At 46.0% G+C, this 576,716-nt stretch overlaps 1 long non-coding RNA gene and 3 pseudogenes across 1 annotated transcript; all 4 read right to left on the reverse strand.

The window, feature by feature from the left end:
• LOC144801299 (28S ribosomal RNA) overlaps positions 1-1,361 on the reverse strand; it is a 6,553-nt pseudogene extending 5,192 nt beyond the window's left edge.
• Positions 1,362-1,799: 438 nt separating this feature from the next.
• Positions 1,800-1,950, reverse strand: LOC144800388 (5.8S ribosomal RNA; annotated as a pseudogene).
• Positions 1,951-2,951: 1,001 nt separating this feature from the next.
• LOC144801207 (18S ribosomal RNA) lies at positions 2,952-4,878 on the reverse strand (annotated as a pseudogene).
• Positions 4,879-45,217: 40,339 nt separating this feature from the next.
• LOC144797633 (uncharacterized) lies at positions 45,218-478,036 on the reverse strand. Its single transcript, XR_013603431.1, has 3 exons — positions 477,930-478,036; positions 194,193-194,277; positions 45,218-45,307 (listed from the first exon to the last, which is right to left on the reverse strand). It is a non-coding gene; the product is annotated as an uncharacterized LOC144797633 (long non-coding RNA).
• Positions 478,037-576,716: the final 98,680 nt, after the last annotated feature.

Genomic DNA, 576,716 nt, shown 5'->3' on the forward strand with positions numbered 1-576,716 from the left:
TGCTGTCTATATCAACCAACACCTTTTCTGGGGTCTGATGAGCGTTGGCATCATCCTCCTTAACCCAGCGTTCGGTACATCCCACAGCGCCAGTTCTGCTTACCAAAAGTGGCCCACTAGGCAATCGCATTCCACGCCAGCGAGCCGGGCTTCTTACCCATTTAAAGTTTGAGAATAGGTTGAGATCATTTTGGCCCCAAGATCTCTAATCTTTACCAGATAAAACTGGGGGTTCCGAGTGGCAGCTATCCTGAGGAGAACTTCGGAGGGAACCAGCTACTAGATGGTTTGATTAGTCTTTCGAAGACCGATTTGCACGTCAGGAACGCTACGGACCGCCACCAGTTTCCTCTGGCTTCGCCCTGCCCAGGCATAGTTCTTTTGGGTCCTATCACGCACGCTCATGCTGCACCTCCCTCATGGAGCAGGTGAGACGGGCCGGTGGTGCGCCCGCCGCTGGAAGTGCAGCAGGATCCCACCTCAGCCGGCGTGTGCAGGCCCTCACCTTCATTGCGCCACAGGGTTTAGCCTTGGCCCTCTGACTCGCGCATGTGTTAGACTCCTTGGTCTGTGTTTCAAGACGGGTTGGGTGGGTAACCGACATTGCCGCAGATACCCTGGCATCGACGTAGGACTCCCCGCCCAGTGGTGCAACGCAGATGGGCGCACTGAGAACAGTCCGCCCCAGTCGACAGTCGCGCCAGGAGCAGGGGCCCCCTTCCCCCTTCCCACCTTCAACCACCCCGGCATGCACCGAGGGGCAGCTGGAAACGGGTGCCAGGGGGAGGGCGCGGAGGCGGGTGAATCTCCCTCGGCTGTCACCTGCCACACCGAAGCCTTCCCAGCCGACCCAGAGACAGTTGCTGTGCACCACAGCGGAGGAAATACACCCTTCGGGGGGCGGGTAGGACCCGGGCACTAGTCCCGTGGAGGGGATACGGAACTCATGGGTCACCAACCTTCGCGCCGTGTTGAATCCTCCGGGCGGACAGCATGGACCCTACCCATTTACCTCTCAACCGTTTCACGCCCTCTTGAACTCTCCCTTCAGAGTTCTTTTCAACTTTCCCTTACGGTACTTGTTGGCTATCGGTCTTGCACCCGTGTTTAGCCTTAGATGGAGTTTAGCACCCGCTTTGGGCTGCATTCCCAAGCAACCTGACTCTGAGAAGACCCAATCCTGGTGCGCCGGGGACCGCTACCGGCCTAACAACGTCCGTGGGGTGAGCCTCAATCAGAAGGACTTGGGCCCCTCAGTGATGCCGGGGGGGATTCGGCGCTGGGCTCTTCACTCGCCGTTACTGGGGGAATCCTGGTTAGTTTTTTTTCTCCGCTTAGTAATATGCTTAAATTCAACGGGTTGCATCGTCTGATCTGTGGTCGTACTCGGAAGAATAACGCTGGAGTGTCAAGGGGGTTGCCGTGGAAGGCCAGGCCCCTGCCGGAGCAGGGACCCGGGGTCCCGGTAGCGCATGCCCTCTTTCCCCGGATCGGATCTGGAGGGGTTTCGCCCTCCACGGGAAGCCGGCCGTGGTGGTGGGTGCCTGTGGTGCGTGCAGCCGGTGGGACACCACAGACAGCCACGCGCGACACACAGCCAGGCACCCAGGGACGGGCCCGGGGCAGAACGGTCACCAAACCCCTTCTCCGGCGGCATACCTCCATGCCAGGACCCGGCAAGGGACCCTGCCACAGGCGATTGGGGGTCTGACCTTGTGGGGGGACGAACGGAAGCGAAGTTAACCCTGCGACGGCCCCAGCTGCATCCCGGGGAAACCCCTGGGCGATTGACGATCGAGCAAACCTCAAACAGGCGTGGCCCCGGGAAGAACCCGTGGCCCCAAGGTGCGTTTGAAGTGTCGATGATCAATGTGTCCTGCAATTCACACTAATGCTCGCAGTTAGCTGCCTTCTTCAATGCACGAGCGGAGTGATCCACCGCCAAGGGTCACAGGCAACTTTTTGAAAACGTTCACCCACCTGCGGGCGCAGGAGAGGCGGGAGGAAGGTGACGCCGTCCTTCCGTCACCTGCCTGGCAAGATTGTCAAGACGCCCCGTTCAAGGTTTCCCCTCTGGGAGTCAGACTGTACCGTTGGGAGAAAATAAATGTTACCAGGGGCTAGGCCCGGGAGACACCCCACCCAACCGCAGGTGTGGGAGGGGGCTCCCGGAGCAACAGGAGCAGGCAACCCCACAGCCACTAGTCCCTCCCGGAGTAACTGGGAGGGACCACACGAGTCTTTAAACCCCTCAGCCTGGCTGCACGGGACAAGGTCGAACCGGGTACCTGGCAATGAGGGAGGGTCACTCCACCTGCATATCAGCTGTCCGTCACTGGGCGGCCCAAGCCATGAGGGCGGGCTGGCTTTGTTCAGCTCACCCAACCCTATCCCTGGTCAGAGGTGCCGGAAGGGAAGAGCCAGGCAGCTCCCCTTTCTGCATGCCTTCCATCGAGAGGAGCCGAGTCCCCTCACAGGCCCTCGGCCCCTTCTCTTCGAGATCCAACCTGCCTCACAAGAAGGGCCACTCTTTGGTTGCCAGGATACCAGTGGAGCCGGGACATGGCCCCCAAGATGCCCACCCGGCTGCAGGGCCTTCCAAGGGGGGGTTTTACCAGCCCGATGATGCACTGCCATTCGGTTTCCCCCACCATAGGGGTCATGCCGGGTGAGCTTGGGTTCCATCTCGGGAGGGTCTACCGCTATGACCCTCCCAGAGTGGGACAGGGGGCGCCCCCTTTCCCGGTCCCTTCCATGTCGGTTGGGTCCTCCCAGTGGACGAAGCCCTCCAAATGCCCTGGCCTCACTCGGGCACCCAATGCAGCCGCGGATAACTCCGCCGGCCGGGGCATGCAAGGGCAGGGCTGGGCCCTGTGCCAATGGTGCATGCTTGCAGGAGGCAGCCGAGGGCTTCGGGCTGGCGCCGTCAGTCACTCGGGCCGCTCTGCCGTTAATGATCCTTCCGCAGGTTCACCTATGGAAACCTTGTTATGACTTTTACTTCCTCTAGATAGTCAAGTTTGATCGTCTTCTCGGCGCTCCGCCAGGGCCGTTGTCGACCCCGGCGGAGCTGATCTGAGGACCTCACTAAACCATCCAATCGTTAGTAGCAACGGGAGGTGTGTACAAAGGACAGGGACTTTATCAACGTGAGCTTATGACCCACACTTACTGGGAATTACTCGTTCATGGGAAATAATTGCAATCCCCAATCCCTATCACGAACGGGGTTCAGCGGGTTACCCGCACCTGTTGGCAAAGGGCAGACACACGCTGATCCATTCAGTGGAGCGCCCGTGCGGCGCCGGACATCCAAGGGCATCACAGACCTGTTATTGCTTGATCTTGTGTGGCTGATTGCCACTTGTCCCTCTAAGAAGTTGGACGCCGACCGCTGGGTGTTGCGTAACTAGTTAGCATGGAGGAGTCTCGTTCGTTATCGGAATTAACCAGAAAATCGCTCCACCAACTAAGAATGGCCATGCACCACCAACCACAGAATCGAGAAAGAGCTATCAATCTGTCAATCCTTTCCGTGTCCGTGCAGGGTGAGGTTTCCCGTGTTGAGTCAAATTAAGCCACAGACTCCATCCACTCCTGGTGGTGCCCTTCCGTCAATTCCTTTAACCCCTTCGACGCTGATGACGAGCTGGGCTCGTCATGGCGTAGCCTCCTCGCACGCTCATGACGAGCCCAGCTCGTCACGTAAAGTGCGCTTTTGAAAATCTCAGCGTACGAGTGGAATTCCGCCCGCACGCATGCGGTTAAGTTTCAGCTTTGCAACCATACTCCCCCGGAACCCAAAGACTTTGGTTTCCCAGAGGCTGCTCGGCGTGTCATGGGAATAACGCCGCCGGATCGCTAGTCGACATCGTTTATGGTCAGAACTACGACGGTATCTGATCATCTTTGAAGCACCGACTTTCATTCTTGATAATGAAAACATTCTTGGCAAATTCTTTTGCTTTGGTTCCTCTTGCGCCAGTCCAAGAATTTCACCTCTAGCGGCACAATACGAATGCTCCGGGCCATCCCTCTTAATCATGGCCCCAGTTCCGAAAACCAACAAAATATTCCATTATTCCTAGCTGAAGTATTCAGGCGACTGGCCTGCTTTGAACACTCAAATTTTTTCCAAAGTAAACGCTTCCGACCCCCAGGACAATCAGTCAAGAGCATCAAGGGGGCACCGAGAGGCAGGGGCTGGGACAGGCGGTAGCTCGCCTCACGGCGGACTGTCAGTTCGATCCCAAGATCCAACTATGAGCATTTTAACTGCAGCAACTTTATTATACGCTATTGGAGCTGGAATTATAGCCACTGCTGGATCCTCGTTAAAGGATTTAAAGTGTACACATTCCAATTACAGGGCCTTGAAAGAGTCCTGTATTGTTATTTTTCAGCACTACCTCCCCCGAGTCAGGAGAGGGTAATTTGCGCGCCTGCTGCTTTCATTGGATGTGGTAGCCGTTTCTCAGGCTCCCTCTCCGGAATCAAACCCTGATTCCACATTACCCATGGTCACCATGGTAGGCACAGAAAGTACCATCTAAATTTGATAGGGCAGACATCCGAATGTATCTTCGCTGTCACTGGGACATGCGATCGGCCCAAGGTTATCTAAAGTCACCAAAGCAGTTGGGCGAGCCTGGATTGGTCTTGGTCTGATAAATGCACAAATCCCGGGAGGTCAGCGCTCGTCGACACGTATTAGCTCTAGAATTACCACAGTTATCCAAGTAACACATGGGGCGATCAAAGGAACCATAACTGATTTATTGAGCTATTTGCAGTTTCACTGTACCGGCAGTGGGTACCTACACATGCATGGCTTAATCTTAGAGACAAGCATATGCTACTGGCTGGATCAACCAGGTAGCCGCACCTGCTGAGGGGGGGGGCTGCATGCCCATCTCCCTGACTGGCAACCTTCACCCACCCCTCCCTCTTGGGAGCCTTCCAGGGGAAAGAGCCCACCCGCCTGGGCAGGAGGGCTCACTGGAGGGGTGTGGAGAGGTGTGGTCGCATGGGCAACGGCAGGTCCAGCTGTCTCCCCCGGGAGGGAGAGGCGGGCAAAGGCACAGCCTGAGCGAGACGCAGGGGTGCCGGAACCTGGCAGCATCGGCAGCATCGGCACCCATCGGAACTGTTGTTCAGCGCTGCTGTGGAAATGTGCTAGGCAGAGAGGGGTGACGGCGTGGCGCGCGGGGCCTTAGGACCTGCTGGGCAGCAGCATCCAGGTGCCTGGCACCACCTGACCCCTTCCGCTCTGGTCAGACCACTGGGGGGCACGAGCTGCCGGGGCCGCTCAGCCTTCGCTCTGCTGGGTATGGTGAAGGGCCTCCAGCCAGGTGGCAGGCCCTCAAGTCGGACGGTCCATGCGGGGTGGAAGCGCTGTGCTTGATACAACAGCCGAGGTAGGCCAAGCAGGCCATCCCTAAACGGACCAAGAGTGCCCAATCGATCAGAGTACGCTGGGGCATCCCCTTGAAAGGCCACCCCGCGCAGAGGGTATGCTGGCCTAGCATCCCTGCCTGCTCCCAGGGCAAGCAGACTCAGAGAAAAAGGACCATCGGGAAGGGGCTGAGAGGCAGGTGCGTACCCGGGCCCCTGGGGGCCCCGGCAGGTGGGCCCGGGTGCTGCCTTCCCCCTTCTAAGCATCGCCGGACCTCACAGAGGTCTGACTAAGCAAACTCGGAGAAAAAGGACCATCAGGAAGGGGCTGAGAGGCAGGTGCGTACCGCGGGCGGGCCCAGGTTCTGCCTTCCCCTGTTTCAGATTCGCCGGACCTCACGGATGTCTGATTGACCCTTTCCCTAGTAATCCGGAGGAAAATTACGCCCCTTCTAGTAGTCCTTGCACACAAGGTGACAGAGGGGACCCACGGCGCGAAAGTACCCGACCTCCTGGAGCCCTGCTGGGATCGGGGAGGCAAATAAGCCTTCATTGGGACTTCCAGGAAAGTCCGGCTATCTGGTCACGCCATAGGAAAGCATTGCGTGCAACCAGATGGCCAAGGGGAAAGGTGCATTTACATTTACATTTACATGGCCAAGCACTAAAGGGAAGCCATCTCGTTGCTCTGTGCCCCAACAAAAGAGTGGTACGCTATAGAGAGGCCCCAGTAACTAAGGACAAACTAAGGTTTATGAATTCACAAAATATATAATTAAAAAGATGAATCTACAACAGTTATATCATGGGGGAATGTTATTAACTCACATTACCACAACAAGACCATTTATCATGTTTTAATCCTCATATTATAAACATACAGTGCCCTAAAGGACAGAGAAAAAGGGGAGGGAGGTGAATTTGGAGTGAGGATCGTGGTCATGTGAAAGCATGGAAAAAAGAATGGAAATCATACATCATTTTGCAAATACCATCGAACTAAATAATTAACAGCCAAAGCTCCATGAATTCCTGTATACATTTATAAATCACTATGACCTATTGTTGGAACACAGTAGAAATCTTTGTTGATGCAAGGGCTAGTTGTAAGCAAAAGAAATGTCGACGTTTCGACCCCGTAGAGACAACGTAGGTTGGTAGACACCTTACACTGGGGTCTTCATCGGGACAAAGGTGTGTATAGGAGGGCACCAATAAAAGGTTCTACAATTAGGACACAGTGTAGAAAACGGGTCAGGTGGCTCCTAGGAGGTGGAGAGCGACATCAACCCTAGAGTCCATGGGACAAGCAGCGTGTCCCCGCTAAGTTTGAATCACCAGATATGTTCAATTATGAATTTAAACCATATTACTGCATAAACTTCGGAATCAATCGCATAAATCTGTCCAAAATTGTAAGGTTAGATTTCAGTGAGTAGATACGCGATCTTTGGTGTAAAGCAACCAAATACTCAAGCGGTGCAATGCGCTACACGCCGAGATGCTACTTCTCAGAATGAATCAGGAGGGGCAACGAAAGAGTGAGCAGGTGCCGGGGCATGGGGGACCAGAGGCCCAGGGATCCAGCTGGGCCCCAGCCATGGAGGCTGCGAGGGGGACCCGACAGGCCCTCCGACCCGGGGCCCACGGACACCTTGACAAGAAGGGAGGCCTGCGCAGGACTGATGGACCCCTGTCCTGCTCCCTTGGTGGAGCAGCAGGTCGGGGGATGGGGCCCAGGCCTGGAGCACCTGACAAGGGCCCGAAGGGGCCCCTGGACCTAGCAGGGGCTCCCAGGCCCACAGGCGAAGGTGATGCCTCTTAGTACCCCATCCTGGGCATTCTGCCACGCGGCAGGACCAAGGATGGAACCCGGGGTGGGGAGGCCGCCCTCCCTGGGGCCCTCAAGGGCCCCGGCCCGAGCATCATGTACCCAGCCAAGCAAGGGGAGGCTTCCCGGGCACAACGGAACCCACGTCCTGGGCTTTGGCAGTGCAGCAGGCTGGGGGACAGGGTCCAGGGCTGGAGCACCCGACCCGGGGCCCTGCGGGCCCCTGGATGCAGCGAGGGCTCCCAGGCCCAAAGGTGCAGGGGAAGCCTCCACAGGCCTGCCGAACCCCATCCCGGGCACTCTGCCACTGCCATGAGGCAGGACCAAGGACGGAGCTTGTGGTGGGGAGGCCACCATCCCCTGGGTCCTCTGGGGTCCCGACCGGAGCTCCTAAACCCAGCCACGCAAATGAAGGCTCCCCAAGTACAACAGAACCCTGTCCCAGGCCTTTGGCAGAGCGGCAGGCCAGAGGACGTGGCCCAGGGCCGGAGCACCCGACCTGGGGCCTGGCAGACCCCTGGACCCAGCCAGGGCTCATAGCCCCAGAGGCGCAGGGGAAGCCTCCCCAAGCCCACTGGACCCCGTCCCGGGCACCCTGCAACGCGGCAGGACCAAGGACGGAGCTTGGGGTGGGGAGGCCACCCTCCCCGGGGCCCCTGGGAGCTGCTGAACCCAGCCAAGCAGGGGGAGGCTCCCCGGGCATGACAGAACCCCGTCCCAGGCCTTTGGTGTGCCAGCAAGCTGGGGGGATGGGGCCCAAGGCCGAAGCACCCGGCCCGGGCCCCTGTACCAAGCCGGGGCTCTCAGGCCCGGAGGCGCAGAGGAAACCTCCACCAGGCCTGCCAGACATCATCCCGGGCACCTTGCCACACAATGGGACTGAAGAGGACAGAGCCCAGGGTGGAGAGGCCACCCTCCCCGGGCCACAGGGAGCCCCTGAACCCAGCCGAGCAAAGGGAGGCTCCCTGGGCACCATGGAAGTCCGTCCCGGACCTTTGGCAAGGCAGCAGGCCGGGGATGGGGCCTAGGTCCGGAGCGCCGGAGCACCCGAGCTGGGGCCCCTGGACCCAGCCGGGGCTCTTAGAGCCGAAGGGGAAGCCTCCTCGGGCCTGCGGAACCTCGTTTGGGCACCCTGCCATGCAGAATGACCATGGACCGAGTCTGGGGTGGGGAGGCCACCCTCCCCGGGCCCTGGACCTAGCCCACCAGGGGAAGGCTCCCCGGGCCCGCCGGACACCATCCAGAGCAGCCTGCCACGCGGCAGGCCCAGGCACGGGGCTGGAGAGGCATCCAGGCCCGTCCAGCTGCCGGCTGAGGACCGCTAGGCAGAGAGGGGTTTCAGAGTACCTTGTACCTAGTAATCCGGAGGAACGCTACCCCCCTTTCTGGTAAACTGTGCGCACCGCAAGACCGAGGGGACCCTAGGCGCGGATGCGCCCTACCTCCTGGAGCCCTTGCTGGGATCGGGGAGGCAAATGAGCCCTCATCAGGACTTCCAGGGCTGCCCGGTCATCTGGTCGCCCCATTAGAAAGCATTGCGTGCGACCAGATGGCCGAGGGGAAAGGTGCAACCAGATAGCTGGGACCAAAAGGCCACTCCAAGCTGAGCCTTCCTGGTAGGGCTGCAGCCTGCCCTAGCAGGGCTCAGGGGCTCGGAGACCCCGGCTGGGCCACTGGCACGGGGAGGCCCACAGGAGCTCTCGGGGCCCGCACACCGGGGGGAGGACTGCCCGGGACCCATGGAGCCCATCACAGGCACTTTGCCACGCCGCGGGCCGCCGGAGGAGGGAGCCCTGGACGCCTGGGAGGTGTTGCCCGGGCATAGCCCATCTTGTCCCAGCCAAAGAACCGCCAGCCCGGGTGGGGTGTCCAGACATACCCTGCCCCTACTAATCCGGAGGAAATCTACCCCTCTTTCTGGGAACCTGTGTGCACCGCAAGACTCAGGGGACCCTGGACGTCAATGTGCCCAACCTCCTGGAGCCCTGGCTGGGATCAGGGAGATAAATGAGCTCTCATCGAACTTCCATGGCAGCCCGGCCATCTGGTCGCCCCATTGGAAAGCACTGTGTGCGACCAGATGACTGGGACTGAAAGGACTCCCATCTGCTCTCCTGGAGCCTTCGCGATAGAGTTCCTGCCTGCCCATGCAGGGCTCGGGGGCTCCACGTTCCAGGGGCTCAGGGACTCCGGCTGAGCCTCAGGCATGGGGAGAACCACCGGAGCTCTCGGGCCCTGATGCCCGGGGGTGGACTGCCTGGGACCCATGGAGCCCATCCTGGGCACTTCGCCATGCCGCCGGCCAGAGGAGGGGGACCCCGGACGGAGTGGAGGTGTTTTCCGGGCATAGACCATCTGGTCCCCGGCAAAGAACCGCCGACCCAGGGGGTAGTGTTCTGGCATACTCTGCCCCTACTAATCCGCCGGAGGAAAGCCACCCCTCTTCTGGGAACCTGTGCGCACCAAGAGACTCAGGGGACCCTAGGCCCGGATGCACCCGACCTCCTGGAGCCCTGGCTGGGATCAGGGAGGCACCTGAGCCCTCGTATGGACTTTCAGGGCAGCCTGGCCACCTGGTCGCCCCACTGGAAAGCAGTACGTGCGACCAGATGGCCGAGGGGAAAGGTGCAACCAGATGGCCGGGACCGAAAGGACTCCCATCTGTCTGCCCCAAGCCTTCGTGGTAGGGCTCCCGCCTGCCCATGCAGGGCTCGGGGGCTCTGCATCCAGGAGGGTTTGGGGTCCCCGGCTGGGCCTCAGGCACAGGGAGGACCACCGGAGCTCTCGGGCCCGGGCACCCTGGGGAGGACTGCCCGGGACCCATGGAGCCCATCCTGGGCTCTTTGCCATGTCGTGGGCCGGAGTAGGGAGCCCCCCGGATGAAGAGGATGTGTTGTCCGGGCATAAGATACTGAAAGGACTCACATCTGCCCACCATGAACCTTCACAGTAGGGCTCCTATCTGCCCATGCAGGGCTCGGGGGCTCTGCATCCAGGGTGGTTCAGGGACACCCGGCTGGGCCTCAGGCATGAGGAGGACCACCGGAGCTCTCGGGTCCAGACACCCGGGGAGGACTGCCCGGGACCCATGGAGCCCGTCCCGGGCACTTTGCCATGCCATGGACCGGAAGAGGGAGCCCCAGGACAGAGGGGAGGTGTTGTCCAGGCATAGACTATCTGGTCGCAGGCAAAGAACTGCCAGCCCATTGGTTGGTGTTCTGGCATACCCTGCCCCTACTAATCCAGAGGAAAGCCACCCCTCTTTCTGGGAACCGTTGCGCACGAGAGACTCAAGGGACCCTAGGCCCGGACTCACCCGACCTCCTGGAGCCCTAGCTGGGATCGGGGAGGCAAATGAGCCCTCATCGGGACTTCCAGGGCAGCCCAGCCATTTCGTAGCCCCATTGGAAAGCATTGCGTGCGACCAGATGGCCGAGGGGAAAGGTGCGACCTGACGGCCGGGACCGAAAGGAGTCCCATCTGCCCGCCCTGAGTCAAGCCATAGCGGTAGGGCTAACGCCAACCTTTGCAGGGCTCTGGGGCTCTGCACCAGAGACCCTTGTCCCGGGCAGACGGACACTTGTCAGGCCGCAGGACAGGCGCTCCCACACCACAGGCCCTGACCAAAACCCAGGCCCCGGGGCCGGTCGCTGCTTCTCAACCCAGCCATGGCAGGGAGATCGGGGAGCCTGTCCGTGCCTGAGGGACACATGTCCCGGGCACCGGACCCTCAGGACGTGCGCTCGTTTTCCACACATTTTTTCCATAATTCCGCCAAAGCGGTGTAACGAAATTTCCGCCCAGCCCTACTTAGGATGGCGAGCCACGGGTACCTGCTTCAGCTTTGGAACTACTTGGAATCTTTATCCAAAAACGAGCTGACCCCTAATGAGTCTTCTACCACAACCCTTCTCTTCATTTATCGGCTGAAAATTGCACGCCAGTAAACCAGTAATAAATCCCGCTTCATTGCTTGACCAAAATGTGTGATCGTAGGCAATTACTTTATTACACTTGCCTTCAAATTTGAGTTCACCTTAAACACATAGTTTTATGATGTGTGCTATGCAATTCCTCTCAAGTATAGATTTTTTTTTTACTTTAATGTTACTCCTCTCTGTGTAAGGTAGCCAATAACTGACTTGCATATTGGTTCACACATGGCAATTAGTGTGGGGGGAGGTGCAAATAATTTTTCAAACTCAGGTATTATAAAGGTCATTCAATGTAGCTATTTAATCCAACTTACTGAACAAAATGAAATGCGTCTATATGTTGATGGCCCTTTGAATTTGTGTAGCTTCAATGTGAAGATTTACATGCCATACATGCTGATGGATGGAACTGCTCGTGTTTAGGGCTCAGCGCAGAGACCAGGCTGTCAGCTCCACTTTCTGTGTTAATCTGCTGACTTGCCCACCTCGATGTACAGCAGACCTGATACGAGATACATTTGTTATGCTGCAGCAGCAGCTGGCATCTACTGGGGGGACTGGCACGTGCTTAGAATAATATATAAAAAAAAAAAACTCTGTGGTATCTTCACTTCGGACCCCTTCTTTCCACACAGGAACAGGAAGCAGTAACTCCCTCTGCCAATCCTAGGGCTGCTCTCACCAGAAAGAGAGCATCCATAAGATTGGTGGAATTACCTCACTCAACGCCCCATAGCGTTCTGGAGGCTTTGGCTTTCACTAAATGTTTAAAGTGTGCATGTGTGACTGGCTGTCACAAGAAGGCCGGCCAAAAAGTCATGCTCACTTTATAAGTACCATACCAGCCCACGCTCCTCCCTGCTGAGTGACATGCTGCTTCTTTTTGCATTTTTCAACCCGAGGGGAACATGTATGTTCACACGTGGGCCCGTGCTCTCTATGCCACTGGAGTTAAGCTAGCCTGGCTGATATGGGGTGATGCCCTGAAACCAGTCCCAGGCTGCTTGTTTCCAGTCCAGGGAGGACCTGGCCTGACAGTTCACGCTGGGCTGTTCCCATCGGGAACAGGGTCCAGACTGAATTGCATATGGCTGGGTCTGAACTGGAATGGCATGGGGAGCAGAAAAACAATGGATTTAGGCCCAGATCTCTGTACTAGGTTGAATGTTTGACATTGTGCAGCATTCTGTCCATCAATTTTTCTTTTTGCATTTGTCACCCAGAGTGAGACGGGTATGCCCAAACGTGGGTCCCGTGCTCTCCATGCCACTGGAGTCAACCTAACCTGGCTGATAATGGGTGATGCCCCGAAACCGGCCCCAGAATGCTTGTTTCCAGTACAGCGAGGACCTGGACTGGGAGTTCGGGCTGGACTGTTCCAATAGGAAACAGGGTCAAGACTAATTTGCATATGGCTGGGTCTGAACTGGAATGGCATGGGGAGCAAAACAACTATGGATTTAGGCCCATATCTCTGTACTGGGTTGAATGTTTCCCATTGTCTAGCATTCTGTCCATCAATTGTTCTATTTACAGCTGTCACTCAGCAGCGTGCGCTGTCCCCGCCCTGATGCTTGGCTCGGGGCAGGGATGAAACATAAAATGGTAATTAATTACCATTTTGTTTTCATCTTTGGGGTATTTTTAAGTGGGAAAATGCTCCTCGGCTCAAACGGAGGAGTCGCCCCTGCTTGAAACGCCAGACGAATCAGGGTCACATGGTACTACTATGTTACGCTAATTTCTGTTCCTCACTATGTTTTCATTTTCATATTGCTTTTTAGCCCAAATGACATGCAATATGCAGATGTGGGCACCTACCCAGGGCTCATTGTGCCATGAACCACACGGTATCACCACTACAGGTGGGGTGGGTAGGAAAACGCCTAGGACTAGGTTAATGTTATTTCTTGATGTAATTGTAATCTGCAGTTGTAAACTGTAAAGCCAATTCAGAGCCATCTGTCATTTGCTATGCCTCCAGTATGGGTCGGGATATTTAGCAAGCAACACTTTCCAATGGAGGCCACATACTATTCTTTTTATCATTGTTCGTACTAGTTTAAAGATATCTGTTTTCCAATAGCTGTTGGATGAAAAGTCAGGTATGGCTTTACGAGTCATTGGTGACATGGGTCCATTTGACAGCTGCCACCAATTTCAAGTGGTTTCAGTCTAATGCAATAGATTGTAAGCATGACCAAATAAAATGAATATCTGAAGTGTTATTCCATGATACAAATTGAGACCTGGTTTTACAATTACTGGAATCATACATTATTAGCTTTGCAGCAGTGTTTTATCGTACCTTTTGACAGTGATAAATTATTCTCACTAACATTTTAACAGACTGTGCTGGTTTTGACTGAAAACATGGAAGTATTTGATGAAGCACATAACAGAACTGCAGCACACCATCAAATCCAATAACAACACAATGGCACAATACAAACACACCAGAACACAGAAAAACAGAATTTTGCAACAATAAAACACCACAATGGTAACAGACTCACAGTCATGTAACAGCACTGCAAAAGACCAACGTAGTAATCCAACATAAAAACAATACAACAATGCAAAAGCATCATAATATAAACACAACACATTACAACTCAAAAGGACAACTACATTTAGGTCTTTGTGCTGTTGTTTTGCTGCTGTGTTATGTTGCTATGTTGATTTGAATGGCACATTATTGTTATTCTGTTGAGTCATTGTCTTCTGAGGCCTGATTCACAAAGGTAAGTTTGCACTGTTGTGTAAGTTTACGTTTGATTTGGTATTCACAAACTATGAGTTAATAGTACGTTTACTGCGGCACTGGTGGCCACCGTCTATCTAGGGTGTTAAGGTGGGAGGGAGGAGGGTTGGGTAGTAATGTAAAATAAAAGAAGACATACCTGCCGCTCTGCTGATGCTACCGTTGGTTTTGTTGCTTCTCTCATCCGGCCCAGATGTGGATAGGTCCCAGGGGACAGGCTCCACACCCAAATCCAGACGCTGCTCTCATAATATGAGAGAACCACCAAGATTGGTCTGAGTGGCCATGTTTACCGCTCAGACAGTGCCTTGGAACCTGTGGGTTTTCACCACACCCGCTGAGCAACACAGCTAGGGTAGAGAGAAAAAAAAAGCATATCTGTTTGGCCGGACTAGGACGGCTGGCCAAACAGACATGCGCAATTATAAGTGCACACTACTCCTCCTCCCTACCATGCCTGGCCGGACCTATAACTATTGCACGGCTCAGACAGCAATAAATAAAATGTCCCGGCGTAATTGCAAAGCAGCAGAGAGGCTTTGGCGCCAGCAGTATGATCCGGAGGCCAAGGCTGCCTATAGGGCTATTATTAAGTTCTATCATGCGGATATTTTGGCCGAAAAAAAGAACTATTTTTCCGCAAGAATTGAGACGGCTTCAAATTATTGCAGGGAAATCTTTACTATTGTTAAGGAGTTTGTAACCCCTAAGGCCAGTGCATTGCATCATGAGTTTTCTGAGCCATGGGTGATTTCGTTAGCGAACTTTTTCACAACTAAAATTAAGCTGATTCAAGACTCCTTCTCCTCCTTGGACCCTTGTGTTGTTACCATCCCTAGGGACCAGCTGGTCTTGACAGCAGACTCTGGTCCTTCTTTATCTGAGTTTCCAGCTTTCTCTGACTCTATCTCCCAGGACCTCCTTTCTAAACTTAAGTCAGGCTCTCCCTCGGACCCCTGCCCTGCTACTTTTCTGGCTAGGTCTGCGGAGGTGTTGAACCCACTGATTAATCCGATTCTTAATCTGTCACTGACTAGTGGTGTTGTCCCTGTGGTCTGGAAACAAGCGATGGTTGTTCCACTCCTTAAAAAGCCAGGTCTTGACCCCGAGAGTCATGCCAACTATAGGCCAATTTCCCTTCTGCCTGCTCTTGCAAAGATAGTGGAAAAGCATGTTCATTCTGTGCTCTCCAATTTTCTCGAAACTCATAGTTTGCTGCACTCCACCCAGTCCGGCTTTCGATCCAATCTAAGCACCGAGACGGCACTCCTGGAGGTTAATGAAGCCATTAAGGAAGTGCTGGATTCAGGTGGAAGAGCCATGCTGGTAATGTTAGATCTGTCAGCGGCTTTCGACACCGTCCCTCATGAGGGTCTCCTCAGCATACTTCATGAGATCGGTCTGAGAGGGACGGTGTTGAGCTGGTTTAGATCTTATTTAGCTGGTCGCCGGCAGCTGGTCTGGGCCCCCCCTTACTTTGCCGAAGTGCCGCCTTTGGAGGTCGGAGTCCCACAGGGGTCGGTGCTTAGCCCGACTCTGTTTAATATCTTCATGACCCCTTTGGCGGTGCTGGCAGAGTCCTTTGGGGCTCAGATCATGTCTTACGCCGATGACACCCAGCTCCTTTTCACTTGTGGAAAGGGGGCGGAGTTCAACGGAGAGAGCATCCGCAGGTGCCTTGGGGCTGTTTTCGACTGGTTTCAGCGAAACAGCCTCAAGTGCAACCCTGATAAATCAGAGGTGCTTTTCTTCGGTTGTCAGGTTGACCCGAGCTGGCAAGATTGGTGGCCTGTGAACATGTTTCCTCCCTCGTCCTCTTCTCTGGTGGCTAAGAACCTTGGGGTCAAAATTTACAACAGCCTATCTCTTAAGTCCCAGATTCTGGGCATGACTGGCACTTGCTATGGTCTCCTTAAAATGGTGCGCAAGTTTCTTCCCTTGCTCCCTCTGATGCATAGGAAGACGACGGTCCAGGCCCTTATCTGCTCCAGGCTCGACTACTCTAATGTTTTATACTTGGGTCTTCCGGACTATCTACTACAAAAACTCCAGGTGGTCCAAAACTCGGCGGCACGGTCGATTTTTGGCCTACCTCGCCGTACGAGAGCCTCGGACCTGTTACTTTCTCTACACTGGCTCCCTGTTAGGAAGCGGATTGTTTTTAAAGCACTTACGCTGGCGCATAAGGCACTCCGTGCGGTGGGAGCTGAATATATCCAGAAACGCCTTGCTTTCTACAAACCTTCAAGATCCCTTAGATCGGAATCTCTTGGTTTGGCTATTGTCCCTGCTGTTAGGAAAGCAAGGGTAGGGGGACGCTCTTTCAAACGTCTGGCTCCTCAGTTATGGAACACCCTCCCCCTGTCACTCCGCTGTACCTCGAACCTGCTGGCCTTTAGAAAAGGTCTGAAAACTTGGCTCTATGGACAGTGATCGGTCTGCTTTCTTTTACCTTTTTTTCTGCCTTCTTCTGTAGTTTTGCTGTGGGTCAGAAAGCGCCGGGACACTCCTCGGAGTAGCCGAACGCTATATAAGACACCCATAACATTAACATTAACATAATATCATTCCGTTATTATCATTTTATTTATGATCATCTGGCTCTGTGCGATGGGTCAACACTCTTCCGCCATTACGGAGGAGACACCCTTGAACTGCATAGACTCTGCAGTCCAAAGTGACAGGCCGGTCCTATCTTTTTATCTACGGAGGTTCCACCCGTCGTGGAGTCTAGAACATGGTAAACTTACTCGTAACACCTAGATTGTGAATACCCAAAATAATATAAATCTACACAAATGTGTAAGGTTACCTTTATGAATCAGACCCTTAATGTTTTGTGACTTTTTTGTTGGTGCATTTCCAATGTGTTCTTCTGTTAGATTGTTTTTTTATTTCTTTATTGAGATGTTACGATGAATTGAGGTAGAAAACGAGAATCAGCACATATATAATACAGTTACACAATCAGAATGAATGCATTAACAACAATAAATAACGAATATAAAAAGACAGATAGCTTTTAAGAATTCGTACCAGGACAGATCAACAAATATATACATGTATGTAAGGGAGAGGTGTGGCGCCGCGGCCAGGGCGACTGACGCTGGAATCTGGGGGCCACGGTTCGATCCTCGGCTCCGGCGGCAGGTTAGCCCAGCACCATGTGACTCTGGGCAATAGCTCGCTTAATCTTCCCGACGGCCCCCAGCGCCTAGAGACCCTTACGGGTGATTGTGCGCTTTACAAATGTGGACTTTACTTTATCTCTATACACACTTCCCCTTACATTTTCAACGTCTAGATTCCCTCCATTTCCCGAGGGGGGCCCAGATGTTTCTTCCCATTTCCGTGTTTTCTTTCCCTTAAAATCATACAGGCACTCCTCAATATTGTGCATTCCTAAAAGCCTAGTGAGCCACAACTGGAAGGTGGGTGCTGTAGTGTCCTTCCAACCAGCAGAGATTAGTATGCGCAATACAGCTACTGAAATAAAAACAAGGGCTTCCGCGCCCCCTTCTGCCTTCAGCTTGCCGTCAGTACCTAATAAAACCGCAGTAGGGGATAGAACGATGTTTTGTTCTAGCAGCCCCTCCAAAAACAGCTGTATCTCCCTAAGGACTGGGGCCAAATTCGGGCAGTGGTAAAACATATGAAGATGATTCTCTGGACTCATATTACACCTAGGGCAGCTGTCATTATCTCTTACACCCCAAATAAACAGTTTGGAGGGGTAAAGTACAAATTAAAAAGGGTCTTGTAGTGCTGAGCCCTCAGGTTTGAGGACCGAAAGAGTTTTTTGTTCAGAACTAAGGCAAAATCTAGGTCCACATCTGGATCGCCATTTTTTTGAGCCAAGGTAGTTTCCATTTTTTCCATATCGTCCTCAAGCTATTGTTGTAGGTAGTTATACCCTATTCTGATTTTCCTACCCCCCTTTCTCAGGTAGTCAACTATTGGATTAGTCAAAGAAGGAGAGATCCTAGACCTAATTGAGCAAAGTGTTTGAGCAATTTGCCCATATAATAGCCACTGACTTGCTGGAATACCAAATTTCTGTTGCAGTATATCAAAACCCAGAATATCATTGCCTTCCATAACATCCCCCAGGCACTTTACACCCAGTTCCTTCCAAAGTAGACTGTTTCTATTTTGACCTAAATGGTAAAAGAGGTTAGAGTTCCAAAGGTCGAGATTACAATTAATTTTTGGGATGTTCAAATATTTCATTACAGACTTCTAGGTCCCCCATGCCCCATCAGGGTCTTATATCTAGCTCTATTGAAGTACCTGCGGTCGACTTCACACATTAGGAAACCCACAGCCTTCCTTCCCAATAAGAGCTCAAAGATGGAGGGAAGTACATGGTTAACAGGCTGGGATTCTGATACTACAGGATCGTATTGAAACAGTATATTCATTTTTACCAATAAGCATGTCCAGTGATACAGCCTGAGATTAGGCATCGCCAAACCACCCCTCGCCAGTGGTAATGACATGCGAGCAATCAATCGTCTAGTTTTCCCATACTGCCAAATGAATCGAATGAATACTGCTTCTATTTTCCTAATCATCCCCTCTTCCAATAACAAAGGAATAGCGCGAAACAAATAGAGGAGCTTAGGAAACATAGTCATTTTAAGCACATTTACCCTGTCAATCAGTGATACATGTAGCACATCAATCCTTTTCAGCTCCTTTTCAATTAAATCTATCAAGGGTAAATAATTATCTGCGATAATCTTATTTACATTGGCGTTCACCCTTACACCCAAATACACAGCTGACTCCACATATCTTTGATCTACCTTAATGATGTTATTCGTACAGATTATCTGTGTTTTTTCTTCATTCAAGCGATAGCCTGACCGTCCACCTAAATCCTTAGCCAGTTGACATAGCTTAACCACAGCTTGTTGAGGATCCGTAGTTATAATTGCCAGGTTGTCAGCATACGCCAACAATTTAGTAGTATAACCATTAAGTATTACTGGGGTAATCTGTTCGGAAGCTAAGATTTTCTGAATGAGAGGATCAATATACAATGAAAACAAGATCGGAGAGCAAGGGCAGCCTTGTCGAGTACCCCTTCTGATTGTTATTTCCTCCGATCGTTGGCCCATGACCGTAACCCTCGCCACCGGGTCCCTGTACATCGCCTTGATAGCTCTCATACTCTTGTTCCCAAAACCTCTTCCGGCTAGAATGCCCCACAAAAATCCCCAGACCGCGCGGTCGAATGCTTTCTCCGCGTCGAGGAGGATCATGGCCATCTCTCCACCCGTGGCAGCAAGGGCATCAAATAAAACAATAGCACGTCTTGTATGGTCCGTTGTGCCTCTACCTGGCACAAACCCATGCTGCCAAGGGGAGACAAGTCGGCCAATGATCCCCCCCAATCTCTTCGCCCATACCTTGGAATATAATTTCGTGTCCGCATTAATGAGCGAAATCGGACGATATGAGCCTAGGTTAGTTTTGGATTTACCCTTTTTGTGGAATATGACAATATTTGTCTCTTTCCAGGAATCTGGAATTAGACCTGTACATATTATGCCATTAAATAGATCCAAGAGAATTGGGGCAATCTCTTCCTGTAAGCATTTATATACTTCTAGGGGAATTCCGTCGGGGCCCGCAGCCTTACCAGCTGCTAACTCCCCGGCGCCATTCTTATCTCGGTCAGGGTCAGGTCACGCTCCAACAATTCCCCACTACTTTCATCTAGTGCAGGACCATCATCATCAAATTCTGGGCTTTGAGCAAGCATCCCACCCTCCTCATCATACAGTTTTTGATAGAAAGTTTGAAAAACTCTTAGTATATCCTTTGGCTCGGTATATTCGATGCCGTCTTCCTGTATGCTAGAGATCGAGTTTTTGGACCTCTCCTGCCTGATCCGGAGTGCCAATGCCCTTCCTGCCTTCTCACCCGTCTCGTAGCGTTTTGCTCTAGAGGACTGATATTCTCTGGTCTCCTTCTGTGTCACTACTCCCTGAAGGACTGCTTTGAAAGTGGCCATTCTATTTAAACTTGCCAGACCATCAACCCCCTGCCCAATTTCCTTGATATGCTATTCTTCTGCCACTGCCAACTCCCTGATCAGAGTCTCAACCTTCCTCTTGTCCTCCTTCCTCAATCTAGCTGAGCAGCTTATTGTTTCACCCCTTAGAGAGGCCTTGAAGGCTTCCCAAACTCCGTTACGGCACGTGCTGTAGCGATTTGCCTCGTAAAACTCCTTTGCCCATTGTCTAAGATATCCAACAAACCTGTCATCTGATAGAAGCTTTCTTTCAAATGACCAGCTTGTTTGTCTCCTCTCAACCTTATCTACTTCACAAGTTAAGATCAACGGGTTATGGTCTGAAACCGATTTAGGTAGCTTTGTGATATTTACTTTGCTAAGCTTCTCCGAAGATAGCAGGAAATAGTCCAGCTTAGAATATTTCTGACATGGGTAAGAAAAGTATGTAAAACCTGGGTCAATAGGTTCCTCAGCATTCCAAACATCCTTCAACCCATGTGATCCCATGAGTGAGACCAAAGCCCGAAGCACTCTCGGTTTACCCCCTGAATAGCTACCTACGCTATTCCAGTCAACTGAAATATTCAGGTCATCACACATGATAATCGGTGTTGGCCGATCTGCAAGCTCTCCCTCTAATAAATCAAACACATCCGTATCATCGTGGTTTGAACCGTACACTATACACATCGTATACCCAAGAGTCAGCTCGGCTATTACCCATCTCCCTGAGCTATCAACCTTAGATCTCTTGGCCCCACCTAGAGTTTGTTTAGCCAGAATGGCAACCCCCCTAACTGATGAGGTTTGCGAGGAACAGGCCAGTAGCTCATAGCACCCTATGTTCAGTAGATTTCTTTTTGCCCAGGGATGGTGGGTCTCTTGCAAACAGAAAATATCGATATTGTTATATTTAACAAAATGGCCCAATCTTTGGCGCTTCCTCCAATCATTTAACCCTCCAACGTTGATGGTACACATTTTAATGTGTGGCATAATCTTGGATTAAATTTCTCCGACAAAAGAAAACAAACACCCAGGACTTATCTATTGTTGTCAATGAAACCCACTGATTGAGACCGTGGACCTCGTTACACCATAACATCTCATTTTTTACTTTTTACTCCTTCCCCCCCGCCCCCCCCCCCACCTCCCACCCCTCATCCCCCCACCCTCCCCAGCCTACCCTTCCCACCCGACTGCCCCTCCCCCACCCACACACCCACTCATGTGAGGCGCTAAGACGTGGTCTGTGCACGTGATGGTACGCGATTGAAGCAGTGGAGATGAAACAAACAAAACCATACCTATACCCTGCACCCTGAATATGAATAAACGACAATTGAATACCTAAACGCCACAAGTACACCACGCCCCCTACACCCACAGTTTATGATACTAGCGATAGTCTAGTTATCAAGCCGATCATCTTCCATTAAACATCTCGTGGGACAGAGAATTCATTTGAGCAAGATCAGACCCCCTGAGAATCTAAATATTCAATATTCTTTGGCTTTGATTTCTGAGGCGAAAGACAGAGTTCTTCCACCATTGATTATTTTCAGTTGAGCCGGGTTGATCAAATATGCCTTCATCCTTTTATCTTGAAATGGTTTTATCAACTGCCTCAACCTCCAACGTCTCTCCACTGTTATATGACAGAAGTCGGGGCGGACAAAAAACGATATCCCTTCGACAGCCTTTCTTAAATCTGGTCTTGCTCTTTCCGATATCGCCTGTCTCAACACAAAGTTACCCAGGAATATTAGTATAGCTCTTGGCTTGTCCCCTTCCTTTGAATTCCTGCCCAATCTGAACGGGGTGCGGTGAACCCGCTGAATTTCGTCTGCCCAATTCCAGCCTGGCAGATCTGCGAATGCTTGCTCAAAGAGTTTGATGACAAACGCTCTCACGTCGGACCCTTCAGCCCCCTCCGGCACTCCCAAAATCCGGAGGTTATTGCGCCTCTGCCTGTTCTCCAGATCCTCCAGCTTCCATTGGATATCTGTTATTTGAGCGCTTTGGGCATCTACCTTGCTAGTGGCAGCCGCTGCCTCCGTCTCTGTTGAAACTACTCTTTCCTCGAGATTAGATACTCGATCCCCCAAGTTAACACACACTTTGGTCAGTTTCCTCACAGCGCCCTGCATCTTTCTAACAGCGGCCTGTGCCTTGCGACTGTCCTGTCGAGTTTCTTCTCTGTGTGCGATGATCTCCTGGTGAATCACCTCTAGGAGTGACATCTGCGCAGCTTCCCCGTGTGGGCTCCCAATTAGTGGCATAGCTGAGGAGTGATCCCAGCTGAGCTCCTGCGTTTTGATTCCAACCGGCGGTTTTGCCGCAGTTATTAGTGACTCATGCTCATACTCTGGTTCGCTTTCTGAGTCCAAGTTACTCCCTTCCTGTACAGAGCTGTCGTCCTCTTCCGACCACTCGCCGCCTTCTGATACAGAAAAGAAACACTCACTTGGGGCCTTTTCTTTATCTCTGTCTATCTGAGTCAGGGTTTGCTGCATTATTCGCCAACACGGGCTCCTATACTCCTGCTGGTTCCAGCTCTGCCTTGGATAGTTCTTCTGGACCTGCTGTTACTGTATCCACGAGATTTACTGGCTCTGCTCTTTTCACTGTCGCTGTCCCTCCTTGTATCACTACCACTCCTTGCAACGTTTTTTTCGTGCCATTGGATTGCCCATTAGTCTCTCCAGTGCTCTGGAGGGGGTCGTCAGCTGATCCCGGCAAGGGAGAGGGTGCTCCTACAGGCCCCCCCTTCGATCTCTCCGACCGCTGCGGCCACTTCAGCTGCTTCCTCCTGGCCCCCATCCTCTGGCACAGCGTTAGTTTTTGGGTCCTTTTCTTTGCCCATTTAACAAAAATATCGGCAATTGGAGTGCCGACCTGCTTAACTTTAGCCGCCAGCAGATGCTGTTTCCTTACTGGGAGTGTCTGTTTCCTCTGCCGGCTGTCCTCCTCGGCTTCAGCTGCAGCCTCGGCCGCAGCTTTCCTCTTTGATGCGGCTTTAGAGCTTGTATTCACTTTGGGAGCCATGGTCCCCCTCCTCCTTTCTCTGTCGCTGTGCCACCAATTCCGTGAGCCTCGAACACCTCGCACAGCTCTTCCTGATTCAGCCGAGAGCTCCGGCTTACTCCTCGAACTCCGCGGACTCCGCAGCTCCGGTCTCCTCCCCTCTGTACGAGCTCTGCCTCCGGAAGCGAGCACTCTCACGGCCAGCGTTAGCTCACGCAATAGCCATCCAATGGGTCCGCGACAGGTAAGGGGCAGAAACATGAATCACTCCTCGCCGTTCCTCCGCTCTGCCGTTTTAAATTCGATATACCGATATACCCATTAAACTATCTTTTCAGGTGGCTGTGTGGCGTCTTTTGTGGCGCATTCGATTGTGATCAGGGCTCTACCCGCATCCCCACTGCTTCACTGCTCACGGCCATCCTAAGCAGCAGCCATCTTGCCTCACTGTTAGATTGTTCTTGTAGTCTGTCGGTGTGTTGTATTGTGTCAGCTAGCGTATTTGCTGTTGTCTTAGGGCATGCTGCATTGCTCTGTTGGTGGGTTGACTGCTGTATTGAGTTGCTTTTATGGTTTCATTACATCATAATGTGGTGTAGTGTTTTTAGGGTAGTGTCGTACTGTTGTATGTCAAAGGAAGTCTTCCTATTTAAATATACATATATAGTCTAGTCACATGTGTGTATGTCAAATAATCAATTTTCATGGATATGTATATATCCATTTTCTCTGATATATCATACATTCAAGCCTCCATGCCCACTCACAAATAACATTTCTATTGCACTCATTGTATATATATATAAGTAGGAACTGTATTGCAAAGAAACATGTTCATAGAAGGTCAAAGTTTCTAAAAAAGCGTTACATTTTATGTATGCCATTGAGACCATGATGCATGCTTAATGAAGACTAGATAGAACGTCAAACCTGTCGGAGGGGACTAGAAAGGCAGGACAGAATGAATGAAGGAAATAAAGGAATAATAAATACACAGCATTTATGTTAGTCTATTTTCACACACAAACTTTTAAAGGTCTAATTTTAGTCATAAAGCTTTGCATCTCATTTTAAAATTGTGTTTTTTTTTACCGAGCAACTACCGCTCAGACTATTCCATGCATTTGGCTAAACATCCCCAATGACCTACCTGCATAGTATTTTGTATTATGACCTGTGTGGTTTTGACTGCACCTGTTGATATACTGAGCCAAAATACCTAGCTTGTATTAGCAACAGACTAATTTTGCACCTAACTGTAGGAAGTCAGATCAATTCAAAATTCATTTGCAGTACTGTAGTATCCTGTTTATGTATTTCCCATGGTCCTTTATCCCTAGCTGCTCAGTCAGTGAATGTGTTGCATGGAATGTTGGTGTGATAAAACGAATGGAATATTTAGGTGCCTGTGAGATGAGGGGTGATAGTTGGAGTGTGGGTTGATCAGCAGGCAGGCTACTGCTGGTGGGGCTGCTTCCCTTGAACTTTACAACTGGTAACTAAAGCTTCATAAATCACCTAAAGTATCTCTCGCATACTGAACTTCATTATTAGACATTTTGGTGACAATTTGGAGTTCAAGAAACTAAGGGCCCCATTAGGATGGCGGGCGGATCACCCCGGCCGGGCCGGGGGTAGCCATCGGCGGGGGCCATCCGCCCGCCATTCTTCCAGCAAAGACCCCCCCGCCATATTACTATGGCTGGGGGGTCTGCGGCAGATGGAAAGACCGTCCGCCGCTTTTCCGCCCGGTCGACAAGTCGACCCGGCGGAAAAGGGTTCAATATGGTGGCGGTGTGTGTTAGACACCGCCAGCCATATTTGAATGTGTGCTGGAACATGCCTTTCCGTGGCATTGCCGCCACTGAAAGGCATGCTGAGTCTGCTTGCGGGGGCCCGTTGCGGGCCCCCAGGGACTCTGGGGGTTGCACATGGGGGGTACCTGCCATGTTGTGCATGGAAGTGCAAAACATGCTTTCCTGGCACTGTGGTGGGCGGTGCTGAGTGCACCACCCGCCGCAATGTCAGGAATGCAAGATGCACCCGCCTGTGTGGCGGGCGCATCCTAATGTATCCAACGGGACCCCCGCAATGATGGAGGGTGGTCCCATTGCACGTTAGGATGGCCTAATGACCCCCGTAGTGTGCAAGGAAATCATTCAAATTACTACTCAGAAGAAACTAACTGAAACTTCATGAATAAAGAAACTAGCTGTTGGACTGAAGCACTTCGCATGGGAGCCCCACCAGTGTCCTGCTTACATCAGACAGCCCTGCCAGTGAGTGCTTCATTGTTGTTACGTGTTTGAATATTCTAAAATAAAAAATTGACTGCTAGAGTTTTTTCGGCAGACATTGTCTTTACATGGTGTTTTTACTTCTTTCATGTGCTGTGGATAATACTGGCAGGTGTCAACTATTCTTTAAAAAAAAAAAAATATTGAGTATTTTTCCCCTTTTTTGGACATGTACAGGGCACAACAAAATACAAAAGTTATTAAACAAAAACTCCAGGTTCGCACAGTGTGATTACATTCATCACCTTATAAAATACTCTTATATTAGATATAAGAAACAGGAAAGATCGACAAAAACATTACAAAAGTAGCACCTGATCCCCAATCTAGACAGTTTATTCCTCTTTCCATTGCTTAATAGGGTCCCAAATTCGTTTGCCTAACTTTCTTCCCTTTTTTCCCTTTCTTGCATAAATTGCAGTCTCTAAGTTATAAATTGACAATAATTTGGCTAGCCATTGGTGATATGTCAGAGGTGTAACATCTAGCCAAGCTGAGGCTATACATATCCTTAAGACTGCCGTTGCAACAAAGATAAAGTATCCCCCTTTCATCTGTCTATCATTATTATTAACCCCAAGTAATATTATCGAAGGAGTCAAAATAATCTCATTTCCTAATACTCTGTGCAGAAATATCTCAATGTCTTTTTGTGTTGGTAGCAGATGAGTACATGTCGCAAAGATATGTGCTAAATCGGCCTCTGCACTTCCACATCTAGGGCAATTAGTTCCCAATGTCCCTCCCCATTGTGCGATTCTTGCAGGTGTATAATATAGATGATACAAAGTTTTGTAATGTTGTGCCTGAAGAGATGCTGAGCACAAAATACTCCGGCCCATATCCAATGATAAGTAGAGCACTCTTCTCCTATATCTAACTTGCTTGCCCATTTCTCCGCACTCCTTTCCATATCATCCTGTTTCGCTCTCATCAGCTCAGAGTAAAACCTCCTGATTGTACAGTCTACGCCTGCTTGAATGATGTCCATGATTGGGATTTTTTCAAACCCTGCAGGGCCACCCCTCTTTGTGTCAATGTAGCTTCTTACTTGTAGAAATTTAAAAGATTGTCTTGACTCTAAGCCATACCTTGCCAGTAGCTCCGAAAATTGCATCATTCCTTGTGGGCCCCTAACATCACTAATCATCCTTATCCCCTTCCTCCCCCATTCTCCAAATACAGAACCCGTAAAGACATCTAGGGGGAAAGTAGGGTTAGCGTTCATTCTAGTGTAGGCATTGTACTTCCCAAGTCCGAATCTCTTCGAAAACGCTTTCCAAATACTATGTGCTGCCAATATCGTCTTGAACCTTGTCTTTTAAAAATAACTCGTAGCAGTATGCTTCAAAAATAAATTCTCCGCTTCTGCCCCATAACTAAACCATATATTACTAATGTACCAAATTCATCCTGCCCCTCTGCCTCTGCTCCCCCAGAAGACCCGCCATGTACTGTAATGCAGCTGCCCAGTAATACAGCTTTAGATCTGGCAACGACCACCCACCCCTACTACGAGGCAGTGCCATGAATCTAAGAGTTCTCCTTGTCTTTCCCTTGGCCCAGATAAATCTATTAATCATATGCTGGCAACCCTTAAACCATTTGGCTTCGAATAGCAGTGGGATTGCCCTAAAGATATATGAAAACCTGGGTAGAATCATCATCTTAAAAATGTTAGTACGTCCCAAAATTGAGAGATGCTTGTTCTCAAGTCTATCCAAATCCTTCCTTACTTTATCCATTATTGGGGTTATATTTTTCTCCACTAAGATACCTAGGTCAGATGTAATGGTTACGCCCAGATATACTCCTGCGTGTACTGCCCGATGATCAGAACAGTCCACCTGCTGTTTTTTTATTATCTGCGTCTTAGAGGTGTTCAGTGCGTACCCTGAGACCTGACCAAATCTCAGGGCCTCAATCTCAACCTGTACGATAGCCTCTGTGGGGTTCGATGTTATTACTGCCACGTCATCGGCATAAGCAAGTACCTTGCATTGCCCCATGCGTGTGTGCAGTGGGGTAATCCTTTCAGACATCTCTATTCTTCGAATCAATGGGTCCATATACATTGCAAATTAAAGCGGGGAGCATGGGCAACCCTGCCTAGTACCTCTCTTTATTTGAAGTGGCCGGGTTGATCCTGCATTAATTCGTATAGAAGCTGCTGGGACTGTGTATAACGCTTGAACTGCTTTAACATATCCTTCTTTAAAACCCGCTCTTCTTAAAACATGCCACAGATAATCCCAGGAGACCCGATCAAAGGCTTTTTCTGCATCTAAAAGCATGACCGCCATCGGGTCTCCTGCGACTTCTGCGGCATCAAATAGCGTTATAACTTTGTGTGTATGGTGGGTAGTACCCCTCCCTGGGATGAAGCTGTGTTGGTTACTACTCACAAGGTTGCCTATTATTTGAGCAAATCTTGTAGCCAATGCCTTAGAGTATATTTTTGTGTCAGCATTCATAAGTGTAATCGGCCGGTATGATCCCGGCTCTGTAGGTGGTTTCCCCTTCTTTAAGATTATAGCAATATAAGCACCACCCCAGGACCCTGGTATAGAGTCCCCTGCCTGTGCCTTCTGCACTGTCGTGGCCAAGTCCTCACAGAGTGTATCCCAAAATACTTTATAAAATTCCATTGGGATTTGGTCTGGGCCTGACGCTTTTACGGAAGGGTGGTTTGATATAGCTAATCTCTTCTATTTCTAAGGGTTCCTTCAGATTCTTCCTCTGTCAGCCGTGCCATGGGAATGCCCTCCAAATATGCCCTTATTTCCTCCGGGTCTCTACCCTGCTGGTCGTCATACAGTGTGGCATAACATTTCCTGAACACCTCACGTATCTCATCAGGATCTGTACATAATCTGCCTGTTATGTCCCTGGTTTCCCTTACCTCTCCTGAAACAGCCTTTTGCCTTGTGCGGATTGCTAATGTATGCCCAACCGTCTCACTAAATTTGTGGCATCTCTCCCTTTTTGTCATAAAAATCTTAGCAGCCTTATTTGCAATATCCTCTGCTGCCTCCATTTTTGCCTTTGCCACTTTAATAAGAACATGATCAAGCGGAGCACCTGTTAACACACATTGATACAGCTCCTCCTCCGCATCTAATGCTGTCTTAGCTAAATCCCTATTCCTGGGTTGCTCCTGCTTACATTTGAAGGTATTGAAGCTTAGGGTCTCCCCGCGTACTCCTGCCTTAAAGGCATCCCACACCATGCCCGCTGCCGCACTACCCCTATTGATTTAAAAAAAAATCTTAAATCCATCGTGACATGTGCTGTACATTGTTTTCATCCTGCAGAAGCCCTCTTTCAAAAGTCCATACCCTCTCCTTTCTACTCATTGTTGGTACAGCTAGGTTTAGGATCAGTGGATTATAATCGCTGAGTATCCGGGGAAGCCTTTCTATTTTTACACAAGAGAGCAATGAATTAGACGTATAAAAGTAATCCAGCCTTACACAAATCCGATGCGGGGCTGAGTAATACGTGAGCCCCTTGTCGACAGGTCTTATTTTCCCCCACACATCCGAAAGCACATTGTTTCTTAACATGTTCAGTAATGCCCGATGTACCCTTTTTTTTCCTTCCTTGATATCTCCCAAACGACCCTGACCCTAACCCATCCGCTCCAATGATGTTAAAGTCCCCAGCCAAAATGACACGGGGTGCCCAGGCAGCTAATTCGACATCTAGAAACTCGAAGATCTCCGGGTCGTCCTCCGTTGACCCGTAAATTGCCCCTAGGGTGGTCCACTCCCCCTCCAAAAAGCACCCGACTAATGCCCACCTACCCCACTGATCTTCAAGTTTTCTTCTAATTGTTACATTCTTGCTTTTAGCTAATATAGCGACACCTCTATTCCTTGCACCTTGTTTAGAATATGCTAAGACGTGGAACCCTAGCTGATCCAAAAGGTACCCCTGCGATGCCATAATGTGCGTTTCCTGCAGAAATATAAAATCTACATTCATCTGCTTTAATGATGTAGAGACCTTTTGCCTTTTCCGGCGATCATTCGAACCACAAACATTCCAAGTTACTAGTCTAATGCTCATTAATAATGTCTAACAGTTTTGCCAGCCCAGTAACCATAAAACATTTTTCAACATTGTTTAAGTTTGATTCCCCCTTAATTGCTATTTTCGTAAATACCACTGTACTAAGTGTATCCAACCATTCCCACACCCTTCCTGTTCCAACCTTGTGCTTCCTTAACATGCCGTGCCCTGTGCCCCTTCTCCCATCCCTCCCCCTCCCCAGACAACCCACCCTAGAGAACTCCCCCTTACTGGCAAATAGGTCAGTCCTGACCTATATATGACAGCCGAGGCCCCCAGGTTGTCCCCACTCCCCCCTCTCCCTTTCTCCACCATGAAAGTTACCTATTTTCGTTTGCTGACCCTGCTGCAACAATATACCCAGACTTTACGCCAGTGACTGCCTAATAAATGTCCATGCTATCTATTGTTGTGCCTTACGGTTTGTCTGTCTTACAGCTACCGTCTGACTTTTCTGCCCCCTATTCTCTTTCAAGAAAGCGAGGTACTCTTGAGCCATTACTTCAGAGCGAAACACCCTAAACTGCCCATTAACTCCTACTTTAAGGCGGGACGGAAACATCAAGTAAACTTCGCACCCTGCGTTTTGAAATGGGGTTATTAGTTGCCTCATACGCCACCTTCTTTCAACGGTGGCGTGACAGAAGTCAGGCCGGGCGAAAAAACGTACATCCTTGTACATTTGTTTAGCCTCAGGCTTTGCCTTACTCATTATTTCTTCTCTTAACAGGAAGTTCCCTACGTACATCAGGATCGCCCTTGGTTTACCAGGTATGTTCCCCCTTCTCTGCAACAAAGGGAACCGGTGGGCACGTTGAACCTCACTTTCCCAGTCCCACTTAGTTAGTTCAGGAAACGCTCCTCTGAACAGCTCAACCACAAATGCCTGAACATCTTGCCCTTCCTTCCCTTCTTCCACCCCAAGTAGTCTTATGTTGTTTCGCCTTTGTCTATTTTCAAAATCTTCGAGCTTCCAAAGAACGTAGGACGATGTTTTTTCCTGCTCCTGTCTATCTTCCTGGAGCTTCGTGACTTCATCTTCCAGCTTCCCTGTCCTTTCCTCCACCTCGTTAACTCTGCCACCCATGTCTGCGTATAGCTTATTTACTTTTCGCAATGACCCCTGCATTTTTTTGTTAGCTTGCCTAGCTCTGCGACCTTCCGCTCTTGCTTCACTCTGCATCTGCTTCAATGTTGTGAGCAAAAGGTCAAAGTTAGGATTTTGACTCTGAGCCTGCGGCAGTAACTGATTGGATTGATGAGAACTGCCATCAGCCCCCTCTTGATACATCTGTGATGTGGCAGAATAGTTCCAGTCTAACTTGTTTGCCACTTCCAATTGCACAGGACTTAATGAGCTTTTTGCTCTGATACGTGGTCTCCTTTTAGCACTATTTGGCTTCCGGCGTACATAAGCTCTAGGTACTATATCCCGTTCTACTTCTGAGGTTTCCAGCTCCGACTCCCCTGTATGTTCTTCTGATGGTAATAAGGCCAAATCTGGATCTGAGTCCAAGCTTTCACTTGAGCCTTAACCTAAGCCTGACCCCTCTTCCTCCTCCTCCTCTTCATCGTCGTTGACCGATAAAAAACAGTCATCACTGGGTGAACCCGGGGCAAAGGACAGCGTACTTGGCCCTTGTGCACTACTTTCATTGCTTTTTTGCATTTCTCCAGCATTTAACCTGTTTTCCTTTGGGTCAGGCTGTCTCATTAGGCCGGGTTCCCCCCTAACATTTGCAATTCCACCCTATTATCATTAACTTCTTTTAGTAAGGCAGATAAGTTAGTGTCTAAATCCTGTGCTGGGTCTGCTCGAGATATTTTCACCAGGGAGGGCAGCATATTCACCATGTATGTCCCGCTCTACATTATCTCCCTGTTTAGCGGTCTCACTGATCACCATCGCATGCGGCTGTGCTTCCGTGCCGACCCCCCGTACCTTTATATCCATGAGAGTCTGTCCTACACGAAGGTCCCGGTACTCTGCCTGCTGTGGCTGCTGAGATTGCTGGGGAGCAGAGATTGCAGGGCTCTCCTTTCGTGCATCCACGTTGCTCTCATTCCTATCTAAGCCGCTCACCTTCTGAGTCTCTGCAGACGAGCCCATGACCTGCGTCCCTGCCTCCGCCCCCGCCGACTGCTTGTCGCTCCCCTTGCACGCCTCACCCTGAATGCGTGTGTTACTGCTAGCTTATGTATCGTGAGGCAGGGGAGGTGGCAGGGGAGGCGACTGTTTCTGAGTGACCCTCGGAGATGGCACTGGCACGGAGGAGAAAGACTCAAACAAGGTAGGCTGCCGGAAGACTAATTCTCTTTTATTATTATTATATTTATTTTTGTAGAGCGCACAGCTACCCTAAGGTTTCCCGGCGCTAAGGACGAAAATGAGCGAGATAACAAAGAGGGGGAATAGTGAGCTATTGAGAACAAAGTTATTGGTTGAACAACCATGTTTTCAAGTTTTTACGAAATTGAAAGTAACAATCGGTTGTGCGAAGCTGAGTTGGGAGGGAGTTCCATAGGGAGGGGGCTAGGTAGGAAAAAGAGCGACCACCCTGTCTAACTCGAATGATCCTGGGTATCTGGAATTTGTGTTGGGTCGAGGAACGTAGGATTCTTGGAGGGACATATTGATGAACAAGAGAGCTCAGATAGGTAGGGGCCTTGCCAACCTTGATTCTATGCATGAAGCATAGAGCTTTAAATTTTGCTCGATGTTCAATACGGAGCCAATGGAGACTCCGAAGACCCGATGAAGTTGGAGATTTTTTTGGTAGCATTCTCTTCCTACTTCTACTCCTGCTTCCACATCTGTCAATCGATCTTTGGCATTTTTCTTACTCAGGATCGCTTTTGTCTTCTTGTCCTTTTCTTTTTTTTGAACGCTCTCCATCCTTTTATTTCCTTTGTCTCCTTTGTCCTCACCAGCCGCTCTCCCCACATCCTTCCGAGCCTGAGCTTTCCCCCTGTATTTTGATCTCAGGTAATCCGCTGGGACTCCGGGGTCACTGGATATCGCGTTCTCACTCTCATTTTCACATAAATTGATTAAAAATTCCTTTAAAAGGGCAAGATTCTATAACCGCGACAGCTTATTAGACCAAAACAAAACTGAGAATACAAATAAATTGGACAGGATAGTCTTTGTTACTCAATTTTCACACTTGAGCAATCAAATCAAAAACATAGTGTATAGAAACTGGTGTATAATAAATTATGACAATGACAACAAATTAGATAAACATCTGTTCTGCTACCGGAGAAATAAAACCCTTCGTAACAGCTTAGTGCATACCTACAAACCCCTAGCGGAAACACAATCTACCTTAATTGGAACGACAGCAATGGGCAGCCACAAATGTGGAACGTGCTCCATTTGCCCTCACTGTATTCCAGGCTCTAGCATTGAATATAAAGGAAAAATGCTTCATTCTAAAACCTTTAACAACTGCAGAAGTCAAAACATCATTTACCTGCTGATCTGCCCATGTAACCTGGGATATGTGGGGGAAACTAGCAGAGAGCTCAGATTAAGAGTATTGGAGCACAAGTCTGCTATTAGGACAAGTAAGATCAATGCACCTCTGACAGATCACTTTAAAGAAAAGAACCACACTTGTGACGATATACGGTGGTACATTATTGAAAAAATTAGGACCACTAGACGCGGCGGTGACATCAACAAACTTAGGAAAACTAGAGAACAGTGGTATATCTGTTTCCTAGACACTATACGAAATGGCCTGAACACCAGAGAAGATTGGACCCAATGCATATAGAATTAACAAAAAGACTTTCCCATAGACAACCTTTACTGTAAATATAGAAATGCGGAATATCAGAAAAAATGCATAGAGCACCAACATAATATAATTGTTCATGCGAGCACCAGCCTTATATAATAAAACAGAACAATAATATTCATCCCTAGATAAATATTATTTCAGTTTTTGAAAAAAAAATTCATGATCTTTCCACTTTAGCTTCCAAAGAAATTCTTTTTAGTCATAAACCCTGTCGAAAATACATAGGTATAATTTTGGGTTTCAAAGGTAGTAAAAACATCTTTTCTACTTTAATTAAAAAATTTCTTGGCTTCCATGAGAATAAGTTTGCTATCTCCTGTAGACTAGCCCAATAATCACCATATTGACCATCAAATAGATTGTGGATAAAACACCTCCTTTTCTTTAAACAGTCTAAACAAACATCCACAAAACAGCGGTAGTCGATAAAGGGATAGACCAATCGCGGGTCTTAAACAATATCCAATGAGATCAAGGCACCTCAAGCCGGATAGACCAATCACGGGTCTTGGATAATATCCAATGAGATCAAGGCACTTCAAGCCGGCATATGCAAATTCCAGGGCCCAAAATACGAGTTACCGATTGGCCGAATATTGAACCAATCAAAACATAGAAAACACTATTTAAACCGACCCCTAAACAGTCACTAGTAGATAGAACAGGACCAGAGAAGCAGGCAGTTCTCCACGGTAAAAGAGGTAAGCGCGATTCCTGCCATGGGTACTCTAAGTAAAACTCGTTCCTCTAAAAAATTTGCAACCACTAAAAAACCCCTATTTATTTTACTCTGGCCCTTAGTGAAATGATTGTTTCTACCGGGAGGACATGACGAAAGCGCCCCTGGTCCCACAAAAAGCTTTTAAGACAAAACCCGTCATCAGACAAGGAAATAGAGTTTGAAGATACAGTACGCCTATCGTTTCAGGTATGAGAAAAAATTGCTTTATAACCTAGTAAAAAACAACCACAGGTCGAGTCCTACCGCTAATTACCTTTAATAATTACATTTGCTAGGACACCCAACAAACTAAGGACTGTTCAAATTCAGGAGAGAAAATGAAAAATGAAGCAAATCACTACGCTGTAATAGACCCCCACATGATTATATCCAACGGATAGTTTTAAGGTAAATTGATTAAAACTAGCTTTCCTTTAGAAAATTTACTCTGTTTTTTCTTCATATTTGCTAAGTTAACGAATTAACATGCAATTCGAAGTTGGAACCTTTTTTGTACCGCCAATTCGGGCTTTATGATGTATTATAGGTAGTGTGATGGAGTTTTATATCCGGCAATCATAGAGAAAATCTTCAAATAAGGAAAGTGGGTTGTTCATAACTTTGAATTCCCAAAAAAACTATACCAAGTTCTGATGACTAAGATAGGAAGATTGCCAGTCCCACCAGTCTGTTAGGGAAACCAGGAAATTAGTTCAAAATAAAACATGGCTCAAGCTAAATATGCAATGCTAATGCACAATGGTTTTATTGAATGTACCATCTCCTCCAAAGGTTTAAGAGAGTGAGTAGGAGCCATAGAGGATCTCCCAATTAAATGTTATCCGTACTATTACTAAATGATCGAACATAGAGTAAATGTAAATGTAAAATGTAAATGTAAATGTACAGGAATTTATATAGCGTAAATCACCAAGCGGTTTCTAAGCGCTTGCTTAGGGAACCCGTCCTGGTATTCCCCTGTGAGATAACCCCGGCAGGGTATCCGGAAGGTGAAAGCCAGGCATCCCGCCGCGAGGGGCCGTTGTGGAGATTAAGCAAGCTATTGCCCAGAGTCGCAGAGTGTGAACCCGTGAATCGAGTTGGCACCGGAGCGAGAATTGTCGAGTCCATGGACATTTTAGGACTCAAGACCCCGCCGAGCCGGGAATTGAACCCTGGTCCCGGGCTGACCTCTGCTTCCAGGTCTGCCTCCTCTAACCAGTGAGCCACACTTCTCCACAGAGTAGTAGAAAAAATGTTTATATACCCCTTAGTAACATAACTGTCCTCTAATATATTGATACCATTAGTTTTGTCATCCAATCAAGAGAATGATCAGGAATTACATATATGATCAACTGCAAATGTCATTACACTGCAACCGTCATAAAATGTGAAATATCCTGAATAACTGCATTAACTTGAACACTTTACCTGTATATATTCTAATTGATTGTATATTCATCCCATAGGGTGATCTAACTGACCCCAGAAACTCGACAGACAGAACGTAGTGTCTTGATAAAGGTGGCCTAAAATCATATGTACCACCGAAACGCGTCGACGCATTTCAAAGTATAATTCTTCAACTCGGACACCTGTGTTGACACATTAATAGACTGTGCATAACATATGGGGGTCAGATTGAGTTTGAATATACACTCAGTATTGCACAATTGAATGTCTCACTGTTGTCTGTCTCTGTAATTTGTTTCAATTTCGCAGGTCAATCTTGAACCCTATGTATTTTTATCATTTGTCTTACTTTTTTAACTGGTTTTATTTGTGTAAGTGGTGCTATTGTCCACTTGGTATTTTAAATAAATTGTGTAATCTAATAAATTGTAATACAAACATTTTTTGTATAATTGTTGTTGATTTTATGTATTGAACTACTTGCTTGGAGTTTCAAATTGTTTTATTGTATATTTTTCAAGGGAATATCCTTTGTATATTGGGACATATTGATGAACAAGAGAGCTCAGATAGGTAGGGGCCTTGCCAACCTTGATTCTATGCATGAAGCATAGAGCTTTAAATTTTGCTCGATGTTCAATACGGAGCCAATGGAGACTCCGAAGACCCGATGAAGTTGGAGATTTTTTTGGTAGCATTCTCTTCCTACTTCTACTCCTGCTTCCACATCTGTTAATCGATCTTTGGCATTTTTCTTACTCAGGATCGCTTTTGTCTTCTTGTCCTTTTCTTTCTTTTGAACGCTCTCCATCCTTTTATTTCCTTTGTCTCCTTTGTCCTCACCAGCCGCTCTCCCCACATCCTTCCGAGCCTGAGCTTTCACCCTGTATTTTGATCTCAGGTAATCCTCTGGGACTCCGGGGTCACTGGATATCGCGTTCTCACTCTCATTTTCTTTTTCCGTTAACTCTCTCTGGTCCTTCAAAGCCCTCTGATTTTTTGGGGCCATGAATCGAGTCAATTCGCGACAGTCGAGACAGCAATGTCTTACGGTCACTTCTATAAAGAAACTTGCACTCCGGGTAGTTTTAGGCTCCGTTAGTTTCAGCCTGTTCGACCGCAACCGCCGCCTCAAAAACCAGTCTTGCCAGCTAAGATATGTAGCCACCATTGCTAGTGCCCTGCATTTCAATAAACTTGTTGCAGTATCTCCGTTTCCCAATGTTCCAATATTCCAGTATCACAGCTATACCAGGCAGATTAGCCGTATCAGAAAAAACATGGAAAAGCAGAAAAAAGGGTCAACAAACATAAATCCCCAGGAGAGGAGGAAAAGTACGACCACCCCCTACGGCCTGACAGCGGCCATCTTGCCTCCAGCAACCAGGGGACAACTATTCGACAGTATTTAGAGACAGTGTCACTAGCATCTCTGTAGCACTTTTGGGATGTCTTTCATAGAAGAAACAGCACCGCTGATTTTATGTTCCATTGGACTGAAATTTTGGCTAGGCAGCATAGTGCCATTGGACATCTGGTTACTGTCTGGGAGCCATCGAACAACCCATAAAGTAAGTTTATTCAGGCACCCCAAAAAACAATTGTGTATCAAAACGTTTGGAAATGTTGAATGTTCCGACACGTAAACAGAAAGACATCAGCATGTCTTTTCTTTATCTTTTCGCCTAGGCATTTTTTTAAACGATGGAGCGAAAGACGCCTTACAAACGAGAATCATCGAGAACACTCGTTCTGAAAATAAAGGTAACCTTTTCAGGATACTGTCCAAATGCCTTTAAGTAATTGAGAGAGTAGGAGAAGTTAAAATTCCTTTTTTGTTTTCTACACTGTAGGTACCCAGCTCAGCCCTGAGGAAGAACCCGATCAATTAAAAAAAAGAGGGTTTGGAAACGGCTTTTCCAAGGATATTTATACCTTGGCTGTCTGCCTGTTCCAAGGATACTTATACCTTGGCTCAAGGATCTTGATACCTTAACTCACTAAAGGGCTACAAACGTGGACCTGTAGAATTTACAAACTAAACAAGCCCAGTGAGACTAGTCCTACAAAATTAGACAACTAAAAAGTCAGGACTATAAAAGTGAATATATTCTGGTGTACCAATCTTTTTGTCTAAGAATAAAATGTCTTAAAAATGTTTGGAACATATTGAATGCTGTGGGTTATGTATTCGCATGTAATTAGTTCATGATTGTATTTGTTTATTAGTTGCTTTATGTTTAGGTGTGTCAAAACCTCAGACTTTAAATATCATTAGGTAATTGAATGAAATATGTGAAACTAATGTATGAACAAAGTACAGGAGCTTCCGAAATTAAAAAAACGAAGCCCCTAGTCTGCTTTTAAATAAAGAGCAGTCTTTTCCAAATTCGAGTCCAGGCACTTACTTCTTGTATATTTTTTCATAGAAGAAACAGCACCGCTGATTTTATGTTCCATTGGACTGAAATTTTGGATAGGCATTGTAGTGCCATTGGACATCTGGTTACGAAAGTCAGGTGACTTCATTTGGAGCTTGATCACGGTGCCTATCTGGTTGACAGAGATCCCGAGATTATACGGGACGCGAAGAGTACTAGCCACTGTCCGTATTTTGGACAAACCAGTCGGCTTATATGGCCGTCCGTTACATATTGTCGGAACTCAGATTTGAATATGCCATACATGGCTTCAATCAGTGTTTTAAAAACACGGACCAGACATATTCAGGATCTGAGAATTGGATCTGAGAATTGGAACCACTAGGAATTTATAGAAATAACGACTGTCACATGTCACATGTCCAACCGGTTTGGAATTATCACCGGTTTAGAGGTTCAAGCGCCTACCACAAACCGCAGAAGCCCTAATGAAGACAAAGGTGTGTTCACCCACTGATGAAACATGTGTTGGCTGGCTTTGCACAGGAACAATGCATTAAAAAAGAAACACATCAGCTAAGGACTACGTTTTCTTCATTTTTGCACCTCAAGAACATTGTTTACTACTATTAATATTCTATTGTGTGTGCATACGATTTGTTGACATATTTGTTTTCTTTGATGTTCCATTTGTTACACAGGTATATTCTGTATCATGCCAGTATTGCAAGTCTAGTACTACTACTTTGGTGGCTTACAGTATGCTATCATCTTGTTTTGTTTGGATTTGCCTATTCTGGCATGGTTGCTAGTATATGTGTTCTGTGTAGCGTTCCTGCTGGTTTGGTAAAGGTTCAAGATAGGCATTTATTTTAGCACATTTTATGCTTCTCTCCAGCATATTAGTTTACCATCCCTGTCACATGGGATTACACAATGGGTGGGTTTTGCCCATTTTTCAAAGTTGGTTTGTCTACACTTACATTAGGGATGTAAATGGGGATAGTACTATTTCTACATTAACGCCTTTGGCCCTAACAGTGTGGGTGTTCTATGGATACTAGTCCCATTTATCCAGATCATTGTACATACCATTACTTAAGAGATTATTGTATAGTGCGTAAGCCAACCTGTGCTACATGTTTTGTTACAGTGTGTAAGTCACCCTGTGCTACACGTTTGTTAAACAGTGTGTAAGTCACCTTGTGCTGCACGTTTGTTTTATAGTGCATAATTCACCCTTTGCTACATGTTTCCATTTATTTGTTAAACTGTGTGTAAGTCCCCATGTGCTGCATGTTGTTTACACTGTGTAAGTCACCCTGTGCTGCACGTTTTGTTTGACGGGGTATAAGTCACTCTGTGCTGCTCATTTTGTTTGCTGCCATTAGGTTAGGAGCTGCTGTATGTGTTGTCGTCACCAATTTTCAGTTTTTCCAAATATTCCTTACACAAACGATATTGGTTGGGTGTGAGTGCACCTGATGGGTCAGGTTACTCTACTAACTCTTGCTTTTGGGGATGTTGGTTCGGGTGTCCTACACCCATTTCTTCTATGTTATTTCATCTGTGTGAGTCGTGCCTATGGCTAGTTCATTTAATGCTGTGTCTTGCTTCCTTTCATGCCTGTCTGACCAGTCGGTGTGGTTTGTGGTAATCATAGGTGGGATTATGTTGTTTCTTCTGCCAAATTATATGCTACATTTTTAGAAGGGGAGGATGTGTGATATATTTTATGGCATATTTGTCTACGCATCTTTCAGTGCTTGTATATTTCGGTTTCTATGCTTTATCGTCTCCTTTTCTTGTTCTTCTGTCCATTGCATCTACTTTATTTTCGCTTGTATATTTTTCCTGTGTTTCTTATCTATATTTTCTTTAATGCTTACTGTGGTTTTCGTTGTATTGTTATCTGCATCTGTATACTTCAGCAGATTTCTCTTTTTATGGTGCCTAATGTTAAAACCTATTCAGGTTTGCAGTTTTGTTTTTTGTGTTATATAGGAGGGGAGGATATGTAGTATTCTGTTTATGTATTTACCCTGGTACTTTATCCCTAGCTGCTCAGCCAGTGTGAATGTGCTGTGTGGAATGTTGGTGTGTTGACATGATTGGAATGTTTGGGTGCCTGTGAAGTGAGGCGTGACAGTTGGAATGTGGGCTGAGCAGCAGGCAGCCTGCTACTGGTGTGGCTGCTTCCCATGAATTTTACAACTTGTAAAGCTTAACAAAATCAACCTAACATACTTCTCGGCTACTGGACCTCATTACTACAACTACCCCATCCACTTGTACTAACCAAACCATGCATGATAAGTTTTTGCATCAAAGGTACATTTAAATTTGCACCAACTTGTTCATACAAATTCATAACAACAGTTCCCAGGATTCATTGGAAAGCTGCTCAGTCATTAGTTCAGAGCAGATAATGTGGTCCCAGGTTGATTAAAAATGTATGAGGATAACCCTCTTTGCTATGTATAGTCTGTGCATCGTGTATAAAAATGTAAGTGAGTGTGCCTTCGTATAAGATTTGGCCTTAGTGCAAAAGAGAGCATATTCCACCTAACTGGTTTATAAGTGGCCCCAAGACAGTGAGTTTTCTATAAAACCAGTTTGGATTGAATATGTGGATTGTTAAGTGAGATTTGTAACTAACTTTAAGTTTCAAAGCAGTGCAGCTTGAATGCGTATGTATTCATTGTGAATAAACCCTCTCTGTTAGAGTGAGAAGACATTATGGAATGATTTTTAGTTCCATTCGACTCTCCTCAGGAAAGGTATTTAGCAATATCCCTTGCTATTGGCATGCGAAGACTAGGTCTTGATGAAATTTCAATTACTTTGCTGGAATTCGTGTAATTTTGGTAATTTTGCGTAACAAAATGTAGGCAATATTACCGAGATTATGCCATATTGTCTCATTTCATGGAGACGTTTTAACGCATGATGTAACATTCAGGTCATTTTTTAGCACAAAACTACACATCCAAAAGCGAGAGGCAGTGCTTAAATTGTGAGCGACTGGATATCAACTCAAAATCAATTTTCAAGTTGAATTTTTACCCAAAACTGTTAGCTCCTGTAAATATTTGAGTGTGAGATTCATTTTAAGTAATTACGCATACTTTCACATAATTTCACTATAGTTTCATGTAATTATGCTACAGCAAATTATATGAGTTTTGTACACCCCTCTAGTGAAGACTTCTTAACTGAGGATTACATGTTTAACAGTAAACTGCAATATAAATTGAGAAAACTAACAGCTTTGTACCTTTAGAGTGTGTGGATGACTTCTACACATCAATTTTACAATCAGATTACTTTACCTAAAACGAAGAAAAATTGGCCCCACTCCTAAATAATTTAAAAGATACTTGGATGGGCCATCGAAGCAGGTTGGATCACAGGTGGAAGCTAAGGTTTTGAATTGACTGGTGCAGCTGGTACTCAGCGTGCTTAGAGGGAGGCACAAAACAAATAATGCCAGAGAAGGATGACATAATTCCTTCAACAAATCAATTGGAAAATCTCACCCAAACCAGTATCATTTCATGGAAATTTTGAAGAAGAAACAAAGTTTCCAAGAAATGAGAACTGCGCAATCATTCTCTGGTAGTATGAATCCTTGTGTATCTTTATAAAGCAAGGACATGTAAAACAGACTATTGGCTAAAATGCATCAATTTCCATTGATAGGGGCTTCAGACTACCTAGAAAATATTGCTTAAATACTATATTACAAACATTAAATTGTATCCCATAAAATTACTTGCCTGTTTTGCAACCCTTTTTCAAATTCAGTTGCCATTTTCCAATTTAAAAAAAATCTAAATTAAATAGCACTTCCAAATCCGATCTGTTGTTGTCTTCTTTCTTTGAGTCTTGGTGATTTTTCATAGAACCGCCCACCAAGACTCTTCAGCAATCCATTGATTCAACCAAAACAATCTAAATTGGCAAAAATCCAACATACATTTTCTTTGCATAGAACAACTCCACCATACCATTGAGCAACAATAATCCTCCAAAATCCAAAAAAAAGGTGAAAACGATCCACAGCTAAAAATAAAATGTGATGGTGGTGTAAAAAAAATTCAATATTACAAAAGAATCTTCAACCCAGAAAATCTGCTCCTAACCACCCAGGAACTTGAGTCTTCTCCTCATAGCCCATCTTATTTGACTTTTTCAGATGGATACCCTTGATAAAAACGCGACGCAAAAAATAAAAATGTTGCTTTTTTTTCAAAACACGTTTTAAAAAGTTCTTTTTGTTAACCATTTTATTGGGATTTTCCTTTCTTTTTTTCTTTTACAATACATTTTCATCACATGCTATCATTCAACAGAAATTACATTCTTAATTCCAAGAAATGTTTACATGCTAGCGTGGATGTAAGCTGCTAGTCGGATCTGGCTGTTGGTATAGCTATATCTGTGAAAGTTTTCTCTCCCCTTGATATTGTCCTTCCTATATTATGTCCAGTTTGTGCAACTACCGGTGGAATCAACTGGTAACTAACTTTGGGATGAACTGGGTAGAAGTGGTTGGGAAGGAGGGGGTGCGTGTGGGCGGAGGGACAAGTGGCTGTCCCTGGTGACTTTGGCATGGGGCTTATGGGGCCAGTTTAGGTACATGGTGGCTATGCCCTTGTGGGGGCTGTCAGGTGAGCTTGCATGCTCGTTGTGCGTGGGGGGCTCTCAGTGTTGGGGACTCCATGGGGTCCTCAGTGGGAGGGGCCATGTTGGGCTTTCCCATAAGCATTGGTGGTTCTGGTTATGGTGGTGGGTCAGACATGTTTTGTCTGAAGCATTGGAGGAGTTCAGCCCATTCTGTGGAAATGTGACGCTGGCGCACTCCCCATATCTCTTTCTGCCTGATTGCATCCTCCTTTGCTGCGACTTATTTGTTGACCGCTCCTATCGAGGCTGCTATTGGGGGCCTTGTTGGGGCCCACCAGTGCATGGCAATCCCTCGTTTTGCTAGTAGGATAGCCAGCGATGCAAATCGTGTTTGGGTTTTGAGTTGTTTCCTGCATCGGAACACCACCAGTGTGCAGACCTCCCGTGTGTTTATGGTCATGAGCTCCGTGACATCCCGAACCGTGTCATGGACTGTGTTCCTGTATGGTGTCAGAGGGAGGTAATTCCAGAACATGTGTTGAAATGTTGTGTTGGGAGTACTGCAGTGCAAGTGTAAAAACTGTGTTTCAGGATAAAATCTCTGAAGACGTGCTGGTGGTAGGTATGCACAGTGTAGGATGAAAAATGTATGTTTTTGAACCGCGAGTTATGAGAGACATTCTTCGGGTACTCCAGGGCGTGTTCCTATTCTTTATCGTGTAGTGGCCGCTCTAACTCCTCCTCCCACTTGTGTTTCAGTGGATTAAGTGATGTGGCTGTAAATTCACAAATGACATTGTATAGCCAGGTTATTAAGTGACGCCCGGGCCCCATGTGTAGTGTTATGTGAAATACAAGGTGTGTCATTGGTTCTCTCTCAGATAAGTCCAAAAGTCTGTGAAGGAGAAACTGTCCTCTTGGGAGGCCACTCTCCTTTGCCAAATGACCAAACATGAGAAGTTGGCCATCCGCAAACAGGGACTCTATCTCGAGGAGCGAGTAGTCTGTCCAGGTCTGCATGGTTTGAGCTGAGTAGTATTATCTTTGCTATGGCTATTCTACCAACTGGGGCCAAAGGTAGGGTCTTCCAGAACCCTACCGATGCCCATCAATGTCTTACGGTGGTTGCCTTCATATAGGTCAGCTGGTTTGAGATAGAGTTGGATGCTAGGTAGCGAGAGGCCTGGGCGCCCCAGGCAAGTTTGATGTCTCCTATCCGTACCTCTTGTGGGGGAAGATTTGGGTTCAAGGGGTAAATGGTGGATTTCATCCAGTTTACGGCCGCAAAGTCTGTAACTGTCTCTGATAGGGGGTCCAGGTTCATCGTTATTTCCTGTACATATAGCAGCAGGCTATATACATATAGGGACACACTGTCGGTGGTGCCCGTCAATGGATTCCTCATGCCCCCCGGTGTAGGCAAATTGCCATGGGCTCCATTGCCAAGGTGAAGAGAAGGGGGGAGAGTGGGCACACCAGTGCTGTGTTTCACTTGGAAAGATGCTGAGATGTAACAGCCCAGGTGTATTCAGGATGTGAGGTTTGTGTACAGTAGCTTTGTGAATGCTAATAGTCTGGGGCCCACTCTCATCCATTGGAGGAGTGAGAAAAGATATGGCCATGTCAGGGTATGAAAGGCCTTCTCCAGGACCAGGACCAGGAACACAGCGTGAGGGAAGTGGCCCTGTATGTGATCCTCAACATGGGAACAGTCTGCATATTTTGGGAGGTGTTCCTGCCCGACACAAATCCACATTGGTCTGGGTGTATTAGTGTTGGGAGGACCTGGGCGAATCAATCCACAAGAATCTTACCCAGGATCTTACAGTCTGCCGACAGCAGTGTAATTGGCTGATATGAGGTCGGTAGTGTCGGGTCTCTTTCGGACTTTAGGAATGATATCAAGAGGGGTTCTCATAAGAAGCAGGGGAGTACTCCCCTTTTCAGTGCCGCCCTATACATTTTCTCCAACCAAGGCATTAGTAGTCTGGAGAATGTGCTATAATATTCTAAGGGCAGGCCTGGGGCCTTGTTATGTTTCATAGCTTGGATCGCGTGCTTCACATCTGCAGATGTGATCACCGTGTCTAGGGAAGACTGTTCCGCTGCCTGTATTTTAGGGATGGCCGGGGGGGGGAGGGGGCGAGGAAATTGTCTACCCGCTCCTGGCAATCCTGTCCGTGACGCTCATACACCTTATTATAATAGTCTCATACACCTTAGCATAATAGCATAATAGTCGTAGAAGGGTTGCAGGACTTGCGAGTCAGCCATCACCCCTGTTGGGCTACGTAATGCTGTAATGGGGCGGATGTCCATGTCCTGGCGAACTAACCAGGCCAATAGTGCTCCTGCCCGGTCCACCTCTCGACGTTCTTTTGCTGCATACACCTTAATATTATATCTACGTAGATCTACTAACGCTTATGAATATGACTTCTGTGCCGCTGCAACTTGAGCTGGTGACGCCTTCCCAGCATCCATGTCTTTGGTTAGGGCCACTAGCCTGCCTTCTGTAGTTGGCGATCTAATGTGTGGCTGACCCCTGCTTTCTGCCTAATACATGCCGCCCTAATGATCACCTTGAAGGCATCCCATTCAAGCGTCCTGGAGGACGCAGTGTGGGCTTTGTTGAAAAATAAACTTGACTACTGTCGGCTTTGTTGTAAAATAGACTTGATTACTGTCCTCTTAAAAAAGTTATATTACATTTTTTTCCTGCCTTTTTAAACCTACATTGAAAAATAAGTAACTGTACCCAAGTGCACATATGAAAACAACCTGTATGTGGCTGTGATAGTGATTAAAACAGTAACAAATATTTTGTTTCTATGTACACTGTTTATTTACTTCCCCCCATATTTCCCTACAGTATATTTAGCCACCATGTTTAAAAAAGTAAATTAAACTTTTCTTACCTGACCGCAGCTCATCCCTGCTTCTGATCTTGACCGTTGCCCTTCCAACGACTATAGAAACAGACACAAAACTGTGTACGTCAAGCCTGAAAGCAAAAATAAAAAAAGGATAATTTTACCCATTGAAGTCAATAAGAAAGTGTGGAAAAATGCATTACAATATAATGTTAAAAAAAATATTTTATGCAAATAATATTTTATATTTCTATAAAACAAGTTATGTCTTGAACTATATATTGTGTTTTGTTCAGATTCTTAATTCTTTTAGTAAATATATTTTTTAAACGGGTGTGGTTATTTATCTTTAAAAATAAAATTATTTAAAATGTTTTCTTATTTGTAAAATGTAGGTTTAATGTTCTTTTATTTTTATAAAATATGTAACATAGTTTATAAGTTAAATCTACCCACACTAAACTAATAATGTTATTAAATGTGCAGTCTAATAATATTTAAGCATGAATACTCGGGTATTCAAATGAATACCTGAGTATTAATGCATTTCCCCACCCAATGCCCCTATATCCCTTGCATTCCATTCCTCAAGATATGTGTTGAAGCCTTACATTTTTTAAATAAAAACACTGTTATTAAATGGACTAAAATTTTTCCGACTCTTCGAATGTGAGATTCTTTATTCTAGAGCAGATTGAGCGGAATCCCAGGAGGGGTAACAGAGTTCTAAAATTGAGGCAAAAGGAATCTAAATACATAGTGGACTTCCAGACCAAGGACCCAGAAGGCTGAATCAAGATGAGGAGTTAGCGATACATCTTAGGGAGTAATTCAACCACGTTGGTTTGTTCATCTTTTCCTTTTTTTTTCGGTTTACATGTGTACCTCCCCTTTGCTAGTAGTCTCCTGTCCCCTCCTTCCCATCGTCATTCCCTCCTCCTCCTAATCTGTAACCAGTGCAAAAATAAGAATCAGTTCTTGTGTTTTTAATGTTTTTATTTTCACTACACTAAGAGGCCTAACCTTAACCCAGATCCATCAGATGCTGACGGAGAGTATAAAACTTTATCTAACTAAGCCAGTGGCCGGGAACACCAAATCTTATAGTAAGATTGGGCAGTCTAGCCCATGGTTTGACAAGGAATGTGTTCTTGCCAAGAAAAATTCGGTTAAGGCCCTGGAAACTAAGAACATCACTCTGATCAGGCAAATAAGGAATGTGTATAATAAAGTCCAGAAAGTTGCCCGTAGAAGGTGGGAAGATGAAAGCTGGGAAGAACCGATAATAGCCTCTAAGCTGGGTGATCAATTCTTGTTCTGGAAGATTGTTGCAAATGGTACCAAGGCAAATATCCCGGCACAAGATTACAACCTGGACCCTAGGTCTTGGTATGACCATTTCGCCCATCTATATGCCCCTCCGGCTCCAACGACTGGAGTTTCTCCAGATATAATTGAAACCCTTTTGTCTTCAAATGAAAATATACCACTTAAATTTAGTATATAAGACATTATAAAGGCAATAACTGCCATTAAACCCTCTAAAGCACCAGGCCCTGATAAGATCCCTGGTGATCTGTTCAAACATGAGCCAGAGGTGTGGGATCCATACATCCTCCTCCTATGCAATTCAATAGCTAGAGGCCAGCCCATCCCAGATTCATGGAAAGGAGCGGAAATCGTCCCGATCCAGAAGAAACGTTCTAGGGATGACCCCTCTAATTATAGACCTATTAGTTTGTTAGATATACTACAAAAGGTCAATGCAAAACAAATCCTAGATAGGCTAAATGAGTGGATCTTAGATAACAACGTACTATCATCATGTCAAGCAGGGTATTAGGCGGAGTGAACACAGGGCAATTGGGATGTCTCTTTCACACCGGATTAGAATATGGACCACGGAGGAATTGCAAATATATAGACAAGCGTTGAGCGAACTGATCGCTCTCAACACTTTTGTTACCTTCCCATGGTTGGTTCATATTCGTAGGTGGTTTTTGGATCTGGGTTTGCGCAGGTTTTGGGAACATCCAAACATGTTAATTCCTAAATCTAAACAGGAATGTAAAACTATTTACTGGAATTTCATTGAGCATAGTGTTATCCTAAATTGTAGATCTGGTACACTCACTACCCAGTTACCCAGTTTTTGATGCTTAAAATAACCCCCTCCTTTGAACTATTTTTAGACGAGATTGAACCTTTTCTTGCTAAAATACTGTATCTAAAATGTAGATACGGTACACTGCTAATCTAGTCATTTACATCTAGGTGGGGGAAAAAGGATGGTGAGGAAATTGATTCTAAATGTACCCCATGCTACTCAGGAAGACAAGAGAATATTGCACAGGTGCAATTTTTTTGCCCGCTGTATGAAATCCCAAGAAAGAAATGGGTAGAAAATATATTGAAATGTTGCGTATTTTAAAGTCCGATACTTATTTTTATTTTTTTATTTTGGAGTTTTCCATAGCGCTGGCCAGACCCGAAGGTATCGGAGCGCTTTACAGCATTTGACGAAAAACAGTTAGGTAACATTAACACACATTATTCAACGGCTCGTAGCTTTACTTTGCTACCGTGACATTGGCTCTTCATCTGTTTGCCTGCTCTCCGCCGAACTAAGGGAGCCAGACTGCATTTGACCCGCGTGTGAGGCTGATTCCAACAGGGGCTGGGACTGCGAGACCCAGGCTGCAGCACAGGATCACCGAGCGCACCTGGAGTCTCTTCCCGCCCCTGCTCCGCACTGATTGGCTGCCTGCCTGTGATTGGCTGCCTGCCTCCCTAACTGCTCGCGGCCCCCGCTCCGCGGGTGCCGCTCGTAGCTTTACTTTGCTACCGTGACATTGGCTCTTCATCTGTTTGCCTGCTCTCCGCCGAACTAAGGGAGCCAGACTGCATTTGACCCGCGTGTGAGGCTGATTCCAACAGGGGCTGGGACTGCGAGACCCAGGCTGCAGCGCAGGATCACCGAGCGCACCTGGAGTCTCTTCCCGCCCCTAGCTCCTCCTATAATAATACTCCCCTGACGCTTAGCGGGACGCGTGCGGGACGCCGGGCTAAGCCCGGGCAAAGGGCGGGCCCTCTGTGGCCCTCAGTGGCTGAGGTAGGCTGGGCCCGGTTATTTTCTTTTTTCATTTATTTTAACACTTGTATCCTGTCGGAGAGTGAAGTGCCTGCTACGCGGGTTCAGTCTACTTACTTTCGTCCATGGACTTTGTCTGCGGGCTGATTGTTTCCCATCACTCCAGTATTCCTTTGGTGTTTACCATTTTAAGTTTACTTACATAATTTTAAACACCGTTATATTAGTGGACATACTTTTTTGTGCGGTGTTATCCCATCTGGAAAATCGTGAGGATGACTAAGAAACTCCGCTCTGGGAGGTTAGTGGGGGGAAGGACCTGTGCAAAAACAAAATCTAACCGCCTAAGAAATAAATCTGTGATTAATTACTCACTTAAAGGACAGTGCCAGCTCTTTGACCTTTGGGAAAAAGCCGTGGATAAGAAAGCAGCTGTGAATTCAATTGACGGTTGTTTACCCATTTCTCAGGCTGGTCCATCTCAGACGGCTGATAACATGGTCTCTTCTCCTACACTGATAGTCCCATTGCAAATTGAAACTACTGTAGGGAGTAGCCCTGCTCTTGTTACTGATCATGTTATGGAGGGAAAACAGTCTACCAATTTTCCGGCGCCACAGGCTGGTAATGCTTGTGCTGGCTCTGGGGGAGATGGCTCTCTATCATTTATCGACCTCGAACTTTGTGGCCGTTATATGAGCACAGGAAGCCCAAAACTCTCTGAAACCTCCAAACCATTTGTGGGCGAGACTCCATCTGGCCTATTGCTATACAGTAGTACTCCTTCAATAAATGCGCAGGATATGTCCGCACTGTTAAATATTTCTGTGTCTCCTGAATTCCATCTGTCAGGAATCTGTCCTCCAGTTGCTAATAGCAAAAAACCAATATCGGAGTCTTTGATTGCCCTTGAAAATTTGCTTTCATCTATATTATGTCTCTTGGGTAAATTTGTGGGCAGCTCGGACTGTATCTTAGAGTCAGTCACAAAAATTTTGAACGCAATGTTGCACAAGGCCCCCGAAACCAGGAGTGCTCCCTGGAATGGGACTGATACTAACCAAACAATGGGGAACCTAAATGTACCTTTGGAGAAGCCTGATATAAAGCCGATAGCTATGGTTCTAGAAAACTCTTTTACGGCTACGTCTGTTTCAGCGGCAATGAATTGTGTAAAAAACTCTGATATTGAAATAGAGGAAGAAATTCAGTCTGATGTACCAAGTGCTGCAGTACAGGAACTATTCCCGATTTTTAAAACTGGGAAATTGGAACTACAAGAAGTGGACGACCAAGAAATAATCAAAAAAAGCCGAAAACATAGAAATGACAAAGGAAAAAAAAGGAAACCTCTGCGTAAATACAGGAAGAAAAGACAAAGGCGGATAATCTTTCAAGACTCTATCGTATCTATTAACAATGAGGGGAATGCCACTAACTCTAACTCGGGGTCCATTAAAAGGGCAAGTGAATCTTGTCATGAACATTTAGGTATGGAGACTAACGATAATTTTCTTCCTTTGCCTCCAGATGACTTGTCCCAGAAGGGTGGTCATGGCCTGATTACCCCGCAGGTGGTTGAGACAGGAAGCAATACCCCGGCTGTACTGGGGGTCCTTAACCCTTTTGCTCCCTCCTTTGCCCCCTCGGTCGGTGCTGATATAGGCCCGTACCACGGTCCTCAGGTAAAAAAATCATTGAATTTTGTGGACACTTTTGTTTTGGACTTTGTTCCTTTATTTGATGTAAATTTGCCTCTAAATAGATCTTGGTTGCTTAAATGCCTTAGTGATCAGGAATCCCTTCACCTTATTCAATCAAGGGATATTGAGTTAGTGTCTGTGATAGGTGAAGATAGCGTATCCAGTATTAGAGTCAAATTTTATTCTAAACTCATTGTAAATTTGATACTACAGCAAATGGAGAGTTTTCAATGTAGAGGTATCGATGTTCTGCCTATTTTTGGTCTGGATGTATCGATTTCTCCTCATGGGATGATCAGACAGGGCGACAAGGTGGATAGGCAATCCTCTCCGTTTGAGGAGCTAAAAATTTGGGTCTCAAAGGGGAAACGGTCAGTCTCTAAAGTACTGCCTCTTCCGCCAATCCAGAACTCCGCCCCAGTAGACGAGAATCATCGGTGGAATTGGCTGCATGGTGTTCTTGCAACCAAGAGCGCCGATAATTCCAAATTATTCCATCACCTTTAACAATCAACTCAAATTAATTTCTTGGAACGCAGCCGGGACACACAGTAGCCCAGAGAAACTTGACTTCTTATTCTCGTTAGGAGCTAGTGTGATCTGTATCCAAGAAACATGGTGCACTGGTAGTATTTATGGAGGGAAGGAATATTTCGTGTTGGAAGCTCCTGCCGCCCCTTCTAGGAAAGGTCACGCTAAAGGGGGAATAGCTTGTATGTTAACTAATAAACTGAGCTGGAGATTTTCGCACTACATTGATCCCAGTAATCTTTTTCAAGCTATAAGTATATCGAATCTCCCTAATTTTCCTAATAAATCCGGCATTGTAATTATTAATGTGTATGTCCCACCTGAAGAGTGTTTTAACATTTTATTGAAGCATGTATTTCAATATATTGGACAGATTAAGAATGTTCCCTCTCCTCCTGATGTCATTCTAGTTGGAGATCTGAACTGTAAAATCTCGAACGTCAGTTTAAATTTATTTAGAAATATACCCAAAGAAGAGGCTTATTTTATTCCACAATCGATTTTTCCCGATAAAATAATAACTAATAAAAGAGGAAAGATTCTCTTGGAGGAACTGTCGATGGTTGAGGGACTTATTTTAAATGGGAGATTTCCTTCTGATACTCCAGCAAATTTTACGCATAAGTCTCCTTTCAGCTCCTCTATCCTGGACTAGGTGATTTCTGACTTTGACATTTTTCCTCATGTACAGGACCTAATGATAGTCCCCACTTCTCTGAGTGATCATTGCATAATTACCATGATACTCTCTCTTAAACCTCCTCCCACCGAGTCTTGGTCGCTTGGTGGTAATGAGGTCACCTTCCAGGGAACTTCGGGTAGGTGTCGTTGGAATAGTACTTTAATAAGAGGTGTACATGATATTTTATGCACAACTATACCAGTATTAAATAGCTGGTGTGGTGTTGAAATCACTAAGTTTGAAAAATTGGTGAGAAAGATCACTTTTGTTGTAAAAAAGGTTAGTGGTGTTGGAAAAAAACCTTATGTCCCTAGTGCATTGCGCACCCTGAACAAGGAAATAAATAAACTTGTGCGAATGCAATATATAGGAAGATCTGGGGAACTTGCTAAAGAAATCTCGAGGTTAAAAAGAAGGAGAATCAGATTAAGACGGAGTTTAAAAAAGGAGAAGGAAGACTCACTGTGGATACATTTACGGGAGGCTGTTGTCCATGGAAAAACTAGAGAATTCTGGTCCATAGTCGGGAGGGGCTGCGGTACTAGAAGTAGTCCTCTTCCTATACCCATTTCGGAAGAGGTATGGTCCGCTTATATTAGAAAGCTGTATGAAGGGAATGATGACACGGGTTTAGACAGTGTTCCTGAACTCTTTTCTGAGGATCAGATTATTTACCCATCTGTGAAAACAATTGAAATGGCTATAAAGAACATGCGTTTGTCGGGGGCAATGGGACCTGACGAACTCCCCATGACAGTCCTAAAGCAGGATTCTTTACTCTGGAGTAGGATTCTTCACCCAGTGTTTAAGTCCTGCTTTGTCACTAAAACTGTTCCAGCCTCATGGAAGGGAAGTATATTGATCCCTATCTTCAAGAAAGGATCTAGGGAGTGTCCCATGAATTACCGTCTGATTGCTCTCCTCGATTCAGTCGGAAAGGTTTTCGCTAAATGTATTCTGGGCTTGCTTGAGGACTGGGTAGTGGAGAATAATATTCTCCCATGTGAACAGACTGGTTTCCGTAAGGAACACGGTACATTGGACAATCTCACTACTCTGCATGTGATTACAGATAAATATGTACGTGTAAGAGGAGGAGTGGTGTTCGCGGCGTTTATTGATTTCTCCACAGCGTTCGATAAAGTCGATCGTCGAACGCTGTGGAGAAAATTAGCTGCTCTTGGCTTACCAGTGTATCTCTTGGAGCTATTACGTGCACTCCACTCAGAGACGTGGTGCAGTGTGCTTCAGGGGGGTGAGAGGGGACTTTCTCCTAAGATCCCCTCCCAGAATGGCCTTAAACAAGGCTGTCTTTTGGCACCTCTATTGTTCTCACTCTACACTGCTGACCTTCCTGCCTACTTAGCAGCATGTGTGGGTATAGCTCCGGTGGTAGGTGGGACCCCTATTTCTTGTCTCATGTATGCTGACGATATTCTCGTATTAGATCTAACCCCTAAAGGTCTTGCTAATCGGCTGAAAGCTTTGCACGTTTTTGCTGATACCCACTGCATGAAAATTAATATATCTAAAAGCAAAGTTATGTGTATCGCTGGAAAAAAGAAATGCCGTTCTGTAAATTTTGGATGGTTTATAGGGAGCCAAAAACTAGAGGTTGTTAAAACCTACACCTTTTTGGGAAAAATTATTGCGGCTAACTTGAGTGAGAGGCCCCATATAGAGCACTGTTCACGTAAAGCTTTTGCCCACGGCAGAGCCTTAAATTCCCTTTATTCTGCTACTGGAAAGAGACACTTTGCTTGTCTTCTTGAAGTGTTTAGGGCTAAGATTCCTCCTACGATACTGTATGGTATAGAACTGTTAGAGTTGAAGAACTGGGAGTTCTGTAATAAAATTGAGGGGAAACTCCTAAGATCTCTATCCAGCTTTAATACTTCCTGCTCTTTGGCAGCCTGTAGGTTGGATTTCGGCCTCAGAAGCAGCTGGGTTCAGGGACTATGCGCCTTGGTAAGATGGGTGGCCTGCTTGGCTAGAGCTGAATCAGGGTCGATGAGGGCCCATCTTAAAAAGGAACTGTTGGGCAATTTCAATGAGTTTTCACAGATGGTTAGGAATTTCAGAAGAGCTGTGTCACTCTTAAAGCTAGATGAAAGTATGTTATTTCTGTATTCATCATCACAGCTAAAACTGGTCCTAAAACAGGCATCGTGGGAACTAAGTCACCAAATGGATAGGAATTTAATTCAAGAGAAAGGGGGTAGTAATCTTCTCCTCAATTCCTACATCATGAAATTGCCCCAACAATATGTAAGTTGGAATTTACCGCATGGTATCCGTAGACTATGGTTTCTGCTACGCTATGATGTACTGCCCTTAAATTCGCTACTCTCCAAATGGTACGGAACCTCCCCTATTTGTAATCTTTGTAGTTTGAGTTCTCAGAACTGTATTCATGTTATGTTAATCTGCCCTGCACTCCGACCATTGCGCTTTAAATGGTTAAAATCGATATGTCTCCAACTGGGTATATTTGATGTTAATGTTTTTTTGCAAGCTTTATACTGTCCCCCAAATGAAATGTTTTGCTTCTATATTTTTAATTTTTTTAAAGGTTTTTTAGCTCTTTATTAAGGTAACCTGGAGAGATTTGATTCTGTGCCCTAGTGCCATCGATTCTATGGATGAAATTTACTTTGTATATGTGATGTAGTTTCTTTTCTTTGTTTGTATTTGTTATGAATTTTATGTGGCCCTTAACCAGAGCCAAACATAATAAAATAAATTGAAGGTTGAAGGTTCAACGGTGGGGATCAGTGAAGGACCTGTTGCATTCGATTGCAGAGTCATCGAGGAGGAGGTAATGTTGCGGGCAGGGGTAAGATGCTGTAGGAAGCAAGACTAATCGTGGTGCCTAGATCCTCAGTAGATGGCGGATCCGCCCTTGTGTGACCATTGTCATTTTGTGAGAGATCAATTGATGAGGAACACTTTGAGCTGGCTTTTGAATTCTTTGAAGGAAGGGTTCGTCCTGACATGAATAGGGATGGCGTTCCAAATTCTGGGAGCATTACCAGAGAAAGACGGAGATAAGGTCCTTTGTTTATGGGTTTTCGGGGGGATGAGTAGCATAGTGCTGGTCCTCCTAAGGTTTCTAGTCTTCCTGCTTTGTTGAATTTGGCGGCTAGATAGGTGGGTTTGCCAGTGTGCAGAGCTTTGTGGGTGAGACAGGCAGTTCTGACGTTAGCACGCAATTCAATTGGGAGCCAATTGAGCTCTTTGTAAGCGGGGGAGATTTATTCGTATTTCTTCACTCCCGTCACCATTCTGGCTGCTGCATTTAGGGTAGCTCTAAGAGGAGCAAGATGTACCTTGGCCGTGCCTGTGAGGGTGGCGTTCCCATAGTCTAATCTGGATAGAACAAGGGATTGCGTGACTTGCTTGAGGTCTTTTGGAGGGATGAAGGGTTTGATTTTATTTAGTAGTTTTAAGTTGAGGAAGGCACATCTTGCCGTGTTCTTGATGTGTTTGACCATGTCAAGGTTGGGGTCTAAGGTTATTCCCAGTGACTTCACGGAGTCTGCCGGGATGAGAGTGCAGTTGAGAGCATCAATAGACTTTAGCCGGTCCGTGATTCGAGGGGTCTGTTCTTTGTTGGCTATGAGGAGGATTTCCGTTTTATCTTGGTTAAGTTTCAGATGGTTATGGGACAGCCATTTTTGGACTTCTATTAGGATGACATGGGGTCTTTGTATGTCCTCTATGGAGGAGGTTTCGAGGTAGATCTGGGTGTCATCGGCGTAAATATGGAAGGGAATGTTGGCTTTTTTGAGGATGATAGTGAGTGGTTCCATTTACATGTTGAACATTGCGGGTGAGAGAACTGAGCCTTGAGGAACGCCTCTGGTTATGGGGTGTAGGTCAGACGTGAAGTTTCGGATTTTTATTCTTTGAGATCAGTTTTTCAGGAAGGTGGTGAACCATTGTAAGACCATGCCATCTGCTCCCGCCCTTTCTCATAGTACTTTTATGAGAAGATCGCGGTTGACCGTATCAAAGGCCCCAGACAGGTCTAGGGGCATAAGTAGACAACATCGGTCCGAGTCCAGTGATTTGTGGATGTTGTCAATGACATTCACAATGACAGTCTCGGTGCTGCATCCTTTTCTAAAGCCCGATTGGTGAGGGTCCAGGAGATCATTGTTGTCCATGTGATTCGAAAGTTGGCAGAGAACACATTTCTCTAGAAGTTTTGCTAGGAATGGGAGATTGGAGACCGGTCTGAAATTGTTGAGGTCGTTCGGGTCAGCGCCTGCTTTTTTCAGTAATGATGTTACCTGACCGATTTTGAGGCAGTCAGGTATGGATTCTGTTTCCAGGGAGCTAAATATGATCTCTGACTAGTGTGCCGCTAGAGAGAGTTTGAGATTTTTAGCCAGTTGCGCGGGGAGAGGGTCCTCCATGTGTGATAAAGGCTTCGACCCGGTGGTCAGTTCCATAATTTCAGTTTCAGTGACTGGTTTGAATGTTCTCCAGTTTTTTTTGGAGTGCCTGAGTGGGTTCATGACATCTATGTCGAGTAGCAGGTCTTCATTGGGAGGACTATGGTGGTCCTTGAGTGAGAGCTCAATCTTTGATATTTTTTCATTGAAGAAATTGGCAAATTTGTTGCATAGTCTTTGGAAGCCGGAATTGTGGAAGTTGATGGTTTGGTTGTTTGTTGCCTGATGATGTTGTTGAATAGTTCTTTCGGTCGATTTTTAGCATTGTTGAGTGCACCGCAGAAGAAGGTGGATTTTTCATTTATGATGTGCTTTTTCTAGCTACTACGTTCCTTTTTGAGTTGTTCCAGGTGTGTAGTTGAAGGATTACTACGCCAAAGTCTTTCTGTGGCTCTTAGTATTTTCAGGTTTAGGTCAGTCTTGAACCATGATCTAGATGGGATAGTCTTGGATCTTTTCCGTTACAGGGGAGCTATTTGGTCTAGCATGTCGTTCAGAGCCGCATTGTATTGTGAGGTGAGTTCTGTTGTGGACCAGTCGCCTGCGGTGGAGGAGGGTAGTGTACTTCACCTTTCTTCTAGTACCTCGAGGGGGATCTGTCTCAGGTTTCTCGTCCAGTGGAAGTGTTCGTTTGTGTTGCCCGATCGATGTGACTTTTGATTAATATGAAAAAGAATGAGATGGTGGTCTGACCAGTCCACTGGGAGGGTACAGTCTATGGTGATTGCGTCCTCGTGAGCTATGATGGCATCGAGAATTGAGCCTTTGTTGTGTGTTTGTTTGATGCAGTGTTGGGTCAAATTGTTATTGTGGAGAAGCTCATTTAAGGATTGTATCAGAGGGTTGTTTACCTCATTCCAGTGGAGGTTTAGGTCCCCTAGAATTATGTAGCTCGCATTTGATAGTGAGCAGTGTGAGATCAGGTCTGCAAGGTGGTCACCAAATGCCGGAGTGTTGCCAGGTGGGTGATAGAGGAGGTGGCAGTGAAGCAATTTGGTGTCTGCGGTCTTGATGGTGGCAGTTAGGTATTCCATTGTATTGTATTTGAAGGAGTCCGTTTCTGTTATAGAGATGTTATTTTTATGAATGATAGCAGTCCCCCCTTCGCTGTTTTTTTCTGTTCTTGTTTATGATTGAGAACCCTGGCGGTACTAGCATATCGAAGATGGGGGGGTGAAGATTCGTTTAACCAAGTCTCTGTGATGAACGTAATGTCTATGTCGTGTGTTAGGATGGTTTCTGCCAGTTCGATTGCATGTTTGTTCGCAGATCTGCAGTTAATGAGCATGCAGTTAGTCGCTCTCTCGTTCTTGTGTTGTTCCCTTGGGAGGTCAATAGGAATATTAGCGAGGTATGCTGGCGGTTTTAAAAGGAGTATCAGTATTACAAAAACCCTGTCCCTTAGATGATAAATGTCGGTATTCGTTTTTAGCAGTAGAGAGGCCAACCATCAATTTCTACTACTGCACCACCAAACTTAGTGATTTATTCTTGGGGTGTATTACCGCACCTCGTACAAATTTCTTTATCTAAAAAATGGGGAAATTCCTTGTAAACTTCAAAAAGACAGTCAACCAGAGGACAGAAGGATGTCTGGACCAATAGTTTGCACAGTACATAAGAATCAAAATCAAGTGTGAAAAAATGTGTGAAGAACAAAATGACCCCTCGCGGGCACACCACCCTCGGGGCAACTGGCAGGTACTCACCAGCTTAGGCCCCTTTTCTCATCATAGGTAGTCATTTTGTTAAAAAATAAAAAGTGTCCAAAATAAAAACAAAAAAGTGCAAAAGTGCAATGGAGCAAATAAGTATTCACTCCATTCGTGACAAACAGTGATTAAAATTGACAGGCACACCTTTCGCACAACTTTATTCTGGATTATTAGGCGTGAACTGTTGAATTAAAAAGGCTGGTAGCTAACTCCGCAGACCATTACCTATTGCCATACCTAATGGTATGCAGAATTAGCTACCAGCCTTTTTAATTCAACAGTTCACGCCTAATAATCCAGAATAAAGTTGTGCGAAAGGTGTGCCTGTCTATTTTAATCACTGTTTGTCACGAATTAGTGAATACTTATTTACTCCATTGCACTTTTACACTTTTTTGTTTTTGTTTTGGACACTTTTACAAGTCTCATCAAGTGAAAAGTCCCAAACGAAGGTCAAAAAATTATATATACAAAAAAACTACTATAAACTAAACAAATTATGTGTGGCAAAGCCATTCGTGGTAGAGGTATATGCGTGGTAATGGTTAAGGCAGCGACGTGGGACAAAGTTAATAAAAAAGCCTCGGAACCTGATTTTCGGGGTCGGATCATGTTTTACCAGGAATCAATCCGTGTATTTGTGTAAATGTGGTACCATCACAGGCAAACAGGAAACTACAGAGTGAGAGACAGTGAGCCAGAAAGAGTATAACCCGGGTTAAGAAGAGTATAACTCGAGAGAGTGGGGTTACAACAATATCAGCAGTAGATCGGCAATAACAAGGAGATAAAAGAAGTGAGAGTTTTAGATAAAGTAAGGGAGAAAGGTGGAGATGTGTGAGAGACAACTGCCTGCCTTGTAGAATAAAATCACGAAAATATGAGTAAAAGTATAAATCATACTGAGTAGCAAATGTATTTCAAAAAGTTGTGTTGTGTGTTTGTTTCTCAACAAGATGTTTTATTTATAGGATGTCGTTTTGAAGTCATACTCCTGCCTAAGCTGCATTTTTCTTCTAACAAGAGAGGCCAGCATACCAAACATTGTATTCGCGGTACTTTCTGGACATTGATATGAATAAATACTAGACACGTACTGGCGATGACCTGGTGGTTTGTTAAAGAATGCAGTAAACAGGAAATATTCGTCTCCTTTCTTTTCTCGTATTACTTTCAGGAACACAGATCCAATCTAAGGCAAGAGTTAAACAGTCACATATGTTTTACAGAGCTGCTTTGGAGAAACGCCAGAAAAAAAAGCATATATTTATAAATATATATGTGAGCGCACGTGCATAAATTTCGCATGAATTGATGACTATAAGTATTCCATATTATGTTTATGAACAACAGTGTTGCTATGCTATCGAACTAAATTAGGCCTTTCTACGCCGGGCTTGTTATGCATTTGCGTATTAGTCATATATTATTCATGCATTTAACTCCAGATCCTCGAGGGAGAACCATCATGAAAAGCGCGGGATTTGTCTGCATTAAATAATCAAGATGAAAGCAATCCCAGGAGGAGATAAAAACAGTGGCTGTGTTTGTACAGCAAGTCTTTATGCTACAATAGCTTTAAAAAGGAAGAAACTGTAGGCTTTATTTAGATTCTGGTGGACAGGATGTTTCGTCATAAGCGTGGCGTCCGCCATATTACAACTGGCTTTATAGACAGGATAAGGGTCACGGTTTGATGGAATAACCTATATGGCAAGTTCCAAATAAGGCCCTGAGGCAATTGTGGGTATGGGGCATTTTATCATATTGCTTTTGCATAAACCCTGAATATCTAAGTAACCTGTACACCTTCTGTCCAATACCTTTTTTTTCTATTTGTTATCTTATTTAAACTTATTTCCTAGGATCCCAATAGCACTTTCTGTTTCTGCATTATATCTGAAGCTGTTAAAGAAGACTCTTTCCAGGTATGTTCTTTAGCTGTAATAACTCATACTGTATCCTCTATCACGAGGTTGCCCCAACTGCATTTTGAAAAATATTTCCAAAACTAACACCCTGAAAGAGTCATAGCCCCCTCTGGAGGCACCCTGCACGCCAGGAGCCAACACACTAGCACATATAACCCTGTGAACAGGAACATTTAGTTTTTTGGGCGGTGGTATAGTCAGATTATCTCGCATATATCACACTGCCATGACAGGTACTTTATATCGTCATTACACAACTTTGTTGTTCAATCAATCAAACAAGAAGGGTGAATCTTATGACGTTAGTAGATACATTACTAGTCCACCGCATCTGGGGAACCACACAAACCCCCCATCCAGCACCCTGGTCGCCCCCACCACACACTGGACCCGTTGTTCGCTGGGCATTCTCCTCATTTTCATCGTCTGCCTTACTGTGCAAGTATGCCTTAAATGGCCCCCATATGTCGCGCGGTCTGCTGCGGACAGGCATCAAGGCATTGAATGTGTCGGCTTCAGCATTGCAATAAATCATCTCTATGCCATTCCAAATATCGTCAGCACCGGACTCCTCATCCAAAGCATTGTGACCCTCCTTTTTTGCCAATAATCGGCCTAATGCCACCAATCGTCTATGTGTTTTTAGGTATTTCGCAGTCAAAGCCTAGTAAGGCTAACATTGGCAAGTCTGGGAGTGGCTGCCCTACCATTTCCTGAAGTTCGTTCGCCACTTTTGCCCAGAATCCGTGGATGTCAGGACAGGACCAAGCTAAATGACCAAACCCAGCTCCCTCAGTACCCCGCCTCGCGCATTTATCATCATTGCGCAGTCGTATTTAAATTAACGTGCTGCAGTGTAATATACTCTGTTAAGGTATTTAAAGTGCACCAAACGTTGTCTACCATTTTGTGATATCGTTTAAGTCAGTGGTTCCCAAACTTTTTTGACCTGTGGCTCCCTTGACCTTATCGGCAGTTGGCCGTGGCTCCCCACCATTTTTTGACCGGTGGGGGGTTGCAGCCGCGGGCCGTGGAGGGAGTTACGGTGGGACAGGGAGGCGGGGAGGGGGAGGGGCAGGGTGGAGGGTGCTAAAAAGCGGCATATGGATAATTGCAGGTAAGTAAACAATTTAATTAATAAAACGAATTTGGTATTGCGCCTCTAACAGAATGCCCTTCTGTACACTGAGGCAGGAGGAGCCCACCACATGCTTGAACACCCCTGACTGCCCCATTATCATTCAGTAAGTGGCAATCCGCCCCATACAGAATTTCAATGGGCGGGAGGGGCTGCTCCTGTGCTCCTGGTGGAGTGTGAGGCGGCTCCAGCAGCGGGGGTGAGGCCTCTCACAGGGGAGCAGCGCTGCTCCCTGTGATGGCACTGGAATTTATGGACGGTTGGTCACCCTAGCTGTGCGCAGCGCCCCTGGCACCTCATTACGGCGCACTGGGGAGCCGCGGCGCACAGTTTGGGAACCACAGGTTTAAGTGATTGAGCAGCAATGTCCACGGTTTGTCCGTTATTGCTATGCCCAAGTCGTCCTGCCATTCCTGCCGTGCCTTTGTGTTTGGTGGGATGGTCGGGTGCCGCATAAGTTTATATAGCATTGACATTTATATCACATTATCATTAACACCATCAATGAGACAGCTGTGAATACAACGTTTTTAATTGGGTTGAGTAGGTATTATTTAATGACGTTCTTTCATGTGTTTTTAGTTATTGGTTTAAATATTGAGAAGTGACAAGCATTGTACCTGGTATGCAAGTTATGGTTTACATTAGTTTTTTTGTGTGGGCAAATTATGGATTGTGAAGCTAACCATACATGACAACTATCTATGGTTTTGAAAGTGCTCAGCAAGGATTGGTCACAATGCCTCGCCTTTGGCCAGTCCTTGCACCCAAAACATAGCTGCTGGCCTTGCAGGACCTAGGAGTTAATAAAGACTAGCTTGCCTATTACGTTTTATTGTCAGTTTTCCAAAGTCATTTTCTAAATAGCTTTTGTGTTTTTTTCAGTTAGGTGTTTTCACTGAACAGTGCTGGAACTTTAGTGGCAAATGGGCACTTTATTTGACTCCCCCCCCCCCCAAAATGAATCCACCATTCACTGTGGTCTGTAAGGTGGACACAAGAGAAAATGTTCTCTTATGGCCAACCCATCAGAGCCTTTGTCCCTGTCAACTGACAGAGTTTGCAGTCTCAGAATGGATGAATGGAAATAAAATTGCTCTCCCAATCTAATTTGAATATATTTCGAAATGTTGGGATGTAAAATTTAATTGAAACTGGATTTGAGGATAGTATGTAGATTAACGACCAAGATAACTCTAAATTCTTAACCCATTCAAGTCAACCCAACCAATTGTTCTAACACTAATTTCTCTGGAAACTACTGAACGGATTTACACCTACTGTTGCTGTCTGTCTACAAATTGGATTAATATTCATTTTGGGCTGGGATATAATAGTCATAGCAGCAATAATGTACTAGTGGCAGATGCATCCTGCTATACCACATCCGCTTATAGTACCTACAAGGGTGCTGCTGTATTTTGTGCAAATTTATTGTTGCACTCACCCATAATTTGAAGGTGATAATCCTAACCAGAAACTGTCAGTGCTTCAGAAGATACTTCACTTACCAAAGTGACCGTCAGGCATAGCAGAAGACGGATGCTGCTATGAAGTGCACCTTTTGCAGTTAAATAATCTATATCAGGCTCCACAAAGCCTAAGTATAGATTGAACGTCATCAGAGATAGAGATCAAAATGGTTTAACTTAAGGTTTATTTGCCTTTGACTCTTATTTGCATCTTATGACAATTATAAGTCTTGTTATAGAGACTAAGGGGCCGATTAGGATGGCGGACGGACTTGCGTCCGTCCGCCACCCCTGAGTAGGAGGGACCGTCCGCATGGGCAGCGGCGGTCCCTCCATGGCAATTAGGATGTGACCGCCAGGGTGGCGGTCACATCCTCTATTTTTAACATTGCGGCGGGTGCAGCTTCAAGCTGCACCCGCCGCAATGTTAAAAATGCATGTGTTGCATTTACATGCACAAAGCGACAGGCACCGCACGGTGCCTGCTGCTTTGTGTACGCAAATGCAGGGGGGGTACCATAGGTACCCCCCATGTGCACCCCCCACCCCCCATTCACCCAGGGGGCCCGCAACAGGCCCCCAAGGTGAATGTCCGTATGCTTTTCCATGGCGGAAAAGCCGCCGTGGAAAAGCACATTTACACCAACATCATAATATGGCGGACGGTGTCTCATAGACACTGCCTGCCATGTTATAGCTTTTCCGCCGCGGTCGGAAGCCGACCGCGGCGGAAAAGCGGCGGACGGAATTCCAGACCCACCAGCCATCCTAATTTGGCGGTGGGTCTTTGGAGTCTCCGCCGCGGTTTTTCCGCATCCTCCAGGCCGGCGGACACTTCCGCCGGCCCGGAGGATGCGGAAAAACCGCCATCCTAATCGGCCCCATAATGTGATTCATGGTTGGGCTACTTTGTAGTATTCCAGCGTGAAGTGATTACTAGATACTTCAAGGCAGAAGAGGACAGAGCCTTTTCTATTTTTGCCTGAGCAGTTCATTCACAACATTCTAAGCAGCACCGGTATTTACTGAAACATATTACACAAGGCAGACGCAGTTAGCATAGACAAGAGTGCACCCAGAACATAGACAACAGCAACTATCACACACAGCTGTCGAAAAACCTGAGACGTTCTATTCAGTAGAGCTAGAAGCCCTAAAGGAGTAGATCCAGTGACAAGAGGAGAGGGTGAACAGGGTTTCCTCTGGCGTTAGAACTATATATGTTCATGTCCGCTCCATGTTCAGACACAGGAACGGGCTCTTTTGTTCAAGACATAGAAGGCACTTTAAGGAGCCCTCATCATAGGATCGTTCATTTTTATAAATGGAAGACGGGGAAATAAGATCATACAGGCCAACTCCCACCCTACATTCTGTAGGAAAAAACTCCAATAGTGGTTTGGTGGATAAGAGGCAGAGTAGAGAACTCAGACGAAACATACTGCACGACCTCAGTTTTCCACCCCCCTGGCTATCCAACTGTCTGACTAGAAGGTTTCTCCCTGACGTCCATCTCCAGTGGCCTGACAACAACAGTCTCCACAGAATATGATTTGAGGCGTCTCCACACAGTGAAACAATGAAGGAAGAAATGCAATTTGTTGCTGTATAGTACCACACTTGTGGTTGGAAGGGGTTAATTAAAACGAAATAATTAACGAGTATGATGAGGAAAAAGAACAACATTCTTTTTCAGGTGCAGAGATAATTCTATGTATGCAATGTACAATATTTCTGCTAATTATTTTTTATTATAATATAAATACTTACTAATATTATTGCTATCATTATCATTGATTGAGAGCGCATAGGAATTTTAAGTTCACATTACATCTGTTCAAACCTCTTCTATTTATTACTCAATTTCTCTGCACAGCACCAAGTTGGCAATTGGAAAGATGCAGATATATGTTGTTTTAGCAGTAATGAAGAGAAATGTGTACTTCAGTCCCCGTGTACCTTATACACCAAGCATTATGTTACAATGTAAGGAAATAACAGTTCTTATGGCTGCGTCGGGACGGTGAACTTCGCTTCGTTGGCCTGAGTTTGCGGATTTTACAGCACTCCTCCGAGCATGCAGAATTCTGAAGGAGTTAAGTTGGCGACTGCGAGCGAGGAAAATCCAACGTTAGACCACCTCCCAGGGAGATTTCACAACGCATGCGGGTGAGGATGAGATAGAGAAACTATCCGTTCGCATTGAGGAAGCTTCTTCTAGAGTACAAAACCTACTTGAGGGGCAAAAAGAAGCAGCGCCCTCTTGCGCTGTGCATAATGCTTTTCGCTCTGATTTTCCAGCGCGGGACAAACACTCGGCGCTAAAAACTAAGCTTGAACGATATGACCTATGGCACTACACAGCTTGCAGAACTCCATGTAGCGCAGCTGAGTTTTATGGGAACTCCGCAAACTCTGCCCAGGTCTGCTTAAGGCACAAACAAGCAATGCCAGAGCTTATTATAAATTAGAAGGCTATTACAAAACGAACAGTCACTCTAGAGCTGTAAAGGAAACGAAGAAAAGTAAACAGGGCACACTGATCAGCAATGCTGGCCAATCACTGAGGAACTGAGAAACTGAAACAGGCCAAACGTAAATTTTTTTGCATATATATATTTTTATTGATTTTCAACCCCATTTAAAAAAAAATGTATTGGTTCCGGTCAACATCGAACACAGCATACATTACAGTACATCACAGTAATATATAATATAAAATTACATCTCAATTTATACATTAAGAATCATTTGTTTCTGTATTTGGGGAGATCACATACATGTCATCACAACTCGGGGTTCCCTATCTGACTCTAGGTTCCTCAAGTGCACTACCATACAATTAATAGTGAATACAATTCTTGGTCATTCTCTTCCAACATTACCCCTGGTCTCCTCCCACCAGGAAGCTGATAGAGGTGTCTCATATTCTATTGTCTCGCTAGTGCCCTGCCCTTACCCGTCCATCTGTGCAAGTTGGGGATATTGCATCAGAGGATCCCAGTAATCTCTAGGTCTGGATTAGGGGTGGGCGGAATTTGCGTAATCCAGTTACGCAAATCTCCGCGAAACGGTAAAAAATCTCCGCGAACCTGCAGAAATTCCGAGAACACGTGGAATGGCTTGTTCGCGATGCTTTTTTACTGTTCGCAATCGCTGTTTGCGTGCTCGGGGGGAAGTATCTCGCGAACACGCATTTGAGAACGCGAACAAGCAAAAAATTAATGAAATCGCGGAATGCAGAATTTTGGGCAACTTCGTGTTCTCCGCGGGACGCGAAATTACCCAAATTCTGAGAGCGGAACGGAATTTAATGCCCAGGCCTAGTCTGGATGCCTGCGGTAGTTCTTCCGCGTAGACCTCCAAGGTGTCTCTACAGTATGACATGTCCTTAAGCCAGTCTTTGAACCTGGGGGGACATTTACTACCCCATCTGATAGCAACACAGCGCTTATCTAGCAAAAGCGCTACAGCCAAAAATGTCCTTCTTTTTACAGGTGTAAGTTTATATATACCTAATAGGCATACAAGTGGGGCATTTGGTTTCATTTCAGATAACATAGTTGTGAGTGCTCCCGTAACTTCTTCCCAATATTTGTGTATCCGTGGGCAGGCCCACGCCGTATGTAAGAAGTCTGCATGTAAAGCCTCGCATCTATAACACATATAATTTGGCCAAAGGCGGTATATGTGTAACTGAGTCGGGGTATAATAAAATTGGTGTAAGAATTTAAAGTGTATTATGCGCAAATTGCAGTTTGGCTTCAGCAGTTGAAGCTGTGTGCAACTATATTCCCAATCTTGTTTACTTATAGTGTCACCCAGCAGCATTTCCCATCTATTAAACAATCTGTTCACAGTTTCGCCTTGCTCTGATTGTGCCGCGTTGTATAAGCGTGTGACTAATTTCTGGCGACTAGGTGAAACCATCAGCATTTGCAGTGCTTGCAATTGTGGTGGTTCCTCCGGGAATGAGGCACATAGTTCCCTCATCACCGTCTGCAACCGCAGATGAACAGCTTCATGGGAGTATTGTGTATACTTAATGATGGGACTTCCCTCTCGATGAATTAACCGTGTGGGAATACATCTGCCATAATATTTAGTTTAATTTCGCCTAACAGCTGTAGCATACTTTTTTCCTGCGTAACTGACAATCTCGGGTGGTACGCGATAGGAAGTGATGGTGCATAAATGGGAAGTTTTTTCGCTCGACACGCTGGCATATACCAGGCTCTCGAGGTACAGTGCACTGTTTGAATCCTATCATTGTGGGTAAAGGGCACTGGGTTCGACACATAGGCTGTCAATGGGGTCAGGTATACACCGTCCCTTTCCACTGACACGTGTAGTATGTACGTGTGTGGTTGTAGCAAGTAGTGAGCATGTTGTGCCAGTGCACAATAATAATATAGCTGGAGGTCTGCTGCCCCGAATTCCCCTTTGTGGTATGGTTTCGTCAGTATGTCCCAGCGTATTCTGGCCTGTTTTCCCGCCCACGTTAGCTTCTGCATTGCAGTCCTCAGTTTTGAAAACATTGCCTGTGTTAGCCAAATAGGAATATAACTAAATAAGTATAAACATTTTGGTAGGGCAATCATCTTTTGCAGAGCTATCCGATCTGCTAGTGAAAGGGGCATCCGTATCCATCTGTCTATCTGTTCGTCCAGTTTAGTTATTGCCCTGCCATAGTTTTCTCTTACCACCAGTTCCGGATCCCTATGTATCCATATGCCCAAATACTTTACCGGGTCCGTGTGCACCTTCAGGTGGTAGACTAGATTTGGCTGTGTTGTGGCCAATGTAAGCGGTATGAACACCGACTTGTCACAGTTTATTCGGAAGCCTGAGTATTGCTCAAATAGTACATATTCCCTTATAAGTGCGTTTAAATGTGTATTGGGGTGTCGAGTGAAGAGCACCATATCGTCAGCATAGAGGGATATGCTGAGGGGGCAGAGATGGAATTGCAATGCTGCCTCTGAGTGTTTCTGTCCAATCTTACAGGCTAAGGGTTTTAATATTAACGTGAACAAGATAGGGGAGAACGAGCAGCCTTGTCTCGTCCCTCGACTTATATTGATGGGAGCCAATGTGTGTCCGTTTATTCTAACTCTGGTGATGGGATTGTTATATAACATTTCTATCCATTTAAGAAATGGCTCTGGAAATCCCATTCTGCGTAGCACTGTAAACATGTATACCCATCCGACTGAATCAAAGGCTTTTGCCACATCCAATAGGGCCGCTGCGAATTCTGAGTCTAAATGGTGATACAGTGCAAAGATGGTACGGAGATTGTGAGTAGTGGATTGATTTGGTACAAACCCTGCTTGATCAGCAAATACCAGTTTCTCCTGTAGGAGCTGTATCCTGTTGCGATAATTTTTGCTGGAATTTTTACACCGATATTGATTAAAGATAACGGCCTTTAAGAGTCGCATTTAGTGGAGTCCTTGTCTGGTTTGGGAAGTGCCACCAAGAGGGCTTCTCTTAGTGAATCGGGTAGTGTGCCGTCTTCATATGCTTCCTCATACATTTCGGCTAAATATGGTATCAACAGATTACGGTATTCTTTGTAAAATTCTCCGGGGCGCCTGTCTGGCCAGGTGCTTTATTATTTGGGAGAGTTTATTGCGTCTAGGATTTCATCTTTAGTGATATGATGACTCAAGAATTTCCGGTGAGTATGTGACAGCCATGCTATGGCAATATCTTGTAGATACTGATCAATTTCTAGTGAGGTGACGTTTGTTCTTGTGTCATAAAGTTGACAAAACTAGCTCTTGAAGCAATCTAAAATAGATGAGGTGTTGTATAGAGTGTGATTGTCTTCATCTACTATCTGTGTTTTGTAGGACGCTGTTGGTGCCAGCTTGATTTTGCTTGACAAGGCTCGTCCCGGTCTACCACCCTCTCCATAAGTACGCACTGTGAATCTACGTGATTTGTATTTTATTTCGTCTGCTGAATGTTTTTGATAATCGTCCATCGTTTCCCTTATTTTTGCTAGTAGCGCAGGGTTTTGTGTTAGTATATGTTCTCCCTCTAATTGTGCAATGTCTCTTTCAATCATGTTCAGTTGCTGAATGTCCTTCAGAATGCCATCATGTTTGTTAATGCAATGTCCCCTGATCATGACTTTAAATGCTTCCCATAGCGAACCTGCACTATCCACTGACCTTAATTTTAAATTAAAATAGTCATTACGGCTTGGTGCAGTTCGCTATGAAACACAGGGTCCAGTAGGGCGCTTCCCTGTAGCTTCCATGTGAATTGCCTAGGTACATAGGTAGGGACGTCCAATGAGAGGCGGACAGGTGAGTGGTCAGATAATGTTTTGGGTAGGTGTTCAATTGTCTTTGTCCATGTTCATGCATCCTGTGTGATCAGCCAGTAGTCTATTCTAGACCATGTGTTATGCGTTGTTGACGTGCAGGTGCCCTCTTTACGTCTACCGTGTCTCAGGCTCCATTGTTCAGTCATTTCCCATGTGTCCATGCCCTCCTGCAGTGCTCTAGCAGCTTGTTTGCCATACCGTTCGTTACCAGTCAACCTATTGAGGGCTGGGTCTAGACATGTATTAAAATCCCTTCCCCATAATACAGTTGTGCTTGGCAGTTCTTTAAGTTTGGACCATATGGTCTCATAAAAATTGGGGTTGTCATTATTTGGACCGTAAGACGTTACTATTGTCAGTATTGTACCCTCAAAATGTCCATGTACTATTACGTACCGACCTTGGTCATCTTTATTAGTATTTATAGGTTGGAAGGGAGTACCACGCCTAATTAACAGCATCACACCTCTAGCATATGTTGAGAATGCGGACGCCATACAATATGTTGCCCATCTCGTGCCCCCCCTAGCTTCCGTTAGAGATGTGAGATGCATTTCTTATATACAGACAACGTCAATGCCATGTCGATCAAAGTATGTCAACACTCTACGTATCTTCAGCGGAGTTTGAAATCCACGAACATTCCATGTCATGAATGTCAGTTTTCGGGTCTTTGAGTTAGTATCAGCTATTTCTATGGTCATACCACTCTGAGACCTCCCCCGCTGTGAAGTCCATGTGTTGGTGAAATAAAATAAATGTACGCTTACTCAACGTCGACCGGACTTTTTTACATTCCTATCCCACACCCTCCACCCACTCCGCCCTTTCCAGTGTAGTGGAGCCAACCCAAGAACAATTCAACCTTTCGCCCATCTTCCCCTCCCACCCCCCAACAACTAAAACAAAAAAAAACACAATTATTAAACTGGTGTGGTTCACACTGAAGGTGCAAGAGCTGGCTTCCCATTTCTTGTGGAGAAAAAAACAGTGGGATAGTGAGCAAGAGCAAAACAGGACTTCAACAAACCAGAAACCCAATTTTGATCATTAAATCGTGCATAGGAATAGTGCTCCAAGTGAGGTACAAACAGGCGTAATCATTTGACTTATCTGGTCGTACATATCGTCCTTTCACTGCAATCAAGTTCTATTAGTGGTCGCGCCTTTATCACATCTGAAAGAAGTATGCGTATCAGCTCGTAGGCACTCGCCCCAATTTTGCCAAAATGTCAAAGGCTTGATATTCCAGTGTCACGTAGCAGCTGCTACCTCATTTTACTTCTCCACTATTTCGATCCGGTCAAGCAGCGGTAAATACGTACTATACCCAATAATTCAAGGTCCGATGTAGTGGATTGTTCTTCTTGTTCTCCCCTTGGCGATTTCCTATGCGTGCTCTGTTGACCTTTCTGTTGGAGAAACTTCAGCACTTCTTGAGGTTCATTGTAGGTCCGTGATTTCCTTTCATCCATGACTCTAAGCCTGGCAGGGTACAACATAGCATATTGTATGTTTAAGTCTCTCAGTTTCTGTTTCGCTATGCCAAACTTCTTTCTCGCTTCTTGAACAGATACTGTGAAGTCAGGATAGAGGGAGATATCTATTCCTTCATGGTTCAATTTACCCAATTCTCTGGCCTTCCGAAGTGCCGCATCACTGTCTCTGTAATTTAAAATTCTTGCTATGATCGGTCTTGGTCTAGAGCCAGCCGGCGGTTTCGGCGCCAATGATCTGTGCGCTCTCTCGACTAAGAATATTTCAGAGAACGCTTCGCGCCCCAGCAGGGATACGAGCAGTTGTTCAATGAATCTTTCCACTGGTCCCGTGTTCATCGTTTCCGACACTCTCAGTAGGCGAATGTTGTATCTTCAGGACCTCGCTTCCATGTCGTCCGCTTTCGCAGTTATGGCCGCTAATTGTTTCTCCATCTTGGCCTGTTTCGTGTCCATCTGCACCTGATTGTCTTTAGCTTCAGATATTTTGCGCTCTGCCATCTCTATTCTTTCCGTGTGCTTGTCTATGCGTTCAGACATCCTGTCAACTCTGTACGTCAGCGAGTCTATCTTACCATCAATGTTTGTCAATGAGGCTTGGATCATGGTGAACATAGCTTGTACATCATCATTTGTTACTCCTCCTGCTGCCCCAGTCGTTGATTGCATCGATGATTGGTCGTCTGCTCCTTGATCCAGTTGTTTTTTCACCTGTTCAAAGGTTATTTTGTGTTGATTTCGGTCTGTCTTGCCCATGGTGTTGATATCTCTGTTCTTCAACGTAGGCTCTATAGGGACTAGTTGCGCTCAAATGGAAGCAGATCGGGGTGATCTAACACAGAAGTCACAGTACAGAAATTTACATTTGGAATTTTCACCCTTCTCCTTATTTGTTTCCAGACTAGATAGGCGGCTTTAAGCACCTTGAACTTGGTCTTTTTATAACAGCTGGGCACTAAAATCCTTACCAAGCAACTATTAACATCCTCCTGAGCCCAAGTTCATAATTAGTTGGTCTCCTAGCAAACGGTATCTCGGCCTTAGCTCCTACTATAAGGGGCCCTAGCTGTTCCATCATAGAGGCCCAATAGTACACTAAAAAGTATAGAATACCCCAACCGCCCCTATGTCCCTGAAGTATCATCTGTTTGAACGCCCTTCTCGGCCTCCGATAGCCCCAGAGAAATCTAGAGAAGATCCGATCTGTAAAGCAAGAGACAGAAAACTCAAGGGGGGTTGTTCTAAATAGATACAGTATTTTAGGCAGAATCAGCATTTTTAAAACATTACAGCGCCCATGGAGAAAAACATGCAGATGATCAAGCTGTTCCAGGTTACTATTCACCTTATCAAACACTGGTATAATATTCAGATCTGGAATTTGTTCTACCGCCGTGGTAATTTTATTACCCAGATAGGTTGCTCTGTAACAATTGGCAAATCTACCGGTGGGTTCCTATGAGAGTGAAGCGCTTGAGTTTTCTCTATGTTCAATTTATAGCCTGAAAAGCTACCAAACAATTCTGCCAGATTCTTGATTGCTGGAAAAGTCTGAACGACATCGCTTTAAGCACCACAATATCGTCGGCATAAGCCAAAGTTTTATACTCCATAATATTGATTCAGACAGGTCTTATATCAGTGCTCAAATTAAGTCTACTAAGGAATACATCTATATATAATGCAAATAGCAGGGGGGAGCAGGGGCCCCCCTGCCTTGTGCCTCTGCTAATGGTAAATGAGCTAGACTCCTGTCCTGAAATGCGTATAACCGCCTCTGGATGAACATAGAGAGCCTTCACGCTTGGACAAATTCCGAGCAGAACCCCTTCCATTGCAAAGTATGCCATAGAAATTGACAGGAGACCCTGTTGAACGTCTTCTCGGCATCCAACAGGATCACCCCTAGTGAGGATTCGGTTGCCTGCGCCCAATCAAGAAGAGCAATTACCCATCTCACATGATTAGCTGTATCTCTTCTTGGAATAAATCCATTCTGCTGAGCTGAAACAAGCGGAGTTATGACTTTACCCGGTTGACAAGCCAAGATTTTCCAAAAAATCTTACTGTCCAAATTGATAAGTGAGATTGGCCTGTATGAAGAAGGATATAGCTCAGGTTTATCTTTCTTCTTAAAAATGATTATAGTGGTTCTACGCCATTTTGGCAAAGCTCAACTTGGGGGTACGCATGCGGGTCAAAGAGGATACTTTATGGCGCTGGGCCATTGTGGAAATTATGATTAATATCTCCACTTTGTCAATTTGTTTTATTTATGGCGCGAATTTGGATGACCCAGAAGTGCTGCATTATTTAAGTGTTGAATTAGCACGGTGGCCACGTCCTCTAATTCTGTATGGAGATTTTAATTTGCATTTAGATAGTGATGTTGATATAAGCAGCAATACCTTATATAGAGGAAAGAAAATTAAAGTCTTTAAAGCCACTCAAGGGTTAGCTAGAGAATTCGGGCTGGTGGATGTGTGGCATAGCCATAAAAGGGATGATCCAGGACCAACTTTCTATTCAGTTCCTCATAAAAAACAAGTATGTTTGGATTACTTCTTCGTCTCCACACAAATTGTCGAGACTGCTAAGATTGAGATTATACCCAGGGTTATTTCAGACCATAATCTGGTAATATTAGAGCTACCAATCAGTAGAAAGTGTAATCATAAGACCTGGACCTTCTAAATAAAGTTGTTGCTGGATCAAACATATTGTACTCACATGAGCAGCTGGATGAAAGAGTTTTTTAAAATTAATAGAAATACAGCTGCAGATGCAATGATCTGGGATGCTCTTAAGGCTAGGGTATGGGGGGAGACTATTAGTTATTCTATAGCCAATCAGAGGAGGAAACTCTGGGAGACTAAGAGCAGGATCGAACAGTTGAGATTATTAGAAATAGAAGTTATGGTAAATATAACTAGGAGTCTCAGTATTGAAGAGTCTCTAAAGTCCATTGCTATTATAAAAATGAAAAATTATCAGTATTTTTGGAAGGAGATAGTCACTAAATATCCTCAGTGCAAGACTGAAATATATGAAATTGGAGAAAATACAGGTAGGGTATTAGCCAAGCGATTACATCAGAGGGAAGCTGCCAATCAGATCCATAGGATTAAGGATCACCTTGGCCAGGTACAGGATTCTTTGGGTGCAATCCTGAAAGTGTTTTAATAGTTATTATCACCAGCTATATGCTGAGGGAGAGGCCATTGGTGGCAACGCTCCAAAGCAGGAATTTTGCTTCGAATTGGATACAACTAAGGTTACTAGTGATCAGAATCAGATGTTAGCAGCACCAATTACATGGGAAGAATTGGGGGGGGTTAATGTCCCGGTGGGCCCGGATGGTAACCCTCTGGATTTTTTTATGACATTCCGACAGGAAACAGGCCAAACTTCAAGCAATGCTTTAAAGAAATAGAACAAGATTGCACCATGCTTTGATCTCAACTGTTAATATGCTTTGAGACTTGATTGTGCGATGTGTGATAAAAGGAGAGCGTTTTAGAGGGAGATATGTCCAAACACTATATAATGCTGCTTGGGTGATAGCTCAAGGGATAGGGTGTCCCAAAAAGGAGGCACTGCTCTCCTTCATTAGACCTGAGATCCTGTTAAGAACGCCTACAGTGAAATATAAGATGCTATTTTAAGGACATTTGGTAAAACTCCATAGCAGTATTCAAAGGGTTTTGTTGAAACTTGAAAGGAAATGCCTCTTTTTGTATGTTCACTTCCACATTTTTTAACTGATGCTGCTGGTTTTTCTACTCTGAGAGTGAACTGAGGGCTGCTAACCAGACCTCATTGCCAGTGCTCTAACCCCTTACAATGTGCATGTCGAATTGGCTATCCTCAATTGGCAAGCACCTACTTATTTATAAGACCCTAGAATATGGTAACCAGGGTACCAAAGGCAGGTTAAGCAGAATGTCCACCCAGGGCTGTGGCACTGATTGTGCAACCCTGGGGCTAACAAAGTACAAAATGGATCCCAGGCTGCCACTGCCAACTGGAAGGGCAGTGCTACAATGCCAGTTTGATTTTGGCAATCAAACTAATGTTTGAACCAAGGTGGTGAACACAAGAAAGGAGGACAGGGGAAAGATGGTGCCAAGTTTAAAAAGTCAGTGTGAGAAGTTAGCCTGGCATCTGATGTCCACTAGTTCTAGTGGGCACCTTGCACCAGTCTAATCGACCCTTATTGATGGTGGTTGTAAAGTCAACCTTATCGAAAGCTATCCTAGGGGTAGCAGTGACGAGCAGTCTTCAGGCTAAGACTTCAGAGAGAGAATTAAGCTAGTTGTTTTACCAATTATAATCCCTTGAGTACCAAATGAAAGCATAAGCAAAGTCCGATGCACACAACAAAGTATGTGTGATATGATTGATCACAAACACGTAGCAAGGATGGAATCGTACAAATGTGTTCTTATTGTGTCGTTTTATTGGAATACAATAGTTGGAACATGACACCAGCCGACACGTGTTTCGTCAAGAAGGGTAATAACCCTTGACTCTTCAGGGCTGTTGACGGGTCGTGAAGGGAGGGGTCGGGGGACCGGTGATAATTCCAACCTGGTCCTGGTCGGGATTAGTTTCAGCATAGTACCGTATCTGTAAGCAGCGGTGTTTTTAGCACTTAGTACGTGGGAGATCGGGGTATCATCGGAAATGGTTATCGCCGGGTACGGAGAAGCTTCTTACAGATACGGTAATACCCACCGCCTGCGCAGCTTTGGATCACTTAAGACACATTGGTCTACAAACTCAACACGCACCTCGGAGTGCGTTGTCTTTGCTAAAACTAAACCCGACCAGGACCGGGTTGGAATTATCACCGGTCCCCCGACCCCTCCCTTCATGACCTGTCAACAGCTCTGAAGAGTCAAGGGTTATTATCCTTCTTGACGAAACACGTGTCGGCTGGTCTCATGTTCCAACTATTGTATTCCAATAAAACGACACAATAAGAACACATTTGTACGATTCCATCCTTGCTACGTGTTTGTGATCAATCATATCACACATACTTTGTTGTGTGCATCGGACTTTGCTTATAATTTACTACAAGGCAGGAATTTCTCCATCCTTGTTTTCAGAGTTTAGGGTTTTCTCTGATCCAGTTGCACCAACCACAATTAACATTTCTTTTGACTCAACCATTACCTGTTGTGCGCCATTTCATTTCTGAATACTCACAAACCCCCCGCAGAACTTGAAAACCAAATGAAAGCACACCACACAAGGTATATATCAAATACATATATGTATTTATTGTAAACACAACCCCTCTGCACTCTTTACGAGATCAGAGGTCAAAGTACATTACAAGTTTCTCAATTAGCATACGATAAGTTGCACAGCATACGTTTTGCCCTAGGGGCCTCACAAACCATATACTAAAATAGGGGTATAAGAACCACGTCTGGGATAGAAAGCAGGTCTAGGGGGACCCACACTGTTCTTTGAAGTTCTGTATTATTTATCTCATCACCTTAAGTCTGATACTGCATAATCAACTGGCAAGGGTATTCCCAAGTTGTTATATACGGCTTGGGCACTGCCCTCGAAATGCTGAATGTTCTATGAAAATGTCAATAAAAGATTTAAACCATAAACAACCAAAGGTTAGGAAGTAGGAGGCCCACGAGCGATGTGTGCAGTGTCTAAACACAGCCGCGGGTTACCATTGACTTTCTATGAGAAACAAACAAGTTACAATTTTACAATTTAAGGATACTTCCGAATAGACTACGATGGAACCCTTTTAGACTTAGACACTAGGAGGGCCAACACCCTCCAGACTACCAGAGTACTCGTGTTACCTCACCCACGGAAGCCGGGTGCATATGTGTCTTTTGGTGTCGGGTTTCGTCATCGATTTCAATGGAGATCTGCAAAGAAGTGCTGCAGGCGACCAGAGGAAAAGTGTCCAAGTGGATCCAAGGGTGGATTGAAGATCTGAAGAACGTGAAAGCAGAAGGAACAGAGTCTGGGTCACTTGCCAGTAAACAGGATGGTGATGGAAAGCTGCTAGCCAATGTTGGGTGATTTCAGGTGAAAGGGTGAAGTTTGTCTCTTCTGCCACGAGGTCCAGGAGATGTCGAAGACAACCAGGAGCTAGATTCGAGCTGTCCCACAAAGGATATAGTTGACTGCGGTGTCGGTATCCGGATTAGACCCAACAAGCCTTGGCAAACGCAATTCACTCAAGATGTCAAGATCGGCTACGGTGCAGACAAGCAAGGTCTGTGGAACTTCTCTTTTGGGGAGAAGTTGGAACAAGCCTGGATCAACCAGGAAAGCAAGTTAGATTCAAAAGAAAGTCTTCTGGGGGCTCACTAGTCAACAGACTAGGAACCACAAAGATGCGTCAAGCTGCCATGCAAAAGTGGGGCCCAGGGGACACTCGTGGAGTGGGGGCCTCTGAGCTTCGGTGCAAATGGTGCTCGGGGCTGGGGCTTCAAGCACATCAAGGCACAATTTCGGGATACCTCGGGAAGTTGATGCAAGTAGCAAAATGCAGGATGTCCAGGAGTTCCAGTCCCACGTCTATCGTATCTGCCATGGGTCTCAGCTTTGCTGTGAGCGAAGGTCGAGGTCAGAGATGTCTGGAAGTCTGTGTCTTGTGTCACAGATTCTTCGGGATCCGGTGGGAGCCTTGAAAATATAGATGGGCAAAGTTGCTGTTATTGCCTGTTTGAACAGGGTGGTCACTTCTTGACCACAAGGGAGATGTCTTCCATCTTCCAGTCGAAATGGAATGAAAGGTCCAGGATTTATGTTTCAGAGTTTCGTCCAGGGTAATCTAAAGTCCTAGGGACTGGGTTCCTATACTTATAGTAAGTTTAGGGGCTGGACTACCTTTAAGGTCCCTCCTAAGGGTGGAACTGGGAAGGAGGTGGTTACACCCCTTTCCCTTTGTTCAGTTTTGTGCCTGAGCTGGGGCAGAGTGCCCCAGCAACCGGTTTGAACTGGGAAATGCATGGAGCACCTAGTGTACCCCAGGTAGTATCTGGAAAGCATTCACTGAATGAAGCCCTCCCTGCCCAAATACACAAAAGCCTGTCTGTGGAGGTGCCAGCACCTCCCTGGACAGGAAAGCTATTGTCCAGGCCTCCCCTGACGGAGTTTCGTCCAGCAGCAGGACGGCAGACTCTATCTGTGGCAGCAACATCCATTTTATGATGCTGAGGCTTCTGTTTAACTTTAACCAGGTTTATCAGTAACCACATGTCTTCTCCCTCTAGAAGGGTGGAATGCTACCCCCGCCGCCAAGACTGGCAGTGGGCTAGTATTCCAAAGTGTTTGACACCTTACACAACATGTTTTGATAAAGCCAAACCAAAGTTAGCATTAACCGCTAGGATTATAATGCATTTAAGAGTATATGGTATGGCTATATCATGAAACAGCTATAAGGAGATGGTTCCGAAAGCTGAAGAGGGGCTCAAATCATGCTAGGGCACCCTCTCACATAAAACCAAGCACTCTACCTCCAGGATTGTCGAGGTCTGCCTTAGGAGTGGCTTATAGGTGTATATGTGTCTATATAGGTATATAGATATAGGTATACTATATCTAAGTAAGGGGTGCTTACACTACCTTACCCAGGCTGTTTGCACAGACCTGTGGTGTCAGTTTGGAAGGCAAATAAGGGGTGGCATGATACATGCTGCAGCCCCTGGTAGGCCTAGGGTGCACCTATGCCCTGGGTACCTAGGGTACTCTATACAAGGGCTCCCAAGGGTGACCCAGTAACCAATCTGGTATGTACCTAAAGTACATGGTATCAATTTAGGGAGAGAACAGCTAGGCTGTGGGCCAAATTAGCAGGGCCACAGCCAGAATAAAGTCGAAACACCAGAGAATCACAGCAAAAAGTGGGGGTAATCATAGGAAGCAGAACCTACTCTCCTACACAACCCCCCCACCCCCTCCAAACGCAGGGACATTAAACTAACCTTGACCAGTTGAGTCTTCATGTCCTAAGTGGAAATATCTGGAGAGTCCATCTGCATTGGCATGGTTTCTCCCAGGTCTATGTTCCACTTTAAAGTCCATCCCCTATAGGGAAATGGACCGCCTGAGCAGTTTAGGATTTTCACCCTTCATCTGTTTTAGCCACAAGAGGGGCTTATGGTCTGTCTGAACTTTGAAGTGAGTACCAAACAAGTATGGTCTCAGCTTCTTCAGTGCCCAATCCAGAGCAAAGGCCTCCCTCTCAATAGCTGACCAACGTTTTTCTCTAGGGGTCAGCCTTCTGCTAATAAAAGCTACTGGCTGGTCTTGACCATCTTTATTCAATTGAGATAGCACAGCCCCTACCCCCAACTCAGAAGCATCTGTTTGAAAAATGAATTCTTTGGAGTAGTCTGGGCTTTGCAGAATTGGTGCAGTGCACATAGCCTGCTTCAGGTCATCAAATGCCTTTTGACAACTGACTGTCCACTGAACTTTCTTAGCATTTTCTTGGAAGTTAAGTCATTAAGGGGTGTCACAATGGAACCATACCCCTTGACAAATTTCCTGTAATACCCAGTCAGACCCAAGAAAGCTCTGACCTGAGTCTGGGTGGTTGGAGTATCCCAGTCCATTATGGTCTGGATTTTGCTTTGCAAAGGTTGAACCAGGCCTCCACCCACAAGGTGGCCCAGGTATACAACCTGACTCTGCCCTATCAGGCACTTGGTAGCCTTGATAGTTAGGCCTGCCTTTTGCAGGGCCTCCAAAACATTTTTCAGGTGGATCAGGTGATCTTCCCAGGTGGAGCTAAAGACAGCAATATCATCTAGATAAGCTGCACAGTAGTCGTCCAGGCCTGAGAGGACTTGGTTCACCAACCTTTGAAATGTGGCAGGTGCATTTTTCAGACCAAAGGGCATTACCACAATTTGATAATGTCCACCAGGGGTTGAAAATGCTGTCTTTGGCTTTGCATCATCAGCTAGTCTGATCTACCAGTAGCCAGCTGTCAGGTCAAATGTGCTCAGAAATTTGGCAGATGCCAAGCTGTCTATGAGCTCATCTGCCTTGGGTATTGGATGAGCATCTGTCCTAGTGACAGCATTGAGACATCTGTAGTCCACACACAACCTCATCTCTCTCTTACCATCTTGGGTGTGAGGTTTGGGCACAAGGACTACTGGACTGGCCCAAGGGCTCTCTGAGGGTTCAATGACTCCCAATTCCAACATTTTCTGGATTTCTGTCCTATTACAGTCCCTGACATGATCAGGTTGCCTGTAAATCTTACTTTTAACAGGCAGACTGTCCCCAGTGTCCACTTCATGAGTGCACCAGGTAGTCTAACTTGGAGTCAGTGAAAACATATGTCTGTAGGCCCGCAGAACCTGTCTGCGGTCATTCTGCTGTTGGTCAGTGAGGCTGCCTGCCAAGGCTACACCATCAACTGACCCATCAACAGGGTTCTGAGAGAGCAGGTCTGGAAGAGGGTCACTCTCTTCCTCCTGTCGTTCATCAGTAGCCATGAGCAAGCCCATATCTTCCCCGTCAACATATGGTATCAGTCTGTTGACATGAAGCACAGCGTGTGAGGGCCCCTGGAAGTTCCAAGATCAACCAAATAGGTGACTTCTCCCTTCTGTTCAACAGTAGTGTGGGGTCCACTCCACTTGTCCTGGAGAGCTGCTGGGGCCACAGGCTCCAACACCCACACTTTCTGTCCTGGCTGGTAAACAGTCAGTACAGCCTTTTGGTCATGCCAGGCCTTTTGCAATTCCTGACTAGCCTCAAGGTTTTTGGATGCCTTTTTCATGTACTCTGCCATCTGGGAGCGTAGACCAAGTACATAGTCCACAATGTCTTGTTTGGGAAGTTTGAGAGGTAACTCCCATGCTTCCTTCACCAGACAAAGGGGTCCTCTTACAGGATGCCCCAAAAAAAGTTCACAAGGGCTGTAGCCAATCCCCTTTTGTTGGACCTCTCTGTAGGCAAATAAAAGGCAGGGCAGCAGGATGTGCCATCTCCACCTGAGCTTTTCAGGGAGACCCTTAATCATGCCCTTTAAGGTCTTGTTGAATCTTTCAACTAGACCATTGCATTGTGGGTGATAGGGTGTGGTGAACTTATAGTTCACTCCACACTCTTTCCACATTGCAGTCCGGTAAATAGACATGAACTTTGCACCTCTGTCTGATACAACCTCATTAGGGAAGCCCACTCTTGAGAAAACTCCCAAAAGGGCTCTTGCCACAACAGGTGCTGTAATGGTCCTAAGGGGAATAGCTTCTGGGTATCTGGTGGCATGATCCACTACGACCAGAATAAACCTGTGCCCAGAGGCTGTTTGGGGATCCATTGGTCCAACAATGTTAATCCCTACACGTTCAAAGGGAACCCCCACCACAGGTAGTGGTATAAGGGGGGCCTTTGTCGTGCCACCTGATTTGCCTCTGGCTTGGCAGGTGACCCAGGAGCGACAAAACTCCTTGGTGTCTTCTGACATGTGAGGCCAGTGAACGTGAGGGACAAGCCTGTCCCAAGTCTTGTTCTGGCCAAGATGTCCTGCAAGGGGAATATCATGGGCTTGTGTCAAAAGGAAGCCCCTGAATGCCAAAGGTATGACCAACATCCTGGAAGCACCAGGCTTGGGGTCTCTAGCCTCTGAATACAGGAGCCCTTCATCCCAGTAAACCTTATGGGTTCCACTAGCATTCCCTGCAGCCTCAGCAGCAGCTTGCTGTCTGAGGGGTTCAAGAGAAGGGCAGTCCAACTGCGCCTGCCTCAGATCTGCCCTGGAAGGTCCCCCTTTCCCAAGAAACTCAACCTGATCAGGCTCAAGCTCTTCTATGACAGTACCTTCTTCGGGCTCACAATCAGCTTTCTCAGAAGGCTGATCCTCATCCTGAGGCAAGGGGGAAGGCACTGCCTTAACCCTACTGCTTCTCCTCCTGGTAGGCAACTGGTCCATTATTCCAGAATCAAGTGCCTGTTCAGTGTTGCAATTTTTGACCTGTGACCTAGACACAGCAAGCACATGTGCTGAGATGCCTAACATTTCTGCCTGTGTCTTATATTCCACTTCAGACCAGGCTGAAGTCTCTAGGTCATTGCCAAGCAAACATTCTACAGGGAGATCTGAGCTAACAACAACCTTCTTAAGGCCAGTTACCCCTCCCCAGGAGAAATTAACAACTGCCATACTTACTGTGTGTGGTAGTGACATTGCTAGCATTGGTCACTAGGTAATTCTCACCTAGTATGATCTGTCCAGTTTCCACAAAGCTGGGCGTCACCATTGTGACACTAGCACATGTGTCCCTGTAGGTCTGAGCCACTTTATCATTAATTAAAGGAGTTTGTCTGTACTTGCCCAAGTTATTGGGACTCACAGTAGAGGACATAGCTATGTTCCCATCACAGATCAAAACAGCTTGAGTTGTTATTCTGTCTAGGCCAGAATCAATCTCAGTTCCCAGGGTTAACCCTATCACACCCTTCTGTTGAGAACCACCACTTTGAGCTGAACTAGGCGAACAGTTGCCTTAGGGGCAATGGTGGCTGGAGCGGTCTCCTTTTTGGTGCAATCACTGATCCAGTGAGTATTACTTTTACAAACTTTGCACCAGGGTTTCTTTGGACCTTCTTTTTGGAGTGTTGGGAACCCCCACCGTTAGAAGCTTTTTGGGGACCTTGAGAAGACTTCTGGTCTTTTGCTTTCTCCCCACCCTTTTGGTCTTGCTTCTTCTGGTCACTACCTTGGTTCTGTACCTTCTGATTCACCCTGTTTGTGACCTATTTGTCTGCCCTCTTACCCAATTCTTGTGGAGAGGTCAAATCAGAGTCAACTAGGTGTTGATGCACTAACTGGTTCTGACAATTATTAAGAATCTGTTCTCTCATTATAAGGATCCTGTATAGTCACTTACTTTACTGCCCAGTAACCAGCCTCCCAGAGCCTTAGTAGCACAATCTACAAAATCAAATCTGTCCAGTCCTGAGTCTGTGTCTTCTGGGTGTCTCTGAACAGCAACCTGTACTGCTCAGTGGTTAAGCCAAACCCATCTATCAGAGCACTCTTCAGGACACTGTAGTTGTCAGCATCCTTTTCTCTAACAGCGAGGAGCTAGTCCCTGCCTTTGTCTGCAAAGGAGAGCCACAAAATTGCTGCCCACTGACTTTGGGGTACCTGCTGTACTTTGCAGGCCCGCTCCAAAGCACTTATCCACTTGTGGATGTCATCCCCGATCTGATAGGGAGGGACAATTTTGTTCAGGTTTCTATGGTCATGAGACCTTTCCCTACCACTAGGGTTGTTGCTGCCACCAGTGGACTCTAGCCCACACAATTTTCTCTCTCTTTCAAGAGCCAGGGTCTCTTTGGCAAGGGCAATTTCTTGCCTCTTGATCCTAAGCTGGACTTCTTTCATTCTAGCTTTGTGCTCTCTTCTCTAAGGGGAAGTCAGGCAGAGGACCCTACTGATGAGTCAGAATGTTCAGATTCATCTGAAAGAGATCTGTTTCATCTGGGCACATCATTAGGCCTACGTGGAGGGATAGAGGGAGGCCTTCTTAGGCCCTCTCCACCCTCAGGTAGTCCTGTATTTCCCAGGTCAGGTTCATTAACCTCATCCTGGTCTGCCTCCTCATAATTATCATCCTCCTGGTGGGGAACCCCACTAGGATCCTCTTCTGATGAAGGATGGCCCCCCTCTCTACTACCCTGATTATCTGGATCTGATGTCTTTGCTACATCATCTATCACTAAGATATCTACCAGGTGTTGAAAGGTTGGACTCTGTCCTTGCTTTAACTTTCTTATGACACACAAGCTTCTCAGTACTTGAAAAGTGAAGGAGTCATATTTAGAAGGCAACCTTTGGTTGTCTTCTTGCAGAGGCACACTAGGCCCTGCTTTTAAAGCCATGACTAGTGAGGTGTGGTGTGTACACCTACCCACACTACTTGTTACCTACTAGAACCTCTCTAGAAGTTGTAGTCAGGGTGTGCTATGCCCTTATCACCTACAACTGCTAAGTTTAGTAGAACTTATGTATTATACGACTTGATTTATATGTCCCTACAGGTACCTTGATGTGATTTTTCAAATGATATTCTCAAGATTATTTGGTAAAACAATGCAAACTCTTATCCTATCCGCTGCACACCAATGTGAGAAGTTAGCCTGGCATATGAAGTCCACTAGTTCTAGTGGGCACCTTGCACCAGTCTAATCGACCCTTATTGATGGTGGTTGTAAAGTCAACCTTATAGAAAGCTATCCTAGGGGTAGCAGTGACGAGCAGTCTTCAGGCTAAGACTTCAGAGAGCGAATTAAGCTAGTTGTTTTACCAATTATAATCCCTTGAGTACCAAATGAAAGCACACCACACAAGGTATATATCAAATACATATATGTATTTATTCTAAACCAACCCCTCTGCACTCTTTATGAGGTCAGAGGTCAAAGTACATTACAAGGATCTCAATTAGCATACGATAAGTTGCACAGTATACGTTTTGCCCTAGGGGCCTCACAAACCATATACTAAAATAGTGGTATAAGAACACCATCTGGGAAAAAAGCAGGCCTAGGGCCTAGGGAATCGCTGGGGGTATTCTAAACAACCAAAGGTTAGGAAGTAGGAGGCCCACGGGAAACGCGTGCAGTGTCTAAACCCAGCTGCGGGTTACCATTGCCTTTCTATGGTAAACAAGTTACAATTTTACAATTTAAGGATACTTCCGAATGGACTACGATGGAACCCTTTTAGACTTAGACACTAGGAGGGCCCTGGTAGGCCAATACCCTAATGACTACCAGAGTACTCGTGTTACCTCACCCATGGAAGCCGGGTGCATAGGTGTCTTTTGGTGTTGGGTTTCGTCGTCGATTTCAATGGAGATCTTTAAAGAAGTGCGGCAGGCGACCAGAGGAAAAGTGTCCGGGTGGATCCAAGGGTGAATCGAAGATCTGAAGAACTTGAAAGCAGAAGGGACAGAGTCTGGGTCACTTGCCAGTGACCAGGATGGCGATGGAAAGCTGCCAGCCAATGTCGAGTGATTTCAGGTGAAAAGGTGAAGTCTGTCTCTTCAGCCATGAGGCTCAGGAGGCGTCGATGACAACCAGGAGCTGGATTCGAGCTTTTCCACAAAGGATCTAGTTGACTGCGGTGTCGGTATCCAGATTGGACCCAACAAGCCTTGGCAAACGCAATCCACGCAAGATGTCAAGATCGGCTTCGGTGCAGACAAGCAAGTTCTGTGGAACGTCTCTTTTGGGGAGACATTGGAGCAAGCCTGTAGCAACCAGGAAAGCAAGTTAGATTTAAAAGAAAGTCATCGGGGGGCTCAATAGCCAACAGACTAGTAACCGCAAAGACGCGTCAAGCTGAAATGCAAAAGCAGGGCCCACGGGACACTCGGTCTCTGAGCTTCGGTGCAAGTGGTGTTCCAGGCTGGGGCTTCAAGCACCCCAATGCACAACTTTGGGATATCTCGGTTGATGCAGGTAGCAAAATGCAGGATGTTCAGGAGTTCCAGTCCCACGTCTCTCGTGTCTGCCACAGGTCTCAGCTTTGCTGTGAGTGAAGGTCAGGGTCAGAGATGTCTAGAAGTCCATGTCCTGTGTCGCAGATTCTTCGGGATCTGGCGGGAGCCTAAAAAATGCAGAGCGCCAAAGTTGCGGTTGGTGCCTGTTTGAACAGGGTGGTCACTTCTTGACCACAAGGGAGATGTCTTCCGTCTTCCATTCGAAATGAAATGTCAAAGGTCCAGGATTTATGTTTCAGAGTTTCGTCCAGGGTAATCTAAAGTCCTAGGGACTGGATTCCTATACTTATACTAAGTTTAAAGGCTGGACTACCTTTAAGGTCCCTCCTATGGGTGGACGTGGGAAGGGGGTGGTTACACCCCTTTCCCTTTGTCCAGTTTCACGCCATAGCTGGGGCAGAGTGCCCCAGCAACTGATTTGAACTGGGAAATGAATGCACCTAGTGTGCCCCAGGCAGTGTCTGGAAATCATTCAATGCATGCTGCCCTCCCTGCCCCAATACACTAAAGCCTGTCTGGGGAGGTGCCAGCGCCTCCCTGAACTGGAAACCTATTGTTCAGGCCTCCCCTGCCGGAGTTTCGTCCAGCATCAGGAGGGCAGACTTGTGTCTGTGGCAGCAGCATCCATTTTGTGATGCTGAGGTTCTGTTTAACTTTAACCGGGTTTACCAGTAACTACATGTCTTCTCCCTCTAGAAGGGTGGAATGCTACACAACATGTTTTGATAAAGCCAAACCAAAGTTAGCATTAACAGCGAGGATTGTAATGCACTCAAGAGTATATGGTATGGCTATATCATAGAACAGCTATAAGCAGATGGCTCCGAAAGCTACAGAGGGGCTCAGCTCACGCTAGGGCACCCTTTCACATAAAACCAAGCACTCTACCTCCAGGATTGTCGAGGTCTGCCTTAGGAGTGACTTATAGGTGTATATGTGTCTACATAGGTATATAGATATAGGTATACTATATCTAAGTTATGTTATGTTATGTTACGTTATTTATTGTCTTTTATAGCGCACGGCTACTCAAAAAGAGTGTCCCGGCGCTTTTATTAAACCTGTAGCAGAGTAACACAACACAGTGATAAAAAGCAGATCAGCGGAAACAGAGAAACAAGAAAAGCAACCTAGAGGGCAAAGAGCCAAGTTTTAAGGCCCTTCCTAAAGGTAAGCAGATTAATGGCACCACGTAACGCCAGAGGCAAAGTATTCCACAACTGTGGCGCTAGCAGCCCAAAGGAGCGGCCTCCAATACGAGCCCTTTTTACTCGCGGGACCACCGCAAGAAACAGAGATTCAGATCTTAGGGATTGAGCCGGATGGTAAAAGGCGAGTCTCCTTTGGAGATACTTTGCTCCCACAGCATGAAGAGCCTTGTAGGCCAAGGTCAAGGCCTTGAAAGCTATCCGCTTCCGGATAGGCAGCCAATGGAGTGACTGCAGAAGGCCAGCAGCACTGGCTCGCCTATTCAGGCCGTAAATGGCCCTCGCGGACGAGTTCTGGATGACCTGCAGCCGCTGCAAGAGATATTCCGGCAGGCCCAGATAGAGGACATTGGAATAATCCAGTCTTGAGCCAATCAGGGCCTGCACTGTCATCTTCCTGTGCACCTCGGAGAGTAGAGGCAGAAACTTCCAGAGCGTCTTGAGGAGGCCGAAACATGTTCCCGTTAGACCAAGGATCTGAGATCTTAACGTCAGACCATTATCCATCTTAACCCCCAAGTTCTTAGCCAACTGGGACGAACAAGACGGGGGGAACATATTAACAGGCCACCGTGCCGGCCAATCTGGATCAGATGGACAGCCGAAGAAGAGTACCTCAGATTTATCGGAGTTGCACTTGAGGCTGTTCAGCTGGAACCATTTAAAAACAGCCCCAAGGCAATCACGGATACTCTCTCCATTAAAATCTCCTCCTTTCTTGCACGAAAAGAGCAGCTGGGTATCATCGGCGTAAGACACGATCTGGGCCCCAAAAGACTCCGCCAATGCCGCCAAAGGGGTCATAAAGATGTTAAAGAGAGTCGGGCTCAACACAGAACCCTGCGGAACTCCGACTCCCAAAGGCGGCTTCACGGCCGAGCTAGGTGAGGCCCAGACCGCTTGTCGGCGGCCAACAAAAATGATCTAAACCAACTGAGCACCGTCACCCTCAGACCGATCTCATGGAGTCTAGCGAGAAGGCCCCCATGGGGGACGGTGTCAAAGGCCGCCGACAGGTCCAACATGACAAGCATGGCTTTACCCCCCGAGTCCAGGACCTCTTTAATGGCTTCAGACACCTCCAAAAGCGACGTCTCGGTGCTTAGGTTGGGGCGGAAGCCAGATTGAGTAGAGTGCAGTACATTATTAGATTCCAAAAAGTTGGAAAGTACTATATGCACATGCTTCTCCAGGATCTTCGTAAGCGCGGGGAGGAGAGAAATAGGCCTGTAGTTGGCCAGGACTTCCGGATCAAGACCAGGCTTCTTAAGCAAAGGAATGACCATAGCCTGCTTCCAGGCCTGCGGCACCACTCCCTGACTCAAAGAGAGGTTCAGGAGTGGATTCGCCAGCGGATTTATAACTTCCGCCATTTTTGCCAAAAGTTTGTCCGGGCATGGCTCGAGAGGCGACCCAGATTTAAGATTGCCCATAAGTGCCAGTGAAGCAGGAGCAGAAATAGATGGAAAAACTGCCATAACTGGACCCGAAGGGGCCAGTAAAACTGATCCGTCTTCGGGGCTGGCTGATACTGCAGTCGCCAACACAGGAAATGAAACTTGGATCAGTTTTATTTTGTTGGTAAAGAAATTTGCAAGATCGGAAGCCCAGGACTCAGAAGGAACAGCCAGAGTCGCGTTAGATCGGGGGGCCGTGAATTCCCTAACAATTGTAAAGATCTCTCTACAGGAATTAGACGCGGCCTCTATCCTCTTTGCAAAATAGCCTTTTTTCTCCAGGAGGATATCCCGATGATAAGCTTTGACCACTGTCCTATAGGCAAGCCTTGCCACAGGGTCATACTGTGAGCACCAGGCTCTTTCAGCTACCTTACACTGCCGTCGAGAAGACGACAGCGCTTCAGTAAACCAAGGGGCTGAGACCCGCTTAGGTCTTAATCGGGGGGCCATCACAGGGGCTAGATCGGTTAGCCTATCCTCTAGCCACGCTTGCATGGAATCTAAGTCCCTCTCCAGATCTCCCGTGAGGGGGCAGGGATGGTCCAGAGCAGCCTGAGCCAGCATGTCTGGAGTCACCTGATGATACGCCCTAGGAGCACGTCCCTGCTGCTTAAGAGCAGTGCTAGATGGTTTCACTGTGCCCCGTATATGAAATTTGGCCAGTCTACGGTCTGACCAAAGCACTGGTAAAAGAGCTGTCACCTCCAAGGGGGACGTGGAAAAGACCTGATCTAGGGTATGGCCCTTATCGTGCGTTGGTCCAAGGAGATAAGGGACAAGGCCAAGAGGGGCCGTGATATCAAACAGTTTAATTGTATCAGGGTTCAAATGCTCATCCATATGGAAATTAAAATCTCCGGCCAAAACACAATGTTCAGCTTTCAAAGCCAACACGAGATTACCGACTGGAGCTCATCAAAGAAGGTTCCAGGCGGTCCAGGTGACCTATAAACTAAAAGGCCTTTAAAGGATTGATGAGGCGCCAATGTAATAGAGAAGGCAAGGGATTCAGATCCTATAATGCCATCCATGGGTAAAATAGAGCATGTGGCGCATTTATTCACCACCACTGCCACTCCACCACCCCTCCCCTTCGATCTATCCTGCCTGAAAATGTTGTAATCAGGGGGAATAGCTATAGCTATATCAGGATTAGAAAATTCCCCCAACCAAGTCTCCATCAGCATCAGACAGAGCGACTTTTCCATAACCAAAAGGTCATAGATGTCCTGCGCATGTCTGCATGCTGATCTAGTATTTACAAGCAGGCAAAGATACTTCACACAGTCGATCTCTAACTGGGAGACCATCCACAACCAGGACATCGCATCTTGCCCCTGTAGCGACCGGGAAAAACTTTGTAACAGCCACAGGACATCTTTTGCATAGATCGTAGCTCAGGCGATGTATAACGTAACATATTAGGCGCAGGAGTAAGCAAACACGATGATAGAGCCCCACCCACCGCTCCGATCGCCTCCGGGACGCTGACGGGCGCAGACGGGCTGGACTCTGGCGTGACTCCGGCGGTGATCCGGCGTTCCTGCTGCGCGTGTCCGCTGCGCGTAGGCATGACTTCCTTTAAAAGGAGGTCGATCGCCTTATACGCTAGAGCGTGCACCCCACAGCCTGAGTCCTACCCTCACCCAATATGGCCGCTACAAAGCGAAGCTGCCGATAAACAAAGACAAGGGAACCAGGACCCGCCAAGCGCGGTGAGAGTAACTGTTAAAGTTCAAGTAAGGGGAATACCCCGTAAAAACAGGGGAGAAGAAATAAAAAAATAAATGAAATACAAAACGAGGAAGTAATTAAAAACGCCGCTGTAATTCGGTTAAATAGCGAAACAACTACGCGCAAAGCAGTGAAGCGCTCAGCACAGGTCTCATGTCCGCTGGTCAGCAGGACATCGTATGGCAAGTAAGGGGTGTTTACACCACCTTACCCGTGTGCACAGACCTGTGGTGTCAGTTTGGAAGGCAAACCAGGGGTGGCACAATACATGCTGCAGCCCCTGGTAGGCCTAGGGTGCACCTATGCCCTGGGTACCTAGGGTACACTATAAAGGGGCTCACAAGGGTGACCCAGTAACCAATCTAGTATGTACCTAAAGTACATGGTATCAATTTAGGGAGGGAACAGCTAGGCTGTGGGCCTGATTAGCAGGGCCACAGCCAGAGTAAAGTCGAAAAACCAGAGAATCACAGCAAAAAGTGGGGTTAACCATAGGAAACAGATCCTACTCTCCTACAGTCAGAAAAGCCCAATGAGACCACAAAAGATGCCCAAGGTGGGGAGCCCAGATCCACATCCCAGTCAAAGAGCAGGGGGTAAATGGGAAACAATTTTGACCCAACAAGTTGGGGTGTGCTGTGACTGTAAACAGCCAGGGCACAAGAGGGGTGATTCTGCATGCACCAAGACGTTGTCCACTGGTGACAATCCCTGGGGTATTGCCCGTGTAGGGATTGGGGTGGAATTTGTCCATGGGGATTGCCAAGGTTATACTGAAGCCATATTAGTCTCCATGGGTAGGGAGGAAGTTGAACCCTTGGCTCACAGGCCTGCGAGTATGTTAAAGTACAGACAGCGGCAAAAAAACAATGGGAACGAAGTTTAGGCCTTGAGGGATACAGGTGCAAGCATTACCAAGGTTATGGTTGAGATGTTTTACCCAGGTCAGATAGTCAACTGTGACAATGTAACAAAGTCACATCCATAGCTGTGGTAGGCTTTGAGTGGGGAGGGGTTACTTGCCCTGAGAAAGTAGCTATGTCCCCTATTATCCAAGTGGCGTGTCTGCTTGGCAACAACCTTAAAAAACATCTGCCTGGGCAGAGGTGGAGATAAGGACTCATGCAGCAATGCTTGGTCTCCCAAAGTGGGCGTGTGTTTCCACTAGAGCACAAACAGCCTTAAGGGAATGTCAATCGACGTTGGAGTCTGGAACAATGGCCTAAAACCCTAGTACAAAGAGTATTGGCAGGAAGTCTGGCAAGGTCACTTACAAACGTCCACAGGGCTAAAAGGAGCCTAACCCTAAGGGTTAGGGTTTGATCTCTGAACAGGATGGTGCTTCCTTGAGAGATTTGCCTGACCTGGCAAAACTCCAGGGTGTATGTGGTCCTCTCAGAGAGGACTTGAGCCTGGGGCAAAGGATTGGTTCAACTTATGAGTGCTTGAAACAGTTGGCTGTCAAGCAGGACGAAGGTAATGGCAGTGGTACCCATAAGGTGTACTGGGAGGAGGGACTCCTGTACAGTGAGGCAGGAGTCCCTAAACCAGGAGCAATAAGGAGAGTGGTGGTCCCACAATAGCACAGATAGTTTCTCCTTAACCTAGCCCATGACATTCCATTAGCTGGACATCTGGGGCAAACCAAGACCTGGGACAGGATGGTCAATCATTGTTACTGGCCTGAGATGTCAGAAACAGCAAAGGAGTTTTGTCGCTCCTGTGTTACCTGTCAGGCCAGTGGCTAGGCAGGTAGCAAGCCAAATGCTTCTCTTATACCACTGCCTGTGGTGGGGACTTCCTTTGAGAGGGTGGGGATTGTTATTGTTGGTCCCATATACCCCTTCCCTACTGCCTCTTCCAATAGGTTTATCTTGGTGGCAGTGGACCATGCCATCAGATACCCAGAAGCAATTCCCCTTACAACATTCACTGCCCCTAAAGTGTCTAGAGCCCAACTTGGTATCTTTACCATGGCGGGGCTCCCTAAGGAGGCCATATCAGATAGAGGCACTGAGTGCATGTGTATCTATCTGAAAGCAATGTGGGATGAGTGTGAAGTGGCTTATACGTTTACTACCCTCTACCACCCCCAAGGAAATAGTCTTGCAGCATGATTTAACAAGACCATGAAAGGCATAATCATGGGTTTACCTGAGAAACTCAGAAGAAGATGGGATATGTTCCTGCAATGTCTACTGTTTGCATTCAGGGAGGTCCCTCAGAAAGATGTAGATTTCAGCCCATTTAAGCTGGTCTCTGGACAAAGGTCCTTTGAATTTGGTGAGTGAAGGTTGGGTGAGACCTCTCAAAGAGGCCAAACAAGACATACTAGACTATATACTAGGCCTTCACTCAAGGATCGCACATGAAACATGCAAACAGAAACATGGAGGCCAGTTAGAAGTTTACTGGGCACTGGTATGACCAGAAGTCTTCCATGGCTGCGTACTAGGCTGCACAAACAGTGTGGGTGTTAGATCATGTAGCACCCAGAGCTCCCCAAGACAAATGGACTGATCCTTACCCCATCTATGAAATGAAGGGTGACGTGACATACCTGGAGAAATTAGGAATCCCTAGGAACCCTCACAGGGTGATACATATGTACAGACTCAAGCTTCATCCTGACAAAGCAGAGAGCACAATGATCCTGGTGACAGATGGTGGAGAAGAGGAGAGTGAACCTCTCCCAGACCTACTGTCTACCAATGTCAAAGATGAATCAGTGGATTGAGTTGTCGATTAATCCATTTTGTCCCAGCAACAGCAAAAAGATTGCAACAACCTGCTCAGCCAGTTTGATTATCTCTTTGCCTTGACCCCAGGTTTGACAAAATGGTGCATCCATGATGTGGACACCAGTGACAGTTTACCTGTCAAAAGCAAAATATACAGATTGTCAGACCAGATCAAGCTAGCATCGAAGCTGAAGTTGCACAGATGCTACAGCTAGGGGTGATTAAGCCCTCTAGTAGCCCATAGACTAGCCTAGTAGTAATGGTGCCAAAGCCAAATCCCAAGGGTGGAAAACCAGAGATGAGATTTTGAGTAGGCTACAGAGGCTTAAAGGCATTCACCAAGATTCCTGCCCACCCAATAACAAGAGTAGATGAGCTCATAGACAAGTTGGGGACTGCAAATTATCTGAGCACCTTTGACCTGACTTCAGGTTTTTGGCAGTAAAGGAGCCAAGAAGAAGTCTGTTTTCCAAGTCCTGAAGGCTGTTTTCTGTTTAAGGTGCTGCTATTCGAATTAGGAAATGCACCTGCCACCTTCCAGATGTTTGTGAATAGAGCACTTTCAGGTTTGGCAAGCTCTAGCTCAGTATAGCTGTATGGTAAGGTAATCTTTATTGCTTAATTAATTACAATTTTAGCAATCTGTACAAAGAAACACATGTTTAGAGCAATTTCATATTCCATTTAAAAACTGAAGGTCTGTATTCTTAAACTTAAAATTTCCTATTTGAAATATATAAACAATGCAAAAGGGGGGGGGGAATATAAAATTTAGGAAAGTAATATATATTTGGGTAAGGTGTGCTACTTGGAAGATTCAACCCCTTAAAGGTCAGTTACAACCGTGGTTGTCTTGTCCATTAAAGCTGTTCGAGCGTGATAGATGTATTTGGCGAAATTAGCCATATGCTTCACAGTGTCCAACAGGTATAATTGGCGAACAGCCTCTTCTGCCTCTTCTTATAGCTGTATGTAATTGCTGTCTTTAACTCCACCTGGGAAGATCACCTGGTCCATCCCATAAAAGTGCTGCTGGCCCTTCCACAAGCATGGCTGACTATCAAGACAAGTAAATGCCAGAAAAGGCATGGGTCTGTAGTGCACTTGGGCCACCAAGTAGGTAGAGGCCAAGTACACCCTTCCCAACCCAAAAGCCAGGCAATGCTGGCCTTGGAAGCTCCTAAGGCACAGACCCAAGTCAAAGACTTTCTTGGGTTGACTGGGTATTATCGGACATTTGTGAAAGGGCATGGTATGGTACCATTGTGGCACCCCTAACAGAGTTAACCTTCACGAAACAGCCAAGGAAGTTCATATGGGCTGACCAGTGTCAAAAAGCCTTTGACACCGCAAAGGAAGCTTTGTGCTCAGGACCTGTCCTAACCTTTAGGAGGGATTTTATTATACATACTGATGCTCCAGAATAGGGGATTGGGGCAGTGTTGTCACAGCTAATTGACTAGGGTCAAATTCAAATGGTTGCCTTTATCAGCAGGTGACCCCACCCCACAGTGTTGGAGGGCCATTGAGAGGGAAGCCTTTGCTGTGGTTTAGTTAATGAAGAAGCTAAGACTCAACCTGTTTGGAAAGCACTTCAGAGTTCAAACTGATCACAGACCTCTCTGACAGTTGATGCAGTTGAGAGTGGATAAACCCAAACTGTTGAGATGATCCATCTCTCTACAGGGTTTGGACTTTACGATGCAACAGACCAGTGGAATTGGGACTGACCATGCCAATGCAAAAGGCCTTTCCAGGTTCTTCCACTTAGATGATGAGAACCACAAGCATAAGGGTTAACTTCTCATCATCTTTCATCTGAAGGGGGCAATGTAAGAAAATGCTTCTTTTGCATGTTCACTACTTCACTCCCACATTTCTGGACTGATGCTGCTGGTTTTTCAAATTGGAAAGGGCTCTGAGGTCTGCTAACCTGGCCTCAGTTCCAGTGTTCTAACCCCTTACAAAGTGTGAGTCGAATTGGCTGTCCCCATTTTGCAAGTACTGACTTACTTATAAGTCCCTAGTATATGGTACATATGGTACCAAGGGCAGGTAATGCAGAGTGTCCTCCCAGGGCGACAGCACTGATTATGCCACCCAGTGGGTAACATAGTACAAAATGGCTCCCAGTCTGCCATTGCGGACCAGAAGGTCAGGGTTACACTTCCAGTTTGACTTTGCCATTCAATCCAACGGCAAAGCCAACACTTTCCGTAACAATATATGTAAGTCTCCCCTAAGGAAGACCAAGAGAGCCTTCTGGCAGGGATCTATATATAATTAAGTAGGACAGATATGGTTGCATCTGTCTTAGCAGCAGCACCTTCAAATTGTTGTTCTGCTGTGGAAAAGTTAGTAGCCCATTGGCTAGTACAAGGTTACCCACTGGCACCCCAGCCTCGCCAACTTCTGGATGGGGCTACTGTGGTAATCTGCCTATGCCATCTTCTTCTCTTGCTATGCTTGATGTAGAATTCTAGTATGTCGTGTCAGAATCTGTAATGAGTTATAGAGTGAAGTCATGACATTCCATAGTAGCTTTGTAAGTAAACCTGGACAGTTACTTCCAGACCTGATCTGCTGGTTGCTGGATGGGATTCTTTGTACAATAAATCTCATGAAGAAACTACATCTGCCTTCAGCCCATTATTGGACTTACTTCACTGACGTAGTCGGCAGCGCTAAGAATCTCAACAAGGAAGATTAGTGAGGAGCATATATATATATATATTTTTGTTTAATTCAGTTTTAACTGACAATTGCTACTTGGACTCTTTTTACTTAAAAGGAAAAAGGGGGGGAGAGAAGAAGAGCTAATCTCCCTTGGAACTATTAAACAAGTTTGGGATGCAGAGAAATCTCTTTTAAAATATTAAGGGATTGGAAGTTATTCGCCGCATTTACTCAAGCTACATGATACATTTATGCTTGGTCACTCGATGCAGGCTTATCCTATTATTTATTATGACAAGTAGATTAACCGGTGATGGTCAGTTTACTACCTTATCTTCCATACCAGCAGTGATTTCCTTCGAGCAACTCCATTAAAAGGAGTGTGAGGTGACTTTGTTTAAACAGGGAGAAATCTTTTTCGGCGATCTAAGGACAGTTATAAGTACTTTCTTTGTTATGTCTTTGCATTGACTACCAGCAGACCCGGCGATCGAGCGGCTATGCTTCTCCTTCCTACCGCCCATCCTGCCGTGTATTCATCGCCATTGTGCTTGAGGTATCCAGCTCCCGTAACCTACTCGGGCAACCCTACAATGAATAGAACCTCTTAAGGCTCCCTTGCCCCACGACTCTCACCAAATGCTCTGTGTATCGCTCCTGATCGTGCTTAAGCCCTGACTATCTCTTGGCAAAACAGGCTAATATATTATTAGGCATGTACCCCATGTCCTGCTGATGATCCACATACCCTCAAAGCTGGATCGAAACGCCGTCGACACCTTAAAGCACCCTAAACGTGTCAAAACATTGGTTCATTGAAACTGTAAAGGTGTATTCTGCAATTTGTTCTTTCGTTTTGTCACTGTGCATTCTCTATGCGTAACAAACCGTGAAGTTGTGCCTGAACCCCCTGTCGGTTCCCTTCCTCCTGTTTCTGTAATGCTTACTAGGACACGGGCTTGTGTCCCACTTTATGTATTGTTTTGTTAAGAAACTGTTTTGTATTACTGACTAAGTAAAAAATTAGACCTCTGTCCGCTGGACATGTCCCTCAAATATAGTTACTATTGAGTCTATATTTATTGAAGAATAATTCCCCGTTTTAGGGACCACTGTTAAAAGAACTTTTAAAGTCAAGCACAACTGTACCTTTGTTGAAATCGGGTACCGATGGGCACTTTGCATAATTTGAATCTGCCCGAAATTCTTAATGGGTGCCTGTCGTCTTGGAACCTTGTTGCCTCCGGAATTCAGCGTTCCACTGTCTTCTTGCCTTCATGATGTTGTGACAGAGTGACGTGGTAACGTGGTCAACCTTCAACCTTGTGCAACGTCATCACGACCGGCGTGCGGCCATTTTGAAGACGTGGTAAAGTGGTCAACCTTCAACCTTGTGCAACGTCATCACGACCGACATGCGGCCATTTTGAAGAGTAATTGACCGTACGCGGTAAACTGATACGCGAATTAGATCTGTTAAGCGTATCTATTGGATTATACACGCAACATTAAGGATCAGTCAAGAATTCATTAAAGGACGTACAAACGCTGAAGGTACAATTAACTCTGTACAATTTACTCAATTTATTCTTTTGTCGTTCATACACCAACGCGGAGGTCCAACAGTTATTGCACACAATTTGTGAGTGTTTGATTACTTTGCTGAAGTGCTCAGCAAAATCGCATTGTGGAGGCCTATCTAGGATTGTGCACAGCTTGTTTTATGTTTGTTTTAATCGCTGATGTGCATAGCAAAATTATTATTCTCTGAGCTGCGCACTGTTTGATCTACTCGTCAAGGTGCATCTTTTACCCACGCTGATTCACACAGCTCTTGGTGGGATATAAACTATTTATTCTGTAGCGCTGATGCGCACAGCATAGTTATGTACCCAATTTCATTTTAAGGTGACTTGTTTCAAATTATTTGTTACGTTTCAGGATTGCATTTTATTTCTACATTTACATTTCATTACTTACACTCATTCCTCTAGTGCTTAGCTTTTGGAACCATTTTAAGCCAATCATTTGGAATTCTATGATTTTATCACGTTGGGTATAAAAAGTTTAATGTACTGTTTTGCTTTGAAATCTTTGTTTCTAACATGCAAAACGTCACTGCTGCGCCCTTCTGCCTGAGTGCTCCTGGTGACCCTTTAATTCCATGGAAGAAGTGGAAGGTAGTATTTGAAAGTTACACAAGAGTTTGTGGACCCTCGCTCAGTGCTGAAAGGAAAACTTCTTTGTTGTTACACTGCTTGGGGTCAGAAGGCCAAGATGTCTTTGACCTCTTACCAGATTTGTCTGGAGAGGAAGCTAATGGTCTCAATGATTATGAAGTGTGCATAAAAAGATTGGACAAGCATTATTTACCAAAGGTGAGCACGATTTGAGAACGCTATAAGTTTGCAAAAAGAATGCAAGGTAGCGATGAAACGGTGGAAGGGTACGTTACGTACTTAAGAAAGCTTGCATCTTCTTGTAAATTTGATAATCTCACTGACAAAAGTATTCATGACCAATTCATGTTTGGATGTAGCATGGAAAGGGTCAGGGAGGAGTTGTGGTTACGAGATGAGCCCACCTTAGATGAGGTACTGGGTATTGCCAAGAGGATAGAACATTCATTGAAGTGTGTTGCGGTATTAAAGAAAGATTCAGACAAAGTTTATAAAGTTCAAGAAAACAAAATCAAGGGTAGAGTAGATCTTCCCTTTAAGAAAAAACAAAAAGGTGCAGCAGCGCATAACGAAAGAGTTAATTAAAAGTGGGCAAATGCAAAGTGCTTTAGGTGTGGGAAAGCAGAACACTTGGCAAATGATAAGAAATGTTCAGCCTTGAATCAGTTTTTTTCAAAGTGCAAGAAAAAAGGTCATTTGACTTCTCTGTGTAAAAGTAAACCTGTACGTCAAGTGAAAGAAGTTGAAGTGTATGATAATGAGTATGAGGAGTCAGAAACCGATGACTATGAATGTGGTCGAATCGTTGTGCAAGTAGTGACTGAGGATAAAAAAAAATAATCCTTGTAACAATATTTTAGTTGAAGGAGCTAGCACGAGAGTTTTATTTGATTTGGGTGCTAAAATAACTATTGTTTCTGGTGAGTTTTATTTGAAAAACTTAAAAGGGAGAGTGAATCTTTTAAAACCGGATATTAAGCCTTTGGCTTATGGTGAAGAACCCATCAAGTTACATGGATATTTCATAGGTCTCATTGAGTTCAAAGGTAGACTTGTTTCGGGTAACATTTATGTTTCAAAGAAAGGGTACAGTAAAATAAGTTGGATGCATCAAGGTGATCTAGGTGTTTATCTGAACCGCAATGCAGATCCTCCTATTCAATTGGGAGAACGGGTCAATTCTGTAGTTGTTGAAAAGTCTGACAGTAGCTTTGTTGCTGAGCTCAAAAGAAATTATCCCAAGGTCTTCGGAAATGAATTGGGTTGCCTTAAGGGGTATTGACATAGGATCGTTCCTAAGAAAGACTCCATACCTGTTAGTTGTAAAGTGAGGAGTGTTCCTCATGCAGTAAGAGATGACATGAGAAAAGAAATAAGTAAACTGAAGGATTGGGGCATAATAGAGGATGTTGAGGGGACCGAATGGTTGTCTCCAGTTGTAGCAGCCAGGAAATCTAATGGAGATTTGAGATTATGCATCGATTTGAGACAATCAAATTGTGGTCGATAAATATCCCTTACCCAACATAAATGAGTTATTGGCGCTGTTAGGTAGTGCCAAGGTCTTTAGCACGATAGACCTCACTTCGACCTATCATCAAGTTGAATTTGAAGACACATGTAGGGATTTCACGTCTTTCATAACTCCTTTTGGTACTTATAGATTCCAACAAATGCCCTTGGGTTTGGTGACGGCCTCTTCTGTTTTTCAGAGAGTTATGGAAAAAATTCTGCATGGTATTTACGTATATCAGGATGATATTTTGGTATATGGTGATGATGAGATACAACATGATGCTAGGCTTAGGGACGCCTTGGAAAAATTGTGGGAGCATAACTTGACTATTAAGGCTGAAAAATGCAGATTTAGGACAAATTCAATAAATTACTTGGATCATAACATCACCAGTGGAGGAGTAAAACCTAAGTTTGATTTGGTTAATACCATTGAAGAGATGAGTTCGCCCACATGCAAAAGTGAGCTCATTAAATTCGTGGGTGTCGTAGAGTACTAGGCTAAGTTTGTGAAGAACTTTGCTGAGTGTGCTGTCAATATGAGACATTTGTTAAAGAAGGGAGTTGAATTTGAATGGTCCGAGGTTTGTGAAGATGAATTCTTGGAAATCAAAGAAAAACTTAAATCTGCTCCTTCACTCAGTAGTTTTAACCCGGGACTTAAACCTGTACTCATCACAGATGTGAGTGAAAAAGGATTGGGTGCAGTTTTGCAACAAATGGGCCCCAGTGGAATGCAAACCATTATGTTTCTATCTCGTTCCCTTAAAGACACTGAGACTAGATATTCAGTGGTAGAGAGGATATCTGTGGCAGTGTTTGGGCAATAAAAAAATTGAAAAGGTTTCTTTGGGGTGTCGAGTTTGAGGTACGATCTGATCATAAACCTTTAATTAAGATATTTAGCTAGAAGGGATTGGACTCAATCTCTAGTAGGATAACCAAATGGGTAATTGGCCTACAGGAATATAATTTTGTGTTACGTTATATTCCAGGTTTAGAGAACAAGGTTGCTGATGTTTTGTCTCGCTTGACTCCTAAATCTGAAGTTGTGGATGAAGATGCAGAAGATGGTGAAGAGTGGGTTTGTGCTATTGAACATGATGTAATTTCTGAAAAAGAGTGGTGTGATGAAATGCATCATCATAACATTTTGAATGAAGTTATGAAATTGATTAGTAAAGGTTGGATGAGTAATAAAGAAGGATCTGAAGGTTGTAAGAAATTCTGGCCATTGCGAAACAAACTTTCCATTGACAAAGAATTACTATTTCGTGGTACGAGAATTATTCCCCCCAATTCTCTTAGGAAGAAGCTCATTGACATGGTTCATTCTTCTCATGCTGGCTTATCCAAATGTAAAGAAAGACTACATATGGCATATTGGTGGCCGGGAATGGATAGAGAGATTGAGTGTGTGATACGTGACTGTGTTAAGTGTTCCTTAAGTGATAAATCTAAAAGCCCTCGTGTTCAACCCATGGTGTTGAGGAGAAGACCGTCTGGGCCTTGGCATGATGTTGCTTTTGATATTCTGGGTCCTATCTTTAGTAATGGTACACAAACCTTTGTATTGGCTGTCATAGACATGTTTTCACGATGGCCGGAGATTTTTTTCTTTATCAACCATTAACTCTAAACATATTATCAAATGCTTGAAAGATTTGTTCTTGAGAGAAGGGATTCCTGTAACATTATTGACAGACAATGGAGTTCAGCTTGTCTCTGAGGAGATGAGGAACTTTCTTTCTTCTAAACGGGTTATTCAAAAAACGTGTTCTCTTTACCATCCCGAGGCCAATGGTATGATTAAGAGATTTAATCGAGTGATCAAAGACACCATATCTATTGCAAAATCTTCTGGAGAAAATGGAAGAGTATAGGCTGTCTCCTCATTCCACAACAGGGAAAACTCCTTTTTTATTATTCAGTGGAAGAGTTCCTAATACCAATGTAGAACCAGGATAGGTAAACAAGTATGAACTAAGTAGAGGAAAATAAATTAAATGTGATGGTGTTGAAATTTAGAAAAAGATGAAGAGAAAACTAAGGTGAGGAAGAGTTATTTTGATACTAAAAAGGGTGTGAAAACAACTAAGGTAGTGGTTGGTGCTAAGGTCATGATAAAACGTCCTGGACTAATGGGAAATGCCAATTCTAAATTCATGGAGCCAATTAAAGTTATAAAAGTGTTACGAAATGCGGTCAAAACTCAAGATCATCGCATTTGGAACTTGAGTAGAGCAGTTGTAGTTAAAGGGACGTTGGTTCACAGCTCGTTTGGTGATGTGGATACATCTCATCCACAATCTGATGTGAAAGATGAAATCCACAGTTCATCTAGAGTTGGTAAACGACCATTATATCTTTCTGACTATCTATAAATGGTTTTAGTACATTCACATTTGTTTTAAGATTATTTGTTTGTGTAAAGAGGGAAGGTGTGTGTAATCTGCCAATGCCTTCTTCTTCTCTTGCTATGTTTGATGTAGAATTCTAGTATGTCATGTTAGAATCTGTAATGAGTCATAGATTGAAGTCATGACATTCCATAGTAGCTTTGTAAGTAAACCTGGATAGTTACTTCCAGACCCGATCTGCTGGTTGCTGGACGGGATTCTTTGTACAATAAATCTTATGAAGAAACTACATCTGCCTTCAGCCCATTATTGGACTTATTTCAGCTACCTTACCCGGTACTGTAAAGTCTCAAATAATCATGGCATTAAACTGGACCTAATTACCAGGTTGAATTTAATATCAGTTTTAGATTAACCAACAGAAAGTTTCCACTCAGTAGCCCAGCTGGTCCAGTAGCCACACATGGGCACTAGCCAACAGACATCTTTCTGGGCACATTGGGAGTGGTTTGAACAACTCCCAGGCACAGGATTTATAGCAGCCTGCTGCAGGGTGATAAGTACCTCCCCATCGCAGGAAGCCACTCAGGGTGTTCCCCCAAAAGGCGAGCTTCAAAGGGGAAGCAGCCTTTGGTGGGCAAATGGCGTTCACTATTCTGAGGGGCTTCCCTTTGTTCAGGTTGATGGGCTGGCAACAAGAACAGAGAGGAGGGAACCAGTGACCAATCCGGCTTTCCTGTGGTCATGTAGCCCACAGGTAGCAACACCTCCCGAGTGGGCTACTAAACTACTAACAGCAGAGGAAGGGTGCCAACATCTTGGGAGGTGGCAGAGTAGTCCACTCTGGGACTGTTCTGTGCCACACATTGCTGGTACATCACCAGAAGGGAGGGGACATGGTAGCCCATTGACTAGGAACTGAGTATCTCCTTCTGGGTACTTTCCTGGGATAAATATGGCATACCTGGCACCCTGAATCTCAGAGTACATTGGAACTGGAACAAGGACCGAATAAGGACTGCCCTGCTGATCTGACCCCCCGGACTACACAAAAAGAGCTTCCACCATCTGCTGGACTGCACCTTTGGCTAGTGAAGTTGTGTCTATGGCTCCTGGCATGGAGAAAAGTCATGTCCCAGACCAAACCATTGACTCCAAAGATCAGTTGGCTGATCGCCTGGAACCAGTCCTAGGGGCAAAAGAGCTAAGAAAGTCAAAACTGGCACGTTGGTAGCTACTACCACAAACTCACCGCTGACTGCTGTTGTGCACCCCAAAAGACAAATCCTCAATGGCCAAATGTTGCCCCTGAGTCAGCCGAACTCAGGAGTGCTATCAAAATCTGGGTCAGTCGCCCAAGAAGGACACTAGCCTCCACTAGCGGATTTTACTCCAACCCCTATGCTTAAAGTCTGGTAGCCCAGCAGCAGCTGCCCTTCTAAGGTCTGAAAGAGGATTTTGTGAGACTCTGACCTCTGTGGCCAAAGTCACCCCACTTTATCTGTGAACTGAAGAACCACCATCAAGTCACCCCCGTTGACTGCTTAGCAACCGGATTACTTTTGAGCATCTTTCCATCCGGTATCCCCAGCATCAGGACCATTCAATTAATGTCTGTGGCGGTTGTGCTGTAAAGTTTGGCCAGGTAACTATCCATACCTACCCCATTGGCCCTCAGACTTTCATCCTGACCGATTTGGTCACACAAGCCAGGCTGCAGAAGCTGAAATAACTTTTACAAAAATCTGGTGGATTTTGCTCATCTTGGATTCTAAAAACTCATAAAAATATAATGTATTTTTAGAAATTGGTTTCTCTTGTGTTGTCTGGCTTTCTCATTTCATTATTTGGTACTGTTAAATTCTTTACACTAAATTTCTTTGTTTAAGCCTTGCTGCTCAAAAGCCATAGCTACCCAGGGTTGAGCTTACGGTTGTTCAAACAAACTTGACTGAACCCAAGGCAGTTTGTGTGGATGTATTCCACGGAAAGGCTACACAGCCCTACCATATAGTACACCCAAATCCTCACGACACTGCACAGAAAATAGAGCTCAACTGGGGGCGGTACATGGCTATAATTCAGTTTATGCAAAATCAAAAGGGGAGAACTAGGGATGAAGAAAGGGGGTACGTCCCCTCCCCAAATTAGTACAGGACTTAAACAATGTGGACAAACCCACTATGTGTATGCAATTAAATCACTGTGGATAGTGAGAACATGGACTCATTAGGTGTCCTTAAATGACCCCTCACACACCAACCTGGTTGGTGTCATGCTTCATCATTGGGGTCTCACCCGGGGGGCAGAGTGCCTCTCGGTTGTGCTACGACGCCGGACTACAGCGGAGCAGGTGTGGTGCATAGATGTGATGTGAGGTGAAAAATTTACAGTTAAAAATAACTCTGAGAATCTTTGCCAAATAACTTTAATAGCGGTGGCTCAGGCTATAGTTAAAAAGGAGATTCTATGTGTAGTGCAACTTACTTGGAATTATTTACCATGAGTTGCTGAATGTGTAGTGGTCTACATTATTCAGCCCGTAAAAACAATGGCAAGGGCTTTCTTCAGGACCAGAAAGTGAAAAAAGTGAGTGGCAAAAGAGGTAGGTGCCACGTGAAACGTTATATGATACCTACGCTTGCGCTAATGTGTGTGGATCGTAAGTGTCGGTATATTCACTGACACTTCAGAAAAATACAATATTAGGCCAACACTGCTGGGAAATCAGGGCTCGGGGGGAGGAACGCTCATCCAAGTGACCGATTTGGTTAGGGGGGGTCCCTCCTCTGTAAACCTGACTAGGTCCCTCATAGTCCGGGCTGGTGAATTAGGGTTAATTCAGTTTACCTTAAATGAATTCTAAAATCATTGCCTCTTCTCTTAACTGTTTTGATTCTGGATGATCATTTTTTTCTTAATTTGTGACAACATTTCTTAGACTCCAATTTGAAGGACCCAAGGGTGCTGCTAACTGGTTTGCTGAAGCAAATATCATTACAAACCTAGGCAGTACCATTTCAGAGCTGGACCAAGAGCCTAAGCTCTAGCTCCCATTACAGCCTTCGACTAAAATATAGGGGAATTTGAGGCTATTTAGCAGAATGTGGGTTCCCCAGACTACTCACATCTGATTTGGCACAGACTACTAAGACAAGGTACCCATATGTATGTTCAGATTGTTGCTTTTTTACAATAAAAGAATCAATCTACTTGGTGCAGATGCATAACAATTGCACAGAATTTTCTGGCACGATGTTCTGATCTACATTATTTTGTCGAGTACATGATATTGAAGTTAATTCCAAAGACTGATGCTTATCCAATGCACATGAGCGTAGAGGTGCTCTTTAAAGCAATAGGTGAAGAAAAGATCTGTGCATGTGATGCACCTCCCTTATGTCTACTGCTCGATTGCCCTGCGAAAAGAAATTGAGAGGACTTCATTAATTGCCCCTGGCACAAAAAACGTTTACAGCTAGCTGTTTGTAATAAGTAATGCAGTGCCTAATTTGAGCCGGAGGTTTCCGTGCTCTACACCAGTACTCAATTGTCAACACCAGTCCTTGTGGCGCTGTCTGACTAATTTAAAGATGACCACAACAGAAATTAATTATTAATGAAATATACATTCAAATGTACTATTACCTGCGACCCAAGCCATCCTTACAAATTTGGGGGGCGTGAAATACACCCTTGTAGGAGTGTGATGGTTAGTAGTTGTGTTGTTACTATAATTGGCAGCATGGCAGTGACATTGTGAGTTGCAATCTGCAGTGGCCCCCTGACCAGAGCCCTGGCACTTATTGTTCTACAAATTAGGCACTGCAGTAATGTCATAGGTTTCTTTCAGAGATTGATAAACTGCATTCTATGCCAGCGAGGATGGCCACACGGATCATTTAGAAATATTTCTTTAGGGACTCAAGAGAAATAACAGGGTCACCAGCGCTTGTGAATACCATCTTGGCAAATGTTCTATGGCTCACTTCACACATTTACAATGTAGGATTCAGCAGTAGCTCCTCCGCTAAGGCGGAGGAGTATTGCCCCACTGCTTCCCAGCAGTGCAAAAAAAAAGAAAAGAAAATGATAATAATGCAATGTTATTATCATTTTATTTTTCCATAGTGGCTGAGTTGGCAGTCAAGTGCAGTGGGAGGAGTGGTGGGCACTCTCTAAGTGCACATGACGGTTTGGCTGGCCGTCTTGGGCGAACCAAGCATGTTCTTCACCTGGCTGCACAGCCGGGGTGGAGAACATGCACAGGCTCCCAGTCCCTGTACGGCACTCAGACCAATCTCTGAGCTGCTGACAGCAGTGTTGTGATTGGCTTAGGAGAGTCTGTGTGCTTCCTGCTTCTGGGACTCGTCAGTGAGAGAAGCGACAACAAACGAGAGATGGCGGCCATGAAGAGTTCAGTGTAGCATTCTTTTGCCTCCCCTTCCTCCTCCTCGCCACCCCTGATCTGTGTAAGCCGCCAGAGGTAGGATTATGCTTCTCCAGGAAGTGATGCAGGCAACTGCTGAGTGGATGGTGCTTGACACACAAAGGAAGGTATTTTTATTCCTCTGTAATGTGATTAAGTCCTGGAAAGCCTGCTTTCAAACATTTCCATCAGGAATATGCCAAATGTTAAAAGTAGTCTGAGAATGCCAACATTGTGTCTAGTGTTTCACTGAGCTCTGTATGCTCTACAAACAATAGATTTTGGAACAGATGCACTGACACTCAAAAGGATACAGCCATCAACAAGTGCAGTTACTTCCAGCCCTATAAGCAAAGTTTGGCGGAGAGATTTGACTTTTAATCATCCGGTTGTTATACGTTATAAAAACAGAGACCTTGGGCAACGATTGAATTTTCTATAACTCCTGCTTGGTAAAAGTTAAGACTATGTATTATTGTTACTTATTTCATTATCCAGTCAAATCAGCATCTTCTAAAGGGGCAGCTAGCCATGTGTTGGTGCAAAAGTCTGTGGTCATCTGTAAAACTCATCCCTCATTGTCATTTTGTTTTCTTTGCCCGAAGGGTCCTCTTCATTTTCCCCAGACTGGAAATCTAGTACTCCTTTTCTGCCCGAGATTTACATCAATGCGCACAAAATATAGTTTGAATAAAATAAATTTGACCTTTTCATTGCACTTGAGTGTGCAAGACAGAATCGTTATAAGAGCTGACAAAGAATTCATATGAATAATTGAATGCATGAATTGCGCCTTGTAATTCGATGGCTTTAGAGACACTATAACAATCTTATCTCCGTAGCTTCTGAAAAGAACTAGGGGCGGGATGGGGGTAGAAAATCAATAAAATGGGTGTGGTCAGAAAATTAAAAATTACTTACCTGGCTGCCGACAGCTGCCTCGCTTCCATCCTCTTCTGTTTCTGCTGGAAGCAGGAAGCACACACAGGCTCCCCCATGCCAATCACGATGGTGCGGTCACCATGACATTTGGATCGTGATTGGTGTGAGGGCCGTGGTTTGGCGCTCAGATGGGGACTATAAGCCTGTGCATGTTCTCCACCAGGCTGTACAATACAGCTGGTAGAGAACATGCAAAGTGCCCATGACTGTTTGGCCGGCCCAAGACGGCCGGCCAAACCGTCATGCACATTCAAGTGCTCCAAACACTCCTCCCCTGCTGACTGGTACAACAGCCCAGCCCTGCCCCGTAAACCTCCCTCAGTGGAAAAATAAAATGATAATAATGTTGCGTTATTATCATTTTATTTTCTCCTTTTTGTCCTTTTTCCACAGTGGGGCGGCGTTCCTCCGCCTTGGCGGAGGAGCCGCCTCTGCTTTATCTGTCGGCAAAACTATAATTCTTTAACGGATCACGCGTCGATTTCGGTTTGAAACTTGAGGAGCTGAGATGTTCTACAAAGGAGGATTTCCCATAAGGGTGAATGCCAATATAGTTGCAGCTCATTTCAATATTAATATTCTGGCCAGCGATCTGAGGTCATTGTGTTTAATAGTGGACGTATTTTAATAAAGTGATTTGGGTGTGTTTTCTGTACAAAACGTAAATGCAAGATAATATTTCTTGCAATGGCTACAAATGTGCAGCATGAATTGCTCGATAAGAACAAAACTTCATGACACACTGTCTAGGCATATTTCATGAAGCAAGCTGGTATTTGTACTTGACAATGCAGATATTCTATAATGAAGAAGCTTTCACAGGTCATCTGAAAATATGAATTCCTTGTTCTGTTAAAAGATTAATTTGACCGAAATCTTCAAAGCTTCTCCTCGCTTTAAAGTGAGCGCTTTCTAGTAACCCCAAGAATTCTCAGTTTCCCTTGGATTTTTGGCTTTGAAATTATAGAGCATGAAAGCATAGGCCTTTCTGGGTTATTACCATTTTTGAGTCATCCACATCCCTTTTGAGAAAAGATTGCTTTTAGGTGGAATGCAGAGGATTTACCCATTTCCCTCCCACCTCTTTCTTCCACAGTCAAGTCTGCCTTTCCATTTGTAAGATGAACTATTGAGTAGTGGCTTTATTTTTACCCACAATGCCATAGGATAGGAGAGTGGTTAGCGTTAGCGGAAATGCTACACCGTCCAAGCTCTCCTCCCCCGGCTGCCAAACATCCGATCAGTTGGAAATTATTTTTCGAGTACGTGCTCTAGCTTGCATTACATTTTTTCATTAAGACCTACTCAGCTGTACATGGAGATTGGTTCACAAAGATGTGTAATTTTTCTAAAAATTAATTTCGAGGAAAAGCGCATTTGATGGCTCCCTCCCATAGTTATATTGGTGTTCTTGAAAAGAAATGAACCTATGCACATAAAATCTTGCACATAATATTTCATAAAACAGTCATACATCGCATAGCCATAAAAACCCATAATGGGTATGCATTGTAGGGGCATACTTGCTGCCAGGACCGGTTTTAGGGCGGTGCAATCCGTGCACCCGAACTGGCCACTGACCTCAGGGGGGCGCTGTATTTAGCAATAACTTATTATTTTAAAGCACCTGCTGCAGAGTTCCTTGTGCATCCAGCTTTCAGGCAGCAATAAAAATGTAAAGATAACTCTTTTTATTAATTTTCGTGCTAGAGAGAGTTTTGTTTAGTAACAGTTTATGACTGCCAAAAAGTAGCACAGAGGGTTAATATGCCTGCTGTCCAGAACAGATCTGCATTTTAGATTTATGTTGATAGCTGAGTGGATTAGTAAAACCACTAAGCCAGCCTTCAACAGCGCTTTAAAACAAATGATATGTATGTGAGAGAGGGCAATGGAGAGATGAGGGGCACTTTGGTAGGGTGCTAGTGAGGGAATACGAATAGCAGGTTATTTAGGAGGCTTGGGGGAACCGAAAATGATTGCCGCACCAGGCGCCACCAGCGTTAAAGCCGGCTCTGCTTGCTGCTATACGGATCAAAGCCTATTCAGTGCCAAGCCTATGTGCAATTCACCCAGAGTGATAAAATAACAAAATTAATGTAATCGAAAGTACAAGTTATCATGTGCTCTCATCATACGCCATATGTTCATAATGTATCTGCGAATCTAGATGAGCAAACCTAACTTCGAAAGGCATTTTGCTTTCACATAATTCACTACGTTTGCATGTCCATCTGTGTATGTGATGAGTGACATGATGAAGGTAGACAGGGAGGACTGAAAAAAGAATAGAGAGTCAGAGGAGCTGGTCAATTTTAGCAATGCTTTCATTTTTCATAGCTGCTGACATTTTTTTTTTGCAGAGTTTTATATAGCGCAAACTAGACCCAAAGGTATCAGAGCGCTTTACATGAGCACCAGTTACGTTACAGACGGACTGGACACATTCAAATAATTAGCCCATTTGTAAAAGAGTCTGATAGAGATGAGGAGGTGCCTTTTTGGTCCGATCCAATGTCTCTTTTGAACCTTCCCCCAAACACTGGTGGAATAAAAAAGGAATGGATAATATACAAGAAATGGCAGATTCTCTGACGTTGCCCCTGGCAGTCAAACTGCGCTATTTGATGCCTCCTTGATGGAGATGTCTCACTGGTGGAGACTACTCTGGGCTCCATTTGGTCGGCCATGCTCCACGTTAACTGTGCCTAAATATTGAATGAATGAACATCTATCCAATCTAAAGTGGCTGATCTGACACCTGGTATTCTAGGGTTTAATTTGTGAAAGGTTGCTCTGGAAATGGTAGCTTAATTTATTTTGATAAATATGGCACATGAGAAACAGGCCCTAGCTAGTTGAGAAGACCAGCAGTGGTGACACTGGTAAGTTGGAGGTAGATTCCAGTACCGACATTAGAAGCAGGGACGGCTCCTCCACTAGGGCGGAGTAGCGTCGCCCAACTGCTCTCTCGGAAGCAAGAAGCAGAAACTGTAAAAACACTATTTTATGTTTCTGCTTCTCGCACTGTGAGAAAGCAGAAGTGTTTGGTTGAGGGGTTCTGCTCTAGGGCAGGGAAGTAGTGGCTTGCCCCCTGCAGAGGGCGCTGACTGTTTGGTTGGCCCCAGGGCTGACCAAACCAGTCATGCACACTCTGCCATTCTCCATGTAGGCTGCAATGCAGCATACATGGAAAAAATGGCCTCCCCAAAGGCATCTACCTGGTTAGTATTCCGACCAATCACAACGCTGCCATTGCAGTATTGTGATTGGCCTGGGGGAGGGAGCCTGCCTGCCTGCTTCCTGTTCCTGCCGGATGCAAGAGAGCAGGTCAGGAGAGACGACACGGGACCCCGAAAGGTACGTTTCTTTTATTTTTCAAATTAAACCCCCCACGAGCATCCCCGTGGGAACCCCCGCGCGACCCGGGGAGTCATGCCAGCCATGACTGATTGGATGCCAATCACAATAATAATAATAAAATAATAGTAAGAAATCACTGATAAAGTGCCTGGTTACACCAACTGGTGTATCCCTGCGCTAGGACTAACTCTTCGGAGGAGGAGAGATGGACATGGACTCTTAGAGATGGAAGAGCCAGGTCTTCATTTTTTTCCAGAAATTAATCTCCATTGGTTCAGCTCGGAGAAAGAGAGGAAGTGCATTCCAGTTTTTGGCTGCCAAATAGCTGAACGAGCGCGCACCCATTCTTGCTTTTTGAACTTTGGGAACTTTGACCAGATGAGTCCTGGTTGATCTAAGATGTCGTGTAGGATTATAGGGGGTGAGTAGATCATAAAGATAGCTCGGATCATTGCCCCTCAAGCTCCAATGACTAATGCATAAGGCTTTAAAAAGGATTCTTTTATTAATCGGAGGAAAATGCAAGTCATCCAGAGCTTTCTCAGTGGAAGATCGCCTGGGGAGATTCAGTACTAAGCGGGCCACCGCATTCTGAATACATTGTAGCCTGTGATGGCATTTGTTTGTTGTCCTAGGTAGAGGACATTTCCGTAGTCCAATAGAGATGTTACAAGGGCATGTACCAGGGTTTTCCAGGCTGAGGTGGGGAGAATATCCAGAGTTTTCCTTAACATTTTGAAGATTCCAAAGTACTTCCCTGCAACCTTTCTAGTCTGTGATTCGAAAGAAAGAGTAGAATCCAACCAGCCTCCCAGGTTTTTAACCTGCTTTTTAGGGGTGGGAGTAAGGCCCAGAGTCTGTGACGAGCATGCCGATGACCATATGGAGGGGGATTTACCCACCACTAAAATCTCAGTTTTACTACCATTTAGTTAAAGGCAGGTATATGTCATCCAGGAAGCTAAGTCCTGCAGGTAGGAAGAGAACTTGATGGCTGCTTCTTCAAAGTCATGGGACAGGGAGACAACAAGCTGAGTGTCATCCACATATGACACAATGATAACACCCTGCTTTTCCACAATCTCCACCAAGGATGCAATGTAGAGATTAAAAAAGGTTGGGCTAAAAAGTGAGCCATGTGGAGCCCCTTTGGAGATATAAGTGTGTTGTGCAACATGGAAGCTCTAATCCAGCAGAAAGGAAGCCATACATTTTAGCACAGCCCACCTGATCTGACATGTTGTAAGAGCAGTTTGTGGAATACCGTGTCAAATGCTGCACTGAGGTCCAGTAGGACCAAGGCAACAGTCTGACATCAACACGTCTGCGTATTGTCTCCGTAGCAAGGAGTAATGCTGACTCTGTGGAGTACATAGCTCTAAAACCTGATTGGCCCAGTGCAGAGGACACGTTAAACCAAGTTTGAGATTACCATGTCTGTGCGGTATTTCTACACCTATACTGTGCCATTATGGGGTTCTACGTCTGGAATGAAGGTTACTGTTGGACTTGGCCCTTCTGGCAGGTTCACCCCTAATCTTTTTGCTTTTAGTATGTGATCTGTGTTAGTGATTTTTGGTCTCTGCGCACTTTTTCCCTGTGTCCCAGAGTAGTGATGTATGCGGCATGTATGTGTCTAGTGGGGAAGTGCACTTCTAGACATAGCTGTGCGTGTGCTGTAAAGGTACTGGCGTGTGATTGGCTGGAGCTGGCTGGTGAGCCGGGCTCCAGGAGTCTGAATGGGTCTGCCCGGTGGTGAGTGGAGAGATTAGCATGAGTAATGTGAGGGAGGGGTGCACCTGGGTCCTGAATAGGGCTGGGCTTTCCCCACACAATGCTGGCTCCGCCCCCTGTGGTGCGTCTAATGACCCTAGCCTGCCTGGTGAATGGAAAGGGTGGCTGGGGAAAACAAAGTACTCCAAAACCAGCTGCGACTGGTTTCTCCCCCACCCTGCACCTCCAAACAAAGAATTTACCTGTATAAAAAGGGGCTGTGTCCCCATGAATGTTGTTCTCTTCCAGGATCCTATCTGAGGGGGGCTGCTGCTGCTGTTGGGCGCCAGGAGGACCGCCACTTGGATTGCCTCCCTGCCTGGAGGCCTAGTGAGCTGGCTCTGGGCCCAGCCTTGCCCCCCTGCCTGCCTCCAGACCTTGCTGGAGCTTTATTTTGCTTGTAGCGCCTGGGAGCGCTTTATTTTCCTCTAAGCGCCTGGGAGCGCTTTTGATTGCTGCTAGCGCTTGGGAGCGCTGTATTTACCCCTCAAAGCGCCTGGAAGCGCTTTATTGAATCTAGCGCAGGGAGCGCTGCATCTGCTAAAAGCCGGTGCCCCCCCGCATTGCCCCGTGTCTGCGAGCGAAATCGCCCCCGCCGCCCGGCCGGAAGTCAGGCAGGCCGAGGGTGGGGCAAAGGGACATCCGGAAGCCCAGGCGGGACCCCACCCCGCACTGGGAAGTGCTGCGAGAGGATTCCGGGACCTAGCGAGGCTCCCCGGAGGAGAGAGCCCCGCCACCGCCACCCGGGAAAGCCCAGCGGAGAGGAGCCGACGCCGCGAGGAGCTGCAGCCTCAGACAGCCGGTGAGTGCGGGCGTCCCCAGGGTCGCTCCTCCGCTCTGGGCAGGGTGACTAATTTCAAAAAGGGGGTGGTGATGGACAGAGTATCTGAGTTAATCAGAACACTCCTACCCAGTCAACAGATCAGGGCTTGATCCATCGCCGTTTTTTAGCTCACTGCACCATCCCAGTTCAGAACCTGGCTACATGCAAATTAGTCTGTCCCTGGCCCAGTGCATCATTGGAACAGGGCAGACCAAACTACCAAGCCAATTCTTTACTGGAAAGGAAACAAGCTTCCGGGGACCGGTTTCTGGCATTACAGCCGTCTTCGGCCCGGCTTGCTTGAATCCTGATGGTGCAGTGAGCAAGGGACTCACATCTGAGCATACTCTTCCACACTTATGGTGGCCAAAATAATTTCAAAAAGGGGGTGGTGATGGACAGAGTATCTGAGTTAATCAGAACACTCCTACCCAGTCAACAGATCAGGGCTTGATCCATCACCGTTTTTTAGCTCACTGCACCATCCCAGTTCAGAACCTGGCTACATGCAAATTAGTCTGTCCCTGGCCCAGTGCATCATGGGAACAGGGCAGACCAAACTACGAAGCCAATTCTTTATTGATAAGGAAACAAGCTTCCGGGGACAGGTTTCTGGCATTACAGCCGTCTTCGGCCCGGCTTGCGTGAATCCTGATGGTGCAGTGAGCAAGGGTCTCACATCTGAGCATACCCTTCCACACTTATGGTGGCCAAAATAATTTCTGGCCACCATAAGTGTGGAAGGGTATGCTCAGACATGAGTCCCTTGCTCACTGCACCATCAGGATTCAAGGATTCTGGGCAGGGTGACAGCAGTAGAGCCCCGAGAGGCTCCAGGCCTTCCGTTCGTTCGAGCCCAGAGAGGCTCGTAGGGGCATATTTATTTAAGAGCCACAAAGCTCAGGGGGCATATCTTTGTGTTCGAGCCCCCGAGCGGGGCTCCTACGTTGCACGGGGCATTCTTTCTTAGAGCCCAAGAGGCTCCAACGCAAAGGGGGCATTCTTTGTTTATTTAGAGCCCACAAGGCTCCAGGGCCCCGCAGTTGTTCTTCGAACCCAGGAAGGCTCACAGCACCATTTGTTCTTGGGTGCCATTTGCTCTCCGAGACCACGAGAGGCTCACAGCCCACAGTCGTTTTAGAGCCCCGAGGCTCTTGAGTGCCAGTCATTTGTTTAAAGCCCAGAGAGGCTCTTGGGGGACACAGTCAGTTGGTCAGAGCCCCGAGGCTCCCACGCGGTGTTTCGCCCCATTGTTGTTCCTGAGACCACGAGGCTCCAACGTTGACCCCATCATTGCCTTTCAGCGGCCCAGCACTTAGTGGGCAGTTGCCACGTTTAGGTTTGTTCTTGGCTGCCTGCGCAGACTGCCCTGACATTTTGGACTAAGGGCATTTCTGCCCTTGCGAGGCCAGTTGGCCTGAGGGACAGTTCTAGTGTTGTGCCTATGTGCACCTTGCGCAATTTGTGATTTACTTGCTAATGTGATTTCTGCGCAATTGTGATTACCTGCACCTCTGAATGTTTTATGCATCATGTGTTTTGCTTCTTTCCCTTTGCTGTGTTTGATGCTTAGGTGATTGTTTTTCCTTCTATAGGTCCTGCTATTAAGGTCCTTGTTCCCTGCGTGATTTTCCTAAGGTGGTTAGGGTTGCGTAGGAGGTATTTACCATTTACCAGTAATTACTGGTTGTGTGCTACATGTACTATTTTGGTGCTACAGTCATTATATGTTCTATGTGCTAAGTGTTATACCTACAAGAATTATTATTCCTACAAAGTGCTAATTCTAAAAGTGCATACCCCTGACAGTGGTCCAGGTGGCCCTGTCCTGTACATAATCCCCTGTAAATTCTGCCCGTGCCTGTTGGCACATTGTAAAGTGTGTGTTTTTATCTAATGTGTTTCACTATAATACAAAGGCTATTTTTTATATAACCTTGTGTGGAGTTTCCTTTGTGGTGGGCCTTGGGTGTTGTTGCTGGGTGTGCGCGCAAACGCTTTACACATCGCCTCCGAGATTAGCCTTGCTGCTCGCGTCACGTTACCAAGAGGGTGAGCAGGGGTTATCGTGGTGTGTAACTCCCTTGCCCTGACTTGGGAATGGTGATCTCTGACTGACTTTGGCGCAAGCCTTGGCCAGCCAGGGATCCCGTTTCTAACATTGGTGGCAAGTGGTGAGGATTTGGACTTGCATTTGCGCTGTACCGCAGTGGCAACAGGCCGCACTACAAAACTCTGCATTTTTAGATAACAACATTTTGGGGATTATTGTGTTTTTGGTGAAGTCCAGTATTTCTTCTCCTGAAAGGTGTCATTTTGTAATTGTGTCCAGTACATTTGTTCCCCGCCCTGCTTCCAGATTGGTACCTGTGTCGCTTATGGTCAGGTTGAGAAATCAGGGTTGGTAGAAACTGCCTTACCGAGGGGGGGTGTTTGTGAATGAGTGGTGTGTTACACTGGACAGAGGAGTGCGAGTTCTCGGAGATAGGGAGCTTGCTGATTTTTAAAAAAAATTGTATACTGTTGTTAAGCTCAGACCCCTATGTTCCCTGTGTCAAACTCTTCTTGAGAACGTCCGCCAAAATGGAGCCTGCTTTTGATCTCTGTGGTCTTTTTAGATACAGTAGGTTAGAGCTGGTCAGATTCTGTGAAGAGGGAGGCATGGAGGTGAGTGAGTCGGATACTCAGTCCCAGCTTAGGGACAGCCTGATCCAATGGCAAATGGGTCAATGGGATCTTGAGCGCAGTGAGGAAGATAGGGCCCGGGCCGCACGCCATGAGGGTGGTGAGTCTGAGGGGAGCCCTGAAGAATATGAAGTTGATGAAGATGACAGTGAATGGGCACCAGCAGTTAGTGAGGACCCCATAGATAGGGAGTCCCTTGCTGGGTCCAGTGTCAGTACCAGCGCCTCATCCCTTGTCCTGTCCCTAGAGGAGTGGGAAGATAGGAGGCAAGAAAGGGAGCATCAGCTAGCTATGGAAAAACTCCAGTTGGAGCATGCCCAGGCTATGGTGCAGCTGGGTGTTAAGAAGCAATAGCTTGAGACCGAGAGGGTCTTAGCGCAGGAGAGGATAGAGGAGGAGAAAAGGGCCCTCGCCAGAGAGAGATTAGCTCTAGAGGGTAGGTTATCCCCTGCGCACAGTTTTAATTTTCTTGATTCCCCAGGGAGGGTTGAGTCCAGTGGTGGCAGCTATTTAAATTGCAGTGTAGAAAGTCCCACTCCCAGTTCCCCAAGTATGGTACCTGTTTCCCCAGAAGAGGAGTTCAGGTTAAAGTTCAGGAACCTTAGGAAACCACCTCACCAGTCTTGGGAAGATTTTGAGGATTACTGTTGTGGGGCACTGTGTGATTGGGTACGGGTTCCCACGAAAAATAATTTTGACGCCTTGTTCGGCATGATTGTCAAAGAGCACCTGCTCAGTTGTTGTTCGCTAGGATTGCGCCAACACCTGTTGGGGTGTGGATTGTCTACAGCATGTGAGCTTGCAGATGAAGCAGACCGCTGGGAAAGTGCGAGAGGTTCTTTAGAGTCATTAGTGAGTGATTCCAACAATAGTGGGTCAGGTGTCCTCCAGCCCAGCGTGGTAGAGGAGGGTCAGTGTAGCCCAGCTAGGTCCCAGTATAGTGAGGAGGGTGTAGGGGGCTTACTACATGTCTCAGTGGAGCGGAGGTGAGTGTGTGACCGAGAGTCCCCAGACGCCCGAAGTCATACCTCAGAGCCTGGATTGTTTCTTTAGGGAACAACAGGTTGGGGACCTAAGCTTTCCTGTTAGTCCACTTTAGGGAGATCTCCTAGTGTATAGAGGACCTGGAGCATCTGTAAGCGGAGCTTCTATGGTTCTAGAGTCTGGCAGTACCGCTCCGGTAGGGAGGGTACAGGAGTCCAGCAAAAGGAGGGATTGGGGAATAGTATGTGAGTCCCCAGAAGTCCTGGAGTGCCAGGCAATTATTCCACCGAAGGTTTTAGACCAGAGGTTGGGAGGCCAGATTCAGGGTCAGCCTGACCTGAAGGGTAGGACTACTGTAATCAGTGTCCTGACTGGTTCTTCTTCCAGAGATACCGCCCCGATTGGGAGGGAGCAGGACTCTGGAAGGGGGTGCAGAGGGTGGGAGAGCCCACCTCTGACCCGGTGCAACCTGAGGGGTTAAACCCTAGGTTGGAAGAATGGTGTTCTGGGGGTACCCCTCGCAGGAGGAGGAGGAGGAACCCTAGAAGAAGAGGTAGGGGGAGGAGAGCCTTCCCTGAGACTCCTGGTCCACCTGAGGTTGAAGACCCTAGGCTGGAGAACCAGTGGCATTCTAGCCTTGTCTTGCAGACAGGAAGAGTGGAGAATGGCTACTATGTGCCAGGGGTTACTACCCCCCACTCTGTGAGTAGGCAGGAACCAGTGGCACCTGGGTGGCCTAGGGCCTGGTCCTGGCCGAGGACAGCTGGGCAGTACCAGTGGGGTAGCCCAGTTAGTCCCTACAGTAGTTTTAGAAGGAACCCCAGGGGTTCACCGTGGCGTAGAACAGGAGGGTGTCCCTGCAGTTGCGGGCCCGCCTCCGTGTTTTATCGCCCCCAGCAGGGAAGCCCATCACGGTGGTGATTGGTCTACCCTGCGTTTTGGCTAGAAGGGGGTTGTGTTGGACTTGGCCCTTCTGGCAGGTTCCCCCCTAATCTTTTTGCTTTTAGTATGTGATCTGTGTTAGTTATTTTTGGTCTCTGCGCACTTTTTACCTGTGTCCCAGAGTAAAAGTGCTTGCGTGTAGTGAGGCTGGCCTGCCCTCCCATAGGAATGCATGGGGAATGTGTGTGTCCATGTTAATTCATGATGTGTGGGGAGTGCAGCCTCGAGTTTGGTATGTGCGAACTCGTGAGATTGAATGCTGCGCAGTGATGTATGCGGCATGTATGTGTCTAGTGGGGAAGTGCCACTTCTAGACATGGCTGTGCGTGTGCTGTAAAGGTACTGGCATGTGATTGGCTGGAGCTGGCTGGTGAGCCTGGCTCCAGGATTCTGGATGGGTCTGCCCGGTGGTGAGTGGAGATATTAGCATGAGCAATGTGAGGGAGTGGTGCACCTGGGTCCTGAATAGGGCTGGGCTTTCCCCACACAATGCTGGCTCCGCCCCCTGTGGTGCGTCTAATGACCCTAGCCTGCCTGGTGAATGGAAAGGGTGGCTGGGGAAAACAAAGTACTCCAAAACCAGCTGCGACTGGTTTCTCCCCCACCCTGCACCTCCAAACAAAGGATTTACCTGTATAAAAAGGGGCTGTGTCCCCGTTCTCTTCCAGGATCCTATCTGAGGGGGGCTGCTGCTGCTGTTGGGCGCCAGGAGGACCGCCACTTGGATTGCCTCCCTGCCTGGAGGCCCAGTGAGCTGGCTCTGGGCCCAGCCTTGCCCCCCCTGCCTACCTCCAGACCTTGCTGGAGCTTTATTTTGCTTGTAGCGCCTGGGAGCGCTTTATTTTTCTCTAAGCGCCTGGGAGCGCTTTTGATTGCTGCTAGCACTTGGGAGCGCTGTATTTACCCCTCAAAGCGCCTGGAAGCGCTTTAATTGAATCTAGCGCAGGGAGCCTTGCATCTGCTAAAAGCCGGTGCCCACCCGGCATTGCCCCGTGTCTGCGAGCGAAATCGCCCCCGCCGCCCGGCCGGGAGTCAGGCAGGCCAAGGGCGGGGCAAAGAGACATTCGGAAGCCCAGGCGGGAGCCCACCCCGCACTGGGAAGTGCTGCGAGGGGAGTCCGGGACCTAGCGAGGCTCCCCGGAGGAGAGAGCCCCGCCACCGCCACCCGGGAAAGCCCAGCGGAGAGGAGCCGACGCCGCGAGGAGCCGCCGCCTCAGACAACCGGTGAGTGCGGGCGTCCTCAGGGTCGCTCCTCCGCTCTGGGCAGGGTGACAGCAGTAGAGCCCCGAGAGGCTCCAGGCCTTCCGTTCATTCGAGCCCAGAGAGGCTCGTAGGGGCATATTTGTTTAAGAGCCACAAGGCTCAGGAGGTATATCTTTGTGTTCGAGCCCCCGAGCGGGGCTCCTACATTGCACGGGGCATTCTTTCTTAGAACCCAAGAGGCTCAAACGCAAAGGGGGCATTCTTTGTCTATTTAGAGACCACGAGGCTCCAGGGCTCCGCAGTTGTTCTTCGAGCCCAGGAAGGCTCACAGCACCATTTGTTCTTCGAGTCCCGAGAGGCTCTTGGGTGCCATTTGCTCTCCGAGCCCACGAGAGGCTCACAGCCCACAGTTGTTTTAGAGCCCGAGGCTCTTGAGTGCCAGTCATTTGTTTAGAGCCCAGCGAGGCTCTTGGGGGACATAGTCAGTTGGTTAGAGCCCCGAGGCTCCGACACGGTGTTTCGCCCCATTGTTGTTCCTGAGCCCACGAGGCTCCAACGTTGACCCCATCATTGCCTTTCAGCGGCCCAGCACTTAGTGGGCAGTTGCCACATTTAGGTTTGTTCTTGTCTGCCTGCGCAGCCTGCCCTGACATTTTGGACTAAGGGCATTTCAGCCCTTGCAAGGCCAGTTGGCCCGAGGGACAGTTCTAATGTTGTGCCTATGTGCACCTTGCGCAATTTGTGATTTACTTGCTAATGTGATTTCTGCGCAATTGTGATTACCTGCACCTCTGAAAGTTTTATGCATCATGTGTTTTGCTTCTTTCCCTTTGCTATGTGTTTGATGCTTAGGTGATTGTTTTTCCTTCTATAGGTCCTGCTATTAAGGTCCTAGTTCCCTGCGTGATTTTCCTAAGGTGGTTAGGGTTGCGTAGGAGGTATTTACCCTTTACCAGTAATTACTGGTTGTGTGCTACATGTACTATTTTGGTGCTACAGTCATATGTTCTATGTGAATTTGAATTTGAATTTACAGAAATTTGTATAGCGCACGTATACCAAGCGGTTTCATGGCGCTGAAGGATGCTTAACCCAGGGGCTGTGACGGAGGAATTACTGGGGTGGGAAGGCGTGTGAAAAAAGGAAAGTCTTGAGAGCCCTGCGGAATTCAAGGTAGGAGGGGAGCGATCTGATGTGCAGGGGGAGGGAATTCCAGAAAGTAGGGGCTAGGACAGCAAATTTCAAACCCCCTGATCTGCTTTTTTTTGAATCGGGGAACAGAAAGAAGGAGTTTGGTGGAGGAACGGAGTTCTCTGTTGGGGCAGTAGACATTAATGGCAGATGAAATGAACGCTGGGGCAGTCCCCGCCATAGCTTGAAAGCTGGTGCAGCCCAGCTTAAAGAGGGCCCGTTCTTTGATTGGGAGCCAATGTAAAGATTTAAGTAGAGGAGTGGTACAGTGAAATCTAGGCAGCCCATAAATCAGGCGGGCAGCCTGGTTTTGGACTAGCTGAAGGCGGCGGAGGGCATATACAGGGGCGCCATTATACACTAAGTTCCCGTAGTCCAGCCGGGAAAGGACCATTGCCATTAAAATCAGTTGTAGGGCGGGGGAAGAAAAAAACCGGGAGACTTTCCTTATAGTGCGAAGGGCAAAAAAACAGGAGGAAACAACTGAGCTAATCTGAGAATGGGGAGTGAGGTGTTGATCAAGTGAAATCCCAAGTGTTTTGACTGAAGATGAAGGTGTGGGGGGAGTGCCCAGGGAGGGAGGCCAGAAGTTGGGGGACCAAGGGCTGGGCGTGCTACCAGTGACGACAAGTTCAGTCTTGTCCGGATTTAATTTAAGGTGATTGCAGTTCATCCAATCACTGATAAACAGCATAACAGATTGGAAGTTGTGAATACTAGCAGGGGAGTGAGAAAGATAAAAAATGAGTTGGAGGTCATCGGCATAATTATACACGGTGACCTCCATTTGCTGTAGAGCAAGAATAAGAGGAAAGATATGAAGGTTTAAAAATAAAGGAGAAAGAGAAGAACCCTGAGGGACACCACACTGGACTGGATGAGGAGGGGCAGAAAATTCAGCGAGGTGAACAGCCTAGGTACGATCTCCTAAGAAGGAGCTGATCCAGGTCAGGGCTGGGCCCCCGATACCCGCCGCCTTGACACGGGTGAGAAGGATGGAATGATCAACCGTGTCAAAAGCGGCGAAAAGTACTAAGAGAACGAGGGCCTGGGCGGTGTTGGAATCAAGCCCCTCTCGAAGCTCGTCCATCACGGAGATGACAACCTTCTCGGTGGAGTGCCGGGGTCGGAAGCCAGCCTGACGGGAGGCCAGGCCTCCACTCTCCTCCACAAAGGTACCAAGAGCCTGGGTGACGTGGGCCTCAAGGACTTTGGCCAGAAAGGGGAGAAGGGAGATAGGGCGATAGATAGAGGGGGAGGCAGGGTCAGTCCCGGGTTTTTTTAAAATGGGGACGATGATAGCTGCTTTGTGGGCGGGCGGCACGGAGCCCTGTTTATGAGAGTCATTCAGAAGGGTAAGGGGAAGGAGATGACAGTTAGTAAAGATCTTGCGGAGGACATACGCCGGGGCGATGTCTACAGGGGACCCAGATTTGACGCGGGTCAATAAGGGAAGAAAAGTTTTTTTAGTCAAAAGGGGTAAATGGGTCAAGTTGGACAAGGTGGGAGGAGGCTGGAGATCACAAAAGGTGGGGAGGGCCACTTTCTCGATAAAAAAGTCATTGAGAGAGTTGCACAGGGGTTGGGAGGGGGGAATCTTGGGGGAGGCCCTATCAGAAGAGGCCAACTCTCGAACTGTAGCAAACATTTCTTTAGACTGGTTCTCTGCAGCGAGAATTCTCCCTGAGAAGTAGGATGACTTGGCGAGGAGAATGTCCCTTTTATATTCGTTGAGGGTGGAAGTGTAGCGTAGTCTGGAGAGAGGGCAATAGGCGCGCCTCCAAGCTCGCTCTGCTTGACGCACCGCTAGTTTTTTTGCTTTTAGGGCAGGAGAGAACCATTTATTTGCGTCATGGGCGCGTTTGACCGTAACGCGGTTCAGAGGGGCTACTTGATCACAGACCCTCAGGAGCCAGCTGTTCAAGGCATCCAGTTGCCTAGATGGCACAAGGCTAACCAGGTCAGGGTCAGAAGCTGATAGAGAGGAGCAGAGGGCAGGAATGTCCACTCTGTTCCAATTTCTCGACCAGGCAAGTTTGGGAATGGGAGGGGTAGTGTCGATACTGAGATCCAAGCAAAAAGAAATAAAAAAGTGATCAGACCATGCGCAAGGCAGAACGATGGGGGCAGAAACAGAGGTATTAAGGGTCCAAATTTGGTCTAGGGTGTGACCACGGATATGAGTGGGAGAGTGGACCTGGGAGACGAAATGTGCTAAGTGTTATACCTACAAGAATTATTATTCCTACAAAGTGCTAATTCTAAAAGTGCATACCCCTGAGAGTGGTCCAGGTGGCCCTGTCCTGTACATAATCCCCTGTAAATTCTGCCCGTGCCTGTTGGCACATTGTAAAGTGTGTGTTTTTATCTAATGTGTTTTACTATATTACAAAGGCTATTTTTTATATAACCTTGTGTGGAGTTTCCTTTGTGGTGGGCCTTGGGTGTTGTTGCTGGGTGCGCGCGCAAACGCTTTACACATCGCCTCCGAGATTAGCCTTGCTGCTCGCGTCACGTTACCTAGAGGATGAGCAGGGGTTATCTTGGTGTGTAACTCCCTTGCCCTGACTTGGGAATGGCGTTCTCTGACTGACTTTGGCGCAAGCCTTGGCCAGCCAGGGATCCCGTTTCTAACAGTTACCATTTAAGTATCCGTGGTTCTTTTTGGAATCTTGTTTACTATTCCATGTTATCTGCCATATGTTTACCCATATATATCTACTTTCAGGAGGTGAAATGCCTGCATATAACACTCCTGACCCATAATGTTCCTGTGGAATTTCAAAATCCCATGAAAGCCTGTAACACCCCATAATAGATAAATCAGGATTAACATCCAACTGATGACAGTAATCGAGTGGTGTAAAATCCAACTACTGCCACACATAATGGAAGAACAGCCAGAATTTTCCCTCTTAGTGTGGCTCTTTCTATGGCAGGCTCAGACACTTTGATGGAGACACTCTGTGTCTGTGGTGGTGAATGTTTAAAAGGAACTGATTTTCTGTTGCCAGTGTAACAGTGTACCTACATCAGAAATAATGGCATATGGATAATCCACCAGCTAACATTTGAATGAGGCTTTAATATGTCTGAGATTCAAGTATGATAAATATCTGGTTTAAACTGAAAAGACCGTTCCAGGTTGCCACCGATGATAACCTTTACCACAAGATCGTATAAAAGCACACATTTTGGCTGTGATCAGAATAGAGTGGATCACCGGGCCAAGCATTTCTTGGTAGGAAATAAACAGACACAGTAAGGAAATATTGAAGGAAGACACAGAAAAGAAATGTGGAATGCTTAAAAACTATTTTGATGACAATGATGGAAAATATTGTTACGACAAAGCAAACAAAGAGGATGCAGGTGAAGGAAATGCCAGACGCAAAAAGTGCTGCCTACAAGATTGCCAGGAACAGTTTGGCTCTTGTAAATGGGTGCTTTCACTTTCAATCATGCAAATCCTGGCTCAGAGAAGAGACTTTTGTCAATGGAAAAGGCCAACATGGCACTTAAGGCCATTTGATAATGGCCCTCTGTAGAAGGCATTGGCGTATATAAGGACCAGGAATCTGAGTAGCTTTCTCAATTGTGGTGGTTTATTAAGTCAAACTGATCTCTATTGCTATGTACATGATGCCTCTTTAGGTTTGACAGGTTTTTCTCCTCTCCCCCAGAAGAATACCTAAGTATTTCACTTTCCTAGCTGCCAGGTGACTTTTAGAGGGATTCACTTTTAGTCCACTGGCTCCGAAGGCATAGAGGACAGATTATAGCTGTCTTAGGTGCGAGTCCAATGAAGGGCTGCAGATGACAATGTCATCGATATAGGTAGTGGGGTGTTTTCCACAGAGTTTCGGGATGGCAGTCATCATTGTCTGAAATGTTGCGTAGGCCCCATGGGGCCCGAAATGTAACATCATGAAGTGGTATAATCCCACTGGACTGGAAAAGACAGTTTTCTCGTCGTCTTGTAATAGCAAAGGGACCTGCCAATAACCCTTGCATAGGTCTAAGATGCTTATAAATTAGGCCTCCTCCAATCTTTCTATCTTCTCATCCACTCTGGGGAGGGGGTAGGTGTCAAATTTGGATACTTTGTTGACCTCCCTAAAATCAATAGAGAAGAGGATGAACGCATCCTGTTTTGGCACTCTAACTATTGGTGAATTCCATTTGGTAAGTTATGGTTTGATGGCCCCCATTTGCAACATCTGTTTTACCTCATTCTTTATAACCTTTCTTTAAGTCTCCGGCATCCTGTATGGTCTGAGGCAGATTTTTTCCCCAAGAGGTGCATTTATGGGACGGTCTATGACAGTGGTTCTGCCAGGACTAAGGGAGAACACCCCTTGAAAGGGATGTAGGTGTGTTATCAATTCTCAATTAAATTTATCAGGGAGATCAATACATTGTGCTTACAAGGCACTATTCTCACTCAGGGTTCCATACAGGACAGGAAGGGGTGCCTCCCACATTTTTGTGTATTTATGTGATAAATAGGAGATACATTTTTCCGGGTTCAATTCAATACATTAAGTGACAGGGGTCATATGTTCTAGTACTTTATAGGGGCCCTGCCATTGACCTAGAGGTGTGTGTTCAGATAAGTACATCATTAAAAGGACCAGGTCCACTACAGACAAGGTCCTCGCTGTTGCCTTTTTTATCATACAGCACTTTCTGAGCTTGCTGGGCGTTCTGCAGGTTGGTTCTCACTGAATCTCTTATTTGACTTAAGAATGTTTTAAGACTAGCTACATAATCCAAGAGGGGTTTGGTGTCATCCTGTTCTTGTTCCCATTCCTCTTTGGCCATATCTAGCAAGGAACGGGGTTGACGACCATAGAACAACTCGAAAGGGAGAACCTGGTGCTCTTTTGGACTTATATCTTATTGCAAAAAAGAGCCAGGGGTAGGATATCTTCCCATCTTCCGGCTTCTAAGTCCAATACTTTTTTTCATAGTGCTCTTAAGAGTGGCATTATACCTCTCTATGAGACCATCTGTCTTTGGGTGGTGTGCAGCAGTACAGATTTGCTTGATGCCCAATTGCTGACATACCTGTTTCATCAATCGAGAAATAAATGGGGTACCCTGGTCGGTTAAAACCTCTTAAGGGAATCCTACTCCGCAAAATATGTCTATCATTACTTTTGCTATCCATGTGGTGTTTGGCTGATGAAGAGTCACTGCCTCGGAATATTGAGTGGCATAGTCAACCATCAAAAGGACATAGAGGCATCCACTACATGAAGGAAGAAGGGGGCCAATAAGGTCCATTCCTACTCGGGCACAGGGTTCCTCAATCAATGGAAGAGGCAGTAAGGGAACCCTCGGGCTGATAGAAGCTATTTTTTGAAACCTAGAACACTCCCTGCAATATGTTTTAACCTGACTGTATATGCGAGACCAATAGGACCTATCCAGGAAGGATTCTTTGTTTTTCCCCCTGCTAAAATAACATCCCAGTAAATGTCTGTGGGCCAGGAATAATACATAATCCCTGAAAGGAGCGGTATTATAACTGTTGGGGTAGGGGTTTCTCACCCTTCCTGCATAAGAAGTTGAGAACCCTCCTTTCAGGAAGAATTGCGAAGCTACCTTCAAAGGATCTTCTCACTCCAATGCCACATTCCATGCTTCTCTGAACAGCGAGTCCTCTTGTTGGGCAGCCTGGAAATTACGATCGTCATCATAAATGTTTAATTCGACTTTAAAAAAGTCATAAAAGCTATGCGATTGTGGCTACACTGTTAATAATGATGATATATTCTGAATTTATAACTTGGATATGATGATTCTGTGACCTATACTGAGCTTGTTTAATAAAAAAGAATTTGAAAAAAAGTCATAAAATACAGCACAATACAAACTTCCTTATGCAATGCAAGTATTACATCAATAAAACCAAAACCCCCTTGCCCAACTGTCAGAGGGCAACAGTTATCCATGACGCTACCTAATGAAAAGTGCCCCTCCTATAAAAACGTTATAAAAATGACTTTGATCGATTTAAAAAGTCATGAGAGCACACAGCACAATGCAAAATGTTATATATAGTACAAATAATACATCAATAAAAACTAAGCCCCCTTGTCCAGCTATCAGGGAGCAACAGTTATCCATAGCGCTTCCTACTTGAAAGAGCCCCTCTTATATAGTTCACAACAGCTTTGCAGGTTTCAAGGGATTCAAGGGATAATAAAAACCTAAAACCATCTTGGTGTGAGCTGAAACTATGGTGCCTCAAGACAGGAAGTACTGGAAATACAAGTAAGTGAATAGTGCTCAAATGGAGCCTAGCTAGATAACATCTGTATTGGGAACTTAATATAAAAGATGGGTTAAGTCTGCATCACTTGGCTAGATGGTTAGACTGTGACCTTTAAAGATACACTGCCTTTATTTGGACTCCGGCTGAGGGACAAATATGGACTGGGTCTTTAAAAAGCCCCTTGAGTCTCAGGTCGCTAAGAGTGCACTTTACGTATCACAGCCAAGGAATATTATGGATGTTACCCATCGTCAGACAGTCCTCAAGGATGTGTTTTGAAAAATACAGCTCCGGTGTCAGCCACATTTGAGCCCACAATAACAGTGAGTTCAAGCCTAAACAGTCTTCTATATAATTCAATCCCACCTCAGTGTGACAAAGGAGGTTGGAGATCCCTGAGGGATCGTCAAATGCCTCCTGAGGAAACTTTTCTCTGCAACATGGAGTTTAGAACAATTGCAATACACCCACACTCTGGTCCTATAGGTTGCACTCAGCTTTGTCGGGGGCTATCATTTCCCTTACAGGTCTATGGCCTAGTTTGGCAGTGAAGCAAAAAAAGTGTTTCGATCACTTTATTTGTTTGTTGAACCCTTAGGACCAACTAACGATCCCAGTTTAGCTGTGTGTTGAAAATATTATAATATGCAAATTAAAGTTGTGCTGTTCCTGAATGATCTAGAATTGAGCAATATACAAGGGACAGTAGGCTCCAGAGTCATAGAGATGGGAATCTATTTCTTTGGAATGTAATGCCCTCACACACCCAGTTGGGTGTCATGCTTCATCATTGGGCTGCTCCTCGTCTGGCCGGCGCGGCAATGCCCGACGGGCTCCCGATGAGGGGCACTTTGGCGGAGATCTTTTTCCAAATAGCCATTTGGTGCAGTGGGGGTGAGATATTTAGTGAGTGTAGATGAATAAGGGTGTGTGATGTTTATTTGAGTTAAAACAGGGTTGGGAGTACCAGCAAAGATAACTTTAATTGTGGGGTCTCCTAACCTGATTAAAATAAAGAGGAAAGGCGCAATGCTAAGTTAATGTCTTAGGTGTGGTGCTCTTCCGTGTGATTGGCCAACTTGTTTCTTCGCAAGTCTAGAGGCGATTCATCAAGACCTAAAGTTAAAAAACTATCTACACTAAGGTGGACCGGAAAACAATAATAAATTAATGTTTGGGATTTAAGCCACCATGACTTACTCAGTCTAATGGCTGGTGTTACTAGTTCTACCCTAATTGAGATATACTACCGCTTCATCAATCCCCGTCAGGTCAAGATACGAGGAACTTCCCCATATGGTTTGCGTAGTACGCCATGTGTCCAAGGATCTACCCACTGCTGCCAGGACCATGTTGAAAATAATTCCCAGATACCAGAAACTCTGTACTTTATCAACAGGGTTTCCCTGATTATAAAAGGTTTTGGACTTAGTTTTTCTCGTTCCACAGACCATTATATGGGATTTCCGATGCTTGACTTTCAAGTCCAAAGAGGACATAAAGTCAGCAAAAGTGTCAAGGGCTTTCTGCAATATGATTGCCGTCCTTGCTATAATGACGGCATTGTCTTAATAGAGGAGTGTGGGGTTGAAAAAGTTGCCGGGCTTCATATAGTCCAGTTTCTTTTGCAAGAGATGGGCTTCCAAGATGTTTATATAAATGAGGAACAGAAAAGGGGGCAAAATGTGTCCCTGGCAGATGCCTTCAGTTGAGGCTAGTGAATGTGGATATTCACCACCAGGACCATAATGTATTTTTACTGTGGTGTTTCAGTGTAATCTCCAAAGGAAAGTGACCAGGGTTTCATCCACCCCATGTATGCCTTTACTATGTCCCACAGTTTGCAATGGTTGACAGTGTTGAAAGAGCTCGACAAGTCCATGAAGGTCCATTCCCATTCCCTGCCTAAAGTAATAATGGGCCCACAATAGTATGTTATGTGCACTAACCCACCCTTCAATTCGAGTCAAAGGTACTCTATCCTGCCCAGGGCCTTGGCCATATAATCACTTAGGGAGATTGGCCTGTAGCACACCAGATCATTTCTGTTACCTTTTTTAAATAGAGGGACACGGTGGCCTCTTTCCAGGACGAGGGGAGTGGGCCAACAATTGCAGCTCTCAAAATGTTAGTGGGCATTGGAGCCCAGAGGATAGGATTGTTTTTAAAAAACCTGCACTGGAACTCCATCTGGTACTGGTGCTTTTTTACACGTACCTTGCTTAATCGTTGACTCCACCTCCTTCACTGAAATAGATTGCCTGAACAAAGGGGCTGATTCCCTATCTTTCACCATATGAGTGTCCATCTCTTGACTGTAGGTCGCCTTCTTAGAGGGATAAAAAATACAGGAGAAGTGTGTGACCCATGTGGTTTTTGAAATAAGACAGACAATTTTAGATATAGTTTGCTCCGAAAACAACTGGTGATTAATAACATCCCAGGACTTCTTCATATCTCTCAGGTTGCCGGCCGCCAATACGTCAGACCAAGATTCATGTCTGGGCTCATCCTTTCTGGCTTTAATTGGGACTTTATAGTTTTTCTGTGAAGAAATAATCACTTCCTTATTTTTTGGAACCGCAATAAGTGCTGTTTTTAGTTGTTTATGGGCTTTTGTGCAAGCACTGTCAAAGCACCTGGAAATGGAGATGTGGTAGTGATGCGATGATTACCTGTTAGCTCATTCGATATGGCCGAACATAGATTCTCAAAATCCTATACTAGGGCTGTGGGAGTACCCTCTGGTATATTTGAAAAGTAACGGCCTAGGCAATTGAGCACAATAGTTTTCACAGGATCAAAAGATATATAGCAATGGACTAAAGCTGCTTAAAAAACATGTTTTTATTAGTTAATCAACATAAGTTAAAAACGAGAACTTATAATATCACAATAAAATAACAATACAGATGTAAAAATTCCATAGGGTACAATTGACAGACATAAATTAACAATTTCTAGACATTAAAAAACTTAATTAAAGCAGGTGGCATGAAAATTCGATCTCTACGCGCGTTTCGGCGGCCAGCGCCTTCTTCCTGGAGCAGCCACACAATATCTAAAGGTGAAGATATATATAGTTATATCGATTCTTGCTTATAGAACTTGTAATTGCATTTTGTTCAACAAAACATAAAGATTAAAAGAAAACAATTTAAGCAGCAGCTATAGGTTGATAGAAATTACATTTTGAGTTGCATTTGTGTTATCGTATAGTATTGTCATTTCCTTACGGGAGTTCGATTCAATTATTTCAAATGAGAGGTAGGGAATTTATCAAACAAGTTTTCTAGTGCCGACTATTTGGCTGCACTCTGATGTACAGTAAATAATCTAATTGTCAAAAGAATAGGTCAGGGAAACTTAATTGCGAGGATAACTTTGATACAGTCTAAGTAAGGAGTCTTCTTAAATGAAAATATGATATTTTAATCTGGCACAACAAAAATCATTCATTTTTTTAGCATAGGTCTGATACTTACTAAGTAGTAATCTTAGCAGATGGTTAGTAGAAGACAGTTTTTTATAGAAATGATATTCAGATTCTGTCTTTTTTTGAAAGCCTTTCAAGTTCGATTAGGATATGGCTAGGGGTAAAAAATAATGAGCACAATAAACAATGTTTATTAGTGTACAAGAATAGATGTGTATTTCTATAGGCAAAAATATCAGTTGTCATTATTGTTACCTGATAAAATAGACTTATTTGAATTTAACGCCTGCCAACCGGAACCCTTTAGGATAGATAGATGCTTGGTAAGGTTTGTCCTTGGTGGTCTAGATTTGGGACCTTTATTCTGGCGGGGAGGAGAGATGTAAAGGGAAGTTTAATGTCTATTTATTAATACTTCTCCTAATTCAGCGCTTTAAAAATATTTATTGTACATATAACGCTCTGGGGTCTGTGTTATTAGTGGCAGCTGTGCTCCTCTTACCTATATTAGGTTTGACTTGGTTTCTCGGTCTGTTGTTTCTTTTATGGCGCCGGTATGAACCCTTTAGAGGAAACATATCAGAAATATATTCAAGCTACCGCTGTATCTTAGTTATTTTATACAAGTATGGTTTTTTATTTGTAAACCTGCTGATCTTACTTGCAAAGCTGGTGCTTCTCTTTACTGTTTTTTTTAAAGAAAAGGATTTCTTGATTCCCAATGGCGCTGAGTTCAGGTGATTAAAAGATCTCCCTGCCTGTGATAGGAGAAACGGTATAGGTAAGCAGCGGATAGTAAAGTTTGCTTGTCCTGCTTCTTAATGCTAAGTTTTACAAGGTTTTCAGGGGTAGAATCTTACCAAAGAATGATTAGCAGGGCTCCCTATGTCCGGTGGCGGGCGGTACGTCTCGTCAGATGCTGAGCGCGGCGAATAATGGTGAACGACTGCTCGTTAGTGGGGTTTATATTGGAGTTCACAACGTCATCTAGCTGTTCGGGATTCCTTACACCTGTACTTTAACTATTTTTTTCTCTTTCTATTCGGCTCTTTGGCGCGAAGTTAGCGGAGTGTTCAGATTAAGCCAGGCAAAGTTTTGTAAGTTAACCCCTGATTGGATGCGTGTTTAACATGGCCATCCTATTGGCTCATTAGATGTCTACTCGAGTCGGTATTGGTGGTATGCTTATACAATGCGACCCAGCTATTGGTTCTATTGGTGTATACAAACGGCGGTATTGGTAGAAATCACGTAACATTAGGATGTATTTTCTTCTTTGCCCGAAGTACATAAGGTGATATATAGGTAGTTGTATTTATAAGTTGGTCACTATTTATTTGACATATTTGCTATTTAAATCTAATGTTGGTTGAATACTTTTTCCTTTATCCTTCACGCCCAAATTAATAAAGTCCAAATTGGTAGACACGAATTTCTGTTTATATTGGCTTTCGCTATATGTATTATTTCAGATGGAGCAGCGCTCTAAATTGGTTATCATGTTAAGTTATAAACGGGACAATCGGTAGATTATATTAGCCTCGTATAATCTAATGCGAAATATCAGATAGACAGACGCATGTATGTATAAATTGGGTAGCGATGAATCATTTATTGGCTGTTATTATATATGGTATTTCAGATGGAGCATAGCTCTATGTTGGTTATAATATCATATTTTAGGGGGGCAATGAGAAGATTGTAATAGCCTCGTGTAATCTATTACAGACTAAAAAACGTATATAGAGAAGACATCTCTATGGTTTACTCATTAACATTTTGTTTATTGGGGGAAAAAAACGAAATGTTAAACGTTCTCTATGCATATCGTCTTATTATTAAAACGTGAGGTAAATCTATACTGACTTCCTAGTTATATTTCGGGGCTTTAGTTGTATGGTAACCCTATGTCTATTTAGTTCCTTAGAGCCACTAAATGTACAAATGTACAATATAGTGACTTTAACTTATGGGGACATGATCATGTATGGCAAATGACTTCTGAGGGTATTGGATATTAAACTATTGCATGTTCCCACGGGATTTCGCTATTAAGGCCCTGTCTGAATGAGTTAAAAACAAAAATCCAAAAGACTTCTCTTTTCTTTCGAATGGACATGCCTCCTTTTGAATCTGGAACGTGGATTTTCTCTAAAATCCTCCATTTGAAGTCCTGCTAATCATTCTTTGGTAAGATTCTACCCCTGAAAACCTTGTAAAACTTAGCATTAAGAAGCAGGACAAGCAAACTTTACTATCCGCTGCTTACCTATACCGTTTCTCCTATCACAGGCAGGGAGATCTTTTAATCACCTGAACTCAGCGCCATTGGGAATCAAGAAATCCTTTTCTTTAAAAAAAACAGTAAAGAGAAGCACCAGCTTTGCAAGTAAGATCAGCAGGTTTACAAATAAAAAACCATACTTGTATAAAATAACTAAGATACAGCGGTAGCTTGAATATATTTCTGATATGTTTCCTCTAAAGGGTTCATACCGGCGCCATAAAAGAAACAACAGACCGAGAAACCAAGTCAAACCTAATATAGGTAAGAGGAGCACAGCTGCCACTAATAACACAGACCCCAGAGCGTTATATGTACAATAAATATTTTTAAAGCGTTGAATTAGGAGAAGTATTAATAAATAGACATTAAACTTCCCTTTACATCTCTCCTCCCCGCCAGAATAAAGGTCCCAAATCTAGACCACCAAGGACAAACCTTACCAAGCATCTATCTATCCTAAAGGGTTCCGGTTGGCGGGCGTTAAATTCAAATAAGTCTATTTTATCAGGTAACAATAATGACAACTGATATTTTTGCCTATAGAAATACACATCTATTCTTGTACACTAATAAACATTGTTTATTGTGCTCATTATTTTTTACCCCTAGCCATATCCTAATCGAACTTGAAAGGCTTTCAAAAAAAGACAGAATCTGAATATCATTTCTATAAAAAACTGTCTTCTACTAACCATCTGCTAAGATTACTACTTAGTAAGTATCAGACCTATGCTAAAAAAATGAATGATTTTTGTTGTGCCAGATTAAAATATCATATTTTCATTTAAGAAGACTCCTTACTTAGACTGTATCAAAGTTATCCTCGCAATTAAGTTTCCCTGACCTATTCTTTTGACAATTAGATTATTTACTGTACATCAGAGTGCAGCCAAATAGTCGGCACTAGAAAACTTGTTTGATAAATTCCCTACCTCTCATTTGAAATAATTGAATCGAACTCCCGTAAGGAAATGACAATACTATACGATAACACAAATGCAACTCAAAATGTAATTTCTATCAACCTATAGCTGCTGCTTAAATTGTTTTCTTTTAATCTTTATGTTTTGTTGAACAAAATGCAATTACAAGTTCTATAAGCAAGAATCGATATAACTATATATATCTTCACCTTTAGATATTGTGTGGCTGCTCCAGGAAGAAGGCGCTGGCCGCCGAAACGCGCGTAGAGATCGAATTTTCATGCCACCTGCTTTAATTAAGTTTTTTAATGTCTAGAAATTGTTAATTTATGTCTGTCAATTGTACCCTATGGAATTTTTACATCTGTATTGTTATTTTATTGTGATATTATAAGTTCTCGTTTTTAACTTATGTTGATTAACTAATAAAAACATGTTTTTTAAGCAGCTTTAGTCCATTGCTATATATCTTTTGATCCTGTGAAAACTATTGTGCTCAATTGCCTAGGCCGTTACTTTTCAAATATCCCTTTTTCCCTGACCTAGGAATTACGAATTCGTCTTTTCAGGGGGTCCTTGTTACATATACAATGGAGTACCCTCTGGTGACAGGCACCTATTAATTAGGTACAAATTTTCCCTCACAAGTTTAGCCTCAAAAACTTTAGTGTTGAACCGTTTCCATTTATTCTGGGGGCTTTATTTGAGCTATACATGATGGGGGCAGCAGGTGGCTTGAATTCCTGTATCCCGGATCCAAAGAATAAGTGGGCTACTAAGGGGTTGTGGTCACTGGCACAATTTTGGATTACCTTGAATTCAGTAATCAAAATTAAAATCAGAATATCAGAGTGGAATAGTCGGTAAAGACAATTAGTGGTTCTGGCAGTTTTGGGATAAGACCCATATGTAGGGGTACAACTGGACCCTCTTGGTGTCAGAGGTGGATTTCCATCATGGGATATCGCTTTTTATTCCCCTGAATACATTGGATGTTTACCATTCCTGTCTGGTTATTCACCCCTCCAGGGAGTAGTTGGGGGTCACATAACACTCTGATGGCATCCAGTGTATACCAGGGCTGATATGGCTTTACCATTCATCTTCATCTGACAGTGATGGGGGGGTCAAGCACCAGTGGTGGAACAATAGAGAGACTTATCTATGCTGGCATACATAAGCTCCTCCTTTTGGGGACAGTGTCATGTGATATGTCGCTCATGTGATATGTCGCAAGCCCCCAAATTGAAAATGCAGAGTCTCAGGAAGGGGGGGTCTACGAGGAGGACCCAATAGCATTGTTATTAATTCAGGCTTCTGGGGCAACCCAGGCCGGTGCATTTTCACATTACCATGGTCAATAACCCTCCAACCACCTTCCTCCGATTCTTTTTGCAACACGTGTGCTTGGGAAAAGGCACGTGCAATTTCGGCAGCCCTTTCCAAAGTCAGCTGCATGTTGATGTACCCATTTCTGGAGAGGGGCGTGTAAGGCTAAGGAGGAAAGGTATTGTTCTAAATAAACCTTCCCGAGGATCTCCTCTTTGGTGGCGTTGATTGGCTTGGGCCACTTGTCAGTCATATCCTTGCCGCCATAGTACAGGGCCCCGGGAGTCTCCTGTGGCCCCTCCTTACCTTGTCGCTACCTCACCCTGTATGTCTCCTCATATACCCACAGACCTTCAAAGATACTCCTCTTAAAATCACCAGGGGGACTGGTTCCTCAGGAATTGGAATAGTAGGCTGTTTGCAAGTCTCCAGAGAGTAAAGGACCCAAGTTTGGACCCCATTTGTCCATGGGCCTGGCAGTGGCGTTGGCCATACGTCCAAAATATTGAAAAAAAGTCTTAGTCTTCGCCACCTACATATTTCTTCAGGACCACCGACGGCAAGGTGGTGTGTCCCCTTTGATGATGCAGTAGGTCGGCCAGTTTCCCTATGGCTGTTTACTGGGACTGGGATTGGGTAGGCAGGGCCTTGTGTAGGTTCTCTCTATCCTCCGCAGCTGTGGTTAAAAACTGTTCCGTAGCTTTTTCCAGCTTCTGTTGACATTCAGCCACACGGGTTACCACAGCCTCCATATCACCAGATCCCACTTCTGACAGTATGTGTAGGAGGGAAGGACATAAGCATGCAGAAGCTGAGTAGATTTCTCAATTGTGGTTGTTTATTTAGTAAAACTGATCTCTATTGCTTTGTATATGTTGTTTCTTCAGGTTTGACAGGCTCTTCTCTTCTTATGATGCTACTGATGATAGCTTTATTTCCTTCTCTTTCTGTTGCAGGTCTTCCCCAAGAGGGTGGCACCGTCAGTAACCTTAGTAAAGGAAAGGCGGTAAGTAAGGGTTCTCTATGTCTGTAGAGCTCAACCGACCATTATCCCCTGTGAGGGTCTCTTAGTATAGGGATAACTTGTCAGGATACACATGTGCCTGGGCTAGCCATCTATTCCCACTTGTCCTTTGTGATCTCTCTGGTGCTCTTAACAAAATAACACTCCTCGGTTTTCTCTATCACCCAGAGCAGGCACTGTTTCTCTGGGTGGTAGGATTCTCCTAACAGCTTTCATGTTGCCCGTGTCCGGCCTAACATACCCGTGTAAATAAGAAACAGTATAGAAACCAATTGTGCACTTCACACCAATAACATCAGGTTCCTTGTTGGCCAAGAAATATGGCCATGCTCAGGAAAGTAGAAGGTAGGAAAGGGCAATAAATGCCTTGGCTGCCTTTGAAATCTACGCGTGGGTGCACAGTGAGGGGTGTCACAGCTTACCTGCCCTACTGGACCATCTTGGGCAGCCTAACACAGCTGGGTCCCTGACGCTGTGGTTTCCCCCGCCGCCGAGCTGGTGGCAACGCTCGGCAGCGGAGCGGGGTTGAGACTACAGCTCCCAGCCTGCTTCGGGAGGACACCGCCCACTTCCTGCAGAGCGCGACTGGAGGCGCTCAAATTCAGACAGCTCCCACGGAGGAGCGGGGGCCATTGAAAACTACGCGTGGGCGCACAGTGAGGGGTGTCACAGCTTACCTGCCCTACTGGACCATCTTGGGCAGCCTAACACCGCTGGGTCCCTGACGCTGTGGTTTCCCCCGCCGCCGAGCTGGTGGCAACGCTCGGCAGCGGAGCGGGGTTGAGACTACAGCTCCCAGCCTGCTTCGGGAGGACACCGCCCACTTCCTGCAGAGCGCGACTGGATGCGCTCAAATTCAGACAGCTCCCTCCGCGTGGCCGTCAGGGGACGACAAGGGACGGGACGGGCCACCCCCCTAACGCCTCCACGGCAGCATCTACAATGAGCAAAAGGAAAAAGGTATGTGCTAAGGATGACGAGGGCACAAAAGCCAAATACGCCAGAAAGTCAGACACAATCATCTCATATCTAACATCTGCAGTGGGGGTATTGACTAAAGAGATCGCCATTGCAGAGAAAGAGCTGGGCCTCAATGTGACAGATATAATACAGGCCCCCCCGGAAGACAATAATCGAGTGATCCCCCTGGAGCCAAATGTCGTGATTACCAACCGTGGAGGGCCCTCAACCCATATACCCCCACCCATCTTACAGGCAGATGCTTCCCAACCACAGTCCCAACCACAGTCTACCCCACCTGTTGCCCCTTCACACAGGTCGCACCAGAAGCAGAAGCGAAAGCTCATAAATATGGCGGTTAAAAGGAAAACACCCACTGCTAAGACACAGCGAATAGATCCTTGTTTCAAGGCACATATTGGGAAAATGGTGGAGGACTTATTTATTTCACGCCTGGAACCAGCTTTAGAGTCCATCGCCAAAGACATTGTTGACACTTTGAACACCTGTGTCGCTGGGCTCATGGCTAAATGTAATAAGATTGATGCATTTCTGAACCAACATATGGGGAAAACGAGGGGCCCCACCCAGTCAGAAGCCTTAAATATTAATCCCCCGACATCAGATACTCTGTCTGTCAACACTAGTCCAGTTAGACCCAATAGCCTGACAGGGAATGCAGCTAAGAAAGGATACCCACTTGTAGTGACGAGGGCCGAGGGTAGCCTGCCTGAAATAAACACATGTAGCCAGCCAGCGGACAAGACCAGACGCATACAGCAGACGGCCCGTACTCTGGAGCTGCCTCCGGAGGCAGCACCTTTGGTAGCTGTTTTCACCGGGGTACCCCCAATCAGGGGAGACACCATTGAAACTACTGCTGATTTGATGTCCCAAGCTAGATAATGGTGCTACCAGCTCAGTACGGGCGGTGACGATGTTGCCGCGGCTCTTACTACGGCAAGAAGGGTTCACTGGGTGGGACATTGCCCTAAGAAAATTCCTGGGGACTGCGTGGTGGTAAATTTCAACAATAGGTATAGTGCTGAAAGACTATACTGGGATGGCTCGAACATCACAAATAGGGGTATTAGACCTCTGCCTTTGGTTTTTTTCTATCCACCGGTGAGTGCACACAACCACCCTCAACAGCAACCTAATCAGCACTATATACGCAATAATTGCCACCCCAACAAAACATGTACAACATCGTACCAGACCAAGATGAGGGCACAGTGGAGACCTATAAAGGGAATAGCTCTTGGGGGGGAAGCTTTTGCTCCAACAATTCCCTTACTAACTCCCAGACAGCTAGACTCCACAGTACATCGAGTTAATAGGGAGGTGTTAGAGCTTCGTAATCGATACTCACCTCTCTCACAGATGGAATCTAATGATTGACTGGAACATCAAGTCATGGTCCCGGAAGTTGGCTCAGGGGATATCATTCATACTGCACTTAATCGGGTGAACACATGTAAATTGTTAAGCTGGAATGTGGCAGGATTCAGATCAAAAAGCTCTGACACCATCTGGTTACAACACATAAGACAGTTTGATATCCTGGCTTTCCAGGAAACTTGGGACGCTGAATCCATTTTTAACTTAGATGGTTATCAAAGTTTCACTATTCCAGCGGTACGGGGCATCGCAGGGAGACCAAAGGGGGGCTTACTTTTTCTTATTTCCCTAAACCTCGCAGACACTTTCAGAAAAGTTAATGGGGAGTCAGACAATTTCCTTATAATAGAATGGTTTATTGCGGACCAATACTATCTATTAATTAATCTATATAATGCAATGGAAAACTCCCTTCAAAAGGAAGATTTTAGTGTGTTAGATCATTGTTTGTCAGTCTACAAGCTTAGCAACTCCTGTGATTACGAAATAATTTTAATGGGAGATTTTAACTTACATCCTTGCCCATGGGATTGTTATGGGGAAGATGTGGTGGGACCTGCGAATGGGAGAGCACCACATTTTGAACACAATAAACAGGGGGATGGTCTTGAGGAACTATTAGCCAGCTTAAATTTATTTGAACCAGCCAAGGAAGGAGGTAGAGAGGCTCCCCCCACTTTCACAGGACGAGGTGCTGAATCTGTCATTGATTACATCTTTGTCTCACCACGAACTATGATCAAAATTCTTGCGTACAGAGTCATGACATCAACCTTTAGCGACCATAATCCGCTTGTACTAGAAGTGCAATTGCGGTGCAGGTTTGCTGTCACTGACTCTGGTAGGGTGGCACCACAGCACTTAGTGGCAAAGGACCAAGGAAGACGGATAAAGTGGGAAGCCGTAGTCCCGGAGGCCTTTTTTGAAGATCTGGCCATCAAGGCAGAATCCAACCTAGGAGTCTGTCTTGATGAGCATGCTGCGGCCATAGAAATAATAACATCCTTCAAAGCAATCTGTGACCAAATCGCAGAAAATTTACAAAAAGAGATCAGACCGCGACCCAAGAAGGCATTCAAATGGTTTGACTCCTCTAGCTCTAAGGCTCACGGGGCTCTCCTAAAAGCACTTAAGAGTAAACCAAGGGACAAGGCCCTAGTCTCTTCTCTTCGTAAGGGGTACAAAGAGGCAATTTTTATGCGGAAACGCAAAATTAAAGAGGAGGCATGGGACAATCTGCAGTCAATCGACGTGCTAAAAGACAGTCCTTTTTTTCAGATACCGACAACTCAGACACAGAATGCGTTATTCCAGATGAGGTGTGGCTCAAACATTTTATGAGCATCTATAGTGATAAGGACCATGAAAAGCTAAACCCAGGAAGCCCCACTTTGAATCGCCCTACCGAAATTGTCAAATTTGAAATATCAGAAGTAGAAAAGGCCATTCGAGACACTTTAAAACATAAGGCCCCTGGGCCTGATGGGGTCCCTGCTGACCTCTATATCCTGTATCCTAACTTCTGGGCCAAGATTTTAACTAACGTGTTCAATGCATCATCTATAGCGGGTTTCCCCCCTTCTTGGGCCTCTTCAATAATTGTACCCATTTTCAAAAAAGGGAGCAGAGGGGACCCCGCCTGTTACAGGCCAATCTCCCTTTTGGACTCTGCCGTTAAGATCATGGGCAGGGTCCTTTTGCAGAGACTGGGAGATTGGCTGGTTGATGGGGGGGGGGGGGTGCTCTCGAACCTCCAGTACGGTTTCAGGCAACATAGAAGCACGACGGACCAATGTCTAAATCTACATCTTTTGAATAATAAATATACTGTAGCTAAAGATGGATTTTTATACCTTGGGTTCATGGACCTATCGTCAGCGTTTGACCTGGTCAACCACTCAAAACTATGGCATATTCTGCTGGAAATGGGTGTAGACGCCTCTTTGGTCCATCTCCTTAGCGACCTCCATCAGAACCTAGCGGCGGCTGTTAGGGTCACGCAGGGCGGCAGGTGCACGGCACAATTTAAATCCAGGCGGGGGGTCAGACAAGGTTGTATTCTGGCCCCCCTTCTTTTTACAATTTACATTAATGGCCTGGAAAAATCACTAACTGGGGCTAGTGCAGACATTCCGCGTGCAGGGGGAAAGGGTATCCCAGTCCTCCTGTACGCGGAGGATGCTGTACTCATTGCTCGCACAGGCCTAGGCCTACAGAGGCTGCTGGATAACTTTGGCGCCTTTATGGAGTCATTAGATCTAAAAGTTAACAGCACCAAATCTCATGTCATGATTGCTGGGGGACGTAGGAAGATCAGCAAGGCAAACACGCTCAGATGTCTGGGCAGTCAACTCTCCAGGGTACCGGCTTTCACCTACCTTGGAGTGTTGTTTGACGAGAAGGGCAATTGGGGCGCCCAGCAGAAACAAAAGAGCAATGCCGTTATAAGATCCACATCCGCCCTTCTCAACTTTGCTAAACGACTGGGAGCAAGGCCTATGGAGGCCATTCTTAAAATATATAAGGCCAAATGTTGTGCAATTGCATCTTATGGGGCCTCAATATGGGGATATGCCACGGTGGGTAAAATACAACTCGCGGAGAACAGATTTCTTAGATCCTTGTTGGTGGTACCTCAGTCAGCCCCGACTTTGTCCATCCACTCCGAATTGGGTTTAGGCTACATTACGGACCATCTAAAGGTAGCCCCCCTAATTTGTTGGGCAAAGACATGGCTTAATGAGGATATCAACCTCAACCACCTTATCCTTAAAGATTGCTTAGCCCTCGACAAGGCAAATGGCATACCATGGCTGGCATACGTTAGAGCGGCGTGTGCCAGACTGGGTCACCCTGAACTATATACAGCCCCAGAGGATATTAGGAAAGAGGATGTGGACTGGATCAAACATAACTTCATGAAGATGTTGGAGGCAGACAGGGAAGAGGAGGAGCTTAGAAAATCGGGTGTTAGAAGTATTTATCTTTTACAAACTTCCTCTTCAATTGAGCCCTACCTGAAGCTCGTCACAAAGCCTTTTCATCGCTTTTTGTTGAGGAGATTCAGGTTCAATTTAATACATCTTAACCTAGGATTCTTTCCGAAATGGGGTAAACCGGAAGAATCATCACCATGCTCCTGTGACAATTTCTCAGTACAAGATACCCTCCACCTAGTTATGTTCTGTGAAAAGTTCTCCAAGCCACGTAAAAAAAAATTATACCCCATTTTACGAGAGGCAGCCTTTGTGCAAGTAAGACCTGCACTCCTACATCTGCAACTATTGAGTAGTGTACGCACCATTTTTAGCGTAGCAAGTTTCCTGGTGGCAGCTGCTAGAATTAACAAAAAAACTGTAATACCTGTATGCTCCAAGTATAGTAGGAGGAGGAGGGAATACCTTGCTTTAAATCATGTTAATACATTTGATGCATTTTTTATTTCTGATTTCAATCAAAGCTCTAGAGTGGCTTTTTAAATTTGGAGTGAACATCGTTATCACTACCTATTTTTTTACATGAATTGTAGATAATGTATATCTATGAATGTTTGCAAATTCTGGCATAATTATTTATTCTGTACATAATTTCTTCTTATCTCCCGTATTTTGTATGTATGTATTGTTGCTGCTTTTTATGATTTTTATTAATCGAAATAAAGAATTTTGACTGACTGACTGACTGCCTTGGCTGCCTTTCCCGTGTCGGGCCCCATTCTCTTCTCCGAGTCACTCATCAGCAACGCCAAACAGCATCTACCGGTGGAGTCTCAGGGGACTCGTCAAGGTCTGTTGCCAGGAGCTCCTAGCATCTGCTTTCTCCGTCCCGCGTATCTGTCGGTCCTTCTTCCCGTCAGTAGAACTCGAGAATACTCTCTCGGCTCCATTGATGTTTTTGTCCCCTCTTTCTCCATTCATGGATTGGGTCATAGCCGTTGGGACCCTGCCTCCTTGTGCTGAGACAGAGTAGTCTATCATCACTGTTTCTTGACCTTGGCAGATCCCGCCCACTCTCACCTTCTGTTTTTCCTTTCCTCCGCAGTTGCTCCAGTGACGAGACACTACAGAAAAACGGACACTGGGATCTCGGACAGGTAAGTGGTGGTGACCAGGGGATTCTTCCCCACACCTTCCTTATTCAATTTGGTGTTAGATGGCTCCCAAAGAACGCTCTGGATAGTTGGACACAGGCATGCTGAGGTGGGCCGACATCTTCCTTTCTAAACCACCTCTTTCATAGAAGTGTATTTCCCTTAATGGACATTAAAGAATCCATCCAATTAAATAGCCTCAATTCCATTCATTTTCCTTAATGGAGACTTTGAATGCAAACCTGTGCACGAATAGTCAAGCAAAACATAATCCTCCACATATTTAATTGCCTTGTGCAGGCAGAAATATGTCAATTGCATCATGCCCTATAGGAGCAATGCACACGACTAGAACACTTGCAGAGGAATAAAGGCTGAGGTCAAATCAAAGCCAGGGAAACTCCTCGGTATGCCTAGCCCGGTGTCTACCAGACTCTACTGCATGCCCCAAAGCAGAGTTTACAGGGGGCTTCACACACACATTAATTTGTGCACATGCATCACATTTTAAGCATGTGCCAATTCATTTTGTAAATTAACACACATGTAAACTGCTTTTTTTTACTATGGCAAAATCTTCCCGGTCCTTGAGAGTAGAACTTGCTGCTGAAGCACTGAAATATTTATTTATTTATTTATTTATTTTTACAATTTATACAGCGCGAACAAATGCCACAGAGGCTAAGTCGGTAGCTATTCTTGACAGCCAGGTCTTTATTTTTCTGCAAAATTGCATCAGGGACTGGCTTTCTCTGATGCCTACTGGCAGTGAATTCCATAGTCTGGGAGCAGCCACCAAGAAACGCCTATCGCCCCAAGTGACTGTTTTGGTTCGCGATACCAGCAGAAGATTGAGGTCGTTAGATCTGAGCGATCTTGTGGATAAGTGGAGCCTAAGATGGGCTTTCAGGAAATGCGGACCATGATTATGCAGAGCTTTGTATACTATGCAAAGGGTTTTGAACTTAACCCTGTTCCGGATCTTAAGCCAATGAAGATTTTTTATGGTCTCCGAAATTGGCATAAACTTCGGGGTTCTAGACAGGAGACGGGCTGCAGCGTTCTGGATTGTCTGCAGTTTATTGGTCACTCTGGCCTGGGCATTGATAAATAAGCCATTGCAGTAATCGAGGGAAGACAACACCAGGGAGCTTACCAGTGTCTTTCCTGCTGCAACTGGCAAGAACGGTAAGATTTTCTTAATCAGCCTGAGTTTATGGTGGGCAGTGGCTGCTGTTTTGTTTGCATGGGCCATGAAATTCAGGTTCTCGTCAAAAGTCACTCCAAGATTTCTGACCGTGAGGACCGGTTATGGGGGGGTCCCATACGTAGTTGGCCACCAAGTAGTAGACCAACTGGGTGAGAGATGTCCGAAAATGACCACCTCCGTTTTTTCGGAGTTTAGTTTTAGGTAATTGGAGGCCATCCACTCTCCAATCGCCAGCATGCCCCTTTGAAGATTTTCTGCTACCCTCTCTCCATCACCATTGATGGCCAGCACGAGTTGCGTGTCGTCTGCGTAGGAGGTGAGGCTCATCCCATGGGCCTTGATGACAGAAGCCAGGTCCGACACATAGATATTAAATAGTGTCGGACTTAGGGATGAGCCTTGGGGAACCCCACACGGCAGTGACAGCTTGTCTGATTGAAAATGCCCCAATGTGACCACCTGCGTTCTCCCAGCCAAAAAGGAAGAAAGCAGGTTCTTTGCCAGGTGGCGAATGCCCATCTTTCCGACACGGTCCACCAGAATCTTGTGGTCGACCGTGTCGAAGGCTGCGGATAAATCGAGCAATACCAGTATCACTGTTCCTCCCTGGTCCCGGATCACTCGTATATCCTCAGTCGCTTTGATTAGGGCAGTCTCGGTACCATGGTACTTGCGAAAGCCGAATTGGGTGTTGTCCACTAGTTGGTGCTTCTCTACAAACTCTGAGAGTTGTGTATTCATAGCTTTCTCAACTACCTTAGCTAAAAAAGGAAGGCTAGCTATGGGGCGGTAGTTTTTTAATTGCTCCTTGTCCAGGTTGGCTTTCTTCAGAAGAGGCTTAACCAGTGTATTCTTCAGTGAGTCCGGGTATATCCCAGTTCTGAACATTGTATTACAGATTGAGGCGATGTCAGGAGCCAAACAATCCATAACTGGTCGAATGACCTTGAGAGGACAGGGATCTAATGCTGATCCAGATTTAATGGTGGCGATAATGTCCTTAATTTGTGTCTCTGCAAGGTCTGTGAACTGGGACAGTTCGATGTCCTGAGTCATGCTATCTGGCGTGGGTGAGTGGGTTACCGTTTTAACGGAGAATGCTTGATATATATCATTTACCTTGGTAAAAAAGAAGTTGGCCAATGCATCACAGAAACCTTGGGATAGTGGCGGAGCTAGGTCCGGAATGTTTCCCGCTAAGATCTTGGTGATCTCATATAGTTTTTTACTGGAGTTTTTGGCATTATCTATCTGTTCTGTAAAACACTTTTTCTTAGTTTCGACAATGAGGGTTTTATACAGCCCTAGAGCTTCCTTGTAGCTAGCCTTACTTTCTTAACTGTAGGATCTACGCCAGTGCCTTTCCCTATTTCTGCAGAGTTGTTTCTGTTTGCGCAGTTCCTCTGTGAACCACGGGGCCGATGGCGTTGTTCTATTTCTCGAGGGCTGTTTAGTCGGGGCTAAGGTGTCTGTAGCAGTGCCCAGCCACTCCTGAAATTGACGTGTGGCAGTGTTGGGGTCAGTGGACAGACAGGGCTGAGTCCTGTCCAGAAGAGCAGTTAGCTCTGTCTGATCAATATCTTTCCAGACCGTAAAGGCTTCTGGTCTCCATACGGGTTCTCTTCTAGTCCTATTCGCCTTGACTGATATTCTCATTAAGATGGCATAGTGGTCAGTCCAAGGCATGGGCAAGGTGTCTATTATTTTTAGGCCTTCCATAATTGAAAAGATGCCATCCAGGGTAGGGCCGGCCTTGTGGGTGGGGGTGGTGACCAGTTGCCGAAGGCTCAAGGTATCCATGTCTGATATCAGGGTACGGGTGTCATTATCAGAGGACTTCTCCAGATGGAAATTCATATCACCCATAACTGTGAATGAGCCTTCCATCGCCACTGCTTCGAGTATCGAGCCTAGGTTGGCGAGGAAGCCAGTACGGGCACCTGGGGGTCGATATAAGAGGATTCCTTTGAAGTGGGATGACGAAGTAAGCTTAAGATCAAATTGGAGGGCTTCACAAGAGGTGGAGGGGATAGGAGACATTCTCACACTTACATGATCTCGAGCTATAATGGCTAGCCCCCCTCCACGCTTCACCACTCTATCTAAACGATAGGCGTTATAACCTGGGGGGTCGCGATTACCATATCTGGGTCGGACGCTTCATCCGTCCATGTCTCTGTTATAAAGAGACAGTCTAGGTTGTTGTCCAAGATAAGGTCGGATACTTCCTGCCGGTGCTTTACCAAAGAGCGTGCATTGATGAGTGCTACAGAAAAATCTATGGTATTAGCAGCTGTAATCGTGTTCGTCTTAACCTTTTCATTAACTATATGTAGCCTGATGTTACAATGGGGGCATATTAGTTCTGTGGATTCCAGGATTCTGTACGGGCTATGTTGGACACATTGGGTGTTGACTGTTGTACACAGTTCCAACAAGGCATTTTTAGAGTAAGTTAATAAACCCTGTCGAGTAATATGGCCAGGGTTTCTGGCCCTGGGCCCGGTCCCGGCACGGACGGGCACTGACGGGCTCGCGTTTGGCGCGCCGCCGGCGCGCCCACTGCGCGGACGGGAAGGTCTGGTGTCTATATACATGTGTGGGAGGCGGTTTAGAGGAGGGTGGGAGGGTCGAACAACTATACCGCTAGCCTTACCCTCAGCAAGATGTCGGTTGAAGTGAAGGCACCTGATGACAGCTACGCTGTGGCAGGGCAGATCGATCGGCAGCCTCGGGCGACGCTAATCTCGCGCCGAGGTAGGGGAGAGTTAAAAAAAGGACTGGCTAAAATTTTTACAATTTTTAAAAGTTGCGTTATTATTATTCAATAACGAGCTATTTATCTACAATTAGGTGGAGGTGCACAGAAAAGAATAGAGATCCCCCGGCTTCCGCCTCAGGGGAGAAATACGCAAATGTCAGCGTGCAATGCAGGCCACTCCCTTAAGTATCCTGGGAGGGCGGGAGGGTCGAACAACTATACCGCTAGCCTTACCCTCAGCAAGATGGCGGCTGAAGTGGGTCGGGTGAAGTGAAGGCACCTGATGACAGCTACGCTGTGGCAGGCAGATCGATCGGCAGCCTCGGGCGACGCTAATCTCGCACCGAGGTAGGGGAGAGTTAAAAAAAGTACTGGCTAAAATTTTTACAATTTTTAAAAGTTGCGTTATTATTATTCAATAACGAGCGATTTATCTACAATTAGGTGGAGGTGCACAGAAAAGAATAGAGATCCCCCGGCTTCCGCCTCAGGGGAGAAATACGCAAATGTCAGCGTGCAATGCAGGCCACTCCCTTAAGTATCCTGGGAGGGCGGGAGGGTCGATCAACTATACCGCTAGCCTTACCCTCAGCAAGATGGCGGCTGAAGTGGGTCGGGTGAAGTGAAGGCACCTGATGACAGCTACGCTGTGGCAGGGCAGATCGATCGGCAGCTTCGGGCGACGCTAATCTCGCGCCGAGGTAGGGGAGAGTTAAAAAAAGTACTGACTAAAATTTTTACAATTTTTAAAAGTTGCGTTATTATTATTCAATAACGAGTGATTTATCTACAATTAGGTGGAGGTGCACAGAAAAGAATAGAGATCCCCCGGCTTCCGCCTCAGGGGAGAAATACGCAAATGTCAGCGTGCAATGCAGGCCACTCCCTTAAGTATCCTGGGAGGGCGGGAGGGTCGAACAACTATACCGCTAGCCTTACCCTCAGCAAGATGGCGGCTGAAGTGGGTCGGGTGAAGTGAAGGCACCTGATGACAGCTACGCTGTGGCAGGGCAGATCGATCGGCAGCCTCGGGCGACGCTAATCTCGCACCGAGGTAGGGGAGAGTTAAAAAAAGTACTGGCTAAAATTTTTACAATTTTTAAAAGTTGCGTTATTATTATTCAATAACGAGCGATTTATCTACAATTAGGTGGAGGTGCACAGAAAAGAATAGAGATCCCCCGGCTTCCGCCTCAGGGGAGAAATACGCAAATGTCAGCGTGCAATGCAGGCCACTCCCTTAAGTATCCTGGGAGGGCGGGAGGGTCGAACAACTATACCGCTAGCCTTACCCTCAGCAAGATGGCGGCTGAAGTGGGTCGGGTCAAGTGAAGGTACCTGATGACAGCTACGCTGTGGCAGGGCAGATCGATCGGCAGCCTCGGGCGACGCTAATCTCGCGCCGAGGTAGGGGAGAGTTAAAAAAAGTACTGGCTAAAATTTTTACAATTTTTAAAAGTTGCGTTATTATTATTCAATAACGAGCGATTTATCTACAATTAGGTGGAGGTGCACAGAAAAGAATAGAGATCCCCCGGCTTCCGCCTCAGGGGAGAAATACGCAAATGTCAGTGTGCAATGCAGGCCACTCCCTTAAGTATCCTGGGAGGGCGGGAGGGTCGATCAACTATACCGCTAGCCTTACCCTCAGCAAGATGGCGGCTGAAGTGGGTCGGGTGAAGTGAAGGCACCTGATGACAGCTACGCTGTGGCAGGGCAGATCGATCGGCAGCTTCGGGCGACGCTAATCTCGCGCCGAGGTAGGGGAGAGTTAAAAAAAGTACTGACTAAAATTTTTACAATTTTTAAAAGTTGCGTTATTATTATTCAATAACGAGTGATTTATCTACAATTAGGTGGAGGTGCACAGAAAAGAATAGAGATCCCCCGGCTTCCGCCTCAGGGGAGAAATACGCAAATGTCAGCGTGCAATGCAGGCCACTCCCTTAAGTATCCTGGGAGGGCGGGAGGGTCGAACAACTATACCGCTAGCCTTACCCTCAGCAAGATGGCGGCTGAAGTGGGTCGGGTGAAGTGAAGGCACCTGATGACAGCTACGCTGTGGCAGGGCAGATCGATCGGCAGCCTCGGGCGACGCTAATCTCGCGCCGAGGTAGGGGAGAGTTAAAAAAAGTACTGGCTAAAATTTTTACAATTTTTAAAAGTTGCGTTATTATTATTCAATAACGAGCGATTTATCTACAATTAGGTGGAGGTGCACAGAAAAGAATAGAGATCCCCCGGCTTCCGCCTCAGGGGAGAAATACGCAAATGTCAGCGTGCAATGCAGGCCACTCCCTTAAGTATCCTGGGAGGGCGGGAGGGTCGAACAACTATACCGCTAGCCTTACCCTCAGCAAGATGGCGGCTGAAGTGGGTCGGGTCAAGTGAAGGTACCTGATGACAGCTACGCTGTGGCAGGGCAGATCGATCGGCAGCCTCGGGCGACGCTAATCTCGCGCCGAGGTAGGGGAGAGTTAAAAAAAGTACTGGCTAAAATTTTTACAGTTTTTAAAAGTTGCGTTATTATTATTCAATAACGAGCGATTTATCTACAATTAGGTGGAGGTGCACAGAAAAGAATAGAGATCCCCCGGCTTCCGCCTCAGGGGAGAAATACGCAAATGTCAGCATGCAATGCAGGCCACTCCCTTAAGTATCCTGGGAGGGCGGGAGGGTCGAACAACTATACCACAGTAGCGGTGCGTCCATTGGGGCGTAGGGGCGTAGCCCCACTAAGCAAGCCCTGGACGCACCGTGGTTTCCGACTAAAGCAAATACATTAAATATAACAGCGCACGCAGCGCGACTGAGTGTCTGTCAATGCGGTCGGACTCGGAGTGCGCAGGGGGTGTGGGGGGTGGGGCTGCTGGCCTGCTGCAGCTGCTTGAGTGACAGTCTGCAGCAGGCCAGCACTGTGCGCATGATATCACCGTGCGGCGACTTGCCCGCCCATGCGCTGATGCCCTTAGGCATAGAGAAGAGGCCGGGGGTGAGGCTTCAGCCGGGCGGGTTCTAAAGGCTTCCCAGGGCGAGCAGTCCATGTGCCTTGCTAGCCAATCCTGGTGCTGCATGCAGCGCCAGGATTGGCTGGTCCAGTGCAGGCCAATCACTAATTGGCCTGCACTGGACCAGCCAATCCTGGCGCTGCATGCAGCGCCAGGATTGGCTAGCAAATCAGTGGAGGCACTCTGCAGAGAGAGGGGAGAGGAGCAGCATGGCCACCGAGTTTGCCCCCAAGATCAGCCCCACGCTGATGACCCCAGAGGCCCAGACCCGCACTACATCGGAGGGTAAGTGTGCTCAGATATACTGCGTCTGCCGGCGCTCCTGAGCGACCGACATAATATTGTTGACGAGGGTGTGTTGGCACGGAAAGTTTCATTTAAAAACCCACAGCTACACCGGATCTGTGAAAGTGCTGATCTCTGGGACACTGCAGCGCATACCTAATGCATATACCCTTAGGCTGGCCATTGCATATAATAATACGTCCGCATGTTTTAAAAGCCGCTAATTAGTACGTTGGTGTTATTTTGACATGTGTCGCAAGTCACTTCGGTTTGGTGCAAAGGTTAGAAGGTTAGACGCATGATTTCCCAAAAAGAAATACCTCAATAAAAAAAACTACCTTTAAAGAGTAGACTTATTTTCAATGCAAAACAGGAAAAGTCACACATGTAAAACGAAGTTCAAGGAGGGTTGGGTCCATGTCAGATTCCCAGATATTGCTTTAAAATAGCTTACATTCAGTGAATCTAAACCAAACTCATTTACATCGTCTGCGGTTATCCTGAAAATCTGGCACGGATCTGGTGTTCCTGGGACTATGTTGGACATATCCCCTTTAAAATCATGGCAGTGTAAAACTGAATGTTTCCCCACACTTTTATGAGGTCGACAGAAAGTGCACACTTTGAAGCTTGTCAGCGTTACAAAGCATTGCATCAAGCATTCTTTGCAGAACAATTTTCCCACAAAAGCTTTTTTGCAAGCAACTTTTTCCACTAAATGTGAGACTTTGTGGGAGTTGTTTCCCATGAACCTACTTTCTGTAAAACATATCTTTACAGTCTTCTTCAACGTCAGACAACTAGCAAAGCTTTAATAAAACGTAATGACAGTTGTGGAGAAATACCTTGCAGCTTTGTTTATCTGTGATGTGGAAACTTTCATATGTTTTTCTCTTTTTTAAGCTCTTGTTAAACAGTCTATAGTTTGGGACCAGTCCAACATCACCTTTTTCTTTTCTTTTAATAAATCGGATGTAAAATTGATCATCGCCATAATACAGGGACTGTTTGAGTTTCAAATGCACTGCTATAGAGTGTGAGAGGGTAGGAACCCATTAATCAACATTAGACTTGAAGAGGGCGGTGGGGAGGCCATTGGGGCCTGGTGCTCTGTCTGGTCTTGAAGTTTTTAGAATATAATGTGAACCATGGCTGCAAGATAATTCAGCATCTGTGGGGAAGCCCAATCTCCTGGTGATGCGGGCAATCCAGTTTATACCAGAGATTGAGTTACCTGGTTCCTTTTAATGCTGGCAATTAAGGTTATTTATAAATTGCCAGAATGCCTTTGAGCACCCCTGACGGCACATTTGAATTTGACGTACTTGCATTCAATAGTGACTTCTTCGTGTGGCCCAAGAACCTGTTTAGCTCTATTTTCTGCTGTTCCAATTTTTGCATGTACCATATTTTACTGGTAAGAGGTCTACGCATAGGTACATTTCAGGCTATGTTGGGGCCTAGTGTTAACATGAACTTTGTAAGATCAGGACAAACAGTGTCACAAGTTGTTTGCGGAAGCCACTCTTCTAGAAGATGTGTAATTGCAAATGAATCAACAATGTCAAAGAACCCTGCTGGGAGAAAAGTATGGTCAAACACCGCATTTCGATAATGTGCCAAGAAATGTGTCTGTTTCAGCGGCCTGTTGCCAGGGAACCTTCCATTCAGAGAAGGAAAATTTAATGAAGGTAATGTCTTTAGAAGTCTAAGACCCCTGGGTTCATGCCTTTGAGGTGCAACTATTGTCCTGGGAATACCCCGGAAATTGTCAGTGCATGTAAGACATGGATGATCCATCAAATTGTATTTCAAGTTAAGGTTAAAATCCCCTGTTAGGACTGGTCAGTCATCTCTCTCCCTGTTGAGTAGTGAGCGAAGTGTTGTTTCAAGGCGCGCTGTAGTATGTGCTTTAATAGTACTGTCAGACTGGAGATAAATACTTATCGGTAGGAGTCTGGAGAGAATAGACTGCTTTCCCTGTGATATGCCCAAATAGGCCTGTGATATTGCATGGCCTTTGTTAGATAGATATTCAGATCCCCACTGGCTCTACCCTTACTTAAAGGTTTAATAGCATTAACACAGAAACTCGGGAAGCACAAGGCAGAAGTGGGGTCACAGCGCCATGGTTCCATTGACGTTAGCAATGCCAGATGTATGATGCCACTGGGCTGTGAGAGCAGTGGGCTGTGAGAGCTGTGTGGGCTGAGAGAGCTGTGTGGGCTGAGAGAGCTGTGTGGGCTGTGAGGGCTGTGGGGGCTGTGTGGGCTGTGAGAGCAGTGTGGGCTGTGAGAGCTGTGTGGGCTGTGAGAGCTGTGTGGGCTGTGAGAGCAGTGTGGGCTGTGAGAGCAGTGTGGGCTGTGAGAGCAGTGTGGGCTGTGAGAGCAGTGTGGGCTGTGAGAGCTGTGTGGGCTGAGAGAGCTGTGTGGGCTGAGAGAGCTGTGTGGGCTGAGAGAGCTGTGTGGGCTGAGAGAGCTGTGTGGGCTGTGAGAGCAGTGTGGGCTGTGAGAGCAGTGTGGGCTGTGAGGGCTGTGTGGGCTGGGACATTTTCTTGGCATTGACATGCATGATGTTGGAGGCTACCCAGAGGGAGTTGAACGGAGTACGGAGCCTGGTCTCAAAAGCTTGCGTACTGGACGGATTCTTCAGGAAGGCATGGTGCTAACAATTGAACCAGGAATTTACTTTATTGATCACTTGCTCGACCATGCACTGGCAGACCCCGCACAATCCCATTGCCAGTGTAAAGTTCTAAACTTGCTAGATTGATTCAGACATTGGCTCTGAGCAGCCGTCTGTGTCTGGCGTTTCTTGCAGAGCTACAGTGTTGTGATGAAAACTTCTCCTATGCACAGCCTTTCAGCAACCTCTGAAATGCAAGAGCGCATGAACTGGTGAAATGCAAATGCTGATTTTTACAATGTGAACATTACTGAATATCCTTTTTTATAAGATGATCATCCCTCTAAGGTGATTCAGATATAAACTATGCATTCTGTGTAACTGCTTTCTTTGATTAACTGTCGATAATCACGTTCATCTGGATAGGCTGCTTCTGCTGATAGCACTCATAACGTTTTTGGAGGAGTTATTGCTGTGTGGGTTATGTGACGCGTTTGCAAAAAGGCATGAATTGTTATTTGTTATTATTATCATGTATGTGTTGACTTTGAGAGAAGGCGTCCAGTGTAGTTCACATGAAAGCTGAGTTTGATAGCTGCGCCGATGGTAACAGAGGGATCAATTTTGCATTTTTTACAGGTTTCTCAAAATGTAGATCACTTGAATATTAGGATCATGGCGGTTCTGCAACTTTTCAACTAACTTATTTCTAGTCCACCTCTGTAGCCAGATCTTCCAGTTTTAAAGAACGTTGCTTGATTTCTGCCACTGCCAAGCCTATGCGTCACTGTCAGAGGCTTAATGCGCTGGACGTCTCTGGCAAAGTTCAAGTGACACTGCAAGCTCTGAAGATTAGAGGTCACTTGCAACATTCAGACAAGGTCTCTGCATCACTAGTTTGTTTCACACCTATAGGCAAGACCACCAGAATTATGCGATTCTGTTGCCGCAGCGTTTTCTGCATAATCGGGGATTAGTAAGGTTAAATATTTGCCTTAACGCCGTTACCATGTGTAAAACTGTCAAAGTTATGAAGTAATACTATCAGAGTGTGGCACATTACACTGCACAATTTGACTTTTCTTGATGCATAATCTAGCCAACCCTGCCACATACTTTGGTCCTTCCCTGCCGCGTAATTCCAGTGGCCTTGTCTCTAGGTGTTGCAGTATTACTTAGATTTAAGACATGCAAAACTATCCAGTAGTAGTCTGTGGCCATGCCCTCTCTGTCCCTCCCACCAACACATCTCCAAAACAGCAATGGTCTGTGGTCTAAAGCATTTATGTCATACCTCTCTGTTGGACTCCATAATTACATGTTCCAATCCTAGCTTGCCCACTTAGCCTTTCATTTTTCTAAGGTCGATAAAATAAATACCGTTGAGTTGGATAACAATAGCATCCGCTTTTCCGCGTTAAGATAGCCATCGGTGAAAGTATGTTTTACCTAAGCATGCGTTATATACCTTGTTTTATTGACGGGTACATCACAACTTTAGGTATACATGTATGCATGTCATTCAGGAACACTAAGCTTCCCGGCTTATAGGAAGAGTAACGCTGCCTTTGTCGCAGGACCTCACAGCTCCATCAAGTTTCTTGCCCATGTTTATGAAGCAACGTGTTTCAGAGTGTTGAAGTTATGCAAAGGGTGATGGGGCAGGAAATATGTTTTAGAACTCCCTCAGGGGGAGCTCTCCCTCTAAGCCTGTCTGGGGCATATTTTCTTTTTCTGGCTACTCCCTTGTTTACATCAAATATTTTTACTCTGTAATAATATCCCTGTACGTGCTTAATGTACTTAAAAAGGCAGCCTATTGCATGACTTGTAACATTTTAGAATGCATCATGTGTGATGTTTCAGAGGATTTTCTATGCCTTTAGAACATAAACGGATTAGGATCAAAAACGTCAAATAAAGATCTACTGTTATATTTCCAGCAGTATGATCTAATTTTGTTACAGGAAACCTGGTTAGCAGAACCATTTCATCTTCAAGGCTACAAAACATTTCACCTCCCAGCAAGGAGAATTTCAAAGTTTGGCCACGAGAAAGGTGGCTTAATGATATTCACCTCGATACAAACAATAAATAATGCAAAAGAACTTCTCAATAAAAACACTTCGGTGATAGAAAACGGGATCATTGCAGTCCAGCTGGAAATAAAAACATCAGGAACCATTAGGCAGGAACTAACCCTGGTTAACATCTACCTGCACCCAAAAGGCAAAAAAAGTGGGGCGAAACACCTGGTGACAGAATTGACTAAATTAATAACAGAAGCGGAAAACTCGAACCTTATTGTCTCAGGAGACTTTAATATGTTCCTTTCGAAGTCAACTGGTAAGAATCCGCCAATGGAAGAACATCTGCTGTCCAGGGGGATTCCCACACTGGAAGTGTGTCCATGGGGCAGTTTGACAAATCTATCAAAAAGATTAATGGAAGATTTATCAAACCTGGGCCTGATTTCGATAAATGGCCGATCGCCGGGGGACAGACCACAAGCGGCAACTTTTCACAACACGTCCGCCAGCTCGGCGATCGACTACACCTTCCTATCTTTTGCAATGTTTACATTAGTTCAAGCCTTCAAAATAGGCACACTCGACTGCAGCGACCATCTCCCGCAAGAATTGATACTAAGGGCTCAAGGGACAGCTCTAACATTTCCCACCAATGGCCCAATGTTACTGACCACAACAAAATGTAAAAGAATTAAGTGCAATATCAATGACCCGGAGCGACTAGCAAAAGAAGCAAAGCTGTGCTGGGAAAGTGTTGCAGACTCGAATGTTGGTCATATTACTGCCTGGGAGACCTTCTTGAAAACCTTCGGCTGTTTGAATGTTAAGTCCAATCTCTCTCGAGAAAACGACATACGGACAGGCCAACAAACAATTACCCGTACCAGTAGTGACTCAAAAACACAATCTCAGACTCTTCTATTCCTTAATTTAAGGGCAATAAAAACGGCCATAAATAGAACACTCCGTGAGCTGCGGAACCCTAGGAGTGATACCAACCCATTGACCAACCTGAGATCATTAAAGTGTCAAAAGAACAAAATCCTGTGGCGAATCAAGCAGGAGTCCACTGAACAAACTTGGGCCAAACTGCTGTATGATTCAAAAAACAACAGCGCAAGATTTTGGAAAACTATCAATATAATAGAGAATCCGAACGCCCGCGGCGTGAACTCCTACATTACTGAGGACACATGGGCAGATTTTCTCTTTAAACACTTCAATGACGAAGGGCAATGCAAAAACCAACAAAGCCCAAAATTCTGTCAAGCAAACCTGATGGCCCCAAAGCCTCTAGTCGAAGAGTCTAACTTCCCAGGCTCAATCGCCCAGTTAAAGGGTCGAATTGCGAAAGGTCGGAAGGAGGGAGCACCAGGTCCAAATGGAATTCCTCCCATCCTCTATAAGCAAGATCCAACTTACTGGGCTGAACAACTGCTCCCCCTTTTTGTGGAAACCTGGAGGACCGAACAACTCCCATCCTCCTGGAGGGGTTCAATAATTGCCCCAATCTACAAAAAGGGTAACAAGAACGAGGCAAAGAATTATAGGCTCATAGCCCTTATAGATATAGACGCTAAATACTTCTCGGGGCTTCTCTTGGAAGAATTAACAGCATGGGCGTCACGCAAAAAACTGATCCCCATCAATCAGACTGGCTTTCAAAAAAATCTGGGCACCACGACAAATATCTTAGCCCTTTCCTTGTTGACAGATGCTACTATCAAACAAAAAAAGCCACTATATGTGTGCTATACCGACTTTTCAGCTGCATTTGACAGCGTTGACAGAGGAAAACTATGGGCAAAACTCTCAAGGTGGGGAGTGGACCACAGATTGCTGAAACTACTGATGCTGCTACACACAGATACATGGATCCAAGTAAAACTTGGGGCCGGCAACTGTCTGTCCAAAGAAATTCCAACTACTAAAGGTCTGAAACAGGGGTGCGTTCTCGCACCGACCCTGTTCAACCTTTTTATGTCCGACCTCTCCAAAGATCTGAATAACTGCAACCACCATGCCCCAAAGCTAGGGAGTTTTACGCTGTCCAACCTGCTATATGCAGATGACCTGATACTAATCAGTCAAACTCCAGTAGGCTTGCAACATCTCATCAACACCACAAGCAAATTTGCCGGAAAGAACGGGCTATGTGTAAACACGGAAAAATCGAAGGTGATGGTACTAAACCAAAAATCAAAAAAGCAAGTATTTCAATGGTCTCTTCAGGACAACAAAATGGAAATAGTTCAAGAATACAAGTATTTGGGCATAATTTTTGATTCAAATGGCTCCTTCAAGCGACAAGAAACAGCAATAAGGAACAGATGGATTTCACTGGCCATTGCATTAAAAAGCATCAAAAACAAAATAACGGGCCCAAACTTAACCCCCTTGCTAGACTTATTTCGTGCGAAATTGCTGCCGTCAATAACTTATGGTAGTGAATGTATGAGAGGGAAGGACGAGATTATCTTAGACAACGTGGTCAGCAAAACGTTGCGAATACTATTCACGCTCCCGCCATACACCTCCCGAGCACAGCTAAGGCTTGAGTTTGGCCTACAGAAGCAGCAAATTGCACATAAAGGCGCTTACGTAAAATGCTGGTACAAAGTAAAGAACTCTGAAATAGACTCCCTGAATGCTCATCTCTGGAAAGAGATGGAAACAAACAAGGACTCCCCCGCAATGGTGTACCTCCAAGCAGCTATTAACTCCCTTGTGCTAAAAGATCTTTGGGTCTCGAGTTGCACACACAATTGCTTCAAGCGCCTTGTCAACAAATCTGTTAAAACAATCTCGTTGGAAGAGGACAAAGCAGCACTAACCAAGAGGTCCCATGGGTGGTTTGTAATTCAAGGCTACATCAGCGCCTCACCACAGCCATATCTCAGCACCGGCTTTTCAAGGAAAGCGAAGGAAGACTTTTTACGGTTGAGGATGGGGGTAATACCATCCAAAGTACATCTTCCCCCTTGGAAGCGATTGGACTGTAACCCCAAGTGTAGGCTCTGTGATAATGCAAAGGAGGACGTTCTGCACCTGCTGTGTAGCTGTAAAGCTCTAGATAGTGCCCGAAAAAACCTACTAACACAGCTTTGGAATCAAAGACGTGTGCGCACTTGCAGACAAGCTCTGCTGATGAGCTTCAAGGGAGAAGATATTCAATTAGCCAGCAGGCTAGTGCGCTTTATGAAAATAGCCAACATGGCCCTAAATCCAGAGGCCACTAACTAAAACTGAACTATTGTGACTTGTTTTCGCATTCTAAGACCATTTTCTTCAGATAACTAAAGTCACTACTGACTGCAAAGGACATTTTCTACTAATGGACAGCATTGTATTAGCTGCATGGTTTCCTTTTTTTTTCTTTTTCTTTTCCTTTTCTCTTTTCTTATTTTTTTAATTTTTTCCAAAAGTGTTTTTAATTGCTTGCAAAATCATTATATTTATACTACTCCTTTCTTCTTGTTTTACTGAGAAATTGCAAAGATTTTAATTAATCATGCAATAAAGATTATTATTATTATTACTATGCCTTTAGAGAGGCAAGCTGCCGCGCATAACTATTAAAAGATATCCATGAGCTGAATAATGGTGTTTAAATTACCAACAATGTCCATGAAGTCTTCCTACACACTCCTTTCACATTTCCATTTTATATTTAAAATGCATTACCTTAATCAGTCCAGTTTGCGCCTTAGGCAAAACATCATGGCTCACATTAGAGGCTTTTACAAGTGTGAATGTATGAAGCTCTGTGGTTATACTGAATAAGCAGCTACCTATGTTATGCCATCTATTAATGTAATAACTGCACTTTCACAATTGCTTTATTAACCTTCCTGCTTTCTCAAATTTGCTTGAAAATGCACGATTTTTCTTCTTTTTTTTCAAAATGTTCTTGGGGGGTTTATCCCCCAAAAACCACCTTTTGGGGTTCGGGCTCGCTCGCTACGCTAGCTCGCTACGGTGCTGTATGCAAATCACTTTGCGCCTCACCACTTTCAAATGTCACCCACCGCCCCTGCTATACCGCTAGCCTTACCCTCAGCAAGATGGCGGCTGAAGTGGGTCGGGTCAAGTGAAGGCACCTGATGACAGCTACGCTGTGGCAGGGCAGATCGATCGGCAGCCTCGGGCGACGCTAATCTCGCGCCGAGGTAGGGGAGAGTTAAAAAAAAGTACTGGCTAAAATTTTTACAATTTTTAAAAGTTGCGTTATTATTATTCAATAACGAGCGATTTATCTACAATTAGGTGGAGGTGCACAGAAAAGAATAGAGATCCCCCGGCTTCCGCCTCAGGGGAGAAATACGCAAATGTCAGCGTGCAATGCAGGCCACTCCCTTAAGTATCCTGGGAGGGCGGGAGGGTCGAACAACTATACCGCTAGCCTTACCCTCAGCAAGATGGCGGCTGAAGTGGGTCGGGTGAAGTGAAGGCACCTGATGACAGCTACGCTGTGGCAGGGCAGATCGATCGGCAGCCTCGGGCGACGCTAATCTCGCGCCGAGGTAGGGGAGAGTTAAAAAAAGTACTGGCTAAAATGTTTACAATTTTTAAAAGTTGCGTTATTATTATTCAATAACGAGCGATTTATCTAAAAATAGGTGGAGGTGCACAGAAAAGAATAGAGATCCCCCGGCTTCCCCCTCAGGGGAGAAATACGCAAATGTTTTGACCTGAAAATCTTCGTGAATGATTTCGGGGGTTGCAAAATGTTATATCTACAGTGAACCATTTTATTTAACCACTTGCAGGGCAGTTTATGACTGTGTAGGTCACTTTAGAATTATTTAAGCCTGAATGAGAACGTAAGATTAGGTACCAATGTCAAAAAAAAAAAAAAAAATTTAATTTGTGAATGCCCCCTTGGGGTCCGCCACTCTTGAGCGCTCTGTCATAATCAAAGGTAGGTCTTCTGCAATATTTCCAAAGGAGAATAATGGCAGCTGCAAGTAAGCAGAGCTGGCTCATTAAAAACCTTAAATTAAAGGCTAAGACTATATGCTTTGGACTCACAGGGCCATCAAAGGGCCAAAAAAGTGATTCAATACAATGCCTGGATCATCTTGTCCCCCCACAAGGCTTTTAGATTTAAAAAACAATCCATATCACTTTACGAATTAGAAAACAAACCATACTGTCCAAAATAATGCATAATATGTACATTATGTGTATATTTGAATAAAATATAGTATTCAATGCACAATCTTACTGACAAATTCAAATACTATAAAATAATCTGGTAATAGCATTCCCAACACCAAATATTGATGTGACATAGCTAATTTAGAAATAATCTTCCTCTCAAACATATCCTTTGCATTTCACATTAAAACACTGTTCTGCCATTGCATTCTATTTGATTCAGTCATCAGCCTTTTTGCCCTCTCCCATCGTACTTATCAGTAACTCACCCACCAGTACCTATATTTTTATGATTATTCAGATGTAAGTTTCATAGAGCACCAGAGTTGCCTTGCAGCCTCGTCAGAGGGAACGTTTCTGAAGTGATAGACAATGTTTGTGAGTTGTTGGACTCCAAGGGCCTAATTCACAAAGGGCCTCTGCACTTCTGGCAGAGGCCCTGCAGTAGCAGTAGGGGGAGTCTCTGAAGTCAAGTAAGAATTTTTACAATCAGAATTCTCATTGTGGAGATTACACCTTGAGTGCAGAGACTCCCCCACAACTGCGGGACCTCAACCACGAGTGAGGAGGCCCTTTGTGAATCAAGTGGAGCAGTAAACGACCTCTTTAAGACCCAGCTCACTCAGACGGGTGAAGGCATTACACATCCGGGGCCTGGAGCATGAGGCGCTTGGGGAACAGGTTCTGATAGAAGCTCTTTGCCCTGCGCCTCACTTTCACATCCGGGGCCTGGAGCATGTGGCGCTTGGGGAACGGGTTCTGCTAGAAGCGCTTTGCCCTGTGTCTCACTATCACATCCGGGGCGTGGAGCATGAGGCGCTTGGGGAACGGGTTCTGATAGAAGCGCTTTGCCCTGCGCCTCACTTTCACATCAAGGCGGGCTGTTATTTACAGTGCTTAGAAACAGACGCGCGGGAAGAAGCACTATATGTTTGCATTACTATTGGCAGCATAGAGCGCGCAGAACACCCTGGTGTGCACTCGCGGGTTCCTAGGCCCAGTTTAAAGTGCCATCTGCCGGCACGTAGGTGCATCCGAAGGTTGTGGTGATGACAACTTTCCACTTCCAATGATGACAGACCGGCTTTGTATGAGGGCAAGGGTTGCCTTCAGGGAAGTAGGGCTGTTATTTGCAGTGCTAACAAATAGAAGCGCGGGATGAAGCGCTAAATGTTTGCATTAATATTGAGGCATAGAGCGCGCAGAACTACCAGGTGTGCACTTGCGGGTTCCTAGACCCGGTTTAAAGTGCCACCTGCCGGCATGTAGGCGCATCCGAAGGCTGTGGTGATGACAACTTTCCACTGCCAAGGATAAAGGAAAGAGGCGGGCTCCCCCCTCCCCTGAATCATCGGTGATGGGTCGCTTGATGACGTGACCAGGGGCGCCCCATCACCAATTGGTGCTGGCCCCCGGCGTTGACCCGGAAGCGGCGAAGTGCTTCCGGGTGAAGGGGGGGGCCCAGGAGGTTTAAAAGGCCTGGGGAGCGCGGGAGGCGCCCTCTTGCACCCGCGCTCCACAGGCTTGCTCCTCGCCCCTCTGCCGGGGGCCAAATAATTTTCTTTATTGTGTCTTTTAGGTGGAATTTGCTATGAGGGATCACCATCGGACGGAAAGCGGCATTGTTTCCTCAACAGCAATTTTCCTCGGGAGCGGCATCGCAAGCTGGCGGGGATAATTTCGGCCTCTCTCGCAGCGGTGAAGGAGCGGGCAAAAGCGCAAGGCTAGTGGGAAAAGCGCAACTAACGGACACCGGAGGTATTTTGGGCACGCTAGTCTTAATAGCGCGTCGGAGCGCGGGCAAAAGGCATATGGGCTGCAATTAAAGACGGAGCTTGTAGCTCGGTGCAGCGAGCATTGGGCTTTAGCGCTCGTCTCGTGGGGGTTCGATCCTCCTCTTTAAAATCGGGAAGCGGGAAAATCTAACATGGCTTGTGAACTGTGATAAATGAAGAGTATAATTGGTATCATTGGTATTTAATTATATAATTTACCTGCTCCGTGGCAATTTTGAGCAATAAGATGCTGAGCAGTACTCAGACATTTAACCACCACTCCACCCCTGTATGTGAGTAAACACTGGCCTTTACATCAACGTGAGCTGTGTTACTGATGTGGTGAGGCCACATTTTAAGGCTATAAGAAGGAGTTTTTTCAAGGAAACAACTGTTTAGGGATTCAATCGGAAGAGTGGTGAACTTGAGTGGCATTGTTGTGCGAAGCAGGGTCGGCCCTGGTTAGTACTTGGATGGGAGACCATAACTGAACGCCTCTCAGTTGCAGGCTGACCCTTATTAGTCAAGGGGTTTGTTAATGAGTTTTGTTAAGTTCAATAGGTAGTTACAGGAGGTTTACAACTGCAATGGTCACTGTCTCCTCGAGCCAGGATTGCTTTTTAACTTTTCTCTCATCGTAGGGATACATTCAGAGGGCGCTGCGGACGGAGCTGCCGGAGAGTGTACAGTGGACGTTTGGATCCGAGGACACGTGCAGGCCTGCATTTCACTGCTTCAGTCGGGCCGCCGGGCTAGAGTGCGCTCGCCCAAGCACCCAGGCTAGCTGGTGTGTTGCGGTCACAGTTGCGTGGTGCATACGGCCAGCCTGTGAGCCTCCAACTTTCGTGCAGGTACAAGGCACATAGTGCCCATAAGTGACGTTTTGTGCAGTGTAGGTTTGTGATTCACTATGAAGGAATGTCTAGTAGGCGGGGTGCAAGGAGTTCCCGCATGGAGCTCATGTTTCAGACCATGATGCGCATAATGTCAGCGATGGACAGGAGATTAGGGAAAGTGGATTAGTTGGGGAAGACCGTGGCCGAAATTGGCGAGAGGCTTGAGGCTCAGGCAGGACCATCAGGGAGACCCAAATGGGTAGTGGTGCCCCCTAAGCCCAGGGGGGAACTAGTCGCTTTACCTGAGCATGCGAGAGCCAAGAGGAGTTATAGTCGGCCTCCCAAGTCACGGGTGGTAGGGGGGTCCCCTGGGGCGGTCCCTGACGTTGTACCGGCATCACCGGAGGTTCCCACCCCAACTCTGCCAACCCCGATAAGTGTACCCAAAACCCTAGCACCACCAGTGGTGCCACATGTAATTCCAGGAGTGCACCCGGTGCCCTCCACGGCGTCACCCCTCGGTCAGTGAACCCCCTGGGGTTGGTCAGGTACCCCCTGAAATAGCGGCGGTACTACCCTTGTTGGGGATTGGGGGGGGTGTTACCCTCCTCAGCTGATCCCTCGGTGGAGGCGCAAAGAATGGTGGCCAAGATCATGTTGGCTAGGGGTGATGGTGGAGTGCCAAGCGCACCAATTTCTCCCCAAACAGGTTCTGCCAGCGGTGCGGGGAGAGACAAGACCTTAGAACCAACGCGAGTCGCTGAGAGTGGTAAGGAGGTTGCTTTGCCGGTATTGGGCGAAGGTGAGATACCCTCCAGGGGTGAGAACCTGGCTCAATATGTTTCGCAAGGAGTGAAAGAACTGATTTGGGCAGACAAATATGTGAATATATTCTCATTGTTGATTGATAACAGGGGGTTAGAATATGCCAAGTCACAAAAAGATTTGATGTTGCCTAGTGAATGGCACTCTCAGTTGTCTAAATTCAGGGTGGAGGAGACACTGATTAATTGGATTAGAGCCTTTTCTGTGTTTATGGCAGTCTCTGAACGTTCACCCAACTTGCAGGCTAAGATGGCTTGTTGACAAAAAACAAGAGTATGGAAGGGTCTAAGGGGAGACAATTTTAAAGACCTTCAAAGTATCCTATCCCCCAATCTAACTTTAACAAACACACAAGGGATACTAGAGGTCTGCCGAAAGCTCAATATTGTGTGTCAAATTCAAATAGAAATGCATGTATGAACACGTGTCTGAACACAGAAGGAGAGAAAAGTGTGAGAACAGGACAGGAAATACTCCCATCAGCCCACCATTTGGCGGAATATCGTCATCTGGGATTTTTTGTACAAAGACTGGTATCTGTTAGGTCTCTCACTTGATGATATTGTGAGGAGACCTAAAAACAGATCCTCCAGTGGCGAAAAGAAAGTATGTATAACATGGCTGAGTGGGAGGTTGCAGTGAAACAAAGTGAAAAAAGAAAGTGTGTTAAAATTACCTAGTGTGATGCCAAGGCACAATACTTTATTAGAGGGGTCATCACAGAGATGGCTTGTTACCAAAGTAGAATTGCAATGTTCAGTGAGAAGCATGGGGGGGACGGATGGAAAGAATATGACATTTCCTTCAGGAAAGCTAGGGAATTTGACCGATCGTTGGCTTGGGACAAGGAGACTCCATTTCCTGGCATGGCCAGTTCTCGGGTGGTCAGTCCACAGGGGTCGGCCCAAGCTGGAACAAAGGATACTCGCCCAAACCACAGCAGCCCTTTCGGCCAGCGCAAGGGGGGGAAGGGCCCAGTAAGGCCAGAGGCAATGGAGGTGGAAAGGGCGTGTGTTGGGACTTTAACAGGCGCACATGCACCAGGCACTTGCAAATTCAGACATGCATGCTACATATGCGGCCACTTATCCCATCCAGAAACAGCATGCCGTTCAAAGGGTAGTACATCAGGCAACAGGGGGAAGAGGAAACAGGAATAGTGGGGGATACTTACAAGTCGCTCACTCACCCATCGATGTCCTGGCTATGATTCCTTGACTGAACAGGTACCCAGACGCTGCCTCCGCAAGGATGCTGCAAGAAGGTTTCACACATGGTTTTCGTATTCCAGCGGGGGGTACACCGGGACGCCAGAGTGTAGGAATCAGTTGTCAGTTAGACACAACCCTGGGGTGGTGGCATCCAAAATTGTGAAAGAGCTACGCCTAGGTAGGGTAGCGGGTCCCTTCAATGTCATCCCAGTACCTAACTTTGTTTGCTCACCCCTTGGGGTGGTTCCGAAGAAAGAAAAGGGCGAATTCAGACTCATACACAACCTCTCAGCACCTAGGGGCGCATCTTTGAATGATGCAATCGATGAGGGCATTTGCAGCGTGAAGTATGCGTCTTTTGACCAGGCAGTAGAGATGTTGAGAGTTCTGGGTCCCGGGGCATTGATGACAAAATCAGATATTGAATCAGCTTTCCGACTACTGCCAGTACATCCTTTGGACCAACACCTGCTGGGTTTTTCCTTTGAAGGCAAATACTATATGGGTTGCTCCGTGTCATGTGCTTACTTTGAGACATTCACTTCATTCTTAGAATGGGTTATGAGACAGACAACAGGGCACCAACATGTGATGCATTACCTGGACGACTTCCTTTTGCTGGGGTTAGAGGGCTCTCAGGAGTGTGCGTGGGCATTGCAGGAATTTTGCGTGCTCATGCGGGCTTTTGGGGTCCGCGTGGCACCAGGGAAAACGGTAGGGCCGTCAACATGTTTGGAATTCCTAGGCATTGAACTGGACTCTGTGAAGGGTTGTTTCAGGTTACCAAAAGAAAAGATTGTGAAATTCAGAGCAGCCTTACAGCAATGTTTAGTGAAGCAGAAGGTCACATTGCAGCAGCTGCAACAGACTGTGGGCCAGCTGAATTTTGCTTTAAGGGTGAAACCTATGGCACGCCCATTTTCCCCCTCAATCGCGCAGGCCATGAAGGGCCTGCGGGACAAACATCATCACACGAGACTGTCAGTTGAAGTGCGCCAGGACATGCGAATATGGATGGCATTCCTGGAGGATTTCAATGGCAGAGTGGTGTGATCCGGCCCTCCCACCACGTCGGAAGACTTAGGTCTATGGACCGATGTTGCTGGCAGTGTGGGGTTTGGCGCCATACTTGGCAACAAGTGGGTGGCACATAGGTGGCTGGAGTGGTGGGAAGAAAGCGGTTTGACAGCAAACATTGGTTTTCTGGAGCTCTTCCCAATATGGGTCGCATTAACGGTCTGGCCTTAGCAGTTGTCCAATCAATCAGTAATCTTCTGGTCAGACAACATGACTGTAGTGGAATGCATCAATCAACAGGCAGCGCGGTGTATGTTTATACTACGCCTCATAAAGGAAATTGTGTTAGGATGCTTAAAGTTGAATGTGCAATTTAAGGCCAGACATGTCTAAGGGGTCTTGAATAACGCGGCTGACGCCCTCTCTCGCTTTAAGATGCAGCTATTCAGGGAACACTTACCTGCGGCAGAAGCTTCATCAGCACACTTCCCAACAACACTTTGGCAAATTGGTGCCCCCAACAACAGAACCTCGTAGCAGCCAGTTTAGCACCCAGGACCAGGACAGCATATGAAGGGGCGTTCATGTCTTATTGCAATTTTTTGGGACAGGGATGGGAAGTCAAGTGGGGTCAGGAGGTGAATTTTACCTCGTACATGAACGCACTGCACGGAGAGGGGCGCTCAGCGGCGACAGCTAGTAAACACAATGCGGCGGTCTCTTTCTTTGCGCAGTTAAAAGGTGTCAGGGACCCCACAAACAGTTTTTTAGTGCGGAAGGCATTGAAGGGGTGGCGACGCCTACAGGCAAGCACCGCTGATTACAGACGGCCAATAGGTTTGGAACGGTTGTCCCGGGTACTGGATGCCTTATCTGACACATGTAGCTCCCCGGGTGAAGTGCTCCTAATTAAAGCTGCGTTTGCTTTGGCCTTTTATGGGGCATTGTGGGTAAGCGAACTGGTGGCTACCACAACAAACTGGACAGTTTGGGTGGGCTGCAGCTGGACGACATCGCGATAAGGAGTGATTCAATCTGGTTAACTATACGGAAATCAGAAACTGATCAGGAGGCCAGGGGGGATAGCCTGGTACTACACCGGGCACCAACCAACCGTGCTGCCCGATGTCACATGTGGAGGCATACCTCAGGCAATGGGTGGCCGGGGCAATGGGGTCATTGTTAATGCATGCGGAAGGTACCCCATTGACCAGGTTCCAGTTCCAAAGAGTGTTAGCAATGGCAATCGCCATGGCGGGTTTGGACCCCAAGGAATTTGGGACACATTCTTTCCGAATAGTTGCGGCCACTGAAGCAACAGCGAGAGGTTTGCATGTCACCAGTGTAAAGAGGATTGGGAGATGGTCTTCCAACGCTTATAAGCGCTATGTGCGGCTGCACATGTTGTAAAGTACTGGCAAACCAGCCTGACACCTGCCTTGTTGTCTGTTTTCTTGCAGTTTCTCGAACTTGTGACGCAGGGCGGAAACCGGTACCTCAGCAAATACGATCACCAGCGACACGGCAAAAACAAGACGACAGGAGGGGGCCGCATGTATTATGGGTCATTGGTCATTCTTATGTGAAACGAGCTAAGCCAATTTTCTTTTCAGGTGATTGTGGACCAAGGGCGGAGAGCAGGGGTTGTCAGGTTTCGTTTCATGGTAGGGGGGGCTCTGCCTTAATCAACTGAGTAGCTTCTTTTCTGACTTACTCGACAGACACACCCCGCCGCCCTCAATTGTTATCTTACATCTTGGGGGGAATGATTTAGTGACATTGGGCAGAAGGGTCCTGTTAGAAGAGATTATTGCGGCAGCGGGTTGGCTGGCGAAGGTGCTCCCGGGTTGCACCATAGTGTGGTCTCAGTTAATACCTAGACTACAGTGGAGGGGGGCAGAGTCAGTTAGGGCGTTGAACCACTCGGTAAAGAGGGTCAACAACAAGATAGAGAAGCTGTTACGGACACCTCAATTACAGAGTAATCCACATGGGTGCATCTGGGGGGATCATTTTTACTTGCAGGATGGGGTCCACCTGACCGAGACAGGTAATAACTTATTCACAAGGAACATATTAGCATGGTTAGAAGGTTTCGCGAGGTAGGTATGACCTTTCAGTTTAGGAGGTTTGGGGGGGCCAGATAGTCGGTCAACTATGCTGGCCTGTGGCGGTAAGGTCATGATCGGTGAGCAGCAATTTAACCACTTCAGCGCTAATGACAAGGGTAACTCGTCATGGACTTTCCATTGATTTCAATGGAAAGTCAATGGAGCTCGTCGAGGACCCTTAGCAGCCAAGTGGTTAAGGTCCTTAGGGGGTGGCACCATGCTCGAATGGGGTCACCCAGGGGGAGGGGCCAATGGTCTCTCCTAGAACTTCAGGGGCAGGATATCCGCTTGGTCGGAAGGGTGCGGGGAAGGGAGTAACGCTTTCCTTGGGCTGATAGCCACCCCGCACATCCACTATGACGTCATAAAGTGGCGCGAGTGAAAGGGCCCTCCTTTTTGGTTTAATGGAGTTCACGGAGCGTACGGGGTAACCAGGAGAGGGACGTACTCTCCCGGTAACCGGGCCCTGTTGCGCATGCGCACTCATACGTGAGGGCGTAGCTGGTAATAAGGATCTGACACCGGTCAACGACCTTGGCGTAGGCCCACAAAATTGTTAGGAAGCAAAATTCATACGTAGGATGTTAGATTCGGTTAGGAACATGCTGTATTAGACATTTGTTAAGGTTAGCCCTTCATACCTGTCTACGTTGCTGTAAATCTAATGTCAGAATTTTGCATATTAATGATTGTGTAAATAATGTTTATTTTAACAATTTTAATTTGTTTTCATATTTTAATAAATACAGCCGGGGGGTCATGACACCCCCTGCCTTCCAAAGAAACTCTTCGCCTGACTTAGTTTCTTGTGGGATTGCTGTGGTGGTGGCTTGACGGGGAGGGGGTGGTCGGGAGTCCCAGACCATAAGGAAAGGGGGGGGCGCTCAGCCCCCACGAACGTATGGCGGGGCCCGGCTCCCCCCATTCCCATAATCATCGGTGATGGGGCGTGCCCCCACCCTTTGGTGGGTCGCGGCTTGATGACGTGACCAGGGGCGCCCCATCACCGATTGGTGCAGGCCCCCAGCGTTGACCCAGAAGCGGCGAATGCTTCCGAGTCAAGGGGGGGCCCAGGAGGTTTAAAAGGCCTGGGGAGCGCGGGAGGCGCCCTCTTGCACCCGCTCCCCCCAGGCTTGCTCCTCGCCCCTCTGCCGGGGGCCAAATAATTTTCCCACCCACCATCCCTTAAAACAGCATTTAAGTTGGACGTTAGTTGTTATTATCCTGGAGTATATTTGCACTGTAAATATGTTGTGAATGTTTTCCGTAGGCCTTTTTTCCCCTTCTGGTACAGGCAATATTGGTGGAATGTGAACAGCTTGGTATTTTGTAATGTTATATTTGGTTTTCTCCTTAGGCCTTTTTCCCTTTCACAGGCGTCTTATTGTCGTATTTATTGTAATCCTTGGTCAGGTGGTAAGGTCATGATCGGTGAGCAGCAATTTAAGGTCCTTAGGGGCGGCACCATTCTCGAATGGGGTCGCCCAGGGGGAGGGGCCAATGGTCTCTCCTAGAACTTCAGGGGCAGGATATCCGCTTGGTCGGAAGGGTGTAGGGGAGGGAGTAACGCTTTCCTTGGGCTGATAGCCACCCCGTACATACACTATGACGTCATAAAGTGGCGCGAGTGAAAGGGCCCTCCTTTTTGGTTTAATGGAGCTCACGGAGCATACGGGGTAACCAGGAGACGGACATACTCTCCCGGTAACCGGGCCCTGTTGCGCATGCGCACTCATACGTGAGGGCGTAGCTGGTAATAAGGATCTGACACCGGTCAACGACCTTGCCGTAGGCCCACAAAATTGTTAGGATGCAAAATTCATACGTAGGATGTTAGATTTGGTTAGGAACACGCTGTATTAGACATTTGTTAAGGTTAGCCCTTCATACCTGTCTACGTTGCTGTAAATCTAATGTCAGAATTTTGCATATTAATGATTGTGTAAATAATGTTTATTTTAGCAATTTTAATTTGTTTTCATATTTTAATAAATACGTCCGGGGGGTCATGAGACCCCCTGCCTTCCAAAGAAACTCTTCGCCTGACTAAGTTACTTGTGGGATTGCTGTGGTGGTGGCTTGACGGGGAGGGGGTGGTCGGGAGTCCCAGACCATACAGACCGTGCTTTGTATGAGGGCAAGTGTTGCACCGAGTGAAGTAGGGCTGTTTTTTACAGTGCTCAGAAACAGAAGCACGGGACGAAACGCTGTATGTTTGCATTACTATTGGCGGCATAGAGCGCACAGAACAGCCTAGTGTGCACTCGCGGGTTCCTAGGCCCAGTTCAAAGTGCCATCTGTCGGCACGTAGGTGCATCCGAAGGATGTGGTGATGACAACTTTCAACTTCCAATGACAACAGACCGGGCTTTGAATGAGGGCGAGTGTTGCACTCAGGGAAGTAGTGCAGTTATTTACAGTGCTTAGAAACATAAGCCCGGGATGAAGCGCTATATGTTTGCATTACTATTCGCAGCATAAAGTGCGCAGAACACCCCGGTGTGCAGTCGCGGGTTCCTAGGCCCGGTGTAAAGTGCCATCTGTCGGCACGTAGGTGCATCCGAAGGATGTGGTGATGACAACTTTCTACTTCCAATGACAACAGACTGGGCTTTGTATGAGGGCAAGTGTTGCACTCAGGGGAGTAGAGCTGTTATTTACAGTGCTTAGAAACAGAAGCGCTGGATGAAGCGCTGTATGTTTGCATTACTGTTCGCAGCATAGAGCGCGCAGAACACCCCGGTGTGCACTCAGGGGTTCCAAGGCCCAGTTTAAAGTGCCATCTGCCAGCACGTAGGCGCATCCGAAGGCTGTGGTGATGACTACTTTCCACTTCCAATGCCGACAGACCGGGCTTTGTATGAGGGCAAGGGTTGCACTCAGGGAAGTAGAGCTGTTATTTACAGTGCTTACAAACAGAAGCGTGGGATGAAGCGCTATATGTTTGCATTACGATCAAGTTTACTCCAGGCTGGAACGGAGCTCAGAGGCGCAGGGGGTCACGGGGAGGACAAGGGGATCCCGGCACACTCTGGGTGCTTTTCCGCAGAGGCATCAGCATGTTCATTTGTGCATTGCGCGATGCCAAAAATATACATGCTGCTGTGTGCCTAATGGCGACAGCTTGCTCGTCCTTACAGCAACAAAAACACGCAGCACAAACATTTCCAGTTCTGAAGAACCAACTCAGCCTCCACTTAAACCCTACAAACCAAATCTCAGCATCAGGCCTCATTCCTGCCCAGTGTTTTCCAACTTTCACCCAGCTCGGCCCGCTTCTTCGCTGAAAGGGTGCGAACAACAGCCCAGCTAGTGGGACAAAGCGATAACAAAGGGTATGATGGACGGAGCGTTGGAGCAAATCAAACACTCACCCCCAGTAAACTGATCTGGGTTTAATCCATCATCATTCTTTAGCTCACTCCACCACCCCAGTTCAGACATGGCGATATGCAAATCAGACTGACCCTGTGTTTCATGGGAACAGTCCAGCCCAAACTGCCAAGCCATGTCTTCCCTGGACCGTATACAAGCATCATGGGACCGGTTTCTAGCTAATCAGCTGTCATCAGTCAGGCTAGCTTGAACCCAGTGGCAAAGTGAGCAAGGGACCCACGTCTGGGCATACCCTGCCAACTTAGGGCGAACAAAGCGGTACCAAAGGGGATGATGGACGGAGCGTTGGAGCAAATCAAACACTCACCCCAGTCAACTGATCTGGGTTTAATCCATCATCATTCTTTAACTCACTCCACCACCCCAGTTCAGACATGGCCATATGCAAATCAGTCTGACCCTGTGCCTCATGGGAACAGTCCAGCCCGAACTGCCAAGCCATGTCTTCCTTGTGGGTCAGGCAAAACCGACTTGCTTAGTCCGCTCTTGGCTTAGTCCACTCTTTTTCTTTCGGTTTTTCATTAAGGTAGTTACAATGCCATTACCTGATCAGTGCTTCAAAAAGGGAAAAAAAAGACAAAAACATTTACAATGCTAATAGCTCAAAACAATGTAACTGCGAACCTTATTGCATTGTAAATGCTTGTTTTTTTTAGCTCTCCTTGCTCTCTCTCTCTCTCTCTCTCTCCCCCACCTCAGTCCCTGGTGAAATTGAAAATGTATATTTTTTCATCACTAATGCCATTTGGTACCTGTTCTGTATGGATAAGGAATGTTTGCACACTTGGGGCCATATTACAGAAAGTGGCCCGGGGGCCCAGCGGGAGTTTGTGCCCACTTTGAGCACCCCTGGGGCACTTTGGTATTACAGAAGGGCCTGCAGACGCTTGTGCATTCTTCTGTATTACTGATAGTGCTGGCACAAATAAAGCGTCAGGGCTCTCTTCAGTGGGTGTTCCCTCATTTACATGGGGGCGTGCCCCATGCAAATGAGGAAATCCCTTTGTCTCTGCTCATGCACCATATTACAGACGCGGGCGCATAGGCAAAGTAGCTCTCAGGGGGCGCACTCACAGTGCGCCACAACTCTGAATGAGCCCCATGAAAACAGCCCTCTGAAGGGGGAAATGGGTCCCATGGACCCCCAGACATTCCCTTGCAAGCGGGTGCAGTCATGGATTGCTAATCCCCTTTAAAAGTGCAGGCGGGTTGCCGTCTGCACTGTGAAACTAAGAAGCAGCTTTAAAGCAGCCGCTCCATTTTTCACCCCAATGTGCTGCCCTGGGGCCAGCTATACTTTGCGGCTGCCCTGGGGGCAGCGTATTCATCATAATATGGTGCATTTTCATTGTTTGTACTAGGTGCACCTTTTAATAGGTGCGCCCGGTGTAAACAAAAAAATTGCACCCTTTTTGTAATGTGGCCCTTGATGCCAATGTAGTGGCTGTTTTCTGTAGCTTGCAATGAAGATGCCCATTGTTTATTCCAGTGCTCTGACCAACTGGTTGTATAGAGCATGAGAACTCTAATAAACTAAACCATAACATAACATTATATTGTGGCAGAAATGCAAATTATTTGCTAACATTTGCTGTTCTTTCATAATGGCAGAAAGGCATGACCACATTTGCTGGTCAGCCAAAGTGATGCACGAGTGGGACTGCCCTTGTCAGTATTAGGATCTCAGTGTTAAATCATTTTAAGCAGAGAACTGTCTCTTTCATCTAATGGTACACTTTTCCTAAGGTAATCTTTAGTCAGATGCAGTATGATTGTCATTGCTTTAAGGCGCAATTGCATATAGTGCAGCTCTAATACCTATACCAGTGGGGAAATATAGCTTCTGAACATAATGGATGGTTAGGATGACCATTGATGGATTCATACAGCACCCTTCAGCTGAATAAATTATTTTTCCCAAGCTGGATAAATCCACTGTCTCAATTGGTATTTCATCATCATCATCATGAAGAAGAGCTTTAATCAGTAATCCTACAAATCTCATAAAAGCACACATAAACTACAAGTATAAAAAAGCCACCAAGATAAGAACTATCTGAAAATACATCTAAAAACATATTTTATACTACAATTAGTCCCTCATTAAGTTTCTAAATCTAGCTGCAACTGCCAACAAGAAATACAAAATATGAAATCACATTTCATACAGCAGTTTGTCCCCCATTGAGTTTACAAATCTCACTGCAGCTGCTAAAAAGCTGGAAACATGATATAAAATACAGTCAGATAACATTTGTAAAAACAAGAGAGCTGGGTCCACTTGCTTAAACTTACCGGCTTTGGGTAGGGGAGCAAATAAGCCTGCCTAGGGATTTAATAAAACTTGCAGAACAAGGTCAAATGCAAGTGTCCTGCAGAGATACTGGGTCGCAGCCGCAGGTTGCAAAGGTTGAAAACTCATGCCAACCCCGAGGGAAGGCGATTAGTTGGGGCAACATAATGAACCTAAATCAGCTAGGATATCTTGACTCCAGTGCCATGGAGAGCACGGGACCCATGTCTGGGAATACCCCTCCCTCTCAGGGTGACAAATGCAAAAAGAACAATTGATGGACAGATGCTGAACATTATCATACATTCACCCTTGTACAGAGATCTGGACCTACACCCATTGTTTTTTTGCTCCATATGACATTCCGGTTTGAACCCAGCCATATGCAAATCAGCCTTGACCCTGCACCCAATGGAAACTATCCAGCCCAAACTGCCATGCCAAGTCTTCCCTGGACTGGAAACAAGCATCCAAGAACCGGTTTTGGGGTTTCGCCCCTCATCAGCCAGGATAGCTTGACTCCAGTGGCATGGAGAGCACAGGACCCACGTCTGGGCATACATGTCCCACTCAGGATGACAAATGCAAAAAGAACAATTGATGGACAGAATGCAGAACATCATCATGCATTCTGCCCTTTACAGAGATCTGGGCCTAAGTCCATAACTTTTTGCTCCCCATGCCATTCCAGTTTGAACCCAGTCATATGCATATCAGTCTTGACCCTGCGCCCAATGGGAACAGTCCAGCCCGAACTGCAAGGCCAGGTCTTCCCTGGACTGAAAACAAGCATCCTAGGACCGGTTTTGGGGCTTCACCCCATATCAGCCAGCATAGCTTGACTCCAGTGGCATGAGGAACACGGGACCCACGTCTGGGCAAACCCGTCCCACTCGGGGTGACAAATGCAAAAAGAACAATTGATGGACAGAATGCTGAACAATGTCATACATTCACCCCAGTACAGAGATCTAGTGAGCAGAAAACGGACATGAACAGAAGTGACAATGGTAATGTAGGGTTTGATAACGGCAAATTTTCAGTAACAAATACCTCCTGCCCAATACCTTGTGAAGAGCCACATAGTCTCTCTCTAATTGTCTAAGTTTTAAGAAGTTATCTGTGACCCAACCTTGATCTGACTTCATAATTTTATTGGGGCAAGCAAAAATAGGTGTCCCCTTCCTAGATTAACTAAGGAAGTCTTAACATACATAAGCAATTGAATATGCAGGGGAAAGTCAAGGGATAAACAAATCGTGTAAATTTGCTCTATTTAGCTGGGCTTCCTTGGTCCATATATCAACTAGCTCAAGAAGGAGCCAAGAAAAATGGTATCAGAAAGTTAACTGACCCTCAATTCTTCATGTTCTAGGTATATGGGGGTACTCTGGGGGACACAGAGGAGAGGTCTCAAGAATTGTGCTCTGCCACCTGTAGGAGATTGTGATCAACTTGGCCCCAGATTGCACTCCAGTAGACGGCCTTGGAAATTATTTTGGTGCAATAAACTTGCAGAAGGGTGTCTAAGCAGTTTTGTACCTAGGTTGGTGGCATTCATTCCATACAGCAGCATTGGTCCTATCAAAATCAGACAACTTTCATTTGGCTAGGAGGCTCCAGCAAAAGTTGATATCAAACAGGACCCCCAAATATGGGAACCTAATGAAACAGGTAAGGGGCAATGGGCCGGTCTTGAAAGATTGCATCTTTGTGTTTTTGGGCCAATGACCATAACATGAGATTCAGTAATATTGGTGCTGAGGTCTAACCATTCCGTAAAGCCCACAAACGCATTTAAGGGCTTGTGGGCCCCTTGCGATTTTCGCCATAAGAATGGCATCGTCCTCATTTAAGAGGACAGGTGGGAGTCTGCATTTAACTTGCAGACAATCTACACACACGCCTGCCAATATCTGTTCAAGTTTGTTAACGTACAGGGTAAAAGGAAGGTGTCCAGGATGCCCACGCCTGACCCCTCGCCTTGTTCTAAAGTTGTCTGTGTAGTATGAGTCAGAGGTATATCTGAATGATGCCACAGTATGGAGATAGAGGTCACTCAAAAAATAAACTATATCCTGGTTAAAACCCATGTCCAAAATGATTCCCCAAATCTTGTCTTGGTTAACCCGGTCAAAGGGCAAAGTTAAGTCCGTATAGGCCAACTGGATGAATCCCCTTTGAGCCACAGTGTATTTATTTAAGACTGGATATCAATTCAGGCATTGGTCACTCATGGACCTACCCGGTCTGAAATCATATTGGAAAAGCTAAAGTATATTGTGGTCTCAGTACCAAGCCATCAGTCTATCTAGCAGGTCCCCACCGAAGACTTTAACAATGGAGTCAAGTAAGGACATAGACCTATAACACAGTGGGATATCTCTGTTCCCATTTTTGAACACTGGAATGATGAAAGCAGAAGTCCAGAAGGGTGGCGAACCTTGCTTTACTGCAGAGTTCAAAACGTTGATTAAAACGGGAGCCCGAGTGCCAATATTGTTCCCAGTATACATCTGGCGGGATGCCATCCAGGCCTGGGGCCTTATTCTTGGAAAGGCCTAAAATTCCCTTCTTCACTTCAGCCAGGGTGAATACAAGATAGTACGTCCCTTCAAGTGGGCATTCAGCCTCACTGTTGATTGAGCTATATTCCCAGTTATATATTCCTTCAAAGTGGGCAATCCAATTTTCTGCCACTCGGGCGGGGGCATCAGCCAGCGCAGAAAAGGGCTGGCTAATGGTGCCCCAAAAGTTGGCTCTGTTCTTTAAACAACAGGGGTCAAGTAAAGTTTCCCTGGGTGCATGCCTGGCCTCATTTTTTCACCTTCTCACTTCCTCTTTGTAATTACGTCTGAGTAGTATCACCAGAGAGACGTCGCTGGGGGATAACTTTAACGGCTATTTTAAGGTCTCTCAGAGCGTGTGAGCCATCTTTGTCGAACCATTGGGATGGAAAGAGGGTCTCGTGCACATAGGATAATTGAGAGATGCAGAGACTACTCCCGCAATCTGGGAGAAGGAATCAAGGATCAAATGCGCACTGGAATGACCACTAGCACAGATTGCAAGTTCATTCGTACACTTGGTAGTAAGAGTATTTCTAAAACTCTCAGGGGAAATCTGCGACCAATGTATCTTTCTTTGGCTAATGGGATATAATAGCCCACCAGGTCCCCTAACAATCTGCTAGCTAGCCACACCCCAGATAAAGGAAATACAATTAGGGTTGTGATCACAGTTTGGGCTACATTCAATGTTGACCTCAGTAATATTAGAAAAAAGAAGGAGAGGGACAAAGATGAAAGCACATCCTCTGCTGGTCAAGGTTATGTTCAGGGCACCACCCATGGAGTAAACTAGTAAAGACAAGATCATGCCTTTCAAGAATAGAGTTTTACAGGTTCCATTGTGTGGAATGATTCCTGTGCAGAGCCTTGGGCGAAAAACATCTAATATGATTAAACAGAAGGCTAATAGGATCCTCAAGCAGATGACAATTAAAGTCTCCTGCTAGGATTATATTTGTGGCCTTCTATGCTGACTCCTCCAGGTGATCAAGAAAAGAGACATGCATATTAACATCATCCTGCAGTGGGAGTTTGATATTGTAAACATTTGCCAACAAAGGTTTGGGAGTTCCAGCAAGGGAAAATAGACACACTTACAGATTAGGGGACCCTGTGTCTAATCAATCAACAACCCCTTGAAATGCCAGTGAGATAAAAACAATCAGACTACTGTTGCACCGGCCTTTGTGAGAATCATATGCAGGAGAAATGCAGGAGAAAAATAAGACTTAAACCCCTCTAGATGAAAACAAGTTTTAGCCCAGGTCTCCTGTAGACAATTAACATTAAACTGTTTATTATAGTTATTCAAAACAGGATTGTTAAATTTGTTGCCAAGGCCTGCTATATTCTAGCTAATGAGCCTAAGTACTTCGAGGGCCAGAGTGGAATATACGGGTACTGGGGGGGGAGTGCACCCCTGATACCAGCCTCTCAACGTGGTCTGAATAGGTTAGTCAATCACAAGCATCCAAGAGTATTAGTGGAAGGAAACTATTTGAAGTCTCTAAGCTGTGTGATTCTGCAAACCCCAACTGAGATGTGTGAGAGGCTGAGGAGGGCATGTCTGGGTCAATGGGGTTCTTGGGGCAGCCTATAGAACAATTAAGGGGTAGGGCTGTGGTGGCTGATCTGATATCCAAATTAATTGATGCAAGTGCTCACCCTGCAACACCCTCCTTAACACTCTTCAACAGAGAATGGGCGTGGAAGGCACAGTACTCAAATGGTTTGCCTCATTCCTCTCGGACAGATCCCAAATGATCAAGATTGCGAACAGTCTCTCGTCTCCACTGGTGGTTGGTCAAGGCGTCCCTCAAGGTTCTATCCTTGCTCCCACTCTGTTTAATATCTATCTGGAACCATTAGGGAATCTCCTAAGCAAATCTGGAATCCTCTACCATCTCTATGCGGATGACACCCAAATCTACCTCAAGGTGTCTTCCTCTCATGATCTCTCACTACTCAACTCTACTCTCAACTCTATTCACAACTGGATGTTAGTTCACCAACTCATTCTCAATCCCTCCAAAACGGAATTCCTCCTCTTATCTAGCTCTCTCTCCCCGCCTCCTGTTCAATCCTGGAAGGATCAGTTGAATTTACTCAACAGTAAACCCGTTTGCTAACGTTTGCTAATAAATGTAGTGGCACATAATTTAAAAAGGCAGTCTAACTCATTTACCACAGAGAATGATAGTGATGAAGCTTGAGGTGATTATTTTAGGGAGAATAACTTCAGGGAAAAGTGTTAATGAGCATATATTCAAGATGCTTACTTTTTAAAGAAATAACAAATTCTACATTAAGTTTAGAGAATTGGTTTCAAAGAAATATCTTTCACGTATATCAGTTCAATGATGCAATTTATTGCAGGACAGTTAATCAAACATATCTTTTGTTGCCTTTAGATAATGCACTGCACCCTGCAGACTCCAATGCCCAAGTAGAAGTAATGAGTCAGATAGATGGCCAGTCGCTCTATTTTGTCTTTTATCCCATTCCCCTTTCCCCGCTTTTTGCACTGGCCCTCATGTTTTCCGGTATGTGGTTAGTGTTCTCTGACAGTTGGTTTCTGGATTTTGTTACTTAGTGCTCAATGTTCTACCAAGAGTTAGTTTGTATTCTTAAAGGAAATTGGTGTTTGCTGCTAAGTATTAGAGTGTGTGAACTGTATGGAATCTCAGCACCAGATTTAATCACGATTTGGGCTTCATCCCAATAGTTTAACAATTCCCTTTCTTGAAATGTCACTATGTCAATACTTAAGTGGATGTTTTTCTTTATTTTAACTTGTATTTGTCTAAATTACCATTTGAAGACTTTTCCTAATTCCATTCCTTCCTTTTCTGCACTGCATTTTATTCCACACCAATTTCTTCAGTGTCATGTAATTCAACCTAACTATAGTGTTCTGTAGACCAGAACAATGTTTCCTTCTTTTTTTGTGTTTGTTTACGGAAGGCATTTGAATTCCTTAGCTCCCTGTGGCACTGTCTATGAATTATAGACATATATTACTTCAACAGCATCTCTTTATAAAACTTGTGGTTTAAAGTATGTATATGTTTATCATTTTAGAAATGTACCTCGTATCACCCGAAAACAGTGTTCAGTCCTTGATAGGAGCAAATGAGGTCTCACAGAAATGTATACAGATGTCACACAAATAGTTTCCTTTCAGTAGCAACCAGAGCATATTCTCGCTGTGATAATTGCACAGAGAAACATACAAACCCATAAGCAACTTCACACATCAGCAGTGGGCGCACATTCAAAATTCTTGAAGTCAATTGAATACAAAGTTCACAAAATGGGATAAAACCAGTTAATTTACTCAAAAAAAAAATCCACAATAGGACATTTATATACACAAACATCTTAGATTCCATTTTGAAAACCCTACGAAATCCCACATAAAAATATTGTAATAACATAACAACTTGATTCAGAAATGAATGAATGCATTCACTTTTGCCTGTCATTACTCATGGACATGTAAAAATCCGTACACTGTTTTATTGTCCATGATACTTCATTTGTATCATCTGCAAATAAAAACAACTTTTAGTGCCCCCCCCTATGATATTCAAACACTCTGTCATATCAATAAGTAAATATAGGTACACACCACAACCCATTTCTTGATTGATTCAACTCACACATTTTCTTTGATCTATAACCCATCCCTTATTAAACATTCATGGAGGAACAACTTGTCTGGTTAAAACTGTACACATGATATTATTGTGTATATACTAAAATTGGAAACATTCATTGCCTTGGCATGATTTCTTTTCTCTGTTATTCAAACAGACAGTCAACAACATCAGAAAAATAGGGATGAGGAATCCATTTTAATCAGTGGTGATATACTTGTAGGTCTGCTTGAGCAGGGGTGTCAACAAACAGATTAAAGTGTGTTTTTACGCTCTGTCTTACTTTGTCTGTGACCCTCGGGTTGCAAGACAGAATCAGACACTAATAAATAACAGAAAGAAGATACTGTGACACATTTGTGGCTTGGCGGTCAAATGATGGCAAAAGAACCAAACATGAATGCAGAGAAAAAGAAGAAGGACGCCAACAAAAGCAAATATGTAAGAGACAAACAGGTTGAGAGCTCGAAAGAAGGGAAGAAAGAGAAATACAAAGGATGCAAGAAAGATGGAAGAGTAAAAAAAGATGGATGTCAGGAAAGAACGAAAGAGAAATGGAAGGGAAGAAGGAAGGTAGGAAACCTTATGTTAGCGATAGAGTTCCTCTATACCGTCCTTGAAAGGGTCAGAAGAATCCTATAATGCACTCACCCAGTTGGCGACAGCCTTAGTTCAAAATGAGGGTATTCTATTTATCTATCTACTCCCTAGCATATGCCCTTAAAATTCACATTTCGAAACTCCTATTTTTCAATGTGCAGAGGATACAGATTTAGAATCAAAAGAGTAAACAACATTTTAGAGAGCACTAAATAAACGACAAAGTACATCATACCAAGCAAAACGCAGAAAAGAACAGTATAGTAAATAACTTTGAACAGAATTCGGAGTTAGTTTTCGGGAAATATACTACAATAATCATGCACAAACTGAATTTTGCTACAGTGGTGAGGTTTTAAAAAGGTACCATAGTACACTAAGATACAGTTGAATCGACAACTTCTCAGTCTGACATAACTTTGTCAGCTCAAATATCATTTAATTGGGTTGAAAGAAGTTCCATATAACTCATACTTTCTCCTGAACGAAACAATGTGTTCTTTCTTTTCAAAAATGTTTCATATTTAAATTTGAATGGCAAAAAGATATTGGTGCATAAAATGCATAATATGTAATGAGAAATGTAAATGCCTTTCCCCTGATGTCACCCTTTCCACCAGTTGCCTTTGTCTGGTTTTATACATATATTTCTATCAAGTGCTAAATTCATTTGTTCCCATCTTCTTCTGTGAATTTTTTCATTTTTGTATTAGATTTCTGTAGGAAAGTGAAGTATGATGTAGTGAGGCTAGTTAGACTTCACTATGCAAAACTGTCAAAATGCCCAAACTCGGGCTTTTGGATTCACACCAAAAAATCCCTAGGCAGCCTGGATGTATATCAAAGGTGATCTAAGCTTTGAATCACACCGCCTTGATGTGCCACTTCACTAGCCACCCTGTCAGGGAGGGAAGTGTCACCTCCTTCATCATCCAGGCTTTTGTATCTGACTCTCCTGGCAGAGGGTCAGATCCTGTCTTGGCGGCAGGAGCTGTGGGCTATCAGCCAGGGCACTGAAAGGGCCGTGGCAACCAGGTGGGCAACCTCTAAGATGGCTAGCTGGGTTCATGTCACACAAAATCCTACTTTAGAATAAGGTCGTGTTTAATGAGACAAGTTGATTGATACCAAACATGACATATTTCATTGGGACCATAATGGAACTGGCAACCTCAGGTTGCCCGGGTGCTAGCCAATGTATGACTATGGCTCCTTGAACACTTATAGTAGTCCTTAATGGAAATAGGCTACTATAGGAACCAATAAGCTTCCACTTATATGTCCACACCTTTAATATAATGGACCCTGCCCCCTTGGCTCAGGAGGGGACTGACATATATTAAAAATAGTGCTGTGACCTTGCCACTCATCGTGAGGGCAAAGTCAATTTCGAGCAGTGTGCACTGCTCCTGCAGCCTGCAATATCAGGTCTGCTGCCATCTGTTTACTTGGATCACTCAGGGTGGCACAATCAGTGCTTCAGGGATGTATGACGTTTCAACGCATGCTTTTACAACGCATGCCACTACGACGCAGGTTTTACAACGCAAGTCGTTACAACGACTTGCGTTGGGGGGCGCTGGATAGTGAATAGTTTAATTTACTATTCCAACTCCAGTCCCCATGGATAGTAGGGAAGGTGTTGGATAGTAATTAAACTATTCCCTATCCTAGAGCGCCCCCCAGCGCAATGCGTTGTAATAACTTGCATTGTAAAAGTCGCGTCGTAATGGTAGTGCGTTGTAAAAGTTGCGTTGTAAAGGATGTTCCCCGGCACAATCAGTGCTTCAGGCCCTTGTGACCCCTTTAACACCTATACCCTGGTTACCACTTACAGGGGACCTATAAGGGGGTTAAAGTCCTTGCCAATTGGGGTTATTAATTCATATACATTAGTTTTAAGGAGAGGGCACTGGTACTGGGGCCTGGAAAGCTTGCTCCAGTGCACTTTTAGAGTCATAACTATCAGCTGTGAAAGAAAGATGTGTGGAGGTGACCGTACCAAAAAGGGCACTTTCCTACAATTTCAAAATAGATGCCTCAATGAGACCCACTTCTCTCCTCCTACTACTTTTCGTACAATTACAGACCTACAGCCTTGTGATATCACACACCATACATTACAAGGATTATCTAATTATTAAATGCAAAATGTTAGTGTACTTCAACAGACTTATTCCAAATATTCCAACAGCTTCATTGGAACTTATGCAGGATGACACGAAGACTTGCAAACCAAAACTGTACAGGCCTCGCCCCACAGACATAAGGTACAAGTCTCAGTGGGCCTTAGTTAGTCCCGTGCCTGGCCTGCACATCATCGCTGTTGTCCTGAACTTGTGACTTTGTCCCGGTCCAGCGTGACCAGATACTCTCATTTGGCACGTTGTGTCTTTTGGTGCCACTTCTATCTGAACCTTCAAAATTCAAAATTTATTTTTCTACTCTTGGCTTTTACCATAAATACTTTACACATTACCTCTAAGTTTGACTGGTTTTGTGTGAAGCTACCAGAGAGGTAAGCACAGGTTAATATAGTGACTTTTGTGGTTCAACTTGACAAGAATTGTGGTAGTTGCTTGAGAATAGTTTCAACGCCCTCAACCAATAACCCAATTTCTCACATTAAGCTTTTAGGAAATTCTCAAAATTATGTATTTACACCAGACTCATGACAAAGCTTTTGTGCAGAGCATGGCAACTATGTAAATGACCAGAATGTAATTGGCTGTTATTCACCGCAATAGTGTTTTATGCTATTTTTAGCACAAAATGTATCTTCGCCGCTAAAACGGAAACAAGTATGCATTTCACGCTCAAACATAGCAATAAATTCCAGTTTTGCTTTTCACATTTTTGGGTATAGTTTCGCATAATTTGTTCTGTTGCCGGAGCAGTACTCTGGGAGTTAAGTAGCAACATTATTTATCATTTTCATGATGCTGTGCTCCTCATTTGTTCCTTTATGGTGTAAAATGTCACTGCCACTGGATAAAAGAATTGACTATCATCTACCATTAATCTCTGAAAACATTTCTTAGGGGTCAAATGGTATACACCTGTTACAACGCATTTTTTACTCCGCACTACCACTACAACGCGACCATTACTCCGCATACTATTACAACGCATTGCGCTGGGGGGCGCTCTAGGATAGGGAATAAGTTTAATTTTCTATCCAACACCTTCCCTAGTGTCCACGGGGACTGGAGTTGGAATAGAAAATTATACTTACCACTATCCAGCACCTCTAAGCGCTATGCGTTGTAACGGTATTCGTTGTAAATACCGCGTTGTAATGGTATGCGGAGTAAAAGTATGCGTTGTAACATCATACATCCGGGTCAAATGTATTGTCAAGAACCTCATCTTAATATGCTTTTTCCATTTTTATCTAGAATGGAGAGTAGAATGGTACATAGTCACATGAAGGACCTCATTACGATGTGACTCGGAAAGCTTTGTGACTCTGAAAGCCTCCGAGGCAGGGGGAGCCTGTGCTGTAGGCAGGATATGTTTTTGTGCAGGAAGGGGCAACTTCCTGCACAAATACGATTCATAAAAGCATTTTCCTCTATATGTGCTGCAGAATGCAGCACACACAAAAAGAGGAAAAAAAGACCAGAAATAAAGATATTTCTCCTCATTATGCCTCACCTGGGGAGGTGTATCTTTTTAGGACGCCTTGCCAGGTTTTCAAGGTTTGGTAAATCTGGGAATGCATCACAAATCATGGGATTTGCATGCGAACACTCACTGCAACACCCTTGGAACAATTCCCTTGTACAGAGTAAGGCAATGCAACGATTTGTGCTGCGTTGCCTTACTCTGGATTTGTGAAGCCATTCAAAGCCACGCAATGTGACTTGTGTGGCTTTATTAATATGACATAGAGGGTATTGAGTCACACATGTACTACTTTGCATGATGCAAACGTGAAGCCAACATGTCATAAATATATGCCCCTTAGTGTCTAAATCCTACTCACAATGTCAGCTTCCAGTGCCATATGCCCATGAACACATTTTCTATGTTAGTCTATCACTGTCAAAGCCCCACACTCTGTTTCCCTGTGTCAGTCTCCCATATCAGTGTTCTAGTATAATTCTTCCCATGTCAGTGTTCAATTTTGAGTATACCCAAGTCAGTGTCTAAAGATCATTTCATCAGTGTTTGTGTCCTACTTTCAGTGTCTCTATGTTCGTACTTCTGTCATTATCACTATCACTCTGTATTTACTTGTTCTCTTGCCCCAGTGTCAGTGTGGCTCTGTCAGTGTGCTTTTGACAATCTCCCTTTGTCAGTGTTCTTCTGTAATTGATTATTGGTGGCTTAGGATCACAGTTAGTGCCCATGTGATCCTGTCTCATTGTCTTAATGGCATGTGAGTATTCCAGTTTCTCCATGTCAATGTCCATCTGTCAGTGCCAATACCTCAGTATCCCTTGTCCTATGGCATTGCCTGTGAATGTATTTGAATGCTCCATGTCATAGAGTCATTGCCCCAGTATCCTTGCCTCACTGCCAAAATGCTAGTATTCTAATGTCGATGCCACATCTCAGTCTCCCCGTGCAAATTCAGGTTTCAGAGTTAAAATTGTATTTGGTTATATACAGTGCTTAGCCTTTGGCAATGCCAAACAACTGTTAGTACATAGAAGGGAAGTCAGTCAAAGTATATACATACAATTAATTGGTTCATAATTCATTCATTCATAATCTTTATTCGACAGTTAAGTCATAAAAGTATTTCATAAAACATCCAGTATTTACAAGATAAAATACATAAATAACATTCCAAAACATATCAAAGTACATTTGTAAAAATATTTTAAAATGTAATTAAACTACCACATAACTATCGTTGAATATACTATTTGCATAAAACCATAAGATCACGAATTGATATTTTAAAAAAAATCAACAATCTCTACTTAATGGTCCATAATTCAGTATAAAGATATCCTCATATTCAGTTTTGTTAGTCAGAGGGGATCAGGATAGAGCACCATTAATTTTACGGTAATTACTGCTTCAGGCGGATAACCCACACCCATTTCAAGAACTTTGCTACAGCTATAGCTATGGGCGTTCTTGGGTCTGTAGATAAAATTCTCAATGCCTCTTCATGTCGGCAGGTTCCAAATAGTTGGCAAATAGGTTTCACCCACTTTTGTCGAGGTGCTGCATATAGTGGGCAGAAGAACAAGATATGACTTTCAGATTCTTGCTCTTCCCTGCACCTCGGGCATTTATCATCATTAGTTATTCCTACCCATCTTGCTGTAAATAGCCTTGTCGGGAGGGTACCAACCCTGAATTGAAAACAAAGCTTGCGATCAACAGGGTTCTCTATGGCATCCCAATATAATTCCAACATTGGTCGAGTTTTAAATTCCAGAAATCGACCTGTGAGGTGAGAAGAGAGACCCTTTGTGCACGTCAATCATCTCCCAATATCTGGCCTTCAATATTTTTTGGGAGGGAAATACTGCATTTGATGGATCATCCCACAATTCTCTCATTCCCAGTCTCACTAGCAGGGATCTAATTTCCTTCAGCCAGGTTATTTTTTGTCAATAATATCTTTTAGGCCCTGAGCATAATGCAAGAGTTCCTCGGTGGTCCATATTCTACGCCAATACAATAATGGACGTAGGGTAGCTAGGTCTTTAACCGCTTTCCTCCCAAGGTCCCACAGCAATGGTATTAGTGGAGTGCTTTGCGGGGCACCTATAGCTTTTCGCATAAACTCATTTTCTGCCAGTGTCAAGCTTTTCAGATTTTCAAATCCCCATAGTTCGGACCCATAGAGGGCCAAACTTAATACCTTCATCCCATATATCTCCATGAGAGGGCTTATAGGTTTAGTTGTTGAAGTTTTAAACCTTTTCAGAAGAAGTCCTGACTGCTGCTGGTGCTTTAATACAGCCAAATCAAGTTGGCTGTTCCAGCGCATATCCCTCTGCAGGGTCACCCCCAAATAAGTAAAGGCGTCTACCTGCTCTAGTGGGCTGTGTTCATATATATGCTACCTCTAAATGGTTTAAGGAGCTTGGAAGGTTTGCGTTCGTTAAGGGACATAAACTTTGTTTTTGCAGTATTTACTTCTAATTAGTGCAGCAAACAAAAGTCTTCAAACAGCTGGAGAGCCCGCTGGAGGCCACTCGGTGTTTTGGAGACTATCAGCGTGTCATCCGCGAACATGAGGATTGGAACACGGTTACCTGCCATCATAGGGGCATCAGTGGGGACCAAGGAGAGGTAGTCCGCCACCCCATTCACGAAGAGTGAGAACAGGGTAGGCGCCATAACGCACCCCTGACGCACTCCCCGCTCAACTGGGAAGGTTTCCGTAACCCCTTCCTGTATCCCCCACCGGACCCGGGCAAAGTTATCCTCATGTAGGCGCACAACCAAGGTCAACAGCTCCAGGGCCATCCCCAACCCCTCCAGAACTCGCCATAGTTTGCGACGTGGCACTAGATCAAAGGCTGCCCTCAGATCCACAAACACTGCATACAGTGTCCCTTTTCCCAGGACCACCGTCCTCCAATAGAGGATAATAAACCGGAAGACTTGATCAATGGTACTTGTTTTGGGACGAAAACCTGCCTGGAGTGGGCTCAAGATGTTATTTTCCTCCATCCAGGTCTGTATTTTTCCCAAAACAAGACGACCCATAATTTTCTGGATGGAGTCTATAAGGCTAATGGGCCTATTGTTGCCTGCTAAAGACTTATCTCCTTTTTTATACACAGGTACAATTTCTGCTCCCTTCCAGGAATCGGGGACCGCCATCCCTTGTGCTATTGCATTTGCTAAATAAACAATATATTGTGCAGAATTAGGAGAACAAATACAAAAAGAATCAGATAATGGATGGAATGTTGAACAAATCAAACATTCACCCCCAGTCACAGATCTGGGTTAAAACCATATTTTGTTAGCTTGCCCTACCATTCCAGTTTGGACCCAGTCTATGCGAATCAGTCTTGACCCTGATGCCCATGGGAACAGTCCAGCCCGAAGTGCCAGTCTATCTCTGTTCTTTTTGCATTTTTCGCCCGAAGTGAGAAGGGTATGCCAGCTCTGTGACTTGGTGTGAATGTTTGATTTGTTCAACATTCCATCCATTATCTGATTCTTTTTGTATTTGTTCCCCTAAGTGGGAAGGGTATGCCCAGATGTGGATCCCATGCTCGCTATGCCACCGGATTCAGGCTAGCCTGGCGTATAAGAGGTGATACCCAAAGCCAGTCCCAGGATGCTTGTTACCGGTCCAGGGAGGACCTGGCCTGACAGTTCGGGCTGGACTGTTCCCACTGGGAGCAGTGTCAAGACTGATTTGCAGATGGCTGGGTCCAAACAGGAATGGCATAGCGAGCAACAAAAATTTGATTTAACCCAAATCTGTGACTGGGGTAAATGTTTCATTTGTTCAGCATTCCGTCCATCATCTGTACTTTTTGCATCTGCAAAACACGGATAGCATTCAAAGGGATTTATAAAAGAGATTAAACAGCTATAGCTCAGAAACCTTTATTAACATACCATTGGTTAATTTACATGTTTGCAGCAGTCCATAACACAGAAACATTCAATTATAAATAAAAGCAACGTCCACAATCTGCTTAAAAGTGGACAATTTACATCCACATTTGATTTAAGAGGTGGGTAATGTCTTAATAAGGAGGTAAGAAGAAGCCAGTGCCCAAGGAGAAGAAAACTGTCCATTGGAAGAGTGGCACACATCTCACAGGGTGGTAGATAATACCAAAGCTTGTGGTGGTACTTTCATACTAAAAACCTGGATCATTTATTTTCCCATGGATTTATCATTAGAGATAAATATCAATTGACTTAGGTTTCTACGCACATTAGCAAGAATCAAGGGCACTGGTGAAATGATGAGTGGTAGTTAGAAGGAATTACAGAAGGGCACATTTAGGAGATTGGGAACAATGTGGTGTTAGAAGGCAAAATTAAAAAAGGTGTTGTCAGGGGTTAAAGATTGCGGGCTTAAAACACGGGGTAACTTGCTGACCAGTAAGATAAATGCTATGGGAGAGGAGCACAATGTTGTAAAGCCTGATCCTCCTGCTCTTAAAATTCCAAACAGTATAACTCTAATCAATCATTCACAGGTTACATATTTTTTTATCAAATGCTGGCCCTAATGACCAGATTGGGACTGACAATAGGTCAAAATGGGTCAAGAGAGTTAAAGTCACAGAAGCGATCCCTCCTGGACTACCCACCATGCAGATATTAGGGTTCCTTTCAGAAGCAGAGAAGCCCTCTTGGGCTCTCTCAGTGTCCATGTATCGCTTTCATGATACAGGGAGACTTTGAGGCTTCTTTAGGTCAGAGACCCAGAATCCCTCTGGCATAGCACAAGAACAGTATGCTCTTGGAAGCCCAGACTTTGCCTCTTAAAGGAATCCATGAATAAGTGGATCCTGGTTGTGTTTTCCTTGAATGACACCTCTTGTACTAATGACAGATTATTTGGCCAGTGGCGGCTCCTTCGCTAACGTGGAGCATCCCCCCACTGATTTTTAATTGTGTAAAAAAGGAAAAATAAAATGATAATAACACAAGGTTATTATCATTTTATTTTTTCCTGCTGAAGCAGTTTTGCGGGGTGAGGCTGGGCTGCTCTGCTCACAGAGCAGGTGGAGGTGTGGTGAGCACTTTGCAAATGTGCATGACTTTTTTGCCGGAAGTCTTTGGCCGGCCAAACAGTCATGCGCACTTTGCATGTTCTTCACCTAGGCTGTATTTCAGCCTGGGTGGGGAACCTGCCAAGGCTCCCACTGCCTGTCAAAGCCCCAAACCACTGTGCTCAGACCAATCACAGTGCTACATTGCAGCATTGTGATTGGCTCAGGGGAGCCTGGGTGCTTCCTGCTCGGTTCTGGCCAGAAAAGACGCTGAGAGACGACCTAGGAGGGAAGCAGGTAAAAGGTAAGTGCATTTTTTCTATCTATTCCGCCGGGACCCCCGATTACTGCATTCCGTAACAGTAATTGGCATATGATGACTGTTTTTTACTAGGCTCAGATGATGAAGTAAATAAGGACGTACAGAGGGTATATCCATGAGGTCACCATCTCAAAATGGGGGTAAGGATAGCTGATACAACATTCACTCAGCAAAATTAGTTTATAGATTACTTGACAAAAGAAATTTAAAGAACTGTCCTTGCTCTTTGAACTGCAGACATGTTTTCTGCCTACACGTATAAATCCAAAAACTCTTCCTTGTCATTTGAAGTGAAGTCACAAACATAAGGTTCAAGTCCAGACAGCTAGAAATAAAAAAAATGGTCACATAGAAGACAAGAAGGGTAACACTGGACTTTACTAACTATACATTCTTGGTAGCACTGAAGATCCTCTTATAAATATCATCCTAATTTTCACACATAAAACAATCTCAGTAAGTTATTGCATGGTATTGTTTCAAAAGTACTGAACAAATTACTTAACTAGGACAAAAGCATGGAAATCCAAATGTAGTTCATCTCTGCAAGCTACTGAGTGCATTTAAACATGCAGCAGAATGAAAATGATGCTCCAAAATGCCGGCGAACGGATGTATGACGTTACAACTCATACCATTACAAAGCATGCTTTTACAAAGCGGGCCTTACAACACAAACTACACTACAACACATGATTAAACAACAAATACCATTACAATGCATTCCTGTAGACCAAAATTATAACTACCATTACAACATCTGCCATAACAACACGTGCCATTAGAACGCATACCATTTTAACGTGACTTCTGAAACCATGACGAAATATTGCTTTTTAAGCCCCCCAATTCATTGTAGCACTACTTTTTTGTGATAGCCATAGGAATAAGACTTCAATAATTAATATTTTTTTGTATATATCAGCGATAAAAAATGTGTCAATGTAATGCAAATAGCGAAAAACAGCACGTGCATTACAAAAACATTTCAAGCTTCCTTTCTCTCTTTTTACTAAATCTCTGCATTCAGTGACCTACCAAAATGGCTGACATGAAAGAAAAAAATAGTATTTCTAAACATGTTGTATTAAATATATTTTCTTTCAGAATTGAAATCTTAGTTAAAAATACAATCCAAAACATCTCTTGTTTTAAATTACGATTTACCACACAAAAACATATAAATTGAGCAGTCCGCCGTTTTGTTCTCAGTGGAACACTGACTTCCATGGTGTCCACATGCATCGGAGCAAGGAGGAAATGAAAGAGACAATATGCTTTGGAAGACTGCCACCTACAGATCAAGTAACTAGAACAGTTACAACAAACACACATAAAGGATGATGTAGTAAAACCCCTAAACATTTGGTAAGAACAATTTATTTAAAAAATCTACATATTTTCGCTGGATTATCTACAGTCCTAAAAGTAGCACAATTCACAGAACTCTCACAAAAGTAAGTCTATATTATATAAATAGATTATTATAAAAAACCTTGGGCCAGATGTACGACGAGGTTTTGCATGCGCAAACGGGTTTGCGACCCGTTTGCACATCCAAAATCCCTGTGGGCCATGTACTAACACTAATTTGTGAGTCGCAAAAAATTGCGACTCGCAAAATAGTGTTTAGCGACTCGCAATTAGGAAGGGGCATCCAAGGGCGTCTCTTCCTAATTGCGACTTGCAGCCCTATGTATGAATGCTTTGCAAAACACTTGCAATTTACCACCCTTTTCAAGAGGGTGGTAATGCAGGTGCAAATGGGAAGGGGTCCCCTGGATGCAGGGGAAAATATTTTTTAAGGGCAGGTAGCGGTCCATGGGACGACTGACTGCCCTTAAAAAATGAAACGAGGGCTGACCCTTAGTTTGAGTTGCTTTTTGGGTCCCAGTGCCTAAAGTTAGGTTACCCCCACGTGTACGTGATGTTGCACAAGCATTTTATTGTAGATGTATTGCCCCCCTTACTGCTAGGGTAGGACCCTAGGTCAAACCTATGACATCCTTCGCTAGATGCTTTATTACCTTTTATTAGTTTCCATATTTCACACTTGCTCTTATTCATTGAATCTCTTTTTTTTAAATGCATGAAAGATTTTAGGATGTACAATTTTTAACCAGCCACTGCCGAACACATAAGGTATACACTTGCTGGTTACTACAGGGGTGTGGTTTCAATTAAAATGTTGCGAGTAGTTGATGTTAATGGTGATCATACAGGTTTAATATGTCTTAGTCATGTAGGTAATTTGCCACCAAACAACGATCTTGAGATACAAGTTTTCACATGCCTATAGTGTGTTGCCTTTTCTGAACTTTTTCTTTTATTATACATGTCTTGTGTTGCTTTTATGACTTGATCAGTCAAAATAAAGCTTAATAATGATGATGAATCGAAAACGTTTCTTTTTTTTTTAATGCAACCCATTTTCCTTTAAGGTAAACAGGCTGCATTAAAAAACTGCTTTATTTAAAAGCAGTCCCAGAGATGGAGGTCTTCTGAGCCCAACAGGCCACCATACCTGGTAGGACCTGCCATTCTCAATGGGGTAGCAAATTGCGAGTGCCTCATTAATATTCATGAGGCATGCGATTTGCGATCCCATTGAGAATCGCAAACAGTGTCTCAGACACTGTTGTACATTGGAAATTGCAATTGAGCACAAATTGCGAGTCGCAATTTCCAATGGTCGCACATCTGGCCCCTTTTCATTTATTTTTTAGAAAAAAGTTACATAAACTAAATTACTGAGATGGTATTTAAAATTACTAATAGTAGTATGCCAGGGACTGTTATGTGCAACGTTAGTGCTCAGGATTAACCTCAGGGCAGATGCTGAAAAGTGAAGTGGGGCAAAATTACTAATCTAAATCCAAGGGTTTGCCTCAAGGATGGTGCGGGATAGTGGAAGGGGTCAATATTACAATTCCCACTCCATCAGTTGTTTGCCTCAGATAAAGTGCTCGATAGTGGAGGTGGGAGCGAAATTACTAGTAAAGCTCCGACAAGTGTTTAGCAAGGGGAAGGTGCTGGATGGAGGTGGGGGCTTAAAAACCTATTCTTACTCCTACAGGTGTTTGATTCAGGGAAGATGCTGGATGGTGGTGGGGGGCAAAATTAATATCCCTACTCTGACAGGTGTTTGCCTCAGGGAAGGTGTTGGATGGCAGTGGGGGGCAAAATTACTATTCCTACTCTGACAGGTGTTTGCCTCAGGGAAGGTGCTGGATGGCGATGGGGGAAAAATAACTATTCCTACTTCGACAGCTGTTTGCATCAAGGGAAGGTACTTGATGTTGGTGGGGGGCAAAATTACTATCCCTACTCTGACAAGTGTTTAATACAGTATTGTACAAGTGGGCCTATGGGTGCTGTCCTGAAAGAAAGTCTACAACTGTACTTAAATATAAAAAAGAAAGCATGAACAGTAAATAATACTCACATTATCCTTTCTTTACCAGAACTGCAAATTCTTACATTTGAAATAAAAGTTCTAATACCACAGCACAACAGAAAAAAAACAATCCAAAGAGTTTATGAACACTGAAATAGCTCAACAGGTAAAATGTTTATGCAAGAAACTGATTAATTTCATAAAGTATTATGCAGCAATATAAGAAGGGAAATGTAAAATCACTCCTAACCGAATTTCACTAAATAAAATAAAAACATATCTGTGTAAATGAAGAATGTAAAAACTAACCACAGAAAAATATGTTGTCTCTTTTACAGGTGTAGTGCAAACCATCCATCCGTCAAAAAGCAAAAATAATATACAGCCATGACTTCTTTACATTTCTATACACATCAAACCATATCACACCACCAGTCTGGAGAAACACCTCCTCAAAAAAAATATCATCACCATCAGAAGTTGATGATCACATAACAGGCCAACCTATTGAAGGTAAAGTTGAACGAAAACACAGCTATCGCCAATAACTTTCTTTTCACAGGTTTCAAGTAAAAATAAATGTGAATGCAAACAAAGCAATGCTTAACGAATATAAATGTTATAATCAATAAAAAATGTCAAATGTCAAATTAATAATTTCTCAAGATTTTCCCTTCCTTGCAGGATAATATCAAAAGCACATTTAGAAACCAAATTGTGAACACATTTTGTGTCTTTTCCTTTCTGTACAGATCAAGCCATAGCACACCACCTATGTGGAAGAACACAATCTCAACAAATCAGAAAATCCACACCATCGTCCTCAAAAGTTACTATTCAAACAACAGAAACACCCATTTAAGGTAAAAAACGCCAAAAACACAATTATCACCAAAAATAACTTTCTTTTCACGGGTATCAACAAAAAAAACCAATTGAAACCAAAAATAGCAAAGCCTAAGAAATATACCCATTGTTTTAAAAAATAAATGTAGCCTGTGAAATAAGTGATCTAAAAACATTTTTCCCTAGCAGGTTAAATTTACAAAAATACATTCAATTACCAATTCACTAAAACCTTTTCGTATCTTTTGTTCTTTCTTCCTGCAGATAAAGAATGGCAGCAAGAAATCAAGCAAACTATATCAAATCAACAGATTACTGAGTTACAATGGCTACCTCTATTGTGATGCGAGATTAGCTGAGCCCAGGAGTAATTGGAGGTGTGTGCAGTATTATGCATCCCATTGAACAGGTAGAGCGGTTACTCTTGGTGACATTTTGGAAAAAAAACTAGCATAACCAGCCAGCCTCTGCAATGGAGATTGAAATTCGACAAAATATTGAACAAATGAAAACCTTGTATCCACTGCCGATGAACCTTGTGGCTCAGTTTTGAGGGCGGTTTCCCAAAACATAGCTTTGCATGTAGCTAGTTCTAGGTCTACAATTCCTAATCTACGTTGTAATATACAGAGCCAAAAACAGGCAAGTAACCCTCAAAGTATAACACCTCAAACCCACTCAGATATCAACATCCCTGATGAATTAAAATAACCTTTACTAATGAATCTTTCTTTTTGCATGACAACAAATACCCTTTAAAACAAATTCAAATTTTTAGAAACACCCATAACCTAGTGAAACTAGAGAATAGTGATATTTGGATGATAGATGTTACCTATAAGCCCACCACCATCTCTTCAGCCAAATATACACTATTCATGCCAAAATTAACAACACCAGTGTTACTTTAGTGTACAGTTTACTGGCTGATAAGCAAGCTTCAAGCTAAACTGAATTTTTGTCAGTGATAAAAGCTAAAATTCTAAATAAAAGTCCCAGAAAAGTGATTATTGATTTTGAATTGTCTATGATTAATTCCATTACTAAATAATACCCAGTAATCCAAATTCGGGATGTTTTTTTACATTTCACAGGCATATTGGCGAAATATACAAAAAAATCCTTAGTTGAAGATTACCTATCAGTCAGTGAACTACAATATCAATTGAAGAAACAACCAGCCTTATGCTTCATGCTACCTAACAGTGTAGATGAATACTACACCTCAATTACTGAATCTGACAACTTTACTCGAAACAATGAGAAATTGGGCCCCATACTAAATCATTTTGAAGACACCTGGATTGGCGATCTAAGCAGGTTGGGTCGCAAGAGGAAGCTACATTTCCCAATTGAATGATGGAACTGCTACACAACCTGCTTAGTGGGTGGCGCAAATACTAATAATGCCATTGAGGGATGGCACAACTCCTTCAACAAATCCATTGGAAAAACACACCCAAACCTTTATCATTTTTTGAAGGAGGAAAGTTACCAAGAAATGAGAATAGTGTCATCTTTAACAGGTAGTCTGAATCCACATACATCCAAAAAAAGTAAAGAAATGTCAGAGCGACTATTGGCACAAATGCAACAGTTTATATTGTCAGTGGCTTCAGACTACCTGGAAAATATTTCAAGCATACTACATTTCTAATACAAACTAACTCCTTCTTCTATCTTACTTGGCTGATTTTTTTCAATTAAATTGCCATTTTTTTAATAATTTGTATTAATTTAATAGGAATGTCAGAAATCCTATTTCGAATTCAACTTTTGGTTATATTTCAAATCATTTCCGTCATAAAAGATTCCCTTTGGGTACCTTATTTCAGAGACACCAATTCTTTCAAACACATAGACAGATATTAATATAAATGTTGTATATTTCAAATCATCCAGCAAAAGATATACCAATGATGGATGGAATGCAGAGCAAATCAAACATTCACCCCCAGTCAATAGAGCTGGGTTAAATCCATCGTTCTTTTGCTCACCATGCCACCCCAGTTTAGACCCAGCCATATGCAAATCAATGTTGACCCTGTACCTCATGGGAACAGTCCAGACCGAACTGCCAAGCCAGGTCCTCCCACGACCAGAAACATGTATCCTGTCCCCCAAAGTCTTCTGTACTCCATTAATCCACAGGGTTTAACCATAAATACATGAATTTCCAAATTTCCCGATTAGAAAATTGAAACACAGAGGCCCTAATTAGTATGTCAGTCGGTAAGCCTCAGACCACTCATCGGAGGTTACTGACCGACATCCCAGATTTTAATTCTGACCTCCTAATTACAATGTAGGTGGTTGGAAATCAAACCAGTTGATCATTCCGGCTAGATTCCATCGGGCTAAAGGAGCACGTTGGTCAGTCAGAACCTTCACGTAATAACTTAAAGACGGCATTTCTGCCGTCGGGATTACGATGTCAGTTTCCGACAGGCTTCTCATGAGGGGTTTTACGACATGAAAAACCTTTTGGAAAGAAACTTAGGGGGCCTAGGGTGCCCCCTTGTTGATCCCTGCACTGTGTGGCAGGCATCGTGAGGTGCCTGCCACATGGTGCAGGAATTAACAAAAACTCCCATTTCTCAATGGGAGCTAGTGCTATGACCAGTTTCCAACCACAGCACAAGCTCTCATAGAGAATAGGGAGCTTGCGACTGCACCATGTGTAGTCGCATCGTAATTGTGGAGGCGGGACCGCTGACCTATGGTTGTCGGTTCTGCATCAGCTGCAATGTCGATCGGAGGAAACTTCGACTGACCTCATAATCAGGCCCTGAGTGGTGTAAACACCAGGAGCAACAATGTATTGGTTGGTCAGAAAATCTGTGTTCAAAGTAAAAATGCAAACCTAAAAAATGTTTTAAAAAACATGAAAAGCATACCTTTTTCCAAAAAAAGGCAAAGCTAATAAACTATTCCAATCCAAGTTCCAAATTGGAAAACATTTGTCTGAATGCTCCTTGTGTCCCAGTTCCACACGCTGTAATCCATTAAAAAATCTTTTCCCCCCAAAAAACTCTTCATCACCCTTTTGAAAGGCCTGCATTCAATCCTAGTAATCCTTTTCCTTCTTTTAACTGAAAAAACACGTCACAAACAAATCAGTTAAAAAATATTACTACTATATTATTTACAAATAAGTTAAAAAAGCATTCTACTGTTCATTAGAAATACATTTTAAACGTATCTTGCATTACCTGCAATCTTACCGACTTAGGCCTACAACAACTACTTGATAAGCATGAAAAATGGGTTAAACATACTTAACATAGAGTTTTACACTTACTAACTTATGACTACCTCCCTGCTCAATCCTTACAAAAAAACTGACCACCTACACCTCTAAACTTAAATATTAAAAGTTCTTACCTGACCACAGCTTTCTTTTGTATCCGATTTCAACTGTGATGCTCCACCGACTGTAGAAACAAACGCTCATCCATGCACGTCAAGGCTGAAAGTAAAAAGAAAAAAAGGACAATTATTATCATTTAATTTAATGGGAAAGTTTATTTTTTATGTCTTAAAAAATATTTACGCAGTACAAAATTACGCAAACATTTTGAAAATATTTTACATACATATCTTTATGTTTTTTGAATGATTACTGATTTCTTTTTTTAAAGTGTATTTCATATGTATTACTATTTATTAAATCTTATTTGTTTTTAATTGCTAATAATGTATGTTTACTACTTTAAAAAACTATTAGGTTTTGTTTTCTGATTAATTTTTTATTTTTAAATTTTCTCCAAATTATTCTATAAAATATAAATATGTTGTAAAATATTTTCAAATTTTTTCAAATATTTCAAATTAAACAAGTATTCTTTATGAATGAATACTCAGTTTTTAAAATGAATACTGGAGTATTAATGTACTTCCCCACCCATAACCCCTAAATACCTCACATCCCGTGCCTAACGGGTCATGTTACAAACCCTTTATTATAAATTATTTTATTAAAAATCATTCAATTATACACATTAATTCTATACATAAATTAACACTCAGTTATTAAAATTAATACCCGAGTATTAATACAATTCCCCAGCCATAATTACTAAATCCCTCACATATCATGCCTAAAGGATTATAATATAAAACATTTCTTATTATAAAATATATATTTTTAAAATATTAAATTATACTTATTAATTCTCTGGCCTGGTGGCCTGCGTTCTATCTGGAGCAGCTGAAGCTGTTAGCCTGTGGACATTCGCAAGAGGGGCCATGTGTCATTGAGGTATGTGGCCGACAGCCTCACCAGCTCCTTGCAGCATCACTGGGGACTCCGTAGCTCTTGGCGCCTACCTCGGCGGGCTCACGTACTGATGGAGCATGCCCTGGCTGCATCTAGAGGAATCTGCTTGGCTAGTAAAGGGTTTACTGTTGGGCAGCCAAAGATGCTCGTGGCCCGATCGCTGAGAGTTTATTGTGCAAGGGTCCAGATTCAGTTCAGAGTGGATCCGGTGGCAGCTGTTTAACAGTGCAGACCCGTCTTCTTTCAGACTGCAGAGATCCCTTGGTGCCATCTGCCATTACTGCATGCAGATTGTGGGCTCTGCCTATGAGGCATGTAATGCTGCCCGCAGCCTGCATCCTTCCCACGGGTGCTGGATTTGTGGACACCTGGGCATTTACCAGCGGTGAGGTGCAGCATTGATGGGTGTGGCTGGAAGCCCTGCAGCTCCTCTTGCTTCACCAGGTCCCTTTGATGCCCGTCAACTGGTCTGGCAGACTCCTGTAGTTATAGAGCACGCATGGAGTGGGCAATTTACGGGGCTCTGCCCGGCTGGGTGGGACCTATTTTCATGCGGCAGGGCAGAATGGTGGGCCTAGGTCTACCTGCGTATTGTGTCAAGGCCCAAGCTTAGAGCAGACCCTGTGTGGGTTGCTGTACTGTGTAATAATTCAGAAAAGGGGGTGGTGATGAACAGAGTGTCTGAATTAAGCAGACCACTCTTACCCAGTCCAAAGATCAGGGCTTGCTCCATCACCGTTTTTTAGCTCACTGCACCATCCCAGCTCAGAACCCGGCTACATGCAAATTAGTATGTTCCTGTCCCAGTGCATGATGGGAACAGGGCAAACCAAACTACCAAGCCAATTCTTATACTGGGAAGGAAACAAGCTTCCGGGGATGGATCAAGCCCTGATCTTTGGACTGGGTAAGAGTGGTCTGCTTAATTCAGACACTCTGTTCATCACCACCCCCTTTTCTGAATCATTTTGTCCACCATAAGCGTGGAAGGGTATGCTCACTGCTCCATCAGGATTCAAGCAAGCCGGGCCGACGAGGCTGAAATGCCAGAAACCGGTCCGCGCTAGCTTGTCTCCTTTGTCTCCTTTCTGGTGAAGAATTGGCTTGGTAGTTTGGTCTGCCCTGTTCCCATGATGCGCTGGGCCAGGGACAGACTAATTTGCATATAGCCAGGTTCTGAGCTGGGATGGGGCAGTGAGCTAAATAACGGTGATGGATCAAGCCCTGATCTTTGGACTGGGTAAGAGTGGTCTGCTTAATTCAGACACTCTGTTCATCACCACACCCTTTTCTGAATCGTACTGTGTAATGGGCATTGCTCTCCTGGATCGCTGATCTAGTTGGTGGCCACTTGCAATACTTGACTGCTACTAGCTTGAGCCCACCCATTTCTGGACTGGTTGTCCGTGGGGCAGATTGTGGACTTGGTAGCCACTCCCCCTCCTTTGTGAGGAGCAGATGTGCAGCGAGGTGCTGGCTGGCAATCCATACTGTATTGTTCAACATCTATATGAGCCCACTGATTGCAATTATTAGGTCATACAAGGTCAACGTGGTAAGTTATGCGGACCACATACAACTTACCTTGTCATTGGAAGGAAATCAATCACTATCACTGGAAAGTTACCACAAGCGCATGCAAAAGACTGCAGGTGGCTTAAAGACAACTCCCTGCAGTTTAACACTGATAACACAGAGTTCCTGTTTTGTTTGGCGAAGAAAGTTCCTCTCTCTCTCCCGAACAATTTCTGGCCTACCCATACAGATAAACCACTGCTACTATCAGAGACAGTGCGCAATCTGGGGATAGTCTTTGATAATAAACTGAGTCTAGAAACCCAGGTGAATAAAATGGTTGGCATTTGTTTTTCCCTTATCAGAGCGCTGTGATAAATACTTCCAATGTTGCCTGTCTCAGCCAGAGCACTAATAGTGAGAAGTGTCATCCTGAGCCGATTGGATTATTGTAATATTCTGTTACTGGGTGCCCCACAATTTTTGAATGAAAGACTTCAGAGAGTCCAGACAATAGCTGCAAAACTAGCCTTAAAGAGATAACGTAGATCATCTGCTTCCTTGTCTTTAAAAGAGCTTCACCGGTTCACAATGACTCAGAGGATACAGTTTAAATCGCTCTGTATTGTGTTTAAGGCATTGCATGAACTTGGGCCCACACTGTTGCAAAGCAAATTCAAATGGTATGTCCCAACCATAAGCCTTTCTTCGTCATCAGCCAACTTGGTAAGTAAGCCCAGGTTTAGAACAACAAGACTTGGAGGAAGAGCATTTAGCATTGAAGCAGCTCGACTTTGGAATGAGCTCCCGTCTACTCTAAGACAGATAGAAGATCCATTGTAGTTTAGGAAGAGGCTTAAAACATGGCTTTTTCCAAAGGAGTGAATTAGATCACCGGATAACATCCAGCAATTGACATCTCTCAGGAAATATGTGCTAATAGTAGAACTAACGTAATTGAGCGCCAGGATACCCTTGAGTGACAGTGCCTCCATACTGAGTCACATTATGGTAATCTGATACCAAAAAACCCACCCACCTAATCCTGACTAGAGTAGGGATCCTATTTATTATTCGCTGGTCCTGAAGAAATGCCATGGATCCCTCCTGGACCCCTGAGGTGTTAAACATGTCGACCTACATACATTAATAGATTGCCTTTCTTCATAATTATAAGTGAATAATCTACACATATGTTTTATCCTTACCAAGGGGACCTCAGATTAAATATATCTTTTGGTACCCCTTAGGCATTTTTAATTCACCACTTCACTCTTCCCACAGACTCGCACTCATCCTCGCACTCATTTTATTGAAAGATCTCTTTCAAAGAGCCCTCTCGCTGGGCCTGTGGGGTATTGCAGCGCTGACTCCATAAGGAGCAAAGCCCCATGATGAAGCATGACACCCTCACAGGTGTGTGAGGGCATTGCTTCCTAATAAGGAAGACCCACTTTGACTTGCTAAATATACATGCAGTTTGTTGTTTACCACTTGACTGACCTTGATTGCATATAGGGAAGGATAGGCCTCAGCGCCAGACCCAGGGCAAAACCATTACGCAATATACCAGCTCCTGTCAACCGCCCCACAGGCTCTTGCGGTATGGGTAAGTGTCCTTAACTGTGCAGTCTCTGTAAAGAGGCGCAGATCCTTCCAGAGCTGTGCTGCTAGAGCCACACAGAGCGCTAGAGAGGCTCTGGAGGGACAAATTACAGGTGTACCTACACAAAGTGGCAGACAAGGTAGAGTGCACGTAGTCCAACATTATTACCCTGCAAACGGAGGTTTGAAACTAAAAGAACAGGTACCACATATGTCTTTGGTCAGAAGCTCACTGGAAAACTGTGTGGCGGATGCAGTTGAACGCTCCTGTCAATAACATAAGGCTCCTGGGAATGCCGAAAAAAGCAGAGACCTTCCTAGAAGCCTGGGTACAAAATACTTTGCACCCTAGAGGCCTTTTGGATTTCTTTGCAGCGGACAGGGTGCACCAGATGCTGGCTCCTCTCCCCCAGCCAGGGGCCCCACACAGGATTCTAATTGCCAGTGTCATAGGCTACTATGACAGGGATGCCATCCTGAGGGCTAAATGGAGCATATGCGAAACAAAGGGTGTGTTGTAAAAACTGATATTTATTCCAAAAGGAGGAAGGAAAGTTAAAGAGGAGACAGGCTTATGAAAACGGTATACCAGCATTATGGTTAAATAATTGATTCACCCTAGTGAAACCTTTTCTTCTCCAGGCTTTCTAGTAAAATGGTTTACTATTGATCAGTATGAATTATGTCAAATAGTAGAATTAAGAAAGGTTTCAGAATCTGTAGGTATATGGGGCAAAACAGATTCTAGTAACTTACTTAAGCATTTAAGAATGGGAGTAGAGAGAGGTTGCGGTTAACAAGTAAAAAACAGATATTCGTGAAAAGAAAAAGGAGAAAGATAGGATTGTTCAAGCTCGACCCATAATGGGCAGTCTACTGAGAATCCGAAATCCATTGAGAGGACTGGCGTAACAAAAACGCCTTATGATAATTAAAGAAATCAGGAAAACTTACTCCACCCTACCATTTCAGACGTGTGAGTTTTCATATGGACATACAGGACTTTTTAAGACTCCAGAGGAATGAGGATAATGTAGAATATATATATATATCTATATATATATATATATCTATATATATCTACATATATATCTATATATATATATATATATATATATATATATATATATATATATTTTAAATGTAAAAGGTATAGTTAATGGTATATTAGAGATAGTATAAAGTATGATGGTGTCTAGGGTACCCCACCAGGAGAGATATAATGGGTGCCATTTATTAGTTAATATAGATGGTTTTTGTGAACATTTCTCTATATTTAATGAAATTGAGGTATTAATGGATTGAGTAATGTATATAACTAAATATTTTATATGATGAGGGCTCCACACAAAATTAGATACAATAAAACATTTTTTGAAAGTAAATTTGGTTAAAGGTAATATCTCACACTTATCATTATTTAATCTATAACCAGATACTAATGCATAGGAAGTCACTGCTTGCAGAAAAGTAGGAAGGGAAGATTGGGGTTGTGAAGGAAATAATAAAACATCAGCATATACTGTTAATTTAACCTGCAAATTATTGGACTCAAACCCAGGAATAACCTGATTTTGTCATATTGTAGATAAAAAAGGGCTCTAATGCTAAATTAAAAAGTAAAGGGGAGAGAGGGCAACCTTGACAAACCTCTCTACATAAAGTACAATTTTAAAAGGTAGGACCTTTGGCACCAATTGCGGCTCTTGGGCTTGAGTAAAAAAGAGAGATTAAGGTGATAATCTTTGACCAAATCCAAATCATTTGAGTGTTTGGAAGATGAAAGGCCAATATACTTTATGAAATGTTTTTGCTGCGTCTAGGGCAATTGTAGCAAGAGATTCAGATTAATGAGAAGTTTTTGATAAAATATCAAAAAATAAATGAGTATTATCTGAGATAATGTGCCCCTTTACAAAACCCGACTGTTACTTAAAAAGTAATTTAGGGAGATATGACTCCAATCTCAAAGCTAAAGGAAAACATCTTATAATTAATATTAACTAAAGAGATAGGCCTAAAGTTTTTACAATAATGAAAGTACTTTCCTTCTTTGGGGATAAAACTAATTGAAGCATCTAAAAATGAACCAGAAGATTCATGTGACTGTAAAAAAGAAGTTACAAGAGCATGCAATTTTGGAAGAAGTAACTGTGAAAAGTGTATGAAAAATGTAACTGTAAAACTATCTGGACCAGGCGCTTTACCCTTCTTTAGTATATGTAACCTGGCGCTGCACTGCCAAACTCATAATTGGGCCCTTAGTGGTGCAGAATACTTTTCATGTTTTAATGTTTTATAACCAGTGGCGTCACTAGGGGGGTGCGGGGGGTGCGGACTGCACGTCCACTCGGATCTGCGGTTTACGCGTCAGCACGTAAAGGACCTATCAGAGTTCCCCTTGTGTGACTCAAGGACCCCTACTTGTAGGCGTGGGCTAGCCACGATTTTAGAGTTGCCTTTCCATGCCCGATCGCCGCACGCTGTAAATATAGGATCTAACATAGTCCTATCTACAGAAATACCTGCCAAACAAGCACGCTGCCGCTTTGGGAGAAAGTGATCGATTACATATATTCCACGCAGAGAGAGCATAGGACCTATTTAAATCCTATTGTTGGAGGGACCAAACAGCAACACTCTGTCTCATATTGCAGGTCTAGGAACTTAGTTGTTCTGTGAATCTTTACGACGCGCAATAGATGTCTAATAATAACAAGAATTAGGAAACTATGTGTCTTTTAAAAAATAAGGTCTAGGAACTTATGCATCTGCGAATCACAGATGTCTATCAATAACAAGAAGAACAAGCCTTGAGAAAGTTACGTTCAGTAACGAAACACGTGTCAGCTGCCTGCATCAGTTCTTCGGGATCAAAGTGAAGAAGAACGTACAACAAGGTTAACAAGAATTGTATTGAGAGGAACTTTTTTCAATGGGATATTAAATCACTGAACGAATGCAATTTTTTGATGTTCTCTTTCTACATATAGACCTAGGTAGTGTTTTGTTCTATAGTTCTGTAATCAGGACACTCTAAACAGGTCATGATTGGGAATTCACTCCCCAGATAGCAAATGCAAGTATAATACTAAATTTTGGAGTGCTGAGGTATAAGTAGTCTTAAAAAATTCCTGACAACGATTTCCATTGGGATTTTCGTTGAGCCGACATCCTTGGTAGTGGGGTGTTATTGTTACCTTGAGGAGCACCAATACTAGACAAATAAGAACCTGTCCAGAAACAACCAGCACGAATTAAGACATCTTGTAGGATTGGAGGTGCATCTGTCGAAAACCACCACTACCTTTGTTGTATTGTTGTGAATCCACCATTCTATGTGCTGCTGCCATGTGAATAAAGAAAAAATTCAGTTGACTATGCGTAGCTGTGCCTGGGGTATAGCAGGATTAAGTGTGCGTGACAGGTTGCGTTCACATCAAATATCCACCTGCGCAAGGCTACTCTGCACTTGCATGAAAGGGGCAGTGGCATGGGGCTTGGCATACAAGCAGGGGGGTATATCAAGATCGCTATCCAAGGCACAATTAAAATCACCCCTGCTAGTATAATATCCACCTCAGGGGATACCTGTGCAGCTCATAACACCGTACCCATAAACTCACCATCATCAGTGTTTGGGGCATAGAAATTAACAAAACACATATCATACACATCCAGGGCACCCACTAAGATAACATAACAGCCTTCAGGATCTAAACATGCCCTCATTGACTTAAATGGAACCTCCGGGGCCGCTCATATCAGTGCTCCTCTGGCATAACCAGAATAGGATGTGGCAAATATCTCGCCACGCCATCTCCTCCTAGGAAACGTAATGCAGTCCCCCCACAGTTGAGTCTCTTGAAGAAATGCCACAGACACTTCATAGCTATGCAGGCATGCATACACCCTATTGTACTTAGCAGGATTGTTCAGGCCCCTAAAGTTCCATGTAACAAACTTGTGTTTGGTTACCCCAGTCTCCATAACAATATCGTAGGGGGCAGCCTGTCAACAGCAGCATGGGTCAACACAGGTAAAAGCACAGTATATGCATGAGTACTCTGGAAGTTTCTCCACCCTTCATAGTCAAATAAAACATTGTATAGACATAGAAAACTGGTGAAAAAGAATGAGAAATTCCAACTGATAACCACCCCTTCCCACCCACTGGCAGAAGCCACTAATCCCTCCTAACGTAACTAGCTGTCAAGAGGGCAGTAAACTCTGCCCCAGAAATCCCTCTGGCACTACCTACCCTACCTTGTAGCCTAACAATTTACAAATTGTAGCTCTTATCCTGACTACGAATTCCTCCGCTAGTCGCAAACCTCCAAGGAGGGCTTAGAAATCTGCTTCGGGCTATTGACTGGGCTGTCCAGGTTTGTGATTAGAAGGACACTACCAATGCTGTACCCAATGAGTCATCCTCTGGATCTACAAGACAGTCAAAAGAAAAGAGGAAAAAAAAGAAAGGAGATGTGGGGGGAAGCTGTGAAAAAGATAGACAGGATGTTGCTTCCATCTTCCTCCATGGTCTTACCCAAAACCCATTGTCCCAGTTCAAACAGAGATTACCAGGAGATTGATCAGCTCATAGAAGTGCCATCACTCTGGGTCTCCTGGACAAGGCACAGTGGTGTGAAGGGGTTCTGCATCTAAATGTGCTCCGTTGCTGCCTGCAACGTGTCATGCGGAAAGACCAGGATAAGATCCTCCTTCTGTGGGACAGGAGGATCCTTATGGGCCTGCGATCCTTCAGGATTCCATGCTGAGTACCACGGTCTACAACACCTCTTCTCCCGCTACTCGGGATACTGAACCATGTGTCGTAGGCCCAGGGAGCCCATCTAGTTCATTGTCTCCTGTGGGGTATCATAGAAGTGCATCCTGCCGTCATAATGAAACCGGAGTCTAGCCTGGAACATTAGACTATATTTAATGTTTTGTTCCAGCATCCAACTTTTCACCTCCTAAAAGCTTTTGTGGAGATTCTGGACCTTTCTTGTGTAATCAAGATACATTTGGTTAATTCAGTCCTCATAACGAGGAGGGCTGTGACTGCGTACATATTGAAGGATAGCTTCTTAGTCTCTATAATTAAACAGGTGGGCTATGAGAACCCTAGGAGGTACTCCAGGATGGGGAGCAGGCCCCATCGCCCGATAAGCATGTTCGATCATAAAGAATTTGGAGGAACTTTTAGGCTTTATCACATAAGTAATCCAATCCTCAAAGAATAACTTTGCCGCCCCCCCCCCGATCGCACTCGAAATCCGAGAAAATGTAAATGATTCCTACAGGATCGCTTTTCAGAGTCCTCCACCTTGCCCTCCATCCGTGATGTGCTGGACTGTAAGTTTGCCACAGTAATTCCTGACAATTTTTGCGGCGAGAGACACCTTCCTCCTGTGTGCTTGTGACCATCTCCGTTGCTTCCGAAGGTCTAGTTTTAGATGATTGATGTCCATGGCCATCATGTCCATTTTAGCTTTGAGTGCCATTCAGAAGCACTCTTTGGCCTCTAGGATTTCAGCCATGTACTGATGTCGGTCATCCCCCTCTGGGTTCACCACAGCACCCAAACCTTGCTCGCCAGCTTCAGGGGATGGAACAGTGTATTGTACTATTTTTATTGGACTGCATCGTATGTTGTGATTTGTCCTTAACCACGGTGCAGTTCGTACAGGAGTTCAACAGCACAGCGGCAATGAGTAGATCCTGTGCACAGGTGCATAGTCCAATAATGCAGCCGAGCTCCCACCTCTCACACAGCCAGCTCAGTATTCAGCTACAAGTGATGCAGCAAAGATCTCACAGACATACAACTCCGCATGTCCCCGCAGATCTCATTCAGGAGACACCCAACCCCCAATATGTTGAGTGCTCTGCCCACTTTTTCACACATCTCAGCCGCCGAGGGAGCCCTCCAAGTCTGCCACATCTGTGCGTGCAATTTCCAACCCTGTTCAGGCAGAGAATTATGTACTTTATGAGCACACTGAAAAGCCTTTAAAGTTCAAGTACAGGCAGAACTCAGCAAAGCAGGCTTGAGGTGCTCCACTGGTTCAACTAAGCATTCAGCCAGACAGCCTTAGCTTTACTCAGCAATAAAGCCAGGATATCAGTTGTCCTCTACAGCCCAGCACCAGCAGGCTGTCAAAGTATTCCTTCTCACATGATGGCTCACATTGCCACAAAGCCAGCACAATTCCGTATTTATGCACCTTGAGATACAACAACTCAGCCTTCTGCAATTACAGCATTCTGGTCCCAGAGGCAAAGATACCCTTGATGGCTCCACTTGGGGGCAGCAGCATTCACAGGGGGCACAGCGAACTGGTCCTATCAGCTCAGACCCTCAACAGCAAAAGGGACAACTCCCACAGCACCAACAGCTTCACCGCCTATTCTGCCTGGTAAAAGCAAGCTTCCCAGGGCCCTCAGGGTGGGAACCAACAGTCAAGCCAGCAGTCTGTACACCGAAGGGAGGGTAGGCAGCACATGTTCACGCCTTAGGCAGCAGCCCTCAGGGGCACACAGATACTAAGGGACTCAGAGGTCATTAGCACGAACCCCCACGAGGCAGTCCTCCAAATAGATGTCCCAAAATGCGACGGCAGAGCATTGAAAGGGCTCCAGCCTCAGGCCCATAGCACTATTTCCGTCCTGCGGTGGTATCAGCAGGGACCTCTTGACCACCCCTGAGGCTCTCACTCACCGCAATCAACCCCGGTAGGGCCCACAGTCTTGAGACTCAGAAGCAATATTGTCACAGAGCTGCCATTTTGATTGTGTCTCAAATGGCTGGCTCAGTTTTTTAGGGAATGTTGGAAAATCTACAGCACAGCCATTCCACAACAGGAGCCACACCTTCCATTTAGCTGCGTAATCCGTTCCACTCCGAAATAGCCAAGGCTCCACTCACAATTTCCCTGGAGAGCAGCTCCGTACAGGCCCAGCAACACAGTAGGTCACGCCGTCCTGGCCTCCGCCTGAGGCGCCCGCTTCATCTGCAGGCTGTAATTGCTTTTAAAGGCCAGAAACAAACCCCAGAGACCCCAGTCGTCTCATTCCTTTATGTGTGGGTGATAATACTCATTGAATGCGACAGGATGTGGTAGGATGAGGCTCACCAGGTCTGGAGCTCCACTGCAGCATGTCTTGTCATCCATCTTGCATGACCATGCCCCTATAATGTATGACTATGAATGCATTGTAAGTAGGACTCTTTCTAGATCTGGTGAGGGTCCTTGACCCAACTGGGCAACTAGAGTGGCCAAAAGCTGTAGACAAAATATTTAGTGGATGTACGATATATTGTTTTCAATAGACATTCGCAAAAGACATTCGATAACTGTTTTTAATCATACCTGGGCTACCAACCAAATAAAATAGATATCTTTTGAGTTGACTCTGAGGTACTTTTACTATATCAGCAACCCTTCAATTATCCAGCCAATATTTATATTGAACTCCCACTAAAAGTAGATTCAGTCCAAGTAGTATTTACCTACTAGGATGGGAAGAGGACACCAAGCTTCAAGTTTAATTTAATTTAAGTTTAATTTATTGCATCAGATTAATTAAAACCATTGCAATTGTTTAGGTATTTAATACTCAATAAAGAAAGTCAATATAAAAATGGTGCACCATGGTTAAAATGAATACAGTCATGAGTTTAAAAAAATTGAGATAATAGCATGGTGAGCATAAAGTTAGGTCCTAACGACCGCTACAACCATTGTCAATAAGTGATTGAAACCTGGAATTTTTTTTTATGAATGCACAGTTTAGCATGGTATCCTATGGATTTAGACAGATAATGATTGCTTGCCTGCAGGTACGTATACCTCTGTCATTGAAGAGTGTTTTCAGTAGTCCTCATCTTCCTTGTTTTAGTCTTGGGCAGATGCAACTGGGTGGAATAAGTTCTCTTTTGGTGCCTCGCACCATCTGCAAGCAATTCCTGTGTTTGCCATCCAAAGTGGATGCTCCACTAGTCACAGGAACGACCCTAGCCTTTGCACCAGGAATTTCAGTTTTGTAACTGCTGAATCAGTGGATCCAAAGTGGGAAGCGGGATTCAGAGATTTATAAGTGTTAATCAGCATCCAGGCATTTGATCAATTTGCCAAAGCCAGCTTGTCCTTAAGAGAGATTTTTTACCTCATTGATTTATTTAATATTTTTTTAAAGGCCACATATAGTAATGACAGATCCCACAAACTTTGAGTGTTTGCATGGTGCCAATGAATATTCCCAGAGAGGTTTTAAAGGGGTCATCGCAGAATTTGCAATTACTTACTACAGTGTTTTATTGATAGTGCCTTCTTCGGAGATCCGAAGCCAATAGCAACACCTGATAAAGGCGTACTGTCTGCAATGACTTGCCTAAGAAGGCCACATTCCAAACGAATCTGCGCCGGTGAGGCCATCGTTGGGATCCTAAAGACTTGCCTGTATATTTTGATTATTATTCCTTCAAGCAAGGCTGTGTTTCAAGCTCGCAGAGCCTCACCTCTGTAGGTGAATGTTGGGACAAGCTTTGTGGCCATAACTGCCAGCATTGCTGTTAGTGTAGGGCAGTTTAGGTTATTGTATAGCGTGTGAAACGGGCCTAACAGGGCATTTCCATTTCTCGTTATTTTGTGCTTTTGCAGTTGAAAGGCTCATTTGATACTGACCAAGACTCCCAGGTATTTGTAGATATCAACACGCTCAACAGGCTGCCTGTGTAGAAACCAGCATTTAATTTACCTGTTCGTAGCCAAGAATGTCATGACTTTGGCCTTATTCCTGTTGATTTCCAAAGTGTTCTCCTGGGCTTATTTAGAGAGCGCTGCAGCCCAACCTTTGTTAAACTACAGAGGAGCACATTGCCTGCATACAATAGGTGGCTAGTTGGACATGATTGACAGTTTGTCTGGTCAAGTGACTTTGTTAGGCCTGATAAGAACAGGTTAAAGTGAAACACAACCCTGTTAACGGGCGTGATATGTCCATATTTTCTTTGAGACCCAGGTGCCATGTTATTTTTATTTGCATCCAGGTGTTGGAGTACAATTGTATTCATACCAGGAGTGTTTTTTGTGGCGCACTTTCAGTGCGCCTCCTAAAGGCATATTTGCCTCTGTGCCTACGTAGCTAATACGTTGCAACTGCAGAGGCAAAGTGATTCCCTCATTTGCATGGGGCCATGCCCCCTTCCAAATGAGTTGACCCCTCTCATGATAGCGCAGTTGCTACATACGCCCCAGCGCTATCAGTATTATTCAAGGGGTCGCTCAAGCATGTGCGGTCCCTTCTGTAATACCATTGCGACACAGGTGCACAAAAAGAGAGTAAACATGCCTGTTGCGCCCCAGGGCACAATGTACACTATGGCCCCATGCCAGTCTTCCACCTATCTCTCCTGGGTCGCACAGCGGAGACTGACGAGGCTCTTGATTCCTGGATGGTGGGGCAGTACATCTTTACTACATGGGAACATCAACAAAAAGATACTTACCGAACACCTGCAGGAAAACGCAGAGGAAATGTTACTTTTATTATTAAATAACAAATGTTCTCCTCAATTTTCTTGTTTTTTGCGTGCACTGTACCTTCTTTCTGGCTTGTCTCTATGCTGTTGATCTCTTTGCTTTAGTCACGTGACTGGGATGGTACAAGACAGCAGATTCCTTTCATTTGCGGACTGCTATCAATAACCAATCCACCTTTCCTCCTCCTCGGGCACATCCGGTTTCTTATTCTCATATTCCTGGTTATTTCATGTCAAAGGAGCCTGGAGCTGCCACTCAATTCATTGCAAAATCTCCAGTATTGAGGTACTGGGTTTTTAAGAACCGGCACAGAACCGGTAACCCAGCGGTGCCAGGGGATCAACACCCAGAGACCTCGGGTTCTCCTGAGTCAGACCTACAGAAACTCAGAGTCTTCTAGGTGAAGTCAAAGATTAGTTTATTGGCTGCAACCAAGGTAACAGGGTCCTAGAAGTACAACACGGGTATATTCTCAGGAGACTGCACACTTTCACGAAGTCAGGCTTCTCTTCTTATACATAATTTTCAGCCTTGGGCAAAACATTCCTTGGATTCGTGGTATTTCATTTATAGTTACTGATTACAAAAGAAAAGCAGAGTCATGATGACATGTACATATTTCACGTCGTGCTGCCCATAACAAATCATCCGGCAAGGCCCAACATTTCATCAGATATCGCTGGACCCCTAATAAAAACGGTCACCTCCCCATTATAAAGCAAGTGAAGAAAAGGAGTGGAGAAAGATGTGAGCGAGAAATGGCAGGTGTGCGCGCTGAAATGGTTTTATGGCTGGTTGAGCCTAGATGCTATCTTGCTCGGCCACTGGGAGGGAACTGACCTAACGAGTTCGGCCCGGGGCAATGGTTCTAACTTGTACTGGGGTCAGGGAGAAGTCGATTAAGGAGTATGTGTCCTTGTGGAATCAAATTCAACTGGATTAAGGCCTATGTAAAGGGCAACATGTAGCTAAGGGTTTAGAATGTAAATGACGATTTCGAGGTGAAATCGTCACTCGAATACGCCGAAAATACATGTACTTGATGTACTCGTCATTCTCGGTCTTTTGATACCAAATTCGTCCCATTTCGACGAAGTTTTTATTCTCGAGTCCAGTACTATTATATGAATCCAGATTTTTCAGAACCACAGACCCTCCTTTTGCCCTTACATAGGCAATTAATCTATCCTCATGTTAATCTGAGTCCAGATCTATATTCCTAAAGTCATTGAGATGTTGCTGCAACATCATTCTAGTGCTGAGCTCATGTCTTGACACAGGCTTCCTTACACATGATGTAGCACAGAGGCCACATATTGCAGGAGCACACTGTATGCATAGACAGAACAGGAAAAGAATGGCTAAGACCATCCCAATGACCATCAGAATTTTCCATCCCCAGGCAGATATCAGTTCCCAGAACCATCCCATTAACGACCAATCTCCTTTATCCACATGAATAGATTCGGAAATCTTATGTAGTTTGGAGATGGCCCCGTACACTGTCGGAGTATTATCTGGAACAAAAATGCAACAACTGGACTGGATCAATTTGCATACTCCACCTCGGTCCGCAAGTATCACATCCAAAGCGACCCGGTTCTGAAGGGTCATAAGTCGATCCGACTGGAGCTCAGCAGTCAGGTTACTAAGGGCACCAGCAGTTTCAATCACGGTGGATTCAACTACCCTTGTCAATTGCCTTATGTTTCTGCTGTTAGCCATGGCTCCCCAGAACGGCAGAAAACCCATTGCAAAGTCACCAAATTCTTGACCTGCAGTGTCTTCTTTACTCAAAACACCTCTAACTACCCTTGTCCGATGGTAATCCGCCGCTGCTGTGTAGGTGGGAGGTAACAGGAATGAAACAAAACATGAGCCCGAGAAGTCAGGGGGCAACCATGTATAGGCTCTATCATGGCAGATGAAATAAGTACCCTTAGCGGCTAAAAAGGCAGGGGAAGTCTGAGATCCAAAAACATACGTTTCTGTACAGACACTCTTCCCTAGCTGAGCTCTGGGATTCCTGCCAATACCTTGCAGACACAGGTGACCTTGATGGGGTACGATCCAGATAGGGGACGATCTTTTGGCTTGCTGTTTCTCACTTAATGTAGTGCCATATCCGGTCACATTCCAACCTACATATGCAAGTATCTCATCATCCGGGGTATCTTCGTAAGAAGTTACTTCCTTGATCATATCAACTATACCTTTGACTAGGGCGCTAGTCTTGAGGTTGTCTTTTACAGAACGTAGGGGTTGGATTTCCCGTGCATATATGAACATTGTCCTATATGCCCATACTGACCCATTGTGACTAAATGGCAGGACCAAATAGGGGATACCTCTATCCGTGGTGTGGGGCATGAGACCACACACCCAACAGTTGGTTGTGTTCATTACAAGTTGGTGTTGGTGTAATAACTGAACGAAGGAGCTATTGATGAATTCTAATCTCCTATTTGATTCGTGGTCAGGCAAAGGGTGGAAAGAATGAGAGGAAACAGTAGGAGGAGGTATGGGTGATGTAGTGGGCGCAAATGTCACATGAAGAGAGAATAAAACATAGCTTATCAAAAAGACCATTACGCTGAATAGCATAAAAATACACACTATTATAAAACTTTTCTTCGTCATCGTGTAAAAAAGTCTCTGCTTAAAGTTCATTTGTTTTGCAGGCCTCTCCACATCAGGAAACTCCATCCACTCTAAGGTGCTGCCCGCGGTGGTAGGTTGTTTCTGCTAAAGGATGCTTCCGTCAGTCTAGGGCAGCTCCCTTGGACCAACCGGAACCAGCGACCTAACGTCGTCAGCTGCACCCAAAAGTCTTTAATCAACCGCGACCCTAGCAGCGGAACCCGGATGGCGGTTCGAAAAAAACAAAAATAAGCAAGTTACCTAGATGGGAGAATCTGCACTTTCAAAAATAGGATTTGGGGAAAAACACACATTTTTTTTATTAGTCCACAGGTTTTTCTCTCGGATCATAAAATAAATCACTTTTACTTTAGTCTGTTTTTCTTGGTCGCAAATTATAGCGTCTTTTCCCGGGTACTGTCTGGTCCAGAAATAGTAGCTCAGGTTCCACAGAGTTCAATTGTTCTGGTGGTGGCGCAGTTTCTTGAAAAATGTTCCCATTTTCACAATCAGGATTGGCTTCTTTTACACGTTCATCAGTTGTGCGCTCTGAGTCAGTGCCTCCTTTCCGGACCCATTGGTCATGTGGCAGAGGGAAGGGTATCTTCTTACAATGGATCCCATGAACCCAATTGGCCTTCCCCTCCACCCTAACAGCCGCCCTTGTACACAGGAGGACGCGGTGAGGCCCGGTCCATCTGGGCTGGTCGTTTCTTGTTCTTTGGAAGTTTCGGACAAGCACCCAGGAACCGGGGTCAATGGAGTGACCCGGTGTCTCAGAGACCGGAGGCAAGGTGTTGTGGACCTGTTGATATAAAACACGCAATTTAGCCGTCAATTCATACAAATAGTCAAGCAAAATAGGGTGTTGCAGCTCGCTAAACTTCGTGGGCCTAGGCACTCCCCATATGGAAGAGGTGTGGCGCCGCGGCCAGGGCGACTGACTCCGGAATCTGGGGATCACGGTTCGATCCCCGGCACCGGCGGCAGATTAGCCCAGCACCATGTGACTCTGGGCAATAGCTTGCTTAATCTTCCCGACGGCCCCCAGCGCCTAGAGACCCTTACGGGTGATTGTGCGCTTTACAAATGTGGATTTACATATGTTGGCTGGCCGACCAAAGATTATTTCATAGGGGCTGAGTTTCACTCGCGAATGCACAGTCATTCTGGTGGATAGGAGTGCTAAGGGGAGAGCGTCAGGCCATTTAAGACCTGTGCTCGCTTGGATTTTGGCCAATTTAAGTTTAAGCGTGCCATTGTAACATTCCACTAATCCAGCTGATTGGAGGTGATTTGCAGCGTGGAACTTCTGCCTAATGCCTAGCCCTTCACACACTCTTTTCATCACACAACCCACAAATTCACTTCCGTTGTCCGACCAGACCATTCTAGGCATTCCGAACCTGGGGAAGAACTCTTTCACAAGGGCTTTCGCTGTGGACAAGGCAGTATTGTCCCTTAGGGGATAGGCTTCTACCCATCTTGAGAAGGCACAAACAACCACGAGCACGTATTTTAAGTTGTTGCACCTCTCCATGTGTATGAAATCTAGCTGCAAAACCTCGAACGGATACGTAGGAGGTGCAAAATGACCAGCTGGAGTTGGGGTTCCCCTACCAGGATTGTGCTTCAGACATACCATGCAATTCTTGACAACATTCTCTGCACACTTGGGAATCCCTGAATTCTTCCACACTGGGGCCAACAACTCGCAAATCCCTTTCGCGCTGATATGGGCCATCCCATGAGCCATTGTAACCACTGCAGGCACATATGCATCGGGTAAGAACCATCTCTGTTGCTCTGTCGATTCAATCCAACAACCATTTGCATCCATTCTCCCTGTACTTTCTCTCCACGTGCTTAACTCTTTCTCCGTGGCCTCAGCTTGGATGGACTTCACACTTTCTATCGTGTCTTCACATATTCCAACATCACCAGTCCATCTTTCTGGGCTCGCAACATACATTCGGCTCATCATATTCTTTGCAGTTTCCTTAGCAGTTTCATCAGCAAATGCATTTCCACGACCAACATCATCAATCACTTTCTTGTGAGCACTACATTTCACGATCGCTACTTTCAGGGGCAACGTCAGTGATTCAAGAAGCTCATTCACCAACTGACCATGCTGAATCTTAGCTCCATGCGAAGTCAGGAACCCACGTTCCCTCCACAATCGTCCAAAACTGTGAGCCACTCCAAACGCATACTGGCTGTCGGTATAGACAGTCACTTTCATTCCTCTAGATAACACACATGCTCTCGTCAGTGCCACGAGTTCAGCGGCTTGAGCTGAACCATGTGGTATTCGCGCAGTTTCAATGACTGTGTGCAAAGTTGTGACAGCGTATGCTGTAGTCACGTTACCATTTGGGAGTTTAAAGCATGAACCATCCACCCATAATGTACCATCACATTCAGCAAGAGGAGTGTCAAACAAATCAACTCTCCCTTTCGTCTCTTCCTCTGTTCTGAGGAAACAATCGTGCTGTTCTGAAGCATCCGATTCCTCTGCAATTGGTAACAATGTGGCTATGTTCAAGGTACTGCACCTTTTTATGTGCACATGGCTCGCTAGTAGCGTTAATTCATAACTGGACAGTCGAGCACTAGTTAAGTGCTGTGTCTTGGTCCTATTTAACAATGTCTCTACTGCATGCGGGACCATCACGATTAGTGTATTATTCATTACTAGACCTGCAGACTGTCGAATAGAAACAGCTGCTGCTGCTGTGGCCCTTAAACAACTTGGCAATGCTCGTGCTACCGGATCCAAAGTTGACGAAAAATAGGCGCATGGCCGCTGTCTATCTCCGTATAACTGAGTCAGCACAGACAATGCACAGCCCTCCTTCTCGTGGACATATAATGTGAAAGGCTTACTGTAGTTGGGGTTACCTAACACAGGGGCCGAACATAATGCTGTGCGTAATTCGAGAAAACTTTTCTGACACTCATCAGACCAAGGAATGGGATTGGGTGTATTTTTACACGTTAGTGCCAATAAGGGTTTGGCTAATAACGAAAAATTTGGAATCCACGGTCTACAGTACGATGTAATGCCCAAGAAAGCGCGTACTTCTCTCTGCGTTCTTGGCACATTCAATTTTGCTATTGCCTGAATTCTTTCTGGGGTCAGTTTCCTTCCCTCCTTCGATAAGAGATGACCTAAGTAGGTCACTTCTTGTCGGCAATATTGAAGCTTGGAAAGTGACACCTTGTGATGCAGATCACATAGATGACGCAGTAATGTCAACGTGGCCATTTTACAGATTTTCTCAGTATCCGCAGCGATGAGCAAATCGTCCACGTACTGTACGAGAGTGGCACCATTGGGCAAAACCATTGTGTCAAGCTGACTTTTCAGAGCTTGACTGTATATTGAGGGGCTTTCACAGTAGCCTTGAGGAGCGCGTTTAAAGCGGAAGCTGCGACCTCCTAAACTAAAGGAAAAAATATCCCTGCTTTCCTCAGCAATCGGGATACTGAAGAAAGCATTCTTCAGGTCAATCACCGAAAACCAGGAGGCAGAGGCTGGAATCATAGTCAATAATGTTGTAATGTCGGGGACAACTGGGAATTGTGGCACCACTATCTTATTTACTTTTCTAAGATCAATCACGAATCTATACACAGGTGGCTGAGAAGGGTCAGTTCGTTTTAAAACAGGCAGAACAGGACTATTGCAAACATTGCCTCGTATTTCTTCAATTACGTCTTTTTCAATCAACTCGTAAACAATCGCTAGCAAAGCTTTTTCGCCCTCATTGGATATTCTGTATTGGGGAATTCGTGGCATTTTGACATTCGACTTCAATGTTACAACATATGGTGGAATTTCTAAAAGACCTACATCATTCGGACCAGTAGCCCAAAGAATATCTGGGAGAAGTGCCAATTCTGCTGGAAGTGCATTTCTCGACAAATACATGGGAGAAACCACTTTCTTACCTAAAGTAAGTTGTACTCCTGAGGGAGAACAGTACAAAGTCGCATACAATCTTTTTAGCAAATCTAATCCTAGCAAATTTTCACCACAACCTGTTGTCAAAATAAGGGGTGCTTCGAATTCACAAGGACCAACAGAAAGAGATAAAGGGTCAGAAATCGGATTTCTAACCGGGGCGCCAGAAAAACCTACGGAAACGTTCATTTCGCCAGACAAAGGTGCGCCAGGGAGTTTGGAGTGCATAATAGAACTCTTTGTAGCACCAGTATCCAACAGAAAAGGTTCTGACACACCTGATGTAATCACCTCAACGTAAGGTCCACTCTGATCTACTGGAACTGAAACAACTCCCTCTCCTTGTCTAAGGCTGTCCTAGCAATCATTATTCTCCCACTGCTCATGTTCTGTGTAATACTCATCAACGTAGTATTGAGCTGTCCTGTCAGATACGTTATTTTGCTGGTCAAACCTGTTCATAGAGTTTTGTGGTGGAAGGGGACGTGCGTCCTGAGGGGCGTTTCCACGCCCTCTACCTCTAGGCGCTTGCTGACTGCCACGACCTCTTACGCCAGAAATTCCATTTGCACGTTGTGGTAGGGCAGGACAGTTATATTTGTAATGACCCTCTTGTTTGCAATATAAACACTGGTTGGGACCTACGCGGTTTTGAGTGTAATCGAATCTTTGCAAGTTTCTCTGATATTGTTGAGGCTGCTGAAAAGTGTTCTGGTAGTGATTCTGACCATTATTACTTTGATTACCACCACCACGTGGCGGATAGGCTTGCTGTAGCAAAACTTTCGTTTTGAGTTCTCTAGTTTTCTTTTCTACTTTATCTTTCTCATCTTTGTCTCTATTCTCGTAGTACTGTGCGGTAGCTAATATCTGGGCTGAAGATGAGACTGCCCAAGAACTTTCCGAATCTTTTAATTTCCTACACAAATCTGGAAGCAGATTGTGCACAAATTTATCGACAAACAATCTCTGACCACCTTCTGTGGTCATATCTTGACCGCTGTGGTCAATGAATGTTTCTTCAAATCTGGTGAAGAAATCTGAAACAGTTTCTTCTTTCTTTTGCTTGCATGCAGATAACTTATCCCAATTTACGCGTATTGCAGGCATTATCGTTTTCATGTAATCTACTATTCTGCCAGGTAGTTCCGCTATCAGAGGCTCAGGCTTGGCACCACCAACTTGTCGTGCATCTGCAGCAGTAATATTAGCCCACGTGTCACCTAATTCCTGGTCATGATCTACATGACGAATTTTTCCCCATAAAGGCTGTGGAACAACGTTCCCGAATAACATATCGATATCGGCCAAATTCATTATACATGACCCAGCAGTTTGCGACAATTCTTTATAGTACCCTGCAGGATTTTTACGCGGATCTGGTAGTGTTTGTTTGAGTGCTAAAACTTCAGCTCGCTTCCATGGGACATGTACCCATACGCGGTGAAAGTGGGGCAGGACAGGTGGGACAGCTGTCGCGTCACCCTCTCTCCACTGTGGGGGAACATCTCTCATAGGGTATTGTCGTGCCTTTTTCCTACTAGATGCACTAGATTCCGATGGTGACCCAGAACTGCTTCCCTTACTTCGATATGATAATAGCATTTCAACTGCCTTTTCCACATCGGGACCTACAATCATACCCTCTCCAAACTTAAATCGTACACGACACATCTCTCGCGGGATGCATTCTTGATCGTTGTCTTCTAAATCCTCGCCAAGAAAAACACACATCTGTTCGAACACATATCTCTGTGTCGCTGCTTCCCATTGATGGAAGACTTCCATGACAGACTGTACATCATATTTTGCAGTGTCCATGACCCATTTCCGAGCTAAACTATTCAGGGAATCTCTCTCTTGATAATCAGGCAGTTGACTTCGCAACTGTCTTCTTCCTATGTTAGGGGTCGTAGCAGGCGACCCGAAAAGAGGTAGAAGAAGATTAGTAACAGTGCTGGCCATTTTCTGCCGAATGGAAGGTGAAACTGAAGGACAAACAGATGAAAAAACGGGGTGAGATAAGGCGGGGGTAGAGATGGCAGAAGAGGTATCAGGAATAATAGATGTGGTACTAGGTAAAATCATAGAGGGGGCATTAGGAGATGTAGAAAGTACAGTAGGCAAAATCGTAGAAAACACAGGTGAAACAGAAGTCGTCGGTGGGCCTGGAGGAGGCTGCACCGAAGAAGTAGGAGCCAGCTGAAGAACAGCTGGCGGGTGCTGTGGAAGAGCCAGAGGCGCAGCTTGTGCAACTAAAGGTTGCGGGGGTGCTGTAGCATTCTGCGCATAGGGGGGTGGTGAAGTTAATAATTGCGATATTAGTGGGTCTTTTTCACGCTCTTTTGCTGTCCCTTGCTGAAGAGACGGCAAAACTGGATAACACTTATCTATTGCCATTTTACGTTGCCTGTGCAACTGCTCATTTATCTGCTCTTCCTCATTATCTTTAAACTGCACGGCAGCTTGCATTACTGAAAGTCCCCCTTCTCTCTTATTTTTCTTAGCTAATTTAATTTCTTTTTGTTTGGCTTCTTTGCGCCATAAGCGGAAAGAGTCAAACATCGCCGGCCGGGCTTTCTTGTTGAAGAGTTTAACTTCAAGGTTGTCTAAGATTTCAGAATCAAAGCTACCATATTGGGGCCATTTTAAAACACCATCTTTCTTAGTGTATTTAATCCATACCTCGTTGTAAACGATGGGGCCTACCCCATGTTTAACGTATAGCTCGTAAGTCGGAGTTCCAACTGGAGGAACCGGACATGAGTCCTCCAATCGGGAGTCCCTATTATCACTACCAAGACAAAACCAATTCCCAAGTCTAAGACTAGGCATCCTCGCTCTCTAGTCTAGTTCCAAACTTCAAAGGATTTATCGATTACGATATTTCTCGTGAATACACGAGTCCTTCGGTTATGGTGCTTGCAAGAACCAATAAAAACCTTTTGTATCTCCAAGATACCACAAAGTAAGTCCAACTAAGGACTGGGAGACGCTCCACTTATACTTAACTGAAAATATCGATGGCGTCACCAGAAGACTCGTCTCAGCGTTTCGCTCTACCGAAAACTTCAAGGGTCCAACATCAGGGCGATAGCTAGGGCAGCAGTCCTTGTAGCCGTCGGGAAGCGGGGAACCTCGCAGTAAAGACCTTCGGACCACGTCGACATGCAGGGGTCGATGAGGTGGTGGGCCCTCCTCCGGAATTTCCACACGAAGCTCCTCACGATCTTCAGGCTGACTGGTACCACTGGAATCGCCCCAAACGCTGGGCGCCAATTGAGGTACTGGGTTTTTAAGAACCGGCACAGAACCGGTAACCCAGCGGTGCCATGGGATCAACACCCAGAGACCTCGGGTTCTCCTGAGTCAGACCTACAGAAACTCAGAGTCTTCTAGGTGAAGTCAAAGATTAGTTTATTGGCTGCAACCAAGGTAACAGGGTCCTAGAAGTACAACACGGGTATATTCTCAGGAGACTGCACACTTTCACGAAGTCAGGCTTCTCTTCTTATACATAATTTTCAGCCTTGGGCAAAACATTCCTTGGATTCGTGGTATTTCATTTATAGTTACTGATTACAAAAGAAAAGCAGAGTCATGATGACATGTACATATTTCACGTCGTGCTGCCCGTAACAAATCATCCGGCAAGGCCCAACATTTCATCAGATATCGCTGGACCCCTAATAAAAACGGTCACCTCCCCATCATAAAGCAAGTGAAGAAAAGGAGTGGAGAAAGATGTGAGCGAGATATGGCAGGTGTGCGCGCTGAAATGGTTTTATGGCTGGTTGAGCCTAGATGCTATCTTGCTCGGCCACTGGGAGGGAACTGACCTAACGAGTTCGGCCCGGGGCAATGGTTCTAACTTGTACTGGGGTCAGGGAGAAGTCGATTAAGGAGTATGTGTCCTTGTGGAATCAAATTCAACTGGATTAAGGCCTATGTAAAGGGCAACATGTAGCTAAGGGTTTAGAATGTAAATGACGATTTCGAGGTGAAATCGTCACTCAAATACGCCGAAAATACATGTACTTGATGTACTCGTCATTCTCGGTCTTTTGATACCAAATTCGTCCCATTTCGACGAAGTTTTTATTCTCGAGTCCAGTACTATTATATGAATCCAGATTTTTTAGAACCACAGTATCTTTAGTCAATATTCCTCTCCTGAAGGTCATGTTTTTCTCTTCACTCCGGACTCATCTTCCAGTGATCCTACCTTTCGACTAACTTCCCGTCCATATCACTTTAGATGTCTTCCCAATAGAGACCATTCTTGAAAGCACCAGTCGGCCTTGCAAGAAACCATCTGTAAGGTGAATCAGTATTATAGGAAAGAATTGCTCTTAGTTCTGACAAACGTGAAGATGACAGAAGAGCTGCATCTGGATATTGGCGCTGGCATCGATTGTTTTGTTCAAAGATAATTGTTTTTGTCATTCGTTCTACTTAAAAATACATGAGAAACAATACTTACAAAAATGCTTGTTTTTTTCTTTTGATTCACGAGAATACATCATTTTTTTTAAAAGAAAATACTTAATGTGGCTGTCAATGTACTAGGTTACAATTTAGGGGAACACACACATATATTTTAAAACATTAATTTTAATATAACTTTTCAAAACAGGAAGCATCTTCTCTTAATAGGTAACTGTAGATATCTGGATTAAGTAAAGACCTTTTGATCAAGTTCATCACTAAATGTTGCCTATACCCTCTAATTTTTTAGTTCGAGCATTCGAGACCTCTTGTATACACTTTCTTATATACTTATATATAGCTATATGTGTATGTACATTGTGGCCTCTGGAGATCAGCCCTAGGACTTGTCTGCTTCCGCTAAGGGACTTTTTTTTTCAGTTCAACTGCCTCTATTTAACTGTTTTGATAGAAAACGACCAGCAGAGATTAGTAAAATACCAGAATTGCTATCTGCTGAGGGACTTTATTTTTTTATTTTTCTGGCAACTGCCTCTATTTAACTTTCTAGATAGAAAAAACAGCAGAGGTCAATAAAATACCAGAATCACTTTAGCATTCTCTAGATTCCAGTCCATAGAAATGGTCTTCCTCGAGCACCCGTAGACAATAATATTTATTTCCAAATCTTGTATTTTCAGTGATATGACTACCAAAAGCCCTGATTTTATGTTAAAAACAGAGCTTTGGACTATACCGTTTCCCACTGAAAGGCAATATTTCTCTCCATGTGTTCCCATACCAGGCATGTCACGCAGTTTGGTGCTTACTTTCCCCCATATTAAAGAACAGTAGATGTTTCAGAACTCAGGCTAATGTGCTGCATAGCTAAATACATATAAGGTCCCAAAGGCGAGTACAATTGTATTGCAAATGCTTGCTATTTTTGTGTCCTCCTGACTAGAGTGTTCATTTTGCCTTGTTTGAATTGGACTTCTGAATGATTCGGAAGTGGAATATTTACCTATTGTTAGATCTGGGGGTCTCTAGTTGGCAGAGGTAGGTTCCAATGTCCAAATTGGTTCGTCCCTTGCTTCTAGTCAGGGTTAAGAGAACACACTCTTTGGATAACCCCTGCTCACCCCCTTGGTAGCTTGGCACGAGCAGATAGGCTTATCAATGGCAATGTGTAAAGTATTTCTACCAACACCCACAGTAACACAGTGAAAACACCACAAATGGACTCCACACCAGTTTAGAAAAGTATTTTTATCGGGACTACACAAGACAAATACAACAAAAATCCAACATTCACTGTTCCAAAATAAGACTTTAAAAGAGTTCAAGGGATTGCACCAAAATAATCCACAGTTGCGTCACTTTTAGCCCAAAGTACCTGTAGATGCAACAACAGTTGGAAGCGGCAGCTGCAGCGTCAAAAAACAAGTGATGCGTCACTCAAGAGACCTGGGGGAGGTGATGCGACAAGCCCCTGCACGCAGCGGGCAGGTTGCGTCGAATCTGGTCTGTATGGGGGGGGCGATGTAATACCTTTTATGGATTCCGGTTTGCAGGTTCTCCGGTAGGAAGCGTCTCACACAGGTATGATGCGAAGATTTTCGAAGCGACGGGAATTTTCTTGCACTGTCGACAATGTGCTCCGCAAGCGAGCGATGCGACGGGTCTCACAGCGACGACAGGCTCTGCAACGATATTCACAGCGACAGGAACCTTCCCGCTCCGGGGCAATGCGCTCCGCAAGCGAGCGAGGCGTCATGTCTTGCAGCGGCAACAGGCACTGCGACGATCTTCGTGGCGAAGTGAATTTTCTCACACTGTCGACGATGCGCTCCGCAAGTGAGCAATGCGTGCACAATGGTAGATGATCTTCTCTTCTTCTTTCCAGCTCCCCAAACAGCAGGAAACAACTTCCAGAGTCCCCACAAATGGAATGGATCAAGCACTCTAGGCAGGTCAGAACTCACACAGCAGAGTTCATGGGGGAAGCTTAGGGTGAAGTCCTTTTGTTCCTGGGACTTCTTAACAGGAGGCCAGCTCTCCTCAGGCCCTTGGAGATCTCTTCAAGCAGGGGACATAGCAATAGCAAAGTCCTTCCCCTCTCCTTGGCATAATAGTACCTGCATGTCAGCCTACAAACACACAGCAAAGCAGTCCTTCCTCTTCAGTCTTCCAGCTTTTCTCCTTGGCAGAGGTTCCGTCTTGATTCCAGGATGATCTAAAGTTCAGGGGTTTAGGGGCCTGTAGTTATACCCCAAAAATTCTGTGACCCCTTCTTGCAGGAGGGCTCTGAGCCCAGTCCAAACCAATTCTGGGTGCCTCCTGCCAGTGGACACCTTCTTCCTTTGAGAGAGAGGGGCAGGGTTGTCAGCCGCCCAGCAGGAGGTGGAGCTTTGTGGAAGGCAGGCCCAGCCCTATTCAGGCCCAAGTCCTATCCCCTCCCACCACTAAAAATGGATATGGAGCTTGTCAGCCTAGTGCTGACTTTCCCAGCCTCATGGATCCACCCCAGCCCCTGTCACTCACAAACCAGACAGTCAATTCACAAACAGGCAGAGGCACACAGAAAGGTCAGACAAGAAAACAGCCACTTTCTAAAAGTGCTGTTTTCAAACGCAGGATTTAAAAACCATCCTTCCTAAAAGATGGGTTATTAAATTCTGAGTTCATGGATACCAGACTTCAATTTTCTATCTTGCTCCTATGGGAAGATATGCAGGTAAACATTATACACAGTATTCCCCAGTCTAGCCTATGGGCAAGATAGTCTTTGAATAGTGAAAACCAAAAATGGCAGTATTTCACTATCAGGACATGTCACCCACACTAGTACATGTCCTACCTTTCACATACACTGCACCCTGACCAGGGGGGTACCTTGGGCCCACCCTAGGGGTGTCTAATGTGCAAGAAAAGGGAAGGGTCAGACCCGGCAAGTGTGTACACTGGCCAGGACAACATTGCAGTTAGCAACTGCACACAGGCACTGCGGCGGCAGGCCTGAGACACCATTTTAGGGCTACGCATGTGGGTGGCACAATCAGTGCTGCGGGCCCATTAGTAGCATTTGAATCACCAGCCCTGGCACACTCAGTGCACTTTACTAGGGACCTAGTGTTGAAACAAATCTGCCAATCATGGATAACCAATCATAATTACAATGTATATAGAGAGCATATGCACTTTAGAACTGATTAGCAGTGGGAAAGTGCCCAGAGTCCTATTGTCAACAACCACATTTCAGGAAAAACAAGGGAGGAAAAAGCAAAAAGTTTCGGGATAACCCTGCAAAAAGGGCCATTTCCAACACCTATATTTCACTACAGTGCAAACTACAGTTCACCACGTTTAAGTGACGTATCTTCTCAGATGTGTACAAGGGTTCACCCTCAGTAATTCCCAAGCAATGGAGTCAATTGTGCTTTGCATTCTTATCTGTGATGTATTTATTGCTTGTAAAACTGGTATGATGAACCCTGGCTTCAAAGGATTTGAACCGTAACTTTTTTTTTAACTTGGTTAGTGCGAACAAGAAAACAACACGCGCTATGCCTCCTCCCGGTGAGATTTCTCAATGCTGTTGGTCAGAACAGGTCACTACCATGTGCATAGCGAAAGCTGTCACTCAAGTCAGAAATTAACTGAAGTGGCAGAATGAAGCAGCTCCCCCTTGTGTGCAGCGTGGTGCCATACGTGCTGTTTTTACAAGGTAAGACAAGCTCCTGGCACTAAAAGCCAGCGTGAGCAGCGCAACGGACTGGAATGCGATCACTGGCGAAACTCCACTCAGTCTTTAGATAGCTCAACAAGTTCCACCCACCTCTAGTAAAAATTTAGTAGTCACAGGATACCAGCAATAATCCTGGAATTCTCTGAAAATCATGAAAGCCCGGAATGTGCTTAAAATGTAGACATTCAAATACTTCAATACATTTCTGAGGTTTTTTTTAATTAATTAAGGGCTGTATTGCACTAGTACTGACAGTGGTAATTTTACCAATGTCACAACAGGACCAGTTAGCTAAGAGAACCCCGTACTTAGGCCAGGTGTCTACAATGATTCCAACTGCCATAAGCATTGACCAAACGTGAGAGAGAGTAAGGGCTTGTTTTTTACTCTGGCAGATAGAATTTACTCCATCACGGTGACTGATTAACCGCATGCGTGCGGGCGGAATTCCGCTCGTACGCTGAGATATGCGAAAGCGCATGTTACGTGACAAGCTGGGCTCGTCATCAGCGTAGCAGGAGGCTACCTCATGACGAGCCCAGCTCGTCATCAGCGTCGAAGGGGTTAAAGTGGACTCCTCTTACATTGGTCACAGTGGAATAGATAGCTTCATCAACAAACTTTAAAGCTTTTTGCTTTTTTTGGGGGATGATTTTGCAGTTTTAACTGCCCCTTACCACAAGGTTTTACCTGGCGATGACAGACAGTGAAAGTGTGGCATTTGTTTACCCACAGTAAATAGTGTATGTCGGCAGCGGAGACGGAGTATGCCCCACCGTCGACATACTGAAGGTCCCCCCAACTCTAAATGAAGCAGGCAGATCTTCACTTTAATGGAAAAGCCTTCTCTGCCAAACCCCAAATCGGGCCCTAGGTCCTGTATCTCTACATTTCTGTTGAGCTTGTAGAATGCTCTAAAAGAATATATAGTGGATTATGGAACTATCCGTGCAATCTTGCATCAGAAAATGTTAAAGCTAAAAACCTGCGCATGGTTGAGTCACTTTTGCTGGAGCTGCTTTGGGCCATATTTTGTGTGGAATAGGTTATCACAGTGAACCATTGAGAAGACAGCAACAATTTCTCCGCCCACCATTTTCCTTCTTCGTAATCAATATCTGATAATTTATCCACGGACACTGGAATTATGTAAAACTGCAGCCATGCCATTTTCTTTAAAATGTTAGATTTTCACGTTTGTCATATAACCCTTCATCTACTGCACAATTTCCAGATTTTAACAAAACAAAAATAGTTGCTAGCTCAAACTGATCAAAAAGCAAGGCCCCGCCGCAAGTATTGCAGGCGCACCGGCTCCCACCCGCTCTCTGTGGTGGGGCGCGCCCCGTCGTGTCACAAAGACACGGCGGGCGCACCTAAGCACGGATTGGACCCCGGGTCTCTTAATGACCCGGAAGTGATTGAATCACTTCCGGGGGTCACTGGGTAGCAAAGGCCAGGCCGGTTAGAACCGGCCTGGCTAGTGAGGGGTTAAAAGGCCGGGGAGCGCAGGAGTCTGCCTCTTTGACTCCACTGCCTGCCCCCCCAGCCTAAAGGAGGCTGTAATTCTTTTTTTCTTTTATTTCCTTGCTGCAAGTCTTTGTGGACGGAGGAGTCGAAGGCAGGATCGCGTTGTGGTGTGGCTTGATTTTTTCCTCTCTTTTGCCCTCTGCAGGTTCGGCTGGTTCCAGATTGGTATGCTACTCGCCGATAAAGTGCTGGTGATGCCTCTTCGCGGGTAATAAGCCAGGCACGAGTCAGGAAAAAAGTGCGGCGGTGGACAACGGAGGAGCGGCAGCCGGCGATTGCATGTTGTTTCGAGGAGACGGCGAGATCGGGAGGATTCCTTCTTGGACGCTTGGAGCAGTAAGGCACACACACGCACTTTAAAGGTACCGTTTGGGGGGTTTATCCGGCCAGGGTTGGGAATCCGGCCAAAGCAGGGAAAAGTCTACCCGGGTTTTGAGAAGCCTAACCGGCCTGGCTAGTGAGGGGTTAAAAGGCCGGGGAGCGCAGGAGTCTGCCTCTTTGACTCCACTGCCTGCCCCCCCAGCCTAAAGGAGGCTGTAATTCTTTTTTTCTTTTATTTCCTTGCTGCAAGTCTTTGTGGACGGAGGAGTCGAAGGCAGGATCGCGTTGTGGTGTGGCTTGATTTTTTCCTCTCTTTTGCCCTCTGCAGGTTCGGCTGGTTCCAGATTGGTATGCTACTCGCCGATAAAGTGCTGGTGATGCCTCTTCGCGGGTAATAAGCCAGGCACGAGTCAGGAAAAAAGTGCGGCGGTGGACAACGGAGGAGCGGCAGCCGGCGATTGCATGTTGTTTCGAGGAGACGGCGAGATCGGGAGGATTCCTTCTTGGACGCTTGGAGCAGTAAGGCACACACACGCACTTTAAAGGTACCGTTTGGGGGGTTTATCCGGCCAGGGTTGGGAATCCGGCCAAAGCAGGGAAAAGTCTACCCGGGTTTTGAGAAGCGGTAACTAAAAATGCAGTGACAACTGTTGCTGAGCAGTGTATGGTTCGTAATGCCGTTTTTGTGTGGTAAACTGGCAGCAATGAAGTAAACATTTGCCCCCACAGTGTTAACGTGTAAAAATAACATTTTGGTATCACAAAATGTGCCATTTACTCTGTATGAAGGGCCTATTAGTGTGGGGTTGACAGAGATATGTTGTGCCTGAGGGAGAGGCAGGGCTTAAGGCTGCCTTGGACGGCTACCCAGGATCGCAGGCTGGAGATGGCAAAGGGATCTTGACAGCTGCCACAAATTATTTTTTTCCTGGCATGGTGCTTAATTTGAACTGATGACATGTGTTAAATATGTTAAAATGTTCCGCTAAAACATACTATTAGGGTGATGATTATCATCTCCACACTTCTTGTTCATTCATAAACACATAATGCTTAATCATCTGTGTTAGCTCACCTAAGAACAATTAAGCTCTCACTGGAGGCTTTCTATTTTAATGTTGCAAACTCATATGACAACTCTTAACAGGTGGATGACAGACACATTTACTTCCCAGTAATCAGAGAAATACAATTAGTTGGTTCCCATCCCCTGGTTATACAGGCCTTTCATAATCAACGAGCTATTACCTGCAGTTGTTTCCCCTTATTTAACTGTATTTTACCTGTTCTCTAATTTTATTTGTTCATGGTAGGTTTAGCTCCTTTCAGCTGCGCCTCTTTCCCCTTTCTCTCCTGCTTACCCTCCAGCCTCACTCCCTTCTTGGAACTATTCATGAAGCCTGGTATGGAGAGAGAAAGACAAGGACAGAAGTCCTGAGTCCTACCTGCCCTGTGTGGTCAGGACAATAGGGAGTTTTGAATCTAAGCACATTATATTTGTGTGCAGGGCTGTTATCTCTTTTCAAATGTACTAAATTTTCCACTGAATCTGTAAATGTGCAGGAAATACTTGGGTTCTGAAATAAAAACAATTCTGTTGGAAAAACATTGAAAAAGTAGACTTTTTGGGCTGTGCAACTATCTGTTTGGGGACAACATGTGGTGCTATGAGGGTGGTGCATGTTGGACGTTTTCGTAAGGCTGCACTGTGATATGTCTTTTTTACCTTCACAGAGATTTCATCCTTAAGAGCTATTGTTTCTATCCTATTTGCAGTTCCAGGACATCCATTGTTCCCAGTGACTGGGCCTTCCCTGCCCCTTCTCTCCCACTTACTCTCTAACAGTCCAAGGCAGCAATCTGTAAGGCTCTACCACCCCTTCCTGTACAAGATGACCACGCTTTTGTGAAGAAATCCACTGATCAGCACTGTTGTGGGTTTTCAGTTTGAGTGTGTTTAAAACATCGAAGCGTGTTTCTCAAATACTGAAAGGGTTGCCGTTTTACTTATGCTTTTTATGTTAGATCTTGCAACATACACTTGTCTTCTGCTGTTCGTACTTAACTGTACTTTTATTATATACTAGCTGTACCCGGCCACGCATTGCTGTGGCTCAGTCTGGTTAAATGGAAGAGAAAGAAAAGAGTACGTGCACGTTTATAATATGTTTAATTTCACAATGCTTGTGGGTACATAATAGGTTTTTGTGACTATTTTCTTTATGCGTCCCTTGTAGTTGTTGCGCAGCAAGCAAATCGATGGGGTCTGTTCGGCCTTTCGATTAAAAACACACACGTATTGTACACGTGCGTATTCGAATCCAACGTTGTGTATATATAAACACGCGCTAATGTTGCAAAGTGAACCAACTCCTCCCCGCTCCCTCCACCCACTTCCCGGTCTGCCATCCTGACACCAAATGTCCATCCTAATATGTGTAGACTATTGTCTCTATGCGTCCTTTCTTAATGTTACACAGTGAACCAACTCCTCCCCCTCCCTCCACCCACTTCCAGGTCTGCCATCCTGACACCAACTGTCCATCCTAATATATGTAGACTATTGTCTCTTTGCTTCCCTTGTAGTTGTTGCGCAGCAACCAAATCGCTAGATTCTGTTCGGCCTTTCGATTAAAAACACGCGCGTATTGGACACAAGCGTATACGAATCCAACGTTGTGTATATATAAACACACGCTAATGTTGCAAAGTGAACCAACTCCTCCCCCCTCCCTCCACCCACGTCCCGGTCTGCCATCCTGACACCAACTGTCCATCCTAATATATGTAGACTATTATCTCTATGCGTCCTATCTTACTGTTGCAAAGTTACCCAACTCCTCCCCCCCATCCACCCACTTCCCGGTCTGCCATCCTGACACCAACTGTCCATCCTAATATATGTAGACTATTGTCTCACTCTCTATGCGTCCCTTGTAGGTGTTGCGCAGCAACCAAATCGATAGGGTCTGTTCGGTCTTTCGATTCAAAACATGTGCGTATTGGACACGCGCATATTCGAATCCAACGTTGTGTATTTATAAACACGCGCTTAATCGAATCCAAAGTTGTGTCAAAATTTCAAAGCAATCGGTGAAGAACTTTCGGAGATTTAAGACTTTGAACAAACGAACATTGACATTTTTATGTGTCTGTTCGGGCTTTCGATTAAAAACACGCGCGTATTCAACACGAGCATATTGGAATCCAACGGTGTGTATATAAAAACATGCGCATATTTGAATCCAACGTTGTGTCAAAATTTCAAAGCAATCGGTGAAGAACTTTAGGAGATTTGCGATTTTGAACAAACTAACATTTACATTTTTATATATATAGATTTAAGCCTTGTGGTTTTAATAACATGAACGATCATATAGGTAGAAATATTGCCTTACGGCAAGATCTGCTAACTTTGGAAGTAGGGAACCAGGTACCCATCCCACCCTCATCCCAACATCCAGTGGTTCTAGACAGATCACTGTATCTTCCCATGCCTAAAACAAGTATAACGTAAAAAACTCGAATTTCCTTTGGCCAAGGTATGCACTATCTAAAAGTGCAAATAAAAAAAACATAATTCAATGTCAGACGCTTTATAAATTAGAGGTACACATTATATATGTTGAAATACAATGCTATGACACACTATTGCGTGTTTTTCTTTCCTGGAGTTTGGAATTTCTACAGTAAAGACATTTTTGTATCTACAATGTTTGTCACCTCCTAGTACTTTAACTTTCCGTGCAATGTATGGCAGGGAATTTTGGCTCAGGGCAGTTCAGTGGGTGTTAATTCCTAGCAGTTATTACCAGCAAACTATGATCTGTCTTTTTAGTATTGGAAGCTAGTCTTGACAAAGAGGTTAGGACTGTCTTTTACAGCATCAGGCTTGTTTTTGGGAGTGAGGTGGTTCCATAGTTCATTCTTGAAAGATCTAGGGATTAAAGGAAATGTTTGGAGATATTGATCAGATATATGGTACTTCTTTGTGTAAATGGTAGATTGTTCATTTCATTTCACTTTATTCTGTATATTTTCGACACTAAAAGTACATGACACAAAGACGGATATACATATAATAAATACATTTACAAATCCAGGAAAAAAGACATAAAAACTTTAACCACCATCCCATCATACACTACAAGTTCAGCACCATAGAACAGATATATGAAAATACATACTAAAATAGCTAATCTCAAGGTTGAGCTATAAAAAGATTCATACCTACAGACATGCCTGAGTCCATATATACAGTATCACAAAGAGCAGACCAATCCAGAGTCAGGAAGGAGAAAGGATCCTCTAGGTAAAAATAAAGCACTTTTTTTGCTGTCGTCAAAAGGCTCCATTAGAGGTCAGGGCTCTGGCCTGAGCAGATTTCAAAGAAGACGACTCAGGCCATCGCTTTGGCACTAACACACCAGCTCCAATAAAGGTATTTAGACACAGTAGAGACAATGGACTGCTTGGATTCCATGTGCAGCAGCCGTAGAGCATCCTGATGCTGATTGCGCCCCCGTTGTTTACATAGGAGGGATGGTCCAAGATTTTTGAGGACGCGTGTAAGACGGACAAAAGAAAATAAAATGGGCCAGGGATTCATCGGCCTGCTAACAGGTTGGGCATGTGAGACTCAAGTAGGGGCCAGGATTCAATTTCTACAACAGAGGTAGTAAGGGTGAAGTGCCATACTGGAATTTAAGATATAAACTCCTAGCATGCGATGGAAAAATGTAATCTAAAAAGGGCTCAAAACATATCAATCTTGAAATCTAAAAAATTATCAAAAAGAGAACCCTTGGTGACATTCTTGATTTGATCAGTGCCCATATATCTCCCAAAAAGCTTTCTGAAAAGAGGCCCTAGATAGATGTTTCAGATTGTTGCCAATATAGATTTCTTTCCTTGCCCTTGTTTTGAGAGTTTTTCATCTAGTGTGAATCAAAAGCATGGTGTTTGTGCAATCATGTATTTGCACCTTGGATATTTGAGTCCATGGTTCAGTTATGAGCAAGAGTGAAGTTAGTGCAATGGGTAATGAGTAAAATGTTGGTCTTGTGTATGGCTGTTAGTCAGCGATAATGGTGACTGTGCACTCATAGATGTACTTTCACTTTTCAGGTTTAAGTAGTGGTGTTTTTGTCATTACTATAACCACAAAGTACTACTTTCAGGAGGCTTACGACTTGTCACAATTCTTGCTTCGTCTGAACCCAGAAATTGTTTAGCTGCTGCAAAGACCTGTTGGTCTCAGAGCAGGTTACATGATGTAAATTCTTGCTGTGCTTCATGGTTACACGAAGAAGATTCAACAAGTCATTTCATGCATTTTCACCATTGTTTTTAACCATTTTGATTTTAACTTTTCCTTGAGGGGTGTGGCGAATTTGATGGCACCCTCACAGCCAAGAATCCTGCAGTGAATCCTGCCCTAGTTTGAGCCCCTATGATATTGCTGGAGTCATCCTGGTCCTGATGGCAGGCTAATAGAGACCAGCAAAGGCTACAGCATGCCGCGCAACTTCTTGGGTCGGCATCTCAGCCTGGTGCAGGGAGTCAGGCTGTAGCCTCGTGGAGCCATCTTCACAGGAGAGGATGTTGGAGACATGCTCAGTAAGTAGTCCCCTCATCCACAGCATGCTGGGACGCTCCGTGCTCCAGCGCGGTTCTCTCTCCTTTGCCTCAGGCCCCTCAGCCAGCATAGCAATTGCTGTACCACAAGACGCTGCAGTACTGCATGCGATGCCTGCAATGAGATGGGGTGCTTAAGGCCACTGACTGAAGACACTGCGGGCCCCAGGGGTAGAGGTGATGTGCGCAAAATTCCCCCTCAGCCTTCTCCGCTCATGGCTACTGGCACTTGGGCACCACCGATAGGCTATCCCAACGCAGCAGATCACTGGAACCCGACTTGCCGTATGTGTGGCTTGTGCAAAGGTATTGTGAGCCCTGGGAGAGTGGGCCAGTGCATGCAACATTCCTCTTCCACCCACCCATACTCAAAGGCTTCGATACTTGGGCACCTACCCCTTTGTCTTGACGGGGTGCTGTGATCCGCACTGACCTATGGAGGTGAATGGCTCCAAAGTGGTCTGGCAGAAGTCAACAACTGCACAAGGGACCTAACAGTGCTTCACACTGACTCAGATTTCCCCCTGACCTATGTCTACCTGTTACACTGCTCCTCGAGGAGCTGCAATTGCCTGGCCTTGTATGTGAGGCCCGCAAGAGCACAGCGGCCCAAGAGCATGTTTGTGGACCTATCAGGGTAAGGAGTATGAATGGGGTGAAGGAACAATCAGGCACTATCTTTGCCTGGGTCAGGAGCTCCTACCTACTGAATATAGAGAGTGGCTCCTGGGAGGTGGGCAAGATCCCCCCCACTTGGTCACAGGAGATAATCTCGACAGTGGCTGTGCCACTTTCTCTGAAGTGACTGTACCCTCCAGTCGGTCCCAAGTTGCTATGACCATGGCCTGCTCAGCATGCAGGGGGAGACCCCTGGGGAAATGCAACATGAGCCTTTGGTGCGCACATTCTTGCATGGCCCCTAATGGTGCACCCCAAAAATGGCAGGACTATGGCTGCAGCATCTGGGCTGGGGGAGTGGTGGGGGCCCATCGCTGCTTCATCCCCCTGAACTGGACCAGAGATGTACAGAGCATGCCCAGAAATTTGAAGACATACGGAAAGCTACATTGGACGCCAAATCAACCCTAGAGTCCAAATTGGGCACACTGACGACTGAGGTGAAAAGCTATGGGACCAATATCTATGATGGGTGCCTTGGGTGACACATAGGATCATTCTTGTCGTAATAACATGTGAGTGGTGGGCCTTCGAGAGCATGTAGAGGGCACAAGTATGGAACTCAATCTGGAGGAATGGCTGGCTCAAACTGTGCTAGAGGACAAACATTTCAAATTTTCTCATGGGAAAGAGGCCGTAGGGTAACAAAACGATCTCCCCTCTTCTTGTTTCTCCTAGGCTGGTGTTAGCCTGCCCATTCAATTAATGTGATAGAGAGCATATTCTGAAGGTTGCCTGAGTCAAAGGACATTGGCTCATTGACAACAGCAATGCTCATTTTTACCCCAACTATACGTACTCTGAAGTACAAAAACATCAAACTTCATTCATGGAATCCAAGGGACATTTAAGACGGCTCAAGATCAAATATGCCCTACAATTCCTGGCTACAATTAAGAACATGCTTAGTGGTACCACCACCTTTTGTGCTACTCTGGAAGAAGGCCTGGGTGGGATAACAAGAGTGCTGGGACTTCCACCATGCACCGAGATGGCACGGATTGTTGGTCGTACGCAGATAGGGGAAGCCACACCACCAATAAGAGGAAGTCTGACCAAACGAAGGAACAGTTGGCAAAACGAAAGAGCTCAAGTAGTGTCCAAGGTCCAACAACACAATGCATCATACAGTTCCTGCTCATTCGCCCCATCCGAGAAAGAAGAATGTGGACTCTTAGATACTGTTCTTGCACTGGCCTATGCCTTGTTCCATGGGGGTCTGGAGCTCATGCCTATGACAGCGGATAGAGTGCAGTGATGCAACATGTGGGGGGATACCTAGGAACTACCTATACAGTCTCCAACTGGGCTTCTGTTTGGTCTAAGACCTCTGTCATCTACATCTGTGGGCTTTGCTATTTTGTGAGGTTTCCGGCTGTGCGGTGAGTCACTCACCACTTCCATCATTGGCTTTTCATCACCCTGGAGTCACTGGGTCTGCCTCCCTTTATTCCCCTGCTCTTCTGGGAACCCATAGTTAGGAAAATGCAAACTTGGTGGCCAGTTGGCTGTTGGTGCCTGGCCCTGGGTTGGGGAGTTGGAAAGTTGATTTAGTACCGTATTTGTTTTCCCTCTGTTTTTTCCCACACTTCCTGTACTGATGGCGATTACTAATAGCTTACACTCCTTCGGAATGTTTTTCTGGGTGTGGTTGATTGGGGGCATCGCACATGCACAACCCTTTGGAACTGCAATCTTCATGCCATGTGACAGCAGTTGGGCCACAGATATGGCCTATTAGTTTGGAATGTTCCGAGTACGGTACAGAGTCTACCAATGTTTAAGATGCTTCTGGGCACCACATAGTCTGGATATACTAGGGGAGTTCAAATATTGGTGGCCCTGGTGTGCCTCTTTCGAGTCAGCATTCACAGTTGGACCCTGAAGGCAGATATGTGGTGCTTGAAGGGGCCATGGATGGTACACAAACCAGGTGGTTTTCTTTGACATCCTAACTTCATCCTTATTTACTAGGACACTTGTGTCATGTATCTGGGGTGTGGGACTACAATTGTATGACTGACTCAGCTACAGCCGGTTTCGGGGGCTCAATCCCTTACCCTTGCTTAACACTTACAGCAAAGACCATCCCACACACAGGTAGAGGGTGTATAGAGGTTACTCCACCCACTAAAAAGAGAATATTCATACTATTCAGGGTTACATGATTTGCCCCCAAAAATCTACTTATTATATTGCAACACTGGGGCAGCAATGCTAGTGTGGGAGGCTGAATATTTGGGTTGCACTTTATGGAACCATAATCCCCTGCTACGTACCCTAAGTTGGGGGAAGGGCACCCACCTAAACCTTTACAGTGCCTCCTAGTGAAGACCCTAAGTGACACAGCATTTCATGCCACCCTGCCATAGAACCTGGAGCATTATGATTGAGACCATGCAGGCACTGCTACTGATATACTCATAGAATGGGACACCTTTAAAGTAGTCCTGAGTGTACATGCCATTAAGTCAGTGTATGGTTCCACCATCATGCTCTGTAGGGGTTTACAGAAACTGGAGCAGGAAATATACACCTTAGAACTGCGCAGTCTATTGAACCAAACAGTTGCAGCTCGTTTGGTGCAATTGCAACATACATATAGATCTACTCATACAAAGTTGGGCTCCTTGGATTACAAAGAATACATGGCCAGCCATCACGCAGAGGGGGACAAGGCAGGTAAACTGTTAGCCTGGCTACTCCAGTCGGAGTCTCACAGAAGTCCAATTTCCGCATTGAGAATGCTCTGTGAGTATATTGTTAATAATAATAATAAGGGAGATTTATATAGCGCCTGGTTACGCAGAAGCGTGTCCCCGCGCTGGAACTGAAAGCTCAGAGACAGACGTAGGGGAAAGACCCGGTTATCCTTGAAATAGATGTGTTTTAAGTTTCTTTCGAAAGCTTGGTTCTGAGGGATCCAAGCGAAGGTTAAGAGGTAAGGCATTCCAACTGTTCGCCGCTAGGTAGCGGAAGGACCTCCCTCCCATGCGGGTCCTGCTTACCCTTGGGACCTTTAGTAGGCCTCCGTATGAGGAGCGCAGAGCGCGAGATGGAACATGCCTAGTGACAAGGTTCTGGAGTGGTGCTGGCGCCTTCCTAGCAAGGATGCGATGGCATGTGCAGAGGGCTTTGAATTCGATTCTGCTTCTTACTGGCAGCCAGTGGAGGGTCTGGAGGGCAGCTATGGAGTTCGATCTTTTAGGGAGGTTTAGAATAAGGCGTGCTGCCGCATTCTGTAAAACCTGAAGGCGGTTTGTTGCCTTACAGGTTGCCCAGGAGGTGATCAACCAGGCATTTTGTACATACTACACCATGCTGTATGCCACAGCGAGAGATAAAGATTTGCATGCCATACATGGATTCTTGTGTAATCTAAGCCTTCCGAAACTGCAGGAGGCCCAGCATGCAGATCTTGAGGCTCCACTGTCACTTGAGGCGGTTGTGCAAGTCATCTGACTAATGGCGCAGGGCAATACCCCTGGCGAAAATGGATTGCTGGTGGAGTTCTATGCCACATATGCTCAAAATCTTACCCCCAGACTCTAACAGGCATATAAAGCTGCCAGCATTAAAGGCTCATTTCACAATCAATGAGGGAAGCGGTGTTGGTGGTCATTCCTAAACCTGCCAAGGACCCGCTCTTAGTGGGTTCTAACCACTCACTGTCACTACTGAAGACAGACTACAAGATCCTGGGAAAGGCTTTGTCTAACCTTCTGATCCCAATAGCACAAACATTGATTAATCCTGATCTAAATGCTTTTGTCCCAGGAGGAGCAGTTTCTTGAATTGACCTAATGTGTTCATGTAAATGGTCTGGGCACGCACCTCCGGATTCCATCCCCCCCCCCGAATAGCCTCATTAGACTTAGATGTGGCTTTCAATACTGGAGGGTGGTCCTATCTTATGGAGGGGCTCCGTACAATGGGATCAGGACCCAAGCTTTTCTCATGGATAACCCTATTATACACTGATCAAACATCAAAGGTGAAATCAGGTGGAACACTCTCTGACCCTATTTTTAAAGGGTGAGGCACAAAATAGGGCTGCCCCTTATCAATAATAATAGTTGCCCTTGTTGAGTAACTCCTGTCTTCCATGCACAGGGCTAGAGTTCTGGATTAGGGGATCCGAATGCATGGCCTATGGTACATAATCTCATTGTTTGCGGATGACACCATAATTTACCTCAGGGAGAAGGAACAGATGTTACAAAACCTCATCCTCCTATTGGAGAAGTTCAGGGATGCCCCCAGTTGCAAGGTTGATTGGGACAACACATGTGTATACCCCTTTATTGAGTTGACAGAGGTTCAAAGATTGTCTCTCCTCACCACTCCCCTCCCTTGGTGCTTTGACACTATTAAATACCTAGGGGTCAGGGTGTATCACAAGAAGGATTTAATGGATGGCAACTAACCCTGGGCGGAGTTCGGGGTGTTGCGCTACGCGAAGTGCAAAAGAAACTCAGTTGCACTACACGGAGCTCCGCAAGCGCCGAAGTACGGTAGAAGAATGCCATTCGCGGTGATTGCACAGTGCCGGATGCTTGTCCACACTGTGCAATCATTGCAAACAGCACCATGCACAGCGCAAGCTTACCTTTTCTGCCGCTGGAGTAGATTTTTACTCGAGCGGCAGCTTTCTCAATGCAAGCGGTCGCGAGCCTACGCGACCACTCGCAATGAGAAACCGGACCCCCCCAGCATTGAAAAATATTACCGGGAGGTTTATTGTCCACACTCGCGTTCACCAACTTGATGTTGGCGATCGCAAACGAGGAAAAAGCTCGCCGGGAGGTGGATTGTTCTCACTTGCGCTCGCCAACTTGACATTAGTGAACGCGAGCGAGGAAAAAAACTGCTCCGCTGCGCAAAGTGGCGTTTTTCGGAATTCGGCAAGCTCAGCTCAACGCAGGGAGCGGGAAACTCCGCAAACTCCGCGAGCGGAGTGGAGTTCACCGCCCAGGGTTAATGCTAACCTGGGTAGGGCACTGTTGGCAACTCCGGCATCCTGTCCATATGGATAAGTTTACCACTCTCACCTTTGGGGTGAAAAGCAATCTCCAAGATGCTAGTGCTCCCCCACCTACTGCATTGTTTCTCAGCACTTCCAGTCTTGTTGGGCAGAGGCTTCTTCAGGGAGCTGTGCTCTTTATTGATATCACTAATATGGGACTCTGGTAGGCACAGAACAGCAATTTTCAAACTGTATGCTCCCCTTTCCAAGGGGGTCTTTGGTGCTCCGAATTGCAATTATTAATATGTCGCAGCCAGCCTACATAGGCTGATGGGCTGGCTGGGCGAACCTTACCTTGGAATTAGGGAGGTGGTTGGAGGACTTCTGTTCTACCAACATACTGAAATTGTTGTTCTAATGTGGTGGCCCCTAAGGAAGGAGGGAATATACTTATGAGGACAGCAAAGACCTGTTGGGAGAACTACATGACCCTGGGTGCCGTCCCACTCCCACATGCATCAGAACGACTGTGGAGGCGCTACTGATTTGTACTAGGTTATGTTCATCCCATGACGTGTGCAGCAGCTGGTCTCTACATGGGGGATTTAGTAACGAAGGGCATGTTTTGACCTTTTAAAGGTCTGTTGGAAACCAATAACTTGCCCCTGGGAAACGTCCTATATTTGGCTCTCACTAGTCTGTTGTATCAGAGTTCACAAAGGACTCATGATGCTACTACGACGTCCCCTCTGCTGCAGGTCCTTCTTATGCATAGTGATGCCAGGTGTGCGGTGACCAGGCTATACACCGTCATATGGCATGCTGAACTCCAACCATTCACATAATTGAGGACTTCCTGGGAAGCAATGCTATCCCAGGACTTAACGGATACACAACGGAAGCAGCGCTCAGGCTGGTCAAGTACATTTCCATAAACTCCAGGCTAAAAGGCACACAATTTATCTAAGTCCACCAAACTTCTTTGACCCCTGAACAGTTAGAACACATGTTTCCAGGGGCCACCAACACCTGTCCATGCTGTTTCACAGCAGTAGATGATTTTATCATATGCTGTGGACTTGCCTGACTATTAGAGCTTATAAGGACAAGATACTAGCACATATAACAGATATAATCGGTAGGCAATCACCCAACCTGACTGCAATATTTAATGGGGATGACAAGCAAAGCAAGGGTTCTAATAAGTTAATTGACTTAGTCCTCGCATTAGCTAAGCGTAGCATAGAACTGTTGTGGAAATAATTAACTGACCACCACCCCCCAATATTATTCCGGCTCAAAGGCTTGAAGGTGAGCATCTTGGCTGAGTTAGATTACCTACATAAACCTAGCCCAACCATCAGGAGTTCTGCACCACTCATTGACCGGGAGGGCTACTTGGCCACAGTTGAACCCAAATCTGATGAGCCCCTGAACTGGACACTCACAGGCCCCACTTGACAACTAGTACCATCCCCGTAAACACACTCCCACCCTTCACTCAGATGCTTCCTCCCAAACGGCATGTGCAAGTCGACTACTCCATTATTCCTTCATAGCTGTCCTCCAACCACACCAGACATTCCCCGCAGTTCACATAGCACCACAGTAATACCAAAGCCATCATAAGTTGTTAATTTACTAATCAGTTCACTTGCAAGGTTGACAACCGTTATATATAGGTTCCTTTGCTGGGTTTCTGGCCCCCTTGGGCACAATACTAAATAATACTGCAACTGTTTGACTTAAATGAGGTACTGCTTGGTTTATTGATTAACATGTTGATGCCTTACTTTCCCTGTAATCAGTTGGCGTGATAAAAATGAATAAAGAGGCATAAAAAAAAGATGAGAACTTTCCTTTTACAGGTCTGCCACATACTTAGTATATTGTAGGAGTCACTGTTGTTTCTCTTTCTCTTCAGCCTGATGCATCATCACTTTTACTTTGTTTTACATTTCCACTTTCTGAGCTAGTCTGTGGTCAGGAACTACTGGAGATGATAAGCAATGTTGGATTTGGCTTGAATGTTATCCTACATGGCCATGGGTCTGACTCCTACTCCTTATTGTGTTCTGATACACTGGAAATTCTACTGGCATCAACTACAGCGCTGGAATGACTGACCTCCTAACCTGGTTTAAGGTGTCAAATATATGAACACCTGCCAACTACCTATCTTTGTCAACTGATGTGATAAGATGTACTTGCCCATCTTAGCCCATTGGTGCACATGGGTCAGCTGTCATACTTTGTGAAGTGGATTTACAATATTATGACCTAAGTACTATCCTGAGCTCCCATCTGAAATGGAGAACGCTCGCCTGAAATGTATAAAAATGCAACTTTTGATTGGGTGGCGTTGCATGTGCAACTTCGCTGCCAGTTTTTTTCTGACAATCACTATCTCATGCCTTCAAATGTGATGTGGGTGTTATTAGTGGAATTATTTGTTGTTGAAACTAGCAATACTGAACTCCCAATCAGTACCTTCAAATTCTATGTTGCACAAAGTTAGTTGACATTTTGACATGTTCAATTGGCTTTCATTTTTGTTAGGGACATAGGTGTCTGGTTTACCTCGTCATATGTATTGTGCATGGATATAAGTGCAGAAATTGGCCTAGTGTGTGACACCTGTGCATGCGATAATGTTATATTGGCTATACTTTAGCAGAAATTTATTTGGATTTACGAAGATAGCTAGGAATGGTGGCTATATATCAGTTTCTAACCTTGCCACAATCTACACGCTTGGCTAGCCCCTGCATGTTGAAGAATACACTGCACTTAAATGATCTGTGTTACTGCAAAAAGTAGTCATTGAATAGACACAAATTCAACTTGGATGTCTAATTATTGCTTACCCGTGTCCACTCAGTTTTCTACCAAAATGTCATTGCAGGCCAATGCCTGGATACTCTATTCACATGAGATCTAACATATTGCTTTCCATGGAGGTTACACATGTGTGGCTCATTAAATCCATATTTGGTTTGAAAGCTGTATCTATCCACTTATACTTAATGCTTGATAAGTAAGCTTTGTAACTGTGCCTTCACCCACTGATCACTTTGTCATCCACCGTGAGACATTGCCTTGAGACAGTCTCAGTCACATCTATCATGCTCTGGGTAGCAGCAGAGGAATCCAAGGTTATTTCCCCAACTTCCTATAAGATCTGTCCGATAATGTTGGAAATTGATGGAGGCATTTTGCTTGTTAGTTTGGTGAATACCAGTAAAAAGATGGCGATTTCCACCAAAGGTAGGTAAGCTGAGAGGTATGCTATTTGTGCAGCATGCTGCCAAAGATTATTTTCAATATCACTTCATTGGTGATAGAAAATTGGGCACAGGTGTGTGTAGCTTGCTAAATTACTTACAGTCCACAAAGCCTTTAACCCAGTGGCACAATCAGTGGATGATGCCATCAGTAATATCATCAATGACGTTATTTCAGATGTCATGACTGATATCATCAACGATACCATTTAATATGTCACGAGCATGGTCAGTAGAACTATGCGGCCGGGTTGACTAAATTATGTGTTAACAAAAGGCAAATTATTTAGAGTAATGCTGCATATTTATCGCCAGTATTACAACATTATTTTTGAAATGTTCACACAATCTGGGCAACGGTTTGACTTGACCTTATTAGTACTACTTTAAACCTCAAATACAGATATAAGCAAGAGAAAGATGACCAGTCAACGTTCGCCAAGTACTTCCACTGTGCGGCAACGTGTGTCTTCACACATTTAATAATGTTTGATCGATCTGAGCTAGAAACATTTTTTTTGTGGTAAAATCTGCTGTTGTGCAGCAGATTATGGGTTCTGTGGCAGATACATAATTATGAGGGAAACATTGCAGCCACAAAAATCACATGATTTCAGTAGCCTTGGTCATGAGTCATGTAATGTGGGAGGTCAGTAGCAATGCACAATGTTGATTAACCCTTAACTAGCAAATTTATGTGATTTATAGGGGTTTTAAACATCAGCACTTTTCTCTTTTCATTACCTACCTGTAACAGGACTCTAATCTCTGTTTTTTTCAAGTGCTTTTTTTACCCAAGTTATGTTATTCTAGTGTGATTTCTAAAGTGCATGAATACCTGAAGGTGTCTTGGTGCTGGACCTTAATGTAACCTTGAGAGAAAGAGAAATAAAAAAAAAATTAGCTAAATTAAATTAGTTAAACAACCAGGTTTTCAGATTTTTTCTGAAGGAGTTGAGGGAACTGGCCGCTCATGTACTTGCTGGGAGAGTATTCCAAAGTTTAGCTGTACAGTAGCTTATGCTTCGACCTCCCCAGTTCGCAGTTCGAATTCTTGGTCCCATCAGAACTGGAGTGGACATAGACATGAACAAATAAAGTAGTGTGTCTTTGAGTTCCCTGGTTGGGACTAGGCCCCTAAAAACAAACCAAATACTGCAGAGCAACACAACACTACAGGTTCAACAAGGCAAGAGTGAGCTCCCCACACTGTCATTGGAAAAAAAGAAAAAAAGCAGTAGGAAGCCTGTAGGTGCCCCAGGTGGGACACCCAAAAACAAAACAAATTATGTCATTGACCACTGCAAAAACAACAATTGATGGACAATCAAGCATCCTAGGACCGGTTTCTGGCTATCAGCCGTCATCAGCCAGGATAGCTTGACTCCAGTGGTGTGGAGAGCACGGGACTCACGTTCGAGCATACCCGTCCCACTCGGGGTGACAAATGCAAAAACAACAATTGATGGACAGACTGCAGAACAATGTCATACATTCACCCCAGTACAGAGATCTGGGCCTCAATCCATCGTTTTTTTGCTCACCACACCAACCCATTTCAGACATGGCCATATGCAAATCAGCCTTGACCCTGTGCCTCATGGGAACAGTCCAGCCCAAACTACCAAGCCATGTCTTCCCTGGACCGGAATCAATCATCCTAGGACTGGTTTCTGGATATCAGCCGTCATCAGCCAGGATAGCTTGACTCCAGTGGTGTGGAGAGAACCGGACTTACGACTGAGCATACACGTCCCACTCGGGGTGACAAATGCAAAAACAACAATTGATGGACAGAATGCAGAACAATGTCATGCATTCACCCCATTACAGAGATCAGGGCCACTACCACGTAATGGTAATGTAATATGTGAGGTTGTAAGCCGTACATGGTGGTGACATGAGTTATAGTAAGCTCACTAAGTGGTGACATAAATTATAGTAAGCTCATCAAACCATGGCTGGTGAATCTCAGTCTTTTTCAGGTTTAAAACCTAACACTAGGACTGACATTTTCGACTAACTATATTTTCCCTATAACCTTTGCATTTTTCAATATATATATATATTCACTGAAAAAACCATAGGTTATAGACCATATATAGTTAGGAATTAGCATTTAAAAAACCTTATTTTACTCACACAAAACCATTGAAATTCCATATATAGTTAGTTGCACTAACTATATATTGCGCACCCGCAATCCACTGCTGATCATGTCACATATTACATCATTCATGACATGGTCAGTGACATCACTGATGACATCACTGATGACATCTCAAATGACATCACTGATGACATCACTGATGACAACATCCAGTGACTGTATGTTTCTGTAAAGTTAAAATATGTCTTACATATTGAAGAATGAGTGGATGTATAAGTGTCTGGATGAAGGATTTAGTAGGTGCGTGACTGACTGTATGAGTGAGTGATTAAATGTGTCTCACTGAATGCATGGGTTAGTGACTAAACTGTCTTAATGTGTGCATCATTATGTCTGTTGTTCTGTAAACTGCTGCATGTGTTGATCATTAGCTATACGAGAGGCTATATGTGTTATTAATTGGTTGCCCAAGTATTTCTATGGGAGATTGAGTTTGTGTGGGGGTGGCTGGAAGGTGTGTGACTCTATGCATAGATGTGTGAGCAGTTTATTCACTAGGTGTATGAGTTCAAGAGTGCATGTGGAAACAGCTACATGGGCAGTTGACTGTGTGCATGAGTGTATTGATGAGTGAATGGATATCTCAATGCTACATGTCATAGTAAGTACATATGTAAAACACAGTACATGTGAGAGTTGGCATATATAAATAACTGTGCATGAGAGACACTGAATGAGTGAGTGGTTGTATCGATCATTGTGAACTTGTATCAGGGATTGTATAAGAGAGTAAATATGTGTTAGTATATGTTTCAATAAGTAAGGTGTGTTTAACTGTATAGTTGAAGAAATGGAGGTGAGATTGTTTCTTTGCATGACTGACTGGGTGTGTGAGTAACTCCATGGATGAGTGGCAGTGTGTGAGTGTCTGTATACACTGAGTGTATCTAAGGTTATATTAGAGTCTGAAGAGGTTTAGCGTATTAGCACAAGAATGATGTCAAATGAGATGTCATCAGTGATGTCATTTGAGATGTCATCAGTGATGTCATCAGTGATGTCACTGACCATGTCATGAATGATGTAATATGTGACATGATCAGCAGTGGATTGCGGGTGCGCAATATATAGTTAGTGCAACTAACTATATATGGAATTTCAATGGTTTTGTGTGAGTAAAATAAGGTTTTTTAAATGCTAATTCCTAACTATATATGGTCTATAACCTATGGTTTTTTCAGTGAATTTTCAAGGTTTTGTAAATGCTAATTCCTAACTATATATGGTCTATAACCTATGGTTTTTTCAGTGAATTTCAATGGTTTTTTAATAGCAAATATCATAAGCTGTCGAATATCAAGTACGTGGTAAGTGAAAACATTTTCGTGTTTATGCACACTGATCTGCTTTGAATGGTGCCCCCCCCCTCATTTCTATTAGGAGTACTCTCTCTTTGCAGATAGTGAAAGGTAGTTAACGCAGGCCTTTGCCCCCGTTGTAAGCCGTCGTGCCTGCTTCTCTCTCCATTTGATTGATTGTTATCCAAGTATTTACTGTTTTAGAATTAGTTCTCTTTGGTTCATTCTCTATTTACAAACAAACACAGAGTCGCAATACTCTGTTTAGTCTTTGCAGATAACGAAAAATCGTGTAAAAAAAAAGAAAAGGAATCGAGCAAAATCAGTAGGCCACTAATGGGATCTCTTTTTGACCTCGCTAAAATAGAAACATTAGGAACAACCCCTCATGACAAATACAAAACTAGTGAGATGAACTGAACTCCACACAATGATGGCTGCAAAACAGCTCGGCTCCGCCACCCACCCCGCCCAAAATAACGATAAAGAACGGCTGCCATGATTGGTTGCGGAATGACCACGACGGAGCTACGAAATGGTGCTGCTCTCATGCTAACCCCAGCTTCAGTCTGAAACATCCAGAAACACTGTAGACTACCAATTCGATCAGTTCCGGTAGCGCCCCAATGTAACCCGGTAGAGAAGAACTAGCCCTCCCCTCTTTGACTGATGGTTCTTGTTGCCTGTCCCTTCTGTTGTCATTTAACAGAACTATTTAGCCTGCTGAAAGGGGTTGTGTTCCGACCGCTGGTTGGTGGAGACATTTTGACTATATTCTGGACCTGCGTTGTCGCGTAATGCGTCATATGACGCGCCGCGTTAGCGCATCCGGAAGTCATCCGGGGCGCGCAGCGCGTAACGTAAGCATAACAAGTCATGTGACTTGTTAATAAAACTTTTCATTGGTTCATTTTACTTTTCTTATTGTAATGATGAAAGGCTTGGTCATATGACCTAAAAATTACGCTTTTCATTACTTCCGAACATTATTTTTTCTTAAATATATGTTATAATGTTCCAGGCTAATGTACTTTCCCGGAAATTTTACAACTGTCCTGCAAGTAAAATATATTCTTTTTTCGAGAAAAAGAGCGTTTCTTCGTCCCATGACGGAGCCGTTGAGCAAAAGAGGGTCGACCTGCTGTCTTAGTCGCCGATACGCCTGAATATGAGATTCTTATCGATCACTTTATGTTGCAGGAATAGAAAACACAACAGCCCTTGACCATTTATCTTTACTGCGTTCCTTCGTATTATACCTTTTACCCTTCATGTAATTGGTCTGCTTTATTTCACTTGCCTTTTAATGATTCTAAAACAGTCACTATTATTAAAAACTTTACCAATGTATATACTACTACCATGTTTTCTTTTAAAAACCTTTATTGTGAAAATTTCATTATACAAATACGAGCCTATAACCACGTGGGCCTGCCACAGAGCAAACTGTAATCGTATATGATGAATAGACATTTACACTGTAGAGGAACGTAACGGGCGGGCCATTAGGTTGCAAGAACTAAGGTGTCTAACAGTTACGGAATCGGTGGACGTACATTTTATAATTAAAATACGACAGGGCCAGTTACAATAAAATTATCTAGATATACATTTGCGGGCAAGTACCATGGGTGACGTTAATTCGAACTTTCAACAGTACAGTAATCAATAACACATCAGAACTTAATATCAATAGGGATGTCGAAATAGTCAATCAATTCTCGTCCCCGCCCGCCATGTGCTTCAAAACTGCATACGTATCTCGTGATTTCAAGGTTCTGCAACCAGTACACAACAAGGAGTTACGAGTCCCATTTATTCCGGCGCCATTTTGGGCGAGGACGGGCAGGTCCAGGATATAGTCAAAATGTCTCTACCAACCATCGACTATGATGATGTTCATATGCTGTATTTATTAGAGTAACACTCATCTGTCCACATGAAATTAATTTGCCACAATCTAAACATGTCATTTTAATCTTTCCAAAGTTCTTCTAAATATTTGGGACCGTTTCCCTTGCCTCTGAAGCTCTCAGTGCCACTTCTTTGATGAATGCACTAGCAGGTCAGGGGTTCTCCTCCAAATCTCTCTTTTATGCAGCACTATAATTAATTGGTGCCACCTCTCCATATGACGATGCATGGTATAGTTACCACAACTATATTTTTTTTCGGTTCCTCTGGAGAGTTCATCGTGGCAGATGAAGCGTGTAACGTACCGGGCATTTACCTTTTTTTGCATGTACATGAAAGGAAAAAAAAATCGAGCGTCCGAGTTCTAAGGTGTCCCAGGGCCATTTTAGTGGACCAGGCCCAAATCCAAAGAACAGGCCGCCATTTTGAGAGTCCTCTTGCAGCCGCCTGTCGCTGTAGCATCAAGAGCAGCCGAAACTCAGCTGAATGGCAACTGAAACGGTAAAGGGGCCCCCTACTACAGCAGACGAGCCTCCACCTAGGAAGGCCCATTCACGCCGGCTCCCCCCCCCTTCGGGCACCCCACGCCGTTATTCGGAGCAGTATTGTAGGATGGCCACACCAGTGCGGCAACTTGCTAGACATCACCTCGGTGGTAACCGAATCTCAACGCCTTGTGGTGTCTTCTATTCAAAAAACATTGTTATGCTGCCTTCGACCTATTCGCCGCAAGTGCGCACACAACTCAACTGCATAGCTTGCTAGACACCACCTCGGTGCCATCCGGATCTTGGAATCTCAGCACCTTTTGGTGTCTTCTCTTCAGAAAATATTGTTGCGCTGCCTTTGGCCCCATTCGCACATCAGTCCGCTACTGACGCCATCTCACAGGCTAATGGGGCGCCCCACGCCGACTTTCAGCATTGTAGAATGACCACACCAGTACAGCAACTTGCTAGACATCACCTCGGTGCCATCCGGATCTCGGCGCCCCACTGCAGATGAAGTGCCTCTCAACGATGAAACCACCACGGTGACATCCGGATCTTGGCGCGTTGTGCTGCCTTCGGCCTATTCGCACATCGGTCCGCTACTGACGCCATCTCACAGGCTAATGGGGCGACCCACGCCGAGTTTCAGCATTGTAGGATGACCACACCAGTACAGCAACTTGCTAGACATCACCTCGGTGCCATCCGAATCTTGGCATCTCAACGCCTAGTGGTATCTTCCATACAAAAAATATTGTTACGCTGCCTTTGGCCCCATTCGCACATCAGTCCGCAACTTAGACATCACCTCGGTGCCATCCGGATCTTGGCATCTCAGCGCCTTGTGGTGTCAGTCAGAAAATATTGTTGCGCTGCCTTTGGCCCCATTCGCACATCGGTCCGCTACTGACGCCATCTCACAGGCCAACGGGGCGCCCCACGCCGACTTTCAACATTGTAGGATGGCCACAGAAGTGCGACAACTTACTAGACACCACCTCGGTGCCATCCGGATCTTGGCGCGTTGTGCTGCCTTCGGCCTATTCGCACATCGGTCCGCTACTGACGCCATCTCACAGGCCAACGGGGCGCCCCACGCCGACTTTCAGCATTGTTGGATGGCCACACCAGTGCGGCAACTTACTAGACACCACCTCGGTGCCATCCGGATCTTGGCGCGTTGTGCTGCCTTCGGCCTATTCGCACATCGGTCCGCTACTGACGCAAACTCACAGGCCAACGGGGCGCCCCACGCCGACTTTCAGCATTGTAGGATGGCCACACCAGTGCTGCAACTTGCTGGACACCACCTCGGTGCCATCCGGATCTTGGCGCGTTGTATTGCCTTCGGCCTATTCGCACATCGGTCCGCTACTGACGCCGCCTCACGTGCCAACGTATTTTCTCCGCATTTTATACCCTATGCCGCATAACAGGTCATGTGACTTGTTTATAAAACTTTTCATTGGTTCATTTTACTTTTGGTTTCCTAATGATGGAAGGCTTGATCATATGACCTAAAAACAACACTTTTCATTGGATGAAAACTTTTTTTTTCCCAAACGATGAAAGCCCCACCTTGTTTCTGGATGTTTCAGACTAAACTGGCGTCAGCATGAGAGCACCACCATCTCGTAGCTCCGTCGTGGTCATTCCGCGAGCAATCATGGCAGCCGCTCCCCACCAGAAGCCTGCAGGAGTCGGGGCCCCCAAAACTTTTGATGAATTCTCAAGGCGGAGGGGACGCTTTCGAGAATGGGGTCCAAGACCTAGCAGACAAGCGTCCGATTTCCAAGGTGTCCCAGGGCCATTTCAGTGGACCAGGCCCAAAAAGGAAAGAGCCTGCCGCCATTTTGAGAGTCCTGTGACAGCCGCCTATCGCTGCACCGCAAGAGTGGGCGCAACTCAGCTGAATTGCGGCTTTTGACACAGTGGACCAAAAACGGACGGAATGGCAACTGAAACGGTAAAGGGGCGCCCCACTACAACAGATGACACTCCACCTGGAGAGGCCCGTTCACGCCGCCTCCCCCGGGGCGCCCCACGCCGTTATTCGGAGCAGCATTGTAGGATACCAAAACCAGTGCGGCAACTTACTGGACATCACCTTGGTGCCATCGTTCTGCTGCCTTGGAACTATTCGCACAACAGTTTGCTACTGATGACCCACCCCCCGCGACGCCCCACGCCGTTATTTGCTGGGTGGCAACTTACTAGACATCACTTTCGTGTCATCTAGATTTCGGCGCGTTCTGCTGCCTTGGAACTATTCGCACAACAGTTTGCTACTGATGACCCACCCCCCGCGACGCCCCACGCCGGAAATCTGGACGTTGTGCTGCATTGGGACTATTCGCACAGCCGACCGCTACTTCGTTGTTTTTCCCTAAAAATGTTTATATGTTATTACTATTTTTGTTTTCTTGTATATATTTATAAATTATTAAAGTTTTATAATCTTACTACTTTGTCGGAGTGCTATATATTTTTAATGTGACACATAATTGTAAAAACTTTGATGTACAAAGAGTCATCCCTGGAATCTTCCGCTTCACGCTCGGTCCCCTCCCCAATCACAATACAGGATGGTTTTCAGATAATAGCAACGCTTCTGCTGTGACGGATCTCATCGAGTGTGGGCCTTGATCTACTATAACTCCTTTGAAGAGGGGTGATTCTTTACAGCTGTGGCCATAAACTACATCTGCAGGGCTAGCTGATAGCCTAGGACCGGCCTGGACAATCGGACACAGAGGAAAAGGAGTGTCAGAGGGTGCGGTAGTGAATAGGGCGAAAGGGAGGTGTCGGGCGGGCACAGGGTGTGATTCTCAGGGAAGAGCAGCGCAGATGGGGGGAGGTTTATTACCCATGCATAAGACAGAGAGCAGGGGTGACCACTGCCTGGGTGAGATGCTTGCGAGGGTGGGGAGCCATGCTAAGGATCGACAGCGTGCACAGAGTGGGTCTGGTCAAGGCATCTAAAATGGCTGCCGTGCACGACAAAAGTGTGGCATTTGAAAAAAGACAAGATGGCGCAGACAATATTTTTCAACACTTCCTGATTTCCTTCGAATCGAACGTTAACAGACGTTGGGGCATATTACCAAAGTTAAGCGATATTTATCCCTAACGATGCATTTCAAAGATTTTTTTACCGTCAGAAATTATCGCAGATAAACCTTGCTATTATCAAGGTTTATCGCAAATACGATAAAAAACGACCGCAATGCATTAATATCGCTGAAAACTCAGCGATATTCATGCATTACCGAGCTAATGCTCTTAGCCATGTTATCCACCTCCCATTGCATAACATGGCTAAGAACTGCTCAGGGCAGCTGTTACTTTTTGGAGATATTCGCGCTTATCTCGAATATTTCCAAAAGTTGATAATAGGAGATAGCGATGTTAGCGACTGTTTCCAGTCGCTAACATCTTGGCATGCCCACTTTGCATGTCATTAGTGATAAATATCACTCACATGCAAAGTGGGGCCCAAGATGGTCGCTATCTCCTACTAGCCGTCGCTAACTGGTGTTAGCAACAGCTAGGTAATACAGATATAATTTTATCTCCGCGAAGCGGAGCGCTGTTACAGATATATATCTTGTTTTTGAACGTTAATTTCTCAAAATGCACTGAAGCACATATATTGAGACCTAGCAAAGGCACATCGGGCTACCAGTCCCTAATATTTTACCAAGTTTCGTGCAAATCCATTCAGCCGTTCGATTATTATTATTATTATTTTTTTTTGCCCCGCGGGGCCCTTTTTAAACCTCCACATCAAACCTAGGGGGTCAGCGAGGATCTACTATGCCCCCTTATGGTCATTTGACCCTTCGCTTTGGCCTCCTCTTGTCTCTCGATCCTACCGAGAGACAAGATGGCGGCCGCTACGTACTGTTTGGAATGTTTACAGACACCGGAGAGCCAATCAGCTTCGCAAAGCTCCGTAACGCGAAAAGTACGCGAAGCGGTGCGCTGTTACAGATATATATCTTTTTTTGAACGTTAATTTCTCAAAATCCACTGAAGCACATATATTGAGACCTAGCAAAGGCACATCGGGCTACCAGTCCCTACAATTTTGCCAAGTTTCGTGCAAATCCATTCAGCCGTTCGATTATTATTATTATTTTTTTTTTTTGCCCCGCGGGGCCCTTTTAAAACCTCCACATCAAACCTAGGGGGTCAGCGAGGATCTACTATTCCCCCTTATGGTCATTTGCCCCTTCGCTTTGGCCTCCTCTTGTCTCTCGATCCTACCGAGAGACAAGATGGCGGCCGCTACGGACTGTTTGGAATGTTGACAGACGCCGGAGAACCAATCAGCTTCGCTTCACAAAGCTCCGTTGCGCGAAAAGTACGCGTCCTGGAGCGCTGCCCGGTCCGCTGTTACAGATATATATCTTTTTTTAAACGTTAATTTCTCAAAATCCACTGTAGCACATATATTGAGACCTACAAAAGGCACATCGGGCTACCAGTCCCTACAATTTTGCCAAGTTTCGTGCAAATCCATTCAGCCGTTCGGGCTAAAAGTGAGGCCAACCGCCCTATGGAAAACTCAATGTTAAAAACACGTTTTGGGACCCCCCTTTTTTCTCGACCCCCCCTGGACGAACCCCCCCCCAATTTTCAGGGGCTGCTCAGAAACAAAATGTGCCATTTTCCTGAAAATTTCAGCCAATTCCGTCCACAAACGCCAAAGTTATTAGACATAGAATTTTCAAAAAACCCATAGAGAAAAAATCCTAACTATATATACCTACTGGCGACCGCCAGTAGGTAATTACCTGAGTAGTTACAGTTAAGTCAGCTGTTCCATAAGGAAAGCGTTTTTTGTGTTAGTAATAATTATGGCATGTTTGACGAACCTTCACAAAACTTTCCAAAAAGGTGCTACTTTTTTACTAGTTTGTGTATGGAAAGTTTTGGGGTAATTCGTCCACTGTGAGCCAAGAAAAAAGAGGGGTTCCAAACACAAAAATCCCATGCATTTCTCATGGACCTCTTTAAAAAGGGCTACAGCAAGAACTGCTGAATGGAATCACACCAAATTTGGTAGGAAGCAAGATCTTGGTATGCAGATTGTGATTTCTGGGATTTAGCGTATATCAGTTCAGTAGCTTTTGAGATATTAGGGTTAAAAAATAGAGATGTCTGGACGGTTGGGTTTAATGGACTCTCGCAAGAGTCCCTCGAACTCAATTTAAAAAAAAACAGAGCATTTCGATTGGCCCAGGGAGCTTTTTTCGCCTTGGGCCAATTCGCTCCCCAGAGAGTCAGACTCTGGTGGAAGCGACCTCTTTGATTGGCTGCCAAGAACTTTAGAAAAATGTTGCTGTTAACCATTACAGGACTCAGGGACTTAGTCCCATCATGAACAAGAAAAAAAGAATATGTAAGGGGGCAGGGTAGGAATCTCCTGATCCCCTAGGTCCCATGGGGAGGACCTAGAGTAGCTAAAAACAAAAAAATATTATATGTAAAATTGCTGCGAACCCCTTCGCGACTCCCATGGGACTGTAAAATAAAAATACCGCAGCAGGGGATGCTTTGTTCTGGTAACAGGAGGCTTTACAGGCCCTGAGGAGCCAACCTCTGGGGCCGAAATTCTTGTTTATTGGGCCCCCCCCTTCCCTGAGCCATCAGAGGTGCAGAGGAGCCAAACCCGGGGCTGAAACTTCTAAAATGTGAGGGGAACCACACAGCCCCCAAGCCTCTAAGGGCCCCGGGGAGCCCACCCCCGGAGTCAGAATGATGCAAAATGGGGAGGGGGCCATGCATACCCTCTCCCCGAGTCTCTAAAAACCTTGGGGAACCCATCCTCTAAGGCTTTTAAAGTAATTAAAAAGTGGGGGGTCGGGCTTCCCAGGGTCTTTAATGGATCGGGGAGAGGGCAGCATGTCGCCCTTCTTTAATGATTTCGGACCCAGGGTTGGGATCTCTGGGGCCTTCAATAACTCAGGCAAGGGGCGTGCATCCCCCTCCCCATACACAATATGTTTGCCCTCCCTTTGATGGCTTGGGGAGGATGGTCGAGCATCCCCCTCCCCATGCATAACTTCAGCCCAGAAGTGGGCTCCATGGGGGCTCTGATGGCTCTGGGAGGGGGACTACATGCCCCCCTCCCCATATATATTGTTTTCGTCCCCAAGGGTGGGCTCCCTGGGGCTCCACACAACCCTGCTCCCCTTTCTGAAGACAGCCCAGGGGCTTATAGTAAATAAATGTGGTCCGACCACCATTTTCTTTTTCAATACCGCAAGAGTCTTGTGGGATCGCCGTTTTTTTTTTCTTAAGTAGTCCCTCTTGAAACCCCAGATGGGGCCTAGGGACTCAGGGTAGCCCTACTCTGCCCCCATATACCTTTATTTATTTTTATAACTTCAGGGCAAGGGACTAAGTCCCAAAGGCACGTAATGGCTGCCAGCAACATTTGTCTAATGTTGCTGGCACTTTTTCTCTGCTCCCACTAGGGGGACAAACCTGTGTACCCTACTAACACGAGTGCAAGCAGAGAGTTGAAGATACAGGACTTGGTGGAAAAGGTACCCATTCAAATGCATTGTAGTGAATGTCCGGTTTTCAAAGTCACAAAAAGGAGCACTTATAGAGCGTGAGAATAGATTTTAGTCACAATATCAGGTGGTGTTATACTCATTTTATTTATCCTGGTGAGTTCACAGGTAATTTTACTGTGTGAAAAGTGATGACAATCCGCTGAGATTTGATAAACAAGGTTTAAGAGGAAACAGTTTTCAATCAAACATGGTTGCAATCACAATATTTTGGCCACTGTATTATTACTGTCAAATGCGATTTGGAGTGAATATTGAAGAAACCATAACTCAACTGTATTATGACAGTTAGCTGATCGATTAGCGTCTCCTTTATGTGAGATGTGTTCAGAAAATGCAGAATAGTAATGGCAGGTCCCCATAGATGTGACCAGGGCTGGATTGGGAACAGCAACCAGCCCTGGCAGATTGTTGCTCGGACAAGCCCTGTGAACTGGGGGGAGAGTGGGTGCTACTGAGAAGAACCGCTCCTGCTTTTATACAGGGGCCAATATTGCCCCCCAGTAACAAAACCGGCACCCGCAGGTTCAAACCGCCCCCTCCCTCCCTCTGGCCAACCGGGGAAATGCGCGGGCCCACTACGCCCTGTCTGGTCCTGGATGTGACAGTGCTATTCCCGTTGGAGTTTTCATTACCGCTTGAACTGACAGCTCAATACAATCGTCGTACCATTTTGACTTCACCCCTCATTGTTTTCCTGAATGGTCTGGTACGATTTTGAGGACCACAAAACACCCAATTTTTAACTTTGCCTACATCTTTTTTATGAACTGCTATTTCTTCATTGAAAAGGGACACATTTGCTTTGAGTCAGTCTAGGACGTTTACAAAAATCTATGTGTTCACCTTGCTGCCTCCTGATGTAATGCTGTCTGGACAGTCAGACCCCTTTAGGCTCCACAGGATTTCTGCAGCATAGCATACTAGGACTGTCTAATCCTAAAACTCCATCCTTTCTCTTACTTTTCATCTAAACACATGTGCCAGCCTTCTACATGTTTCGTGTCTCTTACTGCTTTCCTATTCTACTTTTCTCTGAAGAGACCCTCGTAAACGTTACCATCTACGCCTTCTGTCAGTTCGCTCCTACTTGTCCTCCTTTATGATTGAAGTGAACAAAGGTGAACAAAATAATACAACTGGAAAGTTGCGAAGTAAAGCAGCAATAAGGCAGATCTAATTACTTTAACGGTTTCACTGGTTTATCACCCCCTTCACTCTGGACTGACTAGTGAACAAACAATCAGATGGCACTCTAACTTCACTCTGCCATATTTCCCAGCAGCACTCTACATCTACATACACATAGAGAATGACATAAGCATATAAGGTACAGCAGATGCGAGCCTGTCCAATGAAAATACTCATCTACTGAATTTTTCTACAAACACAATTGTCGAGTCCAAAGGCATCAATGACATTAATATCTCGAATATAATCCATATATTTTTTAAAAAGGTGATAAATCGCTTCCCAAAATTTATAAGCCCATATCTTTGATTCAACAATGAAGGAGATGGGCCGAGTTGTATTGCACAGATTGGGCTATGGTAAATGATATTTTAGCAGATACACAGTATGGTTTAAAAAAGGATTGGGCACAGTGGGCCAAGGATTAAACCTATCGTTACTCATAGGGAAATATACTGCTGTGAAAAAAAGGTACAATGTTTCTTTCATTTATGGATTTGTCTGCAGCCTTCAACTGCGTGTCACACTCTAAACACGGGACAATCATGGCAGATCCGGGAATAGAGGAGACAATTACTACCTGTATCAGACAAATGTACAGAGATGCAAATGCTTGCATACGACATGGACAGAATAACGAATGTGCTGATCACTTTATTATGAGAGGAGTAAGACAAGGGCGCGTACTTCCCCCTTTCCTTTTCTCCCTGTACATAAATAGGGTGGGAAAAGTATTAAGCTCAAGGTCACAGGATACACCCTATATTGGCTCATGCCCTCTACTAATACCTGCCTACGCGGATGATGCAGTGTTAATCTCACGCAGAGGTAAAGGGCTTCGGGGGCTGATAGATTATATTATATTATATTGCTTTTATGCAAGAACTTGACCTACAAGTCAATGTGTCCAAAACCTTTACAATGACATGTGGAGTAAGACCTTGGAAAAGACCAGTGCATACTATTTAAAATAGTAGAGTGATGGAGATTGGGATGTTCCCGTATCTTTGAATTGTATTTGATGATAAATATACTTGCAAACTCATGATCACAAATAGGGTGGCCATGTTCGAACAGTCCATACAGGGAGTACAAAGATTCGTGAAAAAGTTGGTCTCCAAACCAATTAATGAAATGTTAAAAATATAAGCATGTAAATCTGTGCGGTTCGCCTCTTATGGGGCTGGTACTTGTTTTTTTTCATTTATTTCATTTTATTTAATGCGATTTTCTATAGCACGAACATTACCCGAAGGTGTCAGAGTACTTTACAAAAGAACCAGTTGCGATACATAAGGATTTAGGATTATATGAGTTACCTAAAAGATACAAACAGGAAAAAATGTGCAAATGTACAAGTTGTAAAGTCACACAGGGAAGAGATACAAATTGAAAAAATTGTAAATGTACAAGTTTGTAAAGTCACTCAAGGAAGAGTTACAAATGGATAAACTCTAAGAATCACATAGGAATGGTAGTGAGTACAAAGGTCTACTACATATACTAGTGGTTAGAGATATTTCTGTATATATATACAAATAGTAGATTTTCTAAGGATTCCATTTTCCAGGGTTAAGGGTGTACAAGGCGCAGTCCAGGGTCACGCATTGTCCAGTAAGTCCATTGCGCCACAAAGACCATCAAGATGGAGGATCTAGGTTAAAGGCCACTACGACAACACTACAAAATGGTGGTGTTGCTGTTTGGTGAGAAACCAATCGGAAAAGCTGTATGAGTCCACAGGAGGATGTGAGGGGAAGGCAGAAGTGTGGCCTCCTTCTCTCTCTCCAGGGCCCCCTTACTGATTCCAGGGGTCCCTCTCACCGCAGCCTGTCGTCTCCCGGTGTCCGTGCTGTCTGCAGGCCTCTGTGACCCCGCAACTGATGGAGCAAGGTTGCGCACGTAAAGCGACTTGCTTGTACTCAACCCTCTCTAATAACTCATAATATACTAACTAACATGTTTGTCTTATTAATATTGCTTTTCACGACATGTTAGGTATCTAGAAGAAGCTTGCATATGTGTTTCTACTAACAATAATTCGCTTGCACTAACACGGCGCCGTTACTCGGGATTTTCTTCTGCGCATGCGTATGTCACACTCACGTGACATGACATACTCTATGCTTTGGTGGGAAACTTTCGCTTCTGTGCACTAGAATTAAGATGGCTTCTCTGTGTCAATAACATGCAAGAAGCTTGCATCGCTGCTTTTGCTAAGCTGTTCGTTCAGCCTAATTCTAATGCAATAGTTCAAATAAAGTAATGGGAATAGTGTAGAGATAAGTGGTATACAGTACATTAATTTTTTCTGTGTTCTAAAACTGTTTCTTTTCTATTTTTTTATGTAACGATAATCTTGGCCCTGTGAGGTGTTATTACTCCATCTTGAAAACCCACACTGCGCATGTCAAACTCCAGAGGGAGCTGAAGTCATTTGACATTGAAGCAATGCCAAGCTTACAGCACACTAGAAGATGCGCCTGGGAATCTAACCTGCTGACCCCAAACGGAAGAAAATATTGTTAACATTGTATTTCTATAAAGAACACCCATTCTTGGGTGGAATAAAGATGCACGGGAAAATTAAATTTGATGGGCGGGAATGTTAACAGAATATTCAGAAGTAAAAGCTTAATTTTAGTATGGTGTGATGATCTCTCCCTGTCTTTTGTCCAATCAAAATTGGGGATCCTTACACTTGCAACAATGGGGGGTGGTACACTGCCCTGGAAAATAGTATAACTCGAGTAGGCTTAGTTAGCAAATTTGTCCGACTTGTCTGAATAGCTGACCGGTCACTGACCCAACGCACTCAATAGAACACCGAGAGCAGAGGTGCTGGCAGAGCACTCTGTCAGAAGATTTGATAATCCAATCCAGGTTCGGGAGCAAGAGTGCTGGCGGAGCACTCTGACGGAAGATTCGATAACCCAATCGGGGTTAGGCTGTTAGATGCAGAGAGGGTTGTAGCGCTGGCGCAGCAACTTTAACTGTGGGAACCGGTCTTAGCCTGTGGTGGTCCTGTCCTGATCCAATTTGGCTGCACCTGTCCTGATTTCTGGTCGGCACCTGTTGTCTTGCTGGCACTTGCACTTTTGGCATTGTTTCTTCTAACTGACCCGTGGCCAGGGTTAGTTCTTCATACCATTCTAGGTAAATATTCTTTGTGGGCATGTCATTGTACTATTTCCTTCTCTCTTCCCACCCTAATGTCAAATGCGTAAAGACTGCCTTGTAAAATCTTTGCATATTTTCATTCTAATCATTATTTTCCTGATTGAAAGATTTCTGGTGTCAAATGTTTGGATTATGACATTTAAAGAATGTTAGATAAAGAGTTTAAACTGTTCCCGAGTTTGTGGTTATTATGTGAGTGCAAATGTTATTTTTCTACCTACTTTCTTGCTAACTTCCTGATCCTTTAGGACTTTTAGGTACCAGTGACAAGGACTGGTAAGTCAATGGTATAGGTCCTAAAAATGTAGTTATAGAAATCACTGATTAGGGGAAAGTGCACAGGTTACCTGATTAAAACTCATCATATGTTGTTTTATGGGCCCAGGTGAGTATGGTAAAATCGAGTCAGGTGACCTGTGCGCCCTCTCAGTATTTCTTTTGGTAGCAGCATGATGGTTAGGGTTTAGTTACGATAGGTAGTTAGTTGTAGTGAGCTGGTTTATTGACTTTAATTTGCGTATTTGAAATTATATTGATTATTGATTTATTGATTATATGTATTAACCAGAACTGTTCGTACCTGTTTTATGTCTTGTCTGGAATCCCCAGGGACAGAATAACGGGTGGTAAATGGAAGCCACACTGCAGTGATGTCACTTGCCTTTAGGAAGTAAGTGCATGGTTAGGTAGAACCGGAAGCACTATTTTAGGGAATTTTCTGTATAAATGTGTGAATAATTGATAGCAAAGAGTTCGCTAGCAAAACTTTTTGTGTGATATCACCTAGAAAGGGTCACACTAAAGGAGTAGCAGGTTCTTCTGAGCTTGATTGATAGCAAAGGGGTTCGCTGGTGGAACGTTGGCCATAAAATATCCTAGAGAGGATAAGTCCAAAGAAGTAGCAGGTTCCCTAATGCTTAAGTGAAGGGTAGACAGAAGGGATCTACTCGCAATATATGAAGAGTAAGCGGAAGGGATTTACTCGCAGTGTGTGAAAATTATATTTCCTTTGAATTAGTCACTCAGGCACTGTGGCGAATGTTTTTACGTTGTTGAATAATAAAATCTGCATTAAAAGTTTAAGAAATTAGGTTTTCGTAATTACCTTGCAAAGGAGGGAGTCAGTCGCGGAGCTGCGCTGATGTCACTCAGAGCCGCTCTGGTATTGGTTAAGACAGCGGGTGTGTAGCTGAGATAGTAATTGTAAAGGAGGGCTGAGTACAGGAGCGTGAGAACTAGGCTCACGAGAAAAGCAGCGCAACTATTGGTTGGATTTATTTTGAATTCAAAATTTTGATTGGTCACTGAAAAAATAAAAGCCGCGCTGGTATTGGAAGTAATTTTGTAAACAAATTGAGAGTCATCGTAAAGATTTTTTGGTTTAAATTATATGTGGCATACAGGTCCGATTGTAGGAGGTAGACCCGATAGAAAATATCTAGGGTTTGCACAAGAACAGTATATAAGAGGAAGACCTTATATCATGTACGGAGAGAAAAGAAAAATGTCATTCAATTAAAAGAATTAAGAATTTTTTCAAGAAAGATAAAGCAATTAAAACAAGAGAAGGTATTAATATTTCACCACCAAATACGCCCGCATCCTACATGATGGTTGAAAGGGGCTATCACACTTGTGTGTGGTTAGAAAATTGGATGGAGTACACAAAAGATGATGGTGTTTTAGCATTTCCAGAAAATGGTACGTTTAAAGGCAGAGTTCTGTACAATTTGAGAACTCGTATGAATGAATTAGATCCCAGACCTAGATTAACACAATATGAGGCATTAGAGGAATGGAAAACTGAGGCTTTTGAGCGAGACAGACCCAGAAGTAACAGGAATTGGAGTAAGTTTTATCCCCGATTTCCAAAAGAGACAAGAGACAAACAAATGAAACAAAGGAGACAGTCCATGTTAGTGGAAGGATTATGTCTGAATTTACTTTAGAAGATCCTACAGGAAGTAAAAGAACTGAGAAAACAAAACATTTAATGACTAGTGGTGAATCGGATGATGATTATTTGGAGGATTTATTAATAAAAAATCCACCACTTTATAATGGGGGGCCAAGCACAGTTAATCCAAGTGCTCCCTTCCTGAAACCACCTTTGATTCCGCAAGTGGTACATGAGACTTCAATAGAAAAGGTACTTCAGGAAAGAGAACGAGATGCATTAAATAAACAAAGAAGTGAGTTAATTCAGAACATTTCTCAATTGAATACGAGTCCTGAAGCCCTAACAATTCCGGTAACTATTGGCCCAGTTGTTCCTCTGTATGGAGATTAACAACCTAGTCCTAAAAATACCGTACTAACTACACCTGTAGTACAGCCTAGAAAAGAACCCTTAATAATTGATGATCAAGCAAGTAAATGTGAGTCAGTGATTTCCCTGATGGAATTACCAATAAGTGAACCAGTGAGTGACTTGGTCAGGAAAACCACTCCTATACGTTCTAGAGAAGTACAGATGGAGACATCCTCAGGTACAAGAAGTGCCACAGTAGTAATCCCAGAAGAAATAGAGAGATGGTCACGAGAAATAGAGAAACCAAGGTCACAGCCAAAGGTATTGGACATATTCAAATTAAGAGTTGAATTAGAAGAAATTATGGCTGCAAATGTGGGATTGGACAGATTAAATACACTCAGTGAGGACGAGTTATTGTTCATATGCAAGAGCATACCTAGAAATACAAGAGTGTTTCAGGAAAAATTTATGGATATGGCCTCTAATATGGCAATAGACATTGGCAAATCTAAAGTATTACAGAAACCATATTGAGCTGAATTTTCAGACAAGGATTTGGAAAATATGAATGTGTCAGGTAGCAAGGTACAAATTAGGGAGTTTATGACATTATTGCAAAAATGGGGTAACATAGAAAAATGGAAAACTAGATGGGCAAAGAAAAAAGAAGAGGCTCGAACAAAACAAACTGCATCCGAATATGTATTAAAAGAAATGGAAAAGGTGGAAAGGCTGTGTCCCATGAGAGAAGTGCCAGGTGGAGGTTATGTACATGTCCCATGGTCCCGAGAGGATATTTTGTAATTCACAAATGATTTCCCAAAACTTTGAGAGAAGCCTGTAGAATGGTGCAGACAAGTCGAGAGATTTGTGAAGGATTCAAAATGTCTTTTAAAAGATTTAGATGGGTTATTTGACATTGTCGTTCCTGTATATTTGTGGACAGAATGTAAAGTTGCTGTTGATTGGCCAAGTGATGAGTACCCTAGAGACCCAAAGACAGGAGCCCCCTCAGAGGATGTAATGAAGAAATATAATGAAGTAATACTGTATCTCAAAGGGAAAATACCTGCAAAAGAAACTGATTGGACCAGAATAGATAGAACTACTCAGAATAAAGATGAATCTGTGCATGCATATTATGAACGTCTGTTACAAGTATTTAAACAGTACAGTGGTTTAGATAATATTGATATGAAAGACATGATGTATTTCATCTATCGGTTTGTGTCAGGATTAAGACCAGAAATTTCACAATGGATTAAAGATCATAAAATTTGTTGGCAGGCCAAGCCGATTGATGAAATTCTTAAATATGCAAAATATTGTGAAGATGAACTTGACAATAAACGAAAAGAACTAAAAGAAAAAGTAATGTGGGCACAAGTAAAATTAACAGAGCAACAGGAACTCCCTTTAAGTCAAATGAACAATACCCAGACTCAAAGTGATGGTAATGGGGGTAAGCCAAGGGGAAAATTCAATAGAGAGGAAGCCAAAAAGAAGTTCCCTTGTCACGGATGTGGCAAGTTGGGGCACTGGAAGAACGAGTGTAAGGCTGTGCAAAATAACACTGTTCAAACTAATGATTTGAACCACAGACGCAGAATGAAGTGCCATGGAAGCAACAGCAGCAGGTAATACAAAACCAGTTACCCACTGCATCTATGCCAAATTTTAGGAGCAAAGCACACCAAAGTTTGGATACCACAAATTGGGAGGGAAGTGGTATTAGAGATGCAGTGACATCACAGTTTCTGTTGAGCGACACATTTTTTGAGGACGAGACATACTGACTGTGCCTGAGAGGGGAGGACGAGGAGTGCGTACTTGGTGCCTCCTTGCCGGTAGATCAGTCAGGTCCATACATTGAAGGAAAGGTTGAAGGAAATTATGTCACCTTTCTATTGGACACTGGTGCTACCCTTTCTACTGTGAGACCAGCAGACGTTCCAAACCTACCCCTCTCGGGAGAAGCGATCCAAGTAGTTGGCGTTTCTAATAAACAAATTAGTACCCCAGTCACAGAACCAATGGAAGTTAGAATAGGTAATTTTAAAGAAATGCACAAATTTGTCTTTTTCGATTCTATCCCAGTAAACCTGTTAGGCAGAGACTTGTCGTGCAAAATGAATTGCACCATCTTTTGTACCCCAAGTGGTGTTGACATTCAAACCCCAGATGAAGACGGAATCTATAAATTAATGTTAGCCAAACAAGAAACAGAGAACAAAAAGTTAACTCTAGAAGACCTACCAGAAGAATTACAGCATATTGTAAATCCTAAAGTGTGGGATTTTACTGGAAAAGATGTAGGATTAATGGCAAATGTCGATCCGATAAAAGTAACAGTAAAAGAAGGTGCAGTTTACCCAAATATTCGACAGTACAAAATGAGCCCAGAAATAAAAGCAGGTGTTGCAGCAGAAATAAAGCGTTTGGTCGAAACAGGTACTTTGCAAGAAATGATGAGCAGTCCATGTAATTCGCCCATAATTGACATAAAGAAACCAAGCGGAAAGTTCAGGGCCATACAGGACCTCCGAAACATCAATAAGATTGTTGTCCCATGCTGTCCAGTTGTGCCAAATCCTGCAGTGATTCTGTATCAGATACCGTGGGAAGTTGGATGGTTCACCGTAATAGATTTATGTCATGCATTTTTAATCAGATATTGAAAAAGTGCCTTGAATCTCTGGTACTGGCCGGACAGTCAGTCCTGGTTCACTATATAGAGGATCTATTGATGGCGTCTAAAACTCGAAATGACTGTGTTGTTCATACCATTGCTTTACAGAATCATTTAGGTGAAGGAGGACATAAAGTGTCACCTGAAAAGTTGCAATTTTGCACCACATCAGTGAAATATCTGGGGCACCAGATAGAAAGAGGTGTTAGAAGGGTTACCTCAGAAAGAATCAGAATAATCAAAAACATGAATCTACCTCAAACTCAGAAATAGGTCAGAATGTTTCTTGGAGTTGTAGGTTACTGCAGGCAATGGATTGTGGGATTTGCCATTGATACAAATGACAAAGAAAAGAGCAAAAGACCTGATAGAATGGGATGACGAAAGCATGACTGCTTTCTTGAAATTACGAGAATGTCTGTGTACAGCTCCAGCATTAGGGATGCCTGACTATTCAAAAGATTTCGCACTATTCTGTGATACATGAGATAATTGTGCACTTTCAGTTCTGACCAAAACTCACGGTCTAATGAGACGTCCTTTGGCATATTTTACTTCTACATTGGATCTAGTGGCATCTGCATTGCCAGGATGCCTGAAAGCAGTAGCTGTAACCTGCATGAGCCTTGAGCAAAGTGAGTCCATTATTATGGGACATCCAGTGACAGTGTATGTTCCACACGCAGATGGGATTTTGTTAACAAGGACCAAGACTCAGTACTTAACTCTTAGTCGGCTGACTAAGTATGAGCGAATCATTGTAGGTGCAGGAAATGTAACCATTGCCAGGTGTAATATTCTGAACCCAGCAACACTGCTACCTGATTCACACTTTGCAGAAGTGAAGGGAGAAGTTGAACATGATTGTATCAACCTGATTGAATACAGTACAAAACCACGTCCAGACATAAGAGAAGAGCCATTAATAAATTCTGAATATGAGCTATTTGTAGATGGCTCATGTATGAGACATGAGGAAGGAGGTTTGAGTGCTGCCTATGCAGTATGCACACTGGGGGATCCAGTTGAAGCATCCTATTTACCTGGAGTCAAGTCTGCACAAGTAGCCAAATTGGTTGCATTAACAAAAGCCTGCAAATTTGGGAAAAATTGGAAAGTAACCATTTACACTGATAGTCAGTATGGTTACGGGGTTGTGCACGACTTTGGCCAACTCTGGATGCAAAGGGAGTTTCTGACTTCTTCAGATACTCCTATTAAAAATGGTCATTATGTAAAGGATTTGCTGGAAGCAATTCAATTGCCAAAAGAAGTGGCTGTGGTCAAGTGTGGTGCTCACCAATCCGAAAATGACAAAGTGACAGCTGCTAACAGATATGCTGACCAATTGGCCCAACATTGTGCCAAATATAAAATGGCTGTAAATAAGAAAAATTATGCATGTGGAAACAGCTGCCAACTTATGTTGCTTGAAGATGTGAGAACGTGGTAGGAAGTGAGAGATTTGCAAAATGAAGCAGAATCGAAAGAAAGGGAAGAGGTGAGAAAAATAGGTTGTCAGAAAAGGGTTGAAGATGGTGTCATTGTTTACCTTGATGGTAGGCCTGTGTTACCAGACTGTATGCTTGCTCCCATGGCTAGGATGTTCCACAGAGATTCCCACCTAGGGCGGGATGCCATGATCAGGTTGTTCATACAGAGTTGGTTCAATGCGAGGTTCAGGAATGTAGCAGAGAGTCTTTGCCAGAGGTGTCTAGTTTGCCAGCAAATGAATCCTGAAAAGAAAATTGTAGTGTTGCCGGGAAAGATTGGAAAGGCAGAAGGCCCATTTATAAGACTACGGATTGATGTCATCCAGTTACCCCCTTGCCGAGGACTAAAATATATTCTTGTCATTGTCTGTTTGTTCTTAAAATGGGTGGAAGCTTACCCCACACGTAGGAATGATAGCATCAGTGTAGCCAAACTCCTACTCAGAGAACTCATATGTAGGTTCGGGTTTCCAGTGACAATTGAATCAGACCGAGGCTGTCATTTTAATAATGAAATAATTGGCCTAATCTGTGAAGCATTCAAAGTTAAGCAAAAGCTGTACTGTGCATACCGCCCAGAGGCTTCTGGAGTGGTAGAACAACTAAATGCCACAATCAAGTCAAGATTGGGAAAGATGTATGAATCTACCCGCTTAGAGTGGCCAGATGCTTTATCTTTTGTTCTGATGGGACTCAGAAGTATTCCAGACTGGAACACAGGCTTGAATCCTCATGAAATACTAATGGGAAGAGCAATGAGGCAAGCATGGGTGCGAGGACACAAGCTGATAAATATATCTGATGATTTAGTACTAGAGTACTGCAAAAAACTGGCTGACCAAGTGCGTTCTATCTCTCACCAGATTGGGGAAGACGCTGTCGCCAGACAAGCAACTCCAGCACATGACCTGAACCCAGGTGATTGGGTAGTGTTAAAGAAACACACTCGAAATCTTGCCTTGCACCAAGGTGGGGAAAACTACGTCAAGTAATTTTGGTTACCACCACAGCTGTAAAGTGCGGAGGAGTTCCACACTGGATCCGTGCCAGTCACACAAAAAGAGTGACTGAACCTGATGAAACTGCAGCTTGTGCAGCTGAGGGGTCTCAAGATATCGATCCTGAAGTAGCTGAAGAGGAACAACCAAGCACCAGTCAAGATGATTGGATTCCAGTAGTTGAGATACCTGCAGAATACGTGAGGACCAGAAGTCAGATTTATCTAGACAGTCAGAGTGATAGTGAGGATGAGATAGGTCTAGAAAAACGTACTCAGATTACAGAAATCCAAGCTAACAGTAATTCTGAGGAGTACCAGAGAGGGAAATATAAAGATACCCAGACAATCAACACCCCACCAAGAACTCCAAAGTCTAAAGAGGGACAGATAGGTATTAGGGCGGAAGCTCAGGCAGAAGAAAATCAAGGGATCGAAGAGCTTGAGCAGGGCCAGATAGGAGTAGAAAAAGGTGAATCAAACCAAAGTCAAATTCAGAAAATACCTGAACAAGGACAGATTAGTGACCAGGCAGAAGAAACTGAACTAAGACCTGGAACAAGTCAGACAGAGAGGGATACAGAGGATAACATTGAAATAGATGTGCCACAACTGAATGAAAATAAGAGAGCACTGGAAGAAGGCCAGAGCACAGTGCCAGCTAAAAGGCTCAGAAAAGGAGACAAGTGGCCTAGGTTTGTCAAAAGACTGAGATTTTGTCTAAAGACAATAAAAGAAGAACAAGAACAAGAAAATGAAATAACAAGTCAAACTGAACAATCTACAGTACAACCAAGAAGGAGAAGTTCACGACTGAAAAGACTGAACAACAAATTCAGAGGCCCTGAATGGACTTATGTCATCCTTGAAGATTTCGAGAACTGAGAAATAAGTGACGAAAGTGATGACAAATTAATTGCTGATCAGACTGACGGAGAAGTGAGACCCACTTGGAAAATTTCACAGGTTAAAAGACTGTGTAAAAGCTACAAAGAGGGGTTAAGTCTCATTGGTCAGAAATGGCTGATCATACTGTTAATGGTAAACTGGAAGGAAACTGTTTAAAAACATGTTGTAGAATATGCATATGTGGTATAGTGATAGTACTCATAGTATGGTTAGGACTAACAATAGCTATTCCTTACATAATGAGTAGAGACATGAAGAATAACACTAATGAGCTTCAAACGATAGATACACCTAGAAGAATAGATACACAAGAGAGAGCACCTAGCATTAAACAACAGAAGGTAGATTTAGAAGCATCAGATGAGGAAGGATTACATTATGGTGGAATTAAAAACAGAACTCACTTAAATGTATTTGGAAATCTATTAGTACACTATGTAGAAGCTATGGAAATAGAAGACTGCTATGTGTGTATGAAATTACCTACATCAGTTGCAGAGGGAGTTACGTATCATCATTTACCCCTAACATATGGTATTTCATGTAGTATTTTAGCTTGTTTATTCTATAAGAAAAGACCCTTGCAGTATTACTATTCTAATTCAGATGTGATGTTTTCTGAACTTCCTATACGTAGTAACCTGCATCCTGTACATACTAAGAGTGATGTAACACGTTATATGGGTGAATACTTTCTAACTATAGGTACAATAGATATAACTGAAGCATACAAGAATAATTTAACATGCTTATTACGTGAAAAAGACAAAATATTTTTGAATATGGTTGAGAAAAGGAGAGAGGATTTCCAAAGAATGGCAAATGATAAGAACCATAAAATTCCTAAATGGACGGAAAATATAGGGTTCACCCCAAATGGCAGGACTCATGCTGCTATGTTGCTGGATTTCGAAAAGAAAGGGAAACTCTGTCTCCACAGGGAAAGAACTAGTTATTATAACAATATATTCATTGGTTCCAGTGAATGTGAACACAATTATAAGGTAATTGGGGGTTGGGGTTTCAAATATGGAACTGAACCTGTGTTTCCTGGAATTTATTTTATATGTGGAAACAAGGCTTATTACAAACTGCCAGATCATTGGTATGGGAGCTGTTATTTTGGAATAGTATTCACAAAGATATATCATGTAAACAAAATCACTGGAAACAATCAAGAAACTAATGGATTAATACGTAGCAAAAGAGCTAGATTTGGAGAAATAGTAGGCGATATATTTAGTGCATTGATACCTACAGTGGGAGTGGCTCTGAATACGCAAAGAATTTGCAAATTGTCAACAGTAGTAGATTGTTTATCGACTGATACTGCTGGTGGGTTCTTAATGGTCAATACCGAATTGGTTGTGATCAGATCAATGGTTTTACAAAATCGACTTGCTCTTGATACATTATTAGCAAAAGAGGGCGGAGTCTGTAGAATGTTGAAAGCGCAACATTGTTGCACTTACATACCTGACAAAAGTGTTGAAATTAAGAGGTATGTAAGAAATATTACTAATTTGGAAAAAGAGCTTAAACCGCTGGAGGTTGATAGTGCATGGAAGAGACTAACCGATGGTTTCTCCGTTATAGGTAGTTGGCTTTCTAATGTAGAAAAAAGTTTTGTAGGTAGAATACTGATGCCAATGGCGGGAATAGGCCTACTGATTTTAGGGATAATAATTTGTTGCAAATGTCGTAAGCACAAAAAGGCATATACAGTAAATAGGAGAGGGAAAAGGAGAAATATTGATGAATTTGAGTTAGAAGAACTGAATGGAAACATATACAAGAAAGTGAAAAACTTTCACATGAATAATGAAAAGAAACAAAACAGAAAGTTTGAAGAAATTGGGTTGGGAGAAATGTGAAAGTTGGCATCTGTTTCAATAATTAGTGATGATATAAAATATCATTATAGAGGGAATTGATGGAGCAAGGTGGCGTACGTAAAGCAACTTGCTTGTACTCAACCCTCTCTAATAACTCATAATGTACTAACTAACATGTTTGTCTTAATAATATTGCTTTTCACGACATGTTAGGTATCTAGAAGAAGCTTGCTTATGTGTTTCTACTAACAATAATTCGCTTGCACTAAAATGGCCGCTGCTACGCTGGATTTTTTTCTGCGCATGCGTATGTCACACTCACGTGACCTGACATACTCTATGCTTTGGTGGGAAACTTTCGCTTCTACGCACTAGAATAAAGATGGCTGCTCTGTGTCAATAACGTGCAAGAGCTTGCATTGCTGCTTTTGATAAGCTGTTCATTCTGCCTATTTTCTATTGCAATAGTTAAAATAAAGTAATGGGAATAGAGTAGAGATATGTGGTATACAGTACATTCATTTATTCTGTGTTCTAAAACTGTTTCTTTTCTATTTTTTCATGTAACGATAATCTTGGGCCTGGGAGGTGTTATTACTCCATCTTGAAAACCCACACTGCGCATGTCAAACTCCAGAAGGAGCTGAAGTCATTTGAGATTGAAGCAATGCCAAGCTTACAGCACACTAGAAGATGCGCCTGGGAATCTAACCTGCTGACCCCAAGCGGAAGAAAATATTGTTAACACTGTATTTCTATAAAGAACATCCATTGTTGGGTGGAATAAAGATGCATGGGAAAATTAAATTTGATGGGCAGGAACGTTAATAGAATATTCAGAAGTAAAGGTTTCATTTTAGTATGGTGTGATGATCTCTCCCCGTCTTTTGTCCAATCAAAATTGGGGATCCTTACACTTGCAACAATGGGGCGTGGTACACTACCCTGGAAAATAGTATAACTAGAGTAGGCTTAGTTAGCAAATTTGTCCGAATAGATGACCTGTCACTGACCCATTGCACTCAATAGATGACCGAGAGCAGAGGTGCTGGCGGAGCACTCTGATGAAAGATTCGATAACCCAATCGGGGTTAGGCTGTTAGCTGTAGAGAGGGTTGTAGCGCTGGCGTAGCAACTTTAACTGTGGGTGCCGGTCTTAGCCTGTGGTGGTCCTGTCCTGATCCAATTTGGCTGCACCTGTCCAGATTTCTGGTCGGCACCTGTTGTCTCGCTGGCACTTGCAATTTTAGGGTTCTTTCTTCTAACTGACCCGTGGCCAGGGTTAGTTCTTCATACCATTCTAGGTAAATATTCTACCATTCTAGGTAAATATTCTAGGTGGGTATGTCATTGTACTGTTTCCTTCTCTCTTCCCACCCTAATGTCAAATGCGTAAAGACTGCCTTACAAAATCTTTGCATATTTTCATTCTAATCGTTATTTTCCTGATTGAAAGATTTCTGGTGTCAAATGTTTGGATTATGACATTTAAAGAATTTTAGATAAAGAGTTTAAACTGTTCCCGAGTTTGTGGTTATTACATGAGTGCAAATGTTATTTTTCTACCTATTTTCTTGCTAACTCCCTGATCCTTTAGGACTTTTAGGTACCAGTGACAAGGATTGGTAAGTCAATGGTATAGGTCCTAAAAACGTATTCATATAAATCACAGATTAGGGGAAAGTGCACAGGTTACCTGATTAAAACTCATCATATGTTGTTTTATGGGCCCAGGTGAGTATGGTAAAACCGAGTCGGGTGACCTGCGCGCCCTATCACAACGTCCTCAGAAGAGGCTCCAGCGTTTACTCGGGAGGAGGGTCAAGCCACTGCTCCCAGACCCCGACCATGGCACTCTGATCTCCGTGCCTGCTGCCAGGCACCAACGCAGCCAGGCTCTCACCAGTGGCCACCACTCCCAGCGCCGGAGGCGTCCGCTGCCCCTCAGCCAGCGGAGCCCCACTTCTCGGCACCCCGAGTCGCTCGCAGGCCTCAGCACCCAAGCGCGCCTTCCTCAGGTTCTTCTCCACTTCCATGGTTTCAACTGTGGCACTCTGCTTAGGAGGGGGGGGGGGCAAGCCACAGTCTGTGGTGCACGCTGAGCCCTGTTTCAGCTCCTCTGGCCACTGGGGTCGCCTTCGGGCAGCGCTGCAGTATGTTCCGACGCCCCGTCCGTAGCCAGTAGGCCCACCGCCGGGCGCTCTGGCTCGCTTCTCGGCCAGCGATGCTCCGTCGTCTTGCACTGCGGCCCGGTCCCTCCGCCACCGTCAGTCGGCTGTCCAGGATCACCCTGCCTGCTACAACTCCGCTAATGTCAGGAGAAGGGCCTCCGCAACCACACTCAGCACGTCCCTGTGGCCGAACAGCCCCGACTGACGTCTTGCCGCCAGTCACTCCCTTAGAGCGCCTCCATTTGGGTCGGCCCGGGCCAAAGCTTGAACAAGGACGACCCGAAGTGTCCACAGCTCCAAATTAGGGCACCCGATGGCAAGGATAATTTAGGATATTTGGGTGGCCACCTCGGAGCTCTCTTAGAGAGCAGCAAGTCACACAGTAGGAAACACGTTTATGAAAAACTTTTTGCCCGTACCACTAAGCTGGTCCAATACCATAATTCACAATAAAACTAATATGGCACCCCTGCTGCTCTGGCACTCTTTATCAAGAAGGGAGGAATCTGTTTTAACTAAGCTGATCTTAAAGGATTGTCTCCAATTTCACGCAGCTCAGTAAACTCCATGGCTCACCTACATAAAATCCCTAAGTGCCGAGCTTGGATGCCCTGATCTGTATAGTGATCCGAGTCCTTGATCGAAAGTTACTAAGCTTTCGATAAAGTATATGTATTTGAATAAAGGACAGTCAACTCGGTCTGAGAAGGAAAAGGTGAAACCTTCAGTAGCTGCATATAACCTTTTCGATTCGCAAGAGGGTCCCCCATCATATGTATTGCTAATTCAGAATATACAACACTGTTACGTACTTACAAGATTCCGTTTTAACCTTCTATGACTGGCTATCAAAAATAAATGAGGGTGGTAAAACTCTGCACGCAATTTATGAATACCTAAAAGTAGTAAACTTACACAAGCATGTACGTTTACCTTTTTGAATGAGGCCCATAGTATTTAGTTATGATTTACTACATTTACAAAAGCAAGACATATTTACTCACTTAAAAAAATATTCTGTGGGGTTTAACAATTGTATGGTGGGAGCAGACAGAAGACCTGCCCCGCCAAGTGCACATATGTGTATGCAAATCCAAAATGACATGCATGAAAGCATGAGTAGTATGAACTGCACTAAACAAATCTATGGGGGTATTTCAGTGTCTTGATTTCGAACATTATGACACAATCTACCTTTATGGGAGTTGCTCGACGCAGACAATAGATCAAACTATAACTAAAACGTACACATCCTTCTGCAGAGAAGAGGAAAACAAGCATTAGAGAAAAGGATGAGAAGTAGTTCAACAACAACAATTATAATATCAAAGAAAACAGACAATATGCCATTCTGGCCTGCGGTGCTTCGGGTAGGAGTCAGACTGAGCTGTCTTTCAAAGGCTTGGCCTCAATAACCCAGCAGGACAGTGTCAGTTTATAGAACAGAGGTACTGCTGAAATCCATTAAACTCCAAGAACAAAGTATAGGTGAGGCATCGATCACTTAGGAAGGAAAGTAAATGCACTGTTGTGTCCATTTCCTACAGCTGCAGGGGTACTAAGATAAAGTAGTCATCTGCAGCCCAGCTAATATAACGCCTCACTGCTTCACTTACAGACGAATCATTGTTCGCCGAACTACCTCTGAAAACTCAAGATCACAGAAATATGAGACAGCCTGGCCTGTACTCCACTTTCCAAACGAGCTTCAGGCGTCTGCGCTGCAATATTATGACAGCATGTTGAATGTTTGTTTATTGTCTCCCCTTCCTGTCTTTAGAGCACACCTTTGCCGCAGTGTCTGCTTTTCAATCCTCAGTGTATTAATGGTAGCTTTCCATTTCAGACACATGTTTACTCTGGCAGGATGACAAATTTACAGTGGCAGGCCCAATGCTTTTTGATGGAATAAATAAAATACTTGCTATTCTCCGGACACTTCTTCCTGTTGATGGGAGACACATCACTCATGCCCTTTTCACGTGGCTTTTTCTTTTCTTTATATTGGCTCAGTTTCCTTACTTGCTCCCATCACAAACATTTGCGGACAGAGACAAATTTAAGGATGATTTTGTTCTGATCCTACTGCTTTCACTGGGTTATCAGACAAGAGACTAGGAAATGTTATTAAAACAGGCACATCGCATCAAGGCTGCTACTCACTCATCTGTATAGTGTTCTAGGCAGACTATTGATCAGGCAGTGCAGGAATTGACAGAATTCAGAGCTGGTGTGGCTCGTGGAAAAGTGTCAGTTCTTCCTCATATGGCTCGACACGAAGAATGTCATATATTATTAATTCAGGAGTCATATCATCTAATTAGCACCATTGCCCGGCAATTGTCACAGGCTTTTGGCTGGTATGTCCTATGTTTTCTAGAGCCCTCTGCCCAGCAGAGAAGCACCTTACAGAAACTTTCATGGCCACAGAAAGGGGAGGGTGGGGAGTGCAGGACGAATGCAGGGAAACATGTTACATATAAAGCTACACAGGAACACCTCCTTTATCAGCAATCTTTTTCTGGGTGATCCTGCTTCACAAGGAAGCCCTAGGACTAGTCAATATGTTGTTTGAAACACAGACATATTGTAGTATGTGATAGCGACTCTCTGGTTGTTTTTAAGTCTCACTTTCTATTGAAAAGGCCTTTCTTCGTTTGTTAGACAAATAGTACATCTGGCGAGGATTCGGCATGTGAAGATTCATGCACTCTCCATTTCAACTCCAATGAGAAGGTATGAGATCTGTCACAGCAAAACGCAGAATGGAATTTTACTAATCATATCAGTGTCTTTTTGTTTGGTATGTACCCATTCAGAGGTTTTGAATATATTTCCATTATGAAAAGAGGTTGGGAAGACTTCGAGGGGTTAATCAAACAGGAACCTTTGCATATCTTCTTAACTTACAGACTATTGGGATCTGCTGATGGTTAACAATGTTCCCTTCATCCAATGTGGGGGCAGCAGATTCCTAGAAGATTTGAGGGTTTAGGCAGTCTGGCTTGCTGACAGCTACTTTACAGGATGCCAGGCACCAAATTCTTTGCCCTGAAAATAATGTCCATGGAGGTTTAAGAGGGTTTGGGGCATCCCTTGACCGAAGGGAGAATGCAGCGGTTCTCAGAGAGAGAAATACTAAAAAGAAATTAAAGACATGTTTTTATCGTAGGATTTTGGAAATCATAAGAGCCAGCTGTGTGTGCATGGTCAGAAGCTGAGCACAGATATTTCAGTGACACAGGGCCCATTACAGGAAATGTCCAAAGAGTGGACTCTATGTCCAGAGCCCATTATGCACAGCCACATGCCATGCAGGGCTAGATCTGTTTCACATTACTGAAGGAGCTTGTCTAGGGCATAGCCTTTAGCCAGACCCTGCACTCAAAACATGACGTGCAACCTGAAAAAACTCATTTAAAAAGCTCAGCACCTACACAGGTATTGAGAACGCATGATGGTCATTGGTAGGTGGGGTTGGCTGCTTGCTGGTATGATGGCTAAAGAGGTTGGTTTGAAGGCTTGGCTGCTGTACATTTTCTTAAGCTAGTCCTGCCCCACAAGCCTATGTGAGCATAGGTCGCAGTGCAGGTTGTGTGCAGGGCCTGGTAGCAGATCAGGCCCTTTTGCCATCTTCAGATACCCTCAGCAAAAGATGTTCGGGGTGACCATATTTTAGGCATGGCACCGAGTCCCTGTGTCCAGACTGGGTGCAGGATCTACTGTCAGGCAGGACCTACAGGTAACCCATAAAGCAGGGCCTGGCTGCAAAAGGGGTTGGGTGCAGGGCCTGTGGTCACCACTGCTGGGCACAGTCAAAGGTCTTGTGCAGTGGTGCTTAGTGACAGTAGAGGTTGTGGCAGGCAAGTGGACCAATCTGAGCTATGCACAGCCATATGCCATGCTCAGGAGTGATTGACTTCATGGTAGGTTGAGCATAGGACTTGGCAGAAGGCCAGATTCTGCGGCCAATGCTCCTTTGCACACAATCTAAGGCTATGTACATCATAAAAAAGTTACCACTGAAAACTGTGCTCTGGGTAAGTTATGATCTCTTTATTTCATAAAATTTTAAAGAAAGTTAGAAAAATCTCAAACGTTATCTTACAACACCATAGTTAAACTAAAGTTATGAATAGAAAATATAAGAAAGTAAATAATTAATTGGGGTGAATACTAGTGCACCACAGGTAATTAAGTCACTAACCTGTTAAGCCCAGGCAAGGGTTTCAATAGTTTAAACCTGAGCTCAACCCTTCGTAGACATGGTATCGAGCAGACACATTTAACTTAGAGATAATCTTTAAAGATTTTAAAAGTACCCAAAAAGGTAAAATGTCAAAAACACAACACAATAAAATCCCACTCAAATTTATAAACATAGCGACATTTCATAAACAAAAAGACCCGAAAAAACAACAACAATGTAATAACGGGAAATTAAGATAAACATTTGTAAAGATATAAGTGAAAAAAGCATCAAGACATGATAAAGTGTCAATCAGTAATTGCTACTCATGGGTAACCGTGGCCTAGGTGCATTTTCAGGCCGATGGCAACGGAGCACGTGTAAGATATACCACACAAGCTTGGAGTGATCTAAGATGCTACCTTGCAACGTAGAATAGAGTTGCTGAAAAGAAGTAAAAATCCTTCAATGGGGCAAGGTGGCAGAGATTATTTGAAAAAGTACTCTCGAAGCCAGATAGCCATTGGACGAGGTTCCTTTGAAGTTTTTGGCTTTAGTGCAAACATCTCAGAGTGGAACTAGTTCAAAATTCACACACAAGGAAGTCCTCTTGTAAGTTGGATATGTTGTGCACCTTCATCTTGTCAAGATTTCTTTGTTTAGGCTTAGCCTCTTTTTCAGAGTATAGAATCCTCCAGCTGGACAAGGATGCAGGTTGTATCTGACAAGGAGTTCCATAAGGTCGGATATCCTCTTGCTAAACGCCAGCAGAAATAGCTTTTCTTCTGTAGAGAATCCCCAATCACGAGACACCTGTTTCCTTAGCACGGTAAAGCAGTACCTTGGCCACATCTACTATGGTGGTTGGTTCCGGTCCTTCTGCAGTGGGAAGTCAGAATTGTTCTAATTCTCACAGCTTTTCAAACATTTCAGGAGATGTCCAATTAGACCAAGCCAAGGGTCAAGGACGACAGGGACAGCACTTAAGCAGCAGGACTTACTCCAGCAGAGGCCACCACAGGGTCCATTCCAGGGGGCAGAGTCACCTGGTCGGTCAAGTGGGAACTTATAAGGGTCTCACTTTACATTTGCAAGTGAAAAGGCAGACCCCTATACAAGTTAATGAAGTTCCTGGGTCCACCATTATGTGTCTATTTGCATGGGGAATAAGAGCACCTTCCCATACCCAGTCCATTGTCTCTGCTTATGGAGAAGTTTTCACACCTCATTAGGGTAAAGCAGTGGCTGGGCAGCGGCATGAGAACTAATGCAAGTTAGCCTCTAGGAGCTTCAGAGAGGTAAATAGGTGAATTTCTAAAAGTTACATTTCCTAAATATTAACAAAAAATCTATTTAACCATTGGATTGGATTTTTAATAAATATTAAAAGTAGTGGTTGAATAATTCTTCTAGCTGGTTTTAAACTAAAGATAGCAGAAATAATATTTTAATCTGTACTAGTTTTACTCAAATGATAGCCAGAGCTTTTCACAGTGAACATAGTGTTTAGTGGCTTGTCACTGCAGAGACAGGGTCACACTAGATTTTAACATGCCCCACTTTTAAATACCATCTGCCTCTTCTGGAGACCGCACGACCTACGTGGGGTAGTGTATTAATATTTGAAGGGAAGGTTTTACTCTGTCCTACTGGTTGATTTTGAGGGATGTGGGTTTAAATAGCAGCATTTATACTACAAAGGTAAGCTTGAAGCCATGTTTACGGTTACACTTTAGTGGGCAGCACAATATGGTGCGCAGTCCATGAATGACATTTAACTTTGCTTGCCATGGGTAAAGTTTCTACACCATCCACCGGCCTTATGCGAGAGTTAAACATGCAAATCAGGGATTAGTCAATTTCTAAATGTTTTTGGGCCAGAGCACACACATACACTAGGCCCCAGACAGCTGTGCCCCAGTGCAGAGAGTCTAAAAACCAACAATAAAATTCAACAAAAAGTGATTGTGACCACGCACCAAGGGATGTTTTCTCACAGGAAACAGAACCTAAAAACCTGTGAAATTCAACTGTTATGGCTGGCTACACAAACTGTAATTAGCACCTCATCCATGCACTGCTCATGTACTCACAGGTGAAATTATTTGTAACATCTCAAATGACATTGTCAGTGATATCACTGAAGACATCTCACATGCCATACTCATGGCAACATTCATGGGATCCCCACTAACATCATCAGTAACATTACTATATGAACATGTGTAATGCAAATGACAGGAACATCAGGCCAGAACAAGAAATCATTGAAGACAAATCTTTATAGGTTCATGAAAGGCATAATAGCCAAACATTCTCTTCAAATACTACCAGGACGAGAGGTTTACAACTTAGAATATCCTTGTTCTTCCTCAAGCTTGGGCAGTGTTCACTTTGGATGTGATAATGCTCACTATCCAGTTCAACCTCTTTAGTGCATTGTGTGTCGGAGCAATGCTGATCAACATTGATAGTCATAGAATGCCAGCTTTTTGGATCATTGTGGCAGCAAAATGTTACAGGTTTTAGTAAAGTTATAGAGGAATTGAGATGCAGTGGGTGGAGTAATGTGTGTAGGGATCTCCTTCCTAGCATTTGTGAATTGTCAGTAGGATGACTGCCTGATTCTGAGAAGTCTATTTCACCTACAAGATATGTTCTACTTTCAGAATTTCTTTTCCAATCCATTCTGAAGAGAATTTACAAAATATCTTAGTAACATAAATAATAAATTCCTTATTTTAGGGTGCATTAGATAAGTCAAAGAACAGTTTCGAATCAAAGCCTAAAAGGATACTATTTAAAATGTAATGCTCTGTGATAATTTGAAACCTATTAAAATGTGACATACATTTATTGGGGTAATCTTTTAACCAAAATGTATTATAAAATTAGTAGTCCCTTTTGAGGGGGGAGTGGCTAGCTAGCCAAGATGGTGAATGCATCTTACAGAAGCTTCGATCGAGTGGCCCCTTCATCCGCCATAAATCCTGTACCAACTAAGGCATATGCCATCCTGAGGTGCCCTAATAGACTTGTGTTCTCTTTACCAGACGATATGTTACTCTCCTAGGCTGGTAATCTTTATAGAAGTGGGATTTGTGTTAAAAACTGATGTTGGCCGGCTGCCGTGAGCGAGGGCTGAGCAGCCGTACTGTGACCTGTGGGCAGCCCCTACGGAACTGAATGAGCCGCTGCTGGTGAAGCTCGGGGACGATGACACAGGGAGGCTGATGATACCGGGGGTTTCTGCTGACATACCCGGCCCATCTATCAATGCGCCCCCTATTGGGGCGGTGCAGAACTGTGCTGGGTCCTGGACCTCATCTGCTATCAGTGAGGAGGTCAGGTGGACAGGATGCAGAGATGCTGCTGCACCTCGGCCGGTGCGCCTTCTCACCCTGGTAGTATTCACCACCAGAAGCCCGGAGGCCATGATGGGCCTTGGCTGGGCTCCGCGGGAAGAGGCTGAGACCGAGTGAAGAGATTGAGACACTGAGAGGCCCGGGGGGGCTTAACCACTAGTAGGTGACGAGCCTGACTTCATACAGTTGAGGAGTACCTATGTTGTGGGGCTCTGCCTGCATGACCACGGTTACGGCCCCAGTCAAAGGCATGGAGGTCGTGTCAGACCCTGGCCTGACTGTGGGAGGGGAGGCGGAGCCCAACGGGCTGCTGCGGTGAGTCAAGCTGAACTCAGTTGAACACTGCTGCTGGACTGGAAGACACCAAAGGTGGGTTCTGGACACTTGGAGGACTGCAGAGACACGGGGCGCTCAAGTGGTCGGGCATCTGACCCTGGAAACTTGCCTTTATATGAAACACTCGAAGGGCCAAGGACACAGATCACATACTGGTTGGGGCCTAGTTACTCAACACAGGCAACTAAAAAGTCATGGCACTGGACCTCACCACAACGCTGGTGCCTCTGGGCCAAGCGAACCCCGCAGCGTGGGACACAGCGAAGGCGGCTGCTGCTGGTGAGCCTGTATCACCTTCCTCACAGGATATGCTCTGATTTGGGTGACTGGACGGGTGGGAGTTTGACCTGGCAGCAGGCCTGGCCCTTGATCGGATGCCTCATGGGCCCCACTCCCTTGGATCCACTGGCTCGGACTTCGGCTGATGTGCTTGGGGTTAGGACTGGACCTGGCCCCTGATCCCTCCTTCCAGAGAGAGAGATGACCCAGCTTCACTGCACGTCCGGCTGCCCAGCAATCACTGGCTAGCCATGGGTTGCTTGCGCCCGGGAAACAGCCAGTGCAGATATGTATGGCCCCCACCCCAGAGCGAGGAAATGGACATCAGGCAAGCATTTAACTCTGACACATCCCTTGGGGCAAAACTCGACATAGTCCTGCGAGCAGTGGAGAAAATCGGTGCTCCCCTTGAGCACACACACACATCACTCAAGCAAAGGATAAAGTAACTGTGGACTTCACCCTGCTGCATGCAGACCACCATAAATTAGTGTATAAAGTGAAGATGGTGTGTTAGAAATGGGGGGGTCTCTATTTGGCAGGGGTTTGCACCTTTGTCCAAGTAGGGACTCTTCTTCCAAGTCAGGGTAGGAGGCATACACTTCTAAAATAAACCATGCTCACCCCCTGGCTAGCTAGGCACGAGCAGACAGGCTTATCCCAGAGGCAGTGTGTAAAGCATTTGTGAACACATACAGTAACACAGTTAAAACACTACAAATGGAGACCACATTAGTTAAAAAAACAACAAGCAAAACTTTGTCTAAACCAACAAGACCAAATACGACAAAAATACCAACATACAATACTGTAAAAGTTGCTACTTTGCAAGATAACCTTTCAAATGCTAAAATAGCTGCAAAACTGAATTCTTCTGAGTTGGTAGCTCCGTCCGGGGCTACTGAGATGCTGAAAACTACAGTCTAACAGTTCCAACCGACCGCATCCGTAAGGGCTAGATATAGCGTCGACAGACTCGCAGACAGTACCTTTCTTGTTGCGGCCGACACGTTGGTACGGGCAGGTCCAGGCAACCATCGCCGTTATGTTGCAAAGATGGCAGCGGTGTAGGGTGCGGTGCCCTCATGATGCGGTGCAAGCAGCGACTCGGTGATGATTGGCCAGATGGCGTCGGTGAGACCAAGGCTTACGGTTCGGGGTGAGACAGTTCTCGGTGCGGTGCTGCCAGGCTGCGGTGTAAGCAACAGAGCCGGTCGATGTTCGGGTCGGGCAGCGATGGTGTTGGAGACGTCAAGGCAGAGTGAAGCAAGGCGGTGCCGAGTGGGGTGCCCACAGGATGTGGTGCAAGCAATGGCTCGGTGACGGTCGCCCAGCAGCATCGTGAGACCAAGGATGCGGTGCGAATGTGGCAGTGCCTTCCGCGGAGCCTTTAGGGCACGCAATCCTCTGAAGGACTCGGTGACAGAGTCGGCTGTCCTTTTCTTCTGCAGCGACTGAAACCAGCGGTTCCAGAGGCGGTGCCCAGAAGGATGGTGAGGTCTTTGCTGTTCCTGATACATCTTGAACAGGGGGCAAGCTCCACTTCCTATCCCTTGGAGATACTTTCTCAAGCAGGATACACACACAGCAGAAACAGCTACTGCAGGCCAACCCCAGACAACACACAGAAAGGGGCAGTGTTCCTCCTCCAGTTTCTTCCAGTTTTTCTCCATGGCAGAGGTTCCTCTTAAAGTCCAAAAGTGATCTGAAAACCTGGGTCTGGGCTCCTCTTTTTATAATACAAAATCCTTTGCTCTCTGTGGCAGAGAAGCTCTTTGCCCAGGCAAAAAACAGTTCTGTCCTCTCTGGTACAACTTCCCAGCAGGAGGAGGAGACAGAATTGTGTAAGGCAGACCAGGTCTAATCATGGTGCAAGGAAATCTCCTTCCCCTACTCTAAATGCAGCCCAGGTGTATTCAGCCCAAGCCTGACTCATTCAGGAAAGGCGGGACACACATTAACAACCCCCCCCCCCGTGCCAGTCAGTGAGAATCCAAATCCCGGACCCTGTCACTCCTACGCCAATCAATCCCAAAACCGACACAGGCACACAGGATGACTTAGCAAGGAAATACCCACCTCCTAAAAGGGATATTTTCAAACACAATATAAAAATCATCTTTCTTAAAAGATGCATTTTTATATTCTGAGTTCAGGGATACTAAGCTTTATCTTCCTATCTTGTACCAATGGAAAGTTATATTTATAAGATGAGCTCCCATTCTATCCTAATGGACAATTCAATAGTGAAAAACGAAATACACTGAATTTCACTATCAGGACATGTCACACATTTCAGTACATGTCCTACCTTTCACATTAATTCACCCTGCCAATGGGGCTACCTTGGGCCTGCCTTAGGGGTGTCTTACATGTAAGAAAAGAGAAGGTTAGGGCCTGGCAAGTGGATTCACTTGCCAGTTCAACGTGGCAGTACCAAACTGTGCACAGACACCGCAGAGGCAGGTCTGTTGTTACATTTGCAAGGCTGCTTGTGTCGGTGCCACAATCTGTGCTGCAAGCCCACTAGCAGCATTTGACACTGGGCTTACAGGGCACACTGTACTAGGGCCTTACTAGTAAGTCAAATGAGCCAATCATGGAATCACCAATCCATAAACACAATATACAGAGAGACCATTTGCACTTTAGCACTGATCAGCAGTGGTAAAGTGCCCATAGTCATAAACCAACAAAATTAGGGTCCAAAACAGGAGGCCAAAAAGCAAAAAGTCTAAGGCTAAACCCGCTGCAAAAGCCAGGTCTAACAAGGTGGAACACTCACTAACCGAACTTCAACCAACAACCCACAAGCCCACAAACCTGCTTAAAAAAAAGAGTACATAAGTTGGAGTGCTGGGCCAAGGATGCAGAAGGCTGGTCTCCAAGAAATAATATCCATGTTGTGGGACTGCCCGGAAGGCATGAAAGGTCAAGACGCTGTAGGAGATACCGAGACCTGGCTCTGCGAACAACTACATTGAACGTGCCCACCATGTGCCAATGCGCCAACCGCTGCCTGGTGCTAACCCCAGACCATTACAGTTTTCACCTATTAAATTATAAGGACCAAGACTCCATTCTCCATCAAGCACGCAGATTGCATGATATAAAAGTAGACAATGCATCTGTCATGTTCTTTCCTGATTACACAAAGGCAGTGCAGAAACAACGGAGCTCATTCTAAGTGGTCATGCAATGTCTTAGAGACCACAACATCCGTTACTGCTTGCTCTTTCCTACCCATCTCCGCACTGTGGCGAATGGCAAGGCACACTTCTTCCACTCTCCAGAGGTGGCGAGGGACAGGATGGAGACTGCTGGACTAGTGGAATAACGCCTTGCATCCCCAGGAACAGGCAGAGCAAGAGATGCGGAGGGGCGATGTGGCAGGAGGCATAGCAGGAGGTCCACCACCCCCCCCCCCCATGGACGTACATGGTGCCATGCTTAGAGCAAGTGATCCTAGAGTGGCGGCAAACCATATAAATGGCCTCCACGATGCAGGAGTATGAAATGATCCCGGACACGGACGCTGCCTCCACCCAATCCTTAAGTGATGATGGTTCCCTTATCACATCCAAAATTGTGCCATCCACTCGGAAGGTGAAAGCATCCCTTGATGCACTGCTATGAAATCCTACTGGGGGCTACCCAGAGTTCCTTTGTGGTTTAATTCACCAAAAAAGTTTACACTGTTCATGTCAATTATTTTATTTTTCATAGAGTTCATTCAATCATTGCTTGTGTTCATCATTTAAACATCTTTTCACTGCATTTGAATTCCTTAAGCCAGTCCAATGCATTTCGGTCATCATGACCTTCATCTGGGACCATGAGCTAAAACAAGGCATAACACAACTTTATATCAGTAATACTGTGATAAATTAATACCTGAACAACATTCATGCATGTTCATAATAATAGTTAGGCTAAACATAAAACTGTGCATTTGTGCTGACACTCGAGTGTGTGCATGCTCTGGTGCTCTGATGTGATAAGAAAAACAAAACGCCTAATGAGGCACTCACTTTCAGCTGTTTTTTCTGCTCGCGTTAATCACAATGCTGTGTAAGATAAGGATAAGAGGAGCGAACAAAAACCGTAACAAGCAAACATTTTAGTGAAACATTCTACTCTGTTTCGTCCTGTTTGTCTGTCCATGTTACTCACTTGTACGACGTGAGGACAGCGTCTTCTCGGATCCTATTATCTCTCTCGCAAAAGGTATCGGCATTAGCGCGGTGCCGGTCCAATGCCTAAGGCTTTAACTAGACGTAGTACTCGCTCTTACCGATGCTTGGCTCTGATTGGATGTGTCTCCGGTCATGTGATCGGAGTAACAGCCAATCGGAGCGGGTCAGGTATTTTGCTAGCGCTGTGTGAAAGTTCGTGCAGACAATGCTAATAAAGCTATCGTTGAAGTGATACTTAGGAGGTTACCGACCCTATGTCTAAACAAACTACCACTGTGCAAAAAATAATAAATGATCCTAAAATGGTGGGTTTCAAACAACTGTAAAAACGTAAACATTATAATGAAATAAATATACAATCTCAATTGAGCGTTACTGCAGCAGATGACTTACAACCATTACAGTAGTTAAGGCAAAGCACGCGCGTGCTTATGGACCCTTGTAAAGGGTATCTATAAATAACAGGTGAATTCCACACGATCATTTAACCCAAAGGGCTTATGTGAGTTCAACAGATACATCCAGCTGTTTTCTCTCTGGAGGAGAAACCTGTTATTGTCCCGTCCTTCAATCTTTTCTATTACTTCTAAAATTGTGAATTGTAGCTGAGACACATTATGTTTTTCTTCCTTGAAGTGCGCTGCTACGGATGACTTTACATTGCCTGTCCTAATGTTCGATTTATGTTCATTCAGTCGGATCTTCAACTTACGGGTGGTTTTCCCTACATAAACCTTCCCGCAGGGACATTTCAGCATGTAGATGGCGTTAGCCGTATCACAAGTCGCATTTACGCGAAGTTTGATCCTGTGTCCTTACATAGGATGTGTTATGGCGCTTCCCCTGATGATGTTGTTGCAGTGCCCGCATTGTAGACAGGGTCTGGTACCACGAAATGTTTCATCTTTCAACTTCTTTTGCTTTAACAATTCACCCAGGTTTTTACCTCTGGTGAAAGCAAAGATGGGATACTGTTCAAAACTTCTTTCAAAGTCACTTTCAGCTCTTAAGATGTTCCAATGGGCTCTGATGATCTTCTAAAATTTTTGGCTCATCGTTGAGTATTTAGATACTACGGTCATACTTTCTTGTGTTGCTCTTGCTCGTGTCTTCATTAGTTCAGATCTTGGGATGCGTTGCACCTTCTCTATTGACTCTTCAATCAATCTAGCTGGATAACCTCTTTTTCGAAATCTTTCTCCCATGGTCTCTACTGTGCTCTGAACTTTATCAATTTTAGAAGTGATTCTTTTAGCTCTCATCATCTGTGATGTGGGTAAGTGTGTTTTTAATGATTCTTGATGAAAGCTTTGAAAATGGACAGTATTGTTTCTGTCAGTCGGCTTCCTGAACATTTCCGTTTCAATCTTCCCTTGGTGTAAATTCACTCGAACATCCAAAAACGTAATGGAGGACTTGGAGATTTCCCAGGTTAGCTCTATCCTGTCATCCTTAGAGTTCAATTCAGTTAGTGCCTCTCGAAGTGATTCTTCATTGTTCTTCCATATGATGAATATGTCATCAATGTAACGGACTAACATTTTCAAATTACAAGTCCATGTGGGATTATTCAGGATGTATTGTTCCTCATATGCTTTCATGTACAAATTAGCATATACCGGGGCGGCGCAATTGCCCATTGATGTTCCAACCAATTGTTGGTACCACTTGCTGTTCACCTTAAAGTAACTGTGGTATAGCGTGAAGACTATAAGTTCCATTAAGAAAATTTGCATTGATTCATTGTGATCTGTTGACAAAATTGCCTCCTCCATCGCTTCTATTCCATGTACCAACAGAAGGTAGAAGAACATCTAGCTGATTCCAACACCTATGCAGAGCTAAACTCAAATCCTACTAATGACTACGCCAGGAAACTAACAGATTTGGTCGGTCGAGCCAGGGAGAATGAAACCATCAATGACAAAACAAAAATCTCTGGGATCCTCCATTGCGTCCCATAGTATCCACAAGAAACAGCATTCACGAAGCCACTGGCCAATTTATCGACAAGTATATGCAACCAACAGTATAAAACATGACGACGTACATCAAGGATTCCACAGATTTTTTAACTAGACTAAACCTTCTAGAAATAGGAGGCAACGAGGAATTACTACTATGTACAGCTGACGTTAAGTCCTTATACACCTCAATACCCCATGGAGCTGGAATAGAAGCGATGGAGGAGGCAATTTTGTCAACAGATCACAATGAATCAATGCAAATTTTCTTAATGGAACTTATAGTCTTCACGCTATACCACAGTTACTTTAAGGTAAACAACAAGTGGTACCAACAATTGGTTGGAACATCAATGGGCAATTGCGCCGCCCCGGTATATGCTAATTTGTACATGAAAGCATATGAGGAACAATACATCCTGAATAATCCCACATGGACTTGTAATTTGAAAATGTTAGTCCGTTACATTGATGACATATTCATCATATGGAAGAACAATGAAGAATCACTTCGAGAGGCACTAACTGAATTGAACTCTAAGGATGACAGGATAGAGCTAACCTGGGAAATCTCCAAGTCCTCCATTACGTTTTTGGATGTTCAAGTGAATTTACACCAAGGGAAGATTGAAACGGAAATGTTCAGGAAGCCGACTGACAGAAACAATACTGTCCATTTTCAAAGCTTTCATCAAGAATCATTAAAAACACACTTACCCACATCACAGATGATGAGAGCTAAAAGAATCACTTCTAAAATTGATAAAGTTCAGAGCACACTAGAGACCATGGGAGAAAGATTTCGAAAAAGAGGTTATCCAGCTAGATTGATTGAAGAGTCAATAGAGAAGGTGCAACGCATCCCAAGATCTGAACTAATGAAGACACGAGCAAGAGCAACACAAGAAAGTATGACCGTAGTATCTAAATACTCAACGATGAGCCAAAAATTTAAAAAGATCATCAGAGCCCATTGGAACATCTTAAGAGCTGAAAGTGACTTTGAAAGAAGTTTTGAACAGTATCCCATCTTTGCTTTCACCAGAGGTAAAAACCTGGGTGAATTGTTAAAGCAAAAGAAGTTGAAAGATGAAACATTTCATGGTACCAGACCCTGCCTACAACGCGGGCACTGCAACAACATCATCAGGGGAAGCGCCATAACACATCCTATGAAAGGACACAGGATCAAACTTCGCGTAAATGCGACTTGTGATACGGCTAACGCCATCTACATGCTGAAATGTCCCTGCGGGAAGGTTTATGTAGGGAAAACCACCCGTAAGTTGAAGATCCGACTGAATGAACATAAATCGAACATTAGGACAGGCAATGTAAAGTCATCCGTAGCAGCGCACTTCAAGGAAGAAAAACATAATGTGTCTCAGCTACAATTCACAATTTTAGAAGTAATAGAAAAGATTGAAGGACGGGACAATAACAGGTTTCTCCTCCAGAGAGAAAACCGCTGGATGTATCTGTTGAACTCACATAAGCCCTTTGGGTTAAATGATCGTGTGGAATTCACCTGTTATTTATAGATACCCTTTACAAGGGTCCATAAGCACGCGCGTGCTTTGCCTTACCTACTGTAATGGTTGTAAGAGTCATCTGCTGCAGTAACGCTCAATTGAGATTGTATATTTATTTCATTATAATGTTTACGTTTTTACAGTTGTTTGAAACCCACCATTTTAGGATCATTTATTATTTTTTGCACAGCGGTAGTTTGTTTAGACATAGGGTCGGTAACCTCCTAAGTATCACTTCAACGATAGCTTTATTAGCATTGTCTGCACGAACGTTCACACAGCGCTAGCAAAATACCTGACCCGCTCCGATTGGCTGTTACTCCGATCACATGACCGGAGACACATCCAATCAGAGCCAAGCATCGGTAAGAGCGAGTACTACGTCTAGTTAAAGCCTTAGGCATTGGACCGGCACCGCGCTAATGCCGATACCTTTTGCGAGAGAGATAATAGGATCCGAGAAGACGCTGTCCTCACGTCGTACAAGTGAGTAACATGGACAGACAAACAGGACGAAACAGAGTAGAATGTTTCACTAAAATGTTTGCTTATTACGGTTTTTGTTCGCTCCTCTTATCCTTATCTTACACAGCATTGTGATTAACGCGAGCAGAAAAAACAGCTGAAAGTGAGTGCCTCATTAGGCGTTTTGTTTTTCTTATCACATCAGAGCACCAGAGCATGCACACACTCGGGTGTCAGCACAAATGCACAGTTTTATGTTTAGCCTAACTAATATTATGAACATGCATGAATGTTGTTCAGGTATTAATTTATCACAGTATTACTGATATAAAGTTGTGTTATGCCTTGTTTTAGCTCATGGTCCCAGATGAAGGTCATGATGACCGAAATGCATTGGACTGGCTTAAGGAATTCAAATGCAGTGAAAAGATGTTTAAATGATGAACACAAGCAATGATTGAATGAACTCTATGAAAAATAAAATAATTGACATGAACAGTGTAAACTTTTTTGGTGAATTAAACCACAAAGGAACTCTGGGTAGCCCCCAGTAGGATTTCATAGCAGTGCATCAAGGGATGCTTTCACCTTCCGAGTGGATGGCACAATTTTGGATGATTAAAGGTCGCCCAAGGCAAGAGGCGCCACCTTGTTTGCACGCTTAAAGAAACAAGAGGAGCTTTTGAATTAAAAAAAACTTTGGTCAAAGAGTAGAAAATAGCAGTGCGCTCAAAGTGTCTCAACTTCACAGTTTCCCTTATCACATCGACATCCGGTACGGACTCTCAGGCTCCACCAGAAGTCACCCCGCAAATGGCAGAAGACATAATATGAGCAAACCACAAGAAATGGTCCAGCAGTGGTGCCATGGTTGCCAATGCCTGCCTCATTCTTAAACCGCCTCACAATAGTGTATACAATGATTCATCTCAACAGAGCAGCTGGGGACTGAGCATGGACACAGTGGCACTGAGTCATAATAAAGGCAAAACACAGGACCATACTGAGTTTTCCCAGTTTAGCAGTTACAGGCCTATAGTTGAGTACACGCACACTGCACACACATGAGGACCCACATAGTTGGCTCTCGCGACCCCACGTTCCCCTAAGCCAGCTGACAGACTGGTGGTTGCCACAGGCAGTTCGAAGGTTAAGGTGGATACCTGTTGTGCTTCGGCTCAAGACATGTTGTGTATGTTAAGGTTCTATTCCCTTTCATAAGGTTTTATTAGTTGCCCTTGATTGCCTCACCCCCAGACCACACCCACCAGATCACACCGACATCCGCAGAGGGAAGCCTCTGCTCCCAGGACGCCCCCACATGTGAGGGAGTAGCATGTCTCACACATGATGCACACTAACATTATCACATGGAATGTGAGGGGCATGCACCCACCCTCGTGCCGCTATGCGGGGTACTCTTACCTAAAGCGCAGATCTACCAATATAGCTTTGGTGCAAGAGACACACCTAATGGTAACCGAAGCTAACAGACTAAGACGCCTTTAGAGGGTACAGGTATTCACCACAAATTATTCCTCAAACGTGCAAGGCATCTTGATGTGGGTAAGATCAGGAATCCCCTTTGTGTCAGATGACGTGACAACAGACATGGAGGGACGTTACGTGATTTACGTCCTGATCCAAGGTCACCTTAATTATCGCCAGATATGGCTAAAGTCGATATATTCTCCCAACACAGACCAAGCAACATATCTACACAACTTATCTAGCGTAATGTCTGGATGGTGTGGAATTCCATGGCTATTGGGGGGAGACTTTAACTCACTACGTTAGACTGCTCATTTCCCCCACTTCTCCGCATGGCAGTCACATCCAGTGCACAGGAATTGAGCGACTGGTTCCGACACTGGGGTTAGTAGATATGTGGCATGTCTGCAATCCTGAAACACGTGTCTATCCCTTCAACTCATCACCGCATAATATGCATGTCCAAATAGATTGAATGGTAGGGACAAACATCCTTCTCCCCATAGTCCAGCTGAAAGGCTAACTTGGTCGCACACATTCAGACCACAACAGTCAATTCATATGTCTCGCATGCGAGGCAGATGTGCCAACATAACCACGTGGCACCTACAGCCAGCAGTGTTAAAAGACCCACCATTTAGGAAGTCACTAGCAGCAGTAAAATATTTCAACTTCAATGCTTTATGCGCGGTGTGTTTTCTGGCCCTCCACTCTGCCACTGAGGTTTCTGGGACAGCAAGTCCCCGTGGCAAGCCTCCCGGACCACAACAGTCACAGAGGTATCCTGCGCTGCAGGAGGACTCACAGCGCTTTATGCGTGTTGTGTTTGCTGGCCCCTTCTCTCTGGCACTGAGGTTTCTGGGAGAGCGAAGCTCAGCTGCAAACTTTCTGTAGCCTCCTGGCCTGCCAAAGTCACAGAGGCATTGCCCGATTAATTTCCCGCACCTAACATGACAAATGAGTTCCCCCCTAGTGTTTAGGATTAGTTTAGATTTTGACATCTTCCATAGTTACTACTCACTTTGAGGGGTCTGTAACCAACCAATGTTTTGCAATTGCAACTGCATTCACAAGCCATACATACCTCTCTGAATCGCAGATAGGGGGTAACCCAATGTTCACACCCCTGCTCCTATTGGGGATTTAGGCAGGGTCAAAAGACAAGCAGGAAATACATTTTGAACTTTTAACGAGACTAGTATAAAAGGACTTTTGCCATCACAAAATCTGTCATTTTGTGAATCTCAGGCTGTGCAACTGCAAAACAACTCTGCACATCTGGCCATTAATTCCCCATCACATAAGCTTAACATAGTCAAGAGTGCCCAATTTTAGCTGAGTCTACTTTGAGCATTAAACCATTTGAACCAAACCAAGACCCGAAACCAACAGTATAGTACTTAGTTTGACTGATTGTTGCCTTTGCTAATTCCATTAGGCATTCCAGAAATAACCTTTCCCCCACTTAAGGCCATATTTAATGCGGTGGCACTTATAAGCTCTGGAATGAAACACTTTATCACATTACTCCCTTTCGATTGTCACTTTAATAGACTTCAAATTTAGGCAAGCTCCACAAACAAAATTACATGCATTGGATACCATCATAGAAAAGGCATTACAAAATAGATTAGATGGCAGGCAAGCTGGGAATTTCAGAAGGTCAGCGCTCAAACGTGAATCCCTCCTGCTGGAATCTCTAGTGTCCACGAAATACTGTACATGGACACAATCCTCCTTGACCTGTCCTTAGAAAAGTTGAACACTTGTCTCCCTCTCACCCCATTAACTCATTCAACACATTCAGGAAACTGAATGAATGAATAGCTGAGGATACGTATAAAGCACATTGTTGCCCAAAAGCCTTTTGCTGCTGGGATTGACTAAAAACAAGACAGATGAAAAGAGAAAAAAAAGAATACTAGGCACTAACAAAGCAAATATAACTTTAGTCCCTTGCAGAAGAAGGAGCTGTTCTCTACATTCCACTTCAACGGGGGTAACTTTCTTGAGTTAGGGGATGAAAAAGAGATGTTTTTGTCTCCAGAGTGGCCCTTTAAAAAATGAAGCACTATTGCACTCCCAAGAAAATATATCTCGAAGGAGTGACCGTTGTAATATGGCTCTCATGAATTGGGGTCCAGAATACTAAAAGTCCCAATGTACAGTTAAAAGTACATTAAATTATATGCAAGGAGCAACAGCAGGAAATATACATTGTAGCAATACTTTGTCAAATTTACCAAGACTCACAACATGTTTTACTACCAAATAACAGATTAGGAGAGATTTTTCTAATCTAGCAAATTTGTAAATTCAGATAGGATAGGTTGGCATAATCTAGTATGAATAAAAAATAACCAGAAACAAACGGAACTCTGGGTTCCTCTGGAAGGAAGTGGAGGAGTTTTTCAAAAGCTTCATCTAGTAAAAGCAGAAGGAAGTTGCGTTTATCTGGATGTCCATATGAAGATTCTTGTCAAATTGCTACATCATAGACTAAGTATCTTAGCTGCCGCCCCTGCAGCACCTTCTCTTTCTACTGTTCTGACCAGATGGAGGGCTTACACAGTTGATCACTTCCAATGATACACACGTTCATCATAATGGCATTGAATTTCTGGTGGATGGCACTCATAGAGGCCTAGATTGATAAAAAGCAGGACGGGAAAGTGGATTGAAGCCTATATGCCAAATGATCAAGGCAGCATAAAAGCTTAGCGTATAAGAACTAGCCTGCCCTGAGTCTGGACATCCTTGCAACTGATCAGGAACATGGGGTAGGGCAGTCTCAGTGCCCATTTCAGGACAAAACAATTTCGGGGCGAGAGCTAAAGAAATCGTATTCCTCCAAATACCTGAAAAGTCAACTTGTGAGGTGAAATCGCCAACATTTTGTCAATGGCTGGCAAGAGAGTGACGGGTCCATGGATCCCACCACCATTAGCAAACAATTTAGGATTTCTCAGTATTAAATTTGTTCCTCTGTTCTTTCAGTGCCATGGCACAGCCTCAGACCCAAATGACATGTCCAGCAACAATATCGCAATTAAAGATAAGTGGCAACATTTTTAATCACATATGCAGGGCAAATATCGTCTGGAAAGCCTAGTTTCAATGAAGCTAACAAGGTCTGTGTAGCAGTGTATTCATCATATGGGTAAAAATCAATAGCTAGACATGACCGTTATTCGCAGTACTTCCATTATCCACAAAACTTTGAAAGTACTTTTTATGCATGACTGTACTAATCTTTTTACAAAATGTATAAACCTGATAGTGTAGAAAAGTCAGCCCATATCGCACCCGATGCCCAGGCTGCTGGTGCAGGGCGACTCTTCGTTTCCATCTTGAATAATTACCAAATAAAGAGACGGGCACTGGAAGTAGGAAAACAAGAACAGAGTTTATTACTCATGAGGAGAGCATTTCATTTGGGACACTCGCATAGTGTCTTCGGGAGGTGCTCTAACAAGTTTCTCTGAGGCTTCGCCTATTATACACAGGTTTGTGGCACACAGGCATCCTTTATTACAATCAATACATTGTGAAGTACGAAGATATTCCAACACATGGCTACAGTAGGGGCCCTTATCCTTCATGCAATGGGAGGGGGCTGTCACGCAGCTGAGAGTTCTGCTGATTCCATTGGAATGTGTGTGCCTGATCGAATCTCAGGGGGTGGGGTGGCCATGATCAATAGTGGCTTCTTTCAAGAGAGACGAGTGCATACAGTAGTGGGCAATAAACTGTATCCTCGGGCTAAGGGATGACCAGCGGTCCGTGCAAACAATTAGGTTCAGAGGAAGAGGTCATCACAGGAGGGGTATTCATGGAGGGACAGGAGGTGTTGGTCAGGCGCGGGGTACGAATCTCAGAGACAGAGTCATGCAGGAGGGGAGGGCTCATGACTTGTGCATGTGAGAGCGGGGGCGGTCAGGGTGCATGGGGGAAGCTTGCAGGGTCAGGGAAATGTGCCGATGCTCGATCGTGAACTAGGAGACCATGATACCTAAAATGGCTGTCGTGTACGTGTGTGCATGGGTCTATGCTAGCGGGATAACACAGTCAGTGTTTCAGCGATATCCGTTCTGCTTACAACAAGGGGTACTGTGAACACAAATGAACGCCGCTTATGTACATACACATTGCTAATTTCAACAGTCGCCGCTTTTTTACATAAGCGAGTTCAATTTCTACATAGTCAATGCGATAGGCAGAATGCACTACATGTTAATTTACATTTGTTGGATTCTTCATACAATCCTAGAGATCGGCATAATATTTTAGTCGGAGTCAAGAAAAGAGGTTCCGAAACATTACAGCATCAAGTTCAGACTTTTTCTCCGATGACATTAATTAAGAGTAATCTGATACCTTCGGGTCTTATCAGTACTTTGGAAAGCTAGATACATGGGTGACCGGTGAAACATTTTTGTAAGCAATAAAATTGAGGGAGGAATGCAATTCGATGTAAGCAACTAGTCAAGGGGTGGGTAGAAAGTTCAGGAAGGGGGGGTCTTAGTGAAAATTTCTTTTTCAACGACGAGCCACCACTGGTAGACTCTGGTAGTCCGTTTTCTTTTCGTTGGCGCTTTTGAGCACCGGCGGTGGAGCTATAAGTCCAGCTCGGAATCATCCTTACGCGTTGCAGGGTGCGATCAGTCCTCTGCTGTTAGATCACAGTCCTGTTTCCTAACTCATTTTCTTAGGGGTGCCTCATGCTGGGCACCTGCGTGTCTTTCTTTTTCCATGGCAAAATCCCATTCCATAGTCAAAAGTTTATATGAAAGAGTTTGTTGAATAATCGAGGGAAGAGAGGGCGGAGTGGGGCCAGATCTTTGAACACACCAAGAGACCAAGGGAGCAAAGGACAATGAGCAGGCAGGCCCATCAGTCGGACTCAAAAAGGGGACGGGGACTTCAGGCACGAGTGGGTCAGCAAGTCGAGGGCTTCAAGGTAGCCCTTCATTCTTTCATCTGCCGAGTTTGAGAGTTGTGCCTCGTCCCGCGTCTCGTTGCTCTGCGGCTCCACCTTTTGTTTGCGGTCACATGTGCTTCATGATCTGTGGCCAGGCTGTGCGTCACGTCCAGCTCCTCTCCTCCGGTTATTATATCTTTAAATGAGTAGAAAACAAGTTTTTAGAAAAACTGGCAGGAGAAGACATTTATACATCTCAATTCCGTCCCCAATCCTATATAGGTGGGGGATAAGTTCATCGGTCACAGTCAGAAGTCGTCATTTATGGAGTCTGTAGGAGTGCATTGCTATGGAATTCATAACTCTGTTCGGTGCTCATTCGTGACGTACGTGGAGAGAAATTGGACCTTTATACACAGTGTATTATATCAAACTCAAAGTCGAGTCCTTATGTAGAGACTCGCCCTTCCCTTTAACCCAAGCATCGACAATCTTACATCTCCCTTCGGGGTCGGCTAACTCTTGTAAGTGGGGCGTTATCGTCATGAAGAAGGGGGAGGGGGTGGACGTAAAACATGCTCTTCTTGGGGAGTGAACGTTAATCAAGGTCATCAATTTCGCTTTTGAGGGTAGATGACATGAAGCTGGGGTTAATCGGGGGAAACGGGGACGCTTTGGACAGGGAGCTGGGGTCGATCGGGAGAAGTGGGGTATTCTGGACATCCACATTTAAGTGCAGGGGAGCGAAGTAATTTGTGCATTGGAATTGCATTTTTAGCGAACTGAGAAACAGAAGACCACTGACGTTATAGTTCCCTTATAAAAGGCCAGATTAGGGGACGTCCGTCGTCTTACCTGTCCTTTCCTTCATTACCAACTCGGGTTCTATCGTTTTGCAGAAAGGAGAGGTAGTAATATGGCAAGTCACAATCGTTTTGGTTTTGGTCAATTTTGCTGAACACCTTTGCGTTCGAGGAAACCCAATTATGTTTCGTGCCGGAGGGACACAACGTCATCATACAAGGAAAGAGGAAACAGGGGCTTTTGGAGAGAGAAAGAGAGAGAAAGAGAGAAAGAGAGAGAAAGAGAGAGAAAGAGAGAGAAAGAGAGAGAAAGAGAGAGAAAGAGAGAGAAAGAGAGAGAAAGAGAGAGAGAGAAAGAGAGAGAGAGAGAGAGAGAGAGAGAGAGAGAGAGAGAGAGAGAGAGAGAGAGGCCGCACTCTAAGTGGTCCATTCAGTACACGTGTGACATGGAGAGAGAAAGAGAGGGGGAGAGAGAGAGAGAGTGAGACGTGTACAATAATAGACCATTCAGTGCGCGCACAACATAAAACAACAGGTGTTAAGTAATACGGAAGCATAAACGGAGGGATGACGTAAATCCATACATTACGTACACACGAACTCAGACGGGGAAGACAGTACATGTATTATACACAAAAATCCAAGACAAAACATAAAACAGTTATTGGCCAAAATTATCCCTTTCTGTATGCTGTGCATTCTTAGCATCCTACGCTCTTTTTACCTTTTTCTTCTCTTTTAACCGTCGGCTGCCCTTACTGGTGGCTTTGATTGTACACACTTACGCCTTTGGCAATTGGTCATGAACTAACCTGGTCGGGCTAATGCTTACGGTGGTTTATTCGAGTCAATTTTTAGCAAATGTGTTTCCAGGCTGAGACAACAGTTGGTGTCTGTGAGAAGTTGACCTGATGTGCAGTGTTCACTATTCTAGTGATCACTATATATCAGTCCAAACAACCCTTATTGATGTTTGGTTGTAAGTCAACCTTATAGACCAGCTATCCTAGTAGCGTGGATACGAGCAGTCTAAGGCTAAGACTCTAGAGGGCGTGTTAAGCCAGCTGTTTTACCATCACATTACCCCTTGAACACCCAGTGAAAGGACACCACACAAGTTGTTATGAAAATAAACAGTGTATTTATTTATAACAAGACTACCCTGGCTCTTTATGAGACAGGGAGCTAAGCACACAACAAAACTATTGTAAAAATACTTAAGTTAGCACAGTATATACAAATGCCCGAGGGGCACGGGAAACCATATACTCAAAAAGTGGAATGCGAATTTACTAGCAGGTAAGTACAGTACTAATAGGCTTTGGAATCGCTAGGACTTGACTATAGAATCGTTAGATTACTTCTAGGAGGCCCAGGGGACTCGGGTGCAGAGTGTGCACTCTCACGCGGGATGCGGGACAAAGTCTATGATAGCTAGTAAAGTTAAAGTTAGTGTTCACGGGTGAACCCGACCTGGTAGGAAGAAAACGACAGTGGATCCTGACCCTTGGATAGTGAGGCTATGCTGGGGCACCGAAATGCCGAAGTTACCTAGCCCAGGGGCTGCAGCTGCATATGTCTCAAAAGACGTCGGGAATCCTCGTAGACGAACCAGGAGCCTGGAAGAAAGATGCTGGCAGGCGACCAGTGAAGAGAGTTCGAAGTGATCCAAGCCTGGATCTTGAAGATGGATGACACCTGAAAGCAGAGGGGACCAAGTTCGTGACTACTAGCCAGTAGTCAGGGGCACCAGGAGGGCACCGGAGAGTAGTCACCTCGACTAGGTGAGTGGGCGACGCTGTGCTCTGCAGATCTCACGGACCAGGAGGCGTTGTCGGCGACCAGGATGGAGGGGCGAGCTGTCCCACGATGGATGAAGCTGTCGGCGTCGAAGGACCCAGGATTAGGCAACAAAGCCTTGGCTAATTCAAGCCCACGCGGTGGACTCAAAATGGCGTCTTGTGTGGACCAGGAGGGTCCGGGGTGCTCCTCTTCTGGAAGGGAGCAAGAACCAGTCTGGAGCAACCAGACCAGCAGCAGTGATGTCGTCGGGCGTCTTTCAGAAGGCCACAAGCCAGTGGGCTAGTAGCCAAACAACGCGGTGAGCAGCAAAAAGCAGAAGGGCCCCACGCCGATCGTGGAGATGCTGGGGGGCTGATCTTCGGTGCTGGAGCTGCTCAGGGTCGGGGCTTCTCGGACCCCAAAGCACTCGCCAGTAGATTACCCGGCGGGCTTGCTGTGAAGAAGTCGTGCAGTCTTGGCAATAGTCGGTCCCTTGAGGTCTCGTCGCACTCACGGTTCTCAGCTTGGCTGTAGAGGTGAGTAGAGGTCGGAGGTGCCAGGGAAGCCGGGTCTTGTCGAGCTGGGCAGTCGGATTCCGGAGGAAGGACTTGCAGCAGACCGCAGTGTTCTTAAGGTGGTGCCTGCGGATGCAGGGTGACTACTCCTTAGTCACAAGGGAGAATCTTGAAGAAGAAATCTTGATGTCCTTTCGTAGAAAGTCGTGTCTTGATTCCAAAGATGATCTAATTTGGAAGGGGGCCAGTTCCTACCTTTATCTGGGAAAAGGGGGCTGGCACGCGACTAAGTCCTGCCCTATGGGTGGGACCAGGAGGGGGGTGGTTACACCCCTCTCCTTTGGCGGGCTTTCCCCAGGCCAGGGGCTGGAGTGCCCCTGTACCTGGTTTCAGCCGGCCTATGCACAGTGAGCACCGGGGTGCCACTTGCAGTCACCTTCCTCTGAAGCCCTGCCTACCTAGGATACACAAAATCCTGTCTGGGACGGTGCTAGCACCGCCCCTGGCAGGAAACCCTTTGTCCTTATCTCCTGCTCTGGGAGGACTCCCAGCAGCAGGAGGGCAGACTTGTGTCTCGGTGGCAGCATCCATTTTGTGGAGCTAAGGCTCTGTTGGACTTTAACCGGGGTTACAGGTTACATACATGTCGTGTCCCTCTAGAAGGGTGGAATGCTAACCCCGTCGCCAGAATTGCCGAGGGGTTAGTATTCCAATTCGTATGACACCTTACTCGACATGTTTTGATAAAGCGATACCAGAGTTGGCATATAACCGCGAGGATTATAATGCACTTAAGAGTATATGGTATGCGATATCATGGAAACGGCTAAGGGATAGATCCCGAAAGCCGCAGACAGGCTCAGCTCATGCCAGAGCACCATCTCACACGATTCCAAGCACTCTGCCTTCAGGATTGTTTAAGGCCTGCCATAGGAGTGACTGATAGGAGATCTGTGTGTCCATTTTGGGGTTAGATATAGGTATACTATATCTAAAGCAAAGGGTGAGTACACCACCTTGCCCCAGCTGTCGTGCAGCCAGTTGTGTCAGTTTAGTTAGTCAGTCCAGGGGTGGCACAATACATGCTTCAGCCCCTGGGAGACTCCTGGGTGCACCTCAGCCCTGGGTACAGGGACTTGGAGAGGGCCCAGTGCCAATTCAGTACCTGAGTACAATTTGGATAGAGAGAACAGCTAGGCTGTGGGTCTGATTAGCAGGCCCACAGCCAGGGAAAGTCGTAAACCAGTGCAGCAAAAAAAGCAAAAATCTGGGTGATCATAGGATTGCAGACCCTACTCTCCTACATGACCCCCCCCCAAACTTTGGGACAATAAACTAACCTTGACCAGGTGAGTCTTCTTGCTCTAAGTGGAAATACCTGGAGAGCCCATCAGCATTGCTGTGATCAGTACCAGGTCTATGCTCCACTGTAAAATCCATCCCCTGTAGGGAAATGGACCACCTAAGCAGTTTGGGGTTTTCACCCTTCATCTGATTTAGCCACAAGAGGGGCTTATGGTCGGTCTGAATGGTGAAGTGAGTTCCAAACAAGTAGGCCCTCAGCTTCTTCAGGGCCCAAACCACAGCAAAGGCCTCCCTCTCAATAGCTGACCAATTTTTCTCTCTGGGGGTCAGCCTCCTACTAATGAAAGCAATAGGCTGATCATTACCATCAAAATTCAGCTGAGACAGAACAGCTCCCACACCCAACTCAGAAGCATCTGTTTGGACAATGAATGGCTTGGAGTAATCTGGACTCTTTAGGATAGGTGCTGTGCACATGGCCTGCTTTAGGTCATTGAATGCTTTCTGACAGCTTGCTGTCCACTGAACTTTCTTTGGCATGTTTTTGCTTGTCAGGTCATTAAGAGGGGTCACTATGGACCCATAATTTCTGACAAACTTCCTATAGTACCCAGTCAGGCCCAAGAAAGCTCGAACCTGAGTCTGGGTGATTGGAGGAGCCCAGTCCTGGATGGCCTGTATTTTACTCTCCAATGGCTGAACCTGGCCTCCACCTACAAGGTGGCCCAGGTATACAACCTGTGTCGGCCCTATCTGGCACTTAGTGGCCTTGATAGTGAGGCCTGCCTTTTGCAGAGCCTCTAACACTTTCCTCAGGTGGACCAGGTGATCCTCCCAGGTGGAGCTAAAGACAGCAATATCGTCAAGATATGCTGCACAGAAGTCATCCAGCCCAGTGAGGACTTGATTCACCAACCTTTGGAAGGTGGCAGGTGTATTTTTCAAACCAAAGGGCATTACCACAAACTGATAATGCCCACCAGGGGTAGAAAATGCTGTCTTGGGTTTGGCCTCCTCAGATAACCTGATTTGCCAATACCCAGCTGTCAAATCAAATGTACTTAAGAATTTGGCAGAAGCCAATTTATCTATAAGTTCATCTGCTCTTGGAATTGGGTGGGCATCAGTCTTAGTGACTGCATTGAGGCCTCTGTAGTCTACGCAAAACCTCATCTCTCTCTTACCACCCTGGGTGTGAGGCTTTGGCACTAGAACTACTGGGCTAGCCCAAGGGCTATCTGAGGGCTCAATGACTCCCAGCTCCAACATTTTCTGCACTTCTGTTTTGATGCAGTCTCTAACATGATCAGGCTGTCTGTAGATTTTACTCTTGACAGGCAGACTGTCTCCAGTGTCAACATCATGGGTACACCAATCAGTTTGGCTGGGTGTCAGAGAGAACATATGTCTGAAGGATTGCAGAACTTGCCTGCAATCCTGTTGCTGATGTTCAGTGAGGCTGCCACAAAAGACAACACCATCTACTGATCCATCATCAGGATTCTGAGTGAGCAGGTCTGGGAGAGGGTCACTCTCTTCCTCCTGTCCCTCATCTGTGGCCATGAGCAAGCTCATGTCCTTCCTGTCAACATATGCCTTGAGCCTGTTCACATGGAGCACTCTGAGAGGGCTCCTGGGAGTTCCAAGGTCCACCAAGTAGGTAACCTCTCCCTTTTGCTCAATGATGGTGTGGGGCCCAGACCATTTGTCTTTCAGAGCAGCTGGGGCCACTGGCTCCAGCACCCACACCTTCTGTCCTGGCTGGTACACAGTCAGCACAGCCTTTTGGTCATGCCAAGCTTTTTGAAGTTCTTGGCTGGCCTCCAGGTTTTTAGATGCCTTTTCCATATACTCAGCCATCCTGGAGCGGAGACCAAGTACATAGTCCACTATGTTGGTTGCAGGCTTTTTGAGAGGTCTCTCCCATCCTTCCTTCACCAAACACAGGGGTCCTCTTACAGGATGCCCATACAGAAGCTCAAAAGGGCTGTAGCCAAGCCCTTTCTGTGGGACCTCTCTGTAAGCAAACAAGAGGCAGGGGATCAGGACATCCCATCTTCGCCTAAGAGTTTCAGGTAGCCCATGAATCATCCCTTTGAGGGTCCTGTTGAATCTCTCAACAAGCCCATTGCATTGTGGGTGATAGGGTGTGGTGAACTTGTAGTTCACACCACACTCCTTCCACATTGCAGTCAGATATCCTGACATGAAGTTTGTACCTCTGTCAGAAACAACCTCCTTAGGGAAGCCCACTCTGGAGAACACTCCAACTAGGGCCCTTGCCACTACAGGTGCTGTAGTGGTCCTAAGTGGAATAGCTTCAGGATACCTGGTGGCATGATCCACCACCACCAGTATAAACTTGTGCCCTGATGCTGTCTGGGGTTCCATTGGACCAACAATGTCAATCCCCACTCTTTCAAAGGGGACCCCCACCACAGGTAGTGGTATGAGGGGGGCCTTTGTGGTGCCACCTGACTTACCACTGGCTTGGCAAGTGACACAGGAGCGACAAAACTCCTTGGTATTCTCATTCATGTGGGGCCAGGGAAAGTGTGAGACAAGCCTGTCCCACGTCTTTGTCTGACCTAAATGACCTGCAAGGGGAATCTCATGGGCCAATGTGAGAAGGAAACCTCTCAGAGACAAGGGGATGACCAGCCTCCTGGTTGCACCAGGCTTGGGGTCTGTTGACTCAGAGTACAGGAGTCCATCTTCCCAGTATACCCTGTGGGCACCTGTGGCATTCCCTGCAGCCTCAGCAGCAGCCTGCTGTCTGAGGGGTTCAAGAGAAGGGCAGTCTAACTGTCCCTTCCCCAGGTCTGCTCTGGAGGGTCCCCCTGAGCCCAGAAACTCAACTTGATCAAGTTCAAGCTCTTTAGGCTCAGTTTCCCTCAGTTCTCTCAGATCAGCCTCCTCAGAGACTTGATCCTCAACCTGGGGCAAGGGGGAAGGCAAAGCCTTAACCCTACTGCTCTTCTTCTTGGAAGGTGTCTGGTCCATACTTTCAGGATCCAGCACCTGTTCAGTGGGGCATCTTCTGGCCTGTGACCTAGTCACAGCAAGCACATGTGCTGGCAAGCCTAACATCTCCATGTGAGTCCTCTGCTCCACTTCTGACCATAGTGATGACTCCAAATCATTGCCCAACAAACAATCAACTGGGAGGTCTGAACTGACTACAACTTTCTTTTGACCCTTCAATCCACCCCAGGAGAAAGCCACAATCGCCATACTATGACTGGTAGTGACGTTGCTGGCATTGGTCACCAGGAAGTCTGTACCTGGCATGATCTGTCCAGGGTCCACAAAGTTAGGTGTCACCATGGTGACACTGGCACAAGTGTCCCTATAGGCCTGAGCCATCTTGCCATTAATCAAAGGTGTCTGCCTGTATTTGCCCAAAGTATTGGGACTTATATCAGGGGACATATCCATATCCCCTGTACAGACAAGGACAGCCTGAGTGAGTGTGCCAACTAAGTTGTCAGACCCCTCAGTTCCCAAGGTTAACCCAACTAATGCCTTGGGAGGTACACTACCACTACTGACTGTACTAGGGGGTGCAGTTGCCTTAGGGGCTGTAGTGGCAGGAGTTTGTCCTCCTCTTTTGGTGCACTCACTAAACCAGTGAGACTTACTTTTACAGTACTGGCACCACCTCTTTGACTGGCCTTCTTGAGTCTTCTTCTTCTGGGAAGCCTGACCCCCACCCTCTTTGGTTTGTTGGGGACCTGGTGAAGACTTCTGGTCATTTTGTTCACTCTTAACATTACCCTTCTGGTCTGCTTTCTTCTGACCACCCTGGTTCTGGTTCTGGTTCTGCTTAATCCTTGTCCTGACCCATTTGTCTGCCTTCTTTCCCAATTCTTGGGGAGAGGTCAGATCTGAATCAACAAGGTGCTGGTGCAACAACTGGTTCTGACAATTATTTAAAATCTGTTCTCTCATCATGAGATTGTACAATCCTGTGTAATCAGTAACCTTGCTACCCAGCAACCAGCCCTCCAAAGCCTTAGTGGCACAATCCACAAAGTCAGACCAGTCCTGAGACTGAGTTTTCTGGGTGTCTCTGAACAGCAACCTGTACTGCTCAGTGGTTAAACCAAACCCATCAACCAGTGCATTTTTCAGGACCTGGTAATCATTAGCATCCTCCACTCTTGTAGTGAGGAGCTTATCTCTACCTTTACCATCAAAGGAGAGCCACAGTATAGCTGCCCACTGACTTCGGGGAATGCACTGCACAGTGCAGGCCCTCTCCAAAGCAGCCATCCATTTCTGGATGTCATCCCCTTGCTTAAAGGAGGGCACTATCTTAGTCAGGTGTTTAGTATCTAAACCCTTCTCTCTATCTCTTGGGAGATTGCTGCCACCAGTGGGAGCTAACCCACTCATCTGCTGCCCTCTAGCAAAGGCAAGCTTTTCTTTGGCCAGGGCAAGTTCTTCCCTTTCAATCCTCAGAGTAGCCTGTCTCATCCTAGCTTCATGCTCCAGTCTCTGAGGGGAAGTCAATCTCCTCTGGGGAGAGTTCCTTCTCCTCTGAGAAGAGGCATTAGAGTGCAGAGATCTATTGGAGTCCCTAGAAAGAGATCTATCTCTCCTAACTCCAAGGTTAGGCCTACTTAGGGTCAGTACTGGGGGTCCCCCAGATCCTAGCCCAAGCAAGTCTAAGTTGGCCCTAGTTAGCCTTCTGACTACCTCAAGACCTTTGTCTACCTCATCCCCAGAGAGCTCCTCTTGATCCTCCTCCTCCTCAACTGCATTGGCAGTGTTGGGGAGGTCTGGATCACCAAGGTGCCCTTCTAAGGCTGGCATACTCCCTTCTCCCTGAGATGCTTTCCTAGCATCATAAGTCTCTAAGAGACCCAAGAGAAAGGGAGTGGTGGGGTTAGACCCCTGTTTCATCTTCCTGGAGGTACACAAGTGTCTCAGCTCCTGGAAATTGAGAGCTGCATATCTTGAGTTGACCTGTGGAGGGTCAATAACCACAAGGGGAGTCTCTGAAGACTCTCCATGGTTAGACATGCTTTTCTAGTGAGTTGTAAGTGGTGCACTTACCTACACTATATGTTTACCTACTGATCCCTTGCTAGAGTTGTAGTTTAGGGTGTGCTAGGCCCTAGGAGCTACAACAGCTGGTTCAGTAGAACTCAGAGTATTCTAAGCTAAGTTATATGTACCTTTAGTACTTATGTGATCTTTCACAAGATATTCTTAGGATATGTGTGGTAAAACAACAGCAAGCTCAAATCCCAACCGCTGCTCACCAATGTGAGAAGTTGACCTGATGTGCAGTGTTCACTATTCTAGTGATCACTATATATCAGTCCAAACAACCCTTATTGATGTTTGGTTGTAAGTCAACCTTATAGACCAGCTATCCTAGTAGCGTGGATACGAGCAGTCTAAGGCTAAGACTCTAGAGGGCGTGTTAAGCCAGCTGTTTTACCATCACATTACCCCTTGAACACCCAGTGAAAGGACACCACACAAGTTGTTATGAAAATAAACAGTGTATTTATTTATAACAAGACTACCCTGGCTCTTTATGAGACAGGGAGCTAAGCACACAACAAAACTATTGTAAAAATACTTAAGTTAGCACAGTATATACAAATGCCCGAGGGGCACGGGAAACCATATACTCAAAAAGTGGAATGCGAACTTACTAGCAGGTAAGTACAGTACTAATAGGCTTTGGAATTGCTAGGACTTGACTATAGAATCGTTAGATTACTTCTAGGAGGCCCAGGGGACTCGGGTGCAGAGTGTGCACTCTCACGCGGGATGCGGGACAAAGTCTATGATAGCTAGTAAAGTTAAAGTTAGTGTTCACGGGCGAACCCGACCTGGTAGGAAGAAAACGACAGTGGATCCTGACCCTTGGATAGTGAGGCTATGCTGGGGCACCGAAATGCCGAAGTTACCTAGCCCAGGGGCTGCAGCTGCATATGTCTCAAAAGACGTCGGGAATCCTCGTAGACGAACCAGGAGCCTGGAAGAAAGATGCTGGCAGGCGACCAGTGAAGAGAGTTCGAAGTGATCCAAGCCTGGATCTTGAAGATGGATGACACCTGAAAGCAGAGGGGACCAAGTTCGTGACTACTAGCCAGTAGTCAGGGGCACCAGGAGGGCACCGGAGGGTAGTCACCTCGACTAGGTGAGTGGGCGACGCTGTGCTCTGCAGATCTCACGGACCAGGAGGCGTTGTCGGCGACCAGGATGGAGGGGCGAGCTGTCCCACGATGGATGAAGCTGTCGGCGTCGAAGGACCCAGGATTGGGCAACAAAGCCTTGGCTAATTCAAGCCCACGCGGTGGACTCAAAATGGCGTCGTGTGGACCAGGAGGGTCCGGGGTGCTCCTCTTCTGGAAGGGAGCAAGAACCAGTCTGGAGCAACCAGACCAGCAGCAGTGATGTCGTCGGGCGTCGTTCAGAAGGCCACAAGCCAGCGGGCTAGTAGCCAAACGCGGTGAGCAGCAAAAAGCAGAAGGGCCCCACGCCGATCGTGGAGATGCTGGGGGGCTGATCTTCGGTGCTGGAGCTGCTCAGGGTCGGGGCTTCTCGGACCCCAAAGCACTCGCCAGTAGATTACCCGGCGGGCTTGCTGTGAAGAAGTCGTGCAGTCTTGGCAATAGTCGGTCCCTTGAGGTCTCGTCGCACTCACGGTTCTCAGCTTGGCTGTAGAGGCGAGTAGAGGTCGGAGGTGCCAGGGAAGCTGGGTCTTGTCGAGCTGGGCAGTCGGATTCCGGAGGAAGGACTTGCAGCAGACCGCAGTGTTCTTAAGGTGGTGCCTGCGGATGCAGGGTGACTACTCCTTAGTCACAAGGGAGAATCTTGAAGAAGAAATCTTGATGTCCTTTCGTAGAAAGTCGTGTCTTGATTCCAAAGATGATCTAATTTGGAAGGGGGCCAGTTCCTACCTTTATCTGGGAAAAGGGGGCTGGCACGCGACTAAGTCCTGCCCTATGGGTGGGACCAGGAGGGGGGTGGTTACACCCCTCTCCTTTGGCGGGCTTTCCCCAGGCCAGGGGCTGGAGTGCCCCTGGAACTGGTTTCAGCCGGCCTATGCACAGTGAGCACCGGGGTGCCACTTGCAGTCACCTTCCTCTGAAGCCCTGCCTACCTAGGATACACAAAATCCTGTCTGGGACGGTGCTAGCACCGCCCCTGGCAGGAAACCCTTTGTCCTTATCTCCTGCTCTGGGAGGACTCCCAGCAGCAGGAGGGCAGACTTGTGTCTCGGTGGCAGCATCCATTTTGTGGAGCTAAGGCTCTGTTGGACTTTAACCGGGGTTACAGGTTACATACATGTCGTGTCCCTCTAGAAGGGTGGAATGCTAACCCCGTCGCCAGAATTGGCGAGGGGTTAGTATTCCAATTCGTATGACACCTTACTCGACATGTTTTGATAAAGCGATACCAGAGTTGGCATATAACCGCGAGGATTATAATGCACTTAAGAGTATATGGTATGCGATATCATGGAAACGGCTAAGGGATAGATCCCGAAAGCCGCAGACAGGCTCAGCTCATGCCAGAGCACCATCTCACACGATTCCAAGCACTCTGCCTTCAGGATTGTTTAAGGCCTGCCATAGGAGTGACGGATAGGAGATCTGTGTGTCCATTTTGGGGTTAGATATAGGTATACTATATCTAAAGCAAAGGGTGAGTACACCACCTTGCCCCAGCTGTCGTGCAGCCAGTTGTGTCAGTTTAGTTAGTCAGTCCAGGGGTGGCACAATACATGCTTCAGCCCCTGGGAGACTCCTGGGTGCACCTCAGCCCTGGGTACAGGGACTTGGAGAGGGCCCAGTGCCAATTCAGTACCTGAGTACAATTTGGATAGAGAGAACAGCTAGGCTGTGGGTCTGATTAGCAGGCCCACAGCCAGGGAAAGTCGTAAACCAGTGCAGTAAAAAAAGCAAAAATCTGGGTGATCATAGGATTGCAGACCCTACTCTCCTACGGTGTCAATTGGAGAACAATGGGGCAGCTTTTAGTTACTTGTCTATGAGGATGCGAAAAGGAGGTAGTAGGTCTTTAAGTGTCGGCAATATCCCTAGTCCTCCCGTCGGAGGGTACTTGTGTAATCCTTACCTCGGAATTTTCCTTAAACTTTCCCTATTTAATTCATTGTAGGATGCTCATTCATTAGCGCACGTCATTTTTTGTTGTACTATTCGGGGTGCCAAGCGAAGTTATATTTTGTGGTTTTCCCTTCAGGCTGCCCTCCCAGGCGCTAAGTTCAGGGAGAGAAAATAGTCATGGTTTGCTAGTTGCGGTTAGGTACCATAATCAAACCCTTTTTCCCCGTCTTTTCGTCCGCTAGATCACCGTTTTCATACACTGATCGATATTTCGATGTGACCTGCAGAGAGAGGGAAAAAAGAAGGGGGGGTGGCAGGGGCTATATTGATAGACACATTAGCGTGCATAAACCCAGAAAGGCTTTTACTTACTGCATACTCGGCCTATCTCCACGGGATGCAGTCCCTGTCAACTGGGCGTTCAAGCCCGGGTGGACCGTTAGTGTGACTCTTCTTATACAGGTAGCACATAAAGTATGGGCTTAAACACCAGGATCTTTAGCGGTGGCTTTTTTTTTTTGCTGTCAAAAAGGAAAAACGCACACAACGAAAACTTGGACCCTTCATTTTTGCAATATTTCTACGTACTATACTTTTTAATCGTTTAAACAGTGGTCATTTATTCGAAAATTACCAATTCACACGTGACAACTACGTTTGCTTTTTCCAGAAATCTTTAATACGAATGTCGGTGCATAAATATGGGCCTACAACCCCGTGGGCCGGCCACGGAGCAGGCTGGAACTGTAGATGCGGGGATACTTTATTAGTAAAAACTTTTTAGTGGAGTCAGTGGTCGTTTATTTCATAATAAAAGTGCGAAAAGCGTAATAAAATCATGTCGAGACTTCAGTGTGAGCGAGTGTCATAAGTGTTGGGCTTCCAACTTTCAATAATCATGATGTGCAAAACTTAAACAACAATTCATTGTCCGAATGTTCAATCAATACCTATCTGATGTCAATTTACCGTCTGAACACATAATCAGTACCCATCCAATATCAATTCATTGTCCGAACCTATAACCAGTACCCATCCCATATCAATTCATTTCCCGAACTGACAGTACACATCCTGAATCCATTAATTATCCGAACATGTAATCAGTACACATCCTATATCAATTCATGTGGTTAAGAAAAACCCTTCATACATATCTCATGACACCAAGGCTGAACAATCGGGGTACAACAAGGAGTTGGAAGTTTCATTTGCATCGGCGCCATTTTGGGTGCAGTCAGGCAGAACCAGGCATAGTCTAAATGTCTACTAACTCGTGGTTGGCCCAGAGCTTCTTTTGGCAGTCCAAAAGTTCCGTCAAAGGGTAAAAGAAAGGATCGGTGGTCTGAACCATCAATCAAAAGGGGAGGGAGGCAACAATGTTCCTACCGGGTCATACTGTGCTTTCACCGGAACTGACCCGAACTGTAGTCTGCAGGATTCTAGTCATTCAAACTGAGGCTGGCGACAGCATGGGAGCGCCGACGTCCTGCGGCTACATTTCCGTCGTTCCGAGGGCAATCATGGCAGTCATTCCCCATCGGGGATATCTGCGGGAGTCGGGGACTCCCGCGGCTCCTCTAGAATCTTCAAGGTTGTGGAGAACTATGATGGTGGAGTCACCAAGTGACCGGGCCATTCCTTCATGCTGGGCCCGCTCTTGCCAGGTCGATCGCCATTTTGAGAGTTCGGCAGCTACCGGCGATCGCGGGGTCAAATGAGCGGACGGGCTCCACCCTGCCGGGCGAGGCGTTGCAGCATCGCCACAGTGGAAGAACCCTTTTCCGGGCGCCTGGAGCGCTGAGGGTGCAGCTGGGAAGCCTCCACCTGGGGAGGCGGGAGAGGCTTGTTCGCACCGTCTCTCCCCCCCAGTGCACCCCACGGCGCCTCGCTTGACATTTGTTATGGCCGGACCAGGCGATGAAGACGAGGGGGGGGGGTCGGAGGCATGTGCAAGACATCCCCCCCCCAGTGTTGCCGCTGCCATTATGGAAGAAAAAAGAAACGTCCCGTCCGTCTTTGGGCCAGGCCTCTGGTTGATGGTGGCCGGACGCTCCTTGCCACGGCCCCAGGAACGGGTCCCTTAGTCCATCCTTGGGACAGACCTTGGTGCGTGGCGCGTGGCGCTTCTCCTGGGCCTTTCGTGCAGTGGTCTCTCCACTCCCAGGCCCTCCATGGACGGTGGTCCAGACTGGGAGAGAGAGGGGAGGGTCGAGGACATAGACATTCCCCCCCCTGCAACTCTCCAGGGTTGTCGTAGCAATCCCCTTGGCCGGGTCCCTTTGGCCTCGGCCTCTCCTCCGGCTACACCCTACGTGATGATCTCCGGTCGACGGTTGGCAGCAGGACCCGCCCTATATGTGTTGCTTCCGGCTGGGCGTAGCCGCAACCCTGTTGCACTTTGGAAGTTTCCAGAATGGGGGCGGATGTCTGTTGCTTTGTATCTTTCTCAGGTTGCCGTTATTGGGCGTGGCAGGCGGTGGGACAGACATGTTTGGGGCAGTGAGGGGCGACGAAGCCTCGTTGCCTTGTGACCGTTGCAATGTCACGCTTGGTTTCTCTTACTGTTTTCAGGTTTCTTATTACGGACTTTTTTTTCTTCTAACGTTTCTTGTTTCTAGGACACTCATAGGTTTTATCATTAAGTATTGTTATCGTTTCCTTGTTCGTTATTTAATAAAAAGTTCATCAGTGGCCTACTGATTTTCGTTTTCCTATTCCTTTCTTTCCAGGTTGTTTCATGCTAAAGTTTCTGTTAACAGGATATAGTGATCACTTTGTTATTATTGTATATGTCCTTTTCACTAGGGGTGCTCTCTGGTCGGGCCAGATGACCTTCCTCTAGTAAATGGTCCGGGTGAGACTGGCGTATCAATCAGTGGGGAGTAGATAGGCATGACAGATTACAACGGGGGACAAAGGTCCACATTACCTACCCTTCACTATTTGCAAAGACTAGACAGAGCATGGCGACTCTGTGCTTGTTTGCAAATAGAGAATACCTCCAAAAAGAACCAATTCCAAACAGTCAATGTCCGGAAAATCAATCAATCAATGAGGAATGAAATAGGTACGACGTGTTAAAGGCTTGCGTTACCTACCCTTCACTACCGGCAAAGGGAGGGAGAATATTCCTATTCTTCCCCGTTTGCAGGCAGAGAAGATCCTTAAGAGAACCAACTTCGAACAATTCAATGCTCGATTCATGTAACCCACAACAGAGGCCACCTGCTAGATCATATTTACAGCAACATTAATGATCTCATAGTTAAACCCCCGGTTCCGCTACCTTGGACGGACCATTTTTTGGTTCCTTTCTCTTGGTGCACTAATCTTTCTCCCTCCACTAGCGGCCTCATTAAAAACCGAGGTAGGAAATGGCCCTTGCTTCCCCTCCCTGCCTGGGAAACTGCCTTGGCCAAAGATATACCCAGGAAGGTGATGAATCCCAACACAGCAGCCAACAATTTTGATGACTGGATCTCATCTACACTCAATATGGTCCTCCCCGTACAGGCTAGTAGCTCTACGAAACGACCCAGAGCCGCTCCTTGGTATACCCCTGCCCTTAAGGCCATGAAACTAACCTGTCGGAAACACGAAAGAGCCTGGAGACAGGACTATTCCGAAACTAAGAAGGAGGATTACAGAGCCGCCATTAGACTCTATAAACAGGAGATAAAATTGGCACAAGCTTCCTTTTATTGCAGCAAAATCGACGAAGCTGCCAATGCTCCAAGGGAAATTTTTAAAATTGTTAAAACACTCATTTCACCCCCCATTGAACTCCCTTCTGCAGATAGTGCCCAAGACCGCTGCAATGAACTAGCTGTTTTCTTTTCTGAAAAAATTCAGACTATATACTCTTCTTTTGGGGATGCTGACAGTGATTTAGGCCTTCCCATGTCTGCCACCTCCGAAGCCCCCGTCCAGTGTATGCTTGATGCAATCCCCCCACTAGACACTCTGGCACTGGACAGACTCATCTCTAAAGTCACCACAGGCTCCCCTAATGACCCAGCTCCCCCTCAGACCCTTGTTAAGGCAATAGACATAATTCGCCCGGTCATATTGGACGTTCTCAACACCTCCATCTCTTCAAGAACCGTACCTCCCTCCTGGAAGTGCGCAATGGTGAGGGCCCTGTTGAAGAAGCCCAACCTTGACCAATCCATCTTGGCGAATTATCGTCCTATTTCCTTACTTCCCTGGCTGAGTAAACTACTCGAGAGGCACGTGAACAACATCTTGATGAACTTTTTGGAGTCAAATGGTCTCCTACGTGCCTCCCAGACTGGGTTTCGGCCCCTACATGGGACCGAAACAGCCCTTCTGGCCGTAACTGAGGAAGCTAGAGCAGTGCTGGACCGGGGCGGCAAAGTGGCAATCATCCTGTTAGACCTCAGCGCCGCGTTCGACACGGTGAACCATGTCATGCTATTACAACGTCTGGCAGACATGGGCGTGTCGGGCCCGGCGCTGGACTGGCTGACATCCTTTCTGGCTGACCGTTTCTTTCAGGTCTTTGAGGGCGAGGCGGTGTCACCCAAACAGCCTCTTAGGTGTGGGGTTCCTCAGGGCTCCTCCCTGAGCCCCACCCTGTTTAATGCCTACATGGAACCTCTAGACAGGATTGTCCAGCCCTTCGGTGTGCGTATTGTCACCTACGCGGACGATACCCAACTGGTGGTCTCTTTGGACCACTCAGAGGTATCGTCCAACACCCTAGGTCCCTGTCTAGAGGCTGTTGCCAGATGGATGCAATCCTCCCGTTTAAAACTTAACGGGGAGAAGACAGATGTCATCTTATTGGGCAACCCCTCGCCCTCTGTCTTTTCATCCATCTGGCCTCCATGTCTGGGCCCGCCTCCTGCTCCCAAACCCCAAATAAAAAGCCTGGGGGTTTGGTTGGACACCGCATTGAATTTCTCAGCCCAAGCCACAAAGACCGCAGCCACCTGTTTTGGCTTGATGAGGATGCTACGGAAGGTGCTCCCTCTGCTCCCATTCCAGGCCAGGAGGATTCTAGTCCAGGCCCTTATACTATCCCGCCTGGACTATGGTAATGTCCTCTATATGGGAGCCCCTTCCTATGTCATTCAGAAACTTCAAGTCACCCAGAACAGTGCGGCCCGTCTGCTCTACAATCTCCCTCGCTGGGAGTCAGCAAGGACCGCCATCGTGGAACTTCACTGGCTCCCCATAGCCGCCAGAGTACAATTTAAAGCTATGTGTACTCTACATAAAGCCTTCCACCACCTTGGTCCTGCAATTCTGCAACCCCTGATCACCCCCTATGTTCCCTCACGTTCCCTCCGTTCCAGTACCCTTCAGCTGGCCTCCTCTATCAGAGTGAGGAAAGCCCGTTGGGGAGGCCGTTCCTTTTCATACACTGCTGCCAAGTTTTGGAACACCCTCCCCCTTTCCCTTCGAGGAACCACCGATCATCTTTCCTTCAGAAAAGCCCTGAAAACCCACTTGTTTGCCACATCCCGCTAATCTGCCCGAGCCTGTGCTAAGCTAGCTTTAGTCATAAGCGCTACGAGGCCTCCGGGTAGATGGCGCTATACAAGTGCAATTTCAATTCAATTCAATTCAATCAATCAATCAATGGGGAGAAAAATAGGTATGACGGATTACAATGGGGACAAAAGTCTGCATTACCTATCCTTCACTATCTGCAAAGACTAAACAGAGTATGGCGACTTTGTGCTTGTTTGCAAATAGAGAATCTCTCAGAAACAATCAATAAGTAATACTAGTATTTTCAAACAATCAATCAATCAATTTCGCAATTTGTCGTGTGTCACGACCTTACCCGGACCGAACCATGTGGACAGTTCTTCGCCTTCCTTTTTCCAGCGCCCGATCGTTCTCTTTTCTCCATGTTTTTACCGCAGCAGTCCTGTGGGATTCCAGTCAGGACAATAGGTCACTTGAGAGAGGTCCGTTCGGAATCGGTGAAGTTCATTCAATCGGCAGCCGGACGAGGGCCCTCTCAAGGCAGGTATACTCCAATCATTTAGATGTTCACCCCATCGTCTGGACCTCTCTTACCGGACCTTATGTCGCTGATGGGCCCCGCGTTGGGACGCCAATTGTAGAAAAGTCAGCCCATATCGCACCCGATGCCCAGGCTGCTGGTGCAGGGCGACTCTTCGTTTCCATCTTGAATAATTACCAAATAAAGAGACGGGCACTGGAAGTAGGAAAACAAGAACAGAGTTTATTACTCATGAGGAGAGCATGTCATTTGGGACACTCGCATAGTGTCTTCGGGAGGTGCTCTAACAAGTTTCTCTGAGGCTTCGCCTTTTATACACAGGTTTGTGGCGCACAGGCATCCTTTATTACAATCAATACATTGTGAAGTACGAAGATATTCCAACACGTGGCTACAGTAAGGGCCCTTATCCTTCATGCAATGGGAGGGGGCTGTCACGCAGCTGAGAGTTCTGCTGATTCCATTGGAATGTGTGTGCCTGATCGAATCTCAGGGGGTGGGGTGGCCATGATCAATAGTGGCTTCTTTCAAGAGAGACGAGTGCATACAGTAGTGGGCAATAAACTGTATCCTCGGGCTAAGGGATGACCAGCGGTCCGTGCAAACAATTAGGTTCAGAGGAAGAGGTCATCACAGGAGGGGTATTCATGGAGGGACAGGAGGTGTTGGTCAGGCGGGGGGTACGATTCTCAGAGACAGAGTCATGCAGGAGGGGAGGGCTCATGACTTGTGCATGTGAGAGCGGGGCGGTCAGGGTGCATGGGGGAAGCTTGCAGGGTCAGGGAAATGTGCCGATGCTCGATCGTGAACTAGGAGACCATGATACCTAAAATGGCTGTCGTGTACGTGTGTGCATGGGTCTATGCTAGCGGGATAACACAGTCAGTGTTTCAGCGATATCCGTTCTGCTTACAACAAGGGGTACTGTGAACACAAATGAACGCCGCTTATGTACATACACATTGCTATTTTCAACAATAGCATAGGAAAAATTCGGTTTGTTTGCAAGGTATAAGTCATGATAGGTGCTCCACTCCGGAAGCCAATCAGGGGCCTCAGGCGGTTACCAAGAAACCAGAGTGCAAGAAACATAAGCAGCCCCTGCAGGTGTATCAACAAAGAATAGAGGAGAGTGAACTGACCTTTTGGTCTCACAATGTAGACACCTATAACCTTTTTTATTGTGTTTCAGATCCTATTCAGGAGGCTACAGAGTGTTAAACTTGGGGGTTGAGGTCATTTGTCTCCGATGACTTGCAAGCCCAACCCATGACGCTCCGGTGTTGAGGAAACGCCGTTTGCAGGACCTCCGCGAGTAAGCATACAAACGCGGAACCTGGTGATGAATAGACGGTGAGAGTAGGCATGCTGATGTTAATTTCCGCCCGTATGGCGTTTTCCCCGTGTCATTTGTCCAGGCACCTCAGGAAGGGAGGCGGGACCCTACTTACCGATCGGAAGGGGGTCTGAGATTTTTGCACAGAGCCAGAGCGGTAACGGTATGAAAGCAAATGTCTTATCTAGGTAAAAAGCATTTTTAGTCCATAACAGGGTGCAAAGTGGATATTAAATATGCAGTATTGCTACAGGCAGATGCCCACATATATATATATGTGTGTCTTATGTTTTTGATTTCCAGCATTTAGAAGCACAGTACCGCTGGCAGTGACATCGTAAATATACGTTGGCCCTGAAGAAATTGCCTGATATTATACCTAAGGCAATGAAACATGTCGGCTGCGGGTTGAGTATGAGGCGATAGGTAGTATTCATATCTCACCCTTTTATATTACATGTTGAACTGCAATGCAACAAAAAGATATCAATAAAGTACGAGTAATATCTTGCTGCGCAGTTTAGTGTGTGTTATATGTTGAACGCTGTTAGTCTTGTGTCACATATATGTTGTTTGTACACTGCACCATTCACTGTTATTTTTCTTACTTTGGGTCTTGGACACGTGTTCGTTAAGCTATTTGACACCGATGATGAGAACAGGGCTAACCTGGTGAGTACCAACCAGGGGCCCCATTGGTGGTGCGCCCGTGAGGTGTCATCTAGCTATTCACACCTTTTCCTAAATGTTGTCCCTTTGAGTGAATGTCTGTATTGTGTTGGATGGTTTTCTGTTTATCAGAGATGGGCTCAATTTTTAACGTTGGCAAAAGCCTGAAACGGTGGTATAATCTCTATGAATAGAGATATAACTAGAGTGCTCTCTGGACGATCTAGAACTGTTTACAGCTTGACTTATTTCTGCGTTGCCTTGAGGACTGGGTCATTTTTTGATTAGTGTCCGATGACTTGGGGTCAATCCTACTATTGCTATGCAAACTGGTCCAATCACAAATCTTTCTGCACGTGACTCTTAGTATAGCGACGGCGAGCAGTCTCAAGCTTCTCAGGGAGGTAGTGTTGGGTTGTGTTTAAGCTCAGCACTCAGCAATGAAACAACAGATACAATAAGCATAACGTCTAGCCTAGTGCTTGTCTGTTTGTGAAATAAACTACTTTAGTCACAGAGTTGGACAAAATACTACGCATTTCAATGATCACACAAGTTAACGTTCCTGAGTGCAATCCTCGTAAAGGCAGAACACCCTCCCCACTACTTGTACTACTAATTCCTGGGCAGATTCCTCCGACTCTGGGTTCCCTCCTCGTTCTGAGATCAGGGATCAGCATGAAGCAGGCTCAGATGCCGATTATATGTGCCCATAGTCAAATGCTCTCAATTTATGTTGAGCTTACCCCTCCTCGGAACAGTGATTCTTTACGAGGCCTTGTTCACTGCCGCGCTGTGAGGGTTTTACAGAAAACCAACCGGTCATGGGGACCAGGGGTACATGATGCTTCAAAGGAACAACAGTCCCTACAGGAAACAGTAGGTAGATGTCAAGGAATTTAATTATGATTTACAGCCTGATTCATCAAGCTAAATTGCACTTGCAAAGGGCAAGATTCTCAGAATCTTGCCTTTTGCGAGTGCAATTTTTGCATTTGGGATTCATCATCCCAAATGCAAAATTCGCTATTAAAGAATTCGCACATTTGCGAAGATTTGCATTTAAGCAATCTCTATTTGAGATTCCTTAAATGCAATTCATGAATCATTTTAAAATTGCGAAATTGCAATTTTGGGCCGCTATTTACCGAGAGGTCAGACCTCGTGGTAAATAGCAAAAACTTAGAAAAATGCATTTAAATGCATTTTTCTAAGTTGCATGTTACACACACACATGTCCTTTGGACATGTGTGTGCGCAACACCAATGTAGATTACATTTCAGGGGTGCTACGGGGTGTCCTTTGGACACCCCTGCACCCTTGAAATTGCATCCTTATTTGCGATTAGCTAATTGCTAATCGCAAATAAGGAATAACTCCCCATGCATTCCTATGGGTCTACAGGCCCATAGGAATGAATGGGGAGTTATTCCTTATTTGCGATTAGCAATTTGCTAATCGCAAACAAGGAACATGTAGGAATCGCAATATTTTTTGCTATTCCTACATGAATCCCGTTTTGCAAGTCCTTAATAGCGATTCCTTATGAATCGCTATTAGGGGCTCGCAAAACGGGAGATTGATGAATCAGGCTGTTAGTGCCTTAATATAACATTTAAAACCACATTTATTAATAAGCAAAAGTAGTGGGTAGAGACAAAACAAGACAAAGTAATTAACTTTACTCAGGCAATTACAGGTGGCGTGTAGAAATTATTCCATTTATGTCACAGTACACATAGCCACAAACCAGTCCTGTCAAATACATATACAATACAGAGTCAGTGTCCAAAGCTGCCGACATTTCGATACGATTTAAATGTAAGGATCATCATCATGACATTTGGAATTCAATGCCTGAGATTCAAACATGTGATAAGAAGTAGAAGGCCCCAGATGTGAATTGAATAATGTAATGATTTCAAGAGTGGAATTACGTGACCTCCAGAGGTCACTAAGTAGTTAAGGGCAATGTACTTGGATCACAGTATGCGGGGCAGAATTTAACAAGCGCAGGAGTTTTGCCTGTTTCTTTAATGCCGGTGATTACAGAATCCTGGAGTAATGGAAGGAGATTCCTTCATACAGGGTGAGAATTAATCGCAAATAGACCTCAGTACCTGCCGGTGAAAGCAGAGACAAAAGAAGACGCCTTTAATAGGATTGTGTTGGCAACTGTAGTTACACTCAGGATGGCCCTCTCACATACACACAGCAGATCATGGTAAGCCAGAAAGTCTGCTGGAATCAGGCACAATCTGTATCTAACAGTATGCCCAACATGCCTTGATCAGAAAAGTTGTGCCCTGTGGCCTGTACAGAAGCAAGTGCAGATTAAACCATGGCTGTCCTCGTCTAGTGCAGTGATGCCACAAAACTTGTATTAAAGTTGCACCACCTCAATATGTAATTGCAAAAATGTGCATAGGTATAAAAAGTTCATCCAAATAATGCAATTCCTTCTTTCAGGGTGTGTGTTCTTCTCTTTATTTAAACAGTCACAGCCAACGCGTTTCGTTCTGAAACCAGAACTTCTTCAGGGCGTCTGATAACGTGTTATACTGGTTTAATCATGAAATCCAATTCGTTCCTTCTCCTAAATACACAGTAAAACCCGTATCAAGGTCAATTCCGATATCTTATGGTGAGTCCTGACATAAACCTGTAGTTTGTTCCGAAATTCAAAATTGAAATCGAGGTAAGAGTCCTCCTCCTTGATTTCCAAAGCAATCTGTCTCACCAATCACTCCCGTGCCCCACAGAAGCATGGCTTTTTCAATGTTTCCTCTTGTCTACCATGGGCGCTTGTCCTATTGGGATTGACCGCCAAACTCGCAGTCCACTGCAAATTTGGCAGTCAATCCGATCATAAATGTGCTCATGGCATCATATTCATCCAAAACAGGGAAAAGGGCAGGTAACAGTTGTATCAGCACTGTAAACAGTTCAATTAGGACAACCCTATTTGTACTTGGTGCTCAAGTGGTGCTAGTGACTGTACATGGTGGCGACGCAAGTAACAAAAGTGATCAGCAGAGGACGGCGCAAGGTGACTGGTGCATAAATATGTACAGTGAATAGAATAGACAATATGGTTCAGCTGAATTGTGGTCTTGATTGGTTCTATTTTGGGCTGTAGTTTTTCGATGAACCACATTGTAAGTTGCGCCTCGGATTATGCTGAGTGGTCGACGGCGTTTCGATCCTCTTGAATTGGGATCTTCCTCAGGACTGGGTTGAGTGATTGGTAGTGCTGTGCAAGGGGTAGAAGAACAGGGGGGGGAAATTAGTGTATGTAAGTGACAGGGGGCCACCGAAGGAGAAGCGCGGAATGAGCGCACGATGAGGCAAGCATGGGCATGATGCAGCTAGTGTGAAAGTTGACCTAGGTACCGTGTGGTAGGAAGGGGGCGCGTGGATGATGTGCGCGAACACGGGGAAGCGGGCCAGAAAATTGACAGGGAGGGCACGAAAACGGGAAGCAATGCCTGATAATTGGCAGACCTGGGGCATGAAGGGCAGACGGTTAGTGTCGGCGTGAGGTGCTAGAAATGGAGGGAGGCAGAAGGAGTGGTGTGGAGTACGGGGGAACTGGGCCCAACAAGTAGTGTCACGGGCAAGGCATGGGCTCGATGTCAGAAATGGAGGCTAAGGTTGGTGGCGTATGTTAGGTGGGAGCGGTGTTGGGAAAGTGGCCAAATCCGTTGGGAGCGGTCCGTGTGGGAGGTGGAGGGCGCAATAAAGCGCTTGAAATGAGGGCTGCGTAATTAGGCAAGTTCAGTCAGGAAGTTGGATTCAACAATCCAGCCGTAGTCAGTGGTGGCAGATGGAATGGGGAACGAATGCGATCCGGGGGGGTGGGTCTGGGTAGGAAGGAAAGGGATCTGGTGAGACGGCGCAGTGGCGTGGCATAGAAATAGTGTAGGCTCACCTGATGGCACAGTGAGTGTGATTTGTAAAGGGAGACAAGTTCACTTGGGACGGGAACCATGCCTAGAATCGCTGTGCTACTCAGGAAACTAGAGGCAATGTTGGCAAACGGGAGCACAACATCGATCCGGTGACGCTCGATGAAAGCAAAACAAATCTGGAAGAGAATGTACAGAATCAGAGTGGGCTGCTGATGGAGGAGGAGTCAGTGAGGACGGAGCAGGGGTGCAAATAGAAGGGAGTGGAAGCTCACCTGTCGGTCGGGAGCGTGGGGGAAAGCAATCAGGAGAAACGTGGAGTAGTTGTAAATCCACTCGTCCGCCCAGGTAATTCGGGGTTAATCAGTTCGGGCGGGAACAGGGCATCAGTCCAAGAGTGATCGAAGGAGGGAGATTAAATCTGTAAAATACACGATCAAAGGTTAGTTGATGATCGCCATGTTTCGGAAAGATCATACGGGTGTGTGGCGGCTCAAGGACGGTGGAGCACGTACCTCTCAGGGCGAAGCTGGCTTGTCTGAATGGGAATCAATCCAAGTTGCCAGGGCAATGCCAAGGAAGCCGGAAGGCTAAAGGCGGATCTGGGGGGAGTGGTCGGGTCATGTGAGGGGGCAGGGGGCGGGCTGTTGAATGGAATGGGAGGGCCCGACTGACGTATGCGACTACGTCACCAGGAGTGATCGGCAATTCTCCTTTTGCAGTGAAATAACATCCTAATAAGTGCAATATCCGTACTTGACATAGTGAGCAGTACGGGAGTATCACAGGAGTTAGGCCAATTATGCAACCTTTAAACAATCATGGTAACAATTATGGTGTGGTCATAATAGACGAGAATGACATGCATAGTCAATAGGTCTATCAGCGAGTAGTGACTGTCATAATAACACAAATATCAACATTGGCATAACTAGGTGCATAAATGAAACATAGAGAAAATTGTCATAATGAAAGTCCGCATAGTGCAAGGCCACTTAATGATGAAGCGGTAAGGAGATTGACTAGAGCAATTGACCTGGAAGAAAAGGTCCGGTAAGTGGGGCAAAAAGGTCATTAAATTATAAGTAACATGGTGACATACTAAGTTGGGTACCCGCAAGATGTGGTTTACATAGTGATGTGAAAACAATTAATAAGTGGTCTGCAAATGAATCAAAGTAATACAAATATAAATATAAAGCAGGCATCGTAATACACAATTAATGGGTGAAGAGTAGAGATAGATTCAGGCGGGGGAGGGAAAGTGATAGGAGTATATTCTGTCGTCACAGTACCATTGGACTAAGAGGGTACCTAGAAGCGCCAGGTGATGGAGCGACCAGAGGCCAGTGACATATGGACCTCAGAGTAATAAAGAGGACTGGGGAGAGGACAGATAGGTTCAGATGGCAATAGTACTATTCCATTCATCTATAGTGTTCAGTCCATTGTTGACGGAATCACAAAGTGTCATCTATTTGCATTCGCATCTGTTGAGCAGGGTTTTGATATCTCCACCTCTGGGGGGGTAGCGTGACCTGTTCTATCACCTGCCACGTGATGTCAGTCTCGAGATGCTGTTTTTCCAAGTAGTGGGAGACAAGGGGTGCCGTCATATCCTTGCAATTGATGCAGTTCTTGTGTTGGATGATTCTGTTCTTTATGGTCTGGGTAGTCTGTAAGCATGGGCGGATCTAGCGGATCTCGCGTACGCGAACTTGCGGATTTACGGATTCGCAATCCGCGAAGATCCGCGAACTCTAGCGGATTTTTCCGTTTTTTGTGTTGGCGCGTGTTCGCGCCGATTTTGGGACAAGTTCGCAATTGCGAACTTACTTTTCGGCTCGCAACGGCCGCGACTATGTTGTTTCTACGTCTGGTTTATCATCACAGGTTCACAGCACCCTCTGTTTCACCACTGCCACCCTCTGGGACACCCATGCCACCCTCTGGTACATCCTCACTGGCACCTATTAGGTTTATTTATCACTGTAGATTATGGTGGTTGAAAAAAGCAAGCACACCTGCCCTTCTTCAACTGCCATCAATTAATTTGTGTTTCATTAATGTGTCAGTAATTTTGAAAGTTCCAGTCTGGCTGGCACCTGCTTCCTTCCTTATCTGTAATTTGCTTTTTGTTGCAGTGAAATTTTTTTTTCACAGGACCTTTATGGTGCTATTCTATGAGCCTGCTGTTTGGGTCATAGCAGGGTCATAGAATAGTTGCAAACTCTGGAGGGGCCCATCAGGAAGCACTACCTTGAATGTTACTAATGTTAAGTTTGAACTTTTGCACCTGCTCATTGCTTTCAGTTTAGCTAAAATCTTTTTTTCTGCAATTTCGCGCGTTTTTTGGGGCGCGAATCCGTGCGAGATCGATTTCGGAAGCCGCGAATACGTGCGAATACAAAATTGTTTTTGTTGCGACGTGTATGTTCGCGTGATCTTGCGCGTGTTCGCGAGGCGCTTCTAGCTATACGTTTGCCAAGTTACCCTATCGGTCGTACACGGGCGCGGCCATCTTGTTGGCGTGACGTAATTCCGTTTCCGCCCGCTATGTGTAATCTCGCAAAGTGTGCTGCTCGCTAGTACAATTTCGCGCGTACTCGCAAGGAAAATCTCGCGCGAACTTACCCACGCGGTCGTGAACGGGCGCGGCCATCTTGTTTCTCATTCATTGCTATGGTTCTGGGCATGCTTTCTCTATCCTCTCTCAATCTCTGCCATCCTTTGCTTGTTTGAAGTTTTTTTGATCTAATTTTACTTATTATCTATCCCTCTATTTTTCTACCTCTATATTTTTGTGTTTTCTGCAGCTTTTAGTTACTTTTAAACTACTTTTTTAAACTCTTTTCTTTTCTTCTTCACTATTCTATTTCTTCTTTATCATTTAAGTTTATTTCTGCCCAGACCATGGTAAAGGGAGCCGGGAAGCACCCTGAGAAGGGGAAGGGTCCCGCACCCCGTGCCCGGCTCCCGTGCGGGCGTTTAAGGGGGGAGCAAGTGGTCCCGAGGGAGATCTTCAGCGCGGAGGAAGTGGCGGCACTGATCTTCCACGTCCAGCGCCGCCTCCCCAAGACGATCCTGGGAGGCGGCAAGATCGCGACCGGCTATGGCATCCGGGAGCGTCGCAAGCGGTGGGAGAAGGTGTGCCGGGCCATGTACAAGATCTCTGGGGTCCGGCGCACATATAACCAGGCCACCCACCGCTGGACCGATGTCATGGACCGGGAGCGGGACTTGCTGGACGCGCTCGGCGTAGAGGTCCCCGGGCTTGGTGAGTAGTAGTAGTAGTACATTTACTACTCTGTTTTATCCTGCTCTGTTATTTGCAAATCTTTGTTCTTTACCAAGAGCAATAATGCTGCCGATTACATTGAGGTAAATTATATTTCAAAATCTTCTATGCATTTCAGGTGCACTGCTCTCCTTCTCAGTAGCCTTGCTTGCTACTATGCTTCTTTGTTTTGTATGTTGTGTTCAGAAGCATTTCATTGGCCTGAGAAATTATGTATGAGTGTACTGTAAAGAAAAGAACTGCGTAATGCTAGACAGTAAGGGTCATATTTTCAATTACCGGCGCATCCCTGCAAAGTAGCAGGGATGCGGCAGTAATTGTGTGCCATGCCACCACCACCCATTGGCCCAAAACGTCACAGAAGCCTTACGCATCTGTGCCGTAAAGGCAGCGCATTGCTGGAGTTGCGTGGCAACGATGGCGCAGCTCCAGCAATGCTCTGGGGTACCCTATCTCCCCAATGCTGCATCAAGCCGTACGTCGGCTTCAAGCGCGCAGGGTTTGAGTCATGCATCATTGTCCTGAAAGTGACTGATTGACATCTTGTAGATTTCCCTCAGCCACTTTTAGGATTCGTTCCTGCGCAGGTACGCCCTCCCTTGCGCCGGAACGCCCCCTGATGGCGCAGGGCTTTACAACGTGATGCATCGCCCATATGCCCATATGTGTTTTTTTTTTAATATATACGCCGCACCAACACCATGGCGAGTCTTTTGTTCTGCCGCTGCGTCAGAAAAGGCACGCAACAATGGAGGAAAATCAGCCGCAACTTCCGCAAGGGACTTCTAAATCAGCCCCAACAGACTGAAGTCCAGTCCTTCCTTTAGACAGTCACATGGCTATAAGAAGAAATAGTGGCGGTGGTGGCGGGTGGATTGATAGTTTGAGTATTCACTGATCTGCAAGCAGGATGGACTTTGTCTGTCACGTGTTGCGCACTGCTGCCTGCAGTGCCAGGCCTAGGCAAACCTCTTTAGTAGTCTGTTTATTGAGTTACATAGGAACTTTCTAAGTCAACGTTCCGCAAATCAGGCAATACGAATAACGTAGTATACCACATGAGATAGATCCCGTGGAATAGTTGTCTATCTATTTGCTATTTTTCCAAAATATGTTGTTATTGTTCTTTTGAAATGTTTGATTTGGTTGAAAAATCTCATCCATGTTTTCTGGTTTTTCTTTCTTTCATGTTGTACATCAGCTCCCCCCAAGGGCAAGAGGACACAGGAGGAGGGTGCTGAGGATGCAGGCCAGGATCGGGCAGGCGAGGGCTCCTTTGCTGGCCCCAGTAAGTTTACATTTTAATAAACAGTACCTATTTTTTCCTAGCGTTCCTCATTCGATTTTTTCTAAATCGTCTTTGATCTTCTTGTAGACTGGATATAAATTCTTATCCTGCCTCGAATATGACTCCCTGTGGTATTACTAGACTATTCTTATTAGTCTGTCTGTGTAGCTAACTAAGATTGGACATTTGGCAATTCCATTGGACTCCCATTATATTCAGCAATACCTCTATGCACTGTCTCCTTACTGACTAGATAGTGTGGCAGAGTCATTCAGCTCCCGAAGTCACCGATTATAGATCCCCAATGATCTCTAGATTATCGTACGCAGGACAAGAGAGTAGTACGGAGTCACAGCACAGTCAAGAAGTGTCAGAGGCACTCATGCTTGCAAAAATTCCAAAACCTTTAGCTCATCCACTCTAGTCTAGAGGAACAAAAACCACAGAGTCTATTTAAGTTTAAAAGCTTTATTAAAAGTAAACACATTTATTAAAATCTACTTTGTCATAAAACTATTTAACTGTAAACGGAAAAGTGGTTAGTGCTGACGATTAATTGGACACATTTCTTGTGGTCGAGCCGAACTCTCACCTGGTTTGAACTTGATCCTGGTCGTGTTCTTAGGACTCAGGAGTCAAGCTTCTGTCTGTTAGGAGAAAAAGTGGTGCGTGTTAAAAATCAAAAGCAAGCATTCATCAGTTGTGCAGAAAAGTGCAGCAAGACAACAGCCTTCCCTGGAAAATGGGACATTTTTACTATGGAGTAGACAGTCACAAATTATTACATTGTATTCTGTTTTTTTAACATTTCTCCTAGACCAAATATTATATAGTAGTGAGTGGTGTATTCTAACATTCTTAAATGTACTTTGTAGGTGTAACATCTGGTGACGGGGCCAGCGCGGAGGTGGCTGTGTTGGACCAGGACTCGGAGGCCTCTGGGGAGGAGGCGGCGGTAGAAGAGCTGGCGGACGTTCCTGTGGGGGATCAAACGGTGGTGGCGGAAACAGGTAAGCTATATATTCCTTACTTATTGAGATTGAAGACTGCATAGTGTGCTTTCTGCACGGGTGTATTACAATTACAAATCAACCAGGTAGTAGCCTCCTCGAAATGTACTTCGACTTAGCTGTGAAGTTTTTGGTGAGAAGAATCCCAATAAGTTCTTAGACGAACGTGATGGATGGGATGAACGAAAAGCGAAAGAAGGGTGTAAGTAAGTGGGACGCGAACTTGTATGATGGCTGGCAAAGAAGAACGATATGTGTTTGCTTGGCCCCCGAGGTGGCTGGGAAGGAAAGAATATGGTATGGTGCATGGCTGGGTCAATGATGAAGCAAGGATGGGTGGAAGGACAGCAGCCTGGGTGGGTGAAACAGAAACTGTATGTGTGCGTATACTTTGACTGAATGGATGCCTGGAGCATGGTATTCTCTGACTCTTAGATAGCACATGTGTATCTAGAGAGAGTAGATGGTCGCTAGGTGAAGTAAGTGTTACCTTGAAGAGCATGTACCACCGCACCCGCACGTCCGTTCCAGTGCAGGGAAGGCAAGGAAAAGAAATTGTAAATGTGTCCAATACTACCATGAATAGTAGCAGTACTTTGTATTGCGTTTGCATTCACAGCATATATCTGGTTATTACGGTGGACACTCCGTACCTCTCTTAATAACTTTAGTTTACTTGTAGTACGTCATTCATGTGTGGGTGTATCACTGTTCACTCAATATTAAGCAAAGCACCTAAAGTCATCTCATCTGTCATTAAATACGTCCCATGTGAAGTGATAGATAATCAAATTAGTTAGCTTCTTCAGTTTCCTTTTCTAGTACTCATTTGCACTGTAGGGTGAAAGGTAAATTAATTAAGCAGTAGCCCTTGTAACAGAGTATTCTCAGTGCCACCCGTAATAGAAAAGTAATAGCTTCACCACCTGCATGTACTGGACCGGTACAGTAACGCAAGTCTGTCTCACTCATCATGGTGTGCAACTTTTTTTCTCGGGTGCAAGTTCACTGTGCTGTGTCCATGTCATTCTGCCGGCTTGCATAAGATAACGTACCCATTTCCCTAAACAAGAGAGAAGAAGAAGAATAAGACTGGTGTACTGTCATAGTCGACTGTAATGGAAGTCCATAGTGGTCGTAGAATTAGTTCATTAAACTACCACTACTGTTAGAGCAAGGATGCAGAAGTGGGAGGTTACATAGATACTGTCCTCAATAGTTATGTACTGTGCTTTCAATTTGCTACTTGTACTCTGTGACCCAACTTTCGGCTCAATCACTTTGTGTTATTAATAAGGAGCATTGGTTACAGGCTATGTCTTTCTTTCTTCATATAGTTGCTCCTTCCAAATCAACAACAAGGAGGGAGCAGGCTAGATTGGCCCGGCAACGGAGGCTGGAGGCCACAGTCGCCGAATATCGGCGGCTGGTGGCCCTGGAGGAGGAGGAGGACACGCAGTCGAGCGGGGCAACATCCTCGACTGTGACCACTGCATCCTCCTCCGTGACTAAGCCAGCGGGACCGAGCCGGGCTAAGAAAGACGACCGCCACCGCCAAGCAACCGAAATACCAGCTGCCCCCCACAGGAGCTGCAAGGAACGCCAACGCCGCCTACGAGTCCGCATGTCCAACCTGGAGCAGGAGGTCCTGAGGTATAAGAACTTGGTTAAGGGCCTCCGCTCCGAGCTTGCCACCCTCCGCAAGAAGTATGATGCCCATGCCGCATCATGCACCAGCACCAGCACCCTCCAGTAGTGGAGTGTCCCTTGCCCTTTTTTTATAGACTTTTGGGGGGTGGGATTTGGGAGTTGGGATCGTTTTGGGACGTTTCAGAGACAATCGTTGGGGTTAGGGTGGGTGAGGGAGATTATTTTGTTAGGGCTAAATAAATATATTTTTCAACTTTATCTGACCATACCTGTTTTTTACTGCTTTTCAGTCTGGTGGGTGGGGGGCGGGGGTGTAACAGTAACTTTGTTTTCCTGAACAGTCGTAGGACTTTAGTAGTACAACCGTCAATCTCTTGTCTACTCCGAAATAATACTCCATTATACTACCTCCCACCAAACGCTTATCTTACCTGTAATTTGTGTTAGAAATTAGGGCTAGGCCCAGGGCTGGCTCCAGGTGAAATGGGGATTAACGTTGTCAATCCTGGGCGGGTGACATTTCCTCATTGCGGTGGTACTAGTGGTGTGACACAGTGGCAGTTGCATGCCTATGGAAAAAAAGAAAACGAAACCTTGTTTGTCCTCCTTACTGTAGCATTACAACGGTTACGGTACGATCGAGAAAATAGCAGGTGACAGTACACTAGAACAGTGCCATAATGTAGCCTAACAAATGGTAAAGTATTTGCTTGCAAGTATAACTAGTACTTGCGTTGAATTTATTTGACATTGGCTACTACTACTAGAAGATATAGTACTGAAGCTGAGTAAGTCTAGAAGATATCCTCGTATTCCTTCACCAGCCTGTTGCTGCTATGACCTTATCCTCCCCAGCAAGTGTGTGGAATTATTGATGTCATTTTAGTCAGACATCAAGCAAAACAACACAGCCCGGGGGAAGAGGGTTAGGGTTTGTAAAATGGATGGGAATGGGGGTTTCTTTTTGGGTAGGTTTTGTTGAGAGAAGAAAAAAAAAGCAGAGCATGGACAAACAATAATTGAAGATACAGACAATCTTTGGTTACAAACTAAAGGTAAGCACATGCAGTCACACTCATAGAATAAAAGACAACAATGGATACTGTATCTGTATTGCGTATGTTGTTGGAGTTGTCCTGTTGAATTTGGTAAGTAAGTTGCATGCAGCAAACAATTCCTCTTATTGGCGGCACTCCTCCATTCCAGCTGACGCTTCGTCCATCAATGTGGTGACCACTGACAGAAGACACCCTGTCCACTGCCTGCCTGGCGGATGTTGACTGAAACCCGGCCTGTAATTATTGAACGGAAAACAGGAAGTGCTATTACAATACCACTGATAAATAAATAAAAGGTATGTACGCTGTGTGGTGCAAAAAGTCACACTTTGATTTCCCTAATAGACAGTACAATATTTTAGAAATTGCGTGCTCTGTCTGAGTCACCTTTTTAAGGATCAATAAGTATGGCCAAAATATTATAGCGGATCTTTCCCCTCAAGGTAGGTGTACTACTGTGTTTTAGAACAAAATTTGACCTTGAAAAAAAGGCTGTTCCTTATGGATTTTGTCCAAAACACTTCTATCCGGTATTAGACCTTCCCAGGAATGCCCCAGGCAAGACCCGCCGGCGCCAACCCACCCGCAAAAAACCACCCGACAACACCCCCAAACAGCGAAAAAGCTAAATCTCATACTTACAATATCTCTCGGCCTTCGGTCCAAATGCGGCGCTGTTCAGCTAGGTCATCATCATCATCAATCATCATAACTCCTGTTTTCCACCACGGATTTCCTGAAAAGCAAATGCAATCAAGATTAGACTGTCGCAGCAGTGCTTCGACAGACACCAAAAATTACCCACAAACCCCCGGAACCCCGCCAAAGAGCACCTCAAAGGCAAGCAAGTCAGCAAAAACGGCAAGAAATTTCCACCTCATATTTGGTCCAAAACACTTTTGTCCATTATTAGAGCTTCACAGCAATGGGCCCAAATCCGTCAACTCACCCGCAAAGAAGTACAACACCCCCACAAGTGCTGAGTCTTTCTTCATTGGGCGTAATCCAGCACTCTGCTTGGAGGGAAATCGCAGTCTGGAGGAGGAGGATAGAGGAGCATGTTCTTCGGAACTTGTGAACCTGAGGAATGTAGACTGCGGCACCTTCAAAGCAATAAGCAAACAAGTGAAGACAGTTCTGATGATGGTCTTGTTTTTGGGATTAGGTGATTAAAGTTTGAATTAAATTAACTGTGCAAAACAAAGAAAGAGAGACACAAAGCACACAGGAATAAAAGGGAATAAGGACGAAAAAGAAAGTTCTTGATTGATTGTCTCATTTTCAGTGCTCGGTGTCAGGGAATAAGAACAAGATTTCGTCATCATACTCTGCGAATTCAGGCTGGATGAGGTCAGTGCCACCGAACAGAGAAAAAATCCCCTCATCTACGTTGCCGTCCTCCTCGTCTTCATGCGGCGTGCTTTCTCGTACTTTGTAATCAGGTGGTATGAGGTGCTGATTCATCTTGATCATTGTCAGCCGCTCCACATTTTTGGGCGAGAGGCGGCTCCGTTTGGGAGTTACAATGCCACCAGCAGCACTGAAAACACGTTCAGAAGACACACTTGCGAGTGGGCAAGACAAATAGTTTATAGCCAGGTTGTAGAGCTGTGGCCACAATTGTTTTTTGCCATGCCAATACTGCAATGGCTCCTCATTAAGAAAGACCACTGTTGAGTCATTCATATAGTCCTGCACCATCGACTCAAGGTCATCAACGGTTCCTCCACTTTGCTTACTTTTTGCTGTGGCTGTGACATTTTTTCGAGAACCATACCCCATCAAACTTAGCCAATCCTCCTCCGCAGCCACTGTTAGTGTTGTCATTGTGTGTGGTGCAGATGATCCAGTTGCCGGTGTCTTTAACGGCTGAGAGGTCACTTGTGCCCCAGCCACAGGTGCAGAAGTGGATTCTTGTGACTGGGGATGGCCTGCTGATGCTGATGCTGATGTACTGGCTTCTCCTTCAATAACCTGCCGTTCTTTTTCAAACCTATTGGCTGACCAGGCTAACCAATGTTTGTACTTTTGAACATCTGCATCATCAAAAGGAAAGAATGCTTCGTCTGCCAGCGCCTTTTTGTAGCGTGGATCCAGAATAGTAGCACAAATGTAATGCTGATCGGACTTGATCTTTTGAAGACGTTCATCACCACGTAGGCGCTCTAATAATTTCTCTGACAAAATGAAATGTTTTTTTTTTTCTTCATCTTCTTTTTCAAACTCAGAAGACACCACCATCAGTTGGTGCTCCAGCATGCACAACAATGGGATAGCTTTTCCCAAATTACAGTCCTCCTGGCTGACTGCACGCGTGAAGAACTCAAAAGGACGAAGCATGTCTGTCAGGCTTTTAACTATGTCCCATTGCGCCGCAGTCATCCGCAGGTCCTCCTTCTGAGATTTACCCTCTGTGAAGAAATAGTGATCGAGTACCGTATACTGCTCATACAGACGCTCAAGCATGTAGAAGGTTGAGTTCCAACGTGTTGCCACCTCCTGGATGAGTGCTTTCACTGGCATTCTACGTTGAAGTAGCAGTCTCCGCAGATGCTTCCGGGCCTTAAAAGAATGGCTGAAATGGTTGGACATTTTGCGGCAGGTGGCCATTACCGCGAACGCTGCACTGTCTCTATCACTCAAGAATTTTTGAACTACCAGGTTGATACAGTGCGCCAAACATGGCACTCTGAAATAGCCACCCTCCGACATGGCCTTAACTACATTGGAGCCATTATCCGTGGAAACATAACCAATCTTGCGTTTTAGGGGGGATAGCATTGTCAAGACCTTTTTGTTAAACTCTTGCAAAAGGTTTTCTGCTGTGTGACTTTTCTCCAAGCCAAACATGGCTAGTGTTGCATGTTTCCGAGCAGCTTTGAAAACTTTGTCCGGGTCAACACCTGCGTTTAGCTTTGCTTTAACACCTGAAAAAGAGACCCAGTGTGCAGTGATGCACATGTAATCATGGCCTGGGCCACTGGTCCACATGTCTGTTGTCAGATGTATTGTGTGAACAGCACTCTTCTGCAAAGCTGCCCCAATCGCCTGCAGCACATCTTCATGTAGTGCTGGAACCGCAACTCTGGCAAAATAGAACCGGCTCGGAACTTTCCATTTAGGGCAGAGCGTTGCCACTAATTCAAGAAAACCTACCGCTTCTACAAAAGAAAAAGGTAGAAGGTCCACAGCTAGCATTTTAGCCAGCTTAGTGTTATACAGACGCGTCAGTGGGTGGTTGCGTTCATATGGCACGTCTGAAGTAAGCATTGTTCTAATGTTGCCCTGGACCAAGCATTTACGGGCTGATAATGACTTCGTTGACACAATTTTGCTCGCTGGTGAACTTTTGTGCGTTGGTGTCTCACTCGCTCCAACACTCTTAGTGTGCCTCACATTGGGTGTGCTGCTGACAGGGGTACTGGGTGTAAGGGAAGTGTTTGACACGTCTTCTTCCTGCTCGTCATCATCAGATGAAACATCAACGTTTCCTTGAATTTGGCCTTTCTTGATCGCATCTAGGTGCGCAAACCATTTGACAGTGTGCTGTCTCCTAAGATGACCTCTCTGGCCTCCGGTACCATAGTTGGTACCTGGCTTACCACGACTAACTGCTTGCTTACAAATGGTACAAATGGCAAACTTTGGATTTTTTGGACAAACAGTAAAGAAGTCCCAAACTGGGGACTTGAAGTGTCTGTGGGACATGGAGGAGGCGGCGATACTGGTGGTGGTGGTCATGAAGCTAATGCCAGATGAAGTGGAGGATGTGGATTGCCCAACTTTTGTACGTTTTGCACTTTCACCGCCACTAATTAAGGTCGAGGTTGACGGAGGTCTCTTCTTGCCAGAAAGAAATATGGAAGCGGGACGAGTTGGTGTACTACTTAACTCCATTGATTGTGGTGTTTCCACTGCCTCCTCATCGACAACATCATCATCACGCTCAGCAGCTCTTCGGGCTAGGGTCAAAATGTCTGTTTGCTGCATGCCCGCTGGGGCTGCAGTGACCTTTATGATGACTGGGTCGTCGTTGGCAGAGTCTTCATCAGCAGCAGTATCCGCCACTTCTTGTTGAGACTCATCACACTCCATAACTCTGAGACTTTGGACGAGCTTCCTTTTACGCTTAACTACCTTTGTTTGTTCCCAAGTTTGATCCGTATCATCAGAAGGAGGTGTGCTTGAAGAGGATGTAGACACCACCCTTGATCTCTTCCTTGCTAGGGGTGTGGAAGACAATGAAGGATCATCAGGAGGAGTGGCTTCCTCAAATGATACCTCGCCTTGATTGTCGATTTCCTGATGTGCCCCTACTTCGGGAGGAACAACTATTGTGGGCACTTGTTGTGACCCTCCATGCACCTCTGCTTGCGCATCTCCTTGCGCTGCCTCTCCTTCCACATGTAGTTGGGCTTATACTTGCACATGTGATTGTTGTTGCGGCTGTGGTTGTTCAACACTCGTCAGATGAGCTACAACAACCTGTGTTGATTGAGGGACATTGCTGCTGCTTTCTTGCGATGAGCCAACATCACTGGTCGATGGTGATTGAAGAAGTATACTGGCTGCCTCTGCAGCACTCAAGGGCTTGGACTTAAGTTGGCGTGGTGGTGGTGGTGGCACTGAGCCCAATGGAGCGGGGGTGCTGCTGCCAGCTTGGTCCCCAGCAGATCCCGCTGCAGCTGCTGCAGGCATACTTTTTTTTTTACTCCCAAAAAAAGGGGCGGGCGGCACACCAGTGTCCTTGGTAACTTGCTTCTTCTGCTCCTTACTGGCACCTTTCTTGCTAGAGGAGCTACGGGCTACTTTTTTTGGGGCCATCTTCTTCAGAGCAGGTCAGCAGGCAGCAGTTGCACGAGTTGCAGAGGGTTCTGTGTCCAGACATGACGTCGCGTGACGTTATGCTGCACACACCGCTGCAGGACTTCTTCCTGGCACTGGTGGTTCTATTGAGTCTTCTTGTGCACCTAAAAGCAATGGAAGACAGAGGAACATCAGTTCAGTTATACACCCCAAAAAATCGACAAAACACAGAAAAATGAGCACAATCCCATGCCATCCATGATGTTTACATTGAAGACACCCCACAGAAAGACTAGGGACATGCAAGTATGCAACACTCACTACCCCTGGGCATAAGGGATGAAAAGTAGGCAAAATAAGTGCAGGCCTCAGACACTGCCTCTCCTCAAAATGGCCGCCTTACACCCCAAGCACATGTTGCCTGTACCAGCCAGCACTCAAGATGGCCACCACCCACATGGCCAGTCCACATCAACAGTACACCCCCAAAAAACAGAAAAACAGCCAGAAATCACCACAATCCAATGCTATCCATGATGTTTACATCAAAGAGAGTGAGACCACACCACAGGCACACTCAGTCCATGCACCACCACCACCCCTGGGCAAGCAAAAGGCCACACCAGCAGCCCCCCAAAAACGACAAAAAAACAATAAAATAAGCACAATCCCAGCCCATCCATGGCCTCAATTATGTTTAAATTCAAGAAGACACCCCACAGAAAGACTAGGCCCATGCAACACTCACCACCCCTGGGCAAAGGGCCACACCAGCAGGCCCAAAAAAACGACAAAAAACAATAAAATCTGCACAATCCCAGCCCATCCATGGCCTCAATGGTGTTTAAATTCAAGAAGACACCCCTCAGAAACACTAGGCCCATGCAACACTCACTACCCCTGGGCATAAGGGATGAAAAGTAGGCAAAATAAGTGCAGGCCTCAGACACTGCCTCTCCTCAAAATGGCCCCCTTACACCCCAAGCACATGTTGCCTGTACCAGCCAGCACTCAAGATGGCCACCACCACCACCCACATGGCCAGTCCACATCAACAGTACACCCCCAAAAAACAGAAAAACAGCCAGAAATCACCACAATCCAATGCCATCCATGATGTTTACATCAAAGAGAGTGAGACCACACCACAGGCACACTCAGTCCATGCACCACCACCACCCCTGGGCAAGCAAAAGGCCACACCAGCAGCCCCCCAAAAACGACAAAAAACAATAAAATAAGCACAATCCCAGCCCATCCATGGCCTCAATTATGTTTAAATTCAAGAAGACACCCCACAGAAAGACTAGGCCCATGCAACACTCACTCACCACCCCTGGGCAAAGGGCCACACCAGCAGGCCCAAAAAAACGACAAAAAACAATAAAATCTGCACAATCCCAGCCCATCCATGGCCTCAATGGTGTTTAAATTCAACAAAACAGTTGTATCATGCACCCATAACCAACCCTGGTCCTACTGGATACTGTGGCTACCCACAATATAATTTATTTAATTTTCTGAAAAAGTTCAAAAATTGTACTTGCAGCAACTGTAATGCCCCAAACAAACTTACTTGTGAAAGTTGATTTCTAATCCAAAAGTGATCCAAAGACAGTCAAAAAGGCCTCAAATCCAAATATCCAGCAGCACCCACAAAAAGTAATCCTTCCAGCTCCAGATCCAAATGAAAGTGACCAGGAGATGGACAAAGCACTGGGAGGAGCCTGCTGGACAGGAACAGGAAGTTGGAGACTGTGGGGCACTTCCTTCCTCCCCCCCCCCCAAAAATGGACTCCTTGCAAAAAAAAAGGCCATGCAAATGTCAACCTGAGGAGTGATTCTGATAAAAATCATAATTTTCTGAAGGTTTATCCTGTTTGCTGGTGATTTTCTTGTGCGAAATTGCAAAATCTCTATTTCGCAAGTGCGAGATTGTTCCTTTCCGCCGCAACTACGTGTTCGCAATTGCGAACTCTCGCGAGGTGTGCTGTGCAAGGTGGCAAGCCGCGAGTACGTATTCGCGGGCGACAAACTCCCGCGGGAACACGCAGCAAGATCTAAAATGGCGCGTCACTCGCAAAGAAAAACAACTCGGCAAACGCTAAAATGACGGAAAGTGTACGCCGTGCACCACGCCGCGCGCCGCAACCAAGCAAAAAATCCGCCGCGAGCGGATTCACGGATTTTCGACAAATTCGCGTGAGTTCGCGGATTGCGGATTTGCCGAAAATCCGAAAAATCCGCGAGCGGAGCGGATTTTACGCCCATGCTTAGTAGTCTGTCCCACATACAGTAGATTGCAGGGGCATTGAATGGCATACACCACATTTTGCGATCTACAGTTCGTGTGGTGTCTTAGTTTATGGGTTCTGTCTTTGTAGAGGAAAACTTTGGTGTTTGATGTGAGGTCACAGACAGAACAATTTAGGCATTTGAAATGTCCAATCACAGGTGGAAGCCCCCATGCAGCAGTGTTCGCGCACGTCATCCCCGCGCCCCCTTCCTACCACACGGTACCTAGGTCAGCTTTCTCACTAGCTACATCATGCCCATGCTTACCTCATCGCGCGCTCATTCCGCGCTTCTCCTTCTTTGGCCCCCTGTCACTTACATACACTAATTTTCCCCCACCCCCTGTTCTTCTACCCCTTGCACAGCACTACCAATCACTCAACCTAGTCCTGAGGAAGATCCCAATTCAAGAGGATCGAAACGCCATCGACCACTCAACGCAATCCGAGGCGCAACTTACAATGTGGCTCATCGAAAAACTGTAGCCCAAAATAGAACCAATCAAGACCACAATTCAGCTGAACTATATTGTCTATTCTATTCACTGTACATATTTAGCACCAGTTACCTTGCGCCGTCCTCTGCTGATCACTTTTGTTACTTGCGTCGCCACCATGTACAATCACTAGCACCACTTGAGCACCAAGTACAAATAGGGTTGTCTTAATTGAACTGTTTACAGTGCTGATACAACTGTTACCTGCCCTTTTCCCTGTTTTGGATAAATATGATGCCATGAGCACATTTATGATCAAGAACGAGTCTCCTTTGTCTTTTCTGATAATGTTTGTTAACATATGCTTTTTAATTGTCTTCAAATAATACCAGTTGGGATACCATATGTTTATACTACATAATTAGACTAGCGTGACACCAGGGCCAGACTATGGGGCTTATTTATGACAGCACAGAGTCACTTTTGCACCATGTAAGGTGTGCATGTGTGACACAGGGCTCTCATAAAGAGTTAAGAAGACACACATCATCCTGCGTGGCTTTGAGTGACCTCATAAATCAGGAGTAAGTCGACGCAGTGAAATCGCTGCGTCACCTTATTCTACACCCGGGAGATGTTCCAGTGCATTTTCTCACGCAACACCCATGGAATTTGACGCTGCCCCAGATTTGCAAAGTGATGTAAACCTGGGAAGCATCAAATTCGTGCGCCTCATGAGGTGAGGTGTAATGAGGAGAAAATGTTAATTTCTCCTAGTTTTTTCCTTTTTCCTTGTGTGCTGCACATGAACTAGAAAGAGGAAAACGCCTCGAAGCATTGTTTTTGTGCAGGAGGGTGCTCCTTCATGCACAAAAACAATCCTTCCTGTAACAGAGGCACACTTGCACCTCGGAGCAAGGGTGCCTACATAGGTGCTACAAAAGGGGGTGGTGATGGACGGAGCATCTGAACCAATCAAACACTCACACGCAGTCAAAAGATCTGGGTTTGATCCATCACCGTTCTTTAGCCCACTCTGCTACCCCAGTTCAGACATGGCTATATGCAAATCAGTCTGACCCTGTGCCTCATGGGAACAGTCCAGCCCGAACTACCAAGCCATGCCTTCCCTGGACCGGAAACAAGCTTCCGAGGACCGGTTTCTGGCATTCCAGCCGTCTTCAGCACGGCTTGCTTGAATCCAGTGGCAAAGTGAGCAAGGGACTCACGTCTGAGCATACCCTGCCACACTTATGGTGGCCAGAGCGGTACAAAAGGGGGTGGTGATGGACGGAGCATCTGAACCAATCAAACACTCACACCCAGTCAAAAGATCTGGGTTTGATCCATCACCGTTCTTTAGCCCACTCTGTCACCCCAGTTCAGACATGGCTATATGCAAATCAGTCTGACCCTGTGCCTCATGGGAACAGTCCAGCCCGAACTGCCAAGCCATGCCTTCCCTGGACCGGAAACAAGCTTCCGAGGACCGGTTTCTGGCATTCCAGCCGTCTTCAGCCCGGCTTGCTTGAATCCAGTGGCAAAGTGAGCAAGGGACTCACGTCTGAGCATACCCTGCCACACTTATGGTGGCCAAAGCGGTACAAAAGGGGGTGATGATGGACGGAGCATCTGAACCAATCAAACACTCACACCCAGTCAAAAGATCTGGGTTTGATCCATCACCGTTCTTTAGCCCACTCTGCCACCCCAGTTCAGACATGGCTATATGCAAATAAGTCTGACCCTGTGCCTCATGGGAACAGTCCAGCCCGAACTGCCAAGCCATGCCTTCCCTGGACCGGAAACAAGCTTCCGAGGACCGGTTTCTGGCATTCCAGGTGTCTTCAGCCCGGCTTGCTTGAATCCAGTGGCAAAGTGAGCAAGGGACTCACGTCTGAGCATACCCTGCCACACTTATGGTGGCCAAAGCGGTACAAAAGGGGGTGGTGATAGACGGAGCATCTGAACCAATCAAACACTCACACCCAGTCAAAAGATCTGGGTTTGATCCATCACCGTTCTTTAGCCCACTCTGCCACCCCAGTTCAGACATGGCTATATGCAAATCAGTCTGACCCTGTGCCTCATGGGAACAGTCCAGCCCGAACTGCCAAGCCATGCCTTCCCTGGACTGGAAACAAGCTTCCGAGGAGGCACAGGGTCAGACTGATTTGCATATAGCCATGTCTGAATTGGGGTGGCAGAGTGAGCTAAAGAACGGTGATGGATTAAACCCAGATCTTTGACTGGGTGTGAGTGTTTGATTGGTTCAGATGCTCCGTCCATCACCACCCCCTTTTGTACCGCTTTTGGCCACCATAAGTGTGGCAGGGTATGCTCAGACGTGAGTCCCTTGCTCACTTTGCCACTGGATTCAAGCAAGCCGGGCTGAAGACGGCTGTAATGCCAGAAACCGGTCCTCGGAAGCTTGTTTCCGGTCCAGGGAAGGCATGGCTTGGCAGTTCGGGCTGGACTGTTCCCATGAGACACAGGGTCAGACAGATTTGCATATAGCCATGTCTGAACTGGGGTGGCAGAGTGGGCTAAAGAACGGTGATGGATTAAACCCAGATCTTTGACTGGGTGTGAGTGTTTGATTGGTTCAGATGCTCCGTCCATCACCACCCCCTTTTGTACCTCTTTTGGCCGCCATAAGTGTGGCAGGGTATGCTCAGACGTGAGTCCCTTGCTCACTTTGCCACTGGATTCAAGCAAGCCGGGCTGAAGACGGCTGTAATGCCAGAAACCGGTCCTCGGAAGCTTGTTTCCGGACCAGGGAAGGCATGGCTTGGCAGTTCGGGCTGGACTGTTCCCATGAGGCACAGGGTCAGACTGATTTGCATATAGCCATGTCTGAACTGGGGTGGCAGAGTGGGCTAAAGAACGGTGATGGATTAAACCCAGATCTTTGACTGGGTGTGAGTGTTTGATTGGTTCAGATGCTCCGTCCATCACCACCCCCTTTTGTACCGCTTTTGGCCGCCATAAGTGTGGCAGGGTATGCTCCGACGTGAGTCCCTTGCTCACTTTGCCACTGGATTCAAGCAAACCGGGCTGAAGACGACTGTAATGCCAGAAACCGGTCCTCGGAAGCTTGTTTCCGGTCCAGAGAAGGCATGGCTTGGCAGTTTGGGCTGGACTGTTCCCATGAGGCACAGGGTCAGACTGATTTGCATACAGCCATGTCTGAACTGAGGTGGCAGAGTGGGCTAAAGAACGGTGATGGATTATACCCAGATCTTTGACTGGGTGTGAGTGTTTGATTGGTTCAGATGCTCCGTCCATCACCACCCCCTTTTGTACTACATAGGTGTTAGGCTGCTAAAGTGGTGCCAGTGGAGGCAGAAAGGACAGGAAAGCATCATTTTGCTTAAATACTGTACATTCCTGCCATTACACTATGGAGTAGTGTAGCGCAGCAAAGTGTCTTGCTGCGCTGCCTACGCCAAAATGCCATAAACGAGGCCTCAAAAATCAGGATACCAGGTATACAAGTAGCTGAGTACTCAGAGCAGGGAAAGACGCCTCTATACTGTGTAGGGGACATTTCGCTCCCAATATTGTGCAATTATTTTAACTGAAAAGTGTTTACTTATTAAAGACACTTATCTATAAAGTTTATTTATTAAGTTATTTTAGTTTAGTAAGTGAATGTTTTTATCTGTACAATTCTTAGCGTTATTAACAGCTTATGACTTTGTTTGGCTACTAGTGAAATAGAAAATAAATGAAATATGACTGTAACAATGTTCTTATATGACACTTGGATGTATGTAGTAAATCTACATATTTATCGAAATGTGGGTTACTGCCACACAAAATAGTTCAATGTTAAGGAAGAACTGAAGAAAAACAATGACTCAAAGAAGACAGTGTCATCACCACAACTGGCATAATGCTGTACAATGCACAAAAGTATACTACATTTCATTCACACTACTTTCTAAATCTTTGTCACGACAGGCCGACTATCAGGACCTAAGCCTCAGTGAGGACTAGATGTTTTAAAAAATATAGATAGCTAACAGTGCAAATACGGTGCAAAGTAAGAACAGCACGGCACTACAATGGGCATTTATGGAACGTAACCTTTCCCAACAATGGATGTCCTTGAAATTACCTATTATTTAGTAAATCAATGATTTGTTGCATGAAACTTCACCAAATTCTCTGGACGGCGAACGCTCTGGCAAGGAATAAAAAGATGAATAAGCCCCTGCGATAAGTCTGGGTTTGACATCGAGATGTTTGGTGTGTTTGGTGACAATAGGCACACACATGCATGCACGGACACTTGCATACAACCACGACCTCCACACACACAGCACAGACAGAACTCACTGTTTCCAAATTTTGAAAACCTTATGAAAGCGTTAAAAAAATCACAAGTTATGGATGTATGTATCTATTTATTTCACTATTTATTTGATGACTGAAAAAGCATAACACCTAGCACACAGCCAGTAAAATATTTTCAGTGTGTGGTAAATTGTACAAATTCCCTAAGGATAAATAAAGCTTTAAACGTGGCTAGGACTTCGATACTTACATTACTTTAATTCCAGGACATTTGTTATTTATGGGCTCCCTCAGTTCTCATGACCATTTTCTTGCATTGTAATATATGCCTACATTTTGCCATCATCCATATGTTGTATCAAATACTCACATACAGAGCAATAATCAATACACAATTAGGAACAATAGTAGCCCCCAGCCATGTGTTTGCCATGTTAATATTAACAATTATTTTGCAATCGTAAGGAAAGGTTAGAAAGACATAAATCACTCACATACCATTTACAATAATTCATACGCAGGCAATTTACAGTGAATCACTGTAAATAGAAAACCATTTACATGGTTTATCTTCCTCCCTAGCAATTATTGTTTCTAGGTGAATTTTTATAGTTAAAGTAAGCCATACTTAGGGCTTTCATGATATAAAGGTCATGTGAAAGATACATTTACTTGGATTTTTGCATTTGTTTTGAATTTCTTTCTCAAGAGAGAAAAATACATCTCTTGGTCAGAGAATAGAGGTGTACTCAATATTGTTTGTTTCATATTTAAAGAGAAGTGAACATAATTCCATTTTAGTAATATCTCACTAAATAAACCAAGATATTAAACTAGCCATAAAATGTCAGAATAACTTCATAAGAGGTTTGGAAAAAGTTGTTCTGTTGTCTAAACACAAGGACAGTGTCATCAGCCTCATTCTTCTTCCCAAAACGCTAACAAAACAGAAAGTAGATTTAATGCTGCTACATATTCACAGATAAGAATGATATATCATTTGCTGATTTACCAGATATTCACAGCACTGCTATTTTAATTTCTTGGGGTCTGAGAAAAATATATCCTTTTGTTAGTAACTAATTAATATGTTTTTCAGATCTTTCAGAAACTCAGATGCTACCACCACATTGTGACATGCAGTTGTTATCAATAGAATTTTAGGAAGCTGTTTTTCTGGTAAATTCAAACTCCCCCACCATCATTCGCATTTTTGACTGTGTTTGTAATTTCTGTAATTAACACTGTAAAATGTTTCTCTCACGAAGGAGATGTCACCCTCATAAGTCACTTATGGCTGATTAAAGCACATGTTGGGCCGGACTCCAAGATCCCAGTAACGCTACAGGGATATAATGGGGCCAGAGTTAAGGATACTGGTCAGCATTGCACTGTGAGATAAGGATTTAGCAAAGGCCCGCACACATAAGGGGCTAGAGGGGCCGGGGCGGTAACCGACGCCAAAGGTCTGGGAACTGTGGTCCCCGGCAAGTGATACAACAAGCATTCACAATGCAATGGTCTCGTCGTTGTTAAAGTTAGAACTATTGGTATTGCTCATGACATTATTTTTGTTTTTAAAAGATATAAATAAATGGCATTGTCATTTACAATGCCAATAGCTTAATCTCTCGCAAATGCGAGACCTATTGCATTTGCACCCCCACACACACACACAGAGCCACACGCACCCACCCACACACACAGAGCCACACGCACCCACCCACAAACACACACAGAGCCACACACACACACAGAGCCACAGAGCCACACGCACACACACGGAGCCACACACAGAGCCACACTCACACACACACACACAGAGCCACACACACACACACAGAGCCACACACACACAGACAGAGCCACACACACACACAGATAAATAAATGGCATTGTCATTTACAATGACAATAGCTTAATCTCTCGCAAATGCGAGACCTATTGCATTTGCACCCCCACACACACACAGAGCCACACACACCCACCCACACACACAGAGCCACACGCACCCACCCACAAACACACACAGAGCCACACACACACACAGAGCCACAGAGCCACACACACACACACGGAGCCACACACAGAGCCACACTCACACACACACACACACAGAGCCACACACACACACACAGAGCCACACACACACAGACAGAGCCACACACACACACAGATAAATAAATGGCATTGTCATTTACAATGCCAATAGCTTAATCTCTCACAAATGCAAGACCTATTGCATTTGCACCCACACACACACACAGAGCCATACACACCCACCCACATGCACAGAGCCACACACACACAGAGCCACACACACACACAGAGCCACACACACACAGAGCCACACACACACGCACACAGCCACACACACACAGAGCCACATACACACACAGAGCCACACACACACACAGAGCCACAAACAGACAGAACCACGCACACACAGACAGAGCCACACACACAGACAGAGCCACACACACACAGAGCCACACACACACAGACGGAACCACACACACACACAGACAGAGCCCCACACACACAGACAGAGCCACACACACACAGACAGAGCCCCACACACACAGAGCCCCACACACACAGAGCCCCACACACACAGAGCCCCCCACACACAGAGCCCCACACACACAGACAGATCCACACACACAGACAGAGCCACACAGAGCCACACACACACACACACACACACACACAGAGCGACACACACACACAGCCACACACACAGACAGAGGCACACACACACAGACAGAGCTCCAAAGTGTGGCAATCTGGAGGATTTATCTAAAGTTAGCGGCCATAGAAGCATGAGGACAGAGTAGGCATAAGGTAAATCGCTGTGGGACAGGGAAGTAGCTGCTTACCCGGAGGATAGTGGGCACAGCCGGTTCTTCATGAAAAGAGAAGCATAACGCTGAACACAGTTCTAAGTGATATGCGGCATCGAAAGGGTGTCCAATGCAAATAAGCTTTGGTGCTAAAACTAAAAAAGACATGGCAATAAATAAAAATAAAAATAATAAAAAAAATAAACAAAACGAAAACACAACCAGAAAAGAAGTGGCCAATATCAGAGTAGTTAAAGCGGTTTATCAATGGAGTTATGACAACAAACGATTAAACAACGGCAATGCCTAAAGTGACATGAGAATATTTTGGGGTTCAAAAGGAACACTTGCCAAAAGGAAAGAAATCCTCAGCAGTGTAGGGTTGACAAAGGGTGAGGACCAACAGTATGAACAACAGAAATAGACGAGGCATCAGCGGCACCAAGGCAGCATGGTAACAAGGATATGGGCTGCCACGGTATACAAAAAGAGAATGATAGTAGGAGACCTGTACAGTGCGAAAGGCATATATGCGCACAGACAATTATACAAATCGGCACACCAATAGTGCCGAAGTAGGAGATTGCGAGGGCGTTAAAGATAATAAAAACATGGCTGCGAAGAGGGGTGTTACTTTGAGCAGAGGATCTGGCGGTGGAAAAAAACATCCGGGCAGGGTTACTGCATGCTCACAGCCGAGATGCAAGGCACTGTAAGGGTCGGGTACAGAGTTTAAATATGTAGCGCTGGGCGGAAACCAGATAAATAAGAAGATGGACTATAGAGGAGCTCCTCCTCTTAGATTAACTAACAAAATAAACAGAGGACAACAAGAAGGAAAACAAAGTGGGCAAAAATGGGTGCCATGATAAAATGGTGCAGAAAACCACATATGCAGTGGTCGAGGCCAATATCCCATAACATAAACCGGGGATGAAAACAAAACGCATGAACAGCGCCGGTTACCTTGGAATCTGCGGGGCAGGTGAGGCTTTCAGGCGGTCTCAGTCCCAGTCGGCTTTTCTTTCGGGACACTCCCCGGCCAGCAGCTCCGCTTCGTGGATGAGCGAGTGGGAGCTCTCAGAGGCTGGGACCAATCCCAGCGCAGCCCCACGATGACGTGGTGGGAGTCCCTGCAAGCGGGAGCCAATCCCAGCGCGGCAGACTGATGACGCTGCCGCAATCCCTGGGGGCAGGAACCAACCACAGCCTGCACACCGATGATGAAAGCCCCGTCCTTTGCAGACTGGGGGGCATGTTTTTTGTTGAGTGACGGATGACGTCATGGATAGAAAGGACAGCAAAAAACATGCCCCTCAATCCGAAACCGACGGGGCTTAGAGTGACAGGCATAGCTCTTTTCCAATGGCTTGCCGCCGTTTAGGAAGCCAGCCAATGGAGAAGAGCTGGCTTGTTTATCTCCCTACTCTAAGACAAAATTTCTCGCCCAGCTAGACTGCGCAAGCACAGCCTACGCAGACCGAGACCTAATAAAGGGCAGGAAATGACACCCCCGTCCCCTAAGACTAAAGGAGAGGGGTTGTGGGAAAAGAGCACAGAAAGGGGAAAGAGTGGCGTGAAACCCGCCGGCTAATCAGTGGGCCTTGCTGGGCTGGAAAAGTGCCCGCAGGGCATTAAGGATGCAAGAGACATTAGCTTGAGCGGTGTCACACAGATGACAAAAAGAAGAGAGCAACAGTCAGCCCCACCCCCACCACTTGCCTTGAAGGGACACAAAGCTACATGTGGCTTCGGACCTGGAGCAGTACTTTGATCACCGAGGGCCGGGAGAGAACATCTGCTTAGCGCAGTGACGCGACTCTGCTCTGCAAGTGGAGGCCATGGGCAGCATTGAACCTGCAGACAGCAAGGGCAAAAGAACCCTCCCCCACTTTCCCTTCCACGCTCAGCTGATCAGTGTTACCAAAGGCACCTGGGTACAGCCTAGGAAGGCAAAACGACCCATGGGGCAGTGAGCTATTCGCAGAAAATGTAGAGGCACATGGGGACAGCCTGGTTAGAGGCGACGTGACCCAAGTGTCTAGGCCACCTTGGAACAGACCTATAAGAAGAGTGAGGTCGACCGAGACTAGTGAGAGGCCAAAAGAGGGGGTCAAAAGGGAAAAAACAACAAGGACTGACAACAGTTGGTGGTCTGGCAGCAAGGATGAGCCAAACCAAACAACAGTACGCAACCAGAGGACATTGAGGAGATAATAAAGGTGGGGAGAGAAGCAGCTACCAGACATAGCAAAGACTGGCTGTTGGCCCAGCTGGGAGGGGGGCAAGGCCTGCAAGAACCAAGCAGCGAGGACATAAGTGAGGAGCAGAGTGAAGTGTGTCAGGAAACACAAAGACAGGTGCGACGGGGTTTCTGTGGCTCTTCTAAGTCAGGAAAGGGAATAGGGCAGAAGGACAGAACGAAGATGCCTGACACAGCACCCAGCGCCAGCAAGAAGGCAAAGGCTACAGAGGTTAGGCAAATTAACGCAATCATGCAAACTTGCTTAAGATCATTTGCACCACTGCTGTTCGTCAACAATGGGGAGGTTGAAATAGTGGTGGGTAACAAGGCAAACCCAAGCGCAGCGCAGAGTGCAGCATCAAAAGCCCCTGGCATAGTACACACTATTGAGGAGGCCCCATCAACAAGCACAGCTCTCCCAGAATCCACTGAAGCATGTGGCTCCAGAGCAGGGAGAAAAGTTAAAGGTCAAGAGCAGGTTGGCTTAGCACCAGAGGCATACAAGAGGGGAACAATGGGTCGACCAGCGATGCTAGTGAGGGCCGCGAGGCTAGCAAGCCTGGCACCGTTTGCAATACCAGAAAGCATATGGTGCCTCACATTTATAGACAACTTCTCATTGCTAGAGATACAAAGAAAAGGATTCAACCGGAAAACTTACAACAAAAAGAATGAAGACAGGAAGGGTAGAGCACAGGTAGGGAAAGAGAGGAACTTTGATAATTGGCTGGATGCTTTCAGGATAACGGCATGTGTGATAAGTTGAATAGTTCCCCTATTGAACCAAAGATTTGTGCTTATATGGATCAAGCATGCACAAAGCTTATAGGCAGTTTGCAGGTAAGGCTTGGCTATATTACGATAAGAGCTTTAGGATAAAAAAGCAAGCACAGCCACACATGCAGTGGGATGAAGAAGACGTTTCTAGCTACATACACAAAATGACAGTAGCCACGGAGGCCTGGTCAGGGTCTGAGAGGCAGTAATAACCTTTTTGTAGGGCCATTTCAAGTGTCACCAGGAGAGACAGAAGTTCTTCCATAAGCAGAAGCACTTTTCAGGTTAGAAAGGAGGGGCATCAGGGAAAAACTCCACAGTGGTATGTTACAAATATGACATGAATAAGTTCATCTGGGGCACATCCTGTAAGTTAAGGCATGTGTGCTCAACCTGCGGGTGGGGACTCCCAACGGCTGACTGCAAGAAAGTCAGAAAAGAAAGAGAAGACAGGAAAAAAGTAGCACAGGGAATGCAAATACTGGAAGGAATGCGGGGCTTTGAGCTAGCTTACTCCCCTATCATTACACACAGAATAAGGCGGCTAGCTAATCACTATCACAATAAGGCAGATACACAGTTATAATGTGAGGATTTGAAAGAGGTTTCAGAATTCCAGTAATGGGGCAAGTCAAGACGGGTAAATCCAAGAACCTGAGCTCAGAGCTCCTCCACTCAGAAATAGTGCACAAGAAAATACTGAAGGAAAAGTGTTGGGCAGGATAGAAGGTCCCTTGGGTGTAGGGAGGCCAGCTGGTCTGAAAGTCTCCCCACTTGTAGTGGTTCCCAAGAAGGAGCAGGGGCAATACAGGCTCATTAACCACTTGTCATTCCCGGAGGAAGAATCAGTTAATGATAGGGTCAACTCTGAGGACTTCACAATAGGGTATGCATCAGTGGAAGATGCGGTTGACTTAGTACATGCACGTGGGCAGGGGGGGCTAAATGGTGAAGGCAGACATAGAATCTTTCTTTAGGCTCCTGCAAGTCAACCCTGAAAGCTACCACCTCCTGGGTTTTGAATTTGATGGAGAGCTGTATTTTGACAAGGTGATGCCCATGGGATGCTCTATATCTTGTGCATATTTTGAGAAATTCAATACCTTCCTATAATGGAACTTGCATAAAAGAAACCCAGAAGGATGCAAGTTTCACTGCCTGGATGACTTCCTGTTTGTGGGCAAACCCATGGGTGGAGAGTGCAGGGACCTATTTGATGTATTCCAACAGCTAGCAGCAGAGTAAGGTGTGAGGTGTGGTGTGGTGTGAGGTGTGAAGTGTGAGGTGTGAGGTGCCACAGACATAATGGTGAGACCAGCCACCAAAATCATTGTCCTGGGGATTGAGCTGGACTCCGAGGTGGACTCCTCGCGATTCCTTTAGATAAGGTCCAAGATGTCAAAGACAAGATCATGGCACTAACTGGGAAGGAAAAGCCACTCTGGGCAACCTACAAGAACTGAGTGGAAAACTGAACTTTGCAGAAAGGTTTATCCCAGTGGGACAGGTCTCAGACTGGGATCTAGCTCTGCACACAGTCCCAGCAAGCTGCTCAGGCTGTGCTAGAGGACAAGTGGTGTTTGCAGCAGTGGCTCCCCAGCTGAGCTGCTGCAGGGATAACTAAGAATATTTCATTTGTAGAATTGTTCCTAATCATTAGTGTGCTGACAATTTGGAGAGCATGGCTAACTAACATGAAGCTCATGCTATCATAAGATAACCAAGCTGTAGTTCACGCCATCAATACAGGGGCAGCAAGATGCCCATTAGTTCTGAGGCTGCTCAGAAGACTGGTCAGGCTATAGATGACAGGCAACTGGGAGGTGAGGGCGAGTCACGTCCAGGGGATAGGTAATGCTAAAATGAATGCACTTTCTTGTTTCCAGATGGGGAAATTCTGGGAGCTAGCTCATACAGCAGATAGTGGCATAAATCTCTTAACGGAAGAACTGTGGTCCGTGTTGGACGCCATCTGTCTGTGCTGGTAGAGCACGCCTTGGCACCCAAGACAGTGCAGAGGTATTCTATATACAAGCAAACAGTTTCAAGGGTGACAGGACTGCAATGTTTCGAGGACACACCTAGCACAACCTGAGCTGTGCTGCAGTTTGTGAAATGGGCTTTTGGTCACCGCAAAACCATATCTTGGACATAGGCATGTTCGTCAGCGAAAGCAAATTTTTCCAGGCTCGCCACTGGGGAGGATCCCACTAGAACGCCTTACCTCAAAGCAGCGATGAAAGGTTGGCGGTGCCTCGAAGGGGTGAAAGAGGACTAGAAGAAGCCCATTGAGTTCAGCACACAGACGTGCCTGCTAGAGGTTTTGCCTAAAATTTGCACAGATGCATCAGAAGACACTTTATTTAGGGTAGCATTCAAGAGTGTTCTTCGGGGCCTTTAGGCAAAGCAAGCTGGTAGCAGGGGCCTGTCTCCAAGCGCAAGATGTGCAGCTTGTCCTCTGGCAGCTAGCAGTGATCCTGAGATGTTCAAGACCAATCAAGAGGTAAAGGGCACACTAGTAAAGTTGCAGGCTTTGTCAAGCAGCGAGCTATGTCCTGTACATTGGATGCCTGAATATTGGGTAATCCAGTCGGCAGGAGGAGGCCCACTATATAAGATCAAAAATAGGGACTGTCTGAGCAGATAGCAGTTTCGGACAGCGCTAAAATGGCACTCAGAAGGGCTGGCCTACCTGCTGCAGAGGTTGGAACTCATTCCTTCTGAATTGGTGCAGCCACAATTGCAGACAGGTCAGTCTGGTAGCAGATGCAATCAAGAACATAGGAAGATGGTGATAAGCAGCCTACCAGTGTTATGAGATGCTCCCACAAGGGGGAAGTCCATAGAATTCAAGCACCTGCCCCCTCTAACCCCACATCCAAGACGACAAGCAACTGAACTCGTGTCAAGCTCTCTCCATTTGTCTTAGCAGATATAAAGAGGAAGACGGTCTGGGTGTTAGGGCACACTTTCATCCAGAGATCTCAGCAGTGGTGGTCCCAAAGCGAAGGCTCAAGGCTCCCCAAGCCAAATAACATGAGAATAAGGTGGGTGGGAGCACCTGGTGTGCGTTGGAAGCAACTGGAGGGAACACTGACAAGATTACACAAGGAGTACCCAAACAAACCAAATGATATGGTTGTTCACCTAGGAGGGAACAACCTGGTGCACCTTGGTAGAAAAGTGCTACTAAGAGACATCAGACAGGGGCTGATTAGAGCCTCAATGCGCCTAGGTAGCGCCAGCTTGTTGTGGTCTGAAATAGTGCCCAGGCAGAAGTGGAACGGTGCTTGGTCTACCAGCACCCTAGAAAGGTCCAGGAAGAAGCTTATTGTGGCGGTGGCTAAATATTGGCGGGCCTATGGATGGGAAGCTATTTGGCATGGCCTAATCAATCTGAGAAGCCCAGAACCTTTACATAGGATAGACTACATATTTCAGGCATAGGGCTGGAGGTTTTCTGGTCCAACTTTTGGGCATGAGAGAAGGAGTATGCAGGTCCTACGGAGGAGTGGGAGGCTGGGTTTGTCAACACCCCCTCCCAAAAGTGGAGGAGGGGTTTCTCCCAATTTGGGAAGTGGGGCCCTCACACACCCTGTTGGGTGTCAAGCTTCATCAAAGGACTTTCTTTTAGTCAGGCCGGTGCTGCAATGCCTGACGGGCACTCTATGAGGTGCTCGTTGGCAGAGATCTTTTTCCCAAGCCGTTAGGTGAAATGCGGGTGTAGGCCTTGTGGAATAGATGTGGAAAAAATGTAGAGTGAGGTGGTGTGTGGAGGGATAAAATGAGGCAAAGTGGTGCTCCAAAATGAGTTAAAACTGTGAGCCCACTGTTCTCAATTCAAAACAAAGAGATTGTTATCGCTCATGTAATGGTCAGGGGTGGTTTAATGTGAATGGTCAACATGTTTTTCGCCTAAAGAGTAGAAAATCACATGGCAATTCATCAGGACCAGAAATACTACACTATCTATACAGTGGTTGGTTACTCAGAGGTGAACCAAGCACTCAACAACCTAGTGATGAGGTACCTTTTAAATGTATAAAGATTTGACCAACCTATAGAAGTAAAGGTAAGAAAGCAAAGTAACAGAAATCATAAGTAAAACATACACAATGGACAGAGCAGTCCCCAAAGTAAAACCATGCCACATTCATATGCACAGGTGGTTAGTGGAACACAAGCAGTGCTTGGCTGGACTTACAAGAAGCAAAAATGTGACAAACTTGACATTAGGGTTATGGTCACGCTTCATCGACAAGCAGGCGGAGGAATGCACGTTACAAAAAAGTTAACGTCGTCCTAGTTAGGAATCAGAAGAAGAGATATTGCAGAGTATTAGGAAAAGAAGTAGTTAAAGCCAAAGAAGGGCGTACGCAGTGCAAGCGTAGAGTCAAGCCCCCAAGGGGCGGCAATCTTACTCACAGTTCATACGGAAACTGGTGCCGGGAACCTACCCTTCGCTCCATCTGGCCATAACAGTGAGGGGTGTGAGTGCGGGGCCAGTTTAAGTAACCCGAGGCTGGCTCAGCTCAACGAGATAGCCGGAAGCAGGCCAGGCGTGGGTGCGGGGAGCAACGTACATGTTAGAGTGTGGCTGGCTCGTAAATGGGCAGGGCGGTGGCCATCTTGAGTGAGTAAGGGTACGGAGATCTATGGTCCGTGTCATAAAGGTTAGTGAAGATTGAGTCAGCCGGCAATGGGAGACATGCCAATGATGTGGTTCATGCTGGCAGCAGTATGTTGCCCAAACTTGCACTAATGCAAATGATGGAAGTAATCCGGCGGGGTGTTCGGGGAGGCCCGTACGCATTAGTGTGTGACCAGTTCATGGAGGGGCAGGGCGGCAGCATCTTGAGGGAGAGGTGGACGGAGATCTTTGGTTCGTATCACTAAGGTTAGTAAAGATTGAGTCAGCCGGCAGTGGGAGACACGCCAATGATGTGTGTCATGCTGGCAGAAGTATGTTGCCCAAACTTTCACCACATGGGGAGGTGGGTAGACCCTTAAGACCAGCAAAGATGTTAGTTCCATTGGGGATTTAATAATGATGTCAAGTACTGGTATGCAGAGCGTATCTGTCAGGGAATTATTACCAGCGGGCAGGCGTGCAACATCCATTGGACTCAAAGGGCTTCAGCTCCCCACCCCCCGTCATGTGTGGCAGCCCGGGATGAGACAGTGTGACTGGTCGGGGTCGCCTAGGGGGTGGACAGAACAAGAAACTGACTGGTGGTCCGCTATACCTGTCTCCCCTACTCTTATTCCCTTCCAGAATGACAAGTGGACCTTGGAGGATAAATCTTTATTGTTCCCTGCAAACACCGAACAAGAGGATGGCTCCTTTAACTTGGGGTTTAAGCCAGACGTGATTCCGCCCACAAATGACATCAGCCCGCGCCCGGCATTATCTACGGAAACTTCCTGGTTCCCTGTGTGTCCAGACACCGGAGGAGTGAAGAAGTGGCGTACGGGAGCATTCGAGGTGACGAGAGGACAAGAGGAGGAGAGCATATAAGACCGAAGACCGAGTCCGGCTGGAACCGCGAAGAAGCCAGGAGGCCAACGACCCCGCAACCCGCCGTGCCACGCCCCAGGAGGAGCGTAGCTGAAAAAGGTACAGAGCAAGTGTACGGGGTGGGTGGGAAGGAAGGAGCGTAACCCGACCACCGAAACACCTCCAACCCCCACCATCTTTTAAACTACCCCTCCAGCACCTCCGCACGAGCACAGACCCAACCCCCTTTCTCGTGTCTCACCCAGTGCACTGTGCTTGGTGTTCCTCCTCACTCCTTGGCCCCTTACAACCTGGGCTCTGAAGAGCAAGAGTCCTGATATTTCTTTTTGTTGTTTTTTTTCTCTTATTTCACTGGACGGGATCCCCTAGAGCCCGGACCCAGAGACCAGGAGCCCGAACATTCCAGCCAAGCCGGTTCCCAGGAGAGTGGGACCACTGCTATCACGGATCCTGATCCCTTTTACAAAGGAAGACTTAACTATAGTCAAAAACGTTTTTTTGGGAAAATAAAACCCTATCTGACCCGACCTGGCCTACGCCCTGTTCTTTCGGACCCGCCACAACTGGTGTCTGAAGTGGGATTAACATCCCCATCCATCAGTAATCCCATAATGGAGACTCTTATTCAGCATCTCATCAAAGGCCAGGAAAAATTGGAATGGGCCATTAAAAGGCATATGACATCAGCGCATGCCGATCGCGATGTCTTCAAAAGCACCATTACAGCGCACATTGAGAGTATGCAGAAGGTTGGACAGGTCCCCGGTGCATCCTTACAAGTGGAAAGACACGCTCCTTACCGAATCCGTCAGGAATAGCCCTCCAGAAGTACATATCAGGGGAGGATCCTGACGCCATCTTACGGAATTTTGAGAGGGCGGCGCGAGCTTGTGGATGGTCGGAGGACAAATGGCCCTTCTTCTTAGCGCCCCTTCTAACTGGAGAAGCCCAGTTTGTGTACCAGGTCGCCAAACCTACAGAGGATACCCCATATCAGAGGATCAAAAATTTAATCCTCGACCACTTAGGTTTAGACACCGAAGCCTAGCGGGTGAGATTCCGGAAAGAACGGGGAATACCCGGCGAGAACCCGAAGACATTGTTCTTCCGCCTTAAAATGGCAGCTGACAAGTGGCTGAAACCGAGCTCTAACACAAAGGAAGAGATTATGACAAAAGTATATCTAGAGCAGTTTATGGAAGCACTCCCCTACAGGACCCAAAGGTGTTTGAAACAACACTCTAATCTCACGGCCGAACAAGCCATCAAGATGGCGGCAAATTACTCAAGAGCCCAACCAAAAACAATGACCTGGGATACAGAGAAATCTCATAGAAGAGCGCTACCTCAGAAAAGGGACAAAAAACCAAAACCTCAATTAGACCTCCCAAAAACCAAAATAGGCCGAATGGAGATACCCCCGTTCAGAGGGCCACAGTGCCTTGAGTGCGGCGACTGGGGCCACATAGCCGTCTATGCCCCCGAAAGAAGCCAGCGGAGGAGCCCCTGGAGGTTGGGTACATCCCAAAGGTGGTACTATACTCAGCAGAGATGGGGACATCATTTTAAGTACATGTGCAGGTGAACAGTAAAACTCGAAAAGCACTATTAGATTCTGGGTGTAAGCAGTCAGTGGTCCAGAAAAACATCATCCTTCCCTCCCAGATCATTCCTGACACCTTGGCCCACATACGTTGTGTACACAGGGACGTAAAACCTTACTCAGTGGCGCTAGTCACAATGGTGCCCCTGAATAAAAACCCGTGCACAGTAAGGGTCGGGGTGGTAGATTCCCTGCCTGAAGACATCATTTTGGGGGTTGACAATCCCAGGTTTCTCTCCGTATTCCAGGATCAGGTACAGAGAGAGAGAGAGAGAGAGAGAGAGAGAGGAGTACAGGCAGGTCCCCTCCCAGCTCTCACCTCCCCCGAACCTTGGTTACTAGGTCATAGCTTTCGCTTTGCACAAAGCAATGATCCCGCATTAAATAATGCTTGGGAAGACGCCCATAGAAATCAGGATAACCTGTCCCCCACTTAATCCCGGTTTTTGATCAAAAACGACCTCCTGTACATAGAAGGTCGTTCAGGAGATCATGCACAATTATTGGTCCCGACACCATTCCGAGAGCAGATCCTGTTTTTCTCACACGCACATATCACTGCCGGACATACGGGCGCAGAGAAAGCCACTGAGAATGTATTGTGCCATTTTTTCTGACCCATAAACATCCACAGAGGCAACCCACCAACCTGAACCAGGGGCAGTAAATAAGTATTCCAAACAACAGTTGATGAGACAATTAACGAATCACAATTAAGAAAAATCAATTGCAATCAAATTCTACTTTGCAAAAGGAAAAAGGAAAAAGAGAAAAGGAAAAGGGGTCAAGAAAAGGGAGACATAAATCAAAACTGTCAACAAGTAATTTAGAAAAATATCACAAATGTATTATAAATAGTGCGCTCAAAGAGATAATTGCTGGTTTATAAAACAATACATAACATACAAAAGAAAACCAAACAAGTGGCAAACAGTAATTATGTTACAAAAGAAGGGGTACAACATATACAGTGGTTATGTGTCCTCTAAAATTTATAAGCCACATATACGTCGACGGCGTTTCAACCGCAGTCAGAGGTTGCGGTCATCAGCAGGACAAAACAATTCAGTGAGCGTCAAGAGTCTGCAAATATAAATACAATAATATTTAATTTTTGGGCTCCCTTGGAAGAGAAAAGGAAAGGAAAAAGAAAAAGAAAAGGAGAAGGAGTTACTCCCGCCGTGAATTACAAAGACTAAGAACCAAACTCATCATAGGAAAAAAAGGTTGCCATGCCCCTCGTAGTGAGAAAAGCTACCACCACCAATTGTGCAAAAGGATAAACATTCAACTGTACTTAAAATTCTGAACAGAGCAATCACATTTATTTTTCGTGTGCTCACAAGAACTTCCGTGTTCAAATTACTGTAAAAAGAAAACTCAATTAGATTGCTGGCCCTATTGGGTGAGGATTGCTATTTACATTCTAGTCAGGGGCCACTTACTTAAAAGGCGGTTTCAATTCCCATACAACAGAGATGCAACATTAATTCTTCCTGTTGATGGCAACATTGCACTAGAGGAGTAGAAACTTAATCCTTCATCCTAGACTTGTCAAACATTTCCACATATCATCACCCAGCAATAGGTCTGAGAGAGAAAAGACAGGAATCATTTAAAGTAACTATCAGGAAGATCATAGAGTGTACTTCATAGATGTTAAAGAACTAACTAGCCTTCGCACCAAGAATAATTACAGCCAGGGTGCTTTACAACCCAAAATCATCACTTAAAAATTATTGCCAGGGTGCTTTACAACTTGAAATCATCAGGGAAAGCAATACCCTAGGATCAGTAATAATTACATGATAATCCGCTTCGAAATAATGCTTGTAGGCGTGAAGCCATTAAAAGTAGCAATTTACAAAAATTCAGAGGAGTACAACATCTCCGGTATAAATTGTAAATACGAATCTTACATATTAAAGTTTCATGATAGTCCGCGTCCACATAATGATTATAAACGTGGCAAATTTAAGAAACGAAGAATACAACATCTCTTATTAGGGCGGGCTCAACACCATCAAATCGATGGTAGTTATCGCGCAAGGTAGCGTCCAGCACACTACTTATATATCGAAAGAAAAATTCTGGATATTATTGCCGGTAACTGCCGTGTAAACTCGTGTCCCTCCAACGGCGTGTACCCATAAAGGAAACGACACGCTTTGTGTCTGCACGCATTAGGCCACATAATAAATCTAAAGACTAAGCCTGTCAGTTACCGTGTGGACTGTAATATAGAAAACGGCGGATCGAGCATACGGAGATCTCACCTTCAAGTTCCTACTGCCGCAATTACTTCCGGTGAATGTACGGTGCATTCAAGCGCGAGTATCAACATGGCAAAAGGACTTAAAAGCCTCCTAAAGAATGGCCGCCATATTGGAAATTTGTAACGCTAGGGAAATTCTCAGGGACAACAGTCTTATTTAGAAACGGGCTAGACTTGTGTGCACCAACCCCATGTGAAGTTAAACTACAAACACTTTATCTAATTAATACATGTTGATCACAATTGTAACCGGACTTTATCAAAACGAGAACGGGCTCCCTGGAGAGGAAGTCCCTGTATTTGAAGAACATAGTGCCCGTTTATCCACATAGCAGAAGGACTCCAAAACTTCCTAAAGAATAGCCGCCATATTAGAGAGGTGTCAAACTGGGGAAATACTCAAAGAACAACCGCCCTATTAAAGACTAACAGGACCTGTGTAAACAAGCCGCATGTGGAGTAAAATACCAAAGACCACATGATTTAGGTGGATGCAAGTCACAATTGTAACCCTACTTTACAGACTACATCGAAAAACTTCTCATCGAGAGTCGGGACTGCCTACATCTTAGACACAATTTATCAGTTAGAAAAAGACGAGTTGGGATGTCAGATTACTACTGAAAGAGATATCAAGATATACATGCCCATAAACATGGCTCAGTGTAGATGAAGAAATGATGTTTCCTACAAGGGAGTCCAATTACAAAGTAAAACTGTCTAAACAGGTAATTACAGACAAAATAATTTTCAGCATACAGGGAACATGGCAATTTACACAGTATAATAGAATACAGTATACAATCATAGCAATGTGTGTAACATACACATGGATGTACATTAATACAGATCATAAACATATCAGGATGTATAAATCCCATCAGAATATACATTGTACAGAAAAAGATGTCACAAGTGTCTGTAATGTATTCACCCATAGCTCAAAGAATGACACTCCTCCATTGAATTCAGACCACAGTTTATACTGTTACAACGGAGCATCCAACGGCATTCCGCTTTATTAAGAATCCCTGCAATGCTGCCTCCCCTAGAGGAGACATGCACAACCTCAACGACCTGCTGTGGAAAAAAGGCAAGCAGGTCAGATCGATTACCCCTTTTCAAGGTTTGCCCGGCAATAGCCGCCTCTCACCCAACTCAAGGTTACCAAATGAAGAGGCAGGCGCTGGAGACTGGAAGGCAAGAAACAGGAGTTTATTCCGACGGAGCAGAACACGTCAAATCAGACAACAGGGTATCTTCTCGAGGTGCTCTAACCGCATCTCTGAGGCCTGGCCTCTTATACACAAGTTTATGGCTTTATTACATTTATGACATCCGTGGTATTGCTTTGAAGTACGAAAAAGGCATCTTTGGAATCCCCGGTTCAGGCCCGTTCTCACACATATCTACAGTAGGGGTCCCCACCCAAATCTCAGCATGATGGCTATTGCGCAGCTGGACATTCCGCTGGGAAAAGGAATGCGGGCGATCGGTCGGATCTAGGGGTGTGAAGGCATTGATTAATCCCCACTCCTTTGATGTGAGGCGAGGTCCTACTGTAGGGGGCAATAAACTGCATCTGTTGGGCTAGGTGATGGCCTGGGATCAGGCCGGACAATCGGGCAGGGAGGAAGAGGTTATCAAAAGGGCCTGTTCTATGAATGAGATGAAAGAGTGAGGGGGTTCAGCACGGGATGTGGCTCGGAGGCAGGGTCACGCTGGAGGTGCGTTTATGGCCCAGGCAGGAGAGACCAGGGGCTGTCGGGGCGCGGGGGATGCTTGTGAGGCCGGGGGGTGAGGGGGAGAGATGCGCTGGCTATTGGCAGTGGGCAGAGAGACCATGGTTTTCAAAAAAATGGCTGCTGCTGCAAGTGTGCGTGAGTCTGAAAGGGGACAAGATGGCGCCGATAATGTTGACATCGCAAACCAGATTTTAACAGTCCTCCCTTTTCAACATATCTAGCCATTTTGTCTAGTCGATATCGATCTTCATTAAATCCTTAACCTCGACATCGTACAATGCTCTCATGCGTTCCTTTTCAAAGTCCAGAGTCTTTGGGCAGATACAGTTTGCACATAGTGAGCACAAAGGCGGCAGGCATTGAATTCCTAGGCAGAACCCACATAACACAACAATGGGTATCAGTATAATTGTAAACAACCTCCACCCCCAGTTCTTTACAGTACTCCAGAACCATCCGCCAAGCGACCATTCTTCTTGTTCCTGGTGGACTTCTGAGGAAAGTCTGTGGAGATGTTCAATGGCTTTGTACCCTGAGGGTGAATTGTCCGGTATATAGGTGCAGCAGCTGGACCCAATGATGCGGCATGCCCCTCCACGATCTGCTAGAACCACATCTAGAACAAGGCGGTTCTGAAGGGCCACCAAGCGGACCGCTTGAAGCTCCGCCGTGTTATTTGTCAGGATGCCAGCTGTAATGTTCATGGTTGTTTCAACTGCCTGGGTCAAATGTCGGATGGCACGGCTGTTTGCCATTGGACCCCAGAGTGGAGCAAGTCCCTTCATTGCGTCCAGGAACTGTGCTCCGGCAGAGTTGGCTTGTTCAATGTCTCTCTCTCGTTTTTGTCGGTGGTGGTTTGCAGATGCCACATAGGTCGGAGGAAGGATGAAGGCAATGTAGCAGGTACCTCCCCAGCCTTTTGGGAGCCAGGTGTAGGCTTTCGTACCGCAGACAAAGTACATGTTTGGAGAAGTGACAAAAGAGGGTGGGTCAGTTGTGTCCAAGGTTCTGGTGATGTTGCAGGCACTGTGACCTACAAATTGTGTCCCGAGGCCTTCGATGCATACAAGGCCCAAGACATTGACAACAGATAGGGCCACAGTCAGGGTGGCTGCTGTTCGTTTCCGGAGGTAGGAGAAGGTAGGTCTGGCCGGGTTGTTGAACACCTGCATTTCGACACGCTCTTTGGCTGGGATGTCCAAGTGAACAGAGGTGTTGGACGTCAGTGGGCATAGCCGCTTTTTTTGTTTCGTTCAGCCAGACCCCTTGATAAAAGTGTGACATGGTTTCGCTGGAGATTGTCTTATCTCTGTAGCTCTCTTGCAGGAGAATCAACCAGGCGAGGCAGGAGCCATGAACAGAGAATGGTGAGGGGATGAAAGGGATGGAATGTCCAGTGGCATGCGGAAGCAACCCGCAGATCCAGCAGTTGGTGGCATTGGCGGCAAGGTTGTGCTGGTGCAAAAGTTGTACGAAGGAGTTATTCCAGAACTCCTTACGTCTTTCTCGGAGTTGAGGTGAGAGAGAGATCAGGTGGTGTTCCTTCACGGTGACAGGTAGTTAAGTGGCTAGAAGTGTCTCATGTGCTGGTGAGCTTTCTTCCAAGATCCAGAGGGTGGTCATGAGGAGGAGGCAGAAGAGAAGGGTAACAAAGAAGGCAATAGTCTTTGAACTGTGCATTTTGTCAGTCTTTGGGTTTCTGTAGTGGGTCTTTGGATATCCGGTCGCTTCCACCATCTTCAAGTCGGGTGCTTCCATCATCTTCGTATCGGGCGCTTCCATCATCTTCAAGGGGGCTCGGTAGTGGGCAGAACCACAAACTTCGTTTGGCTTCTCTCCTGGCGACCTTAGTAGCGTTAGGCCACCGCTCTGAGAGTATAAACTTAGTCAGTGGTCTATTTAGCCGAAGCTCCCTCCTTTCGTCGCAGGTTGTACCCTTCTCTGGATGGCACAGTGGGGTCGGGATATGTTGCCAGTTCAAGCGCGTCTGTTTCCGGGTAGCAGCTCAGGGATGGTCGATCTTTGTTCAGGAGCTCTTCTTGCGTGGTCACGCCTTCGGTTGTTGTCAGATTCGACGAGATCTTCTTGCAGTGGTGTGCGTGCAGCTAATTGCGCTTTCCCTCCACTCGAAGAGCTGTTCGGGTGGTGATCAAAACTTGCCAGGGGCCCGTCCAGCGGGGTTCCAGACTCTTCTCCCGCTTGAAGTTCCGAATTAGGACGAAATATCCAGGCTGGATGGTATGTCCGGGGACCCTGGAAGCATCGGGGATGGCCTGCAGCACCTGATGATGAATAACAGACAGCGTTTTAGTTAGGTTATACAGATAGTCAAACATTAGGACGTCCGGAACGTCGTGAATAGATGTCGGTTTGGGTGCAGACCAGATACTCATGGGTCGGCCAAAAACGACCTCGTAAGGGGTCAAGTGGTGTTTGGTGGGGGTGGAACGCATTGACAGCAATGCCAGGGGAAGAGCGTCTGGCCATTTTAGTCCTGTGGTAGCCACTATTTTTGCCAGTTTTAGTTTCAATGTGGCGTTGTGTCGCTCGACCAGTCCAGCAGATTGGGGGTGAAAAACTGCGTGGAATTTCTGTAGTACCCCCAGCCCCTTCAGGATAAGCTGGATAACCTCGGCCACGAAATGGGGGCCATTGTCACTCCATAAAATACGACAAAGGCCGTAGCGAGGGAAGAACTCTTTCAGTAGTACTTTTGCAGTGGCAATGGCAGTGTTGTCACGCATCGGATAGGCTTCCACCCATTTGCTAAAAGCGCATACAACAACAAGTACATACTTCAGTCCTTGACATCTCTCTAACTGGATATAGTCCATCTGTAGGACTTCAAATGGATGGTTGGGGACCCCAAACCCTCCCCGGGGTACGACAGTTCCTTTCCCAGGGTTGTGTTGCAGGCAGACTCGACATTGCTGGACTAATCGTTTGGCTGAGTCTGCAATTCTATCGTTATGCCAAACTCGGGAGACAAGTTCGGTCATAGGGGCAGATCCTATGTGTGCAGGGGAATGAGCCATAGTCAGTATGGGGATCAGATACGAGTTGGGTAGCAACCATTTGTTCGTGTCTTTTGTCCGCCAGCAGCCTTCATCGTCTTTTAATCCCACCCGTGCCCATTCAGTCAATTTGTGTGGTGAGCTGGCCATTTGGATGTCCCTAATAGTTTCCCTAGCGTCCGTCCATTTTTCTGCTTGTGACCTAGTCACGTACATGTGAATCGTCGTCCTATTCTCAGCTGTGGTTCGGGCAGTGATGTCGGCCAGTGCATTTCCCTGTCCAATGATGTCTGTCACCTTTTTGTGTGCTTGGCATTTGATTACGGCAAGTCGTTTGGGGAGGAGAACCGCTTCAGTCAGAGCGGAGACTAGATCTCCGTGCAGGATGGGTGTGCCATGAGACGTCAGAAACCCCCTCTCCTTCCATAAGAGCCCAAAATGATGAACCACCCCGAAGGCATACTGGCTGTCCGTGTAAATGTTTGCTGTCGTCCCCTTTGCTAGGATACATGCTCGTGTGAGGGCAATCAGTTCTGCCGCCTGTGCGGATCGTTGCGTGATGCGGGCAGTTACAACTACAGTTCGGGCTGTGGTAACTGCATAGGCAGCTGAGGTGGTGCCGTCGGGGAGTTTAATGCAAGAGCCGTCTACCCATAGCTCTCCGTCAGGGTTTGGGAAGGCAGTGTCTTGGAGGTCAACTCTACTCCTAGTCTGTTCGTCCGTGAGGGTCACACAGTCATGTATAGGGGGGACATTTGGGTCATTTTCGGGCAGAGGCAACAAGGTGGCTGGGTTCAGCGTGGTGCATCTTTTCAGCGTGATGTGGGGTGCAAGCAGAGTCAGTTCGTATCCAGTCAGTCGTGCGCTAGTCAGGTGTTGCGTCTTAGTCTGGTTCAGGAGGGTGTCAACAGCATGGGGCACTAATACTGTGAGGGAATTCGAGAGTACGATCCCCTCACTTTGTCGGATAGAGACAGCAGCGGCAGCTACGGCTCGAAGGCAGGCAGGCAAGGCTCTCGCTACGGGGTCAAGAGTGGTAGAGAAATAGGCACATGGTCGTTGCTTGGGGCCGATGGTTTGAGTCAGGACAGACAAAGTGCATCCCTCCCTTTCGTGAGTGTAGAGAGAGAAGGGTTTGGTATAATCGGGGGTTCCTAGGACTGGTGCAGAACAAAGGGCATCTCGAAGTTCTTTGAAGGAGGATTGGCATTCGGGGGTCCAAGGGAGCGGGAAGGGGAAATCTTTAGCTAGTAGAGAAAGCAGTGGCTTTACAATGAGGCTGAAGTTTGGCAACCACTGCCGGCAGAAGGAGGTGAGGCCTACCAGGGAGCGGACTTGTTTCTGGGTCTTTGGGACAGGGGTTTCTAGAATGGCCTGAATTCGATCGGGTGTAAGCTTTCTCCCGTCTTTGGACAAGAGGTGGCCTAGGTAGGTGACCTGGGGTTGGCAGAATTGCAACTTCTTCTTGGAGACCTTGTGGCCATTTTCCGCAAGGAAGTGCAGGAGTTGGACAGTGGTAGTGACTGCAAGTGGAGTGGTGTCGGCCGCCAAAAGGATATCATCGACGTATTGTATCAACACCACTCCATCCGGCATCTGAACGGCGTCCAGCTGTCTCTTGAGGGCCTGGCTATAGATGCTGGGACTTTCTGTGTAACCTTGGGGAGCTCTACAAAATCTATATGAGCGGGATTTTAACGTGAAGCCGAAAAGGTAGCGGCTGTCTGGGTGGATGGGGATGGAGAAGAATGCATTCTTGAGATCGATTACAGTGAAGGTGGTGGCTGTGGAAGGAATCAGGGTCAGAATGGTGGTGATATCCGAGACTACGGGGTACTGAGGTACAACCACTTTGTTGACCTCTCGAAGGTCGATGATGAAGCGGTACGCTTTCTCATCTCCCTCACCCTGCTTCTTTACAATGGGTAGGATAGGGCTGTTGCAAATATTGCTGACTACTTCCTCTACCACTCCTGCCTCTACCAAGGACTGAATTATCTTTACCAATGCCTTCTCATCTTCGGGCGATATCCGATACTGTGGGAGTTTTGGGAGTATCGCATCTTGGCGAACAATTATTGTGCACAGGGTCAATCATCATGCGTCCTACGTCAGCGTCAGTTTTGGCCCACAGATACAGAGGTAGAGAGTCGAGTAAGGATGAGTCAGCGTCAGAGATGGAGAACATGTGTCGTAAGGGATAAGGTCTGAGCAGAGTCGGGTTATCGTACAGAATGACTCGAACTCCGTCCTGTGAACACCTAATAGTAGCTCGGAAATGCTTCAGTAAGTCAAGTCCCATAATGGCATCGGGGGTGTTGGAGGAAAGCAGAAACGTCGTGTCAGTGGGGTTACTGTCCAAGTCGAAGGAGATCGGCGCGGACAAGGGATTAGTGGAGGGCGTTCCATCAAAACCTATTGATGTTATGTGTGAGCCAGACAAGGGTGCCCTTGGAATCAGTCGTTTAGATAACGCACTACGTGTCGCGCCAGTGTCTACCAGAAATGGAGACTTCGTACCTAGGACCTTAGCGGTGACATAAGGACCTTGCTGGTCAACATAGAGCTCGACTGGATCCCTCCCTTGCCCTTGGCAGTCCTATGCGAAGTCGCTGGCATCGTCACAGTCAGCCTTCTGGCATTGGTTCTGCCGGGGGCGGTCAAAAGTGTTCAGTCTGCCTGGTCTGTCATTGCTAGCGTCGTTTGTGTGCCCTCGTCCCTGTCCTCTATTTTTCGGCCCATCCGCTACGTCTTTTGTGTCTTTATTTTTGTACATTTCTAACAGGACCGGACACTGGGACTTCCAATGCCCAAATCCCTTGCAGAACGCACACTGGTTGTCGTCAATGTCTGTCCGTCCAGCATAGGGCGCGGGGATACGGTCTTTAGGGGGTGGATTTCTAGGGGCAGTCGACTGGTAGTGTCCTTTGTACGGTTCCCTACCTATCGTCGCTCCTTGCAATTGAGCGATCATTACTCGTTCTTTCAAGTCCTTTTTCTTTCTCTCAGTCGCTTTGTTGTTCTCATTCTTTTGTCGTTCGTAGTATTGAGCCATCTGAAGGATAGCCGCGGGTTTGGAGGCAGCCCAACTACTTTCACTAGTCTGCAGTTTCTTGAGACTTCTGGAGTCAGGCCCTTTATGTAATTCTGGACGAATAAGTGATGTCCGGTTGCAGAGGTCATGTCCTGGCCGCTGTAATCGGAGAACACCGTTTCGAACCTGGAAAAGTATTCTGATACGTCTTCCTGGGGTTTCTGGCAGCAGGCCGTTACTATCGACCAGTCCACCTTCTTTTCTGGGACTATGGCTTTGAGTTTTTGTACGATTTTGTCTGGCAGGTCTAGAATTGATTTCAAAGGTTTCTGTCCGGGCTCTCGTTGCTTGTCTATGCCATCGAGTTGTAACCAGGTATGTCCGAACAGCTCAAGGTGGTCGGCTTTCCGGATTAGCTTCCACACATCAGCTGGTAGACATAGCCCGAAAAACAAGTCGATGTCCGCTAGGGTCATAATCGTCGACCCCAAGGCGGTACCTAATTCTGTGTAGAAGGCAGTGGGGTTCTTTCGTAGATCAGGCAAGGACTTTCGAAAAGTCAGGATGTCTTGCCGATCCCAGGGTTGGTAGACCCAGTTGTACATTACCCTCCCCCTCGCATCTTGGTGGTTAATATCGTCGTGTGTTCCCTGTCCTCGTGAGGGGACCCAATAAGGAGCTGCTTCTCTTATCGGCATCATGGTGTTAGTTCCCTCGGTTTGAGGTACAGTCGCTACAGGGGTCGTGGTGCTAGCTTCTAATCTTTGTTCAGTGAGGTGGCGGGAGACTTCAAGCGTGCGCATGAAGAGGTCCGTCACATCACACTCACCTTCGTCTCCAATGTCGACTTTTCTATACAGAGTCGTTAGGCTTTCAGGACCTTTGGCTTGGTACTGATCTTCATAAGCATTAAGGGTGTGGTAACATAAACGTGTAACAAAGTGTCGTTTGTGGTTATTGGCATACGAATTGCATATATCTGTTACGTAATCTTCGCTTTCTTTCCGTTCCACTAGCGTCTTTACGATTTTATCAATCCCTGCTCGTTCATTCTTACTCAATCGATTTAATCTAGCGGAGTCTTTCTTCTCAGTGTCGGGGTCATCTACTGTTGCTGCTTGCGCTGCGCTGAGTACAAGGGGCTCGGCCGGCGCGGAGGCCGTGAGGACCGAGGCTCTGGTACCGCTCTCATCTGTGCTTGGGGGTTGCGTGCGTTGCACTAGGGGTTGGGAAGGGGCGTATGGAGGGGGCATGTAGATGATCGGGGGACCTAGCAGTAGATCATCGTTCGCTCGCTGCTTTGAAGGTAGCTCAGGGTAAAGCGTGGCGGGCGTTCTAACGGGACATTGGCTTGATGTTTCAGATTCTTGTTTTAGTTTAGCTTCCTCTCTTTCTTTTATTTCTTCTTTCAACTTGTTCGCGGCTAAATGAGCTGCTTTTCGTAATTCTTTTTCTAGTCTGACTTCATTTCTTTTCTTTCGCTGTTCTGTTTCTTTGTGCCACATGCCAAAACTATCAAGCATAGTGGGCGTTGTTTTATGGTTACGAAGTTCTGTTTCCAGCACGCTTATTTTAGTATCATCGAAGGATCCTATCAGTGGCCACTGACTTTCCTGATCCTTTTTAGTATATTTATGCCATAACTTACTATAAGATACGGCGACTAGTCCATACTTTAAAAACATATCCTTATTAGGGGTGCCTTCCAGAGGAGCCGGATGATCCACCTCTAATAAGCGGTCCGGGCTGAACCAACTACTGAACAATGGGGAGAAGATAGGCATGACGGGTTACAATGGGAACAAAAGTCTGCACTACCTATCCTTCACTACTTTGCGAAGACTAGGCAGAATATTTCTATTCTACAGTATTCGCAAATAGGGAATACCCAAAGAGAGAACTAATTCCAAACAGTCAATGTTCGGACAAACAATTAATCAATCAAATGAGGAATAAAATAGGCGCGACGGGTTACAACGGGGGCAAAAGCCTGCGCTACCTACCCTTCACTATCTGCAAAGAGAGAGGGAAATTCCTGTTCCTCCCCGTTTGTAGGCAGAGAAGATCCTTTCGGAGAACCAATTTCGAACAGTTAATGCTCGAACAAACAATCAATCAATGGAGAGGGAAGTAGGCGCGACGGGTTACAACGGGGGCAAAAGCCTGCCCTACCTACCCTTCACTATCTGCAAAGGGAGAATACTCCTATCCTTCCCCGTTTGTAGACAGAGAATCTCTCAGAACCAAACAATCAAATGCGTAATACTAGTATTTTCCAAGACAATCAAACAATCAATTCGCAATTCGTCGTGTTACACGACCTTACCCGGACCGCATGGACAGTTTCTCGTCTTCCGCTTCCAGCGCCTGATCGTCCTCTATTCTCCGTAATTGCTGTGGCACTCCTGATGGTTCCCAGTCAGGACCGTAGATCACTCGAGAGAGGTCTGCTCGGAACCGGTGAAGTTCGGATGATCGGCTGCCAGACGAGGGTCTATCGGGCAGGAGCTCTTTCCCGATCGTTGCAGTCATTCACACTGTCGTTGGGACCTCTCCCACTGGATCCACGTGTCGCTGATGGGCCCCACGTTTGGGACGCCAATTGTGGAAAAAGGGCAAGCAGGTCAGATCGATTACCCCTTTTCAAGGTTTGCCCGGCAATAGCCGCCTCTCACCCAACTCAAGGTTACCAAATGAAGAGGCAGGCGCTGGAGACTGGAAGGCAAGAAACAGGAGTTTATTCCGACGGAGCAGAACACGTCAAATCAGACAACAGGGTATCTTCTTGAGGTGCTCTAACCGCATCTCTGAGGCCTGGCCTCTTATACACAAGTTTATGGCATTATTACATTTATGACATCCGTGGTATTGCTTTGAAGTACGAAAAAGGCATCTTTGGAATCCCCGGTTCAGGCCCGTTCTCACACATATCTACAGTAGGGGTCCCCACCCAAATCTCAGCATGATGGCTATCACGCAGCTGGACATTCCGCTGGGAACAGGAATGCGGGCGATCCGTCGGATCTAGGGGTGTGAAGGCATTGATTAATCCCCGCTCCTTTGATGTGAGGCGAGGTCCTACTGTAGGGGGCAATAAACTGCATCTGTTGGGCTAGGTGATGGCCTGGGATCAGGCCGGACAATCGGGCAGGGAGGAAGAGGTTATCAAAAGGGCCTGTTCTATGAATGAGATGAAAGAGTGAGGGGGTTCAGCACAGGATGTGGCTCGGAGGCAGGGTCGCGCTGGAGGTGCGTTTATGGCCCAGGCAGGAGAGACCGGGGGCTGTCGGGGCGCGGGGGATGCTTGCGAGGCCGGGGGGTGAGGGGGAGAGACGCGCTGGCTATTGGCAGTGGGCAGAGAGACCATGGTTTTCAAAAAAATGGCTGCTGCTGCAAGTGTGCGTGAGTCTGAAAGGGGACAAGATGGCGCCGATAATGTTGACATCGCAAACCAGATTTTAACACTGCCAACGCAAATCTGAAGGAGCATGTTTGCGTCCCAGATAGTGGGACACTAGCGGTGCATTTTCAGTCTGACAACGAATACGACTTTTGTGTTGGGTTAGACGCGTCTTCGTTTTTTGGGTTGTTTGTCCTATATAAATTAAATTACACGGACACCAAATCGCATATATAACATTTTGAGTGTTACAGTTGGAATAATCTTTAAGAGTGTGTACAATGTTCCCATGTGTGAATTGTTTAGTATTGAGACTAAAATCACACATTTGGCAGCCGCCACATTTGTAATGTCCAAGTAATTTATTTAGTCCCCAGAGAGATGTTAAACTGGGGTTCTCAGATTTTGGAAGAGCAGCCCTCACAAGATGATCTCGGAGGTTTTTTCCTCTTTTATACGAGAACAAAGGTAATTCATGTGTAATACCCGTCGCCACCACTAAAGGCCAATGTTTTTTAATAATGGCAGCGACTTTATTACTCTGTGTTCCAAATGTTGTCACACAGGGAATACGGTTGTTCTGTTTTTTGTTTTTGATGTTAAAAGGAATTCACGGTGATTATACCATGCTCTCTTCATGGATCTTTTGACTAACTTACGTGGATAACCACGTCTCAGCTTTTCTGACAAAATTTCAGCCTCTTTAAAGTAATCTTCTTTAAAAAAACAGTTTCAGCGAATACCCAGAAACTGCCCAAAGGGCAAACCATCCATCAGTCCCCTTGGGTGATTACTTGAGTATTCCAGAAGTGTATTTCGGGCTGTAGGTTTTGTGAATAATTTCGTCGACAATTTCCCATCATGGGGAAAAATAGTCAGGTCAAGAAAATCAACATGAGAATTGTTGCAGGTAGATGTAAACTTCAGGTCAGGGGAACAAAGATTCAACCAGTCCAAAAACAAAGATAAATAACAGAACAACTGTATTCCCTGTGTGACAACATTTGGAACACAGAGTAATAAAGTCGCTGCCATTATTAAAAAACATTGGCCATTAGTGGTGGCGACGGGTATTACACATGAATTACCTTTGTTCTCGTATAAAAGAGGAAAAAACCTCCGATATTTTCTTGTGAGGGCTGCTCTTCCCAAATCTGAGAACCCCAGTTTAACATCTCTCTGGGGACTAAATAAATTACTTGGACATTACAAATGTGGCGGCTGCCAAATGTGTGATTTTAGTGTCAATACTAAACAATTCACACATGGGAACATTGTACACACTCTTAAAGATTATTCCAACTGTAACACTCAAAATGTTATAGACGCGATTTGGTGTCCATGTAATTTAATTTATATAGGACAAACAACCCAATAAATCAAGACGCGTCTAACCCAACACAAAAGTCGTATTCATTGTCAGACTGAAAATGCACCGCTAGTGTCCCACTATCTGGAACGCAAACATGCTCCTTCAGATTTGCGTTGGCAGGTCGTTGAGGTTGTGCATGTCCCTGCTAGGGGAGGCAGCATTGCAGGGATTCTTAATAAAGCGGAATGCCGCTGGATGCTCCGTTGTAACAGTATAAACTGTGGTCTGAATTCAATGGAGGAGTGTCATTCTTTGACCTATGGGTGAATACATTACAGACACTTGTGACATCTTATTCGGTACAGTGTATATTCTTATGGGATTTATACTAAGTATGGGCGAAATTTGCAAATTCGGGTTCCGCGAATTCGTGCGAAATCGAATTCGCAATCCGCAAAATCTGCGAATTCGTGCTAATTTGCGGATTTTTGGTTTTTTGCGTGTTCGCTGGGTTTTTTGCGTGTTCGCAGGGTTTTTTGCGTGTTTGCGGGCCGCTTGCATGGCGAAGTTACCCATGCGGTCGTGTATGGGCACAGCACCCTCTGGTTCACCACTGCCACCCTCTGGTTCATTACTGCCTCCCTCTTGTTCATTACTGCCTCCCTCTTGTTCACCACTGCCACCCTCTGGTTCACCCCTGCCACCCTCTGGTTCACGCCTGCCACCCTCTGGTTCACCACTGCCACCCTCTGGTTCAGCACTGCCACTCTCTGGTTCACCCCTGCCACCCTCTGGTTCAGCACTGTCACCCTCTGGTTCACCACTGCCACCCTCTGGTTCACGACTGCCACCCTCTGGTTCATCACAACACCTCTGGTTCACCACTGCCACCCTCTGGTTAACCACTGTCACCCTCTGGTTCAGCACTGCCACCCTCTGGTTATCCACTGCCACCCTCTGGTTCATCCCTGCCACCCTCTGGTTCACCACTGCCACCCTCTGGTCCATCACAGCACCCTCTGGGTCACCCCTGACACCCTCTGTTTCAGCACTGTCACCCTCTGGTTCACCACTGCCACCCTCTGGTTCACGACTGCCACCCTCTGGTTCATCACAGCACCTCTGGTTCACCACTGCCACCCTCCGGTTAACCACTGTCACCCTCTGGTTCAGCACTGTCACCCTCTGGTTCACCACTGCCACTCTCTGGTTCACCACTGCCACCCTCTGGTTCACCACTGCCACCCTATGGTTCACCACTGCCACCCTATGGTTCACCCCTGCCACCATCTGGTTCATCACTGCCACCCGCTGGTTCACCCCTGCCACCCTCTGTTTCAGCACTGTCACCCTCTGGTTTACCACTGCCACCCTCTGGTTCATGACTGCCACCCTCTGGTTCATCACAGCACCTCTGGTTCACCACTGCCACCCTCTGGTTAACCACTGTCACCCTCTGGTTCAGCACTGTCACCCTCTGGTTCACCACTGCCACTCTCTGGTTCACCCCTGCCACCCTCTGGTTCACCACTGCCACCCTATGGTTCACCCCTGCCACCATCTGGTTCATCACTGCCACCCTCTGGTTCACCCCTGCCACCCTCTGGTTTAGTGCTGCCACCCTCTGGTTCAGCACTGTCACCCTCTAGTTCACCCCTGCCACCCTCTGGTTCATCACTGTCACCCTCTGGTTCATCACTGCCACCCGCTGGTTCACCACTGCCACCCTCTACCGAGACCTTTTGTGACGCAGCGGCAGCACAAAAGATGCGCCATGGTGCTGGGTATTAACAACGTGACGCAAATGAGAGATGCGTCACGTTGTAAAGCCCTGCGCCACCAGGAGGCATTCCGGCGCAGGGGAGGGCGTTCCTGCGCAGGAACGCTTCCTAAAAGTGGCTGAGTGAAATCTACAAGATTTCACTCAGTCAGTTTTAGTTCAATGCTGCGTCAAAACCCTGCGCCTGCTTGAAGCAGGCGCAAGGCTTGATGCAGCATTGGGGAGATAGGACCCCCCAGAGCATTGCTGGAGCTGCATCGCAAGCACGACACAGCTCCAGCAATGCGCTGCTTTTACGGCACAGATGCGTGACGCATCTGTGCCGTTTTTGCCACATGGTCCGCCGCATTGTAAATGTGGCGCACCATGGGTGGCGGAGCTGCGGCGTACAATAACTGGCGCATCCCTGGGGATGCGCCAGTTATTGTAAATCTGCCCCTATACATTTAGCCAACGACGGAGCACTTACTGATTAGACCATAGAAAGTACTCCAGTTGAGTAGAGGTATTGCACAAAAAGGTGGCATCTTCGTGGACGAACTCGCAGGGCGGGATTCAGTCTTCCCCCTGTTAGACTCGTTTTTTGAGCCCTTCTGCCCTCTGTTAGACTCGTTTTTCCCTTGTTTATGTGCCCTTCTGCCCTCTGTTAGACTCATTTTTCCTTTGTTTTTCTGCCCTTCTGCCCCCTGTTAGACTCGTTTTTTGTGCCCTTGTGCCCTCTGTTAGACTCATTTTTCCCTTGTTTTTGTGCCCTTCTGCCCTCTGTTAGACTCGTTTTTTGTGCCCTTCTGCCCTCTGTTATTCCCTTGTTTTTGTGCCCTTCTGCCCTCTCTTAGACTTGTTTTTTGTGCCCTTCTGCCCTCTGTTAGACTCGTTTGTGTGCCTTTCTGCCCCGTTAGACTCGTTTTTCCCTTGTTTTTCTGCCCTTCTGTCCTCTGTTAGACTGTTTTTTTGTGCCGTTCTGCCTTCTGTTAGACTCATTTTTCCCTTGTTTTTCTGCCCTTCTGCCCTTAGTTAGACTGCTTTGTGCCTTTCTGCCCTCTGCATCACCACATCATCACTCAGCGCTACCCCAGCATCACTCAGCACCACCACATTATCACTCAGCACCACCACATTATCACTCAGCACCACCACATTATCACTCAGCGGCACCACTCAGCACCACCACAGCATCACTCAGCACCACCACAGCATCACTCAGCACCACCACAGCATCACTCAGCACCACCACAGAATCACTCAGCACCACCACAGCATCACTCAGCACCACCACATTATCACTCAGCACCACCACGGCACCACTCAACACCACCACAGCATAACTCAGCACCACAACAGCATCACTCAGCACCACCAAAGCACCTCTCAGCACCACCACAGCACCACTCAGCACCACCAAAGCATCACTCAGCACCACCACAGCATCACTCAGCACCACCTTAGCACCACTCAGCGCCACCACTGCATCACTCAGCGCCACCACAGCATCACTTAGCGCCACCACATTATCACTCAGCACCACCACAGCACCTCTCAGCACCACCACAGCATCACTCAGCACCAACACAGCACCAATCAGCACCACCACAGCACCACTCAGCGCCACCACAGCACCACTCAGCGCCACCACAGCATCACTCAGCACCACCGGAGCATCACTCAGCACCACCACATTATCACTCAGCACCACTCAGCACCCCCACTGCATCACTCAGCACCACCACAGCGTCACTCAGCACCACCACAGCCCACTCAGCACCACCACAGCATCACTCAGCACCATCCCAGTATCACTCAGCACCACCACAGCACCACCCAGCATCACCACAGCACCACTCAGCAGCACCACAGCACCACTCAGCGCCACCCCAGCATCAATCTGCGCAATCATTCAACAACAACTGGTTCAAATATGTTCTCTCAATGTTTCAAACTTTATTACAAATGTCACAAAAAGATGTTAATATTTCACTTCTGTTCTTGGATTTTCGTCACAATAAAATACACTGAACATAATCTTCACAAAAGTTATTTACAAAAGTTTAAGCTATTGCCATTATAAATTAAAATCACTTTTATTTAAGTATTAATTATTTTAAAAAACTTAAAAGCCATTGTAATTTGTAATATCAATACAGCTAAGTCACGTAAATACAAAACATGTTGCATTACAAATGCTATAGGTGTCATATTTGCGAAAGTTATAACTATTGGCATTGTAAATGACAAAGCTATTAATATAGCTATTTTCAAAACCAACACATAAATAAAAAAAAATGTCATTTACAAGACCAATAGCTCAAACTTTCCTAATGCGAGACCTATTGCATTGCAAATGCTTGTTTTTATATCTGTCAGTGCTTCCTGTTGAGGTTTAATTTTCGTGACAGGCGCCTCATTGCCTACTTGTAACTATTCTCTGACCCTGCTTCCACGGTCAGAGCAGGGTCAGAGAATAGTTGCAAGTAGGCAACGAGGCGCCAGGAAGCACTTACAGGCTTACAGCAGCAGGTGCCCAAGATGAAGTTAATTTCTTTGTAACCCTTTTGTAAAAGGTTACAAAAAATTAGTTTCAGCTTTTGCACCTGCTGCTGAAAATTCGTCCCCGCTGATTCGCGAATTTTACCGCGATTTCGTGAGATTCGCGGATCGCGAAATCTCGGAAAATCCGCAAATTCCGCGAGCGGAACGAATTTTCAGCCCATGCTTAATTTATACACTCTGATATGTTTATGATCTGTATTAATGTACATCCATGTGTATGTTACACACATTGCTATGATTGTATACTGTATTCTATTATACTGTGTAAATTGCCATGTTCCCTGTATGCTGAAAATTATTTTGTCTGTAATTAACTGTTTAGACAGTTTTACTTTGTAATTGGACTCCCTTGTAGGAAACATCATTTCTTCATCTACACTGAGCCATGTTTATGGGCATGTATATCTTGATATCTCTTTCAGTAGTAATCTGACATTCCAACTTGACTTTTTCTAGCTGATAAAATGTGTCTAAGATGTAGGCAGTCCCTACTCTCGATGAGACGTTTTTCGATGTAGTCTGTAAAGTAGGGTTACAATTGTGACTTGCATCCACCTAAATCATGTGGTCTTTAGGATTTTACTCCACATGCAGCTTGTTTACACAGGTCCTGTTCGTCTTTAATAGGGCGGTTGTTCTTTGAGTATTTCTCCAGTTTGACACCTCTCTAATATGGCGGCTATTCTTTAGGAAGTTTTGGAGTCCTTCTGCTATGTGGATAAACGGGCACTATGTTCTTCAAATACAGGGACTTCCTCTCCAGGGAGCCCGTTCTCGTTTTGATAAAGTCTGGTTACAATTGTGATCAACATGTATTAATTAGATAAAGTGTTTGTAGTTTAACTTCACATGGGGTTGGTGCACACAAGTCTAGCCCGTTTCTAAATAAGACGGTTGTCCCTGCAAATTTCCCTAGCGTTACAAATTTCCAATATGGTGGCCATTCTTTAGGAGGCTTTTAAGTCCTTTTGCCATGTTGATACTCGCGCTCTTTAAATACTTTGTGCTTGAATGCACCGTCCATTCACCAGAAGTAATTGAGGCAGTAGGAACTTGAAGGTAAGATCTCCGTATGCTCGATCCGCCATTTTCTATATTACAGTCCACACGGTAACTGACAGGCTTAGTCTTTAGATTTATTATGTGGCCTAATGCGTGCAGACACAAAGCGTGTCATTTCCTTTATGGGTACACGCAGTTGGAGGGACACAAGTTTACACTGCAGTTACCGGCAATAATATCCAGAATTTTTCTTTCGATATATATGTAGTGTGCTGGACGCTACCTTGCGCGATAACTACCATTGATTTGATGGTGTTGAGCCCGCCCTAATAAGAGGTGTTGTATTCTTCGTTTCCTATATTTGCCACGTTTATAATCATTATGTGGACGCGGACTATCATGCAACTTTAATATGTAAGATTCGTATTTACAATTTATACCGGAGATGTTGTACTCCTCTGAATTTTTGTAAATTGCTACTTTTAATGGCTTCACGCCTACAAGCATTATGTCGAAGCGGATTATCATGTAATTATGACTGATCCTAGGGTATTGCTTTCCCTGATGATTTCAGGTTGTAAAGCACCCTGGCAATAATTTTTCAGTGATGATTTTAGGTTGTAAAGCACCCTGGCAGTAATTATTCGTGGTGCAAAGGCTAGTTAGTTCTTTAACATCTATGAAGTACACTATGTGATCTTCCTGATAGTTACTTTAAATGATTCCTGTCTTTTCTCTCTCAGACCTATTGCTGGGTGATGATATGTGGACGTTTTTGACAAGTCTATGATGGAGGATTAAGTTTCTACTCCTCTAGTGCAATTTTGCCATCAACAGGAAGAATTAATGTTGCATCCCTGTTGTATGGGATTTGAAACCGCCTTTTAAGTAAGTGGCCCCTGACTAGAATGTAAATAGCAATCCTCACCCAATAGGGCCAGCAATCTAATTGAGTTTTCTTTTTACAGTAATTTGCAACACGGAAGTTATTGTGAGCACATGAAAAATAAATGTGATTGCTCCGTTCAGAATTTTAAGTACAGATGAATGTTTATCCTTTTGCACAATTGGTGGTGGTAGCTTTTCTCACTATGAGGGGCATGGCAACCTTTTTTTCCTCTGATGAGTTTGGTTCTTAGTCTTTGTAATTCACGGCGGGAGTAACTCCTTCTCCTTTTTAGGTTTCGCCTGGGGCACGGAGCTTTAGCTCCGCCCCCAGGAGAAATCTTTAGTTTTGCAGTAAGGGGGACTTGAATCCGCCCTCTGTTCCATTGGCTAGCTCCATAAATGGAGGCTAGCCATTGGAACAGAGAACTGTCCGTCATGGCCAGACCAGATTCGTGGGCGTTCCCGCGATTTTTTCGCTCTCCGCCTCTGCGATGTCGTCATCGCGGCGGTGGGCGGAGTTTCGGTTTTTTTTTATTCGTTTGTTTGCCTCATTCCATGCCGACCACGGCCGCCGGAAGAAGTACAGGTGAGTGCTTTCCCGCACCCCCCTCCAACGGAGGAAGCCTTCCCGACCCCCCCTGTCCGTTCCCGCCCCCCCGTCCATGTGCTTCTCCCCGTTCCCGCCCCCCTCCCGCTGTCCGTGTCCCACTTGTAAATGCTTGTTTATTTGTGCGTCTGCCACATCCGTCTCTCCCTTCCGCCCCATCCCTTCTGCAGCCTCGATTCATTCCTTCACGGCCCCTCGTCTCTGACAGTGTTTTAGGTGTTCCATTTGTGTTCCTAGGGTACAGGGGGGTTGTAGATGGGTTATGGAGGGCGAGGGATGAAGGCACATCTATTAGGAATACACCAAATGGGGATGAATAATCGGGGACTGCCAAATTCCCGATGTGTGCTTTGACTTCCGTGATCTCAAGTTTCCCGTGCTTTGAGCACATTTGATTCCCATTTTCAGAGGCTAACCTATTGTGTTTCTAAGTACTCTGAGCTTCGTTTTTACCCGAAATTGCGAGGGATGAAGGCACGTCTATTAGGAATACACCAAATGGGGATGAACAATCGGGGACTGCCAAATTCCCGATGTGTGCTTTGACTTCCGTGATCTCAAGTTTCCCGTGCTTTGAGCACATTTGATTCCCATTTTCAGAGGCTAACCTATTGTGTTTCTAAGTACTCTGAGCTTCGTTTTTACCCGAAATTTGAATACTGAAAAGGCACTTTGCTGGTGTTAGTGATGCCTGGAAGCCTTCTGCTGTGTGGAAACCAGCTGATCTGCTGCGCGAAGCACTCTATGGATTCGACGAATTTTCAAAACACACGCACACATTTCTTTAAAAAATGCTGCTTTTCATAGCCACGGGAGAGAATTTAATTCAGTAGCTAGCCAATGAGCATTCAGCCCAGTCAGGGCGGCAACAAGGGTTGTGCGTGAAAATCCCCCACACACATAGCACACTTGCTTGCCGTTTCTCTACGAGCCGGTGTTGCACTTTCATTTATTGTTCGTAGGGGCATGACTCAGAGGCAACGTTTCGTGCAAGCAGTATTGGCTGAATCAAGAAATGTTTACTTTGGTGGCTTGTGTAATTGCACAGCATATAAGTATGTCTTCTAACAACAGATGTGTCTTCCGACGCTTCAGTACACATCTAACAGTTTGTTTTATGAGGTGCGCCATAGGTCTGCGTAGAAGAGGGACATTTACTTTTATAAGCACTTCTGCAGACTGTATTTTACGTTGTTCGACGTTAGTACATTCCACGCCTCCCAGAGCTTCAATCATTCAGCATTTTTATAGCGCGCTTATCACTTCGAGGGGTTTCCAGGAGCTTAATTGCACTGCTTAGAAAGCTTCCTTTACATAGGCAAGCACAAACACCCTTTAGCATCAGGAAGTGTAGCCTATCCGGCCTCAGTTGGTTACATTTTAAATATTTTAAGAATTATTACAAATCTTTCTTGGCCAGGTAAATTGTGGACACTGGGCTGTCTTTTTTGCTCTCACTGCGGCTTAGTGAACCATGAGCAGACTAGCCCTTGGGGAAGCTGATTCATTGTATTAAAAATGTAACCTAAACCTTGTGAATATGTGGAAAAGTAAATTTTGCCATGTTCTGTGTCCCTACGTGTCATCCATCATATGTTATGTGTGCATGACCAATATGCATATGCATTCCCCATGTCTGATTCAAGACGCAATTACAGTTGTGTCCTCCTCTAATATGTCATTTCCCAGTCCTCGTGAATACTACGAATATCAGGCCTATGTAAAGTAATGTTGCCACGTTTCTCAGTGTGCACGTTATTCCATTATAAAGTCCCCGTTTCTAGGCCTCAACAGGGCCTGGACATCAGATTCAGCTCCTGTCTCCTGAAGCCTCGCTGAGGAGCGATGCAGCCCCCACCTGTATCCTCGACCTCTCACTTACTTCCTGCCTCGCAGTGCCCGGTGCAGCTTGGCTCTGCCTCTGAGTCTGCCAAAAGTATGTTATAGTTCCAGTTATCAGTTCAGTCCTCCTTCTCTGCATTCCTAAGCTACTGAACTGCATCAATAGTTTCCGTCATTGTCTAGTCTATGCGGCTCCACGTTAGAGAAATACTGCATTTAATGGTCATTTAATATTCTTCATCACGCACTACATGTAGAATAATGCATGGTCCAGTCTTAGAGTCAATTAGCCTTTCCCCTCTTGACTTCTAGTTTATATCAACATGTTCCCTAAACATCAGATACTAGATAGGGTTTAGGTACATGTCGCTCTGACTCTCCAGACTTTAGTCTCTGCTCTTAGCACAGAGTTCGTAGCCCCCAGCTTCTCCTCGTAACACGTCATTGCCAGTTTGCGCGCACCACCAGATTAGAGGTCCCGGCTCCTTAGGTAGCCCCCCCCAATGTTTCCGCCCCATTCATGACATATTCTGTTACGTCTGCACCACATGTCTATGTATACGCCCAGTTACACCTACTTTTACTGTTATCTTTCGTGACTGCTACGCGTCACGCCTTCTGCTCCACCCACTGCTACGCCTACTGCAATGTAATGCTATGTGTTCGCGTTATGTATATATGCTCTTGTATTGTTATTAAAAGTTAGCGCGCTCATCCCAGATCCTGGCCCCCGGCAGCTGCCATCCTATTCCCGTGCAGGTTGTCCTGTTCCTGTCCTTATGCTGTATTAAACCTGCAAAACTCCTACTACCTCGAATCTTGACTCTTATTTATTGAGCTATCTGTTATGATATATGTCTAGTCAAAAATAGGGTATTATTTATTTATTTACCACATAATGGCGCCCGAACAGGGACTTGCCCTTTCCCCACGCGTCGGTGAAGCCACGCCGACCCCCTGACCCTCTGCAGCCGTGACGGAACCATACCGGCCACGTGCAGATATTTCTGCTTCAAGTATCCCTCAGGCCCACGGAGGAGACGGAGGAGGCGGTCCAGCATCCAAACGAGACGGTGGAGGAACGCGGCGAGTCCCGACCAGAGCCCAAGCCAAGAGTCCAAGGTCCGAGGTATCCGGAGGCCCACCCGTAACTGCCGAAGTTCGTCATCCGTCGTCGTAGCAGTCCAGTCCAGTCCAAGGCCTTTCCGTTCTTGCTGCCCGGTGAGTACCATTGCTGGGGTAGTATCTAGACAGGGTCAATCTAAATTGACTCTGGTCCGTGGGTTGGTGGTACCCAGGCCCACTAACGAAGTGTTCACCTAGGTGGATACGGGTCTTGATGCGTCCCTTTATGGGACCGGTATGTTCCGTACTGTTTCAGCAGTGCATCCAGTAACTCTAGTCTGTTCCGTTCTCGAGAAATTCTTGTGTTTCTGTTCTCAGTATTCCAGGTAATATTTCTGTCCGAACTGTAATGTTATGATGTTGTTCAATGTATTTCCAATGTCGTGGTATGCCTGAATTGTTTTCCCAATTGTTATTGTTCCTCGTCTATTGTATTGTGTTCCGATTCAAGTTTACAATGTCTCTCTTTTCGAGATTACGTCAGTTAAAAACTAGAAAGGGTTTGTTAGAAGAAGCAGTTCCTGTTCCGCCTAGGGACAGTCCAGGTCACTTTATGTATCAGAAACATGGCATAAGCGCCATATTGTATCTAGATTTATGGGTAGATTATACCAAACAGTTAGAAGAAAAGTATAGATGGCCCGTATCGGGTACATGGGATACCGAATGCATCATGCGAGTCGAAGAAGTATTATGGAAAAAGAAAGCCAGACAGTCACAGAAAGATGCCATCGAGTTATGGCGCAAAGAAGCTCATAAAAGAACCGAAAAAGAAATCAGAAAGTCAGAACTAAGTAGAGAATCCCAAGAACGAGCCCAAGAAAGAGAATTAATCGAGATAGGTGAACGAGTCAAAGCCGAACAGTCAGACAGACAGAGGCATGCCCTCATTAAGGGTATGTATCCTCTTCTTGCTGAGGGCTTGCCAAAAGCGACCCCAGAGGCATCCAGTAATTTCCCGCCATCATTAGTTCCGACCAAGCTACGTCACAAACCGACCGCAGCTGATATTTTTATTTCGTCCTATCTGGACGACACAGTGCCCGAATATGCAAATCCTGTTCACACTCCGCCAGTCCCCGTAAATGAGGTAATTCCTGCTCCTCCAGACACCGGGGTGTCCTTAACAGCCCCCCCGGGTCAGCCCGCTATACAAGTCCAGCCCACGTTACAATTACCGACCCTGCCAGGACGAAAAGCATCAGTTGATGATTCCAGTTTAGGGGCCGCAGGGGGAGGTCTTCCTCAAACCCCGCCGCCATACAAGCGTTTATCAGCACTCGAATTACATGCTCAAGCATCACAGCGTACTCCTAAAAGTAATAAGTCTGTTGCAGAAATCAGGCAAACCCTTGGCGAATGTGTCTATGACCCAGTTCCAGGTGAATTTAATATGGTTTTATATTCCGTACGCGTAAGGAGAGTGACCGAGTATCTAGTCACCCTGCCGAATATGAAAGAAGATCTAGACAGAATATATCGTTTCATCCGTACAGGGGATGATCCAGAAAGTATTAGTGATGCCATGTCTCAAAGGAAAGCCGAGATTCAGCGTATGATATTAAAGTTCTTAATTAATTGTCTAATAAGAGAACAAGATTACCCGTCTAAAGATCCAGCGGAAATGAAAATCCTAACAAAGTGGAGTGATAATATTGCCGAAGGAAAGCACAATACCATTGGTGCCATGGAAAGTATGTACAAGAAAATCCGTAGAGAAATAATAAAGATACACGAACAGCGTAAAGCAGCACAAGTAAGTGAGAAAGAAAGTACCTCTGATCCTGAAGAGGAAGATGACGAGAATACTGCCAGAATAGCGTATGTAGGGAAATCTAGATTTCCAGATCGCCATTTACGTCTAGAACACAAGTCTACTTTCCATCATTCAGCACCAGAACAAGGTTCCCTAGAACAAGTATTCCAAGCTACCGATCACATTCTGAAATCACGAATCGGTTATAGTGAGTTAAGTACTATGCATGAACAAGAACTAGCCCGATCAGCAGTCCGATGGATTACTGATTCTACCACTTTTCCAGACGAAATAGTGACACAAATGTTTCTGAAATTGCCCCCAGCCGAGCAGCGACTGGTGGGTATGTATATGATTCAGCACCTCATTACTCTGTATGAGGGTCAACATTCTGATCCAGGTCCGTTACATGATATCCTGAACGAGTTACTCCAGTATAAATGGAGAGGTCTAGGTACCGATTTAATTAGTGTCATTCTAGAACAGCGTCACAAATATAGAACATTCTTGAACCCGCATTTTGTTCATGTCTCACCCCCAGAAAGTAAATCATTCTACATAGACAGACAGAATCCGTTACGAGAAGTCCACCCAGTCAGAGGAACGGGTGGCGAAATGCAACGAGTGTTTGTATACACTCCAATCACAAAGATGGAACTCCTTGAAATGAAGAAATTAATTCCCTGTCATGACAAAGATCCAGCAGGGTTCCATAGAGAATTAAAAGACATGCTCCGTATGGGAGAATACACTTACCCAGATATCATTAAAATGTTAAAAGTTCTGTTGCCCGCAGGGGTGTATGAAAAGCTAAAGGAAAAAGAATGGGAGGTGGGAGAGAAAAAGATCGATTGGACAGTTCTAGAAGCTGAAGACAAGGCACGAGTACCAGGTACCGGTCTTGGAGATAAATGTAAAGAATTACCAGAATTATTGATTCAAGTTTTACCCAGATTATTAACAACTAGAAAAGAAGACTGGGATGCAATCTCAGCCTGTAAACAGAAGCAAGATGAAGATATTAGTGATTTTTATTCTAGATTTGAAAAATGTTTCAGTATCAACAGTGGTCTCAAGACAAGTAGTGAGTCATATCCTCACCTTTTCGTTACTAAATTAGTCGAGAATTCAAGTCCACCAATTAAAAACCGAGTTTTGAAAGTCGAAAGCACCTGGCAAGCTAATACTCCGTCCCAGATGCTCCAGATGCTACAGTACCACCAGAATAGAATCAGGGAAGAGCAAGAACACGAAAGAAAACGTATGAAAGACACGAAAATGAAAGTGCTAGTTGCACAATCTGTTCCTCAAGACAGTCAGAAGAGGGGTCCGAATCAAGCCAGTCATCCTGCAGCTCCCGTTAAAGGGAACTGCAATTATTGTAAACAGCCAGGTCATTTTATAAATGAGTGTGCAGTTCTGAAACACAACATAGCTACTGGTAAGACTAAAGAAAGACCACGTCCGCCTAGACAAGAGCAAGTTTCACAGACTCCTCAGCCACAGAATGCACCACAGACAGTTACAGTACCGCAGCCTATTGCTGCAACACAGCATGTTACATCGCAGATGTACCAGTATGCACAGTCTGAGTATCCAGAGTACCAGCCATATTCATGAAACAGCCTAGAGAGGGAGGTAGGCTTGCCTCTCATCGAGATACCTGTAGATCAAGAAGGTCCCTATGTTCATAGTCAAGTATTAGGGAAAGACAGAAAGTTTTTGATTGATACAGGGGCAAGTAGGACCACAATTAGTCATGCCGAAGTTCCAGGGGCTCCGCTCTCAGGCTCAAGAAATGTTTCCCTTGGATTTTCCGGAAAGCCTATCGTTAATGAGATTTCAAAGCCAGTTACTCTAGAAGTAGGTCCATTGTCCCGCACTACTGACCTGTTACTTACTAAGTCATGTCCAGAAAACCTATTAGGCATTAAAACACTGAAAGAGTTAGGTGCGGTTATTTGTTGTTCCCCGGAGGGAATACGTCTGTTCCTACGTGACTTTAAGGGTCACTATGTATTACGAGATTTTGATTCAAGACTGTCTAATGTTCCGCAGCATCTATGGGCGAAAGGTGCAACTGATGTAGGTTACATGCAAATCACACCCTATCGTGTGACTCTCAAACCAGGTGTAGTGTTACCACGAATCAGGCAGTATAGATTGCCACCCGAGGCTGTAGCAGCCTTATCCAAAATTATTGACGAGCTCATCGCTCAAGGAGTAGTTGTAGAAACTGACTCCAATGTATGTAATTCTCCGATCATTCCAGTCATGAAACGTACTGATCCAAATGCACCCCCAGTATATCGATTAGTGATTGACCTACGAGAACTTAACAAATGTATTATTCCTCAGTACCCAGTTGTCCCAGATATCTCTTCCCTGTTAACAGCCATTGATTCCGAAGCCACGTTCTTTACAGTAATCGACCTCAAGAACGCATTTTTTAGTGTTCCAATTCATCCAGACAGCCAGTTTCTTTTCGGATTTTGTTTAAATGGAAGGAGCTATATGTTCACACGCGCTCCTCAAGGTTTCACAGAAAGCCCTAGTATTTACAGTCAAGCACTTAAGAGACAACTAGATAATATTCACATGCCAACTGACACTGCCCTGCTCCAGTATGTCGATGATCTACTGATCACAGCCCGTTCTGAACGTGATTGCGAGCGTGCGTCACTGACGGTTTTGTATTTCCTAGCCGAGATGGGGCACAAGGTGTCACCTTCGAAGCTTCAATTCTGTGTCCAGCAAGTGGTATACTTAGGACACTTGCTGTCCAAGAGGGGTAGGCAGTTGACACCAGACCGTATCCAGTTGATAGCGAGTCTTCCCCAGCCCAGAACCCAGAAGGAGGTACGTGCCTTTATCGGCCTTACTTCTTATTGCAGACAATGGATTCCTCAGTATGCATTTCTAGCCAAGCCACTGATACAGTTAACGACACAGGAGGCAGCCGTATGGACTGTTCTCCCTTGGACATCTGAACATACACTTAGTTTCAACGAGTTAAAGAAAGCCCTATGCCAAGCTCCAGTTCTAGCTACACCGAACTACAGTAAGCCTTTTACACTTTTCGTTACTGAACGTGAAGGTACAGCATTATCTGTTCTCACACAAGATCAAGCAGGACAGTACAAGCCCTGTGCTTATTTTTCGAGCACACTAGATCCAGTCGCCCAGGCGTTGCCTGCGTGCCTCAAGTCAGTTGCAGCCACAGCACTAGCTATCAGACAAAGTGATTCTATAGTTTTAGGACATACCTTGACAGTACAAGTTCCACATTCTGTGGAAGTTCTTCTAAACCGAACACAAACTCAGCACTTGACAATTGCACGTTTAACAGGTTATGAATTGACACTGTTCCAGCCACACATAGAAATTAGACGCTGCAACGTCCTGAATCCTGCTACACTGTTACCACCAGTTAATTCAAATCCTGACCCACATGACTGTGTGGAAGTAGTCAACATTACGACAAAGCCAAGACGAGACCTGACAGACATTCCGTTACCAGATCCTGACCTGACACTTTATGTGGATGGTTCATGTATGAGAACTAGTACAGGAGAACTAGTCGCCGCGTATGCAGTGACTACTGACACCGAAGTTATTAAGACACACCGTATTGATACCCTGTCCGCTCAAGCAGCAGAGCTAGTTGCTCTGACACAAGCCTGTATACACGCCAAGAACCTGAAAGTTAATGTTTACACAGATTCACGTTACGCATTTGGAGTTGTACACGACTTCGGAGTGCTCTGGCAGGAGAGAGGTTTCATGACTTCTCATGGAACCAAGATTCAGCATGGTCTCCTTATTCAAGCTCTGTTAGATGCCATACATTTGCCGACATCCATTGCTATCATGAAATGCAAAGCACATACGAAAGTCACTGACATTATTTCTCAAGGTAACGATCTAGCAGATCGCACAGCCAAGCTTACAGCACAGACTCTAGACATTCCAGTTAACCTGACACATACTCCAGATCCGATTACATGTATGACAGTTAAGGACCCTACACAAGATGTCATAGATATCCAGTTACATGCTACTCCCGAAGAAATCAAGAAGTGGTCTGAACAAGGAGGGGTCCAGACAGATCAAGGATGGTTAACGAAGGGTAGAGCCACATGGTTTCTCCCCGACTCTATGGTTCAAGTCATCATTAATACCGCACATAGTCCAGCACATTTAGGAGAAAAAGCTATGTTAGACAGTATCCAGAACATTTGGTTTAACAAGCATTTACGAGCTGCAGCCAAGCAGAAAGTCCGTACCTGTATGATATGTTGTCAGTTTAATCCAGGTAAAAGTGTCCCGGTGGAACAAGGTGGTTTCCAGCCTCCTGACCACCCTTTTGAAGTCCTCCAGATGGATTATATTCAGATGGAGCGATGTCGAGGTTTCAAGTATGTCCTTGTAGTTGTATGCGCTTTGTCCAGATGGACAGAAGCATATCCAGTCCCAGATTACACAGCCGCGACCACTGCCAAGCAGTTGGTTCGTGAATTCTTCCCTCGATATGGACTCCCTAGAGTCGTATATTCTGATAACGGTCAGCCATTCTCATCTGAACTCATGAAGCACGTTTCCCTGTTGTTAGGGTACCAGTGGAAGTTTCATTGTGTACGCCATCCTGAAGCAGCCGGTCTAGTCGAGAGACATAATCAGACTCTGAAAATTCGAATTGCAAAGATATGCAAAGATAAGGGTGTGGACTGGCTAGTAGCTCTGCCAGTTGCTTTATTCTATATGCGCATGGTCGCACATTCCAGATCAGGTCTGTCCCCGTATGAGGTCGTATTCGGCCGCCCCCCTAACATGTGGGGTACTCCTAGACCCCGAAGTATTACTGATGTTTCATGTAATATGCTGACAGATTACCTAGCTTCCTTGATGTCTGCCCTCAACTCATGTCGTTCACAGGTTGCTGCCGCATTTCCAGACAATACCGAGGTGGCACCGCATGAAATCGTTCCAGGTTCCATGGTGATGGTCCGTAACTTTGACAGATCAAGTCCGCTGGAGCCTCGATGGAAAGAGCCCCGTCAGGTCCTCCTCACCACCCGTACAGCCGTGAAGTTGGAAGGCCGAAAAGGATGGATACACCTTTCTCACGTTAAACTTTTAAAAGGACTGAAACCCGTCTTTAAGAACATTTCCCAGGATTTTAAGGACTGCCAAAATATTGCTCTTAAGGACTGTCCCGCAAAAGACATTGATACAACCCCTCCCTTGGTAGAGAAAACTCCGCAGCAGGAGTATAAGCAAAAACTACGGTCTAGTAAAATAAGTCAGTCAGTTTGATTGTCTAAGTCCTCCCCTAGGTGAAACGGTTAGACTGTTTCTGACATGTATAAAATAGACCCCCATAGTGAGAGAGTTAGCAAAAACTCAATTCAATGTATCATTTTTCTAAGTTTCCTATTATTCATCAGCATTATGATTTCCTGCACCAGTTATGCCTTTTTCCTGTGTTTTCCAGTTCTTCATGTAAATAAGCCTGCTAATGCTACAGCAGAGCACACGTTTAGTGATCTGCCTCCTCACGAATATTCCTACCGCCTTGCTATGCGTAATAACTCATTTATCCGCATGTTACATTACTCACACCAGACCAGCAATGCCACTAATTGTTGGGTGTGTGGTCGACTCCCCCCTTTCCAGGCACCGAAGGGAGTTCTGCCACTTTTTCCTTATCCGTTTTCACATAATGGTTCATGTGGAGCATGGTCCACGTTAACGTCATCCTCAACAGATATGTCTTTTCTTAACAGTACATGTTTCCCAGACAAGCAAGGTCTCCCCCACAGAACAGGTTTAGATCTAGAAAATGAAGTATATAATTTAGGTAATTATTCGTCGAATTTCATGGTCCTGAATGTTCAGTCTGATACTACTCCAGACTCACCTGCTATTTCAGTACTACCAGTCAAAGGCGAATTATGTGTCCGAAATAAGGGTTCCGTACACGTAGGACATAGTGATTGTACTACTATTGTCAAGTATAGTGACAGTGGGAAATCTATTTTCAAAGCTTCACGTCATTCTTATTTTGTTTGTGGTCAGACCGCATATGTTCGTCTGCCCCTCGATTGGGAGGGAACCTGTTACATTGCCTTCCTACTACCACCTGTTTTTCTAGCCCCACCTGACTACCATAGGAATTCCTTCCTAGTACATACTAGACACAAGAGAAACCTCCCGATTGTCGATTATACTGAAACTGCTGCAGAACAATTCATTGATATTGATAAAGGTGTGTTCCCTTATTTAGGTACAGTTGTAAACAGTAAGCTAATCCGTAGGTTAACAAGAACCCTTGAAGCTGTAGTAGATGAGACTGCCTCTGCTCTAGGTAACTTAACCGAAGAGCAATCCTTTATGAGAATTGTCGTTTTACAGAATCGTCTCGTCCTTGACGTCATACTGGCCGATAGGGGCGGGGCCTGTAGAGTCCTCGGATCTAGTTGCTGCATTTTGATTCCAAATAACGCGCCGTCTGTTTATTCAGCTATAACCAGACTTCATAAAATTGCCCATCTGTTACACCAGAATCCAGGCACCTGGACATGGTCCGGTTGGTTCTGGAATATAATTTCCGCCTGGGGATGGAAAGTCCTGTCCTTTCTAGGTATCGCAGTAGCGATCATATTCAGCTGCTGCCTCTGTATACAATGTGGCCCTGCGATTTGCGGTATGTGTGCTACCTCTTGTATTCCTAGTCCCAAGCCCCGTTCTAAATCCCGTTCCAAGACAATTCGAGATGAACAAATGGTACTGTATGAAATGATAGATGGTATCATGAAAATTGATGTTTCCTGATGGAAACGTAGTGACAAGGAGGGAATGTGGAAAAGTAAATTTTGCCATGTTCTGTGTCCCTACGTGTCATCCATCATATGTTATGTGTGCATGACCAATATGCATATGCATTCCCCATGTCTGATTCAAGACGCAATTACAGTTGTGTCCTCCTCTAATATGTCATTTCCCAGTCCTCGTGAATACTACGAATATCAGGCCTATGTAAAGTAATGTTGCCACGTTTCTCAGTGTGCACGTTATTCCATTATAAAGTCCCCGTTTCTAGGCCTCAACAGGGCCTGGACATCAGATTCAGCTCCTGTCTCCTGAAGCCTCGCTGAGGAGCGATGCAGCCCCCACCTGTATCCTCGACCTCTCACTTACTTCCTGCCTCGCAGTGCCCGGTGCAGCTTGGCTCTGCCTCTGAGTCTGCCAAAAGTATGTTATAGTTCCAGTTATCAGTTCAGTCCTCCTTCTCTGCATTCCTAAGCTACTGAACTGCATCAATAGTTTCCGTCATTGTCTAGTCTATGCGGCTCCACGTTAGAGAAATACTGCATTTAATGGTCATTTAATATTCTTCATCACGCACTACATGTAGAATAATGCATGGTCCAGTCTTAGAGTCAATTAGCCTTTCCCCTCTTGACTTCTAGTTTATATCAACATGTTCCCTAAACATCAGATACTAGATAGGGTTTAGGTACATGTCGCTCTGACTCTCCAGACTTTAGTCTCTGCTCTTAGCACAGAGTTCGTAGCCCCCAGCTTCTCCTCGTAACACGTCATTGCCAGTTTGCGCGCACCACCAGATTAGAGGTCCCGGCTCCTTAGGTAGCCCCCCCAAATGTTTCCGCCCCATTCATGACATATTCTGTTACGTCTGCACCACATGTCTATGTATACGCCCAGTTACACCTACTTTTACTGTTATCTTTCGTGACTGCTACGCGTCACGCCTTCTGCTCCACCCACTGCTACGCCTACTGCAATGTAATGCTATGTGTTCGCGTTATGTATATATGCTCTTGTATTGTTATTAAAAGTTAGCGCGCTCATCCCAGATCCTGGCCCCCGGCAGCTGCCATCCTATTCCCGTGCAGGTTGTCCTGTTCCTGTCCTTATGCTGTATTAAACCTGCAAAACTCCTACTACCTCGAATCTTGACTCTTATTTATTGAGCTATCTGTTATGATATATGTCTAGTCAAAAATAGGGTATTATTTATTTATTTACCACAAATAGCTGGTGGTTATAGGCGTTGGTCACCCATGTCGGGTATGGTTGAGTTGAGGGTACTGTTTATCAAGTAATGAGCATGGGCGGGAGGTTTTTAGGTTTCGCCTGTGTGTGTGTGTGTGTGTGTGTGACTGCTCCTGGGTGTGTGTGTGTGTGACTGCTCCTGGGTGTGTGTGTGTGTGACTGCTCCTGGGTGTGTGTGTGTGTGACTGCTCCTGGGTGTGGGTGTGTGTGACTGCTCCAGAGTGTGTGTGTGTGTGTGTGTGTATGTGACTGCTCCAGAGTGTGTGTGTGTGTGTGACTGCTCCAGTGCGTGTGTGTGTGTGTGTGTGTGACTGCTCCAGTGTGTGTGTGTGTGTGACTGCTCCAGTGTGTGTGTGTGTGTGTGACTGCTCCAGTGTGTGTGTGTGTGTGTGACTGCTCCAGTGTGTGTGTGTGTCTGCTCCAGTGTGTGTGTGTGTGTGTGTGTGACTGCTCCAGTGTGTGTGTGTGTGTGACTGCTCCAGTGTGTGTGACTGCTCCAGTGTGTGTGTGTGACTGCTCCAGTGTGTGTGTGTGTGTGTGGGGGGGGCTCTGGGTGTGGCTAGCTCTGGGTGTGTGTGTGTGTGTGTGTGTGCCTGCTCCAGTGTGTGTGTGTGTGTGTGTGTGTGACTGCTCCAGTGTGTGTGTGTGTGTGTGTGACTGCTCCAGTGTGTGTGTGTGTCTGCTTGGGTGTGTGTGTGTGTGTGTGTGTGACTGCTCCAGTGTGTGTGTGTGTGTGACTGCTCCAGTGTGTATGACTGCTCCAGTGTGTGTGTGTGTGTGTGTGACTGCTCCAGTGTGTGTGTGTGTGTGGGGGGGGGCTCCGGGTGTGGCTGGCTCTGGGTGTGTGTGTGTGTGTGTGATGTATTTCTATAGGTACTGTATCGATCCCCCTATTCCTGACCCTGGTTTGGTTAATAATTAACTAGCAGCCATCCAACGGTGCAAAAACCGTTATCTGATTAAGCCACACCACGGCACAGAAGCGTGTTATCTGATTAGGTCATAACGCATGCCATCTAATTAGGCAAGCACTATTCCTCCAGCCCCTGATAAGGCATACGGAGTTCTCAAAACAAATCAAACCTACAGCGACCTGGGAAATTCCCGTAGCCATTGTTTTGATTTCACCGAGAACTTCAGTAAAAGAATGTGCGAACGAACCCGTTCGTATGACATCCTTATTGACGAATATATGTCCATCCTTACGTCAATCTCGGCACCTTTCAGGTATAAATATTACCGACATTGCCTTAAGCAAACACACGCGGTGGTGACGAGATTGGAGCAGCGAGACTTGCCGAGGAGCCCAGCAGAGAGCGAAGCCCACAGGCGCTGCCCCGCCTTCCTGACGCATTGAGAACGAGACGCTGCCTTTCTCCTGCCGAGAAATCCAGCTCCGGCGCTTCCAAGCAGCCCTCGCAGGCAGCTGGAATATCAAGACCTGGGATAAGAGATACCAGCCCTCCACCATTCTAGATCTCAGGTACAAAACTGAATAACCCCTTGCAGAGAATTCTTGAGTCAGTCCCTTGGCAAAACAAACTTAACTTAAACTGCTACTTATCTACTACCGCCCACGTATTAGGCTTAGGTCAGGTACACTGGGGTAGGCGTGGTTAGAAGCACCAGTTGAGTACGATTAGTCAAATGTATATATGTATGTATCTATTTTATCCATTTTAAAGTATCATATGGCTCAGAAACCATATCAATGCTTTTCCAGTATTATTTTATAATTCTGTCTTTACTGTATGCACTTTACTTAACTATAAGTATTGCAATAATATCGATTCATTTCTCTTGTACGAGAAAAGAGACTGATCAATAAATACCATCTTTTATTGAACACACCCGTCTCTTCCTTTTCTCTACAATCTGGTGAAACTAAGAATGCACTGAACTGACTGAGTAAAATAAGTTGTCTTTTGTTTTCACACGACTCTAGAGATACCCTCTTGATTAGGGGAGAGCAAAGTTGTCATGTTGTATGGTTGTCAGAAACTAAATCCCTTCTTGTCTATCCAGGGAGGTTAAAATCCTCCTTGCCTATTCGAGAAAGTTTCTAGTGAACTCTGAGCTAGCTGGCAAACACAAAACTTTAAGTCTAATATCGTCAGTAGAAGACCTAGTTAACCCCAGTCCTACGTCTATACTATTGAAGATATTATTCCAATGCGCAGAGCCTATTGGGATAATAGGAACTACACTACATGGCGCCCAACCGTTTGGATAGGCGATAAAACTAACGCAAGACATTAGAGTAACTCAGTCGTGCTTTTTCACACAGAGCCCCTTTTTTCCCATAATACTCCAAAGACGTCTGGAGTGGGTGAAAGGTCATATACGCCAAACTTCGCAGGAGGAAACTCCTATGTATGGTTCTTGGTTTATTCAACGTTGAAGGATACACTGTTCCAAAATATTGTGCATCTAATCTTTGTTTCCGTGGAAACCTGATCTGTAAACAAACAGAAGAACCTTCCTGTCGGTAAAATGACAGACAGTGAAGAAGAAAGAGAGACAGTTAGAATAGCAGCTGAACTCGTAGCAGCTGATACTACTATGCAGGAAAATGACCCGGATATAATACTTATCCCGGTCAACATAAGAAAATCTATAACTTTAAAACTTATAGAAAATGGACTGACATCGAGAGGTGGTACAGTCATATTCGTAATTGAGGCACACGAATATCGGCAGACAGAGGTATTCTATTCATGGATAAATTTTCCAGCAGCAAACGCTGTAACAAAGGTCTTCCACTATTACAAAACAGAGGAACCTCCTAATGAGTACATTCCTTTTGAGGAGGTGGAAATACCACTCAAATACCAAGTGCACCTGCTCTTGTTTAATGGCGCCCTAAAACATAATAATCACATCACCAGGCTCGGTCCACTAGGTAGACCAGGAGCAACGTGGCCGGTCCTAGCCGGATACACACCACATCCAGACATTGAAGAAATGCCTGCAGCAGACCTTTTAGCACAGCTAAAACAATTAATAAAAATACATAGACAATTAGTCCAATATGTAATGCGGACTTCAACAGTCCAACCAGCAATTAAAATTCCACAGCTGACCCCTCATCAGGGAACACAAATAAAATTACACCTCAGAACATACAGTCCTGTCTAGGTAAAGTACCCGCAAAACGGGAACAAATACCTTTCTGGCTAGCACAAAAAATCACTCAAATAGAGGCTGTGTTCCCAGATACCACCTCTGTTGAGAAACACAGGATTCTGACTATCTGTCTTCCAATGGGAATCGCACCACACGTGGAGGACTGTGACACTTGGGGAACAGTCTTTGCTTCCATTTACACAAAAACACATGGTGTACCATCCATGTCAGTAATACCAGATGTGCTAAAACAAATTCAAGATGAATACGGTCCAGAACCCGCTTTAACTCTCGGTATGAAATTACTGAAAGACTTCAAGCAGGTCTCCGCAATATTATTAGCCAACATAAAGGGAGAAGCAGCAAATGTGGCGATCCGCCAGAGGTTAAAAGAGACAAATATAGCAGACCAACCATCTGAAATTGCCAGAATCATAGCAAAATCCTATGAAGAACTAGGAAGAGATAGTTTGGGTGGAATACTAGTGAAACCCCAACTAGTTGAAAGTCCTGAAAAGGTATTTATTAAAAATAATTTAAACACTCAAAAAAAGAGCTGGGATGGAAATAAACAATCCAATCCTAAAGAAAAAGATTCCAGTCCAGAGGAAGGTCTCCTCGGCGGAGAGAAAGATCTCCTGACCAAGGACGCAAGTCTCCCCAAAGGGAGCCCTCTGTGAAAAAATACAACCTTAGAAATAGGGATAATATAAAAAAAACCTGATAGATATCAAGATATTGATACACGTCCCTCTCAATCTTTTCAGACTTCCTCGCAGAAATCGGAAAGAAGAGGACGATCAGAACACAGGGAAGAGCACGTCAAGTCCAAAGACAAGGAACCTGCTCATCTGAATAAAAAATTACAATTTCCAAAAAAGAAGGTAGCCAGTATTAAAGTAATCAACAATGCCGATAATACTGACGACACAGCTGAAAAATGGAGAATGGGCTCAGACAATGCTAGACAGCGCAGCAGAAGTGAGCATAGCTCGCAAAGTCCTTATGAATCATCTGGAGACAGTGGACACGAATGAATACATTCAAGTGCAAACTGCAGATACCAGAGTTAGCAAACCTCATAAAATATATGAAATAACATTGCGTATAGAGGGGGATAAGACTAGAAAAATAAGGGGTCTATTTTGGGATAACCTCTCCGAGGGCTATGACATCCTTCTAGCTGAAAAAGACTGGCCACCAGAGTTTGTCAGGGAGTGCCCACATGGCGAAGAAATAATTATGCCTGCCTTCTCAAATCATATTCCAATTCATAAAAAATATACACTTGCAAGAAAGTGGGCAGTAGCTCAAGCTCCTGCCTTATATAAAAATCATGTGGGATGGGATGAGGACTCTCCTCCTCACAAAATCCAGTTAAAATCACAACCTACTGCACAGAGGCAGTACCCGATTAAGCAAGAAGCTAAAAAACAGGTAAAAGAGATCCTAGATCAACTTGAATACCAGGGGGTGATTGAAACTTGCACCTCACAAATGAACAACCCTTTGTTTCCTGTCTCCAAGCCAGACAATTCATATCGTCTTGTTTTGGACTACAGACACCTTAACTCATGTTGCAAAACCTTTGCAGTACAAAACTCGCATAGTGCTGCACTAATGAATAACATAGTGCGCAAAAAATACAAAACAACATTAGACATCTCTAATGGATTCTTTTGTCAGAATATAGCACCAGAAAGCAGATATTTGACCGCGTTCTCAATAAATGGCGCGCAAAAAAAATTCTGTTGTTTGCCCCAGGAGTTCAAGAACAGCCCAGGACTATTCTCAGCGAGAGTAACAGAATTACTACAAACATATGATGACGAGGCATTATCTTATGTCGATGACATCTATCTAACAGACGATGACTTGGATACTCACTTGAAGAGAGTGAACACCATAATACTTGGGTTCGCAGCAGAGGGTTACAAATTCAACTTTAAAAAATCAAGAATTGCCCATCTAACAGTCCTGTTTTTAGGATATGAACTATCAAGTGAAGGCAAAAGCCTGGCTGACAATTTCCTAGAGAAATGTGCTGTAATCCAAGCACGTAGAACACTAAAAAACCTACAATCAATTCTAGGCTTCCTGAATTTCGGAAGAACTTACATTATAAATTACGCAGAAAGGGTCAAACCCCTTTATGATCTAATAAAACCAGATTTTAAAAGAATCAATTGGACTCAAAAATCACACAGAAATTTTGAGATCTTTACAAACAGACATGTTAATTAAAACAAAATTACAAACACGTGATAACACACGCAACCTTGTGATTCGAGTCATCCCAGGAAGATGCGGATTCACATACCTGACCTCTAATGAGGGAGAAAAGGTACCAATTGCATACAAATCACACTTGTACACAGAAGCTGAAAAAACGTTCAGCATTAAAGAAAACATTGTTCATACGGTTCAAACGGCTGTAGCAAGAGAAAAAGACCAAGCTGACGGTAGACGTATTACAGTCAGAACAGCAGAATCAGCCTTTGAGGCATTAACAACCCCATGTAATTTACCGACTACAGCATTGAATCCAGAATGGATACAATGGGTAAATTCAATTGCTACGGACAAAATAAAATACTATTTTGATCCAGAATTGAAAGAATTAAAATATCTAGAATATGAGAGAGAATACCCTCTGCCAATCGACATTCTGCCTTTACGACAGTACGCCTGTGTAATTTATACAGACGGCCATGCTCAACCACCTGGGTGGGGAGAACAAGCGTACAACCCCACATGTGAAATTACAAAAGAAGTATGGCGTGGAGGAAAACTGAGACCTCTATTAATAAAAACACACTCAGTAGAAACTAATTCAGAACAACAGACTGAAATAATAGCATTGAAAATGGCGCTAGATAATGCCGATCGCGAATTCCCGACACTTATAGTGTCCGATTCGTATTACTGCGTCAAATCATACAACAACGATTTACAGAAATGGGTTGTAAACGGTTACAAAGATGACACAGGTGCCACAATAAAGCAGAAAGCGCTTTGGGAACAAGTAGTTCTTTTAAAGAAAGAACTACCAAAAACTCATGTGATACATTCAGTGAGTCATCAGCGGGATGGCGTTCACGTTGCAGGGAATTCATTGGCTGAGACAGCCACAGCGGTTGCAACTAAATCGGCTTCCGTAGCTAAAAAAAAGCGTACAGTAAAATACATTGACGGTGAAACAGTGCTGGCGGTGAAAACGTCATCAAATGGCGACTGCTCAGCGCTACCGATCAAGTACCCACTCAACTATACATACATAATCGATGCAAACTCCGTTCCTTTTGCTCGAATCCCTGGAGTGGGGGATAGAGTAATTCCAAACACGGACAGGAGAAGCTTGTTAATAGCGGATGCACACATGGGTGAGGGTCTTAGTCACCTCAAGCTTAAAGATTCTCTGGAAGAATTACAATCAGTGTACTGGTGGCCAGGCATGAGCCTGCATCACCACATTTTTGTAAAAAACTGCCCAGACTGCAACAGAGATCGCAGCGGCGAGAGAAACGGTGTATTACCATGGCGTTTCACTCCAGAAGGGCTAGACAATAGTCAATAAAACCAACAAAAAGTACCCATCATAAAAAAAAAAGCGTCATATTAACATAAAAAGACTAATTTTCACTTATAATGTAGACCCCAGCGCTCGGCTGACGCCTGGACTGTTATAAAAAGATTTGCGAGTCTATAATGGCATATACGCTAGGAGCATGCTACGTTTTGACTAATATTTTCCCTTTAGCCCTGAAGCTTATGGGGAAGCATGGCCAAATGAGCATTGCATAGCGGGACTCTTCTCACTTCCTTCCTGAGGGATACGGGATGGTGTAAAGAAAAAACCAAGGCATAGAGCAATCTATAACAGCAAAGGTATTAGGTTCGGGAGCTGGGTGGGTCAAACATCTAATAAGTGTCCAACGTAGTCTAAATAACCTGCCAAGAGATTCTCTGAGGGGATTCAGTCCGTACGAACTATTGTTTGGGACTAGAATGATGATCCAAGATCTTGACAGTCAGACTTCAGTGGTTAAAGACAAAAGCTTTGATATCAAAGATCGTTTGGGTATTTTGCAGGACTTAAATGAAACAAGAAAAGACCTGAGCAACATAAAGTTGAAACAACAGCCAACAACCACTGAAGAGAAACCACCTGTCCCAGCAAGGCCTGTCTGGATTCCAAAAGTCGGGGATCTAGTCAGAGAGAAGATCGCTGTAAAGAAGGAATTTGGGCCTTCTTACAGGAAAGCAGTTCCTGTCTTGTCTGTCAACGGGACAAGATCAGTAGTACTACCGCCCCTTGCTGGTAAAAAGGAGAACAGAGTTGTATCCATCGACCTGGTAAAACCACAATCATGTGGCCGATAACAAACAGTAGGCCAAGTGGACTCCCAAGAAGTAGTAGAACACCGATGTTTGCTACAAATCCAGAGGTTCAAACTAAGAGGCTAATCACATTCGAAATGCCCACAGAACATCAACAAGGAATATGCAACAAAGCAATGGAACTTGAACCTCTAAAAACCCAAATAAAAACATTTAGTCGAGACACACCAACCTACAATGAAGTAACATATGAGTATGCTGATAAAACAAAGGAAACTTCTAGAACAAAAAGTAATCCAGAAGCAATTGGAACAATTGACAGAACAGCATCCGGCTACTTCATCAACTTCGATGATTCATCTGAAGATCTGAGTAAATCTAAGAAACAGCCATCAACAAAAACCTTTAAAGATAAAGCTAAGGAACTTTTTCAACAGCTGAAAGAAACCTATCTGATTTCTCCATGGATTGAATTTTGGGTGGCCTTAGGTGCATTTATCCTCATACTTTGGCTCATCATGGTACTATGCTTGGGACATTTCATTGAAGGAAAATATGCTAAAATGGACACAGCAAGCCAGAAAATCCACTTGGTCTTTAAACCACACACATCTTCACACGTCGAGAAAAGAGAACTTTCTTCAGTGAACTTCACAGCCAATCCTATACCAGGCGGTGTAGCATGGGACAAAACTGATTATGAAATCTATGGTCCGGTTGAAATCCTGAAGTATCCACACCAATTCAAGATCTCATTGAGTGACTTTGTAAAACCAAGCACATTTGCTGATGATTGGGACTTTGAAAGTATTAATGATATGATGTCTGATCTTGTGATGTCTGCTAAATTTACAGAACATGATTATTTGCAGGGTTAATCTAATTACGATCAAATGTTCTGCTACAACCACTATGGTAACCATTATCTACACAAATCTGCACAACCTAGAAATGTTTTAAATTATAACCAATGGGAACATTGTGCTACTCCTCCAAAAGGTAGCTCGAAGACATTTTATGATAAATATTCATACTTTTCAGGGTTTAACACAAGTAATGCAGAAACATTTTATTTCAAATTGTCAAATAAGACAGGTATGAAGACCATGCTTACAAACACAAAATTGATATATTCAGATTCATTTTTTGAGCAAATGAATACATTTGGTTTTGATTTCTGGAACAATAATATTGAAGCAAAAACTGTTTGGGGTACAAGAGATTGGCAAGAACAAGGTATAGAATCATTGTTTAGAGCCTGCATGATCCCAGAACAAATTATATTTTTGAATGACACTATTCAACAAACTACCTGTCTTGGCTTAGCCAAAATCAAAGATTTAAACAAACCGTCTATTCCAAAGCCAACAGTGAACGATAATAGCTCTATAGATGTTGAGATAGACGTAAACCATATAATAAACCAAAACAGAACACAACCTGAATGGAAACAATGGTTGATCTGGCCCACAGATACAAATAACTGTCAAGACAGATTCCTGAACAAAATACAGGGGTTCACATTGACCAGGCCAGACCCTAGATATTCCCAAAGACAACATCCAGGGATAGTAACCACCTACAGCGTGGGCAAGCTCTGCCTTCAATGGCTACAAACGTCCACACTGGCAGAAATTAAGCAACACCTAACTTTACTTACAGAAGGTGCTGACTTGCGTGATTTCATTATGGGACCACGCAAACAGCGTCAAAAACGTTTCATAGCGGCCTCTATATATGCAGCTTATAACGAAGCCTGGAAAGAAACTCAAATTGAGACAGCAGAGAAAATGCGGGAAATTGACCGTATTAATTTGGAAAAATCACTTTCTGTGGTGGACAATGGGTTAATGACTCTGTCCTCCAGAATATATTCTCTGGACAGCATTGTGTCTTCAGCAATCGATATAATATCGCAAGACTTACTGATGTTACAACACGGTCAGTCCCAATTGCGTTCTATTGTACAGCTTGGCTGGACGTTACAAAATCTGCGTTCAGGCTATGTGCCTTGGCGTTTAATCAACACAACGTCATTATTTAATATCTTTAACCTTACTGATAAACAAATCAGTATGGCACAGAAGGGTGCTGATTATACAATCCTGAGCATTGAAAAACTAGAAAGATTACCATTAACAATGTCAGAACGACCTGTCATTGAATGGATAATACATGGGATAATAAATATTCCGATATCTACTTTCAGGTTTCAATACTGCCAAAAATATATACAGGCAGGCCAGTATGAAAGGTTGGGTAAAGGGTACATTAAGTCAACATGGAACTTGCCCTATACACACGAATGTGTCAGTAATAAAGGCCAGAAAGTGTTTCTTAGTGGCAATAATTGTGCAAGATCACTAAGCGGTACACTTCTGTGTCAGGGTATTAGTTTGCATGGAGCCTGTGAAGGGACTTCAAATAACCTTTCATGTTACCAGCTAGGCACACCTGCAACACAAATAGAACCATTCTTTAGGAGACTCTCGAACGGGAGTTACATTCTAATAGTAGATCGCAGATGTTGTAGTTTGCTGCCCGGAAAACCTTATCTCATAACCGTGACTAGGAAGGTCATGTGCTGTGAACGAGTATTGTTCCCGAACGATTCTCCAGACAGAGAGGCAAGGTTATGGCCCAATTTGAAAATTGCTTCTATTCGAATTGATACTTTAAGCAGAATGAAGACAGTGCTCCTACAGACGCCGACCAGGCTAACGTCATCAAAAGAAACGTATGATCTCCAAGTTGCAAGGACAACGGCAGAGATTCATTCATTGTTATCAACAAATTCCCCCATACATTTCGCAGAAATACTGAACGAAATCTTAAATATTTCTGATACCAGTGGTGTCTCAAGTGTATTTAAGACAGTGTTTTCAGGAATTTTAACACCATTCAAACCCATCCTGGGTATTTTTCCAGACTTTGTCCATTCCATCTTTGGTGGACTTCCTCTCCTTTTGGGACTAGTGGCAGGCATCCTATTTTTGATCCTGTTATTTCGCTATGGCAAACCATGTCTCAGACAAAACACCTGCGACAAGGGAAGAAACGATCCTAGCCATTGGCTACCGGGACCGCATAACTAGAGTCCTTGGACTAGCACGGCTACGGGACTTGAACATGACTTGGTTTCTTTCATTTAGACCAATGTGGCAACGTTGTGTTGTGCCTGTATTAAGGTGCTTGCTATGCGGCAAAGAATGCGTGTTAGAGACCAGTTTGACACTACAATCGGATGTGCCAGTGGACACAGAAACCTTGTTGGGTCCGGTAACGGCTCATGCATTGTGCTGCCCCCAGCGGCTACCTATCCTGATGACGGCATTCGTGGAGACTTCACCACTACGATTGAGGGGTAGTGAAGTACGAGATGAAAGCAGCATCGATCAGGTACGACCTTCAGTCAGCTATGCTGATCAAAACATCAATGCAGGCAATCATGCTCATGAATGCATGGTAACAACTTTTTCAGACTTAGTGGAACTTTCGCAAGAAGCTGTTGACAGTTTTTTCGACAGTCTAAATGATATGATGTTTTCACCAGAGCAGAAGGAATGACTTTGAGCAAGCTAGCACACGGAGTTCCCTGCAAACTTGAATTTGGCCTTCAACTTTAAAAGTAGAGCAATGAAATGGAACAATATTTTTTTCTCCTCTCACCTCCCTCAATTCCAAAATATTTACAATTTTTTGGGACACTTATCTTCTGCTTAAAGTAGACATTATTCTTCGAGAACTGAATTTCTATTTTAGGTAATCAAGAGACATTAGCTACCCTCTAGCATTTTCATACAAAACTTTATGATTGTGATGAAATAGTCTCGCACTTTTCTTCTGTATAAAAGAGCCATTTCATGTGTAGTTTTCACAATTTATTCATGCTGAGTTTGAAATATGCGTTATATGTTTAGCATTATTATACTGCTTGTGCATATAGTACATGTGATTGTGTTTCGTATATTTCATAATTCCAATTTTCAGAATGCATATAAATGTATTTTGGGGTGGTACGGTATACACAAACGCTACTAGTTTCACTATGCCTAGATTTGTAAATATGGACATAGTCTACGTGGAGTGGGTGTGATGTATTTCTATAGGTACTGTATCGATCCCCCTATTCCTGACCCTGGTTTGGTTAATAATTAACTAGCAGCCATCCAACGGTGCAAAAACCGTTATCTGATTAAGCCACACCACGGCACAGAAGCGCGTTATCTGATTAGGTCATAACGCATGCCATCTAATTAGGCAAGCACTATTCCTCCAGCCCCTGATAAGGCATACGGAGTTCTCAAAACAAATCAAACCTACAGCGACCTGGGTAATTCCCGTAGCCATTGTTTTGATTTCACCGAGAACTTCAGTAAAAGAATGTGCGAACGAACCCGTTCGTATGACATCCTTATTGACGTATATATGTCCATCCTTACGTCAATCTCGGCACCTTTCAGGTATAAATATTACCGACATTGCCTTAAGCAAACACACGCGGTGGTGACGAGATTGGAGCAGCGAGACTTGCCGAGGAGCCCAGCAGAGAGCGAAGCCCACAGGCGCTGCCCTGCCTTCCTGACGCGCTGAGAACGAGACGCTGCCTTTCTCCTGCCGAGAAATCCAGCTCCGGCGCTTCCAAGCAGCCCTCGCAGGCAGCTGGAATATCAAGACCTGGGATAAGAGATACCAGCCCTCCACCATTCTAGATCTCAGGTACAAAACTGAATAACCTCTTGCAGAGAATTCTTGAGTCAGTCCCTTGGCAAAACAAACTTAACTTAAACTGCTACTTATCTACTCCCGCCCACGTATTAGGCTTAGGTCAGGTACACTGGGGTAGGCGTGGTTAGAAGCACCAGTTGAGTACGATTAGTCAAATGTATATATGTATGTATCTATTTTATCCATTTTAAAGTATCATATGGCTCAGAAACCATATCAATGCTTTTCCAGTATTATTTTATAATTCTGTCTTTACTGTATGCACTTTACTTAACTATAAGTATTGCAATAATATCGATTCATTTCTCTTGTACGAGAAAAGAGACTGATCAATAAATACCATCTTTTATTGAACACGCCCGTCTCTTCCTTTTCTCTACAATCTGGTGAAACTAAGAATGCACTGAACTGACTGAGTAAAATAAGTTGTCTTTTGTTTTCACACAACTCTAGAGATACACTCTTGATTAGGGGAGAGCAAAGTTGTCATGTTCTATGGTTGTCAGAAACTAAATCCCTTCTTGTCTATCCAGGGAGGTTAAAATCCTCCTTGCCTATTCGAGAAAGTTTCTAGTGAACTCTGAGCTAGCTGGAAAACACAAAACTTTAAGTCTAATATCGTCAGTAGAAGACCTAGTTAACCCCAGTCCTACGTCTATACTATTGAAGATATTATTCCAATGCGCAGAGCCTATTGGGATAATAAGAACTACACTACAGTGTGGTAGTAATTGCTGTCTGCTGAGCTCGTCCGTAGGAGACAATAGTTCTCACATTTGCGGGAGATTAAACTATTGGCAATGTAAATGACAATGCCATTTATTTATCTGTTTTCAAAACCAACACATAAATACAAATTTTGTCATTTACAATGCCAATAGCTATAACTTCTCCAAAGGCGAAACCGTTGCATTGTAAATGATTGTTTCTTTTTCTTTTTCCTTTCCTTTTCTCTTCCAAGGGAGCCCAAAAATGAAATATTATTGTATTTATATTTGCAGACTCTTGACGCTCACTGAATTGGTTTGTCCTGATGATGACCGCAACCTCTGACTGCGGTTGAAACGCCGTTGACGTATATGTGGCTTATAAGTTTTAGAGGACACATAACCACTGTATATGTTGTACCCCTTCTTTTGTAACATAATTATCGTTTGCCACTTGTTTGGTTTTCTTTTGTATGTTATGTATTGTTTTATAAACAAGCAATTATCTCTTTGAGCGCACTATTTATAATAAATTTGTGATATTTTTCTAAATTACTTGTTGACAGTTTTTATTTATGTCTCCCTTTTCTTGACCCCTTTTCCTTTTCTCTTTTTCCTTTTTCCTTTTGCAAAGTAGAATTTGATTGCAATTGAGTTTTTCTTAATTGTGATTCATTAATTGTCTCCTGAACTGTTGTTTGGAATACTTATTTTTTCTGACCCAGTATTTACAGGGACATCAAGAAGTACTGTCAGACATGTGAAATATGCCAAAAAAGGAATATGCAAAGACCTTCGGCAGTACCGCTGCAACCCCTACCCCTTATAGGTACACCCTTTGAAAGAGTCGGTATGGACTTAATAGGACCCCTACCTAGATTGTCAAAGGGGAACCTATATGCATTAGTTTTTGTGGATTACGTCACCAGATTCCCCAAGGCGTTTCCCCTCAGGGCCCCTACTACCAAAAATATTGCAGAAAAGTTTGTGGAGCTGTTTTCCAGGGTAGGCTTCTCCAAAGAAGTACTTACGGACCAAGGAACACCATTTGTGTCCTGCTTGATGAAGGAGGTCTGCCGATCACTGGACATACACCACCTCCGCACCTCGGTGTACCATCCTCAGACGGATGGCCTCATCGAGAGGTACAACCGGTCCCTCAAGACCACTCTGAAAAAGATGCTCAGCGTCGAAGGGCAGGATTGGGACCGACTCCTACCCCTAGCCCTATACGTGTTACGTTCTCAAGTACAAAGCAGCCTGGGATGTTCGGCATTCGAAATGCTGTATGGGCGACAGCCCTGATCCCTCCTCGAGACGACCAAGGACATATGAGAGACCGAAGAAGAAGACAATCAGCGTTCTCTGTTAGAATACACCCAACACCTAAGGTCCAAGCTAGGGAAATTAAGGGATCTGGCTTACTCGAATCTGGAAAGAAGCAGGAGTAAACAAAAGAAGTACTATGATAAAGGAAAACGGTGGAGGCATCTCTCTATTGGAGACTGGGTGTTAGTGCTACTGCCTTCTTCCACCCGTAAATTTCAAAGTGAGTGGTTGGGCCCCTACCAGGTAACAGAAACCCTAAGCAACACCAGTTACTGAGTACAGATAACGCCTAACAAGACACAATGTTACCACATAAACATGCTGAAAAAATGGCTTGGACCTCCACCTTTCATTGCCTACCGCCTCTTCCCAGGACTCCACTCTGGACAGACTCATGGTCAACGAAGAGCTTTCGGACAGAATGAGAGAAGACCTACAACAAACCCTTTCCCCCATTTTCGAGCATTTTTACGGATGTTCTAGGAAAGACTGCCCTAACCGAACACAAGATAGAAACACCCATGGGCAAGTCGGTAAAACAAAGACCCTACTGGATACCTGCAGCAAGGAGGGATGCCGTAAGAAGGGAAGTAAACGAGATGTTGAGACTAGGCGTGATATGACCCTCCACCAGCGATTGGTCATCCCCGATAGTATTTGTCCCAAAACCAGACAGATCAAGGAGCTTTTGCATGGATTTTCGCGCCCTCAACGCTATCTCTATCTATGAGGACTATCCTATCCCAAGGGTAGATCAACTTATAGAAAAACTGGGCAACGCCAAATTCATCACCACGCTTGATTTAACTAAGGGTATTGGCACGTGCCCCTCCGTGAAACAGACCAAAAGAAAACTGCATTCTCAACTGATGCCTGATTGTTTGAGTTTAATGTCCTCCCATTCGGTCTACACGGGGCACCTGCCACTTTTCAAAGACTGATGAATACTATTCTACAACCATACCCCTCCTTCTGTTCAGCATACCTGGACGATATTGTGGTCTTTAGCCCTACTTGGTCCGAACACTTGAGACACCAGGGGACGATTTTGCATGCACTTGATAGTGAGGGTCTGCACACCAATGCAAAAAAATCACAGGCTGCATATCCAAGAGTGAAATACCTTGGATATGTATTAGGGAATGTAGGGATTGCCCCACAGGCAGAAAAAGTAAAGGCCATCATGAATACACCATTCTCTACTACCAAAAAGGAACTACGGGCCTTCTTGGGCCTAATAGGCTACTATAAGAGGTTCATCTCCCAATTTGCAGAGCTAGCGGCCCCTTTGACCAACCTTCTCCGAAAGGAAATATGACCATAGCAGCTCCTACATCCCTCCTCCGGATCCTTGGAAGCTTTTGATTCATTGAAACATACTATCACCTCAGGGCCCGTCCTCATTTCTCCTGACTTTAACAAGACATTCCTTCTATCTACTGATGCATCAAACTACAGACTAGGGGCAGTACTGTCACAAATAGGGAATGATTGACTTGAACACCCGGTACTATTTGTTAGTCGAAAATTGTTTCCCCGGGAATGCAAATACCCTACAATAGAGAGGGAGTGTGTGTCTATTAAGTGGGCCATTGACAAATTACAGTATTACCTAGAAGGGAAGCCGTTCCTCCTGTACACAGACCATGCCCCCTTACGCTGGATGTATCAGAACAAGTCCCAGAACCCCAGAGTACTCCGCTGGTTTTTGTCCCTACAGCCTTTTGCCTTTGAGGTCCGCCATCGTAAGGGGAAGGACAATGGGAATGCGGATTTCTTGTCCAGGGTCTCTCCTCTTCCCGATCGGGAGAATCCAGGGGGGGAGGAGTGTGACGGGTCGGGGTCGCCTAGCAGGTGGAGAGAACAAGAAACTGACTGGTGGTCCGCTATACTTGTCTCCCCTACTCTTATTCCCTTCCAGAACGACGAGTGGAACTCGGAGGATAAATCTTTATTGTTCCCTGCAAACACCGAACAAGAGGACGGCTACTTTAACTGGGGGTTTAGGCCAGATGTGACTCCGCCCACAAATGACATCAGCCCGTGCCCGGCGTTATCTATGGAAACTTCCTGGTTCCCTGTGTGTCCAGACACCGAAGGAGTGAAGGAGTGGCGTACGGGAGCATTAGTGGTGACGAGAGGACTAGAGGAGGAGAGTGTAGAAGACCGACGACCGAGTCCGTCTGGAACCGCGACGGAGCCAGGAGGCCAACGACCCAGCGACCCGCTGTGTCACGCCCCAGGAGGAGCGTGGCTCGAACAGGTACGGAGTAAGTTTACGGGGTGGGTGGGAAGGAAGGAGCGTAACCCGACCACCAAAACACCTCCAACCCCCACCAGCTTTTAAAATACCCCGCCAGCACCTCCACACGAGCACAGACCCAACCCCTTTTCTCGCGTCTCACCCAGTGCACTGTGTGTGGTGTTCCTCCTCACTCCTTGGCCCCTTACATCCTGGGCTCTGAAGAGCAAGAGTCCTGATATTTCTTTTTGTTGTTTTTTTTTCTCTTATTTCATCGGACGGGATCCTGGAGAGCCTAGACCCGGAGACCAGGAGCCCGAACATACCAGCCAAGCCGGTTCCCAGGAGAGTGGGAACCAGCGCTATCACGGATCCTGATCCCTTTTACAAAGAAAGACTTAACCATAGACAAAAACATATTTTGGGGAAAATAAAACCCTATCTGACCCGACCTGGCCTACGGCCTGTTCTTTCGGACCCGCCACAGACAGCTTCCCAGGCACACACACAACCATACCCGAGCACTTCACAGGCCTTTAAAAGACCATTTGCATGTTAATGAGGCCTTGCTGTTGTTTCACCGCTTCTTAGAGCCCCTGCAGCTCCACTCTGCCTATTACTTATATAATTTTAAAAGATTCAGCCCCCCCCTGAAATTTTTTCTTAGCCCCCCCGCCCTTAAATTTGTCTCTAGTTGCGCCTCTGCCAGCGGATATGACAAAGGGGGTCTCTAGCCTGGTGTTAATAAAGATTGTTAGAATGGACCCTTTGTCTGTGTGTGGCAATACACACTATAGAAGATGATTACAAATCAATAGGAGCAGATGTCATTCCCGAATAGGAGCACCCTCATGCGGAAGTTCCAACATGGATAGGTTGCCCCCCACAGAGAGGGTCTAGGGGTTTAAGAATAAGTAGCTACCCCAATAGCAGAAAGAGAGCCGAGTGGAGTATATGCTGTGCTCTAAAAGGGAGTACTCACTCGTTGTGGTAACGGTCCTGGTGACCAGCTATAGGAGCGATGCCCATAGTGAGGGTATGGAAAGAATATTGACGCAAGCATGTTACACAGACAATGTGTACCAAGATCAATCGATTGACATATCAGAGTAAAGGGCAGATGGGAGATCCAGTGTTAGGTCTGGGCTGCTACATTTTATAGTGATCTCTCTGTGATAGGCGGTGTGGTCTAAATATGTCAAAGTAACTGTGGGAGAGGTGAACCTAACTATTGAATCCACTGCAGGGAATAATCTCTTGAGTCCGTTTCTGTCACAGGACAGGTGGAAGATCCAACACTGATCCCTCCTAAAGAGTGTTTGCTTGTTCAGGTTAGGGTGTGCCTCTATGATCGTCCATCTCAAACTCTCTGGAGGGTGACCTTTTTCCGCAAAGTGCTGACAGAGTTTAGTCTGTAGTTTGCGGCAGCAGATGTTGCTACAGTGTTCCATGACCTTTGCTACTCTCGTGGTCATGACAACATAACGTAGTTTACGGGGCCATTGATGGGGTAATTGCAGTCAGCGTGTTTTTTTAACCCATTTGAAGGTAGATGAAAACTGCATTTCCTTTGTTGTCTCTGTGAGGGGACACACAGAGCATGACCCACAAGGGAAGTGGCCTGTGACTGGAGGCAGACCCCACAAGGAAGATTGAAAATTGCGGGTGCCTGTCGCTGGACGTGTGTGGACCAGAGGGTCCTTAACTTATGGGAAGCCATGGTGCTAGCGGGCTGTCAGTAGATGAAACACAGAAATGAGGGGAGCTGCCCGAGGGCCCAATCCTGCGTGCAGCTTGGCGGTAAAACAGTCTGTTGAATGGAGCTTAAGAGTTTGAAAGGCCACCAATAGGGTGGCAGACTTCAAACTTATCTTGGGATGTCTCAGGACACGGTAAGGCGGTCAGAGAGGGGGTGGTCCCAGAACACGGCACTTGCAGCCCAAGCCCACCAGTCGGTGTACCACAATAAATACGTATAGTAGCAAGTTGGGCTTAAAAAGATATAGTGGAATACCCCTTAACCAAATAGTCAGTGAAGCTGCAGCTCAAGGGGCTCAAAGTGACAACAATAAACGACGGACTGTGCATGGCAAAAATGACTTTTTATGATCAGCCTTAAAGGTGTCTGTTCATTTGATTCTGCATATTTTCCCCTTTCCCTGGAAAAGAAAGGGCCTGAACACTAAAACATTTGCTTGCAGCAGGTGGTAAATGTTGTGTTTTTTTTATTTGGCAGTGGGGGGCTTGAAGGAGGGTTTCCTTTTTACTTTAGCTGGCGGACCTTCTGCTGCTGCCCTCAGCTGAAATATGTGGATTGATGGGACCAGGCACAGCAGCTGCTCAATGCAGCTACCCCCAGCTACCCGCAGACCCTACAGCTGCGCAGAAAGTGTGGGCTCAATGTCTCTGGGTCTGGAATTATCAGGTCTGGAGTTTACAGACACAATAATTGCAGGAATGGATACACCGGCAAGGACATAGCTGCCCTCAGCAGTATTCCGTCACCCAAATACCCTCCCCACACTTCCATGGATAACACTCCGGGCAGTTCCTATTGTATCCATTCATCTCAATAGTGGAATTACTCCAACCACATATGTTTATATATATACACCTATACATAAGATTGTCCAGACTGCTGCTTTATAATATAAAGGTCTCACCCTCATACTTTAATATACATTATTGGGCTAACTATGCTTGATAACACAGTAAATCAGTTCCAGATTTAGTTCTGAAGCAGCATGAAATGATGTTCTATAATAGCTTCCTTCATGACTCATCATGCAAATTAATATTGAACATACCTTATGGAATACGTTTTTAGGAATTTCAAGTTGAAGACAAGCTAAGCAGTCATGAAATTACATTTCTGAAAAGAAAATCCTACAACTAATATGATAATAAAGTGGAAGCAAGGCGGGTATGACAAAAGTGATCACCCAGAGCTTTGGCCACATGCAAAACTAATTGCTGCAATAAATGACAGAAAATGTATGTTAACAAAATAGCAATGGATATATGGTGTTTTTCTCTAAGAATGCTGTCTGTTTATGGTTAACCCTACTCTTTCTTCTCTTATTGGTAACTCATTTTACTATAATTAACAAAAATAGGAATATGAAGTTGTAGTGCATTTGTTTCAGTCTCTGAAGGCTCAATTGTTTTGGTACAAGTACACTCTCTGGCTCTAGTAATAAAGCAAATAAATATTAATCTAACTGGCAATTATTACTTGTACACTTTATTAATTGTATGTATTTATTTCCAGGACACGGTCTTATAGAAATACATACATTAAAACAATTAAAATGTTATATTAATTACTTAAATTGTTTTTTATTTCATTATCACAGACAGTCTGACGAAAGTCCATCTAGAAATATCTTTTATAGGACGTGCTTCAAATAAAGTGCAAGGGTTGTTCCCATTTCCAATGAATTCATCCTAAAAGGAAGATAGAATGCATCTGAGCGGTTTGATAGTATGGGGCATATTTACAACAAAATGGTGCAGCGTGGCACTGCAAGCAATTTAGCTGCGCTATGGTGCGTCATTTCAAAAGCGTAGGGGTGTGCTTATTTCTAAGAATACGGCACACACTTGTGTTTTCCCTTGTGCCGATGTTAATAAAAACTGCCTAGTACCAGCACAGGCACCCTTGCATTGGGTGCTTGCATTGCAAGGTTGATTGTGTTTGTGCAAGAAGGAACGCTGCAAAACCACCCCCGGAAACAAAAAAGGCTCACCAGGGGACTTAAGCCCGGCGCCGCCCTGGCGGCCCACAAAGTAAATGCCTAAAGCCCGCAACTTCCAGTCTGGCCCGGTATGTCTTTAATAGGATATCTTCCTCCAGCGCACATATGAGGAAGAATTTGAGGCCCACATGCATCATTGTTGGTATTTGCAATTCCTAAATTGCGAAAATTAAGGAATCGCAATTTAGAAATCGCAAATACCTATGCATTAAAAATTTGCATATATTTTTGCGATTTCTTATCTTTCCTTACTTGCGATTCCCAATTTTGCGGATCGCAAATAAGGAATCCCTTTACATTGATTCCTATGGGCCTCAATGGGAAGGCATTCTCATTTTGCGATTCGCAATTAAGGAATCGCAAAATGAGAATGCAATTTCTAGGGTGCAGGGGAGGTCCTTTGGACCCCCCCCTGCACCCCTGAAATGTAACATACAGTCCATTTTTCACACATACATGCCCAAGGGCATGTGTGAGTGTAAAATGAAAGTGTCAAAAATGCACTTTTGTGCATTTTTGAAACTTTTCTAAAATTATCATGAAGGTTACCTTCATGCTAATTTAACACTTAAAGGGCCAGATGTAGGTAAATCTAATTTACCGACTCATAAATACCGAATTTTACCGATTCGGTATTTATGAATAGGTAGATTAGAAGGAGGCAAATGTAGGTAATTCTTAATTTACAATTACCGAATCTGAAAGATTCGGTAATTACCGATTCTGTAATTACAGAATCGGTATTTGCCATTGATTCCTATGGGCCTTGAAGCCCATAGGATTCAATAGCAAATACCGATTCTGTTATTACAGAATCGGTAAAATTACCGAATTTACAAGGGGGACAGGGTGTCACTTTGACACCTTGTTGCACCCCTGTTTCAGGCTTGTGTGCCATGTGACACACAGACATGCCCTTAGGGCATGTCTGTGTGCCACATGGCACAGGTGTACATACACAGATGTGCATGTACACTAGAATTCATTATTTACCATGGAATAGTATTCCATGGTAAATAACAATTTGGTAAGGGACTGTGGCACTGATTACAGTGCCACCTACATCTTGATTTAAAGAATCGGTAAATTTACCGATTCTGTATTTTACCGAATCTGTAAATTTACCGAATTGGTAAATATACCGATTCTGTAAATAAAATGCCCCCTACATGCCAAATCCCAAATACCGGTCGGTAACGGCCGAAATTGGCCGTTACCGACCGGTAATTGGCGACCTACATCTGGCCCCTAATCTGCAAATTCGCAAATTTTTTCAGATGATGCATTGCATTTAAGAAATCGCAAAATTGCGATTTCTTAAATGCAATCGCAATTTAAGAAATCGCAAATAAATTGCGATTTCTTAAATTGCAAAAAAGCCAAAAAGGTTAATGCATCCCAAAACAAAGAATTGCATTCGCAAACTGCCGAATTTTGCGATTCGCACCGTTTGCGAATGCAAATCAGTTTGATGCATGTGGGCATGAATGATCACTTTAAGGATAACAAAGATTCCGAATGTCAATGGTTTTGTATGAGACAACAACAAGAATGTGAGTTAGCAGCAGCTAGAGGTAGCTGCGTTTGCTCCGGATTTGTCCTTTGATGTCATTTCTGCCTCTGTTCAGTTTCCCTGAAGGCATTAGGACCGCAACCTGCACAGAGGGCTTAAACAGCAATGTCTACTTTCTCTAGTTTCCATTCATGACCGTTTGCAAAATCAATGCCCATGGTTTGTATTGTAAGTGGGAACTTATTTATTCAGCCATAATAAGCCAAACAAGAGTGTATGTATTCTCACCTCACCCATATTGACTAAACATTCTTTTGCTTGTAGTCTTTGAGCCAAATGAACGCTGGGAGCACATTAGATGCTACATATTCCATATGACCCCCCTTTGGTCCAGAACTCCTTCAATTTATTATATCTACACTGCTCCTCCCATATTACAATTTACCCTTAAATCTGGAATTGGGAGGGGGGAGGGTCAGTGGTTCAAAGTATTTTAAAAGGATCTGATAATAGTTTAATTTAACTTTTTGAAATGTGTTGGTATCATTATAACTGATGTGTTGGCTGTTTATTCCACTTTATTTAGTTGAACTGCTACGTCTTTTTGAATGAGTGAAGTATCAAAAGGAAAATCTTTGTCTGTTATTTAAAAAATATATAGGGGCATATTGACATAGGCATTGCCCCACTAGAGGGGGACTTTTTCCGACGCTCTGGTGGCGCAATGCCTTGCTCCATATTCACAAGGCAACACTAAGCCACTTTGCATGGCTTCACGCTGCCTTGTAAAAATGGCCTCCTCAGTGCAGTTTACTGCGGCAAAGTGGCGTACAATGGTCGCTGGTCTGGGCGTTCATATGTAACACCCATTGCTTTTTGACACTGCCCCTGATTTACAAAGATCTTTAAATCTGAGCCAGAGCAAAAAACGCCTTTCAAAAGGAGGCATTAGAGTGATGCGATGAGGAGAAATATTTTATTTCTCCATGCTTTTTGCTGTTTCTATGTGTGCTGCATTCTGTAGCATGCGTAGAAGAGCACAACTCCATTAATGATTGTTTTTGTGCAGGAAATATGCTCAGAAGTCTACTCTCTTCTATTAGTCCAAGTTCAAGCTCCAATTACTCTGTTAAACTACACTTTTCTCTTGTACTCACTAAAACCTATTTCCTACAAGGATGATGATGTCCTTGATATTGTTTTTGTTTTGGCCCCTAAGACATTGTCACCACTAATTGTTAATACCCCACTTTCGTATTGGGATCTTCCAACATGACAAAAAACGGGCTTCATTCACCCTCTTTTGAAAAAAGCAAACTTAAATCTAATGCCCTTCTGTAAAATGTGTAGTGTCTGGGTAACATTCCATGTAGGAACGAGGACTCGGGGAATCTGGAACAGAATTACTGACTTGACTGGTAAATTTACAGTATCCCACTTGTAATTTTGCTGGTAATCCCCTTTGAAGTTACCAATACCCTACTGTCAGTAACTGTGAGGGTCAATTACTGACTCCATTTCCGGGGTACTCAAAACAAAGCCCTTTAGGTTACTCTCAGAGATAGATAATTATTTTGCTGTGTGTTTATCAGAGCTGTTCATTTTCAATTGGCTTCACATATTATGATGGGCCTATATGTTGAGCAATGTAAAGTAACCTATACAAATTCCTAAAAGTGCTCAATACATGAAGGTGTTACAAACATATTTTTCCTTTCATCCATTGTGTTCCATCTTATAAGATGCTTGCTAAAGAAGAGCTTGCATTAGTGCTCCTGTATTTACTATTTATCTACATTTTGGCAGTGCAAAATTGTGAGACACAACATAGAAATTGTCAGCTCTCCCCACACTGGGTGCCCGGCTGGGCCCCATGTGAGTAATCGCTCACTTTGTTTTCCATCATATGACTGCTGTACACAACTCTCTGACAATTCATTACTCATCTATTTTCAGATGTCCTTCATTGCTAGGTCCTGATGAGACCCCTTACTGGAAGTGGGGTCGTAATGCCGTTGACGCATTTAAACCAACCATTTTATAGCCTTCACAAATTTGGTAGAAGGCTAGGAAAAATAATAACTATGTATTGAACAATGGTCATTTGCGTTGATTTTGAAACCTCAATATATGTTATAAATTGGCACTCTGGTGATATAGGTACTAAGTTCACTTGGGACACTGAGCACCATTTTTCTATGGTACTACAATGCAAATATATTATTTGCACAAATATTATTGTCCTGTGTATTGCATTCTGTGTGATTGGTCTTCTTTTTAAGCATCAGTATATCAATGGTAACTGCCATCTCGCATCATCAATATTAAGTATCCTGTACATTGTCCACATAAACCACTGTCTCTTTAGTACACGCTTAAGCAAATGTGCTTCAGAAATTTAGTTAATATTTGAGGTGGTGACCTCTGGCAACTTAATGAACAAAGTCTAGCTAAGCCAAGAAACATTCTTAGAGAATCTCTGTTCAATCCCTGGTAGCTATAGCACAAGGAGTTGGCCATTCCCAAAAGAAGTGCACTTTAATTTTAAAATGTACTCAGAATTTCAAAGTTACGAAAACACAACAATAACATTTCCAAGCCAGTTTTTAAAGAATAGAGAAACATTTTATGAGTAAAATCAGTAAGTAATCAGTATCTTTGAACTTTGATAACCAAGCGTAATGAATGTTTAAAATTTGGAGGCTAAAAGCACCTAAAAAGTAAAGAACCATTGAAAAACAACAGTTTGTGGTTCATCAGGACCTTGGAGATGTTTCAGACTGACCATAATGGAGCAAAGATCAGAGATATCAAAATGAGTCATCTCATTTAAAGATTTTACCTTTGGATTTTTTGGTCTCTTTAATGAGAAAGTCCCTCTTTTCTCTAGCAGCTGTGAAAGGTCCTTCTGGCCGAACCACCTGGCCGAGATCTAAAGCTGGTATCTAGGCACCAGGATTCTCTTTAGCTGGGTTCCCTTCAAGATCCATTCCTCTGTGGTCAGTTGAGCCATCTTAAGCTAGAAGTCCTTCTGTGTTTTCGTGTCCCTGAAGCAAGCAAACAGGAGGACAACCACTTGACTGATGCAGATCAGTTCGAGTCTCTTAGTGCCAGCTGAGTCCATGAGTTCATAGGAGAGTCATATTTCTTCCATCAGGGCCTTCTTTTTCAGGTGCAGACTTAACCAGGTCCAAGAGTGTTCTTGTTCAGAAATGTTCTATTCCACTCTCAGATAGCTAAGGAGTTAATACTACCCTGCCATTTCTGGGCTCGTAGGCAGCCTGTTACCTTCTGATTCAGTCTCATTAACTCCCCTACCCAAGGATGTGATTTCCAGTGCAACTGCTGTGATGAGTGACATAACTGGGTCCACCACGCTTCCAAACTGCAAGGACTTTGCCTCCTTCTTCTTATGAAAAACTGAAATTATTGTAAATGAGCTGCAGTCAGCGAGGGAGCTTCTGTCAGCTATCTTACACACCATTCCTCATCCATCGCAGTCTGTTGATCCTGTTTGTCACCCTGGGCATTCCCCCCCAAAACAATTCCTCCTGGCGCACATTCACACCCCATAATGAAAGCGACATTCACAACATGCTTTCAGCATTGAAACCTTCTGATCACTTCATCAACCCTTTACCTCTGAATATCTTTAAGGAGATCAAATCATCTATCCTCCCTTTATGCACCAAGATCATAAATGTCTCACTTCGCCAAGGCACTATCCAACTGCCTAAAGTTAGGGCAGGTCTCCCCCATCTTAAAAAAAACAGCTGCAGATTTCTCAGACCGTAACAATTTCCACCCAATCTCAAACATTCCCACTCTGGCGAAACTTCTTGAAAACTGTGCCCTGATCCAATTCTGCAACCACATGGAGCATTTTCAACTCCGTGACCAATGTCAGTCAGGCTTCCTTCAAGGTCACAGCACAGAATCAGCACTGTAACACATAGTGGATGACAGATTTAAAGATGCTGGATCAGAATGACGCATGCCTTCTTTCCCTCCTTGATTTATCATTGGCGTTCGTTACTGTACAACACAACAGTCTACTAAACCCACTTGGAAGGAAGATGGGGTTGTCAGGGACTGTCCTACATTGGTTTGCTTCAATCCTCCATAATAGAACCGAAAGATTCAAAGTTAACCAATCCCTGACAAAGCCCACTGCAGTCGTGCTTGGGGTCCCACACGAATCCGCCCTCTCACCCAATCTCTTCAACTTATTCATGAAACCTCTAGCAGAATCCTTCACATCCTCTAACATTTTTTATCACATGTATGCAGGTGACACCCAATTGAACCTGAAAAACCCCTTCCTAGAAGACATCATGTCCCTCAACACTATTCTACAAAATACTCAAAATTGCCTTACTAGCAACCATCTCAAACTTAACATTGTCAAAATGTAATTCCTCCTCTTTACTCCACCTAACCACAATCTCAAGATAAAACTATTGGTGAAGCATCTAACTGTCCTCAACTGCACACCTCAAATTATAGATTCTGCAACATCTTTGCGAATTTCACTAGACAAACAGCTGCACATGCAGGATCACACCAGTACCACCACCAAAGTAGTGAATTATCAGATGAGCATTCTAAGGAAATTAAAACCCTTCCTCCCTCAGGACAACCTTAAATCTGTGTTCCAAGCCCTATTCATTCCCAGACTGAATTACGGAAGTGCTACACTCTGTGGCTCAGGCATCCGAAAGTACATTTTAATTTGTTTGTTCGAATACTTTATTCAGTCAATAGACCATAAAAGTACACGTGCAATAGATCATATAATACATTAAAACAGTCATAAAGTACTCATTCATGTATACAACAAAAAACTGATTTGCAATTACAATTAATTTAATTAAGTTACTTTTCCACTAAAGCTGTCAAAACCCTGATCTAGTCATTAAGTCAAACGGCCATCAAGTGAAAAATAACTTTGAATTATTTCTCAAGCATTTTCCCTGTCAGAGATGCAGATCTAGGCTTTCTCGTGGAAATGCTAGTTCAGACTTTTAAAGTGAAAATAGCTTTGGGGTTTTGTTTCACTGTGGATGCACACTAAACCCAAAATGTAGTCCACTTCTCTTTTTTTTACACGTTATTACCAAGAGTTTGGGTTTTCAACACACACTTTTAGAGGTGACACATGAATAAATAAGAATAGGCCTTTTTACAATGCAAGGACATTTTTCCCTGTCATGCTTTAATGCAGTTCATTTAAACTACCCCAGAGTTGGAGCACAGTGAAGTTCCTGCCTGCAATGTCCATTTGTGTGACATAGGAGGTTGGAGAAAAGTCCCATTGTAGCCCTAATGTGACATTTAACTTTCTAAGTCAGGGACCTATTTTTTGCAGTGTCTACAAGAGATTTATAAGAAAGTTAAATATGACAAATAGTTAATACCAATGTACCACACCCATTTTCGGGAGAAACACATGTGCTTTACTGCTGGTTAACAGTATTAAAGTGCAGAGAGTTATAAATCCAGCATAATTAGACTGGAAAAGATGGGGCAGAAATGTATGTCTTGCATTAAAATTTCCTTCACAAAATCAATAATGCTACCATTACAATCAACAGGGAGGGAGATTTGGCCTAACGGCCAGACCTGTCACATTGAGGAACCATTTACAACAAGGGGTGGTGATGGACAGAGTCTCTGAATTAAGCAGAATACTCTCACCCAGTCAAGAGATCAGGGCTAAATCCAACACCGTTTTTTAGCTCATTGCACCATCCCAGTTTCAGAACCTGGCTGTATGCAAATTAGTCTGTCCCTGGCCCAGTGCATCATGGGAACAGGGCAGACCAGACTACAAAAGCCAATTCTTACACTGGGAAGGAAACAAGCTTCCGGGGACCGGTTTCTGGCATTTCAGCCGTCTTCGGCCCGGCTTGCTTGAATCCTGATGGTGCAATGAGCAAGGGACTCACATCTGAGTATACCCTTCCACGCTTAGGGTGGACAAAAATATTTACAACAAGGGGTGGTGATGGACAGAGTCTCTGAATTAAGCAGAATACTCTCACCCAGTCAAGAGATCAGGGCTAAATCCAACACCGTTTTTTAGCTCATTGCACCATCCCAGTTTCAGAACCTGGCTGTATGCAAATTAGTCTGTCCCTGGCCCAGTGCATCATGGGAACAGGGCAGACCAGACTACAAAAGCCAATTCTTACACTGGGAAGGAAACAAGCTTCCGGGGACCGGTTTCTGGCATTTCAGCCGTCTTCGGCCCGGCTTGCTTGAATCCTGATGGTGCAATGAGCAAGGGACTCACATCTGAGTATACCCTTCCACGCTTAGGGTGGACAAAAATATTTACAACAAGGGGTGGTGATGGACAGAGTCTCTGAATTAAGCAGAATACTCTCACCCAGTCAAGAGATCAGGGCTCTGAGAGTTTTCTGCTTAATTCAGAGACTCTGTCCATCACCACCCCTTGTTGTTAATTATTTTGTCCACCCTAAGCGTGGAAGGGTATGCTCAGACATGAGTCCCTTGCTCACTGCACCATCAGGATTCAAGCAAGCCGGGCCGAAGAGGCTGAAATGCCAGAAACCGGTCCCCGGTAGCTTGTTTCCTTTCCAGTGTAAGAATTGGCTTTGTAGTTTGGTTTGCCCTGTTCCCATCATGCACTGGGACAGGAACAGACTAATTTGCATATAGCCAGGTTCTGAAACTGGGATGATGCAGTGAGCTAAAAAACGGTGTTGGATCTAGCCCTGATCTCTTGACTGGGTGAGAGTTTTCTGCTTAATTCAGAGACTCTGTCCATCACCACCCCTTGTTGTTAATTATTTTGTCCACCCTAAGCGTGGAAGGGTATGCTCAGACATGAGTCCCTTGCTCACTGCACCATCAGGATTCAAGCAAGCCGGGCCGAAGAGGCTGAAATGCCAGAAACCGGTCCCCGGTAGCTTGTTTCCTTTCCAGTGTAAGAATTGGCTTTGTAGTTTGGTTTGCCCTGTTCCCATCATGCACTGGGACAGGAACAGACTAATTTGCATATAGCCAGGTTCTGAAACTGGGATGATGCAGTGAGCTAAAAAACGGTGTTGGATCTAGCCCTGATCTCTTGACTGGGTGAGAGTTTTCTGCTTAATTCAGAGACTCTGTCCATCACCACCCCTTGTTGTTAATTATTTTGTCCACCCTAAGCGTGGAAGGGTATGCTCAGACATGAGTCCCTTGCTCACTGCACCATCAGGATTCAAGCAAGCCGGGCCGAAGAGGCTGAAATGCCAGAAACCGGTCCCCGGTAGCTTGTTTCCTTTCCAGTGTAAGAATTGGCTTTGTAGTTTGGTTTGCCCTGTTCCCATCATGCACTGGGACAGGAACAGACTAATTTGCATATAGCCAGGTTCTGAAACTGGGATGATGCAGTGAGCTAAAAAACGGTGTTGGATCTAGCCCTGATCTCTTGACTGGGTGAGAGTTTTCTGCTTAATTCAGAGACTCTGTCCATCACCACCCCTTGTTGTTAATTATTTTGTCCACCCTAAGCGTGGAAGGGTATGCTCAGACATGAGTCCCTTGCTCACTGCACCATCAGGATTCAAGCAAGCCGGGCCGAAGAGGCTGAAATGCCAGAAACCGGTCCCCGGTAGCTTGTTTCCTTTCCAGTGTAAGAATTGGCTTTGTAGTTTGGTTTGCCCTGTTCCCATCATGCACTGGGACAGGAACAGACTAATTTGCATTTAGCCAGGTTCTGAAACTGGGATGATGCAGTGAGCTAAAAAACGGTGTTGGATCTAGCCCTGATCTCTTGACTGGGTGAGAGTTTTCTGCTTAATTCAGAGACTCTGTCCATCACCACCCCTTGTTGTTAATTATTTTGTCCACCCTAAGCGTGGAAGGGTATGCTCAGACATGAGTCCCTTGCTCACTGCACCATCAGGATTCAAGCAAGCCGGGCCGAAGAGGCTGAAATGCCAGAAACCGGTCCCCGGTAGCTTGTTTCCTTTCCAGTGTAAGAATTGGCTTTGTAGTTTGGTTTGCCCTGTTCCCATCATGCACTGGGACAGGAACAGACTAATTTGCATATAGCCAGGTTCTGAAACTGGGATGATGCAGTGAGCTAAAAAACGGTGTTGGATCTAGCCCTGATCTCTTGACTGGGTGAGAGTTTTCTGCTTAATTCAGAGACTCTGTCCATCACCACCCCTTGTTGTTAATTATTTTGTCCACCCTAAGCGTGGAAGGGTATGCTCAGACATGAGTCCCTTGCTCACTGCACCATCAGGATTCAAGCAAGCCGGGCCGAAGAGGCTGAAATGCCAGAAACCGGTCCCCGGTAGCTTGTTTCCTTTCCAGTGTAAGAATTGGCTTTGTAGTTTGGTTTGCCCTGTTCCCATCATGCACTGGGACAGGAACAGACTAATTTGCATACAGCCAGGTTCTGAAACTGGGATGATGCAGTGAGCTAAAAAACGGTGTTGGATCTAGCCCTGATCTCTTGACTGGGTGAGAGTTTTCTGCTTAATTCAGAGACTCTGTCCATCACCACCCCTTGTTGTTAATTATTTTGTCCACCCTAAGCGTGGAAGGGTATGCTCAGACATGAGTCCCTTGCTCACTGCACCATCAGGATTCAAGCAAGCCGGGCCGAAGAGGCTGAAATGCCAGAAACCGGTCCCCGGTAGCTTGTTTCCTTTCCAGTGTAAGAATTGGCTTTGTAGTTTGGTTTGCCCTGTTCCCATCATGCACTGGGACAGGAACAGACTAATTTGCATATAGCCAGGTTCTGAAACTGGGATGATGCAGTGAGCTAAAAAACGGTGTTGGATCTAGCCCTGATCTCTTGACTGGGTGAGAGTTTTCTGCTTAATTCAGAGACTCTGTCCATCACCACCCCTTGTTGTTAATTACATTGAGGAACCAGGTACGAGTCCCAGCATCGGTCAACGTACTGTGCTTCTGGGCAAATCATTTAATCTCCCCATGCTTAAAATAAAAAAAAAATAAAAAAAATCTTAAATTTTGTAATGTAATCTGATGCTCATGTAAAGCACTCTAATACCCTTCAGCCAAGTGTGTGCCGTATGCAACTGGAAAGCAAAAGCACACAGTGTTACTTTATTTGTGAAAATTTTAAATGCTATGTGTTTCATAATCCTCAAACATTTCAAGATGTGTCTAAATAAGATAGCTGTTGTTGCAGGGAAAGCCTTGGTATCATCAGGGGGGCAATCACCATATGTGCTTTATGCAAAATATGCACATTTCAGTTAACAGCTTGCAGTGGTATACAATAATGCTTTATGGAAAATTTCTCAAAAACAGTAGGTATTTTTTCAGCAACTATCCATTAAGTAGGTAATTCAATTCTACATGCTGCAGATAGCACAGAACAATGTCAAGAAATTGATTGAAGGGCTTCCTAAACGTTACCACAACACACATATTCCAAGTCTTTCAGGACAAAAACCTAAACTGTAAATATTTAGTGTTAATTTATTTTTGGTTTGAAAATTGACTGTTGCCTTTTCGAGTGGACATCCCACCTTGGGAAACTGAAAATAAACATGAAACACATCCAAAAGAGGTCAAATCACACATAATACACCTAACATCAAGAGAGCCTATAAACAAAGGTCTTGAACACGCACAACCCCGTAGAACGCTGCTGATGGAATTATTCATTGATGGCATGTGAAACCGTAATACTGCAATCTGCAAAACTCTGGGTATGCATGAGAATTTGGAGAAAGTCCATGTTTGAAATACTATAGTGTGTCTAGAAAATCAATACTCAAGCCTGGAACATATCAACGTTAATGGAATACGTTTTAGAACTTACTCACACCACACGAAGTAACCTGAAAGAATAAGGAGTTGATTTCATAGGAATATTACTCCATCCCTGTACGAATATATGACGTTTTAACGCATACATTCACAATGCATGCCTTTAAAACGCGGTTGTTACAACGACTGCGTTGTTACCACTAGTGCCTTTACATCGCAAGTCGTATCAACGACTTGCTGGAGGGGGCCCGCTGGACTTAGGAATAGTATTAATTACTATTCCTACTCCAGTTTGTGCAACAGCAGGGAAGGTGTTGGATTCAAAATCCAACACATTCCCTGGTGTTGCTCGGCCCCTACATTAAGTCGTTGATACGACTAGCGATGTAATGGCACGTGTGGTAACTGCGCGGTCATTGTACTGACTGCGTTGTGAAGCCATGCGTTGTTGAAATAGCGTTGTAAACATTGTTTCCCTCCCTGTACACCACTCTATACCACATCGAAGAAAGAGGAAGGCCTTTACAACACGTTTTCTCAAGACTCTTTCAGATGGCTGCCAACATAAAAATGTAATGCAGGGTGAGATTCCCAGACAGGAGGTGGACAATGATTAGGACCCCCTCTTCCATAATTTGGTCACTTCTACCACAAACATGTCAAGACATACGGCCACAATTATTGCTGTGTTGCCTGTGCTTCAGAATATTAGAGACATAAAGAAAGAATGGGACAAGCTAAAGTAGAGATTGAGAGCCCAGTTGTTGATAAACCAATGCCAAGCTTAGGGACAGGTGGGAGGAGAAGCAACACACACAGAAATGTGTTCCTGACAGCAGCAAATACTGGACATGATCAACAACTCCACAGTAACTGCTTTGGATAGTAAGGTGACAGGAGAAGGAGTGGAGCAAACCCTTAAGTCCACCAATTTAAATTTGGCAATTTTGCCTTGTAATTCCATCCCTGTTGATGATTGTGCAAAGGGGTACAGATGAAAGTTCACATGGATTTCAGAATTATTTTTGTATGCATCATTGGAAACAATGTGGTTTCACAGGGTACTTAGTCCTTCTTGTGTTTACTTATGTGTTCAGCATAGTGGATCCATCAAAGATGCAAAACCTCATTCCAGGTGGTGCAGACACAACCCGCCCTGCCAAACTCTTCTGCTCCTGAAGATGCATAAGTTCAAGCGGCTTGGAGTAATAAAGATCGATGTGGGACCAGCGCACATAGATCTGTATGTACCCTGGATCATTGGCATGTCTCCCCTGGCCCCAAAGGCCAGTGTCTCAGCAGGAGAGCTCCTATTTCATCTGGTTTATTGCTTTAGAACTCACATAGCAGGGGAGGAGTGGGACGGTTCCCCTGATCCCTATCTGGACCAAATCGCTACAAATCCACTAAAAACTACAATTGTCTTCTCAAAATCTGTGCATCTTAAATGGTTTATACCTCATATTCTTTCTCAGCATTCACCTGAACTGGATAGGATGTAGAGCAGGAAGAGTTTGTTTTGCAGAATTTTGTATTCCTAAGAACACAGGAAACACAGGATGGATTTTCATGGGCTGCAACAATTGTAATCGTATAGAAAAGTAAATGGCACAATAAACTTGGTATGCAACTTAGACCATTTCTTCAAGTGTATATTTTTTTAACTTGAGCTTTTCACACTGCATGTGCTTGTACAATTTAATTCTATTTCTATCAACAAAATGCTTACAGCTACCCTTGGCCTTTTCTAAAACTTCTTGGGCTGTCCTGTTGACTTTTTAAAGTTCAGTTAGATATTCTTGTGCTGTCTGCACTGATGTAATGCAGAGGAGGGTGTTTTTAATGGCAATATTCTAGGCTGGTGTACATACATGCAAACAATAGGTACTACCTCTGTGCAGAATGCTTGGCATTGTTGTAGATTTTTTCTATTAACCGTGATGTCTTTCTCAGATCTTCTTCTTGCTACAAGGCTTGATACCTAACATACCTAACAATTGTTTTTGTCTGCCTGTCTGAGTATAATTACTAGTAAAAAGACAGACGCTGATATTTATTTATTTACAGAATGCACACCAGAATTTCAAAATGAATTGAGAACCCTTATCTGTTATCAAAACCTTTGGTGTTCAATTGAAAGGAATAATATGGTGTGCACAGATTTGAACCACATATTCGGAGGAGAGAACCCCAGTTAGAGCAATGAAATGCACCATCTTTGTGAAATGACAACAACTACTTCCATGGTATCAACTATTTGACTTTTGTGTTACTCTACAATAAAGTTTGCGAAAATTTAGGGCAAGATTTGGGTGGACAGACAACGGTCTCAGACTAGCCATAGATGTTACCTCTTTATTCCGGGCACAAATAGAACATGTTTCAAATAACTTCTTTACATTTAAAACCAGAGCTGGGCACCAAAAATATATTTTACTTGCTGATAAGGTTTTGATGCCCAGCAGTTTTGGAATACAGTTGCCTTACATGTGATGAAGGTAAATATAAAGTCACCCCTTGACATAAGAGCTCATCTTTTTCGATCCTTTTTCTTTTTCTAAAAGCGAGGCTTCTTTAATAATCGACTTTAATGCTATTTCTACTTCTGTTGGAAAGGTGTTCACCATAAATGAATGCTATATAATAACTTTCTTGAATTTCACTTGGCATCTGCCACGCCATTGTTTAAACAAGATTTAAAGTTATCGCAAGCCATAATCAGAAAAACTAGGTAAAATGGGAATCAATACTCTGGCTGATTTTCAAAACTGCATATTTATTTGATCAGTGCAAATTTCCCCTATGCGTCTAGCTCCTAATAAATAATATCACCGTTTTCTTAAAGTTCTCTTTATTGACAACGACTCTTTGTCAGTAATAGTGTCATTTGATTTTGGTAGTGAAAATGTCTGCGGAAAAGTAGCTCACTAGATTTATTTCTCCACTTTCAGTTTTCCTCTCAGACAAAACCCCTACCACAGAATGATATGAGGCATGCAATAAAGGAAGAATGTAATACTTGGGTGATCTAAAATGGGGGCACAAGTAAAATGTTTCTTCAAAATACGTAAAACTTGGCCATTCTCTTTAGACAAGATAAAAGCAGCTCCTTTAGGTAGAAGTGTGGTACTGAGTGTTACAATTTCAGAGAACCAATTAATGCCTGGTTACTCATCGATAATATTCATTACTCCGAGTCCTGGTCTTCCCGTCCCATTCCTTAACAGTGAGCAGCTAGTCTGCTCCCCAGAAACCTAAAACCTAGCACAGCTTGTTAGCACTTCCCCAATATGTCGCCACCGATCCGGTGTGGATAAAGGGGGAAATGCACAACATCACATCCTGAAAATACGAAAGAAACCCAAAAACCAAAAAACAATCACCACAAACAAAACCCCAGGGAGGGAGGGAAGGGAACAGGAATGGGACGGAAAGACCAGGACTCGGAGCAATGAATATTACCGGTGAGTAACCGGGTATTACCTCCTCGTCCTGTCTTCCCATCCCATTCCTTAACAGTGAGCCCACACCCAAGCACACAGTGGTTGTAAGAAAAAAGACCAGACAAAGCATCAAACAGGCCAAACCAACAAAGGAAAGCAGTACAAACATAAACCATGTACCGCAGTCAAAGCAGAAGCGCCAAAGGCAGCCGAGGCCACCATCCCCAACTGAAGGCGACAACGGGAATCAAAGGAATGAGGAGAAGCCCACGTGGCAGCACCAGAAAGCCACACAAGGAGGCACCCCATACAGGGCCCAAGAGGAGGAGACACCCCGGAGTATCAGCCCCAGACCGAAGAAGGGAGAGGACAGTGCGTGGATCCGTATGCCAAAACAACAGCACCCTCAACCCAACGCGCCAAGGCTGACAAGGAAGGACGAAAACCCGTCCCAGAAAGGACGTAGCAACAAACAAGGAAACAACTGTCCAAAAACCGCAGGTCCCGTCCAAAGGGATGCAGAGAGCCCTCAGCACACCCAAAGAATGGAGAACCACCTCCTCCGGGGAGGAAGGGTCTGGAAAAAAGATAGGGAGGACAATAACCTCCTGACAGTGGAAAGAATACAAAACCTTGGGCATAAAAACAGACCAGGACAGAGAATGACCATGCCTGAGCAGAAACACAAAAAACGGGGGGGGAGCCATAAAAGCACCAAGCTCACCAACCCGCCACCCAGAAGTAAAGGCCACCAGAAAAAGAACCTTAGCATAAAGGAACCGAAGGACCACGAGAGCAGACACCCAAAATAGGGGCCCAACAAGGCCTGGAAAACCAGAGGAAGAACCCAGGCCAGTCACAGAAGAGTGAGAGACAGGCAGCCGAATCAAAAAATACTCTGCTATAGGGGAGCTGGTAGACCCGGACCAATCTGGCTTCATGCCGAGAAGAAACACTGCTCTGAATCTACGCAGGTTGCATGGGGTGCTGGGGAGAGCGTCTACTATACGCGAGATGCAGTCATAGTTTCCTTAGATGCCACTATGGCATTTGATACACTTGAGTGGCCCTATCTTTTTGCCGTCCTCCTAAAAATGGGATTTGGTCCGTTTTCTGCCGATGGGTGTGCCTGCTATATAGTGTACCTTTTGCCCAGGTAGTCGTGAATAATAAAAAATCTGAGACGTTTACGCTCAGCCAAAGCACCCGTCAGGGGTGTCCTCTCTCTCCCCCTTGCTATTTGCTCTGGTCCTCGAGTCCCTTGCAGCATGGATCCGTAAGGATGTAATGGTCCGAGGGATGCGATGGTCAGCGGACTCCGAAGACCACATCTCTCTCTTTATGCGAATGATATCCTTCTTCCTCTCACATCCCTCAAAAGATCCCTAATCCCAGTTTTTGACATCCTTAACACTTTTAGCAGATATTCCGGATTCCGTGTTAACTGACAAAAATCTCTCCTATATGTCCTCTTTGGGGGTCCACCTCCGCTACCCCGGGACTGCCCCATACCTGTAGTCTCGGAGGGCTTCAAATACTTGGGCATATTTATTTCTCTCGATCCCTCGGTCAGGTACGCCCGTAACCTTGTGTCCCCCCTGCAGAGACTAAGAAGTGATGTCATGCATTGAAAGAAACTTTCGCTTTCACTGTTGGGCAAGGCAGCACTTTTTAAAATGATGTCTCTACCCCGTTTTCTATACGCCCTCCAAAACACGGCTGATCCTGTCCCAAACGCATATTTTAAAGAGATTGAAGGGCTCCAGAGAGACTTCCTGTGGGGTGGAAGACCGCGTATCACCTTGAAAAAACGAACTCTGAGTTGGTACAACGGTGGCATCGGGTTGCCAGACATCAAAAGATACTACTGGGTGGCACACCTCATGCCGGTAAACCATTGCAATTACGGCCGCCCTGACGATCCGGGCTACGGTGTGGACCGCTGGCTCCTTCCGAACGGAGCATTTACCCGTGCAGTGTATTCTAAGCCTGACACATACCCACTCATTGGCCCTACCAACCACACAGTTAAGATCTGGCACGTTGCAACCAGGTCACTCGGCTGGGACAATCAGTTGACTCTTGCCACTCCCTTATGGGACTCGCAACAGCTGGGAGACTTGGGTAAATCTAAGGGTTTCGACAAGTGGGACCTGATTGGCATCTACCACTTTAGAGACCTTTGGAGCGCAGAGGGCGTAAAGCCTTTCACCACTCTCCAAATCCAATACTCCCTTACTGATGCAGAGCGTTTTCGAAACCTCCAAGTCCGACACGCGCTACAGGCAACATTGCCCTGTGACGTGCTCCTGCCGGACAGCTCCCCGCTAGAGGACAGAATGCTAGATGGACATATACCCGAAAAGGCTATTTCCCTTACCTATTGAAAGCTCATCATTTACATGGATGACCCCCCTATTGTCACTGCGTGAGAAATGGATTGGAGATGGTATCAAACTGGACGATAAAACTTGGTAGGTGGCGATCTCCTCCCCTAAAACTGTTGCTATCCCGGCGCGGCTACGCCTAGTGCAACTAAAGATCCTTCACAGGATTTACCTAACAGGTCCCCAATTAGTACACATGGTTGGGCTGACAGATGGCTCATGTAGACGGGGGTGTAAACAGATGGGCACTTTCATGCACATTATTTGGCACTGTGAACCAATCCAGGTATACTGGTGTGCAGTCCACACATTCATGAGCGATACATTGGGGATCGAAATTAAGCCAGAAGCACCCCGATGCCTCCTCAACATCTGGGAACCGACTGACTTCAACACGCACACCACACAGTGGGTCACACTCGGTTGCAGGATAGCCAAGAGTAACATAGCGCAGATTTGGGGGGCCTCGCATGCGCCTATGATTACCGACTGGGAAAAAGACCTGGACTGGTGTATGCTAAGAGAAAAGACTGTATATTTGGCCCGGGGCTGTCCCCGGAAATGGTCTTAGATATGGGCCCCCTGGAAAGCCTATCTTAGAGATATCTGTGCCCCTCCCCGTGCCCTGGACAGTGAAGAACCCCTTCCTCGTGATTTCCAGTGAATTATCCTATTGTAACAGTATGTATTTCTTGAATGCACTGTACCTTAATCATTGACCATTGTGGAATTGTACCTGCCATCCAGTTTGTTTAATAAAAAGATTAAAAAATATATATATATATATACTCCGCAAGAAGCGAGCCACCCATGGGGAGACAGAAGACACAGAGGAACCCCGAAAAGCCAAAATCGCAGCCCATCGTGCCCGGAGCATGGAGACAGCGAGCCCCAGGACAAATACCATCCCACAAGAAGTCCAGCACAGCCCCACAGGAGGAAGAAGACAGACCCTTCCCAAGGCACCAGGAGGAGAAGGTTGTCCAAAGACGGCCTCAGGACTCCAAGGCGGAAGGGCGCCTAGACAACCGGATGCAGTGGGCAACCACAACAGAACAACCCTGACACAAAAAACTCAACCGTACCAAGTGCCAGACCCCCAGGGAGGACACGCGGAGAAGAGGAGCTCGCACAGGGGAGGGACACAGGAGAAACTGTAAATGGTGGCACAAGGTCAAAGAAATTAAATTAAATGAAATGAAAAGAGCATTTGCATAGCGCGGTAGCTGCCCTCTGGCGTCCTAGCGCTGCAAACAACGTGCTGAGTAACTATGGCTCAGGCTATTCTGGTTTGTTAAAAAGAAGGGTTTTTAAGAGTTTGCGGAAAGTGAGAAGTTTGGGCTCTGATCTGAGTTGTATAGGGAGGGAATTCCAGAGTCTGGCCGAGTTGAGGGAGAACGAGCGGCCTTCACATCTTGCTTTCTTGAAACTCGGTGTTATGGCCAGGAAAGAGGATCCAGATCTGAGCTCCCTGTTTGGATGATAGGCTGTTATCAAAGTTTGGTTGATGGTGGCGCCTGTGTTCCAAAAAGCTCGGTGGGCAATGTACATTGCTTTAAATTCGACCCTTTACCTCACTGGAAGCCAGTGTAGGTCCTTAAGTCTGGGTTTGACCAGGGATCGGCGGGGGATCTGGAGAAGGGTTCTGGCTGCGCAGTTTTTAATGATCTGAAGTTTGTTAAAGGTCGTCTGGGGTGCGCCTAGATAGAGGGCGTTCCCGTAGTCCAGACGGGATAGGATCAAGCCCTGGACCAATATCTGCCTAGCATTAGAAGGCAACAGAGGGAGAATTTTTCTCAGAAGCCTTAACAGCCCAAAACAGCTGGCTGAAAGTTTGGCTGCTTGATGGTTGAGATGGAGGGTTTTGTCGAGCCATATGCCCAGGCTTTTGATAGTGTCTTTGTGCACAGGGGCGGGTCCGAGGCAAGGGGGCCAGAATGGGTCAATACTGCTATGGATGGGATTCCCAAGAAGCATAAGCTCCGTTTTGTCCCCGTTCATTTTGAGGCAGGAGGATGTCATCCATTCTTGGACTGCTTCCAGGCAGTTTTTCAGATCACTAGGTGTGGTTTGTGGGGGGTTTAGATCCACCACTAGCTGAGTGTCGTCCGTGTAGGTGACAATTTTCACTCCAAAAGGGCAGACGATCTCAGCTAGGGGGCTCATATAAAGATTGAATAATGTGGGGCTCAAGGAGGAGCCCTGTGGTACCCCGCAGTTGAGGGGCTTGCTAGGGGATACAGAGTCACCTTCGAAGACCTGAAGGAGCGATTGGAGAGGAAGGACCTAAGCCAGGTGATTGCCGTCCCTGATATTCCCTTACTGTTAAGTCTGTGTAGGAGGATGTTATGGCTCACTGTATCGAAGGCGGCACTTAGGTCGAGGAGGAAGATGGCTGCAGAGCCACCCTGATCTAAGATTCTTCTGGCCTCCTCTGTCACTGCGATCAGGGTTTTTTCAGTCCCATGTAGGGGTCGGAACCCCGTCTGGGTGGAGTCTAAGAGATTGTTGGTTTCAAGGAACTCGGTTAGCACAGTGTTGAAGACAGATGAAGGGGAAACCAAGACGGACGGGACAACTCCGGAACCACCAGAAGAACTGCCGCCCAGACCAACCTAATCACCCGGAGGACCTGAGGGGTCAAAGCAAATGGTGGGAATGCAAACAGGAGGCCCAGAGACCACTGAATGGAGAAAGCGTTGAATCCCCAGGCCAGCTGAGCGGGGACGAGGCCGCAAACTTAGGAAGAAGGGCAGACTCCTCAGAGGCAAACAGAACCAGCCAGGAAAGTTGGAACCGGACAACAGCCTGATCGAACAGAAGAGGGGACAGATACGCGGTCACAGAGGATGGGAACATCCGGCCTAGAGAGCCCGCAGGCCCATTCACCGACCCCGGAAGACAGATAGCCATCAGAGAGAAAAGAGTCCATTCGGCCCAAAGACTGAAGACCCCAGAAAGGAGAAACAGAGATCAGAACATGCCCCCCAGATGATACACATAAGCCTGAACAACCTGGATGCTGGGCTGAACAGAGGTAGCGCGGGCCAGAAGTAGAGGAGAGAACCACAGCAAAACCAACCAACCTGCCCAAAGATCCCTCCAAACCCCAGCAGGGAAAGTGAAGCAAGGAAGAACTCAGGCAACACCAGATGCAGGATAGACAGCAAAGTCACTAGTTTGAAAGCATGTCTGGGAACGAAGAGAAAGACCCCCTGCCAAACCAAAGCAGGGCGCAGGACCGCCGAAGCCTCCCCGTAGACCAGGAAGAGGACTGAAAAACAACCCCCGCCCCGAACCAGAGGAGGGACTTCCATGACAGCCGTACATCCCAACCGAAGGCGCACATCTGCCGGAAATCCAGCCGCTGCAGAGGGTGATGAGGCAGAGGAGTCTCCAGGAGGACCGGAGATGAAAACCCGACCCGAGAACCGGCCGACACATTCAGCACTGCCCAGATATTCCGGAAGAGGCAACCATTGATGCACAAAAAGGCGAAGGCGACCCCCAACCGGATAAGGCAGACAGTCATCGCACCGGAGAAGGAGTGGAGCCAGAACCACCAGCCAGGGCCTGGGACCAGGCAAGAAAGAGCTGCAGTGTCGCACAAAATGTCAAAAGAAACGTCCAACAAAAAGCGCACCTGCAGCCCCAAGAGGGCCAAGAGAGAGGAGGCACCCTCCCTGCCCTGCAAAAAAAGAGCCAGGGCCTGGAAATTCAGCATCAGGGACAGGACCAAGCAGTAGGCGTAGGCATCGCCCAGGCAGCAACGTATAGAAGCAGTGTAGGAACACCGTCCGCCGTACAACAGCGGCAGAAGGAACGGCATCCCTAAGACAGACACGTGAACCCCAATCCTGTGAGAGCCGTTGTCACCAAAGGCACAAGACTTGTCATTGAGCGACAGCACAGTGGACATAAAAAGGGAGGGAAGAGGATTATTCCACACCCTACCATACATGAGGAAGCACCGTACACACAGTGCCATACCATTTGAAGGATCCAGGAGATGGCTGGGGACAGCGAGCAAAAAAAGCATCCTCCAGGACACCCGGCACAGGGGGAGCAAAATCCAAATCGGCACGCACATGGTCAAGCAAAGCTGAGAGCTCAGCACCCTGAACAAAGCGACCATGCAGACAACCCCCACAGCAACAGCCGAAGGGACATGCAAAACAAGAGACCCACGAGGCACTCAGGCAGGAGGGCCAGACACCTCTCGAGCCCAGAAAGCAGCAGCCACTGCCCCCAACATAAAGAGGTGCAACCAAACTAGGAGAGGCAGAGCCATAAGCACTAAGAAAAAGCCTATAACACCTGGTATTTCCAGGAGGACCCCTTCCAGCCACTAACCAGGCCTGACCCTGCTAAATGACTGAAATCAAACAAAATCAGTGACTTACAGGCGGGTTAGGCCTTGGGCCCCGCGCAACCAGAAAAAAAACAAGCACAAAAAGCGCCCGGCCGGCCGGAAACCCCCCAAGGGAGGCAGGAAACCGAACAGGACGCTCTGCGCCCCAGAGGACCAACAGAGGACCAGCGCCCGCTAAAGCAGGGCGAGACGGGACTGTCAGCAGAGAAGAGCCTGCTAAAGCCGGCCGCATACATGCACGGCAAAGAAAAGCAAGGGTCAGCTTCTCGCTGAGTTCGAACTGTACGAGCAACGAAATGGAGTATAAAAAAACACATAACTGCGCCAGGTGAGGCACAAACCCACAACTTCGGCATGACCCAGTGCAAGTACCGCTGTAGAAGCACAGCAAGCTATTCAGAATGGAACAGTTAATATTGAGAGTAAGCGATCCAGACCACATTAAGCCACAGTCATTCTGACCAAATGCGCCACAGGTGCAAGTGAGGTGAAAACGTCCATTGAAAGACCAGGGATTGAACACCCAAACTGCAGCGAAAGAGTCAAAGACCCTAACCAGTAGCCAAGAGTGACCTATTACAGCACACGGCATCGCCAACAGGAAAACCGAAACTCCGCCGAAGCACAAGGAACCGACTAGAGCAGGCCGCGCAAACCAGCAGTGCAGAGAAAGGAACATTTCGTACTCTTGTAACTGAGCACACAACACTATGAACATGCAAAGTAAAAAGGACAGCGTCCGCCAACAAAAAGCACAAAACACGGAGAAACAGTACTCACCCGACCAACTGCTCCGCTAGGGGAAAGGAAACTGACGAAGTCAGAAAAAAAAGAACAGGATGTGATGTTGTGCACTTCCTACCTTATCCTCACCGGATTGGTGGCGCCATATTTGGAGAAGTGCTGAAAATCTCTGCTAGGTTTTAGGTTTCTGGGAAGCAGACTAGCTGCTCACTGTTAAGAATCGGACGGGAAGACAGAACGAGGAGGTAATTCATTTTCTATACAAAATTTAATGAAGGAAACTTTGCAGTTTTTCTGGAGGTGGTAATGGGTCATTGGATTATGGCTGAAACATTTTCTAATCTATCTGCAGTTTATATCCAGAGGGTTGATTACTTAGCCGAAGAAATTATCTAGTTTAGCAAAAATATGTGGGTGTCTTAATTGCTGCAAAGTGGCCTTTTCATGTTACATATGTGCTTCCTAGGTATCATAGTAAATCAAGATGTTATATTAATAAACCTTACAGAACACATTAAAAAACCTCCTAGGACTTCATCAATAGGAATCATTGCTGAAGCAGCCAAGATTATGGACGAATTTTAGCCCGACCCCATGACCTCCGAACGAATCCCACAACACAAAATATGTGGGTGTCTTAATTGCTGCAAAGTGGCCTTTTCATGTTACATATGTGCTTCCTAGGTATCATAGTAAATCAAGATGTTATATTAATAAACCTTACAGAACACATTAAAAAACCTCCTAGGACTTCATCAATAGGAATCATTGCTGAAGCAGCCAAGATTATGGACGAATTTTAGCCCGACCCCATGACCTCCGAACGAATCCCACAACACCCATCACCGCAGCTCATTCTCCGACACAACTGACCACAGCGGCGGCCTCCGAGACACAGGGGCAGTGAGAATGGATCTTGAGGCCGTGACCTGGAGGCCAAAGACCACTCCTGAGTGACACCGGTCCTCGCTCATGTGGGGTTACACCATCTTGGACTAGGCAGAGGTGCACAGTCTCATAGGAGATTTGTCTGTGGCCTGTGCATCGGCCCTGCTCACTTGGCCAAGTTCAGATACCACCAGTGTGGATGACTTCTGTGAGGCCAGGCTGGACCAAGCCTGTACTAATTCCGATCGTGGTGGCCCTGAGGGTCCCAAAGGAACCCAACAACAAAGGTGGAGGAGGGAAGCTGCTTAGACACTGGCAGTAAGCAGCGCATGGCCAGCCCTCAACTAGTTCCCACCCATTGAAGGGAGAGAGCTCCTATTCCTCCTTTCACTGCTGCGTTCAACTGGATGTGGTGGGCTCATTCGTGACCTACCATATGCAGAGAGTCTGGCCTTTCCCCCTGCCTCTGTCCTGGTTAGGAGGTGCTGTCTGGGGTTGCACCATATGTTAGCGAGTGCTGACAGACTTGGCCATTGGGGAGACCACCAGCAAACACTGGGACTATGGCTGCAGTCCCGAAATGCTATAACCTGCAGTATGTGAAGTCCTGCAGTCTCCAAATAAACCTACACACATATCGGCCCAAGAGGACAGGTGAGGAATGCTGGCTATTCATGCTGATCTCCCTCCACTTCTTATGCTGGATTATATGGTGTAAGTAGGTCAATAGGAAATTGAGTAACTGGAACTCGGGAGGGACTCGCAACGCCAACAGTGGAGCGGGGACCTACCAATGTGGCTCTGGGCTACTAAATACATCATTGGACTCCACGCTACACCATGTGAAAGAATAAAGGCCTGACAGCAACAGTTCAGACCAAAATGGATTGGTTCATGACTCCTCCACCAAGCACAAAAAACATTGCTCTCGATAATGGGTTGAATTAACCGTCAACAAACTCCTCTAATATGAATCCAATTTTACAGGCCTTCCACACGTCAAGAGAAGCGGTTGAAGAGAAAGTGGGGAAGTTATAGTGGATGTGACCCTGCTTTGTCAGGACCTTCGTAATATAGCAGGTCGGGTGTCTGAAGCTTAGGGGCTAAAATACACATTAGAAGATCAATCAATCAATCAATCAGAGGGTTTGTAAAGTGCACCAGGTCTTGAGGTCCATCCTGAATTTGTGCAGGGTTGGGGAGCATCTGATGTTCACAGGGAGATCCTTCCACATCTTGGCCGCGATGTAGGTGAAGGTTCTTCCCCCAGTTCTGTTCGTGGAACCTCTGCCAGGGTGAGTTTGGCAGAGCAGAGGTTCCTCTTGGGTACATGTAAGGATACTCTCTTGTTGAGGTATTTGGGCCCGCTATTTTTGAGGGATTTGTAGGTGTGGGTGAGTAGTTTCAAGGTGAACCGCTTCTCCACGGGGAACCAGTGGAGGTCTTGTAGGTGTTGGGTCATGTGTTTGTGGCGCGGAGTCCCGAGGATGAGTCTGGCTGCGGCGTTCTGGATGGTTTGGATTCTGTGTAGAAGGGTTCTGTTGATTCTGGCATATAGGGCGTTGCCGTAGTCGAGTCTGCTGGTTATGGGTGGGTGAGTGACCGTTCTTCTGCATTCGGGGGATCCACTTGCGGAGGATGCATAGGCAGTTGAAACTGGTGGAGGCGACGGCGTTGATCTGGCAGTTCATGGAGAGGGTGGAGGGTGGAGTCGAGGATGATGCCGAGGTTTTGTGCGTGGTCTGTAGGGGTGGGTGGGTTGCCGAGGGCGGAGGGCTACCAGCTGTATTCCCAGGAGCATGTGCAGGGTCCGAGGATGAGGACTTCTGTCTTCTTTAAGTTGAGCTTCAAACAGCTGTCATTCATCCAGGCTGCAACGTTCTTCATTCCTTCCTGGAAACAGAGTCTGGTGTCTTCGGGGTTCTTCGTGAGTGAGAGGATGAGCTGGGTGTCGTCGGCATAGGATACAATACTGAGCCCATGCTGTCTGGCAATGGCCGCAAGGGGGGCCATGTAGATGTTGAAGAGTGTGGGCCTGAGCGATGATTCTTGGGGTACTCCACAGTTGATATCGGTGGGTTCAGAGAGGAAGGGAGGGAGTCTGATCCTCTGGGTTCGGCCGGACAGAAAGGATTGGATCCATACGAGAGCGGATCCTTGTATCTCCGCATCATGAAGTCTGGCTGTGAGTGTGCGATGTGAGACGGTGTTGAAAGCTGCGGAGAGGTCTAGCAGGATGAGGGCCGCAGTGTGTCCCTGGTCGATTAGCATGTGGATGTCGTTGGTGGCTGCGAGGAGGGCTGTCTCGGTGCTGTGATTGCTGCGGAATCCAGACTGGGAGGCGTCCAGGATGGAGTTCTCTTCGATGAAGGCGGTCAGTTGGGCATTTACGAGTCTCTCAGTGACTTTGGCTGTGAAGGGGAGGAGAGGTCATTGGCCCCGAGGCAATCAATGTTTGCCTGAATCCTCAACTTCTGCGATCATGATGCAATATTAAGAGAGACAAGGAGGGAAAGGGACTTGCAGATCCAGTCCACATAGATCATAATCTTCCCGAAATACACAAAATTGGTCCAACAACACTGTAAATCTTAAGAAGGAGAGGAACAAACCCAGCAGAAACCAACCCCTGCTAAGATAGAGAGACGTATCTCCTACCAAACAAATGCAAAGAGTGTCCTGTGCACATGATTGTCTTAAAATGGTTCTCAAGTGAGAACCCAAAATTCGGTAAGCGTTCAATATATGATTTCAGAGTCCATCATCATAGAGTATGTATATTTAATGGTTAAGTGTTGATCAGTACATACAAGAGAAAATAGCCGACACGTGTTTCGTCACACCGTGTTGCGTCTGTGACTCTTCAGGGCTGGGAAGGACATAAAGTAAGCATGAATTAGAATCGTGGAACTAAAATAGTGACTCAGTGTGTGGAATGGAACACCTAGAACTGGGTGGAGACCCTATATTAGTGGAAAGACAATGCAAAAGGGGACTGGGAGTCCAAGATAAACAAAGGGCCGAATCGTGTTGTGACATGGTGGTGTTAAAACAGCATAATATAGAAAATCAAATTGGCAATATCAAGAGTAAATAGGGAAGCTTTTGCGTTGCTGTATCTAAGAGAAGACCAATAAATACTATTTAACACTACTATACAATGGCGCGATTGTGGTAACATAGTGATTACAGGACGTAAGCATGAGGAGCGTCAGAGTACATGGAGCATCAAAGAAGACTGTCAACAAAGTGCTCCAGGACTGTACTTGCCTTCCACAATGCTGGCTCCACCTCCTGTGGGGCGTCTTATGTGCCTGCCCTGCGCTGTGAAAGGAAAGGAGAAGTCTGGTAAAAAGAGTGCTTCAGAACTGGCCTAAACTGGGCACAAGCCCCTCTCCCCTCAGAGAACAAAGGATTTTGGGGTATAAGTATTGGGACCCTGATCCCATGAAATTAGATCACTTCTGGACTTACAAGATGAAACCTCTGCTGAGGAGAAGGAACCTGAAGAAACTGAGGAGAGACTATTCCCAAGCTGAAGTGCTGCTTGGGGAATTGGCCTGCAGTTGTTGCCTTGCTGTCAAAGGGAGGAGAAAGAACTTTGTGGACTTTTCTTACAACTTGTGCAAAGATCTCCAAGGGCTTGGAAGAGAGTTTGCCCCCAGACCGAAGTCCCAGGACCAGTGGATTTCACCAGCCTTTGTGAATTGCTGCTGGAAACAAGTGGCTACAGAGGCAGGGAGCTGTGACCGACTCTCACGACCGGCCTGGTGTTCTGTAGGCACCACACCAAGCAACGTCCGCCTCAAACAACGCAAGCTCTGCGCTCACCGACTCCGTCCTGACACCGTCACCGAGCCGTAGCCAGCACCGCGACTGGAAGGACACCGCGACGTGCAAGGCCTCGCTACACCGAATCGAACTGGTCTGAACGACGCGGTCACTGCTGCTGACTTCGAGTTCTGTGACCGCACCGGAGTTGGGCACTGCCTCGCACGCTTCAAGAGGCACTGCCCGACTCGCACCGCTGTCCGGACTGATCGACGCCAGCTTCCGAACTCCAGCTCGTTCGCCGCACCGCAAACTGCAAGCACCGCATCGAAGCACCCTCTCACCCTGCAAAGCAAGCCTTGGATCCACCGACTCTGTCAACGGGCCGCTGCCTGTACCGCATTGAGGGACAACGCGTCCTGCAACGCCCCCTTTCTGCACCACGATGATCACAGGAACCGGCTCGCACATCCGTGCCGGCCGCCCCAAGTAAAAGGTACTGTGACCGAGTCTGCCGACATTTGAGTGGGCCCGTACCTGGATTTGCTAGACTCTGTTATTCTCAACAACGCTGTAGCCCGCCCGGGCTACCGACTCACACAGAACCTTGATTTAAGCCTTTTTAACAAGAAATCTTGAAAGCTAATAGTACTGTGGATTCTTTTTGTCGTTTATTGGTCTTGTGGTAACTCTATATAAAAGTATACTTATTTTTTATATAAAACCTTGTGTGGTGTCCATCTGTGGTGTTGTCACTGGGTTACTGTATGTGGTCACAAATGCTTAACTTACACCGCTGCTGAAATAAGTCTTGACTTCTCGCGCCACGCCACCTAGACGGTGAGCAGGGGTTATTTTAGGAGTTTAATCCCACTTACTCTGACTAGAAGAGGGTCCCTATTTGTCACAAGTACCTACCTGTGCCAACTAGGGACCCCCAATTCTAAAATTGGTAGTCAGCAGAAGGGATTTCGAATTTGCATTTGTGACTCATGTACAGTGATTGGTGAACACTACTTAGTCAGTGCAGACCATAACGCAACCACGTACTTTTGATACTTGTTTTTGCCAGAGATCTCCATTTTTTAAATCATGCCTGATTCAGTCATCGTGGAGGAGACAGCCTCTGTTGCATCTGTTGACTGTGATTGGGAGGAAGAGAAAATAGAAAGTTACACCAACAAGCAGCTCAAAAGCTTCTGCAAAAGATTTAAAATTCCTCTGATCGGAATTTCCAGGAAGGGTCACTACCACAAGGCGCTGAGGGCCTGGGTGGCAGCAAGGAATGTCCCTGGTGATTTAGTCGATTATGAGGATGCAGAGCAGCAGCTTGGTGGGCTACTGGGTCCTGAGAGAAGGGATAGGCCCTCCCCAGTGGGTAGCAGTGTTTCTGCCCGAGGTTTGTCCCCAGAAGAGTTGGCAGACAGAAAAGAAAACAGCATGCATGAAATGGAGATGGCCAAGCTCAAATTGAATGGGCAACTGGAGCTAGAAAGCAAGAAGATGGCTCTAGAGGAAAAGAGATTACAGTTGGAGCATGACAAAGTTTTGAGGGAGTTGGATCTGAAAGCCAGGAGCCTAGAGATTACTCCCTCTGGAAGCAGCACACCGTCAGCACCTGGGGAACGTAGAGTGTACATCCCCAAAGATGTGGTAAAGGAGTTTTTTAAAGAATGATGATATTGGGCAGCGGTTCAGTGCCTATGAGGTAGCCATGTCTTCCCACCGGGTCGCTGAGAGGGAATGGGGTGTTGGGTTGTGGGGAAGGTTCCTTAGTGAGGGGTGGGACACACTGTTGAACTTGCCTTCTGAAGTCCATAATTCCTATAGCCACATGAATGAGGCACTCATGACTAGGTATGGTTTGACCCCTGAACTCTATAGGCAGAGGTTCAAGAAGTGCAAGAAGATAGAAAATAGTACCTGGGTAGAGTATGTCACTTTCTGTTGCAGAGCATTGGATGGTTGGGTAAAGGGCAGCAAAATTAATGATCTTCAAGGTCTCTTGGATTTGATTGTATGGGAGCACTTGTCTGATAATTGTTTTCCAGAGCTGCGCCAGCACCTGATTGATAGAAAGCTGACTAACCCTAGGAAGCTTGGTGAGGAGGTGGAATGCTGGGTCAGTACCAGGGTCCACAAGGGTCACGTGGGAGACTCAGCCAAAGGTGGGCAGGGTCCCCAGCAGAAGAGTGGGGGGACAGGCGTAAACAGATGGAGTTCTGCAGAGGGCCCCAAAGTAATTCCCAAGGGAACCAAGGGAAAGCTTCCCAGCCTCCCCCTGAGAAAAAGCCAGTGGTCCCGACAGGTAATCCTGTTCCACAGGGACCCCTGAAATGTTACAGATGTGGGGACCTGGGTCATAGGGCGAATGATACCAGGTGCCGCCTGTTTGGTAAACCAGCACCCACTGGTGCTCCGCCCCGGCAGATGGCTAGTTTAGCCTTTGGGGAGGAGGTGGAAGTCCAAGGTGGGCGGGGCCCCGCAGAGATGTCCCTTGTCTCTTTAGGAGACTGTGAGGTGGTCCCAAAGAACCAACTGCCCAAGAACACTAAGAAATATGGGCAGTGGGTGACCACCAATGGCCAAAAGGTGGAAGCTCTTAGAGATACAGGAGCCAGTGTGACAGCTGTCAGGTGTCACCTGGTGTCTCAAGAGCAGGTTGTCCCACATGCATTCTGCCGATTTGTTAACGCCGACAACACAGACAGTCTTTGTCCAATGGCTCAGGTTCCCTTTGAGTGGGGGGGGTCCCTGGTACTCTTCAGGTAGCTGTGAGGCCCGCCATGCCTGTTGACTGTTTGTTTGGGAATGATTTGGAGAGCTCACCTTGGGAGAAGGTGGAGAAGAGTATTCACCTGAGAATGGTGGGTCTGCCTGACTGAGGGTGCGTGACCACCCAGTCAATGGCAGCCAGTAAGGGTGCTCAAGAGGACCTGGAGCCTGAGAGGGAGGCCCAGGAACCTGCCTTAGAGAAAAGTGGCAGGGGGCGCGGGAAAACGGCCCCTGAAGTTCCCACGGCCCAGGAGGAGGTAGACCCTGAGAGGGATTCCCTAGAGCCTACCGGGGAACAGGTAGCTGAACTGGGGGACCTGCCTGAGCTGACCCATTGGCAGCAAGAAGGATGCCCCTCCAGGGAAGAATTCTGCCAGGAGCAGAGAGAATGCCCTTCTCTTGAGGGCTTGTGGCAGCAGGCTGCAAGCCAGGCAGCAGGTGATCAGTCTGGGTCACATTGGATCTACTGGGAGAATGGTCTCCTGTATAGTGAGCCTAAGGTTGCTGAGCCTGGGTCAGCCCGTGTGCTGGTGGTACCCCAGAGCTTCAGAGCCTTCGTACTGGGGCTGGTTTATGATGTGCCATTGGCAGGACATTTGGGGCAGGACAAGACATTTGAGAGGCTTGTCACCCACTTTCATTGGCCCCAAATGCGCAAGAGTTCAGACACTGATTGCAGGACCTGTCAGACTTGCCAGGCAAGTGGAAAGAGTGGGAGGAAGCAATAGGCTCCTCTCCAGCCATTCCCTGTGGTCAGTACCCCCTTTGAGCGGGTAGTGATTGGCATTGTGGGGCCACTAGACCCCAAGACAGCCTTGGGCAACAGGTCCATCCTGGTCTTGGTGGACCATGCCACCCGGTAACCGGAAGCCATACCTCCGAGGACAGTGACGGCCCCGTGGTGGGACAAGCACTGATGGGAATTTTCTCACAAGTAGGATTCCCTCGAGAGGTTGTGTCTGACCGGGGAACCAACTTAATTTCCAAGTATGTGAAGTCCCTGTGGCAGGAGTGTGGGGTAACTTACAAGTTCACCACTCCTTACCACCCCCAAGGAAATGGGTTGGTTGAAAGGTTCAACCGAACCCTGAAGGGCATGATTATGGGTCTTGAGGAACCCATGAGGCGTAAGTGGGACGTCCTCTTACCATGCCTGTTGTTTGCATACCGGGAGGTGCCACAGAAATCTCTAGGGTTCAGTCCCTTTGAGCTTCTCTATGGGTACCCGGTCAGAGGACCTCTGAGTCTGGTCAAGGAAGGCTGGGAGCAATCTCCCAGGAAACCTACCCAGGATGTATATAGCTACATGCTGGCCTTCAGGAACCAGACTAGGCGTTTCAGGCAACTCGCTGAGGCGAATCTGGAAGCCAGCCAGGAGGAGACAAAGCGGTGGTACGACCAGAATGCCACTCTGGTAGAGCTTCAACCTGGTCAGAAAGTGTGGGTCATGGACCTAGTGGAGCCCTGTGCGCTCCAGGATAAGTGGACCGGACCATTTGAGGTTGTGGAGCGCAAGAGTCCAGTTACCTACTTGGTGGACTTGCGGTCTCCCAGGAACCCCTTGAGGGTCCTGCATGTCAACCGCCTTAAGCCCCACTTAGAGAGGTCTGAAGTGGGCATGCTCTTGGCGACAGATGCTGGAATGGAAGAGGAGACTGAGCCTCTTCCTGACCTCCTGACGCCCACAGAGCAAGATGGGTCAGTGGATGGTGTTAACCTCTCTTCCACCCTGACCCCTGGGCAACAGAATGACTGCCGCCAGTTGTTGGGACAATTTTCTGATCTGTTCTCCCTGGTTCCTAGTATCACAGATTGGTGTGTCCATGATGTGGATACAGGAGACAGCTTACCTGTGAAGCACAAGTCTTACAGGGTAACTGACAGGGTAAGGGCGTGCATCAAAGAGGAGGTCTCTAAGATGCTTGCACTAGGGGTGATTGAGTCCTCTAGCAGTCCTTGGGCCAGCCCAGTGTTCTTGGTCCCAAAGGCTGTGGCACCGGGTGCCAAACCCGAACTCCGGTTCTGCGTGGACTACGGAGGCCTCAATTCAGTCACAAAGACAGACACGCACCCCATTCCCAGAGCTGATGAGCTCATTGATTGGTTAGGGGCTGCACGGCACCTCAGCACGTTTTACTTGACGTCTGGGTATTGGCAGATCGCCTTGACTGATGGGGCAAAGGAGAGGTCAGCGTTCTCCACACCAGATGGGCATTTTCAGTTCCGTGTTTTGCCCTTTGGGATGAAGAATGCCCCTGCCACCTTTCAGAGGTTGGTCAACAAGGTGTTGGTCGGACTGGATGAGTTCAGTGCCGCCTACCCGGATGACATCGCAGTGTTCAGTGTCACTTGGGTGGAACATCTACGCCACCCCTGGGAAGTGTTTTTGGCCCCGCAGAAGGCAGGCCTCACGATCAAGGCGAGCAAGTGCCAGATCCAGCAGGGTTCTGTGGTGTACTTGGGACACCAAGTTGGGAGTGGCCAGGTGGCACCCCTACAACCTAAGATTGAAACCATCGTAGGTTGGGAACCCCCCAAAACCCAGACAGAGGTGAGGGCCTTTTTAGGACTCACAGAGTACTACAGGAGGTTTGTCAAGGGGTGTGGCAACATGGTTGCACCCTTGACAGAGCTGACTTCCAGGAAGCAGCCCAAGAAAATGATTTGGACTGACACCTGTCAGAAAGCGTTTGAGGCCCTGAAAGCTGCCATGTGCACGGCGCCCTTGCTCCTGGCACCCAACTTTTCCAAAGAGTTCATCGTTCAAACAGATGCTTCAGAGCATGGTGTGGGGGCTGTTTTGTCACAGATGAATGAAGAGGGCCTAGATCAACTTATAGCCTTCATCAGTAGGAGGTTACTTCCACAGGAACAGAGGTGGAGTGCTATTGAGCGGGAGGCATTTGCTGTGGTCTGGGCACTGAAGAAGCTGAGACCATACCTGTTTGGGACTCACTTCCGGGGTTCAGACAGACCACAGGCCCCTCAGATGGTTGATACAGATGAGGGGTGGGAATCTAAAGCTGTTGAGGTGGTCCATTTCCCTACAGGGTATGGACTTCACGGTGGAACACGGCACTGGTACAGAACCCGGCAACGCTGATGGTCTGTCCAGATTTTTCCGCCTAAGTGATGAGCTCTCTCAGGAGGTAAGGTAGTTCTCCCCACATTTCAGCTGGACGGGAGACGTGTTAGACCTGGCACCATTGGCGTGGGTCTCCCTCCCATTTTTACTGTTGCCTCGTGGTTTTGCTGGTGTTAGATGCTTTGGGCACTGTGCCACTGCGGTCCAGTGCCACAGTGCGAGTGCTCCCTACTGTAAATTGATGTATTGATTAGTGGTTCCCTGATTGGATATTTGGTTTACTTTTCAGACCCTAGTACGGTGCACTGAGTGTGCCTAGGGCGTGTAAATCCAAATACCGCTAGTGGGCTTGAAGCACCGATTGTGCCACCCACAGAAGCGGCCTGGTAAAATGTGTCTTAGGTCTGCCATTGCAGAGCCTGCGTGCAGTCTGGTACTGTCATGCTGACTGGGAAAGTGCACCCACCTGCCAGTCCCTAGACCTTCCCTTTTCTTCATATTAGTCACCCCTATGGTAGGCCCAAGGGCAGGGTGCATTGTAAGTATAAGGTAGGACAAGCCCTGATGTGTGTGGCATGTCCAAATACTGAATTACAGCCATTTTCGTTTTTCACTATTGCAAGGCTACCTGTTCTCCATAGGCCAGAATGGGCTGCTGCATTGTTACATGTCTATAATCCAAGCAGACTCAGAGAACATGGTAGAAATTTGAGTTTAGTATGCCTGGACTCAGAATAATAAAATACATCTTTTAGTGAAGTATATTATAATATTCTGCGTTTGCAAATACCACTTTTAGAAAGTAGGTATTTGCTTGCCTAACTATTTGAGCCTGCCTCTGCGAGGTTGTGTATTCCTTTGTCTGGGTTTGTGTGCGACAGGGCTGGGGAATTCCAGGAGACAGGCCGGGGCTGCCCGGTGGTGAATAGTGAGATCTGCATCTAGATGGGAGGGAGGAGTTGCACCTGGGACCTGAATAGGGCTGGGCTTTCCCTCTACAATGCTGGCTCCACTCCCTGTGGTGTGTCTGATGTCTCTGCCCTGCACACTGAAAGAAGAGAAGGCAGACTGTCAACAAAGTGCTCCAGGACTGTACTTGCCTTCCACAATGCTGGCTCCACCTCCTGTGGGGCGTCTGATGTGCCTGCCCTGCACTGTGAAAGGAAAGGAGAAGTCTGGTAAACAGAGTGCTTCAGAACTGGCTTGAACTGGGCACAGGCCCCTCTCCCCTCAGAGAACAAAGGATTTTGGGGTATAAGTATTGGGACCCTGATCCCATGAAATTAGATCACTTCTGGATTTACAAGATGAAACCTCTGCTGAGGAGAATGAACCCGAAGAAACTGAGGAGAGACTATTCACAAGCTGAAGTGCTGCTTGGGGAATTGGTCTGCAGTGGTTGCCTTGATGCCAAAGGGAGGAGAAAGAACTTTGTGGACTTTTCTTTCAACTTGTGCAAAGATCTCCAAGGGCTTGGAAGAGAGCTTGCCCCTTGTCGAAGTCCCAGGACCAGTGGACTTCACCAGCCTTTGTGAATTGCTGCTGGGAACAAGTGGCTACAGAGGCAGGGAGCTGTGACTGACTCTCAACCGGCCCGGTGTCCTGTAGGCACCGCACCTAGCAACGTCCGTCTCGAGCAATGCAAGCTCTGCGCTCACCGACTCCGTCTTAACGCCGTCACCGAGCCGTAGCCTGCACCACGACTGGAAGGACACCGCGACGTGCAACGCCTCACTACACCGAATCGAACAGGTATGACCGTCCTGTTTCCGCACCGGAGTTGGGCACCGCCTCGTACGCTTCAAGACGCACTGCCCGACTCGCACCACTGTCCGAACTGATCGACGCCAGCTCCCAAAATCTGGCTCGTTCTCCGCACCTTCAAGCTGCAAGCACCACATCGAAGCACCGTCTCACCCTGCAACGCAAGCCTTGGATCCACCGACTCTGTCAATGGGAAGCTGCTCGCACCGCATCGAGGGACAACGCGTCCTGCAACGCTTCCTTTCTGCACCGCGACGATCACCGTAACCGGCTCGCACATCCGTGCCGGCCGCCCCAAGTAAAAGGTGCTGTGACCGAGTGTGCCGACACTTGAGTGGGCCCGTACTGACGTGATCCGCTGGATTTGCTAGACTCTGTTATTCTCAACAACGCTGTAGCCCGCCCAGGCTACAGACTCGCACAGAACCTTGATTTAAGCCTTTTTAACAAGAACTCTTGAAAGCTAATAGTACTGTAGATTCTTTTTGTCGTTTATTGGTCTTGTGGTAACTCTATATAAAAGTATACTTATTTTTGATATAAAACCTTGTGTGGTGTCCATCATCTGTGGTGTTGTCACTGGGTTACTGGATGTGGTCACAAATGCTTAACTTACACAGCCTCTGAAATAAGTCTTGACTGCTCGCGCCACGCCACCTAGAGGGTGAGCAGGGGTTATTTTAGGAGTGTAATCCCCCTTACTCTGACTAGAGGAGAGGGTCCCTATTTGTCATAAGTGCCTACCTGTGCCAACTAGAGACCCCCAATTCTAACAATGAGCATATATATGCCATCGCTCAGTATCAGCCAGACCATAGAGGCTTGTTTCTCCGCTTGCTCTGCCAGTCACAGGGAGTAATAATCATTAGAGGAGACTTCAATGCTGTACCTGATCCCACAAAAGACATCACCGCCATGCTTACGGGATGCAGAATACGCACCATGAAACTCCTGACTTTGTAGATGTTATCCTTAGGTCTTTGAGATGCTTGGAGGATATAGCATAAACATGCCAGTGACTACTCACAAACCTTATCTGGTCCTAAGAGTCTGTCATGCATTGACCTGCTGCTCCTTACGGCACCAGATGTTATATCTACCACCACAGTAGAGATCCTCCCGTGGGGGATTTCAGAACATTCTCCTCTCCTCCAGAAATTTGGGACCCGCAATGTGACTACTAAATGTACTGATCTTCAAGCTACAGAGCTCCAAGCCTAATTTGAAACCAACAAAGGGTCTGTTTCATCTACGGCCACTCTGTGGGTGGCCAAGAAAGCCACACTTAGAGGAGCGGCTAAAGTCTTTATCCACAAAAAAAGAGAGAGAAACTGGCCAAAATAACTGACCTAGAGACGCGGATACTGACTCTAGAAAAGAAATGCCGGGTAGCACCATCTGTGATGCTGCAATGCTAGCTGATGCTGAACAGGGAATCGCTGGATCAACTGGCCCTGGAGAAAGCTTGTCAGGGCTGGAGGGTGTAATTGCATGAAGTTAACAAGCATGGCGATAAATCCAGTGAACTACTTTAGTGGCTAGGCACACAAGACATGACCTCACAGATAGTGCCAAATTACTTGATAGCCGTGGGAGGAGACAAATGAACACCATAGATATTACTGAGATATTTAATGACTATTATCTCAGACGTTACTCCTGATGTCCAGACACCTAAAGTGATGGTACTAGGCCCATACTGAAGGGCTTTCCATTGCCTTCACTCCCTTCAACAGAACATAGAGGAAGTTGGGGAGACCCTATCAGAGATGAAATTAGGTAAATTTCCCGGCCCAAATGACTTCCCCATCACCTATATCGTATAGTCAGAGACATACATAATCCCCACCTGTTTAATCTTAATAAGGAGGCAGAGAAAACAGGGCCATTTCTCAATGAGCCAGAACAAGCCACCATAGTGATTCTCCCCAAACCAGGGTACCCTGCCAACCGATGCTCCTCTTATAGTCCCATATCAATGGTCAATGTACAGACAAAAATCTTTGCAAAAACTCTTGTGTGTAGATTTACTAAAGTGCTCCCTGACTTGGTCCACCCAGATCAATGCAGATTGAGACCAGAGCACAGTCCTACTCACTGTATTCCGCAACTCCATCTGGTGCTGACTCAAGTTTGGGACACCCACGACTCATGGGCCCTACTCCTTGTTGTATTTGGGAAGGCTTTTGATTCTGTGGCCTTGGTCTTCCTGGAGAACATACTGCAATGTATGGGCTTCAGACTGCGATTCCACCGGTGCAAGAAACTCTTACATGCAAAGCCAACCGCAAAAGTGTACATCAATGGAAGATCCCTTTCTGATTCACAAAAGAACAAGGCAGGGGTGCCTTCTGTCACCTCTTCTCTTTGCCTTAGCCATTGAACCCCTAGCTAGAACAATTAGATGTGATACTAAGGTCCATCAGTGAAGCACACTTGATCTCCATATAATCTCCATATAATTCCCTGACAATCCTGAATCTAATATTCCTAAAACACTCTTTTTCTATACAACTGGCAAATTCATTTTTAATATAACCAATCATGTAAGCAACTGAAGAATGCATGGCATTTGCTACAAACTTTAGCTATGACTTACATTCTTCACTCAACAAGGCAGCTCTCTTCAGTCAACAAGACAGCTCCCTTCATTGTCGATAAAAAAACAATTGTTCCATTGGTTGTAACTTTCCTTTCCTAGAATTCCCATTGCATATGCTCGACTATGGAACCTCGGGCTTATTTTGACAGTCTTACAAAATGTCCAGGTTTACCACAATATATAGATAAATGCTATACACATCAGCTTGCTCTGTCTTCTTTACCAAGAGAACCTTTCACACTGCCAAACTGGGTAGGCTCAGGAGCTTCAGAATTTCTATTGTCTTCTGATCTAGGGTGTTCTACAAATAGTTTGATCTACGTTTTATCTTTCTATGAATGACGCTTAACTAAGTGATGATCTAAACGCACCACTGCATCTATAAATTTTGTATACTTAGCAGGACAGCTGACCACCTGAGGCACTACATCTTTTAATTCCCTATGTAAATCTTGATAGAACAATGTAGATCTCTTTCCTTCGGGCCAACCAGTCTTAAGTACAAAACTGATACACATGGTAACATAACTCAACATGTCTTATTAGTCATCCACTGGGATGGGAATGTCCCCTTCATGATTAATGTTTGTGTCTCCTGCTCTGCATTCTTGAACTGTATACAGCTATGATCCTGGTTTTTGAATTTTGGTCATGCCAAACACTATTCCCATTTGTTTATGCTGAGCTTCGCCCAGTCTTCAACAATGATCTTTACTGTGCCTTGTTCTGAACCGGCAAGGGTGCACCAAGCATACCTTCATAGTGACAAATGACTACCAACCCAGTCATGGGTTTTATATGCGTAGCACAGTGTTGGTAGCATATAAAGTTTGGTGAATTATAGTGATTGGTCTTTATCTGTGAGACATGAATATGTGCTTTGAGGCCCATTCATGTTTGGTTCGCTGCTTACGATGAACCCAGTATCCTGAATTTGGGCATCTCACTCCTATTGCATGTGCATGCAGGCATGTGTTCTATGATTTATAGTTTGCTGTGCACAAGTGATACAGATCTGCAGGCTCCATTACAGAAGCCCACATCCAGGACCAGAGTACAACATGGAGAAGAGGTTGCTTTCCCTAGAGAACATCTCTGTATTGCAAGCATCTCCTGGAAGGTTTGGGGGAACACTAGATGCTATAGAGAGGAAAGGGGAGACATGCTTTCTTTAGGAATGCTGGGTCCCTCTTGATACATTGAAGTGTAAAAGACTCTGACTGCAGCTGCCATTAGGTAGATGGCAAGGGGTGCAGAGTGAGGCCTGCAGTATCTATTTTTAGGGAAAGGAACCTTTTAAGGGCCACAGATTTGCGTCTTGCTCCTGATCTCTCTGAGGAGGGGATGTAAATAGCTCACATCTCTTTGTACCTCTGTGGTAGGCACTCCACCGTGAGAATGTCCAAGCAGACTTGGAACACTCATCCACCATCTGCAAAGCTGGTCTAAAGATGGGAGCCCAAGACCCATCATTGTTCATTGCTATCGTCTTTTCTACTGATGGGGAAGTGCTCCACAGAGTACCTACGGACTACTAAGGAGCCAAGGGTTGCTGTAGCAGTGACAGCTGACTCCTGAGAGGTGAGTGAAAAATGCCTTGAATCAGATTGGAAAGAGGAATCATTGGAGTGGCCTGAGTGCTAAGATATCCTGCCTGTGAACAAGGGAAAAAAGTGCTAACCCAGAAGGATGAACTAATCGTAGATGAAAGAGTCATAATACACCCTGGCATAGGGTCCGTCTGTTACTGGCTCACTATGCAAGGGCTCACTGTAATGCTAGGCATGGCAGTTTGACATTCATCACTTATTCCGATCAGAGCCACAAGGCTCCTTGAGCTGTCTGCCTGAGTGGCATGCCCAAATGATGTAGGATAAGCACCTGCTCGTAGCGCGTGTTCTGCAAAACTGCTCTGCGTAATCGCAGCACTGCACAAATGTGCTGGTGGGTCAGGACCACTCCAGAGTCTGAAGTGACCAGACAGGTACCGCTGAGACACCTCATAAAAAAATCAAGGCGGTCGCCTCTAGGCACGGATTGCCAAATAAATACCTGACATCCACTGTCCAAAAGAATCATAACTTGCGGGGTATGGCTGTTACACTCAAGAAGAGGCGCCAAGTACAAACATGAGTGAGCCACTCTGTGAGTCAAGTGCCCACCCAAGTCTCAAAGTTAGCCATGCTTTGAGGTAAATACCTGCTACAGTGTTCGAGTTAGGCACTCTGTGGGCCAAGCACTCACCAGAGCGAAGGAGTGGGTGGCGATGTACACTGAACCGCCTATAGAAGGGCTGCAGACAGATGTTTTAGCTCATGATGCAACACTCTGAAAGATGCACGGCCAGCTGCCATTCAGCTCACTGGAAGACTGCTGTGTGTTTCCTGGAATTGTCCTACTATCGGTAAGGTCTCACTGCTGCAGGAGGGCCGAACACAGCCTGGCTCTGTTGTTTCGAATTGCTTGAGAGACTGAACGGGTCTACATCTGAAAGACTCAGTGCTAATTCCAAACGTGGTCAGAGCAGCATCATCTGCAACTGAACTCTGAACCTGATGGAGGAATCCCAGAGAAGGAGAGACCACAAAGGGACAGACAGAAAGGTAATTGGACTACTTGGCAGAAGCCCCTGCAAGCACAAAGAATTGTACACATGCATTTGGTATTCATGCATTATTGGATGTGTAGTGGAATTCTGTTTTTTGTGTTATAAAGTATTTTTCTTTTCTACAAAGAGCAGCACTCGGCTAAACAATAATCTGATTGCGCTGCTAGGGGTGTGGTATTGATCCTGACCCTGAGAACTCCCACACTCACCTCCCAGAGAAGCTTGTAAATGAGAGTCAAGAGTGGAATGGGTGGTACTTAGCCCAGTTTCAAAGCCACAGAAAAACTGGTCCTGGGCCAGTAGAGGCAAAAGGCCTCAGCCCACATGGATGTGGCCCAGTAGTACCCGAGTGCCTCGTGAATTCCTGAATGGAATCTGACATCTCTTTCAAATTGAACATCTAATTATCTAATGCAGTGTTGGACTTGGCCCATTTCCCTGAAATTGTTCGCTTTTCACCCACCCCCCCATTAGAGGATACTTCCCTCATGGTAGAGGAATGTAGAGGCCATGTGGGGTGTGACATGCCATAATACATGCTGCGCAATGGCGGGCGCAGACTGACTTTCACTATTTAAACATGTTACTTTTAAAATGGACGCCATTTCTGTGTGCCTGCCTGCCTGCCTGTGCTGGGGTTGCCAGTCTAGTTGTTTGTTTCCCAGCACCCCTGGCTTTTGGAGGGTAACCTGGCACCCATGATGCTCTACACTTCCCCCTGAGCCAGTCAGGACCAGTTTCCCCAGAAGCTTCTAGAAGCTTCTGGCACTGTCTGGTAGGTGGGATGAGGGGCGTATAAATATGGGGGCTTTGCCTCCATGTGGAGAGATTGCGTGTGGACTTCATTGAGAGCGGACACTCTGCCAGGAGGTACCGCCACAAGGGCCTGTGTGCTGGCCCCTGAGCCCATCTGTCCCCCTCTGCTGTCCCCAGGGCTGGTGATAGCCCTTTACTGGAGTGCAGACTGTATGCCAGGAAGAGTGCCACGCTATGAGGGTTGCCTGTTTCCAGGAACAGCTGTCCTGTACTGATGAGTGCCCACTGACTGCTGATCTGGCCCATCCTTACCTGACTGCTCTCCTGCCCTAGTGCCTTCGGAGCGCTATTATCAAAGTGCTAGTGAAGAGGAGTGCTATTTTTTGTCCCTACCTTGCCTGCTGACTAGCGCTTGGTGAGTGCAGCGCAATATTCCAATTGCCAGAGGTGAGGAGCTGACTCCTGCAGCGCTGTCCTAGAGCACCTGCCCAGGAGAAGAAGGTGCGTGGGTCCCTGCCACGCTGTGCTGCCTGGGAGAGATACTCATTTCATACAGTGGGAGCGTTATCTCCTTTATTGTGAGGGACATAGCGCTTGGTGAGTGCTGTATTGCAACCCCCTTCCAAGAGAAGAGCTAGGAGCCAGTGACTGCTGCGCTATATTGTAATTCTGCCCAGCCTGTGCCGCTTCCTAGCGCCTAACTTTAATTCACTCAAGAAGAAGAAGGAGCGGGGATCCAGCAGCGCTGTGTGGCCAGGAAGAACTGTTTTATTTAAAAGCACCGCAGGAGCCAACCCCGCATGATTGCGCATTTGTGCTGTTTTTGACTGCGGGTGCCCACCCCGTGTTATTGTGGCGCTCTGCCGAACTGAAACCGCGGGACCCCACCCTGTGTTTCTGCTGCTTTGGTCTTCATTTAAAACTAAGCAGGTGCCTACCCCGCATTGCCGCTCTCTGAAATCGCCGCAAGATCACCGCCGCGGCCCGAGAGCACCAAGGAAGCCGCGGAGAGAGCAAGGACCGGCCCGACCAAGGAAGCCAGGTGCCTCTGTCTGGTTGTGGGCGGGGCCTGGGGGGGGGGCCTGGGAATCAGGGCCTTGCGGAGGACGTCGCCGCCTCCCCCTGCCTAGGAGAAGCCGCCTGGAACCTCGCGGGCTCCGCATCGAAGTCCCTGGTCCCAGGAGGGGGCCCAGGTGAAGCCGAGTGAGGTGCTGTCATCGGCACGGCTCCCCGTGGGCTGAGGAGAGCCCCACATGTGGGGAGAGTCTGCCGGAGCCTCTCTAGCAAGAGGAGAGGAGCAGCCAGAAGAGTCCTGGTGAGTGGGGCTCTGAGGGAGCATTGCGGGTGGCAGGAGGGTCCCAGGAGGGCCCGTGCTGGTCTCCCTACACAGCTACCCCACTGGACAGCGGGCAGCTGCTACGTGTGCATTTGTTTTTGTAGTTTGAGTCCCACTGGGGGCTCCGGGGACTCTATCTTGGCCAGTGTTTCTTGTTGGCTTTACTCAGCTGCCCCGCTGGACAGGGGGCAGCTGCAACAGTTGTGGCAACACCCCAACGTGGGGCATATTTAGATCGAGTTCCGGGGCAGGGACCCAGGGTCCCTTCATTATTGTGAAGTGGGGCATTTTTGAATCCCTGAGCCCAAATGCGGCTCCACCGGGCCCAGAACTAACTTTACTGTTACACAACTGCCCCGCTGGACAGTGGGCAGTGGCCACGATTGGGCATGTTTATTAGAAATGAGGGTGTGCCCTCTGCTAATGTTATTTACTGCAAATGTGTTGTTGCTTTCCCTAATGTGCGCATTGGTGAGTTCATGCCTAATGCATTATTGCCTAATGAGATGCCCCAGGTACTTATGTTGAGGCTTCCATGTATGCTTACATTGCTTATGATTTATGCCTAGTGTCATGCCTCACAGGAATGAGGTTGCATTCCTGCCGAATGTAATGCCCTTACACTGATGGGTTTTTTGTGCATAATATGCTTTTGCGCCTCAGGTTCATGCCTAATGCATATGTTCCTGCCTGTATACTGTTTGTTTCTATGCCTCATGCAGTTCTATCTAAAGTTATGCCTCATGCTGCTAATGGGGGTTTATGTTGATTGTCACGCATGAGGTGTTGTTAGGCCTGCTCTGATGCCTCATGATAATGTCTCATGCTAAGGTCATGTTTTCGTTCTATGCCTAATGCTCTTATGGCCACAGGTTGATGCCTATGATGATACTTTATGTTCATGCCTACTGTTATGCCGGATATATGCAAACAGAGTTCATGCTGATGTGATGAGGTTTTTATTATTACTGGACTGGCATTCATCTTTGTACTTTGGTGATGGTTCTGGCAGCGGCCCGATTGGCGCTGCCCTGTATATAGTCCCCCTGTGAACAGTTTATCTGCACCTGTGATTCCATTTTGATGAGTTACTTTACAATACACCTACTGTTTTTCACCTAAACTGGTGTGGAGTCTCTTTTTGTAGTGTGACTTGTGTGTCTCCTGTGTGTGCTGCGTGGATGCTTTACACATTTCCTCTGGAGTTTGTCTGGCCTGCTCTGCACCACGCTACCCTTTTCTAACATTGGTGTTCAGCGTTGGGATAGGACTTGTGTTTGCACAGTACCACAGCGACAACGGGTTGCACTGCAAACTGAGCATTTAAAGTACTCACAGGTTTTGGGGATTATTGTTTTTCCTGATTGTGCTTTCCTCCTAAAAGTGTCATTTTTGAATTGTGTTCCCCTGTTGCACTGTGGGTGGTGTGTCCCGGGTGTATCTTGCCAGGATGGGGTTAACCTACAATGAGGATTACCTTGGGGAGTACACGGAGCAGGAGGTGATGGACCTGTGCAGAGAGAGAGGGATACCCCCAGTAGGCAACATTCGCAGAAAGTTGTTTCTCTATGAGGCCCTCAGGAGGGGGAATCCTTAGAGCCCTGTTGGGACCTTTCCGATTACCCCTCCGCATATTTCAAGGGTGGACTTGGTGGAGACCAGGAGGAGGACCTCGAGAATGAGGGTACCCAGTCTATAACCCTGGAGGGTGGTGATACTGACGAGGAGGAAGAAGTTGATAGAGTGGAGACGCCAGTAGCGAATGAGGACACCATAGTCAGGGAGTCCTGTGCTGGGTCCAGTCCCGGGGGCATTGTCCCATCCCTTTCCCTGTCCCCAGAAGAATGGGTGGATAGGAGGGAAGAAAGGGGGCACCAGCTGGCTTTGGAGAAGCTCCGGTTCGAGCACACCAAGGAGATAGCGCAGCTGAGGGTGGAAGAATATAGGTTAGAGACCGAAAAGTTCCTAGCGCAGGAAAGGATGGCTGAGGCAAAGTGGGCCTTTGCCAGGAAGAGACTAGCTCAGGAGGGTAGGTTGTCCCCTGAGAGTGTTTTCAGGAGTCTGGATTCACCAGTGAGTGTGGGATCCAGTGGTGGCAGTAAGAGTCATTCCAGTGTGGGAAGTCCTACTCCCAGAGCCCGGGAGACGGTGCCTGATTCCCAGGAAGAGGGGGACAGGTTGGAGTTCAGGGACAGGGGAAAACTGTCCCACCAGTCCTTGGGGGAGTTTGCAGATGTGTGTTGGACTGCATTGGAGGATTGGGTGGAGGATTGGGTGGTGGGTAGCGCGGTGAATGATTGGGAAGTGCTGTTCCAGGTAGTTATCAAGGAGCACATGGTAAGGAATTGCTTTCCAAGGTTGCGTCACCACCTGTTACAGTGTGGGTTCTCGGACCCCAGGGAGCTTGCATGGTAGGCAGACGTCTGGATGAGTGCCAGGGAGTCTAAGAGGGCTTTGGGGAGTGATCCTGAAGGAAGCGGTACAGTGACCTTCCGACCAAGCGAGGTGGGAGAGGTGCAGAATAGCCCAGCTAGGTCCTGGTGTAGTGAGAGGGTTGTAGGGCCTCACGTCCTATTTACAGGAAGGAGTGGGACAGGGAGGTGTCCCGAGGTGCCCCAACCGCAGTCTCAGGGCCTGGAGAGTTCCAGAAGAGAGTCCCAGGTTGGGAGCCTAGGCTGTCCTGATAGGCATTCCATTGAAGGGGAGCCCCTAGTGCCAGGAGAACCCAGGGCATCTGTAATCAGAGCTCCAGAGGTTCTAGGGTCTGCCCAGTTACAGGGTTTAGATCCTGGGACGGGATGCCAGGTTTAGGGACTGCGTGACCTGGAGGGTGGGACACCTGTAGCCAGGGTTCCCATCAAATTGTCTTCCAAGGGTGCTTCTCCAGTTGGGAGGGTGCCGAACTCTGGGAGGGGGTGCAGAGGGAGGAAGGGCTCACCTCTGGCACCGGCTCAGCCACAGGGCTTAGATCCTGGGTTGGGAGGCCAGGGACAGGTACTGCCTGACCTGGCAGGTGGGACATCTGTAAGCAGTGTCCCCCCAGAATTGTCTTCCAGGGGTACTTCTCCAGTTGGGAGGGTGCGGAACTCTGGGAGGGAGTGCAGGGGGAGGGAGGCCTTGCCCCTGGCACCAGTGCAGTCTAAGCGTTTAGACCCTGGGTTGGTGGAGCAGTTGCAGGGTCACGGCCCTGGACTGGGGAGAGAGTGGTGTTCTGAGGGTGCCCTGCATAGGAGGAGAGGGCGGAACCCCAGAAGGAGAGGTAGGGGGAGGAGAGCCTCGCCCTGGATGGCTGGTCAGCCTAGGGTGAGGACCCCAGGTGGGAGGACCAGTGGCAGTTTGGAACTGCATGGAGGAGAAGGAGTGTGGTCAACAGGTACTACGGGCATGGGGCTACTGCCCCCACTCTGTGAGACAACAAGGGCCAGAGTCATCTGGATGGCTGAGGGGCCGGTAATGGCCACAACCGACTAGGGAGCACCAGTGGGGAGGCTTAGTTGGTCCAGGAGGGTCTGAAGAGGGAACCATCGGGTTCCAGAGTGACGGAGAACCTGCGGGTGCCCCTGTAGTTGCAGGCCCACGTCCAAGTTTTCTCGCACCAAGCCTGGAAGCCCATCAAGGCATTGATGGTCTACCCTGGCTTTTGGCTGGGAGGGGATTGTGTTGGACTTGGTCCTTTTTCCCTGAAGTTTTTCGCTTTTTACACCCCCCCCCCGTTAGAGGATATCTCCACCATGGAATAGGAATATAGAGGCCATGTGTGGTGTGAGATGCCATAATACATGGTGCACAATGGCGTGCGCAGACTGACTTTCACTATTTAAACATGTTACTTTTAAAATGGAAGCCATTTCTGTGTGCCTGCCTGCCTGTGCTGGGGTTGCCAGTCTAGTTGTTTGTTTCCCAGCACCCCCGGCTTTTGGAGGGAAACCTGGCAACCAGGGTGCCCTACACCTCCCCCTGAGCCAGTCAGGACCGGTTTCCCCAGACGCTTCTAGAAGCTTCTGGCACTGTCTGGTAGGTGGGGTGAGAGGCCTATAAATAGGGGGGCTGTGCCTCCATGTGGAGAGATTGCGCGTGGACTTCATTGAGAGGGGACACTCTGCCAGGAGGTACCGCCACAAGGGCCTGTGTGCTGGCCCCTGAGCCCATATGTCCCCAGGGCTGGTGAGAGCCCTTTACTGGAGTGCAGACTGTATGCCAGGAGGAGTGCCACGCTATGAAGGTTGCCTGTTTCCAGGAACAGCTGTCCTGTACTGATGAATGCCCACTGACTGCTGATCTGGCCCAGCCTTACCTGCCTGCTCTCTTGCCCTAGCGCCTTGGGAGCGCTATAATCAAAGTGCTAGTGAAGAGGAGTGCTATCTTTTGTCCCTATCTAGCCTGCTGACTAGCGCTTGGTGAGTGCAGCGCTATATTCCAATTGCCAGAGGTGAGGAACTAACTCCTGAAGCGTTGCCCTCCAGCACCTGCACAGGAGAGGAATGTGCATAGGTCTCTGCCGCGCTGGGCTGCCTGGGAGAACTACTCATTTCATACACTTTAAGTGTTATCCCCTTTATTGTGTGTGACCTAGCACTTGGTGAGTGCTGTATTGCAACCCCCTTCCAAGAGAAGAGGTAGGAGCCAGTGACTGCAGCACTATATTGGTATTCTGCCCAGCCAGTGCCGCTTCCTAGCGCCTAACTTTAATTCACCCAAGAAGAAGAAGGAGCAGGGTTCCAGCACCGCTGTGTGGCCAGGAAGAACTGTTTTATTTCAAAGCACCGCGGGAGCCAACCCCGCATGATTGCCGCATTTAGGCTGTTTTTGAGCGTGGGTGCCCACCCCGTGTTATTGCGGCGCTCTGCCGAACTGAAACCGCTAGAGCCCACCCCGTGTTTCTGCCACTTTGGTCTTCATTTAAAACTAAACGGGTGCCTACCCCGCATTGCAGCTCTCTGAAATCGCCGCAAGATCACCGCAGCGGCCCAAGAGCACCAAGGAAGTCACGGAGAGAGCGAGGACCGGCCCGACCAAGGAAGCCAGGTGCCCCTGTCTGGTTGTGGGAGGGGCCTGGGTGTCAGGGCCTTGCGGAGGAGGTCGCCACCTCCCCCTGCCTGGGGGAAGCCGTCTGGAGCCTCGCGGGCTCCGCATCAAAGTCCCAGGCGTCAGGAGGGGGCCTGGGTGAAGCTGAGTGAGGTGTTTTCGTCTGCGGGGCTCCCCGTGGGCTGAAGAGAAACCCAGCATGTGGGGAGAGTCTGCCGGAGCCTCCCTAGTAAGAGGAGAGGAGCAGCCAGAAAAGTCCTGGTGACTGGGGCTCTGAGAGAGCATCGCGGGTGCCGGGAAGGTCCCAGGAGGGCCCACGCTGGTATCCCTACACAGCTGGCTCACTGGACAGCGGGCAGCTGAAACGTGTGCATTTCTTTTGTAGTTTGAGTCCCACTGGGGGGCTCTGGGGACTCTATCTTGGCCAGTGTTTTCTTGTTGGCTTGCCTCAGCTGCCCCGCTGGACAGGGGGCAGCTGCAACGGTTGTGGCAACACCACAATGTGGGGCATATTTGGATCGAGTCCAAGAGTGGGGGCCCAGGGTTCCTTCGTTATTGTGATGTGGGGGCATTTATGAATCCCTGATCCCAAAGGGGACTCCACCGGGCTCAGAACAAACTTTAGAGTTACACAACTACCCCGCTGGGCAGTGGGCAGTGGCCACGATTGAGCACGTTTATTCAAAATGAGGGTGTGCTTTCAGCTAATGTTATTTACTGCAAATGTGTTGTTGCTTTCCCTAATGTGCGCATTGGTGAGTTCATGCCTAATGCATTATTGCCTAATGAGATGCCCCAGGTACTTATGTTGAGGCTTCCATGTATGCTTACATTGCTTATGATTTATGCCTAGCTTCATGCCTCACAGGAATGAGGTTGCATTCCTTCTGAATGTAATGCCCTTACACTGATGGTTTTTTGTGGGCATAATATGCTTTTGTGCCCCAGGTTCATGCCTAACGCATATGTTCCTGCCTGTATACTGTTTGTTTCTATGCCTCATGCAGCTCTACCTAAAGTTATGCTTCATGCTGCTAATGGGGGTTTATGCTGATTGTCGCGCATGAGGTATTGTTAGGCTTGCTCTGATGCCTCATGATAATGTCTCTTGCTAAGGTCATGTTTTCGTTCTATGCCTAATGCTCTTATGGCCACAGGTTAATGCCTAAGATGATACTTTATGTTCATGCCTACTGTTATGCCGGATTTATGCTAACAGAGTTCATGCTGATGTGCTGAGGCTTTTATTATTGCTGGACTGGCATTCATCTTTGTACTTTGGTGATGGTTCCAGCAGCGGCCCGATTGGCGCTGCCCTGTATACAGTCCTCCTGTGAAGTGTTTATCTGCACCTGAGGTTCCATTTTGATGAGTTATTTTACAATACACCTACTGTTTTTCACCTAAACTAGTGTGGAGTCTCTTTTTGTAGTGTGCTTTGTGTGTCGCCTGTGTTTGCTGCGTGGATGCTTAACACATTTACTCCGGAGTTTGGGCTGCCCGCTCTGCACCACGCAACCCGTTTCTAACATGAAGCAATAGGCCATTTCCTTACAGAACAAGTTACTTACCTTTGGTAACAATATATCTGTAGGAGACATATTTTAGTTATAGATTCCTTACCTTGGAATTACCCCCCGGCGTCAGACTGGATCTGGTGAAAATTTTTATTAGCAGTACTCTTGCGCATCGGTGGGTGATGTTGGTCGACTATGCGTCCGTCGTCGGCGTCGCCGGGATGACGTTGCGGTATCTACTTAAACACCGCCCCTGCATGCTGATGTAAGTTCCTTGTACATGAATTTCCACGCCGGTAGCACAGAGCCATGGAACACACTGACAACTGGTGCACAAATCTAGGGCCCTGAAGGGGAGTCCCTTACTCTAGAAGTCAATTCGCAGAACGGGGAGGATGGGTGGGGCCGTAAGGAATCTATAACTAATATATGTCTCTTACAGATATATTGTTACTGAAGGGAAGTAACTTGTTCATCTGAAAGAGACAATTACTTATAGATTCCTTACCTCGGAATAGATACCCCAGCAAATACCAACATTCGAGGTGGGTCTGCGAACCAAGTTTACACCAGAAAGTACTGGAGACCCGACCGGCCAAAGAAGCCATCTGTCCTGACTTGACTATCCAGGCAGTAATGCTTGGAGAACGTGTGCAGTGATGCCCACGTGGCTGCCTGACAGATGTCACTGAGGGGCACTCCACGTCACAAAGCGGTAGTGACTGCCATCGCTCTGGTGGAGTGGGTGCGCAGGCCCACCAGAGGCTTCTTCTTTGTCAAAGAATAGCAAATTTTGTTGCAAAGAACAACTCAATGAGAGATGGTTCATTTTTGCGCGCCCCGATCTTTCTTCGCACCTGCATAGCCCACGAACAGCTGCTTGTCAACCCAGAATTGTCGTGTGCGATCAAGATAAAACTATAACACCCATTTTGGATCCAGACAGTGGAGTCTCTCCTCCTCCTTGGACGGTTACGGGGGCAGAAAGTAGGTGGGCAAAGTGATGGTCTGACCTATGTTGAAAGAGGTAACTACTTTGGGAAGAAATTAAGGTCATGTGCGGAGTACAACCTTGTCCGGATGGACTGCAAAGAAAGGAGGTTTAGATTTTTGGATCTCACTCACACTGCGAGCAGAGGTGAGGGCAACCAGAAAGGCAGTTTTAGGAGTTAAGAGCCTGAGAGGGCAATTATGTAGCGGCTAGAAGGGAGCTCACATAAGGTAGGTTAAGTCCAGGTTCAAGTCCCACTGGGACATCACGAAAGGAACAGGAGGAAAGAGGTGAGCGATGCCCTTAAGAAAACGATTTACAATAGGGGAATTGCAAAGAGAAGGCTGGTCAGACAGCCCAAGAAAAGCTGAAATATCTGAAACATAGCTTTTAAGGGTGCCCAGAGGAGAGCCCTGCTGGGCCAAAGAAAGAAGGAAGAGGAGAACCTCAGAAAGTGGGGCAGAAAGGGGATCTACAGCCTTGGCTGCACACCATGCCAAATATGTGTTCCACCTACAGCCATATACCGTTTTAGTGGAGGGACACCTGGCTGCCAAGATTACATTACAGACTTTGGGAGGAAGGTCGAAAGCTGTCAACTGCTGCTGCTCCATCTCCACGCACGGAGGTTGAGGCTGGACAGGCTTGGGTGGAGGACACTCCCCTGCTGCTGTGACAGAAGATCCCCCCCGAAGAGGCACTATGAGTGGGAGAATCTAAGGCCATGTTGATCAGCTCGGGATACCAAACTCTTTGTGTCCAATCCGGAGCCACAAACATGACTTGGGCCCTGTTGCGCTTGATCTTCTTTAGCACTCTGAGCAGAAGTGGTACAGGCGGAAAGGCGTATAGAAGGCCGCAACTCAAATCGTGACCAAAAGCATCACTAAGCGAGTGCCGCCTTGGAATTTCCAACGAGCAGAACTGCTGACATTGCGCATTCTCTTCGGTGGCGAATAGATCTAACTAAGGCTCTCCCCACTGATGAAAGAGACCTTGTACCACCTCCAATTGAATAAGCCATTCGTGATCCATCACGCATCTGAGGCTGAATTCGTCTGCTCTGGAGTTCGGAGATCCTGCCAAGTGTTGAACCACCAGGGACATGCTCTGATGTTACAGCCATGTCCAGAGGTGGCGAGCCTCTTGACAGAGGGTCCACAACCCCACCTCTCTGTGTTTGTTGCAGTACCACATGGCGGTGGTGTTGTCCGTGAACACCTGCACTACTCTTCATCGGGCAGAAGGAAGGTATGCCTTAAGTGCGAGATGGATCGTCCGTAGCTCCAAAAGGTTGATGTGGAGCTGGGTCTCCGCCGGAGACCTGAGGCCTCTGATCTCTGCTTCTCCCATGTGACCGCCCCATCCCAGAAGTGATGCATCTGTCACCACTGTGAACTCTGGTTGGGGAAGGGAAATAGATCTGCTTTTGACCTAAAACTGCTTTGAAAGCCACCACTGCAGTTGGTGTGCAGTGCCCTCCAAGATCTGGGCGCAATTGGAAAGACTGCCCTGATACTGAGCCCACTGGAATTTCCGGTCCCACTGCAGAACTTGCATATGCCATTGATGCATGAGGCACAGCAGCCTCAGGGTCATTCTCACCGAAACCCTGGACAATGGCTGAAACATCGGTATCATAGCCCGAATATCACAGACTCGCTACTCGGAAGGATAGGCCCAAAACTGCGCTGTGTCCAGAACCGCTCAGAGAAAAAGGAGCTTCTAAGAGGGAATCAGGTGTGGCTTTGGCACGTTGATAGTGAAACCTAGCGAATGCAGGAGGTCCGACGTAGTCTGGAGGTGGGAGACGACAGCTTGGGGTGAGCTAACCCTCAACAGCCAGTCATCCAGATTGGGGAAGACTGGAACCCCTGATCTACGCAGATGAGCTGTGACCACCGCCATCACATTCGTGAACACCCGAGGGGCACTGGTAAGGCCAAAGGGGAGCACAGTGAATTGAAAATGCTCATGGCCTACCATGAACTATACGTAATGCCGGTGGCAAGCAGGACGGAGAAGTGAAAATAGGAGTCCTGCAAGTCCAACGCTACCATCCAGTCTCCACGGTCGAGGGCAGACAGGACCTGAGGCAGAGTCAACATCTTGAACTTCTCCTTCCGGAGGAAGTGATTGACATCCCTGAGGTCCAAGATAGGATGCAGACCTTTGTCCTTCTTGGGCACCAGAAAGTAGTGGGAGTAGCAGCCACGACCTACTTCGGGCTGACGGACTCGCTCAATAGCTCCCTTGGCCAAGAGAGCTGTAACTTACTGACGGAAAAGGGCCAAGAGTCCCTCCAGCATACGATGAAATACTGGTAGCATGGATGGAGGGGAAGTCTCGAAGGGTAGGTAGTAGCCCCTTTGGACTATATACAAAACCTACCTGTCCAACGTGATGGTGACCCTGAAGGGTCGGACTAGGAAGGTTTTGAGGCAGCAGCAGAGAGGGCGGTGTTGGACTGAGCCACCCTCTGGCCCCCCGATCCATGTCTCCGGGTCCCATATCCCCGGCCGCGCAGAGGCTGGTTAGTTTGCGCCAGCCTGTGACTCTGGTTGTAATGTGGTGGGGCACACCTTCCATAGCCACGAAAGGGGTGAAAAGCAGACTGCAAAGGATGAGAGGCACTGCAAGGCTCAAGGATCTGGCAGTAGCCTTAGAGTCCTTAAATGCTCAAGTGCGTTGTCTGCCTTGTCACCAAACAGGCAACGGCCATCAAAGGGCATGTCCAGAAGAGTAGATTGTGCATCCGCTGAAAAGCCAGATGTCTGAGTATTACTGACGTGGAAACCGTCATGCCTAGTGAGTAGGCGGTGTCCAGTCCACACCAGATGGTTAACTATGCTGCATTTGGACTATCTGCAATGGCACAGGCAAGGACAGCCCAGGCCTCCTGCAGGCATTGTGGAAGCACATGCGCAACCATGTCCCACACAGACTGTTGGTACCGGCCCAAGAGACATGTTGCGTTCACTGACCGCAGACTGGCAGAAGAAAACATTTTCTTCCCAAGATGGTCCAGCTTCTTGGATTCCCTATCTTGTGGAGCTGTAGGGAACACACTACCTTTTGAAGGCGAGGCTTGAACCACCAAGTTTTCGGGAGTAGGGTGTTGGGAGAAGAAAAGTGAGTCACCCAGAGGCGGGTGGTGGCGTCTGGTGATGTTCCTGTCCACAGGAGCCCCTGTGTTGGGCCTGGTACAGGAGCCCAAAAGGACAACAATGGGGGATTTGTTAAATAGCAGAAAGGGCTTTGAAGGGGGTGCTGCTGGCTGAAGCACCTCAGTCAGGAGGTTAGTCCAGACTGCCACCGTAGGAAGCTCGAGGCCCAAGGCCTCAGCTACCCTACGCAATACCCCTGCATTTGACGCTCCCTCCTCCGCAGCCATGGTATGAGGGGAAGCATACCAAGGTCTGGTGATGTATCGAGGCCACTGGCATCACCCAGTTCCTCTCTCCAGTCCGTGTCTTCCAGCTGGTCTGTTAGAGGTTTACCAGACCCCTCCCAGTCCTCTTCATCACCCTTTGGCCACCAGTCATGGCAAAAGGGAACGCCAGGGAATTAAGGGGTACAAAAGTACCCTCTGGCTCTAGTACTGGCGTCGATTGATGTTGGTCTGGCCTGCGTTCAAGTCGGAAAAGAGGCTGGGGTCAGCGCCAGCTGGGGACACATCCAGTGTCATCGGAGTTGTCGACTGTCAAATCGGCATCGGGGAAGGACCAGTGAGGTCGACCGGCCTGATCCGGATCCAGGCCTGGATCCATGGGGGACCTGCAGTGTCAGGGCCAGAGCCACTGGCGTCAAAAGCCTAGCCCCCCCAACCGAGTCCGTAGGCTCGAAGGCGCGCCAGCGGAGTCGGGCTGCCCAAAGATGGCATGCATTGCTTCCTAAAACTGACGAAGCTGGGCAGGGGTCGCTCCGGCTCCCGGAAAGGGAGGCATGCGGGGAGTCGACCCTGCAGGCTCAGCAGGCGGAGACGGAGAGCAACGGCCCTCTGCATCCCGCATCGGCTGACGGATGGGGAGAAGGCAAAGAGTGACGATGCTTCTTCGCCGCCTTCTTGTGCTTGACTTACCCAAGGAGTGCGAAGACTTCGATGGCAAGTGGTGGTGGCTCCGCGACCGGTCCCGCAACCTTCCTCTCGACCAGGACTTCAAACGGCGCGGAGCAAGCCTCCAATAGTTTTCGGGACGGCTCCAGCAAAGACTTCGGGCCATGGCCTGGCAGTTGGGGCACAACTTCGGGTCGTGGTCATGCTCCAGGCACCAGAGGCACATTAGGTGTGGATCTGTAACTGACATCAACGTGTGACATGAGTCACAACGTTTGAAGCCTGGACGATGGGACATTCATCGATAGAAGACTCCAAAAGAGGTCGACGAAACGTCAAAAACCGTTGTCAAAAAGTGACAAAAGGGCACGCTTCTCTCCGGATCTGCGCTAGCTGGCATAGAAAAAAGAAAGAAGTGACGTCAGCATGCAGGGGCGGCGTCCAAGTAGATACCGTAACGTCATCCCAGCGACCACGACGACGGACACGGAGTCGACCAAAGCCACCCACTGACACGCAGCAGTACTACTAAGAAAAAAAATCCCTGGATCCAGCCTGATGCCTGGGGGTAATTCGAAGGTAAGGAATCTACACTAATTGTCGCTTTCATATAATATTTTATACAGAAAATATACAATAATGGATTATTACATTTCACTAATGGAATACTGACACTGACATCATTCTTACTCAAATAAGATAAAACACAGGTTACTTTGGCTTGTTTATCTGGAAATGTCACAGGCTTAAGTAAGAAAAGCATCTGAGACTGAAAAAGGAGCCATGGAAATTTCTTGGAATCACCAATAAATCATTCTGGAGGTTCTCATGGTGTTATGTGCAGGACTTGAGATCATAAATTTGCATATAACTTAGAATATTTTATAGGAGGTAGTAAATCCCAAGGATCCGTGGTCTTAGAATCTGTAGTTAATGGTCTGGTAATTTTCTTGTCAAACTTGAACGGAATATGTTTCCTTGTTTATTCTGCATCAACTCATTATTCTTTCCTATGACCTTGCTGTAGCTTGGCTACTACCATCCATCACTCAGGTTGGAATTATAATGTCGTCTAAGCAATCTGTCAAGATGCTCTAGAGTTGCAACCAATATACAAATGTAATAATGTGTACTTTGCCAACCCACAACCAATTATACATTGACGATATGTTTGTTAGGAATAGACTAAATAAAAAGGAGATGGAATAAGAGTGAAAAATTTGTTCTGCCTGGTTGTACAGCTGGGTTGAACTGCACTGCAGGAGTGTTGGGAATACTTTTAATATTCTTATTACACGGACTCCAGCACCGAACATTTTGATGTAGTGTATGATCCACCTTTTGACAATCTCTGTATAAACAACTCTCTACAGTTAAATGAAACTTTGAGCCTCACAAAAGTTGATACACAGTTAGAACCCATATACTGTATGCAAATGATATTAAAAGCAATTTTACACTGCTTAGTAAAAATGTAAGTACCTTCAAGGTTATGCAATAACGTTCCGCTGTTGGAATTACTTTCAACGTAATAGGTTCATCAACTTCAACTTAATAATTGTGCACTAATTACCAACCAGTAATCATTCTAAAACATTTAAAGCTATACTTTAACACCATATGCCTCAAAGGAAGTTCAAAGTCAGTGCAAGGTGAGGACCCATTTCCCTATTCTTATAGAAACAAACATGTGAATGAATATACAGTCTACTTCCAAGTAATAACAAAGGAGCTCCAGCAACTATATATTACAAATGCGTAGGAAAGAGGCTATAGGCCATGGTAAACTTATACTCTAAGAAGGATCCAAGATGGCTGCCACCAGTGGCTTCATAGGAAATGTGTTGCTCTGATTTTCTCTAGTGTGTTTAGCGTACCACGTCCATCAGTGGGGCAAAGCTTCTTTCCTGGCACACCAACAGTCTGCACGCACCAACAACACCTTTTGCTTGTGAAGACACTTCTTTTTAAGAGGACTGGAGTAAATCATCTCTGTGCAGTACCAGAGAGCAACGCTAAATGCGTTCCACAGATCATGATAATAGCAGAATGCAATGAAAAATGGATTATTAGACTACAGTGGGAAAAAAACTGGGCATTCCCACATGTAGTCTGCAATTGTGATATCAAACAAATTGATTCAGACAAATGGCACCTTAAAGCATTGAGTTTTCAGTCATTTCCATACTCAGAGGTTATATGGGTAAAATCTCTCTTTCCACAGTTTGAGGTCCAACATGCCCGTGGATCAAATAACCATGTATTTATTTTCCCTCTTGCCTGTGTAATTTGGGTTCAGGTATTGAAAAGCTGAGATTGCATTGTCGGTATGTGTTGTGAGACAGTTTTTGAAGCTATATCAAGATGCGTGTGATGAAAATAGCAAAAACTTTGGAAGTGCTCCTAAACACAATATTACATTTCATGTTGTCCTCTTCTACTAAAATACACTTGTTAATTACTTTTATAGTAAATGGAGCATATATTCATTTATTTATTTGAAACGTTTTATAAAGCGTGAGAAATGACCCTTGTGGGTATCAGAGCGCTGTACACAGAGGCAGAAGCATGCATGAACTCAGAACAGTTGAGGTCAACATTGTAAAACAACAAGGAGTAAACAACCAAAGTCAGATATCTACTAATTCAGTTTCTCATATAGGGCAAAATATTTCCCGTAACATTCAGTGAAACAATCATATATGGATGTATGCTTAACTAATCACACCATTTTTGTGAGTTTCAATGTGAACTGAAAATATACTAACATTAGTTTTCTGGTACCATAATGTTGGACTATTCTCCAAAAATAATTTCTTACTTCACTACATGGTTCCAACTGAATGGAATAAAGTTAAATGCTTTTAGATGAATTGCCGATGGTCCTGATAAATGCTGCTCTTGAAAATATTCACACCTAAAACATTAATTATTCCAAGAGAATAAGACACTGGGTGCATGGTCATTATCAAGTGATAAAGTACCAAATCAAATAAAAAATCTGGAATGGGGGTGCAGGGCTAACAAAATGGCCAATTGGACATGTTCCACTCAAGCTCCGAGGACACTTCAGAAAAGTCAAAGCCCCCCTATCGACCTCAGTGAGCCCACCAGGTACCGGAGGACAAGGAGAGTTACAGAGCTTTGTGGGGGTCGCTCATTAACCCCCAGACAGACGAATTCTCACGGACTGTGTTCGGGTCTGTTGTCAACTGGCAGCGGAGTGGTGACTGTGCCAGGGGGCTCTCGGTCTTGGTGCGCGGAGCCTGGAAATTGCCCGGGGTTCTTGCTCCCCTGCAACATCTGGAATTCGACCCTACGGATTTGAAGTGAGAAGTCCTTGCAGGGAGCTACTGCAACACCACGGTTGGTGGTGCCGTGGCACTAGAAAGCATGCGCCTCCTCCCGGAGACCCCGACTCACTGGGGCAGAGATATGCAACTTCCCGGTATGTTGCGGCTGAGATTGCGACCGCCTACGACCCCTTCAAAGTAAAGCCCATGGGGGGGGGGGGAGGGGACGCCCTGCATCGACCCACAGCAAATGGATACTTCAAGAGAGCCCACTGCCTGACTTTAAGATGGCGGTGTTGTCATTTATGTAGCAGAGATGTTCACTGAGAGGGTTTCACCTGCTTCACTAATTCACAGGCCAGAGAACATTGTATAAAGGGCAGGATGGATGATCTGTATCCCTCGAGACAAGCCGCTGCCCTGTGGTCAAGACATGTCTAAGTATCAACAACACCCAGCTGCCTGACCCTAATGGTGTGTGACTTTCCTGTGGCAGAGTATGGTGACTCTGGAGGTGATCTGCAGCCCTTGCATGCCCCCGTTGCTGCAGGGTGGAGTTAGGGAGATGGTGGCTGACTACCTTGTCCAGTGCACAAAATTAACGGTCTGCAGAATAGTTTTTTCCGCCCCTCCAGATTCAGAGGAGAGCTCCGTGGGCACCCACAATTTACTATCATGAACTGGGGCTGGGTGGTGGACCCGTTTCTTCAGTCAGACTTGCCCTGGGGCGAAGGGAACTGGTCACATTTTATAAACCGACATGGCTTGCTGGTTGCTGGCTTGGCGGCTCATGACTCGATTGACTTCCCACCCGGGGATGTGTGAGGCCTAGGACAGCCCCTTAGATAGGGAAACAACTACCCACCGTAATACGGGGGCTCTGGCGGCTGTCTCTGGCTTCACTGTCACATTACCGGTGGGGATGAGCTCCATTGGTGCAGCCGTCCTTGCAACCACCAAAATTCTGGACTGTTGACTGGCGGGTCTTCTTCCTAAGGCTCTTTAAGTACACATGAGCGCCCCGGGGAGCTGCAACTTGCATGCCCCACTGGCCCCTGAGCAGTGACAGCGGCTCCTTCTATTCACCTCACCAGTTGGGATCTGCTGTCTTTATGCCACCCAGGAAGACCCAGACCAATAGAGTATTTAGCTATTTCATGCCAACAGAAACTCAGGACGCCATCACGTTTGCTGCTTCGACAGATGCCATGGCACTCACAAAAGAAGACCTTCTTTCCTCCCTCTGGAAATTTAAGCGAGAACTCTTAGAGGACCTCAAAGCTAATCTAGCCTCCTCATTGGCTGCCCTCATATCAGACATTAGTGCTAAACTTGCCTCTCTACAACAGGAAGGGTTGACTCAGTGGGCACAGGTACCTCAGACTAGGCCTGGGTGGAGTTCTCAGACTCGCGCTATGTGGAACTCCGCGAAGTGGCTAAATAACTACAGAGTTCTGAGGGCGGGCAGAGTGTCCCAACACACCCAATCTCTCTTGCATTTTATGTTAAACGCAACGTGGAGTACATCCTCATGTTCTAAATCATCCGCAAACAGCACCATGCAGTTTTAATGTTTTTTCGTGACTGTTTGTATTTTTATTTATTTTTCCCTTTACTTCCTTATTTCAAGCTTCCTTCTTCCTTCTTTTCTTTACTCCACCAAGCGCCATGGCAGAGCAGGGTGACCAAGGGAGCAGCAGCGCCAGCCCCCCCCCCCCCAAAAAGGCAAAGAGGAGCAGCCGCCTACCTTACAGATGGCAGCACCCCAAGGGGTGCAGCCCTGGGCATTATTTTGCGAGGTGGCAGCACTGTTGCAATGCATGAGGTCAGAGGGAGCAGGCGGAGGGACTGTCCGACCCTTTGTAACGGGCTCAGGGAGTCCGTTGGTGCATTGGACACACCTCATAATCCCTTAATGACGGCAGCTCCGCTGTCGAAATTATGATGCTGGTTCTTGACAGTCATTCCATTTCGGCCTTTCTGATATGGAAAGGCTGTCGAAAAGCAACACTGGGGGTCCTAGCAAGGCCCTCTTCCCTCCTGGCCTTCCGCATTGTGGCCTGGTGGGGCCACACATTCCCTACACTGTGTGGCAGGCACCATGAGGTGCCTGCCACAAGGTGCCGGGATATTTGAAAACATGCATTTTTCAATGGAAACTTGTGCTGCAGGCCTTTTCCGCCTGCCGAAGCTTGCATTGAACAATTGATGTTTCCAGTCGCATACAAATAATGTGGTCGCAACCACTGACTTGAGGTCCTCCCGACATCTTAACATCTTAATTAGCCCCCTAGTGTCTGTTTAGTTTCTTACTAAGAAAGCCTTTACAAGAAAAAAAAATCACTGTTTTTTTAATCTGGTGTTATTCTGCCTTAATTTTTTTCAGCCAGACAGTCAGTGCTTTTTATGTGATGAATGTGGAATAAATGGTGTTACAATGCATACCATTACAATGCATATTTTTACAGCACAGACTTTACAACACACCTACCATTACAATGCATGATTTTAAAATGCAATCAATTACAGGGCAGGTTAATAGGGATACATTAAAAGTATCATTACAACACATAGCATTACCACGCATACAATACAACACATATTACTGAAACTATGTTAAGCAAATTTTGATGTTCTGGGAGAAAACACAAGAATAAATAAATATTGATATATCACAAACATAAAAAGAGGCATTATTTTTCCGGATGTAAATCAATAAAAGCACACATCAAGACAAATTTGACTAAAAACACTGTAAACTCAATGGCAAAAAAATCAGCATTTGCACTCCAATGCACAAGAAACTGGTGTCCTTGCACTATAACTGTACAGCCAAGGTCTACTTAAAATGGCTCCCATTTTAAAACGGAATGTAAAGACCAACATTTTACACAATCTATATAAATAAAAATGAAACTGTTCATTAGTTGAAAATCTAAAATCTCCTAAAGTTCTTCACCGATTGCTTCGAAATTTTGACACAACGTTGCATTCGAATACGCAAATGTTTTTATATACACAACGTTGGATTTGAATATTCGCGTGTCGAACACGCGCGTGTTTTTAATCGAAAGCACAAATAGACACATAAAAATGTCAATTTGCGTTTCATAAAAATCTTAAATCTACAAAAGTTCTTTACCGATTGATTTGAAATTTTGACACAACGTTGCATTCGAATACGCGAGTGTTTTTATATACACAACGTTGGATTCGAAAACGCGCTTGTCGAATACGTGTGTGTTTTTAATCAAAAGCACAAACAGACACATAAAAATGTCAATGTGCGTTTGATAAAAATCTTAAATCTACGAAAGTTCTTCACCGACTGATTTGAAATTTTGACACAACATTGAATTCGAATAAGTGCGTGTTTATATATACACAACGTTGGATTAGAATACGCGTGTGTCAAATACGAGTGTGTTTTTAATCTAAAGGACAAAAAGACCCTATCGATTGGGTTGCTGCGCGACAACTACAATAGACGCATAGAGACAATAGTCTACATATATTAGGATGGATAGTTGGTGTCAGGATGACAGACCGGGAAGTGGGTGGAGGGAGGGGGGAGGAGTTGGTTCACTTTGGAACTCGAACAGACCCTATCGATTTGGTTGCTGCGCAACAAATGCAAGGGACGCATATAGACAATAGTCTACATATATTAGGATGGACAAAAACATATTGTATACCCACAAGCATTGTGAAATTTAACATATTAGAAACGTGCGCTTTCTCTTTTCCTTCTTTTCTATTTAACCAGACTGAGCCACAGCAACGCGTGGCCGAGTACAGCTAGTACATAATAAATATACATTCTGTCAGGTTCTGAATCATGCGGAAAAGTCCATTTCAAAACATATTTTCTTTTACATTTTTGTTAACCCCTAACAAATGTGGAAATTCAGTCGACTACCATTTTGTGCTCAGTGGTACACTGACTTCCCTGGTGACCACATGCAGCTGGAGTAGGAGGAGACAACTGAGAGTTTAGATTCCAAACACTGCCATCTATTGACTGAAGTAATTGAATGTTTTACAAAAAACACTTTCAATTTGAAGACATATAACTCCCAAACCTAAAAATAATTCAACTTTTATAATAAATTCAAAGAGTTTGGACTAGAGATACAGCAATTGAATTGCCATCTATTGTCGGAAGTAAGTGAATGTTTAACATGAATCACATTTAATTTGAAGCAAAATAATCCCCAAATTTAAATGGAATTAAATTTTTCTAATACATTCACATACTTTGGACATAGACACATAGCATTCAAATTTGAAAAAATTACCTGAAGAAAAACCTCTGTAAGTTTACGCTAAACTATGGTCAGTGCCGGGAAAGAGGTTAAAAATACAATTCTAACTCCGCTGGGTGCTTGCTTGCCTGAGGGATGGTGCAGGTCAGTGGTGGGATGCAAACTTACTATTGTAACTCCACTGGGTGCTTGCCTCAGGAAAGGTGCTGGTCAGTGGTGGGGGCCAAAATTCCTATTCTAAGTCCGCAATGTGCTTGCTTTAGGGAAGGTGCTTAACAGTGACTGGGCAAACCTTGTAGTCTTACTCCGTAGTGTGTTTCCCTCAGGGAAGGTGCTGGACAGTGGTGGGGGGAAAATTACTATTCTAACTCCACTGGATGCTTGCCTCAAGGAAGATGCTGGTTAGTTCTTGCTTTATGAAATGTAATCAATTAACAGTAGAACATATAGACAGTATATGTTTTTTCACAGGTTCAATAAAAGAACTATAAAAAAACAAAACAATCAGCTGGACTCCAAACCATAATCAGCAGCGCTTGCTCAACTAGCAGATTACCTTGAGAGGTAAAATAATTGAAAAACCTAATATTACAGTAAAAATTAACCATAAATTTCTCTCCAGTATCCAAAGAGCAAGACAAACAACAATCTGTTTAAAAACAATAACTAAACAAGCACTGGCGTTGCCAGTAGGTCTCGTAGACTGCAGTGCATCCTTCTTGCTGTAGTAGGGCGATTGGGTGGCTGTTGGTAATTAGAGAGTGGCCGGAGGGAAGCCGGATGGGGGCAGGAGAGCTGAGAGGGGCGTGTTAGGGGAGGAGAAGCCGCAGAGCGCACGCTGGGCGAAGCCCTTTGATGTGCTGTGCGGCCGTGAATGCGCGTGCTTGTTTGCTCACGTGATTCACGTGAACTTACAGAAAACCGCACGACCGAAACCCTTGGTTTCACGATTGTTTTCAGCACTTGAATTCTCGCTCCCTCAATGCGCTTGCGCGCATTGATAGGTCACGAGACCTAAAAATGGCAAAACAGGCTGACCTAACAATCATTTTGACAACCTCTGTTAATGTCAACTTTTATTTTCAGACCTACCTAACAACACACAGAAGGGAGAAAACCAAGTCAGCCAGATCACCTGGAGAAAGTCCTATATCACCAATAGGACAAGCAACCAGACAAAGGAAACTAACTAAGGTGAATATAAATACATTAACTATTTAGAATAACTATTTTTCTTATCACAGGAGTGATCTACAAACCATAGTACAAAATCATAGCTGCCAAAATCAGAGTCAAGCAATAGAATAAACAACATGTTCTTAGAAAAGTCAATAGGCAGTCAACGAGATATTAACCAGATTTTTTGGACAGGTTGTAAACAATAAAATAATTTGATTTGCAACATAATCACATTTTGACTTCTTTTTTTCAGATTAAAATCAATATGGCAACTGGAAGAAATAAAGAACCGGGTTTTTAGAACCCAGCGGCACCAGGGGAAATGCCCGATGTCTCCGAGTTCTCCTGTCTTGGCATACAGAGACACGGAGTACTTCTTGGTGGCGTCAAAGATCAAATTTATTAGCTGCAGCCAGTAACAGAGATCCTAGAAGTACAACACGGTGTATGTTCTCAGGAGACTGCTCAACTTTACAAAGCAAGCCATCCCTTTTTATACAAAAAATTGTGCTTCAGGCAAACATTCCTTATTTACAGTTTGACCACTCACATGTTTCCACGACGAAAGCAGGAGCATGATGACAAGCACATTTTTCAGTTTGTCCAGACCAAAATTAATCATCAAACAGACCCATAATAAACATTCTTCTTTTGAACAAGTTGGACACAAACCCATAATAAAAGACCTCAACCCAAATCGTAAATAGGCCATAAAAGAAGGAACAGAAACAGATGAGAAACAAGATAGAAGGGTGTGTGCGTGTACCATAAACTCAGCAATGTCCTGCTCTTTGATCTCTATCTTGATCAGCTAAAGGGCAAGAACTGGTTTGGCGAGGTCAGCTTCAGGCAGCAGGGTCAGTTCACTTCAGGTCAAACAGGAGTCAGCACAAACTCAAGCTAAGGTGTACGTGTCCCAGAGACTTGTTCAGCCACAGTCATAGGCCTATATGAGGGCAACCACAAAATGGCTGCCATGCACAAAATGGAACCCAAGGGTTTCAGAACGGAATCCCTAATTTCATGGTGAACCCACCACTCGAACATGACGAAAACACTCGTACATACCACACTCGTCCTTTTCGGTCCGCTGTTACCAAAATCGTCACGATATGACGACCTTTATGAAACAGGTTCAGAATCACGGAACCTCAGTCCCTCCTTTTGCCCTTACATAGGCAATTACCTGAACTCACGTCAGTCTGAATCCAGGTCTATACTCATCAGATCATCAAGATGTTGCTGTAGCATCATCCTAGTACTTAGTAACTCTCTCTGGACAGGTCTCCTCGAACACGAAGTAGCACAAAGGCCACATATAGCAGGAGCACACTGTACGCAAAGACAGAACAGGAAAAGGATAGCTAATACCATCCCAATGATCATCAGAATCTTCCATCCCCAGGTGGATAACAATCCCCAAAACCATCCCATCAACGACCAATCTCCTTCGTCCACATGCACAGACTCGGAGATCTTATGTAGCTTGGAAATGGCTTGGTACACTGTCGGAGCGTTGTCTGGAATAAAAACGCAGCAGCTCGATTGAACCAATTTACATACCCCTCCTCTATCTGCAAGTATGACATCTAACGCAACCCTGTTCTGAAGAGTCATAAGGCGATCCGACTGGAGCTCAGCAGTCAAGTTACTAAGGGCACCGGCAGTTTCAACTATGGTGGACTCAACCACTCTCGTCAATTGCCGTATGTTCCTGCCGTTAACCATAGGTCCCCAAAACGGCAGAAAACCCTTCAGAAAATCTCCCAATACTTGTCCTGCAGTATCTTCCTTACTGAAGACACCTCTAACAACTCTCGTTTTGTGGTAATCTGCCGCAGCTGTATAAGTAGGAGGCAATAGGAACGAGACAAAACATGTGCCCGAGAAATCAGGGGGCAACCATGTGTATGCTCTATCGTAACAGACGAAATAGGTACCCTTAGCTGCTAGGAACGATGGGGAAGTCTGGGACGCAAAAACATACGTCTCAGTGCAGATACTCTTCCCTAACTGGGCTCTCGGATTCTTGCCATTACCTTGCAGACAAAAATGACCCTGATGGGGTACAATCCAAATCGGAGAGGATCTTTTCGCTCGCTGGTTCTCACTCAGACTAGCTCCATATCCGGTCACGTTCCATCCAATATACGCTAGTGTCTCATCTTTCGGGATTGTCTCATAGGAACTAGCTCCTCTAATCATATCGACTATTCCCTTAACTAGAGCACTATTCTTTGGATTGTCTTTCACAGAACGTAGGGGGTAAACTTCACGAGCATAGATGAACATCGTTCTGTATGCCCAAACGGAACCATTATAGCTGAATGGCAGGACCAGGTAAGGAATACCTTTATCAGTAGTATGAGGCATAAGACCACACACCCAACAGTTAGTCGTGTTCACTACTAGCTGGTGTTGGTGCAGAAGCTGAACAAAGGAGTTATTAACGAATTCCAATCTCCTAATGGACTCATGTTCAGGCAGAGGATGAAAAGAATGCGAAGAAACAGTAGAAGAAGGTATGGGTTGTGTTGTGGGTGCAAACGTCACTTGAAAAGAGAATATAATATATCCCATAAAGAACATCATCAAGCTAAGTAACATGAAAAGATATAATATCAAAAACATTTTCTGCTCATAATTTTACACATTTTGCTCTTAAAACGAATTTCTTCAACAGGTCTCTCCATCTCGAAAAACTCCATCCTCTAACCGTGCTGCTCGCGGCGGTTGGGTCTTCCGTGCTAAGGAATGCGTCTGTCAGTCCAGGGAACGCCCTAGGACCAACCAGAACCGTCGACCTTATGTCTTCGGCTTGCACTCCCAAGTCTTTACACCGCGACCCTACAGCTGAACCCGGATGGCGGTTCGAAAAACAAAAATCAGTCAAAACAGTTTCTCAGATGGGAGAGCTGAGCTTTCAAAAATAGCAAAGAAAAGGATTTTCATTTTATTAGTACCACAACTCTTGGTCGCAAATTATAACGGCCTTTCCCAGGCAATGTCTCATCTAGGAATAAAAGTTCAGGCTCGGTAGTGTCCAATCGAACTGACGGTGGCACAGCTTCTTGCAAAATATCGTCGCTTTCACGCTCAGAACTCGTCCCAATTAAACGTGCATCGCTAAAAGGCAGAAAACGAGGCACGGTGTCAGTTTCTGAATCAGGAATGCCCTCCTGGACCCACCGGTTGTGCGGCAGAGGCAAAGGAGCCCTCTTACAATGTACGCCGTGGATCCAGTTCATCTTTCCGTGCACTCGTACTGCAGATCGCGTAGGCAATAACACCAAGTAGGGACCGGTCCAGCGGGGCTGATCGTTCTTTGTCCGCTGAAAGTTCTTCACGAAGAACCAGGAGCCAGGATCGATAGAGTGTCCTGAATCTTCAGAAGCCTGAGGCAATGTATTGTGAACCTGTTGGTGTAAGACACGCAATTTAGCCGTCAAATCATACAGATAGTCAAGCAGTACAGGGTGTTCGAACTCGCTAGATTTAGTCGGCCTCGGCACTCCCCATATGTTTGCCGGGCGACCAAAAACTATCTCGTAAGGACTAAGTCCCACTCGAGAATGTACAGTTATCCTAGTTGACAAAAGTGCTAATGGCAAAGCATCAGGCCATTGGAGACCAGAGCTCGCTTGTATCTTGGCCAGTTTCAACTTGAGGGTGCCATTATAGCACTCAACTAAACCAGCTGATTGGGGGTGATTTGCAGCATGGAATTTCTGGCGAATTCCCAAACCATCACACACTCTCTTCATCACTTGACCCACAAATTCACTCCCATTATCACTCCAGACCATTCTCGGCAAACCATATAGTCCCACAACTCTTGGTCGCAAATTATAACGGCCTTTCCCAGGCAATGTCTCATCTAGGAATAAAAGTTCAGGCTCGGTAGTGTCCAATCGAACTGACGGTGGCACAGCTTCTTGCAAAATATCGTCGCTTTCACGCTCAGAACTCGTCCCAATTAAACGTGCATCGCTAAAAGGCAGAAAACGAGGCACGGTGTCAGTTTCTGAATCAGGAAAGCCCTCCTGGACCCACCGGTCGTACGGCAGAGGCAAAGGAGCCCTCTTACAATGTACGCCGTGGATCCAGTTCTTCTTTCCTTGCACTCGTACTGCAGATCGCGTAGACAATAACACCAAGTAGGGACCGGTCCAGCGGGGCTGATCGTTCTTTGTCCGCTGAAAGTTCTTCACGAAGACCCAGGAGCCAGGATCGATAGAGTGTCCTGAATCTTCAGAAGCCTGAGGCAATGTATCGTGAACCTGTTGGTGTAAGACACGCAATTTAGCCGTCAAATCATACAGATAGTCAAGCAGTACAGGGTGTTCGATCTCGCTAAATTTAGTCGGCCTCGGCACTCCCCATATGTTTGCCGGGCGACCAAAAACTATCTCCTAAGGACTAAGTCCCACTCGAGAATGTACAGTCATCCTAGTTGACAAAAGTGCTAATGGCAATGCATCAGGCCATTGGAGACCAGAGCTCGCTTGTATCTTGGCCAGTTTCAACTTGAGGGTGCCATTATAGCACTCAACTAAACCAGCTGATTGGGGGTGATTTGCAGCATGGAATTTCTGGCAAATTCCCATACCATCACACACTCTCTTCATCACTTGACACACAAATTCACTCCCATTATCACTCCAGACCATTCTCGGCAAACCTTATCTAGGGAAAAACTCCTTAACAAGGGCTTTAGCTGTGGACAAGGCAGTATTATCTTTCAGGGGATATGCTTCTACTCATCTTGAAAAGGCACAAACAACCATGAGTACATATTTCAAATTGTTGCATCTCTCCCTGTGGATGAAATCTAGCTGCAAAACCTCGAACGGATACGTCGGAGGCGCAAAATGACCAGCTGGAGTTGGAGTTCCCTTGCCAGGATTGTACATCAGACAAACCATACAATTCTTGACCACATTCTCTGCACACTTAGGAATTCCAGCATTTTGCCATACTGGAGCCAACAACTTACAAATCCCTTTCACACTGATATGAGCCATTCCATGCGCCATTGTAACCACTGCAAGCATGTACGCATCGGGTAACAACCATCGCTGATGCTCTGACAACTCAACCCAACAACCATTCGAATCCAATTTACCCGTACTCTCTCTCCATACGCTCAACTCTTTCTCTGTAGCTTCAGCTTGAATTGACTTCACACTCTCTATCGTATCTACACACATTCCTCTATCCGGAAACCCTCTCGCCGGACACGCAACATACATTCGACTCATCACATCTCTTGCCGTTTCTTTCGCTACTTCGTCTGCAAACGCATTACCACGACCAACGTCATCGGTAACCTTCTTATGTGCACTGCATTTCACAATCGCAACTTGCAAGGTAAGTGACTCAAGGAGCTCATTCACCAACTGACCATGCTGTATCTTCGTTCCATGAGACGTGAGGAACCCACGTTCCTTCCACAAGCGACCAAAACTATGAGCCACACCAAACGCATACTGGCTATCAGTGTACACAGTCACTCGTTTCCCTTTCGACAACACACACGCTCCTGTTAATGCAATCAACTCTGCTGCTTGAGCTGAATTATGTGGGATACGTGCAGCTTCAACAATCGTATGCAAAGTCGTAACAGCATATGCCGCAGTGGCATCACCATTCGGAAGCTTGAAGCATGAACCATCTACCCATAAGGTACCATCACACTTTGAAAGAGGAGTGTCCCTAAGATCTATTCTCCCTTTCGTTTCCTCCTCTGTCCTAAGATAGCAATCATGCTGTTCAGAAACATCTGTCTCCACTGAAATCGGCAACAACGTAGCTGGATTCAACGTATTGCATCTCTTTATATGCACATGACTCGCTAAGAGTGTCAACTCATAACCTGACAATCAAGCACTAGTTAAGTGCTGTGTTTTGGTCCTGTTTATCAAGGTATCCACTGCATGTGGAACCATCACCATCAACGTATTATCCATCACCAAACCAGCAGACTGGCGAATAGAGACAGCCGCTGCCGCTGTAGCTCTCAAACAACTCGGCAATGCTCTAGCTACCGGATCCAAAGTCGACGAGAAATACGCACATTGACGTTGCTTATCGCCAAACTGCTGTGTCAAAACTGACAATGCACATCCCTCTCTCTCGTGGACATAGAGTGTGAAAGGCTTACTGTAGTCGGGGGTACCCAACACAGGAGCCGAACACAACGCATCGCGCAATTCAGAAAAACTCTTCTGGCATTCGTCAGTCCAAGGAATAGGATTCGGAGTATCCTTAACAGTAAGAGCTATCAAAGGTTTCGCAAGAAGCGAAAAATTTGGGATCCACTGTCTACAATACGACGTAATACCCAGGAAAGCACGCACTTCTCTCTGCGTAGTTGGCACACTCATTTTCGCAATCGCTTGGATTCGTTCTGGGGTCAATCTTCTTCCCTCCTTCGATAAGAGATGACCTAAGTAGGTCACTTCTTGTCGACAATACTGCAGCTTCGAAAGAGACACTTTATGATGGAAGTTAGACAAATGACGCAACAACGACAAAGTAGCTTCTTTACAAATCTCTTCATTGTCAGCAGCAACTAACAAATCGTCGACATACTGAACAAGAGCAGCACCATCAGGTAAGACAATCGTATCAAGCTGTGTTTTCAAAGCCTGACTATAGAATGACGGACTCTCACAGTAGCCTTGAGGAGCGCGCTTGAACCGGAAGCTTCAACCTCCTAAAGAGAAGCCGAAAATATCTCTACTCTCCTCGGCAATCGGGATGCTGAAGAAAGCATTCTTCAAATCAATCACCGAAAACCAAGTGGCTGAAGCTGGAATCATTGTCAGTAAGGCAGTAATATCTCGAACAATAGGAAATTGCGGAACCACAATCTTATTCACCTCGCGAAGATCGATCACGAACCTATATACAGGCGGTTGCGAAGAATCAGTACGTTTCAGAACAGGCAAAAACAGACTATTGCACACATTACCTCTCGTTTCTTCAATCACATCTTTCTCAATCAGGTCATAAATGATCGCTAGCAACGCTCTTTCACCATCACTAGAGATCCTATATTGGGGAATACGTGGCATTCGAACATTTGCTTTCAGCGTCACAACATATGGCAGTATCTCCAAAAGACCCACATCATTAGGACCAGTAGCCCAAAGAATATCAGGAAGAGAAGACAATTCGGCCGGGAGTCGGTCTTTCGACAAATACATCGGAGAGATCACTCTCTTACCTAATGTAAGTTGTACTCCCGAAGGAGAACACTGTAGTGTCGCATACAATCTTTTCAATAGATCCAATCCCAACAAATTCTCACCACAACCTGTCGTCAAAATAAGGGGTGCTTCCAATTTACAAGGTCCAACAGAAAGAGACAAAGGACTAGAAATCGGGTTTCTAACTGGGGCACCAGAAAATCCTACTGAAACATTCCTCAAGCCAGACAAAGGTGCGTCAGGGAGTTTAGAATGCATAATAGAACTCTTTGCAGCACCAGTATCCAACAGAAAAGGCTCTGACACACCTGATGTAATCACTTCAACATAAGGTCCACTCTGATCTACTGGAACTGAAACAACTCCCTCTCTTTGTCTATGGCTGTCCTAGCAATCATTACCGTCCATATTCTCACCTTCGACATAGTAGTCGTCAGCATAGTACTGAGTCGTCCTACCAGACGCACCATTTTGCTGATCAAAACAATTCATTGAATTTTGTGGAGGAAAGGAACGCGCATTCTGGGGAAACACACCACGTCCCCTACCTCTAGAAGCTTGCTGAACACCTCGACCTCTCACACCAGAAACACCATTCGCGCGCTGTAACAGAACAGGGCAACTATTTTTAAAATGGCCCTCTTCTTTACAATATGCACACTGATTAGGGCCTATAGGAAAACGCGGTTGAGGAGGCTCAAACCTTTGTGAGTTTCTCTGAAACTGCTGAGGCTGCTGATAATCACGTTGGCTACTACGAGGCGGATACGCTTGCTGCAAAAGAACCTTTGTCTTCAACTCTTTAGTCTTCTTGTCTGCTCTATCCTTCTCATTCTTATCCCTATTTTCGTAGTACTGTGCAGTAGCCAATATCTGTGCTGATGAGGAAACAGCCCAAGAACTCTCTGAATCCTTCAATTTAGTACACAACTCGGGAAGCAAGTTATGCACAGACTTATCAACAAACAACCGTTGACCACCTTCCGTACTCATGTCTTGACCACTATGGTCAATAAACGTCTCTTCAAACCTAGTGAAGAAATCAGACACACTTTCATCTTTCTTCTGCTTACACGCAGACAATTTGTCCCAGTTTACTCGCATAGCAGGCATTAAAGTCTTCATATAAGTAACGACCCTACCAGGAAGTTCTGCAACTAGAGGCTCAGGTTTAGCACCACCAACTTGTCGACCATCCGCAGCAGCAATATTAACCCATGTATCACCTAACTCTTGCGCATGATCCGTATGACGAATCAATCCCCATAAGGGCTGTGGAACCACATTTCCAAACAACATGTCTATATCAGCTAGATTCATAATACATGAGTCTGCAGTCTGTGATAATTCCTTATAATACCCTGCAGGATTTTTACGGGGGTCAGGCAAAGTCTGCTTAAGAGCCAAAACTTCAGCTCGCTTCCACGGAACATGTACCCAAACACGTTGAAAATGGGCTGGTGCAACTACAATACCAGCATTAACATCGGCCTGAACTGCCTCTTTCCACACCGGAGGAACCTCTCTCATTGGATATTGTCGCACTTTCCTCCTAACAGAAGGATCAGGCTCAAACAACGGCTGAGGAGGAGACTCGCTCCTAAACGACAACAATGTCGCAACTGCTCTTTCAACGTCGAGACCCACTATAGTTCCCTTTGCAAACTCTGACTGTACACAGAACAACTCAGACGGAGTCTGTCCCAAATCACCATCTTCCCATTCTTCACGAAGTAAAGTACACATTTCATCAAAAACATACCTCTGCTTCGGTGCTTCCCATTGACGGAAGACATCCATAACAGATTCTAAATCATATCTCAAAGTATTAGTAACCCATTTACGTGCCAAATGATCCAGTACTGTCCGCTCATCGGGACCAGGCAATTGGCTACGTAATTGTTTACGCTCTGAAACAGGGGTCATACCTAGTGACCCAAAGAGAGGAGAAAGGAGACCAGTAACAGTATCAGTCATCCTCTGTCGAACAGAACGAGAAGTTGACAGAAGGACAGGAGACAAGGCAGACTTGAGAGGAAACCAATATAGGAGCAGTAGCAGAAGAAGTAGCAAGAACAGGAGACAAAGTCGTAAGAATCGGAGACGGAGCAGGTAGCAAAGTCGGCGGCCCTTGAGAAGGCTGCACCAGAGGAATAGGAGCCAACTGAAGAGGAGCTGGCGGCTGTGCAATAACCGGAGGCAAAGCAACCGGAGGTTGCGTACCTAAAGGTTGCGGAGGTGCTGTAGCGCTCTGCACATAAGGGGGTGGCGACCTCAACAAATGGGACATGAAAGGATCCTTCTCAAGTTCCTTCGTCACATCTTGCTGATGAGGTGGCAAGGCTGGATAACACTTATCAATCGCCATTTTACGTTGCCTGTGCAACTGCTCACTCGCTTGTTCTTCTTCATTATCTTTAAACTGTATAGCAGCCTGCATTATCGAAATACCCTTCTCTCTTTTATTTCTCTTCGCTAATTTAATTTCTTTCTGTTTGGCTTCCTTTCGCCAGAGGCGGAAAGAATCAAACATCGCCGGCCGGGCTTTCTTCTTGAAGAGTTTAACTTCTAGATTATCTAAAATTTCCGTGACATAACTACCATATTGGGGCCACTTTAGGACACCGTCCTTTCTAGTGTAGCGAATCCACACTTCGTTATACGTGATGGGGCCCACGCCATGTTTCAAATAGAGCTCATAGGTTGGAGTTCCAATCGGAGGAACCGGACACGAATCCTCCAATCGGGAATCCCTATTACAACCACAACAAAATAACTTTCCAAGTCTGCTAAGACCAGGCATCTTCGCTCACTAGTCTAGCTTCAAACTTCAAGGGAATATCGAATACGATAGCCTCGTGAATACACGAGTCCCTCGGCTTTGGAGCTTGCAAGTCCCAAATCAAAGATCCCAAGGGATACCCAAAAACTAAGGACTGGGAGACGCTCCACTCATACTTAACTGAGGTATCGATCACGTCACCAGAAGTACCCGTCTATCGTCTCGCTCTACAAATCATCAAAGGGCTCAAGACAGGGCGACAGTCAGGGCAGCAGTCCTTCGTAGCCGTCGGAAAGCGGGGAACCTCGCAGCAAAGACTTTCAGACCACGACGACATACAGGGGTCGATGAAGTGGCAGGCCTTCCTCCAGAATTTTCACACGAAGCTCCTCACGATCCTCAGGCTTGGACCGGTACCGCTGAAGTCGCCCAACGTTGGGCGCCAAATGAAGAACCAGGTTTTTAGAACCAAGCGGCGCCAGGGGAAACGCCTGATGTCTCCGAGTTCTCCTGTCTTGGCATACAGAGACACGGGGTACTTCTTGGTGGCGTCAAAGATCAAATTTATTAGCTGCAGCCAGTAACAGAGATCCTAGAAGTACAACACAGTGTATGTTCTCAGGAGACTGCTCAACTTTACAAAGCAAGCCATCCCTTTTTATAAAAAAGAACTGTGCTTCAGGCAAACATTCCTTATTTACAGTTTGACCATTCACATGTTTCCACGATAAAAGCAGGAGCATGATGACAAGCCCATTTTTCAGTTTGTCCAGCCCAAAATTAATCATCAAACAGACCCATAATAAACATTCTTCTTTTGAACAAGTTGGACACAAACCCATAATAAAAGACCTCAACCCAAATCGTAAATAGGCCATAAAAGAAGGAACAGAAACAGATGAGAAACAAGATAGAAGGGTGTTTGCGTGTACCATAAACTCAGCAATGTCCTGCTCTTTGATCTCTATCTTGATCAGCTAAAGGGCAAGAACTGGTTTGGCGAGGTCAGCTTCAGGCAGCAGGGTCAGTTCACTTCAGGTCAAACAGGAGTCAGCACAAACTCAAGCTAAGGTGTACGTGTCCCAGAGACTTGTTCAGCCACAGTCATAGGCCTATGTGAGGGCAACCACACAATGGCTGCCATGCACAAAATGGAACCCAAGGGTTTCAGAACGGAATCCCTAATTTCATGGTGAACCCACCACTCGAACATGACGAAAACACTCGTACATACCACACTCGTCATTTTCGGTCCGCTGTTACCAAAATCGTCACGATATGACGACCTTTATGAAACAGGTTCAGAATCACGGAACCTCAGAAAGGCAACACACATCACGTCCAACAGAGGCAATTGATTGCTAAAGCACTGTGGCTCCCTTAATTGTAAAAAATAATTAACTGAGCCCAGGAGTCATTGGAGTTGTGTGCAGTATTGCTTGGCCCAATTCACAAGCAGAGCGGTTACTCTTGGTAACACTGTTGAAAGGACCACAGAGCATAATCACTCTGTCTCTGAAATGGAGATCGAGGTTAGAGAAAACATAAATCAAATGTAAGTACTTGCATTCACCTGCAATGAACCTTGTGGTACAGTTTTGAGGGAGGTACCCCAAGACATTGCTATGCATGTAGGAGGTTGTATGCCCAAAATTCCTAATCTACGCAGAATTATCCAAAGAAAAAAACAGATAAGTAACCCCCAATGTATAACACCCCAAACATACCCTGATATTAACATTCCTCTTGAATTAACAGTAAACAACAAAAAACCTCAGAAAATGATATTATTCTTTAGCACACCCCATAACCTTGTAAAATTGTAGACTAGTTATAGTTGGATGATGGATGGGACCTCTAAATCCACACCCGATCCATTCACACAAAAATACATTATTCACACCAACATTAATAACATTACAGTTCCTTTAGTGTACAGTTTACTCCCTGAAAAGGAAACCTAAATGTACACTGAATTTTTAACAGTGGTAAAATCTACAACACTGAATAAATGTCCTAGAAAAGCGATAATTTATTTTGAATTACCCATGATTAACACCATAACCAAAATGTATCCTTATTTCCAAATTCAAGGATGTGTTTTCACAGGTCTCTTGGAGAAACAGTCAAAAACATCCTTAGTTGAGGATTACATATCTGACAATAAACTGCAATTTGAGTTAAAGAAACAAATAGCATTATGCTTTGTTCCTCCTGACTGTGGACAAATGCTATACATCCATTACAGAATCTGAGTATTTTACATCAAACAAAGAAAAATGTGCTCCCTTACTAAATTACTTTGAAAACACATGGATTGGCCATCCAAGCAAGTCGGGTTGCAGGAGGAATCCAAGGTTTCCTGTGAAGTGATAGAACTGTTACACGGTCTGTTTAGAGGGAGGTGTAAAGATTAATCATGGCACAGAGGAATGGTACAAATCAATCAGAAAACCTCACACTAACTTTCATCATTTCTAGGAAATTTTGAGGAAGGAGCAAAGTTTTCCAAAAATTAGAATAGCGCAATTATTGACTGGTAGTCCGAATCCACAAATTTCCAAAAGAAATATCAGAGCCACTATTGGGACAAAATCAACAGTTTTCATTGATGGTGGCTCAGACTACCTAGACAATATTGCACACATACTATATTTCTAACTGACACCAATACATATTCTATCTTACCTGCTTGTTTTGCAATTCATTTTTCCAAATTAAATTGGCATGTTTCTTACCTGGAGTTGTCTTCTTTCTTCAACTCTTAGTGATTCATAAACAACCACACTTCATCAAAAGTCTTGTCTGTTCCAAGAATCCAAAGTTACAAATCCATAATCCAAGAAAAAATCCAAACCCAGCTGTAAATTATCACAAGAGACACAGGTTGGAATAGCCATGTTTTCCAGCAAAATCACTGCTGCAAAACTCACTGTGTATTCTAAAAAAATGCAACCCCCCCCAAAAAAATGAAAAAGTAAGGGTTTTCCGCAAAACAACACAACAAATCCATTGGTACAATCCACTGTCGATACGATTTAAATACACCCATAATCTTGCAAATGTTTCTCAAAATCCAAAAGTGCAAAGTTCCTCATGCTGCAAAAATCCAGCACAAAGCAAAAATCCATAATAAACATAACATTTTCACAAAATTCAATAGGCGAACCTAGGCATCCGTGTTGTCCAAACTTTCATGTGTTTTGACTGCTGTGAATAAGTTATACTTTGTTTAAAAAAACACATTGCAAAAAAAAAATCTTTACTCTTTGGATTGAAAGAAATCCTGATCTTTCTCTGAACTTATTTTTGAAACCAAAAATATTAAAAAAGCAATCATCCACAAATTAGCCTACAACAGCTCCCTGCATTGGAATTAAACTGGTGGTTAAAACATTAAAAACATATATCTTAGAACTAACCAACATCTAACTACCTCCCTCCTCTCTCCTTACAATAAAGTATGCCACACACAATCTCTTAAATAAAAAATGTCTTAACTGACTGCACCTCTTCCTTGCTTCTGATCTTGACCGCGACGATACACCGAATGCTGAAACAGACGCACAACCGCAAACGTCAACTCTGAAAGTAATAAGCATTTGCAATGCAATCGGTTACATATTTACAAGCGTTTGAGCTATTGGCATTGTAAATGACAATGCCTTTTATTTATGAATAGTTCTAAAAAAGAAAAAGAAAAGGCATTGTCATTTACAATGCCAATAGCTTAAACTCTCGTAAATGCGAGACCTATTGTATTGCAAATGCATTCAGCACCAGTGCTATAAAGATGTTTTAAAAAAAGCATTAGGAGAGAGCATGCCCTGCCTGCAACAGCAGACAGGAGAAAGGTATTTGAGAAAATAGTGCCCGGAGTGCAAATTGCCATTGGTGTGCAGTGGAGAGAGGTCCTGGCTGAGGACTGCTGTGACGCGCACGTCAAGGACAGCCAGCATAGGGCTGTGTATAAATTAGATAGTATGCACCACTAGACAGTAGGGATAGAACTGTCAGAACTCCTTCAGAAGCAAACATCCTACAAATGGAATGGCATTTGTAGCAGACGACCCTTCAAAACATAATATTAGAGCGATATATCGCAATAGTACAAGCAGAATTGTCAGCAGTCAGCCTAACACACTTCTGGTGGTTTGATGGTTCCTATGCAACCGGTTGACAGGGTTCAGTTTGGATATGAACTTTGTACATGTGGAATGCTCTTACCTCTGATATGTCTTGAGATCTCCATACCGCTAGAATGTGCTGGAGGAAGTACAAAGTTCTTTGTACATTAGTGAAAGCAGTTTTGCAATCCTACAGCCTTGTACAAGTTGTCCTCTGATGTCATCACCAGCATTCAGTCGCATGCTCGCTGGCCCCAGCAATCTGACATGAAATACATCATTTGACTCTTTTGTTTCCATAGCTGAAACGTTTCTTAGTGGCTTGAAGTGTGTGTTGCCGGCTAACACTGTAGCATAAGTGGTCCTTGTGTCGGGCAGGAACCTGAATAAGTTGGGCACTTTGCCTCCTGCTGTATGTGATAGTAAATATCTGACCCTACTATCAGACTAATCTGTGTCTTTAGGTAGTTCTTGAATTGCGCCACTCAGTGTCGTTAGAAAGGGAGTCAAGCTGGGACTCTTTGCCCCATTCCTTCTTGCTGTAGTCAGTTTAGCAACACAACTAAATGGTACCAAATGCTGTGGTAGATCCTTCCATACCATACATTCCTCGTTAATTACTAGTTGGTTCCTGGATCAACAAAAGAGAGTCCTGCAAACCCCTTAAAACCTGGCCTATGCGTCACCTGGGTGTTAGCACCACCTGCTGTCGTGCCATGTCAAGGCGCTGGATTTTGGTACTGTCTCTCATGTTTTTTTTATTTTGCTTTTTAAATACAACTTTTAATCTTGGCACAGGCTGAGCTGCTTTAGTATGTTCGATTGAGCTTACATTCTGTTCCTTTACTGTGATGGGGTTTTCCTTTGCAAGCATCACCATGGAGCAACCAGCTGGTGGTTTATGTCAGCTTGGCCTACGGTGACACACCAGCTGTTACTTGTCTTCTTGTGCGAGGGCTGTGTAACGGGGGTCGCTGCTCCATCTCGGATTGTTCAGTTTTTGTTTGGTTGCTTTCTTGCCTCTCGGAGATGAGAAACAAATTGTGCCCTTGTCGGCCATTTGTGAAGTCCATGGAGCTAGGTCACCGCAGGTGCTGGTCTAGGCAAGCCTAACAGAACACAGGTACAGGTGAATCGCTCAAAGGCATCTGACAGGCTCATTTGTTAAGCTGTGTAACACCTGAAGCTCAAATTATCAGTGCATAAGTGAAGAGGGGTTGACGCCTGTGGGTCTTACCAAGTTGCCATGGTCATGAAGGTACAGGATATGGCGCCTCTCAGCCTGCGTCTAAAAAGTGGTGTTATGCTGTTCGTTTAGTGGCAGAGTCACAGGTTCAACAAGAGACCGCGTCCCACTGCGCCAACTTTGGGCCTATAGTTTGGAATCCATTTGTTGGATTGTAATGCCCTCATACAACCTTTCAGGTGTCATGCTACATCAATAAATAAATGCAATGACTTGGTAATGTTTGTCTGAGGCTATGCGAGCGGGCGCCTTTAATTGAATGAGGGTAATAAGCAGCTTAGTTCAGACGACCGTTAGAACGGTCTGAATGTCAACCGTGAGTAATGACCTGGTAATGTGTATCTCAGGCAATGCAAGCGGAGAACAGTCTTAAGAGTACCCCCGCATCAGGCTATCATAGCGGTAACCCTTAATTATATTCAGAAAACGAAACGTGCAATCCCAAACACGCGACTAGGACTAGGACAACCTCTAAATACCTGCAAATCTGCGTGAGTTAGTATGCACACGAAAGAAGATGCCTATCGGCATCAACCTGCACACGGCGAACACCCCCTTTTAGGGCGGGCTTGGAAGCGGTGACTGGCGCAACAGGCGTGGGGGCGGAAAGTGACATGGAGGTACGAATACATGCTATTTCAATTAAACGCAGCGCAATAAAAATACACTGTTTACCGTAAGTGCGCGCATAGTACCAAGGAGGCCATAACACCTTTCATTGAAGGGATATTTATGAACAAATGCTACTCAATAAGATAAGCAACCGAGTAACAATCTGCAGTCTAGTCAACTAAAACAAACACTACAACTCACGAACCAGCCTTCCCAAACAGCTAAAGGTAACACACTCTTATATACTAGATGACTATTAATACAGAGTAGGCGTCTGAGAGTGCCACGCAAAAACTTGCTCAAACCCCAGAACTTCAGCCATCGATGTGGCCGTCCAGAAGGTCCGAGGGTCTAAGACAATAGCAATACCACAATCTTGAGGCCACATCACACAAACCTGTCTGAATAAGCATTCCCTAAATGGACTAGGCAGACACCATATCACTACATAACACCAGAACGCCACCGGTGCAGATTGCCGGGGGTTGTTACAACTGCAAGAAAATGTATATTGATGGTGCAACCCGCCATTTTACTGTCTATTTTTATTTCCCCACTGTTCAGTCTTGCACATATAGGAGCTAAGCCTTATGCGTGATCCGCCGGGTACTGATGATGTCCGGGTAATTTACTGAATTGGGTTAGTCCTGACCTATGTATTTCTGCTACACTACTGTCAGTCAGTCAGTCAAATTACTTTTATTCGATAAATTAATATCATAAAAAGACACAATACAATTATACAAAGGATTATTTACACAGCATACATCATAGACAATAATAATTTCCTTTAAAAATATTAGTGCATAAATATTTCATAAAAACAGAATAAAAACTGCAGTAAACTATTATCTTTCAAATCTTCATTGATGACGTAATATGGACAAGAATAGAATAAAAATCCTACTAAACCAGGTTAGCTAAGGTGGGTAACATACTAATACTCCTATTCCTAATTCGTACAGCGGCTACTAAAAAGCTCGCAACAGAAAATATTATACAATGAGTTTTTAATAGCTGTAGATACAGAAGGGCTGGCCTAACCTGTGTAAACCCAGCCTCCCTCAGAATAGGCAGCAAGAACTTCTTCCTGATATCACTGTAGTGTTCGCAGAACATGAGGAAATGTAAGGCGTCCTGCGTCGAGAAGTCATCACATCTACAAGGGCTGGCCTTATCTGGGGTGCACCAATTATAAAAACGACCTAACGAAAAGTGAATCAAATTAAAGCCAAATCTGATTAAAAGATGCAGATGATAGGGGTGGTTCACTATAGTGAGATAGAGTTCAGGTCCAGGAGAGCTAACTAAGGCATGGATCGCTCTGACAGTTGGTTTCCTGGTTTCTGCCTCCTCTCTCTCCAGGGATAATAAGTTCATCATAACGTTTTTTGTCTGTAAGACGTCCATTCCTATTATAGTCTCTGGTGTAAGAAAAAGCTCGGGACGCCCTATTTTTTCAAAACTAGATTTACCATAAGTGAGCCAGGGAATCTTGGTGACGTTATCCAGCAGAAGGCAATCTTTAAGTATAGTGTGGTTCAGGGAGATTTCTTGGTTAAGCCAAGTCTTCAGCCAGTATGTTAATGGAGCTGTTTTTATCAAATCAGTTACATATCCCACCCCTAACTCAGTATGGATCGAATAAGTCGGGGTTGACTGGGGTACTGTTAGGACTGATCTCAAGAATTTGTTTTGATCACCTGAATTCTGTCTTGGGGGGAATATCCCCATATCGAACAGCCATACGTGGCAACCGCAAGACATTTTGCTTTGTATACCTTTATTATTGCCTCTACTGGTCTGGCCCCCAGCTTTTTTACAAAACCCAAAAGAGCTGTGGTCGTTCTAGCAAATGCAATACTTCTGCTCTTACATTGCGGGGCCCAGCTCCCTCTATCATCAAATAGTGCCCCCAGGTAGGGAAACGTGGGCACCCTGTCAATTACCTCAGCACCGCAAATAAAGGTTTTGACTCTGTTTTTCCTGGAGCACGTCCCTGCCAGCATAACTTGGGACTTTTTTGTATTTATTTTTAAATCCAGAGTCTCCATGAAGCTCCCAAAGGCATCTAACAGCCTTTGGAGACCTACCCGCGTACGGGCCAGAAGAACGGCGTCATCAGCGTACAGGAGAACTAGTATAACCAGATCTCCTATACGCGGTACGTCCTGTGATGCTGCCCCTAAGGCTGGCTCTAAAGCATTGATATAGCATGTAAAAAGAAGGGGGGCCAGAAAGCACCCTTGTCTGACCCCCCTTTCTGAACTAAAATGACTAGTGCAGCGCCCTTCATTGTTAACCCTCACTGAGGCTAAAAGACCAGAATGAAGGTCAGCTAAAAAATATACTAGGGACGGGTCAAAGCCCATATTTAATAAAATCTGCCACAACTTTGACCTGTTTACCAGGTCAAAGGCAGAGGAGAGGTCCATAAACCCCATGTACAAGGACCCCTCCTTAGCTTTGGTGTACTTATCAATTAAGAGTTGGAGATTGAGGTATTGATCAAGTGTACTCCTTTTTGCTCTAAATCCATATTGTGCGTTGGACAGGACCCCTCTGTCTTCCAGCCACTCCGTCAATTTATGTAAGATGACACAACCCAAGATTTTTACGGAGGAATCTATCAGGGAGATAGGCCTATAACAGGAGGGGTCCTGCTTATCCCCTTTTTTAAAGACCGGGACAATTATGGATTTGAACCAGGAGACGGGAGACTATTTGGGCCCAGGACATTAAACACATTTGTCAATATTTTTCACCAAAATTTTGGGGCCGCTTTAAACAAATCAGCAGGGGCCCCATCAGGGCCAGGGGCCTTGTTCTTTGTCATCTCCTCTATCGCCCTTTCGACTTCAGCGATCTCAAATACCACCAGGGGATCTACATTCTCGGGTAGGATAGGATCTATGTCATTTTCCTTATCTGGGAGACTATATATTTTCTCAAAGTGAGCTATCCAATCAACATCCGGTATGTTGCAATCGAGGGATGAGTTCATTTCATTAGAGAATAGGTTCATTTATGGTCGCTCAAAATTTCCCACTGTCTCTCAAAACCTCAGATGATGAAAGTTTAGACCACGCCTCCTCCTTTAAATCCAGTTTTCTGGTTTGTATTGCTTTTTTGTATTCTGTCCTTAAAGTTACTATAAGCCCCCTATCTTTAGGGCTAGCCTTCAGAGCTTTAAGGAGGGCTGAATGTGCCTTAGTACAACTGTTATTAAACCACCTTTTTCCAGCGTGTATGTTCTGAGTCCTCCCAATCTGTAGACTTTGATTTATTTGGGTACAGATGGTATCAAAGGCAGCAATCATCTGAGGGCCCAGCGTCTTATTGTTTAGGCATATATCAACCTCCAATTCAGACTTAGATAAAACTTCCTGCAGGAAAGTTTCTGGGACTACTTTGGCCCACTTTAATCTTCTACCCTGGTCTGTCACAATCATATCCTTCCCTCCCTTGTGTGTTGCGTCCTTAAAGCCCAGGAGGTCCCCTGTTACCAACTCCAATGTCACAGGGTTGTGGTCGCTAAAAACAGAGGCCACAGTCTGTACCTTAAAACCCTAGATAAAATAAAAGATGTTAGAAAAATATAATCAATAATTGTACCTGCCTCTTTCCCCTTGAACGTTGGGGCCCTATGACCATCCTCCCCACAGCCTGACTCATGCTACACTACTGAATGTCCACAGGGGCAATTAGCCACAATAGCTCACTGTGGGGATTCACCACTTGTTTTTATCACTAGATGTCCTCAAACGCATTGGCGCTCACTGAACATAAATAAGGAACAGAATTAAGAGTCACCACTAAGACCGCGCCGAGATGTACTGTATACTGTATGCACCTGTATGATACCTATACCATATATTTTGTTTCCCTAAACAGGTAGATCCAGGTTCACCGCTTTTAACTAGGATAAGAGACCCCCAAACTAAATCAATTCATGCTAGGTACTCCCAATCCTATTTTAATTCATCACTGCATATCTACACGGTTCTGGCCCCACACCCGCACTTCATCATACAGCTGTTGGATAAAAGATCTCCGATAAAGTGCCCCTTTTTAGGGAGCCCGTTGGGCATTGCACCACCAAACCAACGAGGAGCAGCCCATATAATGAAGCATGACACCTCAAAGGGTGTGTGAGGGCATTACAATCCAACAATTGGATTCCCAACTATAGACCCAAAGTGGGCGTAGTGGGACGCGGTCTCTTGTTGAACCTGTGACTCTGTCACTAGAAGAACGGCATAACACCACTTTTTAGACATTGTGATGGGGCGCCCATTTATGCTGGAGCTCCCACTCCCACGCAAGTGGAAAAAGCCCCACTGTCCCTCTTCTTTGTATACAGCCTCTCAACCTGCCCCATGCAGCACAAAGTGTTCTGTGACTGAATCATACAGTGTCGGAAATGGACAAAATATAGGGCCGGTCAGCAAAACAAAGGTGCACCCCATAGTGAATTAGAAAGCAAACAAAAGTGTTCCTACTTGTAAATTGGGGCAGTTTTGAACTTGTAAGGTCACCCTGTTAATGTGTTTTGAAAGGGTAGAAGAGTGCATGGAATTAAATTTCAGAAGACAATGCTTGTTTTAATGTCAAGGAAATCAACGGTACAAACTGACCCAGCAAACCATAAAACTGGCCCACAAACAGCCCAAAATCGGGCGCACACACTGATCTGTCGGCCAGCTCATCCTGCACTATCTGATCGCTCTATAAACCAGTCGCACCCTGGCTGCTTAATAAGAAGTATTGTCTTCTCTGAGGCACGGATAGAGGCTCTCACCCAGGGTAAAGGGCGCAAGAGGCAGAGACCTCCTAAACCTACTACTTTCCTTTCAATCGTGGAATTTCTGGCTTTCTACTGAGATAAAACATTTATCCTGGACATAAAATCCCCTCTTCAGGCCGCCTGCATGATCATTCTCTACTTAGTTGCTGCAAGACAGGCTGTTAGTCAGCCACGGCTCTGCTATGAGGAAATGCACCACGCAAAGCTAAAACTCTCGCTAAGATACAGGCATGTCACAGTGGGGCTTTGGGGGGGGGCGGCCGACCAGCGGGAGGCCGGCCACCCCCGGGGGATTTTGGGGCCGGGGGAGGGGGGGGGGATTGAGCCAGCACCGTACGAGGGCTGGTTTTGGGCTTCTTAGTAGTATTGGGCTGGGGTTGGGCTAGTTTTGGGCGGTTTTTGGGCTGGCCCCCTTTATAACCGGACATTTTAAGTTACAGGTCACCATTTGGTGTCTGGTGTCACAGCAGCCGGGCGGGGGCTGTCGGAGGTATTTATTTTAGTTGAGGGGCATTCTGTGAGAATTGTGTATTGTAGAAGCGATGCGCGGGCATGGCGGTACCGCATTGATAGAGGCATCTCTTGAGGATGGCTGTGTGGGGGTATTTATGCCGCTTCGCGGTTTCATTGTCTTATTGTCCTTCGGGTGTGCAATAATCGAGATTGACGCGCGGGTGCGTCCATGGTGGTGCCGTGATGCGGTTTTCATAAGTACGGGGGCGCGCGAGAGGTTTGGAGCTTTCGGCGGTGTTCGGGCGGGGAGATGCGAGGTAGAGGTTTGTGGCCGGGGTGTGCGGCCATTGGGGTCTGCGAGGGAGGCTGGGTTTCAGATGTCGTGGCGCAGGTCGGCGGCTGCGGATTGGTTCGGCTGGGGGCTCGGCCTCGGTTACCTCTACCGGGAGTGTCTGGGCTCCGGGGATTGCTTGGGGGGCTCGGCCTGAGTGTCTGGGCTCTGGTGCTTGCTTCCGCGGCGCGGCCTCACCGCACGCCCTACCCCACGGCCATTTTGGATGTGTAGCGATCCCCCCATAGGTGGCAATGACAGCAGCGGTCTTCCCTTTATTGCAACCCTGGTAGCTCTGGGGTAAGTTCAGTATTGCATAGACAGCGTTACACTTTGAGTCAGTGGTGGTTTGTATTTGTTGCCCAATCTCGTACGCCTTCTTCACATACTCCCAAACGACTTCTATTTTCCCTTGCCACGTGAGAAACGTGTGCAAATATGCAGCTCTTTGTCATTTATAAATAAAAATGTTACTTACAAAAAGTAATACATTGGTTATCCCAGAACGTTGTGCATTGATGACGAGCGATTCTAAGCATGTCACTTTAAGGTCCAGTGTCCAATGGGGGGGGGAGTGGAGTGGGGGGGTGGGCATGGTGGGGGGCCTCGCAGGTCTCTGTTCCGCGGGTGGGGGGGTCGGTGGGATGGGGGAGCTGTTCTGCGATGAGTGTGCGACGGGGGGAGTGCGGGGAGGGGTGCAGGGTGAGTGGGGGGTGGGGGGGCAGGAGGTCCTGTTCGGGGGGAGGCCTTCGAGTTGGGGGGGGTGTCTGTCGGGGAACGGGGGTTTTTGGGCGGGTGCGGGGGGTTTGGAGGCACGATGTGCGCGGAGGGGGGGGGGGGTTTCGGCGGGGGGGGAGTTTGTTCGGGGGCAGGAGGACAAGGGGGGTTCCTTTTCCGGCATGCTGGACCACACCTCTGGTTCTGGACAGGGACGTGGACGTAGGCGCTTGGGAGAGCAGCATGCAGCTCCACTCGACTGAGGGGATGGGCCGGCTCTGCCTGGTACGGGCGGTCGTGCTCCCACGTGGGACCATTCTTGGAAAGCGCCAGTGGAAGCGGGGCTGTGCGCCCCCCACCGCTCCCACCCCGAAGGGTCAGGACGGCCGCCGGGGGTTGGGAAGGAAGGCAAGAGACTGTTGATCTGCTTTCTTTTAATAATTACTTATTATGCATGTTCTAATAAGAATAGACCGGATACAGGGGCATTACCAGTGAGTGCATTGCTTACGCAAGGTTGCAGGATATGAGGCATAAGTGACAAGCGTGTGTAAACAGAATACAGGAGTGGGCTAGTAGGGGTGATACTGTAGTGAATGGAGGACGCGCGACCATAAGTGGGGAGTTACGCGGGCATGGTGGCCCCCGGGATGTGCCTGGAAACGTTCAACGGTAAGAGGAAAAAACGGAGTGTTACACTGGACACGTGTTGTGTGCATATGTACAAGAGTCCCAGTCACGGGTGCTGAGTAGTGCTGCTATACTGGCGGTCTCAAGGAATACGCGTTCCCACTGGAATGGCACGTCCATACTGGAGGGTCAGGGAATTTTATAAAACGGGCCTTCCCTCCGGCGTTAGGGGGGAGGAGTTAACTTTGGAAGGGCTTGCGGGAGGGAAATTTTTTGAGGTCAGTTTGGAAAGCCGAGGAGGAGTGGTTGGGAATGGCAGTAGTCCAGTTTTGATGAAGATCGGCGATGGGGGCGGGGGTTGTTGAGGTCAAGCTGCGGGAAGGGGCATGCCTCCCACTAAGAGGGGCAGTTTTTGCGCAGCGATGATGATGGGTGTGTCGTTCATAGATTCAGCTGGTCCTTCCATGAGTGCACCAGTGGAGGAGATAGTAAGGGGGGAGGGGAGGAGGACTTGGATCGGGGGATTGGGGGGGGTTTGTGTCGGCAGGTGGCAGGGTGGGGTAGGACGGAGCCATGAAACGCGGCTTGGGGGACGATTTTAGTTCTTTAATTATGCGAATTTAGATAGGCAGACTTTAGCGAAGGTGTCAGAGCGCTTCACAAGGGGACCAGTGACGATACAGGAGGAAAACACTTACAAGTGAACAAATTACAAAAGCAAACGTGGGGTTCCATGGGTCAAAGGTGACAATAGGGCACTCAAACTACATGAGGTGGCACCCGGTGCATTACAGGAGACCAAATTGATTTGTGTGCAGGGTAAATAAACGTACAGGTACCGGGGAGGTTTAATACTGCAATACATGGCCGACACTCCGGCAAGAACGAGTGTTACGTAGGCGGATGGTGGCACTTGTGCAAGTATTGGAAGCAAACAAAATGTGAGGGGTGGCAACCAGTGTGTTACAAGAGAAAGGTGGAAGGATGGGCCCAGTGCTGGGCAGGAGGCCGTGGGCCGTTGGAACTTGTGGGAGATGCGGTGCGGGGGTGTGGCCATGGGGGAAATTGACCTATGTGGAGGATCCGGAGGGGGAAAGGGGATGTGAAAGGGGGGAGCAATGTAACGGTGTTGGTAGTGTGTTTCAGGTATGCCCACGGCAAGGAGCGCCGAGGTGACGGCTCCCCCACCCCGCCTCTGCTGGTTAGGCGGCGGGATCCAGTTGCGACGCCGGCCTTGAAGCCAGGTAAGGATGGTGGCGGAGTAGGGGAGTGGTTTGAGTAGTCCTCGGCTGTCGGTTGGTGCGGATACCGAGGATCCTGTGAGGGCGCCGGGGAATGGCGCGGTATGGAGGGGGTGCCAGGGGGGGTGCGGGGAGGGGGAGAGGGGGCAAGGTTCTGGGCATAGGCTCGCGCCGGGGGGTGGAGGAGTTGATCCGGCAATGCGAAAACAGGGCCGGCGCGGGGCAGGTGTGTAGGGAGAAGAGCGCGGTCGGGTGAGTGTTCCCTCTTTCGGGGTTTTGGGCTCAGGTAAGACACCGGTCAGTCTCGGTTGTCCCGGCAGCGTGCGGGGTCGGATGGGGGGGGGGTGAGTCGGTCGGTGACTTTGGCGGTGTCGTGCAAGATCAGGGACGCGGCGCAGCGGAGCCCGGAGGCGGTGGGTGACGGTTTCTGGGCTAAGGGCGAGGTTAGGTTGGCGTCCTGGTGTTTTGGGGCAGCCGGGGGATCACCGGTCGGTGGGGGCCTGGTTTGAACGGGGGGCACTGGTGGGGGACCATAGCAGGGGGATTTTCGATTTCACGGGCGCGTTTGGGCGTTTCACTTCCTTGTTGCAGTGGGCTTTTTCCTGGCGGACAGGCTCTGAGACAGATGCACGATCTGGAGGACTTTTTGCTGGTGGGACGGCCGGGTCCAGCGGACTACCGGAGGTTGCTGGTCAGTTATGGGCCTCGTGGTTTGCCTGAGGGCGCCCCTGGCGCAAGAGATGAGGTACGGTCCCAGCACGGTGCTGTCTTTGTTTGGTATAGAGCTCGACTCCGGGCCATGGAAGCACGCCTGCCAGAGGACGAGAGACGGCGAGGTTGGCATGGGGGGCAACAGCACTGCCCGTGGGATGTCAAAGTGGGGTGCACTGGGTGCGCCATTAGGTGCTCTTGCAGCGGGTTTTTCCTGGCGGACAGGCTCTAGGCGGTGACGCACTATCTGGTTGACTTCTTGCTGGTGGGACGGCCGGGTTTCGATGGACTGCCAGCGGAGCTGGACGGTTTTCCAGGCCTTGAGGCTTACCTGGGGGTGCCCCGGGCGCCAGAGAGGATGCACGGTCCCAGTTCGGTGCTGTCATTTCTTGGTAGAGAGCTCGACTCCGTGGCCATGGAAGCACGCCTGCCGGTGGACAAAGGGGGGCGGCAACGTTGTGGTTTGGGTCTGACGCTGTCCGTTGTGACGGGACCACAGCCTGGAGTTCGGTTGTCGGGGGGGAGTGAAGGGGACTTGCGTGGGACAGGCGTTCGTGAGGCAATTCCATGATGGCATATGAGCGGGCATGGGAGGTTTGCGGCGGTAGGTAACAGTGGGGCAGGGGGATAGGTGGTTTCCGCGGGGTGGGTGTTGCGGTTCAGGCTGAGTTTGAAGGACTGGGGCTTTCGGGGTGACAATGCACCGTCGGCGGGGGAATGGGGGACTCAGCTGTGGGAAGGTGGGGCGGGGGGGTCGGTCGAGAAGGAGGTGGCAAGGTGCATGCGGCACAGGTGTTGGGGGTCCATCGGCACGACTTTGGTGTATGCGTGAGGACCCGAAGGCGTTACGGAGGCATTCCACCTGAGGGGGGGCGGCGACGGAGGCTGCACGGCAATTTTGGGGAGGGCCTCGGGCCCTGGAGGTCGGACTGTTGGGGGCACCTGTCAGGCTGCGGGGGGTGGGAAGTGAACGTATGACATAAAGGACATTTCTCGCCTCTCACATGTGTGTCTTTTCAGGTGCAGGGGCGGGGCCTACTGCAGCGGCGCTGGAGAATTATGTTGGTGAACGCATTGATAAAGCAGGCAAAAAGGGGGACGGGGTCAAGCACTGGAATCAGTGGTTGGAAGCGGACAACAGGTTGTTCATTGGCAGCGGCAAGAAAAAGGGCAGGAGCTAACATGCGATGTTGCAGGCTTTGTGTGCAGTGGTACAGGGGAGAGTTTGCTTGGCGTGGGCTTGGTACCGTGCAAAGGGTTATCGTGGGTTAAACAAGTGAAGAGGGGCGGTTAGGGATACGGCACAGGTAGGCGGGGTGTCAGGTCATTTAGTCGGAGTTTCGGTCCCAGGTGGGTGGAGGGGGGGGCTGAGAGGCCAGGGGCCCTTGATAGGACCCGGAGGAAATTTACCAGAAACTGAGGGTTCGAGGTGCTAGGCGGTTGAGAGGATGGAGTACCCGGAGCTTAGGTACGGGGCAGTGGAATTTCAGGGAGGATGGGGTTTTTTCCTGTAGTACAGGATGGAGTTAGGTGCTACGTTTGAGGGAGGCTCTGGGGCAGGGCATTGGTGCGCAGAATCACGGAAGTGCAGGATTCCTAGGGGGGGGTCGAAAGCCGTTAACACGCCTTTCGAGTGGCGGTTCTTCCTAATATATGGGGGAGTGTAGGAGATCTGTTGTGGATTATCGGGGGGGTAGGTCAAGCATAATAAAGGATTTAGCCAGGTGGAGAGGCAAATTGACGTTTCTGCTAATTGTTTACTGTATTGGGATTGGGGGAACCAGTTAGGGGAGGGGGTGGGGGGTTTGTCAGGAAATTGCATATTTAGTGAGGTATAGTTTTGTACGGCGCAGGCCAAGGGTTTTCATTGTTCTAGAGGCACCTGCTTCCAATAAAGCGGCCTTTATCACACCTAATTTCGAGTCTCTGGTCGGTGCTGTTTTCCTCCCCCACCCCTCCCCAGTTTGGCCCCAATGGGGCTTTGGGGGGGGGGGCCGACCAGCGGGAGGCCTGCCACCCCCGGGGGATTTTGGGGCCGGGGGAGGGGGGGATAGAGCCAGCACCGTACATGGGCTGGTTTTGGGCTTCTTAGTAGCATTGAGCTGGGGTTGGGCTAGTTTTGGGCGGTTTTTGGGCTGGCCCCCTTTATAACCGGACATTTTAAGTTACAGGTCACCATTTGGTGTCTGGTGTCACAGCAGCCGGGTGGGGGCTGTTGGAGGTATTTATTTTCCCACCCTCCCTCCCTGTGCTTTCGATTGTTTGGAGGGGGGGTTTAATTGCGGGCCCTGGGGGGGGGGGGGGGGTGGGGGTGATTGCTTTTCCTCAGGGTGTAGGAGGGGTTTTGTGGTGTGCGGTGGTTTTGGTGGAGTTTTCTTGGGTGTCTGTGCATCTGGTTTTTTGCTTGAGGGTTGTGGGTTTGGTGGTGTCGCTGGAGCAGGTGTGGGGTGATGTTCTGCCTTTGGGGCGGTTCTTCCTAATATATGGGGGAAGTGTAGGAGATCTGTTGTGGATTATCGGGGGGTAGGTCAAGCATAATAAAGGATTTAGCCAGGTGGAGAGGCAAATTGACGTTTCTGCTAATTGTGTACTGTATTGGGATTGGGGGAACCAGTTAGGGGAGGGGGTGGGGGGTTTGTCAGGAAATTGCATATTTAGTGAGGTATAGTTTTGTACGGCGCAGGCCAAGGGTTTAGCTTTCTGTTCTCTTCTTTACAAATTCGTTGTTACTATTTATTTATTTGTTCTCTTTGTCTCATTAAGGAAAGAGGATGTGTTGTAAATACATTTACAGCAGCTCAGCTGGTTTGCATGTGTCTGTGTGTATGGAACCTTAGAGTGCATGATGACAGCCTGGAATGTTGGGTATGCCTGGGACTGGAGGAGTGGCAGTTGGATTGAGTGGGTGAGCTATGAAGATCAGCTCCTGGTGGGGCCATGTACCAGCTTGAATATACCATATGTCATCTAGAATTGATCCTGTAACTAACATGAATTGATCCTGTGACAACTTAATAAATCTATACTTGGATCTACCTCGTGACTACCATTTATACTTCATTTCACAATGCTTGTGTGAGGGCGGCTATGAAGAGAGGAGGGGCACTGTTGGAGATGCTAGCAAGGGAATCCGTAGAGAAGGAGGTCTTTGAGAGGGCAGCAGGGAGATTGTCGCACCGGGGACGACCTGCGCTAAAGTCGGCCCTGCACACGCCCTAGGATTCTGGAAACTCTGAACTATTCAGATGCCTTTTAAATTTAACGCCTTAGAGTCAGAATGCTGCAGTATATATAAGACACAGGTAAACAAGTTACGTTTTCCTTTGGGAAGAAGAGTACATCATTTTAATTTTAAAAATATTGTCACAAAATGTGTTGATTCATTCTGCGTACACACAACTGAGTCCAGCAGGCATGTGTTAAAGCATACTGGTACACCTTCCTATACCAAGGGCTTACCACGAGGATCACTGAAATAAGATCGAGGGACAGAATATCGACCATCAAAAATATCGTTGACAAAATATCGAGAGTCAAAATATCGAGTTTCTATCTACAAACAGGTAAGTACAAAAATATCGAGTTAAAAATATCGTTTACAAAAATATAGTTGTAAAAAATATCGTATTTACTAAAAACAGTGTTAAATTAAATTAATATTAATAATTAATTACTAAAATATACTTAAAATTACTTAAATTAACTTATAATAATTAAATAATTAATGAAAGTTAAATAAATATTTTTTATTTCATATTTATTAAAACATATATATATAGTAACAAACTATAATAAAATAATACCCAAAAACTGAAAACTGACCCTGAACCCTAAAAATACCCCTTTACCCAAAAACCCATAACTGACCCTGAACCCTAAAAATACCCCTTTACCCAAAAACTGAAAACTGACCCTGAACCCTAGAAATACCCCTTTACCCAAAAACTGAAAACTGACCCTGAACTCTAAAAATACCCCTTTACCCAAAAACTGAAAACTGACCCTGAACTTCAATCATCACTGCATCCTCTAATAAAATAAAAAATAAAAATTGTCGCTCTAGCATCAATGAGAACATAGATAACAGAATATATGGAAAATGTTAATGCTTTCACCCACAGTGCAGACCTTTAAAGTTTGCGATTATTGCCAGTTGATGAGCGGCGGTCACAGCGTTTTGAAAACACAGCAGGCCTACATTAAGACCCATGAGGGTTGAGTAAAACCATTTCTAGAGTCATGGGATGCTGGGGCGGCCAAGCAGATGTCCTGTGGAAGAACCATCTTCCGCAGGCATGGTCTGGGACTACCGACCACCCCCCCCTCATCATGCAACAATAATTAACATCACGTCATAATCAGTCAAGCAACAGAATTCTTTGGAAGGCAGGGGTCTCACAACCCCCGGCCGTATTTATTAAAATATGAAAATAATACAAAATGAGTAAAATAAACATCATCTACACAATTATTAAATGCAAAATTCAGACATTAGATTTACAGCAAGTTAGACAGGTATGATGGGCTAACCTTAACAAATGTCTAATACAGCGTGTTTCCTAACCGAATCTAACATCCTACATATCAATTTTGCATTCTAATCTTTTCTGGCCCTACAGCAAGGTCGTTAACCGGTGTCAGATCCTTTCCCCAGCTACCCCCTCACGTCTGAGTGCGCATGCACGACATAGCCCGGTTACCGGGAGAGTTCGCGCCTCTCCTGGTTACCCTCGTACACTCCGTGAACTCCATTTAACCAAAAAGGAGGGCCCTTACACTCGCGCCATTTGCTGACGTCATAGTGTATGTGCGGGTGGCTACCAGCCCGAGGAAAGCGTGACTCCCTCCCCCGAACCCTTTCAAGCTTGCGGATATCCTGCCCCTGAAGTTCTAGGAGAGACCAGTGGCCCCTCCCCCTGGGCAACCCCATTCAGTAATGGTGCCGCCCCCTAAGGACCTTAAATTGCTGCTCACCGATTATGACCTAACCGCCACAGGCCAGCATAGTTGACCGACTATCTGCCCCCCCCCACAATGCCTACACTGAAAGGTCATACCTTCCTAGCAAAACCTTCTACCCATACTAGTATGTTTCTTACCAATAGGCTATTCCCTGCTTCTGTCAAGTGGATCCCATCCCGTAAGTAGAACTGATCTCGCCAAATGCACCCATGTGGGATACTCTGCAGGTGAGGTGTTCGGAACAATTTCTCGATCTTATTGTTGACCCTCTTTACCGAGTGATTCAATGCCTTGACTGATTCACCCCCCCTCCACTGAAGTCTAGGTATCAATTGTGACCAAACTATGGTACAATCTGGTAACAACTTCGACAGCCAACTCGCTGCTGAAATAATCTCTTCCAACAAGACCCTTCTGCCTAGCTCCACCAAATCATCCCCCCCCAGATGCAGGATGACCACTGAAGGCGGTGGGTTGTGTCTTTCGAGCAAGTCTGAGATGTAGCCCCTAAGCTGGCTAAGGCGGAGCCCCACTCTGCCATGAAAGGAAATATTGAAACCCCCGCACTCCGCCCACCGTCTATCCCCTCCTGAAAGGAAAATTGGTTTAGCACGCTTCACATAAGAATGACCAACCACCCGTATTGCAAGTGTCTTCTTCTTGTCTTTGCCGAAATGTTGATGGTTGCATTTGCTGACCCTGTAGAACTGTCCGTCCTGCGTCACAGGCCCAATAAACTAAAACATAAACATAAACAAGGCAGGCATCAGGGGAGGTGAACTGACCCTTACAACATGTGCAGCCCCACATAACGCTTATAGGCATTGGAAGACCATCTCCCAATCCTCTTCACACTGTTGGCATGCAATCCCCTCGCAGTGGCCTCGGTGGCCGCCCCTATCCGAAAAGAATGTGTTCCAAATTCCTTGGGGTTCAATCCTGCTCTGGCGATAGTCATTGCTAAGACTCTTTGGAACTGAAACTGGTCAATGGGGTACCATCCGCATGTATTAACAATGCCCCCATTGCCTCGTCGCCCGTTGTCTAATGAACGCCTCAACATGCGACACTGGGCAGCACGGGTTGTTTGGTGCCCTATGTAACACCAAAGTCTCTCCCCAGGCCTCCTGGTCAGTCTTGGATTTCCGGATGGTAACCCACATAGAGTCGCCCCGTATATTAGCATCTCTCAGCTGCAGGCCCCCTAACCTGTCGAGATTGTTGCTAGCCACTAGTTCACTCACCCGCAATGCCCCGTAGAATGCCAGGGAAAAAGCGGATTTGAATAAGAGTACCTCTCCCGAAGAGCTGCATGTGTCCGGCAGGGCGAGCAATAGTACTGCCAGCCGCTCTAGACCTATTGGCCTTCTGCCATCTGCGGTGTTTGCCTGTAGACGCCGCCATCCCTTTATCGCCTTTTGTACTAGGAAGCTTTTCGTTGGATCACTGGCACCCCTTGTCTGTGCAAAAAAGGAAACAGCTGCCCTGTGTCTGCTAGTTGTCGCAGCTGAGCGCCCCTCCCTGTGCAATGTGTCCATGTACCCATTCAAATTTGCCTCCTGGTCTCATTTGGTTTCCCAATCCTGTCCCAGAAAATTACAGTAAGGCCTGAACGCCCCTTCGTATGCTGTCCTGGTCCTGGGAGCTAGGCTGGCTGCCACGAGGTCATGTAGTTGGGGGCACCAATCTGCCAAAGTGTTGATGGGAAGTGAGCTGGCGATGCCTCTGCAGCTGGTAGGTGTTCCCTGAATACCTGCATCTTAAAGCGAGAAAGGGCGTCAGCTGCGTTATTCAAGACCCCTGGAACATGTTTGGCCCTGAATTTCACGTTCAACTTCATGCATGTTAGCACAATCTGCTTTATAAGGCGGAGTATCAACTTACACCGTGCCGCCTGTTGATTGATGCATTCCACTACAGTCATGTTATCTGACCAGAAGATGACAGATGGATTGGACAATTGATCTGGCCAGACCCTTAAAGCAACCCAGATTGGGAACAATTCTAGGAACCCAATGTTTGTTGTCAAACAACTTTCCTCCAACCAATTGGGCCATCTCTGTGCCACCCATCTGTTGCCAAGTATGGCGCCAAACCCTAGCTTCCATAACCGACGAGGGACGCCGACATCCTAATTCGATGCGCCCCGCCCGCTTGGCACATTCAGCCACCGACGATCCGATCCGTCATTTGACAAACAGCATACCGGCATTATCGTTTTTTAACTGTGCTAGCTAACATGGACGCTTATCCGTATGTATCCTTGTGCGGTTCGTCCCTGCACTTTTGAAATAGAATCACGTATTTTGGAACTTTGGTAAACAAATACTGAGTCTTGACAATAGAACGATTGTCATTCACGCAAAAGAAACAGCACGTGATATATACACAGTGTGTCTACTTCGCACATGGTGCCTATTTACTGCTAGCTTTTGTAGGATATTGGATTCCTCATCACAGAAATTGATTGTGCAACATTGTTTGAACTGTCTGCTTTTAAAACGATTTAAATTTTGTGGCTCCTGAAGAAGGCGTTCCTTTCACGCCGAAACTCGCGTCGACCATATTAATGCCACCAATTGATTAGTTTTTATTATAATATTTCTGATTTGTGGTTGTTTCCGAACAACGGTTTTATTTTAAATTTTGTTGTAGTTTATGTCTATAATATGTCTTTTTAACAAATGAATTTACTGTATTTGATGAATATATTAAAAAACCTGTGTTTTTATTAATCTTTTGAATCCTGAGTGGTCTTCCTGAGTTCCTTGTTATTGTGTTTTGTATAATTCCCAAATGCCTAGGATGTTACAAACATGAGCCAAACCCTACACTGCCAGCAGCGTCAGTCCATAACCCTAACTCTGCTGAGGTCACAGTGGGGGCACCCCACAGTATTCTGCCATTGAAATCCTCCAGAAATGCAATCCATATCCACATGTCCTGGCGAACCTCGACTGACAGTCTTGTGCAATGGTGCTTGTCTCGCAGGCCCTTCATGGCTTGCGCAATTGAGCGTTAAAATGGGCGTGCCATAGGGATGACCCTTAATGCAAAATTCAGCTGGCCAACTGTCTGCTGCAACTGCGTAATGTGACTTTCTCCTTCACCAAACATTGTTGAAGGGCTGCCCTGAACATCGCAATTTTTTTCCTTTGGTAACTTGAAACAACCCTTGACTGAGTCAAGTTCAATGCCCAAGAATTCCAGGCAAGTCGATGGCCCCACTGTTTTTCCTGGTGCCAGCGGGACCCAAAAAGCACGCATGAGCACACAAAACTCACGCAATGCCCACGCGCACTCTTGTGAGCCCGCCACCCCCAGCAAAAGAAAGTCGTCAAGGTAATGCATCACATGCTGGTGGCCCGTAGATTGTCTCAGAACCCATTCCAGGAAAGAACTGAATGTTTCAAAGTAAGCACATGAAATTGAGCAACCCATAGGCATACACATGTCCATATAATATTTGCCTTCGAAGGAAAAACCCAGCAATTGTTGGTCAGATGGGTGCACTGGCAGTAATCTAAATGCTGATTCAATATCAGATTTCGCCATCAATGCCCCGGGGCCCAGTGCTCTCAACATCTCCACTGCCTGGTCAAACAACGGATATTTTACACTACAGATGCTCTCGTCAATCGCATCATTCAATGATAAGCCCCTAGGTGCTGAAAGATTGTGTATAAGTATAAATTTGCCTTTCTTGTTCTTTGGAACCACTCCCAGAGGTGAACAGACAAAATTTGATACTGGGATGTCCAGGAAAGGACCCGCTACTCTACCCAGGCGCAGTTCTTTTTCAATTTTCTTTGCTACCACCCCAGGATTGTGCTTAACTGATAACTGGTTCCTACACTGTGGTGTCCCGGTATAACTCCCAGCTGGCATGCGGAAACCGTGTGTGAAACTTTCTTGCAGCATCCTTGCGGAGGTGTGATCTGGGTATCTATTGAGCCAAGGAATCATTGCTGATACGTCAATGGGGGAGTGTGCGACCTGGAGGGATTCCCCGCTATTCTGTTTTCCTCCTCCCCCTGTTACCTGAAGTCCTACCCTTTGACCGGCATGTCATTTCGGGGTGGGAAGGGTGGCCGCATATGTAACAAGCGTGTCTGAATTTGCACGTGCACGGTGCCCTGGTGCATGTTCGCCTGTTAAAGTCCCAGCACACCCCCTTCCCACCCGTATTACCTCTAGCCTTACTGGCCACTCCCCCCCCTGTGCTGACCGAAAGGGCTGCTGAAAGGGCTGCTGGGTTTTGGGCGAATATCCTTTGTTCCAGTTATTGCCAGCGCCTGCAGATTGCCCCTTTTCACAAGAGAATGCAAAGAAATTGAGTCAACTTTGTCACAGGCTAAAGATCTGTTAAATTCCCTAGCTTTCCTGAAAGCTATGTCATACTCTTTCCAAGCATCCCCCCCATGATTCTCACTGAACAATGTAATCCTACTCTGGTAACAAGCCATCTCAGCCTGCATTGAGGGGGAACGTTCAGCGGTAACCGCCACAAACACAGAAAAAGCCCTGATCCAGTTGATGAGTGTCTCTTCCACCCTGAATTTATATAACTGAGACCGCCATTCACTGGGCAACATCATATCTTTCTGCGATTTGGCATATTCCCACACCCTGTTGTCAATCTGCAATGAGAAATTATTCACATATTTGTCTGCCCAAATCAATTCTTTCACACTCTGTGAGACATGTTGTGCTAAATTCTTCCCCCTGGACGTTATCGTGCCTTCGCCCAATACCGGCAGGGCAACCTCCTTACCACTTTCAGCGAGTTGCGTTGGTTCTACGGTCTTGACTGTGCCCACATTGCTTGCTGGACCTGTTTGGGGAGAAATTGGTGTGCTTGGCACGCTACCTCCGCCCCTTGCCACCATGATTTTTTCCACCATTCTCTGGGCCTCAGCCGTGGGGTCCACTTCGGAAGGTAACATTCCCCCGATCCCCAACCATGGAAGCACTGCCGCTATCTGCGCTGCCAATTCTGGGGGTACTTGACCCACCCCAAGAGGTGGGCTGGCCGGGATTTCAGGTGCGACCACTGTCGGAGCTACGTTACACGACGGCATGGCTGGAGCCGGTACTACCGGTGCGCTTATCGGGTTAGGTGGGGCTGGCGTGGGCATTTCAGGTGACGCAGGCGCTCCGCTAGGGACTGGCCCCGGGGACCCCCCTCCTACACGGGGCTGGGGGGGGGACTAGAACCCTTCTTAGCTCTGACCCGTTTGGGTGGGGCCTCCAACTCCCCTCTCGGTCTAGGTGGCACTATTATCCACTTGGGCCTCCCTGATGGCCCTGCCTGTGCATCAACCCTATAACCCAATTCCGCCACGGTCTTTCCCAATTTATCCACCTTGCCCAACCTTTTGTCCATTGCTGACATTCTGCGCATCATGGCTTGAAACATTAGCTCCATGTGTGAATTCCCTGCGCCGCGTCTGCCAGACATTTTTTTACCAGCACCTGCACTACACAATCCGTTACTTATGGGCACAATGTGCCTTGTACCTGTCCCAAGTTGGAGGCTCACAGGCTGACCGTAGGCACCACGCAACTGTGACCGCACACACCAGCTAGCCTGGAAAGTGTTTGGGCGAGCGAACTCTAGCCCCGCGGCCCGCCAGAAGCAGTGAAATGCAGGCCTGTCTGCGTCCCCGGATGCCGCCGTTCCCCGTGAGCTCCTCAGCTACTCGGTCTCCAGCGGCCTTTGTCTTGAAGCCTACGATGAAAGAAATGGTACAACCAAGAATTTGGCTCCACGACACCGGGCTTGCACTTCGAAAAAACACTCACCCTCTCGCCTGCTTAGGTGGCTAGTCAATGTACCCCAATTGGCCACAACACTAGTGTACAATATCAAAATTCTTTTACAAAACACCTTGAGAACCCAGCCAGTGCCCCTTAGCAGTTGGTCAAGCACACTCTCGACTCGGGTTCTGTCCACAACTCACAATGAATGCAATGGGGGGGGCAATCCCTTAACTCACCCCTCTCTTTACCAGCTCTCCTGTAGCCCCACCTGGCCCCTAATCGCAGCTCAAAACTTTAAAACCTTTATCTTACTGTAATCTGAAAGATTCTAATAACACTGTCTAAATTCGGTCTCCCATCCAGGTGCTAACCATGGCCGACCCTGCTTCGCCTGATACTCCAACTTGCTGGATTGCTGCCTAGCTGTGACCACGAGCGTGCTGTTTTGTACCGCTCGTTCAATAATGGGGATTAAACTGCACCAATGCCCGTTACCTTTGCTTGCCGGAATGCAGTCATTTCATTTTAAAATAAAAGCAAGTTTAAAAATGTCCTGATGTCTCCCATCCAGTTACTACCCGTGGCGACCCTGCTTCGCTTTAACCACACTCTAAATGCCGAGCAAACTTCCCCCGCAGGTCCGGGCTGATCCTCACTCTACAGCCTCCCCGCCTACGAGAGCCCAACAATACCTCGTTCTCAGACACGATCTCAGCCTAAGCATAAACCTCCGCATCCGTGCCGCCTCTTGATACGCCCGCTCCACACTCCTTGCGGTGCCTATTGTCCAACCCTGAAAATCGCGAAACGCCGACAGCCCCTCCCGTTCGCGCTCGGAACCACTGAAAAGACCTGTAAAACAAATAGAGAAAAATTAACAGCCCCACAGCGGGGCGAGGAGCGAGCCTGGGAAGCGCGGGCGCAAAGAGGGTGCTTCCCGCGCACCCCAGGCTCTTTTAAACACCCCCCTTTTGGTCCCGCCCCCTTTAACCCAGAAGCGCTCACGCCGCTTCCGGGTCAATGGCAGGACCCACCAATCACAAGGGGCAAGGGGGGCCGGGCCAAGCCATGCGTGCGTGGGGGCCGAGCGCCCCCCCTTTCCTTTCTAATCGGCATTACGTGATTGACCAATGGTGTGGTTGACAAAAACCAAATGCACGTGCAGCAAAATAGCGCAGGAAAGTGGAATCACCCAGTGGGTAGATTCACTGATCGGTTTAGCTTCCATGTGCCTTGACCTCCCGCGATTTACTAGAATTTCCAACGGGGAATGCTTGCAGTAGAGGACGTTACTAAACCTCCGCTCGAGGATCAGGTCAGTAAAAGAGCACAAATCTGGATCAGCTAAAGCCCGATTTTGCTATACAAGTCGTTTGGCTGCTCTCACAGATTGCAATCAGCTCCTTCACAGGGACATGGCTACTAAACAAGAGGTTGAACTGCACATGATGAGACAATTATTCGCAGCACAAGGGTTAGAAGGTACCCACAGATGCATATTGGACAAGTCCTGCCTCTAAAGAATTCACCCACGGAATCCAAATGAACAAGAGTGAGTTGTGGGTTTCACACAGTTGCAGAGGGGAGTAGAGGACAGAAGCGTTACGATCCAGACTCTTCAGGCATGAGTAATCACTGACTATTAAAACAAGGACAGCAAACTCAACACAGGGCGCTTCTCTTTGTCCTGTTTCGTTTCCCTGCTTGTGCTGTCTCTGCCTTCAGCATAAAAAACATTGTATGCACGCCCATGTATTGTGGACAAGTCAGGCAAAATAGAGTGCGAACTCCCCCAGCCAATCCCAGCACAAAACAAGCATTTATAAATGCAACAGGACTTGTGTTTACCGGAGACTTATTGCATTGTAAATAAAAGTGCATGCCTCGAAGAAGGTACGAATGGGAGTGGGGGGAGGTGGTGGGGGTCAGAGAAGCCACGGACTGAGGGAGGGAACGAAGGGAGGCAGGGGAACAAAAATGTTTTGAAAGTAAAGGGGCTGATAGCTATGGAAGGAGAAAAATGATGACATGGCCGTCAGGAGGCGGAATTAAGTTGCTGAAAACAAATCAGATTGCAGCATTTAGGATTTCAGCCAATCAGAAAGATAGGCGGAAAGTGGGCGGAGCTTCCCCCACTATACTGTATACAGCAACTCTAGGCGAAACCTAAAAAGGAAAAAAAGGACAATTTCTCCCATTGACTTCAAGGGAAAAGCATATGGAAAGCAGTGAACACTTTTCTTTACAAATGTTATTGCATTGTTTTGAAAAATATTTGTTTTTTAAATAATATATATTGTAACCTATTTGTATTAACTTATTTCATATCTTTAATCCACTTTCAAAGTTTTTTTAAATAAAAACATCTTTTTATATTTTGTCTCTTACTAAATTATTTCAACAAAAAATACATTTTCTTTTACTTCCCAATATTATTCTGATATATTCTGTATTTTTAAGCTATTTGAGAGTACACATATCTATGCGTACCTATTTTTATTAGTTTTCCCATTTATTTTTATATTGAGAAAAATTAATACCCAGGTTTTAAAAATAGTACCTATGTATTAATACACAAAACCCCCATTTCCCATGCCAGAGAGTCAGTATTACACCCTCAAAAATATTGGTTTCAATTGTTTTTAAATAATTTTAAATCATTAAAAATGGCTGCCAACCATATGGCCAAACAACAACAGCAAGCAAGCAAGAAGGCATGGTAAACAAAAAAAACACAATCAGGTCTATGGACACAGACTTAACAAAATTGCCCCCGGCCAGATGGCATGGAGAACAAAGACAAATCAAAGGTGGCCTGTGGCAAGATAGCACACACACACAGGAAAGGCAGAGTAGGCATAGTTACACTGAAGAAAACACTATAATTAATTCAGTACTGCCAAAAAAGAAAATCAACTGAGCTATAGAAATTTTACAACAACATACATCCTCCCAAGGCATCAAATATTACCCCACATATACATTTTTGTACACAAAAATAAGCATAATGCTAAAAGAACACCACATTTTCTAATTTAATTCAAAGCCATCCCAGACCTTAATGATGTTTTAAAAGAACATATAGCACAAAAACTGTTGTTTCATGTACCCATGACTAGCACTGGCCTGGGACTACTGGATGGTCCCTTGGCAGACGAGGCAACATAGTAAAGTAAAATAAATAAACGTTGCACATTTAACAACCATGGAGAAAATGTACTGAACTGCGCAAAATTGTTCATTTACAAAAGAAGAAAAATATAATGCAAAAATATAACTAGGCCTCTACTGAAAGAAATGCAGGTCACCCAACACAATAAATGAAAAATTTAATAAAAATACAACAAATACTGGTCCATGCTCTCTATCAAACAAACCACACCCTTTTCCAAGAGTAACTTGAACTTGTGGAACAATTACAAAGTCCTTAAATCCAATGGCATATATGCAGAAGACAAACAGAGTGATCCTTCCAGCTCCATATCCAAATAAAAAGAGACCGAATTCTGAGAGCCAAACGGAGTTTACTGCCTGGGCCTACCTTAGACCTTGATACTAAAGTACAGTTGCTAGATGGCTGGCAAGCTAGAAGACACAAATGACCTCCTACTTTGGAGACTTCAGGGCTAAATCTGGAAAGGCAAAGACTTTAAAAACAGATCACGGCACAACAACATTCAAATTCGAAACCTGGTGGAAGGAGCTGAGGGCCCAGACTTTGAAGCCTTTGCCACAGGGATTTACTTGGAACTGTTGGGGTAGAGACAAAGCTGCTGATCAACATTGAAAGAGTCAGCCAAGTGGGCCCGCAAGAAGCCAGATGGGAGAAACGCCCTTGTGATGTTCTGGTAAAGCTGCACTTCTGCAGGGCAAAAGAAACAATCCGACAAGCAACATGGAGGTAATGGGAAATCTCATTTTAAGGCACTACATGCACGTTTTTTCAGGACATTGCCCCCCACAATGTGGCCTGGTGACAATAGTTTCTCCCAGTATCGGATAAATACCACATCAAATATTGCTGGAATTATCTGTTTGGATTAGCATTTAAGCTTCAAAACAAGTAGCATCACTTTATAGACCTGTCAGAGGCGGTGCACATGCTGGGAATCATGACTTTAGATGCTCAGCACTCCAGAGATGGAATGGAAGGCCTGAATGGAAGCACAAACAAGGGGCAATTGCTTTCCCAATGCCATTCACGACAACCGAGGAAACGTTGAGCTGTTAACACTATTTTTCTTCCCTAATAGGTCTTCCATCTACTGCAAGTTGCAGCTGGGGACAGATGGTCACCGTACACTCCTGAGACTCTGGGAGATTTGCAGAACACCCCTATGTCCCCTTCCCCATCTTTGGGTGCGGTGGCGGAACCTGCATAATCCCCTGCATGACAAAATGGGAGGCTCAGATCTTTAAGAGTCCGTTAAGGTATTCACAGTGTTTCTTGACATTAATAAACTTCTACAGTATTGCACTAGCGGGCATTGACCAACACACCTGATATGATTTTTTTTCTATTGCTATTGTTTTGTGTTGGGGACACAATGTCCTGTCTGATCTTGTTTAAGGGTTTAAATTAGTCTGTCCCTTGATACATTGGACCAAAGTGCAATAGCGGCTTGTGGGAGGGGTGGACGGAGATGGGAACCTTTGAAAAGCCATGATTTTTATTTGGAGTGGGGGGAGGGAGAAGAAGATTGAGGTGAAGCTATATTCAATGACTAGTGCTACCATCCAAGGTCATGAAGTCCACATGGTGATCACAATACTTGCATGGAATGTTAAGGGCCTCAATTCACCATCCAAGGGTCACACAATATGGAAACACCTGCTATATCAGTGACATGATGTTGTGGTGCTCCAGGAGACCCATCTCAAATGAGATGTGCAACATAGTTTATGACACAAGGCATACCCTGTGATCTATAAGTCCTCCGCTTCTACAGAGGACAACAGTGTCGGGCTTTTCTTCCATTCATCATTGAACTCCATACCTGTAAAACTGACAGAGAAGGAATAATTCTCTTGGTGAAGGGGCAAATTGGGGGTAGAATATGCACCTGGGAGTTTCCCCAAGGCCCGAGACAAGCAGTACACTCACTGGGTTTGATAGATACATGAAGGACTCTCCACCCAAAGTCTTGCGACTATACATTCTTTTTACACTCACATCATACATATACACGACTAGACTATGTGCTCCAGACAGCAGAATTGCACTCTATTACTCTCTCAGATCATGCTCCAGTAGTGTTGACGTTTGTTAGTTTATTAGAGAATATTTTAATTTAAACAACCCACAGGATACTATCCCCACCAATAACTGGGATACTTTTAATTCTGTAATCAGATGGAAATGAGAGCAATAATCACAGCACTTAATAAACGAAGGGTACAAGATAGACTATCACTTGAGACACAATTACTCATGGCAGAACGAGGGCACCAAACGCTAGCCTCACAAGGGAAGGTCACTACCCTAAGGGGGAAAACTTAATGCAATATATACTAACAGAGCTGAATGCACAAGTTACTACTTGTGTAACGATATATCTGTAAGAGACATTAGTTAGTGAAAGATTTCTTACCTTAGAATATCCCTAGGCGTCAGACTGGATCCAGAACGTTTTTCATCAGCAGTACACCTGTGCATCTGTAGGTGGCGTCATGCAGCTCAGCGTCTGTCACTGGCGTCATATGTGCCGAGATGACGTCACAGTGACTACTTAGGCGCCACCCGTGCACGCTGACGTCAGTTCTGTACATGACTTTCCGTGCCAGGAACGCATAGCCATGCAAGAAACTGACCACTGGTGCCATGAAACTAGGGCCCTGAAAGGGATGACCTTAACCCTAGAATCAGTTCTCATGACGGGGAGGATGGGTGGGGTGGTAAGGAATCTATCATTAACTAATGTCTCTTACAGATATATCATTACACAAGTAGTAACTTGTGCATCTGAAAGAGACATGTTAGTGATAGATTCCTTACCTTAGAATAGATACCCCAGCAATACTAACCCCGGTGGTGGGTCTGCGAACAAGATTACACCAGAAAGTCATGGAGAACAGAACAGCCAAAGATGCTGTCTCTCCGGACTTGACTGTCAAGGCAGTAATGCTTGGTAAACGTGTGCAGCGAAGCCCAAGTAGCTGCCTGACAAATGCCCTGCAAGGGAAGGCCGCATCCCAAGGCAGTAGTGGCAGTCGTCGCTCTGGTAGAATGGGCACGCAACCCCACAGGAGGCTCCTTCTTAGCCAACGAGTAACATGCTTTGATGCACAGAATGACCCATCGAGAGATAGTCCATTTGTGCACAGCCCCGACCTCTTTTGGCGCCGACGTAGAGCTGGTCATCGGCCCAGAACTGTTGTGTGCGCTTCAGATAGAACGAGAGCGCACGTTTTGGGTCCAGACAGTGGATACTCTCTTCCTCTCTCGAAGGATGCGGAGGCGGAGAGAAGGTGGGCAAAGTGATGGTCTGTCTGATGTGGAAGGGCGTGGCAACCTTTGACAGGAAAGGAGGACCGGTCCTTAAAACCACCTTGTCCGGATGAACAGAAAGGAAAGGAGGTTTAGAAGAAAGAACCTGGAGCTCACTCATGCTTCTGGCAGAGGTGATAGCCACCAGGAAAGCTGTTTTCAGAGTGAGAAGACGTAAAGGACAATTATGAAGGGTCTCAAAGGGAGCACACATCAGATAAGTCAAAACAAGATTTAAGTCCCACTGAGGCATTATGAAGGGCATGGGAGGAAACGTGTGTGTAATGCAATTGAGAAAACGGTTAATAACCGGGGACTTAAATAGAGAAGGCTTATCTGGAAGCCGTAGAAAGTCGGAGATGGCTGAAAGATAACCTTTGATAGTGCCCAGAGCAGAGCCCTGCTGGGCCAAGGATAGAAGGAACAGAAGGACCTCAGAAAGAGGGGCAGAGAGGGAATCCACAGCCTTTGCTTTGCACCATGCCAGAAATTTGTTCCACCTGCAGGCGTACACCTTCTTCGTGGAGGGACCCCTGGCTTCCAGAATGACATCACAAACTTAGGGAGGAAGATAGAAAGCTGTCAACTGTCGTTGCTCAATCTCCATGCATGGAGTAAGGGCTGGATACGTTCGGGTGGAGGACCGTCCCCTGCTGCTGCGACAGAAGATCCTCCCGAAGAGGCATTCGGATCGGGGGATCTATCGCCATGCTGAGTAGCCCGGGATACCAGTATCTTCATGCATAATCCGGAGCCACAAGGATGACTTGGGCCAGATTGAATCTTCTTCAGCACTCTGTGCAGAAGTGATATAGGCGGAAAGGCATACAACAGAACTCCACTCGTGATGAAAAGCATCGCCGAGCAAGTGCCGCCTTGGAAATTCCAAAGCGCAGAACTGATGACATTGCGCGTTCTCTTCGGTGGTGAATAGGTCTAACCAAAGCTCTCCCCACTGCTGAAAGAAACCTTGCGCCACATCAGAGTTCAGACGCCATTCGTGATCCATAAAGCACTGACGGCTGAGTTTTCCGCCCTGGCGTTCAGAGAACCTGCCAGGTGTTGAACCACCAAGGTAATGCATTGATGTTCCAGCCATGTCCAGAGGCGCAGTGCCTCCTGACATAGGGTCCACGACGCCACCCCGCACTGTTTGTTGCAATACCACATGGCAGTGGTGTTGTCCGTGAACACCTGCACTACACTTCCCCAGACAGAGGGAAGGAATGCCTTCAGTGCAAGTCGGATCGCCCGAAGCTCCAAAAGGTTTATATGAAGCCGGGACCCCGCCTAAGACCAGAGGCCTCTGATCTCTGCCTCTCCCAAGCGGCCTCTTCATCCCAAGAGGGACGCATTCGTCACCACTGTGCGCTCCAGTTGGGGATGGGAGAGGGATCTGCCATTGATGCAATCGCAATTCGTGAGCCACAACTGCAATTGTCGTGCAGCACCCTCCGAGATCTGGACATGATCGGACAGGTTGCCCTGATGCTGTGCCCACTGGAACTTCAGATCCCACTGCGGAGCCCGCAAATGCCATCTGGCATGTTGGATCAGTAGGATGCAGGAGGCCATCAGGCCAAGGAGCCGAAGGGTCATCCTGACTGAAACCCGGGATAGATGCTGAAAGATCGGAATTATAGCCTGAATATCCCGGACTTGTTGCTCGGGAGGATAAACCCAAAACTGCGTTGAAATCCAGAACTGCACTGATGAAGGGGGGACTCAGGTGCGACTTCGGGACGATGATAGAGAACCCCAGCAAATACAGGAGGTCAGCAATAGTCTTAAGGTGGGTGACGAATGTCTGGAGCGAGCCCGCCTTCAACAACCAGTCGTCGAGATAGGGGAAGACTGACACCCCTGACCTGCGCAGATGAGCTGCGACCACCGCCATCACTTTGGTGAACACGCGAGGGGAGCTGGTAAGGCCGAAGGGGAGCGCGGCAAACTGAAAATGCTCTTGGCCTACTGTGAACTGCAGGTAACGCCGTTGGGCTGGCAGGACGGGGATGTGAAAATAAGCATCCTGCAAGTCCAACGCTACCATCCAGTCTCCAGGGTTGAGGGCAGCCAACACCTGAGCCAGAGTCAACATTAAACTTCTCCTTCCGGAGGAAGCGATTGACATTCCTGAGGTCCAAGATGGGACGCAGGCCCCCTTTGTCCTTCTTGGGGATCAGAAAGTAGTGGGAATATCAACCACGGCCTACTTCTGGCCCAGGAACGTGCTCAATGGCCCCCTTGGCCAGGAGGGCCGTGACTTCCTGCTGGAGAAGCACAAAGTGATCCCCCGACATGCGGTGGAACTGAGGTGGCGTGGCTGGGGGGGCAGACTCGAAGGAGAGGGAGTAACCCCTTCGGACAATTTGCAGCACCCACCTGTCTGAAGTGACAGAACGCCAGTGGAAGAGGTGATGTTGAATCCTGCCACCCATAGGCGTGGGGTGCACCCCAAAGCTCGAACTAGGAAGGCTTCGAGGTGGAAGCTGCAAGAGCAGAGGTGGACTGACCCGCCTGTTGGCCCCCTGTGCCGCCACAGCGGCCGCCACGCTGAGTTTGGTTCTATGCATGCTTCTGGCTGAAGAAACGTGCAGGGGAACCCCTTCCGTGTCCATGAAAAGAACGAAAGGTAGACGAAAAGTAGACATGGACGGGCGTGTGGTGGAGAGACCTAAGGACTTAGCCGTAGCCCGAGAGTCCTTGAAACACTCCAGCACACTGTCTTCCTTATCGCCAAACAGTACCATCAAAAGGCATGTCCATGAGGAAACTCTGGACATCCCCCGAAAACCCTGTGGACCTCAGCTAGGCATGACGACGCAGGGCCACTGTTGTGGAGAATGCGCTCCCTAAATAGTCTGCGGTGTCCAGCCCACACCGAATGGCGAACATCCTACTCTTCCACAACAGCTTTCGAAAGTACAGCCCGAACCTCCTCCGGACACTGGGGCAGAGTTTGCGCCACCATGTCCCACACGGCGTGAGAGTAGCGGCCCAAAAGGCATGCGGTGTTGACTGACTGCAACCCCAAGCTGGCAGGGGAAAATAACCTCTTGCCAAACTGCTACAGCTTTTTCATTTTCTTATCCAGTGGGGCGGTAGGGAACGCACTTTGGAAAGTGGAAGCCTGAATGACCAGACTCTCCGGAGTCGGATGATTTGTCATAAAGGCTGGGTCACCCGGTGCCGGGCGATGACGCCTGGCCACGTTCTTATCCACAGAAACCCCTGTGGCTGGCCTAGACCAGGTGCCCATCAAAACATCCATCAAGCCTCACGCTCAAGTGGTCACGCATTTGTCCAAACCCCCTGCTCCGCGCTCAGAAGGATCTCAGTCTCTTTCGGATTCTTTGGCCAAATTCTTCGAGGATAAAGTTAGTTCCATCTTTTCGACCTTTTCTCATTCCTATCCTTCTCCTATCCCTAAGGCACCCCCTATTAATAACTCACCAAACTTTTTAGCCTTCGATGCGACCACTCAGGAACATATGCAACATCTTGTTGCTTGCACCAAATCGGGGTCTCCCCTTTACCCGTTTCCTCCTGCTATCCTGAATCTCATCCCGGAATCTATCTCTCCAGCTCTAACCACAATCTGTAATGCAATGTTCCTAACAGGCACCTATCCATCTGTTTGGAAGGAGGCTATCATCAAGCCACTTTTAAAAAAGCCCACTTTGGACCCTCTTCTTCCCGCCAGCTACAGACCTATAGCCTGTCTTCCCTTCCCAGCAAAGATTTTCGAAAAAATCATGAACACGCAACTTTCGAAATGTATTAATGACAACAACTTACTTGACAACACCCAATTTGGGTTTAGACAAGGTCATGGAACGGAGACAGCGCTACTCAAAGCAGCAGATGAGATAAGGACCACAATGGATAAGGGAGGATCTTCGGTATTAATACTTTTAGATCTCTCCGCAGCTTTTGACACGGTCAATCATGTCACCTTGATCGACTGTGTCTCGGCCTTAGGAATAAAAAGCAAAGCTAAAGAACTCCTTGCTTCGTTCTTGGACAACCGTCCTCAGACAGTTAAGATGGGCAATTACACCTCCCAGACCTTTTTTTCTCCCTTGCGGAGTACCACAGGGCTCCTCGCTAAGTCCGACGCTTTTTAACATTTATGTCTCGGACTTAGCGAGGGTCATAAAATCTTTTGGAATTGCCCTAACAACCTATGCGGACGACACCCAACTGGTGTTATCAGTATACAACGACGGTACTTCAGTCGCGGCCAACTTTCAAGAGGGAATGAAGGCAATAAGTTCCTGGATGTCATCTAACTGTCTGAAATTAAACTCTGATAAGACAGAGGTGATGACATTCGGGAACTTGCAACCTATCTGGTCCCCCCAGTGGTGGCCACCTCAGATGGGAGCACCTCCCCAACCGGTAGTCAAGGTACGTAACCTGGGAGTCATATTTGACAACAAGATGACCTTCCTCCAACATGCCAACTCGGTGGTATCTTCATCCTTTTATATTTTAAAAAGGATAAAAAAATTACTTCCATGCCTACCGCCGTCTGCGGGCAAAACCCTAATTGGCACCCTGGTGTTCTCGAGAACAGACTATTGCAATGCCCTCCTACTGAACGCCCAAGAAAAGGTCCTCAACAGATTACAGACGGTGCAAAACGCCGCGGCCAGGATTCTATTAACCATTCCCAAATTCACATCCACTTCCCCCTACATCAGACAGTTGCATTGGCTCCCAGTTAGGAGTCGGATTAAATTCAAGGCTTTATGCATAGCCTACAAAGCCATCAATAATCCAGGCCCACTATTTCTAAAAAAAGCTTTCTGCCCGCTTGAGCATTCAAGAACCTTACGCTCATCAACAGCCCATCTGTTGAAGGTTCCACGCACAAGAAAGACCAATTGGGGAGACAGATGTTTTACCATATCGACAGCCAAACTCTGGAATACGTTACCACTCCATATTAAAACCGCTCCCACACTTCTTAATTTCAGAAAGAAACTTAAGACTTGGTTGTTTTCAGCATAAATTACCACTTTTTTCTTCACAAGAGAGAGTTCTGTTACGCTAGCGCCGAGACACCCGTAAGGGTATTTGCACGCTTTAAAAATCACATAAAATAAATAAATAAATGAATTAAATGGGAGCAGAGGTTCCATAGTACTTGCCGCCGGCTGAAGCACCTCAATAAGGAGGTTGGTTTTGTGAGTGACAGTAGGCAGATCCAGGTCAAGGGCCTCAACTGCTCTGCTGAGCACCATAGTAAATGTGGCGCCCTCCTCCATGATTGCGGGAGGAGACATAAATCCAGGCTCGGAGGAGAGGTCAAGGCCATCTGCGTCCTCCAAGTCCTCCGCCCACTCATGTTCAGACTCGCACTGCTGTGCAAGAGGGTCCTCCGACCCCTCCCAGTCTTCCCCCTCCTCCACAGCCCGTGGTACAGGTGGAAGCGGCGGGGGAGGCACAGGGGAAAACAAATGCTCCAACGGTGCCGATCTGGCTCCATCTCTCAATTAGGGTCCCAAGCCGGAGCAAAATAGCCCAGAAATTCGGGCAAGGGCAGAGGTGGAACGAACGGAACCCATGACGGCGCGGCAGGGGGCAACGGAGCGGCCGGCGTCACCGACAAAAGAGCTGGTGGCAAGCAAGGGCCCTCAATAGGGACTGCGGGCACAAAGGCACGTCGGCGGGAGCCCTGGGCTTGAGAAGGCGGTCCGTGGAGGCAAGAAACTCTTACACCTGGGCCGGAGTCGCCGACGGACCTGGATATGGTGGGTAGGCCGCAGGATTCTCAGGTTCCAAAGGAGCTGTGGGGTTTGAAACCCTGGCTCCCTCGTCCGCATCTGGAGACCGACAGGGGGACGTCGGAGAGTGAGGGTGAAGACTTTGACACCGAGGAGCGATGGTGATGGCTCCGCAGACGGTTCCTCGAGGGACCTCTGGACCTCGAACGGCGCGGAGACGACTGCCTGGCTTCCAGCAGCTTTCGGGACCGCTCCCGCAAAGCCTTTGGAGCCATGGCCAGACAGTCTGAACATGACCGGGAGTCATGGTCATGCTCCAAACAGTAGAGGCAGACACCATGGGGGTAGCCACCGACATTATACGGCGACAGGCCCCGCAGGATTTAAACCCAGGCACCCCTACATCGCACCAGGAGTCAAAGACTCAAAAGAAGTAGAGACAAAAAGTCTCAAAAAGTTAGTCAAAAAGTGACTAGGGTACGTGTTCTAACCGGATCTTCGCTTGCTGGCGCAGAAAAATAAAGAACTAACGTAAGCACGCATGGGTGGTGCCTAAGTAGTGTCCGTGATGTCATATAGGCGCATACGACACCAGCGACAGACGCGGAGCTGCACGACGCCACCAACCGATGCGCAGGGGTACTGCTGACGAAAAACTTTCTGGATCCAGTCTGACGCCTGGGGATATTCTAAGGTAAGGAATCTATCACTAACGTGTCTCTTTCAGATTCACTCTTTTACATCTCAAATGCATGAACTATGAACAAGGAATTAAAGTAGGGTAACACATGGCACTGCAGCTTAGAGTCAAGTGAGCGAGGGAATACACCCGGGACAATAACCGGAGCTCAGGTGGGCCAGCAGTTTCAGACGCAGAGAAGACTCAAACCTTTGGCAGTTTGTAAGAGAAGCTACACAGTGTGGCTCACACTGACGCCAACACCCAATTGAACCATCTGGATAGTGTTGCACTGCCTTAGGTGACAGCTGCTCAAAATAAAATTCTGGTGGGACTTATAAGCGAAAAGGATGCCCTGACAGCTATCAGAACCCTGAAACTCCATAGATCACCAGGAACAGATGGGCTCACAACCCAATTTTGCTAAACATTTAGCTCCGACTTGGTGCCTCACCTGACAGCCATTTTTAATCATGTGACAGAGTCTAGTGCTGTTACCCCATCTATGAGGGAGGCACTTGTCTCGATCATCCTGAAAACTGATATGGGTCCACGCTTCTGCGGTTCAAACAAATGCCATAGCCGTGCTTGACCTAGATGCCACGTTAGACCCAAAGATACTGGCCAACAGGATTGATGACCTGATGGCAGATCTGATCCACCTGGATCAGTCTAGATTTATTAAAGGTAGACAAACACAGTACAATTTGAGACGGGTGATCCACCTGACCAAAAAGGTGGCTAGGAAAACATAGCTGCATACCTGCTGGCCCTCGATGCGGAGAAGGGCTTTGATCGGGTGAACTGGCCCCCGATCAAGGCTCCTGATTAATGGAGTGAGCTCTGACCTGATTCAATTAGGGAGAGGGATGAGACAGTGGTGTGCCCTCTACCCGCTCTTATTTGCCATCAGAATGGAACCCCTAGCAATCTAAATACGTATGTTACCCTCCATTCAAGGTCTCCCTTTTGGGTCAGTTGAGCACAAAATCTCCTTATTCGCAGATGTCATAGTGCTGATGCTTACTTCTCCCGGCCCTCCTTGGCAGGCCTCCAAGTAGAATTGCAACACCTGCATGAATCTTTTTTGCTCAATTTGACCCTCCACACCACTGACAGAGACTCTGGTGGCCACCTCTCCCTTTCAATGGGCTAAAGAAGACATCACCTTCTTGAGTATTAGACTCACTCCTAGACTATCAAATCGATCGACTACCAAAGTAACAATACCCCACACCTTCAAAAGCTTAAAATAGACCTCAAGCATTGGGCACCCATGTACATATTGTGGCTCAGACACATAAATGCCATCAAAATGACTGTCTTACCCACGTTCCTCTATCTCTTTCAGGGACTGCCCATAGAGTTGGATCTTGGGTTCCTTCCAGCCCTACGCATGTTAGTAAAACCCTTCATTTTTTTTTTTTTTGTAAAACAATTTTTATTGCAGGGTTAGACAAAACATTCAGTTACATAGTGAGCTCCATACAGTTCAGTAGTAATCTGCCATAGTCGTTCCTCAGGTTCATGATACACGGCCATTCAGCCCACATCCCGGAGGCAGGGCGGCGTTATTTCACCATATCAATCATTTCGTGGATCGAGAACGATTCTATTGGAAGCTCAACAGGAGCACCTTGCTCTGCTTTTATTTATGTAGTGTGTCACCACCCTGTTGGGCTGATCGTGATGTATGTAACCCTCTCTAGAAATCCTAATCTAAGACCCCTCCCCTCCCCCCAACCGTCCCTCCCTGTGTCGGCCCCAGTGATCGGTGCAATCGTGATATCCACATTGTGGGAAAAGAAGAAATCGGAGTCAATGCTTCTTATTGTCTGTGTGCATCTGGTGAGCTGGCCATTCCCATAGCAGTGCAACCTCCTGCGCCTTGTCATTTGAGCCACGGCGGGCCAGCTGATATAGTATCGTGCTCTCCGCAGTCGCCCATTTGAGAAACTCATTCGCCCACCTTCTGTGTGTCGGTGCCACTTTCGATTTCCACCCCCTGGTCAGCTCCCTTTTGGCTATCAATAGTCCCATATCTATAAATTTACTTGTCAGCTTGTTTTTCTTTGTGTGGGGGAACCAATGTAAGATGGACACTGCGCTATTATATTGTAACTGTCTGTCAGTAACTGTGTTCAGGGTCTCCTCAATCCCCGTCTAATACACTTGCAGTCCCGGACAGCCCCGTAACATGTGGACCAGGTCAGCCCCTACAAGAGTGCATCTGGGACATGCTGCATCTGTTTCATGAAAATACTCTGCGATCTTGTACGGTGTGAGGTACGCGCGATGTAGTATAAATAAGTGTATTAATTGAAAGCGCGCATTCCTAGTGCCTTTCTTGACGCGCCGTAGCAATTGTGTCCATGTAGCGTCTGGGATCTCTAAGTGGAGGTCAGCTTCCCACTTAGTTTTAAGAGTCGTGAGCGGAGGTAGGGCGTCCGTGTGCATTCTGCGATAAAGGCACGTAACAGCCTTAACCGTTCCCGCCGCCATCATGGTGTACTGGCACGCTAGTGATGTAGCAGGTTCCATCAGTCCCTCACCCCAATGCGCCTGTATGGCTCTCACCACTGCTGCATGCAGTAGGTAGTCCCCCCTCGGGAGGTCATATCGCTCTTGTAGCGTCTGGTATGGGGATAATTCCTCATCCTCATAGAGGTCACCAACCATCTGCAGTCCCGCCTCTTCCCAAAGATGTAATCTCGACCAATCACCGCCATGCGGGAGCGCCGTCACCATGCCCAGAGGGATTTCCGGTGCATATGGGTGCCCGGTACCGGTCCGCCTCTGCGATCTGTTCCAGCATTGGCGAAGGGTCCGCTCCTCCAGGGAGAGCCCTCTCAGAAGCAATTTCTGCTCAAGCGTGATATATGCAAGGACATGACGGGGTGTGCCGAACTCTCTCCCCTGTACCGGGCCGCTATACACCCGTGCGACCTCCTGCGTGAAGAATTGTAACTGAGCCGCTAAATAATAGAGCTCAAAGTCTGGGACCGCAAGGCCCCCACCGTCCTTCGGGCGGGTCAGCGTCGTCAGAGCCACTCTACGTCTGCCAGCTCCCCACAAGAAGGACACCACCGCCGACTTCAGCTGTTTGAAAATCGTGCCGGGTATCCATACCGGGAGGGATCGGAAAAAATATAAAAGACGCGGCAGAGCGATTATCTTCAGAAGAGCCACCTGGCCTGCCGTTGAGAGCGGCAAGGTGGCCCAGAAGGACATGCAACTCCGCAGTGAGCGGATACAGCGACCCACATTACCGTCCAGAAGGTCTTTCGGGTCGTGGTAAATGTGCACTCCGAGGTAGCCCAGGCAGTGCGGTTCCCATCGTAGTGTCAGGCAGAGTGAGGGGCATGTCTCCTCCCTCCGTAGCGGGAAGAGGCAGGTTTTCGGCCAATTCACCCGCAGACCTGACATATCACCAAAGCGCTCCAACAGACTTTCAGCGCCCGCTACCGCCTCTTCGGTGTTGTCTAGAAAGAGGAGCAGGTCGTCCACATATAGGGAGATATAATGGAGTTCCCCCCCCTGCGCCAGCCCGGCGTAATAAGTCCCTTTCCGAGCCTGAGCCGCAAGCGGTTCGATCGCGAGCGCAAACAGCAGCGGGGACAACGCACATCCCTGTCTAGTACCACGGTGTATCTCGTAATGATCCGACACCATCGACCCCACTCTCACTCTTGCTCTCGCCGAGGAGTAGAGCACCCTTGTCCACTGTATGTATCCCTCCCCCAGGCCAAAATTGTGCATTACCGTGTACAGGTAGTGCCACTCAAGGCTATCAAAGGCCTTTTCAATGTCGACCGCCAACACCACCGGGGATCGCGCCTACGGCGGCAGAGCGTCCACCAATCGCAGTAATCTGCGAATGTTGTGCGTTGTGTTCCTCGTGGGAATAAAGCCAGATTGGTCTGTATGGACCAACTCCTGCATATAAGTGAGTAGTCTGGTGGCTAGCACCGTGCTCAGTATCTTGTAGTCTGTTGTGAGCATCGACAGCGGCCTGTAGGACGCCGGGTCTGTGCTCTCCCTACGGGGCTTCAACAAGGGGATCATTATGGCTTCGCTCATCGACCGGGGGAGTCTGCCTGCTTCCTTGGCCTCATTATATACCGTTTGGAGTTTTGGAGCTAGTTGATCCAAGTATCTCCCGTAGAACTCTACGGGTAACCCGTCAATCCCAGGCGTTTTATTGCGCGCCATTCGTTTCACCGCCCCTCGTATTTCAGATAGGGCGATTGGGCCCCCCAGAGCATCTGCTTGTTCCCGCTCAAGGCGCGGTAGCTGCAGGCCGCTCAGGAAAACCTCCAACTCTGCAGCGCGATCGCTCGGTTCCGCTCCGTATAGTTTCTCATAGTACGACCTAAAACAGCCCAGTATATCCGATTGTGCGGTAAGGGTGAGGCATCCACCTTCCTGCAAGGCCAAGATCGGTTGGCTGCGCCGAGTGGGGTTCGCCAACCAAGCGAGGAGTGTCCCTGTCTTGTCCCCTTCAGCTAGCGTCCGCGTTAGGTACACCTTATGGTCGAAACTACGGAGGCGTTCCATCTCCACTGCTACCGCTTCCCGTGCTCCTTTCACTGTCTCCTGTAGCTCAGGACGATTCGGTCTATCTAGTTCAACCTCCCGAAGAGTACGCTCAGCCTTATCCAAGTCATCTATTAATGTCTTACGCACTCCCGCATATTTTCCGATGCAGTGTCCCCTCACCACTATATTGAAGGCATCCCACTCTACCGCCCTGGAGGAAGCCGTACCCTCATTTTCTGCAAAATACCGGGCAATCCGCTCCTCAAGTTCAGCCCTGAATGGTGGATCATCTAGTGTGTCGGGTCGCAACTGCCATGTCGGAATCTTGGGGGGTTCAGTGACCCAGTCCAGTGTCAGGAGGAGTGGGTTGTGATCAGACAATGTGCGTGTCAGGTATTCCGTTCGGGTCACTGCGGTAAGCACCCGAGGGGAGCACAGGAATGAATCTAGTCGTACGTGTAGGTCATGTATACTGGAGTAGAATGAATAATCGCGCTCAGTGGGGTGCTGTGAGCACCAACAGTCAGTCAGGGCCCATGTTTTCTGCCAGTCAGCCCTGCATCTCGCTAACCGGTGTACAGGGGAGGTGTGGAGAGGGGGGTGTGATCTATCTAGCGTTACATCTTCTACGGAATTGTAGTCCCCTCCCATCAGCACTGATCCAGTAAGATAGCCGGCAAGCCCCCCAGAGAGACCTGTAAAGAAAGTCGCCTGTTCCGTGTTTGGTGCGTAAACTCTACAGAGCACTATATGCCGCCCCCTCAGCAGTCCCTCAACAGCCACATACCTCCCAATAGGATCCACAGTGTGCCTAGTCACCTGAAGCGGGATCCCCGCCTTAACCCAAACGAGCACCCCCCTAGCAAACGCGGAGTACACAGTGTAGAACAAATGACCTCTCCAGCGCTATACCCTCCTTTTTGGTTAAGTGGGTCTCTTGCAGAAATGCTATGTGCACCCCTCTACGAACCAGGTATGAATGGATCTTGTGTCTTTTCGCCATGGTGTGCAAGCCCCGTACATTCCATGATACACATTTCAACAATCCCACATTAGCCATTGTATCGCTGGAGAAAAGGAGATTTACCGGTGTGCTGCATCCTGATCACTGACCCGACCCCCCACCCACCCTTCTCCAAGTAGCCCTTAACTGCCCAACCCCAAGTCAACCCCAGAGCAACCCCAACCTCTCCAGGCCCACCCTCCCCCAGGACGGGATCCAACCCCTGAGGAATCGTTCCCATCCAAACAATTGAGCAACGTGCTCACGGAAAGACTAATACACAGTCAATGCTGTGTTGGCCTTATGGGCCGCGGGGTTTGCCAACAAGCCGCTTGGGCTATCAAGCGCTGTACCCTGATCCCTCGCCCCTTCACACATTATAGGTCCCAAAAACAATCAAGTCACATACCCTTCTGCTCCAAGGGCAACAATGATCTCAGCAAGCCCCCCTCAGCCCCATTCGGTACCTTGTTCAGAAGTTCAACCCTCTATGATTTCCCCCGATGTCTGTGGCGTGACCTTCGGGCCCCTGGCTCCTCCCAGCTCAGAGCGATCAGTGTCCGAGCCCGTGCCCTGGTCCTCCGAGCCCGTGCCTTTCTCCGAATGGGCCATCCCCGCTCCCGACACTTCTTTCACCGCTTGTAGCGCTGCCTTCCGTTCGTCCACCGTTTGGAAGGTCGTCGGGCCCTTCAAGCCCTTTCCACGCCCTCTGTGACGCCTCGACCGCCGCAGCGATTGTCCCTGGCGCTCCTCCTCAGCTCGGAACCGGGCCCCATCTGTGCCAGCTTTGTAGGTGTCCCACCAGGCCCAAGCCTCCGAAGATGTCGGGAAGAACAGGGTGTTCTCGTCGATCAGCACACGGAGTCTCGCCGGGAACAGTAATGAGTACTGTATGCCTTTGGGTTTCGAATGTGTAGTCCGGGAATAGTGTCACCTTACTGTTGTCGACCTGGAATGGGCCCTTCTCCCTCGCCCGCTGCAGTAGTAAGTCTCTGTCTTTGTAGTGGAGCAGTTTGATGACCACAGGTCGCGGGGGGAGTCCCGGCTTCGGGGGTCTCGACGGCACCCGGTGCGCTCTCTCCAGTGTGAAGTAAGGGGACAGCCCCTCCGGGGCCACCACAGTTTGCAGCCATTCTTGTAGGTAGGCCACTATGTCCGTCCCTTCTGTTTTTTCCGGAAGGCCCACGAGGCGCACGTTGTTCCGGCGACTGCGATTTTCCACGTCCTCTGCCCTCCTCTCAAGCGCTTGAATCCGGTCGAGCGCGTCCGCTAGTTTCCCATCGATCACCTTCTGTGCTGGCGCCAGGTCCTTCAGGGTGGTCTCCGCCTCCTTGACCCTGTTCGATAATTTCGCGTGGTCAGCCCGTCTTTCGTGGCCGTTATAGCTTCCAGGATCCTGTCCTGCATTTGCTGTAGGTCCGTCGCAGGGGGCACGGGGTCCTCCGATGTGTCCGTAGTCGGGGGCCCATCCCCTTTGGGGCCCTTCGGCTTGCCCATATCGCCCCCGCGGCGGCGGGTTGAACTCCCGGGGGTACGCGGTGAGGGGAGAAAAAAAAAAAACCCCCGTGTAGGGTCAGACCTCGTGGCCCAGTTCCGGGCCCAGAAAGCAGCCCCCCGGGTCCCCAGCCGCGGTGCCAATGGTCAAGTGCTGGGTATGATCAGGAGCCTCGTAGAAGGCCCGTCCCCGGCTGGCAGGACATAGGGTGTAACCAGGAGCAGTCAACTTTCACCGGGGTCCCACTGGGAGGAGTGTCGTAGATCCCCTCCAAGGCAATGACCCTGCGCTTTTAACCAGGGAAACCCCGGCTCCAGCCCAGGAGGGAGTCGCTGGTCAATCTCCCAGTACTCCGTGCGGTGCAGTATCTGGGGGGGGGGCACTCTTCTCAAGCCAGGTCCGGCGGCGGGGAGGACCGCCACCCCACTGAGTGTCCAACGTATCCGGCGCTCCCCGGACCAGGCAGGGCTAATCCTTCACCGAGCTTCTGTTTTTCGTGGCCCCTCAGCAGACCCAGCAGTCCGGCAGGGCCCCAGGCAGGGTCTCCCCCCTGTGCTAGAACCCCTGCCCCCGGTCCAAGCGCCCCGCCCGCAACGGCGGCGGCGCCCTCGAAATCCACGGGGCAGGCCTCGGAGCCGGGGCCTCCAGTTCAGTCCTCCACAGTGGTGGAGCTCCGTTGTCCCCCTCCAGGGCCCGGTACCAAGGCGGCCCGCTCCCCTCCTCACCCCAGGTCTCGACGTCTCAGGCCGCACCGGGTCTCCTCCCTCTCGCCCGAATGGGCCGCCGACGTCCGCTCCACAGGCCCCAAAGCCGGGGCCTGGAGTAACAGTAGCTTCGGGCGGGGGGCGGGGCCTCTCCCGGCTCTTCCGCCGGCCGTCTCGCGCCCCACTCCGGACCTCGATCGGGGGTCAACCGACCCTCGGGTAGCGTCAGGACCCTCAGCTAGGGCCCGCCGGCCGCTCGCTCCGCCAGCAGTCGCCCGCAGGGGTGCCTCCCGGGTCTCGAGGCGCCCGATCACTCCGGAGCCGCCATCTTGGCCGCCACCGGCACAGTCCCCATCAGGTTCGCCAGCGCCTCCGCAGCAGTCCCACCGGCCCGGGCGTCCCAGCGGAGCAGGTACAGGCTCAGTACTCGGGATCCACCCAGGTGGAGCGGGGATCCCGAGTCTCAGGCAGGATAAATTAGCAGACAGCCGGGCGGCGGGACGGGAGCCTCGCTAGGCTGCGTCCGCTTCCATCGGCTGCTGGCCACGCCCCCTAAAACCCTTCATATGGCAAAACTACAGAGCCACCCTAACCTACAAGCTGTTATGGCTGCCAAAAGACTCAGGGGGATTAGCTCTGACATATTTCCATCTATACTTCAAAGCAGCACAGTTAAGGGTGATTTCAGAATAGGCACTACGCGAATCAGACAAGCACTGGTTACCCATGTATAGGGTTATAGTTGGGAGATATGTCTGGAGTGTGTTGTGGAGACCAAAGGCAGATCATCCCTCCAATGCCAACATGATTACCCCACACAAACAATGCTTAAAGTTTGGGATGAGTTGACCAGGTCTGCAGAGTGGACCCCTTTTCATGCCTATTCCTTATAACTCTACATTCCCACTGGCCCTTCAGCCTGCTTCATTTGATGCATGGAGGGAGTGGAGATGGCTTACCATTCCTGACCTCTTTCACAGCTGGGACAGCCTCACTTTCGAGCACTGTCAGCTGGATTTCCACCTGCCAGACTCAGCACTATACTGCTACAAGCAACTGAAGCACTGGCTCCTCCACCCTGATGTCAGGGCAGCTGCCATCAGAGAGTTACTCCTATGGAACAGCCTGCCAGAGGGGCGGGAGCGTGTAGAGGTTGCATCTCCTTTTTAGGTCTCGGCCTGCGAAAGACTGCGCACATGCGCAGTCTCGCTGGCGAGATGTAATGGGTAGAGTGAACATCACTGGCGAGGTTAAGCCCCCCCCCTCTTCTCCATTGGCTGGCTTCCTAAATGGTGGCCAGCCATTGGAGAAGAGGTCCTAGTAACGTTGTTCTTTTGATCTAAGTCCCGTCCTTTTCAGATTGAGGGGCGTGCTTTTTTACTTTCTTTCTAGCCTGTAAACAACAGTCAAAAACACGCCCCCCAGTCTGAAAAGGACGGGGCTTACAGACAAAAGGCTGTGTCATGGCGAGCGCTCCGTCCAAAGTGCCGGTGAGATTTATTTGGTAATATCAGGGACTTTTGACATTCTCATACCCCTAGCGGGTGCCCACCCCACCGGGGGCTTTGTATTTATTTATTTTTTTAAAGGAAAAAATTAGCCCAAGCCAGCGCCCGCGCCTGATGGTGGGCGGGGCCAGCTGAGACAAGAGAGGAGCCTTGCGGGCTCCATTTATGCGTCCCCCAGACTTTGTGACATTCTCAAACCCCTAGCGAGTGCCCACCCCACCAGGGGCTTTGCATTTAATTTTTTTTTTTAAGGAAAAACGAGCCCAAGCTGGCACCCATGCCTGACGGTGGGCGGGGCCGGCCAAGACAAGAGAGGATCCTCGCAGGCTCCATTTCCGCTTCCCCCGGAACAACCCATCCATCCACCCTCCTGCCCCGAGGCTGTGTCCGAGCTCCCCGAGGACGAGCTCCGGGCCATGCTGACCAGCACGCCCAGTTGTAACCGGGGCTTCCGGGACAGCACCTTCGAGCTGGCGGCCCGAGTCCTTGTGCGACAAACTAAGCTGGCGGCTGAGCGAGGAGCAGCAGCTGGAGAGGGACCCACGGCTCCCCCGCTACGTCTGGAACAGTCTGGTAATCGCCTTCCAGATGTGAGGCAAGAGCGAGGTGCTGAGGGTCGAGCGAGGCCAGCTGCGGGCCGGGCTGGAGGCCTGCCCGCCACTGCTCCCCTACAGGACGTGAGTGTGCAGCACCGGGGAGCCTGCCAGGGACAAGGCGCCCCCGAAGGCGGCCAAGGCGGGTGAGTAGAAGTGATTGTCTGTCGTGGTCTGGACTTGTGTCGTCACCTGCCCTGGCCCCTCCCTCTGCTCACGGGTTATGAACACAGGCATCAGGGGCCCAATGGCTGTAGGACCTAGAATCAACGCCTAGTCTGTAGACACCTCTTGTGTCTCCCACAGCTGTTCACAACAACCCTCGCTCACTGTCCAGCCCCTGCAGATCTCCCCCTCATCACTGCCGCCTCGCAGTCCTCTCCCTCTCCCTCACCCTGTCCACCCCTACAGTCCCCGTCCCTGGGGTCTGCCCTCATATACTGTCCATGCTCCCGGCATACACACACCCACCGTGGGGTCCCTGCATACTGCCCTCCATTCACTGTCCCCACCTGATGGCTCTTTCCCTCTCCACCAACCCTCGCTCACCGTCAAGCCCCTGCATATCTCCCCCTCCTCACTGCCGCCCTGCAGCCCTCTCCCTCACCTTGTCCACCCCCACAATCCGCTCCCTCACCACCTCCCATCCAGCCCCCTCCTGTGTGTGGCTGTGTGTGTGTGTGTGTGGCTGTGTGCGTGTGTGTGTGACTGTGTGTGTGTGTGTGTGTGTGTGTGTGTGGCTGTGTGTGTGTGTGTGTGTGTGTGTGGCTGTGTGTGTGTGTGTGTGGCTGTGTGTGTGTGGGTCTGTGTGTTTGTGTGTGGCATTTGCGAGAGATTAAGCTATTGGCATTGTAAATGACAAGGCCTTTTATTTATCTGTTTTCAAAACCAACACAAAAATAACAAGCATTGGAAATGCAATAGGTCTCGCAGCATTAGAGTTAGTGCTTTTAGAATTGTTTATGGGTTTTTTGTTGTAAATCTTTAGCATTTTTATTTCTTGTAGCCAATGCTAAAGAATTACAAATCAAAAAAGCCATAAACAATTGTAAAAGCTTTAACTAAAAATCCTCTGAGACCTATTGCACTGTGTGAGGGTGAGGTGTTGAGGGTGAGTGAGGGTGAGGGTGAGTGAGGGGTTGAGGGTGAGTGAGGGGTTGAGGGTGAGTGAGAGTGAGAGTGAGTGAGGGTGAGGGTGAGTGAGGGTGATTGTGAGTTAGGGTGAGGTGTTGAGGGTGGGTGAGGGTGAGGGTGAGGGGTTGAGGGTGAGTGATGATGAGTGAGGGTGAGTGAGGGGTTGAGGGTGAGTGAGGGTGAGTGAGGGTGAGTGAGGGTGAGTGAGGGTGAGTGAGTGAGTGTGAGTGAGGGTGAGTGAGGGTGAGTGAGGGTGAGTGAGAGTGAGTGAGGGTGAGGTGTTGAGGGTGAGGGGTTGAGGGTGAGGTGTTGAGCGTGAGGTGTTGAGGGTGAGGTGTTGAGGGTGAGGTGTTGAGGGTGAGGGGTTGAGGGTGAGTGAGTGTGAGTGAGTGAGGGTGAGGTGTTGAGGGTGAGTGAGTGAGGTTGAGGGGTTGAGAGTGAGTGAGGGTGAGGTGTTGAGGGTGAGGAGTTGAGGGTGAGGGGGTGAGGGGTTGAGGGTGAGGGGTTGAGGGTGAGGGCGAGTGAGGGTGAGGGGGTGAGGGGTTGAGGGGGTGAGGGTGAGGTGTTGAGGGTGAGTGAGTGAGGGTGAGGCTGAGGTGTAGAGTGTGAGTGAGAGTAAGAGTGAGGGTGATTGAGGTTTTCAGTGTTAGTGAGGGTGAGGGGTTGAGGGTGAGTGAGGGTGAGGGTGAGTGAGGGTAAGGGTGAGTGAGGGTGAGGGGTTGAGGGTGAGTGAGGGTGAGGGGTTGAGGGTGAGTGAGGGTGAGTGAGGGTGAGGGGTTGAGGGTGAGTGAGGGTGAGTGAGGGTGAGGGGTTGAGGGTGAGTGAGGGTGAGGGTGAGTGAGGGTGAGGGTGAGTGAGGGTGAGGGTGAGTGAGGGTGAGTGAGGGTGAGGGGGTGAGGGTGAGTGAGGGTGAGTGAGGGTGAGTGAGGGAGGGTGAGGGGTTGAGGGGGAGGGGTCGAGGGGGAGGGGTCGAGGGTGAGTGAGGGTGAGGGGTTGAGGGTGAGTGAGGGTGAGGGGTTGAGGGTGAGTGAGGGTGAGGGGTTGAGGGTGGGTGAGGGTGGGTGAGGGTGAGTGAGGGTGAGGGTGGGTGAGGGTGAGTGAGGGTGAGGGGTTGAGGGTGAGTGAGGGTGAGTGAGGGTGAGTGAGGGTGAGGGGTTGAGGGTGAGTGAGGGTGAGTGAGGGTGAGGGTGAGTGAGGGTGAGGGGTTGAGGGTGAGTGAGGGTGAGGGGTTGAGGGTGGGTGAGGGTGAGTGAGGGTGAGGGGTTGAGGGTGAGTGAGGGTGAGTGAGGGTGAGGGGTTGAGGGTGAGTGAGGGTGAGGGTGAGTGAGGGTGAGGGTGAGTGAGGGTGAGGGTGAGTGAGGGTGAGTGAGGGTGAGGGGGTGAGGGTGAGTGAGGGTGAGTGAGGGAGGGTGAGGGGTTGAGGGGGAGGGGTCGAGGGGGAGGGGTCGAGGGTGAGTGAGGGTGAGGGGTTGAGGGTGAGGGGTTGAGGGTGAGGGGTTGAGGGTGAGGGGTTGAGGGTGAGTGAGGGTGAGGGGTTGAGGGTGAGTGAGGGGTTGAGGGTGAGGGGTTGAGGGTGAGTGAGGGTGAGGTGTTGAGGGTGAGTGAGGGTGAGGGTGAGTGAGGGTGAGGGGTTGAGGGTGAGTGAGGGTGAGGGTGAGTGAGGGTGAGGGGTTGAGGATGAGGGGTTGAGGATGAGGGGTTGAGGGTGAGTGAGGGGTTGAGGGTCGCTGCATCCCATCTTCCGTATTGGGGAACAAAGGAACGATCCGAGCAAGCTCCCTGTCGGGTCATTCTTAAACGCCCCTTTGAAAGCACGTCAGCGGCAGTGTTGAGCGCCAGAAGGATTCGCTTCAGGGAAGAAGAGCTGGCCGCTTTGTTTCGGCGACTGCAATCCAGGAATGTGAAGTCAGGCGAACTTGAAAAATAAAAGTCTGGAAAAATGAAATCTTTCTGCCCTAATTTCCCCCAAAAGAGCCTCCATTCGCCTTGGTCAGGTTTTACGTTGCACATCTGATAGAAATGCTGGATCGCCGTTTACAGGGGCACGTCCTGCCTCTCCGCAGAAAGTACGTTTCTATTTCCAGGAAATAAGTGAGCGGCGCCAGAAAGTGATGTCATCCAAGAAGTGCAACAGAGAAGCCACCACCACTGGATGCAGGACGCGTGCCTCGTAAAAGAAGCAACCTAACCCAAATCTGAGAGATCTAATACCGCATTAAAAAACAATGGCAAGTAAAAAAAACAAGCCATAATTGCTGCAAAATACATGTCGGGCGGAACACTATGCTAAGCACAGATTTTTAGCTTAGGTGTGTTTAAGCAACGCACTTAATTACTTTGGCCATGGCCCTCTGTGAGACCACCACCCCTGTGTTTTCATCTCACTTAAAGCCCTGCTGGGGAAACACTTTGAACCTAGCCTGCCTCAGCTTTTAGCGTGTGCTCTGTGGCTGTTTTTCATAAACAATTTCATGTGTCACATCTTTATTGGCGTGTTAATTAAAAAGCATTGCAATTATAGAATAAAAGCAAAAGGGCACTGGCAGTTCAACAGAGCTTTCAGACATATGTATAACCATAGAAGGACATTAAAACGTTTGAGATGAAAAGTGACCATCATCTGCAAGGCTATTTTAGTGCAACTGAGAATGAAAGTGGAATTCGGCACCAGTTTTCAAAGCACCAAACCTTATGGAGATTGCATGCGCCGTGCGACATTCCCAAGAATAAGCATCAGCAGTCCGAAGTAGTAAAACATAAGAGTTCGCTGCACACAGATTCCTACCTTGAGTCGCAACAGCTCCGGCTCAACTAACAATGTAGAGGGGACACTTTGCCAATCAGCGCAGCTCTTCTCATCGGGCCGACCCACAGCGGGAGGCAGACTTGTGCAAACTAGGCACCGTCGAGCCCCTATTTCTCTTGTGAATCACACGTACATGCAAAGCACGCAAAAACTTCTTTGAAGGAACATGGTAGCGACCTATCGACTTTGTCAGTGACTAATTCAAGTTGTTCCGCTGTCTGGCACTTCAGAGCCATTTGGATAGGGCAAGTAGCATAGCGACGGACTTTAACAAAACGGAGGGAAGAGAGGGGAGGGGGGAGGAGAAATGCGACACGGCGGGAAGGGGAGGGGGCGGAGCGGGTCAAATAAACAAACAAGCCGGAGGGAAGAGAGGGGAGGGGGGAGGAGAAATGCGACACGGCGGGAAGGGGAGGGGGCGGAGCGGGTAAACAAAGACGGACGTGCACGCGCTTTTAAGCTCAATGCGCATGCGCATTGAGCTTAAAAGTCACGGGCACTGCAAGGAATCGCCACGATTCCTTGCAGTGTGGATAAAGAGTAGATAAGTCGCAATACTCTCGCCTTGCTCGATGCGCATGCGCATCGACAGGCGAGACCTAAAAATGTTGTCATTTACAATGCCAATAGCTCAAACTTTTGCAAAGGCGAGACCATTGCATTGTGAATGCTTGTTATACTCCCCATTATCCATCACATTACTTACTCCATGGCCTCGCCACATCGCTTTTTGGGAGCAGATCCTTGGGGAGAACATCTCTGACACAAAATGCTGCAAGCTCTGGAGTGATATTCCCAAGTTCAACCATTCTATGGGTGTGAGAAAGGCACATTCTAAGGTTATTTTTGACAGGAATCTCTACCCTACCGAGTTGAATAAAATCTTTCCAAATACCCAAGAGCTCTGCTGGAGGGGTGTGGGCTGTTGGGGGGCTTCCACGACATATGGTGGGACAATTCGCCCATTCTGGTCCAAGAAATTAGTTCAAATCAAAGGCGTCCTTGGCTATCTGATTCCAGGCACCCTGAACTTTGCGCTACTGGGATTGTGGAATGACAACCTCAAGCGACAAACTAAGTGAGATAGGGCAATAATATACCTGTGTCTGGGAGCAGCAAAGTTCGCTCTGGCGTCTGCCTGAAAGAAGACAGAGGCGCCTTCAATGTATCAATGGCATTCCAGACTCTAGCAAGCCATAATGATGGATATAATGGCAGATATCTTTTGAAACAACAACAAAATAATATGAGTTCATTTGGGGAACTCCGGTGACTTAACTCTCCACGGGCTTGCCATTATATTCATGCCCTACACGCACGAGAACGCTACACCTCTTACAATTCTAATAGGGCTGTCTCTTGTTGAATTAACTGGGGGTCGATACCCCCCTCTATGCATGATACTCTGCCCAACCTCTCTCACCATGAGTCACTTTCTACAAGTTGATATTTGCTTCACCCATGTACCTCAGTTTTTAGGGTTTTTTGTTGGGGGGAACGGGGGAAGGTTTCAGGGGAAATATTTGATTAAAGAAGTGACTGGCTTGACAACCGAAAATTTAAATCTGAAATGTTTATTAGAAAATTCAGTTCTGTAATAGAAACTGATCATTACTATAGCTATTCTGTACAGGATCACTGTAGTATGCACAGTGATGCTGTGATGTGTGATGAATAAACTGCTATTATCTGATACAAGCATAAACCAATAAAGAGATTTTTGACAGCAACACAAAATCAGGAATGCACTAGAAAGGTAGGGATGTAATGCAATTTCTACATTTCACATACTCAGGAATGTAGCCTACTCTTTAGGTGGAACTCAATTATTCAAGACATATGGTAGTCCATTATCAACCACCATTTTTGGCATATGGAAGGCATGTGTTTGGACTATGGAGGAGGGACAGCTACTGCTTCCATTTGGCATGTTTTAAATCGAAATCTCTGGACCAAGACTTTATCAATTTCATTACACTCACTTTGTCCAAAGTGAAACAAATCCATCGACTCATAAAATGGTTGAAAAAAAGAGATGTATTCCTCAATAAATTCTGAGATGGGCCCAGTTGAGTGTTGTTCCTAAATTTGGAGAATAACCTAAGCAAACATTTAGATAAATGTTTTCTATTATCCTAAATCTATCCGCTAGACATGGGGTTTGGGAAATTAATCAACATGCCTTGCTTCAGGTAAAGCTTCAGGCTGAATTCCCGTGGCATTCTTCTTACATTTACAAACTAAACAGCTGAACTTTACCGCAATACTGCATTTAAATTGCTTCACGACTGATCAATATTTACCTGGGAGAATCATAACCACATGATGCCATAAGATGAATCACAGATTCAACTCACACATCTCTGATATAAACTGCGCACGCAACCCATTAGAAGAGCTCGCACTGTCAGAGCTGCAATGTTTTATGACAATGTCTCTGTTAGAATTAGCACATGCAGGAAGTGGTTGTGAGTTCGAAATGGTGTTACCTAATGTTTCTTTTATCACGCAATATTTTCCTTTGTTCGTTCGAAAAATTGAAAAAAAATGATACGTAGAAAACTGAAAATTACGCACTAGCAATGTTATTAAATTTGAAATATTATTAATATTCAACAGACACAGCAAGTGCAAGTTTGATAATACACTGTTTCAATATACTCGCACATACATGCTCTTAGTGTTGCACAAGATGGTCCAGCTTCTCCACACTGCTACCTGACTTTGGGCTTTAAGCCATTTGTTCCCATGCGACTCAATCTGTTCACGTCCTTCTCCCCTGCTTGTGTTCTGTACCATGCTCACCATTCCCTGTGTAATTTTTTCTTTACGTTTCTTTCCTAAACTAGTTGTCTGATGGCCTCGCTGCTGCACACTGCTACCGTGCGGGGCCCTTGTTCCCATTTGTATGGCATCCCAGGCATACTTTATTTTTAACAAGGAGGCTACCAATCTGCTGATGGGGTGCAGATCCGGTTCCCCTAAGGACCCTTGTCCAGATGCATAAAGGAAAATATCTTCGGAAGTAATCTCTAATGCCCTCACCCCCTTACTTAACCTCATAATGGGGACGAGCCATTACCCGTTATCCATAAAACTACTTCAATCCTACCACTTATTAAACAACCTAATCTAGAGCCAAACGATCCAAATAGCTCCAGACCTATCTCCCGCCTCCCTTTACCGGCTAAAATCATGGAGAAGGCCATGAACGTGCAATTAAGCGTGTTCCTGGAGGAAAACAACAAATTGGACCGCTCACAATACGGGTTCCGCGCGGGGCAAAGCACGGAGTCAGCATTGATAAAAGCCACGGAAGAGGTCCGCGAGGCTGATTTTGTGACACTTTGGATGACATGCATGCATACACGTAACCATCTTTTAAAGGTTTGTTCCTACTTTAAAAAAACATTAGAATATGCCATCCCAAGCATCCTTTCGCATAGGGGACCAGTGGAATGGCCTTGGTCAGGATATCTGCCAAAATCAACTAACATTGGCAAAGTCAGTACGTTTGTACGTGCATTTAATCCATCAGCCAGTTCTTGTTCTCTCTTTTTTTCTGCTAGTGTGTATGGGTATCATATAGCACTACTATATGAGTTTCTAATTTTGCACTTTCAGATCTAGGCTTTTACAATTCTGCTTCCTTTACACGTGTTAAATCTCATGATGATCTTCTAAACCGGGGTGATTTGGGACCCACTCTTTTAGGGGTCTTTCTGTTTTGGGCGTAATTAAATTCTATGATGAAGGAGGTGAAAGTGTTGACTCTGATTAAGTAGGGAATGGTTTCCTTGGTCCTCGGAACTGATGCGTGCATACGAGGGATGAGCAGAAAAGTACTGTTTTCCACATGTGTAAAAGGTGTACTTCTCACAACTATTAATGGCTTGCACGTATTACACGCGTGCGGCCATCAATGTAAAGATCCTACAGAAGGTATGTCCTTTGTACAAAAAGTTTGCGAGTTACCAGTTTCAACCTAAAGTCTTTCAATGTTTTTAAGATTGCATAGTGAGTATAGCTAGCGAAGCACGTGTTTCAATTGCACACATCATTTTTTTCACAATTCTGGCAAGACATTTTCAGCTTGAATTAAGTATGTTTTATCAGTGTAAGCATAAGGAAAATATTAATATTTTAAGGAAAATCATATACACAGCCCTAATGTATTTAAGTATATTTGTAGTAGCCAGATGTGACAGGCATGATGTGCACACTCGTTATGTGGTTCAAGTGCAGGCATTAGCTTAATGTGGTAGACGCTTTAAGCATCAATAAAAACTAAAGTGAGACCTCTTTGAATTTGCAATAGTAATGACTTATTGGCGCAACTTTATTTTTCAAGACCGAAATCAATTAGAACACAATGGAAAAAAGAGAAACCCAGGTCTTTGTTAAAAAACTAGAGCTTTCACAATGACTACAAAGATTGAGGAAACCATTTCAATAAAATCAGGGTCAAAAAATAGTTTTGATAATTAAAAGATACTTGCATTCATTTTTGTAAAAACTGTTTTCACAATAGCCCATGCCGGAATGACAAGGCAATTTAAAAAAGGCTCATTCTTCATAGTTTATCTCAAAGGAAAATGTAAATGTAAGTAACACAACACATGAATATCTATATTCTGGTTTCCTCTCACTCAGTTATTTTTTTAACACATTAACCACTCCCTTTGTAGACATGCCAAGAGTATATTTCCCTATCGTATGCATTTTTAAAAGGACATTAATCTAGGACGTCAGAACTAACAATGACTTATGGACGAGAATGGCATATCTATAGTATTATAAAGGCGGGCCTGATGCAGCAGCGGTCTTCAGTGGTCAAGTATCTACAGACTGATATTGCAATTGCATTCTGAATGTGAGCACAGCTCAAAATACCCAGAATTCATGCATGTAGGCCCCCAATCTCTGTTAAGTCTAGATTAGGTGTGCATTTCTGGAACTAAAAAGCGAAGGGCCAACATCGAATTAATTCGACTGTCATATAGCACTGTCATTGGATGTCACTAATTTTAGACATGTGCATCTATCTTACACAGGGCAAACTACATCAATTATAGAATATCAGAAGACTTAGGGTCTGATTCACAAACTTCATTTTTAAGTAAGTTTGCACTTTTGAGTTACTTTACTACGTTTTGGTATAAACAAACTGCACTTTTGAAGTAACATACAACTTATGATCAACCTCAAGTAGTGCAACACCCTCCAATAGAAAATAATGGAAGCAGGGACCTAAAACAAAACCCTATAGGAAATAATGCTCAATTAAATCAATTATAAAATAATGTTAAAAAAATATATAAAAATAGCATGCACTGTTGCTCATCATTGAAATGCCGGCTCACTTTCTGGACTGTACCAACTCTCAAGCTTTTTTCTGGATACAACCTTCAGCCTGCAAGATCAGATACATGTTATGGCAAAAGGGGTTCAGTATCTATTAAAACGCATGGGGTGTGAACCCCTCGTTGCTGAAAGGGATTTTAAAGAGTGATCCAAGCTTTGGCGCAATTAAGGCGTGACCATCGAAATTCACTTCTGCTTTTAAATCCATAAAATAGATTGAGCTGTCCTCAGAGTGGCATTGTATGCATCCGCTAGACTGACCATGAGCTCTAGAAAATGTGAGCACATATCTCCGATACTGACCTCACTGAATGTGCTCCTCATAGAAGCTTGAAGTGTCTTCAACTCAGCCTGCATCATTTTCAGGTCCCTGCATCTACCATAAAAGGTTCACATTGTGGGTTCAAATTGCTGGAGTACATTTAATCACATGGAAAGTGGAATCGTTTTTAAACTGATATCATATGTGTGCAGTTATAAGTTACAACAAACAACAAATAGTAAAGCGCTCTGTATAAGGGATTCTTTTCAATGACTGTACAGTAAATATGCATCTGTCCCATAGCTGGCCAACCTGCTGATGGTCTATGTTTCTCTAGAGGCAGAGTGAAGAATGGCCCCTCCTTTGAGCACCCTTGATCCTTTCAGGACGGCATGTTTGTCCCAGCACCCAGAGCCTCATTATGAATGTCTAGGCATTGTTCCCGTTTTTTCCTCACAGACTTACTGAAATCAGGAGAATCGGTTCGTCCAGTGGGCCATTACAAAGCATTAAACATTTTAGCGCAGAGATGCACTCATAAATGAGGACTAACTGTGGAAGTCTGTAATTCTGCATCTGATTCCCAAGGTAAATCCTCATTTCTCCACAGAGTTCCATTCGGACACTCTGGCTGATTTTAGCCGCAAAAAGGTCCTACTGAAACAAGACACATCCATGCTGTGGATTTGTCACCAATGTGGTGATAAATCAGTTACCAGCATCCTTCAAAATGAGATCCTTGGGGAGTTAAAAACACACCACTATAAATGAGAGGCCACAAATGTGGCACATGTAATGCTGTGTGATTTTGTATTCGCTTGCATTACAGAAAGGACTCTCATTGTATTGACAAATTAAGGGCAAACATGTATAATTATCAACCACTACAGTGAGAGGGTTTACCATTAAATCCACATATACATTTCAAAACTGTATGAGCCTATTAATTGTATTCAAGTAAATGGTTAAAAGGATTTTACGAAACAGATTCCTACCAGAATGACCTGGATGAGGCTTGATCCCGGGACCACTTGACACCCGAGGTACTCTCACACTAATGAAGGGCAACTCTCCACACGCCCAGTCAGGAGCACCCTCCGGAGTTCCGTAGAAAGCTGGACCCGGGTTGTGGAGGCTTGGACAATACTGAACTTTTGACTTGCTTTGCCCGTAACAGGTCTTTTGCACATTTCTGACTTATTTTATAAACAAAAACAAATGGTGTTTTTTAATAATTTTTTTGAACAAATGTTTATTGTTTTACATTTCTAAAAGTGTTTTTTCTCCCGTTCTTTTTGAAATATGATGTGTTTAGTAATGGTTTTGATTAACCGCACAAATAAAAGTCATTCATTCATTCATACTCTCTAGCCAAACCACAGCAATTTGTTCGTTTCTCCATCGTACCTCAAGTAGAGTGATCATGGGCGACGAACTAATGTTGTGTGTCCCGTTGTCCACTGCTGGATACTATGTCTTATATAACAGGTCATGGTTTCTCTCGTACAGCGATTCGATACCCTTGGAGAAGTGTGGCTCACTGGTTAGAGCGGCAGACCCTGATGCATAGGTCTGGGTCCAGGGTTCAATTCCTGTCAGGGCTGGGTCTTGGGCTCGATATCCTCGGACCGATAAATTATCTCGCCTCGGTGCCTATTCTAATCATGGGTCCCACTCTGCAACTCTGGGCAATAGCTTGCTTAATCTCCACACCGGCCCTAACGCTAGGATGCCTGGCTTCACCTTGGGGTGCCCAGGAATGGGCACCTCACAGGAACAGGCCAGGATGGGTTCCTTAGCGGTACAGCGCAGAGACACACTGGCTAGTGTAACCAGGCGCTTTATAAGCTCAGGATTCTTCTTCTTATTATTATTTTTATGGGTCATTTTTGTGCTTTATAAAACTCCCTAAATAAATAAGTGTGGCTGTGGTGCCTAGTCAGATACACACTCAGAAAGAAGAAGGGTTTTTGCACTATTAAAATGATTTCATTAGACAAGTAAATTTTACAAGACTGTAGCCAAAAAAGGAACTGTAATCAAAAGTGAGACGTACCTCTGTATCTAAACCGACGATGTACTCAGAGAACCCGCCATCTCCCAGGCGCAAAGTGTCATTAAAGTTCTTAGATCCAGATGTTAAAACCAATCATTAAACAGTTTCTTTTTTTTTTGGGCTCGTTCTAATTGTTTTTAAATTATATTTAATGATAATATTTTATATCCAAGGTTGTCCTGCCTCGTTATCAACATGTGTTTTCCCAATTAGGCTAATTGACTTGGTTCTGCCAAACAGGCAATTTTCCCCTCCGAAGGTTTTTGTGCAGAAGTTCTTTTCAAATGCTCCTGGCCACCTGAAGGTTTATTACTCGGTGATCTGATGAAAGCCAATAGTGTCAGAGCTCTGCTTATCTGATAAAGAAGATGCCGTTAAAACCACTGAGGAGGGAGAAATTGTCATAAAGTGAGAATGGAAAAAGCCACAGGAGACCAAAAAAGCAAAGAGCCCTCCAACAAGGTAAAATTGATCATGGAGCGATTCTGCATATCAACCAGACGGATTACCCTCTGAGCTGCAAAGCAAAGTTTAGAAGGATTTTTGCTTTTTATGTGAAAAAACTAAAGACTAGCTTTTTTTTTATGTGAGACTTCGATTAGAAGTGCTCGCTAACATCTTTGCATATAAAAGAATCACAGTGAATATTTTGGCAGCTATTTTCAGAATCTGCTGTAAAACGTGCAAGCATTGTATTGCTAACTTTGCAATTTGAGGAAAGTGACTGAATAAATATAGGCCCAGATTACACTGAAAGGTTTAGAATTTGGGGCTGTTTGAGGTCACTTTTTTCTCTCGCGTAAACGCATAATTCCTCAAAATTTACTGACATTATGTTAAATACTATTTGTTAGTCATCTGTATGAAAATTGAACATGAGGGCAAGCCTCACCGGCAAAAGTCCTACAAGATAGTCGGCGGAGGCTAGTATGAGCAGAGAATTTCTCTCAACCTCAACACATTTGAGCTCAACAGTTCCCAAAAGACACTCTCTGCATGAACTAGTCAGGGTAGAGTTGACCTTCGCATAAATAGCGCCCTGGACAAAACCGAAATTGGCGGCACCTGCCATCTTTAATTGTCGGTGTGTTGAAAGAATGGGAGGGATAAGGAGAGGGGGGCAAAAGTTAGGAGAGCCAGTAGACGAAAAAACACAAAAAAATGCAGACACAGGTGCCAGCAGTCTTCAGAAACATGTTCTAATCACTATTCTATAGAGCCAGGTCAGAGGGAGACTGCTGCAGACAGCTCCTGTGATCTTCTGAAGGTCTGCGCCGTAGGCAGCGGCCCAGCTCACCCATGCTTAAGGCAGGCCCCAAATCTTGGCTTGGAGAAAATGATGTAAATCACCATAACCAGAATAACTACAAATTACACAAAATCCCATTTATCAGGAACTCTGCAAGATTGTGTCTGTTTAAAAAAAAAAATCAACCGGACTTAGTTCAGATGAGTGGGGTTAATGATCCCTGCGCGGGAGACTTGTACTAGTTTGACCGAATGCAACGGATACTAGGTAAAACTGATGTAAAGTGCTCTGGTCAGAAAGGGTGGTCTGCTGTTTTATATCTAAACTTCTTTTACAGCGTTTCCCTCCACCACAGAAACCTCCATATTCTAACGGAAGTGAATGACTAGCTTATGTTTAATAGAACGATACAAGTTCAGAAGGATAAACGTGAGATGGTGAATTATATAGGGTCAACTGCAATAGAAAAAATAAATACATCGCAGGTGCTGTGTAGTACCATATAACATTTTGTATACGTGTATTAATTTGCTCTATTTAATTGTCGATGGTCAGTGGTCTTTGGATGCAGCAAAAATCAGTAACTGTAACTTGTTATGTGCAGACAAAATGCTAACAATGTTTATAGCTGCTTCAAAACAATACTGACCGATATCGAAAGGAACAGCCCTATTATATATATCCTAAGGGTGAAAAAAAATTGTTTATTTATTTTTGTGGTGATCAGCACGATTGTGCGGCATATATATATGATATTATATATATTATATTATATATTATATATATTATATATATATATATATATATATATATATATATATATATATATATATATATATATATATATATATATATAGTAATATCAGTGCCACATCACTAAATTTGTTTGAACTAACAGTGTTTGTCAAAGACTCCAAACTCCATTCAAACATGTCTAGGAAGCCGACGGCAGGGAACACGCTGCTTCATGCAGCAAGTTTCCATCCGAAGAGTCTGATAAAAAGTATCCCTTATGGGGAGAGTCTAAGAGCCATACGCAACTGCAGTGACACAGCAAATCTGGGATCAGAACGCACTACACTTAGCTCTAAGTTCAAGGAAAGAGGATATACAAATGACAATATTCGTAGCTCCATCATCAAAGCCAAGAAAAGAAGCAAGGAAGACATTCTGTTTAATGACAGCAAAGGACAGAACAAACGCAATGCCCCAAATAATCCAGTTAGAATTATCACCACCTACAATCGGAAGCATAGAGAGGTCAGAAGCATTCTAAATAGACACTGGCACTTGATCTATAATGATCCGGTATTGCAACCATTAGTACCAAAAGGCCTGTAGGCAAGGGAAAAACACACAGTCATACACACCGGGTCTATCGAAAAGAGTGAAAAAGATAAGAGGCTGTTTCACGTGCAAAACAGAATATGCCATCTACGTTCTTCAGTGCCCACGTGGCCTGAAGTACGTGGGTAGCACAATTCATCCTGCCCACATAAGGATCTTACAACATATGAGGGCAATAGGGAATCCAGACAAAGCATACCCATTCGCTCGCCACTTCGAGCTAGAACATAATAAAGATGACTCAGGCTTAAGTTACATTGTCATAGACAGTGTGCCGCAGAGTATTCGAGGTGGGGACAGGGAGAAAAAAGTTAAGACGCCTTGAATCCGATACATTGTCGAGTTAAACACTAAAGCTCCGACTGGTTTGAACGTAGAAGCGGACCTAATCACTCACCTGTAAGGGTTTCTGTAGTAATTTAGCATTTACTAAAATAATGAGAGTATTTATGAAATGGATAGGGTAGTCCCAATAAGTTCGATTTTACGGTTTTATGTATGATTTTTATTTTATTTTGTAATTTTTGCACTTTGTAACACGTGAGAGGCTGGGGGTTCGCTTGAAAAAGGAGAGATACAAAAACTGAATAGTAAACAAGCCCACTGGGGCGAGATATACTATAAACAGTAGTTAAACACAAAATGTAAATAACAGGTGTCTATTGAGCCCACTGGGGCAGTATACTTGTGGTTAATACATAGAAGGGATTTAGAATACTTAGGCGCACTTGCGCGCATGCCCTATTAAATAATATTAGCATGATTAAAACGCTAATGTTAGACAGGAATTTGAGACAGGACAAATAAAGTTGCATTTGAAAAAAGTACCCCTTTTTTAAAAAAAAGAGCGAGATAAGTATAAGCATAATGCGAGCTGTGAAATATGTACACAATTGTTTTTGAATTGTATATACAGCAATGCTTCATTCCTGGAGTTTGTCTAAAATGCATGGTCCTGTTTTATCAACATGTCTCGATACAAGTTTGTGTTATGAACTACAAGTCTGTTATCCATGTCACTCTCCTTGTAGTTCTAATGTCACGTGATTTGGTTGTTTGTTGCACAGCGTTTATAATGGCCACTATGAGACATAAGACTTCGGTGATCAAGCCTGCGGGTCAGGTGAAACGCGTCCGAAGGGCTGACTTCAATAAACTATTGGCCAGCACATGGTGTTGTCAAAGCGTGGTGTTTGCTGCGTGTTCGAGTGTTAATATATATATATATATATATATATATATTACCTACTGGCGGTCGCCAGTAGGTATATATAGTTAGGATTTTTTCTCTATGGGATTTTTGAAAATTCTATGTCTAATAACTTTGGCGTTTGTGGACGGAATTGGCTGAAATTTTCAGGAAAATGGAACATTTTGTTTCTGAGCAGCCCCTGAAAATTTGGGGGGGGTTCGTCAAGGGGGGGCCGAGAAAAAAGGGGGGTCCCAAAACGTGTTTTTAACATTGAGTTTTCCATAGGGCGGTTGGCCTCACTTTTAGCCCGAACGGCTGAATGGATTTGCACGAAACTTGGCAAAATTGTAGGGACTGATAGCCCGATGTGCCTTTTGTAGGTCTCAATATATGTGCTACAGTGGATTTTGAGAAATTAACGTTTAAAAAAAGATATATATCTGTAACAGCGGACCGGGCAGCGCTCCGGTTCGCGGACTTTTCGCGCAACAGAGCTTTGTGAAGCGAAGCTGATTGGTTCTCCGGCGTCTGTGAACATTCCAAACAGTCCGTAGCGGCCGCCATCTTGTCTCTCGGTAGGATCGAGAGACAAGAGGAGGCCAAAGCGAAGGGGCAAATGACCATAAGGGGGCATAGTAGATCCTCGCTGACCCTCTAGGTTTGATGTGGAGGTTTTAAAAGGGTCCCGCGGGGCAAAAAAAAAAAATAATAATAATAATCGAACGGCTGAATGGATTTGCACGAAACTTGGTAAAATATTAGGGACTGGTAGCCCGATGTGCCTTTGTTAGTTCTCAATATATGTGCTCCAGTGGATTTTGAGAAATTAACGTTCAAAAAAAGATATATATCTGTAACAGCGCTCCGCTTCGCGTAACGGAGGTTTGCGAAGCTGATTGGTTCTCCGGCGTCTGTAAACATTGCAAACAGTCCGTAGCGGCCGCCATCTTGTCTCTCGGTAGGATCGCGAGACAAGAGGAGGCCAAAGCGAAGGGGCAAATGACCATAAGGGGGCATAGTAGATCCTCCTTGACCTCTTAGGTTTGATGTGGAGGTTTTAAAAGGGCCCCGCGGGGCAAAAAAAAAATAATAATAATAATCGAACGGTTGAATGGATTTGCACGAAACTTGGCAAAATTGTAGGGACTGGTAGCTCGATGTGCCTTTGCTAGGTCTCAATATATGTGCTTCAGTGGATTTTGAGAAATTAACGTTCAAAAACAAGATATATATCTGTAACAGCGCTCCGCTTCGCGGAGATAAAATTATATCTGTATTACCTAGCTGTTGCTAACACCAGTTAGCGACGGCTAGTAGGAGATAGCGACCATCTTGGGCCCCACTTTGCATGTGAGTGATATTTATCACTAATGACATGCAAAGTGGGCATGCCAAGATGTTAGCGACTGGAAACAGTCGCTAACATCGCTATCTCCTATTATCAACTTTTGGAAATATTCGAGATAAGCGCGAATATCTCCAAAAGATAGCACCTGCCCTGAGCAGTTCTTAGCCATGTTATCCAATGGGAGGTGGATAACATGGCTAAGAGCATTAGCTCGGTAATGCATGAATATCGCGGAGTTTTCAGCGATATTAATGCATTGCGGTCGTTTATTATCGTATTTGCGATAAACCTTGATAAAAGCAAGGTTTATCTGCGATAATTTCTGACGATGCTTAGCGGTAAAAAAATCGTTGCTAAGCATCGTTAGGGATAAATATCGCTTAACTTTGGTAATATGCCCCAACGTCTGTTAACGTTCGATTCGAAGGAAATCAGGAAGTGTTGAAAAACATTGTCTGCGCCATCTTGTCTTTTTTCAAATGCCAGACTTTTGTTGTGCACGGCAGCCATTTTAGATGCCTTGACCAGACCCACTCTGTGCACGCTGTCGATCCTTAGCATGGCTCCCCACCCTCGCAAGCATCTCCCCCAGGCAGTGGTCACCCCGCTTTCTGTCTTATGCATGGGTAATAAACCTCCCCCCATCTGCGCTGCTCTTCCCTGAGAATCACACCCTGTGCCCGCCCGACACCTCCCTTTCGCCCTATTCACTACCGCACCCTCTGACACTCCTTTTCCTCTGTGTCCGATTGTCCAGGCTGGTCCTAGGGTATCAGCTAGCCCTGCAGATGTAGTTTATGGCCCCAGCTGTTAAGAATCACCCCTCTTCAAAGGAGTTATAGTAGATCAAGGCCCACACTCGATGAGATTCGTCACAGCAGAAGCGTTCCTATTATCTGAAAACCATCCTGTATTGTGATTGGGGAGGGGACCGAGCCTGAAGCGGAAGATTCCAGGGATGACTCTTTGTACATCAAAGTTTTTACAATTATGTGTCACATTAAAAATATATAGCACTCCGACAAAGTAGTAAGATTATAAAACTTTAATAATTTATAAATATATCCAAGAAAACAAAAATAGTAATAACATATAAACATTTTTAGGGAAAAACAACGAAGTAGCGGTCGGCTGTGCGAATAGTCCCAACGCAGCACAACGTCCAGATTTCCGGCGTGGGGCGTCGCGGGGGGTGGGTCATCAGTAGCAAACTGTTGTGCGAATAGTTCCAAGGCAGCAGAACGATGGCACCAAGGTGATGTCCAGTAAGTTGCCGCACTGGTTTTGGTATCCTACAATGCTGCTCCGAATAACGGCGTGGGGCGCCCCGGGGGAGGCGGCGTGAACAGGCCTCTCCAGGTGGAGTGTCATCTGTTGTAGTGGGGCGCCCCTTTACCGTTTCAGTTGCCATTCCGTCCGTTTTTGGTCCACTGTGTCAAAAGCCGCAATTCAGCTGAGTTGCGCCCACTCTTGCGGTGCAGCGATAGGCGGCTGTCACAGGACTCTCAAAATGGCGGCAGGCTCTTTCCTTTTTGGGCATGGTCCACTGAAATGGCCCTGGGACACCTTGGAAATCGGACGCTTGTCTGCTAGGTCTTGGACCCCATTCTCGAAAGCGTCCCCTCCGCCTTGAGGATTTATCAAAATTTTTGGGGGCCCCCGACTCCTGTAGGCTTCTGGTGGGGAGCGGTTGCCATGATTGCTCGCGGAATGACCACGACGGAGCTACGAGATGGTGGTGCTCTCATGCTGACGCCAGCTTCAGTCTGAAACATCCAGAAACAAGGTGGGGCTTTCATCGTTTGGGAAAAAAAAAAAGTTTTCATCCAATGAAAAGTGTTGTTTTTAGGTCATATGATCAAGCCTTCCATCATTAGGAAACCAAAAGTAAAATGAACCAATGAAAAGTTTTATAAACAAGTCACATGACCTGTTATGCGGCATAGGGTATAAAATGCGGAGAAAATACGTTGGCACGTGAGGCGGCGTCAGTAGCGGACCGATGTGCGAATAGGCCGAAGGCAACACAACGCGCCAAGATCCGGATGGCACCGAGGTGGTGTCCAGCAAGTTGCAGCACTGGTGTGGCCATCCTACAATACTGAAAGTCGGCGTGGGGCGCCCCGTTGGCCTGTGAGTTTGCGTCAGTAGCGGACCGATGTGCGAATAGGCCGAAGGCAGCACAACGCGCCAAGATCCGGATGGCACCGAGGTGGTGTCTAGTAAGTTGCCGCAATGGTGTGGCCATCCTACAATGTTGAAAGTCGGCGTGGGGCGCCCCGTTGGCCTGTGAGATGGCGGCAGTAGCGGACCGATGTGCGAATGGGGCCAAAGGCAGCGCAACAATAGTTTCAGAATAGAAGACACCACAAGGCACTGAGATGCCAAGATCCGGATGGCACCGAGGCGGTGTCTAGCAAGTTGTGGCACTGGTGTGGCCATCCTACAATGGTAAAAGTCGGCGTGGGGCGCCCTGTTGGCCTGTGAGATGGTGTCAGTAGCGGACTGATGTGCGAATGGGGCCAAAGGCAGCGCAACAATATTTTCTGACTGACACCACAAGGCGCTGAGATGCCAAGATCCGGATGGCACCGAGGTGATGTCTAAGTTGCGGACCGATGTGCGAATGGGGTCAAAGGCAGCGCAACAATATTTTCTGTATGGAAGATACCACTAGGCGTTGAGATGGCAAGATCCGGATGGCACCGAGGTGATGTCTAGCAAGTTGCTGTACTGGTGTGGTCATCCTACAATGCTGAAACTCGGCGTGGGGCGCCCTATTAGCCTGTGAGATGGCGTCAGTAGCGGACCGATGTGTGAATGGGGCAAAGGTAGCGCAAGAATATTTTCTGAATAGAAGACACCACAAGGCGCTGAGATGCCAAGATCCGGATGGCACCGAGGTGGTGTCTAGTAAGGTGCACTGGTGTGGTCATCCTACAATGCTGAAACTCGGCGTGGGGCGCCCGATTAGTCTGTGAGATGGCGTCAGTAGCGGACCGATGTGCGAATAGGCCGAAGGCAGCACAACGCGCCAAGATCCGGATGTCACCGTGGTGGTTTCATAGTTGAGAGGCACTTCATCTGCAGTGGGGCGCCGAGATCCGGATGGCACCGAGGGGATGTCTAGCAAGTTGCTGTACTGGTGTGGTCATTCTACAATGCTGAAACTCGGCGTGGGGCGCCCCATTAGCCTGTGAGATGGCGTCAGTAGCGGACCGATGTGTGAATGGGGCAAAGGTAGCGCAAGAATATTTTCTGAAGAGGAGACACTACAAGGGGCTGAGATTCGGTTACCACCGGGGTGATGTCTAGCAATTTGCAGCACTGGTGTGGCCATCCTACAATACTGCTCCGTATAACGGCGTGGGGTGCCCGAAGGGGGGGGGGGAGGCGGCGTGAACGGGCCTTCCCAGGTGGAGGCTCGTCTGCTGTAGTGGGGCGCCCCTTTACCGTTTCAGTTGCCATTCAGCTGAGTTTCGGCTGCTCTTGATGCTACAGCGACAGGCGGCTGCAACAGGACTCTCAAAATGGAGGCCTGTTCTTTGGATTTGGGCCTGGTCCACTAAAATGGCCCTGGGACACCTTAGAACTCGGACGCTCGATTTTTTTTTCCTTTCCTGTACATGCAAAAAAAGGTAAATGTCCGGTACGTTACACGCTTCATCTGCCACGATGAACTCTCCAGAGGAACCGAAAAAAAATATAGTTATGGTAACTATACCGAGCATCGTCATATGGAGAGGTGGCACCAATTAATTATAGTGCTGCATAAAAGAGAGATTTGGAGGAGAACCCCTGACCTGCTAGTACATTCATCAAAGAAGTGGCACTGACAGCATCAGAGGCAAGGGAAACGGTCCCAAATATTTAGAAGAACTTTGGAAAGATTAAAATGACATGTTTAGATTGTGGCAAATTAATTTCATGTGGACAGATGAGTGTTACTCTAATAAATACAGCATATGAACATCATCATAGTCGATGGTTGGTAGAGACATTTTGACTATATCCTGGACCTGCCCGTCCTCGCCCAAAATGGCACCGGAATAAATGGGACTCGTAACTCCTTGTTGTGTACTGGTTGCAGAACCTTGAAATCACGAGATACGTATGCAGTTTTGAAGCACATGGCGGGCGGGGACGAGAATTGATTGAATATTTCGACATCCCTATTGATATTAAGTTCTGATGTGTTATTGATTACTGTACTATTGAAAGTTCGAATTAACGTCACCCATGGTACTTGCCCGCAAATGTATATCTAGATAATTTTATTGTAACTGGCCCTGTCGTATTTTAATTATAAAATGTACGTCCACCGATTCCGTAACTGTTAGACACCTTAGTTCTTGCAACCTAATGGCCCGCCCGTTACGTTCCTCTACAGTGTAAATGTCTACTCATCATATACGATTACAGTTTGCTCCGTGGCCGGCCCACGTGGTTATAGGCTTGTATTTGTATAATGAAATTTTCACAATAAAGGTTTTTAAAAGAAAACATGGTAGTAGTATATACATTGGTAAAGTTTTTAATAATAGTCACTGTTTTAGAATCATTAAAAGGCAAGTGAAATAAAGCAGACCAATTTCATGAAGGGTAAAAGGTATAATACGAAGGAACGCAGTAAAGATAAATGGTCAAGGGCTGTTGTGTTTTCTACTCCTGCAACATAAAGTGATCGATAAGAATCTCATATTCAGGCGTATCGGCGACTAAGACAGCAGGTCGACCCTCTTTTGCTCAACGGCTCCGTCATGGGACGAAGAAACGCTCTTTTTCTCGAAAAAAGAATATATTTTACTTGCAGGACAGTTGTAAATTTTCCGGGAAAGTACATTAGCCTAGAACATTATAACATATATTTAAGAAAAAATAATGTTCGGAAGTAATAAAAAGTGTAATTTTTAGGTCATATGACCAAGCCTTTCATCATTAGAATAAGAAAAGTAAAATGAACCAATGAAAAGTTTTATTAACAAGTCACATGACTTGTTATGCTTACGTTACGCGCTGCGCACCCCGGATGACTTCCGGATGCGCTAACGCGGCGCGTCATATGACGCATTACTCGACAGCGCAGGTCCAGAATATAGTCAAAATGTCTCCACCAACCAGCGGTCGGAACACAACCCCTTTCAGCAGGCTAAATAGTTCTGTTAAATGACAACAGAAGGGACAGGCAACAAGAACCATCAGTCAAAGAGGGGAGGGCTAGTTCTTCTCTACCGGGTTACATTGGGGCGCTACCGGAACTGATCGAATTGGTAGTCTACAGTGTTTCTGGATGTTTCAGACTGAAGCTGGGGTTAGCATGAGAGCAGCACAATTTCGTAGCTCCGTCGTGGCCATTCCGCAACCAATCATGGCAGCCGCTCTTTATCGTTATTTTGGGCGGGGTGGGTGGCGGAGCCGAGCTGTTTTGCAGCCATCATTGTGTGGAGTTCAGTTCATCTCACTTCTTTTGTATTTGTCATGAGGGGTTGTTCCTAATGTTTCTATTTTAGCGAGGTCAAAAAGAGATCCCATTAGTGGCCTACTGATTTTGCTCGATTCCTTTTCTTTTTTTTTTTACACGATTTTTCGTTGTCTGCAAAGACTAAATAGAGTATTGCGACTCTGTGTTTGTTTGTAAATAGAGAATGAACCAAAGAGAACCAATTCTAAAACAGTAAATACTTGGATAACAATCAATCAAATGGAGAGAGAAGCAGGCACGACGTATTACAACGGGGGCAAAGGCCTGCGTTAACTACTCTTCACTATGTGCAAAGAGAGAGTACTCCTAATAGAAATGAGGGGGGGGGCACCATTCAAAGCAGATCAGTGTGCATAAACACAAAAATGTTTTCACTTACCACGTACTTGACATTCGACAGCTTATGATATTTGCTATTAAAAAAACATTGAAATTCACTGAAAAAACCATAGGTTATAGACCATATATAGTTAGGAATTAGCATTTACAAAACCTTGAAAATTCACAGAAAAAACCATAGGTTATAGACCATATATAGTTAGGAATTAGCATTTAAAAAACCTTATTTTACTCACACAAAACCATTGAAATTCCATATATAGTTAGTTGCACTAACTATATATCGCGCACCCGCAATCCACTGCTGATCATGTCACATATTACATCATTCATGACATGGTCAGTGACATCACTGATGACATCACTGATGACATCTCAAATGACATCACTGATGACATCACTGATGACATCACTGATGAATATATATATATATATATATATATATTGAAGCTCTGAAAGCACCAAAGCGTCGCACTCACAGGCGGGTGCTCCCGTTGCGAGGGTGCACTCGCAAAACCAGTACCGCTCTGCCTCCCAACGCGGCAATCACCCGCAGGACGAAGGAAGCACTCGCAGGGGTATCAATCCAAAAGTTTATTTTTACCACAGCACACTGACGCGTTTCGGTCGGAACCTTCCTCGAAGTTTACCGAACCGACAGAGGCGTCCACCATATATTACCAAATCAGGGTCAAAGCCATAAACATAGGACTAGCCTATGATGCGGGGAGGGTAACACAGAAAGTGTAAGCGCCATCTTGGAATGTCTAAATATCACAGTACATCAAGATATGGATACAAAATAAAGCCCTGGATGGGCATGGCTGGCAATACAAGAAATATATATGTAAAACACAGTTTCTCACTGTAATTACCAATGAAAAATTTATAAAAATAAATAAACAGTATTAACTTAAAAATGAAGAAATACAAATGTACTTGTCATTCCAATAAATCTGCTATACATACTCCCTGCCCCCGCACAATCTCAAATTCGTGATCATACGCACCAACAATCAAGCCCTGGATGGGCTAATGCATTAATGATCCAGGAGGACCCACACTCCTAACATTCCTCTTAGAAGGCAAAGACAAGTATAAAGGATACAATCAAAATACACAAAAATATGGTTGGACCCAAGAAATAAAGGCGGTCTAACCCAGAAGACTATCTAAATTAGTATACAGATTCATTGAACCAAGTTAAAGAGATTCATAACCTCCCGCACAATCCAGTCCATGCAGACATGATTTTAAGGTATTAAATCAACAGATCATCAAATCTAAGTCTAAATAATCCATCGTCAATAGATACAAAGAAAATTCATAAAATTCAGCCCAGAATATCAAAATCCAGAATACAGAATCAGAGAAAGAAACCCAACGGTGTCTCCCTACTATTTACAACAGAACATTATTCCCCCAGATGTGATGATAATTCCTCATGTATATTCATCCCTAGAGGCATTTTGGTTTGAAGGTCAATTATGTACCGTGACTCCAGTCTGCGGAGTCGGACAAGCCTGTCCCCTCCTCTTGGGTTTAACGGTACATGGTCAAGGCCAAAGAAGCTCAAAAGATCCCTGTTGCGCTTGTGTACTTTATCGAAGTGGCGTGCCACCGGGTACGCCTCATCGAAATTGGCAATGGCGCGCATATGCTCTAAAATGCGCATCTTAAGGGGATTGACAGTACTGCCTATATATCTTAGTCCACATGGACAAGTGAGGCAATAAACACAGTATGGTGTTGAGCAAGTTATAAATTTGCTAATCCTGCGTTGAATCCCTGTATGAGGGATAGTGTAAGATCTGACTCTTCTGCTGAATTTACACGCCTTACACGCCTTACACTTCCCACATGGGGAAAAACCACAGATTTCACCAAAGGCAGTAACTTTAGAGGACTCTTTCCAAAAAGGGTTGCCCTTGTGGATTCACCACTCGCGCTGAGGTTACAGCACTCACTGTCACGGGTGGAAGGGCGTCAGCGTATCCTCCGGCCTTCCTGCATGCCATACGCGTTTCGAGCTGGCTAATCGCTCTTGATCACTGGCACCCTGAATAATGAGGCAGGTGAATATTGACCATCAGTTTTATTTAAATATAAGGTCCCGCCCAAGTGGGCGTCGCACTCGAGCATTCTGGATGCTGTAGTTGGTTACTACGCACGAGTGCGCTGCTTCATCACACAGGGTTGAAAAATGTTTGCCCGGTTGGTCGGAATGTCAAGGGGATTAGCTGACTGTCCCTCCAATGTCAGCCGTGGCTTAGGCTCCCAGCGCTCCTGAAATTGCTCGCATGTTAGAGCAAACTGGATCCGCATAGTCCGCGGCGGGGCTCATCCGCGACCGGACAGGCCGCATGTATTCTTTCCAAAAAGGGTTGCCCTTGTGGATTCACCACTCGCGCTGAGGTTACAGCACTCACTGTCACGGGTGGAAGGACGTCAGCGTATCCTCCGGCCTTCCTGCATGCCATACGCGTTTTGAGCTGGCTAATCGCTCTTGATCACTGGCACCCTGAATAACGAGGCAGGTGAATATTGACCATCAGTTTTATTTAAATATAAGGTCCCGCCCAAGTGGGCGTCGCACTCGAGCATTCTGGATGCTGTAGTTGGTTACTACGCACGAGTTTTTAAGGTCAAAAGGCAATTTTTTTACCTGGTGTTTTTACAACCAAAATTTTAGGGAAAGAATCTCGGGATTTGCTCTGAGGAATTTCAAGAGGTTCTAATGGCTCCTACACTATTTGGCCTTGAGGATAAGTGTAGTACAGAGTCAAAATTTATTTTTGAGTTTTAAGTAGTTACTGGGAAAAAAAGGTTTTCTTACAGAAAGTGGTGGGCACGGATTAGTTAAAGGACAACAGAGTATTTCCCAAAGCAAACGGTGTTCTTACCATAACACTTGATGTCATGGAAAAATAACTGCACTTTGAATGAGTTCAGAAAAACTGTTTCTTTTAATAAGCTAATTCAAGCAGCCAATCAAAACATGGAGTAGAGGTAATGTAAGTCTGCAATGCTGTCAACATATTTTGAACAAACTTTTGGTTATAATGTCATTTAAAAATTCCAACTATATAAACCTGATGAAAATAAGTTTTCAACTTTAATTACAAATGTTGTGGCTACGCAGTTGATGATTTTAGGAAGAACATTTCTAACTGCAGCTATTATATGACATGATGGTCCTTTGACAACATCCACTGTGATCAAGAGAATTAAATAATTGCAGTAGTCATAGAGGTAGTGTAATGTGCCTCATAGTAAGCAGTATCAGTGTCATAGGAAATGTGGAACATGAGTGAGCAAGAAGGATGAGATATTACTAGTACAGGATTGTGAAAGTGATCTTGAACGTTTTCTTTCTGAAAGTTGCGGAAATACAAAATGACGGGATTTGCTTAGAAGAATTCCAAGAGTTATAAATGGCTCTTACACGATTTGGCCTTGTGGAAAAGTGCGGTAGAGAGCGAGAAGTCAATTATTGTACATATTTGTCAAAACGATGGAGCTTTTCTTTCAGAAAGTGGCGGGCTGAAAATAATAACAGCACAACAGAGTGTAAGCTGTTAATAGGATATCCTTCGACGTCATGGAAAGTAAGTTACTTTTCAGGAGTTCTGATTTCTGATTGGTTATGTTATATGGGTTTTTTAAACACAATCATTTTGATTGTGTTTTTTTTCCCCGCTGCTATATGATGAATACCTTCAAGTCACTGTTTTTAGTGAAATTTGATAAATTCTGAGAACAGCAAAAATAAACCATTTAACATGTATAATTAATTCTGTACTTTTTGTATTTATGATATACATTTAGAACTGTGTAGGAGCCATGGAGAAGCTGAGGCTTCTGTAAGTGTCAAAGTTGTTGCATACAGTGCTCACATTCTGCGTAGTCTTTCATATGATAGACTACATCTGCACAATGAGATACCTAAGCAAAGGAAACACAGGTGATGTGATTGTGGAATGAGCAAAAAAAATTGCAAGTTTTTCAATTACATTACCTGTGTTTCCTAACATTACGCATCACATTGTGTAGATGAGGTTTAGGCCTGTTCCAGGAGACAGAGGAGGTCTGACATTTGTTCAAGAGTGCAGTGGACATGACTCACTTCGTTGGTAGGCCTGCACATGTATTATCTTCTCTGTACTCGTCAACAAGCCTAAATTTCATCTGCAACCCTGAGTAGGACTCACCTGAAACAAATCTGTGGATAGGCCACACCTTATCAGCATCTAGAAACAATTATTTAAAATGTTAAGGGCAGATTTATGATGGCCGTGCGCCTCTTTTGCGCCGCTGTTCTGTCACTTTTGTGACGCAGCAGCAGTGTAAAAGATGCACCATGTTGCAAGATAGGCCTCACTTCATCTCCAACAAGATACTGTCAGTTTAAAATGTATATAATTAGGACTGTGGAGGGGGCATGCAGAAGCTGAGGCTTCAGTAAGTGTCAAAGTTGTTGCATGCAGTGCTGCACTTCTGCGTACTCTTTCATATGCTGGACTACATCTGCACAATGAGATACCTAAGCAAAGGAAACACAAGTGATGTGATTGTGAAATGAGCAAAAAGAAATTGCACTTTTTTCAATTACATCACCTGTGTTTCCTAACATTACGAATCACATTGTGCAGATCAGGTTTAGGCCTGTCCAGGGAGACAGAGGAGGTCTGGCCTTTGTTAAAGAGTGCAGTGGACATGACTCACTTCATTGGTATGCATGGACATGTATTATCTCCTCTGTACTCTTCAACAAGTCTAAATTTAATCTGTAACCCTGTGTAGGCCTCACCTCAAACAAACCCCTGGATACGCCACACCTTATCGGCATCCTGAATCAATCATTTAAAATGTTAGGGGCAGATTTATGATGGCCATGCGCCTCTTCTGTGCCGCTTTTGCATCACTTATGTGATGCAGCAGTGATGCAAAAGATGCACCATGTTACAAGATAGGCCTCACTTCATCTGCAACAAGATACTGTTAGTTTAAAATGTATATATTTAGGACTGTGTAGGGGGCATGGAGAAGCAGAGGCTTCTGTAAGTGTCAAAGTTGTTGAAAAACTGTTTGTCCTTCAATCTTTTCCCTTGTCTTTTCTAATTTTTAAATACATGTTTTAATATTTTTCAAATTTTTGTTCTTTCTTTCACAGATTGAAAGTATAAAAATAACAAGTGACTAAGTTAACGACAATTATAAGGTAAATGTTTTGTACTCTTTTCGTTACATTTCTATCGCATTTAACTTCTATTAGTTCCACTGCTTCATTTCTTTAACCCTCAGTTTCCTGCCTTTGCTACTTCTCTCATTCCTTTCTCTATTACTTACTTACTCTACTCCTTCCACTCCTTTTCTCAGTCCCTCTCTTCTCATAGTTCCTCACTCCTGTTCACTCACTCCGTCTCTATTACTCTCACTGTCTCTGACTGATCACTCTTTCACTAATAGTTCATTATGCTTTCTACCTGTAGTTCAAGCATACTAAGGGGCATATTATCAACACAGGCAATAAAATTATCGCTGCTTTTATTGGCAGAAAACTGCCGCAAAAGCAGCTTTAGCGGCAGTTTTCTGCCGCAAAAGTGGCTTTAGCGGCAGATTTCTGCCGATAAAAGCAGTCATTATCGGCAGAAAACTGCAGCAAAAGCGGCTTTAGCGGCAGTTTTCTGACGCAAAAGCGGCTTTAGCGGCAGATTTCTGCCGATAAAAGCAGCGATAATTTTATCACCTATGTTGATAATATGCCCCTATGTTATTTACATTTCTTTGCTGTTTCAATCATTCCTTTTCTGTTACTTCTTCTTTTCTGCTTTCTGTTTTTTCTCTCTGTTATTCCACATGTTTTAATCTTATTTTGAACATTCACTCACATTCTCTAAGAAACTCTTGTTTATTATTCTTCTACTCTCCTTTTTTTCTTCCACTTCCTTATCTATTTTGTTTTTCACAATTATACCCTCTTCCATCTTTTCTTCGGTAAATAGATCTATTAAACAGTATCTCTGTTACTCCCTATAGCTGTCTTTCTTTTAACATTACTCTCTGTTTCCTTCCCTTATACTTACTCTTCTTTTTTTTTAAATAGAGGTTGCCAGAGTGCTAAACATTCTAGCAATTTTTTTATAAAGGGGAGGTAGTTCTGAAAATAACTTTTTTTTTATTATTTTTGTTTTATTTTTTTTAATTATTTTTCTGAACAATTTTTTTTGTATTTTTTGAACGGTTTTATATTTTTTTTGTTTTTTTTGAGGGGGAACAACGAAAAACAGGCATTAGAAAGGGCTCAACAGGAGCAAAAATTGTTTTTATTTTTTGGGGCGTTTTGAGCACTTGTGGTTTTCAAATGCTCTGTTTATCAAATTGATACTCATATTTGCACATGAGAGTAGGTTACCACAATAAAGGCACACTATCTTCATGTGCACAAAATTCTGTTGAATGTTTGGCACTGTTTCCCGCGCCTCTGGCCCCGACAGAGTTACCTGTGCCGATGTACTGGCCACAGGAGTTGGTGGGTTGTCTTGGAGGTGACGCATCTCTGCAACGCTGTAATTCAGTGGATGCCACCTCTGCATATGACAGTGCATAGTATAGTTGCCGTAACTATACTTTTTATCTGTGCCTCTAGATAAAACATCTTTACATATGAGGCATGTCACGTGGAGAGCATTCACTTTTTTTTGGCCTTGAGGAAAAGAAAAAAACTGCCAAATAAAACTATCTTTGTGGTGAGACATCCGGGGCTCCTCACGTAAAAACTGTCTTGGCTGTACTTCCTCTTCCTCTTCTTCGTCCTCTTCCTCCTCTGGGTGGGGAAGGAACTGTGGAGGTGGTCCTTCCTTCCTAGGTGGTTGTGGTGGTGGTGGGGGTCCACCAACTGCAGCTACTACTGAAGCCATTTTTTAGTAAGCAAAATAGGTCTTCCTCTCACAAAGTTGAAAGTCAGAGTGAGAAAAAAGGTGGGGGCTTTCATCATTTTGGAAAAAAATAGTTCTAAACCAATGAAAAGTGTTATTTTTAGGTCACATGACCTAGCCTTACATCATTAGGAAACCAAAAGTGAAATGAACCAATAAAAAGTTTTATTAACAAGTCACATGACCTGTTACGCTTACGTTACGCGCTGCGCGCCGCGCCCCGGATCGCTTCCGGGGAGCTGCGCTGCGCGCCTCGGTTCGCGCTCCGGGGCACTTCCGGGTGCGCTAACGCGGCGCGTCATAAGACGCATTACGCGGCAACGCGATACGTCGCGCTTACGCGACGCGCCCCGGATCGCTTCCGGGGCGCGGCACTGAGATGTCATCAGTGATGTCATCAGTGATGTCATTTGAGATGTCATCAGTGATGTCATCAGTGATGTCACTGACCATGTCATGAATGATGTAATATGTGACATGATCAGCAGTGGATTGCGGGTGCACGATATATAGTTAGTGCAACTAACTATATATGGAATTTCAATGGTTTTGTGTGAGTAAAATAAGGTTTTTTAAATGCTAATTCCTAACTATATATGGTCTATAACCTATGGTTTTTTCAGTGAATTTTCAAGGTTTCGTAAATGCTAATTCCTAACTATATATGGTCTATAACCTATGGTTTTTTCAGTGAAAATATATATATATATATATATATATATATATACATATATATATACATACATATGTATTATTTTATTTTCGGTAGGGTCACAAAATGAGAACCTTGAATTGTGCTCTGGCAAAACAGCAGTAAGCTTGTCAAGAAGGAATGGAGCAAAAAAAGTATATGAGTAATGTCTTCGACATTAGTTAGTAATCTTTTAAAATGTGTAACCAATGTTTTTAAATCAAATGTATTAAGAACTACATTAGACAATATGCAGAGAAAACCTCGAAAGTGACCCCTAACGAAACGAAATCCTAACAGACTACAATAAATATGTGAGTTAATTTCAAAGCACTCAAAGAAACCAACCTAAAAGCCTGCAAAACTCAGTGAAAATGTCTGGTGGTGAGAAAAGTCTGCGGAGCAAAGAGACTTTCTATTGTAAACGAAAAACACAAACACGTACATTATTAGACTGCTAACCAGCCTTTCTCTGACGTTTACATAGGGCTTTGGAATTCGCTGCCATAAGTCATCTGATATAAAAGTGACTTGAATCTATTCAAGTACAAACTCAGAGCACACCTGTTTCCCTTGCATCTGAATGGTTGTCTCCCATTTGCTATAGATCCCTGACACATTAGTCACTTTCTTTCCTATTACGCTCAGGATGCTCCAGTTTAGGCTTCTACAAATCCTTTTATCCCTTACAACTGATTCAAAATCTTCCTCTCCTTAGTGATTCAATCCAATATCTAAAATGCTTCTCAAAGAACTGAAAGCACCCTTCTCTAACTAAGATTCACCTCGTTTCACTCACTGTGTCCATCATACTATCATATAATCGTCCATTATCTAATCGATGACTCTGTTCTGAGTGCGCCTCTGTTGAGTTGAAAAAGTCCTCTGCATTGTAATGGATGTGCACCCCAGCCCTTAGTGCCCCTCCTAGAGCGATGTCTGGATCCTTTCTGCAGAATTGTGGTCATGGGCGAACAAAGATCATGCACGCGCACCAAGACTTAGGCCTGTCTCACAGATTGCCATCTTGTTTGACCAGGAGGGGCACCCAAAGTGCTACTCTCATAAGCAGTAAAGAGCTACTCCCCTTACCAGAGACTTAAGTAGCATGAGTGCAGTGGTGGCAGTGTACTGCGTTTTTGTACAAGTTATCAGTATAGTGAACTGATTTTTTTTATCTGTGTCACTGAAGTGAGGCCTACTGGCTCACTCATGTAAAGTTCAGCTGCTGCATACTTAACCCACCCTTGTTCGATATCATTATAGTAAGTAGTGCTGTGCATTGTGTGTGTGTGTGTGTGTGTGAGTGAGTGCTGCGATGTATGTGTGCCTGTGTATGGTAGAGTACATTTAGGCCTGTGAGTTCCATGTTGTAAACCCATTGCCTCAGACAGGCATATGGAGGTGAATGAGTCATGCCAGACAGATTTTAAGATAGCTTGCATTCCTGAGAGCTAGGTGGGACACACACAATGGAGGAAGACCCAGACTATCCTGCACACTTCAAACGGGATCTGTAAAGGTCTCTGGTAAGTGGGGCCTGAGCACATCTTAGGAATAAGATGGGGCTGATAAGGGAATCATAATTAACAGGGCTAGGCCCTTGGCAACATTTTTGAAGGCATATCTCATTGAGTCTGACATCCAGGTGAATTATAATAACGGAAGATGAGCCTCCCAGAAAAGTCAAACTGGAGCTGTATATCAGTGTGGAGAAGCTCAGCACGACTTCTGCCTGTTGTGACCAAGAGTGTGGACTTATGTTTGCCATCTGGGTGAGGGGATATCGATAGGAGAATCAGACCACTCACCTTGGGGCCTGAGTCACCAGCATCTGCCTGCCTGCCAAAACCAGAGGACCCTGTGTGGAGTGGATCCCTGAAGCAGAGTGTGTGATTCTGGGTACAGGCTGAGGACCACTGCATCTATCAGGCCATCAGCCCACATTGCCAGGTGGGTGGCACAGTGAAGATAAGGGCTGTCACCCTGGCACAGCGATGTGGAAAGCAACAGCCTGTTGCTCATCCAGGGTCGTAGCTCGAAGGGACCATCACCTTTATAGCACTGTCACAGCCCCCGTATGCCAATTGGGGGTTGGGGTGAAGATAAGGGACATCACCATAGTACAGTGCTGTGACAACGAAGAGGGCCCTCGCCATGGTGCAGTATTGTCAATCGATGGGACCATTGCCTGGAGTGCGCTGTTCGTCACCCCTCCATGCCAAGAGGTGAGGCCGGCTCCTTGGAGCAGTGTACTTGGTTGTGAATCACCCAAACCTGATTTCTGCTCACCGCTGGGCCACAGACATGCACCTGAGCATGTCGAACCGCAGCTCAAAGCGAGAGAAGGTAAAACTGATTGCCAGGCTATTAAGCCTCTGGGGTAACTTGCTCTGACTAAAAACATTACTGTGCTGGGACAATTTGACTTTTAAGAAGCCCTGTAGAACTTCTAAGACTTCTACTTTCTAGGGCGGCCTAACCTGAATGATCACCTCACGTTAATATAGAACAACCTCTGTCCTTAGCTAAGGGAGTAGCATTCAGGGATATACGCACACAATGCTCAAGTGTTGGCTGTATGAAGACCGTGTGCCTTATTAGTTGTGGGCTGCATTTAACTTTGCGTTCAGATCTATAAATGACTTTTTTCAGAAAAGCAAATATCTGGCTGGAGATTCATTTACTGTGGTTTCTGAGCGTGTTTTTGAGTTGTAAGCCTGTGTAAACCTTGCATCTGCCAGCCCCACAAGAAGCCTTGGACTGCACGATCCTTGCTAGGACTGAGAGTCAGCTGTTGAAGAGATTGTACTTGGCCCAGTTATTTGAGACCTGTAGTAAGTCGTGCACCGGGACATCAGGAATGAAAGGCCTCAACCCCCACGGTTGGACCCAGTAGCTCCTGCTTAACCTCTGAAAGGGGTTCTGACATCTTCTTACCCCCTAATTCCCTCTTCCATTCTTATTCTTCTCTAACTCGCCTCCCTGATTCATAGGCTCTGAGATTTTCCAGATCATATTTCTTCCTCCAGTTGGCCACCCATTAATTTTCTCCTCATTCTTATAAACCCTTTCCTCCTTCAAATGTGTTTCCTCCTTTGTTCATTATATATTAGTTCCAGAGTTCACCCAATATCATAGTTTTTATTACTGCACCATATACATGAAAAGGGATCAATTTTAACTGTTTGGCTATCTGTAATGCAGGCTGAACCCATGTTGATTATGCGGTGCTACGTAAAATGTAACTAAATAAATAAAATACTATGATATATCAAATAGTGTCATCAGTATCTATATTCAAATACGTTTTCATCTATACATGATTGTGATCTAGTCACATGATATGCACTGTATACAACATCTATGAATTGTATTTCCTTTCGTGTTTAGTCTTTTAATTAATTAGCCCCCAATGAATAACATCCATATGCTGGTACTTTAGCCATATCAGGGATGCTGCGTTTATATAACTTAATGTATGACATATTTTAACATGCGATTTGCCAGTATTATCCAATTTAATTTATGTACATCTGCCTCAATAGTGCGTATCCCAATTCCTATGTTTCATGCTCTTTATAGACTATGTTATAACATTTCAAGTTCCAATGGTTGATTCTTCCCAACTGTAAATATTTTGTTCCCTAAAGTGTTTGTTTCTGAAGAACACATCACATTTGCGATTAATTCATTTTTTTCCGCTGATAATTGTTTTAATCTTGCTCTATCTATCCTTGCCTAACTTCCCAATGGCAACAGTGGCCTAATTCATCCACTGTAAAAATATAAATAAATAATCGCTTCTTCTTCAAGATGAAATCTTTTATCTCAATGTAAAGTTGGCACAATATATAAAGTGATCCTTTTTAGTCAAAGGGAGCCTCTTTCGTACCAAATTCACATCATGCTTAGTGTAATATGCTTATATGTTTTAACACAGAATTAAACCACGCTGTCTTTTCTAATGAGCAACGGAAATACACTAAGTTGTTCTGAGGCTACATTTATATAAATTAAGGTAGTTGAAAATGAGATGCAGGCAGGTTGTGAATTGCTGTGCTCAATTAATGTTGGTTTTGGGCAATCTGAAAATGCAGTAATGTGCCCTGGAGCTCTGTGTTTGCAGTAGAGTGAACCCATATTGCAGTAGTAAGAATTATGTAATTTTGCTAATGAAACAAAAGCAAACTACCAGAAGGTTTTTGGGTATTTTTTTTTATATAAAATGAGTGCAATAAAATAATTCAATAAATGCTATGCTGTGTTCCCTTCACGATGAATGCGACAATGGCTTTGGGGGGCAGCCGACCACAGGAGGTATGGCCCCTGGGAGTTTGGGACACGGTGAAGCCCAGGCTGTATCGGGCTTCTTTTGGGCTTAGCTGTGTTGGGCATTATGCCCAGCATATAACCGGCCATTTTATAAGTGGCGTCACCATTTTATAGGTGACACTGTGGCCGTCAGTAAGCAGTTAGGATAATTTTAGTCAGGTTAATTGGTTATAGTGAGGATAGTGTAAGCAGCGATAGGGTTATGGAGGATTGCCATGCGCCTGTTGGCCGAGGCAGGCCGCAGGAATTTATCGACACCAGGCATGTGGATCATGCACTGCCCGGATAGGCGTGTGGCGGGCAGTGTGGCGGCAGCGGTCCATACTTGCTTGCCCTGAGTCGGTGTAGAAGTGCACAGGTGAGTGGACAGGGCCTCTCTGTGAGCAGGAGAGCGGCCCTGAAAGGAATAGGTGGATCACATGGTGGAAAATGCCCAGTACGTCAGCCCACACTCCTATTTATGGGTGAAAAAGGGGTGAGCCAAAACTTGGCTAGGACAGCAGGGGAGGCCACGTGCACCTCCGGGGAAATGGAGTTGCCTGGGACATCTAGTTCTGCAGTTGAGGGAAGAGGAAAGAACAAGCGTTTTGGTGGCCCCAGTGAAGAGGGTGAGGAACAGGGGAGGGATAAGCTGATTGCTAAAGGGCAACATACGGGGGTGGGGGAAGGGGTTCAGCCTTCACATTATTATGGGTGCCAGAGTTGAGGACCAATGAGAACCGTTACGATGCTAGCGAGTGTGGTATCTATGAACCGTAAATGACGAGATTAATAGGTGTACGCATTTTCGCTACGCTACTTAGAAGGATTCGTCTTATTTACAGGTTTCTTCATTTGAACCCTCGGGTTCCATTTTAGATACGGCATCCATTTTGTTTCTTGCCCTCACGTAGTCAGCGAACAGGCAAATGTCCGCCTCATGACCCTGTGATTCCCAAGACTGGGGGATGACACGGCAGAGACAGATGGCTCCGCAGCTGGGTAATCTTCCCACGTTGGCCTATTGTTTCAGCCTTGCATGCGCTCGGCTCGAATCCTTTGATCCTGGGATTGCGCTTCCGATATTACCTCCACACTCCTTCTTCTTCTGTTGTCTGACTTCCTTGCACCTGTTCCTGTCTCTTACTCTCGTCCTTTTACAACTAGAGTGGAATGTGCATAGCAGCAGGATAATGTGCTTTTACAGTTGGGAACCGACAAATGTTACTGTGATTATGTTCCGGGTTTCCGACACCATGAATGAAGCCCTTTTAAGTTTATTGTGGGAACTGAGTTGTAACCTTTTGTTCGTTACGTTATTGAATGCTGAAAATGTGTATAAAAGGAGCGATCCACATTTGCAATTTGAAGCAGACTCTTGGAACCTACACTCTGTTGTACTTCCCATGACTTTTGCATCCCTGCAGTAATAAACGCTGATCTTTGACGCCGAAGGAAGTGTCCCGTGTCTCTGTCACTTGTGCGCCGAACAGGTATCCTACGAAGGTTTCAGGTGTTGTTCCCTGGCACCGCTGGTTCTTAAAAGTCCAGTCCTTCAGTTGGCACCCAACGTAGGGCGACATCAGCGGTACCGGTCCAAAACCTGACGATTGCGAGGAAGTTCATGTGAAATCTCCGAGGAAAAGGTGCACCCCGCTTCATCGATCCTGTTGTCGAAATAAGTGGTCCAAAGATTTTTCCCGCGAAGATTCCCGCCTCCTGACGGCTGCAATGGATCGATGCCCTGACTGTCGACCTGTTTTGGTGCCTGGCGTAGTCCTTTGTATGGCGAGACGATAGACGGGCCTTCCTGGTGACGCCATCGAGCTCTCAGTTAAGTATTTGTGGGTCGCTCCCAGTCCTTAGTTGTTGGTGCTTAGTTGTTTGCATGGTTCCATTGCATTTGTGGTGCTTAGTTGTTGGTCCTTAGTTGCTATTTGACAGTTGCAATTGCCAAAAACCGAGGGTTTTGTCTTTCACGAGGATTTAGTACTTTGGTAACCCTTGAAGTTTGATACTTGGTTAGTGTGCATGATGCCTAGCCGTAGTGGTTTCATTGGTTTCTTCAAATGTTGCAACAAGGATTCCCGGTTGGAGGACTCGTGTCCGATACCTCCAGTTGGAACTCAGATATATGAGCTCCATAGTCGACATGGTGTGGGCCCTATTATATATAATGACTGTTGGGTCCGTTATACGAGAAAGGATGGTGTCCTTAGTTGGCCACCACACAGAAGTTATGAAATGGAGATTTTAGATAATCTAGAAGCTAAATTATTTAAGAAGAAAGCTAGGCCAGCTATGTTTGATTCCCTTCGGTTATGGCGTAAAGAGGCCAAGCAGAAAGAAATCAAACAGCTTAAGAAGAATCGAAGAGAGGGTATCATTCCGATAATGCAAGTCGTGCAGCAATGTCAGCGGGATAAAGTAGAAAAAGAGATAGAAATTTCCACCAGACTGCATCATATGAAGGTGGATAAATGTTATCCGGTTTTATCGTCTATTTCTGATAAAAAGAACGAAGACGCGAAAGAAGCGAAAGAGGATCCTTTGCTAGCATATTTATTGAAATCACCACCTCCTTATGCACAGGATACTACGGCTCCTATAGTTCCTCCTGTTGTCCCTCCCATTATTCAAGCGGCTGCTGCTCAACCCGTTGTTGGTCCTGTGTTTGTCCCTCTAACTACTCCTATTCCAACTGCTCCTTTGCCTGTACCTCCTCAGCCTCTAGTTTCTGCTACTCCAACTACCTTGACTACCCCCGCTGTTCCTACTTTCACTTCTAATGTTGTTGCTCCTGTTCTTCTTTCTTCTTCTCCTTCTGTTCGTAACCGTATCCCTAATACTGTTGCTACCCTCTATTCACCACTTCTTGGGCAGTTATTTCCATCCGATGTTTCTGAAACTCCCCAGAGACGAAGTCAAATCCCTGGTGGAAGGGAGAGTGCAACGTTAGCGAATATGGCGCGTAGGTGGTTAAGACACCCTGCTAACTACCCTCCACGCATGGTTTTCAACACGTTTTCTCAGTTTAATGAGCCTACGCAGAGATTCGTGTTCGAAGAAATGTGTAACTTTTTGAGAGAACAATGGTATAGTGATGATTTAGATGATGTACCGCCCGATATGATTGAACTTCAGAGTCAATTTTCGAACGGTACGATAGTAGGTGGAGAGGTACGACGTGCCTTAGAGCGATTGTTAGCCTATAGATCCACAGTGCCTCCTCGAGTGTCGTTTGATGACGACTCCGACAATTGGAAAGCGACTCCTGGTCAGTATCCTATGAGAGAGGTTCCGCCAGTATGGATGCCAGGTAATCCTGGTGGAAATCCTGCGGTTCTGCCACATTTCCAAAGAGTTTGGATACACCTCCCATGGAAGCGATCAGAAGTCTTACAGGTGAAGCAGTCCTTGCCTGATCCACGCAAGAATCCGGCGGGTTATTATAAGGAGTTGTCTCAACTGGTAGACGCTACTATTATGAATCTTGCGGACATCGACATGCTGTTTGGCAATGTCGTACCACAACCGATTTGGGCAAAAATTCGCCAAGAAAACCATGCGAATGAGTTAGGCGGTGATTGGGCTGCAATAATAGCGGCCGATGGCCGACAAGTGGGTGGGGCTAAGCCTGAGCAGTTAATTACGGATCTGCCCCAAAGAATCATTACGTTCATGAAAACGATTATGCCAGCGATGAGGGTGAACTGGGATAAATTAGCAGCTTGTAAGCAAAAGAAGGACGAGAGTGTCTCCGATTTCTTTACCAGATTCGAAGAGGCATTTGTCGATCATAGTGGTCAGGATATGGGCACCGAGGGAGGCCAACGGTTATTTGTTGATAAATTTGTATTGAATTTGTTGCCTGAGCTATGCAACAAATTGAAAAATTAACTACTGCTCAAATATTAGCGACAGCTCAATACTATGAGAATAGGGAAAAGGAAGAAAGTGATCGTTCAGACAAGAAAACGAAGGAGCTTAAATGAAGGTTTTGTTACAGCAAGCGTATCCTCCACGTTCAAATCAAAATGATTCGCAACAGCAATATCGACCACAATTACAATCTTCCCGGATGCAGTCACGATCTGACTTCTCCGACTTTAGATCTACGCTTGGGTATAATCAGTGTGCATATTGTAGAAGAGAGGGCCATATAAAATATGATTGTCCAGCTTTGCGTGACCGGCTTAACGGTGTGTCGGCACGAGGAGGTCGTGGTGGTCCTCAACAAGCACCCCGAGGTAGAGGCTGCGGTGCCCCTCAAAATCAAAATCATGAGCGCCCTCATACCCCATCAGACGCGAATAATTATTTTGACCAACGAAATGTGAGGTCCGATAAATCAGCACAGTATCATGTGGACGATTATTACGTCGAACATGAGATTGATGCAGGTAACCACTACTAGGACAGCCACCGACAGAGAGAGGGAGTAGTATCAGTTCCGGTTGATCAGAGTGGGCCTTACGTCGCAGTTGCTACATCTGGCGTAGTTGAGCCTTTTCTGTTAGACACTGGTGCGACGAAAAGTTCCATCATGCATTCGAAACTCCCTGGCGCACCTTTGTCCGGCTTAACAAATGTTTCCATTGGATTCTCTGGCGCCCCTGTTAGCAATCCTGTCTCTAGCCCTTTGTCCCTTACCATTGGTCCTCATGAGCTAGAGGCCCCATTGATTTTATCTACTGGTTGTGGTGAGAATCTTTTGGGCTTGGATTTGTTAAAACGGTTATATGCGACTTTGTACTGCTCTCCTGCGGGAGTGGAGCTTACATTAGGTCAGAGAGCGATCTCTCCTATGTACTTATCAATTGATAAGTTCCCACCGGAATTGAGTTCCCTTCCTGCGTCGTTATGGGCTACGGGTCCCAATGTAGGCTTATTGAACATCCCACCTTATGTGGTTCAGTTGAAATCGAATGTGCGTTTCCCACGTATACCACAGTATCGTATCTCTTTTGATGGCGAGCGAGCACTATTAGCGATCATTTATGACCTGATCGAAAAGGATGTCATTGAAGAAACTCGAGGCAATGTGTGTAATAGTCCTGTGTTACCGATTTTGAAACGCACAGATCCAACTAAACCTCCTGTGTACCGCTTTGTAATTGATTTACGAGAAGTAAATAAAATCGTGATTCCCCAGTTTCCTGTGGTGCCTGACATCACGGCTTTGTTGACCCTGATTCCGGCTTCTGCCTCCTGGTTCACGGTAATCGATCTAAAGAATGCTTTCTTTAGTATTCCGATCGCTGAGGAAAGCAGAGACCTATTCGGATTTTCACTGGGTGGTCGCAGTTTTAGATTTAAACGCGCACCACAGGGCTACTGTGAGAGTCCATCGATCTATAGCCAAGCACTTAAAAGTCAGCTTGATGCATTTGTGTTGCCGACAGGCGCAGCCTTAGTTCAATACGTTGACGACCTATTAGTGGCAGCTGATACAGAGGCTATTTGCAAAACCGCTACAGTATCATTGTTGCAGCACCTATGTGACTTACATCACAAGGTGTCACCTTCTAAGCTACAATATTGTTGTCAAGAAGTAACCTACTTAGGTCACTTACTGTCAAAGGATGGGAGAAGGTTGACCCCAGAGAGAATGGCAGCGATTGCTCGAATGACTGTGCCAAAGACTCAGAGAGATGTACGTGCCTTTCTAGGTATTACGTCATACTGCAGACAATGGATTCCAAATTTTTCATTGTCGGCGAAACCATTGATAGCCCTTACGTGCAAGGATGTTTCATCTCCTTTGCCATGGACTGAAGAGTGTCAGAAAAGTTTTTCTGAATTGCGTGATGCGTTGTGTTCGGCTCCTGTGTTGGGTACTCCTGATTACAATAAGCCGTTCACACTTTATGTTCACGAGAGGGACGGTTGTGCGTTGAGTGTTCTGACACAACAATTTGGCGACAAACAGCGTCCATGCGCATATTTTTCTTCGACCTTAGACCCAGTAGCTAGAGCCTTGCCGAGTTGTTTGAGAGCAACAGCGGCAGCTGCGGCGTCCATTCGACAGTCCGCAGGTCTGGTCATGGATAATATGCTCACGGTGATGGTCCCGCATGCAGTCGACACTCTCTTGAACCGAACGAAAACTCAACATTTGACGAGCGCAAGGTTGTCTGGATATGAGTTGACGTTATTGGCAAGTCACATACGGATAAAACGGTGTAATGTGTTGAATCCAGCAACATTGTTGCCGATCGACATGGAATTAAGTGATGTAACACCACATGATTGCTATTTGAGAACTGAAGAGGAGACGAAGGGTCGTATTGACCTGAAAAACACTCCATTGGTAGATCCCGATGGTACTTTGTATGTGGATGGTTCATGTTTTAAGTTACCAAATGGTGATGTGACGACTGCGTATGCTGTAGTAACATTGAGTACGGTTGTGGAATCTGCGAGATTGAGTTAGAATTCGGCCCAAGCGGCTGAGTTGATCGCCTTGACGAGAGCGTGTGTGTTGTCCAGAGGGAAGCGGGTGAATGTGTTTACAGACAGCCAGTATGCTTTTGGTGTGGCGCATAGTTTTGGTCGATTGTGGAGAGAAAGAGGATTTTTGACGTCGCATGGTACGAAGATTCAGCACGGACAGCTTGTGAATGACCTTTTGGACGCACTTACATTGCCTAAAGAGGTGGCAATAATCAAATGTAGTGCGCATCGGAAGGTGACGGATGATGTTGGTCGCGGTAATGCGTTTGCGGATGAGATTGCGAAGGAGACGGCTAGAGATCTGACAAATCGAATGTACGTTGCGAGTTCAGTAAGATGGCCAGCGGAGACTAGTATGTGTGAGGACACAGTTGAGAGTGTGAAGAAGATACAGAATGAAGCTACTGAGATGGAAAAGACTCAGTGGAAAGAAAGTACGGGAAAGTTAGACGAGAATGGATGTTGGGTTGATTTGTCGGAAAAGCAGAGATGGATGTTACCAGATGCATACGTGCTTGCTGTTGTTACTATGGCTCATGGTACATCACACATTACTACGAAAGGCATATGTAAGTTGCTGTCGCCCGTATGGAAGAATGATGGAATTACTAAATGTGCGGAGAGAGTGGTTAAAAATTGCATGGTATGTTTGATGTATAATCCTGGCAAGGGCACCCCCACTCCACGTGGTCATTTTGCTCCTCCCACATGTCCCTTTGAAATTATTCAGTTAGACTTTATCCACATGGAGAGATGCAATAATTTGAAGTTCGTCTTGGTTGTAGTTTGTGCGTTCTCCAGATGGATTGAGGCTTACCCCCTAAAGGATAATACTGCCCTGTCCACAGCAAAGGTTCTACTCAAAGAATATTTCCCCAGGTATGGAATGCCACGGATTGTATGGTCAGATAACGGAAGTGAGTTTGTGGGACGTGTAATGAAAAGTATATGTCGTGGTCTTGGCATAAATCAGAAGTTTCATAGTGCTAATCATCCTCAGTCTGCGGGTTTAGTGGAAAGATATAATGGCACTCTGAAACTGAAACTTGCCAAAATCCAGGCAACGACTGGTCTATCATGGCCCGACGCTTTGCCTTTAGCTCTCTTATCGACCAGGGCGACTGTGCACTCACGAGTAGGGCTCAGCCCATATGAGATTGTGTTCGGCCATCCTGCGAACATTTGGGGAGTTCCGAGGCCTAAAGAATTTGAAAGACTTGAATATCCAATGTTAATTGACTATCTCTATGATCTGACTGCTAAATTGAGTTTGATTCATCAACAGGTCTTTGAGGCTCTACCGGCACAAACAGAGGGTCCTGGTCATCGGCTCCAACCAGGTGATTGGGTTCTTACCCTCAACTTTGGACGAAAACGAAATCTTGAGCCAAGGTTCGTGGGACCTTACCAGGTGTTGCTGGCAACGAGGACTGCGGTTCGGCTGGAAGGGAGAAAACATTGGGTGCATGCCACCCACACCAAGAAAGTTCCGCTCCCATTGCCAGCAGATAGTTGGATCAGAAAAGGATTCGGCTCGTGTGAAACTTACGTCCCTCTAAGTTACGTGCCGTTTAGTGACGCGCAGCTTGCAGGAGATAACACAGTAAGACCCGACACCCCTGTTGAACCATCCGAAGTTAACCCTCTTTCAGCAGCATTGGAGAATTCAAGTTCTGAACAATTGCGTGGACAATCGAACACTCTTTTGCCGTCTGATCCACTGTTTGAAGAGCAGACTCGCCCCGGAAGAAGTCGATTCTTTCTTCGACCGCGCTAACAGACTAATAAATTCTGTTTTTTATTTTTTTGAATCTACATCACCTCTATTGTTGCCATAAAAATTGTGGACATTACATATATATATATATATATATATATATATATATATTGTGTACCTTTTTCCTTACAGCTAGGAGGCGTATATTGAATTCAATGAACTCTTGATTAAAAACCTTTTCATCTGGGTTAACCGTAGGGCCGTGCGGGTACTTCCTCCTGTTTAGCAGGTATCTGACACTAGGTCGATTACTTTTGTCGATTTCTGGGAACTCCTGGGGATTGATAATCGCTACTCAGAACGAAGTGCGTCAAGAACGTCATGGACGGTTTTTAGACGATGGAGTCTTCTAAGCTGTTGGAAATTGAGAAAATGGTGGCGCAAAGATCCAAATCGCACAAGACATTTCGAAAAAAATGTTTTTGTTACAGGTTTTTATGTTGTCCCTAACTGTTTCTATGCTGCTGGTGGGTGGAGTATATTTTGGTTTTCAATCATTGCTGCCTTCTACTTTACCTACTCCTCCTTCTCATGATTTAAATTCTGTTTCCACTATGTCTCCACATTCCTTTCATCTTCTGCCCCAACATGAACAGGTCAGACGTGCGGAATTTATGAACAATTCTTTTGTTCAACTTCTACATCAGCATCAGTTGGTGATGAACACTACCAATTGTTGGGTAAGTGGGTTAATGCCACATACCATGGATAAGGGTATTCCGTATTTTGTTCTTCCTTATAGCCCCCAGGGGTCAGCTCGAGCATTCCAGACCATGTTCCGTAGTGCACTAGATTCCTACCCCCATCGAGAGCCTCGCTCTGCAGACCTTGGTCCTGGCCCGTACCACAAGTCTTTGGCGATAGCAATTGCAGATTTAAATAGAGATATTTTTGACGCAACACTTATCCCAGAGGAAGAGGTGCGAGCTTATAAGGATCTGAGTGAGGTCGAGTATAGTACATCAGTGAATGATAGGCAGTTTAAAAGCTCATCTCCAATCTGGATAGTACCTCATCTCGGTCATTTCTGTCTGCAAGGTCTTGGTCGCAATCCGAGAGCTCAGCTTGGGAAGAGTGCTTGTGTTGATACTTACGTTTTACCAATGCTCTCTTCCCCTGTCTTTCTGACTGCCAAGGATACCTATTTTGTATGTTATGATCGCGCATATACGTGGTTACCTCATGACTTCTCGGGTACCTGCTATATCGCGAATCTTTTGCCTCCGACTTTCACTGTTGCCTCAGATTATCACAAAACTAGAGTTGTGAGAGGTGTCATTAGTAAAGAAGATACTGCCGGTCAAGAAGCAGGAGATTTCTTTAAGGGTTTCCTACCTTTTTGGGGCCCTATGGTCAATAGCAGGAATCTGAGACAGTTAACTCGTGTAGTGGAAGCAACTGCTAACATAACTGCAAGCGCCCTTGGTAATCTGACAGCAGAGCTTCAAGCGGATAGGCTTATGACGCTACAGAACCGTATGGTTCTAGACGTAGTACTAGCAGACAGAGGTGGTGTGTGTAAGGTCATCCATTCGAGCTGCTGCATTTTCATACCTGATAACGCTCCAACGGTTTATCAAGCCATCTCGAAGTTGCATAAAATCTCAGAGTCCATACACGTGGACGAGGGAGATTGGACTCTTCTAGGATGGTTTTGGGGTCTGATGTCAACTTGGGGTTGGAAAATTCTGATGATTATAGGGGTTGTTGTGACGTTTCTGTTCACGTGTTGTCTTTGTGTGCAGTGTGGTCCTGCCTTATGTGGCCTTTGTGCTACAACGTGTATAAGAAGGCCATCTGTTACCGGCGAGAAATTGATGAATAAGATGATGTTCCAGCAACACTTGAATGATCTGATGAATATCGAAATTGATTATGATTCCGACTAGTGCTTGCCTACATGAGGGCAAAAGGAGCGTCTGAGGACCAATGAGAACCGTTACGATGCTAGCGAGTGTGGTATCTATGAACCGTAAATGACGAGATTAATAGGTGTACGCATTTTCGCTACGCTACTTAGAAGGGTTCGTCTTATTTACAGGTTTCTTCATTTGAACCCTCGGGTTCCATTTTAGATACGGCATCCATTTTGTTTCTTGCCCTCACGTAGTCAGCGAACAGGCCAATGTCCGCCTCATGACCCTGTGATTCCCAAGACTGGGGGATGACACGGCAGAGACAGATGGCTCCGCAGCTGGGTAATCTTCCCACGTTGGCCTATTGTTTCAGCCTTGCATGCGCTCGGCTCGAATCCTTTGATCCTGGGATTGCGCTTCCGATATTACCTCCACACTCCTTCTTCTTCTGTTGTCTGACTTCCTTGCACCTGTTCCTGTCTCTTACTCTCGTCCTTTTACAACTAGAGTGGAATGTGCATAGCAGCAGGATAATGTGCTTTTACAGTTGGGAACCGACAAATGTTACTGTGATTATGTTCCGGGTTTCCGACACCATGAATGAAGCCCTTTTAAGTTTATTGTGGGAACTGAGTTGTAACCTTTTGTTCGTTACGTTATTGAATGCTGAAAATGTGTATAAAAGGAGCGATCCACATTTGCAATTTGAAGCAGACTCTTGGAACCTACACTCTGTTGTACTTCCCATGACTTTTGCATCCCTGCAGTAATAAACGCTGATCTTTGACGCCGAAGGAAGTGTCCCGTGTCTCTGTCACTTGTGCGCCGAACAGGTATCCTACGAAGGTTTCAGGTGTTGTTCCCTGGCACCGCTGGTTCTTAAAAGTCAAGTCCTTCAGTGTAGAGTGAAAGGCAGGGGGTAGGTGACCCAACGATGGCATGCTGGACCTGCATTTTCTTTTTCAGGGACAGTACCAAGGCGGACATTCAAACTTGGGAGTGTCTTATGAGGCTCACAAAAACCAAGGAGAAGAGATGGGAGGGTCTGGGTAGCCAGCCGGATTGCGACTTGAGAAGGCGGCAACACTACCACAAGAAGGACTGGGGTGGCCTCAGTAAGTCAATAGTCAGGAATGTGGCCTCCAGGGAAGTGAGCACTGGCATCACGCAATGTAAGTTGGGGGTTGAGACATGATTGTTCACCACCGCATCCTGTCCTCCCTTGGAGACGGATCCCGGAGTACAACATTGAATGGATGACAAGTTTGAAAGTTTGAAAGGCAGGACAGGGGACCTGTAGTGCCGGAGGAGTTAGATGAGCAACAGGAACAACTGGATTATGATGAAACAAGCGTAGAAGTAGGGGAAATTAGGGAAAAACGCCATGGAAGAGGAAGACAGGTGCTGAGCGATGGGTGCACAGGGGAACTCACATAATGCACCTGTTTATAGCTCATTACAGGAGCATCATGGCAGAATGGGAACAAAACAGGTGGTTTCAGCTGCTGGAGCCTCTTCTCAACTAGCTGGGCACCTGGATCCACGGAGAAGGTGCGAGGTAAGAGTGTTGGTGACAAAGGGGGTAATACAGGGTTGCAGGCCAAGGTGTCTGTGGGGGTGTCAGCGGGGGGTGACAAGGATGGTGGGGACATATGGCTATGGAAAGGACATTATATCAAAGACGCAGGGATCGGCACGGAGGCACAAGTTGACAATGCCACAGCACGGGGAGCCAAGGTACTGATGGAAGGCAAAGAAGCCAGGCCAGTGGAGACAATAGCAAAAGGAAAGCAGGAGACTCTGCAAGGCAAAGCGGAGCAGATGGACATACAGGAAAAGGGGGGTTGGGGAGGACACAAAGGTGAAAGGAAGTAAAGAAATAAAGATCCTGAGATTGCCGAATATGGGGGTGACCTAGCTGCTGTGTGCGCATTCAATGCTAGTGCAATCAAAGTGAAAACATGGAAAGGGGAATATGTTTGGAAATGCTGAAGCTCCCCCAAAGAGCGTTGCGAGCTAAGGAGCCCAAAGAGGAGGAATTGGAACTGTCCAGAAGACCTAGAGTGCTGATGACGATAGACCACAGGAGAGCGGCATTTCCCATTTTCGAAAGTGTATATTGCGATAAATAACCGGGGCATTGTTTCTCCCTCTTTAAATACATGGACGGCATTCACAGGGCACACATCACCTATGGGGGGTATCTGTGGACACATTATGACAGAGAATTTAGGGCAAGGATGGCCTGGGACACAGAGGAAAAGTGGGGGGAAATTAAAACTGACCTAAATCAGTGAAGTTTGGCAAGACGACATACACGGCAAGCATGTTGCCACTGGTGTATTGGCCCTTCGCCCCACCTGGGGGCTGGGACAGGGCCAGGACACAAGGGGGAACAATGGATATGTGCTGGGACTTTAATAAATAATAACTGCATAACCTGTATTCTGGACCTCCTAAGCCCCTGTCCCTCCATGTGATATTTAATACTTAGTACGGTTGTTCAACTGTGGGGCTCTTACCAAGGAGCTGCCAACTGGCGCCCACAGGATCAACAGAAATCCCATCTGTGATCCCCACTATATTAAGGATAACCTTTCCTTCAGTCGCCTCCACTTACCCTTGTCAATTGGCTCCTTCTTCCCCCGCCGACTGACTTGGTGCACTCCTACCTGTGTTTAGGACGAGTTCAGTCTCTCCAATATCCCACCTAGGCAATCCAAGAACATAATCATGGAGAACCACCAAGGCTTAGCTTTCGATGACGATATGGTGTCAGAAATCCTTCGAGCTCCCCTACTCTTGGGAGCAGAAGGATCCACCTCAGGAGTCACCCAACTGGAAGAATGGTCATCCCTCACTATCATGAAAAGAATTTATATCAAGATTATACTACATGGACTGCTCATCACTGAATATCTGCGAGCCAGTATTGCACCCAGCGGACTCATCGTAAAGAATGTGCCAGGTATCTTTCTGGAGGATATAGTTTTCAGGAGTGAATGGTCCCTGGTAGCCTGGAAGTACACCAGGGACTTGCTTATCCTCATCATCAATACTGCAAACGTTTGGCAGATGACCTCCTGGTGAAGATAGCAATGGCAGAGAATGCCCTCAAGACAACCATACAAATAACTGCATATAAGAACAAGCTGTCCGAGATCAATAACAAAGTGAATGAGAATAGAGAGTACCTACTGAAACAAAAGATCAACAAGTTACAGAAGGACATAAAAAAATGTAACCAAAAAAATCGACCCCTTTTTAAAAGAAGACTACATCAGAGGGGGTGACTTGTCTGATGAAAGTACCTCGTCACACACACGAAACACATCAACTAGTAACAACTTGAGCACCGGCAGCAAAGTCAATGATGACACAAGGAGGACCCACCAACTGCCACTTTTGATGGTGTATGGGATACCACTATACCAGGGCCACCCACCAGGTTGGCACCCGTACCAGATGTGCCCACCAGGACCTCCTAAGGCTTCCCCCCCCTTTTTGAGGCAGAGGCTGGGGCAGAGGCAGAGGAAAAAGAAGAGTCTCACAGCAAAATCACGTGCAGTGGCAAGAACCACAAACGGAAACCTCCCGACAGACGAGGAACCAAACAGTGAACAAGAAAAACGAATTGTCCACTTTTCAACTAGAGCCCTGGCAGCAGTGGAGTAAAGTGTCCTGCATAGAGGCTTGGGCTTTGTTCCCACACCAATGGAGGACAATTTTAGGGAAGCACAAGAATTGCATCGCTTCTTCAGGAAGATCCATCTTAACGCTTTTTCTCTGGACAAACCATCGATGGACACCAACAACTCTGGTCTCCACAACCCATCCACCTTTACCCCCACATCAGGAATGATCCCCCTGAGGTTCTAACCTATGAACAGGCTGTCTTGAAGGAGGTGGGGAATTGTCCGCCTAGAAATCCATTCTTTAACATATCCAAAACAGAGACTACAGCCATGCGAACCCTGGGTACCGACACCTCCATCACTATAAAACCAGCAGATAAGATAGGAGCCATTGTCATCCAGAACATTGCAGACTACAACCGCCAATGCAAATGTCAACTGTTCAACTGTGACCACTATACCCCCATTAGGGAGGACCCCACAAGACATCTTAGCACCTGCATAGCATCAATGGTCTTTGCGGAGGAAACACAAGGCTTGATTAGAAAAAAGGAGGATGCCTTTCTGACCACTGATCACCCCAAGATACCTTACTTCTACACCCTACCTAAAATTCATAAGTAAACCAGAACACCTCCAGGGAGACCAATTGTGTCAGGGATTGGGTCCATACTAGAACCCCTGTCACGGTTTTGTGACCATTTCCTGCAACCATTGGTAATGAGGACTCCATCCTTCCTCAAAGACAACACTGCACTCCTTAGCCTTCTTGTGGGATTAGGTGAGGACTCCTCTGTTGATGTACTAATCACATTTACAACTAGGGGTGGTGATGGACAGAGTCTCTGAATTAAGCAGAATACTCTCACCCAGTCAAGAGATCAGGGCTAGATCCAACACCGTTTTTTAGCTCATTGCACCATCCCAGTTTCAGAACCTGGCTGTATGCAAATTAGTCTGTCCCTGGCCCAGTGCATCATGGGAACAGGGCAGACCAGACTACAAAAGCCAATTCTTACACTGGGAAGGAAACAAGCTTCCGGGGACCGGTTTCTGGCATTTCAGCCGTCTTCGGCCCAGCTTGCTTGAATCCTGATGGTGCAATGAGCAAGGGACTCACATCTGAGTATACCCTTCCACGCTTAGGGTGGACAAAAATATTTACAACAAGGGGTGGTGATGGACAGAGTCTCTGAATTAAGCAGAATACTCTCACCCAGTCAAGAGATCAGCCCTGATCTTTGGACTGGGTAAGAGTGGTCTGCTTAATTCAGACACTCTGTTCATCACCACCCCCTTTTCTGAATCGTTTTTGGCCACTATAGGTGTGGCAGGGTATACTCAGACATGAGTTCCTTGCTCACTGCTCCATCAGGATTCAAGCAAGCCGGGCCGACGAGGCTGAAATGCCAGAAACCGGTCCCCGGTAGCTTGTCTCCTTTCTGGTGAAGAATTGGCTTGGTAGTTTGGTCTGCCCTGTTCCCATGATGCACTGGGCCAGGGACAGACTAATTTGCATATAGCCAGGTTCTGAGCTGGGATGGGGCAGTGAGCTAAATAACGGTGATGGATTAAGCCCTGATCTTTGGACTGGGTAAGAGTGGTCTGCTTAATTCAGACACTCTGTTCATCACCACCCCCTTTTCTGAATCGTTTTTGGCCACTATAGGTGTGGCAGGGTATACTCAGACATGAGTCCCTTGCTCACTGCTCCATCAGGATTCAAGCAAGCCGGGCCGACGAGGCTGAAATGCCGGAAACCGGTCCCCGGTAGCTTGTCTCCTTTCTGGTGAAGAATTGGCTTGGTAGTTTGGTCTGCCCTGTTCCCATGATGCACTGGGCCAGGGACAGACTAATTTGCATATAGCCAGGTTCTGAGCTGGGATGGGGCAGTGAGCTAAATAACGGTGATGGATTAAGCCCTGATCTTTGGACTGGGTAAGAGTGGTCTGCTTAATTCAGACACTCTGTTCATCACCACCCCCTTTTCTGAATCGTTTTTGGCCACTATAGGTGTGGCAGGGTATACTCAGACATGAGTCCCTTGCTCACTGCTCCATCAGGATTCAAGCAAGCCGGGCCGACGAGGCTGAAATGCCAGAAACCGGTCCCCGGTAGCTTGTCTCCTTTCTGGTGAAGAATTGGCTTGGTAGTTTGGTCTGCCCTGTTCCCATGATGCACTGGGCCAGGGACAGACTAATTTGCATATAGCCAGGTTCTGAGCTGGGATGGGGCAGTGAGCTAAATAACGGTGATGGATTAAGCCCTGATCTTTGGACTGGGTAAGAGTGGTCTGCTTAATTCAGACACTCTGTTCATCACCACCCCCTTTTCTGAATCGTTTTTGGCCACTATAGGTGTGGCAGGGTATACTCAGACATGAGTCCCTTGCTCACTGCTCCATCAGGATTCAAGCAAGCCGGGCCGACGAGGCTGAAATGCCAGAAACCGGTCCCCGGTAGCTTGTCTCCTTTCTGGTGAAGAATTGGCTTGGTAGTTTGGTCTGCCCTGTTCCCATGATGCACTGGGCCAGGGACAGACTAATTTGCATATAGCCAGGTTCTGAGCTGGGATGGGGCAGTGAGCTAAATAACGGTGATGGATTAAGCCCTGATCTTTGGACTGGGTAAGAGTGGTCTGCTTAATTCAGACACTCTGTTCATCACCACCCCCTTTTCTGAATCGTTTTTGGCCACTATAGGTGTGGCAGGGTATACTCAGACATGAGTCCCTTGCTCACTGCTCCATCAGGATTCAAGCAAGCCGGGCCGACGAGGCTGAAATGCCAGAAACCGGTCCCCGGTAGCTTGTCTCCTTTCTGGTGAAGAATTGGCTTGGTAGTTTGGTCTGCCCTGTTCCCATGATGCACTGGGCCAGGGACATTCTAATTTGCATATAGCCAGGTTCTGAGCTGGGATGGGGCAGTGAGCTAAATAACGGTGATGGATTAAGCCCTGATCTTTGGACTGGGTAAGAGTGGTCTGCTTAATTCAGACACTCTGTTCATCACCACCCCCTTTTCTGAATCGTTTTTGGCCACTATAGGTGTGGCAGGGTATACTCAGACATGAGTCCCTTGCTCACTGCTCCATCAGGATTCAAGCAAGCCGGGCCGACGAGGCTGAAATGCCAGAAACCGGTCCCCGGTAGCTTGTCTCCTTTCTGGTGAAGAATTGGCTTGGTAGTTTGGTCTGCCCTGTTCCCATGATGCACTGGGCCAGGGACAGACTAATTTGCATATAGCCAGGTTCTGAGCTGGGATGGGGCAGTGAGCTAAATAACGGTGATGGATTAAGCCCTGATCTTTGGACTGGGTAAGAGTGGTCTGCTTAATTCAGACACTCTGTTCATCACCACCCCCTTTTCTGAATCGTTTTTGGCCACTATAGGTGTGGCAGGGTATACTCAGACATGAGTCCCTTGCTCACTGCTCCATCAGGATTCAAGCAAGCCGGGCCGACGAGGCTGAAATGCCAGAAACCGGTCCCCGGTAGATTGTCTCCTTTCTGGTGAAGAATTGGCTTGGTAGTTTGGTCTGCCCTGTTCCCATGATGCACTGGGCCAGGGAGCTGGGATGGGGCAGTGAGCTAAATAACGGTGATGGATTAAGCCCTGATCTTTGGACTGGGTAAGAGTGGTCTGCTTAATTCAGACACTCTGTTCATCACCACCCCCTTTTCTGAATCGATGTACTAATCACTCTAGACGTGGAGGCCCTTTACAAAAACATATCCCAACTTTGGAGGTGGTTGAGGCCATCATCAGAGATGACGACTGGACCTCTCCCACCCGCTCAGTTTCATCATGGAGTGTGCTCCTCTAACCCTAAAGGAGAACTACTTTCAATTTGAGGACCAGGGTACCTCGATGGGCAGTACTTTTGCCCCCAGCCTGGCATGTTTTTACATGGCTGATTTTGAGAAAAAATACATCAAGGGTGAAACCAACCCCTACAGAAATAACATCTTGATCTGGCAGAGGTATATCGATGATATACTGATCCTATGGCAAGGTGCCATGGATATCTGTTCAGAGTTTTGCACCTGAGTCAACATGATTGATCGGTTTCTGAGATTCAGCAAGACTGTCCCAACCACTGCAATACCTTTTCTAGACCTATCAATTTCACTCAATGAAGGCAAACATACAAGAAGCCCACATACAGTAATAGTCTACTAAGGTACAACAGCCACCATCCCAAGCACCTGCGAGACAGTCTCTCTTTTGCACAGTGTCTGCGTCTACACCGCAATTGCAGCGACGTTGACGACTACAAACAACAGTTCAAGTCCCTTAACTCTGACCTTTTGGCAAGAAACTAGACAAGGTGAGGTGGTACAGAAAGCATACAAAAGGGCAAGGAACAACAACAGGGAGGCTCTCTTAGAACAATGAGAATGGGTGTCCAACGAAGTTATCACCTGTGTTACAACCTTTCACCCACCAGTCGAACGACATAAAAAAATCATTAAAAAGCACTGGCCCATTTTACACACAGGGAACATGTTACCAGCTGTCCCCCGATTCGCATTTAAATGAACTGCCAACATCAAAGACATAGTTGTACACACTAGACCTCTTCCTCAACCAACCACATGACAACTGCAACTCTGGGGTCTTCCACCTGTCATGGGCCACTACCCATGTGGTTCATGTAGGGTTTGCCCTTTCACATGACCTTCAAAACAGGTTGATCTGGGTCCTACTGATACTTGGCCAGAAGTCCCACCCTAACTGTAACATCAGGAATTGTGTGTATGTGGTCACATGCCCATTCCAGAAACGCTATATTGGAATGACCATACGGGCAGTGAAATTAAGAATAGCTGAACATCGCAGTAATATAAATTGAAAGAAGACGATGACAAGAATGCTGACCCACTACACTGAGTTGGGTCACACACCTAATGAGATTGACTGGACAATCCTTGAAACATAT

This window comes from Lissotriton helveticus, chromosome 12 (assembly GCF_964261635.1).
Source record: "Lissotriton helveticus chromosome 12, aLisHel1.1, whole genome shotgun sequence".
Classification (NCBI taxonomy): Eukaryota; Metazoa; Chordata; class Amphibia; order Caudata; family Salamandridae; genus Lissotriton; species Lissotriton helveticus.